Source organism: Heptranchias perlo, unplaced genomic scaffold (genome assembly GCF_035084215.1).
Source record: "Heptranchias perlo isolate sHepPer1 unplaced genomic scaffold, sHepPer1.hap1 HAP1_SCAFFOLD_184, whole genome shotgun sequence".
Classification (NCBI taxonomy): domain Eukaryota; kingdom Metazoa; phylum Chordata; class Chondrichthyes; order Hexanchiformes; family Hexanchidae; genus Heptranchias; species Heptranchias perlo.
The window spans coordinates 853-577,568 of NW_027139120.1; the positions used below are offsets into that span (position 1 = coordinate 853).

At 46.8% G+C, this 576,716-nt stretch overlaps 4 protein-coding genes across 5 annotated transcripts in view; 1 reads left to right on the top strand and 3 right to left on the bottom strand.

The window, feature by feature from the left end:
* Positions 1–25,103: 25,103 nt before the first annotated feature.
* LOC137309850 (myosin light chain kinase 2, skeletal/cardiac muscle-like) lies at positions 25,104–276,331 on the bottom strand. The gene is made up of 10 exons (XM_067977865.1): positions 276,082–276,331; positions 269,503–269,608; positions 243,414–243,507; positions 239,593–239,702; positions 230,015–230,156; positions 194,754–194,824; positions 50,694–50,822; positions 27,280–27,432; positions 26,397–26,529; positions 25,104–25,311 (listed from the first exon to the last, which is right to left on the bottom strand). The coding sequence occupies exons 1-10, from the start codon at positions 276,329–276,331 to the stop codon at positions 25,231–25,233; spliced, it is 1,269 nt and encodes a 422-aa protein (XP_067833966.1). The 3' UTR covers positions 25,104–25,230.
* A 112,538-nt stretch (positions 276,332–388,869) lies between these two features.
* Positions 388,870–506,074, bottom strand: wfdc2 (WAP four-disulfide core domain 2). Its single transcript, XM_067977864.1, has 4 exons — positions 505,875–506,074; positions 429,167–429,304; positions 397,517–397,654; positions 388,870–389,523 (listed from the first exon to the last, which is right to left on the bottom strand). The coding sequence occupies exons 1-4, from the start codon at positions 505,978–505,980 to the stop codon at positions 389,390–389,392; spliced, it is 516 nt and encodes a 171-aa protein (XP_067833965.1). The 5' UTR covers positions 505,981–506,074; the 3' UTR covers positions 388,870–389,389.
* On the top strand, positions 499,158–505,208 carry LOC137309847 (high mobility group nucleosome-binding domain-containing protein 5-like; the record flags this gene model as incomplete). The annotated part of the gene is made up of 5 exons (XM_067977861.1): positions 499,158–499,402; positions 499,664–499,731; positions 503,788–504,438; positions 504,598–504,762; positions 504,976–505,208. Coding segments are annotated over exons 1-5 (1,362 nt in total), but the record flags the coding sequence as incomplete, so codon positions are not given.
* Positions 506,075–526,289: 20,215 nt separating the features above from the next.
* The window catches only part of LOC137309848 (WAP four-disulfide core domain protein 3-like), a 54,008-nt gene continuing 3,581 nt past the window's right edge, over positions 526,290–576,716 (bottom strand). The window contains exons 2-9 of one of the 2 annotated variants that reach the window (XM_067977862.1): positions 567,120–567,251; positions 565,627–565,764; positions 564,496–564,633; positions 553,818–553,955; positions 548,935–549,072; positions 545,811–545,948; positions 543,208–543,339; positions 526,290–528,057 (exon numbers count right to left, since the gene is read on the bottom strand). In XM_067977862.1, coding sequence (XP_067833963.1) covers positions 528,053–528,057; positions 543,208–543,339; positions 545,811–545,948; positions 548,935–549,072; positions 553,818–553,955; positions 564,496–564,633; positions 565,627–565,764; positions 567,120–567,251 — 959 coding nt within the window. In that variant the 3' untranslated portion in view covers positions 526,290–528,052. Of the gene's footprint in view, positions 528,058–543,207; positions 543,340–545,810; positions 545,949–548,934; positions 549,073–553,817; positions 553,956–564,495; positions 564,634–565,626; positions 565,765–567,119; positions 567,252–576,716 lie in introns of those variants that run through there. The other variant, XM_067977863.1, reaches the window with a different exon arrangement.

The following is a 576,716-nucleotide window of genomic DNA, read 5'->3' on the forward strand; positions in this document are numbered from 1 at the left end:
AGGGGGAAAGGGAGAGAGGGAAAGGGAGCGAGGGAGCGAGAGAGAGGGGGGGAAGGGAGAGAGGGGGGGAAGGGAGAGAGGAGCGAGAGAGGGAGGGGGGAGGGAGCGGGGGAGGAGCGAGAGAGAGGGATGGGGAGGGAGCGGAGAGGGGATGGGGAGGGAGCGAGAGAGGGATGGGGGGGAGCGAGAGAGGGAGGGGGAGCGAAGCGAGAGGGAGAGGGAGGGGAGCGAGCGAGAGGGAGGGGGAGCGAGCGAGAGGGAGGGAGGGAGGGTGGGGGGAGCGAGAGAGAGGGAGGGGAGAGGGAGCGAGAGAGAGGGAGGGGAGGGGGAGCGAGAGAGGGAGGGGGGGAGGAGGAGCGAGAGGGATGGGGGGAGGGGGAGAGAGAGGGATGGGGGGAGGGGGAGAGAGAGGGATGGGGGGGGAGAGAGAGGGATGGGGGGAGGGAGGAGGGAGAGAGAGCGATGGGGGAGGGGTGGGGGAGAGAGAGGGAGGGGGAAGGAGGGGGAGAGAGAGGGCATGGGAAGGAGGGGGGAGAGAGAGGGCGGGGGAGGGAGAGAGAGAGAGGGATGGGGAGAGAGAGAGGGATGGGGAGAGGGGAGAGAGGATGGGGAGAGGGGGAGAGAGGGAAGGGGAGTGGGAGAGAGAGGGATGGGGAGAGGGGGAGAGAGGGAGGGGGAGTGGGAGAGAGAGGGAGGGCGGAGGGGGAAGGAGGGGGGGAGTGGGAGAGGGAGGGAGGGCGGAGGGGGAAGGAGGGGGGAGTGGGAGAGAGAGGGAGGGAGTGGGAGAGAGAGGGAGGGAGTGGGAGAGAGAGGGAGGGGGGGAGGGGGAGAGAGAGAGGGAGGGGGGAGGGAGGGAGCGAGAGAGGGATGGAGAGAGAGGGGGAGGGGGAGGTAGTGAGAGGGGGAGGGAGGGGGAGAGTGAGGGAGGGGGCGGGGAGGGAGGGGAGAGTGAGGGGGAGAGAGAGGGAGGGGGAGAGAGAGGGAGGGGGCAGGGGGAGGGAGGGGGAGAGAGAGGGAGGGGCAGGGGGAGGGAGGGGGGAGGGAGAGAGAGGGAGGGAGGGGGAGCGGGGGAGGTAGCGAGAGGAGAGGGGAGGAAGTGAGGGGGGAGGAAGCGAGGGGGGGGAGAGAGGGAGGGAGGGAGAGAGGGGGTAGGGAGGGAGAGAGGCGGGAGGGAGGGAGGGAGGGGGAGGGAGGGAGTGGGAGGGGGGAGAGGGATGGGGAAGGGCGGGAGGGGGAAGGGGGAGAAAGAGAGGGGGAGGGAGAGAGAGGGAGGGAGGGAGGGAGAGAAAGAGAGAGAGAGAAGGGGAGGGAGAGAGAGGGGGAAGGAGGGAGAGAGAGAGAGGGGGAAGGAGGGAGAGAGAGAGAGGGGGAAGGAGGGTGGAGGGAGAGAGAGGGAGGGGGAAGGAGGGGTGGAGGGAGAGAGAGGGTGAGGGGGAAGGAGGGTGGAGGGAGAGAGAGGGGAAGGGGGAGGGGAGAGAGAGAGTGGAAGAGGGGAGGGGAGAGAGAGGGGGAGGTGGAAGGAGGGAGAGAGCGAGAGAAGGGGGAGGAGGTGGAAGGGAGGGAGAGAGAGAAGGGGAGGGGGAAGGGGGAGAGAGGGAGGGAGGGAGGGAGAGAGAGAGAGAGGGGGGAGGGAGGGAGGGAGAGAGAGAGGGGGAGGCTGAAGGAGGGGAGAGAGAGGGAGGGGGAAGGAGAGAGAGGGAGGGGGAAGGAGGGTGGAGGGAGAGAGAGGGGAAGGAGGGTGGAGGGAGAGAGAGGGAGGGGGAAGGAGGTAGAGAGAGCGAGGGGGAAGGAGGGGGAGAGAGAAAGAGGGAGGGGGAAGGAGGGGGGAGGAGAGAGAGGGAGGGGAAGGAATGGGAAGGGAACGAGAGAGGGAGGGGGAAGGAGGGGAGAGGGTGAGGAGAGAGGGGGAGGTGTAGGGAGTGAGGGGGAGGGGGAAGGAGGGGGGAGGGAGAGAGGGGGAGGGGGAGGTAGGGGGAAGGATGGGGGAGTGAGGGTGAGAGAGGGGGGAGGGGGACGGATGGGACGGAGAGAGAGAGGGAGGGGAAGGAGGGGGGAGAGAGGGAGTGGGCGGGAGAGAGGGAGCGAGGGAGGAGGGAGGGAGAGAGAGAGAGGGAGGAGGGAGGGAGAGAGAGAGAGGGAGGGGGAAGGAGGAGAGAGAGAGGGAAAGAGAACGAACAGAGAGAGGGGGAAAGAGAGAGGGAAAGAGAACGAACTGAGAGAGAGAGGGAAAGAGAATGAACAGAGAGAGAGGGAAAGAGAATGAACAGAGAGAGAGGGAAAGAGAATGAACAGAGAGAGAGGGAAAGAGAATGAACAGAGAGAGAGGGAAAGAGAATGAACAGAGAGAGAGGGAAAGAGAATGAACAGAGAGAGAGGGGGAAGAGAGAGAGAGGGGGAAGAGACAGCACAGAGAGAGAGAGAGGGAAAGAGAAAAGGAGAGAGGGGGAGAGGGGGGAAGAGAGAGGGGTTGAGAGAGGGAGGGGGATAGAGAGAGGAGGGGGAGAGTGTGATGGAGAGAGAGGAGGGGGAGAGTGTGAGGGAGAGAGAGGGGAGAGGGAGAGAGAGAGAGAGGGAGAGGGGAGAGAGAGGGGAGAGGGAGGGAGAGAGAGAGAGGGAGGGGAGAGGGAGGGGAGAGGGAGAGGGAGAGAGAGAGAGAGAGGAGAGAGAGAGAGAGAGGAGAGGAGAGGAGAGAGAGAGGAGAGAGGGAGAGGGGAGAGGGAGAGAGAGAGAGGGGAGAGAGAGAGAGGGGAGAGGGAGGGAGAGAGAGAGAGAGAGGGGAGAGGGAGAGAGAGAGAGAGAGGGAGAGAGAGAGAGGGGAGAGAGAGAGAGGGGAGAGAGAGAGAGGGGAGAGAGAGAGAGGGGAGAGGGAGAGAGAGAGAGGGGAGAGGGAGAGAGAGAGAGGGGGGGAAGGGAGAGAGGAGCAAGAGAGAGGGGGGAAGGGAGAGAGGGAGCAAGAGAGAGGGGGGGAAGGGAGAGAGGGAGCGAGAGAGAGGGGGAAAGGGAGAGAGGGAGCGAGAGAGAGGGGGGAAGGGAGAGAGGGGGGGGGAAGGGAGAGAGGGAGCGAGAGAGAGGGGGGGAAGGAGAGAGGGGGGGGAAGGGAGAGAGGGAGCGAGAGAGGGAGGGGGGAGGGAGCGAGAGAGGGAGGGGGAGCAAGCGAGAGGAGGGTGGGGGGAGCGAGAGAGAGGGGAGGGGGGAGGGAGCGAGAGAGAGAGAGAGGGAGGGGGGAGGGAGCGAGCGAGAGAGAGGGAGGGAGGGGGGAGGGAGCGAGAGAGAGAGAGGGAGGGGGGAGGGAGCGAGAGAGAGGGGGGAGGGAGCGAGAGGAAGGGGGGAGGGAGCGAGAGGAAGTGGGGAAGGGAGCGAGAGAGAGGGAGGGGGGAGGGAGCGAGAGGAAGTGGGGAGGGAGCGAGAGAGAGGGAGGGGGGAGGGAGCGAAAGAGAGAGAGGGGGGAAGGAGAGAGAGAGAGAGAGAGGGGAGGGAAGGAACGAGAGAGAGAGAGAGAGAGGGGGGAGCGAGCGAGAGAGAGAGGGGGAGCGAGAGAGAGAGGGGTGAGCGAGAGAGAGAGAGGGGGGAAGGAGAGAGAGAGAGAGAGAGGGGAGGGAAGGAGAGAGAGAGAGAGAGAGAGAGGGGGGAGCGAGCGAGAGAGAGAGGGGGGAGCGAGCGAGAGAGAGAGGGGGAGCGAGAGAGAGAGGGGGAGCGAGAGAGAGAGGGGAGCGAGAGAGAGGGGGAGCGAGAGAGAGAGGGGAGCGAGAGAGGGAGGGGGAGAGACGGGGGAGCGGGGAGACGGGGGAGCGGGAGAGACAGAGGGGGAGCGGGAGAGACAGAGGGGGGGAGCGGGAGAGAGAGGGGGGGAGGGAGAGAGGGGAGAGAGAGAGAGGGAAAGAGGGAATGAGAGAGAGGGGGAGGGAGAGGGGAGAGAGAGAGGGGGGAGGGAGAGGGGGATAGAGAGAGAGGGAGAAGGGGAGAGAGTGAGGGAGAGAGGCAGGCTGTGAGGGGGGAGAGAGAGTGGGAAAGAGGGTGAAAGAGTGAGGGGGAGGGTGAAAGAGAGAGAGGAGAGATGGGGAAAGAGAGAGAGGAGGGGGAGAGGGGAAAGTGAGGGGAGAGAGGGAGGGGGAAAGAGAGGGGAGAGAGGGAGGGGAAAGAGAGGGAGGGGGAAAGAGAGGGGAGAGAGGGAGGGGGAAAGAGAGGGGAGAGAGGGGAAAGAGAGGGGGAGGGGGAGGGGAGAGGCGGAGCGAGAGAGGAGGAGAGGCGGAGCGAGAGGGGGGTGGAGAGAGAGGGGGAGAGGCGGGAAGGGTGGAGAGAGACAGGACAGGGTGGGGGGGGAAGAGTGGAGAGAGACAGGACAGAGGGGGGGAAGAGAGAGAACAGAGAGAGAGGGGGAAAGTGAGAGGGAAAGAGAACGAACAGAGAGAGGGGGGAAAGAGAGAGGGAAAGAGAACGAACAGAGAGGGGGGAAAGAGAGAGGGAATGAGAACGAACAGAGAGAGAGGGGGGAAAGAGAGAGGGAAAGAGAACGAACAGAGAGAGAGATGGAAAGAGAGAGGGAATGAGACGAACAGAGAGAGAGATGGAAGGAGAACGAACAGAGAGGGGGAAAGAGAGAGGGAATGAGACGAACAGAGAGAGCGATGGAAGGAGAACGAACAGAAAGAGAGGGGGAAAGGGAGAGCACAGAGAGAGAGAGGGAAAGAGGGAGAGGGGGGGAGAGTGTGAGGGAGAGGAGAGGGGGGAGAGTGTGAGGGAGAGGGAGGGGGGGAGAGTGTGAGGGAGAGGGAGGGGGGGGAAGAGTGAGGGAGGGAGAGGAGAGAGGGAGGGAGAGGAGAGAGAAAGGGAGGGAGAGGAGAGAGAGAGAGGAGAGAGAGGGAGGGAGGGAGAGGAGAGAGAGGGAGAGGGAGAGAGAGGAGAAAGAGAGAGAGAGAGGGAGAGGAGAGAGAGAGGGAGAGGAGAGAGAGAGAGGGAGAGGGAGAGAGAGAGGAGAGAGAGAGAGAGGGGGAGGGAGAGGAGAGAGAAGAGAGAGAGAGGGGGAGGGAGAGGAGAGAGAGGGGGGAGGGAGAGAGAGAGGAGGGAGAGAGAGAGAGAGAGGAGGGAGAGAGAGAGGGGGGGAGAGTGAGATGGAGAGAAGGGGAAGGGTAGAGAGAGAAAGAGGGTGGAGGGTGGTAGAGGGCGTAGAGAGAGTGAGGAGGGAGAGAGTGAAGGCGTGAGGAAGAAGGGGGTGAGAGAGAAAGGAGGGAGGGAGAGAGGGGGAAAGGGAGAGAGAAAGAGGGACAGAGAGGGAAAGAGGAAGAAAGAAAGGGGGAGGGAGAGAGAGAGAGAGAAAGTGGGATAAGATGAGAGGGGGGAGGGAGAGGGGGAAGAGAGTGAGAAGGAGGGGGAACAGAAAGAGAGAGAGAGTGGGAGAGACGGAAGGAAGGAAGGAGAGAGGAGTGCAGGGGAGGGGAGGGAGAGAGAGACAGTGGAGGGAAACGGAAAGAGGGAGAGAGAGACGGAGAGGGAAACGGAGAGGTGGGTAGGGACCGAAACGGGAGAGAGACGGGTAGAGAGAAACAGGGAGAGAGATGGAGATGGAGATGGAGGAGCGGGAGTGGTTGGGGGGGGGGGGGAAGAGAGAGAGAGAGAGAGAGACCGAGGGAGTGGGGGAAGAACGGGGAGGGTGAGAGGAGGAGATAGAGAGATGGGGAGAGGGAAACACGGAGAGAAACAGATGGGTGGAGAGAGACAGGGAGAGGGAAACGGGGACAGACAAGGAGAGGGGGAGAGAGGAAGAGTGTGACGGGGAGGGGAAAAGGGAGGGAGGGATGGATGGAGAGAGTGATGGAGAGAGTGATGGGGAGGGGCATGGAGGAGGAGGGGGGAGGGGTGGGGCAGAGGGTGAGAGAAGCGGAGGAGTAGAGGGAGATAAGGGAGAGAGAGAGGGGGAGAGGGATCATAGGAACAGGAGTAGGCCATTCAGCCCCTCGTGCCTGCTCCGCCATTTGATAAGATCATGGCTGATCTGTGATCTAACTCCATATACCTGCCTTTGGCCAATATCCCTTAATACCTTTGGTTGCTAAAAAGCTATCTATCTCAGATTTAAATTTAGCAATTGAGCTAGTATCAATTGCCGTTTGCGGAAGAGAGTTCCAAACTTCTACCACCCTTTGTGTGTAGAAATGTTTTCTAATCTCGCTCCTGAAAGGTCTGGCTCTAATTTTTAGACTGTGCCCCCTACTCCTAGAATTCCCAACCAGCGGAAATATTTTCTCTCTATCCACCCTATCTGTTCCCCTTAATATCTTATAAACTTCGATCAGATCACCCCTTAACCTTTGAAACTCTAGAGAATACAACCCCAATTTGTGTAATCTCTCCTCGTAACTTAACCCTTGAAGTCCAGGTATCATTCTAGTAAACCTACGCTGCACTCCCTCCAAGGCCAATATGTCCTTCTGAAGGTGCGGTGCCCAGAACTGCTCACAGTACTCCAGGTGCGGTCTAACCAGGGTTTTGTATAGCTGCAGCATAACTTCTGCCCCCTTGTACTCTAGTCCTCTAGATATAAAGGCCAGCATTCCATTAGGCTTGTTGATTATTTCTGCACCTGTTCATGACACTTCAATGATCTATGTACCTGAACCCCTAAGTCCCTTTGGACATCCACTGTTTTTTAACATTTTACCATTTAGAAAGTACCCTGTTCTTTTTTGATCCAATGTGGATGACCTCACATTTGCCTACGTTGAATTCCATTTTTTAAAATTCATTCATGGGATGTGGGCGTCGCTGGCGAGGCCGGCATTTATTGCCCATCCCTAATTGCCCTTGAGAAGATGGTGGTGAGCCGCCTTCTTGAAACCGCTGCAGTCCGTGTGGTGAAGGTTCTCCCACAGTGCTGTTAGGAAGGGAGTTCCAGGACTTTGACCCAGCGACAATGAAGGAACGGCGATATATTTCCACAGTTTTGCCATTCACCTAATCTATCAATATCCCATTGTAATTTTATGTTTTCATCTACACTGCTTACAATGCCACCAATCTTTGTGTCATCGACAAACTTAGATATGAGACTTTCTATGCCTTCATCTAAGTTGTTAATAAATATTGTGAATAATTGAGGCCCCAAGACAGATCCTGCGGGACTCCACTAGTCACATCCTGCCAATGTGAGTACCTTCCCATTATCCCGACTCTCTGTCGCCTTTCGCTCAGCCAACTTCCTAACCATTTCCATACTTTTCCCTCGATTCCATGGGCTTCTATCTTAGCTAACAGTCTCTTATGTGGGACTTTATCAAATGCCTTCTGGAAGTCCATATAAATAACATCCATTGACATTCCCCTGTCCACTACTTTAGTCACCTCTTCAAAAAATTCAATCAGGTTTGTCAGGCACGACCTACCTTTCACAAATCCATGCTGGCTCTCTCTGATTAACTGAAAATTTTCAAGGTGTTCAATCACCCTATCCTTAATTATAGACTCAGCATTTTCCCCACAACAGATGTTAGGGAGAGAGGATGAAAGATGGGAGGGAGGGATGGATGAGTGGAGGGGATAAAGAGACGGGGGGAGTGGGAGAGGGACGGAGTGGGAGACGGGGGGAAAGGGAGGGGGAGTGGGGAGGGAGAGAGAGAGAGAGAGAGAGACGGGTGAGGGGGGGAGAGGAGAGAGGGGGAAAGAGAGAGGGGGAGGGGGCAGAGAGGAGAAGGGGAGAGGAGAGGGGGAGAAAGGGGGAAAGAGAGAGGGGGAGGGGTAAGAGAGAGGTTGGGGAGAGAGGGGTGGAGGGAGAGGAGAGGGGGGAAAGACAGAGGTGGAGACGGTGAAAGAGAGAGAGTGTGGAGAGAGAGGGGGGACGGGGGAAGGGAGAGAGACAGAAAGAGGGAGGGAGAGATTGGGGGCGAGAGGGAGGGAGAGAGGGAGTGCGGGGGGGAAGAGAGAGAGAGACGAGGAAAGGGAAACGGAGAGGGGACCAGGGATGGGGGAGAGAGAGATGGGGAGAGGGAAACAGATAAAGAGGGGGAGAGGGGGAGGGAGAGGGAAACGGAGAGGAGGGAGGGAGGGAGAGATGGGGAGGGGAAGAGGCAGGGGCAGGGTAGAGGGGAGTGGAAGAGGCAGGTTAGGGGAGTGGAAGAGGCAGGTAGAGGGGAGTGGAAGAGGCAGGTAGAGGGGAGGGAAGAGGCAGGGTAGAGGGGGGGAGGGGCTGGGAGGAGGGAGGGAGGGAGAGAGAGAGAGGGAGGAGGAGGAGGAGGGAGTGCAGAGGGAGAGATGGAGAGAAACAGAGTGGGGGAGAGAGAGACAGTGGTGAGGGAAACAGAGACAGGGAGGGAGTGATGGGGAGAGAGGAATAAAGAGATAGGGAGGGAGAAAGAGAGGGGGTCAGAGAGAGCGAGAGGGGGAGGGAAAGAGAGACGGGAGAGGGAAACGGAGAGAGGGAGGGGGAGAGAGACGGGGTGGGAGGGGGGAGAGAGAGATAGAGAGGGTCCAAGAGGGAGGGAGAGGGAGCGAGATGAGGGGGAGAGAGAGGGTGAGAAGGGAGGGGGAGGGAGAGCAGGAGGGGGAGAGAGGTGGAGGGAGAAAGAGATAGATTGAAGGGGAGAGAGAAAGAGAGGGGGGAAGAGAGTGGGGGGAGGGAGGGGAACACGTGGGGGGGAAGAGAGTGGGGGGAGGGAGGGGAACACATGGGGGGGAAGAGAGTGGGGGGAGGGAGGGGGGGAGAGAGAGAGAGAGAGAGAGACGGGGAGGAAGAGAGCGACGGGGAGAAGAGAGTGACACGGGGAGAGGGACAGAGAGGAGGAGAGAAAATGACAGGGAGAGTGGGAGACGGAAAGAGAGAGACAGGGAGACTAGCGAGGGAGAGAGTGACAGAGGGAGGGAGAGTTTCGAGGGAGAGACAGAGGGATAGAGACAGTGAGATAGGGAAACAGAGTGAGAGACGGATTATAGAGAATGAGAGAAATGGGCAGAGATAGAGGAGAGAATGAGAGAGAGAGACGAGAGGGAGAGGCAAGAAGAGGGAGATATGGAGAGAGAGCATAAGGGAGAGATGGGGAGATACTGTAAGGGAGGGACAGAGAGAGGGAGGGAGGGAAGGAAAGAGATGGAGAGAGGGAGACAGATATAGAGAAGGAGAGAAATGGGGAGAGAGAAAGAGAGAGACAGACAGGTAGAGGGACAGAGAGTGAGAGAGAGGCAGAGGTAGACATGGGTGAGAGAGAGGGATGTTGGGAGAGGGAGAGAGACAGTGAGAGAGGGGCAGTCAGAGGGAAGGAGAGTGACAGGGAGAGGGGTGGGAGAGACAGTGTGAGGGGGAGAGAGAAAGAGAGAGACAGAAAGGGGGGAGAGGGAAACGGAAAGAGTCAGGGAGAGGGAGACAGGGAGAAGGAGAAAAATGGACAGAGAGGAGACAGGGAAAGAGAGGGAGGGCGACAGTGAGAGAGAGACAGACAGAGAGGGAGGGAGAGAGAGGGGGACAGAGAGAAGGAGAGAGGCAGGGAGAGAGTGAGATGGGGGACAGAGAGGAGAGAAATGGAGAGACAGATGGGGAGAGTGCGAGAGGGAGACATGCAGAGAGACTGTGAGAGAGGGACTGAGGGAGTCAGGGAGGGAGGGAGAGACAGGGAGAAGGAGAAAGACGGGGACAGGGAAACAGGTTGAAAGTGAGAAGGGCGAGTGAGGAGGGAAAGGGAGACGGAGAGAGAGGGAGGGAGAGTCAGGGAGAGAGGGAAACAGAGGGAGAGGGAGAAAGAGTAGGAGACGGGGCGAGGGTAGGAGAGAGGCAGGGAACGAGAGAGACAGAGATGGTGAGAGGGAGTGAGGGAGGGAGAAGGAAAGAGATGGAAGTGGGAGAAAGTGAGAAGAGGGAGGGAGAGACAGGGAGGGAGGGAGACAGAGAGGAGAGAAATGGACAGAGAAACATAGAGAGTGAAATGGATAGAGTGAGGAGAGATAGAGATAGGGAGTGGGAGATGGAGCGAGGGTTAGAGGGAGAGAGATGGAGAGAGAGAGAAAGAAACAGAGGGACAGAGAGAGGGAAGAAGAGAGGGAGACATGGAGAGGGAATGAGGAGGGAAAGAGAGAGAGACAGACAGACAGACACACACACACACACACACACACAGAATGAGGAGAGAGGGAGACAGATAGAGAGGAAGAGAGAAATGGAAAGAGGAGAGAAAGAGACCGAGGGACAGAGAGAGAGAGAGTGAGAGAGAGACGAGAGGGAGAGGCAAGAAGAGAGGGAGATATGGAGAGAGAGGAGGAGATACAGTGAGGGAGGGACAGAGAGAGGGGGAGGGAGGAACAGGGAGGGAGGGACAGAGTGAGATGGGGGCAAGAGAGGGAGAGACAGACAGAGAGAGAGAGAGAGGGAGGGGGTCAGAGGAGAGAAATGGACAGAAAGAAACAGAGAGAGGGAGACAGATGTAGAGAGAGAGAGAGAGACAGGTTAAGGGACAGAGAGTGAGAGAGAAGCAACGAATCAATGGATCAGACCAAAGCTCTGCAGTCCTGCCACATCCAGTCGTGAATGGTGGTGGACAGTTAAACCATCTTCAGCCAGAAGTGCCGAGTGGATGATCCATCTCGGCCTCCTCCCGATATCCCCACCATCACAGAAGCCAGTCTTCAGCCAATTTGATTCACTCCACGTGACATCAAGAAATGGCTGAGTGAACTGGATACAGCAAAGGCTATGGGCCCCGACAACATCCCAGCTGTAGTGCTGAAGACTTGTGCTCCAGAACTAGCTGCGCCTCGAGCCAAACTGTTCCAGTACAGCTACAACACTGGCATCGACCCGACAATGTGGAAAATTGCCCAGCTATGTCCTGTCCACAAAAAGCAGGACAAATCCAATCCGGCCAATTACCGCCCCATCAGTCTACTCTCAATCATCAGCAAAGTGATGGAAGGTGTCGTTGACAGTGCTATCAAGTAGCACTTACTCACCAATAACCTGCTCACCGATGCTCAGTTTGGGTTCCGCCAGGACCTATCGGCTCCAGACCTCATTACAGCCTTTGTCCAAACATGGACAAAAGAGCTGAATTCCAGAGGTGAGGTGAGAGTGATTGCCCTTGACATCAAGGCAGCATTTAACCAAGTGTGGCACCAAGGAGCGCTAGTAAAATTGAAGTCAATGGGAATCAGGGGGTAATCTCTCCAGTGGCTGGAGTCATACCGAGCACAAAGGAAGATGGTAGTGGTTGTTGGAGGCCAATCATCTCAGCCCCAGGACATTGCTGCAGGCATTCCTCAGGGCAGTGTCTTAGGCCCAACCATCTTCAGCTGCTTCATCAATGACCTTCCCTCCATCATAAGGTCAGAAATGGGGATTTTGTTGATGACTGCACAGTGTTCAGTTCCATTCGCAACCCCTCAGATAATGAAGCAGTCCGAGCCCGCATGCAGCAAGACCTGGACAACATCCAGGCTTGGGCTCATAAGTGGCAAGTAACATTCGCGCCAGACAAGTGCCAGGCAATGAACATCTCCAACAAGAGAGAGTCTAACCACCTCCCCTTGACATTCAACGGCATTACACTCGCTGAATCCCCCACCATCAACATCCTGGGGGTCACCATTGACCAGAAACTTAACTGGAGCAGCCAAAAAATACTGTGGCAACTCACCTCCTGACTCCCCAAAGCCTTTCCAAAATCTGCAAGGCACAAGTCAGGAGTGTGATGGAATACTCTCCGCTTGCCTGGATGAGTGCAGCTCCAACACTCAAGAAGCTCGACACCATCCAGGACAAAGCAGCCCGCTTGATTGGCACCCCATCCACCACCCTAAATATTCACTCCCTTCACCACCGGCACACCGTGGCTGCAGTGTGCACCATCCACAGGATGCACTGCAGCAACTTGCCAAGACTTCTTCGACAGCACCTCCCAAACCCGCGACCTCTACCACCAAGAAGGACAAGAGCAGCAGGCACATGGGAACAACACCACCTGCATGTTCCCCTCCAAGTCACACACCATCCCGACTTGGAAATATATCGCCATTCCCTCATCATCGCTGGGTCAAAATCCTGGAACTCCCTTCCTAACAGCACTGTGGGAGAACGTTCACCACATGGACTGCAGCGGTTCAAGAAGGCGGTTCACCACCACCTTCACAAGGGCAATTAGGGATGGGCAATAAATGCCGGCCTCACCAGCGACACCCACATCCCATGAACGAATAAAAAAAAAGGCAGAGGTTGACCTGGAGAGGGAGGGAGACAGTGAGAGAGGGGCAGTCAGAGGGAGGGAGAAGGATAGGGAGAGAGAAACAGGGAGGGGGCAAGAGAAAGAGAGAGATGGCAAGGGGGAGAGGGAAATGGAGAGAAAGAGTCCGGGAGAGAGGGAGAAGGAGAAAAATGCGGAGAAAGAGAGGTAGACAGGGAAAGAGACGGAGGGAAACAGTGAGAAAGAGAGACAGAAAGGGAGGGAGAGAGCAAGAGGGGGACAGAGAAAGTGGGAGACGGAGTGAGGGGGAAGGAGAGAGGCAGGAGACAGAGAACAGAGTGAGATGGGGGCAATAAAGGGAAAGACAGAGACGGGGGGAACGGAGAGGAGAGAAATGGACAGAGAGAAACAGATTGAGAGAAGGAGAGAAATGAACAGAGAGCGGGAAGAGAGACAGATGGAGGGAGGGAGAGTGGGAGACAGAGCGAAGGAGAGATGGAGACAGAGACAGAGGGAGAGACAGGGAGGAGAGAAATGGTGAGACAGATGGGGGAGAGAGAAGGGGAAAGTGAGAAAGAGGCAGAGATAGACATGGAGAGAGAGGGAGGGTGGGAGAGAGAGAGGGAGGGTGGGAGAGGGAGAGAGACAGTGAGAGGGGCAGTCAGAGGGAGGGAGAGTGACAGGGAGAGAGAAACAGGGAGAGGGGTGGGAGAGAGTAAGAGAAAGAGAGAGACAGAAAGGAGGGAGAGGGAAACGGAGAGAAAGGGCTCGATTTTAGCACCCGCGATGTAGTCATGACCTCCTCGGAGGGCGAACAGCATCACCAGCCTCGCCATCCACGCCGTCCACCTCTGACACGTGGAGCCCCACAACACAGTGCTGTGACACATCCACCTGCACAGCAGGAGGGAGGGCTACCGCAGAGAGAGATGCGTCGCAGAGGGCACTACCCTCGCCACAGGGTCCACAGGGTCTGCAGTGACACAATGGGTGGCATCAGTTGTGGGTCTTCATAGTGATCCTCAGGAAAGGGCATTATTGCACAAACCAGACAAGATTCGCAAAGATGTGGCAGTAGTGGTGCCAATATAATACGTGATGTGAGTTGCTCAGAAATTAAATATAAGTAAAAACCATGACAAACCCTCAAACACCCTTGTGCATCCCCTTCATGCTCACGACATGTTTGCCTTACGCTGCCTACTGCACATATGTGATGCATGCCCTGTGGCTGCAGCACAGGTAGTGGCAGGTTGAGTGAGGCTGACCGTGAAAGAGATGCACGAGAGGGTGAGTATGAGATAGAGCCATGAGATTGTATGAGGATTGGGTTGAGTGGTAGTGGCAGGATGAGTACTGGCGAGGTGAGTAAGTGCAGGTAAGATGAGGATGAGGTTTGAGTGGGTGTGAGGGGTGATGTGACAGAGTAGTGTTGGCAGTGCAGAAGGAGATGTGGGGTGGGGGCGGTGATGTGGCAGACGGAGTGTAGGAGAATGAGTAAGTGTACTCACTTTGGCTGACCTACTTAGGTCATTGGAGCGCCTCCTGCACTGTATGCAGATGCGCGATATGTTGGTGGTGCAGGTGACCTCCTCTGCCACCTCGAGCCAGGCCTTCCTGGTGGCAGAGGGGGTAGGCCGCTTCCTCCCGCCCGCCGGGGGGAAGATCTCTGTCCTCCCCCTCCTCCTCACCCCATCCAATGATACCTGGAGTGAGGCATCATTAACCTGGGAGCAGCCTTCCCCCTGGGCTGCTCCATGCTGTAATTTTTCCTATTTCCTGCAGCATCTGTCAGTGGAGGACTGCCCCTTTAAATAGAGCTCCTCCAGCTGACAGACCTTACTGCACATGTGCAGTCCGCCTGCCATGCAGCTTAGCAGTGGGGAACCCGGAACAACAGGGAAGTGGATCCAATTAGCCTGCGATTGCACGCGGGGCAGACTGATTTCACCGGGCGCGTTGCTCACGCGCCCAATCGCCCCCCCGCCGCGAACCCGCCGCCCTGGTAATATTGGGCCCAAAGAGTCAGGGGGAGAGAGGGAGACAGGGAGAAGGAGAAAAATGGACAGAGAGGGAGGGCGACATTGAGAGACGGAGAGAGAGAGAGGGAGGGAGAGAGCAAGAGCGGGACAGAGAAAGTGGGAGATGGAGCGAGGGTGAGAGAGAGAGAGGGGGAAGGAGAGAGGCAGGGAGAGAGAGACAGAGTGAGATGGGGGCAAGAGAAGGAGAGACAGAGAGAGAGAGGGAGGGGGACGGAGAGGAGAGAAAGACAGAGAGAGAGGGAGGAAGAGAGACAGTGAGATGGAGAGACAGAGAGGGAGGGAGAGAGTGGGAGATGGAGCAAGAGTGAGAGAGAGAGAAGGAGAGAGGCAGGGAGCAGGAGAGTGAGAGAGACGGAGACAGAGAGGGAGAGACAGCTAGAGAGAGAGACAGATGGTGGAGAGAGAGAGAGCGACGGAGAGGGAGAGAGGGAGACTGTGAGAGAGAGACAGGGAGAGATGAAGGGGAGAGACAGAGGGAGAAAGAGTGAGATGGGTACAGGGAGACATGTTGAAAGTGAGAAGGGAGAGAGAGGAGAGAAAGGGAGACGGGGAGAGAGAGAGAGAGGGAGAGTCAGGGAGGGAGGGAAACAGAGAGGGACAAAGAGGGAGGGAGAGTAGGAGACGGAGCGAGGGTAGAAGAGAGATAGGGAGTGAGAGAGACAGAGATGGAGAGATGGAGAGAAAGAGGGAGACATGCAGAGAGTCAGTAAAAGGGAATACGCAGTAAACAGGAATATATTGAGGGGTAGAGGAAGTGAGACCTTGGAGTGCATGTGCACAGGTCCCTGAAGGTGACAGTACAGGTAGATAATGTTGTGAAGAAGGCATACGGAATGCTCTCCGTTATTAGCCGTGTAACAGCAAGGGACCCAACACTCAGCCCTGTGGCACACCACTGGAAACAGATTTCCATTCGCAAAGAAATCCATTGACTTTTACCCTCTCTCTTGCTCCTCTTCCTCTCCTTCCCTCTCCTCTCCCTCTCTCTCGCTCCGTCTCTCCCTCTCTCTCTCCCTGTCTCTCTCCCTCATCTCCCACTCTCCCTCTCTCTCTCTCTCCCTCCCTCCCTATCTCTGTCTATCATCCTCTCACAGTCTCTCTGCATGTCTCCCTCTTTCTCCTTTACCACAGCTGGACTATTGTGTGCAGTTCTGGTCACCACATTACAGGAAGGACATAATTGCTCTGGAGAGAGTGCAGAGAAGATTTACAAGAATGTTGCCAGGGTTGTTTTCCTTGGAGCAGAGGAGGCTGAGGGGAGACTTGATTGAGGTATACAAAATTATGAGGGGCCCAGATAGAGCAGACAGGAAGTACCTGTTTCCCCGAGCGGAGAGTTCAAGAACTAGAGGACATAGATTTAAGCTGATTGGCGGAAGGATTAGAGGGGACATGAGGAAAAACCTTTTTACCCAGAGGGTGGTGGGTGTATGGAATGCGCTGCCCGAATTGGTGGTAGAGGCAGGGACCCTCAGCTCTTTTAAAAAGTACCTGGACCTGCACCTAAAGTGCTGCAAGCTGCAGGGCTTCGGACCGGGTGCTGGAAGGTGGGATTAGAATCGGCACCTGGTTGTTCTTCGAGTCGGTGCGGACACGATGGGCCGAATGGCCACCTTCTGTGCTGTATCTTTTCTATTGTTCTATGGTTCTAAGGAGAGGGAGAGAGACAGGGAGGGAGAGAGAGAGTGAGGGAGGATGATGGAAAGAGACGGGAGTGGGAGACAGAGAGAAAGTAAGAAGTGGGAGAGCGAGGGAGAGAGGGCGACAGAGCGAGGAAAGAAATGGACAGAGCGAAACAGATAGAGAGAAGGAGAGAAACGGACAGAGAGCGAGAAGGAGAGAAAGAGCTAGAGAGAGATAGGGAGACAGAGGGAGGGAGAGAGAGTGGGAGATGGAGTGAGGGTAAGAGGGAGAGAGAGAGAGAAGGAAAGAAAGAAACAGATAGAGGGACAGAGAGATAGACAGAGAGAGAAGAGAGGGAGTCATAAAGAGGGAGACAGAGACAGACACAGAGACGGGAGAGAATGAGGAGAGAGGGAGACAGAGAGGAGGAGAGAAATGGAGAGAAAGAGACATAGAGAGAGAGAGACGAGAGACAAGAGAGGGAGACATGGAGAGGAAGAGAGAGGGATAGGGAGTGAGACTGTGAGAGACAGTGGGAGAGGAAGACAGATGGAGATGGAGTGAGAGGGAGGGAGAGGAAAAGGGACAGAGAGAGGGAGAGAGATGGAGAGATACAAGGAGAGATGAGGGAGCGAGATAGAGAGGGAGGGGGAAGGAGAGAGGGAGAGAAAGAGACAGAGAGAGATGGGAAGGTGGGAGGGGGGAGAGAGAGAGAGACAGACAGATAGATAGAGGGACAGAGAGAGAGGGAAAGAGACACTGAGAGAAAGGGAGAAAGAGCCAAGAGGAGATGGAGGGGGAAACATGGAGAGAGGGAAGAAGGGAGAGGGAGAGAGACAGGGAGAGCAGGAGATGTAGAGGGGGAGATGAGGGAGAGAGACGGGGAGAGGGAGGGAGAAGGAGAAGGGAGAGACACATGGAGAGAGAGTTAGAGAGGAGAGAAATGGGGAGAGAGGAGAGAAAGAGACAGAGGGACAGAGAGAGATGGGGGAGAGAGTGAGAGAGACAAGAAGAGAGGGGGGGAGAGGAAGACATGGAGAGATGAGGGAGAGAGACAGGAGGGGGAGACGGAGAGGGAGAGAAATGGGGAGGGAGAGAGAAAGAGAGAGGGAGAATGAGGAAGAGAAGGGGGGTGAGAGAGGGAGGGGAAGGTGAGAGAGGGAGGGGGAGGGAGAGAGACACAAAGAGAGGGGGAAACAGGAGGAGAGAGAGAGACGGCAGAGAGACAGTGAGAGAAGGAGACAGATAGAGAGAAGGATAGAAATGGACAGAGATAGATGGAGAGAAGGCGAGGAATGGACAGAGAGAGAGAGGGCTGGTAAGGGAGGAAAAGAGAGACAGATGGAGTAAGAAAGAGGGAGGGAGAGCCAGAGGGAGAGAGAGACACAGAGATAGAGACGGAGAGAGTCAGAAAGAGACAGACACAGAGAGAGTCAGAGAGTGAGATAATATGAGAGAGTCAGAGCGAGAGAGAAACAGAGTGTTAGAGACGGAGAGGGAGACAAAGCGAGGGACAGAACGCGAGAGACAGAGACAGATCAATAGACGGAGAGGGACAGGGAGAGAGGGAGACAGAGATAGAAGGAGAGAACGAGAGGGAGAGAGGGCCAGTGAGAGAGAGGGAGAGGGGGAGTTGGGGAGCCAGGGAGACAGTGAGAGGGACAGCGACAGTAATACTATATGTACAGTAATACTATCTGTACAGTACTACAAAAGAAAGATTGATTTGTGTTTATATAGTACCTTTCACAACCTCAGGACATCCCAAAGCGCTTTACAGCCAATGAAGTACTTTCAAAGTGTAGTCACCGTTGTAACGTAGGAAATGCGGCAGCCAATTTGCGCACAGCAAGATCCCACAAACACCAATATTGTAATGACCAGATTATCTGTTTTAGTGACGTTGGTCGAGGGATAAATATTGGCAGGACACCGGGGAGCACTCCTCTGCTCTTTTTCAAAGTAATGCCACAGGATCTTTTACGTCCACCTGAGAGGACAGATGGGGCCTCGGTTTAACATCTCATCTGAAAGACGGCACCTCTGACAGTGCAGCACTCCCTCAGTACTACACTGGAGTGTCAGCTTGGATTAAGAGTCTCAGGAATGGGTTTAGAACTCAACCTTCTGACTCAGAGGTGAGACTGTTACCACTGAGCCATGGCTGACACCTGTAATACAGCATACAGTAATACACAGTACACTCAGTACAGAAATACACAGTACAGTACTACACTCTGTACAGTAATACACAGTACAGTACTACACTGTACAGTATTACACTCTTTCATAATACATTGTACAGTAATATACTGGTAATATATTGTACAGTGATACACTCTGTACAGTAATACATTGTATGCAAATACATTCTGTATGGTTTAATGTACAGCAATACAATATGTACAGTAATACAGTGCAGTAATACATTGTACAGTAATATACAGTACCATGATACATTGTATAGTAATATGCAGAACAGTACTCTGTACAGTAATATACTCTACAGTAATACATTGTACAGTAATGCACTCTACAGTAATGCATGGTACAGTATTACAAAGTACACTAATACACTCTTCAGTAATATATTGTAGATTAATAAACACTGTACAGTAATACATTGTACACTCATTCATTCTGTACAATTATACACCCTGCAGTAATAGACTGTTCAGTAATATACCCTGCAGTAATACACATCCTGCAGTAATAATACACCCTGCAGTAACAGACTGTTCGGTAATACACCCTGTAGCAATACACATGGTGCAGTAATACACCCTGCAGGAATATACTGTACAGTAATGCACTATACAGTAATACACTCTGCAGTAATGCACTGTCTAGTGATACTCCCTGCAGTAATAAACTCTTCAGTAATAGTGTACAGTAATACAACCTGCAGTAGTAAATATAGTGCAGCAATAAACTGAGCAGTAATACACCCTGAAGTAATACAGTATGCAGTAATATATTGTATAGTAATAGACTCTACAGTAATACACTGCAGTAATGCACTGTCTAGTAATACACCCTGCAGTAATACACTTAAGTAATAATGTACAGTAATACACAGTACAGTAATACACCCTGCAGTAGTAAATATGGTGTGGCAATAAACTGTGCAGTAATACACTGTGCAGTAATGCATCCTGCAGTAATAAACTACACTAATATATTGTACAGTAATACACCCTGCAGCAATGCACACCCTGCAGTAATACATTGTGCAGCATTACAGCCAGCAGTAATACACCGTATGGTAATACAACCTGCAGTAATACAGTGCAGTAGGACATCCTGCAGTAATGCATTGTACAGTAATACAACATGGAGTAATAGACATGGTGCAGCAGTATGCTGTACAGTAATACACTGTGCCGCAATACATCCTGCAGTAATAAACACCCGACAGTTTGATAAATTGCCGCATTATGGGCTTGTCAGCAAAGTTGAAGCCCATGGAATAAAGGGGGCAGTAGCAACATGGATACGGAATTGGCTAAGTGACAGGAAACAGAGAGTAGTGGTGAACGGTTGTTTTTCAGACTGGAGGGAGGTGTACAGTGGTGTTCCCCAGGGGTCAGTGCTGGGACCACTGCTTTTCTTGATATACATTAATGACTTGGACTTGGGTGTACAGGGCACAATTTCAAAATTTGCAGATGACACAAAACTTGGAAGTGTAGTAAACAGTGAGGAGGATAGTGATAGAGTTCAGGAGGATATAGACAGGCTGGTGGAATGGGCGGACATGTGGCAGATGAAATTTAACACAGAAAAGTGTGAAGTGATACATTTCGGTAGGAAGAACGAGGAGAGGCAATATAAACTAGAGGGTGCAATTCTAAAAGGGTTACAGGAACAGGGAGATCTGGGGGTATATGTACACAAATTGTTGAAGGTGGCAGGGCAGGTTGAGAAAGCGGTTAAAAAAGTATACGGGATCCTGGGCTTTATAAATAGAGGCATAGAGTACAAAAGTATGGAAGTCATGATGAAACTTTATAAAACACTGGTTCAGCCACAACTGGAGTATTGTGTCCAGTTCTGGGTACCACACTTTAGGAAAGATGTGAAGGCCTTAGAGAGGGTGCAGAAGAGATTTACTAGAATGATTCCAGGGATGAGGGACTTCAGTTACGTGGATAGACTGGAGAAGCTGGGGTTGTTCTCCTTGGAACAGAGACGGTTGCGAGGAGATTTGATCGAGGTGTTCAAAATAATGAAGGGTCCAGACAGAGTAGATATAGAGAAACTGTTCCCATTGGTGGAAGGGTCAAGAGCCAGAGGACATAGATTTAAGGTGATTGGCAAAAGAACCAAAGACGACATGAGGAAAAACTTTTTTACACAGCGAGTGGTTAGGATGTGGAATGCACTGCCCGAGGGGGTGGTGGAGGCAGATTCAATTGTAATACACACTGCAGGAGTACACACTGTGCAGTAATACACTCTGCAGTAATACAGTGTACAGTTATACATCCTGCAGTAATATACTGTACAGTAATACACATTGCAGTAATACTGTAGAGTAATACATCCTGTAGTAATACAGTGTACAGTAATACACTGAAGTAATACACCCTGTAATAATACACACCCTGCAGCAATACACTGTACAATAATACTCCCTGCAATAATCCACATGGTGCAGTAATACACCTGGCAATAATATACACCCTGCAGTAATACACTGTACAGTAATACAATCTGAAGTAATACACTGCAGAGTATTACAACTGGCAGTGGTACACACCCTGCACTTTAAAGTAATACATCCTGCAGCAATGCATTGTACAGTAATACACTGTGCAATAATACACCCTGCAATAATACACATTACAGTAAAGATCCTGCAGTATAACATTGTACAGTAATACACCATGCAGTAATGCACTATACAGTAAAACACCCTGCAATAATACACACCCTGCAGTAATCCACTGTACAGTAATACACACTGCAATAATAAACATGGTGCAGTACACCCTGCAGTAATACACTGTACAGTAATATATCCTGCAGTAATACATTTTACAGTAATACATCCTGCGGTAATACACTGTACAGTAATACACCATTCAGCAATACACTCTGTAGTACTACATGATGCAGTAATAAAGACCATGCAGTAATATACTGTACAGTAATACACTGAAGTAATACACCCTGCAGTAATACACACCCTGGAGTAGTACACTGTACAGTAATACACTCTGCAGTCATACACGGTATAGTAATACACTATACAGCAGCATATCATAGAGTAATACAACCTGACTAGGCCCTAAGCTCTGGAATTCCCTCCTTAAACCTCTCTCTCCTCCTTTAAGATGCTCCTGAAAACCTACCTCTTTGACCAGGCTTTTGGTCACCTGTCCTAATATCTCATTAGGTGGCTCGGAGTCAAATTTTGTTTGATAATCGCTCCTGTTTTTTTAAATTAATTCATGGGATGTGGGCATCCCTGGCGAGGCCAGCATTTATTGCCCATCCCTAATTGCCCTTGAGAAGGTGGTGGCGAGCCGCCTTCTTGAACCGCTGCAGTCCGTGTGGTGAAGGTTCTCCCACAGTGCTGTTAGGAAGGGAGTTCCAGGATTTTGACCCAGCGACGATGAAGGAACAGCGATGTATTTCCAAGTCGGGATGGTGTGTGACTTGGAGGGGAACGTGCAGGTGGTGTTGTTCCCATGTGCCTGCTGCTCTTGTCCTTCTAGGTGGTAGAGGTCGCGGGTTTGGGAGGTGCTGTTGAAGAAGCCTTGGTGAGTTGCTGCAGTGCATCCTGTGGATGGTACACACTGCAGCCACTGTGCGCCGGTGGTGAAGGGAGTGAATGTTTAGGGTGGTGGATGGGGTGCCAATCAAGCGGGCTGCTTTGTCCTGGATGGTGTCGAGCTTCTTGAGTGTTGTTGGAGCTGGACTCATCCAGGCAAGTGGAGAGTATACCACCACACTCCTGACTTGTGTCTTGCAGATGGTGGAAAGGCTTTGGCCTGCTCTTGTAGCCACAGTATTTATGTGGTTGGTCCAGTTAAGTTTCTGTTCAATGTGACCCCCAGGATGCTGATGGTGGGGGATTCGGCGATGGTAATGCCTTTGAATGTCAAGGGAAGGTGGTTAGACTCTCTCTTGTTGGAGATGGTCATTGCCTGGCACTTGTCTGGCGTGAATGTTAATTGCCACTTATCAGCCCAAGCCTGGATGTTGTCCAGGTCTTGCTGCATGCGGGCTCGGACTGCTTCATTATCTGAGGGGTTGCGAATGGAACTGAACACTGTGCAGTCATCAGCGAACATCCCCATTTCTGAACTTATGGTGGAGGGAAGGTCATTGATGAAGCAGCTGAAGATGGTTGGGCCTAGGACACTGCCCAACTGTGCAGTATATTGTGGCTGGATTTATTAAAGTACAGTATATTACAGCAGGATATGTATTACTGCAGGGTATATTGTACAGTGTATTACTTCAGGATAAATTGCTGAACAGTGTATTACTGCAGGGTCTGCAAAACGGATGCTGCATAATGGGCTTCTCATCAAGATTGAAGTCCATGGAATAAAGGGGGCAGTGGCAGCATGGATACAGAATTGGCTAAGTAACAGGAAACAGAGAGTAGTGGTGAACGGTTGTTTTTTGGACTGGAGGGAGGTGTACAGTGGTGTTCCCCAGGGGTCAGTGCTGGGACCATTGCTTTTCTTGTTATATATTAATGACTTGGACTTGGGTGTACAGGGCAGAGTTCCAAAATTTGCAGATGACAAAACTTGGAAGTGTAGTAAACAGTGAGGAGGATAGTGATAGACTTCAAGAGGATATAGACAGGCTGGTGGAATGGGCGGACACGTGGCAGATAAAATTTAATGCAGAAAAGTGTCAAGTGATACATTTCAGTAGGAAGAACGAGGAGAGGCAATATAAACTAGAGAGCACATCTCTAAAAGGTGTACAGGAACAGAGAGATCTGGGGGTATATGTGCATAAATTGTTGAAGGTGGCAGGGCAGGTTGAGAAAGCGGTTAAAAAAGTATATGGGATCCTGGGCTTTATAAATAGAGGCATAGAGTACAAAAGTAAGGAAGTCATGATGAACCTTTATAAAACACTGGTTCAGCCACAACTGGAGTATTGTGTCCAGTTCTGGGCACCGCACTTTAGGAAAGATGTGAAGGCCTTAGAGAGGGTGCAGAAGAGATTTACTGGAATGATTCCAGGGATGAGGGACTTTAGTTACGTGGATAGACTGGAGAAGCTGGGGTTGTTCTCCTTGGAACAGAGAAGGTTGTGAGGAGATTTGATTGAGGTATTCAAAATCATGAACGGTCTAGGCAGAGTAGATAGAGAGAAACTGTTCCCATTGGCGGAAGGGTCAAGAACCAGAGGACATAGATTTAAGGTGAATGACAAAAGAACCAAAGGCGACATGAGGAAAAACGTTTTTACACAGCGAGTGGTTAGGATCTGGAATGCACTGCCCGAGGGGGTGGTGGAGGTAGATTCAATCATGCCCTTCAGAAGGGAACTGGATAAGTACTTGGAAGGAAAAAAAATGCAGGGCTACAGGGATAGGGCGGGGGAGTGGGACTAACTGGATTGCTCTTGGATAGAGCTGGCACGGACTCGACGGGCTGAATGGCCTCCTGTGTTGTATCCTTTCTACGATTCTATGATTCTAAGCAATAGACTGTGCAGTAATACATCCTGTAGTAATTCAGTTCAGTAATACACCCTCAAGTAATACTTCAGGTGTATTACTGCACAGTGTAATACAATCTGCAGTAAGTCGCCCTGCACTAATTCACACCCTGCAGTAATACATTATGCAGCCACACATTGTACTGTAATACATACTGCAGTAATGCACTGTACTGTAGTACACCTGCAATACGCAATACAGTAATACAACCTGCCAGAATACACCCAGCAGCAATGCACCTGCAGTAACAGTCTGTACAGTAATACAACCTGTAGTAATACACTGTGCAGTAATACACCCAGAAGTAATAGACTGAGCAGTAATACATCCTGAAGTAATGCACTGTACGATAATACACACCCTGCAGTAATATATTGTACAGTAATACATGCTGCAGTAATACACTGTATAGTAATACACCCAGCAGCAATAGACATTGCAGTAATAGACTGTACAGTAATACTACCTGCAGTATTGCACTGCACAGTAATACAAGTTGCAGTAAAACACTGTACAATAAAACACTGAAGTAATACACTGCACAGTAATATACAGTGAAGTAATAGTTTGCAGTAATACACATGGTGCAGTAATACTCTACTGTAATGTACCCTGCAATATACATGATGGAGTAATACACTGAGCAGCAATACACCCTGAAGTACTATACTGTGCAGTAATACACTGTGAAATACTACATCCTCTACAGTAATACACTCTGAAGTAATATACTGTACAGTAATATACCCTGAAGTAATACACTGTGCAGCAATAAACTGTGAAGTAGTACTGACTGTACAGTAATACACTCTGCAGTAATACATATTGTACAGTAATGCACTGTGCAGTAGTACACCCTGAATTAATACACTGTGGTAATACACAATGTGCAGTAATACACCTTGAATTAATATACTGTGCAGTAATAAACCCTGTAGTAATACACAATGTGCAGTAATACACCCTGAAGTAATACACATGGCACAGTAATACACATGGTGCAGAAATACGCCCTGAAGTAATACACATGGCACAGTAATACACATGGTGCAGAAATACGCCCTGAAGTAATACACATTGTACAGTAATACGTATGGTGCAGTGATACGCATGGTGCAGTGATACGCATGGTGCAGTAATACATATGGTGCAGTATTACATAGTGCAGCAATACACGTTACTGTAATGCACATGGTGCAGTAATACCCATGGTGCAGTATTACACATGGTGTAGTAAGACACATGGTGCAGTAATACACTGTACAGTGATACACATGGTACAGTAATACACATGGTGCAGTATTACACTGTACAGTATTACACATGGTGCAGTATTACACTGTACAGTATTACACATGGTGCAGTAATACACATGGTGCAGTATTACACTGTACAGTATTACACATGGTACAGTAATACACTGTACAGTATTACACTGTACAGTATTACACATGGTACAGTAATACACTGTACAGTATTACACATGGTACAGTAATACACTGTACAGTATTACACATGGTACAGTAATACACTGTACAGTATTACACATGGTACAGTAATACACTGTACAGTATTACACATGGTACAGTAAGACACTCTTCCCTACATCCTGGTATCTTGTATGTTACAGTCTCTGAGTGCGAAGCGTCTGATTGGATCTCCAGTGTTGCTCAATGTCCAGTGATGGTGTCTGTAGATCCAGTCGGGGAGATGGACCTCAGATGCCCATCGCTGTTAACGATCCACAGCTGCTGATTTTTTTGAATCTGTTTGCTGCAGCAATGGCATAATAGTTCTTCTATAAAACACCACAGAGAGATGTTATTTAAACAGAGCTGAGACAGATGGAAGTATATTCTAAACAGGTAGCAAGTGTGTGTCTGTGCCTGTGTGTCTGTGTGCCTGTGTGTGTCTCTGTATCTGTGTGTGTGCCTGTGTGTGTATGTATGTCTGTGTCTCTGTGTGCATGTATGTGGTGCATGCCTGTGTGCTCATCTGTGTGTGTGAATGTGCATCTGTGTGTGTATGTGTCTGTAATCTCTGTATCTGTGTGTCTGTGTTTGTGTGTGTGTGTAGTCTCAATATGTGTGTGTGTGTGTGAGAGAGAGTCTGTTTGTGTGTGTGTCTGTAGTCTCTATATGTGTATTTCTGTGTTTGTGTCTGTGTGCGTCTGTGTCTGTGTGTGTTTGTGTGTGTGTCTGTAGTCTCTGTATGTGTGTGTCTGTGTTTGTGTATGTGTGTGTGTGCGTGTGAGTATGAGAGAGTCTGTGCGTGTGTGTGTGTGTGTGTGTCTGTGTGCCTTCGAATAGTGTCCTGGCATCTTTTACATCCACCTGAGAGGGCAGACGTGTCCTCGGTTTAACATCCAAAAGACGGCATCTTGGACAGGGCAGCGCTCCCTCAGTACTGCATTGGGAGTGTCAGCCTGGATCATGTGCTCATGTCTCTGGAGTGGGACTTGAACCCATGACCTTCTGACTCAGAGGCGAGAGTGTTACCCACCGAGCCATGATTTAAAATTATGAAGAGTTTTGATAGCATAAGTGCGGAAAGAGTATTTACTCTAGTTGGTTAGTCAGTGTTGAGGTGTCATCAATTTATAACTGTCACTAAGAGAGAGAGGAGAGAGGTTAGGAGAAGTATTTACCCAGAGATGGATGGGATGGGATGGGATGGGAGCAGTGAGTGGTTGAGGCAGAGACTACTGTATTGTTTAAGGGAAGAGCAAATAAATAATTGAAGCAGTGGCAGGTACAGGACAATAGGGAGAGACAGGCCAGTGAGTGTAGTTTTGGACTGCCCTATGAGAGAGCCAACACAGATATGATGGGCCGAATGGCCTGCAGCAATGGAATGATTGAAAGGCAGACACTGAACTCTCACCTTCCACAGGCGCTTCATCACATACTTCTTCAGCAGGAGCTGGGACTTCAATTGGATCTTGCTGTGCCTCATTTTCTCTGCGATGTTTTTCAGCCAAGGATGCTTCAGGCACTGAGCAGCACTGATCCGACCACTGCACATACAGACCCATCACAACCTCAGTGTAACCGGTGGGACATAAAGCCCATTGACACAACTACTGACACACCCGAAAACACATCCACTGACACACTCACTGACACACTCACTGACACACTCACTGAAACACCCGAAAACACATCCACTGACACACTCACTGACACACCCAAAAACACATCCACTGACACACCCAAAAACACATCCACTGACACACTCACTGAAACACCCAAAAACACATCCACTGACACACTCACTGACACACTCACTGAAACACCCAAAGACACATCCACTGACACACTCACTGAAACACCCAAAAACACACTCACTGACACACTCACTGAAACACCCAAAAACACATCCACTGACACACCCACTGAAACACCCGAAAACACATCCACTGACACACTCACTGAAACACCCGAAAACACATCCACTGACACACCCACTGACACATCTACTGACACAACTGTGAACACACCTGCTGACACACTCAGGGACACACTCACTGACAAACTCACGGACACAACTACTAACAGGACTACTGACACAACTACTGATGTACTCACGAACACGACTACTGACACAACTCTGGACACACTTACTGAAACTCATTGACACATTTGCTGACATGCTCACTGACACTGGCACATCTACAGACACACTCAGACACAAATACTGACACAATCACTGTCACACTGACACACTCACAGACACACTCACTCACTGACCATGTTCTGAACTCTACCTCTTTTCCCTGATGAGAAGATTTGCGATAAAATCTTTTGCTTCCTCTGAGACGTTTTCGAAAGCCTCATCGTCGAAGCTGCAGTCGATGGTGAGAACATTAGTGAGGGTCTCGGCATCCGTATCGCCCAGAAATGGTGACAGCCCACTCAAACTGTACAGGGCAACAAGGCACAGGGCACTGAGAGGGCAAGTTACACAGAGTAACACCAATAAAAACACACATTCAACACACAGACAAGAGTCATTTACACATGAGAATTGTCAGATCACAGCGTGTGTGAGGGTTACAGACTGACAGACACCAGTCTGAGAGAGAGGGTTACAGTCTGACAGATTCCAGTCTGAGAGAGAGGGTTACAGACTGACAGACACCAGTCTGAGAGAGAGGGTTACAGTCTGACAGATTCCAGTCTGAGAGAGAGGGTTACAGTCTGACAGATTCCAGTCTGAGAGAGGGTTACAGTCTGACAGATTCCAGGCTGAGAGAGAGGGTTGCAGTCTGACAGATTCCAGTCTGAGAGAGAGGGTTACAGTCTGACAGATTCCAGTCTGAGAGAGAGGGTTACAGTCTGACAGATTCCAGTCTGAGAGAGATGGTTACAATCTGACAGATTCCAGTCTGAGAGAGAGGGTTACAGTCTGACAGATTCCAGTCTGAGAGAGAGGGTTACAATCTGACAGATTCCAGTCTGAGAGAGAGGGTTACAGTCTGACAGATTCCAGTCTGAGAGAGAGGGTTACAATCTGACAGATTCCAGTCTGAGAGAGAGGGTTACAGTCTGACAGATTCGAGTCTGAGAGAGAGGGTTACAGTCTGACAGATTCCAGTCTGAGAGAGAGGGTTACAGTCTGACAGATTCCAGTCTGAGAGAGAGGGTTACAGTCTGACAGATTCCAGTCTGAGAGAGAGGATTACAGTCTGACAGATTCCAGTCTGAGAGAGAGGGTTACAGTCTGACAGATTCGAGTCTGAGAGAGAGGGTTACAATCTGACAGATTCCAGTCTGAGAGAGAGGGTTACAGTCTGACAGATTCCAGTCTGAGAGAGAGGGTTACAGTCTGACAGATTCCAGTCTGAGAGAGAGGGTTACAGTCTGACAGATTCGAGTCTGAGAGAGAGGGTTACAATCTGACAGATTCCAGTCTGAGAGAGAGGGTTACAGTCTGACAGATTCCAGTCTGAGAGAGGGTTACAATCTGACAGATTCCAGTCTGAGAGAGAGGGTTACAGTCTGACAGATTCCAGTCTGAGAGAGAGGGTTACAGTCTGACAGATTCGAGTCTGAGAGAGAGGGTTACAATCTGACAGATTCCAGTCTGAGAGAGAGGGTTACAGTCTGACAGATTCCAGTCTGAGAGAGAGGGTTACAGTCTGACAGATTCCAGTCTGAGAGAGAGGGTTACAGTCTGACAGATTCCAGTCTGAGAGAGAGGATTACAATCTGACAGATTCCAGTCTGAGAGAGAGGGTTACAGTCTGACAGATTCCAGTCTGAGAGAGAGGGTTACAGTCTGACAGATTCCAGTCTGAGAGAGAGGGTTACAATCTGACAGATTCCAGTCTGAGAGAGAGGGTTACAGTCTGACAGATTCCAGTCTAAGAGAGGGGGTTACAGTCTGACAGATTCCAGTCTGAGAGAGAGGGTTACAGTCTGACAGATTCCAGTCTGAGAGCGAGGGTTTCAATCTGACAGATTCCAGTCTGAGAGAGAGGGTTACAATCTGACAGATTCCGGTCTGAGAGAGAGGGTTACAGTCTGACAGATTCCAGTCTGAGAGAGATGGTTACAGTCTGACAGATTCGAGTCTGAGAGAGAGGGTTACAGTCTGACAGATTCCAGTCTGAGAGAGATGGTTACAGTCTGACAGATTCCAGTCTGAGAGAGAGGGTTACAGTCTGACAGATTCCAGTCTGAGAGAGAGGGTTACAGTCTGACAGATTCCAGTCTGAGAGAGAGGGTTACAGTCTGACAGATTCCAGTCTGAGAGAGAGGGTTACAGTCTGACAGATTCCAGTCTGAGAGAGAGGGTTACAGTCTGACAGATTCCAGTCTGAGAGAGAGGGTTACAGTCTGACAGATTCCAGTCTGAGAGAGAGGGTTACAGTCTGACAGATTCCAGTCTGAGAGAGAGGGTTACAGTCTGACAGATTCCAGTCTGAGAGAGAGGGTTACAGTCTGACAGATTCCAGTCTGAGAGAGAGGGTTACAGTCTGACAGATTCCAGTCTGAGAGAGAGGGTTACAGTCTGACAGATTCCAGTCTGAGAGAGAGGGTTACAGTCTGACAGATTCCAGTCTGAGAGAGAGGGTTACAGTCTGACAGATTCCAGTCTGAGAGAGGGTTACAGTCTGACAGATTCCAGTCTGAGAGAGAGGGTTACAGTCTGACAGATTCCAGTCTGAGAGAGAGGGTTACAGTCTGACAGATTCCAGCCTGAGAGAGGGGGTTACAATCTGACAGATTCCAGTCTGAGAGAGAGGGTTACAATCTGACAGATTCCAGTCTGAGAGAGAGGGTTACAGTCTGACAGATTCCAGTCTGAGAGAGAGGGTTACAGTCTGACAGATTCCAGTCTGAGAGAGAGGGTTACAGTCTGACAGATTCGAGTCTGAGAGAGAGGGTTACAGTCTGACAGATTCCAGTCTGAGAGAGAGGGTTACAGTCTGACAGATTCGAGTCTGAGAGAGAGGGTTACAGTCTGACAGATTCCAGTCTGAGAGAGAGGGTTAAAATCTGACAGATTCCAGTCTGAGAGAGAGGTTTACAGTCTGACAGATTCCAGTCTGAGAGAGGGGGTCACAATCTGACAGATTCCAGTCTGAGAGAGAGGGTTACAATCTGACAGATTCCAGTCTGAGAGAGAGGGTTACAGTCTGACAGATTCCAGTCTGAGAGAGGGGGTTACAGTCTGACAGATTCCAGTCTGAGAGAGAGGGATACAGTCTGACAGATTCCAGTCTGAGAGAGAGGGTTACAGTCTGACAGATTCCAGTCTGAGAGAGAGGGTTACAATCTGACAGATTCCAGTCTGAGAGAGAGGGTTACAATCTGACAGATTCCAGTCTGAGAGAGGGGGTTACAATCTGACAGATTCCAGTCTGAGAGAGAGGGTTACAATCTGACAGATTCCAGTCTGAGAGAGGGGGTTACAATCTGACAGATTCCAGTCTGAGAGAGAGGGTTACAATCTGACAGATTCCAGTCTGAGAGAGGGGGTTACAGTCTGACAGATTCCAGTCTGAGAGAGGGGGTTACAATCTGACAGATTCCAGTCTGAGAGAGAGGGTTACAATCTGACAGATTCCAGTCTGAGAGAGGGGGTTACAATCTGACAGATTCCAGTCTGAGAGAGAGGGTTACAGTCTGACAGATTCCAGTCTGAGAGAGGGGGTTACAGTCTGACAGATTCCAGTCTGAGAGAGAGGGTTACAGTCCGACAGATTCCAGTCTGAGAGAGAGGGTTACAATCTGACAGATTCCAGTCTGAGAGAGAGGGTTACAATCTGACAGATTCCAGTCTGAGAGAGAGGGTTACAATCTGACAGATTCCAGTCTGAGAGAGGGGGTTACAGTCTGACAGATTCCAGTCTGAGAGCGAGGGTTACAGTCTGACAGATTCCAGTCTGAGAGAGAGGGTTACAGTCTGACAGATTCCAGTCTGAGAGAGAGGGTTACAGTCTGACAGATTCCAGTCTGAGAGAGAGGGTTACAATCTGACAGATTCCAGTCTGAGAGAGAGGGTTACAGTCTGACAGATTCCAGTCTGAGAGAGAGGGTTACAGTCTGACAGATTCCAGTCTGAGAGAGAGGTTTACAGTCTGACAGATTCCAGTCTGAGAGAGAGGGTTACAGTCTGACAGATTCCAGTCTGAGAGAGAGGGTTACAGTCTGACAGATTCCAGTCTGAGAGAGGGTTACAATCTGACAGATTCCAGTCTGAGAGAGAGGGTTACAGTCTGACAGATTCCAGTCTGAGAGAGAGGGTTACAGTCTGACAGATTCCAGTCTGAGAGAGAGGGTTACAGTCTGACAGATTCCAGTCTGAGAGAGAGGGTTACAGTCTGACAGATTCCAGTCTGAGAGAGAGGGTTACAATCTGACAGATTCCAGTCTGAGAGAGAGGGTTACAGTCTGACAGATTCCAGTCTGAGAGAGAGGGTTACAGTCTGACAGATTCCAGTCTGAGAGAGAGGGTTACAGTCTGACAGATTCCACTCTGTGAGAGAGGGTTACAATCTGACAGATTCCAGTCTGAGAGAGAGGGTTACAGTCTGACAGATTCCAGTCTGAGAGAGAGGGTTACAGTCTGACAGATTCCACTCTGAGAGAGAGGGTTACAGTCTGACAGATTCCACTCTGAGAGAGAGGGTTACAGTCTGACAGATTCCAGTCTGTGAGAGAACATAAGAAATAGGAGCAGGAGTAGGCCATACAGCCTGGTCTGCCATTCAATCAGATCATGGCTGATCTCCAAACTCAACTGGATTTTCCCGCTCTATCCCCATATCCCTTGATACCCTTAGTGTCCAAATATCCAACGATTTCAGTCTTGAATATATTCAACGACTCAGCATCCACAGCCCTCTGGGGTACAGAATTCCAAAGATTCACAACCTTCTGAGCGAAGAAATTTTTTCTCATCTCGGTCCTAAATGGCCGACCCCTTATTTTGAGACTATGCCCCCTAGTTCTGGACTCTCCATGATGTGGAGATGCCGGTGATGGACTGGGGTGGACAAATGTAAGGAATCTTACAACACCAGGTTATAGTCCAACAGTTTTATTTTAAAATCACAAGCTTTCGGAGATTATCTCCTTCGTCTACTCACTACTTCTCCTTCACTACTCACCTGACGAAGGAGATAATCTCCGAAAGCTTGTGATTTTAAAATAAAATTGTTGGACTATAACCTGGTGTTGTAAGATGCCCTAGATTCTCCAGCCGGGGAACCAGCCTCTCAGTATCTACCCTGTCAAGCCCTCTAAGAATTTTATATGTTTCAATGAGATCACCTCTCATTCTTCTAAATTCCAGAGAGTATAGGCCCATTCTACTCAATCTCTCCTCATAGGACAACCCTCTCATCCCAGGAATTAATCTAGTGAACCTTCACTGCACCCCCTCTGAGGTAAGTATATCCGTCCTTAGATAAGGAGACCAAAACTGTACACAGTACACCAGGTATGGTCTCACCAAAGCCCTGTACAATTGCAGCAAGACTTCCTTACTCTTGTACTCCAACCCCCTTGCAATAAATACTAACATACTATTTGCCTTCCTTATTCCTTGCTGTACCTGCATGTTAACGTTCTGTGTTTCTTGTACAAGGACACCCAAATCCCTCTGAACACCAACATTTAATAGTTTCTCACTATTTAAAAAATATTCTGTTTTTCTATTCTTCCTACCAAAGTGAATAACCTCACATTTCAACAACAACAACAAATTGCATTTATATAGCGCCTTTAACGTAAAACGTCCCAAGGCGTTTCAAGGGAGCGATTATCAAACAAAATTTGACACTGAGCCACATAAGGAGATATTAGGACAGGTGACCAAAAACTTGGTCAAAGAGGTAGGTTTTATGGAGCAACTTAAAGGAGGAGAGAGAGGTAGAGAGGGGGAGAGGTTTAGGGAGGGAATTCCAGAGTTTAGGGTCTAGGCAGCTGAAGGCACGGCCGCCAATGGTGGAGTAATTAAAATCGGGGATGCGCAAGAGACAAGAATTGGAGGAGTGCAGAGATCTCGGAGGGTTGTAGGGCTGGAGGAGGTTACAGAGATAGGGAGGGGCGAGGGCCATGGAGAGATTTGAAAACAAGGATGAGAATTTTAAAATCGAGGTGTTCCTGGACCGGGAGCCAATGAAAGTCAACAAGCACAGGACTTGGTGAGGGTTAGGATAGGGGCAGCAGAGCATTGGAATAGTCCAGTCTGGAGGTAACACAGGTATGGATGAGGGTTTGAGCAGCCAATGAGCTGAGGCAGGGGCGGTGGGGTAGGGGAAGGGAGGGAAGAGGCAGAGGCAGCTGAACGGATGGTCTCAATCTTAGCGACAAAAAATTCCATGAACTCCTCACACTTTTTGTTGGAGGTGAGGGTGGAGGGGACAGGGGAGAGGGGTTTAAGAAGACGGTTTGTAGAGGGGAAGAGAACCCGGGGATTATCTTTGCATTCCAGGATGATCCTGGAATCATGAGCAGTTTTGGGAGAGGAGAGCAGGACCCGATAGTGCTTTATGTGGTCCAGCCAGATCTGGCAATAAATGGCTAAACCAGTTGTCCGCCATAAATGTTCAAGTCTGTGTCCCTAGGATTTAAGGGAGCGGAGATGAGGGGGAACGACCAGGGCGAGAGGCAGTAATGGTTTTAATGGGGGCAAGGGCATCAAAGGTGGAGGTGAGGGTGTGATTGAACAAATCGGTAGCTGCAGAAATGTCGTGGTGATTGGAGGGCCAAAGGCTAGACAATTGGGAATTTGAAAGTGCCGTTGTAAGAGACCTGGAGGAGATTTTTCCAGCGGCGGAAAGGAAGTGGGATTGGGAGGGGGAAAAGGGAGGTGGGCGGAGAGTGGTATAAGGAGGTGATCAGAGATGGCCTTATCCGTGATTGACACGATGGGAGTTGAGAGGCCATGTGAGATGGCACGGTCGAGGGGGTTGGCAGTGAATATGGGTAGGGGGGTTTATATGGAGGGAGCGATTCCCCACATTATACTCCATCTGCCACCTTCTTGTCCACTCACTTAACCTGTCTATATCCCTTTGCAGACTCTGTGTCCTCCTCACTTTCCCACCTAGCTTTGTATCGTCAGCAAACTTGAATACATTACACTCGGTCCCTTCATCTAAGTCTGTAAGGACTTGCACAACACCAGGTTATAGTCCAACAGTTTTGTTTTAAATCACAAGCTTTCGGAGCTTTCCTCCTTCGTCAGGTGAGTGAAGGGTTCTAAAAACGCATAGCATATATAGTCAGAGAACAATGCCCAGTGATTACAGATAATCTTTCCAACTGCCTCCTATCACATCTCGGCTGGGAGACGATCACAGCAATCAAAGGAGTCGTTGGTGTTCAGACAGGTTAGCCACGGAAAGCATTACATCCCAGTATACTGAATACACAATGGGTCAGATTACAAAGACAGAGAGAGAAAGAGACCCGAAAGGCAGAGAGAGACAAAGAATGTCCAGTTGTATTAAAAACAGATAACTTTTTGATGCTGGTGGGGTTACGTGTAGCGTGACATGCACCCGAGATCCTGGTTGAGGCCGTCCTCATGGGTGCGGAACTTGGCTATCAATTTCTGCTCGACGATTTTGCGTTGTCGTGTGTCTCGAAGGCCGCCTTGGAGAACGCTTACCCGAAGATCAGTGGCTGAATGTCCTTGACTGCTAAAGTGTTCCCTGACTGGGAGGGAACCCTCCTGTCTGGTGATTGTTGTGCGGTGTCCGTTCATCCGTTGTCGCAGCGTCTGCATGGTCTCGCCAATGTACCATGCTCCGGGGCATCCTTTCCTGCAACGTATGAGGTAGACAACGTTGGCCAAGTCACAGGAGTATGAACCATGCACCTGGTGGGTGGTGTCCTCTCGTGTGATGGTGGTATCTGTGTCGATGATCTGGCATGTCTTGCAGAGGTTACCGTGGCAGGGTTGTGTGGTGTTGTGGACGCTGTTCTCCTGAAAGCTGGGTAATTTGCTGCGAACGATGGTCTGTTTGAGGTTGGGTGGCTGTTTGAAGGCGAGCAGTGGAGGCGTGGGGATGGCCTTAGCGAGGTGTTCGTCGTCATCGATGACATGTTGAAGGCTGCGAAGAACATGACGTAGTTTCTCCGCTCCGGGGAAGTACTGGACGACGAAGGGTACTCTGTTGGTTGCGTCCCGTGTTAGTCTTCTGAGGAGGTCTATGCGATTCTTCGCTGTGGCCCGTCGGAACTGTCGATCGACGAGTCGAACGTCATATCCCGTTCTTACGAGGGCGTCTTTCAGCGTCTGTAGGTGTCCATTGCATTCCTCCTCGTCTGAGCAGATCCTGTGTATTCGCAGGGCCTGTCCATAGGGGATGGCCTCTTTGACGTGGTTGGGGTGGAAGCTGGAAAAGTGGAGCATCGTGAGGTTGTCCGTGGGCTTGTGGTAGAGTGAGGTGCTGAGGTGCCCGTCTTTGATGGAGATTTGTGTGTCCAAGAATGAAACTGATTCTGAGGAGTAGTCCATGGTGAGTTTGATGGTGGGATGGAACTTGTTGATGTTATCGTGTAGTCTCTTCAGTGATTCTTCGCCGTGGGTCCATAGGAAGAAAATGTCGTCGATGTATCTGGTGTATAGCGTTGGTTGGAGGTCCTGTGCAGTGAAGGAGTCCTGCTCGAACTTGTGTATGAAAATGTTGGCGTATTGGGGTGCGAATTTGGTCCCCGTGGCTGTTCCGTGTGTTTGGGTAAAGAACAGGTTATCGAAGGTGAAGACATTGTGATCCAGGATGAAGCGGATGAGTTGTAGGATGGCGTCTGGAGATTGGCTGTTGTTGGCGTTGAGTATTGATGCTGTTGCAGCGATGCCGTCATCGTGGGGGATACTGGTGTAGAGTGCCGAGACGTCCATCGTGGTGAGAAGTGTTCCTGGTTCAACTGGTCCGTGGGTACTGAGTTTTTGTAGGAAGTCTGTAGTGTCGCGACAGAAGCTGGGGGTTCCCTGCACGATGGGTTTCAGGATGCCCTCGACGTATCCAGAGAGGTTCTCACACAGGGTTCCGTTGCCTGATACGATAGGACGTCCGGGTGTGTTGGCTTTGTGTATCTTTGGGAGGCAGTAGAAGTCTCCCACGCGGGGAGTACATGAGACGAGAGCACGTAGGACGCTTTGAAGGTCTGGATCGAAGGTCTTGATCAGTTTGTTGAGCTGGTGGGTGTGTTCTTTGGTCGGATCTGCGGGTAACCGTCTGTAGTGTTCCTGGTTGTCCAGTTGTCGGTATGCTTCTTTGCAATAGTCCGTTCTGTTCTGTATGACAATGGCTCCTCCTTTGTCCGCTGGTTTGATGACGATGTTGCGGTTGGTCTTGAGAGCGTCGATGGCGTTGCGTTGTGCTCGGGTGACATTCTGGACTGTCTGGTGAGTGCGGCTGATGAATCTGGCATTGACGCATCTCCTGACAGCTTGAGCATACATGTCAAGCTGAGGGCAGCGACCCTCCGGAGGAGTCCAGTTTGACCACCATCACACGAGAGGACACCACCCACCAGGTACATGGTTCATACTCCTGTGACTTGGCCAACGTTGTCTACCTCATACGTTGCAGGAAAGGGTGCCCCGGAGCATGGTACATTGGCGAGACCATGCAGACGCTGCGACAACGGATGAACGGACACCGCACAACAATCGCCAGACAGGAGGGTTCCCTCCCAGTCAGGGAACACTTCAGCAGTCAAGGACATTCAGCCTCCGATCTTCAGGTAAGCGTTCTCCAAGGCGGCCTTCGAGACACACGACAACGCAAAATCGTCGAGCAGAAATTGATAGCCAAGTTCCGCACCCATGAGGACGGCCTCAACCGGGATCTTGGGTTCATGTCACGCTACACGTTACCCCACCAGCAGGAAAATAAAGTTATCTGTTTTTAATACAACTGGACATTCTCTCTCTCTCTCTGCCTTTTGGGTCTCTTTCTCTCTCTGTCTTTGTAATCTGACCCATTGTGTATTCAGTATACTGGGATGTACTGTTTTCCGTGGCTAACCTGTCTGAACACCAACGACTCCTTTGATTGCTGTGATCGTCTCCCAGCCGAGATGTGATCGGGGGCAGTTGGAAAGATTATCTGTAATCACTGGGCATTGTTCTCTGACTATATATGCTATGCGTTTTTAGAACCCTTCACTCACCTGACGAAGGAGGAAAGCTCCGAAAGCTTGTGATTTAAAACAAAACTGTTGGACTATAACCTGGTGTTGTGCGACTCCTTACATTTGTCCACCCCAGTCCATCACCGGCATCTCCACATCATTCATCTCAGTCATTAATATAGATTGTAAATAGCTGAGGCCCAAGCACTGATCCTCGTGGCACCCCACTAGTTACAGCCTGCCAACCCGAGAATGACCTGTTTATCCTACTCTCTGTTTTCTGTCCGTTAACCAATCCTCTATCCATGCTAATATATTACCCCCAACCCCATGAGCCCTTATCTTGTGTAACAACCTTTTATGTGGCATCTTACCGAATATACTACATCCACTGGTTCCTCTTTCTCTACTCTGCTAGTTACATCCTCAAAAAACTCTGATAAATTTGTCAAACACGATTTCCCTTTCAGAAAACCACACTGAATCTGTCCAATCATATTATGATATTCTCTGTTACCACTTCCTTAATAATGGATTCCAGTATTTTCCCGATGACTGATGTCAGGCTAACTGGCCTGTAGTTCCCTGTTTTCTCTCTCCCTCCTTTCTTGAATAGTGGGGTTACATTTGTTACCTTCCAATCCGCTGGGACCGTTCTAGAATCTAGGGAATTCTGGAAGATCACAACCAATGCATCCACTATCTCTGCAGCCACCTCTTTTAGAACCCTCGGATGTCGGCCATCAGGTCCAGGGGATTTATCAGCTTTTAGTCCCATTAGTTTCTCAAGTACTTTTTCTCCACTAATATTAATTACTTTAAGTTCCTCACTCTCATTAGCCCCTTGGTTCCCCACTATTTCTGGGATTTTTTTGTGTCTTCTACTGTGAAGACAGATACAAAATATTTGTTCAACGCATCTGCCGTTTCTTGATTCCCCATTATAATTTCTCCTGTCTCAGCCTCTCTCACAGACAGGGGTCTGTCAGTCTGTAAGGCTCTCACTCACAGGCTTGGATCTGTCAGAATGTTCCCCCCCCCTCTCACACAGGCTGGGATTTGTGAGACTATAATCCTCTCTCACAGACTGGAAGAGGGTGACAGTCTGACAGATCCCAGTCTGTGAGAGGGGGGGTTACAGTCTGACAGATCCCAATCTGTGATCGACAGTATTACAGTCTGACATATCCCATTCTGAGAGACAGTCTAACAGTCTGACGGATCCCAGTCTGAGAGAGGGTTACAGTCTGAAAGATGCCAGCCTGTGAGAGTGGGTAACAGCCTTACAGATCCCAGCCTGTGAGAGACAGTGTTACAGTCTGACAGATCCATCTCTGTGAGAGACTGTTACAGTCTGACAGGTCCCAGCCTGTAAGAGAGAGGGTTACAGTCTGACAGTTCCCAGCCTGTGAGAGCGGGCTACAGACTGACGTAACCCAGACTGTGAGAGAAGGTTACAGTCTGACAGATCCCAATCTGTGAGAGAGAGGGTTACAAACTGACATATCCCAGTTTGTGAGAGACAGTGTTACTGTCTGGATGATCCTAGTCTGTGCGAGAAAGGGTAAAAGTCTGACAGATCACAGCCTGTGAGAGAAGGTTACAGTCTGACAGATCCCAGTCTATGAGAGACACTGTTACAGTCTGACAGATCCCAGTTTGTGTGAGAGAGGGTTACAGTCTGACAGATCGTCTGTGAGAGAAGGTTACAGACTGACTAATCCCAGGCTGTGAGAAACAGTGTTACATCCTGATTGATTCCAGTTTGTGTGAGAGAGTAACAGTCTGAGAGATGCCAGATTGTCAGACTGATCCCCCCTCTCTCACATACTGCGATCCGTCAGACTGTAACCCTCTCACGCAGGCTGGGATCTGTCAGACTGTAGCCAACTCTCTGACAGACTGTGATCTGTCAGTCTATAACCCTCTCTCACACACTGGGGTAGGGTGACAGTCTGAGAGATCCCAGCCGGTGAGAGAGAGGGTTACAGTATGACAGTTCACAGCCTTTGCGAGAAGGTAACAGCCTGACAGATGCCAGACTGTTACAGAGGGTAATAATCTGATAGCTCCCATTCTATGAGAGAGGGTTACAGACTGACAGGTCCCAGCCTGTGAGAGACAGTGTTACAGTCTGACAACCCAGACTGTCAAAGAGGGTTACAATCTGACAGAAACCAGTCTGTTTGAGAGAATGTTACAGTCTGACAGATCCCAATAGGTGAGAGAGGATAATAGTCTGACAGATCGCAGTCTGTGAGAGGCAGTGTTACAGTCTGACAGATCCCAGTGTGTGAGAGAGAGGGACAAAGTCTGACAGATCCCAGCCCGTGAAAGCGGGCTACAGACTGACGTAACCCAGACTGTGAGAGAAGGTTACAGTCTGACAGATCCCAATCTGTGAGAGAGAGGTTTACAATCTGACAGATCACAGTCTGTGAGAGAGGGTTATAGTCTGACAGATCCCAGTCTGTGAAAGACAGTATTACAGGCTGACAGATCCCAGCCTGTGAGAGAGAGGGTAACAGTCTGACAGGTCCCAGTCTGTGAAACAGGGGGTTTCAGTCTGAAAGATGCCAGCCTGTGAGAGAGGGTTACAGTCTGACAGATCCCAATCAGTGAGACGGGGTTACAGAGTAACAGATCCCAGTCTGTCAGAGAGACAGTTACATTCTGACAGATCACAGTCTGTGAGACACTGTTGCAGACTGACATATCCCAGTCTGTGAGAGACATTGTTACAGTCTGACACATCCCACTTTGTGAGACAGAGGGTTACAGTCTGACAGCTCACGGGTTGTGAGGAAGGGTAACAGTCTGACAGATTCCAGTCTGTGAGAGGGAGGGTTACAGTCTGAAAGATGACAGCCTGTGAAAGAGGGTTGCAGTTTGACAGATCCCAATCTGTGAGAGAGAGAGCGTTACAGTTTAACAGATAAAGTATGTGATAGAGAGGGTAACATTCTGACAGATCAAATTCCATGAGAGAGGGTTTACAGACTGTCTGATCCGAAGCTGTGAGAGACTGTGTTACAGTCTGACAGATCCCAGTCTGTGTGATAGGGTTACAGTCTGACAGATACCAATGTGTGATTGACAGTGCTACAGTCTGACAGATCCCAGTCTGTGATCAACAGTATTACAGTCTCACATATCCCAATCTGTGAGATAGTGTGTTACAGTCTGACAGATCCCAGCCTGTGAGAGAGGGTTACAGTCTGATAGATCCTAATGTGCGATCGACAGTGCTACAGTCTGACAGATCCCAGTCTGTGAGAGGGAGGGTTACAGTCTGACAGATTCAATCCTGAGAGAGAGTGGGTTACAGTCTGACAGATCCCAATCTATGATCGACAGTATTACAGTCTGACATATCCCAGTCTGTGAGAGACAGTCTAACAGTCTGACGGATCCCAGTCTGAGAGAGGGTTACAGTCTGAAAGATGCCAGCCTGTGAGAGTGGGTAACAGCCTTACAGATCCCAGCCTGTGAGAGACAGTGTTACAGTCTGACAGATCCCTGTCTGTAAGAGAGAGGGTTACAGTTTGACAGGTCCCAGTCAGAGAGAAACAGTGTTACAGTCTAATGGATCCCAGTCTGCAAGACAGAGGGTTACAGTCTGACAGATCCAAGTCTGTGAGAGAGGGTTACTGACTGAAAGATCCCAGTCTGTGAGAGACAGTGTAACAATCTGACGGATCCCAGTCTGAGAGAGGGTTACAGTGTGAAAAATGCCAGCCTGTGAGAGAGGGTAACAATCCTACAGATCTCAGTCTGTCAGAGAGGTTTACAGTCTGATAGGTCACAGACTGTGAGAGAGAGCGTTACAGTATGACAGATCCAGTATGTGAGGGGGACAGTTACAATCTCACAGATCCCAATCTGTGAGAGACAGTGTTACAGTCTGATAGATCCCAGTCTGAGAGTGATAAAGTCTGAGAGATCCCAGCCTGTAAGAGAGAGAGTTATAGTCTGACAGATCCCAGTGTGTGAAAGAGGTTTACAGTCTGACAGATCCCTGTGTGAGAGAGGGTTACAGTCTGACAGATCCCTGTGTGAGAGAGGGTTACAGTCTGACAGATCCCAGTCTTTGTGAGAGGGTTACAGACTGACAGATTCCCGTATGTGGGAAACGGTTACAGACTGAGAGATCCCAGTCTGTTAAAGAGTTGGCTAATGTTTGACAGATCACAGCCTATGAGAGAAGGTTACAGTCTGACAGATCTCAGTTTGTGAGAGAGAGGGTTATAGTCTGACAGGTCCCAGTCTATGATGGAGGGTAACATAGATACCAGTCTGTGAGAGACAGTGTTACAGTCGATGGATCCCAGTCTGTGAGAGAGAGGGTTACAGTCTGACAGATTGCAGTCTGTGAGAGAGGGTAACAGGCTAACAGATCATCGCCTGTATGAGAGTGGGTAACTTTCTGACAGATCACAGTTTATCAGAGAGTTGAATACAGTCTGACACATCACAGCCTGTGAGAGAAGGTTACAGTCTTACAAATCCCAGTCTGTATGACAGGGTTACAGTCTGACAGATCCCAATCTGTGAGAGAGAGCATTACAGTCTGACAAATCCAGTATGTGACAGAAACGGCTACAGTCTCACAGATCCCAGTGTGTGAGAGAGAGCGTTACAGTATGACAGATCCAGTATGTGAGGGAGACAGTTACAGTCTCACAGATCCCAGTCTGTGAGAGACAGTGTTACAGTCTGACGGATCCCATTCTGAGAGAGGGTTAGAGTCGGAAAGATGCCAGCCTGTGAGACTGGGTAACAGTTTTAGAGTTCCCAGCCTGTGAGAGAGGGTTATAGACTGACAGATCGCAGTCTGTGAGAGAGAGCATTACAGTCTGACAGATCCAGTATGTGACAAACTGTTACAGTCTCACAAATCCCAGCCTGTGAGGGAGGGTTACAGTGTGACAGATCTCAGTCTGTGAGCGAGGGGGTTATAGTCTGACAGATGCCCGTCTATGAAGGAGGGTAACAGTCTGACAGATACCAGTCTGTGAGAGACACCGTTACAGTCTGACAGATCCCAGTCTGTGGGAGAGAGTGTAACAGTCTGACAGATTCCAATATGTGAGAGAGGGTTACTGACTGACAGATCCCAGTCTGTCAGAGAGTTGGCTACAGTCTGACAGATCACAGCCTGTGACAAAAGGTTACAGTCTGACAGATCCCAATCTGTGAGTGACAGTGTTACCCTCTGACTGATCACAGTCTGAGAGAGAGAGGGTTACAGTCTGACAGATCCCATCCTGTGAGAGAGAGTTACAGTCTGACAGTTCCCAATCTGCGAGCGAGGATAACAGTCTGACAGATTCCAGTCTGTGAGAAAGGATTACAAGCTGACAGATCACCGACTGTGAGAGAAGGTTACAGTCTGTCAGATCTCAGCCTGTGAGGGAGAAGGTTACTGTCTGACAGATCTCATTCTGTGGGAGGTAGAGGTACAGTCTGACAGATCCTTATCTGTGAGAGAGAGGGTAACAGTCTGAGAGATCCCAGTCTGTGAGAGAATGTTACAGTCTGACAGGTTCCAGTCTGTGAGAGAGTGTTACAGTCTGTCAGAACCCAGTCTGTGAGAGACTGTTACAGTCTGTCAGAACCCAGTCTGTGAGAGACTGTTACAGTCTGTCAGTACCCAGTCTGTGAGAGACTGTTACAGTCTGTCAGATCCCAGTCTGTGAGAGACTGTTACAGTCTGTTAGATCCCAGTCTGAGAGTGATAAAGTCTGAGAGATCCCAGCCTGTAAGAGAGAGAGTTATAGTCTGACAGATCCCAGTGTGTGAGAGAGGTTTACAGTCTGACAGATCCCTGTGTGAGAGAGGGTTACAGTCTGACAGATCCCTGTGTGAGAGAGGGTTACAGTCTGACAGATCCCAGTCTTTGTGAGAGGGTTACAGACTGACAGATTCCCGTATGTGGGAAACGGTTACAGACTGAGAGATCCCAGTCTGTTAAAGAGTTGGCTAATGTTTGACAGATCACAGCCTATGAGAGAAGGTTACAGTCTGACAGATCTCAGTTTGTGAGAGAGAGGGTTATAGTCTGACAGGTCCCAGTCTATGATGGAGGGTAACATAGATACCAGTCTGTGAGAGACAGTGTTACAGTCGATGGATCCCAGTCTGTGAGAGAGAGGGTTACAGTCTGACAGATTGCAGTCTGTGAGAGAGGGTAACAGGCTAACAGATCATCGCCTGTATGAGAGTGGGTAACTTTCTGACAGATCACAGTTTATCAGAGAGTTGAATACAGTCTGACACATCACAGCCTGTGAGAGAAGGTTACAGTCTTACAAATCCCAGTCTGTATGACAGGGTTACAGTCTGACAGATCCCAATCTGTGAGAGAGAGCATTACAGTCTGACAAATCCAGTATGTGACAGAAACGGCTACAGTCTCACAGATCCCAGTGTGTGAGAGAGAGCGTTACAGTATGACAGATCCAGTATGTGAGGGAGACAGTTACAGTCTCACAGATCCCAGTCTGTGAGAGACAGTGTTACAGTCTGACGGATCCCATTCTGAGAGAGGGTTAGAGTCGGAAAGATGCCAGCCTGTGAGACTGGGTAACAGTTTTAGAGTTCCCAGCCTGTGAGAGAGGGTTATAGACTGACAGATCGCAGTCTGTGAGAGAGAGCATTACAGTCTGACAGATCCAGTATGTGACAAACTGTTACAGTCTCACAAATCCCAGCCTGTGAGGGAGGGTTACAGTGTGACAGATCTCAGTCTGTGAGCGAGGGGGTTATAGTCTGACAGATGCCCGTCTATGAAGGAGGGTAACAGTCTGACAGATACCAGTCTGTGAGAGACACCGTTACAGTCTGACAGATCCCAGTCTGTGGGAGAGAGTGTAACAGTCTGACAGATTCCAATATGTGAGAGAGGGTTACTGACTGACAGATCCCAGTCTGTCAGAGAGTTGGCTACAGTCTGACAGATCACAGCCTGTGACAAAAGGTTACAGTCTGACAGATCCCAATCTGTGAGTGACAGTGTTACCCTCTGACTGATCACAGTCTGAGAGAGAGAGGGTTACAGTCTGACAGATCCCATCCTGTGAGAGAGAGTTACAGTCTGACAGTTCCCAATCTGCGAGCGAGGATAACAGTCTGACAGATTCCAGTCTGTGAGAAAGGATTACAAGCTGACAGATCACCGACTGTGAGAGAAGGTTACAGTCTGTCAGATCTCAGCCTGTGAGGGAGAAGGTTACTGTCTGACAGATCTCATTCTGTGGGAGGTAGAGGTACAGTCTGACAGATCCTTATCTGTGAGAGAGAGGATAACAGTCTGAGGGATCCCAGTCTGTGAGAGAGAGTTACAGACCGACAGATCCCAGACTGTGGGAGAGAGGGTTACAGTCTGACAGATCCCAGTCTGTGAGAGAGAGAGTTACAGTCTGACAGATCCCAGCCTGTGAGAGAGAGGGTTACAGTCTGACAGATCCCAGTCTATGAGAAAGTGTTACAGTCTGACAGATCCCAGTCTATGAGAAAGTGTTACAGTCTGACAGATCCCAGTCTATGAGAAAGTGTTACAGTCTGACAGATCCCAGTCTATGAGAAAGTGTTACAGTCTGACAGATCCCAGTCTATGAGAAAGTGTTACAGTCTGACAGATCCCAGTCTATGAGAAAGTGTTACTGTCTGACAGATCCCAGTCTGTGACAAAGAGTTTTACTGTCTGAAATATGACAGCCTGTGACAGAGGGTAACAGTCTGAGAGATCCCAGTCTGTGAGAGAATGTTACAGTCTGACAGGTTCCAGTCTGTGAGAGAGTGTTACAGTCTGTCAGTACCCAGTCTGTGAGAGACTGTTACAGTCTGTCAGATCCCAGTCTGTGAGAGAGTGTTACAGTCTGTCAGAACCCAGTCTGTGAGAGACTGTTACAGTCTGTTAGATCCCAGTCTGTGAGAGAGTGTTACAGTCTGTCAGATCACAGTCTGTGACAAAGAGTTTTACTGTCTGAAATATGACAGCCTGAGACAGAGGGTAACAGTCTGAGAGATCCCAGTCTGTGAGAGCGAGTTACAGTCTGACAGGTCCCATTCTGTGAGAGTGAGGATGAAAGTCTGACAGATTACAGTTGGTGAGAGAGGGTTACAGACAGACAGATCCCAGTCTGTGAGAGAGAGGGTTACAGTCTGACAGATTCCAGTCTATGAGAAAGTATTACTGTCTGACAGATCCCAGTCTGTGAGAGAGAGGGTTACAGTCTGACAGATCCCAGTCTGTGAGAGTTTTACAATCTGACAGATCCCAGACTGTGACAGAGAGTTACAGTCTGACAGATCCCAGTCTGAGGGAGAGAGTTTTACTGTCTGAAACATGACAGCCTGTGACAGAGGGTTACAGTTTGACAGATCCCACTCTGTGATAGACAGTGGAACAGTCTGACGGATCACAGTCTGAGAGAGGTAGTAGTCTGACAGATGCCAGCCTGTGAGAGAGAGAGAGGGTTACAGTCAGACAGATCCCAGTCTGTGTGAGAGGGTTATGGGCTGAGAGATCGCAGTCTGTGAGAGAGAGCATTACAGTCTGACTGATCCAGTATGTGACAGAAACTATTACAGTCTCACAAATCCCAGCCTGTGAGAGAGACCGATACAGTATGACAGATCCAGTATGTGACAGAAATGGTTACTGTCTGACAGATCACAGTCTGTGAGAGAGGGTTACAGTGTGACAGATCCCAGTCTGTGAGTAAGAGTGTTACAGTCTGACAGATCCTGGTCTGTGAGAGAGGGGGTTATAGTCTGACAGATGCCAGTCTATGAAGGAGGGTAACAGTCTGACAGATACAGATCACAGTCTGTGAGAGAGGGTTACAGTGTGACAGATCCCAGTCTGTGAGTAAGAGTGTTACAGTCTGTGAGAGACAATGTTATAGTCGATGGATCGCACTCTGTGAGAGAGGGTTACAGTCTGACAGATCACAGTCTGTGAGAGGGGGTTGCAGACTGACAGATCCCAGTTTGTGAGAGACACCGTTACAGTCTGACAGATTCCAGTATGTGAGAGAGGGTTACTGATTGATCCCAGTCTGTCAGAGAGTTACAGTCTGACACATCCCAATCTGTATGAGAGGTTTACAGTCTGACAGATCCCAGTCTGTGAGAGAGAGTGTTACAGTCTGTCAGATCCCAGTCTGTGAGAGAGAGGGTTACAGTTTGACAGATCCCAGTCTGTGAAGGGGAATGTTACAGACTGACAGGTCCCATCCTGTGAGTGGGAGGGTTGCATTCTGTCAGATCACAGATTTTGAGAGAAGGTTACAGTCTGTCAGATCCCAGTCTGTGAGTGAGAGGGTTACAGTTTGACAGATGCCAGCCTGTGAGACAGAGTTATAGTCTGATGGATCCCAGTCTGTGAGACGGAGGTTTACAGTCTGAAAAATGACAGCCTCTGACAGATGGTTACTGTTTGACAGATCTCAGTTTGTGTGAGGGAGGTTAACAGTTTGACAGATCATCGCCTATGAGAGAGGATTACTGACTGACATATCCCAGTCTGTGAGAGACAGTGTAACAATCTGATGGATCCCATTCTGAGAGAGTGTTAAAGTCTGAAAGATGCCAGCCTGTGAAAGAGGGTAACAGTCTTACTGATCCAGCCTGTGAGAGAGACCATTACAGTCTGACAGATCCAGTATGTGACAGAAATGGTTACAGTCTGACAGATCCCAGTCTGTGTGAGAGGGTTATAGACTGAAAGATCCCAGCCTGTGAGAGAGAGGTTTACAGTCTGACAGCTCACAGTCTGTGAGAGAGATGGTTATAGACTGACAGCTCACAGTCTGTGAGAGAGATGGTTATAGACTGACAGCTCACAGTCTGTGAGAGAGAGGGTTATAGACTGACAGCTCACAGTCTGTGAGAGAGGGTTATAGACTGACAGCTCACAGTCTGTGAGAGAGGGTTATAGACTGACAGCTCACAGTCTGTGAGAGAGAGGGTTATAGACTGACAGCTCACAGTCTGTGAGAGAGATGGTTATAGACTGACAGCTCACAGTCTGTGAGAGAGATGGTTATAGACTGACAGCTCACAGTCTGTGAGAGAGAGGGTTATAGACTGACAGCTCACAGTCTGTGAGAGAGAGGGTTATAGACTGACAGCTCACAGTCTGTGAGAGAGATGGTTATAGACTGACGGATCCAAATCTGAGAGTGGGTTACATTCTGAAATATGCCAGCCTGTGAGAGAGGGTAACAGTCTTACTGATCCAGCTTGTGAGAGAGACCATTACAGTCTGACAGATCCAGTATGTGAGAGAGAGGGTTACAGTCTGACAGATCCCAGCCTGTGAGGGAGAGCGTTACAGTCTGACAGATCCCAGCCTGTGAGGGAGAGGGTTACAGTCTGACAGATCCCAGCCTGTGAGGGAGAGGGTTACAGTCTGACAGATCCCAGCCTGTGAGGGAGAGGGTTACAGTCTGACAGATCCCAGTCTGTGAGAGAGAGGGTTACAGTCTGACAGATCCCAGCCTGTGAGGGAGAGGGTTACAGTCTGACAGATCACAGCCTGTGAGGGAGAGGGTTACAGTCTGACAGATCCCAGCCTGTGAGGGAGAGGGTTACAGTCTGACAGATCACAGCCTGTGAGGGAGAGGGTTACAGTCTGACAGATCACAGTCTGTGAGAGAGAGGGTTACAGTCTGACAGATCCCAGCCTGTGAGAGAGAGGGTTACAGTCTGACAGATCCCAGTCTGTGAGAGAGAGGGTTACAGTCTGACAGATCCCAGTCTGTGAGAGAGAGGGTTACAGTCTGACAGATCCCAGCCTGTGAAGGAGAGGGTTACAGTCTGCCAGATCCCAGCCTGTGAGGGAGAGGGTTACAGTCTGACAGATCACAGTCTGTGAGAGAGAGGGTTACAGTCTGACAGATCCCAGCCTGTGAGAGAGAGGGTTACAGTCTGACAGGACCCAGCCTGTGAGAGAGAGGGTTACAGTCTGATAGATTGCAGCCTGTGAGAGAGTGTTACATTCTGACAGTTCCCTGTCTGTGAGTGAAGGCATAACAGTATGACAGATCCAGTATGTGCGGGAGATGGTGACAGCCTCACAGATCCTCGTCTGTCAAAGACAGTGTTACAGTCTGACACATCGATGTCTGTGCGAGAGAGAGATAAAGTCTGACAGATCCTAGCCTGTGAGAGAGAGTGCTACAGTCTGACAGATCTCAGTGTGTGAGTGAGAGGGTTACTGTCTGACAGATCCTAATCTATGAGAGGGGGTTACAGTCTAATGGATCCTAATGTGTGATAGACAGTGTTACAGTCTGACCGATCCCAGCCTGTGAAAGAGATGTTTACAGTCTGACAGATCCCAGCCTATGAGTGAGACGGATAAAGACTGACTGCTCCCAGCCTGTAAGAGAGAGGGTTACAGTCTGACAGATCCCAGTATGTGAGACGGTTACAGTCTGACAGATTCCAGTATGAGAGAGAGAGAGGGTTACAGACTAACAGATCCCAGTCTGTTAGCGAGTTGGTTACAGTCTGACAGGTCACACCCTATGAGAGTAGGTTACAGCCTGACAGATCTCAGTCTGAATGAGAGGGTTATCGTCTGACGGATGCCCATTGTATGATTGACAGTGTTACATTCTGACAGATCCCAGCCTGTGAGAGAGAGGGTTACAGTCTGACAGATCCCAGTCTGTGAGAGAGGGGGTTACAGTCTGACAGATCCCAGCCTGTGAGAGAGAGGGTTACAGTCTGACAGATCCCAGTCTGTGAGGGCGGGTAACAGTCTGACAGACACCAGTCTGAGAGACACAGTGTTACAATCTGACAGATTCCTGTCTGTGAGAGAGAGGGTTACAGTATGACAGATCCCAGCCTGTGAGAGAGAGGGTTACAGTCTGACAGATCACAGCCTGTGAGAGAGAGGGTTACAGTCTGACAGATCACAGCCTGTGAGAGAGAGTGTTACAGTCTAACAGATCACAGCCTGTGAGAGAGACGGTTACAGCCTCACAGATCAGGAGCAAGAGTCCCTGGGCTGGGATCGGGAGCAGGAGACCCCGGGCTGGGATTGGGAGCAGGAGGCCCTGGGCTGGGATCGGGAGCAGGAGACCCCGGGCCGGGATCAGGAGGCCCTGGGCTGGGATCGGGAGCAGGAGGCTCCGGGCTGGGATCAGGAGGAGGAAGCCCCGGGCTGGGATTGGGAGCAGGAGGCCCTGGGCTGGGATCGGGAGCAGGAGACCCCGGGCTGGGATCGGGAGCAGGAGGCCCCGGGCCGGGATCAGGAGGCCCTGGGCTGGGATCGGGAGCAGGAGGCTCCGGGCTGGGATCAGGAGGAGGAAGCCCCGGGCTGGGATCAGGAGGAGGAGGCCCCGGGCCGGGATCAGGAGGAGGCCCCGGGCCGGGATCAGGAGGAGGCCCTGGGCTGGGATCGGGAGCAGGAGGCTCCGGGCTGGGATCAGGAGGAGGAGGCCCCGGGCCGGGATCAGGAGGAGGCCCCGGGCCGGGATCAGGAGGAGGCCCTGGGCTGGGATCAGGAGCAGGAGGCCCCGGGCTGGGATCAGGAGGAGGCCCCGGGCCGGGATCAGGAGGAGGAGGCCCCGGGCCGGGATCAGGAGGAGGAGGCCCCGGGCCGGGATCAGGAGGAGGAGGCCCCGGGCCGGGATCAGGAGGAGGCCCCGGGCTGGGATCAGGAGCAGGAGGCCCTGGGCCGGGATCAGGAGCAGGAGGCCCCGGGTTGGGATCAGGAGGAGGCCCCGGGCTGGGATCAGGAGCAGGAGGCCCTGGGCCGGGATCAGGAGCAGGAGGCCCCGGGTTGGGATCAGGAGGAGGCCCCGGGCCGGGATCGGGAGCAGGAAGGCCTGGGCTGGGATCAGGAGGACGAGGCCCCGGGTTGGGATCAGGAGGAGGCCCCGGGCCGGGATCGGGAGCAGGAGGCCCCGGGCCGGGATCAGGAGGAGGGCCTGGGCTGGGATCAGGAGGAGGGCCTGGGCTGGGATCAGGAGGAGGCCCCGGGCCGGGATCGGGAGCAGGAGGCCCCGGGCCGGGATCAGGAGGAGGGCCTGGGCTGGGATTTTAGCCTGACTCTCTAGCCCAGAGATGTGGTGGTCATCACCTCCGTTACATCCCTGATCTAATCAGTTAAGTCCACATGGTTAGGAACTGGCCAAGGGACTTACCTGATCGACACAGTCCAGAGAGGGAGCTCTGAGCCTCTCAGAGTTGGGCATCGACACTGTGTGGGATTGGAGTGTGTGACAGTGTGGATAAACGAGCTAGTATTTTGAGGGAGTTCCCAGAGACTGAAAAGCAGCACTCCCTACACCTTGACAATTGAATATCCACACAACACAGAGCTGTCCTGTCTCTGCCATCACACTCACTGGCTTGCCTTTGCACAGACGGCCCAGTTTAATCCTATTTTAATTCAGTCAGCCTTTCGAGCCCCTGGGGTGAGTACAGGGACCGTCCCCTGGGGTAAAGAGCACAATGTTGTGCCTGCTGTAATGATTGAATGAGAGAGGCGGGAAGGTCCCATTGGGTCCTGTTCAGTGTGGAGAGCTGGACGACACACTCTGCTACTCACAGCATGTAGGTCACCACTCCCAGACTCCACATGTCCGTGGGGAAGGAAACATGTTCAAAGTTGACGATCTCAGGAGCCAGGAACTCGGGGGTTCCGAAGGACACACGCAGCTTCTCTCTCGGTTTGTACCTGAGGGAGGAATCGCAAGGTGAGGGAACACCTCCATCTGTCACTCAGTCCCAGCCAACACTCAGCACTGCCTCATCCGGACTCACAAACCGGGAACTAAACTGAATAGGGGAAGGGAGAGAGAGTGCACAGGGAATTGAACAGCGGGGAGTCAGACAGTGAAACATCAAAACTCAAATCATGGATCAGTGGGTGAAACTCCCACCTCTGAGTCTGAAGGTCGTGGGTTCAAGTCCCACACCGGAGAATCGAGCACAGAATCTAGACTGACACTCCCAGTACAATACTGAGGGTCAGTACTGAGGGAGCGCTGCACTGTCGGAGGGTCAGTACTGAGGGAGTGCTGCACTGTCGGAGGGTCAGTACTGAGGGAGCGCTGCACTGTCGGAGGGACAGTACTGAGGGAGCGCTGCACTGTCGGAGGGTCAGTACTGAGGGAGCGCTTCACTGTCGGAGGGTCAGTACTGAGGGAGTGCTGCACTGTCGGAGGGTCAGTACTGAGGGAGTGCTGCACAGTCGGAGGGTCAGTACTGAGGGAGCGCTGCACTGTCGGAGGGTCAGTACTGAGGGAGCGCTGCACTGTCGGAGGGTCAGTACTGAGGGAGCGCTGCACTGTCGGAGGGTCAGTACCGAGGGAGTGCTGCACTGTCGGAGGGTCAGTACTGAGGGAGCGCTGCACTGTCGGAGGGTCAGTACTGAGGGAGCGCTGCACTGTCGGAGGGTCAGTACTGAGGGAGCGCTGCACTGTCGGAGGGGCAGTACTGAGGGAGCGCTGCACTGTCGGAGGGTCAGTACTGAGGGAGCGCTGCACTGTCGGAGGGTCAGTACTGAGGGAGCGCTGCACTGTCGGAGGGACAGTACTGAGGGAGTGCTGCACTGTTGGAGGGTCAGTACTGAGGGAGCGCTGCACTGTCGGAGGGACAGTACTGAGGGAGCGCTGCACTGTCGGAGGGTCAGTACTGAGGGAGCGCTTCACTGTCGGAGGGTCAGTACTGAGGGAGTGCTGCACTGTCGGAGGGTCAGTACTGAGGGAGCGCTGCACTGTCGGAGGGTCAGTACTGAGGGAGCGCTGCACTGTCGGAGGGTCAGTACTGAGGGAGCGCTGCACTGTCGGAGGGTCAGTACCGAGGGAGTGCTGCACTGTCGGAGGGTCAGTACTGAGGGAGCGCTGCACTGTCGGAGGGGCAGTACTGAGGGAGCGCTGCACTGTCGGAGGGTCAGTACTGAGGGAGCGCTGCACTGTCGGAGGGGCAGTACTGAGGGAGCGCTGCACTGTCGGAGGGTCAGTACTGAGGGAGCGCTGCACTGTCGGAGGGTCAGTACTGAGGGAGCGCTGCACTGTCGGAGGGTCAGTACTGAGGGAGCGCTGCACTGTCGGAGGGGCAGTACTGAGGGAGCGCTGCACTGTCGGAGGGTCAGTACTGAGGGAGCGCTGCACTGTCGGAGGGTCAGTACTGAGGGAGCGCTGCACTGTCGGAGGGTCAGTACTGAGGGAGCGCTGCACTGTCGGAGGGTCAGTACTGAGGGAGCGCTGCCCTGTCGGAGGGAAAGTACTGAGGGAGCGCTGCACTGTCGGAGGGTCAGCACTGAGGGAGCGCTGCCCTGTCGGAGGGTCAGTACTGAGGGAGTACTGCACTGTCGGAGGGTCAGCACTGAGGGAGCGCTGCACTGTCGGAGGGTCAGCACTGAGGGAGCGCTGCCCTGTCGGAGGGTCAGTACTGAGGGAGTACCGCACTGTTGGAGGGTCAGCACTGAGGGAGCACTGCCCTTTCGGAGGGTCAGTACTGAGGGAGCGCTGCACTGTCGGAGGGTCAGTACTGAGGGAGCGCTGCCCTGTCGGAGGGTCAGTACTGAGGGACTACTGCACTGATGGAGGGTCAGCACTGAGGGAGTGCTGCACTGTCGGAGGGTCAGTACTGAGGGAATACTGCACTGATGGAGAGTCAGCACTGAGGGAGCGCTGCACTGTCGGAGGGTCAGTACTGAGGGAGTACTGCACTGTAGGAGGGTCAGTACTGAGGGAGTACTGCACTGTCGGAGGGTCATTACCGAGGGAGTGTTGCACTGTCGGAGGGTCGGTACCAAGGGAGCGCTGCACTGTCGGAGGGTCAGTACTGAGGGAGTGCTGCACTGTCGGAGGGACAGTACTGAGGGAGCGCTGCACTGTCGGAGGTAAATATTGAGGGAGCGCTGCACTGTCGGAGGGTCAGTACTGAGGGAGAACTGCCATGTCGGAGGGTCAGTACTGAGGGAGCGCTGCACTGTCGGAGGGTCAGTTCTGAGGGAGTACTGCACTGTCGGAGGGTCAGCACTGAGGGAGTACTGCACTGTCGGAGGGTCAGCACTGAGGGAGTACTGCACTATCGGAGGGTCAGTCCTGAGGGAGTACTGCACTGTCGGAGGGTCAGTACTGAGGTAGCGCTGCACTGTCGGAGGGTCGGTACTGAGGGAACGCTGCCGTGTCGGAGGGTCAGTACTGAGGGAGTAATGCACTGTCGGAGGGTCAGCACTGAGGGAGTACTGCACTGTCGGAGGGTCAGTACTGAGGGAGCGCTGCACTGTCGGACGGTCAGTACTGAGGGAGCACTGCCCTTTCAGAGGGTCAGTACTGAGGGAGTGCTGCACTGTCGGAGGGTCAGTACTGAGGGAGTGCTGCACTGTCGGAGGGTCAGTACTGAGGGAGCACTGCACTGTCGGAGGGTCAGTACTGAGGGAGCACTGCCCTTTCGGAGGGTCAGTACTGAGGGAGTGCTGCACTATCGGAGGGTCAGTACTGAGGGAGTGCTGCACTGTCGGAGAGTCAGTACTGAGGGAGTGCTGCACTGTCGGAGGGTCAACACTGAGGGAGCACTGCACTGTCGGAGGGACAGCACTGAGGGAGCGCTGCACTGTCGGAGGGACAGAACTGAGGGAGCGCTGCACTGTCGGAGGGACAGCACTGAGGGAGCGCTGCACTGTCGGAGGGACAGCACTGAGGGAGCGCTGCACTGTCGGAGGGTCAGTACTGAGGGAGCGCTGCACTGTCGGAGGGACAGCACTGAGGGAGAGGTGCACTGTCGGAGGGACAGCACTGAGGGAGCGCTGCACTGTCGGAGGGGCAGTACTGAGGGAGTGCTGCACTGTCGGAGTGTCAGCACTGAGGGAGTGCTGCAATATCGGAGGGTCAGCACTGAGGGAGTACTGCACTGTCGGAGGGTCAGTACTGAGGGAATACTGCCCTGTCGGAGGGTCAGTACTGAGGGAGCGCTGCACTGTCGGAGGGTCGGTACTGAGGGAACGCTGCCGTGTCGGAGGGTCAGTACTGAGGGAGTACTGCACTGTCGGAGGGTCAGTACTGAGGGAGTACTGCACTGTCGGAGGGTCAGTACTGAGGGAGTACTGCACTGTCGGAGGGTCAGCACTGAGGGAGTACTGCACTGTCGGAGGGTCAGTACTGAGGGAGTACTGCACTGTCGGAGGGATAGTACTGACGGAGTACTGCACTGTCGGAGGGTCAGTACTGAGGGAGCGCTGCACTGTCGGAGGGTCGGTACTGAGGGAGCGCTGCCCTGTCGGAGGGTCAGTACTGAGGGAGCACTGCACTGTCGGAGGGTCAGTACTGAGGGAGCACTGCACTGTCGGTGGGTCAGTACTGAGGGAGCGCTGCACTGTCGGAGGTTCAGTACTGAGGGAGGACAGCCCTGTTGGAGGGTCAGTACTGAGGGAGTGCTGCACTGTCGGAGGGTCAGTACTGAGGGAGCACTGCACTGTCGGAGGGTCAGTACTGAGGGAGCACTGCCCTTTCGGAGGGTCAGTATTGAGGGAGCACCGCTCTGTCGGAGGGTCAGTACTGAGGTAGCACAGCACTGTCGGAGGGTCAGTACTGAGGGAGCACTGCCCTTTCGGAGGGTCAGTATTGAGGGAGCACTGCACTGTCGGCGGGTCAGTACTGAGGGAGCGCTGCCCTGTCGGAGGGTCAGTACTGAGGGAGTACTGCACTGTCGGAGGGTCAGTCCTGAGGGAGGACTGCCCTGTTGGTGGGTCAGTACTGAGGGAGCACTGCCCTTTCGGAGGGTCAGTACTGAGGGAGCACTGCACTGTCGGAGGGTCAGTACTGAGGGAGCGCTGCCCTGTCGGAGGGTCAGTACTGAGGGAGTACTGCACTGATGGAGGGTCAGCACTGAGGGAGTGCTGCACTGTCGGAGGGTCAGTACTGAGGGAATACTGCACTGATGGAGGGTCAGCACTGAGGGAGCGCTGCACTGTCGGAGGGTCAGTACTGAGGGAGTACTGCACTGTAGGAGGTTCAGCACTGAGGGAGGACTGCACTGTCGGAGGGTCATTACCGAGGGAGTGTTGCACTGTCGGAGGGTCGGTACCAAGGGAGCGCTGCACTGTCGGAGGGTCAGTACTGAGGGAGTGCTGCACTGTCGGAGGGACAGTACTGAGGGAGTGCTGCACTGTCGGAGGGTCGGTACTGAGGGAGCGCTGCCCTGTCGGAGGGTCAGTACTGAGGGATCGCTGCACTGTCGGAGGGTCAGTACTGAGGGAGCGCTGCCATGTCGGAGGGTCAGTACAGAGGGAGCGCTGCACTGTCGGAGGCTCAGTACTGAGGGAGCGCTGCACTGTCGGAGGGACAGCACTGAGGGAGCGCTGCACTGTCGGAGGGACAGCACTGAGGGAGCGCTGCACTGTCGGAGGGACAGTACTCAGGGAGCACTGCACTGTCGGAGGGACAGCACTGAGGGAGAGGTGCACTGTCGGAGGGACAGCACTGAGGGAGCGCTGCACTGTCGGAGGGTCAGTACTGAGGGAGCGCTGCACTGTCGGAGGGACAGCCCTGAGGGAGCGCTGCACTGTCGGAGGGTCAGCACTGAGGGAGCGCTGCACTGTCGGAGGGGCAGTACTGAGGGAGTGCTGCACTTTCGGAGGGTCAGCACTGAGGGAGTGCCGCACTGTCGGAGGGTCAGCACTGAGGGAGTGCTGCACGATCGGAGGGTCAGCACTGAGTGAGTACTGCACTGTCGGAGGGTCAGCACTGAGGGAGAACTGCACTGTCGGAGGGTCGGTACTGAGGGAACGCTGCCGTGTCGGAGGGTCAGTACTGAGGGAGCGCTGCACTGTCGGACGGTCAGTACTGAGGGAGCGCTGCACTGTCGGAGGGTCGGTACTGAGGGAGCGCTGCCCTGTCGGAGGGTCAGTACTGAGGGAGTGCTGCACTGTCGGAGGGTCAGCACTGAGGGAGGACTGCACTGTCGGAGGGTCATTACCGAGGGAGTGTTGCACTGTCGGAGGGTCGGTACCAAGGGAGCGCTGCACTGTCGGAGGGTCAATACTGAGGGAGCGCTGCACTGTCGGAGAGTCAGTACTGAGGGAGCACTGCACTGTCGGAGGGTCAGTACTGAGGGAGCGCTGCCCTGTCGAGGGTCAGTACTGAGGGAGCACTGCCATGTCGGAGGGTCAGTACTGAGGGAGCGCTGCCCTGTCGGAGGGTCAGTACTGAGGGAGCACTGCACTGTCGGAGGGTCAGTACTGAGGGAGCACTGCCATGTCGGAGGGTCAGTACAGAGGGAGCGCTGCACTGTCGGAGGGTCAGTACTGAGGGAGCGCTGCACTGTCGGAGGGACAGCACTGAGGGAGCGCTGCACTGTCGGAGGGACAGCACTGAGGGAGCGCTGCACTGTCGGAGGGACAGTACTAAGGGAGCACTGCACTGTCGGAGGGACAGTATTGAGGGAGCGCTGCACTGTCGGAGGGACAGCACTGAGGGAGAGGTGCACTGTCGGAGGGACAGCACTGAGGGAGCGCTGCACTGTCGGAGGGTCAGTACTGAGGGAGCGCTGCACTGTCGGAGGGACAGCCCTGAGGGAGCGCTGCACTGTCGGAGGGTCAGCACTGAGGGAGCGCTGCACTGTCGGAGGGGCAGTACTGAGGGAGTGCTGCACTTTCGGAGGGTCAGCACTGAGGGAGTGCCGCACTGTCGGAGGGTCAGCACTGAGGGAGTGCTGCACGATCGGAGGGTCAGCACTGAGGGAGTACTGCACTGTCGGAGGGTCAGCACTGAGGGAGAACTGCACTGTCGGAGGGTCAGTACTGAGGGAGTACTGCACTGTCGGAGGGTCAGTACTGAGGGAGCGCTGCACTGTCGGAGGGTCGGTACTGAGGGAACGCTGCCGTGTCGGAGGGTCAGTACTGAGGGAGTACTGCACTGTCGGAGGGTCAGTACTGAGGGAGTACTGCACTGTCGGAGGGTCAGTACTGAGGGAGTACTGCACTGTCGGAGGGTCAGCACTGAGGGAGTACTGCACTGTCGGAGGGTCAGTGCTGAGGGAGTACTGCACTGTCGGAGGGTCAGTACTGAGGGAGTACTGCACTGTCGGAGGGTCAGCACTGAGGGAGTACTGCACTGTCGGAGGGTCAGTACTGAGGGAGTACTGCACTGTCGGAGGGTCAGCACTGAGGGAGCGCTGCACTGTCGGAGGGTCGGTACTGAGGGAGCGCTGCCCTGTCGGAGGGTCAGTACTGAGGGAGCACTGCACTGTCGGAGGGTCAGTACTGAGGGAGCACTGCACTGTCGGTGGGTCAGTACTGAGGGAGCGCTGCACTGTCGGAGGGTCAGGACTGAGGGAGGACAGCCCTGTTGGAGGGTCAGTACTGAGGGAGTGCTGCACTGTCGGAGGGTCAGTACTGAGGGAGCACTGCACTGTCGGAGGGTCAGTACTGAGGGAGCACTGCCCTTTCGGAGGGTCAGTATTGAGGGAGCACTGCACTGTCGGAGGGTCAGTACTGAGGTAGCACAGCACTGTCGGAGGGTCAGTACTGAGGGAGCACTGCCCTTTCGGAGGGTCAGTATTGAGGGAGCACTGCACTGTCGGAGGGTCAGTACTGAGGGAGCGCTGCCCTGTCGGAGGGTCAGTACTGAGGGAGTACTGCACTGTCGGAGGGTCAGTCCTGAGGGAGGACTGCCCTGTTGGAGTGTCAGTACTGAGGGAGCACTGCCCTTTCGGAGGGTCAGTACTGAGGGAGCACTGCACTGTCGGAGGGTCAGTACTGAGGGAGCGCTGCCCTGTCGGAGGGTCAGTACTGAGGGAGTACTGCACTGATGGAGGGTCAGCACTGAGGGAGTGCTGCACTGTCGGAGGGTCAGTACTGAGGGAATACTGCACTGTAGGAGCTTCAGCACTGAGGGAGTACTGCACTGTCGGAGGGTCATTACCGAGGGAGTGTTGCACTGTCGGAGGGTCGGTACCAAGGGAGCGCTGCACTGTCGGAGGGTCAGTACTGAGGGAGTGCTGCACTGTCGGAGGGACAGTACTGAGGGAGTGCTGCACTGTCGGAGGGTCAATACTGAGGGAGCGCTGCAATGTCGGAGGGTCAGTACTGAGGGAGCACTGCACTGTCGGAGGGACAGCACTGAGGGAGCGCTGCACTGTCGGAGGCTCAGTACTGAGGGAGCGCTGCACTGTCGGAGGGACAGTACTGAGGGAGTGCTGCACTGTCGAAAGGTCAGCACTGAGGGAGTGCCGCACTGTCGGAGGGTCAGCACTGAGGGAGTGCTGCACTATCGGAGGTTCAGCACTGAGGGAGCGCTGCCCTGTCGGAGGGTCAGTACTGAGGGAGCACTGCACTGTCGGAGGGTCAGTACTGAGGGAGCGCTGCACTGTCGGAGGGTCAATACTGAGGAGCGCTGCACTGTCGGAGAGTCAGTACTGAGGGAGCACTGCGCTGTCGGAGGGGCAGTACTGAGGGAGCGCTGCACTGTCGGAGGGGCAGTACTGAGGGAGCCCTGCACTGTCGGAGGGTCAGCACTGAGGGAGTGCCGCACTGTCGGAGTGTCAGTACTGAGGGAGGAATGCCCTGTTGGAGGGTCAGTACTGAGGGAGCACTGCCCTTTCGGAGGGTCAGTACTGAGGGAGCGCTGCACTGTCGGAGGGGCAGTACTGAGGGAGCCCTGCACTGTCGGAGGGTCAGCACTGAGGGAGTGCCGCACTGTCGGAGGGTCAGCACTGAGGGAGTTCTGCACTATCGGAGGGTCAGCACTGAGGGAGTACTGCACTGTCGGATGGTCAGCACTGAGGGAGTACTGCACTGTCGGAGGGTCAGTACTGAGGGAGCGCTGCACTGTCGGAGGGTCGGTACTGAGGGAGCGCTGCCCTGTCGGAGGGTCAGTACTGAGGGAGCACTGCACTGTCGGAGGGTCAGAACTGAGGGAGCACTGAACTGTCAGAGGGTCAGTACTGAGTGAGCGCTGCACTGTCGGAGGGTCAGTATTGAGGGAGCGCTGCACTGTCGGAGGGTCAGTACTGAGGGAGTACTGCACTGATGGAGGGTCAGCACTGAGGGAGTGCTGCACTGTCGGAGCGTCAGTACTGAGGGAATACTGCACTGATGGAGGGTCAACACTGAGGGAGCGCTGCACTGTCGGTGGGTCAGGACTGAGGGAGTACTGCACTGCAGGAGGGTCAGCACTGAGGGAGTACTGCACTGTCGGAGGGTCATTACCGAGGGAGTGTTGCACTGTCGGATGGTCGGTACCAAGGGAGCGCTGCATTGTCGGAGGGTCAGTACTGAGGGAGTGCTGCACTGTCGGAGGGACAGTACTGAGGGACTACTGCACTGTCGGAGGGTCAGTACTGAGGGAGCGCTGCACTGTCGGAGGGTCATTACAGAGGGAGCGCTGCCCTGTCAGATGGTCAGTACTGAGGGAGCTCTGCACTGTCGGAGGGTCAGTACTGAGGGAGCACTTCAGTGTCGGAGGGTCAGTCCTGAGGGAGGAATGCCCTGTTGGAGGGTCAGTACTGAGGGAGCGCTGCACTGTCGGAGGGGCAGTACTGAGGGAGTGCTGCACTGTCGGAGTGTCAGCACTGAGGGAGTGCTGCAATATCGGAGGGTCAGCACTGAGGGAGTACTGCACTGTCGGAGGGTCAGTACTGAGGGAAAACTGCACTGTCGGAGGGTCAGTACTGAGGGAGCGCTGCACTGTCGGAGGGTCGGTACTGAGGGAACGCTGCCGTGTCGGAGGGTCAGTACTGAGGGAGTACTGCACTGTCGGAGGGTCAGTACTGAGGGAGTACTGCACTGTCGGAGGGTCAGTACTGAGGGAGTACTGCACTGTCGGAGGGTCAGCACTGAGGGAGTACTGCACTGTCGGAGGGTCAGTACTGAGGGAGTACTGCACTGTCGGAGGGATAGTACTGACGGAGTACTGCACTGTCGGAGGGTCAGTACTGAGGGAGCGCTGCACTGTCGGAGGGTCGGTACTGAGGGAGCGCTGCCCTGTCGGAGGGTCAGTACTGAGGGAGCACTGCACTGTCGGAGGGTCAGTACTGAGGGAGCACTGCACTGTCGGTGGGTCAGTACTGAGGGAGCGCTGCACTGTCGGAGGTTCAGTACTGAGGGAGGACAGCCCTGTTGGAGGGTCAGTACTGAGGGAGTGCTGCACTGTCGGAGGGTCAGTACTGAGGGAGCACTGCACTGTCGGAGGGTCAGTACTGAGGGAGCACTGCCCTTTCGGAGGGTCAGTATTGAGGGAGCACCGCTCTGTCGGAGGGTCAGTACTGAGGTAGCACAGCACTGTCGGAGGGTCAGTACTGAGGGAGCACTGCCCTTTCGGAGGGTCAGTATTGAGGGAGCACTGCACTGTCGGCGGGTCAGTACTGAGGGAGCGCTGCCCTGTCGGAGGGTCAGTACTGAGGGAGTACTGCACTGTCGGAGGGTCAGTCCTGAGGGAGGACTGCCCTGTTGGTGGGTCAGTACTGAGGGAGCACTGCCCTTTCGGAGGGTCAGTACTGAGGGAGCACTGCACTGTCGGAGGGTCAGTACTGAGGGAGCGCTGCCCTGTCGGAGGGTCAGTACTGAGGGAGTACTGCACTGATGGAGGGTCAGCACTGAGGGAGTGCTGCACTGTCGGAGGGTCAGTACTGAGGGAATACTGCACTGATGGAGGGTCAGCACTGAGGGAGCGCTGCACTGTCGGAGGGTCAGTACTGAGGGAGTACTGCACTGTAGGAGGTTCAGCACTGAGGGAGGACTGCACTGTCGGAGGGTCATTACCGAGGGAGTGTTGCACTGTCGGAGGGTCGGTACCAAGGGAGCGCTGCACTGTCGGAGGGTCAGTACTGAGGGAGTGCTGCACTGTCGGAGGGACAGTACTGAGGGAGTGCTGCACTGTCGGAGGGTCAGTACTGAGGGAGCACTGCACTGTCGGAGGGTCAGTACTGAGGGAGCGCTGCCCTGTCGGAGGGTCAGTACTGAGGGAGCACTGCCATGTCGGAGGGTCAGTGCTGAGGGAGCGCTGCACTGTCGGAGGGTCAGTACTGAGGGATCGCTGCACTGTCGGAGGGTCAGTACTGAGGGAGCGCTGCCATGTCGGAGGGTCAGTACAGAGGGAGCGCTGCACTGTCGGAGGCTCAGTACTGAGGGAGCGCTGCACTGTCGGAGGGACAGCACTGAGGGAGCGCTGCACTGTCGGAGGGACAGCACTGAGGGAGCGCTGCACTGTCGGAGGGACAGTACTCAGGGAGCACTGCACTGTCGGAGGGACAGCACTGAGGGAGAGGTGCACTGTCGGAGGGACAGCACTGAGGGAGCGCTGCACTGTCGGAGGGTCAGTACTGAGGGAGCGCTGCACTGTCGGAGGGACAGCCCTGAGGGAGCGCTGCACTGTCGGAGGGTCAGCACTGAGGGAGCGCTGCACTGTCGGAGGGGCAGTACTGAGGGAGTGCTGCACTTTCGGAGGGTCAGCACTGAGGGAGTGCCGCACTGTCGGAGGGTCAGCACTGAGGGAGTGCTGCACGATCGGAGGGTCAGCACTGAGTGAGTACTGCACTGTCGGAGGGTCAGCACTGAGGGAGAACTGCACTGTCGGAGGGTCGGTACTGAGGGAGCGCTGCCCTGTCGGAGGGTCAGTACTGAGGGAGTGCTGCACTGTCGGAGGGTCAGCACTGAGGGAGGACTGCACTGTCGGAGGGTCATTACCGAGGGAGTGTTGCACTGTCGGAGGGTCGGTACCAAGGGAGCGCTGCACTGTCGGAGGGTCAATACTGAGGGAGCGCTGCACTGTCGGAGAGTCAGTACTGAGGGAGCACTGCACTGTCGGAGGGTCAGTACTGAGGGAGCGCTGCCCTGTCGGAGGGTCAGTACTGAGGGAGCACTGCCATGTCGGAGGGTCAGTACTGAGGGAGCGCTGCCCTGTCGGAGGGTCAGTACTGAGGGAGCACTGCACTGTCGGAGGGTCAGTACTGAGGGAGCACTGCCATGTCGGAGGGTCAGTACAGAGGGAGCGCTGCACTGTCGGAGGGTCAGTACTGAGGGAGCGCTGCACTGTCGGAGGGACAGCACTGAGGGAGCGCTGCACTGTCGGAGGGACAGCACTGAGGGAGCGCTGCACTGTCGGAGGGACAGTACTAAGGGAGCACTGCACTGTCGGAGGGACAGTATTGAGGGAGCGCTGCACTGTCGGAGGGACAGCACTGAGGGAGAGGTGCACTGTCGGAGGGACAGCACTGAGGGAGCGCTGCACTGTCGGAGGGTCAGTACTGAGGGAGCGCTGCACTGTCGGAGGGACAGCTCTGAGGGAGCGCTGCACTGTCGGAGGGTCAGCACTGAGGGAGCGCTGCACTGTCGGAGGGGCAGTACTGAGGGAGTGCTGCACTTTCGGAGGGTCAGCACTGAGGGAGTGCCGCACTGTCGGAGGGTCAGCACTGAGGGAGTGCTGCACGATCGGAGGGTCAGCACTGAGGGAGTACTGCACTGTCGGAGGGTCAGTACTGAGGGAGGAATGCCCTGTTGGAGGGTCAGTACTGAGGGAGCACTGCCCTTTCGGAGGGTCAGTACTGAGGGAGCGCTGCACTGTCGGAGGGGCAGTACTGAGGGAGCCCTGCACTGTCGGAGGGTCAGCACTGAGGGAGTGCCGCACTGTCGGAGGGTCAGCACTGAGGGAGTTCTGCACTATCGGAGGGTCAGCACTGAGGGAGTACTGCACTGTCGGATGGTCAGCACTGAGGGAGTACTGCACTGTCGGAGGGTCAGTACTGAGGGAGCGCTGCACTGTCGGAGGGTCGGTACTGAGGGAGCGCTGCCCTGTCGGAGGGTCAGTACTGAGGGAGCACTGCACTGTCGGAGGGTCAGAACTGAGGGAGCACTGAACTGTCAGAGGGTCAGTACTGAGTGAGCGCTGCACTGTCGGAGGGTCAGTATTGAGGGAGCGCTGCACTGTCGGAGGGTCAGTACTGAGGGAGTACTGCACTGATGGAGGGTCAGCACTGAGGGAGTGCTGCACTGTCGGAGCGTCAGTACTGAGGGAATACTGCACTGATGGAGGGTCAACACTGAGGGAGCGCTGCACTGTCGGTGGGTCAGGACTGAGGGAGTACTGCACTGCAGGAGGGTCAGCACTGAGGGAGTACTGCACTGTCGGAGGGTCATTACCGAGGGAGTGTTGCACTGTCGGATGGTCGGTACCAAGGGAGCGCTGCATTGTCGGAGGGTCAGTACTGAGGGAGTGCTGCACTGTCGGAGGGACAGTACTGAGGGACTACTGCACTGTCGGAGGGTCAGTACTGAGGGAGCGCTGCACTGTCGGAGGGTCATTACAGAGGGAGCGCTGCCCTGTCAGATGGTCAGTACTGAGGGAGCTCTGCACTGTCGGAGGGTCAGTACTGAGGGAGCACTTCAGTGTCGGAGGGTCAGTCCTGAGGGAGGAATGCCCTGTTGGAGGGTCAGTACTGAGGGAGCGCTGCACTGTCGGAGGGGCAGTACTGAGGGAGTGCTGCACTGTCGGAGTGTCAGCACTGAGGGAGTGCTGCAATATCGGAGGGTCAGCACTGAGGGAGTACTGCACTGTCGGAGGGTCAGTACTGAGGGAATACTGCACTGTCGGAGGGTCAGTACTGAGGGAGCGCTGCACTGTCGGAGGGTCGGTACTGAGGGAACGCTGCCGTGTCGGAGGGTCAGTACTGAGGGAGTACTGCACTGTCGGAGGGTCAGTACTGAGGGAGTACTGCACTGTCGGAGGGTCAGTACTGAGGGAGTACTGCACTGTCGGAGGGTCAGCACTGAGGGAGTACTGCACTGTCGGAGGGTCAGTACTGAGGGAGTACTGCACTGTCGGAGGGATAGTACTGACGGAGTACTGCACTGTCGGAGGGTCAGTACTGAGGGAGCGCTGCACTGTCGGAGGGTCGGTACTGAGGGAGCGCTGCCCTGTCGGAGGGTCAGTACTGAGGGAGCACTGCACTGTCGGAGGGTCAGTACTGAGGGAGCACTGCACTGTCGGTGGGTCAGTACTGAGGGAGCGCTGCACTGTCGGAGGTTCAGTACTGAGGGAGGACAGCCCTGTTGGAGGGTCAGTACTGAGGGAGTGCTGCACTGTCGGAGGGTCAGTACTGAGGGAGCACTGCACTGTCGGAGGGTCAGTACTGAGGGAGCACTGCCCTTTCGGAGGGTCAGTATTGAGGGAGCACCGCTCTGTCGGAGGGTCAGTACTGAGGTAGCACAGCACTGTCGGAGGGTCAGTACTGAGGGAGCACTGCCCTTTCGGAGGGTCAGTATTGAGGGAGCACTGCACTGTCGGCGGGTCAGTACTGAGGGAGCGCTGCCCTGTCGGAGGGTCAGTACTGAGGGAGTACTGCACTGTCGGAGGGTCAGTCCTGAGGGAGGACTGCCCTGTTGGTGGGTCAGTACTGAGGGAGCACTGCCCTTTCGGAGGGTCAGTACTGAGGGAGCACTGCACTGTCGGAGGGTCAGTACTGAGGGAGCGCTGCCCTGTCGGAGGGTCAGTACTGAGGGAGTACTGCACTGATGGAGGGTCAGCACTGAGGGAGTGCTGCACTGTCGGAGGGTCAGTACTGAGGGAATACTGCACTGATGGAGGGTCAGCACTGAGGGAGCGCTGCACTGTCGGAGGGTCAGTACTGAGGGAGTACTGCACTGTAGGAGGTTCAGCACTGAGGGAGGACTGCACTGTCGGAGGGTCATTACCGAGGGAGTGTTGCACTGTCGGAGGGTCGGTACCAAGGGAGCGCTGCACTGTCGGAGGGTCAGTACTGAGGGAGTGCTGCACTGTCGGAGGGACAGTACTGAGGGAGTGCTGCACTGTCGGAGGGTCAGTACTGAGGGAGCACTGCACTGTCGGAGGGTCAGTACTGAGGGAGCGCTGCCCTGTCGGAGGGTCAGTACTGAGGGAGCACTGCCATGTCGGAGGGTCAGTGCTGAGGGAGCGCTGCACTGTCGGAGGGTCAGTACTGAGGGATCGCTGCACTGTCGGAGGGTCAGTACTGAGGGAGCGCTGCCATGTCGGAGGGTCAGTACAGAGGGAGCGCTGCACTGTCGGAGGCTCAGTACTGAGGGAGCGCTGCACTGTCGGAGGGACAGCACTGAGGGAGCGCTGCACTGTCGGAGGGACAGCACTGAGGGAGCGCTGCACTGTCGGAGGGACAGTACTCAGGGAGCACTGCACTGTCGGAGGGGCAGTACTGAGGGAGTGCTGCACTTTCGGAGGGTCAGCACTGAGGGAGTGCCGCACTGTCGGAGGGTCAGCACTGAGGGAGTGCTGCACGATCGGAGGGTCAGCACTGAGTGAGTACTGCACTGTCGGAGGGTCAGCACTGAGGGAGAACTGCACTGTCGGAGGGTCGGTACTGAGGGAACGCTGCCGTGTCGGAGGGTCAGTACTGAGGGAGCGCTGCACTGTCGGACGGTCAGTACTGAGGGAGCGCTGCACTGTCGGAGGGTCGGTACTGAGGGAGCGCTGCCCTGTCGGAGGGTCAGTACTGAGGGAGTGCTGCACTGTCGGAGGGTCAGCACTGAGGGAGGACTGCACTGTCGGAGGGTCATTACCGAGGGAGTGTTGCACTGTCGGAGGGTCGGTACCAAGGGAGCGCTGCACTGTCGGAGGGTCAATACTGAGGGAGCGCTGCACTGTCGGAGAGTCAGTACTGAGGGAGCACTGCACTGTCGGAGGGTCAGTACTGAGGGAGCGCTGCCCTGTCGGAGGGTCAGTACTGAGGGAGCACTGCCATGTCGGAGGGTCAGTACTGAGGGAGCGCTGCCCTGTCGGAGGGTCAGTACTGAGGGAGCACTGCACTGTCGGAGGGTCAGTACTGAGGGAGCACTGCCATGTCGGAGGGTCAGTACAGAGGGAGCGCTGCACTGTCGGAGGGTCAGTACTGAGGGAGCGCTGCACTGTCGGAGGGACAGCACTGAGGGAGCGCTGCACTGTCGGAGGGACAGCACTGAGGGAGCGCTGCACTGTCGGAGGGACAGTACTAAGGGAGCACTGCACTGTCGGAGGGACAGTATTGAGGGAGCGCTGCACTGTCGGAGGGACAGCACTGAGGGAGAGGTGCACTGTCGGAGGGACAGCACTGAGGGAGCGCTGCACTGTCGGAGGGTCAGTACTGAGGGAGCGCTGCACTGTCGGAGGGACAGCTCTGAGGGAGCGCTGCACTGTCGGAGGGTCAGCACTGAGGGAGCGCTGCACTGTCGGAGGGGCAGTACTGAGGGAGTGCTGCACTTTCGGAGGGTCAGCACTGAGGGAGTGCCGCACTGTCGGAGGGTCAGCACTGAGGGAGTGCTGCACGATCGGAGGGTCAGCACTGAGGGAGTACTGCACTGTCGGAGGGTCAGCACTGAGGGAGAACTGCACTGTCGGAGGGTCAGTACTGAGGGAGTACTGCACTGTCGGAGGGTCAGTACTGAGGGAGCGCTGCACTGTCGGAGGGTCGGTACTGAGGGAACGCTGCCGTGTCGGAGGGTCAGTACTGAGGGAGTACTGCACTGTCGGAGGGTCAGTACTGAGGGAGTACTGCACTGTCGGAGGGTCAGTACTGAGGGAGTACTGCACTGTCGGAGGGTCAGCACTGAGGGAGTACTGCACTGTCGGAGGGTCAGTGCTGAGGGAGTACTGCACTGTCGGAGGGTCAGTACTGAGGGAGTACTGCACTGTCGGAGGGTCAGCACTGAGGGAGTACTGCACTGTCGGAGGGTCAGTACTGAGGGAGTACTGCACTGTCGGAGGGTCAGCACTGAGGGAGCGCTGCACTGTCGGAGGGTCGGTACTGAGGGAGCGCTGCCCTGTCGGAGGGTCAGTACTGAGGGAGCACTGCACTGTCGGAGGGTCAGTACTGAGGGAGCACTGCACTGTCGGTGGGTCAGTACTGAGGGAGCGCTGCACTGTCGGAGGGTCAGGACTGAGGGAGGACAGCCCTGTTGGAGGGTCAGTACTGAGGGAGTGCTGCACTGTCGGAGGGTCAGTACTGAGGGAGCACTGCACTGTCGGAGGGTCAGTACTGAGGGAGCACTGCCCTTTCGGAGGGTCAGTATTGAGGGAGCACTGCACTGTCGGAGGGTCAGTACTGAGGTAGCACAGCACTGTCGGAGGGTCAGTACTGAGGGAGCACTGCCCTTTCGGAGGGTCAGTATTGAGGGAGCACTGCACTGTCGGAGGGTCAGTACTGAGGGAGCGCTGCCCTGTCGGAGGGTCAGTACTGAGGGAGTACTGCACTGTCGGAGGGTCAGTCCTGAGGGAGGACTGCCCTGTTGGAGTGTCAGTACTGAGGGAGCACTGCCCTTTCGGAGGGTCAGTACTGAGGGAGCACTGCACTGTCGGAGGGTCAGTACTGAGGGAGCGCTGCCCTGTCGGAGGGTCAGTACTGAGGGAGTACTGCACTGATGGAGGGTCAGCACTGAGGGAGTGCTGCACTGTCGGAGGGTCAGTACTGAGGGAATACTGCACTGTAGGAGCTTCAGCACTGAGGGAGTACTGCACTGTCGGAGGGTCATTACCGAGGGAGTGTTGCACTGTCGGAGGGTCGGTACCAAGGGAGCGCTGCACTGTCGGAGGGTCAGTACTGAGGGAGTGCTGCACTGTCGGAGGGACAGTACTGAGGGAGTGCTGCACTGTCGGAGGGTCAATACTGAGGGAGCGCTGCAATGTCGGAGGGTCAGTACTGAGGGAGCACTGCACTGTCGGAGGGACAGCACTGAGGGAGCGCTGCACTGTCGGAGGCTCAGTACTGAGGGAGCGCTGCACTGTCGGAGGGACAGTACTGAGGGAGTGCTGCACTGTCGAAAGGTCAGCACTGAGGGAGTGCCGCACTGTCGGAGGGTCAGCACTGAGGGAGTGCTGCACTATCGGAGGTTCAGCACTGAGGGAGCGCTGCCCTGTCGGAGGGTCAGTACTGAGGGAGCACTGCACTGTCGGAGGGTCAGTACTGAGGGAGCGCTGCACTGTCGGAGGGTCAATACTGAGGAGCGCTGCACTGTCGGAGAGTCAGTACTGAGGGAGCACTGCGCTGTCGGAGGGGCAGTACTGAGGGAGCGCTGCACTGTCGGAGGGGCAGTACTGAGGGAGCCCTGCACTGTCGGAGGGTCAGCACTGAGGGAGTGCCGCACTGTCGGAGTGTCAGTACTGAGGGAGGAATGCCCTGTTGGAGGGTCAGTACTGAGGGAGCACTGCCCTTTCGGAGGGTCAGTACTGAGGGAGCGCTGCACTGTCGGAGGGGCAGTACTGAGGGAGCCCTGCACTGTCGGAGGGTCAGCACTGAGGGAGTGCCGCACTGTCGGAGGGTCAGCACTGAGGGAGTTCTGCACTATCGGAGGGTCAGCACTGAGGGAGTACTGCACTGTCGGATGGTCAGCACTGAGGGAGTACTGCACTGTCGGAGGGTCAGTACTGAGGGAGCGCTGCACTGTCGGAGGGTCGGTACTGAGGGAGCGCTGCCCTGTCGGAGGGTCAGTACTGAGGGAGCACTGCACTGTCGGAGGGTCAGAACTGAGGGAGCACTGAACTGTCAGAGGGTCAGTACTGAGTGAGCGCTGCACTGTCGGAGGGTCAGTATTGAGGGAGCGCTGCACTGTCGGAGGGTCAGTACTGAGGGAGTACTGCACTGATGGAGGGTCAGCACTGAGGGAGTGCTGCACTGTCGGAGCGTCAGTACTGAGGGAATACTGCACTGATGGAGGGTCAACACTGAGGGAGCGCTGCACTGTCGGAGGGTCAGGACTGAGGGAGTACTGCACTGCAGGAGGGTCAGCACTGAGGGAGTACTGCACTGTCGGAGGGTCATTACCGAGGGAGTGTTGCACTGTCGGATGGTCGGTACCAAGGGAGCGCTGCATTGTCGGAGGGTCAGTACTGAGGGAGTGCTGCACTGTCGGAGGGACAGTACTGAGGGACTACTGCACTGTCGGAGGGTCAGTACTGAGGGAGCGCTGCACTGTCGGAGGGTCATTACAGAGGGAGCGCTGCCCTGTCAGATGGTCAGTACTGAGGGAGCTCTGCACTGTCGGAGGGTCAGTACTGAGGGAGCACTTCAGTGTCGGAGGGTCAGTCCTGAGGGAGGAATGCCCTGTTGGAGGGTCAGTACTGAGGGAGCACTGCCCTTTCGGAGGGTCAGTACTGAGGGAGCGCTGCACTGTCGGAGGGTCAGTACTGAGGGAGCGCTGCACTGTCGGAGGGTCAATACTGAGGGAGTACTGCACTGATGGAGGGTCAGCACTGAGGGAGTGCTGCACTGTCGGAGGGTCAGCACTGAGGGAGTACTGCACTGTCGGAGGGTCAGTGCTGAGGGAGTACTGCACTGTCGGAGGGTCAGTACTGAGGGAGTACTGCACTGTCGGAGGGTCAGCACTGAGGGAGTACTGCACTGTCGGAGGGTCAGTACTGAGGGAGTACTGCACTGTCGGAGGGTCAGCACTGAGGGAGCGCTGCACTGTCGGAGGGTCGGTACTGAGGGAGCGCTGCCCTGTCGGAGGGTCAGTACTGAGGGAGCACTGCACTGTCGGAGGGTCAGTACTGAGGGAGCACTGCACTGTCGGTGGGTCAGTACTGAGGGAGCGCTGCACTGTCGGAGGGTCAGGACTGAGGGAGGACAGCCCTGTTGGAGGGTCAGTACTGAGGGAGTGCTGCACTGTCGGAGGGTCAGTACTGAGGGAGCACTGCACTGTCGGAGGGTCAGTACTGAGGGAGCACTGCCCTTTCGGAGGGTCAGTATTGAGGGAGCACTGCACTGTCGGAGGGTCAGTACTGAGGTAGCACAGCACTGTCGGAGGGTCAGTACTGAGGGAGCACTGCCCTTTCGGAGGGTCAGTATTGAGGGAGCACTGCACTGTCGGAGGGTCAGTACTGAGGGAGCGCTGCCCTGTCGGAGGGTCAGTACTGAGGGAGTACTGCACTGTCGGAGGGTCAGTCCTGAGGGAGGACTGCCCTGTTGGAGTGTCAGTACTGAGGGAGCACTGCCCTTTCGGAGGGTCAGTACTGAGGGAGCACTGCACTGTCGGAGGGTCAGTACTGAGGGAGCGCTGCCCTGTCGGAGGGTCAGTACTGAGGGAGTACTGCACTGATGGAGGGTCAGCACTGAGGGAGTGCTGCACTGTCGGAGGGTCAGTACTGAGGGAATACTGCACTGTAGGAGCTTCAGCACTGAGGGAGTACTGCACTGTCGGAGGGTCATTACCGAGGGAGTGTTGCACTGTCGGAGGGTCGGTACCAAGGGAGCGCTGCACTGTCGGAGGGTCAGTACTGAGGGAGTGCTGCACTGTCGGAGGGACAGTACTGAGGGAGTGCTGCACTGTCGGAGGGTCAATACTGAGGGAGCGCTGCAATGTCGGAGGGTCAGTACTGAGGGAGCACTGCACTGTCGGAGGGACAGCACTGAGGGAGCGCTGCACTGTCGGAGGCTCAGTACTGAGGGAGCGCTGCACTGTCGGAGGGACAGTACTGAGGGAGTGCTGCACTGTCGAAAGGTCAGCACTGAGGGAGTGCCGCACTGTCGGAGGGTCAGCACTGAGGGAGTGCTGCACTATCGGAGGTTCAGCACTGAGGGAGCGCTGCCCTGTCGGAGGGTCAGTACTGAGGGAGCACTGCACTGTCGGAGGGTCAGTACTGAGGGAGCGCTGCACTGTCGGAGGGTCAATACTGAGGAGCGCTGCACTGTCGGAGAGTCAGTACTGAGGGAGCACTGCGCTGTCGGAGGGGCAGTACTGAGGGAGCGCTGCACTGTCGGAGGGGCAGTACTGAGGGAGCCCTGCACTGTCGGAGGGTCAGCACTGAGGGAGTGCCGCACTGTCGGAGTGTCAGTACTGAGGGAGGAATGCCCTGTTGGAGGGTCAGTACTGAGGGAGCACTGCCCTTTCGGAGGGTCAGTACTGAGGGAGCGCTGCACTGTCGGAGGGGCAGTACTGAGGGAGCCCTGCACTGTCGGAGGGTCAGCACTGAGGGAGTGCCGCACTGTCGGAGGGTCAGCACTGAGGGAGTTCTGCACTATCGGAGGGTCAGCACTGAGGGAGTACTGCACTGTCGGATGGTCAGCACTGAGGGAGTACTGCACTGTCGGAGGGTCAGTACTGAGGGAGCGCTGCACTGTCGGAGGGTCGGTACTGAGGGAGCGCTGCCCTGTCGGAGGGTCAGTACTGAGGGAGCACTGCACTGTCGGAGGGTCAGAACTGAGGGAGCACTGAACTGTCAGAGGGTCAGTACTGAGTGAGCGCTGCACTGTCGGAGGGTCAGTATTGAGGGAGCGCTGCACTGTCGGAGGGTCAGTACTGAGGGAGTACTGCACTGATGGAGGGTCAGCACTGAGGGAGTGCTGCACTGTCGGAGCGTCAGTACTGAGGGAATACTGCACTGATGGAGGGTCAACACTGAGGGAGCGCTGCACTGTCGGAGGGTCAGGACTGAGGGAGTACTGCACTGCAGGAGGGTCAGCACTGAGGGAGTACTGCACTGTCGGAGGGTCATTACCGAGGGAGTGTTGCACTGTCGGATGGTCGGTACCAAGGGAGCGCTGCATTGTCGGAGGGTCAGTACTGAGGGAGTGCTGCACTGTCGGAGGGACAGTACTGAGGGACTACTGCACTGTCGGAGGGTCAGTACTGAGGGAGCGCTGCACTGTCGGAGGGTCATTACAGAGGGAGCGCTGCCCTGTCAGATGGTCAGTACTGAGGGAGCTCTGCACTGTCGGAGGGTCAGTACTGAGGGAGCACTTCAGTGTCGGAGGGTCAGTCCTGAGGGAGGAATGCCCTGTTGGAGGGTCAGTACTGAGGGAGCACTGCCCTTTCGGAGGGTCAGTACTGAGGGAGCGCTGCACTGTCGGAGGGTCAGTACTGAGGGAGCGCTGCACTGTCGGAGGGTCAATACTGAGGGAGTACTGCACTGATGGAGGGTCAGCACTGAGGGAGTGCTGCACTGTCGGAGGGTCAGTACTGAGGGAATACTGCACTGATGGAGGGTCAGCACTGAAGGAGCGCTGCACTCTCGGTGGGTCAGGACTGAGGGAGTACTGCACTGCAGGAGGGTCAGCACTGAGGGAGTACTGCACTGTCGGAGGGTCATTACCGAGGGAGTGTTGCACTGTCGGAGGGTCGGTACCAAGGGAGCGCTGCATTGTCGGAGGGTCAGTACTGAGGGAGTGCTGCACTGTCGGAGGGACAGTACTGAGGGAGCACTGCACTGTCGGAGGGTCAGTACTGAGGGAGCGCTGCACTGTCGGAGTGTCAGTACTGAGGGAGCACTGCACTGTCGGAGGGGCAGCACTGAGGGAGTGCTGCACTATCGGAGGGTCAGCACTGAGGGAGTACTGCACTGTCGGAGGGTCAGCACTGAGGGAGTGCTGCACTATCGGAGGGTCAGCACTGAGGGAGTACTGCACTATCGGAGGGTCAGTACTGAGGGAGTACTGCATTGTCGGAGGGTCAGTACTGAGGGAGCGCTGCACTGTCGGAGGGTCAGTACTGAGGGAGCGCTGCACTGTCGGAGGGTCAGTACTGAGGGAGTGCTGCACTGTCGGAGGGTCAGTACTGAGGGAGCGCTGCACTGTCGGAGGGTCAGTACTGAGGGAGTACTGCACTGTCGGAGGGTCAGTACTGAGGGAGTACTGCACTGTCGGAGGGTCAGTACTGAGGGAGCGCTGCACTGTCGGAGGGTCAGTACTGAGGGAGTGCTGCACTGTCGGAGGGTCAGTACTGAGGGAGTGCTGCACTGTCGGAGGGTCAGTACTGAGGGAGCGCTGCACTGTCGGAGGGTCAGTACCGAGGGAGCGCTGCACTGTTGGAGGTGTGTCTTTTGGATGAGATGTTAAGCCTCCTTTGCCCTCTAAGGTTGATGTTAATGATCCCATGGCACAGTTTCGTTGAAGATCAGGGATGTTTTCCCCGGTGTCCTTGGGCCAATATTTATCCCTCAACCAACATCACTATCAGATGATCTGGTCATTGTCTCATTGCTGTTTGTGGGATCTTGCTGTGTCCAATTTGGCTTTCATGTTTCCTATAATACACACTGTATCAGTCGTACTTAGAGTCGACACTACACTTGACACACTGTTTAAGACACACTAAGAGTGCACACTACACCTGACACACTTTATCAGTCATACTCAGAGTGTACACTACACCAGACAAACAGTATGAGTCTCACTCAGAGTGAACACTACACCCGACAATGTATCGGTCACACTCAGAGTGTATTCCATGCCAGGTATACTGTACTGGTCACACTCAGAGTGTATTCCATGCCAGGTATACTGTATCGGTCACACTCAGAGTGTATTCCATGCCAGGTATACTGTACTGGTCACACTCAGAGTGTATTCCATGCCAGGTATACTGTATCGGTCACACTCAGAGTGTATTCCATGCCAGGTATACTGTACTGGTCACACTCAGAGTGTATTCCATGCCAGGTATACTGTATCGGTCACACTCAGAGTGTATTCCATGCCAGGTATACTGTATCGGTCACACTCAGAGTGTATTCCATGCCAGGTATACTGTACTGGTCACACTCAGAGTGTATTCCATGCCAGGTATACTGTATCGGTCACACTCAGAGTGTATTCCATGCCAGGTATACTGTACTGGTCACACTCAGAGTGTATTCCATGCCAGGTATACTGTACTGGTCACACTCAGAGTGTATTCCATGCCAGGTATACTGTATCGGTCACACTCAGAGTGTATTCCATGCCAGATATACTGTATCGGTCACACTCAGAGTGTATTCCATGCCAGGTATACTGTACTGGTCACACTCAGAGTGTATTCCATGCCAGATATACTGTATCGGTCACACTCAGAGTGTATTCCATGCCAGGTATACTGTACTGGTCACACTCAGAGTGTATTCCATGCCAGGTATACTGTATCGGTCACACTCAGAGTGTATTCCATGCCAGATATACTGTATCGGTCACACTCAGAGTGTATTCCATGCCAGGTATACTGTACTGGTCACACTCAGAGTGTATTCCATGCCAGGTATACTGTATCGGTCACACTCAGAGTGTATTCCATGCCAGGTATACTGTATCGGTCACACTCAGAGTGTATTCCATGCCAGGTATACTGTATCGGTCACACTCAGAGTGTATTCCATGCCAGGTATACTGTACTGGTCACACTCAGAGTGTATTCCATGCCAGGTATACTGTACTGGTCACACTCAGAGTGTATTCCATGCCAGGTATACTGTATCGGTCACACTCAGAGTGTATTCCATGCCAGGTATACTGTATCGGTCACACTCAGAGTGTATTCCATGCCAGATATACTGTATCGGTCACACTCAGAGTGTATTCCATGCCAGGTATACTGTATCGGTCACACTCAGAGTGTATTCCATGCCAGATATACTGTATCGGTCACACTCAGAGTGTATTCCATGCCAGGTATACTGTACTGGTCACACTCAGAGTGTATTCCATGCCAGATATACTGTATCGGTCACACTCAGAGTGTATTCCATGCCAGGTATACTGTACTGGTCACACTCAGAGTGTATTCCATGCCAGGTATACTGTACTGGTCACACTCAGAGTGTATTCCATGCCAGGTATACTGTACTGGTCACACTCAGAGTGTATTCCATGCCAGGTATACTGTACTGGTCACACTCAGAGTGTATTCCATGCCAGGTACACTGTATCGGTCACACTCAGAGTGTATTCCATGCCAGGTATACTGTATCGGTCACACTCAGAGTGTATTCCATGCCAGGTATACTGTATCGGTCACACTCAGAGTGTATTCCATGCCAGGTACACTGTATCGGTCACACTCAGAGTGTATTCCATGCCAGGTATACTGTATCGGTCACACTCAGAGTGTATTCCATGCCAGGTATACTGTACTGGTCACACTCAGAGTGTATTCCATGCCAGGTATACTGTATCGGTCACACTCAGAGTGTATTCCATGCCAGGTATACTGTACTGGTCACACTCAGAGTGTATTCCATGCCAGATATACTGTATCGGTCACACTCAGAGTGTATTCCATGCCAGGTATACTGTACTGGTCACACTCAGAGTGTATTCCATGCCAGGTATACTGTACTGGTCACACTCAGAGTGTATTCCATGCAAGATATACTGTATTGGTCACACTCAGAGTGTATTCCATGCCAGGTATACTGTATCGGTCACACTCAGAGTGTATTCCATGCCAGGTATACTGTACTGGTCACACTCAGAGTGTATTCCATGCCAGATATACTGTATCGGTCACACTCAGAGTGTATTCCATGCCAGGTATACTGTACTGGTCACACTCAGAGTGTATTCCATGCCAGGTATACTGTACTGGTCACACTCAGAGTGTATTCCATGCCAGGTATACTGTACTGGTCACACTCAGAGTGTATTCCATGCCAGGTATACTGTACTGGTCACACTCAGATTGTATTCCATGCCAGATATACTGTATCGGTCACACTCAGAGTGTATTCCATGCCAGGTATACTGTACTGGTCACACTCAGAGTGTATTCCATGCCAGGTATACTGTACTGGTCACACTCAGAGTGTATTCCATGCCAGGTATACTGTACTGGTCACACTCAGAGTGTATTCCATGCCAGGTATACTGTACTGGTCACACTCAGAGTGTATTCCATGCCAGGTACACTGTACTGGTCACACTCAGAGTGTATTCCATGCCAGGTACACTGTACTGGTCACACTCAGAGTGTATTCCATGCCAGGTATACTGTACTGGTCACACTCAGAGTGTATTCCATGCCAGGTATACTGTACTGGTCACACTCAGAGTGTATTCCATGCCAGGTATACTGTACTGGTCACACTCAGAGTGTATTCCATGCCAGGTTTACTGAACTGGTCACACTCAGAGTGTATTCCATGCCAGGTATACTGTATCGGTCACACTCAGAGTGTATTCCATGCCAGGTATACTGTATCGGTCACACTCAGAGTGTATTCCATGCCAGGTATACTGTATCGGTCACACTCAGAGTGTATTCCATGCCAGGTATACTGTATCGGTCACACTCAGAGTGTATTCCATGCCAGGTATACTGTACTGGTCACACTCAGAGTGTATTCCATGCCAGGTTTACTGTACTGGTCACACTCAGAGTGTATTCCATGCCAGGTATACTGTATCGGTCACACTCAGAGTGTATTCCATGCCAGGTATACTGTATCGGTCACACTCAGAGCGTACACGACACCTGACACACTGGGCTCAATTTTGAAATGGTGGCTGCTTGGCAGCAGGGTGGGATTGGCTGGCGGGGGGTGAAGATCCGCATGGCAAACCCGAATAAAAAAACTGACCTTTTCCAATGCGATCTCGATGTAATTGATGGTGATTAAAGTTGTTTCCAGGTTTCGCACCCAGCAGACAGCCTGATTGACATCCTGATTGACATCCTGATTGACATCCTGATTGACAGCTCGATTGACAGCTTGATTGACAGCTTGATTGACAGCCTGATTGACAGGCTGATTGACAGCCTGATTGACAGCCTGATTGACAGCTCGATTGACAGCTTGATTGACAGCCTGATTGACAGGCTGATTGACAGCCTGATTGACAGGCTGATTGACAGCTCGATTGACAGCTTGATTGACAGCCTGATTGACAGGCTGATTGACAGCTCGATTGACAGCCTGATTGACAGGCTGATTGACAGCCTGACTGACAGCCTGATTGATAGGCTGATTGACAGCCTGATTGACAGGCTGATTGACAGGCTGATTGACAGGCTGATTGACAGCTCGATTGACAGCTTGATTGACAGCTTGATTGATAGGCTGATTGACAGCTCGATTGACAGCCTGATTGACAGGCTGATTGACAGGCTGATTGACAGCTCGATTGACAGCCTGATTGACACGCTGATTGACAGCCTGATTGACAGCCTGATTGACAGCCTGATTGACAGGCTGATTGACAGCTCGATTGACAGCCTGATTGACAGCCTGATTGACAGCCTGATTGATAGGCTGATTGACAGCCTGATTGACAGCCTGATTAATAGGCTGATTGACAGCTCGATTGACAGCTCGATTGACAGGATGGCTGCCGACAGGAGCTGCAAGGCCGAGGGTGGGGATGGAGAAATAGAGAGAGAGAGAGAGACATCATCCGGCGATGGAACAGAGAGTGGAGGGTGCTTTTTTATTTAATTTATTTTGTATTTTTTACCTGATCCGGCCCTGGTTTCACCAGGTGTGAATCAGAAGCCGTGGGAAAGCCGCCCAGGGAAGTTTAAAATCGGTTTAACGATCCACTTTGTCAGAAATAAAGCACCTTAAATACCTCAATGAGGTTCATTTGGTTCTTTAACTATCGTCCCGCCGGCTTTAATTGCCGGTGGGACTTTCGGATTTGTGAGACGCTCACTGACACGTCTGTGGGGAAGCCGGATGTCGGTGGGTTGGAGCTGGTTTCCCACCTGCTCGGGATTTTCACAGCCCCACCCCCAACACAACCACAATTTAATTTTAAAATTGTGCTCACTGTATAAGTCATGCTCTGAGTGTACATGACATCTGACACACTGTATCAGTCACATTCAGAGTGTACACTACACCTGGCACACATTATCAGTCTCACTCAGAGTGTACACTAAACCTGACACACATTATCAGTCTCACTCAGAGTGCACACTAAACCTGACACACATTATCAGTCTCACTCAGAGTGTACACTAAACCTGGCACACATTAACAGTCTCACTCAGAGTGTACACTACACCTGGCACACATTATCAGTCTCACTCAGAGTGTACACTAAACCTGGCACACATTATCAGTCTCACTCAGAGTGTACACTAAATCTGGCACACATTATCAGTCTCACTCAGAGTGTACACTACACCTGGCACACATTATCATTCTCACTCAGAGTGTACACTAAACCTGGCACACATTATCAGTCTCACTCAGAGTGTACACTAAATCTGGCACACATTATCAGTCTCACTCAGAGTGTACACTACACCTGGCACACATTATCATTCTCACTCAGAGTGTACACTAAACCTGGCACACATTATCAGTCTCACTCAGAGTGTACACTACATCTGGTACACATTATCAGTCTCACTCAGATTGTACACTCCACCGAACACACATTATCAGTCTCACTCAGAGTGTACACTAAACCTGGCACACATTATCAGTCTCACTCAGAGTGTACACTCCACCTAACACACATCATCATTCTCACTCAGAGTGTACACTAAACCTGGCACACATTATCAGTCTCACTCAGAGTGTACATTACACTCTGCACACATTATCAGTCTCACTCAGAGTGTACACTAAACCTGGCACACATTATCAGTCTCACTCAGAGTGTACACGACACCTGGCACACATTATCAGTCTCACTCAGAGTGTACACTAAACCTGGCACACATTATCAGTCTCACTCAGAGTGTACACTAAACCTGGCACACATTATCAGTCTCACTCAGAGTGTACACTAAACCTGACACACATTATCAGTCTCACTCAGAGTGTACACTAAACCTGGCACACATTAACAGTCTCACTCAGAGTGTACACTACATCTGGCACACATTATCAGTCTCACTCAGAGTGTACACTAAACCTGGCACACATTATCAGTCTCACTCAGAGTGTACACTAAATCTGGCACACATTATCAGTCTCACTCAGAGTGTACACTACACCTGGCACACATTATCATTCTCACTCAGAGTGTACACTAAACCTGGCACACATTATCAGTCTCACTCAGAGTGTACACTAAATCTGGCACACATTATCAGTCTCACTCAGAAAGCACACTACACCTGGCACACATTATCATTCTCACTCAGAGTGTACACTAAACCTGGCACACATTATCAGTCTCACTCAGAGTGTACACTACATCTGGTACACATTATCAGTCTCACTCAGATTGTACACTCCACCTAACACACATTATCAGTCTCACTCAGAGTGTACACTAAACCTGGCACACATTATCAGTCTCACTCAGAGTGTACACTCCACCTAACACACATCATCATTCTCACTCAGAGTGTACACTAAACCTGGCACACATTATCAGTCTCACTCAGAGTGTAAATTACACCTGGCACACATTATCATTCTCACTCAGAGTGTACACTAAACCTGGCACACAATAACAGTCTCACTCAGAGTGTAAATTACACCTGGCACACATTATCATTCTCACTCAGAGTGTACACTAAACCTGGCACACATTATCAGTCTCACTCAGAGTGTACACTAAATCTGGCACACATTATCAGTCTCACTCAGAGTGTACACTAAACCTGGCACACATTATCAGTCTCACTCAGAGTGTACACTAAATCTGGCACACATTATCAGTCTCACTCAGAGTGTACACTAAACCTGGCACACATTATCAGTCTCACTCAGAGTGTACATTACACTCTGCACACATTATCAGTCTCACTCAGAGTGTACACTAAACCTGGCACACATTATCAGTCTCACTCAGAGTGTACACTAAACCTGGCACACAATAACAGTCTCACTCAGAGTGTAAATTACACCTGGCACACATTATCATTCTCACTCAGAGTGTACACTAAACCTGGCACACATTATCAGTCTCACTCAGAGTGTACACTACACCTGGCACACATTATCAGTCTCACTCAGAGTGCACACTAAATCTGGCACACATTATCAGTCTCACTCAGAGTGTACACTGCACCTGGCACACATTATCATTCTCACTCAGAGTGTACACTAAACCTGGCACACATTATCAGTCTCACTCAGAGTGTACACTACATCTGGGACACATTATCAGTCTCACTCAGATTGTACACTCCACCGAACACACATTATCAGTCTCACTCAGAGTGTACACTAAACCTGGCACACATTATCAGTCTCACTCAGAGTGTACACTCCACCTAACACACATCATCATTCTCACTCAGAGTGTACACTAAACCTGGCACACATTATCAGTCTCACTCAGAGTGTACACTAAACCTGGCACACATTATCATTCTCACTCAGAGTGTACACTAAACCTGGCACACATTATCAGTCTCACTCAGAGTGTACACTACACCTGGCACACATTATCAGTCTCACTCAGAGTGTACACTAAACCTGGCACACATTATCAGTCTCACTCAGAGTGCACACTCCACCTGGCACACATTATCAGTCTCACACAGAGTGCACACTACACCTGGCACACATTATCAGTCTCACTCAGAGTGCACACTAAATCTGGCACACATTATCAGTCTCACTCAGAGTGTACATTACACCTAACACACATTATTAGTCTCACTCAGAGTGTACACTAAACCTGGCACAAATTATCAGTCTCACTCAGAGTGTACACTAAATCTGGCACACATTATCAGTCTCACTCAGAGTGTACACTAAACCTGGCACACATTATCAGTCTCACTCAGAGTGTACACTAAATCTGGCACACATTATCAGTCTCACTCAGAGTGTACACTAAATCAGGCACACATTGTCAGTCTCACTCAGAGTGTACACTAAACCTGGCACACATTATCAGTCTCACTCAGAGTGTACACTAAATCTGGCACACATTATCAGTCTCACTCAGAGTGTACATTACACCTAACACACATTATCATTCTCACTCAGAGTGTACACTAAACCTGGCACACATTATCAGTCTCACTCAGAGTGTACACTAAACCTGACACACATTATCAGTCTCATTCAGAGTGTACACTAAACCTGGCACACATTATCAGTCTCACTCAGAGTGTACACTACACCTGACACACATTATCAGTCTCACTCAGAGTGTACATTACACCTAACACACATTATCAGTCTCACTCAGAGTGTGCACTAAATCTGGCACACATTATCAGTCTCACTCAGAGTGTACATTACACCTAACACACATTATCATTCTCACTCAGAGTGTACACTAAACCTGGCACACATTATCAGTCTCACTCAGAGTGTACACTGCATCTGGCACACATTATCAGTCTCACTCAGATTGTACACTCCACCTAACACACATTATCAGTCTCACTCAGAGTGTACACTAAACCTGGCAGACATTATCAGTCTCACTCAGAGTGTACATTCCACCTAACACACATTATCATTCTCACTCAGAGTGTACACTAAACCTGGCACACATTATCAGTCTCACTCAGAGTGTACACTACACCTGACACACATTATCAGTCTCACTCAGAGTGTACACTAAACCTGGCACACATTATCAGTCTCACTCAGAGTGTACACTAAATCTGGCACACATTATCAGTCTCACTCAGAGTGTACACTACACCTGGCATACATTATCATTCTCACTCAGAGTGTACACTAAACCTGGCACACATTATCAGTCTCACTCAGAGTGTACACAAAATCTGGCACACATTATCAGTCTCACTCAGAGTGTACATTACACCTGACACACATTATCATTCTCACTCAGAGTGTACACTAAACCTGGCACATATTATCAGTCTCACTCAGAGTGTACACTACATCTGGTACACATTATCAGTCTCACTCAGATTGTACACTCCACCTAACACACATTATCAGTCTCACTCAGAGTGTACACTAAACCTGGCACACATTATCAGTCTCACTCAGAGTGTGCACTCCACCTAACACACATCATCATTCTCACTCAGAGTGTACACTAAACCTGGCACACATTATCAGTCTCACTCAGAGTGTACATTACACTCTGCACACATTATCAGTCTCACTCAGAGTGTACACTAAACCTGGCACACATTATCAGTCTCACTCAGAGTGTACACGACACCTGGCACACATTATCAGTCTCACTCAGAGTGTACACTAAACCTGGCACACATTATCAGTCTCACTCAGAGTGTACACTAAACCTGGCACACATTATCAGTCTCACTCAGAGTGCACACTAAACCTGACACACATTATCAGTCTCACTCAGAGTGCACACTAAACCTGGCACACATTAACAGTCTCACTCAGAGTGTACACTACACCTGGCACACATTATCAGTCTCACTCAGAGTGTACACTAAACCTGGCACACATTATCAGTCTCACTCAGAGTGTGCACTAAATCTGGCACACATTATCAGTCTCACTCAGAGTGTACACTACACCTGGCACACATTATCATTCTCACTCAGAGTGTACACTAAACCTGGCACACATTATCAGTCTCACTCAGAGTGTACACTAAATCTGGCACACATTATCAGTCTCACTCAGAGTGCACACTACACCTGGCACACATTATCATTCTCACTCAGAGTGTACACTAAACCTGGCACACATTATCAGTCTCACTCAGAGTGTACACTACATCTGGTACACATTATCAGTCTCACTCAGATTGTACACTCCACCTAACACACATTATCAGTCTCACTCAGAGTGTACACTAAACCTGGCACACATTATCAGTCTCACTCAGAGTGTACACTCCACCTAACACACATCATCATTCTCACTCAGAGTGTACACTAAACCAGGCACACATTATCAGTCTCACTCAGAGTGTACATTACACTCTGCACACATTATCAGTCTCACTCAGAGTGTACACTAAACCTGGCACACATTATCAGTCTCACTCAGAGTGTACACTAAACCTGGCACACATTAACAGTCTCACTCAGAGTGTAAATTACACCTGGCACACATTATCATTCTCACTCAGAGTGTACACTAAACCTGGCACACATTATCAGTCTCACTCAGAGTGTACACTACACCTGGCACACATTATCAGTCTCACTCAGAGTGTACATTACACCTGGCACACATTATCATTCTCACTCAGAGTGTACACTGAACCTGGCACACATTATCAGTCTCACTCAGAGTGTACACGACATCTGGTACACATTATCAGTCTCACTCAGATTGTACACTCCACCTAACACACATTATCAGTCTCACTCAGAGTGTACACTAAACCTGGCACACATTATCAGTCTCACTCAGAGTGTACACTCCACCTAACACACATCATCATTCTCACTCAGAGTGCACACTAAACCTGGCACACATTATCAGTCTCACTCAGAGTGTACACTAAACCTGGCACACATTATCATTCTCACTCAGAGTGTACACTAAACCTGGCACACATTATCAGTCTCACTCAGAGTGTACACTACACCTGGCACACATTATCAGTCTCACTCAGAGTGTACACTAAACCTGGCACACATTATCAGTCTCACTTAGAGTGCACACTCCACCTGGCACACATTATCAGTCTCACTCAGAGTGCACACTACACCTGGCACACATTATCAGACTCACTCAGAGTGTACACTAAATCTGGCACACATTATCAGTCTCACTCAGAGTGTACATTACACCAAACACACATTATTAGTCTCACTCAGAGTGTACACTAAACCTGGCACAAATTATCAGTCTCACTCAGAGTGCACACTCCACCTGGCACACATTATCAGTCTCACTCAGAGTGCACACTAAATCTGGCACACATTATCAGTCTCACTCAGAGTGTACATTACACCTAACACACATTATTAGTCTCACTCAGAGTGTACACTAAACCTGGCACAAATTATCAGTCTCACTCAGAGTGTACACTAAACCTGGCACACATTATCAGTCTCACTCAGAGTGTACACTAAATCTGGCACACATTACCAGTCTCACTCAGAGTGTACACTAAATCTGGCGCACATTATCAGTCTCACTCAGAGTGTACACTAAACCTGGCACACATTATCAGTCTCACTCAGAGTGTACACTAAATCTGGCACACATTATCAGTCTCACTCAGAGTGTACATTACACCTAACACACATTATCATTCTCACTCAGAGTGTACACTGAACCTGGCACACATTATCAGTCTCACTCAGAGTGTACACTAAACCTGACACACATTATCAGTCTCACTCAGAGTGTACACTAAACCTGGCACACATTATCAGTCTCACTCAGAGTGTACACTACACCTGACACACATTATCAGTCTCACTCAGAGTGTACATTACACCTAACACACATTATCAGTCTCACTCAGAGTGTACACTAAATCTGGCACACATTATCAGTCTCACTCAGAGTGTACATTACACCTAACACACATTATCATTCTCACTCAGAGTGTACACTAAACCTGGCACACATTATCAGTCTCACTCAGAGTGTACATTACACCTAACACACATTATCATTCTCACTCAGAGTGTACACTAAATCTGGCACACATTATCAGTCTCACTCAGAGTGTACACTAAACCTGACACACATTATCAGTCTCACTCAGAGTGTACACTACACCTGACACACATTATCAGTCTCACTCAGAGTGCACACTAAACCTGGCATACATTATCAGTCTCACTCAGAGTGTACACTAAACCTGACACACATTATCAGTCTCACTCAGAGTGTCCACTAAACCTGGCACACATTATCAGTCTCACTCAGAGTGCACACTACACCTGACACACATTATCAGTCTCACTCAGAGTGTACACTAAACCTGGCACACATTATCATTCTCACTCAGAGTGTACACTAAACCTGGCACACATTATCATTCTCACTCAGAGTGTACACTAAACCTGGCACACATTATCAGTCTCACTCAGAGTGTACACGACATCTGGCACACATTATCAGTCTCACTCAGAGTGTACACTAAACCTGGCACACATTATCAGTCTCACTCAGAGTGTACACTCCACCTAACACACATTATCATTCTCACTCAGAGTGTACACTAAACCTGGCACACATTATCAGTCTCACTCAGAGTGTACACTACACCTGACACACATTATCAGTCTCACTCAGAGTGTACACTCAACCTGGCACACATCATCATTCTCACTCAGAGTGTACACTAAACCTGGCACACATTATCAGTCTCACTCAGAGTGTACACTACACCTGGCACACATTATCAGTCTCACTCAGAGTGTACATTACACCTAACACACATTATTAGTCTCACTCAGAGTGTACACTAAACCTGGCACACATTATCAGTCTCACTCAGAGTGTACACTAAATCTGGCACACATTATCAGTCTCACTCAGAGTGTACACTAAACCTGGCACACATTATCAGTCTCACTCAGAGTGTACACTAAACCTGGCACACATTATCAGTCTCACTCAGAGTGTACACTCCACCTAACACACATCATCATTCTCACTCAGAGTGTACACTAAACCTGGCACACATTATCAGTCTCACTCAGAGTGTTCACTAAACCTGGCACACATTATCATTCTCACTCAGAGTGTACACTAAACCTGGCACACATTATCAGTCTCACTCAGAGTGTACACTACACCTGGCACACATTATCAGTCTCACTCAGAGTGTACACTAAACCTGGCACACATTATCAGTCTCACTCAGAGTGCACACTCCACCTGGCACACATTATCAGTCTCACTCAGAGTGTACACTACACCTGGCACACATTATCAGTCTCACTCAGAGTGTACACTAAACCTGGCACACATTATCAGTCTCACTCAGAGTGTACACTAAAACTGACACACATTATCAGTCTCACTCAGAGTGTACACTAAACCTGGCACACATTATCAGTCTCACTCAGAGTGTACACTACACCTGACACACATTATCAGTCTCACTCAGAGTGTACACTAAACCTGGCACACATTATCAGTCTCACTCAGAGTGTACATGACACCTAACACACATTATCAGTCTCACTCAGAGTGTACATTACACCTAACACACATTATCATTCTCACTCAGAGTGTACACTAAACCTGGCACACATTATCATTCTCACTCAGAGTGTACACTAAACCTGGCACACATTATCAGTCTCACTCAGAGTGCACACTACATCTGGCACACATTATCAGTCTCGCTCAGAGTGTACACTAAACCTGGCACACATTATCAGTCTCACTCAGAGTGTACACTCCACCTAACACACATTATCATTCTCACTCAGAGTGTACACTAAACCTGGCACACATTATCAGTCTCACTCAGAGTGTACACTAAACCTGACACACATTATCAGTCTCACTCAGAGTTTACACTCAACCTGGCACACATTAACAGTCTCACTCAGAGTGTACACTACACCTGGCACACACTATCAGTCTCACTCAGAGTGTACACTCAACCTGGCACACATTAACAGTCTCACTCAGAGTGTACACTAAACCTGGCACACATTATCAGTCTCACTCAGAGTGTACACTCCACCTAACACACATCATCATTCTCACTCAGAGTGTACACTAAACCTGGCACACATTATCAGTCTCACTCAGAGTGTACACTAAACCTGGCACACATTATCATTCTCACTCAGAGTGCACACTAAACCTGGCACACATTATCAGTCTCACTCAGAGTGTACACTACACCTGGCACACATTATCAGTCTCACTCAGAGTGTACACTAAACCTGGCACACATTATCAGTCTCACTCAGAGTGCACACTGCGCCTGGCACACATTATCAGTCTCACTCAGAGTGTACATTACACCTAACACACATTATCATTCTCACTCAGAGTGTACACTAAACCTGGCACACATTATCAGTCTCACTCAGAGTGTACACTAAACCTGACACACATTATCAGTCTCACTCAGAGTGTACACTAAACCTGGCACACATTATCAGTCTCACTCAGAGTGTACACTACACCTGACACACATTATCAGTCTCACTCAGAGTGTACATTACACCAATCACACATTATCAGTCTCACTCAGAGTGTATACTAAACCTGGCACACATTATCATTCTCACTCAGAGTGTACATTACACCGAACACACATTATTATTCTCACTCAGAGTGTATACTAAACCTGGCACACATTGTCATTCTCACTCAGAGTGTACACTAAACCTGGCACACATTATCAGTCTCACTCAGAGTGTACACTACATCTGGCACACATCATCAGTCTCACTCAGAGTGTACACTAAACCTGGCACACATTATCAGTCTCACTCAGAGTGTGCATTACACCTAACACACATTATCATTCTCACTCAGAGTGTACACTAAACCTGGCACACATTATCAGTCTCACTCAGAGTGTACACTAGACCTGACACACATTATCAGTCTCACTCAGAGTGTACACTACACCTGACACACATTATCAGTCTCACTCAGAGTGTACATTACACCGAACACACATTATCAGTCTCACTCAGAGTGTACACGAAACCTAGCACACATTATCAGTCTCACTCAGAGTGTACACTAAACCTGACACACATTATCAGTCTCACTCAGAGTGTACACTAAACCTGGCACACATTATCAGTCTCACTCAGAGTGTACATTACACCTAACACACATTATCAGTCTCACTCAGAGTGTACACTAAATCTGGCACACATTATCAGTCTCACTCAGAGTGTACATTACACCTAACACACATTATCATTCTCACTCAGAGTGTACACTAAACCTGGCACACATTATCATTCTCACTCAGAGTGTACACTAAACCTGGCACACACTATCAGTCTCACTCAGAGTGTACACTAAACCTGGCACACATTATCAGTCTCACTCAGAGTGCACACTCCACCTGGCACACATTATCAGTCTCACTCAGAGTGTACACTACACCTGGCACACATTATCAGTCTCACTCAGAGTGTACACTAAACCTGGCACACATTATCAGTCTCACTCAGAGTGTACACTAAAACTGACACACATTATCAGTCTCACTCAGAGTGTACACTAAACCTGGCACACATTATCAGTCTCACTCAGAGTGTACACTACACCTGACACACATTATCAGTCTCACTCAGAGTGTACACTAAACCTGGCACACATTATCAGTCTCACTCAGAGTGTACATGACACCTAACACACATTATCAGTCTCACTCAGAGTGTACATTACACCTAACACACATTATCATTCTCACTCAGAGTGTACACTAAACCTGGCACACATTATCATTCTCACTCAGAGTGTACACTAAACCTGGCACACATTATGAGTCTCACTCAGAGTGCACACTACATCTGGCACACATTATCAGTCTCGCTCAGAGTGTACACTAAACCTGGCACACATTATCAGTCTCACTCAGAGTGTACACTCCACCTAACACACATTATCATTCTCACTCAGAGTGTACACTAAACCTGGCACACATTATCAGTCTCACTCAGAGTGTACACTAAACCTGACACACATTATCAGTCTCACTCAGAGTGTACACTCAACCTGGCACACATTAACAGTCTCACTCAGAGTGTACACTACACCTGGCACACACGATCAGTCTCACTCAGAGTGTACACTCAACCTGGCACACATTAACAGTCTCACTCAGAGTGTACACTAAACCTGGCACACATTATCAGTCTCACTCAGAGTGTACACTCCACCTAACACACATCATCATTCTCACTCAGAGTGTACACTAAACCTGGCACACATTATCAGTCTCACTCAGAGTGTACACTAAACCTGGCACACATTATCATTCTCACTCAGAGTGCACACTAAACCTGGCACACATTATCAGTCTCACTCAGAGTGTACACTACACCTGGCACACATTATCAGTCTCACTCAGAGTGTACACTAAACCTGGCACACATTATCAGTCTCACTCAGAGTGCACACTGCGCCTGGCACACATTATCAGTCTCACTCAGAGTGTACATTACACCTAACACACATTATCATTCTCACTCAGAGTGTACACTAAACCTGGCACACATTATCAGTCTCACTCAGAGTGTACACTAAACCTGACACACATTATCAGTCTCACTCAGAGTGTACACTAAACCTGGCACACATTATCAGTCTCACTCAGAGTGTACACTACACCTGACACACATTATCAGTCTCACTCAGAGTGTACACTACACCTGACACACATTATCAGTCTCACTCAGAGTGTACATTACACCGAACACACATTATCATTCTCACTCAGAGTGTATACTAAACCTGGCACACATTGTCATTCTCACTCAGAGTGTACACTAAACCTGGCACACATTATCAGTCTCACTCAGAGTGTACACTACATCTGGCACACATCATCAGTCTCACTCAGAGTGTACACTAAACCTGGCACACATTATCAGTCTCACTCAGAGTGTGCATTACACCTAACACACATTATCATTCTCACTCAGAGTGTACACTAAACCTGGCACACATTATCAGTCTCACTCAGAGTGTACACTAGACCTGACACACATTATCAGTCTCACTCAGAGTGTACACTACACCTGACACACATTATCAGTCTCACTCAGAGTGTACATTACACCGAACACACATTATCAGTCTCACTCAGAGTGTACACTAAACCTAGCACACATTATCAGTCTCACTCAGAGTGTACACTAAACCTGACACACATTATCAGTCTCACTCAGAGTGTACACTAAACCTGGCACACATTATCAGTCTCACTCAGAGTGTACATTACACCTAACACACATTATCAGTCTCACTCAGAGTGTACACTAAATCTGGCACACATTATCAGTCTCACTCAGAGTGTACATTACACCTAACACACATTATCATTCTCACTCAGAGTGTACACTAAACCTGGCACACATTATCATTCTCACTCAGAGTGTACACTAAACCTGGCACACACTATCAGTCTCACTCAGAGTGTACACTAAACCTGGCACACATTATCAGTCTCACTCAGAGTGTACACTCCACCTAACACACATTATCATTCTCACTCAGAGTGTACACTAAACCTGGCACACATTATCAGTCTCACTCAGAGTGTACACTAAACCTGACACACATTATCAGTCTCACTCAGAGTGTACACTCAACCTGGCACACATTAACAGTCTCACTCAGAGTGTACACTACACCTGGCACACACTATCAGTCTCACTCAGAGTGTACACTCAACCTGGCACACATTAACAGTCTCACTCAGAGTGTACACTCAACCTGGCACACATTATCATTCTCACTCAGAGTGCACACTAAACCTGGCACACATTATCAGTCTCACTCAGAGTGTACACTACACCTGGCACACATTATCAGTCTCACTCAGAGTGTACACTAAACCTGGCACACATTATCAGTCTCACTCAGAGTGCACACTGCACCTGGCACACATTATCAGTCTCACTCAGAGTGTACATTACACCTAACACACATTATCATTCTCACTCAGAGTGTACACTAAACCTGGCACACATTATCAGTCTCACTCAGAGTGTACACTAAACCTGACACACATTATCAGTCTCACTCAGAGTGTACACTAAACCTGGCACACATTATCAGTCTCACTCAGAGTGTACACTACACCTGACACACATTATCAGTCTCACTCAGAGTGTACATTACACCGAACACACATTATCATTCTCACTCAGAGTGTATACTAAACCTGGCACAAATTATCATTCTCACTCAGAGTGTACACTAAACCTGGCACACATTATCAGTCTCACTCAGAGTGTACACTACATCTGGCACACATTATCAGTCTCACTCAGATTGTACACTCCACCTAACACACATTATCAGTCTCACTCAGAGTGTACACTAAACCTGGCACACATTATCAGTCTCACTCAGAGTGTGCATTACACCTAACACATATTATCATTCTCACTCAGAGTGTACACTAAACCTGGCACACATTATCAGTCTCACTCAGAGTGTACACTAGACCTGACACACATTATCAGTCTCACTCAGAGTGTACACTACACCTGACACACATTATCAGTCTCACTCAGAGTGTACATTACACCGAACACACATTATCAGTCTCACTCAGAGTGTACACTAAACCTAGCACACATTATCAGTCTCACTCAGAGTGTACACTAAACCTGACACACATTATCAGTCTCACTCAGAGTGTACACTAAACCTGGCACACATTATCAGTCTCACTCAGAGTGTACACTACACCTGACACACATTATCAGTCTCACTCAGAGTGTACATTACACCTAACACACATTATCAGTCTCACTCAGAGTGTACACTAAATCTGGCACACATTATCAGTCTCACTCAGAGTGTACATTACACCTAACACACATTATCATTCTCACTCAGAGTGTACACTAAACCTGGCACACATTATCATTCTCACTCAGAGTGTACACTAAACCTGGCACACACTATCAGTCTCACTCAGAGTGTACACTACATCTGGCACACATTATCAGTCTCACTCAGATTGTACACTCCACCTAACACACATTATCAGTCTCACTCAGAGTGTACACTAAACCTGGCACACATTATCAGTCTCACTCAGAGTGTACACTCCACCTAACACACATTATCATTCTCACTCAGAGTGTACACTAAACCTGGCACACATTATCAGTCTCACTCAGAGTGTACACTGAACCTGACACACATTATCAGTCTCACTCAGAGTGTACACTCAACCTGGCACACATTAACAGTCTCACTCAGAGTGTACACTACACCTGGCACACACTATCAGTCTCACTCAGAGTGTACACTCAACCTGGCACACATTAACAGTCTCACTCAGAGTGTACACTCAACCTGGCACACATTAACAGTCTCACTCAGAGTGTACACTCAACCTGGCACACATTAACAGTCTCACTCAGAGTGTACACTACACCTGGCACACACTAACAGTCTCACTCAGAGTGTACACTCAACCTGACACACATTATCAGTCTCACTCAGAGTGTACACTCAACCTGGCACACATTAACAGGCTCACTCAGAGTGTACACTCAACCTGGCACACATTAACAGTCTCACTCAGAGTGTACATTACACCTGGCACACATTATCATTCTCACTCAGAGTGTACACTAAACCTGGCACACGTTATCAGTCTCACTCAGAGTGCACACGAAACCTGGCACACATTATCAGTCTCACTCAGAGTGTACACTACATCTGGTACACATTATCAGTCTCACTCAGATTGTACACTCCACCTAACACACATTATCAGTCTCACTCAGAGTGTACACTAAACCTGGCACACATTATCAGTCTCACTCAGAGTGTACATTACACTCTGCAAACATTATCAGTCTCACTCAGATTGTACACTAAACCTGGCACACATTATCATTCTCACTCAGAGTGTACACTAAACCTGGCACACATTATCAGTCTCACTCAGAGTGTACACTACACCTGGCACACATTATCAGTCTCACTCAGAGTGTACACTAAATCTGGCACACATTATCAGTCTCACTCAGAGTGTACACTACACCTGGCACACATTATCAGTCTCACTCAGAGTGTACATTACACCTGGCACACATTATCATTCTCACTCAGATTGTACACTAAACCTGGCACACATTATCATTCTCACTCAGAGTGTACACTAAACCTGGCACACATTATCAGTCTCACTCAGAGTGTACACTACATCTGGTACACATTATCAGTCTCACTCAGATTGTACACTCCACCTAACACACATTATCAGTCTCACTCAGAGTGTACACTAAACCTGGCACACATTATCAGTCTCACTCAGAGTGTACACTCCACCTAACACACATCATCATTCTCACTCAGAGTGTACACTGAACCTGGCACACATTATCAGTCTCACTCAGAGTGTACATTACACTCTGCACACATTATCAGTCTCACTCAGAGTGGACACTAAACCTGGCACACATTATCATTCTCACTCAGAGTGTACACTAAACCTGGCACACATTATCAGTCTCACTCAGAGTGAACACTCCATCTGGTACACATTATCAGTCTCACTCAGATTGTACACTCCACCTAACACACATTATCAGTCTCACTGAGAGTGTACACTAAACCTGGCACACATTATCAGTCTCACTCAGAGTGTACACTAAACCTGGCACACATTATCATTCTCACTCAGAGTGTACACTAAACCTAACACACATTATCAGTCTCACTCAGAGTGTACACTAAACCTGGCACACATTATCAGTCTCACTCAGAGTGTACACTACACCTGGCACACATTATCAGTCTCACTCAGAGTGTACATAACACCTGACACACATTATCATTCTCACTCAGAGTGTACACTAAACCTGGCACACATTATCAGTCTCACTCAGAGTGTACATAACACCTGACACACATTATCATTCTCACTCAGAGTGTACACTAAACCTGGCACACATTATCAGTCTCACTCAGATTGTGCACTCCACCTAACACACATTATCAGTCTCACTGAGAGTGTTCACTAAACCTGGCACACATAATCAGTCTCACTCAGAGTGTACACTCCACCTAACACACATCATCATTCTCACTCAGAGTGTACACTAAACCTGGCACACATTATCAGTCTCACTCAGAGTGTACACTAAATCTGGCACACATTATCAGTCTCACTCAGAGTGTACATTACACCTAACACACATTATCATTCTCACTCAGAGTGTACACTACACCTGGCACACATTATCAGTCTCACTCAGAGTGTACACTAAATCTGGCACACATTATCAGTCTCACTCAGAGTGTACACTAAACCTGGCACACATTATCAGTCTCACTCAGAGTGTACACTAAATCTGGCACACATTATCAGTCTCACTCAGAGTGTACACTAAATCTGGCACACATTATCAGTCTCACTCAGAGTGTACACTAAATCTGGCACACATTATCAGTCTCACTCAGAGTGTACACTAAACCTGGCACACATTATCAGTCTCACTCAGAGTGTACACTAAATCTGACACACATTATCAGTCTCACTCAGAGTGTACATTACACCTAACACACATTATCATTCTCACTCAGAGTGTACACTAAACCTGGCACACATTATCAGTCTCACTCAGAGTGTACACTAAACCTGACACACATTATCAGTCTCACTCAGAGTGTACACTAAACCTGGCACACATTATCAGTCTCACTCAGAGTGTACACTACACCTGACACACATTATCAGTCTCACTCAGAGTGTACATTACACCTAACACACATTATCATTCTCACTCAGAGTGTACACTAAACCTGGCACACATTATCAGTCTCACTCAGAGTGTACACTAAACCTGACACACATTATCAGTCTCACTCAGAGTGTACACTACACCTGACACACATTATCAGTCTCACTCAGAGTGTACATTACACCTAACACACATTATCAGTCTCACTCAGAGTGTACACTAAATCTGGCACACATTATCAGTCTCACTCAGAGTGTACATTACACCTAACACACATTATCATTCTCACTCAGAGTGTACACTAAACCTGGCACACATTATCAGTCTCACTCAGAGTGTACACTCCACCTAACACACATTATCATTCTCACTCAGAGTGTACACTAAACATGGCACACATTATCAGTCTCACTCAGAGTGTACACTAAACCTGACACACATTAACAGTCTCACTCAGAGTGTACACTACACCTGGCACACACTATCAGTCTCACTCAGAGTGTACACTAAACCTGGCACACATTATCAGTCTCACTCAGAGTGTACACTAAATATGGCACACATTATCAGTCTCACTCAGAGTGTACACTAAACCTGGCACACATTATCAGTCTCACTCAGAGTGTACATTACACCTGGCACACATTATCATTCTCACTCAGAGTGTACACTAAACCTGGCACACATTATCAGTCTCACTCAGAGTGTACACTCCATCTGGTACACATTATCAGTCTCACTCAGATTGTACACTCCACCTAACACACATTATCAGTCTCACTCAGAGTGTACACTAAACCTGGCACACATTATCAGTCTCACTCAGAGTGTACACTAAACCTGGCACACATTATCATTCTCACTCAGAGTGTACACTAAACCTGGCACACATTATCAGTCTCACTCAGAGTGTACACTACATCTGGTACACATTATCAGTCTCACTCAGATTGTACACTCCACCTAACACACATTATCGGTCTCACTCAGAGTGTACACTAAACCTGGCACACATTATCAGTCTCACTCAGAGTGTACACTCCACCTAACACACATCATCATTCTCACTCAGAGTGTACACTAAACCTGGCACACATTATCAGTCTCACTCAGAGTGTACATTGCACTCTGCACACATTATCAGTCTCACTCAGAGTGTACACTAAACCTGGCACACATTCTCATTCTCACTCAGAGTGTACACTAAACCTGGCACACATTATCAGTCTCACTCAGAGTGTACACTACACCTGGCACACATTATCAGTCTCACTCAGAGTGTACACCAAACCTGGCACACATTATCAGTCTCACTCAGAGTGTACACTAAACCTGGCACACATTATCAGTCTCACTCAGAGTGTACACTACACCTGGCACACAGTATCAGTCTCACTCAGAGTGTACATTACACCTGGCACACATTATCAGTCTCACTCAGAGTGTACACTACACCTGGCACACATCATCAGTCTCACTCAGAGTGTACATTACACCTGGCACACATCATCATTCTCACTCAGAGTGTACACTAAACCTGGCACACATTATCAGTCTCACTCAGAGTGTACACTACATCTGGTACACATTATCAGTCTCACTCAGATTGTACACTCCACCTAACACACATTATCAGTCTCACTCAGAGTGTACATTACACTCTGCACACATTATCAGTCTCACTCAGAGTGTACACTCCACCTAACACACATCATCATTCTCACTCAGAGTGTACACTAAACCTGGCACACATTATCAGTCTCACTCAGAGTGTACACTCAACCTGGCACACATTATCATTCTCACTCAGAGTGTACACTAAACCTGGCACACATTATCAGTCTCACTCAGAGTGTACACTACATCTGGTACACATTATCAGTCTCACTCAGATTGTACACTCCACCTAACACACATTATCGGTCTCACTCAGAGTGTACACTAAACCTGGCACACATTATCAGTCTCACTCAGAGTGTACACTCCACCTAACACACATCATCATTCTCACTCAGAGTGTACACTAAACCTGGCACACATTATCAGTCTCACTCAGAGTGTACATTGCACTCTGCACACATTATCAGTCTCACTCAGAGTGTACACTAAACCTGGCACACATTATCATTCTCACTCAGAGTGTACACTAAACCTGGCACACATTAACAGTCTCACTCAGAGTGTACACTACACCTGGCACACATTATCAGTCTCACTCAGAGTGTACACTAAACCTGGCACACATTATCAGTCTCACTCAGAGTGTACACTAAACCTGGCACACATTATCAGTCTCACTCAGAGTGTGCACTAAACTTGGCACACATTATCAGTCTCACTCAGAGTGTACACTACACCTGGCACACATTATCAGTCTCACTCAGAGTGTACATTACACCTGGCACACATTATCAGTCTCACTCAGAGTGTACACTCCACCTAACACACATTATCATTCTCACTCAGAGTGCACACTAAACCTGGCACACATTATCAGTCTCACTCAGAGTGCACACTAAACCTGGCACACATTATCATTCTCACTCAGAGTGTACACTAAACCTGGCACACATTATCAGTCTCACTCAGAGTGTACACTACACCTGGCACACATTATCAGTCTCACACAGAGAGTACACTAAACCTGGCACACATTATCAGTCTCACTCAGAGTGTACACTAAACCTGGCACACATTATCAGTCTCACTCAGAGTGTACACTACACCTGGCACACATTATCAGTCTCACTCAGAGTGTACACTAAACCTGGCACACATTATCAGTCTCACTCAGAGTGTACACTCCACCTGGCACACATTATCAGTCTCACTCAGAGTGTACACTACACCTGGCACACATTATCAGTCTCACTCAGAGTGTACACTAAATCTGGCACACATTATCAGTCTCACTCAGAGTGTACATTACACCTAACACACATTATTAGTCTCACTCAGAGTGTACACTAAACCTGGCACACATTATCAGTCTCACTCAGAGTGTGCACTAAATCTGGCACACATTATCAGTCTCACTCAGAGTGTACACTAAACCTGGCACACATTATCAGTCTCACTCAGAGTGTACACTAAATCTGGCACACATTATCAGTCTCACTCAGAGTGTACACTAAATCTGGCACACATTATCAGTCTCACTCAGAGTGTACACTACACCTGGCACACACTATCAGTCTCACTCAGAGTGTACACTCAACCTGGCACACATTAACAGTCTCACTCAGAGTGTACACTAAACCTGGCACACATTATCAGTCTCACTCAGAGTGTACACTCCACCTCACACACATCATCATTCTCACTCAGAGTGTACACTAAACCTGGCACACATTATCAGTCTCACTCAGAGTGTACATTACACCTGGCACACATTCACAGTCTCACTCAGAGTGCACACTAAACCTGGCACACATGATCAGTCTCACTCAGAGTGTACACTAAACCTGACACACATTATCAGTCTCACTCAGAGTGTACACTCAACCTGGCACACATTAACAGTCTCACTCAGAGTGTACACTACACCTGGCACACACTATCAGTCTCACTCAGAGTGTACACTCAACCTGGCACACATTAACAGTCTCACTCAGAGTGTACACTAAACCTGGCACACATTATCAGTCTCACTCAGAGTGTACATTACACTCTGCACACATTATCAGTCTCACTCAGAGTGTACACTACACCTGGCACACATTATCAGTCTCACTCAGAGTGTACATTACACCTGGCACACATCATCATTCTCACTCAGAGTGTACACTAAACCTGGCACACATTATCAGTCTCACTCAGAGTGTACACTACATCTGGTACACATTATCAGTCTCACTCAGATTGTACACTCCACCTAACACACATTATCAGTCTCACTCAGAGTGTACATTACACTCTGCACACATTATCAGTCTCACTCAGAGTGTACACTCCACCTAACACACATCATCATTCTCACTCAGAGTGTACACTAAACCTGGCACACATTATCAGTCTCACTCAGAGTGTACACTCAACCTGGCACACATTATCATTCTCACTCAGAGTGTACACTAAACCTGGCACACATTATCAGTCTCACTCAGAGTGTACACTACATCTGGTACACATTATCAGTCTCACTCAGATTGTACACTCCACCTAACACACATTATCGGTCTCACTCAGAGTGTACACTAAACCTGGCACACATTATCAGTCTCACTCAGAGTGTACACTCCACCTAACACACATCATCATTCTCACTCAGAGTGTACACTAAACCTGGCACACATTATCAGTCTCACTCAGAGTGTACATTGCACTCTGCACACATTATCAGTCTCACTCAGAGTGTACACTAAACCTGGCACACATTATCATTCTCACTCAGAGTGTACACTAAACCTGGCACACATTATCAGTCTCACTCAGAGTGTACACTACACCTGGCACACATTATCAGTCTCACTCAGAGTGTACACTAAACCTGGCACACATTATCAGTCTCACTCAGAGTGTACACTAAACCTGGCACACATTATCAGTCTCACTCAGAGTGTGCACTAAACTTGGCACACATTATCAGTCTCACTCAGAGTGTACACTACACCTGGCACACATTATCAGTCTCACTCAGAGTGTACATTACACCTGGCACACATTATCATTCTCACTCAGAGTGTACACTAAACCTGGCACACATTATCAGTCTCACTCAGAGTGTACACTACACCTGGCACACATTATCAGTCTCACACAGAGAGTACACTAAACCTGGCACACATTATCAGTCTCACTCAGAGTGTACACTAAACCTGGCACACATTATCAGTCTCACTCAGAGTGTACACTACACCTGGCACACATTATCAGTCTCACTCAGAGTGTACACTAAACCTGGCACACATTATCAGTCTCACTCAGAGTGTACACTCCACCTGGCACACATTATCAGTCTCACTCAGAGTGTACACTACACCTGGCACACATTATCAGTCTCACTCAGAGTGTACACTAAATCTGGCACACATTATCAGTCTCACTCAGAGTGTACATTACACCTAACACACATTATTAGTCTCACTCAGAGTGTACACTAAACCTGGCACACATTATCAGTCTCACTCAGAGTGTGCACTAAATCTGGCACACATTATCAGTCTCACTCAGAGTGTACACTAAACCTGGCACACATTATCAGTCTCACTCAGAGTGTACACTAAATCTGGCACACATTATCAGTCTCACTCAGAGTGTACACTAAATCTGGCACACATTATCAGTCTCACTCAGAGTGTACACTACACCTGGCACACACTATCAGTCTCACTCAGAGTGTACACTCAACCTGGCACACATTAACAGTCTCACTCAGAGTGTACACTAAACCTGGCACACATTATCAGTCTCACTCAGAGTGTACACTCCACCTCACACACATCATCATTCTCACTCAGAGTGTACACTAAACCTGGCACACATTCACAGTCTCACTCAGAGTGCACACTAAACCTGGCACACATGATCAGTCTCACTCAGAGTGCACACTAAACCTGACACACATTATCAGTCTCACTCAGAGTGTACACTCAACCTGGCACACATTAACAGTCTCACTCAGAGTGTACACTACACCTGGCACACACTATCAGTCTCACTCAGAGTGTACACTCAACCTGGCACACATTAACAGTCTCACTCAGAGTGTACACTAAACCTGGCACACATTATCAGTCTCACTCAGAGTGTACACTCCACCGAACACACATCATCATTCTCACTCAGAGTGTACACTAAATCTGGCACACATTATCAGTCTCACTCAGAGTGTACATTACACCTAACACACATTATCATTCTCACTCAGAGTGTACACTAAACCTGGCACACATTATCAGTCTCACTCAGAGTGTACACTAAACCTGACACACATTATCAGTCTCACTCAGAGTGTACACTAAACCTGGCACACATTATCAGTCTCACTCAGAGTGTACACTACACCTGACACACATTATCAGTCTCACTCAGAGTGTACATTACACCTAACACACATTATCATTCTCACTCAGAGTGTACACTAAACCTGGCACACATTATCAGTCTCACTCAGAGTGTACACTGAACCTGACACACATTATCAGTCTCACTCAGAGTGTACACTACACCTGACACACATTATCAGTCTCACTCAGAGTGTACATTACACCTAACACACATTATCAGTCTCACTCAGAGTGTACACTAAATCTGGCACACATTATCAGTCTCACTCAGAGTGTACATTACACCTAACACACATTATCATTCTCACTCAGAGTGTACACTAAACCTGGCACACATTATCAGTCTCACTCAGAGTGTACACTCCACCTAACACACATTATCATTCTCACTCAGAGTGTACACTAAACATGGCACACATTATCAGTCTCACTCAGAGTGTACACTAAACCTGACACACATTAACAGTCTCACTCAGAGTGTACACTACACCTGGCACACACTATCAGTCTCACTCAGAGTGTACACTAAACCTGGCACACATTATCAGTCTCACTCAGAGTGTACACTAAATATGGCACACATTATCAGTCTCACTCAGAGTGTACACTAAACCTGGCACACATTATCAGTCTCACTCAGAGTGTACATTACACCTGGCACACATTATCATTCTCACTCAGAGTGTACACTCAACCTGGCACACATTATCAGTCTCACTCAGAGTGTACACTCCATCTGGTACACATTATCAGTCTCACTCAGATTGTACACTCCACCTAACACACATTATCAGTCTCACTCAGAGTGTACACTAAACCTGGCACACATTATCAGTCTCACTCAGAGTGTACACTAAACCTGGCACACATTATCATTCTCACTCAGAGTGTACACTAAACCTGGCACACATTATCAGTCTCACTCAGAGTGTACACTACATCTGGTACACATTATCAGTCTCACTCAGATTGTACACTCCACCTAACACACATTATCGGTCTCACTCAGAGTGTACACTAAACCTGGCACACATTATCAGTCTCACTCAGAGTGTACACTCCACCTAACACACATCATCATTCTCACTCAGAGTGTACACTAAACCTGGCACACATTATCAGTCTCACTCAGAGTGTACATTGCACTCTGCACACATTATCAGTCTCACTCAGAGTGTACACTAAACCTGGCACACATTCTCATTCTCACTCAGAGTGTACACTAAACCTGGCACACATTATCAGTCTCACTCAGAGTGTACACTACACCTGGCACACATTATCAGTCTCACTCAGAGTGTACACCAAACCTGGCACACATTATCAGTCTCACTCAGAGTGTACACTAAACCTGGCACACATTATCAGTCTCACTCAGAGTGTACACTACACCTGGCACACAGTATCAGTCTCACTCAGAGTGTACATTACACCTGGCACACATTATCAGTCTCACTCAGAGTGTACACTACACCTGGCACACATTATCAGTCTCACTCAGAGTGTACATTACACCTGGCACACATCATCATTCTCACTCAGAGTGTACACTAAACCTGGCACACATTATCAGTCTCACTCAGAGTGTACACTACATCTGGTACACATTATCAGTCTCACTCAGATTGTACACTCCACCTAACACACATTATCAGTCTCACTCAGAGTGTACATTACACTCTGCACACATTATCAGTCTCACTCAGAGTGTACACTCCACCTAACACACATCATCATTCTCACTCAGAGTGTACACTAAACCTGGCACACATTATCAGTCTCACTCAGAGTGTACACTCAACCTGGCACACATTATCATTCTCACTCAGAGTGTACACTAAACCTGGCACACATTATCAGTCTCACTCAGAGTGTACACTACATCTGGTACACATTATCAGTCTCACTCAGATTGTACACTCCACCTAACACACATTATCGGTCTCACTCAGAGTGTACACTAAACCTGGCACACATTATCAGTCTCACTCAGAGTGTACACTCCACCTAACACACATCATCATTCTCACTCAGAGTGCACACTAAACCTGGCACACATTATCAGTCTCACTCAGAGTGTACATTGCACTCTGCACACATTATCAGTCTCACTCAGAGTGTACACTAAACCTGGCACACATTATCATTCTCACTCAGAGTGTACACTAAACCTGGCACACATTATCAGTCTCACTCAGAGTGTACACTACACCTGGCACACATTATCAGTCTCACTCAGAGTGTACACTAAACCTGGCACACATTATCAGTCTCACTCAGAGTGTACACTAAACCTGGCACACATTATCAGTCTCACTCAGAGTGTGCACTAAACTTGGCACACATTATCAGTCTCACTCAGAGTGTACACTACACCTGGCACACATTATCAGTCTCACTCAGAGTGTACATTACACCTGGCACACATTATCAGTCTCACTCAGAGTGTACACTCCACCTAACACACATTATCATTCTCACTCAGAGTGCACACTAAACCTGGCACACATTATCAGTCTCACTCAGAGTGTACACTAAACCTGGCACACATTATCATTCTCACTCAGAGTGTACACTAAACCTGGCACACATTATCAGTCTCACTCAGAGTGTACACTACACCTGGCACACATTATCAGTCTCACACAGAGAGTACACTAAACCTGGCACACATTATCAGTCTCACTCAGAGTGTACACTAAACCTGGCACACATTATCAGTCTCACTCAGAGTGTACACTACACCTGGCACACATTATCAGTCTCACTCAGAGTGTACACTAAACCTGGCACACATTATCAGTCTCACTCAGAGTGTACACTCCACCTGGCACACATTATCAGTCTCACTCAGAGTGTACACTACACCTGGCACACATTATCAGTCTCACTCAGAGTGTACACTAAATCTGGCACACATTATCAGTCTCACTCAGAGTGTACATTACACCTAACACACATTATTAGTCTCACTCAGAGTGTACACTAAACCTGGCACACATTATCAGTCTCACTCAGAGTGTGCACTAAATCTGGCACACATTATCAGTCTCACTCAGAGTGTACACTAAACCTGGCACACATTATCAGTCTCACTCAGAGTGTACACTAAATCTGGCACACATTATCAGTCTCACTCAGAGTGTACACTAAATCTGGCACACATTATCAGTCTCACTCAGAGTGTACACTACACCTGGCACACACTATCAGTCTCACTCAGAGTGTACACTCAACCTGGCACACATTAACAGTCTCACTCAGAGTGTACACTAAACCTGGCACACATTATCAGTCTCACTCAGAGTGTACACTCCACCTCACACACATCATCATTCTCACTCAGAGTGTACACTAAACCTGGCACACATTATCAGTCTCACTCAGAGTGTACATTACACCTGGCACACATTCACAGTCTCACTCAGAGTGCACACTAAACCTGGCACACATGATCAGTCTCACTCAGAGTGTACACTAAACCTGACACACATTATCAGTCTCACTCAGAGTGTACACTCAACCTGGCACACATTAACAGTCTCACTCAGAGTGTACACTACACCTGGCACACACTATCAGTCTCACTCAGAGTGTACACTCAACCTGGCACACATTAACAGTCTCACTCAGAGTGTACACTAAACCTGGCACACATTATCAGTCTCACTCAGAGTGTACATTACACTCTGCACACATTATCAGTCTCACTCAGAGTGTACACTACACCTGGCACACATTATCAGTCTCACTCAGAGTGTACATTACACCTGGCACACATCATCATTCTCACTCAGAGTGTACACTAAACCTGGCACACATTATCAGTCTCACTCAGAGTGTACACTACATCTGGTACACATTATCAGTCTCACTCAGATTGTACACTCCACCTAACACACATTATCAGTCTCACTCAGAGTGTACATTACACTCTGCACACATTATCAGTCTCACTCAGAGTGTACACTCCACCTAACACACATCATCATTCTCACTCAGAGTGTACACTAAACCTGGCACACATTATCAGTCTCACTCAGAGTGTACACTCAACCTGGCACACATTATCATTCTCACTCAGAGTGTACACTAAACCTGGCACACATTATCAGTCTCACTCAGAGTGTACACTACATCTGGTACACATTATCAGTCTCACTCAGATTGTACACTCCACCTAACACACATTATCGGTCTCACTCAGAGTGTACACTAAACCTGGCACACATTATCAGTCTCACTCAGAGTGTACACTCCACCTAACACACATCATCATTCTCACTCAGAGTGTACACTAAACCTGGCACACATTATCAGTCTCACTCAGAGTGTACATTGCACTCTGCACACATTATCAGTCTCACTCAGAGTGTACACTAAACCTGGCACACATTATCATTCTCACTCAGAGTGTACACTAAACCTGGCACACATTATCAGTCTCACTCAGAGTGTACACTACACCTGGCACACATTATCAGTCTCACTCAGAGTGTACACTAAACCTGGCACACATTATCAGTCTCACTCAGAGTGTACACTAAACCTGGCACACATTATCAGTCTCACTCAGAGTGTGCACTAAACTTGGCACACATTATCAGTCTCACTCAGAGTGTACACTACACCTGGCACACATTATCAGTCTCACTCAGAGTGTACATTACACCTGGCACACATTATCATTCTCACTCAGAGTGTACACTAAACCTGGCACACATTATCAGTCTCACTCAGAGTGTACACTACACCTGGCACACATTATCAGTCTCACACAGAGAGTACACTAAACCTGGCACACATTATCAGTCTCACTCAGAGTGTACACTAAACCTGGCACACATTATCAGTCTCACTCAGAGTGTACACTACACCTGGCACACATTATCAGTCTCACTCAGAGTGTACACTAAACCTGGCACACATTATCAGTCTCACTCAGAGTGTACACTCCACCTGGCACACATTATCAGTCTCACTCAGAGTGTACACTACACCTGGCACACATTATCAGTCTCACTCAGAGTGTACACTAAATCTGGCACACATTATCAGTCTCACTCAGAGTGTACATTACACCTAACACACATTATTAGTCTCACTCAGAGTGTACACTAAACCTGGCACACATTATCAGTCTCACTCAGAGTGTGCACTAAATCTGGCACACATTATCAGTCTCACTCAGAGTGTACACTAAACCTGGCACACATTATCAGTCTCACTCAGAGTGTACACTAAATCTGGCACACATTATCAGTCTCACTCAGAGTGTACACTAAATCTGGCACACATTATCAGTCTCACTCAGAGTGTACACTACACCTGGCACACACTATCAGTCTCACTCAGAGTGTACACTAAATCTGGCACACATTATCAGTCTCACTCAGAGTGTACACTACACCTGGCACACATTAACAGTCTCACTCAGAGTGTACACTAAACCTGGCACACATTATCAGTCTCACTCAGAGTGTACACTCCACCTCACACACATCATCATTCTCACTCAGAGTGTACACTAAACCTGGCACACATTATCAGTCTCACTCAGAGTGTACATTACACCTGGCACACATTCACAGTCTCACTCAGAGTGCACACTAAACCTGGCACACATGATCAGTCTCACTCAGAGTGCACACTAAACCTGACACACATTATCAGTCTCACTCAGAGTGTACACTCAACCTGGCACACATTAACAGTCTCACTCAGAGTGTACACTACACCTGGCACACACTATCAGTCTCACTCAGAGTGTACACTCAACCTGGCACACATTAACAGTCTCACTCAGAGTGTACACTAAACCTGGCACACATTATCAGTCTCACTCAGAGTGTACACTCCACCGAACACACATCATCATTCTCACTCAGAGTGTACACTAAATCTGGCACACATTATCAGTCTCACTCAGAGTGTACATTACACCTGGCACACATTCACAGTCTCACTCAGAGTGTACACTAAACCTGGCACACATTATCAGTCTCACTCAGAGTGTACACTAAACCTGACACACATTATCAGTCTCACTCAGAGTGTACACTCAACCTGGCACACATTAACAGTCTCACTCAGAGTGTACACTACACCTGGCACACACTATCAGTCTCACTCAGAGTGTACACTCAACCTGGCACACATTAACAGTCTCACTCAGAGTGTACACTAAACCTGGCACACATTATCAGTCTCACTCAGAGTGTACACTCCACCTAACACACATCATCATTCTCACTCAGAGTGTACACTAAACCTGGCACACATTATCAGTCTCACTCAGAGTGTACACTACACCTGGCACACATTATCAGTCTCACTCAGAGTGTACACTAAACCTGGCACACATTATCAGTCTCACTCAGAGTGCACACTCCACCTGGCACACATTATCAGTCTCACTCAGAGTGCACACTACACCTGGCACACATTATCAGTCTCACTCAGAGTGTACATTACACCTAACACACATTATCATTCTCACTCAGAGTGTACACTAAACCTGGCACACATTATCAGTCTCACTCAGAGTGTACACTAAACCTGACACACATTATCAGTCTCACTCAGAGTGTACACTAAACCTGGCACACATTATCAGTCTCACTCAGAGTGTACACTACACCTGGCACACATTATCAGTCTCACTCAGAGTGTACATTACACCAATCACACATTATCAGTCTCACTCAGAGTGTATACTAAACCTGGCACACATTATCATTCTCACTCAGAGTGTACACTAAACCTGGCACACAGTATCAGTCTCACTCAGAGTGTACACTACATCTGGCACACATTATCAGTCTCACTCAGATTGTACACTCCACCTAACACACATTATCAGTCTCACTCAGAGTGTACACGAAACCTGGCACACATTATCAGTCTCACTCAGAGTGTGCATTGCACCTAACACACATTATCATTCTCACTCAGAGTGTACACTAAACCTGGCACACATTATCAGTCTCACTCAGAGTGTACATTGCACTCTGCACACATTATCAGTCTCACTCAGAGTGTACACTAAACCTGGCACACATTATCATTCTCACTCAGAGTGTACACTAAACCTGGCACACATTATCAGTCTCACTCAGAGTGTACACTACACCTGGCACACATTATCAGTCTCACTCAGAGTGTACACTAAACCTGGCACACATTATCAGTCTCACTCAGAGTGTACACTAAACCTGGCACACATTATCAGTCTCACTCAGAGTGTGCACTAAACTTGGCACACATTATCAGTCTCACTCAGAGTGTACACTACACCTGGCACACATTATCAGTCTCACTCAGAGTGTACATTACACCTGGCACACATTATCAGTCTCACTCAGAGTGTACACTCCACCTAACACACATTATCATTCTCACTCAGAGTGCACACTAAACCTGGCACACATTATCAGTCTCACTCAGAGTGTACACTAAACCTGGCACACATTATCATTCTCACTCAGAGTGTACACTAAACCTGGCACACATTATCAGTCTCACTCAGAGTGTACACTACACCTGGCACACATTATCAGTCTCACACAGAGAGTACACTAAACCTGGCACACATTATCAGTCTCACTCAGAGTGTACACTAAACCTGGCACACATTATCAGTCTCACTCAGAGTGTACACTACACCTGGCACACATTATCAGTCTCACTCAGAGTGTACACTAAACCTGGCACACATTATCAGTCTCACTCAGAGTGTACACTCCACCTGGCACACATTATCAGTCTCACTCAGAGTGTACACTACACCTGGCACACATTATCAGTCTCACTCAGAGTGTACACTAAATCTGGCACACATTATCAGTCTCACTCAGAGTGTACATTACACCTAACACACATTATTAGTCTCACTCAGAGTGTACACTAAACCTGGCACACATTATCAGTCTCACTCAGAGTGTGCACTAAATCTGGCACACATTATCAGTCTCACTCAGAGTGTACACTAAACCTGGCACACATTATCAGTCTCACTCAGAGTGTACACTAAATCTGGCACACATTATCAGTCTCACTCAGAGTGTACACTAAATCTGGCACACATTATCAGTCTCACTCAGAGTGTACACTACACCTGGCACACACTATCAGTCTCACTCAGAGTGTACACTCAACCTGGCACACATTAACAGTCTCACTCAGAGTGTACACTAAACCTGGCACACATTATCAGTCTCACTCAGAGTGTACACTCCACCTCACACACATCATCATTCTCACTCAGAGTGTACACTAAACCTGGCACACATTATCAGTCTCACTCAGAGTGTACATTACACCTGGCACACATTCACAGTCTCACTCAGAGTGCACACTAAACCTGGCACACATGATCAGTCTCACTCAGAGTGTACACTAAACCTGACACACATTATCAGTCTCACTCAGAGTGTACACTCAACCTGGCACACATTAACAGTCTCACTCAGAGTGTACACTACACCTGGCACACACTATCAGTCTCACTCAGAGTGTACACTCAACCTGGCACACATTAACAGTCTCACTCAGAGTGTACACTAAACCTGGCACACATTATCAGTCTCACTCAGAGTGTACATTACACTCTGCACACATTATCAGTCTCACTCAGAGTGTACACTACACCTGGCACACATTATCAGTCTCACTCAGAGTGTACATTACACCTGGCACACATCATCATTCTCACTCAGAGTGTACACTAAACCTGGCACACATTATCAGTCTCACTCAGAGTGTACACTACATCTGGTACACATTATCAGTCTCACTCAGATTGTACACTCCACCTAACACACATTATCAGTCTCACTCAGAGTGTACATTACACTCTGCACACATTATCAGTCTCACTCAGAGTGTACACTCCACCTAACACACATCATCATTCTCACTCAGAGTGTACACTAAACCTGGCACACATTATCAGTCTCACTCAGAGTGTACACTCAACCTGGCACACATTATCATTCTCACTCAGAGTGTACACTAAACCTGGCACACATTATCAGTCTCACTCAGAGTGTACACTACATCTGGTACACATTATCAGTCTCACTCAGATTGTACACTCCACCTAACACACATTATCGGTCTCACTCAGAGTGTACACTAAACCTGGCACACATTATCAGTCTCACTCAGAGTGTACACTCCACCTAACACACATCATCATTCTCACTCAGAGTGTACACTAAACCTGGCACACATTATCAGTCTCACTCAGAGTGTACATTGCACTCTGCACACATTATCAGTCTCACTCAGAGTGTACACTAAACCTGGCACACATTATCATTCTCACTCAGAGTGTACACTAAACCTGGCACACATTATCAGTCTCACTCAGAGTGTACACTACACCTGGCACACATTATCAGTCTCACTCAGAGTGTACACTAAACCTGGCACACATTATCAGTCTCACTCAGAGTGTACACTAAACCTGGCACACATTATCAGTCTCACTCAGAGTGTGCACTAAACTTGGCACACATTATCAGTCTCACTCAGAGTGTACACTACACCTGGCACACATTATCAGTCTCACTCAGAGTGTACATTACACCTGGCACACATTATCATTCTCACTCAGAGTGTACACTAAACCTGGCACACATTATCAGTCTCACTCAGAGTGTACACTACACCTGGCACACATTATCAGTCTCACACAGAGAGTACACTAAACCTGGCACACATTATCAGTCTCACTCAGAGTGTACACTAAACCTGGCACACATTATCAGTCTCACTCAGAGTGTACACTACACCTGGCACACATTATCAGTCTCACTCAGAGTGTACACTAAACCTGGCACACATTATCAGTCTCACTCAGAGTGTACACTCCACCTGGCACACATTATCAGTCTCACTCAGAGTGTACACTACACCTGGCACACATTATCAGTCTCACTCAGAGTGTACACTAAATCTGGCACACATTATCAGTCTCACTCAGAGTGTACATTACACCTAACACACATTATTAGTCTCACTCAGAGTGTACACTAAACCTGGCACACATTATCAGTCTCACTCAGAGTGTGCACTAAATCTGGCACACATTATCAGTCTCACTCAGAGTGTACACTAAACCTGGCACACATTATCAGTCTCACTCAGAGTGTACACTAAATCTGGCACACATTATCAGTCTCACTCAGAGTGTACACTAAATCTGGCACACATTATCAGTCTCACTCAGAGTGTACACTACACCTGGCACACACTATCAGTCTCACTCAGAGTGTACACTCAACCTGGCACACATTAACAGTCTCACTCAGAGTGTACACTAAACCTGGCACACATTATCAGTCTCACTCAGAGTGTACACTCCACCTCACACACATCATCATTCTCACTCAGAGTGTACACTAAACCTGGCACACATTATCAGTCTCACTCAGAGTGTACATTACACCTGGCACACATTCACAGTCTCACTCAGAGTGCACACTAAACCTGGCACACATGATCAGTCTCACTCAGAGTGCACACTAAACCTGACACACATTATCAGTCTCACTCAGAGTGTACACTCAACCTGGCACACATTAACAGTCTCACTCAGAGTGTACACTACACCTGGCACACACTATCAGTCTCACTCAGAGTGTACACTCAACCTGGCACACATTAACAGTCTCACTCAGAGTGTACACTAAACCTGGCACACATTATCAGTCTCACTCAGAGTGTACACTCCACCGAACACACATCATCATTCTCACTCAGAGTGTACACTAAATCTGGCACACATTATCAGTCTCACTCAGAGTGTACATTACACCTGGCACACATTCACAGTCTCACTCAGAGTGTACACTAAACCTGGCACACATTATCAGTCTCACTCAGAGTGTACACTAAACCTGACACACATTATCAGTCTCACTCAGAGTGTACACTCAACCTGGCACACATTAACAGTCTCACTCAGAGTGTACACTACACCTGGCACACACTATCAGTCTCACTCAGAGTGTACACTCAACCTGGCACACATTAACAGTCTCACTCAGAGTGTACACTAAACCTGGCACACATTATCAGTCTCACTCAGAGTGTACACTCCACCTAACACACATCATCATTCTCACTCAGAGTGTACACTAAACCTGGCACACATTATCAGTCTCACTCAGAGTGTACACTACACCTGGCACACATTATCAGTCTCACTCAGAGTGTACACTAAACCTGGCACACATTATCAGTCTCACTCAGAGTGCACACTCCACCTGGCACACATTATCAGTCTCACTCAGAGTGCACACTACACCTGGCACACATTATCAGTCTCACTCAGAGTGTACATTACACCTAACACACATTATCATTCTCACTCAGAGTGTACACTAAACCTGGCACACATTATCAGTCTCACTCAGAGTGCACACTCCACCTGGCACACATTATCAGTCTCACTCAGAGTGCACACTACACCTGGCACACATTATCAGTCTCACTCAGAGTGTACATTACACCTGGCACACATTATCATTCTCACTCAGAGTGTACACTAAACCTGGCACACATTATCAGTCTCACTCAGAGTGTACACTACACCTGGCACACATTATCAGTCTCACACAGAGAGTACACTAAACCTGGCACACATTATCAGTCTCACTCAGAGTGTACACTAAACCTGGCACACATTATCAGTCTCACTCAGAGTGTACACTACACCTGGCACACATTATCAGTCTCACTCAGAGTGTACACTAAACCTGGCACACATTATCAGTCTCACTCAGAGTGTACACTCCACCTGGCACACATTATCAGTCTCACTCAGAGTGTACACTACACCTGGCACACATTATCAGTCTCACTCAGAGTGTACACTAAATCTGGCACACATTATCAGTCTCACTCAGAGTGTACATTACACCTAACACACATTATTAGTCTCACTCAGAGTGTACACTAAACCTGGCACACATTATCAGTCTCACTCAGAGTGTGCACTAAATCTGGCACACATTATCAGTCTCACTCAGAGTGTACACTAAACCTGGCACACATTATCAGTCTCACTCAGAGTGTACACTAAATCTGGCACACATTATCAGTCTCACTCAGAGTGTACACTAAATCTGGCACACATTATCAGTCTCACTCAGAGTGTACACTACACCTGGCACACACTATCAGTCTCACTCAGAGTGTACACTCAACCTGGCACACATTAACAGTCTCACTCAGAGTGTACACTAAACCTGGCACACATTATCAGTCTCACTCAGAGTGTACACTCCACCTCACACACATCATCATTCTCACTCAGAGTGTACACTAAACCTGGCACACATTATCAGTCTCACTCAGAGTGTACATTACACCTGGCACACATTCACAGTCTCACTCAGAGTGCACACTAAACCTGGCACACATGATCAGTCTCACTCAGAGTGCACACTAAACCTGACACACATTATCAGTCTCACTCAGAGTGTACACTCAACCTGGCACACATTAACAGTCTCACTCAGAGTGTACACTACACCTGGCACACACTATCAGTCTCACTCAGAGTGTACACTCAACCTGGCACACATTAACAGTCTCACTCAGAGTGTACACTAAACCTGGCACACATTATCAGTCTCACTCAGAGTGTACACTCCACCGAACACACATCATCATTCTCACTCAGAGTGTACACTAAATCTGGCACACATTATCAGTCTCACTCAGAGTGTACATTACACCTGGCACACATTCACAGTCTCACTCAGAGTGTACACTAAACCTGGCACACATTATCAGTCTCACTCAGAGTGTACACTAAACCTGACACACATTATCAGTCTCACTCAGAGTGTACACTCAACCTGGCACACATTAACAGTCTCACTCAGAGTGTACACTACACCTGGCACACACTATCAGTCTCACTCAGAGTGTACACTCAACCTGGCACACATTAACAGTCTCACTCAGAGTGTACACTAAACCTGGCACACATTATCAGTCTCACTCAGAGTGTACACTCCACCTAACACACATCATCATTCTCACTCAGAGTGTACACTAAACCTGGCACACATTATCAGTCTCACTCAGAGTGTACACTACACCTGGCACACATTATCAGTCTCACTCAGAGTGTACACTAAACCTGGCACACATTATCAGTCTCACTCAGAGTGCACACTCCACCTGGCACACATTATCAGTCTCACTCAGAGTGCACACTACACCTGGCACACATTATCAGTCTCACTCAGAGTGTACATTACACCTAACACACATTATCATTCTCACTCAGAGTGTACACTAAACCTGGCACACATTATCAGTCTCACTCAGAGTGTACACTAAACCTGACACACATTATCAGTCTCACTCAGAGTGTACACTAAACCTGGCACACATTATCAGTCTCACTCAGAGTGTACACTACACCTGGCACACATTATCAGTCTCACTCAGAGTGTACATTACACCAATCACACATTATCAGTCTCACTCAGAGTGTATACTAAACCTGGCACACATTATCATTCTCACTCAGAGTGTACACTAAACCTGGCACACATTATCAGTCTCACTCAGAGTGTACACTACATCTGGCACACATTATCAGTCTCACTCAGATTGTACACTCCACCTAACACACATTATCAGTCTCACTCAGAGTGTACACGAAACCTGGCACACATTATCAGTCTCACTCAGAGTGTGCATTGCACCTAACACACATTATCATTCTCACTCAGAGTGTACACTAAACCTGGCACACATTATCAGTCTCACTCAGAGTGTACATTGCACTCTGCACACATTATCAGTCTCACTCAGAGTGTACACTAAACCTGGCACACATTATCATTCTCACTCAGAGTGTACACTAAACCTGGCACACATTATCAGTCTCACTCAGAGTGTACACTACACCTGGCACACATTATCAGTCTCACTCAGAGTGTACACTAAACCTGGCACACATTATCAGTCTCACTCAGAGTGTACACTAAACCTGGCACACATTATCAGTCTCACTCAGAGTGTGCACTAAACTTGGCACACATTATCAGTCTCACTCAGAGTGTACACTACACCTGGCACACATTATCAGTCTCACTCAGAGTGTACATTACACCTGGCACACATTATCAGTCTCACTCAGAGTGTACACTCCACCTAACACACATTATCATTCTCACTCAGAGTGCACACTAAACCTGGCACACATTATCAGTCTCACTCAGAGTGTACACTAAACCTGGCACACATTATCATTCTCACTCAGAGTGTACACTAAACCTGGCACACATTATCAGTCTCACTCAGAGTGTACACTACACCTGGCACACATTATCAGTCTCACACAGAGAGTACACTAAACCTGGCACACATTATCAGTCTCACTCAGAGTGTACACTAAACCTGGCACACATTATCAGTCTCACTCAGAGTGTACACTACACCTGGCACACATTATCAGTCTCACTCAGAGTGTACACTAAACCTGGCACACATTATCAGTCTCACTCAGAGTGTACACTCCACCTGGCACACATTATCAGTCTCACTCAGAGTGTACACTACACCTGGCACACATTATCAGTCTCACTCAGAGTGTACACTAAATCTGGCACACATTATCAGTCTCACTCAGAGTGTACATTACACCTAACACACATTATTAGTCTCACTCAGAGTGTACACTAAACCTGGCACACATTATCAGTCTCACTCAGAGTGTGCACTAAATCTGGCACACATTATCAGTCTCACTCAGAGTGTACACTAAACCTGGCACACATTATCAGTCTCACTCAGAGTGTACACTAAATCTGGCACACATTATCAGTCTCACTCAGAGTGTACACTAAATCTGGCACACATTATCAGTCTCACTCAGAGTGTACACTACACCTGGCACACACTATCAGTCTCACTCAGAGTGTACACTCAACCTGGCACACATTAACAGTCTCACTCAGAGTGTACACTAAACCTGGCACACATTATCAGTCTCACTCAGAGTGTACACTCCACCTCACACACATCATCATTCTCACTCAGAGTGTACACTAAACCTGGCACACATTATCAGTCTCACTCAGAGTGTACATTACACCTGGCACACATTCACAGTCTCACTCAGAGTGCACACTAAACCTGGCACACATGATCAGTCTCACTCAGAGTGTACACTAAACCTGACACACATTATCAGTCTCACTCAGAGTGTACACTCAACCTGGCACACATTAACAGTCTCACTCAGAGTGTACACTACACCTGGCACACACTATCAGTCTCACTCAGAGTGTACACTCAACCTGGCACACATTAACAGTCTCACTCAGAGTGTACACTAAACCTGGCACACATTATCAGTCTCACTCAGAGTGTACATTACACTCTGCACACATTATCAGTCTCACTCAGAGTGTACACTACACCTGGCACACATTATCAGTCTCACTCAGAGTGTACATTACACCTGGCACACATCATCATTCTCACTCAGAGTGTACACTAAACCTGGCACACATTATCAGTCTCACTCAGAGTGTACACTACATCTGGTACACATTATCAGTCTCACTCAGATTGTACACTCCACCTAACACACATTATCAGTCTCACTCAGAGTGTACATTACACTCTGCACACATTATCAGTCTCACTCAGAGTGTACACTCCACCTAACACACATCATCATTCTCACTCAGAGTGTACACTAAACCTGGCACACATTATCAGTCTCACTCAGAGTGTACACTACACCTGGCACACATTATCAGTCTCACTCAGAGTGTACACTAAACCTGGCACACATTATCAGTCTCACTCAGAGTGTACACTACATCTGGTACACATTATCAGTCTCACTCAGATTGTACACTCCACCTAACACACATTATCGGTCTCACTCAGAGTGTACACTAAACCTGGCACACATTATCAGTCTCACTCAGAGTGTACACTCCACCTAACACACATCATCATTCTCACTCAGAGTGTACACTAAACCTGGCACACATTATCAGTCTCACTCAGAGTGTACATTGCACTCTGCACACATTATCAGTCTCACTCAGAGTGTACACTAAACCTGGCACACATTATCATTCTCACTCAGAGTGTACACTAAACCTGGCACACATTATCAGTCTCACTCAGAGTGTACACTACACCTGGCACACATTATCAGTCTCACTCAGAGTGTACACTAAACCTGGCACACATTATCAGTCTCACTCAGAGTGTACACTAAACCTGGCACACATTATCAGTCTCACTCAGAGTGTGCACTAAACTTGGCACACATTATCAGTCTCACTCAGAGTGTACACTACACCTGGCACACATTATCAGTCTCACTCAGAGTGTACATTACACCTGGCACACATTATCATTCTCACTCAGAGTGTACACTAAACCTGGCACACATTATCAGTCTCACTCAGAGTGTACACTACACCTGGCACACATTATCAGTCTCACACAGAGAGTACACTAAACCTGGCACACATTATCAGTCTCACTCAGAGTGTACACTAAACCTGGCACACATTATCAGTCTCACTCAGAGTGTACACTACACCTGGCACACATTATCAGTCTCACTCAGAGTGTACACTAAACCTGGCACACATTATCAGTCTCACTCAGAGTGTACACTCCACCTGGCACACATTATCAGTCTCACTCAGAGTGTACACTACACCTGGCACACATTATCAGTCTCACTCAGAGTGTACACTAAATCTGGCACACATTATCAGTCTCACTCAGAGTGTACATTACACCTAACACACATTATTAGTCTCACTCAGAGTGTACACTAAACCTGGCACACATTATCAGTCTCACTCAGAGTGTGCACTAAATCTGGCACACATTATCAGTCTCACTCAGAGTGTACACTAAACCTGGCACACATTATCAGTCTCACTCAGAGTGTACACTAAATCTGGCACACATTATCAGTCTCACTCAGAGTGTACACTAAATCTGGCACACATTATCAGTCTCACTCAGAGTGTACACTACACCTGGCACACACTATCAGTCTCACTCAGAGTGTACACTCAACCTGGCACACATTAACAGTCTCACTCAGAGTGTACACTAAACCTGGCACACATTATCAGTCTCACTCAGAGTGTACACTCCACCTCACACACATCATCATTCTCACTCAGAGTGTACACTAAACCTGGCACACATTATCAGTCTCACTCAGAGTGTACATTACACCTGGCACACATTCACAGTCTCACTCAGAGTGCACACTAAACCTGGCACACATGATCAGTCTCACTCAGAGTGCACACTAAACCTGACACACATTATCAGTCTCACTCAGAGTGTACACTCAACCTGGCACACATTAACAGTCTCACTCAGAGTGTACACTACACCTGGCACACACTATCAGTCTCACTCAGAGTGTACACTCAACCTGGCACACATTAACAGTCTCACTCAGAGTGTACACTAAACCTGGCACACATTATCAGTCTCACTCAGAGTGTACACTCCACCGAACACACATCATCATTCTCACTCAGAGTGTACACTAAATCTGGCACACATTATCAGTCTCACTCAGAGTGTACATTACACCTGGCACACATTCACAGTCTCACTCAGAGTGTACACTAAACCTGGCACACATTATCAGTCTCACTCAGAGTGTACACTAAACCTGACACACATTATCAGTCTCACTCAGAGTGTACACTCAACCTGGCACACATTAACAGTCTCACTCAGAGTGTACACTACACCTGGCACACACTATCAGTCTCACTCAGAGTGTACACTCAACCTGGCACACATTAACAGTCTCACTCAGAGTGTACACTAAACCTGGCACACATTATCAGTCTCACTCAGAGTGTACACTCCACCTAACACACATCATCATTCTCACTCAGAGTGTACACTAAACCTGGCACACATTATCAGTCTCACTCAGAGTGTACACTACACCTGGCACACATTATCAGTCTCACTCAGAGTGTACACTAAACCTGGCACACATTATCAGTCTCACTCAGAGTGCACACTCCACCTGGCACACATTATCAGTCTCACTCAGAGTGCACACTACACCTGGCACACATTATCAGTCTCACTCAGAGTGTACACTAAACCTGGCACACATTATCAGTCTCACTCAGAGTGTACATTACACCTAACACACATTATCATTCTCACTCAGAGTGTACACTAAACCTGGCACACATTATCAGTCTCACTCAGAGTGTACACTAAACCTGACACACATTATCAGTCTCACTCAGAGTGTACACTAAACCTGGCACACATTATCAGTCTCACTCAGAGTGTACACTACACCTGGCACACATTATCAGTCTCACTCAGAGTGTACATTACACCAATCACACATTATCAGTCTCACTCAGAGTGTATACTAAACCTGGCACACATTATCATTCTCACTCAGAGTGTACACTAAACCTGGCACACATTATCAGTCTCACTCAGAGTGTACACTACATCTGGCACACATTATCAGTCTCACTCAGATTGTACACTCCACCTAACACACATTATCAGTCTCACTCAGAGTGTACACTCCACCTAACACACATTATCATTCTCACTCAGAGTGTACACTAAACCTGGCACACATTATCAGTCTCACTCAGAGTGTACACTACATCTGGTACACATTATCAGTCTCACTCAGATTGTACACTCCACCTAACACACATTATCAGTCTCACTCAGAGTGTACACTCCACCTAACACACATTATCATTCTCACTCAGAGTGCACACTAAACCTGGCACACATTATCAGTCTCACTCAGAGTGTACACTAAACCTGGCACACATTATCATTCTCACTCAGAGTGTACACTAAACCTGGCACACATTATCAGTCTCACTCAGAGTGTACACTACACCTGGCACACATTATCAGTCTCACACAGAGAGTACACTAAACCTGGCACACATTATCAGTCTCACTCAGAGTGTACATTGCACTCTGCACACATTATCAGTCTCACTCAGAGTGTACACTAAACCTGGCACACATTCTCATTCTCACTCAGAGTGTACACTAAACCTGGCACACATTATCAGTCTCACTCAGAGTGTACACGACACCTGGCACACATTATCAGTCTCACTCAGAGTGTACACCAAACCTGGCACACATTATCAGTCTCACTCAGAGTGTACACTAAACCTGGCACACATTATCAGTCTCACTCAGAGTGTACACTACACCTGGCACACAGTATCAGTCTCACTCAGAGTGTACATTACACCTGGCACACATTATCAGTCTCACTCAGAGTGTACACTACACCTGGCACACATTATCAGTCTCACTCAGAGTGTACACTACACCTGGCACACAGTATCAGTCTCACTCAGAGTGTACATTACACCTGGCACACATTATCAGTCTCACTCAGAGTGTACACTACACCTGGCACACATTATCAGTCTCACTCAGAGTGTACATTACACCTGGCACACATTATCAGTCTCACTCAGAGTGTACACTACATCTGGTACACATTATCAGTCTCACTCAGATTGTACACTCCACCTAACACACATTATCAGTCTCACTCAGAGTGTACATTACACTCTGCACACATTATCAGTCTCACTCAGAGTGTACACTCCACCTAACACACATCATCATTCTCACTCAGAGTGTACACTAAACCTGGCACACATTATCAGTCTCACTCAGAGTGTACACTCAACCTGGCACACATTATCATTCTCACTCAGAGTGTACACTAAACCTGGCACACATTATCAGTCTCACTCAGAGTGTACACTACATCTGGTACACATTATCAGTCTCACTCAGATTGTACACTCCACCTAACACACAATATCGGTCTCACTCAGAGTGTACACTAAACCTGGCACACATTATCAGTCTCACTCAGAGTGTACACTCCACCTAACACACATCATCATTCTCACTCAGAGTGTACACTAAACCTGGCACACATTATCAGTCTCACTCAGAGTGTACATTGCACTCTGCACACATTATCAGTCTCACTCAGAGTGTACACTAAACCTGGCACACATTATCATTCTCACTCAGAGTGTACACTAAACCTGGCACACATTATCAGTCTCACTCAGAGTGTACACTACACCTGGCACACATTATCAGTCTCACTCAGAGTGTACACTAAACCTGGCACACATTATCAGTCTCACTCAGAGTGTACACTAAACCTGGCACACATTATCAGTCTCACTCAGAGTGTGCACTAAACTTGGCACACATTATCAGTCTCACTCAGAGTGTACACTACACCTGGCACACATTATCAGTCTCACTCAGAGTGTACATTACACCTGGCACACATTATCATTCTCACTCAGAGTGTACACTAAACCTGGCACACATTATCAGTCTCACTCAGAGTGTACACTACATCTGGTACACATTATCAGTCTCACTCATATTGTACACTCCACCTAACACACATTATCAGTCTCACTCAGAGTGTACACTCCACCTAACACACATTATCATTCTCACTCAGAGTGCACACTAAACCTGGCACACATTATCAGTCTCACTCAGAGTGTACACTAAACCTGGCACACATTATCATTCTCACTCAGAGTGTACACTAAACCTGGCACACATTATCAGTCTCACTCAGAGTGTACACTACACCTGGCACACATTATCAGTCTCACACAGAGAGTACACTAAACCTGGCACACATTATCAGTCTCACTCAGAGTGTACACTAAACCTGGCACACATTATCAGTCTCACTCAGAGTGTACACTACACCTGGCACACATTATCAGTCTCACTCAGAGTGTACACTAAACCTGGCACACATTATCAGTCTCACTCAGAGTGTACACTCCACCTGGCACACATTATCAGTCTCACTCAGAGTGTACACTACACCTGGCACACATTATCAGTCTCACTCAGAGTGTACACTAAATCTGGCACACATTATCAGTCTCACTCAGAGTGTACATTACACCTAACACACATTATTAGTCTCACTCAGAGTGTACACTAAACCTGGCACACATTATCAGTCTCACTCAGAGTGTACATTACACCTAACACACATTATCATTCTCACTCAGAGTGTACACTAAACCTGGCACACATTATCAGTCTCACTCAGAGTGTACACTAAACCTGACACACATTATCAGTCTCACTCAGAGTGTACACTAAACCTGGCACACATTATCAGTCTCACTCAGAGTGTACACTACACCTGGCACACATTATCAGTCTCACTCAGAGTGTACATTACACCAATCACACATTATCAGTCTCACTCAGAGTGTATACTAAACCTGGCACACATTATCATTCTCACTCAGAGTGTACACTAAACCTGGCACACATTATCAGTCTCACTCAGAGTGTACACTACATCTGGCACACATTATCAGTCTCACTCAGATTGTACACTCCACCTAACACACATTATCAGTCTCACTCAGAGTGTACACGAAACCTGGCACACATTATCAGTCTCACTCAGAGTGTGCATTGCACCTAACACACATTATCATTCTCACTCAGAGTGTACACTAAACCTGGCACACATTATCAGTCTCACTCAGAGTGTACACTAAACTTGGCACACATTATCAGTCTCACTCAGAGTGTACACTACACCTGGCACACATTATCAGTCTCACTCAGAGTGTACATTACACCTGGCACACATTATCATTCTCACTCAGAGTGTACACTAAACCTGGCACACATTATCAGTCTCACTCAGAGTGTACATTACACCTGGCACACATTATCATTCTCACTCAGAGTGTACACTAAACTTGGCACACATTATCAGTCTCACTCAGAGTGTACACTACACCTGGCACACATTATCATTCTCACTCAGAGTGTACACTAAACCTGGCACACATTATCAGTCTCACTCAGAGTGTACACTACACCTGGCACACATTATCAGTCTCACTCAGAGTGTACACTAAACCTGGCACACATTATCAGTCTCACTCAGAGTGTACACTAAACCTGGCACACATTATCAGTCTCACTCAGAGTGTGCACTAAACTTGGCACACATTATCAGTCTCACTCAGAGTGTACACTACACCTGGCACACATTATCAGTCTCACTCAGAGTGTACATTACACCTGGCACACATTATCATTCTCACTCAGAGTGTACACTAAACCTGGCACACATTATCAGTCTCACTCAGAGTGTACACTACATCTGGTACACATTATCAGTCTCACTCATATTGTACACTCCACCTAACACACATTATCAGTCTCACTCAGAGTGTACACTCCACCTAACACACATTATCATTCTCACTCAGAGTGCACACTAAACCTGGCACACATTATCAGTCTCACTCAGAGTGTACACTAAACCTGGCACACATTATCATTCTCACTCAGAGTGTACACTAAACCTGGCACACATTATCAGTCTCACTCAGAGTGTACACTACACCTGGCACACATTATCAGTCTCACACAGAGAGTACACTAAACCTGGCACACATTATCAGTCTCACTCAGAGTGTACACTAAACCTGGCACACATTATCAGTCTCACTCAGAGTGTACACTACACCTGGCACACATTATCAGTCTCACTCAGAGTGTACACTAAACCTGGCACACATTATCAGTCTCACTCAGAGTGTACACTCCACCTGGCACACATTATCAGTCTCACTCAGAGTGTACACTACACCTGGCACACATTATCAGTCTCACTCAGAGTGTACACTAAATCTGGCACACATTATCAGTCTCACTCAGAGTGTACATTACACCTAACACACATTATTAGTCTCACTCAGAGTGTACACTAAACCTGGCACACATTATCAGTCTCACTCAGAGTGTGCACTAAATCTGGCACACATTATCAGTCTCACTCAGAGTGTACACTAAACCTGGCACACATTATCAGTCTCACTCAGAGTGTACACTAAATCTGGCACACATTATCAGTCTCACTCAGAGTGTACACTAAATCTGGCACACATTATCAGTCTCACTCAGAGTGTACACTACACCTGGCACACACTATCAGTCTCACTCAGAGTGTACACTCAACCTGGCACACATTAACAGTCTCACTCAGAGTGTACACTAAACCTGGCACACATTATCAGTCTCACTCAGAGTGTACACTCCACCTCACACACATCATCATTCTCACTCAGAGTGTACACTAAACCTGGCACACATTATCAGTCTCACTCAGAGTGTACATTACACCTGGCACACATTCACAGTCTCACTCAGAGTGCACACTAAACCTGGCACACATGATCAGTCTCACTCAGAGTGTACACTAAACCTGACACACATTATCAGTCTCACTCAGAGTGTACACTCAACCTGGCACACATTAACAGTCTCACTCAGAGTGTACACTACACCTGGCACACACTATCAGTCTCACTCAGAGTGTACACTCAACCTGGCACACATTAACAGTCTCACTCAGAGTGTACACTAAACCTGGCACACATTATCAGTCTCACTCAGAGTGTACACTCCACCGAACACACATCATCATTCTCACTCAGAGTGTACACTAAATCTGGCACACATTATCAGTCTCACTCAGAGTGTACATTACACCTGGCACACATTCACAGTCTCACTCAGAGTGTACACTAAACCTGGCACACATTATCAGTCTCACTCAGAGTGTACACTAAACCTGACACACATTATCAGTCTCACTCAGAGTGTACACTCAACCTGGCACACATTAACAGTCTCACTCAGAGTGTACACTACACCTGGCACACACTATCAGTCTCACTCAGAGTGTACACTCAACCTGGCACACATTAACAGTCTCACTCAGAGTGTACACTAAACCTGGCACACATTATCAGTCTCACTCAGAGTGTACACTCCACCTAACACACATCATCATTCTCACTCAGAGTGTACACTAAACCTGGCACACATTATCAGTCTCACTCAGAGTGTACACTACACCTGGCACACATTATCAGTCTCACTCAGAGTGTACACTAAACCTGGCACACATTATCAGTCTCACTCAGAGTGCACACTCCACCTGGCACACATTATCAGTCTCACTCAGAGTGCACACTACACCTGGCACACATTATCAGTCTCACTCAGAGTGTACACTACACCTGGCACACATTATCAGTCTCACTCAGAGTGTACATTACACCTAACACACATTATCATTCTCACTCAGAGTGTACACTAAACCTGGCACACATTATCAGTCTCACTCAGAGTGTACACTAAACCTGACACACATTATCAGTCTCACTCAGAGTGTACACTAAACCTGGCACACATTATCAGTCTCACTCAGAGTGTACACTACACCTGGCACACATTATCAGTCTCACTCAGAGTGTACATTACACCAATCACACATTATCAGTCTCACTCAGAGTGTATACTAAACCTGGCACACATTATCATTCTCACTCAGAGTGTACACTAAACCTGGCACACATTATCAGTCTCACTCAGAGTGTACACTACATCTGGCACACATTATCAGTCTCACTCAGATTGTACACTCCACCTAACACACATTATCAGTCTCACTCAGAGTGTACACGAAACCTGGCACACATTATCAGTCTCACTCAGAGTGTGCATTGCACCTAACACACATTATCATTCTCACTCAGAGTGTACACTAAACCTGGCACACATTATCAGTCTCACTCAGAGTGTACACTAAACTTGGCACACATTATCAGTCTCACTCAGAGTGTACACTACACCTGGCACACATTATCAGTCTCACTCAGAGTGTACATTACACCTGGCACACATTATCATTCTCACTCAGAGTGTACACTAAACCTGGCACACATTATCAGTCTCACTCAGAGTGTACACTACATCTGGTACACATTATCAGTCTCACTCAGATTGTACACTCCACCTAACACACATTATCAGTCTCACTCAGAGTGTACACTCCACCTAACACACATTATCATTCTCACTCAGAGTGCACACTGAACCTGGCACACATTATCAGTCTCACTCAGAGTGTACACTAAACCTGGCACACATTATCATTCTCACTCAGAGTGTACACTAAACCTGGCACACATTATCAGTCTCACTCAGAGTGTACACTACACCTGGCACACATTATCAGTCTCACTCAGAGTGTACACTAAACCTGGCACACATTATCAGTCTCACTCAGAGTGTACACTCCACCTGGCACACATTATCAGTCTCACTCAGAGTGTACACTACACCTGGCACACATTATCAGTCTCACTCAGAGTGTACACTAAATCTGGCACACATTATCAGTCTCACTCAGAGTGTACATTACACCTAACACACATTATTAGTCTCACTCAGAGTGTACACTAAACCTGGCACACATTATCAGTCTCACTCAGAGTGTGCACTAAATCTGGCACACATTATCAGTCTCACTCAGAGTGTACACTAAACCTGGCACACATTATCAGTCTCACTCAGAGTGTACACTAAATCTGGCACACGTTATCAGTCTCACTCAGAGTGTACACTAAATCTGGCACACATTATCAGTCTCACTCAGAGTGTACACTACACCTGGCACACACTATCAGTCTCACTCAGAGTGTACACTCAACCTGGCACACATTAACAGTCTCACTCAGAGTGTACACTAAACCTGGCACACATTATCAGTCTCACTCAGAGTGTACACTCCACCTCACACACATCATCATTCTCACTCAGAGTGTACACTAAACCTGGCACACATTATCAGTCTCACTCAGAGTGTACATTACACCTGGCACACATTCACAGTCTCACTCAGAGTGCACACTAAACCTGGCACACATGATCAGTCTCACTCAGAGTGTACACTAAACCTGACACACATTATCAGTCTCACTCAGAGTGTACACTCAACCTGGCACACATTAACAGTCTCACTCAGAGTGTACACTACACCTGGCACACACTATCAGTCTCACTCAGAGTGTACACTCAACCTGGCACACATTAACAGTCTCACTCAGAGTGTACACTAAACCTGGCACACATTATCAGTCTCACTCAGAGTGTACACTCCACCGAACACACATCATCATTCTCACTCAGAGTGTACACTAAATCTGGCACACATTATCAGTCTCACTCAGAGTGTACATTACACCTGGCACACATTCACAGTCTCACTCAGAGTGTACACTAAACCTGGCACACATTATCAGTCTCACTCAGAGTGTACACTAAACCTGACACACATTATCAGTCTCACTCAGAGTGTACACTCAACCTGGCACACATTAACAGTCTCACTCAGAGTGTACACTACACCTGGCACACACTATCAGTCTCACTCAGAGTGTACACTCAACCTGGCACACATTAACAGTCTCACTCAGAGTGTACACTAAACCTGGCACACATTATCAGTCTCATTCAGAGTGCACACTCCACCTAACACACATCATCATTCTCACTCAGAGTGTACACTAAACCTGGCACACATTATCAGTCTCACTCAGAGTGTACACTACACCTGGCACACATTATCAGTCTCACTCAGAGTGTACACTAAACCTGGCACACATTATCCGTCTCACTCAGAGTGCACACTCCACCTGGCACACATTATCAGTCTCACTCAGAGTGCACACTACACCTGGCACACATTATCAGTCTCACTCAGAGTGTACATTACACCTAACACACATTATCATTCTCACTCAGAGTGTACACTAAACCTGGCACACATTATCAGTCTCACTCAGAGTGTACACTAAACCTGACACACATTATCAGTCTCACTCAGAGTGTACACTAAACCTGGCACACATTATCAGTCTCACTCAGAGTGTACACTACACCTGGCACACATTATCAGTCTCACTCAGAGTGTACATTACACCAATCACACATTATCAGTCTCACTCAGAGTGTATACTAAACCTGGCACACATTATCATTCTCACTCAGAGTGTACACTAAACCTGGCACACATTATCAGTCTCACTCAGAGTGTACACTACATCTGGCACACATTATCAGTCTCACTCAGATTGTACACTCCACCTAACACACATTATCAGTCTCACTCAGAGTGTACACGAAACCTGGCACACATTATCAGTCTCACTCAGAGTGTGCATTGCACCTAACACACATTATCATTCTCACTCAGAGTGTACACGAAACCTGGCACACATTATCATTCTCACTCAGAGTGTACACTAGACCTGACACACATTATCAGTCTCACTCAGAGTGTACACTACACCTGACACACATTATCAGTCTCACTCAGAGTGTACACTAAACCTGGCACACATTATCAGTCTCACTCAGAGTGTACACTAAACCTAGCACACATTATCAGTCTCACTCAGAGTGTACACTAAACCTGACACACATTATCAGTCTCACTCAGAGTGTACACTAAACCTGGCACACATTATCAGTCTCACTCAGAGTGTACACTACACCTAACACACATTATCAGTCTCACTCAGAGTGTACATTAAATCTGGCACACATTATCAGTCTCACTCAGAGTGTACATTACACCTAACACACATTATCATTCTCACTCAGAGTGTACACTAAACCTGGCACACATTATCATTCTCACTCAGAGTGTACACTAAACCTGGCACACATTATCAGTCTCACTCAGAGTGTACACTACATCTGGCACACATTATCAGTCTCACTCAGATTGCACACTCCACCTAACACACATTATCAGTCTCACTCAGAGTGTACACTAAACCTGGCACACATTATCAGTCTCACTCAGAGTGTACACTCCACCTAACACACATTATCATTCTCACTCAGAGTGTACACTAAACCTGGCACACATTATCAGTCTCACTCAGAGTGTACACTAAACCTGACACACATTATCAGTCTCACTCAGAGTGTACACTCAACCTGGCACACATTAACAGTCTCACTCAGAGTGTACACTACACCTGGCACACACTATCAGTCTCACTCAGAGTGTACACTCAACCTGGCACACATTAACAGTCTCACTCAGAGTGTACACTCAACCTGGCACACATTAACAGTCTCACTCAGAGTGTACACTACACCTGGCACACACTAACAGTCTCACTCAGAGTGTACACTCAACCTGACACACATTATCAGTCTCACTCAGAGTGTACACTAAACCTGACACACATTTTCAGTCTCACTCAGAGTGTACACTCAACCTGGCACACATTAACAGGCTCACTCAGAGTGTACACTCAACCTGGCACACATTAACAGTCTCACTCAGAGTGTACATTACACCTGGCACACATTATCATTCTCACTCAGAGTGTACACTAAACCTGGCACACGTTATCAGTCTCACTCAGAGTGCACACGAAACCTGGCACACATTATCAGTCTCACTCAGAGTGTACACTACATCTGGTACACATTATCAGTCTCACTCAGATTGTACACTCCACCTAACACACATTATCAGTCTCACTCAGAGTGTACACTAAACCTGGCACACATTATCAGTCTCACTCAGAGTGTACACTACACCTGGCACACATTATCAGTCTCACTCAGAGTGTACACTAAATCTGGCACACATTATCAGTCTCACTCAGAGTGTACACCAAACCTGGCACACATTATCAGTCTCACTCAGAGTGTACATTGCACCTGGCACACATTATCATTCTCACTCAGAGTGTACACTAAACCTGGCACACATTATCAGTCTCACTCAGAGTGTACACTACATCTGGTACACATTATCAGTCTCACTCAGATTGTACACTCCACCTAACACACATTATCAGTCTCACTCAGAGTGTACACTAAACCTGGCACACATTATCAGTCTCACTCAGAGTGTACACTCCACCTAACACACATCATCATTCTCACTCAGAGTGTACACTGAACCTGGCACACATTATCAGTCTCACTCAGAGTGTACACTGAACCTAACACACATTATCAGTCTCACTCAGAGTGTACACTAAACCTGGCACACATTATCAGTCTCACTCAGAGTGTACACTAAACCTGGCACACATTATCATTCTCACTCAGAGTGTACACTAAACCTAACACACATTATCAGTCTCACTCAGAGTGTACACTAAACCTGGCACACATTATCAGTCTCACTCAGAGTGTACACTCCACCTAACACACATTATCAGTCTCACTCAGAGTGTACACTAAACCTGGCACACATTATCAGTCTCACTCAGAGTGTACACTCCACCTAACACACATTATCATTCTCACTCAGAGTGTACACTAAACCTGGCACACATTATCAGTCTCACTCAGAGTGAACACTGCATCTGGTACACATTATCAGTCTCACTCAGATTGTACACTCCACCTAACACACATTATCAGTCTCACTGAGAGTGCACACTAAACCTGGCACACATTATCAGTCTCACTCAGAGTGCACACTAAACCTGGCACACATTATCATTCTCACTCAGAGTGTACACTGAACCTAACACATCATTATCAGTGTCACTCAGAGTGTACACTAAACCTGGCACACATTATCAGTCTCACTCAGAGTGTACACTACACCTGGCACACATTATCAGTCTCACTCAGAGTGTACATTACACCTGACACACATTATCATTCTCACTCAGAGTGTACACTAAACCTGGCACACATTATCAGTCTCACTCAGAGTGTACACTACATCTGGTACACATTATCAGTCTCACTCAGATTGTACACTCCACCTAACACACATTATCAGTCTCACTGAGAGTGTTCACTAAACCTGGCACACATTATCAGTCTCACTCAGAGTGTACACTCCACCTAACACACATCATCATTCTCACTCAGAGTGTACACTAAACCTGGCACACATTATCAGTCTCACTCAGAGTGTACACTAAATCTGGCACACATTATCAGTCTCACTCAGAGTGTACATTACACCTAACACACATTATCATTCTCACTCAGAGTGTACACTACACCTGGCACACATTATCAGTCTCACTCAGAGTGTACACTAAACCTGGCACACATTATCAGTCTCACTCAGAGTGCACACTCCACCTGGCACACATTATCAGTCTCACTCAGAGTGTACATTACACCTAACACACATTATTAGTCTCACTCAGAGTGTACACTAAACCTGGCACACATTATCAGTCTCACTCAGAGTGTACACTAAATCTGGCACACATTATCAGTCTCACTCAGAGTGTACACTAAACCTGGCACACATTATCAGTCTCACTCAGAGTGTACACTAAATCTGGCACACATTATCAGTCTCACTCAGAGTGTACACTAAATCTGGCACACATTATCAGTCTCACTCAGAGTGTACACTAAACCTGGCACACATTATCAGTCTCACTCAGAGTGTACACTAAATCTGGCACACATTATCAGTCTCACTCAGAGTGTACATTACACCTAACACACATTATCATTCTCACTCAGAGTGTACACTAAACCTGGCACACATTATCAGTCTCACTCAGAGTGTACACTAAACCTGACACACATTATCAGTCTCACTCAGAGTGTACACTAAACCTGGCACACATTATCAGTCTCACTCAGAGTGTACACTACACCTGGCACACATTATCAGTCTCACTCAGAGTGTACATTACACCAATCACACATTATCAGTCTCACTCAGAGTGTATACTAAACCTGGCACACATTATCATTCTCACTCAGAGTGTACACTAAACCTGGCACACATTATCAGTCTCACTCAGAGTGTACACTACATCTGGCACACATTATCAGTCTCACTCAGATTGTACACTCCACCTAACACACATTATCATTCTCACTCAGAGTGTACACGAAACCTGGCACACATTATCAGTCTCACTCAGAGTGTACACTAGACCTGACACACATTATCAGTCTCACTCAGAGTGTACACTACACCTGACACACATTATCAGTCTCACTCAGAGTGTACATTACACCGAACACACATTATCAGTCTCACTCAGAGTGTACACTAAACCTAGCACACATTATCAGTCTCACTCAGAGTGTACACTAAACCTGACACACATTATCAGTCTCACTCAGAGTGTACACTAAACCTGGCACACATTATCAGTCTCACTCAGAGTGTACACTACACCTAACACACATTATCAGTCTCACTCAGAGTGTACATTAAATCTGGCACACATTATCAGTCTCACTCAGAGTGTACATTACACCTAACACACATTATCATTCTCACTCAGAGTGTACACTAAACCTGGCACACATTATCAGTCTCACTCAGAGTGTACACTACACCTGGCACACATTATCAGTCTCACTCAGAGTGTACATTACACCAATCACACATTATCAGTCTCACTCAGAGTGTATACTAAACCTGGCACACATTATCATTCTCACTCAGAGTGTACACTAAACCTGGCACACATTATCAGTCTCACTCAGAGTGTACACTACATCTGGCACACATTATCAGTCTCACTCAGATTGTACACTCCACCTAACACACATTATCAGTCTCACTCAGAGTGTACACGAAACCTGGCACACATTATCAGTCTCACTCAGAGTGTGCATTACACCTAACACACATTATCATTCTCACTCAGAGTGTACACTAAATCTGGCACACATTATCATTCTCACTCAGAGTGTACACTACACCTAACACACATTATCAGTCTCACTCAGAGTGTATACTAAACCTGGCACACATTATCATTCTCACTCAGAGTGTACACTAAACCTGGCACACATTATCAGTCTCACTCAGAGTGTACACTAAATCTGGCACACATTATCAGTCTCACTCAGAGTGTACATTACACCTAACACACATTATCATTCTCACTCAGAGTGTACACTAAACCTGGCACACATTATCAGTCTCACTCAGAGTGTACACTAAACCTGACACACATTATCAGTCTCACTCAGAGTGTACACTAAACCTGGCACACATTATCAGTCTCACTCAGAGTGTACACTACACCTAACACACATTATCATTCTCACTCAGAGTGTACACTCAACCTGGCACACATTAACAGTCTCACTCAGAGTGTACACTACACCTGGCACACATTATCATTCTCACTCAGAGTGTACACTAAACATGGCACACATTATCAGTCTCATTCAGAGTGTACACTAAACCTGACACACATTAACAGTCTCACTCAGAGTGTACACTACACCTGGCACACATTATCAGTCTCACTCAGAGTGTACACTAAACCTGGCACACATTATCAGTCTCACTCAGAGTGTACACTAAATCTGGCACACATTATCAGTCTCACTCAGAGTGTACACTAAACCTGGCACACATTATCAGTCTCACTCAGAGTGTACACTACACCTGACACACATTATCAGTCTCACTCAGAGTGTACATTACACCGAACACACATTATCAGTCTCACTCAGAGTGTACACTAAACCTAGCACACATTATCAGTCTCACTCAGAGTGTACACTAAACCTGACACACATTATCAGTCTCACTCAGAGTGTACACTAAACCTGGCACACATTATCAGTCTCACTCAGAGTGTACACTACACCTAACACACATTATCAGTCTCACTCAGAGTGTACATTAAATCTGGCACACATTATCAGTCTCACTCAGAGTGTACATTACACCTAACACACATTATCATTCTCACTCAGAGTGTACACTAAACCTGGCACACATTATCATTCTCACTCAGAGTGTACACTAAACCTGGCACACATTATCAGTCTCACTCAGAGTGTACACTACATCTGGCACACATTATCAGTCTCACTCAGATTGTACACTCCACCTAACACACATTATCAGTCTCACTCAGAGTGTACACTAAACCTGGCACACATTATCAGTCTCACTCAGAGTGTACACTCCACCTAACACACATTATCATTCTCACTCAGAGTGTACACTAAACCTGGCACACATTATCAGTCTCACTCAGAGTGTACACTAAACCTGACACACATTATCAGTCTCACTCAGAGTGTACACTCCACCTAACACACATTATCATTCTCACTCAGAGTGTACACTAAACCTGGCACACATTATCAGTCTCACTCAGAGTGTACACTCAACCTGGCACACATTAACAGTCTCACTCAGAGTGTACACTACACCTGGCACACACTATCAGTCTCACTCAGAGTGTACACTCCACCTAACACACATTATCATTCTCACTCAGAGTGTACACTAAACCTGGCACACATTATCAGTCTCACTCAGAGTGTACACTAAACCTGACACACATTATCAGTCTCACTCAGAGTGTACACTCCACCTAACACACATTATCATTCTCACTCAGAGTGTACACTAAACCTGGCACACATTATCAGTCTCACTCAGAGTGTACACTCAACCTGGCACACATTAACAGTCTCACTCAGAGTGTACACTACACCTGGCACACACTATCAGTCTCACTCAGAGTGTACACTCAACCTGGCACACATTAACAGTCTCACTCAGAGTGTACACTCAACCTGGCACACATTAACAGTCTCACTCAGAGTGTACACTCAACCTGGCACACATTAACAGTCTCACTCAGAGTGTACACTACACCTGGCACACACTAACAGTCTCACTCAGAGTGTACACTCAACCTGACACACATTATCAGTCTCACTCAGAGTGTACACTAAACCTGACACACATTTTCAGTCTCACTCAGAGTGTACACTCAACCTGGCACACATTAACAGGCTCACTCAGAGTGTACACTCAACCTGGCACACATTAACAGTCTCACTCAGAGTGTACATTACACCTGGCACACATTATCATTCTCACTCAGAGTGTACACTAAACCTGGCACACGTTATCAGTCTCACTCAGAGTGCACACGAAACCTGGCACACATTATCAGTCTCACTCAGAGTGTACACTACATCTGGTACACATTATCAGTCTCACTCAGATTGTACACTCCACCTAACACACATTATCAGTCTCACTCAGAGTGTACACTAAACCTGGCACACATTATCAGTCTCACTCAGAGTGTACACTACACCTGGCACACATTATCAGTCTCACTCAGAGTGCACACTAAATCTGGCACACATTATCAGTCTCACTCAGAGTGTACACTAAACCTGGCACACATTATCAGTCTCACTCAGAGTGTACATTGCACCTGGCACACATTATCATTCTCACTCAGAGTGTACACTAAACCTGGCACACATTATCAGTCTCACTCAGAGTGTACACTACATCTGGTACACATTATCAGTCTCACTCAGATTGTACACTCCACCGAACACACATTATCAGTCTCACTCAGAGTGTACACTAAACCTGGCACACATTATCAGTCTCACTCAGAGTGTACACTCCACCTAACACACATCATCATTCTCACTCAGAGTGTACACTGAACCTGGCACACATTATCAGTCTCACTCAGAGTGTACATTACACTCTGCACACATTATCAGTCTCACTCAGAGTGTACACTAAACCTGGCACACATTATCATTCTCACTCAGAGTGTACACTAAACCTAACACACATTATCAGTCTCACTCAGAGTGTACACTAAACCTGGCACACATTATCAGTCTCACTCAGAGTGTACACTCCACCTAACACACATTACCAGTCTCACTCAGAGTGTACACTAAACCTGGCACACATTATCAGTCTCACTCAGAGTGTACACTCCACCTAACACACATTATCATTCTCACTCAGAGTGTACACTAAACCTGGCACACATTATCAGTCTCACTCAGAGTGAACACTACATCTGGTACACATTATCAGTCTCACTCAGATTGTACACTCCACCTAACACACATTATCAGTCTCACTGAGAGTGCACACTAAACCTGGCACACATTATCATTCTCACTCAGAGTGTACACTGAACCTAACACACATTATCAGTCTCACTCAGAGTGTACACTAAACCTGGCACACATTATCAGTCTCACTCAGAGTGTACACTACACCTGGCACACATTATCAGTCTCACTCAGAGTGTACATTACACCTGACACACATTATCATTCTCACTCAGAGTGTACACTAAACCTGGCACACATTATCAGTCTCACTCAGAGTGTACACTACATCTGGTACACATTATCAGTCTCACTCAGATTGTACACTCCACCTAACACACATTATCAGTCTCACTGAGAGTGTTCACTAAACCTGGCACACATTATCAGTCTCACTCAGAGTGTACACTCCACCTAACACACATCATCATTCTCACTCAGAGTGTACACTAAACCTGGCACACATTATCAGTCTCACTCAGAGTGTACACTAAATCTGGCACACATTATCAGTCTCACTCAGAGTGTACATTACACCTAACACACATTATCATTCTCACTCAGAGTGTACACTACACCTGGCACACATTATCAGTCTCACTCAGAGTGTACACTAAACCTGGCACACATTATCAGTCTCACTCAGAGTGCACACTCCACCTGGCACACATTATCAGTCTCACTCAGAGTGTACATTACACCTAACACACATTATTAGTCTCACTCAGAGTGTACACTAAACCTGGCACACATTATCAGTCTCACTCAGAGTGTACACTAAATCTGGCACACATTATCAGTCTCACTCAGAGTGTACACTAAACCTGGCACACATTATCAGTTTCACTCAGAGTGCACACTAAATCTGGCACACATTATCAGTCTCACTCAGAGTGTCCACTAAACCTGGCACACATTATCAGTCTCACTCAGAGTGTACACTAAACCTGACACACATTATCAGTCTCACTCAGAGTGTACACTAAACCTGGCACACATTATCAGTCTCACTCAGAGTGTACACTACACCTGACACACATTATCAGTCTCACTCAGAGTGTACATTACACCTAACACACATTATCATTCTCACTCAGAGTGCACACTAAACCTGGCACACATTATCAGTCTCACTCAGAGTGTACACTAAACCTGACACACATTATCAGTCTCACTCAGAGTGTACACTACACCTGGCACACATTATCAGTCTCACTCAGAGTGTACATTACACCTAACACACATTATCAGTCTCACTCAGAGTGTACACTAAATCTGGCACACATTATCAGTCTCACTCAGAGTGTACATTACACCTAACACACATTATCAGTCTCACTCAGAGTGTACACTCCACCTAACACACATTATCATTCTCACTCAGAGTGTACACTAAACATGGCACACATTATCAGTCTCATTCAGAGTGTACACTAAACCTGACACACATTAACAGTCTCACTCAGAGTGTACACTACACCTGGCACACATTATCAGTCTCACTCAGAGTGTACACTAAACCTGGCACACATTATCAGTCTCACTCAGAGTGCACACTAAATCTGGCACACATTATCAGTCTCACTCAGAGTGTACATTACACCTGGCACACATTATCATTCTCACTCAGAGTGTACACTAAACCAGGCACACATTATCAGTCTCACTCAGAGTGTACACTACATCTGGTACACATTATCAGTCTCACTCAGATTGTACACTCCACCTAACACACATTATCAGTCTCACTCAGAGTGTACACTAAACCTGGCACACATTATCAGTCTCACTCAGAGTGTACATTACACTCTGCACACATTATCAGTCTCACTCAGAGTGTACACTAAACCTGGCACACATTATCATTCTCACTCAGAGTGTACACTAAACCTGGCACACATTATCAGTCTCACTCAGAGTGTACACTACATCTGGTACACATTATCAGTCTCACTCAGATTGTACACTCCACCTAACAAACATTATCGGTCTCACTCAGAGTGTACACTAAACCTGGCACACTTTATCAGTCTCACTCAGAGTGTACATTGCACTCTGCACACATTATCAGTCTCACTCCGAGTGTACACTAAACCTGGCACACATTATCATTCTCACTCAGAGTGTACACTAAACCTGGCACACATTATCAGTCTCACTCAGAGTGTACACTACACCTGACACACATTATCAGTCTCACTCAGAGTGTACATTACACCTAACACACATTATCATTCTCACTCAGAGTGTACACTAAACCTGGCACACATTATCAGTCTCACTCAGAGTGTACACTAAACCTGACACACATTATCAGTCTCACTCAGAGTGTACACTACACCTGGCACACATTATCAGTCTCACTCAGAGTGCACATTACACCTAACACACATTATCAGTCTCACTCAGAGTGTACACTAAATCTGGCACACATTATCAGTCTCACTCAGAGTGTACATGACACCTAACACACATTATCATTCTCACTCAGAGTGTACACTCAACCTGGCACACATTATCAGTCTCACTCAGAGTGTACACTCCACCTCACACACATTATCATTCTCACTCAGAGTGTACACTAAACATGGCACACATTATCAGTCTCATTCAGAGTGTACACTAAACCTGACACACATTAACAGTCTCACTCAGAGTGTACACTACACCTGGCACACATTATCAGTCTCACTCAGAGTGTACACTAAACCTGGCACACATTATCAGTCTCACTCAGAGTGTACACTAAATCTGGCACACATTATCAGTCTCACTCAGAGTGTACACTAAACCTGGCACACATTATCAGTCTCACTCAGAGTGTACATTACACCTGGCACACATTATCATTCTCACTCAGAGTGTACACTAAACCAGGCACACATTATCAGTCTCACTCAGAGTGTACACTACATCTGGTACACATTATCAGTCTCACTCAGATTGTACACTCCACCTAACACACATTATCAGTCTCACTCAGAGTGTACACTAAACCTGGCACACATTATCAGTCTCACTCAGAGTGTACATTACACTCTGCACACATTATCAGTCTCACTCAGAGTGTACACTAAACCTGGCACACATTATCATTCTCACTCAGAGTGTACACTAAACCTGGCACACATTATCAGTCTCACTCAGAGTGTACACTACATCTGGTACACATTATCAGTCTCACTCAGATTGTACACTCCACCTAACACACATTATCGGTCTCACTCAGAGTGTACACTAAACCTGGCACACATTATCAGTCTCACTCAGAGTGTACACTCCACCGAACACACATCATCATTCTCACTCAGAGTGTACACTAAACCTGGCACACATTATCAGTCTCACTCAGAGTGTACATTGCACTCTGCACACATTATCAGTCTCACTCCGAGTGTACACTAAACCTGGCACACATTATCATTCTCACTCAGAGTGTACACTAAACCTGGCACACATTATCAGTCTCACTCAGAGTGTGCACGACACCTGGCACACATTATCAGTCTCACTCAGAGTGTACACCAAACCTGGCACACATTATCAGTCTCACTCAGAGTGTACACTAAACCTGGCACACATTATCAGTCTCACTCAGAGTGTACACTACACCTGGCACACATTATCAGTCTCACTCAGAGTGTACATTACACCTGACACACATCATCATTCTCACTCAGAGTGTACACTAAACCTGGCACACATTATCAGTCTCACTCAGAGTGTACACTACATCTGGTACACATTATCAGTCTCACTCAGATTGTACACTCCACCTAACACACATTATCAGTCTCACTCAGAGTGTACATTACACTCTGCACACATTATCAGTCTCACTCAGAGTGTACACTCCACCTAACACACATCATCATTCTCACTCAGAGTGTACACTAAACCTGGCACACATTATCAGTCTCACTCAGAGTGTACATTACACTCTGCACACATTATCAGTCTCACTCAGAGTGTACACTAAACCTGGCACACATTATCATTCTCACTCAGAGTGTACACTAAACCTGGCACACATTATCAGTCTCACTCAGAGTGTACACTACATCTGGTACACATTATCAGTCTCACTCAGATTGTACACTCCACCTAACACACATTATCGGTCTCACTCAGAGTGTACACTAAACCTGGCACACATTATCAGTCTCACTCAGAGTGCACACTCCACCTAACACACATCATCATTCTCACTCAGAGTGTACACTAAACCTGGCACACATTATCAGTCTCACTCAGAGTGTACATTGCACTCTGCACACATTATCAGTCTCACTCAGAGTGTACACTAAACCTGGCACACATTATCATTCTCACTCAGAGTGTACACTAAACCTGGCACACATTATCAGTCTCACTCAGAGTGTACACTACACCTGGCACACATTATCAGTCTCACTCAGAGTGTACACTAAACCTGGCACATATTATCAGTCTCACTCAGAGTGTACACTAAACCTGGCACACATTATCAGTCTCACTCAGAGTGTACATTACACCTGGCACACATTATCATTCTCACTCAGAGTGTACACTAAACCTGGCACACATTATCAGTCTCACTCAGAGTGTACACTACATCTGGTACACATTATCAGTCTCACTCAGATTGTACACTCCACCTAACACACATTATCAGTCTCACTCAGAGTGTACACTCCACCTAACACACATTATCATTCTCACTCAGAGTGTACACTCCACCTAACACACATTATCATTCTCACTCAGAGTGTACACTCCACCTAACACACATTATCATTCTCACTCAGAGTGCACACTAAACCTGGCACACATTATCAGTCTCACTCAGAGTGTACACCAAACCTGGCACACATTATCAGTCTCACTCAGAGTGTACACTAAACCTGGCACACATTATCAGTCTCACTCAGAGTGTACACAACACCTGGCACACACTATCAGTCTCACTCAGAGTGTACACTACACCTGGCACACATTATCAGTCTCACTCAGAGTGTACACTAAACCTGGCACACATTATCAGTCTCACTCAGAGTGTACACTACATCTGGTACACATTATCAGTCTCACTCAGATTGTACACTCCACCTAACACACATTATCAGTCTCACTCAGAGTGTACACTCCACCTAACACACATCATCATTCTCACTCAGAGTGTACACTGAACCTGGCACACATTATCAGTCTCACTCAGAGTGTACACTCCACCTAACACACATCATCATTCTCACTCAGAGTGTACACTAAACCTGGCACACATTATCAGTCTCACTCAGAGTGCACATTACACTCTGCACACATTATCAGTCTCACTCAGAGTGTACACTAAACCTGGCACACATTATCATTCTCACTCAGAGTGTACACTAAACCTGGCACACATTATCAGTCTCACTCAGAGTGTACACTACATCTGGTACACATTATCAGTCTCACTCAGATTGTACACTCCACCTAACACACATTATCGGTCTCACTCAGAGTGTACACTAAACCTGGCACACATTATCAGTCTCACTCAGAGTGTGCACTCCACCTAACACACATCATCATTCTCACTCAGAGTGTACACTAAACCTGGCACACATTATCAGTCTCACTCAGAGTGTACATTGCACTCTGCACACATTATCAGTCTCACTCAGAGTGTACACTAAACCTGGCACACATTATCATTCTCACTCAGAGTGTACACTAAACCTGGCACACATTATCAGTCTCACTCAGAGTGTACACTACACCTGGCACACATTATCAGTCTCACTCAGAGTGTACACTAAACCTGGCACACATTATCAGTCTCACTCAGAGTGTACACTAAACCTGGCACACATTAAAAGTCTCACTCAGAGTGTACACTACACCTGGCACACACTATCAGTCTCACTCAGAGTGTACATTACACCTGGCACACATTATCATTCTCACTCAGAGTGTACACTAAACCTGGCACACATTATCAGTCTCACTCAGAGTGTACACTAAACTTGGCACACATTATCAGTCTCACTCAGAGTGTACACTACATCTGGTAGACATTATCAGTCTCACTCAGATTGTACACTCCACCTCACACACATTATCAGTCTCACTCAGAGTGTACACTCCACCTAACACACATTATCAGTCTCACTCAGAGTGTACACTAAACCTGGCACACATTATCATTCTCACTCAGAGTGTACACTAAACCTGGCACACATTATCAGTCTCACTCAGAGTGTACACTACACCTGGCACACATTATCAGTCTCACACAGAGAGTACACTAAACCTGGCACACATTATCAGTCTCACTCAGAGTGTACACTAAACCTGGCACACATTATCAGTCTCACTCAGAGTGTACACTACACCTGGCACACATTATCAGTCTCACTCAGAGTGTACACTAAACCTGGCACACATTATCAGTCTCACTCAGAGTGTACACTCCACCTGGCACACATTATCAGTCTCACTCAGAGTGTACACTACACCTGGCACACATTATCAGTCTCACTCAGAGTGTACACTAAATCTGGCACACATTATCAGTCTCACTCAGAGTGTACATTACACCTAACACACATTATTAGTCTCACTCAGAGTGTACACTAAACCTGGCACACATTATCAGTCTCACTCAGAGTGTACACTAAATCTGGCACACATTATCAGTCTCACTCAGAGTGTACACTAAACCTGGCACACATTATCAGTCTCACTCAGAGTGTACACTAAATCTGGCACACATTATCAGTCTCACTCAGAGTGTACATGACACCTAACACACATTATCATTCTCACTCAGAGTGTACACTCAACCTGGCACACATTATCAGTCTCACTCAGAGTGTACACTCCACCTCACACACATTATCATTCTCACTCAGAGTGTACACTAAACATGGCACACATTATCAGTCTCATTCAGAGTGTACACTAAACCTGACACACATTAACAGTCTCACTCAGAGTGTACACTACACCTGGCACACATTATCAGTCTCACTCAGAGTGTACACTAAACCTGGCACACATTATCAGTCTCACTCAGAGTGTACACTAAATCTGGCACACATTATCAGTCTCACTCAGAGTGTACACTAAACCTGGCACACATTATCAGTCTCACTCAGAGTGTACATTACACCTGGCACACATTATCATTCTCACTCAGAGTGTACACTAAACCAGGCACACATTATCAGTCTCACTCAGAGTGTACACTACATCTGGTACACATTATCAGTCTCACTCAGATTGTACACTCCACCTAACACACATTATCAGTCTCACTCAGAGTGTACACTAAACCTGGCACACATTATCAGTCTCACTCAGAGTGTACATTACACTCTGCACACATTATCAGTCTCACTCAGAGTGTACACTAAACCTGGCACACATTATCATTCTCACTCAGAGTGTACACTAAACCTGGCACACATTATCAGTCTCACTCAGAGTGTACACTACATCTGGTACACATTATCAGTCTCACTCAGATTGTACACTCCACCTAACACACATTATCGGTCTCACTCAGAGTGTACACTAAACCTGGCACACATTATCAGTCTCACTCAGAGTGTACACTCCACCGAACACACATCATCATTCTCACTCAGAGTGTACACTAAACCTGGCACACATTATCAGTCTCACTCAGAGTGTACATTGCACTCTGCACACATTATCAGTCTCACTCCGAGTGTACACTAAACCTGGCACACATTATCATTCTCACTCAGAGTGTACACTAAACCTGGCACACATTATCAGTCTCACTCAGAGTGTGCACGACACCTGGCACACATTATCAGTCTCACTCAGAGTGTACACCAAACCTGGCACACATTATCAGTCTCACTCAGAGTGTACACTAAACCTGGCACACATTATCAGTCTCACTCAGAGTGTACACTACACCTGGCACACATTATCAGTCTCACTCAGAGTGTACATTACACCTGACACACATCATCATTCTCACTCAGAGTGTACACTAAACCTGGCACACATTATCAGTCTCACTCAGAGTGTACACTACATCTGGTACACATTATCAGTCTCACTCAGATTGTACACTCCACCTAACACACATTATCAGTCTCACTCAGAGTGTACATTACACTCTGCACACATTATCAGTCTCACTCAGAGTGTACACTCCACCTAACACACATCATCATTCTCACTCAGAGTGTACACTAAACCTGGCACACATTATCAGTCTCACTCAGAGTGTACATTACACTCTGCACACATTATCAGTCTCACTCAGAGTGTACACTAAACCTGGCACACATTATCATTCTCACTCAGAGTGTACACTAAACCTGGCACACATTATCAGTCTCACTCAGAGTGTACACTACATCTGGTACACATTATCAGTCTCACTCAGATTGTACACTCCACCTAACACACATTATCGGTCTCACTCAGAGTGTACACTAAACCTGGCACACATTATCAGTCTCACTCAGAGTGCACACTCCACCTAACACACATCATCATTCTCACTCAGAGTGTACACTAAACCTGGCACACATTATCAGTCTCACTCAGAGTGTACATTGCACTCTGCACACATTATCAGTCTCACTCAGAGTGTACACTAAACCTGGCACACATTATCATTCTCACTCAGAGTGTACACTAAACCTGGCACACATTATCAGTCTCACTCAGAGTGTACACTACACCTGGCACACATTATCAGTCTCACTCAGAGTGTACACTAAACCTGGCACATATTATCAGTCTCACTCAGAGTGTACACTAAACCTGGCACACATTATCAGTCTCACTCAGAGTGTACATTACACCTGGCACACATTATCATTCTCACTCAGAGTGTACACTAAACCTGGCACACATTATCAGTCTCACTCAGAGTGTACACTACATCTGGTACACATTATCAGTCTCACTCAGATTGTACACTCCACCTAACACACATTATCAGTCTCACTCAGAGTGTACACTCCACCTAACACACATTATCATTCTCACTCAGAGTGTACACTCCACCTAACACACATTATCATTCTCACTCAGAGTGTACACTCCACCTAACACACATTATCATTCTCACTCAGAGTGCACACTAAACCTGGCACACATTATCAGTCTCACTCAGAGTGTACACCAAACCTGGCACACATTATCAGTCTCACTCAGAGTGTACACTAAACCTGGCACACATTATCAGTCTCACTCAGAGTGTACACAACACCTGGCACACACTATCAGTCTCACTCAGAGTGTACACTACACCTGGCACACATTATCAGTCTCACTCAGAGTGTACACTAAACCTGGCACACATTATCAGTCTCACTCAGAGTGTACACTACATCTGGTACACATTATCAGTCTCACTCAGATTGTACACTCCACCTAACACACATTATCAGTCTCACTCAGAGTGTACACTCCACCTAACACACATCATCATTCTCACTCAGAGTGTACACTGAACCTGGCACACATTATCAGTCTCACTCAGAGTGTACACTCCACCTAACACACATCATCATTCTCACTCAGAGTGTACACTAAACCTGGCACACATTATCAGTCTCACTCAGAGTGCACATTACACTCTGCACACATTATCAGTCTCACTCAGAGTGTACACTAAACCTGGCACACATTATCATTCTCACTCAGAGTGTACACTAAACCTGGCACACATTATCAGTCTCACTCAGAGTGTACACTACATCTGGTACACATTATCAGTCTCACTCAGATTGTACACTCCACCTAACACACATTATCGGTCTCACTCAGAGTGTACACTAAACCTGGCACACATTATCAGTCTCACTCAGAGTGTGCACTCCACCTAACACACATCATCATTCTCACTCAGAGTGTACACTAAACCTGGCACACATTATCAGTCTCACTCAGAGTGTACATTGCACTCTGCACACATTATCAGTCTCACTCAGAGTGTACACTAAACCTGGCACACATTATCATTCTCACTCAGAGTGTACACTAAACCTGGCACACATTATCAGTCTCACTCAGAGTGTACACTACACCTGGCACACATTATCAGTCTCACTCAGAGTGTACACTAAACCTGGCACACATTATCAGTCTCACTCAGAGTGTACACTAAACCTGGCACACATTAAAAGTCTCACTCAGAGTGTACACTACACCTGGCACACACTATCAGTCTCACTCAGAGTGTACATTACACCTGGCACACATTATCATTCTCACTCAGAGTGTACACTAAACCTGGCACACATTATCAGTCTCACTCAGAGTGTACACTAAACTTGGCACACATTATCAGTCTCACTCAGAGTGTACATTACACCTGGCACACATTATCATTCTCACTCAGAGTGTACACTGAACCTGGCACACATTATCAGTCTCACTCAGAGTGTACACTACATCTGGTAGACATTATCAGTCTCACTCAGATTGTACACTCCACCTCACACACATTATCAGTCTCACTCAGAGTGTACACTCCACCTAACACACATTATCAGTCTCACTCAGAGTGTACACTAAACCTGGCACACATTATCATTCTCACTCAGAGTGTACACTAAACCTGGCACACATTATCAGTCTCACTCAGAGTGTACACTACACCTGGCACACATTATCAGTCTCACACAGAGAGTACACTAAACCTGGCACACATTATCAGTCTCACTCAGAGTGTACACTAAACCTGGCACACATTATCAGTCTCACTCAGAGTGTACACTACACCTGGCACACATTATCAGTCTCACTCAGAGTGTACACTAAACCTGGCACACATTATCAGTCTCACTCAGAGTGTACACTCCACCTGGCACACATTATCAGTCTCACTCAGAGTGTACACTACACCTGGCACACATTATCAGTCTCACTCAGAGTGTACACTAAATCTGGCACACATTATCAGTCTCACTCAGAGTGTACATTACACCTAACACACATTATTAGTCTCACTCAGAGTGTACACTAAACCTGGCACACATTATCAGTCTCACTCAGAGTGTACACTAAATCTGGCACACATTATCAGTCTCACTCAGAGTGTACACTAAACCTGGCACACATTATCAGTCTCACTCAGAGTGTACACTAAATCTGGCACACATTATCAGTCTCACTCAGAGTGTACACTAAATCTGGCACACATTATCAGTCTCACTCAGAGTGTACACTAAACCTGGCACACATTATCAGTCTCACTCAGAGTGTACACTAAATCTGGCACACATTATCAGTCTCACTCAGAGTGTACATTACACCTAACACACATTATCAGTCTCACTCAGAGTGTACACTAAATCTGGCACACATTATCAGTCTCACTCAGAGTGTACATTACACCTAACACACATTATCATTCTCACTCAGAGTGTACACTAAACCTGGCACACATTATCAGTCTCACTCAGAGTGTACACTACATCTGGCACACATTATCAGTCTCACTCAGATTGTACACTCCACCTAACACACATTATCAGTCTCACTCAGAGTGTACACTAAACCTGGCACACATTATCAGTCTCACTCAGAGTGCACATTACACCTAACACACATTATCAGTCTCACTCTGAGTGTACATTACACCTAACACACATTATCATTCTCACTCAGAGTGTACACTAAACCTGGCACACATTATCAGTCTCACTCAGAGTGTACACTAAACCTGGCACACACTATCAGTCTCACTCAGAGTGTACATTACACTCTGCACACATTATCAGTCTCACTCAGAGTGTACACTCCACCTAACACACATTATCAGTCTCACTCAGAGTGTACACTACATCTGGTACACATTATCAGTCTCACTCAGATTGTACACTCCACCTAACACACATCATCATTCTCACTCAGAGTGTACACTAAACCTGGCACACATTATCAGTCTCACTCAGAGTGTACATTGCACTCTGCACACATTATCAGTCTCACTCAGAGTGTACACTAAACCTGGCACAAATTATCATTCTCACTCAGAGTGTACACTAAACCTGGCACACATTATCAGTCTCACTCAGAGTGTACACTACACCTGGCACACATTATCAGTCTCACTCAGAGTGTACACTAAACCTGGCACACATTATCAGTCTCACTCAGAGTGTACACTAAACCTGGCACACATTAACAGTCTCACTCAGAGTGTACACTACACCTGGCACACACTATCAGTCTCACTCAGAGTGTACATTACACCTGGCACACATTATCATTCTCACTCAGAGTGTACACTAAACCTGGCACACATTATCAGTCTCACTCAGAGTGTACACTAAACTTGGCACACATTATCAGTCTCACTCAGAGTGTACACTACACCTGGCACACATTATCAGTCTCACTCAGAGTGTACATTACACCTGGCACACATTATCATTCTCACTCAGAGTGTACACTAAACCTGGCACACATTATCAGTCTCACTCAGAGTGTACACTACATCTGGTACACATTATCAGTCTCACTCAGAGTGTACACTCCACCTAACACACATTATCAGTCTCACTCAGAGTGTACACTCCACCTAACACACATTATCATTCTCACTCAGAGTGCACACTAAACCTGGCACACATTATCAGTCTCACTCAGAGTGTACACTAAACCTGGCACACATTATCATTCTCACTCAGAGTGTACACTAAACCTGGCACACATTATCAGTCTCACTCAGAGTGTACACTACACCTGGCACACATTATCAGTCTCACACAGAGAGTACACTAAACCTGGCACACATTATCAGTCTCACTCAGAGTGTACACTAAACCTGGCACACATTATCAGTCTCACTCAGAGTGTACACTACACCTGGCACACATTATCAGTCTCACTCAGAGTGTACACTAAACCTGGCACACATTATCAGTCTCACTCAGAGTGTGCACTCCACCTGGCACACATTATCAGTCTCACTCAGAGTGTACACTACACCTGGCACACATTATCAGTCTCACTCAGAGTGTACACTAAATCTGGCACACATTATCAGTCTCACTCAGAGTGTACATTACACCTAACACACATTATTAGTCTCACTCAGAGTGTACACTAAACCTGGCACACATTATCAGTCTCACTCAGAGTGTACACTAAATCTGGCACACATTATCATTCTCACTCAGAGTGTACACTAAACCTGGCACACATTATCAGTCTCACTCAGAGTGTACACTAAATCTGGCACACATTATCAGTCTCACTCAGAGTGTACACTAAATCTGGCACACATTATCAGTCTCACTCAGAGTGTACACTAAACCTGGCACACATTATCAGTCTCACTCAGAGTGTACACTAAATCTGGCACACATTATCAGTCTCACTCAGAGTGTACATTACACCTAACACACATTATCAGTCTCACTCAGAGTGTACACTAAATCTGGCACACATTATCAGTCTCACTCAGAGTGTACATTACACCTAACACACATTATCATTCTCACTCAGAGTGTACACTAAACCTGGCACACATTATCAGTCTCACTCAGAGTGTACACTACATCTGGCACACATTATCAGTCTCACTCAGATTGTACACTCCACCGAACACACATTATCAGTCTCACTCAGAGTGTACACTAAACCTGGCACACATTATCAGTCTCACTCAGAGTGTACATTACACCTAACACACATTATCAGTCTCACTCTGAGTGTGCACTAAACCTGGCACACATTATCAGTCTCACTCAGAGTGTACACTAAACCTGACACACATTATCAGTCTCACTCAGAGTGTACACTAAACCTGGCACACATTATCAGTCTCACTCAGAGTGTACACTACACCTGACACACATTATCAGTCTCACTCAGAGTGTACACTAAACCTGGCACACATTATCAGTCTCACTCAGAGTGTACACTAAACCTGACACACATTATCAGTCTCACTCAGAGTGTACACTAAACCTGGCACACATTATCAGTCTCACTCAGAGTGTACACTACACCTGACACACATTATCAGTCTCACTCAGAGTGTACATTACACCTAACACACATTATCATTCTCACTCAGAGTGTACACTAAACCTGGCACACATTATCATTCTCACTCAGAGTGTACACTAAACCTGGCACACATTATCATTCTCACTCAGAGTGTACACTAAACCTGGCACACATTATCATTCTCACTCAGAGTGTACACTCCACCTAACACACATTATCATTCTCACTCAGAGTGTACACTAAACCTGGCACATATTATCATTCTCACTCAGAGTGTACACTAAACCTGGCACACATTATCAGTCTCACTCAGAGTGTACACTACATCTGGCACACATTATCAGTCTCACTCAGATTGTACACTCCACCTAACACACATTATCAGTCTCACTCAGAGTGTACACTAAACCTGGCACACATTATCAGTCTCACTCAGAGTGTACACTCCACCTAACACACATTATCATTCTCACTCAGAGTGTACACTAAACCTGGCACACATTATCAGTCTCACTCAGAGTGTACATTACACTTGGCACACATTATCAGTCTCACTCAGAGTGTACATTACACCAATCACACATTATCAGTCTCACTCAGAGTGTACACTCCACCTAACACACATTATCAGTCTCACTCAGAGTGTACACTACATCTGGTACACATTATCAGTCTCACTCAGATTGTACACTCCACGTAACACACATTATCAGTCTCACTCAGAGTGTACACTAAACCTGGCACACATTATCAGTCTCACTCAGAGTGTACATTTCATTCTGCACACATTATCAGTCTCACTCAGAGTGTACACTAAACCTGGCACACATTATCATTCTCACTCAGAGTGTACACTAAACCTGGCACACATTATCAGTCTCACCCAGAGTGTACACTACATCTGGTACACATTATCAGTCTCACTCAGATTGTACACTCCACCTCACACACATTATCGGTCTCACTCAGAGTGTACACTAAACCTGGCACACATTATCAGTCTCACTCAGAGTGTACATTGCACTCTGCACACATTATCAGTCTCACTCAGAGTGTACACTAAACCTGGCACACATTATCATTCTCACTCAGAGTGTACACTAAACCTGGCACACATTATCAGTCTCACTCAGAGTGTACACTACACCTGGCACACATTATCAGTCTCACTCAGAGTGTACACTAAACCTGGCACACATTATCAGTCTCACTCAGAGTGTACACTAAACCTGGCACACATTAACAGTCTCACTCAGAGTGTACACTACACCTGGCACACACTATCAGTCTCACTCAGTTTGTACATTACACCTGGCACACATTATCATTCTCACTCAGAGTGTACACTAAACCTGGCACACATTATCAGTCTCACTCAGAGTGTACACGACATCTGGTACACATTATCAGTCTCACTCAGATTGTACACTCCACCTAACACACATTATCAGTCTCACTCAGAGTGTACACTCCACCTAACACACATCATCATTCTCACTCAGAGTGTACACTAAACCTGGCACACATTATCAGTCTCACTCAGAGTGTACATTACACTCTGCACACATTATCAGTCTCACTCAGAGTGTACACTAAACCTGACACACATTATCAGTCTCACTCAGAGTGTACACTAAACCTGGCACACATTATCAGTCTCACTCAGAGTGTACACTACACCTGGCACACATTATCAGTCTCACTCAGAGTGTACACTAAACCTGGCACACATTATCAGTCTCACTCAGAGTGTACACTCCACCTGGCACACATTATCAGTCTCACTCAGAGTGTACACTACACCTGGCACACATTATCAGTCTCACTCAGAGTGTCCACTAAATCTGGCACACATTATCAGTCTCACTCAGAGTGTACATTACACCTAACACACATTATTAGTCTCACTCAGAGTGTACACTAAACCTGGCACACATTATCAGTCTCACTCAGAGTGTACACTAAATCTGGCACACATTATCAGTCTCACTCAGAGTGTACACTAAACCTGGCACACATTATCAGTCTCACTCAGAGTGTACACTAAATCTGGCACACATTATCAGTCTCACTCAGAGTGTACACTAAATCTGGCACACATTATCAGTCTCACTCAGAGTGTACACTAAACCTGGCACACATTATCAGTCTCACTCAGAGTGTACACTAAATCTGGCACACATTATCAGTCTCACTCAGAGTGTACATTGCACCTAACACACATTATCATTCTCACTCAGAGTGTACACTAAATCTGGCACACATTATCAGTCTCACTCAGAGTGTACATTACACCTAACACACATTATCATTCTCACTCAGAGTGTACACTAAATCTGGCACACATTATCAGTCTCACTCAGAGTGTACATTACACCTAACACACATTATCATTCTCACTCAGAGTGTACACTAAACCTGGCACACATTATCAGTCTCACTCAGAGTGCACACCAAACCTGACACACATTATCAGTCTCACTCAGAGTGCACACCAAACCTAACACACATTATCAGTCTCACTCAGAGTGTACATGACACCTAACACACATTATCAGTCTCACTCAGAGTGTACACTAAATCTGGCACACATTATGAGTCTCACTCAGATTGTACACTCCACCTAACACACATTATCAGTCTCACTCAGAGTGTACACTAAACCTGGCACACATTATCAGTCTCACTCAGAGTGTACATTACACCTAACACACATTATCAGTCTCACTCTGAGTGTACATTACACCTAACACACATTATCATTCTCACTCAGAGTGTACACTGAACCTGACACACATTATCAGTCTCACTCAGAGTGTACACTAAACCTGACACACATTATCAGTCTCACTCAGAGTGTACACTAAACCTGGCACACATTATCAGTCTCACTCAGAGTGTACACTACACCTGACACACATTATCAGTCTCACTCAGAGTGTACATTACACCTAACACACATTATCATTCTCACTCAGAGTGTACACTAAACCTGGCACACATTATCAGTCTCACTCAGAGTGTACACTACACCTAACACACATTATCATTCTCACTCAGAGTGTACACTAAACCTGGCACACATTATCAGTCTCACTCAGAGTGTACACTACATCTGGCACACATTATCAGTCTCACTCAGATTGTACACTCCACCTAACACACATTATCAGTCTCACTCAGAGTGTACACTAAACCTGGCACACATTATCAGTCTCACTCAGAGTGTACACTCCACCTAACACACATTATCATTCTCACTCAGAGTGTACACTAAATCTGGCACACATTATCAGTCTCACTCAGAGTGTACATTACACCTGGCACACATTATCGGTCTCACTCAGAGTGTGCACTGAACCTGGCACACATTATCAGTCTCACTCAGATTGTACACTCCACCTAACACACATTATCAGTCTCACTCAGAGTGTACACTACACCTGACACACATTATCAGTCTCACTCAGAGTGTACACTACACCTGACACACATTATCAGTCTCACTCAGAGTGTACATTACACCTGGCACACATTATCAGTCTCACTCAGAGTGTACACTAAACCTGGCACACATTATCAGTCTCACTCAGATTGTACACTCCACCTAACACACATTATCAGTCTCACTCAGAGTGTACACTAAACCTGGCACACATTATCAGTCTCACTCAGAGTGTACACTCCACCAAACACACATTATCAGTCTCACTCAGAGTGTACACTACACCTGACACACATTATCAGTCTCACTCAGAGTGTACACTAAATCTGGCACACATTATCAGTCTCACTCAGAGTGCACACGACACCTGACACACATTATCAGTCTCACTCAGAGTGTACACTAAATCTGGCACACATTATCAGTCTCACTCAGAGTGTACACTACACCTAACACACATTATCATTCCCACTCAGAGTGTACACTAAACCTGGCACACATTATCAGTCTCACTCAGAGTGTACACTCCACCAAACACACATTATCAGTCTCACTCAGAGTGTACACTAAACCTGGCACACATTAACAGTCTCACTCAGAGTGTACACTACACCTGGCACACATTATCAGTCTCACTCAGAGTGTACACTAAACCTGGCACACATTATCAGTCTCTCAGAGTGTAAAGTACACCTGGCACACATTATCATTCTCACTCAGAGTGTACACTAAACCTGGCACACATTATCAGTCTCACTCAGAGTGTACATTACACTCTGCACACATTATCAGTCTCACTCAGAGTGTACACTAAACCTGGCACACATTATCATTCTCACTCAGAGTGTACACTAAACCTGGCACACATTATCAGTCTCACTCAGAGTGTGCACTACACCTGGCACACATTATCAGTCTCACACAGAGAGTACACTAAACCTGGCACACATTATCAGTCTCACTCAGAGTGTACACTAAACCTGGCACACATTATCAGTCTCACTCAGAGTGTACACTACACCTGGCACACATTATCAGTCTCACTCAGAGTGTACACTAAACCTGGCACACATTATCAGTCTCACTCAGAGTGTACACTCCACCTGGCACACATTATCAGTCTCACTCAGAGTGTACACTACACCTGGCACACATTATCAGTCTCACTCAGAGTGTACACTAAATCTGGCACACATTATCAGTCTCACTCAGAGTGTACATTACACCTAACACACATTATTAGTCTCACTCAGAGTGTACACTAAACCTGGCACACATTATCAGTCTCACTCAGAGTGTACACTAAATCTGGCACACATTATCAGTCTCACTCAGAGTGTACACTAAACCTGGCACACATTATCAGTCTCACTCAGAGTGTACACTAAATCTGGCACACATTATCAGTCTCACTCAGAGTGTACACTAAATCTGGCACACATTATCAGTCTCACTCGGAGTGTACACTAAACCTGGCACACATTATCAGTCTCACTCAGAGTGTACACTAAATCTGGCACACATTATCAGTCTCACTCAGAGTGTACATTACACCTAACACACATTATCATTCTCACTCAGAGTGTACACTAAACCTGGCACACATTATCAGTCTCACTCAGAGTGTACACCAAACCTGACACACATTATCAGTCTCACTCAGAGTGTGCACTACACCTGGCACACATTATCAGTCTCACTCAGAGTGTACATTACACCTGGCACACATTATCAGTCTCACTCAGAGTGTACACTAAATCTGACACACATTATCAGTCTCACTCAGAGTGTACATTACACCTCACACACATTATCAGTCTCACTCAGAGTGTACACTAAATCTGGCACACATTATCAGTCTCACTCAGAGTGCACATTACACGTAACACACATTCTCATTCTCACTCAGAGTGTACACTAAACCTGGCACACATTATCATTCTCACTCAGAGTGTACACTAAACCTGGCACACATTATCAGTCTCACTCAGAGTGCACATTACACCTGGCACATATTATCAGTCTCACTCAGAGTGTACACTAAATCTGGCACACATTATAAGTCTCACTCAGAGTGTACACTACACCGAACACACATTATCATTCTCACTCAGAGTGTACACTAAACCTGGCACACATTATCAGTCTCACTCAGAGTGTACACTAAACCTGGCACACATTATCAGTCTCACTCAGATTGTACACTCCACCTAACACACATTATCAGTCTCACTCAGAGTGTACACTGAACCTGGCACACATTATCAGTCTCACTCAGAGTGTACACTCCACCAAACACACATTATCAGTCTCACTCAGAGTGTACACTACACCTGACACACATTATCAGTCTCACTCAGAGTGTACACTAAATCTGGCACACATTATCAGTCTCACTCAGAGTGCACACTACACCTGACACACATTATCAGTCTCACTCAGAGTGTACACTAAATCTGGCACACATTATCAGTCTCACTCAGAGTGTACACTACACCTAACACACATTATCATTCCCACTCAGAGTGTACACTAAACCTGGCACACATTATCAGTCTCACTCAGAGTGTGCACTAAACCTGGCACACATTATCAGTCTCACTCAGAGTGTACACTCCACCAAACACACATTATCAGTCTCACTCAGAGTGTACACTAAACCTGGCACACATTAACAGTCTCACTCAGATTGTACACTACACCTGGCACACATTATCAGTCTCACTCAGAGTGTACACTAAACCTGGCACACATTATCAGTCTCTCAGAGTGTAAAGTACACCTGGCACACATTATCAGTCTCACTCAGAGTGTACACTCCACCTAACACACATCATCATTCTCACTCAGAGTGTACACTAAACCTGGCACACATTATCAGTCTCACTCAGAGTGTACATTACACTCTGCACACATTATCAGTCTCACTCAGAGTGTACACTAAACCTGGCACACATTATCATTCTCACTCAGAGTGTACACTAAACCTGGCACACATCATCAGTCTCACTCAGAGTGTACACTACACCTGGCACACATTATCAGTCTCACACAGAGAGTACACTAAACCTGGCACACATTATCAGTCTCACTCAGAGTGTACACTAAACCTGGCACACATTATCAGTCTCACTCAGAGTGTACACTACACCTGGCACACATTATCAGTCTCACTCAGAGTGTACACTAAACCTGGCACACATTATCAGTCTCACTCAGAGTGTACACTCCACCTGGCACACATTATCAGTCTCACTCAGAGTGTACACTACACCTGGCACACATTATCAGTCTCACTCAGAGTGTACACTAAATCTGGCACACATTATCAGTCTCACTCAGAGTGTACATTACACCTAACACACATTATTAGTCTCACTCAGAGTGTACACTAAACCTGGCACACATTATCAGTCTCACTCAGAGTGTACACTAAATCTGGCACACATTATCAGTCTCACTCAGAGTGTACACTAAACCTGGCACACATTATCAGTCTCACTCAGAGTGTACACTAAATCTGGCACACATTATCAGTCTCACTCAGAGTGTGCACTAAATCTGGCACACATTATCAGTCTCACTCAGAGTGTACACTAAACCTGGCACACATTATCAGTCTCACTCAGAGTGTACACTAAATCTGGCACACATTATCAGTCTCACTCAGAGTGTACATTACACCTAACACACATTATCATTCTCACTCAGAGTGTACACTAAACCTGGCACACATTATCAGTCTCACTCAGAGTGTACACCAAACCTGGCACACATTATCAGTCTCACTCAGAGTGTACATTACACCTAACACACATTATCAGTCTCACTCAGAGTGTACACCAAACCTGACACACATTATCAGTCTCACTCAGAGTGTGCACTACACCTGGCACACATTATCAGTCTCACTCAGAGTGTACATTACACCTAACACACATTATCAGTCTCACTCAGAGTGTACACCAAACCTGACACACATTATCAGTCTCACTCAGATTGTGCACTACACCTGGCACACATTATCAGTCTCACTCAGAGTGTACATTACACCTAACACACATTATCAGTCTCACTCAGAGTGTACATTACACCTAACACACATTATCATTCTCACTCAGAGTGTACACTAAACCTGGCACACATTATCAGTCTCACTCAGAGTGTACACCAAACCTGACACACATTATCAGTCTCACTCAGAGTGTGCACTACACCTGGCACACATTATCAGTCTCACTCAGATTGTACACTCCACCTAACACACATTATCAGTCTCACTCAGAGTGTACACTGAACCTGGCACACATTATCAGTCTCACTCTGAGTGTACATTACACCTAACACACATTATCATTCTCACTCAGAGTGTACACTAAACCTGGCACACATTATCAGTCTCACTCAGAGTGTACACTAAACCTGACACACGTTATCAGTCTCACTCAGAGTGTACACGAAACCTGGCACACATTATCAGTCTCACTCAGAGTGTACACTACACCTGACACACATTATCAGTCTCACTCAGAGTGTACATTACACCTAACACACATTATCAGTCTCACTCAGAGTGTACACTAAACCTGGCACACATTATCAGTCTCACTCAGAGTGTACACTAAACCTGACACACATTATCAGTCTCACTCAGAGTGTACACTAAACCTGGCACACGTTATCAGTCTCACTCAGAGTGTACACGAAACCTGGCACACATTATCAGTCTCACTCAGAGTGTACACTAAACCTGGCACACGTTATCAGTCTCACTCAGAGTGTACACGAAACCTGGCACACATTATCAGTCTCACTCAGAGTGTACATTACACCTAACACACATTATCAGTCTCACTCAGAGTGTACACTAAACCTGGCACACATTATCAGTCTCACTCAGAGTGTACACTAAACCTGACACACATTATCAGTCTCACTCAGAGTGTACACTAAACCTGGCACACATTATCAGTCTCACTCAGAGTGTACACTACACCTGACACACATTATCAGTCTCACTCAGAGTGTACATTACACCGAACACACATTATCATTCTCACTCAGAGTGTACACTAAACCTGGCACACATTATCAGTCTCACTCAGAGTGTACACTAAATCTGGCACACATTATCAGTCTCACTCAGAGTGTACACTAAATCTGGCACACATTATCAGTCTCACTCAGAGTGTACACTAAACCTGGCACACATTATCAGTCTCACTCAGAGTGTACACTAAATCTGGCACACATTATCAGTCTCACTCAGAGTGTACATTACACCTAACACACATTATCATTCTCACTCAGAGTGTACACTAAACCTGGCACACATTATCATTCTCACTCAGAGTGTACACTACATCTGGCACACATTATCAGTCTCACTCAGATTGTACACTCCACCTAACACACATTATCAGTCTCACTCAGAGTGTACACTAAACCTGGCACACATTATCACTCTCACTCAGAGTGTACACTCCACCTAACACACATTATCATTCTCACTCAGAGTGTACACTAAACCTGGCACACATTATCAGTCTCACTCAGAGTGTACATTACACTTGGCACACATTATCAGTCTCACTCAGAGTGTACACTACACCTGGCACACATTATCATTCTCACTCAGAGTGTACACTAAACCTGGCACACATTATCATTCTCACTCAGAGTGTACACTAAACCTGGCACACATTATCAGTCTCACTCAGAGTGCACATTACACCTGGCACACATTATCAGTCTCACTCAGAGTGTACACTAAATCTGGCACACATTATCAGTCTCACTCAGAGTGTACATTACACCTGGCACACATTCACAGTCTCACTCAGAGTGTACACTAAACCTGGCACACATTATCAGTCTCACTCAGATTGTACACTCCACCTAACACACATTATCAGTCTCACTCAGAGTGTACACTACACCTGCACACATTATCAGTCTCAATCAGAGTGTACACTAAATCTGGCACACATTATCAGTCTCACTCAGAGTGTACACTAAATCTGACACACATTATCAGTCTCACTCAGAGTGTACATTACACCTAACACACATTATCAGTCTCACTCAGAGTGTACACTAAATCTGGCACACATTATCAGTCTCACTCAGAGTGCACATTACACGTAACACACATTCTCATTCTCACTCAGAGTGTACACTAAACCTGGCACACATTATCATTCTCACTCAGAGTGCACACTAAACCTGGCACACATTATCAGTCTCACTCAGAGTGCACATTACACCTGGCACATATTATCAGTCTCACTCAGAGTGTACACTAAATCTGGCACACATTATAAGTCTCACTCAGAGTGTACACTGCACCTAACACACATTATCATTCTCACTCAGAGTGTACACTAAACCTGGCACACATTATCAGTCTCACTCAGAGTGTACACTAAACCTGGCACACATTATCAGTCTCACTCAGATTGTACACTCCACCTAACACACATTATCAGTCTCACTCAGAGTGTACACTAAACCTGGCACACATTATCAGTCTCACTCAGAGTGTACACTCCACCAAACACACATTATCAGTCTCACTCAGAGTGTACACTACACCTGACACACATTATCAGTCTCACTCAGAGTGTACACTAAATCTGGCACACATTATCAGTCTCACTCAGAGTGTACACTCCACCTGGCACACATTATCAGTCTCACTGAGAGTGTACACTCCACCTGGCACACATTATCAGTCTCACTCAGAGTGTACACTAAATCTGGCACACATTATCATTCTCACTCAGAGTGTACACTACACCTGACACACATTATCAGTCTCACTCTGAGTGTACATTACACCTAACACACATTATCAGTCTCACTCAGAGTGTACACTAAAACTGGCACACATTATCAGTCTCACTCAGAGTGTACACTAAACCTGGCACACATTATCAGTCTCACTCAGAGTGTACACTAAATCTGGCACACATTATCAGTCTCACTCAGAGTGTAAACTGCACCTGGCACACATTATCAGTCTCACTCAGAGTGCACACTAAATCTGGCACACATTATCAGTCTCACTCAGAGTGTAAACTACACCTGGCACACATTATCAGTCTCACTCAGAGTGTGCACTGAACCTGGCACACATTATCAGTCTCACTCAGAGTGTAAACTACACCTGGCACATATTATCAGTCTCACTCAGAGTGTACACTAAATCTGGCACACATTATCAGTCCCACTCAGAGTGTACACTACACCTGGCACACATTATCAGTCTCACTCAGAGTGTGCACTGAACCTGGCTCACATTATCAGTCTCACTCAGAGTGTAAACTACACCTGGCACACATTATCAGTCTCACTCAGAGTGTGCACTAAATCTGGCACACATTATCAGTCTCACTCAGAGTGTAAACTACACCTGGCACACATTATCATTCTCACTCAGAGTGTACACTAAATCTGGCACACATTATCAGTCTCACTCAGAGTGTACACTAAACCTGGCACACATTATCAGTCTCACTCAGAGTGTACATTACATCTGGCACACATTATCAGTCTCACTCAGAGTGTACACTAAACCTGGCACACATTATCAGTCTCACTCAGAGTGTACATTACACCTGGCACACATTATCAGTCTCACTCAGAGTGTACACTAAACCTGGCACACATTATCAGTCTCACTCAGAGTGTACATTACACCTGGCACACATTATCAGTCTCACTCAGAGTGTGCACTAAACCTAACACACATTATCAGTCTCACTCACAGTGTACACTAAACCTGGCACACATTATCAGTTTCACTCAGAGTGTACACTAAACCTGGCACACATTATCTGTCTCACTCAGAGTGTACATTACACCTGGCACACATTATCAGTCTCACTCAGAGTGTAAACTACACCTGGCACACATTATCAGTCTCACTCAGAGTGTGCACTGAACCTGGCACACATTATCAGTCTCACTCAGAGTGTACACTAAATCTGGCACACATTATCAGTCTCACTCAGAGTGTACACTAAATCTGGCACACATTATCAGTCTCACTCAGATTGTACACTGAACCTGGCACACATTATCGGTCTCACTCAGAGTGTACATTACATCTGGCACACATTATCAGTCTCACTCAGAGTGTGCACTGAACCTGGCACACATTATCAGTCTCACTCAGAGTGTACATTACACCTGGCACACATTATCAGTCTCACTCAGAGTGTACACTAAACCTGGCACACATTATCAGTCTCACTCAGAGTGTACATTACATCTGGCACACATTATCAGTCTCACTCAGAGTGTACACTAAACCTGGCACACATTATCAGTCTCACTCAGAGTGTACATTACACCTGGCACACATTATCAGTCTCACTCAGAGTGTACACTAAACCTGGCACACATTATCAGTCTCACTCAGAGTGTACATTACACCTGGCACACATTATCAGTCTCACTCAGAGTGTGCACTAAACCTAACACACATTATCAGTCTCACTCACAGTGTACACTAAACCTGGCACACATTATCAGTTTCACTCAGAGTGTACACTAAACCTGGCACACATTATCTGTCTCACTCAGAGTGTACATTACACCTGGCACACATTATCAGTCTCACTCAGAGTGTAAACTACACCTGGCACACATTATCAGTCTCACTCAGAGTGTGCACTGAACCTGGCACACATTATCAGTCTCACTCAGAGTGTACACTAAATCTGGCACACATTATCAGTCTCACTCAGAGTGTACACTGAACCTGGCACACATTATCGGTCTCACTCAGAGTGTACATTACATCTGGCACACATTATCAGTCTCACTCAGAGTGTGCACTGAACCTGGCACACATTATCAGTCTCACTCAGAGTGTAAACTACACCTGGCACACATTATCAGTCTCACTCAGAGTGTACACTAAATCTGGCACACATTATCAGTCTCACTCAGAGTGTACACTAAACCTGGCACACATTATCAGTCTCACTCAGAGTGTACATTACATCTGGCACACATTATCAGTCTCACTCAGAGTGTACACTGAACCTGGCACACATTATCAGTCTCACTCAGAGTGTACATTACACCTGGCACACATTATCAGTCTCACTCAGAGTGTACACTAAACCTGGCACACATTATCAGTCTCACTCAGAGTGTACATTACACCTGGCACACATTATCAGTCTCACTCAGAGTGTGCACTAAACCTAACACACATTATCAGTCTCACTCAGAGTGTACACTCAACCTGGCACACATTATCAGTTTCACTCAGAGTGTACACTAAACCTGGCACACATTATCTGTCTCACTCAGAGTGTACATTACACCTGGCACACATTATCAGTCTCACTCAGAGTGTACATTACACCTGGCACAGATTATCATTCTCAGTCAGAGTGTGCACTAAACCTGGCACACATTCTCAGTCTCACTCAGAGTGTACACTAAACCTGGCACACATTATCATTCTCACTCAGAGTGTACACTAAACCTGGCACACATTATCTGTCTCACTCAGAGTGTACACTAAACCTGGCACACATTATCAGTCTCACTCAGAGTGTACATTACCCCTGGCACACATTATCAGTCTCACTCAGATTGTACATTACACCTGGCACACATTATCATTCTCACTCAGAGTGTACACTAAACCTGGCACACATTATCAGTCTCACTCAGAGTGTACACTAAACCTGGCACACATTATCAGTCTCACTCAGAGTGTACACTAAACCTGGCACACATTATCAGTCTCACTCAGAGTGTACATTACCCCTGGCACACATTACCAGTCACACTCAGGGTGCACACCATGCCTGACACACTGTAACAGTCATACCACGCCAGGCATATTTTATCACACTCAGAGTGGACACTACACCTGACACACTGGGCTGGGGGTGTCGGACTCCGAAAATCGTGGAAATCTTGGTTCAGAACCCAGCTCCAACCTGTGGACTTCTGGGTTCCCCACTGACGTGTCTGGGTCTGCGCGCACCTCCTGAATGCAATGCCCCACCGGCAATTAAACCCAACGGGATGATAGTTAAGAGACTTATTTCGATGAGCTAAGGGCACAGATAGGCACATAGCAGCATGATATCATTGCTATAATGGAAACCTGGCTTAAAGAGGGGGATAATTAGCAGCTCAATATCCCTGGATATGGAGTTTTCAGGCAGGATAGAGTGGGTGATGAAAAAGGAGGGGGGGTAGCATTATTGGTTAAAGAATCAGTTACAGTTGTGAGAAAGGATGATATGCTAAATGGATCATCAATCGAGGCCATATGGGTTGAGCTAAGAAATAAAAAAGGGGCAGTCACACTACTAGGAGTGTACTATAGACCCCCGAATAGCGAAAGGGAGATAGAAGAACAAATATGTCGGCAAATTTCTGAGTGCAAAAATAAGAGGGCAATAATAGTCGGGGACTTCAACTACCCTAACATCAACTGGGATTCAAACAGTGTGAGGGGCACAGAGGGCACAAAATTCTTGATCGGTGTCCAGGAGAACTTTTTTAGCCAGTACGTGACAAGCCCAACAAGAGGGGATGCAATTCTAGATTTAGTCCTGGGAAATGAAGATGGGCAAGTGGGTGAAGTGACAGTGGGTGACCATATTGGGGATAGTGACTGCAATTCAGTTAGTTTTAGCATTATTATGGAAAAGGACAGATTTAAATCAGGAGTAAACGTTTTAAATTAGGGGAAGGCAAATTTTACAGAACTAAGAGGTGATTTGGCAGAAGTGGACTGGACACAACTACTTGAGGAGAAATCAGTGGCAAGCCAGTGGGAGGCACTAAAAGTGAAATTCTACGGGTACAATGCAGACACGTCCCCTCAAAGAAAAAGGGTGGCACTGCCAAATTTAGAGCCCCCTGGTTGTCTAGAAGTATACGGGGCAAGATAAAGCAGAAAAAGAAAGCTTATGACTGTCACAGAAAACTAAATACTGCAGAAAGCCTAGAGGAGTATAGAAAGTACAAGATGACGTAAAAAAGGAAATAAGGAAAGCAAAGAGAGGGCATGAAAAAATATTAGCTCGTAAGATTAAAGAAAACCCAAAGATGTTTTATCAGTACATTAAGAACAAGAGGATAGCTAAGGAAAAGGTGGGACCTATCAGGGATGATGAGGGTAACTTGTGTGTAGAAGCAGAGGATGTGGGTAGGGTTTTAAATGAATATTTTGTCTCCGTATTCACAAAGGAAAGGGATGATCCGGACGTAGTAGTTAAAGAGGAGAGGTGTGAAATATTGGATAAGGTAAACATAACGAGAGAGGAAGTACTAGAGGGACTGGAATCCTTGAAAGTTGATAAGTCACCAGGGCCGGATGGATTGTTTCCGAGGCTATTGAAGGAAGCCAGGGAGGAAATAACGGATGTTCTGAGGATCATTTTCCAATCCTCACTGGATACAGGGGAGGTACCGGAGGACTGGAAGACTGCAAACGTAGTACCATTGTTTAAAAAGGGTACGAGGGAAAGACCGAACAATTATAGGCCGGTCAGTCTTACCTCGGTGGTGGGCAAACTATTAGAATCAATACTGAGAGATAGGATAAACTGTCACTTGGAAAGGCATGGTTTAATCAGGGGTAGTCAGCATGGATTTGTTCCGGGAAGGTCATGCCTTACAAATCTGATTGAATTCTTTGAGGAAGTGACAAGGAGGATTGATGAGGGTAGTGCAGTGGATGTTGTCTACATGGATTTTAGTAAGGCATTTGACAAGGTCCCACATGGCAGACTGGTCAGAAAGGTAAAAGCCCATGGGATACAGGGAAATGTGGCGAATTGGATCCAATATTGGCTCAGTAACAGGAAACAAAGGGTAAAAGTCGATGGATGTCTTTGCGAATGGAAATCCGTTTCCAGTGGTGTGCCACAGGGCTCAGTGTTGGGTCCCTTGCTGTTTGTGGTATATATTAATGATTTGGACTTGAATGTAGGGGGCATGATTGGCAAATTTGCAGACGACACAAAAATTGGCCGTGTAGTCGATAGTGAAGAGGATAGCTGTAGACTACAAGATATCAATGGGTTGGTGGAGTGGGCGGAAAAGTGGCAAATGGAGTTCAACCCGGAGAAGTGTGAGGTAATGCACTTAGGGAGGGCAAACAGTAAAAGGGAATACGCAGTAAACGGGAATATATTGAGAGGGGTAGAGGAAGTGAGAGACCTTGGAGTGCATGTGCACAGGTCCCTGAAGGTGACAGTACAGGTAGATAAGGTTGTGAAGAAGGCATACGGAATGCTCTCTGTTATTACCCGAGGTATAGAATACAAAAGCAGGGATGTAATGATGGAACTGTATAAAACGCTGGTAAGGCCACAGCTGGACTATTGTGTGCAGTTCTGGTCACCACATTACAGGAAGGACATAATTGCTCTGGAGAGTGCGCAGAGAAGATTTACAAGAATGTTGCCAGGGCTTGAAAATTGCAGCTACGAGGAGAGATTGGATAGGCTGGGGTTATTTTCCTTGGAGCAGAGGAGGCTGAGGGGAGACTTGATTGAGGTGTACAAAATTATGAGGGGCCCAGATAGAGCAGACAGGAAGGACCTGTTTCCCCTAGCGGAAAGTTCAAGAACTAGAGGACATAGATTTAAGCTGATTGGTGGAAGAATTAGAGGGGACAAACTTTTTTCCCCAGAGGGTGGTGGGTGTATGGAATTTGCTGCCTGAATTGGTGGTAGAGGCAGGGACCCTCAGCTCTACCTGGATCTGCACCTAATGTGCTGTAAGCTGCAGGGCTATGGATCGGGTGCTGGAAGGTGGGATTAGAATCGGCACCTGGTTGTTCTTCGAGCCGGCTCGGACACGATGGGCCGAATGGCCGCCTTCTGTGCTGTATCTATTCTATGGTTCTATGGTTCATTTTGTCCGTATTGAGGCAGGGGTCCGATTTTAATTCAGCCTCAGTGTGTCTCCCGTCCTGTGGGAAACATTCCATGTTTTAGGAGACGGGTTTCAGCCGGCTGCCAGTTGGACATTGAAATCCCTGTTTGACAGATGGGGGTAAAAGGTGAGTTATTGCAGGAGGGCATTCTGGTCTTTTAGCTGGGAGGTCTTTGTGTTTACACTGAAAATTCTTAGTTCCCACTCAGAATTCTTCTGTTGACACATATTTACCAACTTTTCAAACTCACACTGTCAGGATGGGGGGCTCCATGGCTGCATTCACCACAACATCTGAGAATGAGCAACATCACCAGACTCGCCAGGCCCGGTGTCCACCTCCGCCACGTGGAGCTCCACAACACAGTGCTGCGCCACAGGGACCTGCACAAGAGCACAGAGGGCAACAACAGAGGGAGCGACGTCACAGGAGGCACTACCCTCGCCACAGGGTCTACAGACCGAGGCTCAGCCTCCTGGACCTCTCTGAGGAGCAGTGCATACGGAGGCTCACAGTCAGTCGCCAGGTAGTCGCAGACATCTGCAGCCTCCTTCATGTCGAGAGCTCCCGACTGGGCCGAGCAGAATCTCCTTACCTGTCACTGTTAAAGTCACCACTGCCCTCAACTTCTTACCTCCGGATCATTCCAGGGTGCCACCGGGGACATCGCCGGGGACTCTCAGTCATCTCCACACATGAGGCAGGTCACCGACAGATTGTTTTGCAGGGCCTCGCAATACGTCAACTTCCCCATGGACGACCTCAGCCAGATGGAGAGGGCAGTGGGATTCCACACTGTGGCTGGCTTCCCACGGGTGCAGGGTGTAATCGATTACACCCATATAGCAATACGAGCACCTCCACACGAGCCAGGACTGTTCATCAACAGGAAGGGCTATCACTCCATCAACACTCAGCTCGTTTGTGACCACCGCAAGAGATTCCTTCACGTGTGCACCAGATTCCCTGGCAGCTGCTACGATTCCTTCATCCTCCAGGAATCCAACATCCCGCCCCTCTTCCACGCACTGAACACCCGCAGGGGCTGGCTCCTCGGGGACAAGGGATACCCCCTGCACACATGGGTCATGACACCTCTGAGGAAACCAATCACCAAGCAACAGTGTCGATATAACAACAGCCACATCACCACCAGGTCTACAATTGAGCATGTTATAGGGCTGCTCAAGATACGCTTCAGGTGCCTTGATCGTTCTGGGGGAGCACTTCAATACGCACCAGACAGAGTGGGACACATTATAGTCGTGTGTTCTGCCCTGCACAATATGGCACAACAGAGAGGGGTGCTGCTGGAGGAGGCCCCATCCACATCTGCCTCCCACATTGAGGAGGAGGAGGAGGACGAGGAGGAGGAGGAGGAGGAGCAGGAGGCAGAGGAGGAGGAGCAACCCATGGGCAGAACAGCGGCTCACCTGGCTGCTCGTGAGGCCAGGAAGTCACTGCTTCTACGTGGTGCCTCCCCTGTGGCTGCAGCAGAGGTATTGGCAGGTTGCTCATGCTCATGCCCTGACCGATTAGATGCTTTGGGCCTACTGGTTGAGACGGGGGCAACGGGTGAGATGTGGGAGCGCTTTGAGTGGCATCCCCACTTCCATGTCCCCTTTCGCCATAATCCCTGCCCTGGGCTCCTCTGTCCAGGTGGTGCACCAGGCCCACACCACCCTGCTGGACGACAGTTTGGAGGACATGTGTGAAGTCTTGTAAGGCCAGTGCTAGTGTATCTGCCTGTTTAAGGCGGCAGAAAGTTGCTCATCCTGAGCCCAAAGGGCCGTTGTCAGGGCCTCAATGGACTCATTTGTGAGCCGTACTTGAAGCTCGATGGAGACGAACCTTCTCTCCATTGCAGACATTCCCGCACTTACCCACGACACTATCTCAGAGATTCCCTCTCTCCCTGTGACAGTATCTCAGAGATTCCCTCCTGTACCCGTGACACTATCTCAGAGATTCCCTCACGTCCCTGTGACAGTATCTCAGAGATTCCCTCCTGTACCTGTGCCACCATTCCACTCATGCAGGAGTTGGACTCCTCCATCCTCTGCGTGATTGTGGAGAGTGTGCGTGGCACCTGTTCCAGCACCTCGCAAATGTGCTGCTGCCCCTCGATCATTCTCCTTTTAAAGGATGGCCCCCAGGGTTCAGCATCTGTGTCCAGCTGAGCAGAGCCTGGAGAGGAGAGCTCCCACCGACGCGGACTCTCCACAGCTGCCCCTGCCACCAGTGTCTGCTCGTGCTCACATGTGTGTGGTGACTCACCATGTGCGACCCCAACTAAGTGAGGACTGGGACCCACCGAGGTGTGAGTATCTGCACAGCTGGATGCCTCGCTCAGATGTGACGGTGCCCTCTCAGAGGCTGGGAACTCCTCTGAGGAATCGCCCTCTCCCGTCACTGCGGTCGCTGAAGAGAACAGAAGGCAATAATAAGCATGATCACAGATGTATCATGTTGCGATGAGCATACTGAGGAGCTGAAGATGGCGGGTCATGTTTACATCAATTCATGTTTTGAGTGCTGAATGTTAAAGTTCTGTCACCAGCCGTTTGTCGGGTGTCAGTCTCGGCGTCCCCGACGGACAGGCACTCGAGGGTGTGGCTCAGCTCCAGAGCCTCCTGCTCGGTGTCTGTGAGGACGACGGTTTGTTGCGGCCCCCCCTCCGGTCCTCACCCTCTCCCGTGCATTCTGGGCTCTCTTCTCCTATAAGGGGAGAAAGTAGAGAGGTGTGAGTGAGGGATGGTGAAGTGGCCAACTGATGAATGCGTTGGTTTGGGTGAGGCTGACCGTGAAAGAGATGCATCAGAGGGTGAGTAAGAGACAGAGCCATGACATTGTATGAGGATTGGGTTGAGTGGTAGTGGTGGGGTGAGTACTGGGGAGGTGAGGAAGTGCAGGTAAGTTGAGGATGAGCTTTGAGTGGGTGTGGGGAGTGATGTGATAGTCGTGTGGGCAGTGCAGAATGAGTTGTGGGGTGGGGGCGGTGATGTGGAAGACGGAGTGTAGGAGAATGAGTCAGTGTACTCACTTTTGCTGACCTAGTTAGGTCATTGAAGCACTTCCTGCACTGGATCCAGGTGCGGGAGATGTTGCTGCTGCTGGTGACCTCCTCTGCCACCTCGAGCCAGGCCTTCTTGGTGGCAGAGACAGGGCACTTCCTCCCGTCCGCTGGGTAGAAAATATCCCTCCTCCTCCTCACCCCATCCAATAGCTGATGCAGTGAGGTGTCACTGAACCTTGGAGCAGCTTTGCCCCTGAGCTGCTCCATTGTGATTTCTGGGTCTTTGCTCCAGCAAAAGCCTATGGAGCAATGGCCCTTTAAATTGAGCTCCTCCAGCTGACAGCCTGTGATGCAGGTGCGCAGTCCGCCCGCTGCGCAGCTTTCAGTCGGCAAACCCGGAAAACACAGTCAGTGGCTCCAATTGACCCGCGATCACGTGGGAAATGGTCATTTTTTATTGGTCGGGTTACAACACGCCTTGCTGACAACCACTTCCATTCCAATATCTGGGCCACTATATCAGTGTCACTCATAGTGCACACTACACCTGACACACTGCATCATTCACACACATAGTGCACACTACACCTGACACACTGCATCATTCACACACATAGTGCACACTACACCTGACACACTGCATCATTCACACACATAGTGCACACTACACCTGACACACTGCATCATTCACACTCATAGTGCACACTACACCTGACACACTGCATCATTCACACACATAGTGCGCACTACACCTGACACACTGCATCATTCACACACATAGTGCACACTACACCTGACACACTGCATCATTCACACTCATAGTGCACACTACACCTGACACACTGCATCATTCACACACATAGTGCACACTACACCTGACACACTGCATCATTCACACTCATAGTGCACACTACACCTGACACACTGCATCATTCACACACATAGTGCACACTACACCTGACACACTGCATCATTCACACACATAGTGCACACTACACCTGACACACTGCATCATTCACACACATAGTGCACACTACACCTGACACACTGCATCATTCACACACATAGTGCACACTACACCTGACACACTGCATCATTCACACTCATACTGCACACTACACCTGACACACTGCATCATTCACACACATAGTGCACACTACACCTGACACACTGCATCATTCACACTCAGAGTGCACACTACACCTGACACACTGCATCATTCACACACATAGTGCACACTACACCTGACACACTGCATCATTCACACACATAGTGCACACTACACCTGACACACTGCATCATTCACACACATAGTGCACACTACACCTGACACACTGCATCATTCACACTCATAGTGCACACTACACCTGACACACTGCATCATTCACACACATAGTGCGCACTACACCTGACACACTGCATCATTCACACACATAGTGCACACTACACCTGACACACTGCATCATTCACACACATAGTGCACACTACACCTGACACACTGCATCATTCACACACATAGTGCACACTACACCTGACACACTGCATCATTCACACACATAGTGCACACTACACCTGACACACTGCATCATTCACACTCATACTGCACACTACACCTGACACACTGCATCATTCACACACATAGTGCACACTACACCTGACACACTGCATCATTCACACTCAGAGTGCACACTACACCTGACACACTGCATCATTCACACACATAGTGCACACTACACCTGACACACTGCATCATTCACACACATAGTGCACACTACACCTGACACACTGCATCATTCACACACATAGTGCACACTACACCTGACACACTGCATCATTCACACTCATAGTGCACACTACACCTGACACACTGCATCATTCACACACATAGTGCACACTACACCTGACACACTGCATCATTCACACTCATACTGCACACTACACCTGACACACTGCATCATTCACACACATAGTGCACACTACACCTGACACACTGCATCATTCACACACATAGTGCACACTACACCTGACACACTGCATCATTCACACTCATAGTGCGCACTACACCTGACACACTGCATCATTCACACACATAGTGCACACTACACCTGACACACTGCATCATTCACACTCATAGTGCGCACTACACCTGACACACTGCATCATTCACACACATAGTGCACACTACACCTGACACACTGCATCATTCACACTCATAGTGCACACTACACCTGACACACTGCATCATTCACACACATAGTGCACACTACACCTGACACACTGCATCATTCACACACATAGTGCACACTACACCTGACACACTGCATCATTCACACACATAGTGCACACTACACCTGACACACTGCATCATTCACACACATAGTGCACACCACACCTGACACACTGCATCATTCACACTCATAGTGCGCACTAAACCTGACACACTGCATCATTCACACACATAGTGCACACTACACCTGACACACTGCATCATTCACACACATAGTGCACACTACACCTGACACACTGCATCATTCACACACATAGTGCGCACTACACCTGACACACTGCATCATTCACACACAAAGTGCACACTACACCTGACACACTGCATCATTCACACACATAGTGCACACTACACCTGACACACTGCATCATTCACACACATAGTGCACACTACACCTGACACACTGCATCATTCACACTCATAGTGCGCACTACACCTGACACACTGCATCATTCACACACATAGTGCACACTACACCTGACACACTGCATCATTCACACACAGAGTGCACACTACACCTGACACACTGCATCATTCACACTCATAGTGCACACTACACCTGACACACTGCATCATTCACACACATAGTGCACACTACACCTGACACACTGCATCATTCACACACATAGTGCACACTACACCTGACACACTGCATCATTCACACTCATAGTGCGCACTACACCTGACACACTGCATCATTCACACACATAGTGCGCACTACACCTGACACACTGCATCATTCACACACATAGTGCACACTACACCTGACACACTGCATCATTCACACTCATAGTGCGCACTACACCTGACACACTGCATCATTCACACACATAGTGCACACTACACCTGACACACTGCATCATTCACACACATAGTGCACACTACACCTGACACACTGCATCATTCACACTCATAGTGCGCACTACACCTGACACACTGCATCATTCACACACATAGTGCACACTACACCTGACACACTGCATCATTCACACACATAGTGCACACTACACCTGACACACTGCATCATTCACACACATAGTGCACACTACACCTGACACACTGCATCATTCACACACATAGTGCACACTACACCTGACACACTGCATCATTCACACTCATAGTGCACACTACACCTGACACACTGCATCATTCACACACATAGTGCACACTACACCTGACACACTGCATCATTCACACTCATAGTGCGCACTACACCTGACACACTGCATCATTCACACTCATAGTGCGCACTACACCAGACACACTGCATCATTCACACACATAGTGCACACTACACCTGACAAACTGCATCATTCACACACATAGTGCACACTACACCTGACACACTGCATCATTCACACTCATAGTGCGCACTACACCTGACACACTGCATCATTCACACACATAGTGCACACTACACCTGACACACTGCATCATTCACACACATAGTGCACACTACACCTGACACACTGCATCATTCACACACATAGTGCACACTACACCTGACACACTGCATCATTCACACACATAGTGCACACTACACCTGACACACTGCATCATTCACACTAATAGTGCGCACTACACCTGACACACTGCATCATTCACACACATAGTGCACACTACACCTGACACACTGCATCATTCACACTCATAGTGCGCACTACACCTGACACACTGCATCATTCACACACATAGTGCACACTACACCTGACACACTGCATCATTCACACACATAGTGCACACTACACCTGACACACTGCATCATTCACACACATAGTGCACACTACACCTGACACACTGCATCATTCACACACAAAGAGCACACGACACCTGACACACTGCATCATTCACACTCATAGTGCACACCACACCTGACACACTGCATCATTCACACTCATAGTGCGCACTACACCTGACACACTGCATCATTCACACACATAGTGCACACTACACCTGACACACTGCATCATTCACACTCATAGTGCACACTACACCTGACACACTGCATCATTCACTATCATACTGCACAGTACACCTGACACACTGCATCATTTACACTCATAGTGCACACTACACCTGACACACTGTATCATTCACACACATAGTGCACACTACACCTGACACACTGCATCATTCACACTCATAGTGCACACTACACCTGACACACTGCATCATTCACACACATAGTGCACACTACACCTGACACACTGCATCATTCACACACATAGTGCGCACTACAACTGACACACTGCATCATTCACACTCATAGTGCGCACTACACCTGACACACTGCATCATTCACACTCATAGTGCGCACTACACCTGACACACTGCATCATTCACACACATAGTGCGCACTACACCTGACACACTGCATCATTCACACACATAGTGCGCACTACACCTGACACACTGCATCATTCACACACATAGTGCGCACTACACCTGACACACTGCATCATTGACACACATAGTGCGCACTACACCTGACACACTGCATCATTCACACACATAGTGCGCACTACACCTAACACACTGCATCATTCACACTCATAGTGCGCACTACACCTGACACACTGCATCATTCACACTCATAGTGCACACTACACCTGACACACTGCATCATTCACACTCATAGTGCACACTACACCTGACACACTGCATCATTCACACTCATAGTGCACAGTACACCTGACACACTGCATCATTCACACTCATAGTGCACAGTACACCTGACACATTGCATCATTCACACTCATAGTGCACAGTACACCTGACACACTGCATCATTCACACTCATAGTGCACACTACACCTGACACACTGCATCATTCACACTCATAGTGCACACTACACCTGACACACTGCAACATTCACACTCATAGTGCACACTACACCTGACACACTGCATCATTCACACTCATAGTGCACACTACACCTGACACACTGCATCATTCACACTCATAGTGCACACTACACCTGACACACTGCATCATTCACACTCATAGTGCACACTACACCTGACACACTGCATCATTCACACTCATAGTGCACACTACACCTGACACACTGCATCATTCACACTCATAGTGCACACTACACCTGAAACACTGCATCATTCACACTCATAGTGCGCACTACACCTGACACACTGCAACATTCACACTCATAGTGCACACTACACCTGACACACTGCATCATTCACACTCATAGTGCACACTACACCTGACACACTGCATCATTCACACTCATAGTGCACACTACACCTGACACACTGCATCATTCACACTCATAGTGCACACTACACCTGACACACTGCATCATTCACACTCATAGTGCACACTACACCTGACACACTGCATCATTCACACTCATAGTGCACACTAAACCTGACACACTGCATCATTCACACTCATAGTGCACAGTACACCTGACACACTGCATCATTCACACTCATAGTGCACACTACACCTGACACACTGCATCATTCACACTCATAGTGCACACTACACCTGACACACTGCATCATTCACACTCATAGTGCACACTACACCTGACACACTGCATCATTCACAGTCATAGTGCACACTACACCTGACACACTGCATCATTCACACACATAGTGCACACGACACCTGACACACTGCATCATTCACACTCATAGTGCACACTACACCTGACACACTGCATCATTCACACTCATAGTGCACACTACACCTTACACACTGCATCATTCACACACATAGTGCACACTACACCTGACACACTGCATCATTCACACACATAGTGCACACTACACCTGACACACTGCATCATTCACACTCATAGTGCACACTACACCTGACACACTGCATCATTCACACTCATAGTGCACACTACACCTGACACACTGCGTCATTCACACTCATAGTGCACACTACACCTGACACACTGCATCATTCACACTACAGTGCACACTACACCTGACACACTGCATCATTCACACTCAGCACGTACACTACACCTGACACACTGCATCATTCACACTCAGCACGTAAACTACACTTGACACACTGCATTATTCACACTCATAGTGCACACTACACCTGACACACTGCATCATTCACACTCATAGTGCACACTACACCTTACGCACTGCATCATTCACACACATAGTGCACACTACACCTAACACATTGCATCATTCACACACATAGTGCACACTACACCTGACACACTGCATCATTCACACTCAACACATACACTACACCTGACACACTGCATCATTCACACTCATAGTGCACACTACACCTGACACACTGCATCATTCACACTCATAGTGCACAGTACACCTGACACACTGCATCATTCACACTCATAGTGCACACTACACCTGACACACTGCATCATTCACACTCATAGTGCACACTACACCTGACACACTGCATCATTCACAGTCATAGTGCACACTACACCTGACACACTGCATCATTCACACACATAGTGCACACTACACCTGACACACTGCATCATTCACACTCATAGTGCACACTACACCTGACACACTGCATCATTCACACTCATAGTGCACACTACACCTGACACACTGCATCATTCACACACATAGTGCACACTACACCTGACACACTGCATCATTCACACTCATAGTGCACACTACACCTGACACACTGCATCATTCACACTCATAGTGCACACTACACCTTACACACTGCATCATTCACACACATAGTGCACACTACACCTGACACACTGCATCATTCACACTCAAAGTGCACACTACACCTGACACACTGCATCATTCACACTCATAGTGCACACTACACCTGACACACTGCGTCATTCACACTCATAGTGCACACTACACCTGACACACTGCATCATTCACACTATAGTGCACACTGCACCTGACACACTGCATCATTCACACTCAGCACGTACACTACACCTGACACACTGCATCATTCACACTCAGCACGTACACTACACTTGACACACTGCATTATTCACACTCATAGTGCACACTACACCTGACACACTGCATCATTCACACTCATAGTGCACACTACACCTTACTCACTGCATCATTCACACACATAGTGCACACTACACCTAACACATTGCATCATTCACACACATAGTGCACACTACACCTGACACACTGCATCATTCACACTCAACACATACACTACACCTGACACACTGCATCATTCACACTCATAGTGCACACTACACCTGACACACTGCATCATTCACACTCGTAGTGCACAGTATACCTGACACACTGCATCATTCACACTCATAGTGCACACTACACCTGACACACTGCATCATTCACACTCATAGTGCACACTACACCTGACACACTGCATCATTCACACTCAGCACGTACACTACACCTGACACACTGCATCATTCACACTCAGCACGTACACTACACTTGACACACTGCATTATTCACACTCATAGTGCACACTACACCTGACACACTGCATCATTCACACTCATAGTGCACACTACACCTTACTCACTGCATCATTCACACACATAGTGCACACTACACCTAACACATTGCATCATTCACACACATAGTGCACACTACACCTGACACACTGCATCATTCACACTCAACACATACACTACACCTGACACACTGCATCATTCACACTCATAGTGCACACTACACCTGACACACTGCATCATTCACACTCGTAGTGCACAGTATACCTGACACACTGCATCATTCACACTCATAGTGCACACTACACCTGACACACTGCATCATTCACACTCATAGTGCACACTACACCTGACACACTGCATCATTCACAGTCATAGTGCACACTACACCTGACACACTGCATCATTCACACACATAGTGCACACTACACCTGACACACTGCATCATTCACACTCATAGTGCACACTACACCTGACACACTGCATCATTCACACTCATAGTGCACACTACACCTGACACACTGCATCATTCACACACATAGTGCACACTACACCTGACACACTGCATCATTCACACTCATAGTGCACACTACACCTGACACACTGCATCATTCACACACATAGTGCACACTACACCTGACACACTGCATAATTCACACTCATAGTGCACACTACACCTGACACACTGCATCATTCACACTATAGTGCACACTACACCTGACACACTGCATCATTCACACTCTGCACGTACACTACACCTGACACACTGCATCATTCACACTCAGCACGTACACTACACTTGACACACTGCATTATTCACACTCATAGTGCACACTACACCTGATACACTGCATCATTCACACTCATAGTGCACACTGCACCTTACTCACTGCATCATTCACACACATCGTGCACACTACACCTGACACACTGCATCATTCACACTCAACACATACACTACACCTGACACACTGCATCATTCACACTCATAGTGTGCACTACACCTGACACACTGCATCATTCACACACATAGTGCACACTACACCTGACACACTGCATCATTCACACACATAGTGCACACTACACCTGACACACTGCATCATTCACACTCATAGTGCGCACTACACCTGACACACTGCATCATTCACACTATAGTGCACACTACACCTGACACACTGCATCATTCACACTCAGCACGTACACTACACCTGACACACTGCATCATTCACACTCAGCACGTACACTACACTTGACACACTGCATTATTCACACTCATAGTGCACACTACACCTGACACACTGCATCATTCACACTCATAGTGCACACTACACCTTACTCACTGCATCATTCACACACATAGTGCACACTACACCGAACTCATTGCATCATTCACACACATAGTGCACACTACACCTGACACACTGCATCATTCACACTCAACACATACACTACACCTGACACACTGCATCATTCACACTCATAGTGCACACTACACCTGACACACTGCATCATTCACACTCAGCACATACACTACACCTGACACACTGCATCATTCACACTCATAGTGCACACTACACCTGACACACTGCATCATTCACACTCATAGTGCACACTACACCTGACACACTGCATCATTCACACACATAGTGCACACTACACCTGACACACTGCATCATTCACACTCATAGTGCGCACTACACCTGACACACTGCATCATTCACACACATAGTGCACACTATACCTGACACACTGCATCATTCACACACATAGTGCACACTACACCTGACACACTGCATCATTCACACTCATAGTGCACACTACACCTGACACACTGCATCATTCACACTCATAGTGCGCACTACACCTGACACACTGCATCATTCACACTCATAGTGCGCACTACACCTGACACACTGCATCATTCACACACATAGTGCACACTACACCTGACACACTGCATCATTCACACACATAGTGCACACTACACCTGACACACTGCATCATTCACACTCATAGTGCGCACTACACCTGACACACTGCATCATTCACACACATAGTGCACACTACACCTGACACACTGCATCATTCACACACATAGTGCACACTACACCTGACACACTGCATCATTCACACTCATAGTGCACACTACACCTGACACACTGCATCATTCACACACATAGTGCACACTACACCTGACACACTGCATCATTCACACTCATAGTGCACACTACACCTGACACACTGCATCATTCACACACATAGTGCTCACTACACCTGACACACTGCATCATTCACACACATAGTGCACACTACACCTGACACAATGCATCATTCACACACATAGTGCGCACTACACCTGACACACTGCATCATTCACACTCATAGTGCACACTACACCTGACACACTGCATCATTCACTCATAGTGCACACTACACCTGACACACTGCATCATTCACACTCATAGTGCACACTACACCTGACACACTGCATCATTCACACTCATAGTGCACACTACACCTGACACACTGCATCATTCACACTCATAGTGCACACTACACCTGCCACACTGCATCATTCACTATCATAGTGCACAGTATACCTGACACACTGCATCATTCACACTCATAGTGCACACTACACCTGACACACTGCATCATTCACACACATAGTGCGCACTACACCTGACACACTGCATCATTCACACACATAGTGCACACTACACCTGACACACTGCATCATTCACACTCATAGTGCGCACTACACCTGACACACTGCATCATTCACACTCATAGTGCGCACTACACCTGACACACTGCATCATTCACACTCACAGTGCGCACTACACCTGACACACTGCATCATTCACACTCATAGTGCACACTACACCTGACACACTGCATCCTTCACACTCATAGTGCACAGTACACCTCACACACTGCATCATTCACACTCATAGTGCACACTACACCTGACACACTGCATCATTCACACTCATAGTGCACACTACACCTGACACACTGCATCATTCACACTCATAGTGCACACTACACCTGACACACTGCATCATTCACACTCATAGTGCACAGTACACCTGACACACTGCATCATTCACACTCATAGTGCACACTACACCTGACACACTGCATCATTCACACTCATAGTGCACACTACACCTGACACACTGCATCATTCACACTCATAGTGCACACTACACCTGACACACTGCATCATTCACACACATAGTGCACACTACACCTGACACACTGCATCATTCACACACATAGTGCACACTACACCTGACACACTGCATCATTCACACTCATAGTGCACACTACACCTGACACACTGCATCATTCACACTCATAGTGCACACTACACCTGACACACTGCATCATTCACACTCACAGTGCGCACTACACCTGACACACTGCATCATTCACACACATAGTGCACACTACACCTGACACACTGCATCATTCACACTCATATTGCACACTACACCTGACACACTGCATCATTCACAGTCATAGTGCACACTACACCTGACACACTGCATCATTCACACACATAGTTCACACTACACCTGACACACTGCATCATTCACACTCATAGTGCACACTACACCTGACACACTGCATCATTCACACTCATAGTGCACACTACACCTGACACACTGCATCATTCACACTCACAGTGCGCACTACACCTGACACACTGCATCATTCACACTCATAGTGCACACTACACCTGACACACTGCATCATTCACACTCATATTGCACACTACACCTGACACACTGCATCATTCACAGTCATAGTGCACACTACACCTGACACACTGCATCATTCACACACATAGTTCACACTACACCTGACACACTGCATCATTCACACTCATAGTGCACACTACACCTGACACACTGCATCATTCACACTCATAGTGCACACTACACCTGACACACTGCATCATTCACACACATAGTGCACACTACACCTGACACACTGCATCATTCACACTCATAGTGCACACTACACCTGACACACTGCATCATTCACACTATAGTGCACACTACACCTGACACACTGCATCATTCACACACATCGTGCACACTGCACCTGACACACTGCATCATTCACACACATAGTGCACACTACACCTGACACACTGCATCATTCACACTCATAGTGCACACTACACCTGACACACTGCATCATTCACACTATAGTGCACACTACACCTGACACACTGCATCAATCACACTCATAGTGCACACTACACCTGACACACTGCATCATTCACACACATAGTGCACACTACACCTGACACACTGCATCATTCACACTCATAGTGCACACTACACCTGACACACTGCATCATTCACACTATAGTGCACACTACACCTGACACACTGCATCATTCACACTCAGCACGTACACGACACCTGACACACTGCATCATTCACACTCAGCATGTACACTGCACTTGACACACTGCATTATTCACACTCATAGTGCACACTACACCTGGCAATCTGCATCAATCACACTCATAGTGCACACTACACCTTACTCACTGCATCATTCACACACATAGTGCACACTACACCTGACACACTGCATCATTCACACTCAGCACATACACTACACCTGACACACTGCATCATTCACACTCATAGTGCACACTACACCTGACACACTGCATCATTCACACTCATAGTGCACACTACACCTGACACACTGCATCATTCACACTCGTAGTGCACAGTACAGCTGACACACTGCATCATTCACACTCATAGTGCACACTACACCTGACACACTGCATCATTCACACTCATAGTGCACACTACACCTGACACACTGCATCATTCACACTCATAGTGCACACTACACCTGACACACTGCATCATTCACACTCAGAGTGCACACTACACCTGACACACTGCATCATTCACACTCATAGTGCACACTACACCTGACACACTGCATCATTCACACTCATAGTGCACACTACACCTGACACACTGCATCATTCACACTCAAAGTGCACACTACACCTGACACACTGCATCATTCACACTCATAGTGCACACTACACCTGACACACTGCATCATTCACTCATAGTGCACACTACACCTGACACACTGCATCATTCACACTCATAGTGCACACTACACCTGACACACTGCATCATTCACACTCATAGTGCACACTACACCTGACACACTGCATCATTCACACTCATAGTGCACACTACACCTGACACACTGCATCATTCACACTCATAGTGCACACTACACCTGACACACTGCATCATTCACTATCATAGTGCACAGTACACCTGACACACTGCATCATTCACACTCATAGTGCACACTACACCTGACACACTGCATCATTCACACACTTAGTGCACACTACACCTGACACAGTGCATCATTCACACACATATTGCACACTATGCCTGACACACTGCATCATTCACACTCATAGTGCACACTACACCTGACACACTGCATCATTCACACTCATAGTGCACACTACACCTGACACACTGCATCATTCACACTCATAGTGCACACTACACCTGACACACTGCATCATTCACTCATCGTGCACACTACACCTGACACACTGCATCATTCACACTCATAGTGCACACTACACCTGACACACTGCATCATTCACACTCATAGTGCACACTACACCTGACACACTGCATCATTCACACTCATAGTGCACAGTACACCTGACACACTGCATCATTCACACTCATAGTGCACACTACACCTGACACACTGCATCATTCACACACATAGTGCACACTACACCTGACACACTGCATCATTCACACACATAGTGCACACTACGCCTGACACACTGCATCATTCACACTCATAGTGCACACTACACCTGACACACTGCATCATTCACACACATAGTGCACACTACACCTGACACACTGCATCATTCACACACATAGTGCGCACTACACCTGACACACTGCATCATTCACACACATAGTGCGCACTACACCTGACACACTGCATCATTCACACTCACAGTGCGCACTACACCTGACACACTGCATCATTCACACACATAGTGCACACTACACCTGACACACTGCATCATTCACACTCATATTGCACACTACACCTGACACACTGCATCATTCACAGTCATAGTGCACACTACACCTGACACACTGCATCATTCACACTCACAGTGCACACTGCACCTGACACACTGCATCATTCACACTCAGCACGTACACTGCACCTGACACACTGCATCATTCACACTCAACACATACACTACACCTGACACACTGCATCATTCACACTCATAGTGCACACTACACCTGACACACTGCATCATTCGCACTCATAGTGCACACTACACCTGACACACTGCATCATTCACACTCATAGTGCACACTACACCTGACACACTGCATCATTCGCACTCATAGTGCACACTACACCTGACACACTGCATCATTCACACACATAGTGCGCACTACACCTGACACACTGCATCATTCACACTCACAGTGCGCACTACACCTGACACACTGCATCATTCACACACATAGTGCACACTACACCTGACACACTGCATCATTCACACTCATATTGCACACTACACCTGACACACTGCATCATTCACAGTCATAGTGCACACTACACCTGACACACTGCATCATTCACACTCACAGTGCACACTGCACCTGACACACTGCATCATTCACACTCAGCACGTACACTGCACCTGACACACTGCATCATTCACACTCAACACATACACTACACCTGACACACTGCATCATTCACACTCATAGTGCACACTACACCTGACACACTGCATCATTCGCACTCATAGTGCACACTACACCTGACACACTGCATCATTCACACTCATAGTGCACACTACACCTGACACACTGCATCATTCGCACTCATAGTGCACACTACACCTGACACACTGCATCATTCACACTATAGTGCACACTACACCTGACACACTGCATTATTCACACTCAGAATGTACACTACACCTGACACACTGCATCATTCACACTCATAGTGCACACTACACCTGACACACTGCATCATTCACACTCATAGTGCACACTACACCTGACACACTGCATCATTCACACTCATAGTGCACACTACACCTGACACACTGCATCGTTCACACTCATAGTGCACACTACACCTGTCACACTGCATCATTCACACTCATAGTGCACACTACACCTGGCACACTGCATCATTCACACACATAGTGCACACTACACCTGACACACTGCATCATTCACACTCATAGTGCACTCTACACTTGACACACTGCATCATTCACACTCAGCACGTGCACTACACCTGACACACTGCATCATTCACACTCAGCGCGTACACTACACCTGACACACTGCATCATTCACACTCATAGTGCACACTACACCTGACACACTGCATCATTCACACTCAACACGTACACTACACCTGACACACTGCATCATTCACACTCATAGTGCACACTACACCTGACACACTGCATCATTCACACTCATAGTGCACACTACACCTGACACACTGCATCATTCACACTCGGAGTATACACTACACCTGACACACTGCATCATTCACACTCAACACGTACACTACACCTGACACACTGCATCATTCACACTCATAGTGCACACTACACCTGACACACTGCATCATTCACACTCATAGTGCACACTACACCTGACACACAGTATCAGTCACACTCGGAGTACACTACACCTGACACACAGTATCAGTCACATTCGGAGTATACACTGCACCTGACACACAGTATCAGTCACACTCGGAGTATACACTACACCTGACACACAGTATCTGTCACACTCGGAGTATACACTGCACCTGACACACAGTATCAGTCACACTCGGGCTCATAAGTGGCAAGTAACATTCGCGCCAGATAAGTACCAGGCAATGACCACCTCCAACAAGAGAGAATCTAACCACCTCCCCTTGACATTCAACAGCATTACCATCGCCGAATCTCCCACCATCAACATCCTGGGGGTCACCAATGACCAGAAACTTAACTGGACCAGCCATATAAATACTGTGGCTCCAAGAGCAGGTCAGAGGCTGGGTATTCTGCGGTGAGTGACTCACCTCCTGACTCCCCAAAGCCTTTCCACCATCTACAAGGCACAAGTCAGGAGTGTGATGGAATACTCTCCACTTGCCTGGATGAGTGCAGCTCCAACAACACTCAAGAAGCTCGACACCATCCAGGACAAAGCAGCCCAGGTGTGGTCTCACCAAGGCCCTGTATAACTGCCGTAAGACATCCCTGCTCCTGTACTCAAATCCTCTTGCAATGAAGGCCAACATACCATTCGCCTTCCTAACTGCTTGCTGCACCTGCATGTTTGCTTTCAGTGACTGGTGTACAAGGACACCCAGGTCCCTTTGTACATCAACATTCCCCAATCTCTCACCATTTAAATAATACTCTCCTTTCTGTTTTTCCTTCCGAAGTGGATAACTTCACATTTATCCACATTATACTGCATGTGCCATGTATTTGCCCACTCACTCAACTTGTCTAAATCACCTTGAAGCCTCTTTGCATCCTCCTCACAACTCACAATCTCACCTAGTTTTGTGTCATCTGCAAACTTGGAAATATTACATTTGGTTCCCTCATCCAAATCATTGATATATATTGTGAATAGCTGGGGCCCAAGCACTGATCCCTGTGGTACCCCACTAGTCACCGCCTGCCACCCCGAGAAAGACACATTTATTCCTACTCTCTGTTTCCTGTCTGTTAACCAATTTTCAATCCATGCCAGTATATTACCACCAATCCCATGTGCTTTAATTTTGCACACTAACCTCTTATATGTCACACATTATCGGTCACACTCAGCATGTATGTTACACCAAACAGTATGCATCTCACTCAGAGTGTACACCATGCCTGACACACTGTATCAGTCACACTCAGGGTGTACACGCCTGACACACTGTATCAGTCACACTCAGGGTGCACATGCCTGACACACTGTATCAGTCACTCTCAGGGTGTACACACCTGACACTGTAACTGTCACATTCAGGGTGTACACGCCTGACACACTGAATCAGTCACACTCAGGGTGTACACGCCTGACACACTGTATCAGTCACACTCAGGGTGTACACGCCTGACACACTGTATCAGTCACTCTCAGGGTGTACACGCCTGACACACTGTATCAGTCACACTCAGAGTGTACACTACATCTGACACACTGTATCAGTCACACTCAGGGTGTACACGTCTGACACACCATAACTGTCACACTCAGGGTGCACACGTCTGACACACTGTAACTGCCACACTCAGAGTGCACGCTATACTAGACAGACTGTAATCAGTCTCACTAGGAGTATACTACACCTGACACACTGCATCATTCACACTCAGCGCGTACACTACACTTGACTCACACTATCAGTCACACCCAGAGTATATACTATACCTGACATATTGTATCAGCCACAGACAGAGTGTACACTACTCCTGACACACTGTATCAGTCTCACTCAGTGTGTACATTACACCTCGCACACTGTATCAGTCACACTCAGTGTGTACATTACACCTCGCACACTGTATCAGTCACACTCAGAGTGTGAACCACACCTGACACGCTACATCAGTCTCACACAGATTATATACTGTTCCTGACACACTTGATCAGTCACATTCAGTGAGTACACCTCGCACACTGTAATCAGTCATGCTCAGAGTGTAGAATCATAGAAAGGTTACAGCACGGAAGGAGGCCATTCGGCCCATCGAGTCCGTGCCAGCTCTATGCGAGAGCAATCCAGTTAGTCCCACTCCCCCGCCCTTTCCCCGTAGCCCTGCAATTTTTTTTCCTTTCAAGTACTTATCCAGTTCCCTTTTGAAGGCCATGATTGAATCTGCCTCCACCACCCCCTCGGGCAGTGCATTCCAGATCCTAACCACTCGCTGTGTAAAAAGGTTTTTCCTCATGTCGCCTTTGGTTCTTTTGCCAATCACCTTAAATCTATGTCCTCTGGTTCTTGACCCTTCCTCCAATGGGAACAGTTTCTCTCTATCTACTCTGTCTAGACCCTTCATGATTTTGAACACCTCTATCAAATCTCCTCGCAACTGTCTCTGTTCCAAGGAGAACAACCCCAGCTTCTCCAGTCTATCCACGTAACTAAAGTCCCTCATCCCTGGAATCATTCTAGTAAATCTCTTCTGCACCCTCTCTAAGGCCTTCACATCTTTCCTGAAGTGCGGTGCCCAGAACTGGACACAATACTCCAGTTGAAGCCGAGCCAGTGTTTTATAAAGGTTCATCATGACTTCCTTGCTTTTGTACTCTGTGCCTCTATTTATAAAGCCCAGGATCCCGTATACTTTTTTAACCACTTTCTCAACCTGCCCTGCCACCTTCAACAATTTGTGTACATATACCCCCAGATCTCTCTGGTCCTGTAACCCTTTTTAGAATTGCACCCTCTAGTTTATATTGCCTCTCCTCGTTCTTCCTACCGAAATGTATCACTTCACATTTTTCTGCATTAAATTTCATCTGTCACGTGTCCGCCCATTCCACCAGCCTGTCTATATCCTCTTGAAGTCTATCACTATCCTCCTCACTGTTTACTACCCTTCCAAGTTTTGTGTCATCTGCAAATTTGGAAATTGTGCCCTGTACACCCAAGTCCAACTCATTAATATATATCAAGAAAAGCAGTGGTCCCAGCACTGACCCCTGGGGAACACCACTGTACACCTCCCTCCAGTCCAAAAAACAACCGTTCACCACTACTCTCTGTTTCCTGTCACTTAGCCAATTCTGTGTCCATATTGTTACTGCCCCCTTTATTCCATGGCCCACAATCCTGATGAGAAGCCTACCATGCGGCACTTTATCAAACGTGTCACACTACATCAGTCTTACTCAGAGTGTACACTACACCTGACACAATCTAGCAGTCACACTCAGGGGAAAACTACACCTGACACACTGTATCAGTCACATTCAGAGTGTACACTACATGTGATACACTATGTCAGAGATTACACTACACCTGACACACTGTATCAGACATACTCAGTGTGTACACTATACCTGACACACTATCAGTCATACACAATGTGTACACTACACCTGACATACTATTATTCACATTCAGTGCATACACCAAGCTTGACACACTGTATCAGTCTCAATAATTTTGTTATCAATACTTGACTCACTGTATCAGTCACACTCTGATTGTACACTACTCGTGATATACTGTATCTGTAACACTCAGAATGTAAACTACACCTGACAGTTTCAGTCACAATCAGAGTGTACACTAAACCTAACACACTGTATCAGTCACACTCAGTCTGTACACTACATCTGACACAGTGTATCAGTCACACACAGAGTGTATATTGCACCTGACACATTACATCAGCCTGACTCAGAATGTATACTACACCTGACACACTGTAGCAGTCACACTCAGAGTGTACACTACACCTGACACACTGTAGCAGTCACACTCAGAGTGTACACTACACTAGACACTATAGCAGTCACACTCGGAGCGTACACTACACCTGACACACTGTAGCAGTCACACTCGGAGTGTACACTACACTAGACACTATAGCAGTCACACTCGGAGTGTACACTACACTAGACACTATAGCAGTCACACTCGGAGTGTACACTACACTAGACACTGTAGCAGTGACACTCAGAGTGTACACTACACTAGACACTATAGCAGTCACACTCAGAGTGTACACTACACTAGACACTATAGCAGTCACACTCAGAGTGTACACTACACTAGAGACTATAGCAGTCACACTCGGAGCGTACACTACACTAGACACTGTAGCAGTCACACTCAGAGTGTACACTACACTAGACACTATAGCAGTCACACTCGGAGTGTACACTACACTAGACACTATAGCAGTCACACTCAGAGTGCACACTACACTAGACACTATAGCAGTCACACTCGGAGTGTACACTACACTAGACACTGTAGCAGTCACACTCGGAGTGTACACTACACTAGACACTATAGCAGTCACACTCAGAGTGTACACTACACTAGACACTATAGCAGTCACACTCGGAGTGTACACTACACTAGACACTATAGCAGTCACACTCAGAGTGTACACTACACCTGACACACTGTATCAGACATACTCAGTGTGTACACTATACCTGACACACTATCAGTCATACACAATGTGTACACTACACCTGACATACTATTATTCACATTCAGTGCATACACCAAGCTTGACACACTGTATCAGTCTCAATAATTTTGTTATCAATACTTGACTCACTGTATCAGTCACACTCTGATTGTACACTACTCGTGATATACTGTATCTGTAACACTCAGAATGTAAACTACACCTGACACAGTTTCAGTCACAATCAGAGTGTACACGAAACCTAACACACTGTATCAGTCACACTCAGTCTGTACACTACATCTGACACAGTCTATCAGTCACACACAGAGTGTATATTGCACCTGACACATTACATCAGCCTGACTCAGAATGTATACTACACCTGACACAATGTAGCAGTCACACTCAGAGTGTACACAACACCTGACACACTGTAGCAGTCACACTCAGAGTGTACACTACACCTGACACACTGTAGCAGTCACACTCAGAGTGTACACTACACTAGACACTATAGCAGTCACACTCGGAGCGTACACTACACCTGACACACTGTAGCAGTCACACTCGGAGTGTACACTACACTAGACACTATAGCAGTCACACTCGGAGTGTACACTACACTAGAGACTATAGCAGTCACACTCGGAGCGTACACTACACTAGACACTATAGCAGTCACACTCAGAGTGTACACTACACCTGACACACTGTAGCAGTCACACTCGGAGTGTACACTACACTAGACACTATAGCAGTCACACTCAGAGTGTACACTACACTAGACACTATAGCAGTCACACTCGGAGTGTACACTACACTAGACACTATAGCAGTCACACTCGGAGTGTACACTACACTAGACACTATAGCAGTCACACTCAGAGTGTACACTACACTAGAGACTATAGCAGTCACACTCGGAGTGTACACTACACTAGACACTATAGCAGTCACACTCAGAGTGTACACTACACCTGACACACTGTAGCAGTCACACTCGGAGTGTACACTACACTAGACACTATAGCAGTCACACTCAGAGTGTACACTACACTAGACACTATAGCAGTCACACTCGGAGTGTACACTACACTAGACACTATAGCAGTCACACTCGGAGTGTACACTACACTAGACACTATAGCAGTCACACTCAGAGTGTACACTACACCTGACACACTGTAGCAGTCACACTCAGAGTGTACACTACACTAGACACTATAGCAGTCACACTCAGAGTGTACACTACACTAGACACCATAGCAGTCACACTCGGAGCGTACACTACACTAGACACTATAGCAGTCACACTCGGAGCGTACACTACACTAGACACTATAGCAGTCACACTCGGAGCGTACACTACACTAGACACTATAGCAGTCACACTCGGAGCGTACACTACACTAGACACTATAGCAGTCACATTCAGAGTGTACACTACACTAGACACTATAGCAGTCACACTCAGAGTGTACACTACACTAGACACTGTAGCAGTCACACTCGGAGTGTACACTACACTAGACACTATAGCAGTCACACGCGGATTGTACACTACACTAGACACTATAGCAGTCACACTCGGAGTGTACAGTACACTAGACACTATAGCAGTCACACTCGGATTGTACACTACACTAGACACTGTAGCAGTCACACTCGGAGTGTACACTACACTAGACACTATAGCAGTAACACTCGGAGTGTACACTACACTAGACACTATAGCAGTCACACTCGGAGTGTACACTACACTAGACACTATAGCAGTCACACTCGGAGTGTACACTACACTAGACACTGTAGCAGTCACACTCGGAGCGTACACTACACCTGACACACTGTAGCAGTCACACTCGGAGTGTACACTACACTAGACACTATAGCAGTCACACTCAGAGTGTACACTACACTAGACACTATAGCAGTCACACTCGGAGTGTACACTACACTAGAGACTATAGCAGTCACACTCGGAGCGTACACTACACTAGACACTATAGCAGTCACACTCAGAGTGTACACTACACTAGACACGATAGCAGTCACACTCGGAGTGTACACTACACTAGACACTATAGCAGTCACACTCGGAGCGTACACTACACTAGACACTATAGCAGTCACATTCAGAGTGTACACTACACTAGACACTATAGCAGTCACACTCAGAGTGTACACTACACTAGACACTGTAGCAGTCACACTCGGAGTGTACACTACACTAGACACTATAGCAGTCACACTCGGAGTGTGCACTACACTAGACACTATAGCAGTCACACTCGGAGTGTACACTACACTAGTCACTATAGCAGTCACACTCGGAGTGTACACTACACTAGACACTATAGCAGTCACACTCAGAGTGTACACTACACTAGACACTATAGCAGTCACACTCGGAGTGTACACTACACTAGACACTGTAGCAGTCACACTCGGAGCGTACACTACACCTGACACACTATAGCAGTCACACTCGGAGTGTACACTACACTAGACACTGTAGCAGTCACACTCGGAGCGTACACTACACCTGACACACTGTAGCAGTCACACTCGGAGTGTACACTACACTAGACACTATAGCAGTCACACTCGGAGTGTACACTACACTAGACACTATAGCAGTCACACTTGGAGTGTACAGTACACTAGACACTATAGCAGTCACACTCGGATTGTACACTACACTAGACACTGTAGCAGTCACACTCGGAGTGTACACTACACTAGACACTATAGCAGTAACACTCGGAGTGTACACTACACTAGACACTATAGCAGTCACACTCGGAGTGTACACTACACTAGACACTATAGCAGTCACACTCGGAGTGTACACTACACTAGACACTGTAGCAGTCACACTCGGAGCGTACACTACACCTGACACACTGTAGCAGTCACACTCGGAGTGTACACTACACTAGACACTATAGCAGTCACACTCAGAGGGTACACTACACTAGACACTATAGCAGTCACACTCGGAGTGTACACTACACTAGAGACTATAGCAGTCACACTCGGAGCGTACACTACACTAGACACTATAGCAGTCACACTCAGAGTGTACACTACACTAGACACGATAGCAGTCACACTCGGAGTGTACACTACACTAGACACTATAGCAGTCACACTCGGAGCGTACACTACACTAGACACTATAGCAGTCACATTCAGAGTGTACACTACACTAGACACTATAGCAGTCACACTCAGAGTGTACACTACACTAGACACTGTAGCAGTCACACTCGGAGTGTACACTACACTAGACACTATAGCAGTCACACTCGGAGTGTGCACTACACTAGACACTATAGCAGTCACACTCGGAGTGTACACTACACTAGTCACTATAGCAGTCACACTCGGAGTGTACACTACACTAGACACTATAGCAGTCACACTCAGAGTGTACACTACACTAGACACTATAGCAGTCACACTCGGAGTGTACACTACACTAGACACTGTAGCAGTCACACTCGGAGCGTACACTACACCTGACACACTATAGCAGTCACACTCGGAGTGTACACTACACTAGACACTGTAGCAGTCACACTCGGAGCGTACACTACACCTGACACACTGTAGCAGTCACACTCGGAGTGTACACTACACTAGACACTATAGCAGTCACACTCGGAGTGTACACTACACTAGACACTATAGCAGTCACACTTGGAGTGTACACTACACTGGACACTATAGCAGTCACACTCGGAGTGTACACTACACTAGACACTATAGCAGTCACACTCGGAGTGTACACTACACTAGAGACTATAGCAGTCACACTCGGAGTGTACACTACACTAGAGACTATAGCAGTCACACTCAGAGTGTACACTACACTAGACACTATAGCAGTCACACTTGGAGTGTACACTACACTGGACACTATAGCAGTCACACTCAGAGTGTACACTACACTAGAGACTATAGCAGTCACACTCGGAGTGTACACTACACTAGACACTATAGCAGTCACACTCGGAGTGTACACTACACTAGAGACTATAGCAGTCACACTCGGAGTGTACACTACACTAGAGACTATAGCAGTCACACTCGGAGTGTACACTACACTAGAGACTATAGCAGTCACACTCGGAGTGTACACTACACTAGAGACTATAGCAGTCACACTCGGAGTGTACACTACACTAGACACTATAGCAGTCACACTCAGAGTGTACACTACACTAGAGACTATAGCAGTCACACTCGGAGTGTACACTACACTAGAGACTATAGCAGTCACACTCGGAGTGTACACTACACTAGAGACTATAGCAGTCACACTCGGAGTGTACACTACACTAGAGACTATAGCAGTCACACTCGGAGTGTACACTACACTAGAGACTATAGCAGTCACACTCGGAGTGTACACTACACTAGAGACTATAGCAGTCACACTCAGAGTGTACACTACACTAGAGACTATAGCAGTCACACTCGGAGTGTACACTACACTAGAGACTATAGCAGTCACACTCGGAGTGTACACTACACTAGACACTATAGCAGTCACACTTGGAGCATACACTACATTTGACACACAGTATCAGTCACACTCAGAGTGTACACTACACATGACATACTATCAATCATACGCAGTGCGTACACTTCAGAGTGTACACTACATCTGACAGACTGTATCAGTCATACTCAAAGTGTACTCTACACCTGACATACCATAGCAGTCACAGTCAGAGCGTACACTACACCTGACAAACCATCAATCACACACAATGCGTACATTACGCCTGACACACTGTATCAGTCTCCCGCATTGTGTTATCTATACCTGACTCACGATATCAGTCGCACTCAGAGTGTACACTATTCTTGACACACATTATCTGTCTCACTCAGTGTATACAGTAAACCTGACACACTGTATCAGTCGCACTCAGTGTGTACACTCCAACTGTTACACTAACAGTCACACATAGTGCGTAAACTACATTTGACACATTGTATCAGTCACAGTCAGAGTGTACACTATACTTGGATCACTGTATCAGTCACACTCAGAATGTACAACATACCTGACACACTATATCAGTCACACTCAGAATGTACACTATACCTGACTCACTGTATCAGTCACACTCAGAATGTACACCGTACCTGACACAGTATCAGTCACACTCAGAATGCACACCATACCTGACTCACTGTATCAGTCACACTCAGAATGTACACTATACCTGACTCACTGTATCAGTCACACTCAGAATGTACACCGTACCTGACACAGTATCAGTCACACTCAGAATGCACACCGTACCTGACTCACTGTATCAGTCACACTCAGAATGCACACCGTACCTGACACAGTATCAGTCACACTCAGAATGCACACTGTACCTGACTCACTGTATCAGTCACACGAAGAATATACACTATACCTGACACACTGATCAGTCACACTCAGAATGTACACTATACCTGACACAGTATCAGTCACACTCAGAATACACACTGTACCTGACTCACTGTATCAGTCACACTAAGAATATACACTATACCTGACACACTGATCAGTCACACTCAGAATGCACACAATACCTGACAAACAGTATCAGTCACACTCAGAATGTACACAATACCTGACAAACAGTGTCTGTCACACTCAGAATGCACACAATACCTGACAAACAGTATCAGTCACACTCAGAATGTACACAATACCTGACACACAGTATCTGTCACACTCAGAATGTACACAATACCTGACAAACAGTATCTGTCATACTCAGAATGTACACAATACCTGACAAACAGTATCTGTCACACTCAGAATGTACACAATACCTGACAAACAGAATCTGTCATACTCAGAATGTACACAATACCTGACAAACAGTATCTGTCACACTCAGAATGTACACAATACCTGACACACAGTATCTGTCATACTCAGAATGTACACAATACCTGACAAACAGTATCTGTCACACTCAGAATGTACACAATACCTGACAAACAGTATCTGTCACACTCAGAATGTACACAATACCTGACACACAGTATCTGTCATACTCAGAATGTACACAATACCTGACAAACAGTATCTGTCACACTCAGAATGTACACAATACCTGACAAACAGTATCTGTCACACTCAGAATGTACACAATACCTGACAAACAGTATCTGTCACACTCAGAATGTACACAATACCTGACAAACAGTATCTGTCACACTCAGAATGTACACAATACCTGACAAACAGTATCTGTCACACTCAGAATGTACACAATACCTGACAAACAGTATCTGTCACACTCAGAATGTACACAATACCTGACAAACAGTATCTGTCATACTCAGAATGTACACAATACCTGACAAACAGTATCAGTCACACTCAGATTGTACACAAGACCTGACACACAGTATCTGTCATACTCAGAATGTACACAATACCTGACACACGGTAACAGACACATTCAGAATGTACCATACCTCCTGGCCAGTCCGAAGTCAATGATCTTCACCTGATTTCCACATCGATCCACACACAAGATATTCTCTGGCTGCAGAGAACAATGTATCAGTCAGCCCCTTCAAACAATGGATGTCCTCCTCATCTGGGATATCGTGTGTTACAGTGAGGGGTGTGGGATATATCAGAGTGTTACAGTGAGGGGTGTGGGATATATCAGAGTGTTACAGTGAGGGGTGTGGGATATATCAGAATGTTACAGTGAGGGGTGTGGGATATATCAGAGTGTTACAGTGAGGGGTGTGGGGTATATCAGAATGTTACAGTGAGGGGTGTGGGGTATATCAGAGTGTTACAGTGAGGGGTGTGGGATATATCAGAATGTTACAGTGAGGGGTGTGGGGTATATCAGAGTGTTACAGTGAGGGGTGTGGGATATATCAGAGTGTTACAGTGAGGGGTGTGGGATATATCAGACTGTTACAGTGAGGGGTGTGGGGTATATCAGAGTGTTACAGTGAGGGGTGTGGGATATATCAGAATGTTACAGTGAGGGGTGTGGGGTATATCAGAGTGTTACAGTGAGGTGTGTGGGATATATCAGAGTGTTACAGTGAGGGGTGTGGGATATATCAGAGTGTTACAGTGAGGGGTGTGGGATATATCAGAGTGTTACAGTGAGGGGTGTGGGGTATATCAGAGTGTTACAGTGAGGGGTGTGGGGTATATCAGACTGTTACAGTGAGGGGTGTGGGATATATCCGAGTGTTACAGTGAGGGGTGTGGGATATATCAGAGTGTTACAGTGAGGTGTGTGGGATATATCAGAGTGTTACAGTGAGGGGTGTGGGATATATCAGAGTGTTACAGTGAGGGGTGTGGGGTATATCAGAGTGTTACAGTGAGGGGTGTGGGGTATATCAGAGTGTTACAGTGAGGGGTGTTGGATATATCAGAGTGTTACAGTGAGGGGTGTGGGGTATATCAGAGTGTTACAGTGAGGGGTGTGGGATATATCAGAGTGTTACAGTGAGGGGTGTGGGGTATATCAGAGTGTTACAGTGAGGGGTGTGGGGTATATCAGAGTGTTACAGTGAGGGGTGTGGGATATATCAGAGTGTTACAGTGAGGGGTGTGGGGTATATCAGAGTGTTACAGTGAGGGGTGTGGGATATATCAGACTGTTACAGTGAGGGGTGTGGGGTATATCAGAGTGTTACAGTGAGGGGTGTGGGATATATCAGAATGTTACAGTGAGGGGTGTGGGGTATATCAGAGTGTTACAGTGAGGTGTGTGGGATATATCAGAGTGTTACAGTGAGGGGTGTGGGATATATCAGAGTGTTACAGTGAGGGGTGTGGGATATATCAGAGTGTTACAGTGAGGGGTGTGGGGTATATCAGAGTGTTACAGTGAGGGGTGTGGGGTATATCAGACTGTTACAGTGAGGGGTGTGGGATATATCCGAGTGTTACAGTGAGGGGTGTGGGATATATCAGAGTGTTACAGTGAGGGGTGTGGGGTATATCAGAGTGTTACAGTGAGGGGTGTGGGATATATCAGAGTGTTACAGTGAGGGGTGTGGGGTATATCAGAGTGTTACAGTGAGGGGTGTGGGGTATATCAGAGTGTTACAGTGAGGGGTGTGGGATATATCAGAGTGTTACAGTGAGGGGTGTGGGGTATATCAGAGTGTTACAGTGAGGGGTGTGGGGTATATCAGAGTGTTACAGTGAGGGGTGTGGGGTATATCAGAGTGTTACAGTGAGGGGTGTGGGATATATCAGAGTGTTACAGTGAGGGGTGTGGGGTATATCAGAGTGTTACAGTGAGGGGTGTGGGATATATCAGAGTGTTACAGTGAGGGGTGTGGGGTATATCAGAGTGTTACAGTGAGGGGTGTGGGATATATCAGAGTGTTACAGTGAGGGGTGTGGGATATATCAGAGTGTTACAGTGAGGGGTGTGGGGTATATCAGAGTGTTACAGTGAGGTGTGTGGGATATATCAGAGTGTTACAGTGAGGGGTGTGGGATATATCAGAGTGTTACAGTGAGGGGTGTGGGGTATATCAGAGTGTTACAGTGAGGGGTGTGGGGTATATCAGAGTGTTACAGTGAGGGGTGTGGGATATATCAGAGTGTTACAGTGAGGGGTGTTGGATATATCAGAGTGTTACAGTGAGGGGTGTGGGGTATATCAGACTGTTACAGTGAGGGGTGTGGGGTATATCAGAGTGTTACAGTGAGGGGTGTGGGATATATCAGAGTGTTACAGTGAGGGTTGTGGGGTATATCAGAGTGTTACAGTGAGGGGTGTGGGATATATCAGAGTGTTACAGTGAGGGGTGTGGGGTATATCAGAGTGTTACAGTGAGGGGTGTGGGATATATCAGAGTGTTACAGTGAGGGGTGTGGGGTATATCAGAGTGTTACAGTGAGGGGTGTGAGATATATCAGAGTGTTACAGTGAGGGGTGTGGGATATATCAGACTGTTACAGTGAGGGGTGTGGGGTATATCAGACTGTTACAGTGAGGGGTGTGGGATATATCACAGTGTTACAGTGAGGGGTGTGGGGTATATCAGAGTGTTACAGTGAGGGGTGTGGGATATATCGGACTGTTACAGTGAGGGGTGTGGGGTATATCAGAGTGTTACAGTGAGGGGTGTGGGGTATATCAGAGTGTTACAGTGAGGGGTGTGGGGTATATCAGAGTGTTACAGTGAGGGGTGTGGGATATATCAGAGTGTTACAGTGAGGGGTGTGGGGTATATCAGAGTGTTACAGTGAGGGGTGTGGGATATATCAGAGTGTTACAGTGAGGGGTGTGGGGTATATCAGAGTGTTACAGTGAGGGGTGTGGGATATATCAGAGTGTTACAGTGAGGGGTGTGGGATATATCAGAGTGTTACAGTGAGGGGTGTGGGATATATCAGACTGTTACAGTAAGGGGTGTGGGGTATATCAGACTGTGACAGTGAGGGGTGTGGGATATATCACAGTGTTACAGTGAGGGGTGTGGGATATATCAGACTGTTACAGTAAGGGGTGTGGGGTATATCAGACTGTGACAGTGAGGGGTGTGGGATATATCACAGTGTTACAGTGAGGGGTGTGGGGTATATCAGAGTGTTACAGTGAGGGGTGTGGGATATATCGGACTGTTACAGTGAGGGGTGTGGGGTATATCAGACTGTTACAGTGAGGGGTGTGGGATATATCACAGTGTTACAGTGAGGGGTGTGGGGTATATCAGAGTGTGACAGTGAGGGGTGTGGGGTATATCAGAGTGTTACAGTGAGGGGTGTGGGATATATCAGAGTGTTACAGTGAGGGGTGTGGGATATATCAGACTGTTACAGTGAGGGGTGTGGGGTATATCAGACTGTTACAGTGAGGGGTGTGGGATATATCACAGTGTTACAGTGAGGGGTGTGGGGTATATCAGAGTGTTACAGTGAGGGGTGTGGGATATATCAGACTGTTACAGTGAGGGGTGTGGGGTATATCAGACTGTTACAGTGAGGGGTGTGGGATATATCACAGTGTTACAGTGAGGGGTGTGGGGTATATCAGAGTGTTACAGTGAGGGGTGTGGGATATATCAGAGTGTTACAGTGAGGGGTGTGGGGTATATCAGAGTGTTACAGTGAGGGGTGTGGGATATATCAGAGTGTTACAGTGAGGGGTGTGGGGTATATCAGAGTGTTACAGTGAGGGGTGTGGGATATATCAGAGTGTTACAGTGAGGGGTGTGGGGTATATCAGAGTGTTACAGTGAGGGGTGTGGGGTATATCAGAGTGTTACAGTGAGGGGTGTGGGATAAATCAGAGTGTTACAGTGAGGGGTGTGGGGTATATCAGAGTGTTACAGTGAGGGGTGTGGGGTATATCAGAGTGTTACAGTGAGGGGTGTGGGGTATATCAGAGTGTTACAGTGAGGGGTGTGGGGTATATCAGAGTGTTACAGTGAGGGGTGTGGGGTATATCAGAGTGTTACAGTGAGGGGTGTGGGGTAAATCAGAGAGTGTTACAGTGAGGGGTGTGGGGTATATCAGACTGTTGCAGTGAGGGGTGTGGGATATATCAGACTGTTACAGTGAGGGGTGTGGGATATATCAGAGTGTTACAGTGAGGGGTGTGGGATATATCAGAGTGTTACAGTGAGGGGTGTGGGATATATCAGAGTGTTACAGTGAGGGGTGTGGGATATATCACAGTGTTACAGTGAGGGGTGTGGGGTATATCAGAGTGTTACAGTGAGGGGTGTGGGGTATATCAGAGTGTTACAGTGAGGGGTGTGGGGTATATCAGAGTGTTACAGTGAGGGGTGTGGGATATATCAGAGTGTTACAGTGAGGGGTGTGGGATATATCAGAGTGTTACAGTGAGGGGTGTGGGGTATATCAGAGTGTTACAGTGAGGGGTGTGGGATATATCAGAGTGTTACAGTGAGGGGTGTGGGATATATCACAGTGTTACAGTGAGGGGTGTGGGGTATATCAGAGTGTTACAGTGAGGGGTGTGGGGTATATCAGAGTGTTACAGTGAGGGGTGTGGGGTATATCAGAGTGTTACAGTGAGGGGTGTGGGATATATCAGAGTGTTACAGTGAGGGGTGTGGGATATATCAGAGTGTTACAGTGAGGGGTGTGGGGTATATCAGAGTGTTACAGTGAGGGGTGTGGGGTATATCAGAGTGTTACAGTGAGGGGTGTGGGGTATATCAGAGTGTTACAGTGAGGGGTGTGGGATATATCAGAGTGTTAAAGTGAGGGGTGTGGGATATATCAGAGTGTTGCAGTGAGGGGTGTGGGATATATCAGAGTGTTACAGTGAGGGGTGTGGGATATATCAGAGTGTTACAGTGAGGGGTGTGGGGTATATCAGAGTGTTACAGTGAGGGGTGTGGGATATATCAGAGTGTTACAGTGAGGGGTGTGGGGTAAATCAGAGTGTTACAGTGAGGGGTGTGGGATATATCAGAGTGTTACAGTGAGGGGTGTGGGGTATATCAGAGTGTTACAGTGAGGGGTGTGGGATATATCAGACTGTTACAGTGAGGGGTGTGGGGTATATCAGAGTGTTACAGTGAGGGGTGTGGGGTATATCAGAGTGTTACAGTGAGGGGTGTGGGATATATCAGAGTGTTACAGTGAGGGGTGTGGGATATATCAGAGTGTTACAGTGAGGGGTGTGGGATATATCAGAGTGTTACAGTGAGGGGTGTGGGATATATCAGAGTGTTACAGTGAGGGGTGTGGGATATATCAGAATGTTACAGTGAGGGGTGTGGGATATATCAGAGTGTTGCAGTGAGTGGTGTGGGGTATATCAGAGTGTTACAGTGAGGGGTGTGGGATATATCAGAGTGTTACAGTGAGGGGTGTGGGATATATCAGAGTGTTACAGTGAGGGGTGTGGGGTATATCAGAGTGTTACAGTGAGGGGTGTGGGGTATATCAGAGTGTTACAGTGAGGGGTGTGGGGTATATCAGAGTGTTACAGTGAGGGGTGTGGGATATATCAGAGTGTTAAAGTGAGGGGTGTGGGGTATATCACAGTGTTACAGTGAGGGGTGTGGGGTATATCAGAGTGTTACAGTGAGGGGTGTGGGGTATATCAGAGTGTTACAGTGAGGGGTGTGGGGTATATCAGAGTGTTAAAGTGAGGGGTGTGGGGTATATCACAGTGTTACAGTGAGGGGTGTGGGGTATATCAGAGTGTTAAAGTGAGGGGTGTGGGGTATATCACAGTGTTACAGTGAGGGGTGTGGGGTATATCAGAGTGTTACAGTGAGGGGTGTGGGGTATATCAGAGTGTTACAGTGAGGGGTGTGGGATATATCAGAGTGTTACAGTGAGGGGTGTGGGATATATCAGAGTGTAACAGTGAGGGGTGTGGGATATATCAGAGTGTTACAGTGAGGGGTGTGGGATATATCAGAGTGTTGCAGTGAGGGGTGTGGGATATATCAGAGTGTTACAGTGAGGGGTGTGGGATATATCAGAGTGTTACAGTGAGGGGTGTGGGGTATATCAGAGTGTTACAGTGAGGGGTGTGGGATATATCAGAGTGTTACAGTGAGGGGTGTGGGGTAAATCAGAGTGTTACAGTGAGGGGTGTGGGATATATCAGAGTGTTACAGTGAGGGGTGTGGGGTATATCAGAGTGTTACAGTGAGGGGTGTGGGATATATCAGACTGTTACAGTGAGGGGTGTGGGGTATATCAGAGTGTTACAGTGAGGGGTGTGGGGTATATCAGAGTGTTACAGTGAGGGGTGTGGGATATATCAGAGTGTTACAGTGAGGGGTGTGGGATATATCAGAGTGTTACAGTGAGGGGTGTGGGATATATCAGAGTGTTACAGTGAGGGGTGTGGGATATATCAGAGTGTTACAGTGAGGGGTGTGGGATATATCAGAATGTTACAGTGAGGGGTGTGGGATATATCAGAGTGTTGCAGTGAGTGGTGTGGGGTATATCAGAGTGTTACAGTGAGGGGTGTGGGGTATATCAGAGTGTTACAGTGAGGGGTGTGGGATATATCAGAGTGTTACAGTGAGGGGTGTGGGATATATCAGAGTGTTACAGTGAGGGGTGTGGGATATATCAGGCTGTTACAGTGAGGGGTGTGGGATATATCAGAATGTTACAGTGAGGGGTGTGGGATATATCAGAGTGTTACAGTGAGGGGTGTGGGATATATCAGAGTGTTACAGTGAGGGGTGTGGGGTATATCAGACTGTTACAGTGAGGGGTGTGGGGTATATCAGAGTGTTACAGTGAGGGGTGTGGGGTATATCAGACTGTTACAGTGAGGGGTGTGGGGTATATCAGACTGTTACAGTGAGGGGTGTGGGATATATCAGAGTGTTACATTGAGGGGTGTGGGGTATATCAGAGTGTTACAGTTAGGGGTGTGGGATATATCAGACTGTTACAGTGAGGGGTGTGGGATATATCAGAATGTTACAGTGAGGGGTGTGGGGTATATCAGACTGTTACAGTGAGGGGTGTGGGATATATCACAGTGTTACAGTGAGGGGTGTGGGGTATATCAGACTATTACAGTGAGGGTTGTGGGATATATCAGACTGTTACAGTGAGGGGTGTGGGATATATCAGACTATTACAGTGAAGGGTGTGGGATATATCAGAGTGTTACAGTGAGGGGTGTGGGATATATCAGAGTGTTGCAGTGAGGGGTGTGGGGTATATCAGAGTGTTATAGTGAGGGGTGTGGGATATATCAGACTGTTGCAGTGATGGGTGTGGGATATATCAGACTGTTACAGTGAGGGGTGTGGGATATATCAGAGTTTTGCAGTGAGGGGTGTGGGGTATATCAGAGTGTTACAGTGAGGGGTGTGGGATATATCAGACTGTTACAGTGAGGGGTGTGGGATATATCAGACTGTTACAGTGAGGGGTGTGGGATATATCAGAGTGTTGCAGTGAGGGGTGTGGGGTATATCAGAGTGTTACAGTGAGGGGTGTGGGGTATATCAGACTGTTGCAGTGAGGGGTGTGGGATATATCAGAATGTTACAGTGAGGGGTGTGGGTATCACAGTGTTACAGTGAGGGGTGTGGGATATATCAGAGTGTTACAGTGAGGGGTGTGGGACATATCAGAGTGTTACAGTGAGGGGTGTGGGATATATCAGAGTGTTACAGTGAGGGGTGTGGGTTATATCAGAATGTTACAGTGAGGGGTGTGGGATATATCAGAGTGTTACAGTGAGGGGTGTGGGGTATATCAGAGTGTTACAGTGAGGGGTGTGGGATATATCAGACTGTTACAGTGAGGGGTGTGGGGTATATCAGAGTGTTACAGTGAGGGGTGTGGGGCATATCAGAGTGTTACAGTGAGGGGTGTGGGATATATCAGAGTGTTACAGTGAGGGGTGTGGGGTATATCAGACTGTTACAGTGAGGGGTGTGGGGTATATCAGAGTGTTACAGTGAGGGGTGTGGGATATATCAGAGTGTTACAGTGAGGGGTGTGGGATATATCAGAGTGTTACAGTGAGGGGTGTGGGATATATCAGAGTGTTACAGTGAGGGGTGTGGGATATATCAGAGTGTTACAGTGAGGGGTGTGGGATATATCAGAGTGTTACAGTGAGGGGTGTGGGATATATCAGAGTGTTACAGTGAGGGGTGTGGGATATATCAGAATGTTACAGTGAGGGGTGTGGGATATATCAGAGTGTTGCAGTGAGGGGTGTGGGGTATATCAGAGTGTTACAGTGAGGGTGTGGGATATATCAGACTGTTACAGTGAGGGGTGTGGGATATATCAGACTGTTACAGTGAGGGGTGTGGGGTATATCAGACTGTTACAGTGAGGGGTGTGGGATATATCAGGCTGTTACAGTGAGGGGTGTGGGATATATCAGAATGTTACAGTGAGGGGTGTGGGATATATCAGAGTGTTACAGTGAGGGGTGTGGGATATATCAGAGTGTTACAGTGAGGGGTGTGGGGTATATCAGACTGTTACAGTGAGGGGTGTGGGGTATATCAGAGTGTTACAGTGAGGGGTGTGGGGTATATCAGACTGTTACAGTGAGGGGTGTGGGGTATATCAGACTGTTACAGTGAGGGGTGTGGGATATATCAGAGTGTTACAGTGAGGGGTGTGGGGTATGTCAGAGTGTTACAGTTAGGGGTGTGGGATATATCAGACTGTTACAGTGAGGGGTGTGGGATATATCAGAATGTTACAGTGAGGGGTGTGGGGTATATCAGACTGTTACAGTGAGGGGTGTGGGATATATCACAGTGTTACAGTGAGGGGTGTGGGGTATATCAGACTATTACAGTGAGGGTTGTGGGATATATCAGACTGTTACAGTGAGGGGTGTGGGATATATCAGACTATTACAGTGAAGGGTGTGGGATATATCAGACTGTTACAGTGAGGGGTGTGGGATATATCAGAGTGTTGCAGTGAGGGGTGTGGGGTATATCAGAGTGTTATAGTGAGGGGTGTGGGATATATCAGACTGTTGCAGTGAGGGGTGTGGGATATATCAGACTGTTACAGTGAGGGGTGTGGGATATATCAGAGTTTTGCAGTGAGGGGTGTGGGGTATATCAGAGTGTTACAGTGAGGGGTGTGGGATATATCAGAGTGTTACAGTGAGGGGTGTGGGATATATCAGACTGTTACAGTGAGGGGTGTGGGATATATCAGAGTGTTACAGTGAGGGGTGTGGGATATATCAGAGTGTTGCAGTGAGGGGTGTGGGGTATATCAGAGTGTTACAGTGAGGGGTGTGGGGTATATCAGACTGTTGCAGTGAGGGGTGTGGGATATATCAGAATGTTACAGTGAGGGGTGTGGGTATCACAGTGTTACAGTGAGGGTGTGGGGTATATCAGAGTGTTACATTGAGGGGTGTGGGGTATATCAGAGTGTTATATTGAGGGGTGTGGGGTATATCAGAGTGTTACATTGTGGGGTGTGGGATATATCAGAGTGTTACAGTGAGGGGTGTGGGGTATATCAGAGTGTTATATTGAGGGGTGTGGGGTATATCAGAGTGTTATATTGAGGGGTGTGGGGTATATCAGAGTGTTACAGTGAGGGGTGTGGAGTATATCAGAGTGTTACATTGGGGGCGGTGGGGTATATCAGAGTATTACATTGGGGGGTGTGGGGTATATCAGACTGTTACAGTGAGGGGTGTGGGATATATCAGAGTGTTACAGTGAGGGGTGTGGGATATATCAGAGTGTTACATTGTGGGGTGTGGGATATATCAGAGTGTTACAGTGAGGGGTGTGGGATATATCAGAGTGTTACAGTGAGGGGTGTGGGATATATCAGAGTGTTACAGTGAGGGGTGTGGGATATATCAGAGTGTTACATTGTGGGGTGTGGGATATATCAGAGTGTTACAGTGAGGGGTGTGGGGTATATCAGAGTGTTACATTGGGGGCGGTGGGGTATATCAGAGTATTACATTGGGGGGTGTGGGGTATATCAGAGTATTTAATTGGGCGGTGTGGGGTATATCAGATTGTCACAGTTAGTCGTGTGAGGTATATCAGAATTTTTTACTTTAAGGGGTGTGGTGTATATCAGACTGTTACAGTGAGGGTGTAGGGTATATCATACTGTTACAGTGAGGGGTGAGGTGTCTATCCGAGGGTTACAATGAGGGGTGTGGGACATATCAGAGTGTTCCACTGAGGGATTTGGGGTATATCGAGTGTTACAGTGAAGGTTGTGGTGTATATCAAAGTGTGACAATTAGTGGTGTGGTGTATATCAGAGATTGTTACTGTGAGGGGTGTGGTGTATATCAGAGATTGTTACAGTGGAGGGGTGTGGGGTATATCAGACTGTTACAGTGAGGGATGTGGGGTATATCAGAGTGTTGCAGTGAGGGGTGTGGGGTATATCAGAGTGTTACAGTGAGGGGTGTGGGATATATCAGACTGTTACAGTGAGGGGTGTGGGTTATATCAGAGTGTTGCAGTGAGGGGTGTGGGGTATATCAGAGTGTTACAGTGAGGGGTGTGGGATATATCAGACTGTTACAGTGAGGGGTGTGGGATATATCAGACTATTACAGTGAGGGGTGTGGGATATATCAGACTATTACAGTGAGGGGTGTGGGATATATCAGACTATTACAGTGAGGGGTGTGGGATATATCAGACTATTACAGTGAGGGGTGTGGGATATATCAGACTATTACAGTGAGGGGTGTGGGATATATCAGACTGTTACAGTGAGGGGTGTGGGATATATCAGAGTGTTACAGTGAGGGGTGTGGGGTATATCAGAGTGTTACAGTGAGGGGTGTGGGATATATCAGAGTGTTACAGTGAGGGGTGTGGGACATATCAAAGTGTTACAATGAGGGGTGTGGGGTATATCACAGTGTTACAGTGAGGGTGTGGGGTATATCAGAGTGTTACAGTGAGGGGTGTGGGGTATATCAGAGTGTTACATTGGGGGGTGTGGGGTATATCAGAGTATTTAATTGGGCGGTGTGGGGTATATCAGATTGTCACAGTTAGTCGTGTGAGGTATATCAGAATGTTTTACTTTAAGGGGTGTGGTGTATATCAGACTGTTACAGTGAGGGTGTAGGGTATATCATACTGTTACAGTGAGGGGTGAGGTGTCTATCCGAGGGTTACAATGAGGGGTGTGGGACATATCAGAGTGTTCCACTGAGGGATTTGGGGTATATCGAGTGTTACAGTGAAGGTTGTGGTGTATATCAAAGTGTGACAATTAGTGGTGTGGTGTATATCAGAGATTGTTACTGTGAGGGGTGTGGTGTATATCAGAGATTGTTACAGTGGAGGGGTGTGGGGTATATCAGACTGTTACAGTGAGGGATGTGGGGTATATCAGAGTGTTGCAGAGAGGGGTGTGGGGTATATCAGAGTGTTACAGTGAGGGGTGTGGGATATATCAGACTGTTACAGTGAGGGGTGTGGGTTATATCAGAGTGTTGCAGTGAGGGGTGTGGGGTATATCAGAGTGTTACAGTGAGGGGTGTGGGATATATCAGACTGTTACAGTGAGGGGTGTGGGATATATCAGACTGTTACAGTGAGGGGTGTGGGGTATATCACAGTGTTACAGTGAGGGTGTGGGGTATATCAGAGTGTTACAGTGAGGGGTGTGGGGTATATCAGAGTGTTACAGTGAGGGGTGTGGGATATATCAGAGTGTTACAGTGAGGGGTGTGGGGTATATCAGAGTGTTACAGTGAGGGGTGTGGGGTATATCAGAGTGTTACAGTGAGGGGTGTGGGATATATCAGAGTGTTACAGTGAGGGGTGTGGGGTATATCAGAGTGTTACAGTGAGGGGTGTGGGATATATCAGAGTGTTACAGTGAGGGGTGTGGGGTATATCAGAGTGTTACAGTGAGGGGTGTGGGATATATCAGAGTGTTACAGTGAGGGGTGTGGGATATATCAGACTGTTACAGTGAGGGGTGTGGGGTATATCAGACTGTTACAGTGAGGGGTGTGGGGTATATCAGAGTGTTACAGTGAGGGGTGTGGGGTATATCAGAGTGTTACAGTGAGGGGTGTGGGGTATATCAGAGTGTTACAGTGAGGGGTGTGGGATATATCAGAGTGTTACAGTGAGGGGTGTGGGGTATATCGGAGTGTTACAGTGAGGGGTGTGGGATATATCAGAGTGTTACAGTGAGGGGTGTGGGGTATATCAGAGTGTTACAGTGAGGGGTGTGGGATATATCAGACTGTTACAGTGAGGGGTGTGGGGTATATCAGACTGTGACAGTGAGGGGTGTGGGATATATCACAGTGTTACAGTGAGGGGTGTGGGGTATATCAGAGTGTTACAGTGAGGGGTGTGGGATATATCGGACTGTTACAGTGAGGGGTGTGGGGTATATCAGACTGTTACAGTGAGGGGTGTGGGATATATCACAGTGTTACAGTGAGGGGTGTGGGGTATATCAGAGTGTGACAGTGAGGGGTGTGGGGTATATCAGAGTGTTACAGTGAGGGGTGTGGGATATATCAGAGTGTTACAGTGAGGGGTGTGGGATATATCAGACTGTTACAGTGAGGGGTGTGGGGTATATCAGACTGTTACAGTGAGGGGTGTGGGATATATCACAGTGTTACAGTGAGGGGTGTGGGGTATATCAGAGTGTTACAGTGAGGGGTGTGGGATATATCAGACTGTTACAGTGAGGGGTGTGGGATATATCACAGTGTTACAGTGAGGGGTGTGGGGTATATCAGAGTGTTACAGTGAGGGGTGTGGGGTATATCAGAGTGTTACAGTGAGGGGTGTGGGATATATCAGAGTGTTACAGTGAGGGGTGTGGGGTATATCAGAGTGTTACAGTGAGGGGTGTGGGATATATCAGAGTGTTACAGTGAGGGGTGTGGGGTATATCAGAGTGTTACAGTGAGGGGTGTGGGATATATCAGAGTGTTACAGTGAGGGGTGTGGGGTATATCAGAGTGTTACAGTGAGGGGTGTGGGGTATATCAGAGTGTTACAGTGAGGGGTGTGGGATAAATCAGAGTGTTACAGTGAGGGGTGTGGGGTATATCAGAGTGTTACAGTGAGGAGTGTGGGGTATATCAGAGTGTTACAGTGAGGGGTGTGGGCTATATCAGAGTGTTACAGTGAGGGGTGTGGGGTATATCAGAGTGTTACAGTGAGGGGTGTGGGGTATATCAGAGTGTTACAGTGAGGGGTGTGGGGTAAATCAGAGAGTGTTACAGTGAGGGATGTGGGGTATATCAGACTGTTGCAGTGAGGGGTGTGGGATATATCAGACTGTTACAGTGAGGGGTGTGGGATATATCAGAGTGTTACAGTGAGAGGTGTGGGATATATCAGAGTGTTACAGTGAGGGGTGTGGGGTATATCAGAGTGTTACAGTGAGGGGTGTGGGATATATCAGAGTGTTACAGTGAGGGGTGTGGGGTATATCAGAGTGTTACAGTGAGGGGTGTGGGGTATATCAGAGTGTTACAGTGAGGGGTGTGGTGTATATCAGAGTGTTACAGTGAGGGGTGTGGGATATATCAGAGTGTTACAGTGAGGGGTGTGGGATATATCAGAGTGTTACAGTGAGGGGTGTGGGGTATATCAGAGTGTTACAGTGAGGGGTGTGGGATATATCAGAGTGTTACAGTGAGGGGTGTGGGATATATCACAGTGTTACAGTGAGGGGTGTGGGGTATATCAGAGTGTTACAGTGAGGGGTGTGGGGTATATCAGAGTGTTACAGTGAGGGGTGTGGGGTATATCAGAGTGTTACAGTGAGGGGTGTGGGATATATCAGAGTGTTACAGTGAGGGGTGTGGGATATATCAGAGTGTTACAGTGAGGGGTGTGGGGTATATCAGAGTGTTACAGTGAGGGGTGTGGGGTATATCAGAGTGTTACAGTGAGGGGTGTGGGGTATATCAGAGTGTTACAGTGAGGGGTGTGGGATATATCAGAGTGTTACAGTGAGGGGTGTGGGATATATCAGAGTGTTGCAGTGAGGGGTGTGGGATATATCAGAGTGTTACAGTGAGGGGTGTGGGATATATCAGAGTGTTACAGTGAGGGGTGTGGGGTATATCAGAGTGTTACAGTGAGGGGTGTGGGATATATCAGAGTGTTACAGTGAGGGGTGTGGGGTATATCAGAGTGTTACAGTGAGGGGTGTGGGATATATCAGAGTGTTACAGTGAGGGGTGTGGGGTATATCAGAGTGTTACAGTGAGGGGTGTGGGATATATCAGACTGTTACAGTGAGGGGTGTGTGGTATATCAGAGTGTTACAGTGAGGGGTGTGGGGTATATCAGAGTGTTACAGTGAGGGGTGTGGGATATATCAGAGTGTTACAGTGAGGGGTGTGGGATATATCAGAGTGTTACAGTGAGGGGTGTGGGATATATCAGAGTGTTACAGTGAGGGGTGTGGGATATATCAGAGTGTTACAGTGAGGGGTGTGGGATATATCAGAATGTTACAGTGAGGGGTGTGGGATATATCAGAGTGTTGCAGTGAGTGGTGTGGGGTATATCAGAGTGTTACAGTGAGGGGTGTGGGTTATATCAGAGTGTTACAGTGAGGGGTGTGGGATATATCAGAGTGTTACAGTGAGGGGTGTGGGGTATATCAGAGTGTTACAGTGAGGGGTGTGGGGTATATCAGAGTGTTACAGTGAGGGGTGTGGGATATATCAGAGTGTTACAGTGAGGGGTGTGGGATATATCAGAGTGTTACAGTGAGGGGTGTGGGATATATCAGAATGTTACAGTGAGGGGTGTGGGATATATCAGAGTGTTACAGTGAGGAGTGTGGGGTATATCAGAGTGTTACAGTGAGGGGTGTGGGATATATCAGACTGTTACAGTGAGGGGTGTGGGGTGTATCAGAGTGTTACAGTGAGGGGTGTGGGGTATATCAGAGTGTTACAGTGAGGGGTGTGGGATATATCAGAGTGTTACAGTGAGGGGTGTGGGATATATCAGAGTGTTACAGTGAGGGGTGTGGGATATATCAGAGTGTTACAGTGAGGGGTGTGGGATATATCAGAGTGTTACAGTGAGGGGTGTGGGATATATCAGAGTGTTACAGTGAGGGGTGTGGGATATATCAGAATGTTACAGTGAGGGGTGTGGGATATATCAGAGTGTTGCAGTGAGGGGTGTGGGGTATATCAGAGTGTTACAGTGAGGGGTGTGGGATATATCAGACTGTTACAGTGAGGGGTGTGGGATATATCAGACTGTTACAGTGAGGGGTGTGGGGTATATCAGACTGTTACAGTGAGGGGTGTGGGATATATCAGGCTGTTACAGTGAGGGGTGTGGGATATATCAGAATGTTACAGTGAGGGGTGTGGGATATATCAGAGTGTTACAGTGAGGGGTGTGGGATATATCAGAGTGTTACAGTGAGGGGTGTGGGGTATATCAGACTGTTACAGTGAGGGGTGTGGGGTATATCAGAGTGTTACAGTGAGGGGTGTGGGGTATATCAGACTGTTACAGTGAGGGGTGTGGGGTATATCAGACTGTTACAGTGAGGGGTGTGGGGTATATCAGAGTGTTACAGTGAGGGGTGTGGGATATATCAGAGTGTTACAGTGAGGGGTGTGGGATATATCAGAGTGTTACAGTGAGGGGTGTGGGGTATATCAGAGTGTTACAGTGAGGGGTGTGGGATATATCAGAGTGTTACAGTGAGGGGTGTGGGGTATATCAGAGTGTTACAGTGAGGGGTGTGGGGTATATCAGAGTGTTACAGTGAGGGGTGTGGGATAAATCAGAGTGTTACAGTGAGGGGTGTGGGGTATATCAGAGTGTTACAGTGAGGAGTGTGGGGTATATCAGAGTGTTACAGTGAGGGGTGTGGGCTATATCAGAGTGTTACAGTGAGGGGTGTGGGGTATATCAGAGTGTTACAGTGAGGGGTGTGGGGTATATCAGAGTGTTACAGTGAGGGGTGTGGGGTAAATCAGAGAGTGTTACAGTGAGGGGTGTGGGGTATATCAGGCTGTTGCAGTGAGGGGTGTGGGATATATCAGACTGTTACAGTGAGGGGTGTGGGATATATCAGAGTGTTACAGTGAGGGGTGTGGGATATATCAGAGTGTTACAGTGAGGGGTGTGGGGTATATCAGAGTGTTACAGTGAGGGGTGTGGGATATATCAGAGTGTTACAGTGAGGGGTGTGGGATATATCACAGTGTTACAGTGAGGGGTGTGGGGTATATCAGAGTGTTACAGTGAGGGGTGTGGGGTATATCAGAGTGTTACAGTGAGGGGTGTGGTGTATATCAGAGTGTTACAGTGAGGGGTGTGGGATATATCAGAGTGTTACAGTGAGGGGTGTGGGATATATCAGAGTGTTACAGTGAGGGGTGTGGGGTATATCAGAGTGTTACAGTGAGGGGTGTGGGGTATATCAGAGTGTTACAGTGAGGGGTGTGGGGTATATCAGAGTGTTACAGTGAGGGGTGTGGGATATATCAGAGTGTTGCAGTGAGGGGTGTGGGATATATCAGAGTGTTACAGTGAGGGGTGTGGGATATATCAGAGTGTTACAGTGAGGGGTGTGGGGTATATCAGAGTGTTACAGTGAGGGGTGTGGGATATATCAGAGTGTTACAGTGAGGGGTGTGGGGTATATCAGAGTGTTACAGTGAGGGGTGTGGGATATATCAGAGTGTTACAGTGAGGGGTGTGGGGTATATCAGAGTGTTACAGTGAGGGGTGTGGGATATATCAGACTGTTACAGTGAGGGGTGTGGGGTATATCAGAGTGTTACAGTGAGGGGTGTGGGGTATATCAGAGTGTTACAGTGAGGGGTGTGGGATATATCAGAGTGTTACAGTGAGGGGTGTGGGATATATCAGAGTGTTACAGTGAGGGGTGTGGGATGTATCAGAGTGTTACAGTGAGGGGTGTGGGATATATCAGAGTGTTACAGTGAGGGGTGTGGGATATATCAGAATGTTACAGTGAGGGGTGTGGGATATATCAGAGTGTTGCAGTGAGTGGTGTGGGGTATATCAGAGTGTTACAGTGAGGGGTGTGGGGTATATCAGAGTGTTACAGTGAGGGGTGTGGGATATATCAGAGTGTTACAGTGAGGGGTGTGGGATATATCAGAGTGTTACAGTGAGGGGTGTGGGATATATCAGACTGTTACAGTGAGGGGTGTGGGGTATATCAGAGTGTTACAGTGAGGGGTGTGGGGTATATCAGAGTGTTACAGTGAGGGGTGTGGGGTATATCAGAGTGTTACAGTGAGGGGTGTGGGATATATCAGACTGTTACAGTGAGGGGTGTGGGGTATATCAGAGTGTTACAGTGAGGGGTGTGGGGTATATCAGAGTGTTACAGTGAGGGGTGTGGGATATATCAGAGTGTTACAGTGAGGGGTGTGGGATATATCAGAGTGTTACAGTGAGGGGTGTGGGATATATCAGAGTGTTACAGTGAGGGGTGTGGGATATATCAGAGTGTTACAGTGAGGGGTGTGGGATATATCAGAATGTTACAGTGAGGGGTGTGGGATATATCAGAGTGTTGCAGTGAGGGGTGTGGGGTATATCAGAGTGTTACAGTGAGGGGTGTGGGATATATCAGACTGTTACAGTGAGGGGTGTGGGATATATCAGACTGTTACAGTGAGGGGTGTGGGGTATATCAGACTGTTACAGGGAGGGGTGTGGGATATATCAGGCTGTTACAGTGAGGGGTGTGGGATATATCAGAATGTTACAGTGAGGGGTGTGGGATATATCAGAGTGTTACAGTGAGGGGTGTGGGATATATCAGAGTGTTACAGTGAGGGGTGTGGGGTATATCAGACTGTTACAGTGAGGGGTGTGGGGTATATCAGAGTGTTACAGTGAGGGGTGTGGGGTATATCAGACTGTTACAGTGAGGGGTGTGGGATATATCAGACTGTTACAGTGAGGGGTGTGGGATATATCAGAGTGTTGCAGTGAGGGGTGTGGGGTATATCAGAGTGTTATAGTGAGGGGTGTGGGATATATCAGAGTGTTACAGTGAGGGGTGTGGGGTATATCAGACTGTTGCAGTGAGGGGTGTGAGATATATCAGACTGTTACAGTGAGGGGTGTGGGATATATCAGAGTTTTGCAGTGAGGGGTGTGTGGTATATCAGAGTGTTACAGTGAGGGGTGTGGGATATATCAGACTGTTACAGTGAGGGGTGTGGGATATATCAGACTGTTACAGTGAGGGGTGTGGGATATATCAGAGTGTTGCAGTGAGGGGTGTGGGGTATATCAGAGTGTTACAGTGAGGGGTGTGGGGTATATCAGACTGTTGCAGTGAGGGGTGTGGGATATATCAGAATGTTACAGTGAGGGTGTGGGGTATATCAGAGTGTTATATTGAGGGGTGTGGGGTATATCAGAGTGTGTTACAGTGAGGGTTGTGGGTATCAGAGTGTTACAGTGAGGGTGTGGGGTATATCAGAGTGTTATATAGAGGGGTGTGGGGTATATCAGAGTGTTATATAGAGGGGTGTGGGGTATATCAGAGTGTTACATTGTGGGGTGTGGGATATATCAGAGTGTTACAGTGAGGGGTGTGGGGTATATCAGAGTGTTATATTGAGGGGTGTGGGGTATATCAGAGTGTTATATAGAGGGGTGTGGGGTATATCAGAGTGTTACATTGTGGGGTGTGGGATATATCAGAGTGTTACAGTGAGGGGTGTGGGATATATCAGAGTGTTACATTGTGGGGTGTGGGATATATCAGAGTGTTACAGTGAGGGGTGTGGGGTATATCAGAGTGTTACATTGTGGGGTGTGGGATATATCAGAGTGTTACAGTGAGGGGTGTGGGGTATATCAGACTGTTGCAGTGAGGGGTGTGGGATATATCAGACTGTTACAGTGAGGGGTGTGGGATATATCAGACTGTTACAGTGAGGGGTGTGGGATATATCAGAGTGTTGCAGTGAGGGGTGTGGGGTATATCAGAGTGTTACAGTGAGGGGTGTGGGGTATATCAGACTGTTGCAGTGAGGGGTGTGGGATATATCAGAATGTTACAGTGAGGGTGTGGGGTATATCAGAGTGTTATATTGAGGGGTGTGGGGTATATCAGAGTGTGTTACAGTGAGGGTTGTGGGTATCAGAGTGTTACAGTGAGGGTGTGGGGTATATCAGAGTGTTATATAGAGGGGTGTGGGGTATATCAGAGTGTTATATAGAGGGGTGTGGGGTATATCAGAGTGTTACATTGTGGGGTGTGGGATATATCAGAGTGTTACAGTGAGGGGTGTGGGGTATATCAGAGTGTTATATTGAGGGGTGTGGGGTATATCAGAGTGTTATATTGAGGGGTGTGGGGTATATCAGAGTGTTACATTGTGGGGTGTGGGATATATCAGAGTGTTACAGTGAGGGGTGTGGGATATATCAGAGTGTTACATTGTGGGGTGTGGGATATATCAGAGTGTTACAGTGAGGGGTGTGGGGTATATCAGAGTGTTACATTGTGGGGTGTGGGATATATCAGAGTGTTACATTGTGGGGTGTGGGATATATCAGAGTGTTACAGTGAGGGGTGTGGGGTATATCAGAGTGTTACATTGGGGGCGGTGGGGTATATCAGAGTATTACATTGGGGGGTGTGGGGTATATCAGACTGTTTCAGTGAGGGTGTGGGGTATATCAGAGTGTTACAGTGAGGGGTGTGGGATATATCAGAGTGTTACAGTGAGGGGTGTGGGATATATCAGAGTGTTACATTGTGGGGTGTGGGATATATCAGAGTGTTACAGTGAGGGGTGTGGGGTATATCAGAGTGTTACATTGGGGGCGGTGGGGTATATCAGAGTATTACATTGGGGGGTGTGGGGTATATCAGAGTATTACATTGGGCGGTGTGGGGTATATCAGATTGTCACAGTTAGTCGTGTGAGGTATATCAGAATTTTTTTACTGTAAGGGGTGTGGTGTATATCAGACTGTTACAGTGAGGGTGTAGGGTATATTATACTGTTACAGTGAGGGGTGAGGTGTCTCTCCGAGGGTTACAATGAGGGGTGTGGGACATATCAGAGTGTTCCACTGAGGGATTTGGGGTATATCGAGTGTTACAGTGAAGGTTGTGGTGTATATCAAAGTGTGACAATTAGTGGTGTGGTGTATATCAGAGATTGTTCCTGTGAGGGGTGTGGTGTATATCAGAGATTGTTACAGTGGAGGGGTGTGGGGTATATCAGACTGTTACAGTGAGGGATGTGGGGTATATCAGAGTGTTGCAGTGAGGGGTGTGGGGTATATCAGAGTGTTACAGTGAGGGGTGTGGGATATATCAGACTGTTACAGTGAGGGGTGTGGGTTATATCAGAGTGTTGCAGTGAGGGGTGTGGGGTATATCAGAGTGTTACAGTGAGGGGTGTGGGATATATCAGACTGTTACAGTGAGGGGTGTGGGATATATCAGACTATTACAGTGAGGGGTGTGGGATATATCAGACTATTACAGTGAGGGGTGTGGGATATATCAGACTATTACAGTGAGGGGTGTGGGATATATCAGACTATTACAGTGAGGGGTGTGGGATATATCAGACTGTTACAGTGAGGGGTGTGGGATATATCAGAGTGTTACAGTGAGGGGTGTGGGGTATATCAGAGTGTTACAGTGAGGGGTGTGGGATATATCAGAGTGTTACAGTGAGGGGTGTGGGATATATCAAAGTGTTACAATGAGGGGTGTGGGGTATATCACAGTGTTACAGTGAGGGTGTGGGGTATATCAGAGTGTTACAGTGAGGGGTGTGGGATATATCAGAGTGTTACAGTGAGGGGTGTGGGGTATATCACAGTGTTACAGTGAGGGTGTGGGATATATCAGAGTGTTACAGTGAGGGGTGCGGGGTATATCACAGTGTTACATTGAGGGGTGTGGGGTATATCCGAGTGTTACAGTGAGGGGTGTGGGGTATATCAGAGTGTTACAGTGAGGGGTGTGGGATATATCAGAGTGTTACAGTGAGGGGTGTGGGGTATATCAGAGTGTTACAGTGAGGGGTGTGGGGTATATCAGAGTGTTGCAGTGAGGGGTGTGGGATATATCAGAGTGTTACAGTGAGGGGTGTGGGGTATATCAGACTGTTACAGTGAGGGGTGTGGGGTTTATCAGAGTGTTACCGTGAGGGGTGTGGGGTATATCACAGTGTTACATTGAGGGTGTGGGTTATATCACAGTGTTACATTGATGGGTGTGGGTATCACAGTGTTACAGTGAGGGGTGTGGGGTATATCAGAGTGTTACAGTGAGGGGTGTGGGGTATATCACAGTGTTACAGTGAGGGGTGTGGGGTATATCACAGTGTTACATTGAGGGGTGTGGGGTATATCACAGTGTTACATTGAGGGGTGTGGGGTATATCAGACTGTTACAGTGAGGGGTGTGGGATATATCACAGTGTTACAGTGAGGGGTGTGGGGTATATCAGAGTGTTACAGTGAGGGGTGTGGGGTATATCACAGTGTTACATTGAGGGGTGTGGGGTATATCAGAGTGTTACAGTGAGGGGTGTGGGGTATATCAAACTGTTACAGTGAGGGTGTAGGGTATATCAGAGTGTTACAGTGAGGGGTGAGGTGTCTATCCGAGGGTTACAATGAGGGGTGTGGGGTATATCAGAGATTGTTCCAGTGAGGCGTGTGGGGGATATCAGACTGTTACAGTGAGGGGTGTGGGATATATCAGAGTGTTACAGTGAGGGGTGTGGGATATATCACAGTGTTACGGTGAGGGGTGTGGGGTATATCAGACTGTTACAGTGAGGGGTGTGGGGTATATCAGACTGTTACAGTGAGGGGTGTGGGATATATCAGAGTGTTGCAGTGAGGGGTGTGGGGTATATCAGAGTGTTACAGTGAGGGGTGTGGGATATATCAGACTGTTACAGTGAGGGGTGTGGGATATATCACAGTGTTACGGTGAGGGGTGTGGGGTATATCAGAGTGTTACAGTGAGGGGTGTGGGGTATATCAGACTGTTGCAGTGAGGGGTGTGAGATATATCAGACTGTTACAGTGAGGGGTGTGGGATATATCAGAGTTTTGCAGTGAGGGGTGTGTGGTATATCAGAGTGTTACAGTGAGGGGTGTGGGATATATCAGACTGTTACAGTGAGGGGTGTGGGATATATCAGACTGTTACAGTGAGGGGTGTGGGATATATCAGAGTGTTGCAGTGAGGGGTGTGGGGTATATCAGAGTGTTACAGTGAGGGGTGTGGGGTATATCAGACTGTTGCAGTGAGGGGTGTGGGATATATCAGAATGTTACAGTGAGGGTGTGGGGTATATCAGAGTGTTATATTGAGGGGTGTGGGGTATATCAGAGTGTGTTACAGTGAGGGTTGTGGGTATCAGAGTGTTACAGTGAGGGTGTGGGGTATATCAGAGTGTTATATAGAGGGGTGTGGGGTATATCAGAGTGTTATATAGAGGGGTGTGGGGTATATCAGAGTGTTACATTGTGGGGTGTGGGATATACCAGAGTGTTACAGTGAGGGGTGTGGGGTATATCAGAGTGTTATATTGAGGGGTGTGGGGTATATCAGAGTGTTATATAGAGGGGTGTGGGGTATATCAGAGTGTTATATAGAGGGGTGTGGGGTATATCAGAGTGTTACATTGTGGGGTGTGGGATATATCAGAGTGTTACAGTGAGGGGTGTGGGGTATATCAGAGTGTTATATTGAGGGGTGTGGGGTATATCAGAGTGTTATATTGAGGGGTGTGGGGTATATCAGAGTGTTACATTGTGGGGTGTGGGATATATCAGAGTGTTACAGTGAGGGGTGTGGGATATATCAGAGTGTTACATTGTGGGGTGTGGGATATATCAGAGTGTTACAGTGAGGGGTGTGGGGTATATCAGAGTGTTACATTGTGGGGTGTGGGATATATCAGAGTGTTACATTGTGGGGTGTGGGATATATCAGAGTGTTACAGTGAGGGGTGTGGGGTATATCAGAGTGTTACATTGGGGGCGGTGGGGTATATCAGAGTATTACATTGGGGGGTGTGGGGTATATCAGACTGTTACAGTGAGGGTGTGGGGTATATCAGAGTGTTACAGTGAGGGGTGTGGGATATATCAGAGTGTTACAGTGAGGGGTGTGGGATATATCAGAGTGTTACATTGTGGGGTGTGGGATATATCAGAGTGTTACAGTGAGGGGTGTGGGGTATATCAGAGTGTTACATTGGGGGCGGTGGGGTATATCAGAGTATTACATTGGGGGGTGTGGGGTATATCAGAGTATTACATTGGGCGGTGTGGGGTATATCAGATTGTCACAGTTAGTCGTGTGAGGTATATCAGAATTTTTTTACTGTAAGGGGTGTGGTGTATATCAGACTGTTACAGTGAGGGTGTAGGGTATATTATACTGTTACAGTGAGGGGTGAGGTGTCTCTCCGAGGGTTACAATGAGGGGTGTGGGACATATCAGAGTGTTCCACTGAGGGATTTGGGGTATATCGAGTGTTACAGTGAAGGTTGTGGTGTATATCAAAGTGTGACAATTAGTGGTGTGGTGTATATCAGAGATTGTTACTGTGAGGGGTGTGGTGTATATCAGAGATTGTTACAGTGGAGGGGTGTGGGGTATATCAGACTGTTACAGTGAGGGATGTGGGGTATATCAGAGTGTTGCAGTGAGGGGTGTGGGGTATATCAGAGTGTTACAGTGAGGGGTGTGGGATATATCAGACTGTTACAGTGAGGGGTGTGGGTTATATCAGAGTGTTGCAGTGAGGGGTGTGGGGTATATCAGAGTGTTACAGTGAGGGGTGTGGGATATATCAGACTGTTACAGTGAGGGGTGTGGGATATATCAGACTATTACAGTGAGGGGTGTGGGATATATCAGACTATTACAGTGAGGGGTGTGGGATATATCAGACTATTACAGTGAGGGGTGTGGGATATATCAGACTATTACAGTGAGGGGTGTGGGATATATCAGACTGTTACAGTGAGGGGTGTGGGATATATCAGAGTGTTACAGTGAGGGGTGTGGGGTATATCAGAGTGTTACAGTGAGGGGTGTGGGATATATCAGAGTGTTACAGTGAGGGGTGTGGGATATATCAAAGTGTTACAATGAGGGGTGTGGGGTATATCACAGTGTTACAGTGAGGGTGTGGTGTATATCAGAGTGTTACAGTGAGGGGTGTGGGATATATCAGAGTGTTACAGTGAGGGGTGTGGGGTATATCACAGTGTTACAGTGAGGGTGTGGGATATATCAGAGTGTTACAGTGAGGGGTGCGGGGTATATCACAGTGTTACATTGAGGGGTGTGGGGTATATCCGAGTGTTACAGTGAGGGGTGTGGGGTATATCAGAGTGTTACAGTGAGGGGTGTGGGATATATCAGAGTGTTACAGTGAGGGGTGTGGGGTATATCAGAGTGTTACAGTGAGGGGTGTGGGGTATATCAGAGTGTTGCAGTGAGGGGTGTGGGATATATCAGAGTGTTACAGTGAGGGGTGTGGGGTATATCAGACTGTTACAGTGAGGGGTGTGGGGTTTATCAGAGTGTTACCGTGAGGGGTGTGGGGTATATCACAGTGTTACATTGAGGGTGTGGGTTATATCACAGTGTTACATTGATGGGTGTGGGTATCACAGTGTTACAGTGAGGGGTGTGGGGTATATCAGAGTGTTACAGTGAGGGGTGTGGGGTATATCACAGTGTTACAGTGAGGGGTGTGGGGTATATCACAGTGTTACATTGAGGGGTGTGGGGTATATCACAGTGTTACATTGAGGGGTGTGGGGTATATCAGACTGTTACAGTGAGGGGTGTGGGATATATCACAGTGTTACAGTGAGGGGTGTGGGGTATATCAGAGTGTTACAGTGAGGGGTGTGGGGTATATCACAGTGTTACATTGAGGGGTGTGGGGTATATCAGAGTGTTACAGTGAGGGGTGTGGGGTATATCAAACTGTTACAGTGAGGGTGTAGGGTATATCAGAGTGTTACAGTGAGGGGTGAGGTGTCTATCCGAGGGTTACAATGAGGGGTGTGGGGTATATCAGAGATTGTTCCAGTGAGGCGTGTGGGGGATATCAGACTGTTACAGTGAGGGGTGTGGGATATATCAGAGTGTTACAGTGAGGGGTGTGGGATATATCACAGTGTTACGGTGAGGGGTGTGGGGTATATCAGACTGTTACAGTGAGGGGTGTGGGGTATATCAGACTGTTACAGTGAGGGGTGTGGGATATATCAGAGTGTTGCAGTGAGGGGTGTGGGGTATATCAGAGTGTTACAGTGAGGGGTGTGGGATATATCAGACTGTTACAGTGAGGGGTGTGGGATATATCAGACTGTTACAGTGAGGGGTGTGGGATATATCAGAATGTTACAGTGAGGGGTGTAGGGTATATCAGAGTGTTACAGTGAGGGGTGTGGGATATATCAGAGTGTTACAGTGAGGGGTGTGGGATATATCAGACTGTTACAGTGAGGGGTGTGGGATATATCAGACTGTTACAGTGAGGGGTGTGGGATATATCAGAATGTTACAGTGAGGGGTGTAGGGTATATCATACTGTTACAGTGTGGGTGTAGGGTATATCATACTGTTGCAGTGTGGGTGTAGGGTATATCATACTGTTACAGTGTGGGTGTAGGGTATATCATACTGTTACAGTGTGGGTGTAGGGTATATCATACTGTTACAGTGTGGGTGTAGGGTATATCATACTGTTACAGTGAGGGGTGAGGTGTCTATCCGAGGGTTACAATGAGGGGTGTGGGACATATCAGAGTGTTCCAGTGAGGGATTTGGGGTATATCAGAGTGTTCCAGTGTAAAATGCGGGGTATATCGAATGCTACAGTGAAGGTTGCGGTGTATATCAAAGTGTGACAATTAGTGGTGTGGTGTATATCAGAGATTGTTACTGTGAGGGGTGTGGTGTATATCAGAGATTGTTACTGTGAGGGGTGTGGTGTATATCAGAGATTGTTACTGTGAGGGGTGTGGTGTATATCAGAGATTGTTACTGTGAGGGGTGTGGTGTATATCAGAGATTGTTACTGTGAGGGGTGTGGTGTATATCAGAGATTGTTACTGTGAGGGGTGTGGTGTATATCAGAGATTGTTACTGTGAGGGGTGTGGTGTATATCAGAGATTGTTACTGTGAGGGGTGTGGTGTATATCAGAGGTTGTTACTGTGAGGGGTGTGGTGTTTATCAGATTGTTACTGTGAGGGGTGTGGTGTATATCAGAGGTTGTTACTGTGAGGGGTGTGGTGTTTATCAGATTGTTACTGTGAGGGGTGTGGTGTTTTTCAGATTGTTACTGTGAGGGGTGTGGTGTTTATCAGATTGTTACTGTGAGGGGTGAGGTCTATATCAGAGATTGTTACTGTGAGGGGTGTGGTGTATATCAGAGATTGTTACTGTGAGGGGTGAGGTCTATATCAGAGATTGTTACTGTGAGGGGTGTGGTGTATATCAGAGATTGTTACTGTGAGGGGTGAGGTCTATATCAGAGATTGTTACTGTGAGGGGTGAGGTGGATATCCGAGATTGTTACTGTGAGGGGTGTGGTGTATATCAGAGATTGTTACTGTGAGGGATATGGTGGATATCAGAGATTGTTACTGTGAGGGGCATGGTGGATATCAGAGATTGTTACTGTGAGGGGTGTGGTGTATATCAGAGATTGTTACTGTGAGGGATATGGTGGATATCAGAGATTGTTACTGTGAGGGGCATGGTGGATATCAGAGATTGTTACTGTGAGGGGTGTGGTGTATATCAGAGATTGTTACTGTGAGGGGTGAGGTCTATATCAGAGATTGTTACTGTGAGGGGTATGGTGGATATCAGAGATTGTTACTGTGAGGGGCATGGTGGATATCAGAGATTGTTACTGTGAGGGGTGTGGTGTATATCAGAGATTGTTACTGTGAGGGGTGAGGTCTATATCAGAGATTGTTACTGTGAGGGGTATGGTGGATATCAGAGATTGTTACTGTGAGGGGTGTGGTGTATATCAGAGATTGTTACTGTGAGGGGTATGGTGGATATCAGAGATTGTTACTGTGAGGGGTGTGGTGTATATCAGAGATTGTTACTGTGAGGGGTGAGGTCTATATCAGAGATTGTTACTGTGAGGGGTGTGGTGTATATCAGAGATTGTTACTGTGAGGGGTATGGTGGATATCAGAGATTGTTACTGTGAGGGGTGTGGTGTATATCAGAGATTGTTACTGTGAGGGGTGTGGTGTATATCAGAGATTGTTACTGTGAGGGGTGTGGTGTATATCAGAGATTGTTACTGTGAGGGGTATGGTGGATATCAGAGATTGTTACTGTGAGGGGTGTGGTGTATATCAGAGATTGTTACTGTGAGGGGTGTGGTGTTTATCAGATTGTTACTGTGAGGGGTTTGTTGTTTATCAGTGATTGTTACTGTGAGGGGTGTGGTGTATATCAGAGATTGTTACTGTGAGGGGTGTGGTGGATATCAGAGATTGTTACTGTGAGGGGTGTGGTGTTTATCAGAGATTGTTACTGTGAGGGGTGAGGTCTATATCAGAGATTGTTACTGTGAGGGGTGAGGTCTATATCAGAGATTGTTACTGTGAGGGGTGTGGTGGATATCAGAGATTGTTACTGTGAGGGGTGTGGTGGATATCAGAGATTGTTACTGTGAGGGGTGTGGTGTTTATCAGAGATTGTTACTGTGAGGGGTGAGGTGGATATCAGAGATTTTTACTGTGAGGGGTGAGGTCTATATCAGAGATTTTTACTGTGAGGGGTATGGTATATATCTATCCCATAATCTTTCTAGAAAACTATAATCTTTCGAAGTTCTCTAGATTCAGGAACTGTCCCTCTCGACTGGAAAATTGCACATGTCACTCTGCTTTTTAAGAATGGAGAGAGAGGGAAACCGAGGAATTATGGACCAGTTAGCCAAACATCTGTTGTGGGGAAAATGCTGGAGTCTATAATTAAGGATAGGGTGACTGAACACCTCGAAAATTTTCAGTTAATCAGAGAGAGCCAGCATGGATTTGTGAAAGGTAGCTCGTGCCTGACAAACCTGATTGAATTTTTTGAAGAGGTGACTAAAGTAGTGGACAGGGGAATGTCAATGGATGTTATTTATATGGACTTCCAGAAAGCATTTGATAAAGTCCCACATAAGAGACTGTTAGTTAAGATAGAAGCCCATGGAATCGAGGGAAAAGTATAGAAATGGTTAGGAAGTTGGCTGAGCGAAAGGCGACAGAGAGTGGTGATAATGGGTAGGTACTCACATTGGCAGGATGTGACTAGTGGAGTCCTGCAGGGCCTCAATTATTCACAATATTTATTAACGACTTAGATGAAGGCATAGAAAGTCTCATATCTAAGTTTGCCAATGACACAAAGATTGGTGGCATTGTAAGCAGTTCCTAAATCAAAGATTGTTACTGTGAAGGGTGTGGTGTATATCAGAGTGTTACAGTGAGGGACACACAAGATAAACTCACGGGTAATGACAGCAAAATGGCAGAAATATTAAATAATTACTTTGCCTCAGTATTTACCCGGGTGACTAACAAGGTGGATATGACATTAGAAGAAGAGATCAAAAAAGATATAAAGACATTGAAGATAGAAAGGGATGAGGTAATTGATAAACTAATATAATTGGTAGTGGTTGTTGGAGGCCAATCATCTCAGCCCCAGGACATTGCTGCAGGAGTTCCTCAGGGCAGTGTCCTAGGCCCAACCATTTTCAGCTGCTTCATCAATGACCTTCCCTCCATCATAAGGTCAGAAATGGGGATGTTCGCTGATGATTGCACAGTGTTCAGTTCCATTCACAACCCCTCAGATAATGAGGCAGTCCGAGCCCGCATGCAGCAAGACCTGGACAACATCCAGGCTTGAGGCTGATAAGTGGCAATTAACATTCACGCCAGATAAGTGCCAGGCAATGACCATCTCCAACAAGAGAGAGTCTAACCACCTCCCCTTGACATTCAAAGGCATTACCATCGCCGAATCCCCCACCATCAACATCCTGGGGGTCACCATTGACCAGAATCTTAACTGGACCAGCCATATAAATACTGTGGCTACGAGAGCAGGTCAGAGGCTGGGTATTCTGCGGCGAGTGACTCATCTCCTGACTCCCCAAAGCCTTTCCACCATCTACAAGGCACAAGTCAGGAGTGTGATGGAATATTCTCCACTTGCCTGGATGAGTCCAGCTCCAACAACACTCAAGAAGCTTATATAGTATATAGAATTATAATTAATACAAAGGAGGATTGTGACAAAATACAGGAAGACATTAATAAACTTGCAGAGTGGGAGTGTAATTGGTAAATGAATTCGAATATTGATAAGTGAGAGGTGGTGCATTTTGGTAGGAAGAATAAGGAGGCCACATATTGCTGGGATAATAAGAGTCTAAATGGGGTAGAGGAGCTGAGGGATCTGGGGGTACAGATACACAAATCACTAAAAACAACGACGCAGGTTAATAACGCCATAAAAAAGCAAACAAAGCACTGGGTTCATTTCCAGAGGGATAGAAATGAAAAGCAGAGAAGTATGGTTAAACTTGTATAGACCCTTGGTTAGACCACACTTGAAGTACTGTGAACAGTTCTGGTCTCCATATTATAAAAAGGATATAGAGGCAGTGGAGAAGGTGGAAAAAGATTTAGTACAATGATACTGGAACTGAGAGGTTAGACCTATCAGGAAAGATTGAACAGGCTGGGGCTCTTTTCTCCAGAAAAGAGAAGACTGAGGGGTGACCTGATTGAGGTCTTTAAGATTGTGAAAGGGTTTGATAGGGTAGACGTGGAGAAGATGTTTCCAATTGTGGGGGAGACCAGAACTAGGGGCCATAAATATAAGATAGTCACTAATAAATCCAATAGGGAATTCGGGAGAAACTTCTTTATTCAGAGGGTGGTTTGAATGTGGAACTTGCTACCACAAGGAATAGTTGAGGCGAATAGCATAGATACATTTAAGGGGAATCTGGATAAACACATGAGGGAGAAAGGAATAGAAGGATATGTTGATAGGATTAAATGAAGTAGGGAGGGAGGAGGCTCATGTGGAGCATGGACATCGGCACAGACCAGTTGGGACTAATGGCCTGTTTCTGTTCTGTACATTCTATGTTACAATGGGAGGTGTGGAGCATATCAGAATGTTACAGTGAGGGGTGTGGGGTATATCAGAGTGTTACAGTGAGGGGTGTGTGGTATATCAGAGTGTTACAGTGAGGGGTGTGGGATATATCAGAATGTTTCAGTGAGGGGTGTGGGTTATATCAGAGTGTTACAGTGAGGGGTGTGGGATATATCAGAGTGTTACAGTGAGGGGTGTGGGGTATATCAGAGTGTTACAGTGAGGGGTGTGGGGTATATCAGAATGTTACAGTGAGGGGTGTGGGGTATATCAGACTGTTACAGTGAGGGGTGTGGGATATATCAGAGTGTTACAGTGAGGGGTGTGGGGTATATCAGAGTGTTACAGTGAGGGGTGTGGGATATATCAGAATGTTACAGTGAGGGTTGTGGGTTATATCAGAGTGTTACAGTGAGGGGTGTGGGATATATCAGAGTGTTACAGTGAGGGGTGTGGGATATATCAGAGTGTTACAGTGAGGGGTGTGGGATATATCAGAATGTTACAGTGAGGGGTGTGGGATATATCAGAGTGTTACAGTGAGGTGTGTGGGATATATCAGAATGTTACAGTGAGGGGTGTGGGATATATCACAGTGTTACAGTGAGGGGTGTGGGGTATATCAGACTGTTACAGTGAGGGGTGTGGGATATATCAGAGTGTTACAGTGAGGGGTGTGGGATATCAGACTGTTACAGTGAGGGGTGTGGGGTATATCAGACTGTTACAGTGAGGGGTGTGGGATATATCAGAGTGTTACAGTGAGGGGTGTGGGATATATCAGAATGTTACAGTGAGGGGTGTGGGATATATCAGAGTGTTACAGTGAGGGGTGTGGGGTATATCAGAGTGTTACAGTGAGGGGTGTGGGATATATCAGAATGTTACAGTGAGGGTTGTGGGTTATATCAGAGTGTTACAGTGAGGGGTGTGGGATATATCAGAGTGTTACAGTGAGGGGTGTGGGGTATATCAGAGTGTTACAGTGAGGGGTGTGGGATATATCAGAATGTTACAGTGAGGGGTGTGGGATATATCAGAGTGTTACAGTGAGGGGTGTGGGATATATCAGAGTGTTACAGTGAGGGGTGTGGGATATATCAGAGTGTTACAGTGAGGGGTGTGGGATATATCAGAATGTTACAGTGAGGGGTGTGGGGTATATCAGAGTGTTACAGTGAGGGGTGTGGGGTATATCAGAGTGTTACAGTGAGGGGTGTGGGATATATCAGAATGTTACAGTGAGGGGTGTGGGATATATCAGAATGTTACAGTGAGGGGTGTGGGATATATCAGAATGTTACAGTGAGGGGTGTGGGATATATCAGAATGTTACAGTGAGGGGTGTGGGATATATCAGAGTGTTACAGTGAGGGGTGTGGGATATATCAGAGTGTTACAGTGAGGGGTGTGGGGTAAATCAGACTGTTACAGTGAGGGTGTGGGGTAAATCAGAGTGTTACAGTGAGGGGTGTGGGGTATATCAGACTATTATAGTGTGGGGTGTGGGATATATCAGACTGTTACAGTGAGGGGTGTTGGATATATCAGAATGTTACAGTGAGGGGTGTGGGGTATATCAGACTATTATAGTGTGGGGTGTGGGATATATCAGACTGTTACAGTGAGGGGTGTTGGATATATCAGACTGTTACAGTGAGGGGTGTTGGATATATCAGACTATTACAGTGAGGGGCGTGGGTTATATCAGACTGTTACAGTGAGGGGTGTGGGATATATCAGAGTGTTACAGTGAGGGGTGTGGGGTATATCAGACTATTACAGTGAGGGGTGTGGGATATATCAGACTGTTACAGTGAGGGGTGTGGGATATATCAGACTATTACAGTGAGGGGTGTGGGATATATCAGAATGTTACAGTGAGGGGTGTGGGGTATATCAGACTATTACAGTGAGGGGTGTGGGATATATCAGACTGTTACAGTGAGGGGTGTGGGATATATCAGACTGTTACAGTGAGGGGTGTGGGATATATCAGACTATTACAGTGAGGGGTGTGGGATATATCAGAATGTTACAGTGAGGGTGTGGGGTATATCAGACTATTACAGTGAGGGGTGTGGGATATATCAGACTGTTACAGTGAGGGGTGTGGGATATATCAGACTATTACAGTGAGGGGTGTGGGATATATCAGAATGTTACAGTGAGGGGTGTGGGGTATATCAGACTATTACAGTGAGGGGTGTGGGATATATCAGACTGTTACAGTGAGGGGTGTGGGATATATCAGACTGTTACAGTGAGGGGTGTGGGATATATCAGACTATTACAGTGAGGGGTGTGGGATATATCAGAGTGTTACAGTGAGGGGTGTGGGGTATATCAGAGTGTTACAGTGAGGGGTGCGCGATATATTAGACTGTTACAGAGTAGGGTGTGGGATATATCAGCGTGTTACAGTGTGGGGCGTGGGTTATATCAGAATGTTACAGTGAGGGTGTGGGGTATATCAGACTATTACAGTGAGGGGTGTGGGATATATCAGACTGTTACAGTGAGGGGTGTGGGATATATCAGAGTGTTACAGTGAGGGGTGTGGGATATATCAGAATGTTACAGTGAGGGTGTGGGGTATATCAGACTATTACAGTGAGGGGTGTGGGATATATCAGACTGTTACAGTGAGGGGTGTGGGATATATCAGACTATTACAGTGAGGGGTGTGGGATATATCAGACTATTACAGTGAGGGGTGTGGGATATATCAGAATGTTACAGTGAGGGGTGTGGTATATCAGACTATTACAGTGAGGGGTGTGGGATATATCAGACTGTTACAGTGAGGGGTGTGGGATATATCAGACTATTACAGTGAGGGGTGTGGGATATATCAGAGTGTTACAGTGAGGGGTGTGGGGTATATCAGAGTGTTACAGTGAGGGGTGCGCGATATATTAGACTGTTACAGAGTAGGGTGTGGGATATATCAGCGTGTTACAGTGTGGGGCGTGGTTTATTTCAGACTGCTATAGTGAGGGGTGTGGGGTATATCAGACTGTTATGGTGAGGGGTGTGGGATATATCAGAGAGTTACAGTGAGGATTGTGGGGTATATCAGAGTTTCCAGTGAGGGGTGTGTGGTATATCCAAATGTGACAATGAGCGGTGGGGTATATCTGAGTGTCACATTGAGGGGCGTTGGGTATATTGGAGTATTGTAGTGAGGGGTATGGGGTAGATCAGAGTGGTACAGTGAGGGGTGTGGGATATATCAAAGTATTACATTGAGGGGCATGTGTTTATCAGAGTGTTATAGTGAGTGGTATTGGGTAGATCAGAGTGGTACAGTGAGGGATATGAGGTATATCGGAGAGCAGTACTGTGAGTACTAGTTAATCTACGTCTTTTGGGCTAATTTTGAAAATCCGTGGTCTGATTTGCACAACCTGTGGTCTGATTTAGACAATCTCTTTTCTGATTTCAACAGTCTGTGGTCTGAATTGGACAATCTCTTATCTGATTTTGACAAACTGTTGTCTGATTTAAACAATCTATGGTCTGATTCTGACAATTTGTGGTCTGATTTGAACAGTCTGTTCTGATTTGGACAATCTCTGATATTATTTTGACAATTTTTAATAAGTTTTTGACAATCTCTCATCTGATTTGGACCATGTGTGGTCTGATTTGGACAATCCGTGGTCTGATTTGGACAATCCGTGGTCTGATTTGGACAATCCGTGGTCTGATTTGGACAATCCGTGGTCTGATTTAGACAATCCGTGGTCTGATTTGGACAATCCGTGGTCTGATTTAGACAATCCGTGGTCTGATTTAGACAATCTCTGATCTGATTTAGACAATCTATGATCAGACTTAGACAGTTGGTCTGATTTTGCCAATCTCTAATGTGATTTCTCATTGCCTAAATATTGGGAAGACTGAAGCCATTGTCTTTGGTCCCCGCCTCAAACTCCGTTCCCGAGCCACCGACTCCATCCCTCTCCTCGGCCACTCTCTGAGGCTGAACCAGACTGTTCGCAACCTTGGCGTCCTATTTGACCCTGAGATGAGCTTCTGACCCCAGATCCTCTCCATCACCAACACCGTCTACTTCCACCTCCGTAACATCGCCCGTCTCCGCCCCTGCCTCAGCTCATCTGCTGCTGAAACCCTCATCCATACCTGTGTTACCTCCAGACTGGACTATTCCAATGCTCTCCAGGCTGCTCTCCCATCTTCCACCCTCCAAAAATTTGAACTCATCCAAAACTCTGCTGCCTGTATCCTAACTCGCACCAAGTCCCATTCACCCATCACCCTGTGCTCACTGACCTACATCGGCTCCTGGTCCGGGAACGCCTCAATTTTAAAATTCTCATCCTTATTTTCAAATCCCTCCATGGCCCTCGCCCCTCCCTATCTCTGTAACCTCCTCCAGCCCTACAACCCTCCGAGATCTCTGCACTCCTCCAATTCTGGCCTCTTGCGCATCCCCGATTTTAATCACTCCACCATTGGCGGCCGTGCCTTCAGCTGCCTAGGCCCTAAACTCTGGAATTCCCTCCCTAAACCTCTCCCCCTCTCTACCTCTCTCTCCTCCTTTAAGACGTTCCTTAAAACCTACCTCTTCAACCAAGCTTTTGGTCACCTGTCCTAATATCTCCTTATGTGGCTCAGTGTCAAATTTTGTCTGATAACATTCCTGTGAAGCACCTTGGGATGTTTTACTATGTTAAAGGCGCTATATAAATGCATGTTGTTGTTGGTGTTGCCACCTGGTCTGGGTAATGTCTCTATATATTTAGAGTGTGTGGGAGTATTGCACGAGGCTGTGCAGTAAGAGAGTTGGGATCTTGTTAATCACAGCGTCCTGCTAGCTGCAGATTTCAGGTGATAAAGAATGTCGACACTGACACCCTGCAGATTGTGAAAACATCGTAAAAGACTCCAAAACTGTGATCGGGTATATCAAGGGCTCGTAGGATGGGCCGAATGAAAACCCTCTCATTCAAGTGATGTACAGACCGTATAAATCATCAATCGCTGTGAGCCGGCTTTGAGTAGTTCTGGGAACGTACCTTCAGGTCCAGGTGCAGTATATACATATGGTGCATGTAATGAATCCCCTCACAGATCTGCTTTACACACACCATTGCGTCCACCTCTGTTAGACTGAAACTTTCATCAATGATCTTTTCAAAGAGTTCTCCACCGGCCAAACTGCAGGAAAAATACAGATTTACTCCTTCACCATACAGCAGTGAGAGCAGAGTGGTTCAGGTGCCTGGTGCAGGATATGACACACCTGGTGACCACCAAGCTGGTTATTCAGCTCTACAGTCAGGTCGCCCTACAGTGGGGTCGCCCTACAGTGGGAGTGGGGTCGCCCTACAGTGGGGTCGCTGCAGTGATGTGCAGGGATATAACTGGAACAGGAAAGGGCTGACTAACCCAATGATAAGAGCCTCTCATATTGGCCGAATTTATCGGGAAAGCATTGAACTCGCTGGGCGTGTGTGTTCAGAATATCAGTAAAAAAAGGTAGAGATGTTCATAATATCAGTCAGGAAAGGTCGAGGTGTTCAGAATATCGGTCAGGAAAGGTCGAGGTGTTCAGAATATCAGTCAGGAAAGGTCGAGGTGTTCAGAGTGTCGGTCAGGAAAGGTTGAGAAGTTCAGAATATCGGTCAGGAAAGGTCGAGGTGTTCAGAATATCGGTCAGGAAAGGTCGAGGTGTTCAGAATATCGGTCAGGAAAGGTCGAGATGTTCAGAATATCGGTCAGGAAAGGTTGAGAAGTTCAGAATATCGGTCAGGAAAGGTCGAGATGTTCAGAGTGTCGGTCAGGAAAGGTCGAGATGTTCAGAGTGTCGGTCAGGAAAGGTTGAGAAGTTCAGAATATCGGTCAGGAAAGGTCGAGATGTTCAGAATGTCGGTCAGGAAAGGTCGAGATGTTCAGAGTGTCGGTCAGGAAAGGTCGAGATGTTCATTTACGGTTGAGAAAGGCATGGATGTTAGGGAACTTGGGGAAATATATAGTGATGTCTTGAGGAGTGTACATATTACAGAGAGGGAGGTGCTGGAAGTCTTAACGCGCATCAAGGTAGATAAATCTCCCGGACCTGATGAAATCTATCCCAGGACGTTATGGGAGGTTAGGGAGGAAATTGCGGGTCCCCGAGCAGAGATATTTGAATCATCGACAGCTACAGGTGAAGTGCCTGAAGATTGGAGGGTAGCAAATGTTGTGCCTTTGTTTAAGAAGGGCGGCAGGGAAAAGCCTGGGAACTACAGACCGGTGAGCCTGACATTTGTAGTGGGTAAGTTGTTAGAGGGTATTCTGAGGGACAGGATCTACAGGCATTTGGAGAGGCAGGGACTAATTAGGAACAGTCAGCATGGTTTTGTGAGAGGAAAATCATGTCTCACGAATTTGATTGAGTTTTTTGAAGGGGTAACCAAGAAGATAGATGAGGGCTGTGCAGTAGACGTGGTCTACATGGACTTTAGCAAAGCCTTTGACAAGGTACCGCATGGTAGGTTGTTACATAAGGTTAAATCTCACGGGATCCAAGGTGAGGTAGCCAATTGGATACAAAATTGGATTGACGACAGAAGACAGAGGGTGGTTGTAGAGGGTTGTTTTTCAAACTGGAGGCCTGTGACCAGCGGTGTGCCTCAGGGATCGGTGCTGGGTCCGCTGTTATTTGTTATTTATATTAATGATTTGGATGAGAATTTAGGAGGCATGGTTAGTAAGTTTGCAGATGACACCAAGATTGGTGGCATTGTGGACAGTGAAGAAGGTTATCTAGGATTGCAACGGGATCTTGATAAATTGGGCCAGTGGGCCGATGAATGGCAAATGGAGTTTAATTTCGATAAATGTGAGGTGATGCATTTTGGTAGATCGAATCGGGCCAGGACCTACTCCGTTAATGGTAGGGCGTTGGGGAGAGTTATAGAACAAAGAGATCTAGGAGTACAGGTTCATAGCTCCTTGAAAGTGGAGTCACAGGTGGATAGGGTGGTGAAGAAGGCATTCAGCATGCTTGGTTTCATTGGTCAGAACATTGAATGCAGGAGTTGGGATGTCTTGTTGAAGAAGTACAAGACATGAGTAAGGCCACACTTGGAATACTGTGTACAGTTCTGGTCACCCTATTATAGAAAGGATATTATTAAACTAGAAAAAGTGCAGAGAAGATTTACTAGGATGCTACCGGGACTTGATGGTTTGACTTTTCGGGAGAGGTTGGATTGACTGAGACTTTTTTCCCTGGAGAGTAGGAGGTTAAGGGGTGATCTTATAGAAGTCTATAAAATAATGAGGGGCATAGATAAGGTCGATAGTCAAAATCTTTTCCCAAAGGTAGGGGAGTCTATAACGAGGGGGCATAGATTTAAGGTGAGAGGGGAGAGATACAAAAGGGTCCAGAGGGGCAATTTTTTCACTCAAAGGGTGGTGAGTGTCTGGAACGAGCTGCCAGAGGCAGTAGTAGAGGCGGGTACAATTTTGTCTTTTAAAAAGCGTTTGGACAGTTACATGGGTAAGATGGGTATAGAGGGATATGGGCCAATTGCAGGCAATTGGGACTAACTTAGTGGTATAAACTGGGCGACATGGACATGTTGGGCCGAAGGGCCTGTTTCCATGTTGTAAACTTCTATGATTCTATGATTCAGACTGTCGGTCAGGAAAGGTCGAGATGTTCAGAGTGTCGGTCAGGAAAGGTCGAGGTGCTCAGAGTGTCGGTCAGGAAAGGTCGAGGTGGTCAGGAAAGGTCGAGGTGTTCAGAATATCGGTCAGGAAAGGTCGAGGTGCTCAGAGTGTCGGTCAGGAAAGGTCGAGGTGTTCAGAATATCGGTCAGGAAAGGTCGAGGTGCTCAGAATATCGGTCAGGAAAGGTCGAGATGTTCAGAGTGTCGGTCAGGAAAGGCCGAGGTGTTCAGAATATCGGTCAGGAAAGGTCGAGGTGTTCAGAGTGTCGGTCAGGAAAGGTCGAGGTGTTCAGAATATCGGTCAGGAAAGGTCGAGATGTTCAGAGTGTCGGTCAGGAAAGGCCGAGGTGTTCAGAATATCGGTCAGGAAAGGTCGAGATGTTCAGAGTGTCGGTCAGGAAAGGTTGAGAAGTTCAGAATATCGGTCAGGAAAGGTCGAGGTGTTCAGAGTGTCGGTCAGGAAAGGTCGAGGTGTTCAGAGTGTCGGTCAGGAAAGGTCGAGATGTTCAGATTGTCAGTCAGGAAAGGTCGAGGTGCTCAGAGTGTCGATCAGGAAAGGTCGAGGTGTTCAGAGTGTCGGTCAGGAAAGGTCGAGGTGTTCAGAGTGTTGGTCAGGAAAGGTCGAGGTGTTCAGAATATCGGTCAGGAAAGGTCGAGGTGCTCAGAGTGTCGGTCAGGAAAGGTCGAGGTGTTCAGAATATCGGTCAGGAAAGGTCGAGGTGCTCAGAATATCGGTCAGGAAAGGTCGAGATGTTCAGAGTGTCGGTCAGGAAAGGTCGAGCTGTTCAGAATATCGGTCAGGAAAGGTCGAGGTGCTCAGAGTGTCGGTCAGGAAAGGTCGAGGTGCTCAGAGTGTCGGTCAGGAAAGGTCGAGGTGTTCAGAATATCGGTCAGGAAAGGTCGAGGTGCTCAGAGTGTCGGTCAGGAAAGGTCGAGATGTTCAGAGTGTCGGTCAGGAAAGGTCGAGGTGTTCAGAGTGTCGGTCAGGAAAGGTCGAGGTGCTCAGAATATCGGTCAGGAAAGGTCGAGATGTTCAGAGTGTCGGTCAGGAAAGGTCGAGGTGTTCAGAGTGTCGGTCAGGAAAGGTCGAGGTGTTCAGAATATCGGTCAGGAAAGGTCGAGGTGTTCAGAGTGTCGGTCAGGAAAGGTCGAGATGTTCAGAATATCAGTCAGGAAAGGTCGAGATGTTCAGAGTGTCGGTCAGGAAAGGTCGAGGTGTTCAGAGTGTCGGTCAGGAAAGGTCGAGGTGTTCAGAGTGTCGGTCAGGAAAGGTCGAGATGTTCAGAGTGTCGGTCAGGAAAGGTCGAGGTGTTCAGAATATCAGTCAGGAAAGGTCGAGGTGCTCAGAGTGTCGGTCAGGAAAGGTCGAGGTGTTCAGAGTGTCGGTCAGGAAAGGTCGAGATGTTCAGAGTGTCGGTCAGGAAAGGTCGAGGTATTCAGAATATCGATCAGGAAAGGTCGAGGTGTTCAGAGTGTCGGTCAGCTGACTGTTCGATTTAAAGGAAGGTTTCAGTACATGGATGAGTGGATCTGTTTCCATTTGCACATGTATGTGGGCAGCCATTCAACGTGTGAGAGAACTATTTCACACGTGTGCACGGTCATGTTTTATTGCCCTGCACCAAATTTAGCTTAAAAACTTCAAAGAAATCAGGGAAGAGCTCAAACAGATTAACTGGAGTTTGTTCAACAGCACTTTGATTCGGGCACCTGGACCACCTTTCAAGGTGTAATACTGAGCATGTAGAATCAATACATTCTTAGGATCAGCAAACTAAACAAACAGAATCTTAAACTTTTTAACAAATTAATCAAAAGTAAAATAGAGAGGAAAAATGACCTCTCCAAAATCTGTCAGGAGAAATGGAATGGGATGCACTGGGGTGAATATGGGACGTCTGAAACACGGTGAAGAGTGATCAGAGAGTGCTTTCAAGCAGGAAACGGCAGACTTACTAAACAGCTACTTTGCATCGATGTTCACGTTAGTCACGATCTTCCAAAACTCTTGATTCAGGAATTGTCCCCTTGGATTGGAACGTTGCCAATGTCGCCCCACTATTTAAGAAGGGTAAGAGAGAAAAACTAGGAAATTCTAAGCGTATTAGTCTAACATCGGTTGTGGGGAAGTGACGAGAATCTGTTGAGGGACAGACTGACTGAGCATTGGCCAAATATGAGCTGACCAGAGAGAGCCAGTGTGGAATTGTGAAGGGTAAATCATGTCTAACGAACCTAGTTGAATTTTTTGAGGCGGTAACTAAAGCAGGTAAGGGAGTGTCTCTGGATGTTATTTATGTGAACTTCCAGAAGGCATTCGACAAGGTTCCACATTAAGAGACTGTTAACAAAAATGAGAGCGTTTGGAATTGGAGGCAACCATTGGCTTGGATAGGGAATTGGTTCGGAGGCAGGAGACAGAGAGTAGGGATAATGGGTATGGACTCAAATTGACAGGATGTGACTAGTGATGTCCCGCAGGGATCTGTACTGGGGCCACAGCTTTTCACTATATTAATAAATGACTTGGAGGAAGGAATAGAGAGCCGTATATCTAAGTTTACTGATGACACTAAGTTAGGCAGCAGAGTAAATAGTGTAGATGGGAGCAGGAAGTTGTAAAGGGACATTGAGAGATTCAGTGAGTGGGTAAAACTGGGGCAGATGGAGTTCAATGTGGGGAAGTGTGAGGTCATCCACTTTGGACCAAAGAAAGTTAGATCATCTAAACGGTGAGAAGCCTTTAGGGACAGTGGATGAGGAGAGAGATTTAGGGGTCCACTAAAAGCTGGTGAACAGGTACAAAAAATTAAAAAGGCTAATGGAATGTTGGCCTTTATCTCCTGAGGGCTGGAATACAAAGGGGTGGAAGTTATGTTCCAGCTGTACAGAGCTCTGGTTAGACCACATCTGGAGATACTGCATTCAGTTCTGGGCACTGCCCCTCAGGAAGGATATATTGGCCTTGGAGGGGGTGCAGTGCAGATTCACCAGAATGTTACCAGCACTAACGGGGTTAAATTATGAGGACAGGTGCACAGACTAGGCTTATATTCCCTCGAGTACAGAAGATTAAGGGGTGATCGAATTGAGGTGTTTAAGATGATTAAAGGATTTGATAGGGTAGATAGAGAGAAACTATTTCCTCTGGTGGGAGAGTCCAGAACAAGGGGGCATAACCTTAAAATTAGAGCTAGGGTGTTCAGGGGTGATGTCAGGAAGCACTTCCTCACACAAAGGGGAGTGGAAATCAGGAACTCTCTCCCCCAAAGAACTGTTGAGGCTGGGGGTCAATAGAAAATTTCAAGACTGAGATTGATAGGTTTTTGTTTGGTAAGGGTATTAAGGGATATGGAACCAGGGCGGGTAGATGGAGTTAAGATACAGATCAGTCATTATCTAATTAAATGGCGGAACAAGTTTGAGGGGCACAATGGCCTCCTCCTGTTCCTATTTCAAGTCTGCCTTTGATATTCTCTAGGGTTAGCACCATCAATTTCTCCTGTAAGCAGACCTGTGTCCCTCACAATCAACTATGTACTTTCACCATGCAATAGAGGGATAATGGTCGAACACTGAGACCCCCTTGTTACATGAACTGGATAGCGTGATCCTTGCACATGTTTTCACCTGGACTTCTACAATCTTACAAGAGATGGACTGATTAGCAATTTAATGAAACAAGGGCCGATACAAACTGTTAAGCTGCTCCCTATTATAGCCAGTTAGTGAATGTAGAGTAAGAATTCTAGCAAATCTCACCCTAATACAATTTCACTTTAGTCCGTCTCCATAAATAAGAACAATATGGCACATTGACTCATTGAGGGGCCGAGAAACAAAATTGACAATTCTTGGACACACTCTGCGATCTGGCCAGCTATCTAAACTTAGGCCAACTTTCTTCTTCAAGGAGACTTTTTACTCCCCGAGCACATGTTTCATAGAATCATAGAAAGGTTACAGCACGGAAGAAGACCATTCAGCCCGTCGAGTCCGTCCTGGCTCAATGCAAGAGCAATCCACTCCCCAAGAGTCCCACTCCCCAAGAGTCCCACTCCCCAAGAGTCCCACTCCCCCGCCCTATCCCTGTAGCCCTACAATTTTTTTCTTTTCAAGTACTTATCCAGTTCCCTTTTGAAGGCCATGATTGAATCTGCCTCCACCACCCCCTCGGGCAGTGCATTCCAGATCCTAACCACTCGCTGTGTAAAAAAGTTTTTCCTCATGTCGTCTTTGGTTCTTTTGCCAATCACCTTAAATCTATGTCCTCTGGTTCTTGACCCTTCCACCAATGGGAACAGTTTCTCTCTATCTACTCTGTCTGGACCCTTCATGATTTTGAACACCTCGATCAAATCTCCTCTCAACTGTCTCTGTTCCAAGGAGAACAACCCCAGCTTCTCCAGTCTATCCACGTAACTAAAGTCCCTCATCCCTGGAATCATCTAGTAAATATCTTCTGCACCCTCTCTAAGGCCTTCACATCTTTCCTAAAGTGCAGTGCCCAGAATTGGACACAATACTCCAGTTGTGGCCAAACCAGTGTTTTAAAAGACTTCCTTACTTTTTTACTCTATGCCTCTATTTATAAAGCCCAGGATCCCATATGCTTTTTTTAACCACTTTCTCAACCTGTCCTGCCACCTTCAATGATTTGTGTACATATACCCCCAGATCTCTCTGTTCCTGCACCCCTTTTAGAATTATACTCTTTAGTTTATATTTCCTCTCCTCGTTCTTCCTACCGAAATATATCACTTCACACTTTTCTGCGTCAAATTTCATTTGCCATGTCTCAGCCCATTCCACCAGCCTCTTGAAGTCTATCACTATCCTCCTCACTGTTCACTACCTTTCCAAGTTTTGTGTCATCTGCAAATTTTGAAATTGTGCCCTGTACACCCAAGTCCAAGTCATTAATATATATCAAGAAAACCAGTGGTCCCAGCACCGACCCCTGGGGAACACCACTGTACACCTCTCTCCAGTCCGAAAAACAACCATTCACCACTACTCTCTGTTTCCTGTCACTTAGCTAATTTTGTATCCACGCTGGCACTACCCCTTTTATTCCATGGGCATCAACTTTGATGACAAGCCTATTATGCGGCACTTTATCAAATGCCTTTTGAAAGCCCATATACACCACATCAACTGCAGTACCCTCATCAACCCTCTCTGTTACCTCATCTAAAAAACTCTATCAAGTTGCTTGAACACGATTTGCCTTTAACAAATCTGTGCTGGCTTTCCTTAATCAATCCACACTTGTCCAAGTGACTGTTAATTCTGTCCCAGATTATCGTTTCTAAAAGTTTCCCCACCACTGAGGTTAAACTGACTGGCCTGTAGTTGCTGGGTTTATCCTTACACCCTTTTTTGAACAAGGGTGTAACATTTGCAATTCTCCAGTCCTCTGGCACCACCCCCGTATCTAAGGATGTTTGGAAGATTATGACCAGTACCTCCGTAATTTCCTCCCTTACATCCCTCATCAACCTAGGATGCAACCCACCCGGACCGGGTGATTTATCTACTTTAAGTACAGTCAGCCTTTCTAGTACCTCTTCCTTATCAATTTTAAGCCCATCCAGTATCTCAACTACCTCCTGTTTTACTGAGACTCTGGCTGCATCTTCTTCCTTGGTAAAGACAGATGAAAAGTACTCATTTAGTACCTCGGCCATGCCCTCTGCCTCCATGAGTAGATCTCCTTTATGGTCCCTAATCAGCCCCATCCCTCCTCTTACTACCCGTTTACTGTTTACATGCCTGTAGAAGACTTTTGGATTTCTTTTATGTTGGCCGCCAGTCTATTCTCATACTCTCTCTTCGCCCCTCTTATTTCCTTTTTCACTTCCCCTCTGAACTTTCTATATTCAGCCTGGTTCTCACTTGTGTTATCAACCTGATATCTGTCATATGCCCTCTTTTTTCTGCTTCATCTTACTCTCTATCTCTTTCGCCATCCAGGGAGCTCTGGTTTCACTTATTCTGTTCCCCATGCCCACAGATAGTGGGAGCTGCCCTCTGACCTCTCTCTGTCCACAGTGAATTAAAATGGCTCCCCCCGGCCCTTTCCCCCCACCCCCCCCCCCCCCGCCCCACTGTCCCATTCTGTCCCGTCCTGCCCCCCTGCCTCTCTCTCTCTGCCCCCCTGCCTGCCTCTCTCTCCCTCCGCCCGCCTGCCCGCCTCTCTCCCTCCGCCTCTCTCCCTCCACCATGATAGATGGCGACCTGGCTACTCCACCTCACGCTGGGTGGGTTTGACTTCATTTCCTCCCAACCTCAGTGTGAAACATGGTCATGAATCCTCTGTTGTCCCAGGTCATTAGGGGTGATAGTTTCAATGGCCGTTCATTAACATACCGATTCCCTCTTTATCCCAGTATGTGTCTGTGATGTGAGGTGGGTTCGAAACCCTTGTAATCTCATTTTAAGACAAAAGCAACAATTCAACATGAATCATATCTCGACCCTTTCCATGGAAAAATGGATAAGAAATCCAAAAAGCAACTAAAGGGGCAAAAAAAGGACTAGAAAAAGCTGCAAAACACAAGAGTAAGAAAATCTCAGTATTTCAACGGTGAGACAGTAGTCAGAGGATGGGGGAGGTTCATGAAAACTATATGGAGCTGAAACAGGATGTGCACAAGATAGTAAATATTCCGAATGATTACTGCTTCCGAGCAGTCGCAAGGCAAGACTCGACTAACTTGCTCTCATATGCACACAGTGTACACGTTCACACTCACACGTACTTTTCATCAGTGTAGTCACACTCATGCACACACAGTACACATGCACACATAGTGTAAACATTCACACTCATACACAACATAAAACATACACTCATAGTGTACACTCTCGCAGATTGTTCACACTCACGTGTACTTACAGGTGATTTGACCATCAGTGTAAGTAATACTTACTACTCCATCACAAGAACCATCTCATTCCTGGTGTCAAAGGCATCGTAGAGCTGAATGAGATTCACATGGTTCAACTGATTCATCACCTGGACCTCATTACTGATACTCTCCTGAGGAGGGAGATGGGGAGAGATGAGGTGAGAGAGGCCGACAGGTCTCATTTACCCTCTGTGCATTTTCATGTTTCACTCTCAACACAAAAGGAGCAGCCAAGCTGATCACCATCGCTGGAGGAGTTATAATCACGCCCTCCGGAGAGAGCGAGTGGGAGTGAGACCGGGGATACTGAATGGAGAGAGTGAGTGGGAGTGAGACCGGGGATACTGAATGGAGAGAGTGAGTGGGAGTGAGACCGGGAATACTGAATGGAGAGAGTGAATGGGAGTGAGGCCGGGGATACTGAATGGAGAGAGTGAATGGGAGTGAGACCGGGGATACTGAATGGAGAGAGTGAGTGGGAGTGAGGCCGGGGATACTGAATGGAGAGAGTGAATGGGAGTGAGGCCGGGGATACTGAATGGAGAGAGTGAGTGGGAGTGAGGCCGGGGATACTGAATGGAGAGTGAGTGGGAGTGAGACCGGGAATACTGAATGGAGAGAGTGAGTGGGAGTGAGACCGGGGATACTGAATGGAGAGAGTGAGTGGGAGTGAGACCGGGGATACTGAATGGAGAGTGAGTGGGAGTGAGACCGGGGATATTGAATGGAGAGAGTGAGTGGGAGTGAGACCGGGAATACTGAATGGAGAGAGTGAGTGGGAGTGAGACCGGGGATACTGAATGGAGAGAGTGAGTGGGAGTGAGACCGGGGAAACTGAATGGAGAGAATGAGAATGAGTGGGAGTGAGGCCGGGGATACTGAATAGAGAGAGTGAGTGGGAGTGAGACCGGGGATACTGAATAGAGAGAGTGAGTGGGAGTGAGACCGGGGATACTGAATGGAGAGTGAGTGGGAGTGAGACCGGGGATACTGAATGGAGAGAGTGAGTGGGAGTGAGACCGGGAATACTGAATGGAGAGAGTGAGTGGGAGTGAGTCTGGGGATACTGAATGGAGAGTGAGTGGGAGTGAGACCGGGGATACTGAATGGAGAGTGAGTGGGAGTGAGTCCGGGGATACTGAGTGGAGAGTGAGTGGGAGTGAGACCGGGGATACTGAATGGAGAGAGTGAGTGGGAGTGAGACCGGGAATACTGAATGGAGAGAGTGAATGGGAGTGAGGCCGGGGATACTGAATGGAGAGAGTGAGTGGGAGTGAGACCGGGGATACTGAATAGAGAGAGTGAGTGGGAGTGAGACCGGGGATACTGAATGGAGAGAGTGAGTGGGAGTGAGACCGGGGATACTGAATGGAGAGAGTGAGTGGGAGTGAGACCGGGGATACTGAATGGAGAGTGAGTGGGAGTGAGACCGGGGATACTGAATGGAGAGAGTGAGTGGGAGTGAGACCGGGAATACTGAATGGAGAGAGTGAGTGGGAGTGAGACCGGGAATACTGAATGGAGAGAGTGAGTGGGAGTGAGACCGGGGATACTGAATGGAGAGAGTGAATGGGAGTGAGACCGGGGATACTGAATGGAGAGAGTGAATGGGAGTGAGACCGGGGATACTGAATGGAGAGAGTGAGTGGGAGTGAGACCGGGGATACTGAATGGAGAGAGTGAGTGGGAGTGAGACCGGGGATACTGAATGGAGAGAGTGAGTGGGAGTGAGACCGGGGATACTGAGTGGAGAGTGAGACCGGGGATACTGAATGGAGAGAGTGAGTGGGAGTGAGTCCGGGGATACTGAATGGAGAGAGTGAATGGGAGTGAGGCCGGGGATACTGAATGGAGAGAGTGAGTGGGAGTGAGACCGGGGATACTGAATGGAGAGAGTGAGTGGGAGTGAGACCGGGGATACTGAGTGGAGAGTGAGACCGGGGATACTGAATGGAGAGAGTGAGTGGGAGTGAGACCGGGGATACTGAATGGAGAGTGAGTGGGAGTGAGACCGGGGATACTGAATGGAGAGAGTGAGTGGGAGTGAGACCGGGGATACTGAGTGGAGAGTGAGACCGGGGATACTGAATGGAGAGAGTGAGTGGGAGTGAGACCGGGGATACTGAATGGAGAGAGTAGATTATGTTACCATAATGGAACATTTCGATGAGGATGAGTAAGGAGCCATGTATGGATTCTTTGGTACACGTATTGGAGGGAAGCCATTGATAGGTAATTGCTGATAGGTGGGAGTGCATGAGACCTGTCCCGTGGAGCTTGTCGATGGGGGACATTCGATCAGGATGCTGCAGTCAACCTTACTGAATGCAGGAGAAAGGTCGAAGAAGACATGATATAATGAGGTGCAGCTGTCAGCTCTCTCGTTCTGTGAGATTTGTCACTGTAACTCATGGTGTGGAATGGTGCAGCTGTCCATAATTTGATCTCCTGCAATCCACACATTCTGTTCGTTCCAGAAAATGATGGCATCCCCCTGGTTAACAACATGTATGAACGAGTTGCAAAAACATCAGTCCCTTCCCTCCTTATGAGAACATCACAATGGGAGTCAACTGATCGAGAGAACCAATGAGTGGATCTGCCCCTCACTCAAACAAGACAGATACTTTATTACAACAACAACATGCTTTAAAATGCAGATGGGAGAATTAAGAAGGGTCCTTGGATCATCCAGTCCCTCAGGTCTCCAGTGTCCAGCACACACACACACACAGTATCTTACACCCACCGGAACTGCAATGAGGAACAGAGATGTAATGTGAATACTCTGCTCCCTCCACATATGGGATCAAAGTACGTTTACACTGTTTACAAACAGTGTAATGAACTCCACTTTATCCAGAAACCTGGGGGACGTGGAATTAAAAAGGAGCCAAATCAGATTGTTGAGAAGTGACCGGGTAACCAAAGGACACAGACTGAAGACAATTGGCAAAAGAACCAGAGGGCAGATGAGGAGAATTATTTTGACGCAGCGTATTGTTATGATCTGGAATTCACTGCCTGAAAGGGCGGTGGAAGCAGATTCAATAGTAACTTTCAAAAGGGGATTGGATAAATACTTCAAAAGGAGAAATTTGCAGGACTGTGGAGAAAAAGCAGGGGAGTGGAACTAATTGGATAGCATTTTTAAAGATCCAGCAAAGAACGATGGGCTGAATGGCCTCCTGGGCTGTATGATTCCAGGTATGAGAACATCCAATGTAAGGGAAATACAGGGGGCTCCAGGAGACTGAGATCGATGGCTGACTATTGTTACACGGGGAGTGGGGGTGATCGCAGAATTGCCCAGACAGGGAACATGTGTGATGAGACGGTTCAGACAGGGAGCAGTTTGAGGGGGTTCCTGTTACTGTTTGTATTGGAGAATAGGAGGTGAGAAGATCAATCAGAATAGGAATGGCCACTGATGGTTCTTACAGCAGATGCTTGGAAATAAAATTTACTGAAACTTTTTGAGGAAAAGTTCCAGGAATTCTCTTTGTAGAAAATTGATGTAACGGTAGAGCAGGACCAATGGAGAATGGGGACATCCAGTATGCTGTTTAATAGGCCTGTCAGCATCCCATCATTCAGTCACAGGGTTAATTTGGACATGCTGCTCAGCAGGAGTTCTGGCCTCTGAACTCTTCCATCCACTTGTTTCATGGTCCTAATGTAAGGGGTGTACAGTAATTATGACACTCAACCCTTGACACAATCGTTCTGCTCCTTGGATGCCGGAAGGCAGGTCTGAGGAGAGCAGCCCAGTTATGGCTCAAAAATGAATGGAATTTAACGGGAATTTCTGGTTTTGAATGGGGAGCAATCTCTGCACCCACCTTTTCTTTGGCGGATCTCACTTTGATAATTTTCATGGCCAATTGGAGGCCCGATGATCGGCAGGTGCAACGATGAACACTCCCGAATCGTCCCCTAAAAAATAGAGAGAGTGCAGGATCCGAAGGAAAAGGGGCAGAGAAGCACACCTTAATCACACTCTAATACAAACTGATCAATGTAACACTCTGATATACCACACTCTCTCTCAGTCCATGACCAACTGATCAATGTAACACTCTGATATACCACACTCTCTCTCAGTCCATGACCAACTGATCAATGTAACACTCTGATATACCACACTCTCTCACAGTCTAATACTAACTGATCAATGTAACACTGATATACCACACTCTCGCACAGTCCAATACTAACTGATCAATGTAACACTCTGATATACCACACTCTCTCACAATCTAATACTGACCGATGACTGTAACTCTCTGATACAACACACTCTCTCACACTCTAATACAAACTGAACACTGTAACACTCAGATAAAACACATCAACTCAAACTCTAATCATAACTGATCACTGCAACACTCTGATATACCACACTCTAAACATAAGGACATGAGAACATAAGAAATCGGAGCAGGAATAGGCTGTACGGCCCCTCGAGCCTGCTCCGCCATTCAATCAGATCATGGCTGATCTTTGACCTCAACTCCACTTTCATGCCCGATCCCCGTATCCCTTGATTCCCCTAGAGCCCAAAAATCTATCAATCTCAGTCTTGAATATATTCAACGACTGAGCATTCACAGCCCTCTGGGGCAGAGAAGTCCAAAGATTCACAACCCTCTGAGTGAAGAAATTTCTCCTCCTCAGTCTTAAATGGCCGAGCCCTTATCCTGAGACTATGCCCCCTGGTTCTAGACTCTCCAGCCAGGGGAAACAACCTCTCAGTATCTGCCCTGTCAAGCCCCCTCAGAATCTTATATGTTTCAATGAGATCACCTCTCATTCTTCTAAACTCCAGGGAGTATAGGCCCAATCTCTCCTCATTGGACAACCCTCTCAACCCACGAATTAATCGAGTGAATCTTGCACCGCCTCGAAGGCAAGTATATCCTTCCTCAGATAAGGAGACCAAAACTGTGCGCAGTATTCCAGGTGAGGTCTCACTAAAGCCCTGTACAATCGTAGTAAGACTTCCTTACTCTTGTACTCCAACCCACTTGCAATAAAGGCCAACTTGTCATTTGCCTTCCTAATTGCTTGCTGTACCTGCATGCTAACTTTCTGTGTTTCTTGTACGAGGACACCCAAATCTCTCTGAACACCAACATTTAATAGTTTCTCACCATTTAAAAAATATTCTGTTTTTCTATTCTTCCTACCAAAGTGAATAACCTCACATTTCCCCACATTATTAGAGATGGGCAATAAATACTGGCCTCGCCACTGATGCCCACATCCCATGAACAAATAAAATATTATACTTCATCTGCCACCTTCTTGCCCACTCACTTAACCTGTCTCTATCCCTTTGCAAACACTTTGTGTCCTCCTCACAGCTTACTTTCCCACCTAGCTTTGTATCATCAGCAAACTTGGATAAATTACACTCGGTCCCTTCGTCTAAGTTATTAATATAGATTGTAAATAGCTGAGGCCCAAACACTGATCCTTGCAGCACCCCACTAGTTACAGCCTGCCAACCTGAAAATGACCCATTCCGCTTTATCTACCCTGCGAGTTACATCCTCATAAAACTCTAATAAATTTGTCAAACACGATTTCTCTTTCATAAAACCATGTTGACTCTGTCCAATCATATTATGATGTTCTCAGTGCCCTGTTACCATGTCCTTAATAATGGATTCCAGCATTTTCCCGATGACTGATGTCAGGCAAACTGGCCTGTAGTTCCCTGTTTTTTCTCTCCCTCCTTTCTTGAATAGTGGGGTTACATTTGTTACCTTCCAATCCACTGGGACCGTTCTAGAACCTAGGGAATTCTGGAAGATCATAACCAATGCATCCACTATCTCTGCAGCCACCTCTTTTAGAACCCTCGGATGTCGGCCATCAGGTCCAGTGTATTTATCGGCTTTTAGTCCCATTAGTTTCTCTAGTACTTTTCTTTACTAATACTAATTACTTTAAGTTCCTCACTCTCATTAGCCCCTTGGTTCCCCACTATTTCTGGTATGTTTTTTGTGTCTTCTATTGTGAAGACAGATACAAAATATTTGATTAATGTCTCTGCCATTTCCTTATTCCCCATTATAATTTCTCCTGTCTCAGCCTCTAAGGGACCCACATTTACTTTCGCTAATCTCTTCCTTTTTATATACTTGTAGAAGTTCTTACAATCTGTTTTTATATTTCTTGTTGTTTACTCTCATTCTATTTTCTCCGTTTTTATCTACTGATAAAAGTAACCAATCACAGTAACACTCTGATATACCACACTCTGTCAGTCTAAACATATGTAAACAATTTTACAACACCAAGTTATAGTCCAACGATTTTTATTAATATTAATAACTTGGTGTTGTAAAATTGTTTACATTTGTCAACCCCAGTCCATCACCGGCATCTCCACATCAAGTCTAAACATAAGAACATAAGAAATCGGAGCAGGAGTAGGCCATACGGTCCCTCGAGCCTGCTCCGCCATTCAATCAGATCATGGCTGATCTTCGACCTCAACTCCACTTTCTCGCCCGATCCCCATATCCCTTGATTCCCTTAGAATCCAAAAATCTATCGCTCTCAGCCTGGAATATATTCAACTACTCAGCATCCACAGCCCTCAGGGGTCGGGAATTCCAAAGATTCACAACCCTCTGAGTGAAGAAATTTCACCTCATCTCAGTCTTAAATGGCCAACCTCTTATCCTGAGACTATGACCCCTAGTTCGAGACTCTCCAGCCAGGGGAAACAACCTCTCAGTATCTACCCTGTCAAGCCCCATCAGAATCTTATGTTTCAATGAGATCACCTCTCATTCTTCTGAACTCCAGTGAGTATAGGCCCATTCTATTCAATCTCTCCTCAAAGGACAACCCTCTCATCCCAGGAATTAATCTAGTGAACCTTCGTTGCACCGCCTCTAAGGTAAGTATATCCTTCCTTAGATAAGGAGACCAAAACTGTACGCAATACTCCAGGTGAGGTCTCACCAAAGCCCTGCACAATTGTAGTAAGAATTCCTTACTCCAAACTGGACAAAAGAGCTGAATTCCAGAGGTGAGGTGAGAGTGACTGCCCTTGACATCAAGGCAGCATTTGACTGAGTGAGGCACCAATGAGCCCCAGTAAAATTGAAGTCAATGGGAATCAGGGGGAAAACTCTTCAGTGGCTGGAGTCATACCTAGCACAAAGGAAGATGGTAGTGGTTGTTGGAGGCCAATCATCTCAGACCCAGGACATTGCTGCATGAGTTCCTCAGGGCAGTGTCCTAGGCCCAACCATCTTCAGCTGCTTCATCAATGACCTTTCCTCCATCATAAGGTCAGAAATGGGGATGTTCATTGATGATTGCACAGTGTTCAGTTCCATTCGCAACCCCTCAGATAATGAAGCAGTCTGTGCCCTCATGCAGCAAGACCTGGACAACATCCAGGCTTGAGGCTGATAAGTGGCAAGTAACATTCGCGCCAGACAAGTGCCAGGCAATGACCATCTCAACAAGAGAGAGTCTAACCATCTGCCCTTGATATTCAATGGCATTACCATCGCCGAATCCCCCACCATCAACATCCTGGGGGTCACCATTGACCAGAAATTTAATTGGACCAGCCACATAAATACTGTGGCCACGAGAGCAGGTCAGAGGCTGGGTATTCTACGGTGAGTGACTCACCTCCTGACTCCCCAAAGCCTTTCCACCATCTACAAGGCACAAGTCAGGAGTGTGATGGAATACTCTCCACTTGCCTGGATGAGTGCAGCTCCAACAACACTCAAGAAGCTCAACAACATCCAGGACAAAGCAGCCCGCTTGACTGACACCCCATCCACCACCTTAAACATTCACTCCCTTCACCACTGGCGCACTGTGGCTGCAGTGTGTACCATCCACAGGATGCACTGCAGCAACTCGCCAAGGCTTCTTCAACAGCACCTCCCAAACCCGCGACCTCTACCACCTAGAAGGGCAAGGGCAGCAGGCACATGGGAACAACACCACCTGCACGTTCCCCTCCAAGTCACACACCATCCCGACTTGGAAATATATCGCCGTTCCTTCATTGTCGCTGGGTCAAAATCCTGGAACTCCCTTCCTAACAGCACTGTGGGAGAACCTTCACCACACGGACTGCAGCGGTTCAAGAAGGCGGCTCACCACCACCTTCTCAAGGGCAATTAGGGATGGGCAATAAATGTTGGCCCTGCCAGCGACACCCACATCCCATGGACGAATAAAAGAAACTCTTATACTCCAAACCCCCTTGCAATAAAGGCCAACATTCCATTTGCCTTCCTAATAGCTTGCTGTACCTGCATGTTAACTTTTTGTGTTTCTTGTACAAGGACTCCCAAATCCCTCTGAACACCAACGTTTCATAGTTTCTCACCATTTAAAAAAATTCTGTTTTTCTATTCTTCTTACCAAAGTGAATAACCTCACATTTCCCCACATTATACTCCATCTGCCACCTTCTTGCCCACTCACTTAACCTGTCTCTATCCCTTTGCAGACTCTGTGTCCTCCTCACAGCTTACTTTCCCACCTAACTTTGTATCATCAGCAAACTTGGATACATTACACTCGGTCCCTTCATCCAAGTCATTAATATAGATTGTAAATAGCTGAGGCCCAAGCACTGATCCTTGTGGCACCCCACTAGTTACAGCCTGCCAACCCGAGAATGACCCGTTTATCCTACTCTCTGTTTTCTGTCCGTTAACCAATCCTCTATCCATGCTAATACATTACCCCCAACCCCATGAGCCCTTATCTTGTTTAACAACCTTTTATGTGGCACCTTATCGAATGCCTTTTGAAAATCCAAATATACAACATCCACTGGCTCCCCTTTATCTACCCTGCTAGTTACATCCTCAAAAAACACGAATAAATTTGTCAAACATGATTTCCCTTTCATAAAACCATGTTGACTCTGTCCAATCATATTATGATGGTCTCAGTGCCCTGTTACCACTTCCTTAATAATGGATTCCAGCATTTTCCTGACGACTGAGGTCAGGCTAACTGGCCTGTAGTTCCCTGTTTTCTCTTTCCCTCATTTCTTAAATAGCGGGGTTACATTTGCTACCTTCCAATCCACTAGGACCTAGGGAATTCTGGAAGATCACAACCAATGCATCCACTATCTCTGCAGCCACCTCTTTTAGAACCCTCGGATGTAGGCCATCAGGTCCAAAGGATTTGTCGGCTTTTAGTCCCATTAATTTCTCTAGTACTTTTTCTTTACTAATATTAATTACTTTAAGTTCCTCACTCTCATTAGCCCCTTGGTTCCCCACTATTTTTGGTATTTTTTTGTGTCTTCTACTGTGAAGACAGATACAAAATATTTGATTAATGTCTCTTCTTATTCCCCATTATAATTTCTCCTGTCTCAGCCTCTAAGGGACCCACATTTAATTTTGCTGATCTCTTCCTTTTTACTTACTTGTAGAAGCTCTTACAATCTGTTTTTATATTTCTTGTTTTTTACTCTCATATTCTATTTGCTCTCTTTTTATCAACTGAAAAAACAAACTGATCACTGTGACAGTCTGATATACCACACTAACACACACTCGAACACTAACTGATCACTGTGACAGTCTGATATACCACACTAACACACACTCGAACACAAACTGATCACTGTGACAGTCTGATATACCACACTAACACACACTCGAACACTAACTGATCACTGTGACAGTCTGATATACCACACTAACACACACTCTAACACAAACTGATCACTGTGACAGTCTGATATACCACACTAACTCACACTCGAACACAAACTGATCACTGTGACAGTCTGATATACCACACTAACTCACACTCGAACACAAACTGAACACTGTGACAGTCTGATATACCACACTAACACACACTCGAACACAAACTGATCACTGTGACAGTCTGATATACCACACTAACACACACTCGAACACTAACTGATCACTGTGACAGTCTGATACACCACACTAACACACACTCGAACACAAACTGATCACTGTGACAGTCTGATACACCACACTAACACACACTCGAACACTAACTGATCACTGTGACAGTCTGATATACCACACTAACACACACTCGAACACAAACTGATCACTGTGACAGTCTGATATACCACACTAACACACACTCGAACACAAACTGATCACTGTGACAGTCTGATATACCACACTAACACACACTCGAACACTAACTGATCACTGTGACAGTCTGATATACCACACTAACACACACTCTAACACAAACTGATCACTGTGACAGTCTGATATACCACACTAACACACACTCTAACACAAACTGATCACTGTGACAGTCTGATATACCACACTAACACACACTCGAACACAAACTGATCACTGTGACAGTCTGATACACCACACTAACTCACACTCGAACACAAACTGATCACTGTGACAGTCTGATATACCACACTAACACACACTCGAACACTAACTGATCACTGTGACAGTCTGATACACCACACTAACTCACACTCTAACACAAACTGATCACTGTGACAGTCTGATATACCACACTAACACACACTCTAACACAAACTGATCACTGTGACAGTCTGATATACCACACTAACACACACTCGAACACTAACTGATCACTGTGACAGTCTGATATACCACACTAACTCACACTCGAACACTAACTGATCACTGTGACAGTCTGATATACCACACTAACACACACTCGAACACTAACTGATCACTGTGACAGTCTGATACACCACACTAACACACACTCGAACACTAACTGATCACTGTGACAGTCTGATACACCACACTAACACACACTCGAACACTAACTGATCACTGTGACAGTCTGATACACCACACTAACTCACACTCTAACACAAACTGATCACTGTGACAGTCTGATATACCACACTAACACACACTCTAACACAAACTGATCACTGTGACAGTCTGATATACCACACTAACACACACTCGAACACTAACTGATCACTGTGACAGTCTGATATACCACACTAACTCACACTCGAACACTAACTGATCACTGTGACAGTCTGATATACCACACTAACACACACTCTAACACAAACTGATCACTGTGACAGTCTGATATACCACACTAACTCACACTCGAACACAAACTGATCACTGTGACAGTCTGATATACCACACTAACACACACTCGAACACAAACTGATCACTGTGACAGTCTGATACACCACACTAACACACACTCGAACACTAACTGATCACTGTGACAGTCTGATATACCACACTAACACACAGTCGAACACAAACTGATCACTGTGACAGTCTGATATACCACACTAACTCACACTCGAACACTAACTGATCACTGTGACAGTCTGATATACCACACTAACACACAGTCGAACACAAACTGATCACTGTGACAGTCTGATATACCACACTAACACACACTCTAACACAAACTGATCACTGTGACAGTCTGATATACCACACTAACACACACTCTAACACAAACTGATCACTGTGACAGTCTGATATACCACACTAACACACACTCTAACACAAACTGATCACTGTGACAGTCTGATATACCACACTAACTCACACTCTAACACAAACTGATCACTGTGACAGTCTGATACACCACACTAACACACACTCGAACACAAACTGATCACTGTGACAGTCTGATACACCACACTAACACACACTCGAACACAAACTGATCACTGTGACAGTCTGATATACCACACTAACACACACTCGAACACAAACTGATCACTGTGACAGTCTGATACACCACACTAACTCACACTCGAACACTAACTGATCACTGTGACAGTCTGATACACCACACTAACACACACTCGAACACTAACTGATCACTGTGACAGTCTGATATACCACACTAACACACACTCGAACACAAACTGATCACTGTGACAGTCTGATATACCACACTAACTCACACTCGAACACTAACTGATCACTGTGACAGTCTGATACACCACACTAACACACACTCGAACACTAACTGATCACTGTGACAGTCTGATACACCACACTAACTCACACTCGAACACTAACTGATCACTGTGACAGTCTGATATACCACACTAACACACACTCGAACACAAACTGATCACTGTGACAGTCTGATATACCACACTAACACACACTCGAACACAAACTGATCACTGTGACAGTCTGATATACCACACTAACACACACTCGAACACTAACTGATCACTGTGACAGTCTGATATACCACACTAACTCACACTCGAACACTAACTGATCACTGTGACAGTCTGATATACCACACTAACACACACTCTAACACAAACTGATCACTGTGACAGTCTGATATACCACACTAACACACACTCTAACACAAACTGATCACTGTGACAGTCTGATATACCACACTAACACACACTCTAACACTAACTGATCACTGTGACAGTCTGATATACCACACTAACACACACTCGAACACTAACTGATCACTGTGACAGTCTGATATACCACACTAACACACACTCGAACACAAACTGATCACTGTGACAGTCTGATATACCACACTAACACACACTCGAACACAAACTGATCACTGTGACAGTCTGATATACCACACTAACACACACTCGAACACTAACTGATCACTGTGACAGTCTGATATACCACACTAACTCACACTCGAACACAAACTGATCACTGTGACAGTCTGATACACCACACTAACTCACACTCGAACACAAACTGATCACTGTGACAGTCTGATATACCACACTAACACACACTCGAACACTAACTGATCACTGTGACAGTCTGATATACCACACTAACACACACTCGAACACTAACTGATCACTGTGACAGTCTGATATACCACACTAACTCACACTCTAACACAAACTGATCACTGTGACAGTCTGATATACCACACTAACTCACACTCGAACACAAACTGATCACTGTGACAGTCTGATATACCACACTAACTCACACTCTAACACAAACTGATCACTGTGACAGTCTGATATACCACACTAACACACACTCGAACACAAACTGATCACTGTGACAGTCTGATATACCACACTAACACACACTCTAACACAAACTGATCACTGTGACAGTCTGATACACCACACTAACTCACACTCGAACACAAACTGATCACTGTGACAGTCTGATACACCACACTAACTCACACTCGAACACAAACTGATCACTGTGACAGTCTGATATACCACACTAACACACACTCGAACACTAACTGATCACTGTGACAGTCTGATATACCACACTAACACACACTCGAACACTAACTGATCACTGTGACAGTCTGATATACCACACTAACTCACACTCGAACACTAACTGATCACTGTGACAGTCTGATATACCACACTAACTCACACTCTAACACAAACTGATCACTGTGACAGTCTGATATACCACACTAACACACACTCGAACACTAACTGATCACTGTGACAGTCTGATATACCACACTAACTCACACTCTAACACAAACTGATCACTGTGACATTCTGATATACCACACTAACACACACTCGAACACAAACTGATCACTGTGACAGTCTGATATACCACACTAACTCACACTCTAACACAAACTGATCACTGTGACAGTCTGATATACCACACTAACTCACACTCGAACACAAACTGATCACTGTGACAGTCTGATACACCACACTAACACACACTCGAACACTAACTGATCACTGTGACAGTCTGATACACCACACTAACACACACTCGAACACTAACTGATCACTGTGACAGTCTGATATACCACACTAACTCACACTCGAACACTAACTGATCACTGTGACAGTCTGATATACCACACTAACTCACACTCTAACACTAACTGATCACTGTGACAGTCTGATATACCACACTAACACACACTCGAACACTAACTGATCACTGTGACAGTCTGATATACCACACTAACACACACTCGAACACTAACTGATCACTGTGACAGTCTGATACACCACACTAACACACACTCGAACACAAACTGATCACTGTGACAGTCTGATACACCACACTAACACACACTCTAACACAAACTGATCACTGTGACAGTCTGATATACCACACTAACACACACTCGAACACTAACTGATCACTGTGACAGTCTGATATACCACACTAACTCACACTCGAACACAAACTGATCACTGTGACAGTCTGATATACCACACTAACACACATTCGAACACTAACTGATCACTGTGACAGTCTGATATACCACACTAACACACACTCTAACACAAACTGATCACTGTGACAGTCTGATATACCACACTAACTCACACTCGAACACTAACTGATCACTGTGACAGTCTGATATACCACACTAACACACACTCGAACACTAACTGATCACTGTGACAGTCTGATATACCACACTAACACACACTCTAACACAAACTGATCACTGTGACAGTCTGATATACCACACTAACACACACTCGAACACAAACTGATCACTGTGACAGTCTGATATACCACACTAACTCACACTCTAACACAAACTGATCACTGTGACAGTCTGATATACCACACTAACACACACTCTAACACAAACTGATCACTGTGACAGTCTGATATACCACACTAACACACACTCGAACACTAACTGATCACTGTGACAGTCTGATACACCACACTAACTCACACTCGAACACTAACTGATCACTGTGACAGTCTGATATACCACACTAACACACACTCGAACACTAACTGATCACTGTGACAGTCTGATATACCACACTAACTCACACTCTAACACTAACTGATCACTGTGACAGTCTGATATACCACACTAACTCACACTCGAACACTAACTGATCACTGTGACAGTCTGATACACCACACTAACTCACACTCGAACACTAACTGATCACTGTGACAGTCTGATATACCACACTAACACACACTCGAACACAAACTGATCACTGTGACAGTCTGATATACCACACTAACACACACTCGAACACAAACTGATCACTGTGACAGTCTGATATACCACACTAACACACACTCGAACACTAACTGATCACTGTGACAGTCTGATATACCACACTAACTCACACTCGAACACTAACTGATCACTGTGACAGTCTGATATACCACACTAACACACACTCTAACACAAACTGATCACTGTGACAGTCTGATATACCACACTAACACACACTCTAACACAAACTGATCACTGTGACAGTCTGATATACCACACTAACACACACTCTAACACTAACTGATCACTGTGACAGTCTGATATACCACACTAACACACACTCGAACACTAACTGATCACTGTGACAGTCTGATATACCACACTAACACACACTCGAACACAAACTGATCACTGTGACAGTCTGATATACCACACTAACACACACTCGAACACAAACTGATCACTGTGACAGTCTGATATACCACACTAACACACACTCGAACACTAACTGATCACTGTGACAGTCTGATATACCACACTAACTCACACTCGAACACAAACTGATCACTGTGACAGTCTGATACACCACACTAACTCACACTCGAACACAAACTGATCACTGTGACAGTCTGATATACCACACTAACACACACTCGAACACTAACTGATCACTGTGACAGTCTGATATACCACACTAACACACACTCGAACACTAACTGATCACTGTGACAGTCTGATATACCACACTAACTCACACTCTAACACAAACTGATCACTGTGACAGTCTGATATACCACACTAACTCACACTCGAACACAAACTGATCACTGTGACAGTCTGATATACCACACTAACTCACACTCTAACACAAACTGATCACTGTGACAGTCTGATATACCACACTAACACACACTCGAACACAAACTGATCACTGTGACAGTCTGATATACCACACTAACACACACTCTAACACAAACTGATCACTGTGACAGTCTGATACACCACACTAACTCACACTCGAACACAAACTGATCACTGTGACAGTCTGATACACCACACTAACTCACACTCGAACACAAACTGATCACTGTGACAGTCTGATATACCACACTAACACACACTCGAACACTAACTGATCACTGTGACAGTCTGATATACCACACTAACACACACTCGAACACTAACTGATCACTGTGACAGTCTGATATACCACACTAACTCACACTCGAACACTAACTGATCACTGTGACAGTCTGATATACCACACTAACTCACACTCTAACACAAACTGATCACTGTGACAGTCTGATATACCACACTAACACACACTCGAACACTAACTGATCACTGTGACAGTCTGATATACCACACTAACTCACACTCTAACACAAACTGATCACTGTGACATTCTGATATACCACACTAACACACACTCGAACACAAACTGATCACTGTGACAGTCTGATATACCACACTAACTCACACTCTAACACAAACTGATCACTGTGACAGTCTGATATACCACACTAACTCACACTCGAACACAAACTGATCACTGTGACAGTCTGATACACCACACTAACACACACTCGAACACTAACTGATCACTGTGACAGTCTGATACACCACACTAACACACACTCGAACACTAACTGATCACTGTGACAGTCTGATATACCACACTAACTCACACTCGAACACTAACTGATCACTGTGACAGTCTGATATACCACACTAACTCACACTCTAACACTAACTGATCACTGTGACAGTCTGATATACCACACTAACACACACTCGAACACTAACTGATCACTGTGACAGTCTGATATACCACACTAACACACACTCGAACACTAACTGATCACTGTGACAGTCTGATACACCACACTAACACACACTCGAACACAAACTGATCACTGTGACAGTCTGATACACCACACTAACACACACTCTCACACAAACTGATCACTGTGACAGTCTGATATACCACACTAACACACACTCGAACACTAACTGATCACTGTGACAGTCTGATATACCACACTAACTCACACTCGAACACAAACTGATCACTGTGACAGTCTGATATACCACACTAACACACACTCGAACACTAACTGATCACTGTGACAGTCTGATATACCACACTAACACACACTCTAACACAAACTGATCACTGTGACAGTCTGATATACCACACTAACTCACACTCGAACACTAACTGATCACTGTGACAGTCTGATATACCACACTAACACACACTCGAACACTAACTGATCACTGTGACAGTCTGATATACCACACTAACACACACTCTAACACAAACTGATCACTGTGACAGTCTGATATACCACACTAACACACACTCGAACACAAACTGATCACTGTGACAGTCTGATATACCACACTAACTCACACTCTAACACAAACTGATCACTGTGACAGTCTGATATACCACACTAACACACACTCTAACACAAACTGATCACTGTGACAGTCTGATATACCACACTAACACACACTCGAACACTAACTGATCACTGTGACAGTCTGATACACCACACTAACTCACACTCGAACACTAACTGATCACTGTGACAGTCTGATATACCACACTAACACACACTCGAACACTAACTGATCACTGTGACAGTCGATATACCACACTAACTCACACTCTAACACTAACTGATCACTGTGACAGTCTGATATACCACACTAACTCACACTCGAACACTAACTGATCACTGTGACAGTCTGATACACCACACTAACACACACTCTAACACTAACTGATCACTGTGACAGTCTGATACACCACACTAACACACACTCGAACACTAACTGATCACTGTGACAGTCTGATACACCACACTAACACACACTCGAACACAAACTGATCACTGTGACAGTCTGATACACCACACTAACACACACTCGAACACAAACTGATCACTGTGACAGTCTGATACACCACACTAACTCACACTCGAACACTAACTGATCACTGTGACAGTCTGATATACCACACTAACACACACTCGAACACTAACTGATCACTGTGACAGTCTGATATACCACACTAACTCACACTCGAACACTAACTGATCACTGTGACAGTCTGATACACCACACTAACTCACACTCGAACACAAACTGATCACTGTGACAGTCTGATACACCACACTAACTCACACTCGAACACAAACTGATCACTGTGACAGTCTGATACACCACACTAACACACACTCGAACACTAACTGATCACTGTGACAGTCTGATATACCACACTAACTCACACTCGAACACTAACTGATCACTGTGACAGTCTGATACACCACACTAACTCACACTCGAACACAAACTGATCACTGTGACAGTCTGATACACCACACTAACTCACACTCGAACACAAACTGATCACTGTGACAGTCTGATATACCACACTAACACACACTCGAACACAAACTGATCACTGTGACAGTCTGATATACCACACTAACACACACTCGAACACTAACTGATCACTGTGACAGTCTGATACACCACACTAACACACACTCGAACACAAACTGATCACTGTGACAGTCTGATACACCACACTAACACACACTCTAACACAAACTGATCACTGTGACAGTCTGATATACCACACTAACACACACTCTAACACAAACTGATCACTGTGACAGTCTGATATACCACACTAACACACACTCGAACACTAACTGATCACTGTGACAGTCTGATACACCACACTAACTCACACTCGAACACAAACTGATCACTGTGACAGTCTGATATACCACACTAACACACACTCGAACACTAACTGATCACTGTGACAGTCTGATATACCACACTAACTCACACTCGAACACAAACTGATCACTGTGACAGTCTGATATACCACACTAACACACACTCTAACACTAACTGATCACTGTGACAGTCTGATATACCACACTAACTCACACTCTAACACTAACTGATCACTGTGACAGTCTGATACACCACACTAACTCACACTCGAACACTAACTGATCACTGTGACAGTCTGATACACCACACTAACTCACACTCGAACACAAACTGATCACTGTGACAGTCTGATATACCACACTAACTCACACTCGAACACTAACTGATCACTGTGACAGTCTGATACACCACACTAACTCACACTCGAACACAAACTGATCACTGTGACAGTCTGATATACCACACTAACTCAAACTCGAACACTAACTGATCACTGTGACAGTCTGATACACCACACTAACTCACACTCGAACACAAACTGATCACTGTGACAGTCTGATACACCACACTAACACACACTCGAACACAAACTGATCACTGTGACAGTCTGATACACCACACTAACACACACTCGAACACAAACTGATCACTGTGACAGTCTGATATACCACACGAACTCACACTCGAACACTAACTGATCACTGTGACAGTCTGATATACCACACTAACTCACACTCGAACACTAACTGATCACTGTGACAGTCTGATACACCACACTAACTCACACTCGAACACAAACTGATCACTGTGACAGTCTGATATACCACACTAACACACACTCGAACACAAACTGATCACTGTGACAGTCTGATATACCACACTAACACACACTCGAACACTAACTGATCACTGTGACAGTCTGATACACCACACTAACACACACTCGAACACAAACTGATCACTGTGACAGTCTGATACACCACACTAACACACACTCTAACACAAACTGATCACTGTGACAGTCTGATATACCACACTAACACACACTCTAACACAAACTGATCACTGTGACAGTCTGATATACCACACTAACACACACTCGAACACTAACTGATCACTGTGACAGTCTGATATACCACACTAACACACACTCGAACACTAACTGATCACTGTGACAGTCTGATACACCACACTAACACACACTCGAACACAAACTGATCACTGTGACAGTCTGATACACCACACTAACACACACTCTAACACAAACTGATCACTGTGACAGTCTGATATACCACACTAACACACACTCGAACACTAACTGATCACTGTGACAGTCTGATATACCACACTAACTCACACTCGAACACAAACTGATCACTGTGACAGTCTGATATACCACACTAACACACACTCGAACACTAACTGATCACTGTGACAGTCTGATATACCACACTAACACACACTCTCACACAAACTGATCACTGTGACAGTCTGATATACCACACTAACTCACACTCGAACACTAACTGATCACTGTGACAGTCTGATATACCACACTAACACACACTCGAACACTAACTGATCACTGTGACAGTCTGATATACCACACTAACACACACTCTAACACAAACTGATCACTGTGACAGTCTGATATACCACACTAACACACACTCGAACACAAACTGATCACTGTGACAGTCTGATATACCACACTAACTCACACTCTAACACAAACTGATCACTGTGACAGTCTGATATACCACACTAACACACACTCTAACACAAACTGATCACTGTGACAGTCTGATATACCACACTAACACACACTCGAACACTAACTGATCACTGTGACAGTCTGATACACCACACTAACTCACACTCGAACACTAACTGATCACTGTGACAGTCTGATATACCACACTAACACACACTCGAACACTAACTGATCACTGTGACAGTCTGATATACCACACTAACTCACACTCTAACACTAACTGATCACTGTGACAGTCTGATATACCACACTAACTCACACTCGAACACTAACTGATCACTGTGACAGTCTGATACACCACACTAACACACACTCTAACACTAACTGATCACTGTGACAGTCTGATACACCACACTAACACACACTCGAACACTAACTGATCACTGTGACAGTCTGATACACCACACTAACACACACTCGAACACAAACTGATCACTGTGACAGTCTGATACACCACACTAACACACACTCGAACACAAACTGATCACTGTGACAGTCTGATACACCACACTAACTCACACTCGAACACTAACTGATCACTGTGACAGTCTGATATACCACACTAACACACACTCGAACACTAACTGATCACTGTGACAGTCTGATATACCACACTAACTCACACTCGAACACTAACTGATCACTGTGACAGTCTGATACACCACACTAACTCACACTCGAACACAAACTGATCACTGTGACAGTCTGATATACCACACTAACTCACACTCGAACACTAACTGATCACTGTGACAGTCTGATATACCACACTAACACACACTCGAACACTAACTGATCACTGTGACAGTCTGATATACCACACTAACACACACTCTAACACAAACTGATCACTGTGACAGTCTGATATACCACACTAACACACACTCGAACACAAACTGATCACTGTGACAGTCTGATATACCACACTAACTCACACTCTAACACAAACTGATCACTGTGACAGTCTGATATACCACACTAACACACACTCTAACACAAACTGATCACTGTGACAGTCTGATATACCACACTAACACACACTCGAACACTAACTGATCACTGTGACAGTCTGATACACCACACTAACTCACACTCGAACACTAACTGATCACTGTGACAGTCTGATATACCACACTAACACACACTCGAACACTAACTGATCACTGTGACAGTCTGATATACCACACTAACTCACACTCTAACACTAACTGATCACTGTGACAGTCTGATATACCACACTAACTCACACTCGAACACTAACTGATCACTGTGACAGTCTGATACACCACACTAACACACACTCTAACACTAACTGATCACTGTGACAGTCTGATACACCACACTAACACACACTCGAACACTAACTGATCACTGTGACAGTCTGATACACCACACTAACACACACTCGAACACAAACTGATCACTGTGACAGTCTGATACACCACACTAACACACACTCGAACACAAACTGATCACTGTGACAGTCTGATACACCACACTAACTCACACTCGAACACTAACTGATCACTGTGACAGTCTGATATACCACACTAACACACACTCGAACACTAACTGATCACTGTGACAGTCTGATATACCACACTAACTCACACTCGAACACTAACTGATCACTGTGACAGTCTGATACACCACACTAACTCACACTCGAACACAAACTGATCACTGTGACAGTCTGATACACCACACTAACTCACACTCGAACACAAACTGATCACTGTGACAGTCTGATACACCACACTAACACACACTCGAACACTAACTGATCACTGTGACAGTCTGATATACCACACTAACTCACACTCGAACACTAACTGATCACTGTGACAGTCTGATACACCACACTAACTCACACTCGAACACAAACTGATCACTGTGACAGTCTGATACACCACACTAACTCACACTCGAACACAAACTGATCACTGTGACAGTCTGATATACCACACTAACACACACTCGAACACAAACTGATCACTGTGACAGTCTGATATACCACACTAACACACAGTCGAACACTAACTGATCACTGTGACAGTCTGATACACCACACTAACACACACTCGAACACAAACTGATCACTGTGACAGTCTGATACACCACACTAACACACACTCTAACACAAACTGATCACTGTGACAGTCTGATATACCACACTAACACACACTCTAACACAAACTGATCACTGTGACAGTCTGATATACCACACTAACACACACTCGAACACTAACTGATCACTGTGACAGTCTGATACACCACACTAACTCACACTCGAACACAAACTGATCACTGTGACAGTCTGATATACCACACTAACACACACTCGAACACTAACTGATCACTGTGACAGTCTGATATACCACACTAACTCACACTCGAACACAAACTGATCACTGTGACAGTCTGATATACCACACTAACACACACTCTAACACTAACTGATCACTGTGACAGTCTGATATACCACACTAACTCACACTCTAACACTAACTGATCACTGTGACAGTCTGATACACCACACTAACTCACACTCGAACACTAACTGATCACTGTGACAGTCTGATACACCACACTAACTCACACTCGAACACAAACTGATCACTGTGACAGTCTGATATACCACACTAACTCACACTCGAACACTAACTGATCACTGTGACAGTCTGATACACCACACTAACTCACACTCGAACACAAACTGATCACTGTGACAGTCTGATATACCACACTAACTCACACTCGAACACTAACTGATCACTGTGACAGTCTGATACACCACACTAACTCACACTCGAACACAAACTGATCACTGTGACAGTCTGATACACCACACTAACACACACTCGAACACAAACTGATCACTGTGACAGTCTGATACACCACACTAACACACACTCGAACACAAACTGATCACTGTGACAGTCTGATATACCACACTAACTCACACTCGAACACTAACTGATCACTGTGACAGTCTGATATACCACACTAACTCACACTCGAACACTAACTGATCACTGTGACAGTCTGATACACCACACTAACTCACACTCGAACACAAACTGATCACTGTGACAGTCTGATATACCACACTAACACACACTCGAACACAAACTGATCACTGTGACAGTCTGATATACCACACTAACACACACTCGAACACTAACTGATCACTGTGACAGTCTGATACACCACACTAACACACACTCGAACACAAACTGATCACTGTGACAGTCTGATACACCACACTAACACACACTCTAACACAAACTGATCACTGTGACAGTCTGATATACCACACTAACACACACTCTAACACAAACTGATCACTGTGACAGTCTGATATACCACACTAACACACACTCGAACACTAACTGATCACTGTGACAGTCTGATATACCACACTAACACACACTCGAACACAAACTGATCACTGTGACAGTCTGATACACCACACTAACACACACTCTAACACAAACTGATCACTGTGACAGTCTGATATACCACACTAACTCACACTCTAACACTAACTGATCACTGTAATACTCTGATACATTACAATCATTCACTATATTAGAAAAGGACGTGGACCACTCTAAAGTAAAAACACTCAATTGGAGGAGGGCCAATTTGAGTGGGATGAGAACAGATCTGGCCCGGGTAAATTGGAATCAGAGATTGGCAGGGAAAACTGTAATTGAACAGTGGGCGGCCTTTAAAGAGGAGATGGTTCGGGTACAGTATAGATACATTCCCATGAAGGGGAAAGATAGGGCAACTAAAGCCAGAGCTCCCTGGATGACAAAAGAGATAGTGAGTAAGATGAAATGGGAAAAAGGGGCATATGACAGATGTCAGGTTGAAAACATAAGTGAGAACCAGGCTGAATATAGAAAGTTCAGAGGGGAAGTGTAAAAGGAAATAAGAGAGGCAAAGAGAGAGTATGAGAATAGACTGGCAGCCAACATAAAAGGGAATCCAAAAGTCTTCGACAGGCATGTAAACAGTAAACAGGTAGTAAGAGGAGGGGTGAGACTGATCAGGGACCATAAAGGAGATCTACTCATGGAGGCAGAGGGCATGGCCGAGGTACTAAATGAATACTTTGCATCTGTCTTTACCAAGGAGGAAGATGCAGCCAAAGTCTCAGTAAAACAGGAGGTAGTTGAGATACCGGATGGGCTAAAAATTGATAAAGAGGTACTAGGAAGGCTGACTGTACTTAAAGTAGATAAATCACCCAGTCCGGATGGGATGCATCCTGGGATGCTGAGGGAAGGATGGAAATCACAGAGGTACTGGCCATAATCTTCCAAACATCCGTAGATATGGTGCCAGTGGACTGGAGAATTGCAAATGTTACACCCTTGTTCAAAAAAGGGTGTAAGGATAAACCCAGCAACTATAGGCCAGTCAGTTTAACCTCAGTGCTGGGGAAACTTTTAGAAACGATAATCTGGGACAGAATTAACAGTCACTTGGACGAGTGTGGATTGATTAGGGAAAGCCAGGATTTGTTAAAGGCAAATCGTGTTTAACTAACCTGATAGAGTTTTTTGATGAGGTAACAGAGGGGGTCGATGAGGGCAATGCAGTTGACGTGGTGGATATGGACTTTCAAAAGATGTTTGATAAAGTGCCACATAATAGGCTTGTCATCAAGATTGAAGTCCATGGAATAAAGGGGGCAGTGACAACATGGATACAGAATTGGCTAAGTGACAGGAAACAGAGAGTAGTGGTGAACAGTTGTTTTTCAGACTGGAGGGAGGTGTACAGTGGTGTTCCCCAGGGGTCAGTGCTGGGACCATTGCTTTTCTTGATATATATTAATGACTTGGACTTGGGTGTACAGGGCACAATTTCCAAATTTGCAGATGACACAAAACTTGGAAGGGTAGTAAACAGTGAGGAAGACAGTGATAGATTTCAAGAGGATATAGACAGGCTGGTAGAATGGGCGGACACGTGGCAGATTAAATTTAACACAGAAAAGTGCGAAGTGATACATTTTGGTAGGAACAACGAGGAGAGGCAATATAAAGGGTATAATTCTAAAAGGGGTGCAGGAACAGAGAGATCTGCGGGTATATGTACACAAATCATTGAAGGTGGCAGGACAGGATGAGAAAGTGGTTAAAAAAGTATACGGGGTCCTGGGCTTTATAAATAGAGGCATAGAGTACAAAAGTATGGAAGTCATGATGAACCTTTATAAAACACTGGTTCAGCCACAACTGGAGTATTGTGTCCAGTTCTGGGCACCGCACTTTAGGAAAGATGTGAAGGCCTTAGAGAGGGTGCAGATGAGATTTACCAGAATGATTCCAGGGATGAGGGACTTCAGTTACGTGGATAGACTGGAGAAGCTGAGGTTGTTCTCCTTGGAACAGAGACGGTTGCGAGGAGATTTGATAGAGGTGTTCAAAATCATGAAGGGTCTAGACAGAGTAGATAGAGAGAGACTGTTCCCATTGGAGGAAGGGTCAAGAGCCAGAGGACATAGATTTAAGGTGATTGGGAAAAGAACCAAAGGTGATATGAGGAAAAACTTTTTCACACAGCGAGTGGTTAGGATCTGGAATGCACTGCCCGAGGGGGTGGTGGAGGCAGATTCAATCATGGCCTTCAAAAGGGAACTGGATAAGTACTTGAAGGGAAAAAATTTGCTGGGATATGGGGATAGGGCGGGGGAGTGGTACGAGCTGGATTGCTCTTGCAGCGGACCAGCAAGGACTCGACAGGCCGAATTGCCTCCTTCCATGCTGTAACCTTTGTATGATTCTATGATTTTATGATTCACTCACGGACAGTAACTGATCACAGTCACACTCTGATATACCACACTCTGTCACACATTAATACTAATGGATAAGAACATAAGAGCATATGAAATAGGAGCAGGAGTAGGCCATACGGCCCCTCGAGCCTGCTCCACCATTCAATCAGATCATGGCTGATCTTCAACCTCAACTCCACTTTCCCGCCCAATCCCCATATCCCTTGATTCGCCTCGAGGTCAAAAATTTATTGATTTCAGCCTTGAATATATTCAGCAACTGAGCATCCACAGCCCTCTGGGGTAGAGAATTCCAAAGATTCACAACCCTCTGAATGAAGAGGTGCCTCCTCATCTCAGTCTTAAACGGTTGACCCCTTCTCCTGCGACTATGCCCCCTAGTTCTAGACTCTCCAGCCAGGAGAAACAACCTCTCAGCATCTACCCTGTCAAGCCCTCTCAGAATCTTATATGTTTCAATGAGATCACCTCTCATTCTTCTGAACTCCAGAGACTATAGGCCCATTCTACTCAATCTCTCCTCATAGGACAACCCTCTCATCCCAGGAATTAATCTAGTGAACCTTCGTTGCACTGCCTCTAAGGCAAGTATATCCTTCCTTAGATAAGGAGACCAAATCTGTACACAGTACTCCAGGTGAGGTCTCACCAAAGCCCTGTACAACTGTAGTAAGACTTCCTTACTCTTGTACTCTAACCCCCTTGCAATAAAGGCCAACATTCCATTTGCCTTCCTAATTGCTTGCTGTACCTGCTAACTTTCTGTGTTTCTTGTACGAGGACATCCAGATCTCTCTGAACACCAAAATTTAATAGTTTCTCACCATTTAAAAAATATTCTATTTTTCTATTCTTCCTACCAAAGTGAATAACCTCACATTTCCCCACATTATACTCCATCTCACACCTTCTTGACCACTCAATTGATCTGCCCATATCCCTTTGCAGACCCAGTGTGTCCTCCTCACAGCTTACTTTCCCACCAAGCTTTGTATTGTCAGCAAACTTGAATCACTATAACATTCTGATATACCACACTCTGTTACACTCGAATACTAACTGATCACTGTCACAGTCTGATGCACCACACCCACTCAAACTCGAATACAAAATAATCACGAACACGCTGATAATACCACACCTACTCACAATGAAATACTAACTGAACACTGCAACACTCTGATATAACACTCACACTCAAACATTACTACAAACTGATTAGTGTAACACTCTGATACACCACACAATCACAATCTAATACTGACTGAACACTGTCACACTCTGATATACCACACCCACTCACACTCCAACACTAGCCCCTCACTGTCACACTCTGATATACCACACTGACTCACACTCGAACACCAGCCCCTCACTGTCACACTCTGATATACCACACCCACTCACACTCGAACACCAGCCCCTCACTGTCACACTCTGATATACCACACTGACTCACACTCTATCACCAGCCCCTCACTGTCACACTCTGATATACCACACCCACTCACACTCGAACACTAGCCCCTCACTGTCACACTCTGATATACCACACCCACTCACACTCGAACACCAGCCCCTCACTGTCACACTCTGATATACCACACCCACTCACACTCTATCACCAGCCCCTCACTGTCACACTCTGATATACCACACCCACTCACACTCGAACACTAGCCCCTCACTGTCACACTCTGATATACCACACCCACTCACACTCGAACACCAGCCCCTCACTGTCACACTCTGATATACCACACTGACTCACACTCTATCACCAGCCCCTCACTGTCACACTCTGATATACCACACCCACTCACACTCGAACACTAGCCCCTCACTGTCACACTCTGATATACCACACCCACTCACACTCCAACACCAGCCCCTCACTGTCACACTCTGATATACCACACCCACTCACACTCGAACACCAGCCCCTCACTGTAACACTCTGATATACCACACCCACTCACACTCTAACACTAGCTCCTCACTGTCACACTCTGATATACCACACCCACTCACACTCGAACACCAGCCCCTCACTGTCACACTCTGATATACCACATCCACTCACACTCTAACACTAGCCCCTCACTGTCACACTCTGATATACCACACCCACTCACACTCGAACACCAGCCCCTCACTGTCACACTCTGATATACCACACCCACTCACACTCGAACACCAGCCCCTCACTGTCACACTCTGATATACCACACCCACTCACACTCGAACACTAGCCCCTCACTGTCACACTCTGATATACCACACCCACTCACACTCTAACACTAGCTCCTCACTGTCACACTCTGATATACCACACCCACTCACACTCGAACACCAGCCCCTCACTGTCACACTCTGATATACCACACCCACTCACACTCGAACACCAGCCCCTCACTGTCACACTCTGATATACCACACCCACTCACACTCGAACACCAGCCCCTCACTGTCACACTCTGATATACCACACCCACTCACACTCGAACACCAGCCCCTCACTGTCACACTCTGATATACCACATCCACTCACACTCTAACACTAGCCCCTCACTGCCACACTCTGATATACCACACCCACTCACACTCGAACACTAGCCCCTCACTGTCACACTCTGATATACCACACCCACTCACACTCGAACACCAGCCCCTCACTGTCACACTCTGATATACCACACCCACTCACACTCGAACACCAGCCCCTCACTGTCACACTCTGATATACCACACCCACTCACACTCGAACACTAGCCCCTCACTGTCACACTCTGATATACCACACCCACTCACACTCGAACACCAGCCCCTCACTGTAACACTCTGATATACCACACCCACTCACACTCGAACACCAGCCCCTCACTGTCACACTCTGATATACCACACCCACTCACACTCGAACACCAGCCCCTCACTGTCACACTCTGATATACCACACCCACTCACACTCGAACACTAGCCCCTCACTGTCACACTCTGATATACCACACCCACTCACACTCGAACACTAGCCCCTCACTGTCACACTCTGATATACCACACCCACTCACACTCTAACACTAGCTCCTCACTGTCACACTCTGATATACCACACCCACTCACACTCGAACACCAGCCCCTCACTGTCACACTCTGATATACCACACCCACTCACACTCGAACACCAGCCCCTCACTGTCACACTCTGATATACCACACCCACTCACACTCGAACACCAGCCCCTCACTGTCACACTCTGATATACCACACCCACTCACACTCGAACACTAGCCCCTCACTGTCACACTCTGATATACCACACCCACTCACACTCTAACACTAGCCCCTCACTGTCACACTCTGATATACCACACCCACTCACACTCGAACACTAGCCCCTCACTGTCACACTCTGATATACCACACCCACTCACACTCGAACACCAGCCCCTCACTGTCACACTCTGATATACCACTGTAAGTTTTTGTGCTGTTATCGTACTTTAAACACCAAAAATTCCCAAATATATAACAACGTTTGAACATCTTTCCCCAGAAGCCCTCTCTTACCCTCCGAGCATCTCCTGGAGGTTGAACTGGTAAAGGCTGCTGACAGGCGCAGTTCTGAACGACACACAGCGATGATCAAATGGGGCTGGCTGTGGGGGACTGTCATCTGAAACAGATGGAGAGGGCCATAACTATTAGTGGATTCGGTCTAGATGAAGGTGGGTGCACATGTGGGCCCAACGCATGGCTCCACGGCAGTGATGCCAGGTACTGCTGCAAGGAGGCACCAGGAAGGTGCTGAGCTCCTCCCTCAGTGGGAGGGATCTTGCCAGGAGTCGCAGCAACTTTCACGGTGCAATACATGGGCACAGTGACACACCCGGGCACAGTGACACACCCGGGCACAGTGACACACCCGGGTACAGTGACACATGGGCACAGTGACACACCCGGGCATAGTGACACATGGGCACAGTGACACACCCGGGCACAGTGACACCCGGGCACAGTGACACACCCGGGCACAGCGACACACCCGGGCACAGTGACACATGGGCACAGTGACACACCCGGGCACAGTGACACATGGGCACAGTGAAACACCCAGGCACAGTGACACCCGGGCACAGTGACACACCCGGGCACAGTGACACACCCGGGCACAGTGACACATGGGCACAGTGACACACCCGGGCACAGTGACACATGGGCACAGTGACACACCCGGGCACAGTGACACATGGGCACAGTGACACACCCAGGCACAGTGACACATGGGCACAGTGACACACCCAGGCACACCAAGGCACAGTGACACATGGGCACAGTGAAACACCCAGGCACAGTGACACACATGGGCACAGTGACACACATGGGCACAGTGACACACCCGGGCACAGTGACACATGTGGGCACACAACACATGGGCACAGTGACACACCCGGGCACAGTAAAACATGGGCACAGTGACACACCTGGGCACAGTGACACATGGGCACAGTGACACATGGGCACAGTGACACACCTGGGCACAGTGACACATGGGCACAGTGACACACCCGGGCACAGTGACACACATGGGCACAGTGACACACCCAGGCACAATGACACACCCGGTCACAGTGACACATGTGGGCACTCAACACATGGGCACATTGACACACACGGGCACAGTGACACGGGCACAGTGACACACCCGGGCACAGTGACACATGGGCACAGTGACACACCCGGGCACAGTGACACACATGGGCACAGTGACACACCCGGGCACAGTGACACACGTGGGAACAGTGACACGTGCACACTGACACATGGGCACAGTGACACACCCAGGCACAGTGACACATGGACACAGTGACACACCCAGGCACAGTGACACATGGACACAGTGACACACCCAGGCACAGTGACACATGGACACAGTGACACACCCAGGCACAGTGACACATGGACACAGTGACACACCCGGGCACAGTGACACATGGACACAGTGACACATGGGCACAGTTACACACCCGGGCACAGTGACACACCTGGGCACAGTGACACACATGGACACAGTGACACATGGGCACAGTGACACACATGGGTATAGTGACACACATGGGTACAGTGACACACATGGGTACAATGACACATGGGCAGAGTGGCACGTGGGCACAGTGACACATGTGGGCACAGTGCAGCACATGGGCACAGTGACACATTTGGGCACACAACACATGGGCACAGTGACAACACAGACACAATGCAACACATGGGCACAGAGCAACACATGGGCGCAGTGACACATGGGCACACTGAAATACATGGGCACAGTGACACACGGGCACACTGAAACACATGGGCACAGTGACACATGGGCACACTGAAACACATGGGCACAGTGACACACGGGCACACTGAAACACATGGGCCAGGTACTGCTACAAGGAGGCACCAGAAAGGTGCTGAGCTCCTCCCTCAGTGGGAGGGATCTTGCCAGGAGTCGCAGCAACTTTCAGGGTGCAATACATGGGCACAGTGACACACCCGGGCACAGTGACACACCCAGGCACAGTGACACACCCGGGCACAGTGACACATGGGCACAGTGACACACCCAGGCACAGTGACACACCCGGGCACAGTGACACACCTGGGCACAGTGACACACCCGGGCACAGTGACACACCCGGGCACAGTGACACACCCGGGCACAGTGACACATGGGCACAGTGACACACCCAGGCACAGTGACACACCCGGGCACAGTGAAACACCCGGGCACAGTGACACATGGACACAGTGACACACCCAGGCACAGTGACACACCCGGGCACAGTGCACATGGGCACAGTGACACACCCGGGCACAGTGCACATGGGCACAGTGACACACCCGGGCACAGTGCACATGGGCACAGTGAAACACCCAGGCACAGTGACACATCTGGGCACAGTGACACATGGGCACAGTGACACACCCTGGCATAATGACACACATGGGCACAGTGACGCACCCGGGCACAATGACACACACGGGCACAGTGACACATGTGGGCACACAACACATGGGCACAGTGACACACCCGGGCACAGTAAAACATGGGCACAGTGAAACACGCAGGCACAGTAAAACATGGGCACAGTGACACACCCAGGCACATTGACACACATGGGTACAGTGACACACATGGGCACAGTGACACACCCGGGCACAATGACACACCTGGGCACAGTGACACACATGGGTACAGTGACACACATGGGCACAGTGACACACCCAGGCACAGTGACACACATGGGCACAGTGACACACCTGGGCACAGTGACACACGTAGGAACAGTGACAAATGTGCACACTGACACATGGGCACAGTGACACACCCAGGCACAGTGACACATGGACACAGTGACACACCCGGGCACAGTGACACACCCGGGCACTGTGACACACATGGACACAGTGACACATGGGCACAGTGACACATGGGCACAGTGACACACGGGCACACTGAAACACATGGGCCAGGTACTGCTACAAGGAGGCACCAGAAAGGTGCTGAGCTCCTCCCTCAGTGGGAGGGATCTTGCCAGGAGTCGCAGCAACTTTCAGGGTGCAATACATGGGCACAGTGACACACCCGGGCACAGTGACACACCCGGGCACAGTGACACACCCGGGCACAGTGACACATGGGCACAGTGACACACCCAGGCACAGTGACACACCCGGGCACAGTGACACACCTGGGCACAGTGACACATGGGCACAGTGACACACCTGGGCACAGTGACACACCCGGGCACAGTGACACATCCGGGCACAGTGACACACCCGGGCACAGTGACACATGGGCACAGTGACACACCCAGGCACAGTGACACACCCGGGCACAGTGAAACACCCGGGCACAGTGACACATGGGCACAGTGACACACCCAGGCACAGTGACACACCCGGGCACAGTGCACATGGGCACAGTGACACACCCGGGCACAGTGCACATGGGCACAGTGACACACCCGGGCACAGTGCACATGGGCACAGTGAAACACCCAGGCACAGTGACACATCTGGGCACAGTGACACATGGGCACAGTGACACACCCTGGCATAATGACACACATGGGCACAGTGACGCACCCGGGCACAATGACACACACGGGCACAGTGACACATGTGGGCACACAACACATGGGCACAGTGACACACCCGGGCACAGTAAAACATGGGCACAGTGAAACACGCAGGCACAGTAAAACATGGGCACAGTGACACACCCAGGCACATTGACACACATGGGTACAGTGACACACATGGGCACAGTGACACACCCGGGCACAGTGACACACCTGGGCACAGTGACACACATGGGTACAGTGACACACATGGGCACAGTGACACACCCAGGCACAGTGACACACATGGGCACAGTGACACACCTGGGAACAGTGACAAATGTGCACACTGACACATGGGCACAGTGACACACCCAGGCACAGTGACACATGGACACAGTGACACACCCGGGCACAGTGACACACCCGGGCACTGTGACACACATGGACACAGTGACACATGGGCACAGTGACACATGGACACAGTGACACACCCGGGCATAATGACACACCCGGGCGCAGTGACACATGTGGGCACACAACACATGGGCACAGTGACACACCCAGGCCCAGTGACACACCCGGGCACAGTGCACATGGGCACAGTGACACACCCGGGCACAGTGCACATGGGCACAGTGACACACCCGGGCACAGTGCACATGGGCACAGTGAAACACCCAGGCACAGTGACACATCTGGGCACAGTGACACATGGGCACAGTGACACACCCTGGCATAATGACACACATGGGCACAGTGACACACATGGGCACAGTGACGCACCCGGGCACAATGACACACATGGGCACAGTGACACATGTGGGCACACAACACATGGGCACAGTGACACACCCGGGCACAGTGACACACATGGGTACAGTGACACACATGGGCACAGTGACACACCCGGGCACAGTGACACACCTGGGCACAGTGACACACATGGGTACAGTGACACACATGGGCACAGTGACACACCCAGGCACAGTGACACACATGGGCACAGTGACACACCTGGGCACAGTGACACACGTGGGAACAGTGACAAATGTGCACACTGACACATGGGCACAGTGACACACCCAGGCACAGTGACACATGGACACAGTGACACACCCGGGCACAGTGACACACCCGGGCACTGTGACACACATGGACACAGTGACACATGGGCACAGTGACACATGGGCACAGTGACACACCCGGGCACTGTGACACACATGGACACATTGACACATGGACACAGTGACACATGGGCACAGTGACACACCCAGGCACAGTGACACATGGACACAGTGACACACCCGGGCACAGTGACACACCCGGGCACTGTGACACACATGGACACAGTGACACATGGGCACAGTGACACATGGACACAGTGACACACCCGGGCATAATGACACACCCGGGCGCAGTGACACATGTGGGCACACAACACATGGGCACAGTGACACATCCAGGCACAGTGACACACATGGGTACAGTGACACACGTGGGCACAGTGACACACCCGGGCACAGTGACACACGTGGGAACAGTGACAAATGTGCACACTGACACATGGGCACAGTGACACACCCAGGTACAGTGACACATGGACACAGTGACACACCCGGGCACAGTGACACATGGACACAGTGACACATGGGCACAGTGACACATGGACACAGTGACACACCCGGGTATAATGACACACCCGGGCGCAGTGACACATGTGGGCACACAACACATGGGCAGAGTGACACATCCAGGCACAGTGACACACATGGGTACAGTGACACACATGGGCACAGTGACACACATGGGCACAGTGACACACATGGGCACAGTGACACACGTGGGAACAGTGACAAATGTGCACACTGACACATGGGCACAGTGACACACCCAGGTACAGTGACACATGGACACAGTGACACACCCGGGCACAGTGACACATGGACACAGTGACACATGGACACAATGACACATGGGCACAGTGACACGCATGTGCACAGTGATACACCCGGGCACAATGACACACATGGGTACAGTGACACACCCAGGCACAGTGACACACATGGGTACAATGACACACCCAGGCACAGTGACACACATGGGTACAATGACACACCCAGGCACAGTGACACACATGGGCACAGTGACACACCCAGGCACAGTGACACACATGGGTACAATGACACACCTGGGCACAGTGACACACATGGGTACAGTGACACACCTGGGCACAGTGACACACATGGGCACAGTGACACAAATGGGCACAGTGACACATGGGCACAGTGACACATGTGGGCACAGTGCAACACATGGGCACAGTGACACATGTGGGCACAGTGCAACACATGGGCACAGTGACACATGTGGGCACAGTGCAACACATGGGCACAGTGACACATGTGGGCACACAACACATGGGCACAGTGACAACACAGGCACAGTGCAACACATGGGCACAGTGACACACGGTCACACTGAAATACATGGGCACAATGACACACAGGCACACTGAAACACATGGGCACAGTGACACACGGTCACACTGAAACACATGGGCACAGTGACACACAGGCACACTGAAACACATGGGCACAGTGACACACGGGCACACTGAAACACATGGGCACAGTGACACATGGTCACACTGAAACACATGGGCACAGTGACACACAGGCACACTGAAACACATGGGCACAGTGACACATGGTCACACTGAAACACATGGGCACAGTGACACACGGGCACACTGAAACACATGGGCACAGTGACACATGGTCACACTGAAACACATGGGCACAGTGACACACGGGCACACTGAAACACATGGGCACAGTGACACACGGTCACACTGAAACACATGGGCACAGTGACACACGGGCACACTGAAACACATGGGCACAGTGACACACGGTCACACTGAAACACATGGGCACAGTGACACACGGGCACACTGAAACACATGGGCACAGTGACACACAGGCACACTGAAACACATGGGCACAGTGCAATATCTGAGACTGATCTTTACCAATCACTTTGAACCAGATCCCTTCACCAGCACTGGCCTGTGGCACGGTCGGGTTCTCCTGGAATGATGCCACTTCACTCCCACTCTCCTCACACTGGCCGTGATTCGAGGTTTCTCTCCTGCACTCTGGGATGCCATTCCCCCCTGTTTCCTTCTCCGGTGTATCTCTGAACTCCTGCTGAGATCTGCCCCCTGAGTCAGCGGGTTCTGCCTGGTCCGTAGGTTCGGGTTTGAAGTCAGAGCACTTCATGGTGCCACTCTGTGAAGCCACCACTGTTTGTGCCTCTGAAGCCCTTGTAGGCAGTCCTTGTTCCATGAGGGGAGGGCTGTTGTCCCTCAGCTGTCTATCTGCGGTGTCTGATGTTGACAGTTTGCTCTCGGCCGGGCTGACTGCTGCCAGCTCACCATAGCTACCATGGAAAAGCAAAGTATATCAGATATGACAGGAGGCTTATGACAAATGTTAGGTTCATAATACAGTAGAGAATCAAACCGAATGCAGAGAGTACAGAGGAGATCTTAACAAGGAATAAGAGGGGCAAAGAGAGAGTGCAAGAATAGATTAGCGGCTAACATAAAAGGGAACCCTAAAGTATTTTATAAACATATAAATAGTAAAAGGGCAGTCAAAGGAAGGATAGGGCTGATTAGGGACAAAAAAGATCTTTTTGTGGAGGCAGAGGACATGACTGAGGCACTAAATGAATACTTCACATCGGTCTATGCTAGAGAAGAGGATGCTGCCATTGTAGCAGTAAAGGAGGAGGAGGAGTGATATTGGATAGGATAAAAATAGATAAAGAGGAGGGACTTAAAAGATTGGCAGCACTCAAAGTAGAAAAGTCACCCGGTCCAGATGGCATGCATCCTAGGTTACTGAGGGAAGTAAGGGTGGAAATTGCGGAGACTCTGGCCACAATCTTCAATCCTCCTTAGATATGGGGATGGTGCCAGAGGACTGGAGGATTGGAAATGTTACACCCCTGTTCAAAAAAAGGGAGAGGGACAAACCCGGCAATTACAGGCCAGTCAGCCTAACATCGGTGGGAAACTTTTAGAGACAATAATCCGGGACAAAATTAATTGACACTTGGAAGAACATGGGTTAATGAATCATAGACAACACGGATTTGTAAAAGGCAATTCGTGCCTGACAAACTTGATTGAGTTCTTTGATGAAGTAACGGAGAGGGTTGATGAGGGTAGTGTGGTTGATGATGTGTATATGGACTTTCAAAAGGCATTTGATAAAGTATCACATAATAGACTTGTTCGCAAAATTAAAGCCCATGGGATTAAAAGGACAGTGGCAGTGTGGATATAAAATTGGCCAAGGGACAGAAAGCAGAGAATAGTGGTGAACGGTTGTTTTTCAGACTGGAGGGAAGTATACAGTGGTGTTCCCCAGGGGTCAGTATTAGGACCACTGCTCTTTTTGATATATATTAATGACCTGGACTTGGGTATAGAGGGTATAATTTCAAAGTTTGTAGATGTCTAAAAGCCTGGAAATGTAGCAAACAATGTGGAGGATAGTAACAGACTTCAGGAGGACAGAGACAGACTGGTGAAATGGGCAGACACATGGCAGATGAAATTTAACACAGAGAGGTATGAAGTGATGCATTTTGGTAGGAAGAATGAGGAGAGGCAATATAAACGAAATGGTACAATTCTAAAGGGGATACAGGAACAGAGAGATCTGGGGGTGTATGTACACAAATCTTGAAGGTGGCAGGACAAGTTGAGAAGGCTGTTAAAAATGCTTATGGGATCCTGGGCTTTATTAATAGAGGCAGAGAGTACAAAAGCAAAGAAGTCATATTAAGCCTTTATAAAACACTAGTTAGGCCTCAGCTGGAGTATTGTGTTCAATTCTGGGCACCGCACTTTAGGAAGGATGTCAAGGCCTTAGAGAGGGTGCAGAAGAGATTTACTAGCATGGTTCCAGGGATGAGGGACTTCAGTTATATGGAGAGACTGGAGAATCTGGTGTTGTTCTCCTTGGAGCAGAGATGGTTAAGGGGAGATTTGATAGAGGTGTTCAAAATCATGAAGGGTTTTGATAGAGAAGATAGGGAGAAACTGTTCCCAGTGGCAGAAGGGTCGGTAACCGGAGGACACGGATTTAAGATCATTGGTAAAAGAACCAAGGGGCGAGGAGAATTTGTTTTATGCAGTGAGTTGTTCTGATCTGGAATTCACTGCCTGAAAGGGCGGTGGAAGCAGATTCAATAATAACTTTCAAAAGGGAATCGGATAAATACTCGAGAAGGAAAAATTTCCAGGGCTATGGGGAAAGGGCAGGGGAGTGAGACTAATTGGATAGCTCTTTCAAAGAGTCTGCACGGGATCGATGGGCTGAATGGCCTCCTCCTGTGCTGTATTATTCTATGATTCTATTTTTACACATTGGCTCTTGGCTAATGAGATTCAGAATTTAACATTCCTAAAAGATTAAGTATGTTTAACGTAGCATGCAGCCAGGATTGGCTCAGTGATTAAACTGTTACTGTATACTGAGTTAGCTGATCTCAGCCATGGCAGTCCGACACCACATTAAGCTCAATGGGCTGAAGAGAGGATAAATGACGTTTCCCATTCCTCATCACCGTTCAGTGAACCCTGCTAGAAGGAGCTGTGTGACTGTCAGAAGTCGGTGAGGGTAGATTTGCCCTGTGACACCCGTCCTCGACCCCCCACCGCCCACCTCCCTATCTCACTATCGAGGTCACATATGGAGGATTTTAACCTCAATGGTACTGGAGGGCTGCTGGTGCCCATGATACATCCCCCCCCTCCCAATCCCCCCCCTCACCCCCCCCCCCACTCCCCCACCTCACCCCCCCCACCCCCCCATCTCACCCCCCCCCACTCCCCCACCTCACCCCCCCCACTCCCCCATCTCACCCCCCCCCCCACTCCCCCATCTCACCCCCCCCGACCCCCCCATCTCACCCCCCCTCCCACACCCCCATCTCACCCCCCCCGACCCCCCCATCTCACCCCCCCTCCCACTCCCCCATCTCACCCCCCTCCCACTCCCCCATCTCACCCATCCCCTCCCACACCCTCATCTCACCCCCCCTCCCACCCCCCATCTCACCCCCCTCCCATACCCCCATCTCACCCCCCTCCCACCCCCCCATCTCACCCCCCTCCCACTCCCCCATCTCACCCATCCCCTCCCACACCCTCATCTCACCCCCCCTCCCACCCCCCATCTCACCCCCCTCCCATACCCCCATCTCACCCCCCCTCCCACTCCCCCATCTCACCCCCCTCCCACCCCCCCATCTCACCCCCCCTCCCACCCCCCATCTCATCCCCCCTCCCACCCCCCCATCTCACCCCCCCTCCCACCCCCCATCTCACCCCCCTCCCATACCCCCATCTCACCCCCCCTCCCACCCCCCCATCTCACCCCCACTCCCACTCCCCCATCTCACCCCCCCTCCCACTCCCCCATCTCACCCCCCCTCCCCACCCCCCCATCTCACCCCCCCTCCCACTCCCCCATCTCACCCCCCCTCCCATACCCCCATCTCACCCCCACTCCCACTTCCCCATCTCACCCCCCCTCCCACCCCCCCATCTCATCCCCCCTCCCACCCCCCCATCTCACCCCCCCTCCCACTCCCCCATCTCACCCTCCCTCCCACCCCCCATCTCATCCCCCCTCCCACCCCCCCATCTCACCCCCCCTCCCACCCCCCCATCTCATCCCCCCTCCCACCCCCCCATCTCACCCCCACTCCCACTTCCCCATCTCACCCCCCCTCCCACCCCCCCATCTCATCCCCCCTCCCACCCCCCCATCTCACCCCCCCTCCCACCCCCCATCTCATCCCCCCTCCCACCCCCCCATCTCACCCCCCCTCCCACCCCCCATCTCACCCATCCCCTCCCATACCCCCATCTCACCCCCCCTCCCACCCCCCATCTCATCCCCCCTCCCACCCCCCCATCTCACCCCCCCTCCCACCCCCCATCTCACCCATCCCCTCCCACCCCCCCATCTCACCCCCCCTTCCACTCCCCCATCTCACCCCCCCTCCCACCCCCCATCTCACCCATCCCCTCCCACCCCCCCATCTCACCCCCCCTTCCACTCCCCCATCTCACCCCCCCTCCCACCCCCCATCTCACCCCCCCCTCCCACCCCCCATCTCACCCCCACCCTCTCACCCCCCATCTCACCCCCCCTCCCACCCCCCATCTCACCCATCCCCTCCCACCCCCCCATCTCACCCCCCCTTCCACTCCCCCATCTCACCCCCCCTCCCACCCCCCATCTCACCCCCCCCCCTCCCACCCCCCATCTCACCCCCCCCCCTCTCACCCCCCATCTCACCCCCCCCTCACCCCCCATCTCACCACCCCCCTCCCACCCCCCTATCTCACCCACCTCAGCCGCCCCACCACAGCCACTGCCCCCCTCCCATCCTCGGCCTCTAATTGTCGCTGTTTTGAGGAAAGTGGCAGAGAAAGTTGGACTAAAGGGTGCAAAAAAACAAAGGGTTTTATTGTGACTGGTGAAAATTTGCACTTTTAATGTTGTCATTAATATTAATTTTGCAGTGTGTCTGAGTGACTGAATCCCTTTGAACTCTGTATCTAAGTGGCTACTTGGAGAGTCAAAAGACAAAAGCAGTAAAACAATGAATGAAATGCAGGAAATTTGGGCAAGGACTATTATTCAGGAGGAGGTTCTGAATAAAAGTCCTAAATTTTCAAATGTTATTTAGCAGAATCTTTCAGTAATACTAAGTACTGTGGGAAAGGAGGAAAGATTTAAATGAGCTTAATCTTTTTTTAAGTTTTATATTTTCAGTGCTTACGATATAAACCAACCGTTTAACCCAATGGTTATTCAGTATTATAGTTAGCCCAACGAATTCAATCTCCCAATCTTAGAATTTGGAAAAACATTGCAGTTTGTGTTGTTTTTGCTCGAAACATTCTATTTTACATCCCAGCCATGCAGGAAACATGGAAGGAAATGTAAGACAGAATATTTGTGTGTAAAGCTATGTTTACAATTGAAAAGGAGATTTACTCGAATGTTACCAGGGATGAGAGACTTCAGTTATGTGGAGAGATTAGAGGAGCTGGGATTGTTCTAATTAGAGCAGGGAAGGTTAAGGGGAGATTTAATAGAGATGATCAAAATTGTGAGAGATTTTGATTAAATGGAAAGGAAAAAATGATTCCATTGGCAGGAGGGTCGGTAACTGGAGGACACGGGTTTAAGATAATTGGAAAAAGGACCAGGAGGAGAGGGGGAGAATTTTTTTTACACAGCGTGTTGTTGTAATATAGGATGCTCTGCTTGAAAGGGAGGTGGGAGTAGATTCAGTAATAACTTTCAGAACGGAATTGGATAAATACTTTAAGGGGAAAAATTTGCAACAGTATGGGGAAAGAACAGAGGAGTGGGACTAACTGGAAAGTTCTTTCAAAGAGCTGGCACAGGCACAATGGGCCGAATGGCCTCCTTCTGTACTATAAGATTCTATGATACAATGAGAAACCAAGTGAAAACCGGGAGCCATAATCTGGTTGATGTCCTTCAATTATGTAACTCTGGTTGGTCAATGTAGATTTTTATATTCTAGTCAATCTCCTGAGGGAGCCAAGAGCGAGTGCAGGATTCAGGTCCAGCAGGGTTAGAGGTGGAGAGATAACTGGGCCCAGGCAGGGAAGAGTGGGAGGGACAGTAGAGAGAGGTGCTGTCGAAGAAGCCTTGGCGAGTTGCTGCAGTGCATCCTGTGGATGGTACACACTGCAGCCACTGTGCGCCGGTGGTGAAGGGAGTGAATGTTTAGGGTGGTGGATGGGGTGCCAATCAAGCGGGCTGCTTTGTCCTGGATGGTGTCGAGCTTCTTGAGTGTTGTTGGAGCTGCACTCATCCAGGCAAGTGGAGAGTATTCCATCACATTCCTGACTTGTGCCTTGTAGATGGTGGAAAGGCTTTGGGGAGTCAGGAGGTGAGTCACTCACCGCAGAATACCCAGCCTCTGACCTGCTCTTATAGCCACAGTACTTTTGTGGCTGGTCTAGTTAAGTTTCTGGTCAATGGTGACCCCCAGGATGTTGATGGTGGGGGATTCGGCGATGGTAATGCCGTTGAATGTCAAGGGGAGGTGGTTAGACTCTCTCTTGTTGGAGATGGTCATTGCCTGGCACTTGTTTGGCGCGAATGTTACTTGCCACTTATCAGCCCAAGCCTGGATGTTGTCCAGGTCTTGCTGCATGCGGTCACGGACTGCTTCATTATCTGAGGGGTTGCGAATGGAACTGAACACTGTGCAATCATCAGCGAACATCCCCATTTCTGACCTTATGATGGAGGGAAGGTCATTGATGAAGCAGCTGAAGATGGTTGGGCCTAGGACACTGCCCTGAGGAACTCCTGCAGCAATGTCCTGGGGCTGAGATGATTGGCCTCCAACAACCACTACCTTTGTGCAAGGTATGACTCCAGCCACTGGAGAGTTTTCCCCCTGATTCCCATTGACTTCATTTTTACTGGGGCTCCTTGGTGCCACACTCGGTCAAATGCTGCCTTGATGTCAAGGGCAGTCACTCTCACCTCACCTTTAGAATTCAGCTCTTTTGTCCATGTTTGGACCAAGGCTGTAATGAGGTCTGGAGCCGAGTGGTCCTGGCGGAACCCAAACTGAGCATCGGTGAGCAGGTTATTGGTGAGTAAGTGCCGCTTGATAGCACTGTCGACAACACCTTCCATCACTTTGCTGATGATTGAGAGTAGACTGATGGGGTGGTAATTGGCCGGATTGGATTTGTCCTGCTTTCTGTGGATAGGACATACCTGGGCAATTTTCCACATTGTCGGGTAGATTCCAGTGTTGTAGCTGTACTGGAACAGCTTGGCTAGAGATGCGGCTAGTTCTGGAGCACAAGTCTTCAGCACTACAGCCGGGATGTTGTCAGGGCCCATAGCCTTTGCTGTATCCAGTGCACTCAGCCATTTCTTGATATCACATGGAGTGAATCAAATTGGCTGAAGACTGGCTTCTGTGATGGTGGGGATATCGGGAGGAGGCTGAGATGGATCATCCACTCGGCACTTCTGGCTGAAGATGGTTGCAAACGCTTCAGTCTTGTCTTTTGCACTCACGTGCTGGACTCCGCCATCATTGAGGATGGGGATGTTTACAGAGCGTCCTCCTCCCGTTAGTTGTTTAATTGTCCACCACCATTCACGACTGGATGTGGCAGGACTGCAGAGCTTTGATCTGATCCGTTGGTTGTGGAATCACTTGGCTCTGTCTATAGCATGTTGCTTCCGCTGTTTAGCATGCATGTAGTCCTGAGTTGTAGCTTCACCAGGTTGGCACCTCATTTTTAGGTACGCCTGGTGCTGCTCCTGACTGCATCGCTATGTGCATCTTAATGAATCACTGTGTGTGTCTGGCTGCATCACTGTACATATCTGACTGTAACACTGTGTTCATCTAACTTTATCAATGTATGTATCTGACTGTACCATTGTGTGTCTGAATGAATCACTGTGTATGTGACTGTATTCACTGTATTTATCTGACTATATCACTGTGTCCATCTGACTGTATCACTGTGTGTATCTGACTGTATTGCTGTGTTTTGCTGCTTGTATCACTGTGTGTATCTGACTGTAACACTGAATTGATGTGACTGTATCACTGTGTCCATGTCACATTAAAACTCTGTTTATATGACAGTATCACTGTGTTTATATGACTGAATCACTGTGTGTATCTAACTGTAAGACTGTGTTTATGTGACTTAATCACTTGGTGCATCTGACTGTATCACTGTGTGAATCTGACTGTAACATTGTGTGCATCCGCATGTACCGCTGTGAATATCTAACTGTAACAGTTTGTGCATCTGGCTGTATCACTGTGTGTATTGGACTGCATCGCTGTTTGTGTGTGACTGAATCACTGTGTCTATCTGACTGTATCACTGTGCATCTGACTGTATCACTGTGTGCACTTGACTATATCACATTGTGTATCTGCCAGAATCACTGTGTTTATCTAACTGTAATCACTGTGTGTATCTAACTGTATCCGTGTGTATCTGAATGTATCTCTGTGTATATCAGACTGTAACACCGTGTTTATCAGATGGCATCAATATGTGTATCTAACTGTAAAACTGTGTGTATCTGACTGTATCACTGTGTGTAGCTTCCTTTATCACAGTGTGTACCTGACTGTATCACTGTGTTTATCTGAGTGTATTACTGTGTGCATATAAATTTAACACTGGGTGCATCTGACTGTATCAATGTGTGTATCAGCCTGTATCACTGTGTATCAGACTGCATCACAATGTGTATCTGACTGTATTACTGTGTGTATGAGACTGTAACACTGTATGTAGCTGATGGTATCACTGTGTGTATCGGACCGCATCGCGATGTGTATCTGACTGTAACTGTGTGTATCAAACTATATCAATGTATGTATCTGACTGTTCAACTGTGTGTGTCTGAATGAATCACTGTGTGTCTAAGACTGTATTCACTGTATTTATCTAAATGTAACACTGTGTGAATCTGACTGTATCACTGTGTGCATCTGACTGTAACACTGTGTATCTAACTGCATCACTGTGTGTATCTGATTGTAACAGTATCAGACTGTAATAATGTGTGTATCTGACTGTATCACAGTGTTTATATGAAAGAATCACTGCATGTGCCTAACTGTAAGACTGTGTGTATCCGACTGTAACACTGTGCATCTGACTGTAAACTGTGTGTGTCTGACTGTATCACTGTGTGTATCTTCCTTTATCACAGTGTTTATCTGAGTGTATCACTGTGTGCATATAACTGTAACACTGTGTGCATCTGACTGCACCACCGTGGGTATCAGCCTGTATCACTGTGTGTATCAGACTGCATTGCAATGTGTATCTGACTGTATTACTGTGTGTATGAGACTGTAACACTGTGTGTAGCTGATGGTATCACTGTGTGTATCGGACCGCATCGCGATGTGTCTCTGACTGAATCACTGTGTATAGCTGACTGTAACTGTGTGTATCGAACAATATCAATGTATGTATCTGACTGTTCAAATGTGTGTGTCTGAATGAATCAGTGTGTGTGACTGTATTCGCTGTATTTATCTAACTGTAACATCGTGTGAATCTGACTGTATCACTGTGTGCATCTGACTGTAAAACTGTGTATCCAACTGCATCACTGTGTATATCTGACTGTAACACTGCATGTATTTGACTGTAACAATGCATGTAACTGACTGATTCATATAAACACTGTGATACACTGCGTGTGCCTAACTGTATCTGTCTGTAACACTGTGTATCTAACTGTAAACTATGTGTGTCTGACTGTAACACTGCAAGTATTTGACTGTAACAATGCATGTATCCGACTGTATCCAGTGTTTATATGAAATAATTACTGTGTGTGCCTGACTGTATGATTGTGTGTATTTGACTGTAACACTGTCTATCTGACTATATGACTGTGTGTATCTGACTGTAACACTGTGTCTATCTGACTGTATCGCTGTGTGTATCTGACTGTATTGCCGTGTGCATCTGACTGTATCATTGTGTGCATCTGACTAACGCTGTCTATCTGACTGTATCACTGTGTGTATCTGACTGTATCACTGTGTATAACTGACTGAATCATTATGTGTATCTGCCTGAATCACTATCTGTATCAAACTTCATCGCTGTGTGCATCTAATTGTAACACTGTGTGTATTGGACTCAATCACTGTGTGTATCTTACTGTATCACTATGTGTTTCTGACTGAATCACTGTGTGTATCTGACTGAATTACTGCCTGTATCAAACTGCATTGCACTGTGTATCTAATTCTAACACTGTCTGTATCTGACTGTATCGTCTATCCACCTATATCACTGTGTGTATCTGACTGTATCACTGTATGCACCTACCTATATCGCTGTGTGTATCTGACATTATCACTGTGCATCTGACTGTATCATTCTGTGCACCTGACTATATCACCTTGTGTATCTGACTGAATCATTGTGTTTATCTGACTGTAATCACTGTGTGTTTCTTTCTTTATCACAGTGTTTATTGGACTGCATCGCTGTATGTAACTGACTGAATGACTGTGTGTATCTGACTGAATTACTGTGTGTATCTGCCCATATAACTGTGTTTATCTGCCTGTGTCACTGTGTGTATTGGACTGTATCATTGTGTGTATCTAACTGTAACACAGTTCATGTCTGACTGTAGCCCTGTGTTCCTCTGACTGTAATGATGCGTGCATCTAACAGTAACAAGTGTGTATCTGACTGTATTACTCTATGTATCTGACTGTATCACAGTAAGTCTACCTGACAGTATCACTGTAAGTATCTGACTGTAACACTGTGTTTATCTGACTGTATCACTATATTTATCTGACTGTATCACTGTGTGTGCCTGGCTGTATTGTTGTGTTTATCTGTCTGTATCACTCTGTTTATCTAACTGTAACACTTTGTGTATCTGTTTTATAACACTGTGTGTATTGAACTGTACTCTGTGTATCTCACTGTAACACTGATTTTTCTAACTGTATCACTGTATATATCCGACTGAATCGCTGTGTGTATCTGACTGTATTGCTGTGGGTATCTGATTCAATCACTGTGTGTACCTCAGTGTGTATATTGCAGTGCATATCTAACCATAGTATATTGTGTATCTGATTTGATCACTGCTTCTGACTGTATTACTCTGTGTCCCCTACTGCATTACCATGTGTTTCAGATTGCACCACTAGAATCTGTCAGACTATGCCATGGTTTGTGACAGACAGTCATCTGTTAGTGAAACCATTTATGTGTCAGTCTACATTACTGTTTGAGTCAGGCTGTGCCACGTTATACGTTTGATTCTTCCACAGTTCATGTGCATCAGACTGTATCACAACCCAAAGGTGGAGATATTAGTCAAACAGGTAGGTTTTAAGAAGAATCTTAATGCAGGAGAGGGGGGTTGAGAGCTGGAGAGGTTTCAGAGTGTGGGGCTTAGGCAGATGAAGACATGGCCCCCAAAGTTCATAGAATCATAGAATCATAGAAGTTACAACATGGAAACAGGCCCTTCGGCCCAACATGTCCATGTCGCCCAGTTTATACCACTAAGCTAGTCCCAATTGCCTGCACTTGGCCCATATCCCTCGATACCCATCTTCCCCATGTAACTGTCCAAATGCTTTTTAAAAGACAAAATTGTACCCGCCTCTACTACTGCCTCTGGCAGCTCGTTCCAGACACTCACCACCCTTTGAGTGAAAAAATTGCCCCTCTGGATCCTTTTTTATCTCTCCCCTCTCACCTTAAATCTGTGCCCCCTCGTTATAGACTCCCCTACCTTTGGGAAAAGATTTTGACTATCGACCTTATCTATGCCCCTCATTATTTTATAGACTTCTATAAGATCACCCCTTAACCTCCTACTCTCCAGGGAATAAAGTCCCAGTCTGTCTAACCTCTCCCTGTAAGTCAAACCATCAAGTCCCGGTAGCATCCTAGTAAATCTTTTCTGCACTCTTTCTAGTTTAATAATATCCTTTCTATAATAGGGTGACCAGAACTGTACACAGTACTCCAAGTGTGGCCTCACCAATGCCCTGTACAACTTCAACAAGACATCCCAACTCCTGCATTCAATGTTCTGACCAATGAAACCAAGCATGCTGAATGCCTTCTTCACCACCCTATCCACCTGTGACTCCACTTTCAAGGAGCTATGAATCTGTACTCCTAGATCTCTTTGTTCTATAACTCTCCCCAACGCCCTACCATTAACGGAGTAGGTCCTGGCCCGATTCGATCTACCAAAATGCATCACCTCACATTTATCTAAATTAAACTCCATCTGCCATTCATCGGCCCACTGGCCCAATTTATCAAGATCCCGTTGCAATCCTAGATAACCTTCTTCACTGTCCACAATGCCACCAATCTTGGTGTCATCTGCAAACTTACTAACCATGCCTCCTAAATTCTCATCCAAATCATTAATATAAATAACAAATAACAGCGGACCCAGCACCGATCCCTGAGGCACACCGCTGGACACAGGCATCCAGTTTGAAAAACAACCCTCGACAACTGTCTTCTGTCGTCAAGCCAATTTTGTATCCAATTGGCTACCTCACCTTGGATCCCATGAGATTTAACCTTATGTAACAACCTACCATGCGGTACCTTGTCAAATGCTTTGCTGAAGTCCATGTAGACCACGTCTACTGCACAGCCCTCATCTATCTTCTTGGTTACCCCTTCAAAAAACTTGGGGCAAAGGGAAAGGGGTGCAAAAGAGGCCAGAGTCAGAGGAAGAGTCTGAAGGTGACAAAGGCATGGATGAGGGTTTCAGCAGCAGATGAGCTGAGGCAGGAGCCGAAGTGGATGATGTTACAGAGGTGGAAGTAGGCGGTCCTTGTGTTGGGGCGGATATGTGGTCGGATGCTGAGGTTGGGGTTAAAAAGGATGCGAACAGTCTGAGAGAGTGGCCATGGAGAGGGATGGAGTCGATGGTGAGGTTACAGAGTTTGAGGTGGGGACTGAAGACAATGGCTTCAGCCTTCCCAATATTTAGTTGGAGCAAATTGCAGCTCATCCATGACTGGATGTCAGACAAGCAGTGGCAATGGAAGGGTCAAGAAGGTAGTGAAATGATAGAAATGGATGGTACTTGAACACCATGTCTGCAGTTAATAAACAGTGTGCAGATAAGGAAGAGGAACAGGCCACAGGTGACTGACTGATGATAGTGTGGTCAGTTTGGATCTAACTCTGACTGTGTGTATCTGAGTGAGATGGTGATGGTTGTGAGATTGGAGCTCCAAAGGGCTGTACATGTGAATCTCTCTTTAATTTATGGGTATTATTCTCACTGATCCTTGTGATAGCCCACCCTGCCCCGCGCCCCCTCCCCCCCGGCTCCTTCGCCTCCCCCCCCATCTCCCCTCCCCCCGGCCTGCTACCCCCTCCCCTCCCCCCATCTGCCCCATCCCCCCTCCTCTCCCACCTCCCCCGTTCCCCGCTCCCCCCACCCCACCCTGTACCCCCTCCCGGCCCCTTTTCCCTGTCCTGCCCAGCAGGGGTTGATTGTAAGCAGAGTGTTACCTGTGCATTGACGCAGGGCAACTGCTAACATGGTGAAAGGCTTGTGCTGTAGATAAACTCAGCGTCGCGGTCCATCCCAGGCTTTTGACTGTGTTAGATCCATCTCCTCTCGGGCTTCCTTCACCCAGTCCCAGTGCTCCCTTTCCTTCTGATTCCTCAGTCACCCTTTCCACCTGCTCGTCCACTTTGATCAGCCCCAGTTCCTTTTCCTCTTTCAGTTCCCCGGCCAGGTTCATATTCCCATCCATGGGTTTTTGTGTACTGCTCACTCCAAGGTGGGCTGGAGCATCAACCACCTGCGCACCATCCAAACAGTGAAGGTTCCACTCCTCTGGTCCAGATGTGACCATTATCTCATGTCTCAGTGGGGCCTCTTTGCTTCCTGTGACCTCCTTCACGGCAATGATGTGATTCTGCTCTGCCAAATAGTCTGTCTCTTCACTGTCACCTGTTCTTGACATATGGGTTGGTTGTAGATCCTCCTTTTGAGCCAACGTATCTGCATTTGAAAGACACAAGCCCTGCCATTAAAACGATCTGCTAACTCGTGGATTCCCAATGCAGGCCTGGGCTCACAAACGCACAGTGCTTCTGCCATGTTTTACTGCTTATACAGGTTCTAGGGAATCGTTACCTTGTCTTTCTGGGCTCTGCACTTTAGGAAAGATGTGAAGGCCTTAGAGAGGGTGCAGAAAAGATTTACTAGAATGGTTCCAGGGATGAGGGACTTTAGTTATGTGGATAGACTGGAGAAGCTGGGGTTGTTCTCCTTAAAGTAGAGAAGGGTAAGAGGAGATTTGATAGAGGTGTTCAAAATCATGGAGGGCTTAGACAAAGTAAATAAAGAGAAGCTGATCCCAATGGCGGAAGGGTCGAGAACCAGAGGACACAGATTTTCGGCATGGGCTTGATCTAACATTGGTAGGAGATCAGTGGAATGGCCTCGTTCTGTGTTGTAACCATTCTATGATTCTATGATTTAAGGTGATTGTCAAAAGAACCAAAGGTGACATGAGGAAAAACTTTTTTACACAGCGAGTGGTTAGGATCCGGAATGCTACATCATTGTTGGTGTAGAGTCTATGGTTTATTGTAGAGTCTATGGGTTGGTGTAAAGTCTATGGGTTATGTCGAGTCTATGGATTGGTGTAGAGTCTATGGGTTGGTGTAAAGTCTATGGGTTTGTGTAGAGTCTATGAGTTGGGTGGAGTCTATGGGTTGGTGTAGAGTCTATGGGTTATGTCGAGTCTATGGATTGGTGTAGAGTCTATGGGTTGGTGTAGAGTCTATGGGTTGGGTGGTGTCTGTGGGTTGGGTGGAGTCTATGGGTTGGTGTAGAGTCTGTGGGTTGGTGCAGAATCTATGGGTTGGTGTACAGTCTCTGGGTTGGTGTAGAGTCTATGGGTTGGTGTAGAGTCTATGGGTTGGTGTAGAGTCTATGGGTTGGTGTAGAGTCTATATGTTGGTGTAAAGTCTATGGGTTGGTGTAGAGTCTATGGGTTGGTGTAGAGTCTATGGGTTGGTGTAGTGTCTATGGGTTGGTGTAGAGTCTATGGGTTGGTGTAGAGTCTATATGTTGGTGTAAAGTCTATGGGTTGGTGTAGAGTCTATGGGTTGGTGTAGAGTCTATGGGTTGGTGTAGTGTCTATGGGTTGGTGTAGTGTCTATGGTTTGGTGTAGAGTCTATGGGTTGGTGTAGAGTCTATGGGTTGGTGTAGAGTCTATATGTTGGTGTAAAGTCTATGGGTTGGTGTAGAGTCTATGGGTTGGTGTAGAGTCTATATGTTGGTGTAAAGTCTATGGGTTGGTGTAGAGTCTATGGGTTGGTGTAGAGTCTATGGGTTGGTGTAGTGTCTATGGGTTGGTGTAGTGTCTATGGGTTGGTGTAGAGTCTATGGGTTGGTGTAGAGTCTATGGGTTGGTGTAGAGTCTATATGTTGGTGTAAAGTCTATGGGTTGGTGTAGAGTCTATGGGTTGGTGTAGAGTCTATATGTTGGTGTAAAGTCTATGGGTTGGTGTAGAGTCTATGGGTTGGTGTAGAGTCTATGGGTTGGTGAAGAATCTATGGGTTGGGTGGAGTGTTTGGGTTGGATGAAGTCGATGGATTCGGTGGAGTCTATGGGTTGGTGTAGAGAATATGTGTTGGGTGGAGACTATGGGTTGGTGTAGAGTCTATGGGTTGGTGTCGATACTATGGGTTATTGTAGAGTCTATGGGCTGGGTGAGTCTATGGGTTGGATGGAGTCTATGTGTTGATGTAGAGTCTATGGGTTAGGTGGAATCTTTGGGTTTGGTGGAGACTATGGGTTGGTGTAGAGTCTTTGGGTTGGCGTGAGTCTATGGGTTGATGTAGTGTCTATGGGTTGGTGTGGAGTCTATGGGTTGGGTGGAGTCTATGGTTTGCGTGGATTCTATGGGTTGGTGTAAAGTCCATGGGTTGGGTCGAGTCTATGGGTTGGGTGGAGTCTATGGGTTGGTGCAGAGTCTATGGGTTGGTGTAGAATCTATGAGTTGGTGTAGTGTCTATGGGTTGGTGTAAAGTCCATGGGTTGAATCGAGTCTATGGGTTGGGTGGAGTCTATGGGTTGGTGCAGAGTCTATGGGTTGGTGTAGAGTCTATGAGTTGGTGTAGAGTCAAAGGGTTGGTGTAGAGTCAAAGGGTTGGTGTAGAGTCAAAGGGTTGGTGTAGAGTCAAAGGGTTGGTGTAGAGTCAAAGGGTTGGTGTAGAGTCTATGGGTTATGTCGAGTCTATGGGTTGGTGTGGAGTCTATGGGTTATGTCGAGTCTATGGGTTGGTGTAGAGTCTATGGGTTGGTGTAGAGTCTATGGGTTGGTGTAGAGTCTATGGGTTGGGTGGAGTCTATGGGTTGGTGTAGAATCTATGGGTTGGTGTGGAGTCGCTGCGTTGGTGTAGAGTCTATGGGTTGGTGTGAAGTCTATGGGTTGGGTGGAGTCAATGAGTTGGTGTAGATACTATGGGTTATTGTAGAGTCTATGGGTTGGGTGAGTCTATGGGTTGGGTGAGTCTATGGGTTGGATGGTGTCTATGTGTTGATGTAGAGTCTATGGGTTGGTGTGGAGTCTATGGTTTGGTGTAGTGTCTATGGGTTGGTTAGAGTCTATGGGTTGGGTGGAGTCTATGGGTTGGGTGGAGTCTATGGTTTGCGTGGATTCTATGGGTTGGTGTAAAGTCTATGGGTTGGGTGGAGTCCATGGTTTTGTGTCGGGTCTATGGGTTGGTGTAGAGTCTATGGGTTGGGTGGAATCTATGGGTTGGTGTAGAGTCTGTGGGTTGGTGTTGAGTCTATGGGTTGGTTTAGAGTCGATGGGTTGGGTGGAGTCTATGGATTGGTGTAGAGTCTATGGGTTGGTTCAGAGTCTATGGGTTGGTGTAGAGTCTATGGGTTTGGTGGAGTCTATGGGTTGGGTGGAGTCTATGGGTTGGGTGGAATCTATGGGTTGGTGTAAAGTCTATGGGTTGGTGTAGAGTCTATGGACTGGGTGGAGTCTATGGGTTGCTGTAAAGTCGATGGGTTGGGTGGAGTCTATGGGTTGGGTGGAGTCTATGGACTGGGTGGAGTCTATGGGTTGGGTGCAGTCTCTGGCTTGGTTTAGCGTCTATGGGTTCTTGTAGAGTCTATGGGTTGGGTGGAGTCTCTGGGTTTGTGTAGAGTCTCTGGGTTGGTGTAGAGTCTATGGTTTGGTTTAGAGTCTATGGGTTGGGGTGGATTCAATGGGTTGGGGTGGTGTCTATCGGTTGGTGTAGTGTCTATGGGTTGGTGTAGAGTCTATGGGTTGCTGTAAAGTCTATGAGTTGGTGTAGAGTCTATGGGTTGGGTGGAGTCTATGGGTTGGGTGGAGTCTATGGGTTGGGTGGAGTCTATGGGTTGGGTGGAGTCTATGGGTTTCTGTAAAGTCTATGGGTTGGGTGGAATCTATGGGTTGGGTGGAGTCTATGGACTGGGTAGAGTCTATGGGTTGGGTGGAGTCTATGGGTTGCTGTAAAGCCTATGGGTTGGTGTAGAGTCAATGGGTTGGGTCGAGTCTATGGGTTATGTAGAGTCTATGAGTTGGTGTAGAATCTATGGTTTGATTTAGAGTCTATGGGTTATGTAGAGTCTATGGGTTGGTTCAGAGTCTATGGGTTGGTGTAGAGTCTATGGGTTGGTGCAGAGTCTATGGGTTGGTGCAGAGTCTATGGGTTGGTGTAGAGTCTATGGGTTGGTGCAGAGTCTATGGGTTGGTGCAGAGTCTATGGGTTGGTTCAGAGTCTATGGGTTGGTGTAGAGTCTATGGGTTGGTGCAGAGTCTATGGGTTGGTGCAGAGTCTATGGGTTGGTTCAGAGTCTATGGGTTGGTGTAGAGTCTATGGGTTGGTTCAGAGTCTATGGGTTGGTGTAGAATCTATGGGTTGGTGTAGAGTCTATGGGTTGGTGTAGAGTCTATGGGTTGGTGTAGAGTCTATGGGTTGGTTCAGAGTCTATGGGTTGGTGTAGAATCTATGGGTTGGTGTAGAGTCTATGGGTTGGTGTAGAGTCTATGGGTTGGTTCAGAGTCTATGGGTTGGTGTAGAATCTATGGGTTGGTGTAGTGTCTATGGGTTGGTGTAGAGTGTTTGGGTTGGTGAAGAATCTATGGGTTGGTGTAGAATCTATGGGTTGGTGTAGAATCTATGGGTTGGTGTAGAATCTATGGGTTGGTGTGGAGTGTTTGGGTTGGATGAAGTCTATGGATTCGGTGTGGAGTCCATGGGTTGGTGTAGAGTCTATGGTTTGGTTTAGAGTCTATGGGTTGGGGTGGATTCAATGGGTTGGGTGGAGTCTATGGGTTGGGTGGAGTCTATGGGTTTCTGTAAAGTCTATGGGTTGGGTGGAGTCTATGGACTGGGTGGAGTCTATGGGTTGGGTGGAGTCTATTGGTTGGGTGGAGTCTATTGGTTGGGTGGAGTCTATAGGTTGCTGTAAAGCCTATGGGTTGGTGTAGACTCAATGGGTTGGTGTAGAGTCTATGGGTTATGTAGAGTCTATGAGTTGGTGTAGAATCTATGGGTTGATTTAGAGTCTATGGGTTATGTAGAGTCCATGGGTTGGTGTAGAATTTATAGGTTGTTGCAGAGTCTATGGGTTGGTCTAGAGTCTATGGGTTGGGTGGAGTCTATGGATTGGTGGAGTCTCTGGGTTTGGTGTAGTGTCTATGGATTGGTGTAGTGTCTATGGGTTATGTCGAGTCAATGGGTTGGTGAAGAATCTATGGGTTGAGTGGAGTCTATGGGTTGGTGTAGAGTCTATGGTTTGGGTGGAGTCTATGGGTTGGGTGGAGTCCATGTGTTGGTCTAGAGTCTATGGGTTGGTGTAGGGTCTATGGGTTGGGTGGAGTCTATGGGTTGGTGTAGAGTCAATGTGTTGATGTAGAGTCTATGAGTTGGTGTATAGTCTATGGGTTTGTGTGGAGTCTATAGATTGGGTGGAGTCTCTGGGTTGATGTAGATTCTATGGGTTATATCGAGTCAAAGGGTTGGTGCAGAGTCTATAGATTGGTGTAGAGTCTATGGGTTGGTGTAGAATCTATGGGTCGGTGTGGAGTGTTTGGGTAGGATGAAGTCTATGGATTCGGTGGAGTCTATGTGTTGATGTAGAGTCTATGGGTTGGTGTAGAGTCTATGGGTTGATGTCGTGTCTGTGGGTTAAGTGGAATCTTTGGGTTTGGTGGAGACTATGGGTTGGTGTAGAGTCTTTGGGTTGGATGAGGTCTATGGATTCGGTGGAGTCTATGGGTTGGAGCAGAGAATATGTGTTGGGGGGGTCTATGGGTTGGTGCAGAATCTATGGGTTGGTGTGGAGCCTGTGGGTTAGTGTAGAGTCTATGGGTTAGTGTAGAGTCTCTGGGCTGGTGTGGAGTCTGTGGGTTAGTGTCGAGTCTATGGGTTAGTGTAGAGTCTCTGGGCTGGTGTAGAGTCTGTGGGTTAGTGTAGAGTCTCTGGGCTGGTGTGGAGTCTGTGGGTTGGTGTGGAGTCTGTGGTTTAGTGTAGAGTCTATGGGTTAGTGTAGAGTCTCTGGGTTGGTGTGGAGTCTGTGGGTTAGTGTCGAGTCTATGGGTTAGTGTAGAGTCTATGGGTTGGTGTGGAGTCTGTGGGTTAGTGAAGAGTCTCTGGGTTGGTGTGGAGTCTGTGGGTTAGTGTAGAGTCTGTGGGTTGGTGTGGAGTCTGTGGGTTAGAGTAGAGTCCATGGGTTAGTGTAGAGTCTCTGGGTTGGTGTGGAGTCTGTGGGTTAGTGTCGAGTCTATGGGTTGGTGTGGAGTCTATGGGTTGGGTGGAGTCTATGGGTTAGTGTAGAGTCTGTGGGTTGGTGTGGAGTCTGTGGGTTAGTGTAGAGTCTATGGGTTAGTGTAGAGTCTGTGGGTTGGTGTGGAGTCTGTGGGTTGGTGTGGAGTCTGTGGTTTAGTGTAGAGTCTGTGGGTTAGTGTAGAGTCTGTGGGTTAGTGTAGAGTCTATGGGTTAGTGTAGAGTCTCTGGGCTGGTGTGGAGTCTGTGGGTTGGTGTGGAGTCTGTGGTTTAGTGTAGAGTCTGTGGGTCAGTGTAGAGTGTGTGGGTTAGTGTTGAGTCTGTGGGTTAGTGTAGAGTCTGTGGGTTAGTGTAGAGTCTATGGGTTAGTGTGGAGTCTGTGGGTTAGTGTAGAGTCTGTGGGTTAGTGTAGAGTCTCTGGGCTGGTGTGGAGTCTGTGGGTTGGTGTGGAGTCTGTGGGTTAGTGTCGAGTCTATGGGTTGGTGTGGAGTCTGTGGGTTAGTGTAGAGTCCATGGGTTAGTGTAGAGTCTCTGGGTTGGTGTGGAGTCTGTGGGTTAGTGTAGAGTCTCTGGGTTAGTGTAGAGTCTCTGGGTTGGTGTGGAGTCTACGGGTTAGTGTGGAGTCTGTTGGTTTTAGTGGAGTCTGTGGGTTAGTGTAGAGTCTATGGGTTAGTGTAGAGTCTCTGGGTTGGTGTGGAGTCTGTGGGTTGGTGTGGAGTCTGTGGGTTAGTGTAGAGTCGATGGGTTAGTGTAGAGTCTCTGGGTTGGTGTGGAGTCTGTGGGTTGGTGTGGAGTCTGTGGGTTGGGTGGAGTCTGTGGGTTAGTGTAGAGTCTCTGGGTTGGTGTGGAGTCTGTGGGTTAGTGTAGAGTCTGTGGGTTGGTGTGGAGTCTATGGGTTCGTGTAGAGTCTCTGGGTTGGTGTGGAGTCTATGGGTTAGTGTAGAGTCTCTGGGTTGGTGTGGAGTCTGTGGGTTAGTGTAGAGTCTCTGGGTTGGTGTGGAGTCTGTGGGTTAGTGTAGAGTCTCTGGGTTGGTGTGGAGTCTGTGGGTTAGTGTAGAGTCTATGGGTTAGTGTAGAGTCTCTGGGTTGGTGTGGAGTCTGTGGGTTAGTGTCGAGTCTGTGGGTTCGTGTAGAGTCTCTAGGTTGGTGTGGAGTCTGTGGGTTGGTGTGGATTCTATGGGTTAGTGTAGAGTCTGTGGGTTAGTGTAGAGTCTATGGGTTGGTGTAGAGTCTATGGGTTGGTGTGGAGTCTGTGGGTTAGAGTAGAGTCTATGGGTTGGTGTAGAGTCTATGGGTTGGTGTGGAGTCTGTGGGTTAGTGTAGAGTCTGTGGGTTAGTGTCGAGTCTCTGGGTTGGTGTGGAGTCTGTGGGTTAGTGTGGAGTCTGTGGGTTAGAGTAGAGTCTATGGGTTGGTGTAGAGTCTATGGGTTGGTGTGGAGTCTGTGGGTTAGTGTAGAGTCTCTGGGTTGGTGTGGAGTCTGTGGGTTAGTGTAGAGTCTATGGGTTAGTGTGGAGTCTCTGGGCTGGTGTGGAGTCTGTGGGTTGGTGTGGAGTCTATGGGTTAGAGTAGAGTCTATAGGTTAGTGTAGAGACTATGGGTTGGTGTGGAGTCTGTGGGTTAGTGTCGAGTCTATGGGTTGGTGTAGAGTCTGTGGGTTGGTGTGGAGTCTGTGGGTTAGTGTAGAGTCTCTGGGTTGGTGTGGAGTCTGTGGGTTAGTGTAGAGTCTCTGGGTTGGTGTGGAGTCTGTGGGTTAGTGTAGAGTCTATGGGTTAGTGTAGAGTCTCTGGGCTGGTGTGGAGTCTGTGGGTTGGTGTGGAGTCTATGGGTTAGAGTAGAGTCTATGGGTTAGTGTCGAGTCTATGGGTTGGTGTGGAGTCTGTGGGTTAGTGTCGAGTCTATGGGTTAGTGTAGAGTCTGTGGGTTGGTGTGGAGTCTGTGGGTTATTGTAGAGTCTCTGGGTTGGTGTGGAGTCTGTGGGTTAGTGTAGAGTCTCTGGGCTGGTGTGGAGTCTGTGGGTTAGTGTAGAGTCTCTGGGTTGGTGTGGAGTCTGTGGGTTAGTGTAGAGTCTCTGGGCTGGTGTGGAGTCTGTGGGTTAGTGTAGAGTCTACGGGTTAGTGTAGAGTCTCTGGTCTGGTGTGGAGTCTGTGGGTTGGTGTGGAGTCTGTGGTTTAGTGTAGAGTATGTGGGTTGGTGTGGAGTCTGTGGGTTGGGTGGAGTCTATGGGTTAGTGTCGAGTCTCTGGGTTGGTGTGGAGTCTGTGGGTTAGTGTAGAGTCTATGGGTTGTTGTGGAGTCTGTGGGTTAGTGTAGAGTCTGTGGGTTGGGTGGAGTCTGTGGGTTAGTGTAGAGTCTCTGGTTTAGTGGAGAGTCTCTGGGTTGGTGTGGAGTCTGTGGGTTAGTGGAGAGTGTGTGGGTTAGTGTAGAGTCTGTGGGTTAGTGTAGAGTCTGTGGGTTAGTGTAGAGTCTGTGGGTTAGTGTAGAGTCTGTGGGTTGGTGTGGAGTCTATGGGTTAGTGTAGATTCTATGGGTTAGTGTAGAGTCTCTGGGTTGGTGCGGAGTCTGTGGGTTAGTGTAGAGTCTGTGGGTTGGTGTGGAGTCTATGGGTTAGTGTAGATTCTATGGGTTAGTGTAGAGTCTCTGGGTTGGTGCGGAGTCTGTGGGTTAGTGTAGTGTCTATGGGTTAGTGTAGAGTCTCTGGGTTGGTGTGGAGTCTGTGGGTTAGTGTAGTGTCAATGGGTTAGTGTAGAGTCTCTGGGTTGGTGTTGAGTCTGTGCGTGGAGTGGAGTCTGTGGGTTAGTGTAGAGTCTCTGGGTTGGTGTGGAGTCTGTGGGTTAGTGTAGAGTCTGTGGGTTAGTGTAGAGTCTCTGGGTTGGTGTGGAGTCTGTGGGTTAGTGTCGAGTCTATGGGTTGGTGTGGAGTCTGTGGGTTAGTGTAGAGTCTCTGGGTTGGTGTGGAGTCTGTGGGTTAGTGTAGAGTCTCTGGGTTGGTGTAGAGTCTGTGGGTTTGTGTAGAGTCTGTGGGTTGGTGTGGAGTCTGTTGGTTAGTGTAGAGTCTGTGGGTTAGTGTGGAGTCTGTGGGTTAGTGTAGAGTCTATGGGTTGGTGTGGAGTCTGTGGGTTAGTGTAGAGTCTCTGGGTTGGTGTGGAGTCTGTGGGTTAGTGTAGAGTCTGTGGGTTGGGTGGAGTCTGTGGGTTAGTGTAGAGTCTCTGGTTTAGTGGAGAGTCTCTGGGTTGGTGTGGAGTCTGTGGGTTAGTGTCGAGTGTGTGGGTTAGTGTCGAGTGTGTGGGTTAGTGTAGAGTCTGTGGGTTAGTGTAGAGTCTGTGGGTTAGTGTAGAGTCTGTGGGTTGGTGTGGAGTCTATGGGTTAGTGTAGATTCTATGGGTTAGTGTAGAGTCTCTGGGTTGGTGCGGAGTCTGTGGGTTAGTGTAGAGTCTGTGGGTTGGTGTGGAGTCTATGGGTTAGTGTAGATTCTATGGGTTAGTGTAGAGTCTCTGGGTTGGTGCGGAGTCTGTGGGTTAGTGTAGTGTCTATGGGTTAGTGTAGAGTCTCTGGGTTGGTGTGGAGTCTGTGGGTTAGTGTAGAGTCTCTGGGTTGGTGTGGAGTCTGTGGGTTAGTGTAGAGTCTGTGGGTTGGTGTTGAGTCTGTGCGTGGAGTGGAGTCTGTGGGTTAGTGTAGAGTCTGTGGGTTGGTGTGGAGTCTGTGGGTTAGTTTAGAGTCTGTGGGTTAGTGTGGAGTCTGTGGGTTAGTGTAGAGTCTATGGGTTGGTGTAGAGTCTATGGGTTAGTTTAGAGTCTGTGGGTTAGTGTGGAGTCTGTGGGTTAGTGTAGAGTCTCTGGGTTAGTGTGGAGTCTGTGGGTTAGTGTAGAGTCTATGGGTTGGTGTGGAGTCTGTGGGTTAGTGTAGAGTCTGTGGGTTGGGTGGAGTCTGTGGGTTAGTGTAGAGTCTCTGGGTTGGTGTGGAGTCTGTGGGTTAGTGTAGAGTCTGTGGGTTAGTGTAGAGTCTCTGGGTTGGTGTGGAGTCTGTGGGTTAGTGTAGAGTCTCTGGGTTGGTGTGGAGTCTGTGGGTTAGTGTCGAGTCTCTGGGTTGGTGTGGAGTCTGTGGGTTAGTGTCGAGTCTATGGGTTGGTGTGGAGTCTGTGGGTTAGTGTAGAGTCTCTGGGTTAGTGTAGAGTCTGTGGGTTAGTGTAGAGTCTGTGGGTTTGTGTAGAGTCTGTGGGTTGGTGTAGAGTCTATGGGTTAGTGCAGAGTCTGTGGGTTGGTGTGGAGTCTGTGGGTTGGTGTGGAGTCTGTGGGTTAGTGTAGAGTCTGTGGGTTAGTGTAGAGTCTATGGGTTAGTGCAGAGTCTGTGGGTTGGTGTGGAGTCTGTGGGTTGGTGTGGAGCCTGTGGGTTAGTGTAGAGTCTCTGGGTTGGTGTGGAGTCTGTGGGTTAGTGTTGAGTCTATGGGTTGGTGTGGAGTCTGTGGGTTAGTGTCGAGTCTGTTGGTTAGTGTAGATTCTGTGGGTTAGTGTCGAGTCTGTGGGTTAGTGTAGATTCTGTGGGTTGGTGTGGAGTCTGTTGGTTAGTGTAGAGTCTGTGGGTTGGTGTGGAGTCTGTTGGTTAGTGTAAAGTCTGTGGGTTAGTGTAGAGTCTGTGGGTTAGTGTAGAGTCTGTGGGTTGGTGTAGAGTCTGTGGGTTAGTGTAGATTCTCTGGGTTGGTGTGGAGTCTGTGGGTTGGTGTAGAGTCTGTGGGTTGGTGTAGTGTCCGTGGGTTAGTGTAGATTCTCTGGGTTGGTGTGGAGTCTGTTGGTTAGTTTGGAGTCTGTGGGTTAGTGTGGAGTCTGTGGGTTGGTGTAGAGTCTGTGGGTTGGTGTGGAGTCTGTGGGTTAGTGTAGAGTCTCTGGGTTGGGTGGAGTCTGTGGGTTGGTGCAGAGTCTCTGGGTTGGTGAGGAGTCTGTGGGTTAGTGTAGAGTCTGTGGGTTAGTGTAGAGTCTGTGGGTTTGTGTAGAGTCTGTGGGTTGGTGTGGAGTCTCTGGGTTGGTGTGGAGTCTGTGGGTTGGGTGGAGTCTGTGGGTTGGTGTAGAGTCTCTGGGTTGGTGTGGAGTCTGTGGGTTAGTGTAGAGTCTGTGGGTTAGTGTAGAGTCTGTGGGTTAGTGTAGAGTCTATGGGTTGGTGTCGAGTCTGTGGGTTGTTTTGGAGTCTGTGGGTTAGTGTAGAGTCTGTGGGTTAGTGTCGAGTCTGTGGGTTAGTGCAGAGTCTGTGGGTTAGTGTAGAGTCTGTGGGTTAGTGTGGAGTCTGTGGGTTAGTGTAGAGTCTGTGGGTTAGTGTAGAGTCTGTGGGTTAGTGTAGAGTCTGTGGGTTAGTGTAGAGTCTGTGGGTTAGTGTCGAGTCTATGGGTTGGTGTCGAGTCTGTGGGTTGTTTTGGAGTCTGTGGGTTAGTGTAGAGTCTGTGGGTTAGTGTGGAGTCTGTGGGTTAGTGTAGAGTCTGTGGGTTAGTGTAGAGTCTGTGGGTTAGTGTAGAGTCTGTGGGTTAGTGTCGAGTCTATGGGTTGGTGTCGAGTCTGTGGGTTGTTTTGGAGTCTGTGGGTTAGTGTAGAGTCTGTGGGTTAGTGTGGAGTCTGTGGGTTAGTGTGGAGTCTGTGGGTTAGTGTAGAGTCTGTGGGTTAGTGTAGAGTCTGTGGGTTAGTGTAGAGTCTGTGGGTTAGTGTAGAGTCTGTGGGTTAGTGTAGAGTCTGTGGGTTAGTGTAGAGTCTGTGGGTTAGTGTGGAGTCTGTGGGTTAGTGTGGAGTCTGTGGGTTAGTGTGGAGTCTGTGGGTTAGTGTAGAGTCTGTGGGTTAGTGTAGAGTCTGTGGGTTAGTGTGGAGTCTGTGGGTTGGTGTAGAGTCTGTGGGTTAGTGTAGAGTCTGTGGGTTAGTGTAGAGTCTGTGGGTTAGTGTAGAGTCTGTGGGTTAGTGTAGAGTCTCTGGGTTGGTGTGGAGTCTGTGGGTTGGTGTGGAGTCTGTGGGTTAGTGTGGAGTCTGTGGGTTAGTGTAGATTCTCTGGGTTGGTGTGGAGTCTGTTGGTTAGTGTAGAGTCTGTGGGTTAGTGTGGAGTCTGTGGGTTAGTGTAGAGTCTGTGGGTTAGTGTAGAGTCTGTGGGTTAGTGTAGAGTCTGTGGGTTAGTGTGGAGTCTGTGGGTTGGTGTAGAGTCTGTGGGTTAGTGTAGAGTCTGTGGGTTAGTGTAGAGTCTGTGGGTTAGTGTAGAGTCTGTGGGTTAGTGTGGAGTCTGTGGGTTAGTGTAGAGTCTGTGGGTTAGTGTAGAGTCTGTGGGTTAGTGTAGAGTCTGTGGGTTAGTGTGGAGTCTGTGGGTTGGTGTAGAGTCTGTGGGTGAGTGTAGAGTCTGTGGGTTAGTAGAGAGTCTGTGGGTTAGTGTCGAGTCTGTGGGTTGGTGTGGAGTCTGTGGGTTAGTGTGGAGTCTATGGGTTAGTGTAGAGTCTGTGGGTTAGTGTAGAGTCTGTGGGTTGGTGTAGAGTCTATGGGTTAGTGTAGAGTCTGTGGGTTAGTGTAGAGTCTGTGGGTTAGTGTCGAGTCTATGGGTTAGTGTAGAGTCTGTGGGTTGGTGTAGAGTCTATGAGTTAGTGTAGAGTCTGTGGGTTAGTGTAGAGTCTGTGGGTTGGTGTAGAGTCTGTGGGTTGGTGTAGAGTCTATGGGTTAGTGTAGAGTCTGTGGGTTACTGTGGAGTCTGTGGGTTAGTGTAGAGTCTGTGGGTTAGTGTGGAGTCTATGAGTTAGTGTAGAGTCTGTGGGTTAGTGTAGAGTCTATGGGTTAGTGTAGAGTCTGTGGGTTGGTGTAGAGTCTATGGGTTAGTGTAGAGTCTGTGGGTTACTGTGGAGTCTGTGGGTTAGTGTAGAGTCTGTGGGTTAGTGTGGAGTCTGTGGGTTAGTGTAGAGTCTGTGGGTTAGTGTCGAGTCTGTGGGTTAGTGTAGAGTCTGTGGGTTGGTGTGGAGTCTGTGGGTTAGAGTAGAGTCTGTGGGTTAGTGTGGAGTCTGTGGTTTGGTGTAGGGTCTGTGGGTTAGTGTAGAGTCTGTGGGATAGTGTAGATTCTGTGGGTTAGTGTGGAGTCTGTTGGTTAGTGTAGAGTCTGTGGGTTAGTGTAGAGTCTCTGGGTTAGTGTAGAGTCTGTGGGTTGGTGTAGAGTCTGTGGGTTAGTGTAGATTCTCTGGGTTGGTGTAGAGTCTGTGGGTTAGTGTAGAGTCTGTGGGTTAGTGTAGAGTCTGTGGGTTAGTGTGGAGTCTGTGGGTTAGTGTAGAGTCTTTGGGTTGGTGTGGAGTCTGTGGGTTAGTGTAGAGTCTGTGTGTTGGTGTAGAGTCTGTGGGTTAGTGTAGAGTCTGTGGGTTGGTGTGGAGTCTGTGGGTTAGTGTGGAGTCTGTGGGTTAGTGTAGAGTCTGTGGGTTAGAGTAGAGTCTGTGGGTTAGAGTAGAGTCTGTGGGTTAGTGTAGAGTCTGTGGGTTAGAGTAGAGTCTGTGGGTTAGTGTAGAGTCTGTGGGTTAGTGTAGAGTCTGTGGGTTAGAGTAGAGTCTGTGGGTTAGTGTAGAGTCTGTGGGTTAGAGTAGAGTCTGTGGGTTAGTGTAGAGTCTGTGGGTTAGAGTAGAGTCTGTGGGTTAGTGTAGAGTCTGTGGGTTAGTGTAGAGTCTATGGGTTAGTGTAGAGTCTCTGGGCTGGTGTGGAGTCTGTGGGTTGGTGTGGAGTCTGTGGTTTAGTGTAGAGTCTGTGGGTTTTTGTAGAGTGTGTGGGTTAGTGTAGAGTCTGTGGGTTAGTGTAGAGACTATGGGTTAGTGTAGAGTCTATGGGTTAGTGTAGAGTCTGTGGGTTGGTGTGGAGTCTGTGGGTTAGTGTAGAGTCTGTGGGTTAGTGCAGAGTCTCTGGGTTGGTGTGGAGTCTGTGGGTTAGTGTAGAGTCTCTGGGTTGGTGTAGAGTCTATGGGTTGGTGTGGAGTCTGTGGGTTAGTGTAGAGTCTCTGGGTTGGTGTGGAGTCTGTGGGTTAGTGCAGAGTCTATGGGTTAGTGTAGAGTCTCTGGGCTGGTGTGGTGTCTGTGGGGTGGTGTGGAGTCTATGGGTTAGAGTAGAGTCTATGGGTTAGTGTAGAGTCTGTGGGTTGGTGTGGAGTCTGTGGGTTAGTGTCGAGTCTATGGGTTAGTGTAGAGTCTGTGGGTTGGTGTGGAGTCTGTGGGTTAGTGTAGAGTCTGTGGGTTGGTGTGGAGTCTGTGGGTTAGTGCAGAGTCTCTCGGCTGGTGTGGAGTCTGTGGGTTAGTGTAGAGTCTGTGGGTTGGGTGGAGTCTGTGGGTTAGTGTAGAGTCTCTGGTTTAGTGGAGAGTCTCTGGGTTGGTGTGGAGTCTGTGGGTTAGTGTAGAGTCTGTGGGTTAGTGTAGAGTCTGTGGGTTAGTGTAGAGTCTGTGGGTTGGTGTGGAGTCTATGGGTTAGTGTAGATTCTATGGGTTAGTGTAGAGTCTCTGGGTTGGTGCGGAGTCTGTGGGTTAGTGTAGAGTCTGTGGGTTGGTGTGGAGTCTATGGGTTAGTGTAGATTCTATGGGTTAGTGTAGAGTCTCTGGGTTGGTGCGGAGTCTGTGGGTTAGTGTAGTGTCTATGGGTTAGTGTAGAGTCTCTGGGTTGGTGTGGAGTCTGTGGGTTAGTGTAGAGTCTATGGGTTAGTGTGGAGTCTGTGGGTTAGTGTAGAGTCTGTGGGTTGGTGTTGAGTCTGTGCGTGGAGTGGAGTCTGTGGGTTAGTGTAGAGTCTGTGGGTTGGTGTGGAGTCTGTGGGTTAGTTTAGAGTCTGTGGGTTAGTGTGGAGTCTGTGGGTTAGTGTAGAGTCTATGGGTTGGTGTAGAGTCTATGGGTTAGTTTAGAGTCTGTGGGTTAGTGTGGAGTCTGTGGGTTAGTGTAGAGTCTCTGGGTTAGTGTGGAGTCTGTGGGTTAGTGTAGAGTCTATGGGTTGGTGTGGAGTCTGTGGGTTAGTGTAGAGTCTGTGGGTTGGGTGGAGTCTGTGGGTTAGTGTAGAGTCTCTGGGTTGGTGTGGAGTCTGTGGGTTAGTGTAGAGTCTGTGGGTTAGTGTAGAGTCTCTGGGTTGGTGTGGAGTCTGTGGGTTAGTGTAGAGTCTCTGGGTTGGTGTGGAGTCTGTGGGTTAGTGTCGAGTCTATGGGTTGGTGTGGAGTCTGTGGGTTAGTGTAGAGTCTCTGGGTTAGTGTAGAGTCTATGGGTTAGTGCAGAGTCTGTGGGTTTGTGTAGAGTCTGTGGGTTGGTGTGGAGTCTGTGGGTTAGTGTAGAGTCTCTGGGTTAGTGTAGAGTCTATGGGTTAGTGTAGAGTCTGTGGGTTGGTGTGGAGTCTGTGGGTGAGTGTAGAGACTCTGGGTTAGTGTAGAGTCTGTGGGTTTGTGTAGAGTCTGTGGGTTGGTGTAGAGTCTATGGGTTAGTGCAGAGTCTGTGGGTTGGTGTGGAGTCTGTGGGTTGGTGTGGAGTCTGTGGGTTAGTGTAGAGTCTGTGGGTTAGTGTAGAGTCTATGGGTTAGTGCAGAGTCTCTGGGTTGGTGTGGAGCCTGTGGGTTAGTGTAGAGTCTCTGGGTTGGTGTGGAGTCTGTGGGTTAGTGTAGAGTCTGTGGGTTGGTGTGGAGTCTGTGGGTTAGTGTTGAGTCTATGGGTTGGTGTGGAGTCTGTGGGTTAGTGTCGAGTCTGTTGGTTAGTGTAGATTCTGTGGGTTAGTGTCGAGTCTGTGGGTTAGTGTAGATTCTGTGGGTTGGTGTGGAGTCTGTTGGTTAGTGTAGAGTCTGTGGGTTAGTGTCGAGTCTGTGGGTTCGTGTAGAGTCTGTGGGTTGGTGTGGAGTCTGTTGGTTAGTGTAAAGTCTGTGGGTTAGTGTAGAGTCTGTAGGTTAGTGTAGAGTCTGTGGGTTGGTGTAGAGTCTGTGGGTTAGTGTAGATTCTCTGGGTTGGTGTGGAGTCTGTGGGTTGGTGTAGAGTCTGTGGGTTGGTGTAGTGTCCGTGGGTTAGTGTAGATTCTCTGGGTTGGTGTGGAGTCTGTTGGTTAGTTTGGAGTCTGTGGGTTAGTGTGGAGTCTGTGGGTTGGTGTGGAGTCTGTGGGTTAGTGTAGAGTCTGTGGGTTAGTGTAGAGTCTGTGGGTTTGTGTAGAGTCTGTGGGTTGGTGTGGAGCCTGTGGGTTTGTGCAGAGTCTGTGGGTTGGTGTGGAGTCTCTGGGTTGGTGTGGAGTCTGTGGGTTGGGTGGAGTCTGTGGGTTGGTGTAGAGTCTCTGGGTTGGTGTGGAGTCTGTGGGTTAGTGTAGAGTCTGTGGGTTAGTGTAGAGTCTGTGGGTTAGTGTAGAGTCTGTGGGTTAGTGTAGAGTCTGTGGGTTAGTGTAGAGTCTGTGGGTTAGTGTAGAGTCTGTGGGTTAGTGTAGAGTCTCTGGGTTGGTGTGGAGTCTGTGGGTTAGAGTAGAGTCTGTGGGTTAGTGTAGAGTCTCTGGGTTGGTGTGGAGTCTGTGGGTTAGTGTAGAGTCTGTGGGTTGGTGTAGAGTCTCTGGGTTGGTGTGGAGTCTGTGGGTTAGTGTAGAGTCTCTGGGTTGGTGTGGAGTCTGTGGGTTAGAGTAGAGTCTGTGGGTTAGTGTAGAGTCTCTGGGTTGGTGTGGAGTCTGTGGGTTAGAGTAGAGTCTGTGGGTTGGTGTAGAGTCTCTGGGTTGGTGTGGAGTCTGTGGGTTGGTGTGGAGTCTGTGGGTTAGAGTAGAGTCTGTGGGTTAGTGTAGAGTCTCTGGGTTGGTGTGGAGTCTGTGGGTTAGTGTAGAGTCTCTGGGTTGGTGTGGAGTCTGTGGGTTAGAGTAGAGTCTGTGGGTTGGTGTAGAGTCTCTGGGTTGGTGTGGAGTCTGTGGGTTGGTGTGGAGTCTGTGGGTTAGTGTAGAGTCTCTGGGTTGGTGTGGAGTCTGTTGGTTAGTGTAGAGTCTGTGGGTTAGTGTGGAGTCTGTGGGTTAGTGTAGAGTCTGTGGGTTAGTGTGGAGTCTGTGGGTTAGTGTGGAGTCTGTGGGTTAGTGTAGAGTCTGTGGGTTAGTGTCGAGTCTGTGGGTTAGTGTAGAGTCTGTGGGTTGGTGTGGAGTCTGTGGGTTAGTGTGGAGTCTGTGGGTTAGTGTGGAGTCTGTGGGTTGGTGTAGAGTCTGTGGGTTAGTGTAGAGTCTGTGGGTTAGTGTAGAGTCTGTGGGTTAGTGTAGAGTCTGTAGGTTAGTGTAGAGTCTGTGGGTTAGTGTAGAGTCTGTGGGTTAGTGTGGAGTCTGTGGGTTAGAGTAGAGTCTGTGGGTTGGTGTAGAGTCTGTGGGTTAGTGTAGAGTCTGTGGGTTAGTGTAGAGTCTGTGGGTTAGTGTAGAGTCTGTAGGTTAGTGTAGAGTCTGTGGGTTAGTGTAGAGTCTGTGGGTTAGTGTGGAGTCTGTGGGTTAGTGTAGAGTCTGTGGGTTGGTGTAGAGTCTGTGGGTTAGTGTAGAGTCTGTGGGTTAGTGTAGAGTCTGTGGGTTAGTGTAGAGTCTGTGGGTTGGTGTGGAGTCTGTGGGTTAGTGTAGAGTCTGTGGGTTAGTGTGGAGTCTGTGGGTTAGTTTAGAGTCTGTGGGTTAGTGTGGAGTCTGTGGGTTAGTGTAGAGTCTGTGGGTTAGTTTAGAGTCTGTGGGTTAGTGTAGAGTCTGTGGGTTAGTGTAGAGTCTGTGGGTTAGTGCAGAGTCTGTGGGTTAGTGTAGAGTCTGTGGGTTAGTGTAGAGTCTGTGGGTTGGTGTAGAGTCTGTGGGTTAGTGTAGATTCTCTGGGTTGGTGTAGAGTCTGTGGGTTAGTGTAGAGTCTGTGGGTTAGTGTAGAGTCTGTGGGTTAGTGTGGAGTCTGTGGGTTAGTGTAGAGTCTTTGGGTTGGTGTGGAGTCTGTGGGTTAGAGTAGAGTCTGTGGGTTAGTGTCGAGTCTGTGGGTTAGTGTAGAGTCTATGGGTTAGTGTAGAGTCTGTGGGTTAGTGTAGAGTCTGTGGGTTAGAGTAGAGTCTGTGGGTTAGTGTAGAGTCTGTGGGTTAGAGTAGAGTCTGTGGGTTAGTGTAGAGTCTGTGGGTTAGTGTAGAGTCTATGGGTTAGTGTAGAGTCTCTGGGCTGGTGTGGAGTCTGTGGGTTGGTGTGGAGTCTGTGGTTTAGTGTAGAGTCTGTGGGTTTTTGTAGAGTGTGTGGGTTAGTGTAGAGTCTGTGGGTTAGTGTAGAGACTATGGGTTAGTGTAGAGTCTATGGGTTAGTGTAGAGTCTGTGGGTTGGTGTGGAGTCTGTGGGTTAGTGTAGAGTCTGTGGGTTAGTGTAGAGTCTCTGGGTTGGTGTGGAGTCTGTGGGTTAGTGTAGAGTCTCTGGGTTGGTGTAGAGTCTATGGGTTGGTGTGGAGTCTGTGGGTTAGTGTAGAGTCTCTGGGTTGGTGTGGAGTCTGTGGGTTAGTGCAGAGTCTCTGGGCTGGTGTGGTGTCTGTGGGGTGGTGTGGAGTCTATGGGTTAGAGTAGAGTCTATGGGTTAGTGTAGAGTCTGTGGGTTGGTGTGGAGTCTGTGGGTTAGTGTCGAGTCTATGGGTTAGTGTAGAGTCTGTGGGTTGGTGTGGAGTCTGTGGGTTAGTGTAGAGTCTGTGGGTTGGTGTGGAGTCTGTGGGTTAGTGTAGAGTCTCTCGGCTGGTGTGGAGTCTGTGGGTTAGTGTAGAGTCGATGGGTTAGTGTAGAGTCTCTGGGCTGGTGTGGAGTCTGTGGGTTGGTGTGGAGTCTGTGGTTTAGTGTAGAGTCTGTGGGTTGGTGTGGAGTCTGTGGGTTGGGTGGAGTCTATGGGTTAGTGTAGAGTCTGTGGGTTAGTGTAGAGTCTCTGGGTTAGTGTAGAGTCTGTGGGTTGGTGTGGAGTCTGTGGGTTAGTGTAGTGTCTATGGGTTAGTGTAGAGTCTCTGGGTTAGTGTAGAGTCTATGGGTTAGTGTAGAGTCTGTGGGTTGGTGTGGAGTCTGTGGGTTAGTGTAGTGTCTATGGGTTAGTGTAGAGTCTATGGGTTAGTGTCGAGTCTGTGGGTTGGTGTGGAGTCTGTGGGTTAGTGTAGTGTCTATGGGTTAGTGTAGAGTCTCTGGGCTGGTGTGGAGTCTATGGGTTGGTGTGGAGTCTGTGGGTTAGTGTAGAGTCTGTGGGTTGGGTGGAGTCTGTGGGTTGGGTGGAGTCTGTGGGTTAGTTTAGAGTCTGTGGGTTAGTGTAGAGTCTGTGGGTTAGTGTAGATTCTGTGGGTTAGTGTAGAGTCTGTGGGTTAGTGTAGAGTCTATGGGTTAGTGTAGAGTCTATGGGTTAGTGTAGAGTCTGTGGGTTGGTGTGGAGTCTGTGGGTTTGTGTTGAGTCTATGGGTTAGTGTAGAGTCTCTGGGTTGGTGTGGAGTCTGTGGGTTAGTGTAGAGTCTATGGGTTAGTGTAGAGTCTCTGGGTTGGTGTGGAGTCTGTGGGTTAGTGTAGAGTCTCTGGGTTAGTGTGGAGACTGTGGGTTAGTGTAGAGTCTCTGGGTTGGTGTGGAGTCTGTGGGTTAGTGTAGAGTCTATGGGTTAGTGTAGAGTCTCTGGGTTGGTGTGGAGTCTGTGGGTTAGTGCAGAGTCTCTGGGTTAGTGTGGAGACTGTGGGTTGGTGTGGAGTCTGTGGGTTAGTGTAGAGTCTGTGGGTTAGTGTAGAGTCTGTGGGTTGGTGTGGAGTCTGTGGGTTAGAGTAGAGTCTATGGGTTAGTGTAGAGTCTCTGGGTTGGTGTGGAGTCTGTGGGTTAGTGTAGAGTCTATGGGTTAGTGTAGAGTCTCTGGGTTGGTGTGGAGTCTGTGGGTTAGTGTAGAGTCTGTGGTTTGGTGTAGAGTCTGTGGGTTGGGTGGAGTCTGTGGGTTAGTGTAGAGTCTCTGGGTTGGTGTGGAGTCTGTGGGTTAGTGTAGAGTCTGTGGGTTGGGTGGAGTCTGTGGGTTAGTGTAGAGTCTCTGGGTTGGTGTGGAGTCTGTGGGTTAGTGTAGAGTCTATGGGTTGGTGTGGAGTCTGTGGGTTAGTGTAGAATCTCTGGGTTGGTGTGGAGTCTGTGGGTTAGTGTAGAGTCTCTGGGTTGGTGTGGAGTCTGTGGGTTAGTGTAGAGTCTATGGGTTAGTGTAGAGTCTCTGGGTTGGTGTGGAGTCTGTGGGTTAGTTTAGAGTCTCTGGGTTGGTGTGGAGTCTGTGGGTTAGTGTAGAGTCTGTGGGTTAGTGTAGAGTCTGTGGGTTGGTGTGGAGTCTGTGGGTTAGTGTAGAGTCTGTGGGTTAGTGTAGAGTCTGTGGGTTGGTGTGGAGTCTGTGGGTTAGTGTAGAGTCTGTGGGTTAGTGTCGAGACTCTGGGTTGGTGTGGAGTCTGTGGGTTAGTGTAGAGTCTATGGGTTAGTGTAGAGTCTCTGGGTTGGTGTGGAGTCTGTGGGTTGGTGTGGAGTCTGTGGGTTAGAGTAGAGTCTATGGGTTAGTGTAGAGTCTCTGGGTTGGTGTGGAGTCTGTGGGTTATTGTAGAGTCTCTGGGTTGGTGTGGAGTCTGTGGGTTAGTGTCGAGACTATGGGTTGGTGTGGAGTCTATGGGTTGGTGTGGAGTCTGTGGATTGGTGTGGAGTCTGTGGTTTAGTGTAGAGTCTGTGGATTAGTGTAGAGTCTGTGGGTTAGTGTAGAGTCTGTGGGTTATTGTAGAGTCTGTGGGTTAGTGTAGAGTCTCTGGGCTGGTGTGGAGTCTGTGGTTTGGTGTGGAGTCTGTGGTTTAGTGTAGAGTCTATGGGTTATTGTAGAGTCTGTGGGTTAGTGTAGAGTCTGTGGGTTAGTGTAGAGTCTGTGGGTTAGTGTAGAGTGTGTGTGTTAGTGTAGAGTGTGTGGGTTAGTGTAGAGTGTGTGTGTTAGTGTAGAGTGTGTGGGTTAGTGTAGAGTGTGTGGGTTAGTGTAGAGTCTGTGGGTTAGTGTAGAGTCTGTGGGTTAGTGTAGAGTCTGTGGGTTAGTGTAGAGTCTGTGGGTTAGTGTGGAGTCTGTGGGTTGGTGTGCAGCCTGTGGGTTAGTGTAGAGTCTATGGGTTAGTGTAGAGTCTCTGGGCTGGTGTGGAGTCTGTGGGTTGGTGTGGAGTCTGTGGGTTAGTGTAGAGTCTCTGGGTTGGTGTGGAGTCTGTGGGTTAGTGTAGAGTCTGTGGGTTGGGTGGAGTCTGTGGGTTAGTGTAGAGTCTGTGGGTTGGTGTGGAGTCTGTGGGTTAGTGTAGAGTCTCTGGGTTGGTGTAGAGTCTGTGGGTTGGGTGGAGTCTGTGGGTTAGTGTAGAGTCTGTGGGTTGGTGTGGAGTCTGTGGGTTAGTGTAGAGTCTCTGGGTTGGTGTGGAGTCTGTGGGTTAGTGTAGAGTCTCTGGGTTGGTGTGGAGTCTGTGGGTTAGTGTAGAGTCTCTGGGTTGGTGTGGAGTCTGTGGGTTAGTGCAGAGTCTATGGGTTGGTGTGGAGTCTGTGGGTTAGTGTAGAGTCTGTGGGTTGGTGTGGAGTCTGTGGGTTAGTGTAGAGTCTCTGGGTTGGTGTGGAGTCTTTGGGTTAGTGTAGAGTCTCTGGGTTGGTGTGGAGTCTGTGGGTTAGTGTAGAGTCTATGGGTTGGTGTGGAGTCTGTGGGTTAGTGTAGAGTCTGTGGGTTAGTGTAGAGTCTCTGGGTTGGTGTGGAGTCTGTGGGTTAGTGTAGAGTCTCTGGGTTGGTGTGGAGTCTGTGGGTTAGTGTAGAGTCTATGGGTTGGTGTGGAGTCTGTGGGTTAGAGTAGAGTCTATGGGTTGGTGTGGAGTCTGTGGGTTAGTGTAGAGTCTCTGGGTTGGTGTGGAGTCTGTGGGTTAGTGCAGAGTCTCTGGGTTGGTGTGGAGTCTGTGGGTTGGTGTAGAGTCTGTGGTTAGTGTAGAGTCTGTGGGTTAGTGTAGAGTCTGTGGGTTGGTGTGGAGTCTGTGGGTTAGTGTAGAGTCTCTGGGTTGGTGTGGAGTCTGTGGGTTAGTGTAGAGTCTCTGGGTTCGTGTGGAGTCTGTGGGTTAGTGTAGAGTCTGTGGGTTAGTGTAGAGTCTCTGGGTTGGTGTGGAGTCTGTGGGTTAGTGTAGAGTCTCTGGGTTGGTGTGGAGTCTGTGGGTTAGTGTAGAGTCTCTGGGTTGGTGTGGAGTCTGTGGGTTGGAGTAGAGTCTATGGGTTGGTGTAGAGTCTGTGGGTTAGTGAAGAGTCTCTGGGTTGGTGTGGAGTCTGTGGGTTAGTGTAGAGTCTATGGGTTAGTGTAGAGTCTCTGGGCTGGTGTGGAGTCTGTGGGTTGGTGTGGAGTCTATGGGTTAGAGTAGAGTCTATGGGTTAGTGTAGAGTCTATGGGTTGGTGTGGAGTCTGTGGGTTAGTGTCGAGTCTATGGGTTAGTGTAGAGTCTGTGGGTTGGTGTGGAGTCTGTGGGTTAGTGTAGAGTCTCTGGGTTGGTGTGGAGTCTGTGGGTTAGTGTAGAGTCTATGGGTTGGTGTGGAGTCTGTGGGTTAGAGTAGAGTCTATGGGTTGGTGTAGAGTCTATGGGTTGGTGTGGAGTCTGTGGGTTAGTGTAGAGTCTCTGGGTTGGTGTGGAGTCTGTGGGTTAGTGTAGAGTCTATGGGTTAGTGTAGAGTGTGTGGGTGAGTGTAGAGTCTATGGGTTATTGTAGAGTCTGTGGGTTAGTGTAGAGTCTGTGGGTTAGTGTAGAGTCTGTGGGTTAGTGTAGAGTGTGTGGGTTAGTGTAGAGTGTGTGTGTTAGTGTAGAGTGTGTGGGTTAGTGTAGAGTGTGTGTGTTAGTGTAGAGTCTGTGGGTTAGTGTAGATTCTGTGGGTTAGTGTAGAGTCTGTGGGTTAGTGTAGAGTCTGTGGGTTAGTGTAGAGTCTGTGGGTTGGTGTGGAGCCTGTGGGTTAGTGTAGAGTCTATGGGTTAGTGTAGAGTCTCTGGGCTGGTGTGGAGTCTGTGGGTTGGTGTGGAGTCTGTGGGTTAGTGTCGAGTCTATGGGTTGGTGTGGAGTCTGTGGGTTGGTTTGGAGTCTGTGGGTTAGTGTAGAGTCTCTGGGTTAGTGTTGAGTCTCTGGGTTGGTGTCGAGTCTGTGGGTTGGGTGGAGTCTGTGGGTTAGTGTAGAGTCTATGGGTTAGTGTAGAGTCTCTGGGTTGGTTTGGAGTCTGTGGGTTAGTGTAGAGTCTCTGGGTTAGTGTTGAGTCTCTGGGTTGGTGTCGAGTCTGTGGGTTGGGTGGAGTCTGTGGGTTAGTGTAGAGTCTATGGGTTAGTGTAGAGTCTCTGGGTTGGTGTGGAGTCTGTGGGTTAGTGTGGAGTCCATGGGTTAGTGTAGAGTCTCTGGGTTGGTGTGGAGTCTGTGGGTTGGTGTGGAGTCTGTGGGTTAGTGTAGAGTCTGTGGGTTGGTGTAGAGTCTGTGGGTTGGGTGGAGTCTGTGGGTTAGTGTAGAGTCTGTGGGTTGGTGTGGAGTCTGTGGGTTAGTGTAGAGTCTCTGGGTTGGTGTAGAGTCTGTGGGTTGGGTGGAGTCTGTGGGTTAGTGCAGAGTCTGTGGGTTGGTGTGGAGTCTGTGGGTTAGTGTAGAGTCTCTGGGTTGGTGTGGAGTCTGTGGGTTAGTGTAGAGTCTCTGGGTTGGTGTGGAGTCTGTGGGTTAGTGTAGAGTCTCTGGGTTGGTGTGGAGTCTGTGGGTTAGTGTAGAGTCTATGGGTTGGTGTGGAGTCTGTGGGTTAGTGTAGAGTCTGTGGGTTGGTGTGGAGTCTGTGGGTTAGTGTAGAGTCTCTGGGTTGGTGTGGAGTCTTTGGGTTAGTGTAGAGTCTCTGGGTTGGTGTGGAGTCTGTGGGTTAGTGTAGAGTCTATGGGTTGGTGTGGAGTCTGTGGGTTAGTGTAGAGTCTGTGGGTTAGTGTAGAGTCTCTGGGTTGGTGTGGAGTCTGTGGGTTAGTGTAGAGTCTCTGGGTTGGTGTGGAGTCTGTGGGTTAGTGTAGAGTCTCTGGGTTGGTGTGGAGTCTGTGGGTTAGTGTAGAGTCTATGGGTTGGTGTGGAGTCTGTGGGTTAGAGTAGAGTCTATGGGTTGGTGTGGAGTCTGTGGGTTAGTGTAGAGTCTCTGGGTTGGTGTGGAGTCTGTGGGTTCGTGTAGAGTCAATGGGTTGGTGTGGAGTCTGTGGGTTAGTGTAGATTCTGTGGGTTAGTGTAGAGTCTGTGGGTTGGTGTGGAGTCTGTGGGTTAGTGTAGAGTCTCTGGGTTGGTGTGGAGTCTGTGGGTTAGTGTAGAGTCTCTGGGTTGGTGTGGAGTCTGTGGGTTAGTGTAGAATCTATGGGTTGGTGTAGAGTCGATGGGTTGGTGTGGAGTCTGTGGGTTAGTGTAGAGTCTCTGGGTTGGTGTGGAGTCTGTGGGTTAGTGTAGAGTCTCTGGGTTGGTGTGGAGTCTGTGGGTTAGTGTAGAGTCTATGGGTTAGTGTAGAGTCTCTGGGCTGGTGTGGAGTCTGTGGGTTGGTGTGGAGTCTATGGGTTAGAGTAGAGTCTATGGGTTAGTGTAGAGTCTATGGGTTGGTGTGGAGTCTGTGGGTTAGTGTCGAGTCTATGGGTTAGTGTAGAGTCTTTGGGTTGGTGTGGAGTCTGTGGGTTAGTGTAGAGTCTGTGGGTTGGTGTGGAGTCTGTGGGGTAGTGTAGAGTCTATGGGTTAGTGTAGAGTCTCTGGGTTGGTGTGGAGTCTGTGGGTTAGAGTAGAGTCTATGGGTTGGTGTAGAGTCTATGGGTTGGTGTGGAGTCTGTGGGTTAGTGTAGAGTCTCTGGGTTGGTGTGGAGTCTGTGGGTTAGTGTAGAGTCTATGGGTTAGTGTAGAGTCTCTGGGCTGGTGTGGAGTCTGTGGGTTGGTGAGGAGTCTATGGGTTAGAGTAGAGTCTATGGGTTAGTGTGGAGTCTATGGGTTGGTGTGGAGTCTGTGGGTTAGTGTCGAGTCTGTGGGTTAGTGTAGAGTCTGTGGGTTGGTGTGGAGTCTGTGGGTTATTGTAGAGTCTCTGGGTTGGTGTGGAGTCTGTGGGTTAGTGTAGAGTCTCTGGGTTGGTGTGGAGTCTGTGGGTTAGTGTAGAGTCTCTGGGTTGGTGTGGAGTCTGTGGGTTAGTGTAGAGTCTCTGGGCTGGTGTGGAGTCTGTGGGTTAGTGTAGAGTCTATGGGTTGGTGTGGAGTCTGTGGGTTAGTGTAGAGTCTGTGGGTTAGTGTAGAGTCTCTGGGTTGGTGTGGAGTCTGTGGGTTAGTGTAGAGTCTCTGGGTTGGTGTGGAGTCTGTGGGTTAGTGTAGAGTCTCTGGGTTGGTGTGGAGTCTGTGGGTTAGTGTAGAGTCTATGGGTTGGTGTGGAGTCTGTGGGTTAGAGTAGAGTCTATGGGTTGGTGTGGAGTCTGTGGGTTAGTGTAGAGTCTCTGGGTTGGTGTGGAGTCTGTGGGTTCGTGTAGAGTCAATGGGTTGGTGTGGAGTCTGTGGGTTAGTGTAGAGTCTGTGGGTTAGTGTAGAGTCTGTGGGTTGGTGTGGAGTCTGTGGGTTAGTGTAGAGTCTCTGGGTTGGTGTGGAGTCTGTGGGTTAGTGTAGAGTCTCTGGGTTGGTGTGGAGTCTGTGGGTTAGTGTAGAATCTATGGGTTAGTGTAGAGTCTGTGGGTTAGTGTAGAGTCTGTGGGTTGGTGTGGAGTCTGTGGGTTAGTGTAGAGTCTCTGGGTTGGTGTGGAGTCTGTGGGTTAGTGTAGAGTCTCTGGGTTGGTGTGGAGTCTGTGGGTTAGTGTAGAGTCTCTGGGTTGGTGTGGAGTCTGTGGGTTAGTGTAGAGTCTATGGGTTAGTGTAGAGTCTCTGGGCTGGTGTGGAGTCTGTGGGTTGGTGTGGAGTCTATGGGTTAGAGTAGAGTCTATGGGTTAGTGTAGAGTCTCTGGTCTGGTGTGGAGTCTGTGGGTTGGTGTGGAGTCTGTGGTTTAGTGTAGAGTATGTGGGTTGGTGTGGAGTCTGTGGGTTGGGTGGAGTCTATGGGTTAGTGTCGAGTCTCTGGGTTGGTGTGGAGTCTGTGGGTTAGTGTAGAGTCTGTGGGTTGGGTGGAGTCTGTGGGTTAGTGTAGAGTCTGTGGGTTAGTGTAGAGTCTCTGGGTTGGTGTGGAGTCTGTGGGTTAGTGTAGAGTGTGTGGGTTAGTGCAGAGTCTGTGGGTTAGTGTAGAGTCTGTGGGTTAGTGTAGAGTCTGTGGGTTGGTGTGGAGTCTATGGGTTAGTGTCGATTCTATGGGTTAGTGTAGAGTCTCTGGGTTGGTGCGGAGTCTGTGGGTTAGTGTAGTGTCTATGGGTTAGTGTAGAGTCTCTGGGTTGGTGTGGAGTCTGTGGGTTAGTGTAGTGTCTATGGGTTAGTGTAGAGTCTCTGGGTTGGTGTGGAGCCTGTGGGTTAGTGTCGTGTCTATGGGTTCGTGTAGAGTCTGTGGGTTGGTGTGGAGTCTGTGGGTCAGTGTAGAGTCTGTGGGTTGGGTGGAGTCTGTGGGTTAGTGTAGAGTCTCTGGGTTAGTGTGGAGTCTGTGGGTTAGTGTAGAGTCTATGGGTTGGTGTGGAGTCTGTGGGTTAGTGTAGAGTCTCTGGGTTGGTGGTGAGTCTGTGGGTTAGTGTAGAGTCTGTGGGTTAGTGTAGAGTCTCTCGGTTGGTGTGGAGTCTGTGGGTTAGTGTAGAGTCTCTGGGTTGGTGTGGAGTCTGTGGGTTAGTGTAGAGTCTCTGGGTTGGTGTGGAGTCTGTGGGATAGTGTAGAGTCTCTGGGTTGGTGTGGAGTCTGTGGGTTAGTGTAGAGTCTCTGGGTTGGTGTAGAGTCTGTGGGTTTGTGTAGAGTCTGTAGGTTGGTGTGGAGTCTGATGGTTAGTGTAGAGTCTGAGGGTTAGTGTAGAGTCTGTGGGTTTGTGTAGAGTCTGTGGGTTAGTGTGGAGTCTGTGGGTTAGTGTAGAGTCTCTGGGTTAGTGTAGAGTCTATGGGTTAGTGTAGAGTCTATGGGTTAGTGTAGAGTCTGTGGGTTGGTGTGGAGTCTGTGGGTTAGTGTAGAGACTCTGGGTTAGTGTAGATTCTGTGGGTTTGTGTAGAGTCTGTGGGTTGGTGTGGAGTCTGTTGGTTCGTGTTGAGTCTGTGGGTTAGTGTAGAGTCTGTGGGTTGGTGTGGAGTCTGTGGGTTGGTGTGGAGTCTGTGGGTTAGTGTAGAGTCTGTGGGTTGGGTGGAGTCTGTGGGTTAGTGTAGAGTCTCTGGGTTGGTGTGGAGTCTGTGGGTTAGTGTAGAGTCTGTGGGTTAGTGTAGAGTCTCTGGGTTGGTGTGGAGTCTGTGGGTTAGTGTAGAGTCTGTGGGTTGGGTGGAGTCTGTGGGTTAGTGTAGAGTCTCTGGGTTGGTGTGGAGTCTGTGGGTTAGTGTAGAGTCTATGGGTTAGTGTAGAGTCTGTGGGTGAGTGTAGAGTCTGTGGGTTAGTGTAGAGTCTCTGGGTTGGTGTGGAGTCTGTGGGTTAGTGTAGAGTCTGTGGGTTGGTGTGGAGTCTGTGGGTTAGAGTAGAGTCTCTGGGTTGGTGTGGAGTCTGTGGGTTAGTGTAGAGTCTATGGGTTAGTGTAGAGTCTGTGGGTTGGTGTGGAGTCTGTGGGTTGGTGTGGAGTCTGTGGGTTAGTGTAGAGTCTATGGGTTAGTGTAGAGTCTGTGGGTTAGTGTAGAGTCTCTGGGTTGGTGTGGAGTCTGTGGGTTAGTGTAGAGTCTCTGGGTTCGTGTAGAGTCTGTGGGTTAGTGTAGAGTCTGTGGGTTAGTGCAGAGTCTCTGGGTTAGTGTAGAGTCTGTGGGTTGGTGTAGAGTCTGTGGGTTAGTGTAGAGTCTGTGGGTTAGTGTAGAGTCTGTGGGTTGGTGTAGTGTCTGTGGGTTAGTGTAGATTCTCTGGGTTCGTGTGGAGTCTGTGGGTTAGTGTGGAGTCTGTGGGTTCGTGTAGAGTCTGTGGGTTAGTGTAGAGTCTGTGGGTTAGTGTAGAGTCTCTGGGTTAGTGTAGAGTCTGTGGGTTGGTGTAGAGTCTGTGGGTTAGTGTAGAGTCTGTGGGTTAGTGTAGAGTCTGTGGGTTAGTGTGGAGTCTGTGGGTTAGTGTAGAGTCTATGGGTTGGTGTGGAGTCTGTGGGTTAGTGTAGAGTCTGTGGGTTGGTGTGGAGTCTGTGGGTTAGTGTAGAGTCTCTGGGTTGGTGTGGAGTCTTTGGGTTAGTGTAGAGTCTATGGGTTGGTGTGGAGTCTGTGGGTTAGTGTAGAGTCTGTGGGTTAGTGTAGAGTCTCTGGGTTGGTGTGGAGTCTGTGGGTTAGTGTAGAGTCTCTGGGTTGGTGTGGAGTCTGTGGGTTAGTGTAGAGTCTGTGGGTTAGTGTAGAGTCTCTGGGTTGGTGTGGAGTCTGTGGGTTAGTGTAGAGTCTGTGGGTTAGTGTAGAGTCTCTGGGTTGGTGTGGAGTCTGTGGGTTAGTGTAGAGTCTATGGGTTGGTGTGGAGTCTGTGGGTTAGTGTAGAGTCTGTGGGTTAGTGTAGAGTCTCTGGGTTGGTGTGGAGTCTGTGGGTTAGTGTAGAGTCTGTGGGTTAGTGTAGAGTCTGTGGGTTGGTGTGGAGTCTGTGGGTTAGTGTAGAGTCTCTGGGTTGGTGTGGAGTCTGTGGGTTGGTGTGGAGTCTGTGGGTTAGAGTAGAGTCTATGGGTTGGTGTGGAGTCTGTGGGTTAGTGTAGAGTCTGTGGGTTAGTGCAGAGTCTCTGGGTTGGTGTGGAGTCTGTGGGTTAGAGTAGAGTCTATGGGTTGGTGTGGAGTCTGTGGGTTAGTGTAGAGTCTGTGGGTTAGTGTAGAGTCTCTGGGTTAGTGTGGAGTCTGTGGGTTAGTGTAGAGTCTGTGGGTTGGTGTGGAGTCTGTGGGTTAGTGTAGAGTCTGTGGGTTAGTGCAGAGTCTCTGGGTTGGTGTGGAGTCTGTGGGTTCGTGTAGAGTCTATGGGTTGGTGTGGAGTCTGTGGGTTAGTGTAGAGTCTGTGGGTTAGTGTAGAGTCTCTGGGTTGGTGTGGAGTCTGTGGGTTAGTGTAGAGTCTCTGGGTTGGTGTGGAGTCTGTGGGTTGGTGTAGAGTCTCTGGGTTGGTGTGGAGTCTCTGGGCTGGTGTGGAGTCTGTGGGTTGGTGTGGAGTCTATGGGTTAGAGTCGAGTCTATGGGTTAGTGTAGAGTCTATGGGTTGGTGTGGAGTCTGTGGGTTAGTGTCGAGTCTATGGGTTAGTGTAGAGTCTGTGGGTTGGTGTGGAGTCTGTGGGTTAGTGTAGAGTCTATGGGTTAGTGTAGAGTCTCTGGGTTGGTGTGGAGTCTGTGGGTTAGTGTAGACTCTATGGGTTGGTGTGGAGTCTGTGGGTTAGTGTAGAGTCTGTGGGTTCGTGTGGAGTCTGTGGGTTGGTGTAGAGTCTGTGGGTTAGTGTCGAGTCTGTGGGTTAGTGTGGAGTCTGTGGGTTAGTGTAGAGTCTGTGGGTTAGTGTAGAGTCTGTGGGTTAGTGTAGAGTCTGTGGGTTAGTGTGGAGTCTGTGGGTTAGTGTAGAGTCTGTGGGTTAGTGTAGAGTCTGTGGGTTAGTGTAGAGTCTGTGGGTTAGTGTAGAGTCTGTGGGTTGGTGTGGAGTCTGTGGGTTAGTTCAGAGTCTGTGGGTTAGTGTGGAGTCTGTGGGTTAGTGTCGAGTCTGTGGGTTAGTGTAGAGTCTGTGGGTTAGTGTAGAGTCTGTGGGTTAGTGTAGAGTCTGTGGGTTAGTGTAGAGTCTGTGGGTTGGTGTGGAGTCTGTGGGTTAGTGTAGAGTCTGTGGGTTAGTGTGGAGTCTGTGGGTTAGTTCAGAGTCTGTGGGTTAGTGTGGAGTCTGTGGGTTAGTGTAGAGTCTGTGGGTTAGTGTAGAGTCTGTGGGTTAGTGTAGAGTCTGTGGGTTAGTGTAGAGTCTCTGGGTTGGGTGGAGTCTGTGGGTTAGTGTAGAGTCTATGGGTTAGTGTAGAGTCTCTGGGTTGGTGTGGAGTCTGTGGGTTAGTGTAGAGTCTCTGGGTTGGTGTGGAGTCTGTGGGTTCGGTGGAGTCTGTGGGTTAGTGTCGAGTCTCTGGGTTGGTGTGGAGTCTGTGGGTTAGTGTAGAGTCTGTGGGTTAGTGTAGAGTCTGTGGGTTGGTGTGGAGTCTGTGGGTTAGTGTAGAGTCTGTGGGTTAGTGTGGAGTCTGTGGGTTAGTGTGGAGTCTGTGGGTTGGTGTGGAGTCTGTGGGTTAGTGTAGAGTCTGTGGGTTAGTGTGGAGTCTATGGGTTAGTGTGGAGTCTGTGGGTTGGTGTGGAGTCTGTGGGTTAGTGTAGAGTCTGTGGGTTAGTGTGGAGTCTGTGGGTTGGTGTGGAGTCTGTGGGTTAGTGTAGAGTCTGTGGGTTGGTGTGGAGTCTGTGGGTTAGTGTAGAGTCTCTGGGTTAGTGTGGAGTCTGTGGGTTAGTGAAGAGTCTGTGGGTTTGTGTAGAGTCTGTGGGTTAGTGTGGAGTCTGTGGGTTAGTGTAGAGTCTGTGGGTTAGTGTGGAGTCTGTGGGTTAGTGAAGAGTCTGTGGGTTTGTGTAGAGTCTGTGGGTTAGTGTAGAGTCTGTGGGTTGGTGTAGAGTCTATGGGTTAGTGTAGATTCTCTTGGTTGGGTGGAGTCTGTGGGTTAGTGTCGAGTCTGTGGGTTAGTGTAGAGTCTGTGGGTTAGTGTGGAGTCTGTGGGTTAGTGAAGAGTCTGTGGGTTTGTGTAGAGTCTGTGGGTTAGTGTGGAGTCTGTGGGTTAGTGTAGAGTCTGTGGGTTAGTGTGGAGTCTGTGGGTTACTGAAGAGTCTGTGGGTTTGTGTAGAGTCTGTGGGTTAGTGTGGAGTCTGTGGGTTAGTGTAGAGTCTGTGGGTTAGTGTGGAGTCTGTGGGTTAGTGAAGAGTCTGTGGGTTTGTGTAGAGTCTGTGGGTTAGTGTGGAGTCTGTGGGTTAGTGTAGAGTCTGTGGGTTCGTGTGGAGTCTGTGGGTTAGTGTAGAGTCTGTGGGTTAGTGTGGAGTCTGTGGGTTGGGTGGAGTCTGTGGGTTAGTGTAGAGTCTGTGGGTTGGTGTGGAGTCTGTGGGTTAGTGTAGAGTCTATGGGTTAGTGTAGAGTCTGTGGGTTAGTGTAGAGTCTCTGGGTTGGTGTGGAGTCTGTGGGTTAGTGTAGAGTCTCTGGGTTGGTGTGGAGTCTGTGGGTTAGTGTAGAGTCTGTGGGTTAGTGTAGAGTCTGTGGGTTAGTGTGGAGTCTGTGGGTTAGTGTAGAGTCTGTGGGTTAGTGTAGAGTCTCTGGGTTGGTGTGGAGTCTGTGGGTTAGTGTAGAGTCTCTGGGTTAGTGTAGAGTCTGTGGGTTGGTGTGGAGTCTGTGGGTTGGTGTGGAGTCTGTGGGTTAGTGTAGAGTCTGTGGGTTGGTGTGGAGTCTGTGGGTTAGTGTAGAGTCTGTGGGTTAGTGTAGAGTCTGTGGGTTAGTGTAGAGTCTGTGGGTTGGTGTAGAGTCTGTGGGTTAGTGTAGAGTCTCTGGGTTAGTGTGGAGTCTGTGGGTTAGTGTAGAGTCTGTGGGTTAGTGTAGAGTCTGTGGGTTAGTGTAGAGTCTGTGGGTTGGTGTAGAGTCTGTGGGTTAGTGTGGAGTCTGTGGGTTAGTGTAGAGTCTGTGGGTTGGTGTAGAGTCTGTGGGTTAGTGTAGAGTCTGTGGGTTAGTGTAGAGTCTGTGGGTTAGTGTAGAGTCTGTGGGTTAGTGTGGAGTCTGTGGGTTAGTGTAGAGTCTGTGGGTTAGTGTAGAGTCTGTGGGTTAGTGTAGAGTCTGTGGGTTAGTGTAGAGTCTGTGGGTTAGTGTAGAGTCTGTGGGTTAGTGTGGAGTCTGTGGGTTAGTTCAGAGTCTGTGGGTTAGTGTAGAGTCTGTGGGTTAGTGTAGAGTCTGTGGGTTGGTGTGGAGTCTGTTGGTTAGTGTAGAGTCTGTGGGTTAGTGTGGAGTCTGTGGGTTAGTGTAGAGTCTGTGGGTTAGTGTAGAGTCTGTGGGTTAGTGTAGAGTCTGTGGGTTAGTGTAGAGTCTGTGGGTTAGTGTGGAGTCTGTGGGTTAGTGTAGAGTCTGTGGGTTAGTGTAGAGTCTGTGGGTTAGTGTGGAGTCTGTGGGTTAGTGTAGAGTCTGTGGGTTAGTGTAGAGTCTGTGGGTTAGTGTAGAGTCTGTGGGTTAGTGTAGAGTCTGTGGGTTAGTGTAGAGTCTGTGGGTTAGTGTGGAGTCTGTGGGTTAGTGTAGAGTCTGTGGGTTAGTGTAGAGTCTGTGGGTTAGTGTAGAGTCTGTGGGTTAGTGTAGAGTCTGTGGGTTAGTGTAGAGTCTGTGGGTTAGTGTGGAGTCTGTGGGTTAGTTCAGAGTCTGTGGGTTAGTGTAGAGTCTGTGGGTTAGTGTAGAGTCTGTGGGTTGGTGTGGAGTCTGTTGGTTAGTGTAGAGTCTGTGGGTTAATGTAGAGTCTGTGGGTTGGTGTGGAGTCTGTGGGTTAGTGTAGAGTCTATGGGTTAGTGTAGAGTCTGTGGGTTAGTGTAGAGTCTGTGGGTTCGGTGGAGTCTGTGGGTTGGTGTAGAGTCTGTGGGTTAGTGTAGAGTCTCTGGGTTGGTGTGGAGTCTGTGGGTTAATGTAGAGTCTGTGGGTTGGTGTAGAGTCTCTGGGTTAGTGTGGAGTCTGTGGGTTAGTGTAGAGTCTCTGTGTTGGTGTGGAGTCTGTGGGTTAGTGTAGAGTCTGTGGGTTGGTGTGGAGTCTGTGGGTTAGTGTAGAGTCTATGGGTTAGTGTAGAGTCTGTGGGTTCGGTGGAGTCTGTGGGTTGGTGTGGAGTCTGTGGGTTAGTGTAGAGTCTCTGGGTTGGTGTGGAGTCTGTGGGTTAGTGTAGAGTCTGTGGGTTAGTGTAGAGTCTGTGGGTTAGTGTGGAGTCTGTGGGTTAGTGTAGAGTCTCTGGGTTAGTGTAGAGTCTCTGGGTTAGTGTGGAGTCTGTGGGTTAGTGTAGAGTCTGTGGGTTGGTGTGGAGTCTGTGGGTTGGTGTGGAGTCTGTGGGTTAATGTAGAGTCTGTGGGTTGGTGTGGAGTCTGTGGGTTAATGTAGAGTCTGTGGGTTGGTGTGGAGTCTGTTGGTTAGTGTAGAGTCTGTGGGTTAATGTAGAGTCTGTGGGTTGGTGTGGAGTCTGTGGGTTAATGTAGAGTCTGTGGGTTGGTGTAGAGTCTCTGGGTTAGTGTGGAGTCTGTGGGTTAGTGTAGAGTCTCTGTGTTGGTGTGGAGTCTGTGGGTTAGTGTAGAGTCTGTGGGTTGGTGTGGAGTCTGTGGGTTAGTGTAGAGTCTATGGGTTAGTGTAGAGTCTGTGGGTTAGTGTAGAGTCTGTGGGTTCGGTGGAGTCTGTGGGTTGGTGTGGAGTCTGTGGGTTAGTGTAGAGTCTCTGGGTTGGTGTGGAGTCTGTGGGTTAGTGTAGAGTCTGTGGGTTAGTGTGGAGTCTGTGGGTTAGTGTAGAGTCTCTGGGTTGGTGTGGAGTCTGTGGGTTAGTGTAGAGTCTATGGGTTAGTGTAGAGTCTGTGGGTTAGTGTAGAGTCTGTGGGTTCGGTGGAGTCTGTGGGTTAGTGTAGAGTCTATGGGTTAGTGTAGAGTCTGTGGGTTAGTGTAGAGTCTCTGGGTTCGGTGGAGTCTGTGGGTTAGTGTAGAGTCTATGGGTTAGTGTAGAGTCTGTGGGTTAGTGTAGAGTCTGTGGGTTAGTGTAGAGTCTCTGGGTTGGTGTGGAGTCTGTGGGTTAGTGTAGAGTCTATGGGTTAGTGTCGAGTCTATGGGTTGGTGTGGAGTCTGTGGGTTAGTGTAGAGTCTGTGGGTTAGTGTAGAGTCTGTGGGTTGGTGTGGAGTCTGTGGGTTAGTGTAGAGTCTGTGGGTTAGTGTAGAGTCTGTGGGTTGGTGTGGAGTCTGTGGGTTGGTGTAGATTCTCTGGGTTGGTGTGGAGTCTGTTGGTTAGTGTGGAGTCTGTGGGTTAGTGTAGAGTCTCTGGGTTCGGTGGAGTCTGTGGGTTAGTGTAGAGTCTCTGGGTTCGGTGGAGTCTGTGGGTTAGTGTAGAGTCTCTGGGTTAGTGTGGAGTCTGTGGGTTAGTGTAGAGTCTCTGGGTTCGGTGGAGTCTGTGGGTTAGTGTAGAGTCTATGGGTTAGTGTAGAGTCTGTGGGTTAGTGTAGAGTCTGTGGGTTAGTGTAGAGTCTCTGGGTTGGTGTGGAGTCTGTGGGTTAGTGTAGAGTCTATGGGTTAGTGTCGAGTCTATGGGTTGGTGTGGAGTCTGTGGGTTAGTGTAGAGTCTGTGGGTTAGTGTAGAGTCTCTGGGTTGGTGTGGAGTCTGTGGGTTAGTGTAGAGTCTCTGGGTTAGTGTAGAGTCTCTGGGTTGGTGTGGAGTCTGTGGGTTAGTGTAGAGTCTCTGGGTTGGTGTGGAGTCTGTGGGTTAGAGTAGAGTCTATGGGTTGGTGTGGAGTCTGTGGGTTAGTGTAGAGTCTCTGGGTTGGTGTGGAGTCTGTGGGTTAGTGTCGAGTCTGTGGGTTAGTGTAGAGTCTGTGGGTTAGTGTAGAGTCTGTGGGTTGGTGTAGAGTCTGTGGGTTAGTGTAGATTCTCTGGGTTGGTGTGGAGTCTGTGGGTTAGTGTAGAGTTTGTGTGTTGGTGTGGAGTCTGTGGGTTAGTGTCGAGTCTCTGGGTTAGTGTGGAGTCTGTGGGTTAGTGTGGAGTCTGTGAGTTAGTGTAGAGTCTGTGGGTTAGTGTAGAGTCTGTGGGTTAGTGTAGAGTCTGTGGGTTAGTGTAGAGTCTGTGAGTTAGTGTAGAGTCTGTGGGTTGGTGTGGAGTCTGTGGGTTAGTGTAGAGTCTGTGGGTTAGTGTAGAGTCTGTGAGTTAGTGTAGAGTCTGTGGGTTGGTGTGGAGTCTGTGGGTTAGTGTAGAGTCTGTGGGTTAGTGTAGAGTCTGTGGGTTGGTGTGGAGTCTGTGGGTTAGTGTAGAGTCTGTGAGTTAGTGTAGAGTCTGTGGGTTAGTGTGGAGTCTGTGGGTTAGTGTAGAGTCTGTGAGTTAGTGTAGAGTCTGTGGGTTGGTGTGGAGTCTGTGGGTTAGTGTAGAGTCTGTGGGTTAGTGTAGAGTCTGTGAGTTAGTGTAGAGTCTGTGGGTTGGTGTGGAGTCTGTGGGTTAGTGTAGAGTCTGTGGGTTAGTGTAGAGTCTGTGGGTTGGTGTGGAGTTCTAGGGTTAGTGTAGAGTCTGTGGGTTAGTGTAGAGTCTGTGGGTTAGTGTAGAGTCTGTGGGTTAGTGTAGAGTCTCTGGGTTGGGGTGGAGTCTGTGGGTTAGTGTAGAGTCTGTGGGTTGGTGTGGAGTCTGTGGGTTAGTGTGGAGTCTGTGGGTTGGTGTAGAGTCTGTGGGTTAGTGTGGAGTCTGTGGGTTAGTGTAGAGTCTGTGGGTTAGTGTAGAGTCTGTGGGTTAGTGTCGAGTCTGTGGGTTGGGTGGCGTCTCTGATTTGGAGATTAGGATTTTCTGACCAGATTTAGCAACAGGTGCAGATCTATGAAAAGGAGTGAGCTTTGAACTGCCATTGGGCTGTGTGGAAGAAAATGTATTCCCACACAATGGCAAGTGGGTTGATTTAGTTCCTCCAGGCCAGGAAAGAGACAAGGGGAGGTGTGGATCGAAAAGTTATTCTTAAAGAGCAGTTTAGATCGGGAGCTTTTATTGTTTCGCCTCTGGGGGAGATGGATGATCGAATTTCTCATGTAAACACACATATATTATGTTGTTGTTAAATATTTTTTGTTCTTTGTTTGTTTCATAAATGTGCTCAATAATTTAAACTAAAAGGACCTGATGGCCGACATCCGAGGGTTCTAAAAGAGGTGGCTGCAGAGATAGTGGATGCATTGGTTATGATCTTCCAGAATTCCCTAGATCCTAGAATGGTCCCAGCGGATTGGAAGGTAGCAAATGTAACCCCACTATTCAAGAAAGGAGGGAGAGAGAAAACAGGGAACTACAGGCCAGTTAGCCTGACAATGCTGGAATCCATTGTTAAGGAAGTGGTAACAGGGCACTGAGACCATCATAATATGATTGGACAGAGTCAGCATGGTTTTATGAAAGGGAAATTGTGTTTGACAAATTTATTCGTGTTTTTTGAGGGTGTAACTAGCAGGGTAGATAAAGGGGAACCAGTGGATGTAGTATATTTGGATTTTCAAAAGGCATTCGATAAGGTGCCACATAAAAGGTTGTTACACAAGATAAGGGCTCATGGGGTTGGGGGTAATATATTAGCATGGATAGAGGATTGGTTAACGGACAGAAAACAGAGAGTCGGATAAAAGGGTCATTTTCAGGTTGGCAGGCTGTAACTAGTGGGGTGCCGCAAGGATCAGTGCTTGGGCCTCAGCTATTTACAATCTATATTAATGACTTGGATGAAGGGACTGAGTGTAATGTATCCAAGTTTGCTGACGATACAAAGCTAGGTGGGAAAGTAAGCTGTGAGGAGGACACAGAGTCTGCAAAGGGATATAGACAGGTTAAGTGAGTGGGCAAGAAGGTGTGAGATGGAGTATAATGTGGGGAAATGTGAGGTTATTCACTTTGGTAGGAAGAATAAAAAAAACAGAATATTTTTTAAATGGTGAGAAACTATTAAATGTTGGTGTTCAGAGAGATTTGGGTGCCCTTGTACAAGAAACATAAAAAGTTAACATGCAGGTACAGTTCGCAATTATGAAGGCAAATGACATGTTGGCCTTTATTGCAAGGGTGTTGGAGTACAAGAGTAAGGAAGTCTTACTACAGTTGTACAGGGCTTTGGTGAGACCTCACCTGGAGTACTGTGTACAGTTTTGGTCTCTTTATCTAAGGAAGGATATACTTACCTTAGAGGCAGTGCAACGAAGGTTCACTGGATTAATTGCTGGGATGAGAGGGTTGTCCTATGAGGAGAGATTGAGTAGAATGGGCCTCTACTCTCTGGAGTTCAGAAGAATGAGAGGTGATCTCATAGAAACATATAAGATTCTGAGAGGGCTTGACAGGGTAGATACTGAGAGGTTGTTTCCCCTGGCTGGAGAGTCTAGAACTAGGGGGCATAGTCTCAGGATAAGGGGTCGGCTATTCAAGATTGAGATGAGGAGGAATTTCTTCACTCAGAGTGTTGTGAATCTTTGGAATTCTCTACCCCAGAGGGTTGTGGATGCTGAGTCGTTGAATATATTCAAGGCTGAGATCGATAGATTTTTGGACTCGAGGGGAATCAAGGGATATGGGGATTGGGCGGGAAAGTGGAGTTGAGGTTGAAGATCAGCCATGATCTTATGTTTTTGTGAAGGGGGATAATCTTCAATTTACAATGTAAAACCAGCGATGCGAGTCAAATGTCTGTTATAGAATCCATCTGACTCTCTTTTCCATCCTTTTCGATGGAGATTTCATTGGATTTTGTTCAATTATGACGGTTTTGATGGTCTGAATAGGGAGAGAGCATTGTCACTGAGAGTGAGGAGAGAGGTTAGGAGATATTTCTTCACACACAGCTTGGTTTTGTTTGAGATTGGAATGCTTTGCACAGGGAATGATTGAGCCAGAGACCATTGGATCCTTCAGGGGAAAGGTGGAAAAGTATTTGAAGCCGAGGTGGATGTGGAATTATGGGGAGAGAGGAGGGCAGTGGGATTGGATTTGGATCACTCCAGCAAAGGGTCGGCAGACACGATGGGCTGTATGGCCTCCTCCTGTGCTATGGTTTTAAGGTACTTGCACACCCACTCACCAGTCTCCTACTTGCACACCCACTCACCAGTCTCCTACTTGCACAACCACTCACCAGTCTCCAACTTGCACACCCACTCACCAGTCTCCTACTTGCACACCCACACACCAGTCTCCTACTTGCACACCCACTCACCAGTCTCCTACTTGCACACCCACTCACCAGTCTCCTACTTGCACACCCACTCACCCATCTCCTACTTGCACACCCACTCACCAGTCTCCTACTTGCACACCCACTCACCAGTCTCCTACTTGCACGGACACTCACCAGTCTCCTACTTGCACGGACACTCACCAGTCTCCTACTTGCACACCCACTCACCAGTCTCCTACTTGCACACCCACTCATCAGTCTCCTACTTACACACCCACTCACCAGTCTCCTACTTGCACACCCACTCACCAGTCTCCTACTTGCACAGACACTCACCAGTCTCCTACTTACACACCCACTCACCAGTCTCCTACTTACACACCCACTCATCAGTCTCCTACTTGCACACCCACTCACCAGTCTCCTACTTGCACACCCACTCACCAGTCTCCTACTTGCACACCCACTCATCAGTCTCCTACTTACACACCCACTCACCAGTCTCCTACTTGCACGGACACTCCAAGGGCTAGAAATCCCTCTTGGCGGGAGCACCAATCGTGATAGTAAATTGATTGCCCGGTTTTAAACCCTGCACCATTCTCTTTTTAGTTGAAATCAATGGGAAATTAAATAAATAGTGAAATAGTGAAATAAATAGTGATATATATATTGTGAGTGTGCAACCAGCTTCCCATTCACTATTGACCGGTTTGCACTACTGCCCAGCACCGATCTCCACCCCCCAATGCCTGTTTTGGTTACGGGAGCTGTGATTACCTTTAGGTGGGATTTCCTTGGCTGCTGCTCCATCTCTTGGTTCAGTTACCGTGTGCTGAGGAGAAATGAGAAAGGTAATCCGTCAGTTTAGGTTCAAGACACAGGGGGTGGGGGGGTGGGGGATGTTACTGTGATTGGAGTGTCGTGGGGTGGGGGTGGGGGTGGGTGTGGGGGGGTGGGGGTGGGGGTGGGGGGGTGGGGGTGGGGGTGGGTGTGGGGGGGTGGGGGGGTGGGGGGGTGGGGGGATGTTCCTGTGATTGGAGTGTCGGTGGGGGTGGGGGTGGGGGGGTGGGGTGATGTTACTGTGATTGGAGTGTCGTGGGGTGGGGGTGGGGGTGGGTGTGGGGGGGTGGGGTGGGGGTGGGTGTGGGGAGGTGGGGGTGGGGGTGGGTGTGGGGGGGTGGGGGATGTTACTGTGATTGGAGTGTCGTGGGGTGGGGGTGGGGGTGGGTGTGGGGGGGTGGGGTGGGGGTGGGTGTGGGGAGGTGGGGGTGGGGGTGGGTGTGGGGGGATGTTACTGTGATTGGAGTGTCAGTGGGGGGGTGGGGGTGGGGGTGGGGGTGGGGGGGTGGGGGATGTTACTGTGATTGGAGTGTCAGTGGGGGGGTGGGGTGGGGTGGGGGGGTGGGGGATGTTACTGTGATTGGAGTGTCGGTGGGGGTGGGGGTGGGGGTGGGGGGTGGGGGGATGTTACTGTGATTGGAGTGTCAGTGGGGGGGTGGGGGTGGGGTGGGGGGGTGGGGGGATGTTACTGTGATTGGAGTGTCAGTGGGGGGGTGGGGGTGGGGTGGGGGGGTGGGGGGGTGGGGGATGTTACTGTGATTGGAGTGTCGGTGGGGGTGGGGGTGGGGTGGGGGGGTGGGGGATGTTCCTGTGATTGGAGTGTCGGTGGGGGTGGGGGTGGGGTGGGGGGGTGGGGGATGTTCCTGTGATTGGAGTGTCGGTGGGGTGGGGGTGGGGTGGGGGGGTGGGGGATGTTCCTGTGATTGGAGTGTCAGTGGGGGGGTGGGGGTGGGGTGGGGGGGTGGGGGGGTGGGGGATGTTACTGTGATTGGAGTGTCGGTGGGGGTGGGGGTGGGGTGGGGGGGTGGGGGATGTTCCTGTGATTGGAGTGTCGGTGGGGGTGGGGTTGGGTGTGGGGGGGGTGGGTGTGGGGGGGTGGGGGTGGGGGTGGGGTGGGGGGATGTTCTGCTCTTTGCCCCTGACTGTGTGTGAAGTGGGTGTGAGAACATTGTCTGGAGGCCGAGCAGTGGTTCACCACAAGTCCCTCTTCACAACTGCTGACGTCATTCGCTGAGTTCTCTCCTAAACAACAACAACTTGCATTTATGCAACGCAGTAAAACGTCCCAAGGTGCTTCACAGGAGTGATTATCAAACAAAATTTGACACTGAGCCACGTGGAGATATTCGGACAGGTGATCAAAAGCTTGGTCAAAGAGGTCAATTTTAAGGGGTCTCCTCAAGGAGGAGAGAGAGGTAGAGAGGGGGAGGGGTTTAGGGAGGGAATTCCAGAGTTTAGGGTCGAGGCAGTTGAAGGCACGGCCGCCAATGGTGGAGTGATTAAAATCAGGGATGCGCAAGAGGCCAGAATTGGAGGAGCGCAGAGATCTCGGAGGGTTGTAGGGCTGGAGGAGGTTACAGAGATAGGGAGGGGCGAGACCATGGAGGGATTTGAAAACAAGGATGAGAATTTTAAAATTGAAGCGTTCAATAGAAATCCTCAAGCAGCACCTGACAGTTGTCGTCTCCATGGTAACAAGGGCCAACAGGAAATTCCAGTGCTGCCCAGAGCACTTCCTCTCAGTTCTGGGAGAGGGAGATCAGCCCAACATCTTAATGGCTGCTCGGCCCGGCTTCACCAAGATCATCCCACCAGTCCCACCTCATCCCCACCGGAGGCAAAGGGCCATAAACGCTGGGCTCATCCGTCAGAGTTTAGAACAGGGAGCAGAAACTGATGGACACCTGGTGGACCTGGGTTCAGTCCCAGATACACCCCCTCCCCCGTCCGAAATTGCACGATTTTTTACAAAATTAAACAGCAGGAATTCTCAACCCAGTCTGTTTATGACTCAGAATTTGGATGTCTGTGTGTACCTGCGTATGTATTTTAGTGCATGTTTGCGTGAGGGTATGTGCTTGTGAGTGTGTGTGTGTCTGTGTGTAAGTATGTATTTGTGAGAGTGTGTCTGTGCACACGTGTGTGTAAATGTGTGTGTTTGTGAAAGTGTGTGTGTGTGTGTGCCTGTGTGTGTTTGTGAGCCTGTATATGTGTGCATATGTGTGTGTGAGTGTGTGCTCATGCGCCTGTGTGTGTGAATGTGTGTGTGCGTTTGTGTGTATGTTTGTGAATTTATGTGTGTGTCTGTGTAGGTCTGTGTGTGTGTGTTTGTGAATGTGTGTGTCTCTACCTGTGTGTATTTGTGCCTTTGTATTTGTGTGTGTATGTGTCTGTGAGTTTGTGTGTGTTTGTGAGGGTGTGTGTTTGTGTGTTGCTGTGTTTGGGTGTGTGTTTTTGTGTGCGTTTGTGTATGTATGTGGGTAGGTGTGTGCGTGGGTCCGTGTGGGTGCGTATATGTTTGTGTGTGTTTGGGCATGTGGTGTGTGTTTGTGTGGGTGTATGTGGGGGTATGTGTTTGTGTGGACGTGTGTGCATGTGGGTGTGTGTGGGTGTGGATGTCTGTGTGGGTGTGTGTGTAACTGGGTGTGTGTGTATGTGTGTGTTTGTGTTTGTATGTGGATGTGTGTATGTGGGTGGGTGTGTTTGTGTGTGTGTGGGAGTATATGTCGATATGTGTATTTGTAGGTGTGTGTATGTGGGTCTGTGTATTTGTGGGTGTGTTTGTGTGAGTGTGTGTGTATATGTGGGTGTGTGTGTTTGTATGTGTGTGGGTGAGTATGTTTCTGTGTGTGTGGGTGTGTGTGTGTTTGTGGGTGTGTGTGTTTGTATGTGTGTGGTTGTGTGTGTGGGTGTAGGTGTGTGTGTGTTTGTGTGCATGTGGGTGTGTGTGGGTGCTTGTGGGTGTGGATGTCTGTGTGTGTGGGTGTGTATGTGTTTTTTTTTAAAAATTCATTCATGGGATGTGGGCGTCGCTGGCAAGGCTGGCATTTATTGCCCATCCCTAATTGCCCTTGAGAAATGTAAGGAATCTTACAACACCAGGTTATAGTCCAACAAATTTATTTTAAAATCACAAGCTTTCGGAGATTATCCCCTTCGTCAGATGAATGAGTGAAAAGGTTCTCAAATCGCATATCTTATACTAGGCTGGGACAGCATCACACCAATCAAAGGTGTCGTTGTTGTTCAAACAGGCCAGTCACGGAGAACAGCACGTCCCAGTACACTGGATATACATTGTGTCAATTACACAGACAGGCAGAAAGAAACCCAAAATGGCAGAGAGAGAGAGAGAGAGAGAATAATAAAAAACATAATTTTTTCCCCCCTTTTTTGCTGGTGGGGTTACGTGTAGCATGACATGAACCCAAGATCCCGGTTGAGGTCGTCCTCGTGGGTGCGGAACTTGGCTATCAACTTCTGCTCGACGATTTTGCGTTGTCGTGTGTCTCGAAGGCCACCTTGGAGAACGTTTACCCGAAGATCGGTGGCTGAATGTCCTTGACTGCTAAAGTGTTCCCCGACTGGGAGGGAACCCTCCTGTCTGGCGATTGTTGGGCGGTGTCCGTTCATCCGTTGTCGCAGCGTCTGCATGGTCTCGCCAATGTACCATGCTCCGGGGCTTCCTTTCCTGCAACGTATGAGGTAGACAACGTTGGCCGAGTCACAGGAGTATGAACCATGTACCTGGTGGGTGGTGTCCTCTCGTGTGATGGTGGTATCCGTGTCGATGATCTGGCATGTCTTGCAGAGGTTGCCGTGGCAGGGTTGTGTGGTGTCGTGGATGCTGTTCTCCTGAAAGCTGGGTAATTTGCTGCGAACGATGGTCTGTTTGAGGTTGGGTGGCTGTTTAAAGGCGAGTAGTGGAGGCGTGGGGATGGCCTTAGCGAGGTGTTCGTCGTCATCGATGACATGTTGAAGGCTGCGGAGAACATGGTGTAGTTTCTCCGCTCCAGGGAAGTACTGGACGACGAAGGGTACTCTGTTGGTTGCGTCCCGTGTTTGTCTTCTGAGGAGGTCTATGCGATTCTTCGCTGTGGCCCGTCGGAACTGTCGATCGACAAGTCGAGCGTCATATACCGTTCTTACGAGGGCGTCTTTCAGCGTCTGTAGGTGTCCATCGCGTTCCTCCTCGTCTGAGTAGATCCTGTGTATTCGTAGGGCCTGTCCATAGGGGATGGCCTCTTTGACGTGGTTGGGGTGGAAGCTGGAAAAGTGGAGCATCGTGAGGTTGTCCGTGGGCTTGCGGTAGAGTGAGGTGCTGAGGTGCCCGTCTTTGATGGAGATTTGTGTGTCCAAGAAAGAAACCGATTCTGAGGAGTAGTCCATGGTGAGTTTGATGGTGGGATGGAACTTGTTGATGTTATCGTGTAGTCTCTTCAGTGATTCTTCGCCGTGGGTCCATAGGAAGAAAATGTCGTCGATGTATCTGGTGTATAGCGTTGGTTGGAGATCCTGTGCAGTGAAGAAGTCCCGCTCGAACTTGTGCATAAAAATGTTGGCATATTGGGGTGCGAATTTGGTCCCCATGGCTGTTCCGTGTGTTTGGGTAAAGAACTGGTTATCGAAGGTGAAGACATTGTGATCCAGGATGACGTGGATGAGTTGTAGGATGTCATCTGGAGATTGGCTGATGTTGGTGTTGAGTACTGAGGCTGTTGCAGTGATGCCGTCATCGTGGGAGATACTGGTGTAGAGTGCCGAGACGTCCATCGTGGTGAGAAGTGCTGCTAGCCAAGTTCCACACCCATGAGGACGGCCTCAACCGGGATCTTGGGTTCATGTCATGCTACACGTAACCCCACCAGCAAAAAAGGGGGAAAAAATTATGTTTTTTAATATTCTCTCTCTCTCTCTCTCTCTGCCATTTTGGGTTTCTTTCTGCCTGTCTGTATAATTGACACAATGTATATCCAGTGTACTGGGACGTGCTGTTCTCCGTGACTGGCCTGTTTGAATAACCACGACACCTTTTGATTGGTGTGATGCTGTCCCAGCCTAGTATAAGATATGCGATTTGAGAACCTTTTCACTCATTCATCTGACGAAGGGGATAATCTCCGAAAGCTTGAGATTTTAAAATAAATTTGTTGGACTATAACCTGGTGTTGTAAGATTCCTTACATTTGTCCACCCCAGTCCATCACCGGCATCTCCACATCATGCCCTTGAGAAGGTGGTGGTGAGCCGCCTTCTTGAACCGCTGCAGTCCATGTGGTGAAGGTTCTCCCACAGTGCCAGGATTTTGACCCAGTGACGATGAAGGAACGGCGATATATTTCCAAGTCGGGATGGTGTGTGACTTGGAGGGGAACGTACAGGTGGTGTTGTTCCCATGTACCTGCTGCTCTTGTCCTTCTAGGTGGTAGAGGTCACGGGTTTGGGAGGTGCTGTTGAAGAAGCCTTGGCGAGTTGCTGCAGTGCATCCTGTGGATGGTACACACTGCAGCCACATGTTTGACCTGATGCCATGAGATTTCATGGGGTCCAGAGTCAATGTTGAGGACTCCCAGGGCCACTCCCTCCTGACTGTATATCACTGTACCGCCACCTCTGGTAGGTCTGTCCTGCCGGTGGGACAGGACATACCCAGGGATGGTGATGGAAGAGTCTGGGACGTTGGCTGAAAGGTATGATTCTATGAGTATGGCTATGTCAGGCTGTTGCTTGACTGGTCTGTGGGACAGCTCTCCCAATTTTGGTACAAGTCCCCAGATGTTAGTGAGGAGGACTTTGCAGGGTCGACTGGGCTTGGTGTTTTGCCGTTGTCGTGTCCGGTGCCTAGTGGTCCGATGCCGGGTGGTCCGTCCGGTTTTATTCTTATTATGACTTTTTTTAGCGAGATTGTACAACTGAGTGGTTGCTCGACATTTCAGAGGGCAATTAAGAATCAACCACATTGCTGTGGGTCTGGAGTCACATATAGGCCAAACCGGGTAAGGACGGCAGGTTTCCATCCCTAAAGGGCATTAGTGAACCAGATGGGTTTTTACGACAATCCGGTGTGTTTATCTGGGTGTGTGTGTTTGTGTGTGTATGTTGGTCTGTGTATTTGTAGGTGTATGTATGTGGGTGGGTGTATTTGTAGGTGTGTGTAAGTGGGTGTGCATGTGGGTGTGTATGTTTATGTGTGTGGGTGTGTATGTTGGTATGTGCATTTGTTGGTGTGCGTGTATGTGATTATGTGTATTTGTGGGTGTGTGTATGTTTTTTTTTATTCGTTCACGGGATGTGGGCGTCGCTGGCAAGGCCAGCATTTATTGCCCATCCCTAATTGCCCTTGAGAAGGTGGTGGTGAGTCGCCTTCTTGAACCGCTGCAGTCCATGTGGTGACGGTTCTCCCACAGTGCTGTTAGGAAGGGAGTTCCAGGATTTTGACCCAGCGACAATGAAGGAACGGCGATATATTTCCAAGTCGGGATGGTGTGTGACTTGGAGGGGAACGTGCAGGTGGTGTTGTTCCCATGTGCCTGCTGCTCTTGTCCTTCTAGGTGGTAGAGGTCGCGGGTTTGGGAGGTGCTGTCGAAGAAGCCTTGGCGAGTTGCTGCAGTGCATCCTGTGGATGGTTCACACTGCAGCCACAGTGCGCCGGTGGTGAAGGGAGTGAATGTTTAGGGTGGTGGATGGGGTGCCAATCAAGCGGGCTGCTTTATCTTGGATGGTGTCGAGCTTCTTGAGTGTTGTTGGAGCTGCACTCATCCAAGCTAGTGGAGAGTATTCCATCACACTCCTGACTTGTGCCTTGTAGATGGTGGAAAGGCTTTGGGGAGTCAGGAGATGAGTCACTCGCTGCAGAATACCCAGCCTCTGACCTGCTCTCGTCGCCACAGTATTTATATGGCTGGTCCAGTTAAGTTTCTGGTCAATGGTGACCCCCAGGATGTTGATGGTGGGGGATTCGGCGATGGTAATGCCGTTGAATGTCAAGGGGAGGTGGTCATTGCCTGGCACTTATCTGGCGCGAATGTTACTTGCCACTTATGAGCCCAAGCCTGGATGTTGTCCAGGTCTTGCTGCATGCGGGCTTGGACTCCATCATTATTTGAGTGGTTGCGAATGGAACTGAACACTGTGCAGTCATCAGCGAACATCCCCATTTCTGACCTTATGATGGAGGGAAGGTCATTGATTAAGCAGCTGAAGATGGTTGGGCCGAGGACACTGCCCTGAGGAACTCCTGCAGCAATGTCCTGGGGCTGAGATGATTGGCCTCCAACAACCACTACCATCTTCCTTTGTGCTAGGTATGACTCCAGCCACTGGAGAGTTTTCCCCCTGATTCACATTGACTTCAATTTTACTTGGGCTCCTTGGTGCCACACTCGGTCAAATGCTGCCTTGATGTCAAGGGCAGTCACTCTCACCTCACCTCTGGAATTCAGCTCTTTTGTCCATGTTTGGACCAAGGCTGTAATGAGGTCTGGAGCCGAGTGGTCCTGGCGGAACCCAAACTGAGCATCGGTGAGCAGGTTATTGGTGAGTAAGTGCCGCTTGATAGCACTGTCAACGACACCTTCCATCACTTTGCTGATGATTGAGAGTAGACTGATGGGGCGGTAATTGGCCGGATTGGATTTGTCCTGCTTTCTGTGGATAGGACATACCTGGGCAATTTTCCACATTGTCGGGTAGATGCCAGTGTTGTAGCTGTACTGGAACAGCTTGGCTAGATGCACAGCTAGTTCTGGAGCACAAGTCTTTAGCACTACAGCTGGGATGTTGTCGGGGCCGATAGCCTTTGCTGTATCCAGTGCACTCAGCCGTTTCTTGATATCACGTGGAGTGAATTGAATTGGCTGAAGACTGGCTTCCGTGATGGTGGGGATATTGGGAGGAGGCCGAGATGGATCATCCACTCGACACTTCTGGCTGAAGATGGTTGCAAACGCTTCAGCCTTGTCTTTTGCACTCACGTGCTGGACTCCGCCATCATTGAGGATGGGGATGTTTGCAGAGCCTCCTCCTCCCGTTAGTTGTTTAATTGTCCACCACCATTCACGACTGGATGTGGCAGGACTGCAGAGCTTTGATCTGATCCGTTGGTTGTGGAATCGCTTAGCTCTGTCTATAGCATGTTGCTTCCGCTGTTTAGCATGCATGTAGTCCTGAGTTGTAGCTTCACCAGGTTGGCACCTCATTTTTAGGTACGCCTGGTGCTGCTCCTGGCATGCTATTCTACACTCCTCATTGAACCAGGGTTGATCCCCTGGCTTGTTGGTAATGGTAGAGTGAGGAATATGTCAGGCCATGAGGTTACAGATTGTGCTGGAATACAATTCTGCTGCTGCTGATGGCCCACAGCACCTCATGGATGCCCAATTTTGAGCTGCTAGATCTGTTCTGAATCTATCCCATTTAGCACGGTGGTAGTGCCACACAACACGTTGGATGGTGTCCTCAGTGCGAAGACGGGACTTTGTCTCCACAAGGACTGTGTGGTGGTCACTCCTACCAATACTGTCATGGACAGATGCATTTGCGACAGTTAAATTGGTGAGGACGAGGTCAAGTAAGTTTTTCCCTCGTGTTGGTTCGCTCACCACCTGCCGCAGGCCCAGTCTAGCAGCTATGTCCTTCAGGACTCGGCCAGCTAGGTCAGTAGTGGTGCTACCGAGCCATTCTTCGTGATGCACATTGAAGTCCCCCACCCAGAGTATGTTTTGTGCCCTTGCTACCCTCAGTGCTTCCTCCAAGTGGTGCTCAACATGGAGGAGGACTGATTCATCAGCTGAGGGAGGGCTGTAGGTGGTAATCAGCAGGAGGTTTTCTTGCCCATGTTTGACCTGATGCCATGAGATTTCACGGGGTCCAGAGTCAATGTTGAGGACTCCCAGGGCCAATCCCTCCTGACTGTATATCACTGTACTGCCACCTCTGGTGGGTCTGTCCTGCCAGTGGGACAGGACATCCCCAGGGATGGTGATGGAAGAGTCTGGGACGTTGGCTGAAAGCTATGATTCTGTGAGTATGGCTATGTCAGGCTGTTGCTTGACTAGTCTGTGGGACAGCTCTCCCAATTTTGGTACAAGTCCCCAGATGTTAGTAAGGAGGACCTTGCAGGGTCGACTGGGCTTGGTTTGCCGTTGTCGTGTCCGGTGCCTCGTCGTCCGATGCCAGGTTAGTAGAGCTCTTGCCCCTTAGGGGTATATACTGGTCCTGTATTCAACTAAATTCTTTTTTGAACACCTCCCACTGTTCATCTGTAGTTTTACCCAATAACAGTTTTGACCAGTTTACTGTCGTCAGTCTCTGTCTCATCCCGTTATAGTTAGTCTTACCAAAATCTAGAATTGTAGTAACTGTGTTACGTTTCTCCCTTCAAACCTAATAGTGAATTTGATCATATTATGATCGCTGTTGGATAAATGTTCCTTTATTGTTAGATTATTAGCTAAATCTGGCTCATTACCCATTACTAAATCTAGTATGCCTCTTTTAATTAAAATGATAAGGAGACATTGGGTTTCCCCAGTGTCATCAACCAAAAAAATCTAACAAAAGTACTCCCTTTTTAGAGGGGCACAACTAATGGAAACCCAAATCATAAGAAAAACAAAGGAAACTTATCAAATGAAATAATAATATTTTTAACACAGAAAAATGCGAAGTGATACATTTCAGTAGGAAGAATGAGGAGAGGCAATATAAACTAGAGGGCACAACTCTAAAAGGGGTACAGGAACAGAGAGATCTGGGGGTATATGTGCACAAATCGTTGAAGGTGGCAGGACAGGTTGAGAAAGTGGTTAAAAAAGCATACGGGATCCTGGGCTTTATAAATAGAGGCATAGAGCACAAAAGTAAGGAAGTCATGATGAACCTTTATAAAACATTGGTTCGGCCACAACTGGAGTATTGTGTCCAGTTCTGGGCACCGCACTTTAGGAAAGATGTGAAGCCCTTAGAGAGGGTGCAGAAGAGATTTACCAGAATGATTCCAGGGATGAGGGACTTTAGTTACGTGGATAGACTGGAGAAGCTGGGATTGTTCTCCTTGGAACAGAGAAGGTTGAGAGGAGATTTGATCGAGGTGTTCAAAATCATGAAGGGTCTCGACAGAGTAGATAGAGAGAAACTGTTCCCATTGGTGGAAGGGTCAAGAACCAGAGGACATAGATTTAAGGTGATTGGCAAAAGAACCAAAGGTGACATGAGGAAAATCTTTTTCACGCAGCGAGTGGTTCGGATCTGGAATGCACTGCCCGAGGGGGTGGTGGAGGCAGATTCAATCATAGCCTTCAAAAGGGAACTGGATAAGTACTTGAAAGGAAAAATATTTGCAGGGCTACGGGGAAAGGGCGGGGGAGTGGGACTAGTTGGGTTGCTCTTGCATGGAGCTTGCACAGACTCGATGGGTAGAATGGCCTCCTTCCGTGCTGTAAACTTTCTATGATTCTATGATTATCTCCGATGTCTACTGTGCCCTCCAGTCCCTGCAATGCCCACCGGTCGCGGAAGACCTCAAGTGTACTGGCGGACACTGCGTGCTCCTTCTCCAGGGCCACCCAAACACGGACAAGGCCTCAGAAAAGAGCGGACCTGTGGATGGTCACCTTGGCCAGGCCCAGGATCAGACCCTCTGACATCCTCTGACTTGCCCCCCACCTCTGCCCTCTGCACTGGGTGGCAAAAGATCAGGAGTGTGGGGCTGAAGTGCAGTCACATCCTCTTGGTTCTGGAACATGTTGCTCCAGAAAACTGTCTTGAACGCACTCAAGAAATTCACCACCTTTCTGACTTAAGCCATTCTGCCCACTGTCTGCAGCCCAATGGAACAGAAACCTGAGCAGATCTGAGCCATGTCACACACATATTGTAATGAGCACTGTTACCTGGTCTCTGGTTTTCAGCCAAGCCTTTGATCCACCATCTAAGTCGCTGACCCACTGAGCTGCTGGCTCCAATTTCCTCTCTGTCCTGTCCACTTGCTGTGAGTCATTGAGACCGACTGAGGCCTCCGACTTCTGACGGAGCTTCACGAGCCTCTCCGTCACCTGCTCTCTCTGCCCCAGCGTGCTCTCCAGGTATCCCATCCTCTGGTTGCATTGCTCATAGTTTTTGGACAGGGTGAGTAACATTTCAGATATGTCCTGGTGGAGATGCTTGCAGGTGCAGTCGGTGCCCTCTACTCTTCTTGCCCTCTCCCCTGACTTCAGGACTTCCACCTGCTCCTGCAGGCTGCCCGTATCCTTGGAGACCTGCTCCAATTGCCTCAGGAGCCTATCCTGTCCCAGCAGCAGTCGATCCACCTTCTTGTTCACACAGTCCAGTTTAACGTGGACCACATTCAGGTCATTGCTGAGTGAACCTTTGACATAGGCCTCGCTCAGTTTCCTTACTGTCGCCATGGTGCCTCTGAGACCACGGGATGTCTCAGCCTCTCTCAGCAGCTTCCCTCAATGACAGTGCTGGACTGAGTGACTTAGCAGTGACAAGAGCCGAGGGAGCAGAAAATAGCCAGCCAGACCTGCATTCCAGTTCTATCACACACTCAATGCCAAATATAGTGCAGCAGCCACTCCCAAACTTCAATATACGTCTCCATTCTGTGCAGGTTAAATTCTTGCCAGTGCTCAGGAACTCCCCGCTGATCGTTAGCTGTCAGCTAGTTGGAGCTGTGTGCGTCGATTGTGTAAACTAAATGGTTCTTGCTCCGACTCTCATTCCGTTCCAGTCCTTGTCAAAGGCACAGCCTTCTTGGCTTGAGGCTGCTCAAAGATCTCTCGGGAGGCCGGGATCTGAGGGCCCGGAGTGACAAGTTAGCCGTGAATTTGGAGAGCCTCATATCAAGGAACAAGATGTCAAGGGGAGTAGTGCTGTCAGGAACTCAGAGCAGTGAATTCAGGAAGGAATGTGACATTTGAATTATTTATGGTCATATAACAGCTGAGGAGCATAATGTGAATGCACAAGGTCTATTATGGAACAGTGGGAACAGAAACACAGAAAATTTACCTACCAGTAAATTAATAGCAGGAGCCAGTGTGCGATCGAGAGGAGATTAGAAAAGAGGCATTTCTATATCACTTTTCACGACCTCAGGATGTCCCAAAGTGCTTCAAAGCCAATGAAATACATTTGTAGGAAATGTAGGAAATACAACAGCCAATTTGCGCACAGCAAGATCCCACAAACAGCAATGTGATAATGACCAGAACATCTGTTCAGTGATACTGATTGAGGGATAAATATTGGCCAGGACACCGGGGAGAACTCCCCTGCTCTTCTTCGAAATAGTACCGAGGGATTTTTTACATCACCTGAGAGGGCAGACGTTTAATGTCGCATCCGAAAGTTGGCACCTCCGACAGTGCAGCACTCCCACAGTACTGCACTGGAGGATCAGCCTGGATTATGGGCTCAAGTCTCTGGAGTGGGGACTTGAACCCAAGTTGGGCTTCAATAAATGGTGTCCACTGGCCATCACCCAGGCCTCAGCCCACAGCAGGGGGGCACATCAGCAATGCAGGCTGGAAAGCACTCACCCATGTGACACCCTCCAACTGCCATCTCCATCAGGCTGCAGCTCCAGTTTGCTGGCAAGTGATGGCCAAATCTTCCTTTCACTCACTGAACACTCTCACTCTCACTCAATCACACTCACTCACTCTCACTCATTCTCACTCACTCTGACTCATTCACTCACTCTCGCTCAATCACACTCACTTACTCTCACTCACTCTCTCAATATCACTCACTCACTCACTCTCACTCACTCAGTCTTCACTCACACTCCTTCTCACTCATCCTCACACTCTCACTCTCAAGCACTCACTCTTTCACTCACTCACTCACTCACTCACTCACTCAATCACTCACTCACTCACTAACATTCATTCACACTCACTCACTCACATCCACTCACCCTCTCACTCACTCACATTTACTAAATCACTCACTCACATTCATTTACTCACTCACTCACTCACTCACACTCAATCACTCACTCTCACTCAATCACTCACACTCTCACTCACAACCTCACTCACTCACATTCTCACTCCCTCACCTCCCACCCGAGGATCCATTCCACCTTCAGTGTGACTCTGCTCCAGCGGGAGGAGCCACTGCATTTCCTGGCCCCCCAATTGGCTGCTCTGAATGCGTGGGCAGGTCACCCCGAGTATTGTAACAAGTTCCGAGTGGAGGGGTGTGAGGGGGGTTGAGGGGAGGGGGTGAGGGGAGCGGCGAGGAGAGGGTGGGTGAAGGGAGGGTGGTTGAGGGGAGGAGGGTGAGGGGAGGGGCTGAGGGGAGGGGGTGAGGGGGGTTGAGGGGAGGGGATGAGGGGAGCGGCGAGGAGAGGGTGGGTGAAGGGAGGGTGGTTGAGGGGAGGAGGGTGAGGGGAGGGGCTGAGGGGAGGGGGTGAGTGGAAGTGGTGAGGGGAGATGAGTGGAAGGGAGTGTGGGGAGGGAGTGAGGGGATGGGGCGAGGATTTGGTGGGTGAGAGTGACGATCCGGATTCTTTCCCCTCAGTCTGGTTCAGTAAAAACTGAAGTCGAATACATTTTAAAGTTCATCACAACTTTAATAGCAGGGTTCTTAGTCTGCAGCATTGATTTGGACTCCTGATAGAGTCCCTCTATGCTGGCAGAGCAAGAACAAAAACATACAGAAATCCACACGTTTTTATACAAATCAATAGGGTTGGAACATACTTAACGAGGGTCAACACCAATCATAAGCCGGGCATAGGTTGCCATGCGAGGTTACATTATTTCCGGCCAATCATAAATCGTCCATGTGCTGATCATGTTGCTGTTAGACATCAAAGGGGATACTTCCTCACCTTCCAACTTGGAATGTTCTTTCCTGTTCCTTCTGTTCCTTATCTCCCAACCTGGAATGTCTTTCAACTTTGGCTAAGCTCGTTACCTATATTGATCTGCCATAAACATGGAGACATTCAGACCAGTCCTTGAATCACATCAAAGACTCGACATTGCTAAGACCATGCAAACCTGCTGACTAAGCAAACATATGGCCCAGCAGGAGGGCCAGGCCACCTGCACCAATCTCAGTTACTAACTAATTAACCCTTTCTAACCATTTTGCATTCTGCTTCTTTGCCACGTAGACATTTTAATATTTTACTGAAAACTGACCACGTAGGGATTCGCAATGGGAGGGGGTGAGGGTGGTAGTGAGGGGAGGGGGCAAGTGGAGGGAGTGAGGGGAGGGGGTGAGGGGAGGGGATGAGGGAAGGGGTGAGGGAAGGGGATGTGGGGAGGGGATCGGGAGGGGATGAGGGGAGGGGATGGGGAGGGGATGAGGGGAGGGGATGGGGGGAGGGTGGGTGATGGGAGGGGGTTGAGGGGAGGGGATCGGGAGGGGATGAGTGGATGGGGTGTGGGGAGGAGATGAGGGGGGGAGGGGTTGAGGGGAGGGGATGAGGGGAGGGGATGAGTGGAGGGGATGAGTGGAGGGGATGAGGGGAGGTGATGAGTGGAGGGGATGGGGTGTGGGGAGGGGATGAGGGGAGGAGATGAGTGGATGAGTGGATGGGGTGTGGGGAGGGGATGAGTGGAGGGGATGAGGAGGGGATGAGTGGAGGGGATATGGGGAGGTGATGAGTGGAGGGGATGGGGAGGGGATGGGGAGGGGATGAGTGGATGGGGTGTGGGGAGGGGATGAGGGGAAGTGGTGAGTGGCGGGGGTGAGCGGAGTGGGTGAGGGGAAGGGGGGATGGGAGGGTGGGTGATGGGAGGGGGTTCAGGGACTGAGGGCTCAATCTGCCCGAGGGGAGGGGGTGACCTCACCATTGAGACCCGAAGTCTCTCCAGTCTGTCCTTGTGACACAGACCCAGAGATTGAGGATCAATCCCAGGGGCCTGAATTTTCCGGGTATGTGACTCTACAGCCTCCAGTGCTGACCATGGGGTGGCTTCTATTCAGCCTGGGGCCAGGGGCCCGCGGGAGTACTGGCCCCTCTGAGGGGGGAGGGGGAGGAGGGCCTGAAACACAAGCCCCACTTTTAACTGGAGGTCAAATGGCCAAATCTCGCCACTGTGTCTCGATGACCAGAACTGGACACAGTGCTGACGGGGCAGTCTGACCACAGCCCTGTCCAGTTTAGTCGCACTTCCTCTGACTTGTCCTCTGCTGGTTTGACTGTCTGGGTCAACATCCCATTGGATCTGTCGATTGCTGCTCTGTGTTGTTTGGACATATTGAGTATTGAGTTCAATAAGACTCCGAAATCACTCTCACTCTCATCCTGAGCTCTTTCAGCACCATTCACACAGAACCTGTGTCACCGTGTTTAGAAACATAGAAAATAGGAGCAAGAGTAGGCCATTCGGCCCTTCGGGCCTGCTCCGCCATTCAAAATGATCATGGCTGATCGTCTAACTCAGTACCCTGTTCCCGCTTTTTCCCCATATCCCTTGATCCCTTTAGCATTAAGAAATATATCTATCTCCTTCTTGAATACATCTAATGACTTGGCCTCCACTGCCTTCTGTGGTAGAGAATTCCACAGGTTCACCACCCTCTGAGTGAAGATATTTCTCCTCATCTCGGTTCTAAATGTCCTACCCCGTATCCTGAGACTGTGACCCCTGGTTCTGGACTCCCCAGCCATCGGGACCATCCTCCCTGCATCTAGTCTGTCTAGTCCTGTAAGAATTTTATATGTTTCGATGAGATCACCTCTCATACTTCTAAACTCGAGTGAATATAGGCCTAGTCGACCCAACCTCTCCTCATATATCAGTCCTGCCATCCCAGGAATCAGCCTGGTAAACCTTCATTGCACTCCCTCCATGGCAAGGACATCCTTCCTCCTCCCTAGAGTCTATTATAAAAGATGTGATAACAGAACACTTGGAGGGCATTAACGGGATTGGACAAAGTCAGCATGGGTTTGTGAAAGGGAAATCATGCTCAACAAATCTATTGGAGTTTTTTTGAGGATGTAACTAGTAGAATAGATAGGGGAGAACCAGTGGATGTGGTGGATTTTCAGAAGGCTTTTGATAAGGTCCCACACAAGAGGTTAGTGTGCAAAATTAAAGCACATGGGATTGGGGGGAATATACTGGCATGGATTGAGAATTGGTTGACAGACAGGAAACAGAGAGTAGGAATAAACAGGTCTTTGTTCGGGTGTCAGGCAGTGACTAGTGGGGTACCGCAGGGATCAGTGCTTGGGCCCCAGCTATTCACAATATATATCAATGATTTGATGAGGGAACTGGATGTAACATTTCCAAGTTTGCAGACGACGCAAAGCTGGGGTGGAATGTGAGCTGTGAGGAGGATGCAAAGAGGCTCCAATGTGATTTAGATAAGGAGACCAAAACTGCACACAATATTCCAGATGTGGTTTCACCAAGGCCCTGTATAACTGCAGTAAGACATCCCTGCTCCTGTACTCAAATCCTCTTGCAATGAAGGCCAACATACCATTCGCCTTCCTAACTGCTTGCTGCACCTGAATGCTTGCTTTCAGCGACTGGTGTACAAGGACACCCAGGTCTCGTTGCACCTCCCCTTTTCCAAATCTATCACCATTCAGATGATAATCTGTCTTTCTGTTTTTACAACCAAAGTGGATAACCTCACATTTATCCACGTTATACTGCATCTGCCATGTTCCTGCCCACTCACCCAACTTGTCTAAATTACATTGGAGCCTCTTTGCATCCTCTTCACAGCTCACATTCCACCCCAGCTTTGTGTTGTCTGCAAACTTGGAAATGTTACATTTAGTTCCCTCATCAAATCATTGATATATATTGTGAATAGCTGGGGCCCAAGCACTGATCCCTGCGGTACCCCACTAGTCACTGCCTGACACCCGGAAAAAGACCCGTTTATTCCTACTCTCTGTTTCCTGTCTGTCAACCAATTCTCAATCCATGCCAGTATATTCCCCCCAATCCCATGTGCTTTAATTTTGCACACTAATCTCTTGTGTGGGACCTTATCAAAAGCCTTCTGAAAATCCAAGTACACCACATCCACTGGTTCTCCCCTATCTATTCTACTAGTTACATCCTTAAAAAACTCCAGTAGATTTGTTTAGCATGATTTCCCTTTCATAAACCCATGCTGACTTTGTCCAATCCCGTTAATGCCCTCCAAGTGTTCTGTTATCACATCTTTTATAATAGACCAGCATTTTCCCCACTACTGATGTTAGGCTAACTGGTCTGTAATTCCCTGTTTTTTCTCTCCTTCCTTTTTTAAATAGTGGGGTTACATTTGCCACCCTCCAATCTGTAGGAACTGTTCCAGAGTCGATAGAATTTTGGAAGATGATCACCAATGCATCCATTATTTCCAGGGCCACTTCCTTTAGTACTCTGGGATGTAGATTATCAGGCCCTGGGGATTTGTCAGCCTTTAGCCCCATTAATTTCCCGAGCACTATTTTTTAACTAATACTGGTTTCCTTCAGTTCCTCCCTCTCACTAGACCCTTGGTTCCCTAAGATTTCCAGGAGGTTATTTGTGTCCTCTGTGAAGACAGAACCAAAGTATGTGTTTAATTGTTCTGCCATTTCTTTGTTCCCCATTATAATTTCCCCCATTTCTGACTGTAAGGGACCTACATTTGTCTTCACTAATCTTTTTCTCTTGACATATTTATAGAAGCTTTTACAGTCAGTTTTTATGTTCCCTGCTGGTTTATTCTCATATTCTATTTTTCCCCTCTTAATCAATCTCTTTGTTCTCCTTTGCTGAATTCTGAACTGCTCCCAATCCTCAGGCTTGCTGCTTTTTTTGGCAATTTTATATGTCTCCTCTTTGGATCTAATACTATCCCTAATTTCTTTTGTAAGCCACGGTTCAGCCACCATTCCTGTTTTATTTTTGTGCCAGACAGGAATGAATAATTGTTGTAATTCCTGCACATGTTCTTTAAATATTAGCCATTGCCTATCCACTGTCATCCCTTTTAGTAAAGTTCCCCAATCTATCATTGTAAACAATTTTACAACACCAAGTTATAGTCCAGCAATTTTATTTTAAATTCACAAGCTTTCGGAGGCTACCTCCTTCCTCAGGTGAACGATGTGGAAAATTTCCACATCGTTCACCTGAGGAAGGAGGAAGCCTCCGAAAGCTTGTGAATTTAAAATAAAATTGCTGGACTATAACTTGGTGTTGTAAAATTGTTTACAATTGTCAACCCCAGTCCATCACCGGCATCTCCACATCAATCTATCATAGCCAACTCACACCTCATACTTTCGTAATTTCCTTTATTTAGATTCAGGACCCCAGTTTCAGATTCAACTACTTCACTCTCCTTAATGAGGAATTCTATCATGTTATGGTCGCTCTTCCCTAAGGGACCCCGCACAACAAGATTGTTAATTAATCCTTTCTCATTGCACAATACCCAGTCTAGGATCGCCTGTTCTATAGTTGGTTCCTCAACGTATTGGTCTAGAAAACAGTCACTTACACACTCCAGAAATTCCTCCCCCACAGTATTATTGATAATTTGGTTTGACCAATCTATATGTAGATTAAAGTTACCCATGATTATAGTTGTACTCTTCTTGCATGTGTCTCTAATTTCCTGTTTAATGCCCTCCCCTACATCTCCACTACTGTTTGGGGGCCTGTAGACAACCCCCACCAACGTTTTCTGCCCCTTGGTGTTTCTTAGCTCCACTCGTACAGATTCCACATTGTGATTTTCCGAGCCAATATCCTTCCTCACTATTGCATTGATTTCCTCCTTTACTAACAACGCTACCCCACCTGCTTTCCCTTTTTGCCTGTCCTTCCTGAATATTGAATACCCCTGGATGTTCAGTTCCCATCCTTGGTCACCCTGCAGCCATGTCTCCGTAATCGCAACTATATCATACCCGTTAATATCTATCTGCGCTGTTAATTCATCTACATTATTGGGAATGCTCTGCGCATTAAGACACAATGCCTTTAGACTTGTCTTTTAAAGATTGCTAGTCATCTTAGTTTTATTTTGCACGATGCCCCTATTTGTTTTTCGCCCTTGTTTTCTCTGCCTTCCACTATTGCTTCTTCCCTTTCTGTCTTTTGTTTCTATCCTTGTTTCCCCCCCTCTGTCTCCCTGCTCAGGTTCCCATCCCCCTGCCATTCTAGTTTAAACTTTCCCCAACAGCACTAGCAAACACCCCCGCGAGGACATCAGTCCTGGTCCTGCTCGGGTGTAACCCGTCCCGCTTGTACAGGTCCCACCTTCCCCAGAACTGGTCCCAATGTCCCAGGAATCTAAATCCCTTCCTCCAACACCATCCCTGCAGCCACGCATTCATCCTGTCTATTCTCCTGTTCCTATACTCACTAGCACGTGGCACTGGTAGTAATCCTGAGATCACTACCTTTGAGGTCCTGCTTTTTAATTTATCTCCTAACTCCTTAAATTCACCTTGCAGGATCTCATCCCTTTTTTTACCTATGTCGTTGGTACCAATATGGACCACGACTACTGGCTGTTCGCCCTCTCCCTCCAGAATGCCCTGCAGCCGCTCCATGACATCCTTGACCCTAGCACTAGGGAGGCAACATACCATCCTGGAGTCACGTTTGCGGCCGCAGAAATGCCTATCTGTTCCCCTGACAATTGAATCCCCTATCACTATAGCCCTGCCACTCTTCTTCCTCCCCTCCTGTGCAGCAGAGCCACCCGTGGTGCTCCGAACTTGGCCCTTGCTGCTTTCCTCTGATAAACCATCTCCCCCAACAGTATCCAAAGCGGTATATCTGTTTGATGGGGAGATGGCCCCAGGGGACTCCTGCTCTACCTGCCAAGTCCTTTTACTCTGCCTGGCGGTCACCCATTTCCTTTCTGCCTGTGTAATCTTTACCTGCAGTGTGACCACCTCACTGAACGTGCTATCCACGATAGTCTCAGCATCACGGATGCTCCACAGTGAATCCACCCGCAGCTCCAGCTCCGAAATACGGTTAGTCAGTAGCTGCAGCTGGACACACTTCCTGCACACATGGTCACCAGGGACACCTGTCGTGTCCATGACTTCCCACATAGTGCAGGAGGAGCATATCACGGGTGCGAGCTGTGCTGCCATGACTTGCCTTAGATTTACCCTGCGCTCACCTCTCAGACTCTCCTCCCGCTCTCGGACTCTCCTTTTACACTGCGCTCACCTCTCAGACTCTCCCTTTACACTGGGCTCACCTCTCGGACTCTCCTTTTACACTGCGCTCACCTCTCGGACTCACCTTTTACACTGAGCTCACCTCTCGGACTCTCCCTTTACACTGAGCTCACCTCTCGGACTCTCCTTTTACACTGCGCTCACCTCTCGGACTCTCCTTTTACACTGTGCTCACCTCTCGAACTCTCCTTTGACACCGTGCTCACCTCTCGGACTCTCCTTTTACACTGAGCTCACCTCTCGGACTCTCCTTTTACACCGTGCTCACCTCTCGGACTCTCCTTTTACACCGTGCTCACCTCTCGGACTCTCCTTTTACACCGTGCTCACCTCTCTGACTCTCCTTTTACACTGAGCTCACCTCTCGGACTCTCCTTTTACACTGCGCTCACCTCTCGGACTCTCCTTTTACACCGTGATCACCTCTCGGACTCTCCTTTTACACAGCGCTCACCTCTCGGACTCTCCTTTTACACCGTGCTCACCTCTCGGACTCTCCTTTTACACTGCGCTCACCTCTCGGACTCTCCTTTTACACTGAGCTCACCTCTCGGACTCTCCTTTTACACCGTGCTCACCTCTCTGACTCTCCTTTTACACTGAGCTCACCTCTCGGACTCTCCTTTTACACTGCGCTCACCTCTCGGACTCTCCTTTTACACCGCGCTCACCTCTCGGACTCTCCTTTTACACTGAGCTCACCTCTCGGACTCTCCTTTTACACCGCGCTCACCTCTCGGACTCTCCTTTTACACCGCGCTCACCTCTCGGACTCTCCTTTTACACCGCGCTCACCTCTCGGACTCTCCTTTTACACCGCGCTCACCTCTCGGACTCTCCTTTTACACCGCGCTCACCTCTCGGACTCTCCTTTTACACTGCGCTCACCTCTCGGACTCTCCTTTTACACTGTGCTCACCTCTCGGACTCTCCTTTTACACCGTGCTCACCTCTCTGACTCTCCTTTTACACTGCGCTCACCTCTCGGACTCTCCTTTTACACCGCGCTCACCTCTCGGACTCTCCTTTTACACCGTGCTCACCTCTCGGACTCTCCTTTTACACCGCGCTCACCTCTCGGACTCTCCTTTTACACTGTGCTCACCTCTCGGACTCTCCTTTTACACCGTGCTCACCTCTCGGACTCTCCTTTTACACTGTGCTCACCTCTCGGACTCTCCTTTTACACTGCGCTCACCTCTCGGACTCTCCTTTTACACCGCGCTCACCTCTCGGACTCTCCATTTACACTGCGCTCACCTCTCGGACTCTCCTTTTACACCGCGCTCACCTCTCGGACTCTCCTTTTACACTGCGCTCACCTCTCGGACTCTCCTTTTACACTGCGCTCACCTCTCGGACTCTCCTTTTACACTGAGCTCACCTCTCGGACACTGGAATATATGTTGTCCTTCACACTGCTCTGTATTCAACGTCATCTCCCACTGTTCTACCTTATCTTTTTTGTTGTCCAACTCACTGTCATTTCTGAGCTGCCTCCCCTGTCCTATCCCACTCTTTCCATATCCAGTCAGTTGGATGAAGGAGACAGGAAACATATGGAATCAGTGAAGGCCCAGCACAGAGAGCGCCAGGGCTCATGGGCCTCACTGCAACAACTACAACTTGCATTTATACAGTGCTTTTAACACAGTAAAACGTCCCAAGGTGCTTCACAGGAACGATTATCAAACAAAATTTGACACAAAGCTACATGGAGATGTTCGGTCAGGTGACCAACAGCTCGGTCAAAGATGTAGGTTTAAGGAGCGTCTTAAAGGAGAGATTTAGGAAGCAGAATTTTGGATGATCTTTATGGAGGGTGGAAGATGGGAGTCCAACCTGGAGGTGACAAAGGCAAACCCACAAGAGTCACCAATCCAAGGTGTAGCCTGGTTATAGCACAGCTTCAGCCTGTTCTCCTTCACACATCCTGTAATTTACACACAAATGCACAAGCACACGCATACATGGACACACACACCCACACACATACACACACACACGCACACAGACACACGCACACACACACGCACACAGACACACACACACATACAGACACACGCACCCACAGACACACACCCACACAGACACACGCACCCACAGACACACACACACATACAGACACACACACACATACAGACACACGCACCCACAGACACACACCCACACAGACACACGCACCCACAGACACACGCACCCACAGACACACACCCACACAGACACACACCCACACAGACACACGCACACACAGACACACGCACCCACAGACACACACGCACCCACAGACACACACACACATACAGACACACGCACCCACAGACACACGCACCCACAGACACACACACACATACAGACACACACACCCACAGACACACACCCACACGCACACACAGACACACGCACCCACAGACACACACGCACCCACGGACACACACACACATACAGACACACGCACCCACAGACACACACACACATACAGACACACACACCCACAGACACACGCACCCACAGACACACACACCCACAGACACACACAGACACACACAGACACACACACACATACAGACACACACACCCACAGACACACGCACCCACAGACACACACACCCACAGACACACACCCACACAGACACACGCACCCACAGACACACACACCCACAGACACACACGCACCCACAGACACACACACACATACAGACACACGCACCCACAGACACACACACCCACAGACACACACCCACACAGACACACACACACATACAGACACAGGCACCCACAGACACACACACACATACAGACACACGCACCCACAGACACACACACCAACAGACACACACCCACACAGACACACGCACCCACAGACACACACCCACACAGACACACGCACCCACAGACACACGCACCCACAGACACACGCACCCACAGACACACGCACCCACAGACACACACCCACACAGACACACGCACCCACAGACACACGCACCCACAGACACACACACCCACAGACACACACCCACACAGACACACGCACCCACAGACACACGCACCCACAGACACACACACCCACAGACACACACCCACACAGACACACGCACCCACAGACACACGCACCCACAGACACACGAACCCACAGACACACACACCCACAGACACACACGCACCCACAGACACACACACACATACAGACACACGCACCCACAGACACACACACACATACAGACACACACACCCACAGACACACACGCACCCACAGACACACACACACATACAGACACACGCACCCACAGACACACGCACCCACAGACACACACACCCACAGACACACACGCACCCACAGACACACACACACATACAGACACACGCACCCACAGACACACACACACATACAGACACACGCACCCACAGACACACACACACATACAGACACACGCACCCACAGACACACACACACATACAGACACACGCACCCACAGACACACGCACCCACAGACACACGCACCCACAGACACACACCCACACAGACACACACACACATACAGACACACACACCCACAGACACACACACACATACAGACACACGCACCCACAGACACACACACCCACAGACACACGCACCCACAGACACACACACCCACAGACACACACACCCACAGACACACACACACATACAGACACACGCACCCACAGACACACACACCCACAGACACACGCACCCACAGACACACACACCCACAGACACACACACCCACAGACACACACACACATACAGACACACACACCCACAGACACACACACCCATAGACACACGCACATACACAAACACGCACTCTGCACACAATCAAGGGCTCATTGATCCCAGCAAAGATATACCCTGAGTAACCAGGACTCACAGATTGATTCTGATTTAAAATATGAAACTGAGATCTAAAATGGGATTCTTGTGTGTAAGAGATTTGTTGCTCCATTTGAATAATAGTGCTAATAAAGTGAGAGAAACAATGGGATCGATATGGGAGATTGAGGATTGATGATGCACAAGGCCCTGAGACATGGATCTGCCCCTTTTGGGTGCGGCCTCCCTCTGGTTAGACCAGTGACGTGTGCTCCACTCATTGAATAGATTGATCATCCAAACCCTCCCCATCCCATTATGTGAGAGCCCATCTCTGAGCACCAGGAAATCCAATACTTTTTCCATAGTTTCCTTCCCTGAGCACAGGCACCTTGGGACAATTTGAGCTTGGGATGAAGGAATGCAGCCTGTATTCCAATTGCCACAGTGACCTGTGCCTGCCTTTCATTGGAACTGCCAACAGCTGTGGGAAGAATTCAGTGTGGTCTGATTCTGGAACTGTTCCCCTCTTTGTGTTATTGTCTGATACAGACTCATGGTTTATGTGATGTGTATTAATAGGAGCCCCTCGTACATTTTATTCATTTTACTTCAGATATTTTTGGCTTGTATATTTTACTGTCGTATTTCAGCCCCAGCACTCTATGTCCCAGAGAGTTCTTTCATTGCTCTGATAGCTTGGTACTTCTGTAGCGTGACATGGGGACAAACAGAGATCCTTTTGGTTTATTTCAGCTGCAGGATAAAGAAAGAAGGAAAGATTTGCATTTATATAATACCTTTCACAACATCCCAAAGTGTTTTACAGCCAATGAAGTGCATTTGAAGTGCAGTCAATGTTGTAATGTAGGAATCATGGCAGCCAATTTACACACAGCAAGATTCCACAAACAGCAGTGTGATAATGACCAGATCATCTGTTTTTAGGTGTTGGTTGAGGGATAAATATTCGCCAGGACACCAGGAGAATGCTTTCGCTCAATTTAGTATCTCATCTCAAAGACGGCACCTCCGACAGTGCAGCATTCCCTCAGTACTGCCCCTCCGACAGTGCAGCATTCCCTCAGTACTGCCCCTCCTCAGTACTGCCTCTCCGATACTGCAGCGCTCCCTCACTACTGTCTCTCCGACAGTACAGTACTCCCTCAGTACTGACCCTCCGACAGTGCCGCACTCCCTCAGTACTGACCCTCCGACAGTGCAGCACTCCCTCAGTACTGACCCTCCGACAGTGCAGCACTCCCTCAGTACTGACCCTCCGACAGTGCAGTACTCCCTCAGTACTGACCCTCCGACAGTGCACCACTCCCTCAGTACTGACCCTCCGACAGTGCGGCGCTCCCTCAGTACTGACCCTCCAACAGTGCAGCACTCCCTCAGTACTGACCCTCCGACAGTGCGGCGCTCCCTCAGTACTGACCCTCCGACAGTGCAGCACTCCCTCAGTACTGACCCTCCGACAGTGCAGTACTCCCTCAGTACTGACCCTCCGACAGTGCAGCACTCCCTCAGTACTGTCCCTCCGACAGTGCAGTACTCCCTCAGTACTGACCCTCCGACAGTGCAGTACTCCCTCAGTACTGACCCTCCGACAGTGCACCACTTCCTCAATACTGCCCCTCCGACAGTGCTGTACTCCCACAATACTGCACTGAAATGCCAGCCTGGATTTTGTGCCCAAGTCTCTGGTGTGGGACTTGAACCCATGACCTCCTGACCCAGAGGCGAGAGTGATACCCACTCAGCCATGGCTGACACATACATGTCCTCACGGGTTCCTCCCTGTCTTTGAGAGGTGGCAAAATAACACTACATAAACCTGTTTTTTTAAAATTCGTTACATGGGATGTGGGCGTCGCTGGCGAGGCCAGCATTTATTGCCCATCCCTAATTGCCCTCGAGAAGGTGGTGGTGAGCCGCCTTCTTGAACCGCTGCAGTCCGTGTGGTGAAGGTTCCCCCACAGTGCTGTTAGGAAGGGAGTTCCAGGACTTTGACCCAGCGACGATGAAGGAACGGTGATATATTTCCAAGTCGGGATGGTGTGTGACTCGGAGGGGAACGTGCAGGGGGTGTTGTTCCCATGCGCCTGCTGCTCTTGTCCTTCTAGATGGTAGAGATCGCGGGTTTGGGAGGTGCTGTCGAAGAAGCCTTGGCGAGTTGCTGCAGTGCATCCTGTGGATGGTACACACTGCAGCCACAGTGCGCCGGTGGTGAAGGGAGTGAATGTTTAGGGTGGTGGATGGGGTGCCAATCAAGCGGGCTGCATTGTCCTGGATTGTGTTCAGCTTCTTGAGTGTTGTTGGAGCTGCACTCATCCAGGCAAGTGGAGAGTATTCCATCACACTCCTGACTTGTGCCTTGCAGATGGTGGGAAGGCTTTGGGGAGTCAGGAGGTGAGTCACTCGCCACAGAATACCCAGCCTCTGACCTGCTCTTGTCGTCACAGTATTTATGTGGCTGGTCCAGTTAAGTTTCTGGTCAATGGTGACCCCCAGGATGTTGATGGTGGGGGATTTGGCGATGGCAATGCCGTTGAATGTCAAGGGGAGGTGGTTAGACTCTCTCTTGTTGGAGATGGTCATTGCCTGGCACTTATCTGGCGCGAATGTTACTTGCCACTTATGAGCCCAAGCCTGGATGTTGTCCAGGTCTTGCTGCATGCGGGCTCGGACTGCTTCATTATCTGAGGGGTTGCGAATGGAACTGAACACTGTGCAATCATCAGCGAACGTCCCCATTTCTGACCTTATGATGGAGGGAAGGTCATTGATGAAGTTGTTAGGCTTTAACTTCCAAATGTATTTGTGGAATAGTAAAAGGAGAAATGAACAGCTGACATCTCAATGTATTTTACACAGCTTGGATCGTTGCTGGTGAGATAGAAAATTAGAAATAGCTCACTTTTTACAGCACCTGATCTAAATATGATATGACGTAAGTAATATTCTTATTTGGCCTGATTTTTTTAAGGCTTCACGAGTTTGAAGACAGGCTGATAAAAACATTCAAGAAATCGGCCAGGACCAAGCAGATTTAAACAGCTTTCTGTTAAATTTTAAAAAACGCCTCCATTCAAACCCATATTTGAACAAATCCCACAAAATATTTGAATTTGAATTGAATGGCTTGGGCCCTCCCTCAGACAAAATCATGTCACAGTTGTAACAACTAAAGAGGAGGCAAGAATTTTGTGAGTAGATTGGTTTGAACCCCTTTTGCACCATAATTGAATGAAAGACACCAATATCAAGCTTCATGTTTCATTTTAGTCACAGTATTATATCCATATTTACACACTCTGATATCGCATCATTCCCTTGGGAGCTGAGTGTTGGGGTTAGATATCGATCACTGGTGCTCAATGTTAAGTCTTCAATGTTGAGAGTGAGGATTGATTGATTGATTGATTGATCGAGTGTGGGGATTGATTGATTGATTGATTGTGGGGATTGATCGATTGATTGATTGATTGATTGTGGGGATTGATCGATTGATTGATTGTGGGGATTGATTGATTGATTGATTGTGGGGATTGATTGATTGATTGTGGGGATTGATCGATTGATTGATTGTGGGGATTGATCGATTGATTGATTGTGGGGATTGATTGATTGATTGATTGATTGTGGGGATTGATTGATTGATTGATTGTGGGGATTGATTGATTGATCGAGTGTGGGAATTGATTGATTGATTGATTGATTGTGGGGATTGATCGATTGATTGATTGTGGGGATTGATTGATTGATTGATTGTGGGGATTGATCGATTGATTGATTGTGGGGATTGATTGATTGATTGATTGATTGATTGTGGGGATTGATTGATTGATTGATTGATTGTGGGGATTGATCGATTGATTGATTGTGGGGATTGATTGATTGATTGATTGATTGATTGTGGGGATTGATCGATTGATTGATTGTGGGGATTGATTGATTGATTGATTGTGGGGATTGATTGATTGATTGTGGGGATTGATCGATTGATTGATTGTGGGGATTGATCGATTGATTGATTGTGGGGATTGATTGATTGATTGATTGATTGTGGGGATTGATTGATTGATTGATTGAGGGGATTGATTGATTGATTGAGTGTGGGGATTGATTGATTGATTGATTGTGGGGATTGATTGATTGATCGAGTGTGGGAATTGATTGATTGAGTGTGGGGATTGATTGATTGATTGATTGATTGTGGGGATTGATTGATTGATCGAGTGTGGGAATTGATTGATTGAGTGTGGGGATTGATTGATTGATTGATTGAGTGTGGGAATTGATTGATTGATTGAGTGTGGGAATTGATTGATTGAGTGTGGGGATTGATTGATTGATTGATTGAGTGTGGGAATTGATTGATTGATCGAGTGTGGGGATTGATTGATTGATTGCGGGGATTGATTCATCGAGTGTGGGGATTGATTGATTGATTGATTGTGGGGATTGATTGATTGAGTGTGGGGATTGATTGATTGATCGAGTGTGGGGATTGATTGATTGATCGAGTGTGGGGATTGATTGATTGATTGTGGGGATTGATTCATCGAGTGTGGGGATTGATTGATTGATTGATTGTGGGGATTGATTGATTGAGTGTGGGGATTGATTGATTGATTGATTGAGTGTGGGAATTGATTGATTGATCGAGTGTGGGGATTGATTGATTGATTGCGGGGATTGATTCATCGAGTGTGGGGATTGATTGATTGATTGATTGTGGGGATTGATTGATTGAGTGTGGGGATTGATTGATTGATCGAGTGTGGGGATTGATTGATTGATCGAGTGTGGGGATTGATTGATTGATTGTGGGGATTGATTCATCGAGTGTGGGGATTGATTGATTGATTGATTGTGGGGATTGATCGATTGATCGAGTGTGGGGATTGATTGATTGAGGGTGGGGATTGATCAATTGATTGAGTGTGGGGATTTATTGATTGATCGAGTGTGGGGATTGATTGATTGATTGTGGGGATTGATTCATCGAGTGTGGGGATTGATTGATTGATTGATTGTGGGGATTGATTGATTGAGTGTGGGGATTGATTGATTGATCGAGTGTGGGGATTGATTGATTGATCGAGTGTGGGGATTGATTGATTGATTGTGGGGATTGATTCATCGAGTGTGGGGATTGATTGATTGATTGATTGTGGGGATTGATCGATTGATCGAGTGTGGGGATTGATTGATTGAGGGTGGGGATTGATCAATTGATTGAGTGTGGGGATTTATTGATTGATTGATTGAGTGTGGGAATTGATTGATTGAGTGTGGGGATTGATTGATTGATTGAGTGTGGGAATTGATTGATTGATTGAGTGTGGGGATTGATTGATTGATTGAGTGTGGGGATTGATTGATTGATTGTGGGAAATGATTGATTGATTGTGGGGATTGATTGATTGATCGATTGTGGGGATTGATTGATTGATTGATCGATTGTGGGGATTGATTGATTGATTGATCGATTGTGGGGATTGATTGATTGATTGAGTGTGGGGACTGATTTATTGATCGAGTGTGGGGATTGATTGATTGATTGATTGTGGGAATTGATTGATCGATTGTGGGAATTTATTGATCGATTGAGTGTGGGGTTTGATGATCGATTGTGGGAATTGATTGAGTGTGGGGATTGATTGATCGATTGTGGGAATTGATCGATTGTGGGAATTGATCGATTGTGGAAATTGATTGAGTGTGGGAATTGATTGATTGTGGGAATTGATTGAGGGTGGGTATTGATTGTTTGATTGAGTGTGGGGATTGATTGATTGAGGGTGTGGTTTGATTGATTGATTGAGTGCGTAGATTGATTGATTGAGTGCGTGAATTGAGTGAGTGTGGGGATTGATTATTTAGTTGAGTGTGGGAAATGATTGAGTGTGGGGATTGATTGATTGATTGTGTGGGAAATGATTCATTAAGTATGGGGATTGATTGACCGTGTGTGAGGCTTATTAATTGAGTGTGGGGAATGATTGATTGATTGAGTGTGTGGATTGAGTGAGTGTGGGGAATGATTGATTGATTGAGTGTGGGGAATGATTGAGTGTGGGGAATGATTGATTGATTGAGTGTGGGGAATGATTGAGTGTGGGGAATGATTGATTGATTGAGTGTGGGGAATGATTGAGTGTGGGGAATGATTGAGTGTGGGGAATGATTGAGTGTGGGGAATGATTGATTGATTGAGTGTGGGGAATGATTGAGTGTGGGGAATGATTGATTGATTGAGTGTGGGGAATGATTGAGTGTGGGGAATGATTGAGTGTGGGGAATGATTGAGTGTGGGGAATGATTGATTGATTGAGTGTGGGGATTGATTGAGTGTGGGGATTGATTGATTGGGTGTGTCGATTGATTGATTGATTGTGTGAGGGGATTGATTGTTCGATTGATTGAATGTGGGGATTGATCGATTGATTAAGTATGGGGATTGATTGTGAGGCTTGATTGATTGAGTGCGGGGAGTGATTGATTGATTGATTGAGTGTGGGGAATGATTGATTGAGTGTGTGAGGGGATTGATTGTTTGATTGATTGAGTGCGGGGAATGATTGATTGAGTGTGTCGATTGATTGATTGATTGAGTGTGGGGATTGATTGATTTTTAAAAATTTTTATTCGTTCATGGGATGTGGGCGTCGCTGGCGAGGCCGGCATTTATTGCCCATCCCTAATTGCCCTTGATAAGGTGGTGGTGAGCCGCCTTCTTGAACCGCTGCAGTCCGTGTGGTGAAGGTTCTCCCACAGTGCTATTCGGAAGGGAGTTCCCAGGAATTTAACCCAGCGACGATGAAAGAACGACGATATATTTCCAAGTGGGGATGGTGTGTAACTTGGAGGGGAACGTGCAGGTGGTGTTGTTCCCATGTGCCTACTGTCCTTGCCCTTCTAGGTGGTAGAGGTCGCGGGTTTGGGAGGCGCTGTCGAAGAAGCCTTGGCGAGTTGCTGCAGTGCATCCTGTGGATGGTACACACTGCAGCCACTGTGCGCCGGTGGTGAAGGGAGTGAATGCTTAGGGTGGTGGATGGGGTGCCAATCAAGCGGGCTGCTTTGTCCTGGATAGTGTCGAGCTTCTTGAGTGTTGTTGGAGCTGCACTCATCCAGGCAAGTGGAGAGTATTCCATCACACTCCTGACTTGTGCCTTGTAGATGGTGGAAAGGCTGTGGGGAGTCAGGAGGTGAGTCACTCGCTGCAGAATACCCAGCCTCTGACCTGCTCTTGTAGCCACAGTATTTATATGGCTGGTCCAGTTAAGTTTCTGGTCAATGGTGACCTCCAGGATGTTGATGGTGGGGGATTCAGCAATGGTAATGCCGTTTAATGTCAAGGGGAGGTGATTAGACTCTCTCTTATTGGAGATGGTCATTGCCTGGCACTTATCTGGCGCGAATGTTACTTGCCACTTATCAGCCCAAGTCTGGATGTTGTCCAGGTCTTGCTGCATGTGGGTACGGACTGCTTCATTATCTGAGGGTTTGCGAATGGAACTGAACACTGTGCAATCATCAGCGAACATTCCCATTTCTGACCTTATGATGGAGGGAAGGTCATTGATGAAGCAGCTGAAGATGGTTGGGCCGAGGACACTGCCTTGAGGAACTCCTGCAGCAATGTCCTGGGGCTGAGATGATTGGCCTCCAACAACCACTACCATCTTCCTTTGTGCTAGGTATGACTCCAGCCACTGGAGAGTTTTCCCCCTGATTCCCATTGACTTCAATTTTACTAGGGCTCCTTGGTGCCGCACTCGGTCAAATGCTGCCTTGATGTCAAGGGCAGTCACTCTCACCTCACCTCCGGAATTCAGCTCTTTTGTCCATGTTTGGACCAAGGCTGTAAAGAGGTCTGGAGCCGAGTGGTCCTGGCGGAACCCAAACTAAGCATTGGTGAGCAGATTATTGGATTGAGTGTGGAAATTGATTGATTGATTGAGTGTTAGGATTGATTGATTGAGGGTGGGAATTAATTGACTGATTGAGTGGGGGATTGATTGATTGTGTGAGGGAATTGATTGATTGCTTGATTGAGTGTGGGGATTGATTGATTGATTGAGTGAGTGTGGGGATTGATTGATTGATTGAGTGTGGGGATTGATTGATTGATTGAGTGTGGGGATTGATTGATTGATTGAGTGTGGGGATTGATTGATTGATTGATTGAGTGTGGGGATTGATTGATTGATTGAGTGTGGGGATTGATTGATTGATTGAGTGAGGAAATTGATTGATTGATTGATTGAGTGAGGAAATTGATTGATTGATTGATTGAGTGAGGAAATTGATTGATTGATTGATTGAGTGTGGGGATTGATTGATTGATTGAGTGTGGGGATTCATTGATTGAGTGTGGGGATTGATTGATTGATTGAGTGTGGGGATTGATTGATTGATTGAGTGTGGGGATTGATTGATTGATTGAGTGTGGGGATTGATTGATTGATTGAGTGTAGGGATTGATTGTTTGATTGATTGAGTGAGGAAATTGATTGATTGATTGATTGAGTGAGGAAATTGATTGATTGATTGATTGAGTGAGGAAATTGATTGATTGATTGATTGAGTGAGGAAATTGATTGATTGATTGATTGAGTGAGGAAATTGATTGATTGATTGATTGAGTGAGGAAATTGATTGATTGAGTGATTGAGTGAGGAAATTGATTGATTGATTGATTGATTGAGTGAGGAAATTGATTGATTGATTGATTGAGTGAGGAAATTGATTGATTGATTGATTGATTGAGTGAGGAAATTGATTGATTGATTGATTGAGTGAGGAAATTGATTGATTGATTGATTGAGTGAGGAAATTGATTGATTGATTGATTGAGTGAGGAAATTGATTGATTGATTGATTTAGTGTGGGGATTGATTGATTGATTGAGTGTAGGGATTGATTGTTTGATTGATTGAGTGAGGAAATTGATTGATTGATTGAGTGAGTGAGGAAATTGATTGATTGATTGAGTGAAGAAATTGATTGTATGATTGATTGAGTTAGGCGATTGATTGTTTGAGCGTTGGGATTGATTGATTGATTGGATGTATGTGGGGATTGATTGATCGACTGAGTGTGGGGAATGATTGAGTGTGTTTGGGGATTGATTGATTGATTGTGGGGATTGATCGATTGATTGAGTGTGGGGATTGATCGATTGATTGAGTGTGGGGATTGATCGATTGATTGAGTGTGGGGATTGATTGATTGAGTGTGGGGATTGATTGATTGATTGAGTGTGGGGATTGATTGATTGAGTGTGGGGATTGATTGATTGAGTGTGGTGATTGATTGATTGATTGAGTGTGGGGATTGATTGATTGAGTGTGGGGATTGATTGATTGAGTGTGGTGATTGATTGATTGAGTGTGGGGATTGATTGATTGAGTGTGGTGATTGATTGATCGAGTGTGGGGATTGATCAATTGATTGAGGGTGGGGATTGATTGAGGGTGGGGATTGATCAATTGATTGAGTGTGGGGATTGATTGGTTGATTGAGTGTGAGGATTGATTGTGTGGATTGATCGATTGATTGAGTGGATTGATTGATTGTGGGGATTGATCGATTGATTGATTGTGGGGATTGATTGATTGATTGAGTGTGGGGATTGATTGATTGAGTGTGGGGATTGATTGATTGAGTGTGGGGATTGATTGAGTGTGGGGATTGGTTGATTGATTGAGTGTGAGGATTGATTGAGTGTGGGGATTGGTTGATTGAGTGTGAGGATTTAGTGAGTGTGGGGATTGATTGAGGGTGGGGATTGATCAATTGATTGAGTGTGGGGATTGATTGGTTGAGTGTGGGGTTGATTGGTTGTGTGGATTGATCAATTGATCAAGTGTGGGGATTGATCAATTGATTGAGTGTGGGGATTGATTGGTTGATTGAGTGTGAGGATTGATTGAGGGTGGGGATTGATCAATTGATTAGTGCAGGAATTAACTGACTGATTTATTGAGTGTGGGGTTAGAGTGATTGATCGATTGAGTGTGGGGATTTATTGATTTATTGATTGAGTGTGGTCATTGATTGATTTATTGATTGAGTGTGGGATTGATTGATTGATTGATTGAGTATGTAGTTTGATGGATTGAATGAATGTGGGGATTTTTTTTATTCATTCATGGGATGTGGGCGTTGCTGGCGAGGCCGGCATTTATTTCCCATCCCTAATTGCCCTTGAGAAGGTGGTGGTGAGCCGCCTTCTTGAACCGCTGCAGTCTATGTGGTGAAGGTTCTCCCACAGTGCAGGTGGTGTTGTTCCCATGTACCTGCTGCTCTTGTCCTTCTAGGTGGTAGAGGTCGCGAGTTTGGGAGGTGCTGTCGAAGAAGCCTTGGCGAGTTGCTGCAGTGCATCCTGTGGATGGTACACACTGCAGCCACAGTGCGCCGGTGGTGAAGGGAGTGAATGTTTAGGGTGGTGGATGGGGTGCCAATCAAGCGGGCTGCTTTGTCTTGGATGGTGTCGAGCTTCTTGAGTGTTGTTGGAGCTGTACTCATTCAGGCAAGTGGAGAGTATTCCATCACACTCCTGACTTGTGCCTTGTAAATGGTGGAAAGGCTTCGGGGAGTCAGGAGGTGAGTCACTCACCGCAGAATACCCAGCCTCTGACCTGCTCTCGTAGCCACAGTATTTATATGGATGGTCCAGTTAAGTTTCTGGTCAATGGTGACCCCCAGGATGTTGATGGTGGGGGATTCGGTGATGGTAATGCCATTGAATGTCAAGGGGAGGTGGTTAGACTCTCTCTTGCTGGAGATAGTCATTGCCTGGCACTTGTCTGGTGCGAATGTTACTTGCCACTTATCAGCCCAAGTCTGGATGTTGTCCAGGTCTTGCTGCATGCGGGCTCGGACTGCTTCATTATTTGAGGGGTTGCGAATGGAACTGAACACTGTGCAGTCATCAGCGAACATCCCCATTTCTGACCTTAAGATGGAGGGAAGGTCATTGATGAAGCAGCTGAAGATGGTTGGGCCTAGGATACTGCCCTGAGGAACTCCTGCAGCAATGCCCTGGGGCTGAGATGATTGGTCTCCAACAACCACTACCATCTTCCTTTGTGCTAGGTATGACTCCAGCTACTGGAGAGTTTACCCCCTGATTCCCATTAACTTCAATTTTATTGGAGCTCCTTGGTGCCACACTCGGTCAAATGCTGCCTTGATGTCAAGGGCAGTCACTCTCACCTCACCTCCGGAATTCAGCTCTATTGTCCATGTTTGGACCAAGGCTGTAAAGAGGTCTGGAGCCGAGTGGTCCTGGCGGAACCCAAACTGAGCATCGGTGAGCAGGTTTTTGGTGAGTAAGTGCCGCTTGATAGCACTGTCGACGACACCTTCCATCACTTTGCTGATGATTGAGAGTAGACTGATGGGGCGGTATTTGGCCGGTTTGGATTTGTCCTGCTTTTTGTGGACAGGACATACCTGGGCAATTTTCCACATTGTTGAGTAGATTCCAATGTTGTAGCTGTACTGGAACAGCTTGGCGAGAGGCGCGGCTAGTTCTGGAGCACAAGTCTTCAGCACTACAGCTGGGATGTTGTCGGGGCCCATAGCCTTTGCTGTATCCAGTGCACTCAGCCGTTTCTTGATATCACGTGGAGTGAATCGAATTGGCTGAAGACTGGTTTCCGTGATGGTGGGGATATCGGGAGGAGGCCGAGATGGATCATCCACTCGGCACTTCTGGCTGAAGATGGTTGCAAACGCTTCAGCCTTGTCTTTTGCACTCACGTGCTGGACTCCGCCATCATTGAGGATGGGGATGTTTGCAGAGCCTACTCATCCCGTTAGTTGTTTAATTGTCCACCACCATTCACGACTGGATGTGGCAGTACTGCAGAGCTTTGATCTGATCCGTTGGTTGTGGAATCACTTAGCTCTGTCTATAGCATGTTGCTTCTGCTGTTTAGCATTCATATAGTCCTGAGTTGTAGCTTCACCAGGTTGGCACCTCATTTTTAGGTACGCCTGGTGCTGCTCCTGGCATGCTCTTCTACACTCCTCATTGAACCAAGGTTGATCCCCTGGCTTGTTGGTAATGGTAGAGTGAGGAATATGCCGGGCCATGAGGTTACAGATTGTGCTGGAATACAATTCTGCTGCTGCTGATGACCCACAGCGCCTCATGGATGCCCAGTTTTGAGCTGCCATATCTGTTCTGAATCTATCCTATTTAGCACGGTGGTAGTGCCACACGGCACGTTGGATGGTGTCCTCATTGCGAAGACGGGACTTTGTCTCCACGAGGACTGTGCGGTGGTCACTCCTACCAATACTGTCCTGGACAGATGCATCTGGGACAGGGAGATTGGTGAGGAAGCAGTCAAGTAGGTTTTTCCCTCGTGTTGGTTCGCTCATCACCTGCTGCAGGCCCAGTCTGTTTTTTTATTCGCTCATGGGATGTGGGCGTCGCTGGCGAGGCCAGCATTTATTGCCCATCCCTAATTGCCCTCGAGAAGGTGGTGGTGAGCCGCCTTCTTGAACCGCTGCAGTCCGTATTGTGACGGTTCTCCCACAGTGCTGTTAGGAAGGGAGTTCCAGGATTTTGACCCAGTGATGATGAAGGAACGGCGATATATTTCCAAGTCGGGATGGTGTGTGACTTGGAGGGGAACGTGCAGGTGGTGTTGTTCCCATGTGCCTGCTGCTCTTGTCCTTCTAGGTGGTAGAGGTCGTGGTTTTGGGAGGTGCTGTCGAAGAAGCCTTGGCGAGTTGCTGCAGTGCATCCTGTGGATGGTACACACTGCAGCCACAGTGCGCCGGTGGTGAAGGGAGTGAATGTTTAGGGTGGTGGATGGGGTGCCAATCAAGCGGGCTGCTTTATCTTGGATGGTGTCGAGCTTCTTGAGTGTTGTTGGAGCTGCACTCATCCAAGCAAGTGGAGAGTATTCCATCACACTCCTGACTTGTGCCTTGCAGATGGTGGAAAGGCTTCGGGGAGTCAGGAGGTGAGTCACTCACCGCAGAATACCCAGCTTCTGACCTGGTCTTGTAGCCACAGTATTTATGTGGCTGATCCAGTTAAGTTTTTGGCCAATGGTGACCCCCAGGATGTTGATGGTGGGGGATTCGGTGATGGTAATGCCGTTGAATGTCAAGGGGAGGTGGTTAGACTCTCTCTTGCTGGAGATAGTCATTGCCTGGCACTTGTCTGGTGCGAATGTTACTTGCCACTTATCAGCCCAAGTCTGGATGTTGTCCAGGTCTTGCTGCATGCGGGCTCGGACTGCTTCATTATTTGAGGGGTTGCGAATGGAACTGAACACTGTGCAGTCATTAGCGAACATCCCCATTTCTGACCTTATGATGGAGGAAAGGTCATTGATGAAGCAGCTGAAGATGGTTGGGCCGAGGACACTGCCCTGAGGAACTCCTGCAGCAATGTCCTGGGGCTGAGATGATTGGCCTCCAACAACCACTACCATCTTCCTTTGTGCTAGGTATGACTCCAGCCACTGGAGAGCTTTCCCCCTGATTCCCATTGACTTCAATTTTACTAGGGCTCCTTGGTGCCACACTCGGTCAAATGCTGCCTTGATGTCAAGGGCAGTCACTCTCACCTCACCTCTGGAATTCAGCTCTTTTGTCCATGTTTGGACCAAGGCTGTAATGAGGTCTGGAGCCGAGTGGTCCTGGTGGATCCCAAACTGAGGATCGGTGAGCAGGTTATTGGTGAGTAAGTGCCGCTTGATAGCACTGTCGACGACACCTTCCATCACTTTGCTGATGATTGAGCGTAGACTGATGGAGTGGTAATTGGCCGGTTTGGATTTGTCCTGCTTTTTGTGGACAGGACATACCTGGGCAATTTTCCACATTGTCGGGTAGATGCCAGTGTTGTAGCTGTACTGGAACAGTTTGGCTCGAGGCGCAGCTAATTCTGGAGCACAAGTCTTCAGCACTACAGCTGGGATGTTGTCAGGGCCCATAGCCTTTGCTGTATCCAGTGCACTCAGCTGTTTCTTGATATCACGTGGAGTGAATCGAATTGGCTGAAGACTGGCTTCCGTGATGGTGGGGATATCGGGAGGAGGCTGAGATGGATCATCCACTCGGCACTTCTGGCTGAAGATGGTTGCAAACGCTTCAGCCTTGTCTTTTGCACTCACGTGCTGGACACCACCATTATTGAGGATGGGGATGTTTGCAGAGCCTCCTCCTCCCGTTAGTTGTTTAATTGTCCACCACCATTCATGACTGGATGTGGCAGGACTGCAGAGCTTTGCTCTGATCCGTTGGTAGTGGAATCGCTTAGCTCTGTCTATAGCATGTTGCTTCCGCTGATTAGCATGCATGTAGTCCTGAGTTGTAGCTTCACCAGGTTGGCACCTCATTTTTAGGTACGCCTGGTGCTGCTCCTGGCATGCTCTTCTACACTCCTCATTGAACCAAGGTTGATCTCCTGGCTTGTTGGTAATGGTAGAGTGAGGAATATGCCGGGCCATGAGGTTACAGATTGTGCTGGAATACAATTCTGCTGCTGCTGATGGCCCACAGCGCCTCTGGCAGCTATGTCCTTCAGGACTCGGCCAACTCGGTCAGTCGTGGTGCTACTGAGCCAATCTTGGTGATGGACATTGAAGTCCCGCACCCAGAGTACATTCTGTGCCCTTGCTACCCTCAATGCTTCCGTCCCGTGGTGCTCAATCTGGAGTTTGTTTGATTGATTGAGTGTGGGGATTGATTGATTGAGTGTGGGGATTGATTAATTGAGTGTGGGGATTGATTAATTGAGTGTGGGGATTGATTGATTGATTATGTGATTGATTGATTGATTTTGAGTATTGACAGATTGATTGATTAATTGTGGGGCATAATTGATGGATTGATTGGATGATTGAGTGTGGGCATTGATTGATTGATTGGATGATTGAGTGTGGGGATTGATTAATTGATTGGATGATTGAGTGTGGGGATTGATTAATTGATTGGATGATTGATTGTGGGCATTGATTAATTGATTGGATGATTGAGTGTGGGGATTGATTGATTGATTGGATGATTGAGTGTGGGCATTGATTGATTGATTGGATGATTGAGTGTGGGCATTGATTAATTGATTGGATGATTGAGTGTGGGGATTGATTGATTGATTGGATGATTGAGTGTGGGGATTGATTGATTGATTGGATGATTGAGTGTGGGGATTGATTGATTGATTGGATGATTGAGTGTGGGCATTGATTGATTTTGAGATTTATTTAATTGTGAGATTGAGTGTGGGGAGAGTTCATTGAAGGATGATGTGTATTGGCCTCTTTCGTTGCTGAAACATTGTACAATTCTGCCATTCTATTCTACCTCCCAACGAATTGATTATCTGGTAAGTGTGATTATTTTTATATAACTGTCCCATATGGTACAAGTATTGTACCTGCTGTTCACAACATCTTTCTGAATCTGTCTGCTAATATCAGTTTGTAAAGTGATGAACTCACTTGTCGAATGCCCTCTGTTGATATTTCTCGGTATCACAGCCTGTGGGAAATGGCTGTGGGCCGGTCTGGTATCTGCAGCAGTCCATTTACATTTTCACTGCATGTGTTGTCCAATGGAACAATGTTCTTCATGCCTCAGAGGATGAGCGGCCATTATTGAGCTCCACTCAATGCAGCCCTGAGACTGACCATTCCAATGGATAGTGACAAGGTAGGATGGAAAGCATTGTCTCCTCCAAACATGTGGGATCCAGTGTCCAAATCCCACATTGTGCTGTCGGGCGACAGGGAGATTTTTAGTTACCTCATCACTCGGGCTTTCTCGGTGATACATTGTATAACGGTGAGGATTCACAACAACAGGCCAGGTATGTATCAAAACCAACTTACAATTATCTAACCTCTTTAACATAGTAAAACATTCCAAGGCACTTCACAGGGGCATAATCAGACAAAAAATAACACCGAGCCAAAGAAAGAGATATTAGGTCAGGTGACGGTCAATGAGGTAGGTTTTAAGGAGCGTCTTAAAGGAAGAGAGAGAGAGGTAGAGAGGGGGAGCGGTTTAGGGAGGGAATTCCAGAGCTTAGGGCCTAGGCAGCTGAAGGCACGGCCGCCAATGGTGGAGTGATTAAAATCGGGGATGAACAAGAATCCAGAATTGGAGGAGCGCAGAGATCGCGGAGGGTCATAGGGCTGGAGGAGGTTACAGAGATAGGGAGGGGGCGAGGCTCTGTCCCATTTATATCAAAAGCAAAATACTGTGGATGCTGGAAATCTGAAATAAAAACAAAATGCCTGAAATACTCAGTAAATCAGGCAGCATCTGTGGAGAAAGAAACAGAATTAACGTTTCAGGTCAAAGACCCTTCGTCATAACTGGAAATAGTAAAGATTTAACCATTTTTAAACAAGTACAGAGCCAGGGAAAGCGAGGGAGGGGTGGGGAAAGAACAAAAGGGAAGGTCTGTGATAGGGTGGAGGGCACGAGTGATTAAATGACAAATTACCTCGCACCATCATCCCTTCTGCCATTTAATCACTCCTGCCCTCCACCCTATCACACACCTTCCCTTTTGTTCTTTCCCCACCCCCTTTCCCTGGCTCTGTAATTGTTTAAAAACTGTTAACCCTTTAACTTCTCCCAGTTCTGACGAAGGGTCTTCGACCTGAAAGATTAACTCTGTTTCTTTCTCCACAGATGCTGCCTGACCTGCTGAGTATTTCCAGAATTTTCTGTCCCATTTATAAGTTGGGTTATTGTTGGGGACACTCGCTGGGGATTATTGCCTCTAGTTCCCCTGTTTTATTTTAGATGCTGTTTACAGGCAGTTTAATTTGTCTTTAATTTTTGTTCCTTTTACTTTATTTTCACCAGTCCTTTTTGTACTTCTGTTTTGTAACTGTATTTATTCCTCACCCTGGTCTCATCTCCTGTTTCTTTCATCTTTAGACTTTTGTTATTGCTCCCAGATCCTCCCCCCATCTTACGAGTTTAAAGTCCTATCCACCGCCCTATTTATCTTTCCTCTCGGACTCTTGTAGAAATGCATGAACAGTTACCTGACCATATTAATGTAGCAATGCATGAAGGGATATTTGACCATATTAACTCTTTGTTGGCTCACATAATGGGGTAGCTATAGCACACACAGAAAGGCACAATTGTGTAATTATGATTAAGCCTTGGTATGTTGATAATTAAGTTGGCTGAGCAGGTGCTTAGTACCGTCTGGCCCCCCGAGCAGATAAGGGTATTGCTGACTATAAAATATAATGAGAATACAGTTTCTTGAAAGGCCATGTGGCCTTGAGACTGACTTCAGCCCGACTGATAACCAGGACAAGAATGTGGGGAGGATAATGTGCTCGGGCCTACGAGGCCTACGTGCCACGATAGGAATGAGCTATGGACGTTCAGAGGGGGCAGGCTCACTACTTGATTGACCAACTACCTGAACCAATAAAGAATGTATGTGTACGCCCATATTCTACGACAGGTGGGCGTTGCTGATTAACTGTATAAACATGAGCTGTTTCACTGACTTGAAGAAGCTGCACCTTCAACCTTTGCTTGTGGGCGCTCTTCCCTTGTATACAAGTCAATTAAAGTAAAACTTTTCCCTTTGTGATACTGGTCTGGGTGTATTAGTGCATTGGTATAGTGTTAAGTTTCGACAGTTTCTTGGAGGTCCCACCGAGATCGCCTGTGATCCCCGGTAAGTACGGACACATGTTGTTATTACAACTAGGTGTTCTGTGCAAGCCGCAGACACACTGCGATTGATAAGTATATGCATTAACTGACGTGACTAATTCTTCTGTTTGCCTTTCGGAATTGGAAGGCGATCATAGGAAATGTGTTTCGTACAGACAAAGAGAAAAGGACCTTGTCAGATTACTCGATATTGTCAACTGCGGTGTTGTAGTAACGGGCTGAGAGAGAGCAATAACGGAGTAGATCTGTGAAACCGGTAAGGTAACTAGAGTGACGTTGAGGCTGCTGTATAGAGCCGACAGACGGGCACTACTAGAAAGGTGCCAGCAACAAGGCTACAGACTTTTGGAGTAAAATTAATATTCGGAACTGAGTGAAATTGTAATTTGAACAAGTCTGTAGTGGCGACAAACACAGACTGGTGTTAATGTCGCATAGTGTTCAGGTATACAAGAATCTTGTGTAAGTCAGCTGATCCAACCAATTGCAGACGTTTCTCTCACGCACCTAGCCTGAGCTGGTTATTAAGAGGGTTTTAACCCCACGTGAAGGCCAGGACCCTAAAGTAGGTGTAGAGAACACATGATGTCTTGTCCAATCAGCTGAATTATCAAGTATAGAATTGCAACAGTTAAGCTAGGCCTTGATTATTGTGTTATTACCGTGTGAAGGATTGTATAAACTATAAGCCATGGGCGACAACGCAAGCAAAGTCCCTCCAAAGGGAACACCTGCTGCTTACATGTACAAAAACTTTGGGAAAGAAATGACTGACGAGTCGATAGTTTGGTCAAAATGGACCAAAACTTGGAAATATCCCTTTCCCGAAGACAGTACATTTAATATGGATAGAATTAAGTGTTTAGAAGAATGTTTAGAGAACAGAGACCTGAGAAAGAAAGGTAAAAATGGGGTTAAGTGGGCAGCATTCTCAGATTGGAAGAAAGAAGCCGATTCAAGGCACGAACAAAGTAAGGCAGCCAGTAAAACCAATACTAAACAAGATATAAAAATTAAACAAATGTTAATGAAGAAACAGCCGCCGTTAGCTGTGCCATTATTTCCTGCCATACCCACTGCCCCAGACGAAGATGACGATTATTTCATAGGACAGATGCGAGCCCCATGAAACCCTCTGGCTTATCAGGAGCAGGCTCCCGCACTGCCTGAGAACGAAGGGGGCCCCGTTAACCCTTCAAATCCCCCACCTCCACTTAATCTTGAGGGCGGCGCTACTGGTGGGACAGCTGCCCACACACCCTCCCAGACCGCGGGCCCAAGTCAGGGTACCCGGGGTGCCAGAAGTCGCAGAGAGGCGAAGGAGGGAGACGAAGGGGAGTCTGGGCCCACCCCAGCCAGAACACAACTGCCCTTAAGACGTTTCCCCAATGTCCATGCTGCAGACGGAGGCCCAGTTTCCGTCCACCATCCATGGACAGCCACCGAATTGAGAGGAATCATTCAGGACTTACCGGACCCCTCCAAAGACTTAGAAAAATCTATTGACCAATTGAAAACGATAGTCATTTGTCACCAACCAACCATAGTAGATATGGATCAGTTATTACGTGCATGGTTGAAAGATAATAAATATAAAAGACTGTGTGAGGGCAATGAAAGTTTTGCCCTTATCCGAGACCATAAGGCAGCCAACAGGCCGGATGAGACAGTGGCAGATAATGCTTTCTGCCAAAATTCGTATGATGTAATGCATGTAAAATTCCCCAAGAAAACAAATTGGACTAAGATTACAGAAACCAGTCAAAGGAAAGATGAGGATGTTGAGGATTATATAGAAAGAATGGAGAATATTTTTGACCAGTGTTCTGGTATGACCAAAGGTGCATACCAAGTGCCACTCGTTAACGCCCTCGTTAACGGACTCAGACCAGAATTAAAAGACCCACTGACTTTGATGTGCCTAGATTGGAGACACAAAACGATGCCCCAATTGACGTCCATTCTGAAGAATGTCCAGGATCGTAGTAGAGAAAACAAAGAAAATAAAAGTAAAACTTCAATGTACGCAGAAACAAAGGTGACTCCAAGTGACCCGCTCACCTTGTATTATATGGGACATAATAGAGGGAGGGGACGCCCACAACGCAGACGCGGATCAGACCCACCTCAATCAGGAGGTTTTGGGCCTCCCAGTGTTGGAAATCCTCAAAAACCTTTTTATGGTCTGTGTTTTCATTGTGGGAAAAGTGGACATTGGCGATCGAATTGTCCTCAGCCTGACAGAAGGTCTGCCAATGGTCCACCGCAAAATTATGCTGACCAACCCACCACTCGACCCCAAGCTCAATTTACGACTGGGAATCCATGGGGTAATTCAAATCGTAATGATCCCGGAAATTATCCCGCTTGACGCCCTCGAACCCCCGTGTCAGAAACCTGATTGTCAAATGCCGATAGTCTCTGTGAACGCTGGTCAAGAACCATGCCTCTATCTACACATGGGGGGAAAACAAGTGCCCTTCCTTGTCGATACGGGTGCTACTAACTCTTTATTGTCCAAAGAAATGACAAAAGATGCCCCCAAAACGGATAAAAGTGTACAATGTGTTGGCCTGTCAGGAGTTACACAAACCATGCAATGGTCAGACCCATTAGACATAAAATCAGAAGTATTCCATGGACAACATGCATTCCTACTATCAGAGGACGCACCCGTTAATTTACTCGGACGTGATCTCTTATGCAAAATGAGAGCCACCATCATATGTCTGGATAGGGGATTAGAAGTGTCTATCCCCGAAGAAACTTATGGAATGTACTCCCTTCGAGAATTTGAGTCACCCGTCATTTATAAATGGTTAATGAACAACAGTGGCTCTCTGGCCATAAAACTTCGAAGATTGGTGGGGTCCCTGCAGTACGTATCTAGGGCGGCATCTGATTACCGAGCATTCCTTAATTTAACCTCCTGGAAATACAATTTACACTGTAGAGCCGACTTTGATAAAACTTGACACGATATTTGTGAAAAACGTTTTTATCAAACATTTGAAGGACGCAAATTTAATCTCACCTGCGATACGATCCTGATAGGTCCGGCTGGCATAGCTGTGTCAATCATACTACCCAGCGAGGTAAAACCCTTATTTAAAGTAGCCGATAGTGCGCCCCACTGCACCCTAGCAGTTGCAGAAGGCCATAGTCAAAAGGACCTTGGACCTATGGTCAAGTGCTTAAACCATTTAACATGGACTAAATTCGAGGATATCCGAGGAGGTATCGTAATACGGCTAGATGAAGGAGCTGGCTTTGCCATTTTCATATATCCTTCTGTAAACAATCACGCAACCTTTGAACGAAAGGTGTTAGACAGAGACTTCCTCGGAAACCGGAGTGAATATGTATGTACCACGGAAGCAGCGAATTTGTTAGAAAGGGTCCCAGAGCAACTCTGGTCCCAACATTCGAACAAAGTGGGAAAAATGCTCACTGCTCAGCCATACAGGGTTACTATGAAACCTGGAGTGCCCTTCCCTAGAGTCTCTCAATATCCCATGTCAGCAGAGGCAGAAGAAGGCATCTCCATGGTGACCTCAGCCTTGTTAAATCAGGGAATCATTATACCAACTAAAAGTCCTTGCTACACTCCTATTTTGCCTGTTCAGAAGAGGCAGACAGGCAAATAGCGGCTCGTACAAGATTTACGGGAAGTGAATGCCTCTGTTCTCCCTGTTTCCCCTGTTGTGCCCAACCCTGCTGTAATTCTCAGCAGTATACCTTGCAGCTCCACCCATTACACAGTGATGGACTTATGTTCAGCGTTTCTCAGTCTCCCAATTTCTTTTCGCTTTCACATTTAAGGGAAGACAATATCCATGGACACGATTGCCTCAAGACTACACTGAGAGCCCAACCATATTTTCACAGTGTTTAAAGCAGACTTGCAGGACATTGTCTTAGAAGCAGGATCCACTCTGATCCAGTATGTAGACGATCTGTTAATAGCCTCACCTAATTCTTCTGCCTGCCAGGCTGACTCTATTACCATGTTATGTGCACTTGCTAAAAAAGGACACAAGGTCTCTAGGTCTAAACTCCAGTTTGTTTCGGAAACTGTAGAGTATTTGGGACACGAATTATATAAAGACACTCGACGATTATCAAAGAAAAGAGTCACAGCTATTTGTGAGGCTCCTGCCCCACAGACCCAGCAACAATTGAAACATTTTCTTGGAATGACAGGATGCTGTAGGCAATGGATAATGAGTTATTCTGAAATGACGAGGCCTCTACTGGACATGATAGGCGACGACAAGCCAGTCTATCTTATATGGAACGATAAAACACGAGACCACTTCGAGCAGATGAAACAGGCATTAATATCTGCACCTGCACTCGGACTCCCCAATTATGAACTACCATTTCATCTGTATGTCCATCATAAAGCTGGGTTTGCACAAGCAGTCCTCACCCAATCTCACGGTGACCATGAGACCCCGCTAGCATACTATAGTGTCCAGCTGGACCCAGTTGCTAGGGGACTACCTGGTTGCCTTCCGGCATTGACTGCTGCCTCATATGCGGTGCAGAAAGCACAGACCATTACACTCAACCATCGAACCACCTTGTATGTGACCCATTCGCTGGAAATCCTGTTAACACGATGCGCTACCCAACACATCACTACTGCGAGAAGCAGCAGGTACGACGTGGAACTGTTGTCAAATCCTAATCTTACTATACAACGCTGTACTACCCTGAATCCAGCTACTCTGCTGCCTACTGAAGAAGATGGCTCACCACACTGCTGCGAGGCAGTAACTCAGCGAGTAACCAAGCCACGAATTGACCTTTCCGAACAACCTATTTCGAACTGTGAATTAAACCTCTGTGTCGATGGGTCAGCATTGCGAGACAGAGGAGGGTCCCCTCGTGCAGGCTCCGCGATTGTTGATGACCATTCTCCTATAGAAGCCTATTCATTACCACCCACCTTTTCAGCACAACAGGCAGAATTATTCGCCCTCACGCGAGCCTGTATTGTTGCTCCGGGAAAAACAGCCACCATTCACACCGACTCACGACATGCATTCGGCATTGCACATGATTATGGACAGATTTTGAAATTGCGTGGATTCCTGACATCAAATGGAACAACTATTAAAAATGCTGAACAGATCGACCATCTCTTGCTAGCACTAATGGAACCTGTTTTGGTGGCTGTGGTAAAATGTAAAGCCCATACCGGAGGACGAGACCAAGTCTCTCTGGGCAATGAAAGAGCTGATCCAGCAGCGAAACAAGCAGCACTTTCTGACACAGGGGGCCCGATTTTAGCACCCGGTTCCGGGTGCGTTCTCGGCGGGGGGGCCTCTAAAATCCCGGTTTCGAGGAGCGGGACCGGATCGCGCCTCGATCCCGCCCACTTCCTGGTTGCGCGCTGACGTGCGGGGGTGCGTGCGTTGGCCCCGCTGGTGGGAATCCCGCAGGCAATTAAAGCCAGCGGGGTTCCACTTGAGTGTATTTATCTAGGTATTTCAGGTCATTAAATGACCTGATTGAGCTGTTTATTTAACAGGTGTCGGATTTTACAGTGAAATGAGACTGTTTCCCATACTGGGGGAAACACTCACACTCTCAACGGACGTGTTGCAGCCAGCAGCCTGTGGCAGCTGCCAAGGTGCATTCCACAGGTTGGGTGGGGGGGGGGAGAGCCTTCACCAACGCAGGAGGACACTCCGTAACATTGGGCAACGCCTGCCCTCCACCACCCTCCTCCAAGCAAGAAGATTCACCGGCGTGGAAGTCCAACCCCTGTGCGAGGACACACTTTTCTAGCGTGCACAACCCCGCAAACCTAAACCTGCCAGATGGGGGCTGCGTTGACATCCTCGGAGGACGAACAGCATGACCAGCCTCAGCAGCCTCGCAGTCCACGCCGTCCGCCTCAGAGACATGCATCCCCACAACACGGTGCTGCGGCACATCCACCTGCACAGCAGGATGGAGCGCATCCGCAGAGAGAGATGCGTCGCAGGAGGCACTACCCTCCGCACAGGGTCTACAGACCGAGGCTCAGCTTCATGGACCTCTCCGAGGAGCAGTGCATACGGAGGCTCAGAGTCACTCGCCAGGTAGTCGCCGACATCTGCAGCCTCCTCAATGACGAGCTGCTCCCGGATGGACCAAGCAGCATCTTCTTACCCGTCGCCGTCAAAGTCACCACTGCCCTCAACTTCTTCGCCTCCGGATCCTTCCAGGGTGCCACGGGGGACATCACCGGGGTCTGTCAGTCGTCTGCACACAAGTGCAGAAGGCAGGTCACCGATGGGTTGTTCCGCAGGGCCTCGACCTACATCAACTTCGCCATGGATGAGCGCAGCCAGACGGAGAGGGCGGTTGGATTCCATGCTGTGGCTGGCTTCCCACAGGTGCAGGGTGTAATCGATTGCACCCACATCGCAATACGGGCACCTCCACATGAGCCAGGGCTGTTTATCAACAGGAAAGGGCTATCACTCCATGAACGCCCAGCTCATTTGTGACCACCGCCAGAGATTCCGACACGTGTGCGCCAGATACCCTGGCAGCTGCCACGATGCCTTCGTCCTCAGGGAGTCCACCGTCCCGCCCCTCTTCCACGCACCCAACGCCGGCAACGGCTGGCTCCTCGGCGACAAGGGATATCCCCTGCACACGTGGCTTATGACACCTCTGAGGAACCCCATTACCGAGCCACAGCGTCGGTATAATGACAGCCACATTGCTACCAGGTCTACAATTGAGCAGGCTATAGGGCTGCTCAAGATGCGCTTCAGGTGCCTTGATCGTTCCGGGGGAGCGCTCCAATACACGCCATTCAGAGTGGGACGAATTATAGTTGTCTGCTGTGCCCTGCATAACATGGCACTACAGAGAGGGGTGCCGCTGGAGGAGGCCCCATGCACACCCGCCACCCACATTGAGGACGACAATGAGGAGGAGGTGGAGGAGGAAGAGGAGGAGGAGGAAGAGGGAGAGGAGGAGGAACGACCCATGCGCCGAACACCGGCTCACCTGCGTGCTCGTCAGGCCAGGGAGGCACTCATATGCCAACGGTTCTCCTAACATCACACTGTGTGAGGCGTTCACATGTCATAACGTGCACAGACGAGGGTCCATACAGGCTCCCTCCACAGAAGAGTGGTGCCTGTACACCTGCACCCACTGGATTATGCTCAATGGGTGGGACGGGGTGGTCGTCGTCATGATGAGGCGCAGGGAAGGGACATATTGCACAAGCCGCAGAATTATGGACAAGAGGTGGCAGCATTGGTGAGAAAAAGTGAGTTTATTTTGTGGTGACATTCAAAGAGTAGAAAATTAAAAAAAAACGACAAACACCCTGGTGCAATCCCTGTGTGCTCACGGAACTTTAGGCGTTCGTTTTCGGGACCCCCTACATGGTGCTACCCCTGTGGCTCCAGCAGAGGTGGTGGCAGGTTGCTCCTGTTCGTGCCCTGACCGGGTAGATGCTTTGGGCCGACGCCCCCTGGGTTTCGGTGCCCGTGAGGGCACCTCCACAGACTGCTCCTCCTGCACCTGTGCAGGGGCAGACTCGGCCACCTGGAGAGGATGGACTATTGCGGGCACTGGTTGAGAGGGGGGCAACGGGTGAGACTTGGGGGCGCCTTGAGTAGCGTCCACACTTCCATTTCCCCGTTCACCATCTTCCCTCTCATGGCCAAGGCCCACATCACCCCTTCCACCCTGCTGGACGGCAGTTTGGATGACGTGGGTGAGACCTTGCAAGGCCACCTCCAATGTATCTGTCAACCTGTTGATGGCGGCAGAATGTTGTTCACCCTGAATCCGAACAGCCGTTGTGAGGGCCTGGATGGACTCATTGGTGAGCTGTGCGTGACGCTCGAGGGAGGCTAGCCTGTCCTCCACCGCAGACGTTCCCACACCTACCCGCGACACTATCTCAGAGATGCCTTCACGTCCCTGCGACACTATCTCGGCGATACCCTCCTGCACCTGTGCCACCATTCCCCTCATGCAGGAGTTGGACTCCTCCATCCTCCGTGCGATTGTGGAGAGTGCGCGTGGCACCTCTCCCAGTACCTCAGCAATGTTCTGGTGCCCCTCGACGACTCTCCTTTTGACAGGTGGCCCCCTGGGTTCAGCATCTGGGTCCGGCTGAGCAAAGCCTGGAGAAGAGTGCTCCCACCGACGCGGACCCTCCGTGGCTGACCCTGCCACCAGGGTCTGCTCATGCTCATGTGTGCGCGGTGACTCACCATGTGCAATCCCAACTAGCTGAGGGGGGGGACCCACCGAGGTGTGTGTATCTGCGCTGGTGCATGCTTGGCTCATGTGTGACGATGCACCCTCAGAGACGGGCATGTCCTCTGAGGAATCGCCCTCAACCGAGACGTCGATCGCAGACGGTCCTGGAAGAGAACAGAGGGAAATATCAGGCATGTGACCAAATGTGGCGGTGCGGCATATGCCATGTGATGCTACGATCATTCACGATCATGAGTGATGAGTGCCAGCTTTCCCTTACCGGCCGTTTCGCCAGAACCAGACTCGCCATCCGCCATCGACAGGCAATGCAGCGTGCGGCTGATCTCCAGTGCCTCGACCTCGGCGTCTGTCAGGGCCATCTCGTGTGGCGGGCCCCCTCCGGTGCATGCCCTATCGCGTGCGTTCCTGGCCCTCTTCTCCTGTGAGGGCAAAACACAAAAACGTTATTGAGTGATGATTACAATGTGAGACGCTTCAAGCATTGGTGTGATTGGGTTGAGCGTGTGCCAGATGGATGGGAGGATGCGTGTGCCACATGGCCATCCCATTGTATGGGCATTGGGGTGTGTGGTAGTGGTCGAGTGGGGACAGGGACGGTGGGTACGTGCAGGCACTGTGAGGATGATAGTTGGGTGGCTGTGAGGATTGGTGCGGGAGCGCAGTACTGTCAGTGGAGATGGGGTTGTGAGGTGTTTGAGGTGATGTGGAAGACGGAGTGATGCAGAATGCGTTAGTGTACTCACTTTTCCGGACCTGGTGAGGTCATTGAATCTCTTGCGGCACTGAATCCAAGTGCGGGTGGTGTTTCCCCTGCTTGTGACCTCCGCGGCCACCTCCTCCCATGCCCTCTTGGTGGCGCTGGCAGGGCACCTCCTTCCATCCGTGGGGAACAGCGTCTCCCTCCTCATGCGGACCCCGTCCAGCAGCACCTGGAGGGCGTGGTCCGTGAAACGGGGAGCAGCCTTACCCCTGTGCTCCTCCATCCTTGATGGAGTGTAGTTTGTGGCTGGAGGGGCTTTGGTGGACTGCCCCTTTAAATAGAGCGCAACCATCGCTCAGACGTCAATGCGCATGCGCAGGCCGCCGGCACGCAGCTGAGAAGCGCGGAACCCGTAACTGCCGGCTAATCACATCAATCATCCCGCGATCGCGTGCGCAACGCACTCAATTTGGCCGGCGCGTTTTCCTCGAGCCCGCCCGACCACCCGCTGCCAACCCGCACCCCTGGTAAAATCGGGCCCAGGGCCTCTGGTTTCCATCATGGTTTCCAGAGAGAAAGATCCAGAATCGTACCCCCATCATTAAAAGATGTCACTGAACATCAGTCCAGGGCGGGGAAAAACGAAGTGGTGGAATGGGTTAATCATAACTGTACAAAGAACCAGGAGGGTTTGTGGGTCCACCACGACGGCCGTGTGGTCACCCCTCGCCAACTTTTACCCTGGCTCGCGAGATGTGTTCACACCTTTACGCACGCTGGTAAGACCGGAATGGCCGACTATGTGAATCAAACATGGTTTGCGCCAGGTCTGACCAAGGCTCTCGCTCAAATTAGTGACCAATGTACCGTCTGTCACCGAATGAATCCTGGAAAAACTGAAAAGACAGTACGTTCTGTGCATCCGGCTCCTGAAGGACCCTTTACACACTTGCAAATGGATTTTATTGAATTATCCCCATGTATGGGATATAAATATGTGTTAGTAATAATTGACATGTTTTCTAGATGGATTGAAGCTTTTCCATGTAGAAAGAATGATACTACTACAGTTGCTAAATGTCTGCTTCGAGAAGTTATACCGCTCTTTGGTATACCCCATAAGTTGTCGAGAGACAACGGGGCACATTTTACAGGAATCGTTGTAAAGGACTACAGATCGATCAACACTTTCACTGGAGTTATCACCCACAGTCATCAGGCACAGTTGAGCGATACAACGGCATGTTAAAAAACAAATTGTCTAAACTTTGTGAGGAAACAGGGCTTAAGTGGGTAGATGCATTGCCTTTAGCCCTCATGGTCATGAGGTCCTCAACCAGCAGTGTGACGGGACTGTCACCACATGAGATTGTAATGGGACGGCCACAGCGTCTGCCATTCTCAACAGATGGATATACATACAATGGAGGAGGACACACTACAGTATTGTGTCACGTTAACTAACTGTATTTCTAGTTTTCACCGGCAGGTCAAACAAGCACAACTCGAACCCACGGGAGAGAAGTGTCACAGTATCGAGCCAGGAGATACTGTCTACATAAAGATCTTTAAGCGAAAGAACGGACTCCAGCCCCAGTTTGAAGGACCCGATCAAGTGCTCCTCACAATGAACACTGCCGTGAAAGTGAAGGAACGACCCACGTGGGTACACGCGTTCCACTGTAAGTAATCCCCATACAAGGACCCCGGCGGTGGGGAACCAGCCGAACCGAGGGAAAAGACTGATTAATCAAACTATCATAAGAGACTGTTGCAGCATGGCATGTCCTAAACTGTTAAATCATTTGGGAATGATTGGCTGAGCATGCCTGATCCTATGGGTGGGAATTAACATAGGACCTGCTACAACCCCCACTGCAAGTAGGACCAGTCGCGTTTCAAGGGAATTACACATAAATGCTTTCCTATATATGTCCTATATTTACGCAAAACCCCTAAATATCTCTAGTTGCTGGGTCTGCTCCCATATCCCCATCCACTCCAAGGGAGGCATTCCCCTCAAACTAGTCCCCTTAACCTCCCCAGAAATGGCAGAATGGGTATTAAATCAAAATGGAACTGAGAAGGACGGATACAGGAAGGGGGCAAGCACTCCTGGAGGATCATATCAGGTATATACAAGGGGAAAGCGGAAGGAGTTTTCAAACAAAACAAAATGTGAAACCAAATTTCAGGGGTGGTACCAACCCAATTATAATCGGACCCATAAACCCCCGTTTTTAATCCTCACAAATACATCAAGACCTAATGGAACAATATGTTTGAGTAAGAACTCAACAGAAGGAGATACGGTAGGATGGAGTAATTGCACTCGGTATGTGAATATGACCACAGACAGCGACGGCAGCCGCATCACATGGGAACATTGCACAGGTGGTCAAAATTCCACAGACCTTATACATGTAGAAAGTTTTCCTGCAATGACTGCGTACAGTGGCACTTACTTTATTTGTGGCAATTGTAAACAATTTTACAACACCAAGTTATAGTCCAACAAATTTATTTTAAATTCCACAAGCTTTCGGAGGCTTCCTCCTTCGTCAGGTGAACGGTGTGGAAATGAGATTTTCGAATCCTTCGCATTTTAAAATCACAGAACAATGCCTGGTGATTACTGCCCGTTGCCAAGGCAATCACAGTGAGCAGACAGAAAGGTGTCACCTAAAAAGGCCACCGAATATACAATCCCCCAAAATTATTTGTGGCCACAAGGCATATCCATGGTTGCCCCAAAATTGGTCAGGATCACGTTACTTGGGATATGTAATACCGTATGTCCGACACTCATTGTCCCTGCCTCAACGTCCCGCCTGGCAACGAGTAAAAAGGGTAATTACTGACACCGACTGGTTCTGGGCCATTGCTTTCCCTTGGTGGGGAATGGGTAAGACCACCAGAGAAATCATTAATATGACCAAAATCTGGGAAGTAGTTGCTAACGATACGGCAGAAGCCTTAAAGCAAATGAGCGCAGAGATGATAGCCATTCGTACGGTCACTTTACAGAACCGTATGGCCCTTGATTACCTATTGGCAGAAAAAGGGGGGACATGCGCACTAATTGGATCTGAATGTTGTACCTACATACCTGATAGTTCAGAAGAGATTACTAATTTGGCCGATCGCATCCAAAAGCAAATTGAGAAACTTAAGCAGCCCCCTTCGTTCACTCTTTGGGGCTGGGCAACAGGATGGCTGGGTTCCATTGGGACTTCTCTCGTTCAAGGGTTAGTCATATTCATTGTTATAATTCTTATAGTTTATTGCTTACTTAAATGTTGCTGTGCTATGATGTCTAATTTGGGTACAAATATATCACCCACTAATTTAATGGTACAAGTAGAGACGGGAGGAGACAAGGTGCAGGAAGAATTTGAACGGTTAACTAAGGTAATGCTCTACTAGAATATTGTCCTTTATAAAGAACAAAAGGGGGAATGTAGAAATGCATAAAGAGATACTTGACCATATTAATGTAGAAATGCATGAACAGTTACTTGACCATATTAATGTAGCAATGCATGAAGGGATATTTGACCATATTAATGTAGCAATGCATGAAGGGATATTTGACCATATTAACTCTTTGTTGGCTCACATAATGAGGTAGCTACAGCACACACACAGAAAGGCACAATTGTGTAATTACGTTTAAGCCTTGGTATGTTGATAATTAAGTTAGCTGAGCAGGTGCTTAGTACCGTATGGCCCCCCTAGCAGATAAGGGTATTGCTGACTATAAAATATAATGAGAATACAGTTTCTTGAGAGGCCATGTGGCCTTGAGACTGACTTCAGCCCTACTGATAACCAGGACAAGAATGTGGGGAGGATGAGTGTGCTCAGGCCTACGAGGCCTACGTGCCAAGATAGGAATGAGCTATGGACGTTCGGAGGGGGCAGGCTCACTACTTGATTGACCAACTCCCTGAACCAATAAAGAATGTACATGTATGCCCATATTCTATGACAGGTGGGTGTACACGATTAACTGTATAAACATGAGCTGTTTCACTGACTCGAAGAAGCTGCACCTTCAACCTTTGCTTGAGGGTGCTCTTCCCTTGTATACAAGTCAATTAAAGTAAAACTTTTCCCTTTGTGATACTGGTCTGGGTGTGTTAGTGCATTGGTATAGTGTTAAGTTTCGATACTCTGATCTCATTCTGATTCAGGTGGAGCCCGTCCCAGGGGTACAGCTCCTTCCTGTCCCAGTACTGGTGCCAGTGTCCCATGAAATGGAACCCCTACTTCCCACACCAATCTTCCACCCATGCATTCACCTTCCTGATCTGTTTATCCCTCTGCCAATTAGCATGTGGCTCCGGTAGTAATTCTGAGATTACCACCCATGAGGTCCTGTTTTTTAATTTAGTTCCTAACTTTTGATATTCCCTTCCAGGACCTCCTCCCTTTTTTTCCCTCTGTCACTAGTCCCAACATGGACACGACAACTGGATCTTCCCCCTCCCTTTCCAAGTTCCTCTGCAGTTGCTCTGAGATATCCTTTACCCTTGTACCAGGAAGGCAACACACCCTCCTGGACCCTCGGTCGCGACTGCAGAGGACGCTATCTATCCCCCTAATTATTGAATCCCCTATGACTACAACCTTTCTGTTCTGATCCTCTCCCCCCTTGGACTGCCTCCTTCTCCATGGTGCCATGGTTAGCAATCTGGGCATCCTCCCTGCAGCCTTCACAGGTATTAAGTACCTCGTACCTGTGTCTGCGGGACCTCCTTCTCTACCTCCCCTTGGTTCCCCTTCCCCTGCTGAGCTATATGTCGGAGTGTCTCTAACTCGGACTCTAGCTCAAGGACCCTGAGCCGGAGCGTTCCAAGGCAGAGACATTTCCTGCAGATGTGGCAGTCGGGACAGTCTCACTGACCTCAGACTCCCACATATCACAGTCCCGACACATAGCCTGTTCTGCCATTGCTAGTTTTTAATTATTATTTATCAGTAGTTTATTTCTGGGACTAATGCAATCACTTGAGATCTAGATTATATTTAGTAAATGCATTTAGCTTGATTTCAAAATAATTAGTAGTTACTCAGTCTTTTTTTATTTTATGTATTTCTTTTAATTTAAGTTTTAAAAGTTGATTACCTTGTAGTTCCTTGGTTTAAATCACTTAGTACCTCCCACCCCCACTGCACCTAATTCCCACACTCACCAAATTCCCAGTTGAAAATTCTCACTCTGTAAGCAATTCACTCTGTCAACCTTTGTGCTCAAGTCCTGTCCCATTTATAAGTGAGACTATTACTGGGGGCACTCTGTCCCAATTATAAGTGGGACTATTACTGGGGACACTCTGTTCCAATTATAAGTAGGATTATTACTGGGGACACTCTGTCCCAATGATAAGTAGGATTATTACTGGGGACGCTCTGTCCCAATTATAAGTAGGATTATTACTGGGGACACTCTGTCCCAATGATAAGTAGGATTATTACTGGGGACACTCTGTCCCAATGATAAGTAGGATTATTACTGGGGACACTCTGTCCCAATTATAAGTAGGATTATTACTGGGGACACTCTGTCCCAATGATAAGTAGGATTATTACTGGGGACACTCTGTCCCAATTATAAGTGGGGTTATTACTGGGGACGCACTGTTACTTTTATAAGTGGGGTTATTACTGTGGACACTCTGTCCCAAATATAAGTAGGATTATTACTGGGGACACTCTGTCCCAATGATAAGTAGGATTATTACTGGGGACACTCTGTCCCAATTATAAGTGGGGTTATTACTGGGGACACTCTGTCCCAATTATAAGTGGGGTTATTACTGGGGACGCACTGTTACTTTTATAAGTGGGGTTATTACTGTGGACACTCTGTCCCAAATATAAGTAGGATTATTACTGGGGACACTCTGTCCCAATGATAAGTAGGATTATTACTGGGGACACTCTGTCCCAAATATAAGTAGGATTATTACTGGGGACACTCTGTCCCAATGATAAGTAGGATTATTACTGGGGCACTATGTCCCAATTATAAGTGTAAGGAATCTTACAACACCAGGTTATAGTCCAACAGTTTTATTTGAAAATCACAAGCTTTCGGAGCTTTTCTCCTTCGTCAGGTGAAGTGTGGGATTGCTTCCACACATCACCTGACGAAGGAGAAAGCCTCCGAAAGCTTGTGATTTTCAAATAAAACTGTTGGACTATAACCTGGTGTTGTAAGATTCCTTACATTTGTCAACCCCAGTCCATCACCGGCATCTCCACATCATGGCCAATTATAAGTGGGACTATTACTGGGACACTCTGTCCCAAATATAAGTAAGGAATCTTACAACACCAGGTTATAGTCCAACAAATTTATTTTAAAATCACAAGCTTTCGGAGATTATCCCCTTCGTCAGATGAATGAGTGAAAAGGTTCTCAAATCGCATATCTTATACTATGTTGGGACAGCATCACACCAATCAAAAGGTGTCGTTGTTATTCAAACAGGCCAGTCACGGAGAACAGCACGTCCCAGTACACTGGATATACATTGTGTCAATTACACAGACAGGCAGAAAGAAACTCAAAATGGCAGAGAGAGAGAGAGAGAGAGAATATTAAAAAACATATAATTTTTTTCCCCCTTTTTTGCTGGTGGGGTTACGTGTAGCATGACATGAACCCAAGATCCCGGTTGAGGCCGTCCTCATGGGTGCGGAACTTGGCTATCAATTTCTGCTCGACGATTTTGCGTTGTCGTGTGTCTCGAAGGCCGCCTTGGAGAACGCTTACCCGAAGATCGGTGGCTGAATGTCCTTGACTGCTAAAGTGTTCCCCGACTGGGAGGGAACCCTCCTGTCTGGCGATTGTTGCGCGGTGTCCGTTCATCCGTTGTCGCAGTGTCTGCATGGTCTCGCCAATGTACCATGCTCCGGGGCATCCTTTCCTGCAACGTATGAGGTAGACAACGTTGGCCGAGTCACAGGAGTATGAACCGTGCACCTGGTGGGTGGTGTCCTCTCGTGTGATGGTGGTATCTGTGTCGATGATCTGGCATGTCTTGCAGAGGTTGCCGTGGCAGGGTTGTGTGGTGTTGTGGACGCTGTTCTCCTGAAAACTGGGTAACTTGCTGCGAACGATGGTCTGTTTGAGGTTAGGTGGCTGTTTAAAGGCGAGCAGTGGAGGCGTGGGGATGGCCTTAGCGAGGTGTTCGTCGTCATCGATGACATGTTGAAGGCTGCGGAGAACATGGTGTAGTTTCTCCGCTCCAGGGAAGTACTGGACGACGAAGGGTACTCTGTTGGTTGCGTCCCGTGTTTGTCTTCTGAGGAGGTCTATGCGATTCTTCGCTGTGGCCCGTCGGAACTGTCGATCGACAAGTCGAGCGTCATATCCCGTTCTTATGAGGGCGTCTTTCAGCGTCTGTAGGTGTCCATCGCGTTCCTCCTCGTCTGAGCAGATCCTGTGTATTCGTAGGGCCTGTCCATAGGGGATGGCCTCTTTGACGTGGTTGGGGTGGAAGCTGGAAAAGTGGAGCATCGTGAGGTTGTCCGTGGGCTTGCGGTAGAGTGAGGTGCTGAGGTGCCCGTCTTTGATGGAGATTTGTGTTTCCAAGAAAGAAACCGATTCTGAGGAGTAGTCCATGGTGAGTTTGATGGTGGGATGGAACTTGTTGATGTTATCGTGTAGTCTCTTCAGTGATTCTTCGCCGTGGGTCCATAGGAAGAAAATGTCGTCGATGTACCTGGTGTATAGCGTTGGTTGGAGGTCCTGTGCAGTGAAGAAGTCGTGCTCGAACTTGTGCATGAAAATGTTGGCATATTGGGGTGCGAATTTGGTCCCCATGGCTGTTCCGTGTGTTTGGGTAAAGAACTGGTTATCGAAGGTGAAGACATTGTGCTCCAGGATGAAGCGGATGAGTTGTAGGATGGCGTCTGGAGATTGGCTGTTGTTGGTGTTGAGTACTGAGGCTGTTGCAGCGATGCCGTCATCGTGGGGGATACTGGTGTAGAGTGCCGAGAGGAGCCATTGTCATACAGAACAGAACGGACTATTGCAAAGAAGCATACCGACAACTGGACAACCAGGAACACTACAGACAGTTACCCGCAGATCCGACCAAAGAACACACCCGCCAGCTCAACAAACTGATCAAGACCTTCGATCCAGACCTTCAAAACATCCTACGCACTCTCATCCCACGTACTCCCCACGTGGGAGACTTCTACTGTCTCCCAAAGATACACAAAGCCAACACACCCGGACGTCCTATCGTATCAGGCAACGGAACCCTGTGTGAGAACCTCTCTGGATACGTCGAGGGCATCCTGAAACCCATCGTACAGGGAACCCCCAGCTTCTGTCGCGACACTACAGACTTCCTACAAAAACTCAGCACCCACGGACCAGTTGAACCAGGAAAACTTCTCACCACGATGGACGTCTCGGCACTCTAAGATGGAAGGATAGGTGAGAGGTCACCAGACGAATCAACAACACACACAGTGGAATGTGGGAGAATTACTGCTTCAGACATGTCTCTGTTTAATGCAAAACCTACAGCAGGTGGTCAACACTCAGCACTAATTCGAAAGGCAGTCGGCCATTGAAAGAGGCAGCTGCTCCAGACATGGTGGGGCCATGTCTTTGTTTTAATGCAAAACCGATCAACACCTAGAGGACGTTGGATACAAAAGGAAGCCTTGTGTGACAAGCTCTAAATATCGGAATGAACAATGACCCATCGGGAGAAGCAATTGCAACATGATGAGGGACCATCAAAAAGCCATCAAAGATTCTTAAGGACTTTGTGAGAACTGTTTAAACAGACATGAAGTGTTTTTTTTTAAAGTGACGAAGACCATTGTAGGAGAGACATCCACAAGTGGAAATCTCTCTCTCGCTCTCTCTCGCTCTCTCTCTCTCTCTCTCTGGCTCTTGCTGGCTCTGCTGGGCTGCTTGTCTTGGTTCTGCCTGTGTCTGGAAAGAAGAGCAGTTTCCAGCAAACAACAAGGCGAGGGGAAGGCAGTTTGACAGGGAAGGTCAGCAGCTCTGTGTTCCCCATTTTATTAGAGTGTTAAGATTGTTGTGTTGTATTTTCTCTCTTGAATAAAGATCAAAGTTTCTTGCACCAAAACCAGTTGTCTGCTGCACTTTGTCACAACCCCCAAATAAGTCCAAGGTCTAGAACCCAGGGAGTGGGAGCGATTCGAACTGTTCAGAAGTCAGAGGTGAAGCTGACACACACCACCACCCCCTACCCATAGCCAGGCACTTGTGGGCTTATTTCAGGGGACACTCTGTCCCATTTATAAGTGGAGTTATTACTGGGGAAACTCTGTCCCGTTTATAAGTGGTGTCATTAATGAGGACACTCTGTCCCATTTATAAGTGGAGTTATTACTGGGGAAACTCTGTCCCGTTTATAAGTGGTGTCATTAATGAGGACACTCTGTCCCATTTATAAGTGAGGTTATGACTGAGAACTTTCTGTTCCATTGCTAAGTGTAGTTATTACTGAGGACACTCTCTCCCATTTATAATGGGGATATTACTGGGACACACTGTCCCATTGAGATTACTGAGAACTTTCTGCTGAATTTATAAGTGGGGTTGTTACTGGGAACACTCTGTCCCATTTATCGTTGGGGTTAGTACTGGGGACACTCTGTTCAATTTTTAACTGGGGATATTAATGAGGACACTCTGTCCCTTCTATCATTGGGGTTATTACTGGGGACACTCTGTTCCATTTATAAGTGGGGTTATTACTGGGGACACTCTGTTCCATTTATAAGTGGGGTTATTACTGGGGACACTGTTCTATTTATAGTTGGGGTTCGATTCCTTTGTGGAAAATCTTGCATCAGGACCGATTCAACATGAAGAGCCTAAGAGTCACTCTGAGAGAATATAGAGGAGGCGATTAGTCCACCCTTGTACAATATTTTTCTTAGCTCCACAAAGAACATTGAAGTATCTGAACATTAATTACTTGCAAGAAAACAAAAGACAGCTGAGTTTTATCTATATTTATTTAAGTTGAAAAGGTTCCTGAAGCTTCCAGATCTATCGGCCATTTCCTTTCTATGAAGCAGTAAGATGTTCTCTGTGAGAATATCCGAAGATGGGAATCAGTACGATCGGGGAAAGCTGCTACTGGGCATTTTGTGGGGAGCAGGGCTCCAGCAGGGCACCAGGAGGGCTCTAGCAGGTCTCCAGCAGGGCACCAGGAGGGCTCTAGCAAGGCTCCAGCAGGGCACCAGGAGGCCTCTAGCAGGGCTCCAGCAGGGCACCAGCAGGGCTCCAGCAGAGCACCAGGAGGGCTCTAGCAGGGCTCCAACAGGGCACCAGCAGGGCTCCAGCAGAGCACCAGGAGGGCTCTAGCAAGGCTCCAGCAGGGCACCAGGAGGGCTCTAACAGGGCACCAGGAGGGCTCTAACAGGGCACCAGCAGAGCAATAATAGGGCTCTAAAGAGGATTTAAGAAGGCAGTAACTGGACACTAATGGGACACTGACAGGGAGCTAGTGGGGATTTAACAGGGTTCTGAGCAGGCATGTCCACAGGTAGTTTTGCAGCATTTCTCCTCCCCTGGACAGTCTCCATCATGATGACAGAACTCAGCGCACATCTTAGTTCCACGGGGCAGGGAGCATCTTCCTGGTTTCACTAGGTGAACACAAAGACAGTGAGTCAGTGAAATGAGGACCTTGGGCATGTACACCAGAGACAGCGGGCCCCTCTCCATCCCACCAACCTCTCGGGTCAACTGGAGAGTGATTCTGTACAGTTACAGAGTGGGTGAACCTTACTCTGAATAAACAGAGGGGCTTTTATTGGATAACCCCCAAAAATGGGTGCTGGGATCGCGGTGATGTGGGCAGCACATAATATTCGTGCTGCCTGATGATTCACCTGATTGCTGCGAGCAGCCAGCGCTACCTGAACTGTTGATTGGTTTCATGCATCAGCAGGGGGCCCAATATCGGGAGTGGCTAGCATTACTTAAAGGCAGTCTGCACCTCTTAAAGGGGCGGTGCATTGTGGCTGCAGGAAGTGCTGGAAGTCCATTGGGAAGTAAATCTGTGCTGGAATGTAGTGAGAACAGCTGGGCTTGAGGGAGAGCGTGCACCAAGGCTCTCTGATGATGCACTAGAGGCCTTGGTGCAAGAGATGGGCAGAAGGAGGGGCATCCTATATCTGCGGTGCGGAGGGGGGGGAACAAGAGGCCATCTGCTGAAGAGCAGAGGGAGGCAGTAGGGGACAATGTCAATGTCCGGCGCATAGCACCACGAGCATGGATGCAGTGCAGGAAGGAGTTCAATGATTTGACACGAGTGGTCAAGGTGAGTGAGGTCAACTGTCAAGGGGCGTCTCCTACCAACTGCACCACTAGTCGCACCCACTGCTCCACACACTACACCCCCATCACCCACATACCAACAAACTCTTTCAATCAGTACTCAACTCTTCCAATCAGATACTTCCTCTCATCCTCACACATTACCACTCTTACAATACGCGCACCCACAACTCACAGGTCACACACACTGGCAGCTATTCAACCATGACAGCCACATCACCCAAACATCCTGCTGGACACTCACCGACACATGTCCCTCTTTCTTGCAGGAGAAGGTGGCGCAAAACAGGAGGCAGCAAGAAAGAACTGGAGGAGGACAGGCACGCCTACACATCCTCACCCCCAGGGAGGAGACAGCGCTGGCCATCATTGGGAAGGCCGTCGCTGAGGCTGTGGCCATTGGCAGTGCCTGAGGGATTGATGATGAGGGTCTCTGCATACCTAATCCTCCTTCTCGCTTCCCACTTCTCCCTCATCCCACAATCTTTTCTGACTTGCGTGCTGCAGATGGTGTAAACACGCATGTCTTACTTTCTCCTCTCCCCGCATCACAACCCAACCCCTGTTTCCTTTGTCATTTCAGATACCCAAGAACTGGAACCTGCCCAGTCAGAGGAGGCAGAGGAAGCTGACAATGATGATATAGACACACCGTCACACAATCTTACACTCGCAGCCACCAGCTCAGAGACTGACTCTGATAGTAGTTTAGAGACTAGGATAGAGGAGGGATCTGCACGTGGTGAGATACCAGGCACAAGTGTACAGGAGTCGGGGCGGGGGGAACGGATACCACAGGTGCCAGCTCACCGGAGGGGGAGGTGACACACTGTTCTGCTGCAGAGGAGTCAGATGAGGACTTCGATGGGCCAGGCTACAGAAGACGGCTGATGGGCTTACACCAACAAATGCTTGGGGCACTGGAAAGCCTGCCAGAAAGCCTGCGCACAATGAGAAGGGGCATGGAGGAGTCCAGCTCCAACTTGGCACAGGGCTTTACGCAGAGCTTGGAGCCCATCCTTTCCAACATGGAACAGGTGGTCACCTCCATCAGCGCACCTGTGGAACCCACCATGATGTAGTGTCTGATGACTGATGTCACAGCTTCCATTGGAGCACAAACATCTGCCATCCAAGGTCAGATTGCTGCGTTCCAGTCTCAGGCTGCTGCTATCGTGGGTCTGGGGACCACTGTGGAACGGGGCTTCCAGGGCGTCCCAGCACTCCAGCAATCCGTTCTCCAGCTGATCACCAGGATTGCTGAGATGCCGCCCCGGGAGAGTGTCAGTGGTGCCATGGCAGTCGGACCTGCTGTCCTCTCTCAGGACGACAGCATTCCTGCTCCCACCCCTCCCACTCCACCAGTGCCCCTGTTGTTGCCTCTCGGCCAGCCAGGCCAGACTGCTGCAGCACATGCTGAGATGGTGCAGTCTGAAGCCAGAGCCAGCCCAGAGCTGCTCGAGGTCGTCCTCCAAGGCCATCCGCATGCTCCTCCATTGAAGGTCAGCAGCCTCCCACCACCCATGCTCCAGCCACTGGGGATGGACCTCGTTGGAGCACTCGGAAAGGTTTATTTATCCCACCAAATGAGAGGTGATCTCATGGAAACATATAAGATTCTGAGGGGTCTTGACAGGGTAGATACTGAGAGGGTGTTTCCCCTGGCTGGCGAAACAAGAACTAGGGGGGCATAGTCCCAGGATAAGGGGTCGGCCATTTAAGACTGAGATGAGGAGGAATTTCTTCACTCAGAGGTTGTGAATCTTTGGAATTCTCCACCCTAGAGGGCTGTGAATGCTCAGTCATTGAGTATATTCAAGGCTGAGATCGATAGATTTTTGAACTCTAGGGGAATCAAGGGATATGGGGATCGGGCAGGAAAGTGGAGTTGAGGTTGAAGATCAGCCATGATCTGATTGAATGGTGGAGCAGGCTCGAGGGGCCGTCTGGCCTACTCCTGCTCCTATTTCTAATATTCTTATGTTCTAAAGGCACATGAATGACAGGCACTAAGGGAATGCATAAGGGTGACCCTAACCCTGAATAAAGAGTGACTCTGTACAGTTACACAGTGAGTAAACCTTACCCTGAATAAACAGTAACCCTGTACAATTACACAATATGACAAAGACTCAAACACATGTTTTTTGCACCAGTAACAGCTGTACATTTGGTTTGTATACCAATCTGATCCTTGGGTATTGTGTACCTTTCTAAGGTGTGTGTGAGTTTCCTGTACCTGTTCGATGCATGTGTGAGTAACTTGTAACATTTCTGGCTGTGTTAGTATCATGTACCTGTGTTGGGTGCGTCTGGGTATCTTCTACCTGTCTCGGGTGTGTGTGGGTATCTAGTACCTGTCCCAGGTGTGTCTGGGTATCTAGTACCTGTCACAGGTGTGTCTAGGTATCTAGTACATGTCACAGGTGTGTCTGGGTATCTAGTACCTGTCACAGGTATGTGTGGGTATCTAGTACCTGTCTCAGGTGTGTCTGGGTATCTTCTACCTGTCCCAGGTGTGTCTGGGTAGCTAGTACATGTCTCAGGTGTGTCTGGGTATCTAGTACATGTCTCAGGTGTGTCTGGGTATCTAGTACATGTCTCAGGTGTGTCTGGGTATCTAGTACATGTCTCAGGTGTGTCTGGGTATCTAGTACCTGTCACAGGTATGTCTGGGTATCTAGTACCTGTCACAGGTGTGTGTGGGTATCTAGTACCTGTCACAGGTGTGTGTGGGTATCTAGTACCTGTCCCAGGTGTGTCTGGGTATCTAGTACCTGTCACAGGTGTGTCTGGGTATCTAGTACCTGTCACAGGTGTGTGTGGGTATCTAGTACCTGTCCCAGGTGTGTCTGGGTATCTAGTACCTGTCACAGGTGTGTCTGGGTATCTAGTACCTGTCACAGGTGTGTCTGGGTATCTAGTACCAGTCTCAGGTGTGTCTGGGTATCTAGTACCTGCCTCAGGTGTGTCTGGGTATCTAGTACATGTCTCAGGTGTGTCTGGGTATCTAGTACCTGCCTCAGGTGTGTCTGGGTATCTAGTACATGTCTCAGGTGTGTCTGGGTATCTAGTACCTGCCTCAGGTGTGTCTGGGTATCTAGTACCTGTCACAGGTGTGTCTGGGTATCTAGTACCTGTCACAGGTGTGTCTGGGTATCTAGTACCTGCCTCAGGTGTGTCTGGGTATCTAGTACATGTCTCAGGTGTGTCTGGGTATCTAGTACCTGCCTCAGGTGTGTCTGGGTATCTAGTACATGTCACAGGTGTGTCTGGGTATCTAGTGTAAACAATTTTACAACACCAAGTTATAGTCCAGCAATTTTATTTTAAATTCTTCCTCAGGTAAAAACATTTACCTGAGGAAGGAGGAAGCCTCCGAAAGCTTGTGAATTTAAAATAAAATTGCTGGAATAAAATTGCTGGACTATAACTTGGTGTTGTAAAATTGTTTACAATTGTCAACCCCAGTCCATCACCGGCATCTCCACATCATGGGTATCTAGTAGCTGTCACAGGTTTCTCTGGGAATCTAGTACCTGCCTCAGGTGTGTGTGGGTATCTGGTACCTGTCCCAGGTGTGTGTGGGTATCTAGTACCTGTCCCAGGTGTGCGTGGGTATCTAGTACCTGTCTCAGGTGTGTGTGGGTATCTGGTACCTGTCTGAGGTGTGTGTGGGTATCTGGTACCTGTCACAGGTGTGTGTGGGTATCTAGTACCTGTCACAGGTGTGTGTGGGTATCTAGTACCTGTCTCAGATGTGTGTGGGTATCTAGTACCTGTCGCAGGTGTGTGTGGGTATCTAGTACATGTCACATGTGTGTCTGGGTATCTAGTACCTGTCGCAGGTGTGTCTGGGTATCTAGTACCTGTCGCCGGTGTGTGTGGGTATCTAGTACATGTCTCAGGTGTGTCTGGGTATCTAGTACATGTCTCAGGTGTGTCTGGGTATCAAGTACCTGCCTCAGGTGTGTCTGGGTATCTAGTACCAGTCTCAGGTGTGTCTGGGTATCTAGTACCAGTCTCAGGTGTGTCTGGGTATCTAGTACCAGTCTCAGGTGTGTCTGGGTATCTAGTACATGTCTCAGGTGTGTGTGGGTATCTAGTACCTGTCACGGTGTGTCTGGGTATCTTCTACCTGCCTCAGGTGTGTGGGGGTATCTGGTACTTGCCTCAGGTGTGTCTAGTTATCTAGTACCTGTCTCAGGTGTGTCTGGGTATCTAGTACCTGCCTCTGGTGTGTGTGGGTATCCAGTACCTGCCTCAGGTGTGTCTGCGTATCTAGTACCTGTCTCAGGTGTGTGTGGGTATCTAGTACCTGCCTCTGGTGTGTGTGGGTATCCAGTACCTGCCTCAGGTGTGTCTGCGTATCTAGTACCTGTCTCAGGTGTGTGTGGGTATCTAGTACCTGTCTCAGGTGTGTGTGGGTATCTAGTACATGTCTCAGGTTTGAGGGTAGCAAGGGCACAGAATGTACTCTGAGTGGGGGATTTCGAAGTCCATCACCAAGAGTGGCTCGGTAGCACCACTACTGACCGAGCTGGCCAAGTTCTGAAGGACATAACTGCCAGACTGGGCCTGCGGCAGGTGGTGAGCGAACCAACACGAGGGAAAAACTTACTTGACCTCGTCCTCACCAATCTACCTGTCGCAGACGCATCTGTCCATGACGCTATTGGTAGGAGTGACCACTACACAGTTCTCGTGGAGACGAAGTCCCGTCTTCGCACTGAGGACACCATCCAACGTGTTGTGTGGCACTACCACCGTGCTAAATGGGATAGATTCAGAACAGATCTAGCAGCTCAAAACTGGGCATCCATGAGGCGCTGTGGGCCATCAGCAGCAGCAGAATTGTATTCCAGCACAATCTGTAACCTCATGGCCCGGCATATTCCTCACTCTACCATTACCAACAAGCCAGGGGATCAACCCTGGTTCAATGAGGAGTGTAGAAGAGCATGCCAGGAGCAGCACCAGGCCTAAAAATGAGGTGCCAACCTGGTGAAGCTACAACTCAGGACTACATGAATGCAAAACAGCGGAAGCAACATGCTATAGACAGAACGAAGCGATTCCACAACCAACGGATCAGATCAAAGCTCGGCAGTCCTGCCACATCCAGTCGTGAATGGTGGTGGACAATTAAACAACTAACATGAGGAGGAGGCTCTGTAAACATCCCCATCCTCAATTATGGCGGAGTCCAGCACGTGAGTGCAAAAGACAAGGCTGAAGCATTTGCAACCATCTTCAGCCAGAAGTGCCGAGTGGATGATCCATCTCAGCCTCCTCCCGATATCCCCACCATCACAGAAGCCAGTCTTCAGCCAATTCGATTCACTCCACGTGATATCAAGAAATGGCTGATTGCACTGGATACAACAAAGGCTATCGGCCCCGACAACATCCCGGCTGTAGTGCTGAAGACTTGTGCTCCAGAACTAGCTGCGCCTCTAGCCAAACTGTTCCAGTACAGCTACAACACTGGCATCTACCCAACAATGTGGAAAATTGCCCGGGTATGTCCTGATCACAAAAAGCAGGACAAATCCAATCTGGCCAATTACCGCCCCATCAGTCTACTCTCAATCATCAGCAAAGTGATGGAAGGTGTCATCGACAGTGCTATCAAGCGGCACTTACTCACCAATAACCTGCTCACCGATGCTCAGTTTGGGTTCTGTCAGGTCCACTCAGCTCCAGACCTCATTACAGCCTTGGTCCAAACATGGACAAAAGAGCTGAATTCCAGAGGTGAGGTGAGAGTGACTGCCCTTGACACCAAGGCAGCATTTGACCGAGTGTGGCACCAAGGAGCCCTAGTAAAATTGAAGTCAATGGGAATCAGGGGGAAAACTCTCCAGTGGCTGGAGTCATACCTAGCACAAAGGAAGATAGTAGTGGTTGTTGGAGGCCAATCATCTCAGCCCCAGGGCATTGCTGCAGGAGTTCCTCAGGGCAGTGTCCTAGGCCCAACTATCTTCAGATGCTTCATCAATGACCTTCCCTCCATCTTAAGGTCAGAAATGGGGATGTTCACTGATGATTGCACAGTGTTCAGTTCCATTCGCAACCCCTCAGATAATGAAGCAGTCCGTGCCCACATGCAGCAAGACCTGGACAATATCCAGGCTTGGGCTCATAAGTGGCAAGTAACATTCGCACCAGACAAGTGCCAGGCAGTGACCATCTCCAACAAGGGAGAGTCTAACCACCTCCCCTTGATATTCAACAGCATTACCATCACCGAATCCCCCACCATCAACATCCTGGGGGTCACCTTTGACCAGAAACTTAACTGGACCAGCCATATAAATACTGTGGCTACAAGAGCAGGTCAGAGGCTGGGTATTCTGCAGTGAGTGACTCATCTCCTGACTCCCCAAAGCCTTTCCACTATCTACAAGGCACAAGTCAGGAGTGTGATGGAATACTCTCCACTTGCCTGGATGAGTGCAGCTCCAACAACACTCAAGAAGCTTGACACCATCCAGGACAAAGCAGCTCGCTTGATTGGCACCCCATCCACCACCCTAAACATTCACTCCCTTCACCACTGGCGCACCGTGGCTGCAGTGTGTTCCATCTACAGGATGCACTGCAGCAACTCGCCAAGGATTCTTCGACAGTACCTCCCAAACCCACGACCTCTACCACCTAGAAGGACAAGAGCAGCAGGCACATGGGAACAACACCACCTGCAAGTTCCCCTCCAAGTCACACACCATCCTGACTTGGAAATATATCGCCGTTCCTTCATCGTCGCTAGGTCAAAATCCTGGAACTCCCTTCCTAACAGCACTGTGGGAGAGCCTTCACCACATGGACTGCAGCGGTTCAAGAAGGCGGCTCACCACCACCTTCTCAAGGGCAATTAGGGATGGGCAATAAATGCTGGCCACGCCAGCGACGCCCACATCCCATGAACGAATTTTTAAAAAACGTGCGTCTGGTTATCTAGCACCTGTCTCAGGTGTGTCTGGGTATCTGGTACCTCTCTCAGGTGTGTCTGGGTATCTTGTCCCTGTCTCAGGTGTGTCTGGGTATCTAGTACCTGTCTCAGGTGTGTCTGGGTATCTTGTACCTGTCTCAGGTGTGTCTGGGTATCTGGTACCTGTCTCAGGTGTGTCTGGGTATCTGGTACCTGTCTCAGGTGTGTCTGGGTATCTGGTACCTGTCTCAGGTGTGTCTGGGTATCTGGTACCTGTCTCAGGTGTGTGTGGGTATCTGGTACCTGTCTCAGGTGTGTGTGGGTATCTAGTACCTGTCCCGGTGTGCCCGTGTGGTGTGTTGTACCTTTATTGGGAGATGTACATTGATGACCACATCCATTGCTGCAGCATTTCTCATCCCCTGGGCAATCATTGTCGTTTGTACAATATTCTGCACATACTCCAACTCCACTGGATCTCTGGGGACAGACCCCAGGCTTCTCTGAGGAAACCAAACACATCACAGTTTAGCTGGATCAGTGCGTGAAATATAAAAATGACCCACACCCACAAAACTCAGTGAGATATTTTTACCCACACATTTCCTGATCTGAAGCCTCTCATGTCCGGGGCTTTGGAATGTAGGAACAGGAGGAGACCATTTCGCCCCTCGGGCCTGTTCCACCATTCAGTTCGATTGTGGCTGACCTGCACCTGAACACCATTTTCCCACCTTTGCTCCGTCTACCTTAATCCTGTTCCCCAACAAAACAATACCCAAATGCCCAAACAGTGCTCATGTACTCAGAAGGGCCAATGCTGTGATCAGTTGAGGTGTGGGGGCTGCTGGGATCAAGTCTTTAGGCCTGTTGATAGTCCATTAAAGGGATGTTTTACCACTTTAAAGGCCCGCTATCAATGTAAGTTGTTGTTGAATAACTGGCCCACTTTCTGATCACAGACGGCAGTCCTGGTTCTAGGCTAAGACCTCACTAAGCCTTGAAAAATTACAAAATATACCCAATGTCACCCTCTCCCATGTTTAGCCATTTTGGAAATTGAACTGTGTACAAGTTGTGAGACGTTTGTTTTCCAGGCCCAGATTCTGGAAGTCTTCATGTTCACAGTCAATACCCTCAGGGCTGGAGTGAACAGCCTTAGTGTGTGACTGATCATGCAGAAATATATCAGGGAGGCAGAAGTTTTAATAGATGAGGGATTAGAGACGGCCATGCTGGGGTGGGAGTAGGAGAGAAGACCCAGGCACCTAGAGGAGGAGGGTGGGTCTCTGTTGGAAGTCGTTTTGTGGCAGGAGAAGTCATCCCTGGGGCTCGCCAACACGTTCTCTCTGGAGAGAGATGATGTGGAGACTCAGGAGGTGACTGCGACAGGGCAGAGCAGGACATGCACTGGGGCGATGCAGCAGCTGCAGGTGAGGGTGGGACATGCACTGGGGCGATGCAGCAGCTGCAGGTGAAGGTGGGATATGCACTGGGGCGATGCAGCAGCTGTAGGCGAGGGTGGGATATGCACTGGGGCGATGCAGCAGCTGTAGGCGAGGGTGGGACATGCACTGGGGTGATGCAGCAGCTGCAGGTGAAGGTGGGATATGCACTGGGGCGATGCAGCAGCCTGAAAGGGAAGGAGGGATAAAGAAAAGAAAGAGCAGACTGGTTGTAGTATTAGGGGATTCGATTATTTGGTTTATAGATAGAATTCTGTGCAAACTGAACCCAGAGAAATGAATGGAGTCCCTCCCGGGTCGAGGATCTGATGTCTCAGGTCGACCAAATGGGAGAGAGAGCAGGTGAAGAACCAATTATTGTCACTCAGGTGGGAATTAATAACAATTAGGAGTAGACCAGAGGCCATTCATGTTGAATTTAGGGCATTAGGAAGGAAGCTGAAGGGAAGGACATTGAGTGTAGTATTTTCTGAAATACTACCCATGCTACGTGCCAGTGAGAGATTGAGGGTCATTAGGCACCAACACATGGCTACAGTTCTAGTCCAGGGAATCAGGGTTCCTCAAACAGTGGGACACCTTTTGGAATAGAGGGAGCCAATACAGAGCACATAGGCTCCACCTAAACCAAAGTGGGTAGAGGTGTGGGCAGGCAGGTTAGATAGACTGGTGTGTGAATGTTTAGATCCAGGAGTGGTTAGATAGACTGGTGTGTGAATGTTTAGATCCAGGAGTGGTTAGATAGACTGGTGTGTGAATGTTTAGATCCAGGAGTGGTTAGATAGACTGGTGTGTGAATGTTTAGATCCAGGAGTGGTTAGATAGACTGGTGTGTGAATGTTTAGATCCAGGAGTGGTTAGATAGACTGGTGTGTGAATGTTTAGATCCAGGAGTGGTTAGATAGACTGGTGTGTGAATGTTTAGATCCAGGAGTGGTTAGATAGACTGGGGAAGCAGTGTTTGAACTCGATGCAGGGGTCATTGAAACATTTAAGATTCTGAGAGGGCTTGACAGGGTAGATGCTGAGAGGACGTTCCCCCTGGCTGGAGATCTAGAACTAGGGGGCATAGTCTCAGGATAAGGGGTCGGCCATTTAGGACTGAGATGAGGAGAAATTTCTTCACTCAGAGGATTGTGAATCTTTGGAATTCTCAACCCCAGAGGGCTGTGGATGCTCAGTCATTGAATATATTCAAGACTGAGATCGATAGATTTTTGGACTGTAAGAGAATCAAGGGATATGGGAATTGGACAGGAAAGTAGAGTTGAGATTGAAGATCAGCCCTGATCTTATTGAATGGCGGAGCAGGCTCGAGGGGCCGTATGGCCTACTCCTGCTCCTATTTCTTATGTTCTTATGCCAGATAGAATGTGGAGGCAGTGTTTAAACTCAATGAGTAAAGAAAGACTTGCATTTCTACAGCCCCTTTCATGGCCTCAGGATGTCCCAAAGCGCTTTACAGCCAATGAAGTACTTTTGAAGTGTAGTCACTGTTGTAATGTAGGAAACGCAGCAGCCAATTTGTGCACAGCAAGATCCCACAAACAGCAATGAGATAAATGACCAGATAATCTATTTTTTATTGGTTGAGGGATAAATATTGGCCCAGGATGTGGGGAGAACTCTCCTGCTGTACTTTGAATAGTGCCATGGGATCTTTTACGTCCACCTGAGAGGGCAGACGGAGCCTCAGTTTAACATCTCATCCGAAAGACGGCACCTCCGACAGTGCAGCACTCCCTCAATACTGCACTGGAGTGTCAGCCTAGATTATGTGCTCAAACCTCATGGAGTGGGACTTGAAGATTGACGAAGAGGGGAAAAATAGAGTATGAGAGTAAACTTGCAAGGAACATAAAAGTGGACTGTAAAAGCTTCTACAAGTGTGAAAAAAGAAAAAGATTAGTGAAGATAAATGTAGGTCCCTTACAGTCTGAAACGGGAGAATTTATAATGGGGAACAAGGAAATGGCAGAGAAATTAAACAAATACTTTGGGGTCGATTTTTGGATGGCCATGCGGGTGCGTTGGGGCTCCTGAATGGTGGAATCCCAGAGCGGGCTCGGAGCCCAGCTCCAAGCCGCTGACTTCCGTGTTCCCCAGTGACGCGTTCGGGTGCGCGCGCAGCTCACGAATGCGGGACTCCCAACGGCAATTAAAGCTGGTGGGATGCTGCTTTAGATAGTCAGGTAGATAGTTGAGGAACTCGACAGACCTCACTGACTGGAGATTTTGGCAGGTGTGTGATTTTGAAGGATCCTCAGCATGTTTCCCGTGCTGTGGGAATCACTCCCTGTTGGAGCAGACGTGTTTCAGCCAGCAGCCAGTGGGAGATGCAAAGGATTATTTGACAGGTGGGGGGAAAACCTCATTTATTGCAGCAGGGCACTCTGTCACTTCAGACAAAGTTTTGGCTGAAACACCTTTGTCTTTCCACTCAAAATTATTAATTTATACCCTAAACTCTGCTGTGCAAACACATTTACCTACTTTGCGGACCCCCTCAAACTCACACTGTCAGGATGGGGGTGCCATGGCTGCATTCATCACTTCATCTGAGAACGAGCAACATCACCAGCCTCGCCAGGCACACCGTCCACCTCCGCCACGTGGAGCTCCACAACACAGTGCTGCACCACAGGCACCCGCACAACAGCACAGAGGGTAACAACAGAGAGAGTGACGTCGCAGGAGGCACTACCCTCACCACAGGGTCTACAGACTGAGGCTCAGCTTCCTCGACCTCTCTGAGGAGCAGTGCATACGGAGGCTCAGAGTCAGTCGCCAGGTAGTCGTGGATATCTGCAGCCTCCTTCATGCCGAGCTGCTCCCGACTGGCCCGAGCAGCATCCCCTTACCTGTCACTGTCAAAGTCACCACTGCCCTCAACTTCTTACCTCCGGATCATTCCAGGGTGCCACCGGGGACATCGCCAGGGTCTCTCAGTCGTCTGCACACAAGTGCATAAGGCAGGTCATCGACAGATTGTTTTGCAGGGCCTCGCAATACGTCAACTTCCCCATGGACAACCTCAGCCAGACGGAGAGGGCAGTGGGATTCCACACTGTGGCTGGCTTCCCACGGGTGCAGGGTGTAATCGATTACACCCATACAGCAATACGAACACCTCCATACGAGCCAGGACTGTTCATCAACAGGAAGGGCTATCACTCCATCAACACTCAGCTCGTTTGTGACCACCGCAAGAGATTCCTTCACGTGTGCACCAGATTCCCTGGCAGCTGCCACGATTCCTTCACCCTCCAGGAGTCCAACATCCCGCCCCTCTTCCACACACTGAACACTCGCAAGGGCTGGCTCCTCGGGGACAAGGGATACCCCCTGCACACATGGGTCATGACACCTCTGAGGAACCCCACCACCGAGCAACAGTGTCGATATAACAACAGCCACATCACTACCAGGTCTACAATTGAGCATGTTATAGGGCTGCTCAAGATGCGCTTCAGGTGCCTTGATCGTTCTGGGGGAGAGCTTCAATACACACCAGACAGAGTGGGACGCATTATAGTCGTGTGTTGTGCCCTGCACAAGATGGCACAACAGAGAGGGGTGCCGCTGGAGGAGGCCCCATCCACATCTGCCTCCCACATTGAGGAGGAGGAGAAGGAGGAGGAGGAGGCGGAGGAGCAGGAGGCAGAGGAGGAGGAGCAACCCATGGGCAGAACAGCGGCTCACCTGGCTGCTTGTGAGGCCAGGGAGTCACTGAGATGTGAACGGTTCTCCTAACATCAGACAGTGTGAAGAGTCCAGTCCTCACCACCTGGATAAAGCAGCGGCCACACCAGCCCCCCACCCCCTGTCCCCCGTCCCTCCAGAAAACAGTCCTGCAACTACACATACACCCACTGTAGGGTGACCCAATGGGTGGCATCAAGTGTGGGTGTTCATGGTGAACCTCATGAAAGGGCCTTATTATAGAATCAAGTCAAGAATGGCCAAGACATGTCAGTAGTGGTGAAAATAATAATATTTACTGTGCGATTAACTAAAATCAAATATAAATAAAAAACATGACCAACCGTCAAACCCCCTTGTGCATCCCCTTTGTGCTCACAAACCTTCGCCTTTCACTTCCGACTACTCCTACGTGGTGCCTCCCCTGTGGCTGCAGCAGAGGTAGTGACAGGTTGCTCTTGTTCATGCCCTGACCGATTAGATGCTTTGGGCCTACGCCCTCTGGGTTTCGGTGCCCGTGAGGGTCCCTCCAAAGACTGCTCCACCTGCACCTGTGCAGGGGCAGACTCGGCCACCTGGAGAGGAGGCAGCATTGCGGGTGCTGGTTGAGAGGGGGGCAACGGGTGAGACGCGGGAGCACTTTGAGTGGCGTCCCCACTTCCATGTCCCCTTTCGCCATCTTCCCTCCCCTGGGCCAGGCACACACCAATCCTACCACTCTGCTGGACGACAGTTTGGAGGACATGTGTGAAGTCTTGTAAGGCCAGTGCTAGAGTATCTGCCTGCCTGTTTAAGGCGGCAGAATGTTGTTCACCCTGAGTCCGAAGGGCCGTTGTCAGGGCCTCAATGGACTCATTGGTGAGCCGTGCTTGAAGCTCAATGGAGACTAGCCTTCTCTTCATCGCAGACATTCCCGCACTTACCCGCGACACTATCTCAGAGATTCCCTCACGTCCCTGTGACAGCATCTCAGAGATTCCCTCCTGTACCTGTGCCACCATTCCGCTCATGCAGGAGTTGGACTCCTCCATCCTCTGCGTGATTGTGGAGAGTGCACGTGGCACCTGTTCCAGCACCTCGCAAATGTGCTGCTGCCCCTCCATCATTCTCCTTTTCATGGATGGCCCCCAGGGTTCAGCATCTGTGTCCAGCTGAGCAGAGCCTGGAGAGGAGAGCTCCCACCGACCCAGACTCTCCACAGCTGTCCCTGCCACCAGTGTCTGGTCGTGCTCACATGTGTGCGGTGACTCACCATGTGCGACCCCAACTAACTGAGGACTGGGACCCACCGAGGTGTGAGTATCTGCAATGGTGGGTGGCTCGCTCAGATGTGACTGTGCCCCCTCAGAGGCTGGGAACTCCTCTGAGGAATTGCCCTCCGTCGTCACGACGGTCGTTGAAGGCCCTGTAAGAGAACAGAAGGCAATATTAAGCATAATGACAGATGTTGAGGTGCTGAAGATGACAAGGCATGTTAACATCAATTGCTATTGTGAGTGCTGAATGTTAAAGTTCTGTCACCAGCCGTTTGTCGGGTGTCAGTCTCGGTGTCCCTGACGGGCAGACACTTGAGGGTGGGGCTCAGTTCAAGAGCCTCCTGCTCCGCATCCGTGAGGACGACCTGATGTTGCGGCCCCCCCTCCGGTCTTTGCCCTCTCCCGTGCATTCTGGACTCTCTTCTCCTATAAGGGGAGAAAGTAGAGAGGTGTGAGTGAGGGATGGTGAAGTGGCCAACTGATGAATGCATTGGTTTGGGTGAGGCTGACCGTGAAAGAGATGCATCAGAGGGTGAGTATGAGACAGAGCCATGACATTGTATGAGGATTGGGTTGAGTGGTAGTGGTGGGGTGAGTACTGGGGAGGTGAGGAAGTGCAGGTAAGTTGAGGATGAGCTTTGAGTGGGTGTGGGAGTGATGTGATAGAATAGTGTTGGCAGTGCAGAATGAGTTGTGGGGTGGGGGCGGTGATGTGGAAGACGGAGTGTAGGAGAATGAGTCAGTGTCCTCACTTTGCTGACCTAGTTAGGTCATTGAAGCTCTTCCTGCACTGGATCCAGGTGCGGGAGATGTTGCTGCTGCTGGTGACCTCCTCTGCCACCTCGAGCCAGGCCTTCTTGGTGGCAGGGGCAGGCCACTTCCTCCCGTCCGCTGGGTAGAAATTATCCCTCCTCCTCCTCACCCCATCCAGTAGCACCTGGAGTGAGGCATCAGTAAATCCGGGAGCAGCCTTTCCCCTGGGCTGCTCCATTGTGGTGTGTGGGTGAAGCTCCAGGAGCAGCCATTGGAGGACTGCCCCTTTAAATAGGGCTCCTCCAGCTGACAGCCTGTGATGTGGGTGTGCAGTCTGCCCGCTGCGCAGGTTGACGACGAAAAACCCGGAAGCCACATTAAGTGGCTTCAATTTACCCGCGATTGGGTGGGGGGCAGACAGATTTTATTGGGTGGGTTACCGACGTGCCCAGTTGCTCCCCCCACTGCCATCCCGCCTCGCTGTTAATATCGGTGCCTTTGGTTCTGTCTTCATGGAAGAGGACACAAATAACTTCCCAGAAATGCTAGGGAACCAAGGGACCAGTGAGAAGGAGGAATTAAAGGAAATTAGTATTAGTAAAAAAATAGTGCTGGAGAAATTAATGGGACTGAAAGCCGATAAATCCCCAGGGCCTGATAATCTGCATCCCAGAGTACTAAAAGAGGTAGCCATGGAAATAGTGGATGCATTAGTTGTCATCTTCCAAAATTCTGTAGATTATGGAACAGTTCCTGCAGATTGGAGGGTGGCAAATGTAACCTCACTATTTAAAAAAGGAGAAAGAAAACAGGGAACTACAGACCGGTTAGCCTAACATCAGTAGTGGGGAAAATGCTAGAGTCTATTATAAAGGATGTGATAACAGGACACTTAGAAAATATTAACGGGATTAGACAAAGTCAACATGGATTTATGAAAGGGAAATCATGTTTGACAAACCTACTGGAGTTTTTTGAGGATGTAACTGGTAGAATAGATAAGGGAGAACCAGTGGATGTGGTTCATTTGGATTTTCAAAAGGTCTTTGATAAAGTCCCACATAAGAGGTTAGTGTGCAAAATTAAAGCACATGGGATTGGTGGTAATATACTGGCATGGATTGAAAATTGGTTAACAGACAGGAAACAGAGAATAGGAATAAACGGGTCTTTTTCGGGGTGTCAGGCAGTGACTAGTGGGGTACCACAGGGATCAGTGCTTGGGCCCCAGCTATTCACAATATATATCAATGATTTGGATGAGGGAACCAAATGTAATATTTCCAAGTTTGCAGACGACCCAAAACTAAGTGGGATTGTGAGTTGTGAGGAGGATGCAAAGAGGCTTCAAGGCGATTTAGACAAGTTGAGTGAGTGGGCAAATACATGGCAGATGCAGTATAATGTGGATAAATGTGAAGGAAAAACAGAAAGGCAGAGTATTATTTAAATGGTGATAGATTGGGAAATGTTGATGTACAAAGGGACCTGGGTGTCCTTGTGCACCAGTCACTTAAAGCAAACATGCAGGTGCAGCAAGCAGTTAGGAAGGCAAATGGCATGTTGGCCTTCATTGCAAGAGGATTTGAGGACAGGAGCAAGGATGTCTTACTGCAGTTATACAGGACCTTGGTGAGACCACACCTGGAGTATTGTGTGCAGTTTTGGGATATACATGCCATAGAGGGAGTGCAGCAAAGGTTCACCAGACTCATTCCTGGGATGGCAGGACTGTCATATGAGGAGAGATTGGGTCGACTCGGCCTGTATTCACTCGAGTTTAGAAGCATGAAAGGGGATCTCATTGAAATATATAAAATTCTGACAGGGCTAGACAGACTGGATTCAGGCAGAATGTTTTCCCTGGCTGGGGGGTCCAGAACGAGGGGTCACAGTCTCAGGATACGGGATAGGACATTTAGGACTGAGATGAGGAGAAATTTCTTCACTCAGAGGGTGGTGAACCTGTGGAATTCTCTACCACAGAAGGCAGTGGAGGCCAAGTCACTGAATATATTTAAGAAGGAGCTAGATAGATTTCTAGACACAAAGGCATCAAGGGGGATGGGGAGAGAGTGGGAATATGATATTGAGAGAGAGGATCAGCCATGATCATATTGAATGGCAGAGCAGGCTCGAAGGGCCGAATGGCCTATTCCTGCTCCTATTTTCTATGTTTCTATGTTTCTATGAACTGAGACATGGTTCCCAGGAGTGATCTGAGATGTGTTTCCCAGATGTGATCTGAAATGTGGTTCGTAGGTGTGATCTGCGATCTGTTTCGTACATGTGATCTGAGACGTGTTTCCCAGGCGTGATCTGAGACAGGGTTCCCAGGTGTAATCTGAGACATGTTTCCCAGGTGTGATCTGAGACGTGTTTCCCAGGTGTGATCTGAGACGTGTTTCCCAGATGTGATCTGAGACAGGGTTCCCAGGTGTGATCTGAGACATGTTTCCCAGGTGTGATCTGAGACATGTTTCCCAGGTGTGATCTGAGACAGGGTTCCCAGGTGTGATCTGAGACAGGGTTCCCAGGTTTGATCTGAGACATGTTTCCCAGGCGTGATCTGAGACATATTTCCCAGGCGTGATCTGAGACAGGGTTCCCAGGCGTGATCTGAGACAGGGTTCCCAGGCGTGATCTGAGACAGGGTTCCCAGGTGTGATCTGAGACAGGGTTCCCAGGTTTGATCTGAGACATGTTTCCCAGGCGTGATCTGAGACATATTTCCCAGGCGTGATCTGAGACAGGGTTCCCAGGTGTGATCTGAGACATGTTTCCCAGGTGTGATCTGAGACAGGGTTCCCAGGTGTGATCTGAGACAGGGTTCCCAGGTTTGATCTGCAATGTGTTTCCTAGCTGTGATCAGAGATGTGTATCCCAGGTGTGATCTGAGATGTGTTTCCCAGGTGTCATCTGCGATATGTTTCCCAGGTATAATCAGAGAGGCGGTTCCCAGGTGTGATCTGAGACGTGTTTCCCGGGTATGAACTCAGATCTGTTTCACAGGTGTGATCTGAGATGTGGTTCCCAGGTGTGAACTGAGACATGTTTCCCAGGGGTGATCTGAAATGTGTTTCCCAGGGGTGATCTGAAATGTGTTTCCCAGGGGTGATCTGAAATGAGGTTCGCAGGTGTGGTCTAAGATATATGTTTCCCAGGTGTAGTCTGCGATGTGTATCCTAGGGGTGATCTGTGATGTGTATCCCAGGTGTACTCTGAGATGCATTTCCCAGGTGTGAATCTGAGATTTTGCTTTCAGGTGTGAGCAGAGATTTGCATTCCTGGTGTTACATTACACGTATTTCCCAGGTGTGATCTGAGATGTGTTTCCCAGGTGTGACCTAGATGTGTTTCCCAGGTGTGATCTGAAATGTGTTTCCCAGGTGTGACCTAGATGTGGTTCGCAGGTGTGATCTGAGATATGATTCCTAGGAGTGATCTGAGACGTGTTTCCCAAGTGTGATCAGAGAAGTGTTTCCCAGGTGTGATCTGAGACGTGGTTCCCAGATGATCTGACATGTGTTTCCCAGTTGTGATCTGAGACATGTTTTCCAGGTGTGATCTGAAATGTGTTTCCCAGGTGTGATTTGCGATGTGTTTCCCAGGTGTGATCTGAGGCGTGGTTCCCAGGTGTGATCAGAGAAATATTTCCCAGTTATGATCAGAGACGTGTTTCCCAGATGTGATCTGAGATGTGTTTCCAAGATGTGATCTGAGATGTGGCTCCCAAGAGTGATCAGAGATTTGCATTCCTGGCGTTATGTTAGACGTATTTCCCAAGTGTGATCGGAGACATGTTTCCCAGGTGTGATCTGAGGAGGTGGTTTCCAGGTGTGATCTGAGATGTGTTTCCCAGATGTGATCTGAGATGTGTTTCCCAGGTGTGATCTGAGATGTGTTTCCCAGGTTTGATCTGAAATGAGTTTCGCAGGTGTGATCTGAGATGTGTTTCCCAGGTGTGATCTGAGATGTGTTTCCCAGATGTGATCTGAGATGTGTTTCCCAGATGTGATCTGAGATGTGTTTCCCAGGTTTGATCTGAAATGAGTTTCGCAGGTGTGATCTGAGATGTGTTTCCCAGGTGTGATCTGAGATGTGTTTCCCAGATGTGATCTGAGATGTGTTTCCCAGATGTGATCTGAGATGTGTTTCCCAGGTTTGATCTGAAATGAGTTTCGCAGGTGTGATCTGAGATGTGTTTCCCAGGTGTGATCTGAGACAGGGTTCCCAGGTGTGATCTGCGATGTGTTTCCTTGGTGTGATCAGAGATTTGGTCCAAGGTGTGAACTGGGGCGTGGTTCTCAGGTGTGATCTGCGATGTGTTTCCAAGGTGTGATCTGAGATGTGGTTCCCAGTTGTGATCAGAGACGTATTTCCCAGGTGTGAACTGACAGTGTTTCCCAGGTGTGATCTGAGATGCATTTCACAGGTGTGATCTGCGATGTGGTTCCCAGATGTGATCTGAGACATGTTTCCCAGGTGCGATCTGAGAAGTGTTTACGAGGTGATAACTGACATGTGATTTGCAGGTGTGATCTGCGATGTGTTTCCCAGGTGTGATCTGTGAAGTGTTTCCCAGGTGTGATCTGAGATGTGTTTCCCAGGTGTGATCTGTGAAGTGTTTCCCAGGTGTGATCTGTGAAGTGTTTCCCAGGTGTGATCTGCGATGTGTTTCCCAGGTGTGATCTGTGAAGTGTTTCCCAGGTGTGATCTGTGAAGTGTTTCCCAGGTGTGATCTGCGATGTGTTTCCCAGGTGTGATCTGTGAAGTGTTTCCCAGGTGTGATCTGAGATGTGGTTTGCTGGTGTGATTAGAATGTATTTCCCAGGTGTGACCTGAGATGTGGTTCCCAGGTGTGATCTGAGACATGGTTTCCCAGTGGGATCTGAGACGTGTTTCCCAGGTGTGATCTGAGATGTGCTTCCTAGGTGTGATCTGAGATGCTTTTCCCAGGTGTGATCTGAGATATGGTTCCCAGGTGTGATTAGAAATGTTTTCTAGGTGTGACCTGAGAAGTGTTTCCCAGGTGTGATCTGAGATGTGTTTCCCAGGTGTGATACGAGATATCATTCCCAGGTGTGACCTGAGAAGTGGTTCCCAGGTGTGATCTGAGATGTGTTTCCCAGGTGTGACCTGAGAAGTGGTTCCCAGGTGTGATCTGAGATGTGTTTCCCAGCTGTGATCTGCAATGTGTTTCCCAGCTGTGATCTGAGATGTGTTTCCCAGCTGTGATCTGCAATGTGTTTCCCAGCTGTGATCTGAGATGTGTTTCCCAGCTGTGATCTGCAATGTGTTTCCCAGCTGTGATCTGAGATGTGTTTCCCAGCTGTGATCTGAGATGTGTTTCCCAGGTGTGATCTGCAATGTGTTTCCCAGCTGTGATCTGAGATGTGTTTCCCAGGTGTGATCTGTGACATGGTTCATAGGTGTGATATGAGACATTGTTCCCAGGTGTGATCTGCAATGTGTTTCCCAGGTGTGATCAGTGAAGTGGTTCCCAGGTGTGATCTTAGACCTGGTTTGCAGGTCTGATCTGCCATGTGTTTCCCAGATGTGATCTGAGAAGTGTTCCCCAGCTGTGATCTGCGATGTATTTCCCGGGTGTGATATAAGATGTGGTTCACAGGTGTGATCAGAGATGTGATTCCCAAGTCTCATCTGGGACTTGGTTCGCAGGTCTGATGAGCAATGTGTTTCCCAGGTGTGATCAGAGATATGGTTCCCAGGTGTGAACTGAGATGTGGTTCCAAGGTGTGATTTGAGACGTGGTTCCCAGGTGTGATTTGAGACGTGTTTCGCAGGTGTGATCTGAGACGTGTTTCCTAGGTTTGATATGAGACGTATTTCCCAGGTGTGATCACAGACGTGGTTCCTAGGCATGATCTGAGATGTGCTTCACAGGTGTGATCTGACAGATGCTTCCCAGATGTGACCTGACGTGTTTCCCAGCTGTGATCTGAGATGTGGTTCCCAGGTGTGATCTGAGACGTGGTTCCCAGATATGATCTGAGATGTGTTTCCCAGGTGTGATCTGAGATGTGTTTCCCAGATATGATCTGAGATGTGTTTCCCAGGTGTGATCTGAGATGTGTTTCCCAGATGTGATCTGAGATGAGTTGCCCAGGTGTGATCTGAGATGTGTTTCCCAGGTGTGATCTGAGATGTGTTTCCCAGGTGTGATCTGAGATGTGTTTCCCAGATATGATCTGAGATGTGTTTCCCAGGTGTGATCTGAGATGTGTTTCCCAGATGTGATCTGAGATGTGTTTCCCAGGTGTGATCTGAGACCTTCTTACCAGGTATGATCTGTGATGTGTTTCCCAGGTGTGATCTGACATGTGTTCCCATGTGTGATCTGAGACCTGTTTCCCAGGTGTGATCTGTGATGTGTTTCCCAGGTGTGATCTGTGATGTGGTTCGCAGGTATGATATGAGACATTGTTCCCAGGTTTGATCTGGGATGTGTTTCCCAGGTGTGATCAGAGAAGTGGTTCCGAGGTGTTATCAGAGATGTGGTTCCCAGGTGTGATCTGCAATGTGTTTACCAGTTGTGATCTGAGACGTGTTTCCTAGTTGTGATCAGGGACATGTTTCCCAGTTGTGATCTGAGATGTGTTTCCCAGGTGTGATCTGAGATATAATTCCCAGTTGTGATCTGAGACGAGGTTCCCAGGTGTGATCTATGACGTGGTTCGCAGGTGTGATCAGAGAAGTAGTTCCAGGTGTGACCTGAGACGTTGTTTCCTTGTGTTATCTGAGACATGTTTCCCAGGTGTGATCTGGGAGGCGTTTCCTAGGTGTGATCTGCCACGTGTTTCCCAGATGTGATCTGAGACCTGTTTCCCATGACTGATCAGAGACATGGTTCCCAGTGGTGATCTGAGATGTGGTTCACAAGTCTGATCTGAGACATGGTTCCCAGGTGTGATCTGAGACACGTTTCCCAGGTGTGATCACAGAGGTGGCTCCCAGGTGCGATCTGAACTGTGGTCCGCAGGTGTGATGAGAGAAGTGGTTCCCAAGTGTGATCTGAATCGTATTTCCCTGGTGTGATCTGTGATGTGTTTCCCAGCTGTGATCTGAGATGTGGTTCCCAGTTATGATCTTAGACATGTTTCCCAGGTATGATCAGAGACGTGTCCCAGATATGATCTGTGATGTGTATCACAGGTTTGATCAGACATGTGTTTTCCAGGTGTGATCTGAGACATGTTTCCCAGGTGTGATCTGAGACTTGTTTCCCAGGTGTGTTCTGAGACTTGTTTCCCAGGTGTGATCTGAGACTTGTTTCCCAGGTGTGTTCTGAGACTTGTTTCCCAGGTGTGTTCTGAGACTTGTTTCCCAGGTGTGATCTGAGACTTGTTTCCCAGGTGTGTTCTGAGACTTGTTTCCCAGGTGTGATCTGAGACTTGTTTCCCAGGTGTGTTCTGAGACATGTTTCCCAGGTGTGTTCTGAGACATGTTTCCCAGGTGTGTTCTGAGACATGTTTCCCAGGTGTGTTCTGAGACTTGTTTCCCAGGTGTGTTCTGAGACATGTTTCCCAGGTGTGTTCTGAGACATGTTTCCCAGGTGTGTTCTGAGACATGTTTCCCAGGTGTGTTCTGAGACTTGTTTCCCAGGTGTGTTCTGAGACATGTTTCCCAGGTGTGTTCTGAGACATGTTTCCCAGGTGTGTTCTGAGACATGTTTCCCAGGTGTGTTCTGAGACTTGTTTCCCAGGTGTGTTCTGAGACTTGTTTCCCAGGTGTGTTCTGAGACATGTTTCCCAGGTGTGTTCTGAGACTTGTTTCCCAGGTGTGTTCTGAGACATGTTTCCCAGGTGTGTTCTGAGACATGTTTCCCAGGTGTGTTCTGAGACATGTTTCCCAGGTGTGTTCTGAGACTTGTTTCCCAGGTGTGTTCTGAGACTTGTTTCCCAGGTGTGTTCTGAGACATGTTTCCCAGGTGTGTTCTGAGACTTGTTTCCCAGGTGTGTTCTGAGACTTGTTTCCCAGGTGCGATCAGGAAGGTGGTTCTCAGGTGTGATCTGAAACGTGGTTCCCAGTGTGATCTGCGTTGCGTTTCCCAGTTGTGATCAGAGACGTGGTTCGCATGTGTGATCTGAAACATGGCTCCAGGTGTGATCTGCGATATGTTTTCTAGTGGTGATCAGAGATGTGTTTCCCAGGTGTGATCTGAGATGTGTTTCCCAGGTGTGATCAGAGAGGGGGATCCCAGATATGATCTGTGACGTGTTTCCCAGGTGTGACGTGACATGGTTCGCAGGTGTGATATGAGACATGATTCCCAGGTTTGATCTGGGATGTATTTCCCAGGTGTTATCAGAGAAGTGGTTCCCCAGTGTGATCTTAGACATGTTTTCCAGGTATGATCTGTGATGTGTTTCCCAGTTGTGATCTGAGATGTGTTTTCCAGTTGTGATCAGAGATCTGCTTCTCAGGTGTGATCTGAGATGTAAATTCAAGGTGTGATCTGAGATGTGTTTCCCAGTTGTGATCAGAGACCTGCTTCCCAGGTGTGATCTGAGATGTAATTCATAGGTTGACCTGAGATGTTGTTTCCCAGGTTTGCTCAGAAAAGTGGTTGAGATGTTGTTTCCATGTGTGATCTGAGACATATTTCCCAGGTGTGATCTGCCATGTGTTTCCCAGATGTGATCTGAGACCTGTTTCCCAAGTCTGATCTGAGAGGTTTTTCCTTGTTGAGATCAGAGACCTGTTTCTCATGTGTGATCTGAGACGTGTTTCCCAGGTGTGATCTGCTATGTGTTTCCCAGATGTGATCTTGGACATGTTTCCCAGATGTGGTCTGCAATGTGTATCGCAGGTGTGATCAGACAAGTGTTTCCCAGATGTGATCAGAGACCTGTTTCCCAGATGTGATCAGAGGCGTGGTTCCCATGTGTGACCTGAAACGTGGTTCGCAGGTTTGATTTGAGAGATTGTTACCGGGTGTGATCTTAGACGAGTTTCCCAGGTGTGATCTGAGACGTGTTTCCCGGGTATGAACTCAGATCTGTTTCACAGGTGTGATCTGAGATGTGGTTCCCAGGTGTGAACTGAGACATGTTTCCCAGGGGTGATCTGAAATGTGTTTCCCAGGGGTGATCTGAAATGTGTTTCCCAGGGGTGATCTGAAATGAGGTTCGCAGGTGTGGTCTAAGATATATGTTTCCCAGGTGTAGTCTGCGATGTGTATCCTAGGGGTGATCTGTGATGTGTATCCCAGGTGTACTCTGAGATGCATTTCCCAGGTGTGAATCTGAGATTTTGCTTTCAGGTGTGAGCAGAGATTTGCATTCCTGGTGTTACATTACACGTATTTCCCAGGTGTGATCTGAGATGTGTTTCCCAGGTGTGACCTAGATGTGTTTCCCAGGTGTGATCTGAAATGTGTTTCCCAGGTGTGACCTAGATGTGGTTCGCAGGTGTGATCTGAGATATGATTCCTAGGAGTGATCTGAGACGTGTTTCCCAAGTGTGATCAGAGAAGTGTTTCCCAGGTGTGATCTGAGACGTGGTTCCCAGATGATCTGACATGTGTTTCCCAGTTGTGATCTGAGACATGTTTTCCAGGTGTGATCTGAAATGTGTTTCCCAGGTGTGATTTGCGATGTGTTTCCCAGGTGTGATCTGAGGCGTGGTTCCCAGGTGTGATCAGAGAAATATTTCCCAGTTATGATCAGAGACGTGTTTCCCAGATGTGATCTGAGATGTGTTTCCAAGATGTGATCTGAGATGTGGCTCCCAAGAGTGATCAGAGATTTGCATTCCTGGCGTTATGTTAGACGTATTTCCCAAGTGTGATCGGAGACATGTTTCCCAGGTGTGATCTGAGGAGGTGGTTTCCAGGTGTGATCTGAGATGTGTTTCCCAGATGTGATCTGAGATGTGTTTCCCAGGTGTGATCTGAGATGTGTTTCCCAGGTTTGATCTGAAATGAGTTTCGCAGGTGTGATCTGAGATGTGTTTCCCAGGTGTGATCTGAGATGTGTTTCCCAGATGTGATCTGAGATGTGTTTCCCAGATGTGATCTGAGATGTGTTTCCCAGGTTTGATCTGAAATGAGTTTCGCAGGTGTGATCTGAGATGTGTTTCCCAGGTGTGATCTGAGATGTGTTTCCCAGATGTGATCTGAGATGTGTTTCCCAGATGTGATCTGAGATGTGTTTCCCAGGTTTGATCTGAAATGAGTTTCGCAGGTGTGATCTGAGATGTGTTTCCCAGGTGTGATCTGAGACAGGGTTCCCAGGTGTGATCTGCGATGTGTTTCCTTGGTGTGATCAGAGATTTGGTCCAAGGTGTGAACTGGGGCGTGGTTCTCAGGTGTGATCTGCGATGTGTTTCCAAGGTGTGATCTGAGATGTGGTTCCCAGTTGTGATCAGAGACGTATTTCCCAGGTGTGAACTGACAGTGTTTCCCAGGTGTGATCTGAGATGCATTTCACAGGTGTGATCTGCGATGTGGTTCCCAGATGTGATCTGAGACATGTTTCCCAGGTGCGATCTGAGAAGTGTTTACGAGGTGATAACTGACATGTGATTTGCAGGTGTGATCTGCGATGTGTTTCCCAGGTGTGATCTGTGAAGTGTTTCCCAGGTGTGATCTGAGATGTGTTTCCCAGGTGTGATCTGTGAAGTGTTTCCCAGGTGTGATCTGTGAAGTGTTTCCCAGGTGTGATCTGCGATGTGTTTCCCAGGTGTGATCTGTGAAGTGTTTCCCAGGTGTGATCTGAGATGTGGTTTGCTGGTGTGATTAGAATGTATTTCCCAGGTGTGACCTGAGATGTGGTTCCCAGGTGTGATCTGAGACATGGTTTCCCAGTGGGATCTGAGACGTGTTTCCCAGGTGTGATCTGAGATGTGCTTCCTAGGTGTGATCTGAGATGCTTTTCCCAGGTGTGATCTGAGATATGGTTCCCAGGTGTGATTAGAAATGTTTTCTAGGTGTGACCTGAGAAGTGTTTCCCAGGTGTGATCTGAGATGTGTTTCCCAGGTGTGATACGAGATATCATTCCCAGGTGTGACCTGAGAAGTGATTCCCAGGTGTGATCTGAGATGTGTTTCCCAGGTGTGACCTGAGAAGTGGTTCCCAGGTGTGATCTGAGAAGTGGTTCCCAGGTGTGATCTGAGATGTGTTTCCCAGGTGTGATACGAGATATCATTCCCAGGTGTGACCTGAGAAGTGGTTCCCAGGTGTGATCTGAGATGTGTTTCCCAGGTGTGATACGAGATATCATTCCCAGGTGTGACCTGAGAAGTGATTCCCAGGTGTGATCTGAGATGTGTTTCCCAGGTGTGACCTGAGAAGTGGTTCCCAGGTGTGATCTGAGATGTGTTTCCCAGCTGTGATCTGCAATGTGTTTCCCAGCTGTGATCTGAGATGTGTTTCCCAGCTGTGATCTGCAATGTGTTTCCCAGCTGTGATCTGAGATGTGTTTCCCAGCTGTGATCTGCAATGTGTTTCCCAGCTGTGATCTGAGATGTGTTTCCCAGCTGTGATCTGAGATGTGTTTCCCAGGTGTGATCTGCAATGTGTTTCCCAGCTGTGATCTGAGATGTGTTTCCCAGGTGTGATCTGTGACATGGTTCATAGGTGTGATATGAGACATTGTTCCCAGGTGTGATCTGCAATGTGTTTCCCAGGTGTGATCAGTGAAGTGGTTCCCAGGTGTGATCTTAGACCTGGTTTGCAGGTCTGATCTGCCATGTGTTTCCCAGATGTGATCTGAGAAGTGTTCCCCAGCTGTGATCTGCGATGTATTTCCCGGGTGTGATATAAGATGTGGTTCACAGGTGTGATCAGAGATGTGATTCCCAAGTCTCATCTGGGACTTGGTTCGCAGGTCTGATGAGCAATGTGTTTCCCAGGTGTGATCAGAGATATGGTTCCCAGGTGTGAACTGAGATGTGGTTCCAAGGTGTGATTTGAGACGTGGTTCCCAGGTGTGATTTGAGACGTGTTTCGCAGGTGTGATCTGAGACGTGTTTCCTAGGTTTGATATGAGACGTATTTCCCAGGTGTGATCACAGACGTGGTTCCTAGGCATGATCTGAGATGTGCTTCACAGGTGTGATCTGACAGATGCTTCCCAGATGTGACCTGACGTGTTTCCCAGCTGTGATCTGAGATGTGGTTCCCAGGTGTGATCTGAGACGTGGTTCCCAGATATGATCTGAGATGTGTTTCCCAGGTGTGATCTGAGATGTGTTTCCCAGATATGATCTGAGATGTGTTTCCCAGGTGTGATCTGAGATGTGTTTCCCAGATGTGATCTGAGATGAGTTGCCCAGGTGTGATCTGAGATGTGTTTCCCAGGTGTGATCTGAGATGTGTTTCCCAGGTGTGATCTGAGATGTGTTTCCCAGATATGATCTGAGATGTGTTTCCCAGGTGTGATCTGAGATGTGTTTCCCAGATGTGATCTGAGATGTGTTTCCCAGGTGTGATCTGAGACCTTCTTACCAGGTATGATCTGTGATGTGTTTCCCAGGTGTGATCTGACATGTGTTCCCATGTGTGATCTGAGACCTGTTTCCCAGGTGTGATCTGTGATGTGTTTCCCAGATGTGATCTGAGATGTGTTTCCCAGGTGTGATCTGAGATGTGTTTCCCAGATGTGATCTGAGATGTGTTTCCCAGGTGTGATCTGAGATGTGTTTCCCAGGTTTGATCTGAAATGAGTTTCGCAGGTGTGATCTGAGATGTGTTTCCCAGGTGTGATCTGAGATGTGTTTCCCAGATGTGATCTGAGATGTGTTTCCCAGATGTGATCTGAGATGTGTTTCCCAGGTTTGATCTGAAATGAGTTTCGCAGGTGTGATCTGAGATGTGTTTCCCAGGTGTGATCTGAGATGTGTTTCCCAGATGTGATCTGAGATGTGTTTCCCAGATGTGATCTGAGATGTGTTTCCCAGGTTTGATCTGAAATGAGTTTCGCAGGTGTGATCTGAGATGTGTTTCCCAGGTGTGATCTGAGACAGGGTTCCCAGGTGTGATCTGCGATGTGTTTCCTTGGTGTGATCAGAGATTTGGTCCAAGGTGTGAACTGGGGCGTGGTTCTCAGGTGTGATCTGCGATGTGTTTCCAAGGTGTGATCTGAGATGTGGTTCCCAGTTGTGATCAGAGACGTATTTCCCAGGTGTGAACTGACAGTGTTTCCCAGGTGTGATCTGAGATGCATTTCACAGGTGTGATCTGCGATGTGGTTCCCAGATGTGATCTGAGACATGTTTCCCAGGTGCGATCTGAGAAGTGTTTACGAGGTGATAACTGACATGTGATTTGCAGGTGTGATCTGCGATGTGTTTCCCAGGTGTGATCTGTGAAGTGTTTCCCAGGTGTGATCTGAGATGTGGTTTGCTGGTGTGATTAGAATGTATTTCCCAGGTGTGACCTGAGATGTGGTTCCCAGGTGTGATCTGAGACATGGTTTCCCAGTGGGATCTGAGACGTGTTTCCCAGGTGTGATCTGAGATGTGCTTCCTAGGTGTGATCTGAGATGCTTTTCCCAGGTGTGATCTGAGATATGGTTCCCAGGTGTGATTAGAAATGTTTTCTAGGTGTGACCTGAGAAGTGTTTCCCAGGTGTGATCTGAGACGTGTTTCCCAGGTGTGATCTGAGACGTGTTTCCCAGGTGTGATCTGAGACGTGTTTCCCAGGTGTGATCTGAGACGTGTTTCCCAGATGTGATCTGAGACGTGTTTCCCAGGTGTGATCTGAGACGTGTTTCCCAGATGTGATCTGAGACAGGGTTCCCAGGTGTGATCTGAGACATGTTTCCCAGGTGTGATCTGAGACATGTTTCCCAGGTGTGATCTGAGACAGGGTTCCCAGGTGTGATCTGAGACAGGGTTCCCAGGTTTGATCTGAGACATGTTTCCCAGGCGTGATCTGAGACATATTTCCCAGGCGTGATCTGAGACAGGGTTCCCAGGCGTGATCTGAGACAGGGTTCCCAGGCGTGATCTGAGACAGGGTTCCCAGGTGTGATCTGAGACATGTTTCCCAGGTGTGATCTGAGACAGGGTTCCCAGGTTTGATCTGAGACATGTTTCCCAGGCGTGATCTGAGACATATTTCCCAGGCGTGATCTGAGACAGGGTTCCCAGGTGTGATCTGAGACATGTTTCCCAGGTGTGATCTGAGACAGGGTTCCCAGGTGTGATCTGAGACAGGGTTCCCAGGTTTGATCTGCAATGTGTTTCCTAGCTGTGATCAGAGATGTGTATCCCAGGTGTGATCTGAGATGTGTTTCCCAGGTGTCATCTGCGATATGTTTCCCAGGTATAATCAGAGAGGCGGTTCCCAGGTGTGATCTGAGACGTGTTTCCCGGGTATGAACTCAGATCTGTTTCACAGGTGTGATCTGAGATGTGGTTCCCAGGTGTGAACTGAGACATGTTTCCCAGGGGTGATCTGAAATGTGTTTCCCAGGGGTGATCTGAAATGTGTTTCCCAGGGGTGATCTGAAATGAGGTTCGCAGGTGTGGTCTAAGATATATGTTTCCCAGGTGTAGTCTGCGATGTGTATCCTAGGGGTGATCTGTGATGTGTATCCCAGGTGTACTCTGAGATGCATTTCCCAGGTGTGAATCTGAGATTTTGCTTTCAGGTGTGAGCAGAGATTTGCATTCCTGGTGTTACATTACACGTATTTCCCAGGTGTGATCTGAGATGTGTTTCCCAGGTGTGACCTAGATGTGTTTCCCAGGTGTGATCTGAAATGTGTTTCCCAGGTGTGACCTAGATGTGGTTCGCAGGTGTGATCTGAGATATGATTCCTAGGAGTGATCTGAGACGTGTTTCCCAAGTGTGATCAGAGAAGTGTTTCCCAGGTGTGATCTGAGACGTGGTTCCCAGATGATCTGACATGTGTTTCCCAGTTGTGATCTGAGACATGTTTTCCAGGTGTGATCTGAAATGTGTTTCCCAGGTGTGATTTGCGATGTGTTTCCCAGGTGTGATCTGAGGCGTGGTTCCCAGGTGTGATCAGAGAAATATTTCCCAGTTATGATCAGAGACGTGTTTCCCAGATGTGATCTGAGATGTGTTTCCAAGATGTGATCTGAGATGTGGCTCCCAAGAGTGATCAGAGATTTGCATTCCTGGCGTTATGTTAGACGTATTTCCCAAGTGTGATCGGAGACATGTTTCCCAGGTGTGATCTGAGGAGGTGGTTTCCAGGTGTGATCTGAGATGTGTTTCCCAGATGTGATCTGAGATGTGTTTCCCAGGTGTGATCTGAGATGTGTTTCCCAGGTTTGATCTGAAATGAGTTTCGCAGGTGTGATCTGAGATGTGTTTCCCAGGTGTGATCTGAGATGTGTTTCCCAGATGTGATCTGAGATGTGTTTCCCAGATGTGATCTGAGATGTGTTTCCCAGGTTTGATCTGAAATGAGTTTCGCAGGTGTGATCTGAGATGTGTTTCCCAGGTGTGATCTGAGATGTGTTTCCCAGATGTGATCTGAGATGTGTTTCCCAGATGTGATCTGAGATGTGTTTCCCAGGTTTGATCTGAAATGAGTTTCGCAGGTGTGATCTGAGATGTGTTTCCCAGGTGTGATCTGAGACAGGGTTCCCAGGTGTGATCTGCGATGTGTTTCCTTGGTGTGATCAGAGATTTGGTCCAAGGTGTGAACTGGGGCGTGGTTCTCAGGTGTGATCTGCGATGTGTTTCCAAGGTGTGATCTGAGATGTGGTTCCCAGTTGTGATCAGAGACGTATTTCCCAGGTGTGAACTGACAGTGTTTCCCAGGTGTGATCTGAGATGCATTTCACAGGTGTGATCTGCGATGTGGTTCCCAGATGTGATCTGAGACATGTTTCCCAGGTGCGATCTGAGAAGTGTTTACGAGGTGATAACTGACATGTGATTTGCAGGTGTGATCTGCGATGTGTTTCCCAGGTGTGATCTGTGAAGTGTTTCCCAGGTGTGATCTGAGATGTGTTTCCCAGGTGTGATCTGTGAAGTGTTTCCCAGGTGTGATCTGTGAAGTGTTTCCCAGGTGTGATCTGCGATGTGTTTCCCAGGTGTGATCTGTGAAGTGTTTCCCAGGTGTGATCTGAGATGTGGTTTGCTGGTGTGATTAGAATGTATTTCCCAGGTGTGACCTGAGATGTGGTTCCCAGGTGTGATCTGAGACATGGTTTCCCAGTGGGATCTGAGACGTGTTTCCCAGGTGTGATCTGAGATGTGCTTCCTAGGTGTGATCTGAGATGCTTTTCCCAGGTGTGATCTGAGATATGGTTCCCAGGTGTGATTAGAAATGTTTTCTAGGTGTGACCTGAGAAGTGTTTCCCAGGTGTGATCTGAGATGTGTTTCCCAGGTGTGATACGAGATATCATTCCCAGGTGTGACCTGAGAAGTGATTCCCAGGTGTGATCTGAGATGTGTTTCCCAGGTGTGACCTGAGAAGTGGTTCCCAGGTGTGATCTGAGAAGTGGTTCCCAGGTGTGATCTGAGATGTGTTTCCCAGGTGTGATACGAGATATCATTCCCAGGTGTGACCTGAGAAGTGGTTCCCAGGTGTGATCTGAGATGTGTTTCCCAGGTGTGATACGAGATATCATTCCCAGGTGTGACCTGAGAAGTGATTCCCAGGTGTGATCTGAGATGTGTTTCCCAGGTGTGACCTGAGAAGTGGTTCCCAGGTGTGATCTGAGATGTGTTTCCCAGCTGTGATCTGCAATGTGTTTCCCAGCTGTGATCTGAGATGTGTTTCCCAGCTGTGATCTGCAATGTGTTTCCCAGCTGTGATCTGAGATGTGTTTCCCAGCTGTGATCTGCAATGTGTTTCCCAGCTGTGATCTGAGATGTGTTTCCCAGCTGTGATCTGAGATGTGTTTCCCAGGTGTGATCTGCAATGTGTTTCCCAGCTGTGATCTGAGATGTGTTTCCCAGGTGTGATCTGTGACATGGTTCATAGGTGTGATATGAGACATTGTTCCCAGGTGTGATCTGCAATGTGTTTCCCAGGTGTGATCAGTGAAGTGGTTCCCAGGTGTGATCTTAGACCTGGTTTGCAGGTCTGATCTGCCATGTGTTTCCCAGATGTGATCTGAGAAGTGTTCCCCAGCTGTGATCTGCGATGTATTTCCCGGGTGTGATATAAGATGTGGTTCACAGGTGTGATCAGAGATGTGATTCCCAAGTCTCATCTGGGACTTGGTTCGCAGGTCTGATGAGCAATGTGTTTCCCAGGTGTGATCAGAGATATGGTTCCCAGGTGTGAACTGAGATGTGGTTCCAAGGTGTGATTTGAGACGTGGTTCCCAGGTGTGATTTGAGACGTGTTTCGCAGGTGTGATCTGAGACGTGTTTCCTAGGTTTGATATGAGACGTATTTCCCAGGTGTGATCACAGACGTGGTTCCTAGGCATGATCTGAGATGTGCTTCACAGGTGTGATCTGACAGATGCTTCCCAGATGTGACCTGACGTGTTTCCCAGCTGTGATCTGAGATGTGGTTCCCAGGTGTGATCTGAGACGTGGTTCCCAGATATGATCTGAGATGTGTTTCCCAGGTGTGATCTGAGATGTGTTTCCCAGATATGATCTGAGATGTGTTTCCCAGGTGTGATCTGAGATGTGTTTCCCAGATGTGATCTGAGATGAGTTGCCCAGGTGTGATCTGAGATGTGTTTCCCAGGTGTGATCTGAGATGTGTTTCCCAGGTGTGATCTGAGATGTGTTTCCCAGATATGATCTGAGATGTGTTTCCCAGGTGTGATCTGAGATGTGTTTCCCAGATGTGATCTGAGATGTGTTTCCCAGGTGTGATCTGAGACCTTCTTACCAGGTATGATCTGTGATGTGTTTCCCAGGTGTGATCTGACATGTGTTCCCATGTGTGATCTGAGACCTGTTTCCCAGGTGTGATCTGTGATGTGTTTCCCAGGTGTGATCTGTGATGTGGTTCGCAGGTATGATATGAGACATTGTTCCCAGGTTTGATCTGGGATGTGTTTCCCAGGTGTGATCAGAGAAGTGGTTCCGAGGTGTTATCAGAGATGTGGTTCCCAGGTGTGATCTGCAATGTGTTTACCAGTTGTGATCTGAGACGTGTTTCCTAGTTGTGATCAGGGACATGTTTCCCAGTTGTGATCTGAGATGTGTTTCCCAGGTGTGATCTGAGATATAATTCCCAGTTGTGATCTGAGACGAGGTTCCCAGGTGTGATCTATGACGTGGTTCGCAGGTGTGATCAGAGAAGTAGTTCCAGGTGTGACCTGAGACGTTGTTTCCTTGTGTTATCTGAGACATGTTTCCCAGGTGTGATCTGGGAGGCGTTTCCTAGGTGTGATCTGCCACGTGTTTCCCAGATGTGATCTGAGACCTGTTTCCCATGACTGATCAGAGACATGGTTCCCAGTGGTGATCTGAGATGTGGTTCACAAGTCTGATCTGAGACATGGTTCCCAGGTGTGATCTGAGACACGTTTCCCAGGTGTGATCAAAGAGGTGGCTCCCAGGTGCGATCTGAACTGTGGTCCGCAGGTGTGATGAGAGAAGTGGTTCCCAAGTGTGATCTGAATCGTATTTCCCTGGTGTGATCTGTGATGTGTTTCCCAGCTGTGATCTGAGATGTGGTTCCCAGTTATGATCTTAGACATGTTTCCCAGGTATGATCAGAGACGTGTCCCAGATATGATCTGTGATGTGTATCACAGGTTTGATCAGACATGTGTTTTCCAGGTGTGATCTGAGACATGTTTCCCAGGTGTGATCTGAGACTTGTTTCCCAGGTGTGTTCTGAGACTTGTTTCCCAGGTGTGATCTGAGACTTGTTTCCCAGGTGTGTTCTGAGACTTGTTTCCCAGGTGTGTTCTGAGACTTGTTTCCCAGGTGTGATCTGAGACTTGTTTCCCAGGTGTGTTCTGAGACTTGTTTCCCAGGTGTGATCTGAGACTTGTTTCCCAGGTGTGTTCTGAGACATGTTTCCCAGGTGTGTTCTGAGACATGTTTCCCAGGTGTGTTCTGAGACATGTTTCCCAGGTGTGTTCTGAGACTTGTTTCCCAGGTGTGTTCTGAGACATGTTTCCCAGGTGTGTTCTGAGACATGTTTCCCAGGTGTGTTCTGAGACATGTTTCCCAGGTGTGTTCTGAGACTTGTTTCCCAGGTGTGTTCTGAGACATGTTTCCCAGGTGTGTTCTGAGACATGTTTCCCAGGTGTGTTCTGAGACATGTTTCCCAGGTGTGTTCTGAGACTTGTTTCCCAGGTGTGTTCTGAGACTTGTTTCCCAGGTGTGTTCTGAGACATGTTTCCCAGGTGTGTTCTGAGACTTGTTTCCCAGGTGTGTTCTGAGACATGTTTCCCAGGTGTGTTCTGAGACATGTTTCCCAGGTGTGTTCTGAGACATGTTTCCCAGGTGTGTTCTGAGACTTGTTTCCCAGGTGTGTTCTGAGACTTGTTTCCCAGGTGTGTTCTGAGACATGTTTCCCAGGTGTGTTCTGAGACTTGTTTCCCAGGTGTGTTCTGAGACTTGTTTCCCAGGTGCGATCAGGAAGGTGGTTCTCAGGTGTGATCTGAAACGTGGTTCCCAGTGTGATCTGCGTTGCGTTTCCCAGTTGTGATCAGAGACGTGGTTCGCATGTGTGATCTGAAACATGGCTCCAGGTGTGATCTGCGATATGTTTTCTAGTGGTGATCAGAGATGTGTTTCCCAGGTGTGATCTGAGATGTGTTTCCCAGGTGTGATCAGAGAGGGGGATCCCAGATATGATCTGTGACGTGTTTCCCAGGTGTGACGTGACATGGTTCGCAGGTGTGATATGAGACATGATTCCCAGGTTTGATCTGGGATGTATTTCCCAGGTGTTATCAGAGAAGTGGTTCCCCAGTGTGATCTTAGACATGTTTTCCAGGTATGATCTGTGATGTGTTTCCCAGTTGTGATCTGAGATGTGTTTTCCAGTTGTGATCAGAGATCTGCTTCTCAGGTGTGATCTGAGATGTAAATTCAAGGTGTGATCTGAGATGTGTTTCCCAGTTGTGATCAGAGACCTGCTTCCCAGGTGTGATCTGAGATGTAATTCATAGGTTGACCTGAGATGTTGTTTCCCAGGTTTGCTCAGAAAAGTGGTTGAGATGTTGTTTCCATGTGTGATCTGAGACATATTTCCCAGGTGTGATCTGCCATGTGTTTCCCAGATGTGATCTGAGACCTGTTTCCCAAGTCTGATCTGAGAGGTTTTTCCTTGTTGAGATCAGAGACCTGTTTCTCATGTGTGATCTGAGACGTGTTTCCCAGGTGTGATCTGCTATGTGTTTCCCAGATGTGATCTTGGACATGTTTCCCAGATGTGGTCTGCAATGTGTATCGCAGGTGTGATCAGACAAGTGTTTCCCAGATGTGATCAGAGACCTGTTTCCCAGATGTGATCAGAGGCGTGGTTCCCATGTGTGACCTGAAACGTGGTTCGCAGGTTTGATTTGAGAGATTGTTACCGGGTGTGATCTTAGACGAGTTTCCCAGGTGTGATATGAGACGTGTTTCCCTGGTTTGATCTGCGATGTGTTTCCCAGGTCTGATCAGAGTGGTGATTCCCAGGTGTGTTCTGAGACGCGGTTCCCAAGTGTGATCTGCGATGTGTTTCCCAGGTGTGACTTGAGAGGTGTTTCCCAGCTGTGATCTGCAATGTATATCCCAGGTGTGATCTGAGAAGTGGTTCCCAGGTGTGATCTGAGACGTGTTTCCCAGGTGTGATCTGACACATGTTTCCCATTAGAAACATAGAAAATAGGAGCAAGAGTAGGCCAATCAGCCCTTCGGGCCTGCTCCGCCATTCAAAATGATCATGGCTGAACAGGGAACAGTACCCTGTTCCTACTTTTTCCCCATATCCCTTGATCCCTTTAGCATTAAGAAATATATCTATCTCCTGCTTGAATACATCTAATGACTTGGCCTCCACTGCCTTCTCTGGTAGAGAATTCCACAGGTTCACCACCCTCTGAGTGAAGAAATTTCTCCTCATCTCAGTTCTAAATGGCATACCCCGTATCCTGAGACTGTAACCCCTGGTTCTGGACTCCACAGCCATCGAGCACATCCTCCCTGCATTTAGTCTGTCTAGTCCTGTTAGAATTTTGTATGTTTCGATGAGATCACCTCTCATTCTTCTAAACCCTAGTGAATATAGGCCTAGTCGACCCAATCTCTCCTCATACGTCAGTCCTGCCATCCCAGGAATCAGTCTGGTAAACCTTTGTTGCACTCCCTCCATGGCAAGGACATCCTTCCTCACAGATAAGGAGACCAAAACTGTACACAATACTCCAGATGTGGTCTCACCAAGGCCCTGTATAACTACAGTAAGACATCCCTGCTCCTGTACTCAAATCCTCTTGCAATGAAGGCCAACATACCATTCGCCTTCATAACTGCTTGCTGCACCTGAATGCTCGCTTTCAGCGACTGGTGTACAAGAACACCCAGGTCTCGTTGCACCTCCCCTTTTCCCAATCTATTACCATTCAGTTGATAATCTGCCTTTCTGTTTTTACAACCAAAGTGGATAACCTCACATTTATCCACGTTACACTGCATCTGCCATGTTCTTGCCCACTCACCCAACTTGTCTAAATCACATTGGAGCCTCTTTACATCCTCCTCACAGCTCACATTCCACCCCAGCTTTGTGTCATCTGCAAACTTGGAAATGTTACATTCAGTTCCCTCATCCAAATCATTGATATATATTGTGAATAGCTGGGGCCCAAGCACTGATCCCTGCGGTACCCCACTAGTCACTGCCTGACACCCGGAAAAAGACCCGTTTATTCCTACTCTCTGTTTCCTGTCTGTCAACCAATTCTCAATCCATGCCAGTATATTCCCCCCAATCCCATGTGCTTTAATTTTGTACACTAACCTCTTGTGTGGGACCTTATCAAAAGCCTTCTGAAAATCCAAATCCACCACATCCACTGGTTCTCCCCTATCTATTCTACTAGTTACATCCTCAAAAAACTCCAGTAGATTTGTTAAGCATGATTTCCCTTTCATAAACCCATGCTGACTTTGTCCAATCCCGTTAATGCCCTCCAAGTGTTGTTTAATAACATCTTTTATAATAGACTCTAGCTTTTTTCCCCACTACTGATGTTAGGCTAACTGGTCTGTAATTCCCTGTTTTTTCTCTCCCTCCTTTTTTAAATAGTGGGGTTACATTTGCCACCCTCCAATCTGTAGGAACTGTTCCAGAGTCTAGAGAATTTTGGAAGATGATCACCAATGCATCCACTATTTCCAGGGCCACTTCCTTTGTGTGTGATCTAAGACGTGTTTCCCAGGTATGATCTGAGACTTGGTCGGCAGGTATGATCTGCGATTTGTTTCCCAATTGTGATGTCAGATTTGTTTCCCAGGTGTGATCTGAGATATGTTTCCCAGGTGTGATCTGAGAAGCACTTCCCAGTTGTGATCTGAGATATGATTCCAAAGTGTGATCTGAGATATGCTTCCCCGCTGTGTTCTGAAATACCTTTTCTGAGACATGTTTCCCAGGTATGATCTGATACGTGTTTCCCAGGTGTGATGTGCTATGCGGTTCACAGGTGTGATGTGAAACGTGTTTCCCAGGTGTGATCTGCGATGTGGTTCCCAGGTGTGCTCTGCGATGTTGTTCCTAGGTGTGATCTACGATGTGTTTCCCAGTTGCGATCTGGAATGTTTTTCCCAGCTGTGATCTGAGAAGCGTTTCCCAGTTGTGATCTGAGACTTGATTCCTAGATGTGATCTGCGATGTGTTTCCCAGATGTGATCTGAGATGTAATACCAAGGTGTGATCTGAAATGTGCTTCCCATCTGTGGTCTGAAATGTCTTTTCCAGGTGTGATCTTAGATTTTTTTTGTCACAGGTGTGATCTGAGACGTCGTTCCCAGGTGTGATCTGTGTTGAGTTTCCCAGGATTGATCTGAGATGTGTTTCCCAGATGTGATGTTAGACGTGTTTCCCAAGTGTAATCCGAGATGTTGTTCGCAAGTGTGATCTGAGACGTGATTCCCAGATGTGCTGTGAGACATGTTTCCCAGGTGGGATCTGAGACATGTTTCCCAGGTGTGACCTGAGATGTGTTTTCCAGGTGTGATCTGATACGTGTTTCCCAGGTGTGATGTGCGATGCGGTTCACAGGTGTGATCTGAGACTTGTTTCCCAGATGTGATCTGTGACGTGTTTCCCAGGTGTGATCTGAGATGTGTTTTCCAGGTGTGATCTGCGATGTTGTTCCTAGGTGTGATCTACGATGTGTTTCCCAGGATTGATCTGCGATGTGGTTCCCAGGTGTGCTCTGCGATGTTGTTCCTAGGTGTGATCTACGATGTGTTTCCCAGTTGTGATCTGGGATGTGTTTCCCAGCTGTGATCTGAGAAGCGTTTCCCAGTTATGATCTGAGACTTGATTCCTAGATGTGATCTGAAATGTGCTTCCCATCTGTGGTCTGAAATGTCTTTTCCAGGTGTGATCTTAGATTTTTTTTGTCACAGGTGTGATCGGAGACGTCATTCCCAGGTGTGATCTGTGTTGAGTTTCCCAGGATTGATCTGAGGTGTGTTTCCCAGATGTGATGTCAGACGTGTTTCCCAGGTGTAATCCGAGATGTTGTTCGCAAGTGTGATCTGAGACGTGTTTCCCAGATGTGCTCTGAGACATGTTTCCCAGGTGGGATCTGAGACATGTTTCCCAGGTGAGATCTGAGATGTGTTTTCTAGGTGTGATGTGCGATGCGGTTCACAGGCATGATCTGAGACTTGTTTCCCAGATGTGATCTGTAACGTGTTTCCCAGGTGCGATCTGAGATTTGCTTTCCAGGTGTGATCTGCGGTGTGGTTTCCAGATGTGATCTGAGATGTGGTTCACAGGTGTGATCAGAAATATCTTTCCCAGGTGTGATCTGAGACATGATTTCCAGGAGTGCTCTGAGACGAGTTTCCCAGGTGTGATCTGCGTTGTGTTTCCCAGGTGTGATCTGAGTCGTGTTTTCGAGGTGCAATCTGTGACGTTTTTCCCATGTATGATCTGAATCATGTTGCCCAGGTGCGGTCTGAGAAGCTTTTCCCAGGTGTGATCAGCGACGTGTTTCCCAGCTGTGATCTGAGACGTGGTTCACAGGTATGATATGAGATGTGTTTCGCAGTAATGATCTGAGATATGTTTCCCAGGTGTGATCTGAGACATGTTTTCCAAGTGTGATCTGAGATGTGCTTCCCAGGGATGATCTAAGATGTGGTTCGCAGGTGTGATCTGAGACTTGTTTCTCAGGTGTGATCTGAGACGTGCTTCCCATGTGTGCTCTGAGATATGCTTCTCAGGTGTGTTGTGAGGTGTGATTCCCAGGTGTGATCTGATCTGTGTTTCAAAGGTTTCATCTGAGACGTGTTTTCCAGGTGTGACCTGAGACGTGTTTCCCAGGTGTGATCTGAGACGTGTTTCCCAGGTGTGATCTGAGACGTGTTTCCCAGGTGTGATCTGAGACGTGTTTCCCAGGTGTGATCTGCTTTGTGTTTCCCAGCTGTGGTCTGAGATGTGTTTTCGAGGTGTGATCTTAGTTTTTTTTGTCACAGGTGTGATCTGAGACGTCATTCCCAGGTGTAATCTGAGTTGAGTTTCCCAGGTGTGATCTGAGATGTGTTTCGCTGGTGTGATCTGAGATGTGATTTCCAGGTGTGATCTGAGATGTGTTTCCCTGGTGTGTTCTCTGATGTGGTTTTCAGATGTGTCCCAGTTGTATTTGTCCAATTGTCAAAACAATCTGTCTCTAGCATGCCCCACAGAGCCTGTTTATGAAATGAAGCAAGATAGTAAGGTGAGATACTTACTGAATGCAGGAGGTACACAAACCGCCCCACAACCAAACACACAGCACTTATCTGTCCCGGGGCAGTCCTCATCACACGTACATCCCCGCTTCGTCACGGCAACCACCAGTCTCCGTGGACACTGTCCCAATTTAATTACTGCAAAACACAAGACACAGCCCTGTAATATTCCACACTCATATTACTATAGAAAGGCAAGAAAGCGCAGGGACTTTCAAAAGGCGTTTGATAAAGTGCTGCATAATAGGCTTGTCAGCAAAGTTGAAGCCCATGGAATAAAGGGGCAGTGGCAGCATGGATACAGAATTGGCTAAGTGACAGGAAACAGAGAGTAGTGGTGAACGGTTGTTTTTCGGACTGGAGGGAGGTGTACAGTAGTGTTCCCCAGGGGTCGGTGCTGGGACCACTGCTTTTCTTGCTATATATTAATGATTTGGACTTGGTGTACAGGGCACAATTTCAAAATTTGCTGATGACACAAAACTTGGAAGTGTAGTAAACAGTGAGGAGGATAGTGATAGACTTCAAGAGGATATAGACAGGCTGATGGAATGGGCGGACACATGGCAAATGAAATTTAACGCAGAGAAGTGCAAAGTGATACATTTTGGTAGGAAGAATGAGGAGAGACAATATAAACTAAACCGTACAATTCTAAAGGGGGTGCAGGAACAGAGAGATCTGGGGGCATATCTACATAAATCTTTGAAGGTGGCAGGACAGGTTGAGAAAGTGGTTAAAAAATTATATGGGATCCTGGGCTTTATAAATAGACACATAGAGTACAAAAGTATGGAAGTTATGATGAACCTTCATAAAACACTGATTCGACCACAACTGGAGTATTGTGTCCAGTTCTGGGCACCGCACTTCAGGAAGGACGTGAAGGTCTTAGAGAGGGTGCAGAAGAGATTTACTAGAATGATTCCAGGGATGAGGGACTTCAGTTACGTGGATAGACTGGAGAAACTGGGAACAGAGACAGTTGAGAGGAGATTTGATAGAGGTATTCAAAATGATGAAGGGTTTAGAAAAAGTAAATAAAGAAAAACTGTTCCCATTGGTGGAAGGGTCAAGGACCAGAGGACATAGATTTAAGGTGATTGGCAAATGAACCAAAGGTGACATGAGGAAAAACTTACTTACACCGCGGGTGGTTAGAATCTGGAATGCACTGCCCGAGGGGGTGGTGGAGGCAGATTCAATCATGGCCTTCAAAAGGGAACTGGATAAGTACTTGAAGGGAAAACATTTGCAGGGCTATGGGAATAGGGCGGGGGAATGGGAGCAATTGGAATGCTCTTGCAGAGAGTCGGCATGGGCTCGATGGGCCGAATGGCCTCCTTCCGTGCTGTAACCATTCTATGATTCTAAGATTCTAAGAGAACGGTCTTCAAGGGAACACAAAATGAGTTGGAGGAAGGTTAATTTCATGACCTCAGGTTGTGCCAAAGTGCATTGCAGCCAATGAAGTGCAGTCACTGTTGTAGTGTTGGAAATGCAGCAGCCAATTTGCGCACAGCAAGATTCCTAAAACAGCAATGAGATAATGACCAGATCATCTATTTTCATGATGTTGAGGGATTAATATTCGTTAGGAGACCAAGGACAACTCCCCTGCTCTTCTTCACAGGATGCCGATATTTATACTGACACTAATAATGACTGATCGATACCGATATCTATACTGACACTAATAATTCCCCATCGATACTAATATTTATACTGACGCTAATACTTCCCCATCGATACTAATATTTATACTGACACTAATACTTCCCCATCGATACTAATATTTATACTGACGCGAATACTTCCCCATCGATACTAATATTTATACTGACACTAATACTTCCCCATCGATACTAATATTTATACTGACGCTAATACTTCCCCATCGATACCAATACTTATACTGACACTAATACTTGCCCAAAGATACCAATATTTATACTGACGCGAATACTTCCCCATCAATACTAATATTTAGACTGACGATAATACTTCTCCATCGATACCAATATTTATACTGACACCAATACTTCCCCATTGATACCAATATTTATACTGACGTTAATACTTCCCCATCGATACCAATATTTATACTGACACTAATACTCCCCCATCGATACTAATATTTATACTGACGCTAATACTTCCCAATCAATACTAATATTTAGACTGACGATAATACTTCCCCATCGATACCAATATTTATACTGACACTAATACTCCCCCATCGATACTAATATTTATACTGACGCGAATACTTCCCAATCAATACTAATATTTAGACTGACGATAATACTTCTCCATCGATACTAATATTCATACTGACACTAATACTTCTCCATCGATACCGATATTTATACTGACACTAATACTTCTACATCGATAATAATATTTATACTGACACTAATACTTCCCCATCAATACAAACATTCATACTGACACTAATACTTCTCCATCGATACTAATATTCATACTGACACTAATACTTCCCCATCGATAATAATATTTATATTGACACTAATACTTCTCCATCGATAATAATATTTATACTGACACTAATACTTCTCCATCGATACCAATATTTATACTGACACTAATACTTCCCCATCGATACCAATATTCATACTGACACTAATACTTCTCGATCGATACTAATATTTATACTGACACTAATACTTCTCCATCGATACTAATATTTATACTGACACTAATACTTCCCCAGCGATACTAATATTTATATTGAGACTATTACTTCTCCATCAATACTGATATTTACACTGACACTAATACTTCCCCATCGATACTAATATTTATACTGACACTAATACTTCTCCATCGATACCAATATTTATACTGACACTAATATTTCACCATCGATATCAATATTCATACTGACACTAATACTTCTCCATCGATATAATATTTATACTGACACTAATACTTCTCCATCGATACTAATATTTATACTGACACTAATACTTCCCCATTGATACTAATATTTATACTGAGACTATTACTTCTCCATCGATACCGATATTTATACTGACACTAATACTTCCCCATCGATACTAATATTTATACTTACACAAATACTTCTCCATCGATACCTATATTTATACTGACACTAATACTTCCCCATCGATACTAATATTTATACTGACACTAATACTTCTCCATCAATACCTATATTTATACTGACACTAATACTTCTCCATCGATACCTATATTTATACTGACACTAATACTTCTCCATCGATACCAATATTTATACTGACACTAATACTTCTCCATCGATACTAATATTTATACTGACACTAATACTTCCCCATCGATACTAATATTTATACTGAGACTATTACTTCTCCATCGATACCGATATTTATACTGACACTAATACTTCCCCATCGATACTAATATTTATACTGACACAAATACTTCTCCATCGATACCTATATTTATACTGACACTAATACTTCCCCATCGATACTAATATTTATACTGACACTAATACTTCTCCATCGATACCTATATTTATACTGACACTAATACTTCTCCATCGATACCTATATTTATACTGACACTAATACTTCTCCATCGATACCAATATTTATACTGACACTAAGTCTTCTCCATCGAAACGAATATTTATACTGACACTAATACTTCTCCATCGATACTAATATTTATACTGACACTAATACTTCCCCATCGATACTAATATTTATACTGAGACTATTACTTCTCCATCGATACCGATATTTATACTGACACTAATACTTCCCCATCGATACTAATATTTATACTGACACAAATACTTCTCCATCGATACCTATATTTATACTGACACTAATACTTCCCCATCGATACTAATATTTATACTGACACTAATACTTCTCCATCGATACCTATATTTATACTGACACTAATACTTCCCCATCGATACCAATATTTATACTGACACTAATTCTTCTCCATCGAAACGAATATTTATACTGACACTAATACTTCTCCATCGATACTAGTATTTATACTGACGCGAATACTTCCCCATCGATACTAATATTTATACTGACGATAATACTTCTCCATCGATACCAATATTTATACTGAAACTAATACTTCCCCATCGATACTAATATTTATACTGACACTAATACTTGCCCATCGATAATAATATTTATACTGACGATAATACTTCCCCATCGATACTAATATTTATACTGACACTAACGCTTCCCCATCAATACTAATATTTATACTGACACTAATACTTCCCCATCAATACTAATATTTATACTGACGATAATACTTCTCCATCGATACCGATATTTATACTGACGCTAATACTTCCCCATCGATACTAATATTTATACTGACGCTAATACTTCCCCATCGATACTAATATTTATACTGACGCTAATACTTCCCCATCGATACTTATATTTATATTGACACTAATACTTCCCCATCGATAATAGTATTTATACTGGCACTAATACTTCTCCATCGATACTAATATTTATACTGACGCTAATACTTCCCCATCGATACCAATATTTATGCTGACACAAATACTTCTCCATCGATACTAATATTCATACTGACACTAATACTTCCCCATCGATACAAACATTCATACTGACACTAATACTTCTCCATCGATACCAATATTTATACTGACGCTAATACTTCCCCATCGATACCAATATTTATGCTGACACTAATACTTCTCCATCGATACCAATATTTATACTGACACTAATACTTCTCCATCGATACCAATATTTATACTGACACTAATACTTCTCCATCGATACCAATATTTATACTGACACTAATACTTCTCCATCGATACCAATATTTATACTGACACTAATACTTCTCCATCGATACCAATATTTATACTGACACTAATACTTCTCCATCGATACCAATATTTATACTGACACTAATACTTCCCCATCGATACCAATATTTATACTGACACTAATACTTCTCCATCGATACCAATATTTACACTGACACTAATACTTCCCCATCGATACTAATATTTATTATGGCACTAATACTTCTCCATCGATACCAATATTTATACTGACACTAATACTTCTCCATCGATAATAATATTTATACTGACACTAACACTTCTCCATCGATACTGATATTTATAATGACACTAAAATTTACCTATCGATACCAATATTTATACTGACACTAATACTCTCCGATGGATTCCGATATCTATATTGAAACTAAGGGGGAACAAATTGGATAAGGGCCATTTTCGGGCGGGGGTAGCGACCGGGGTGTATTAGTGTCAGTATAGATATCGGTATCGATCAGAGTGTATTAGTGTCAGTATAGATATTGATATCGATCGGGGTGTATTAGTGTCAGTATAGATATCGGTATCGATCAGAGTGTATTAGTGTCAGTATAGATATCGGTATCGATCAGAGTGTATTAGTGTCAGTATAGATATCGGTATCGATCAGAGTGTATTAGTGTCAGTATAGATATCGGTATCGATCAGAGTGTATTAGTGTCAGTATAGATATCAGTATCGATCAGTGTGTATTAGTGTCAGTATAGATATCGGTATCGATCGGGGTGTATTAGTGTCAGTATAGATATCGGTATCGATCAGAGTGCATTAGTGTCAGTATAGATATCAGTATCGATCAGTGTGTATCAGTGTCAGTATAGATATCGGTATCGATCAGAGTGTATTAGTGTCAGTATAGATATCATTATCGATCAGTGTGTATCAGTGTCAGTATAGATATCGGTATCGATCAGAGTGTATTAGTGACAGTATAGATATGGGTATCGATCAGAGTGTATTAGTGTCAGTATAGATATCAGTATCGATCAGTGTGTATTAGTGTCAGTATAGATATCGGTATCGATCAGTGTGTATTAGTGTCAGTATTGATATCGGTATCGATCAGTGTGTATTAGTGTCAGTATAGATATCAGTATCGATCAGAGTGTATTAGTGTCAGTATAGATATCGGTATCGATCAGAGTGTATTAGTGTCAGTATAGATATCGGTATCGATCAGAGTGTATTAGTGTCAGTATAGATATCACTATCGATCAGAGTGTATTAGTGTCAGTATAGATATCGGTATCGATCAGAGTGTATTAGTGTCAGTATAGATATCGGTATCGATCAGAGTGTATTAGTGTCAGTATTGATATCGGTATCGATCAGAGTGTATTAGTGTCAGTATAGATATCGGTATCGATCGGGGTGTATTAGTGTCAGTATAGATATCGGTATCGATCGGGGTGTATTAGTGTCAGTATAGATATCGGTATCGATCAGAGTGTATTAGTGTCAGTATAGATATCGGTATCGATCAGTGTGTATTAGTGTCAGTATAGATATCAGTATCGATCAGAGTGTATTAGTGTCAGTATAGATATCAGTATCGATCAGAGTGTATTAGTGTCAGTATAGATATCAGTATCGATCAGAGTGTATTAGTGTCAGTATAGATATCGGTATCGATCAGTGTGTATTAGTGTCAGTATAGATATCAGTATCGATCAGAGTGTATTAGTGTCAGTATAGATATCGGTATCGATCGGGGTGTATTAGTGTCAGTATAGATATCGGTATCGATCAGAGTGTATTAGTGTCAGTATAGATATCGGTATCGATCGGGGTGTATTAGTGTCAGTATCGATATCGGTATTGATCAGAGTGTATTAGTGTCAGTATAGATATCGGTATTGATCAGAGTGTATTAGTGTCAGTATTGATATCGGTATCGATCAGAGTGTATTAGTGTCAGTATAGATATCGGTATCGATCAGTGTGTATTAGTGTCAGTATAGATATCGGTATCGATCGGGGTGTATTAGTGTCAGTATTGATATCAGTATCGATCATAGTGTATTAGTGTCAGTATAGATATCGGTATTGATCAGTGTGTATTAGTGTCAGTATAGATATCGGTATCGATCAGAGTGTATTAGTGTCAGTATAGATATCGGTATCGATCATAGTGTATTAGTGTCAGTATAGATATCGGTATCGATCAGAATGTATTAGTGTCAGTATAGATATCGGTATCGATCAGTGTGTATTAGTGTCAGTATAGATATCGGTATCGATCAGAGTGTATTAGTGTCAGTATAGATATCGGTATCGATCAGAGTGTATTAGTGTCAGTATAGATATTGATATCGATCGGGGTGTATTAGTGTCAGTATAGATATCACTATCGATCGGGGTGATTTAGTGTCAGTATAGATATCACTATCGATCGGGGTGTATTAGTGTCAGTATAGATATCACTATCGATCGGGGTGTATTAGTGTCAGTATAGATATCACTATCGATCAGTGTGTATTAGTGTCAGTATAGATATCACTATCGATCAGAGTGTATTAGTGTCAGTTTAGATATCGATATCGATCAGAGTGTATTAGTGTCAGTATAGATATCGATATCGATCAGAGTGTATTAGTGTCAGTTTAGATATCGGTATCGATCGGGGTGTATTAGTGTCAGTTTAGATATCACTATCGATCGGGCTGTATTAGTGTCAGTATAGATATCGGTATCGATCGGGGTGTATTAGTGTCAGTTTAGATATCGGTATCGATCAGAGTGTATTAGTGTCAGTATATATATCAGTATCGATCAGTGTGTATTAGTGTCAGTATAGATATCGGTATCGATTGAAGATATATTTTGTCAGTATAGATATCGGCATCGATGAGGAAGAATCAGTGTCAGTCTAAATTTCAGTATCTATCAGCGACTATTAGTATCAGTGTAAATATCGGTATCAATCGGGGAGTATTGGTATCAGTATGGATATAGGTATTTATCGTAGAGTATTGGCGGGAAAATTGGATAAGGGTCCGTTTTCGGGCATGGGTAGCGTGATGCGCTCGTACCCCACGCCCGATGGCCTCTACGCAGGCAGCACGTGAACTTTGTGCTGCCTGCTACTTACCATGATATCTCCGTGCAGCCAGCACTACCTGTGCTGCTCAGAGGCTGCAGGGAGAATGAGGAAGTTGGAAATGGGGCGTACACTGCGCACGTTATCAGCAGCCTGCATCTCTTAAAGGTGCAGGCAGATTTCAAATGGCAGGTACAGTTTACTCGGAGGAGGGAAAGATGGCCACAAGAGTACCTGGACCGGCATGAGAGAGGGCTCCACGCTTCTCGGATGATGCACTGGAGGCCCTGGTGGAAGGGGTGGATGAAAGGAGAGCCAACATGTACCCGCAGGGTGGCTGGAGACCCTTCAGACTGCAGCTCCGCAGGCATTGGCAGGCTGGTGCAGGAAGTCAATGCTAGGAGCATTGCACCACGCACGTGAATGCAGTGCCAAAAGAAGTTCAATGATTTGACACGAGTGGTCAAGGTGAGTGAATACAAGTGTCAAGTGGGACATCCAACCAACTCCACCACTGCTCCATGCATCACACCCCGTGTCACCCACCCACCAACAAACACTGACCATCCATAGGCAATGCTGGTCAGTGTTTGCATCTCACCTGCACATAGTACCACACTTGCAGCCACATAACCACCACTCACAAGCCACACAAACTGGCAGCTATTCGACCACAACAGGCACATCACCCAGACACCTTGCAGGATACTCACTAACACACTGTCCTCTGTCTTGCAGGAGAAGGTGGTGCATAACAACCGGCAGCAGGAGGGGCCTGAGGGTGGACGGGGACGTTTACACGTCCTCACCCCCCAGAGGAGACAATGCTTCAGATCATTGGGCGGGCCGTTGCTGCAGCCGTGACAACGTGCCGTGCTGGAGGTCCTGATGAAGGGGGTCTCTGCATATCTAATGCTCCTTCTCCTTTCCGACATCTCCTTCCTCCCATAATCTTTTCTGACTCAGATGCTGTCGGCACGCACGTCTTAACTGCTCCTCTCCCCAATCCACAACTCAACATGTTTCCCTCGTTGCAGATACCCAAGAACACGTGGCAGCACCGTCTGAGGAGGAGGAGGAGGAGGAGGAGGAGGAGAAGGACACTGAAGACACACCATCACTCAATCTGACACTTGCTTCCACCAGCTCAGAGACTGACACTGCGCGTCCTTTAGAGGTTAGGTCAGAGGAGGGATCGGCACGTGGTGAGACACCGAGCACAAGTGTACAGGAGTCGGGGCGGGGGGAACGGATACCACAGGTGCCAGCTCGCCGGAGGGGGAGGTGACACACTGTTCTGCTGCAGAGGAGTCAGATGAGGACTTCGATGGGCCAGGCTACAGAAGACGGCTGATGGGCTTACACCAACAACTGCTTGGGGCACTGGAAAGCCTGCCAGAAAGCCTGCGCACAATGAGAAGGGGCATGGAGGAGTCCAGCTCCAACTTGGCACAGGGCTTTACGCAGAGCTTGGAGCCCATCCTTTCCAACATGGAACAGGTGGTCACCTCCATCAGCGCACCTGTGGAACCCACCATGATGTAGTGTCTGATGACTGATGTCACAGCTTCCATTGCACACAAACATCTGCCATCCAAGGTCTGACTGCATCATTTGGAGCTCAGACTGCTGCTATCGTGGGTCTGGGGACCACTGTGGAACGGGGCTTCCAGGGCGTCCCAGCACTCCAGCAATCCGTTCTCCAGCCGATCACCAGGATTGCTGAGGCGCCGCCCCGGGAGAGTGGCATTGGCGCCATGGCAGTCGGACCTCCTGTCCTCTCTCAGGACGACAGCATTCCTGCTCCCACCCCTCCCACTCCACCAGTGCCCCTGTTGTTGCCTGTCAGCCAGCCAGGCCAGATTGCTGCAGCCCAGGCTGAGATGGTGCAGTCTGAAGCCAGGCCCTCCTGGCCCAGAGCTGCTCAAGGTCGTCCTCCAAGGCCCTCTGGATGTTTCTCCATTGAAGGCCAGCAGCCTCCCACCACCCATGTTCCATCCACTGGGGAAGCACCTCGTAGGAGCACTGGGATAGGTAAAGGCACACGGACAACAGGCACTGAGGGAATGCACAGGGGTGAATAGTTCTGTTCTGTTTGCATAATTTCATTTATTCATTGATAAATGAGAGTTTGATTTTGCATTTGGTGGTGGTTTTTATTCGTACAATGAGCTGAGGGGGACACCAATGTGTAATCAGAAGGAGGGCGATTTGATTGTCTTGTGGGAGGGGAAAGGTGGGGAATGTAGGACTGTTGGTGAGTTGGGGGATGTGGTTCACCTTGTTAATAGCGGGCACGGATCAGGCGAGCTCGCAGAGCCCTTGCAGACAAGGCGTGTTGTTCCTGTTGCAACCTCGCATCTTCCTCCACCTCCTCTTCCAGCTCCACCTCAGCCTCCACCACCTCTTCCTCCTCCCGCTCCTCCTGCTTCTCCGCCTCTTCCTCCTCCCGCTCCTCCTCCACCTCTGGCTCAGGGTCTTCTCCAACCATTGGTGGCAAAGGCTGGTCCCTCATGATGACGAGGTTGTGCAGCGTGCAGCAGACCACGAATCTGCCCACCCACTCAGGGGAGCACTGCAGGGCTCCTCCAGACCGGTCCAGGCAGTGGAAGCATTGTTTGACGAGGCCTATGGTGTGCTCCATGATGTTGCGTGTGGCAGCATGGCTCTCATTATAGGCCTGCTGTGCACGTGTGCGTGGGTTCCTGATCGGTGTCATGAGCCATGGCGTGAGGCGATAGCCCTTGTCGCCCAGTAGCCAGCCTTTGACTTGCCGAGTCGGGTGAAAGATATCTGGCATGTTGGACTGCCACATGACAGCATCGTGACTGCTCCCAGGGTATCGGGCATCGAGCTCCATGATTTGATGCGTGTGGTCGCACACCAGCTGCACGTTGAGGCAGTGGAAGCCCTTTTGGTTGATGAAGACGGCGGAGTTGATGTGCGGGACACGCAGGGCAATGTGCGTACAGTCAATGACACCCTGCACCATGGGGAAGCCAACAATGTGGGCGAACCCCCCGTGCTCGCTCGTTCTGATTGTCTCTGTGGAGAGGGAAGGTGATGAACCTGTTCCTCATCTGGTACAGTGCGTCTGTGACCTCCCTTATGCAGCAGTGCACTGCATACTGTGAGATGTTGCACATGTCACCAGCAGAGGCCTGAAATGCTCCTGAGCCATAGAAATTCAGCACCACGGTGACCTTCACAGCCCCAGGCAATGCTGTCCTCGCCCTGCTCTGAGGCTGCAGTTGTGGCCGCACCAGTTGACAGGTCTCAGTGACGGCTTCCTTGGTGAACCTCAGGCGTCGGATACAATGGTCCTCGGTCATGTTGAGGTAAGAGAATTGATTCCTGAAGCCCCTCATTGGATAGGGCCTCCTGCTCAGTGTCCTGCGCCTCCGCGTCCTCCGTCTCCTCGCAGCTTGACCTGCTGGGCGTGGCCTCTCTGCATGCTCCCAGTCATACTCAATGCCCAGCGGGAGCCCTAGCAGACCACCCATGGTTGCCAGGAATGTTGTTCAACCAGGGTTGTAACTTTCCGACCCATAAGGCAGTACCTGTCTAACCACTCTCAAATGTAGTCTCGGAACTCTCAGTGAGAATAGGAAGCTTCAAAAAACACTTCCTGCTCCACCAGCAGCCAGAAGCAATAATCCAGCAACTAACCTGCAACACCTGCATGGCCCCTTTAAATAGTGCTGGTGGGGGCGGGTCCTTCAGGCACAGTAAGACAAGTTTAGATGTCGGGGTTAAGACTGTGAGTTGAGTTGAGCGTTAGGGTCCAAAATGGTGTCACTTTAAATCAGAGTTGCACACTGATTGCACACATTTTCTCCCTACTTTACATGATTCCAGCGTTCAGTATCTGCGCCTGCGCTAACTCTATACCAAGATGGCGTCTGGCGCACGTCAGCTGGAAACGTGTGTGCACATCCAAGACACCATCTTGGATGTCAGTGAGGCCGCGTAACACCGAAACAATGGACGTTACACGGCCCCATTTAGCACCCACTGATTGATACCAATATCTATACCGACATTAATACCCTCTGATAGATACAGATAGCTATGCTGACACTCTCCACTAGATACTGATATATACAAAAATACACCTCGATCGATACAGATATCTGTACTGATAAAATATCTCTCCGACCGATACCGATATCTATACTGATACTAATATTCCACGATTGATACTGATATCCACACTGACACTGATACTCCCCGATCGAGACCGTTATCTATACTGATACTAATACTCTCCGATAGATATCAATATCTATACTGATACTAATACTCTCTGATAGATATCAATATCTATACTGATACTAATACTCTCTGATAGATATCAATATCTATACTGATACTAATACTCTCCGATAGATATCAATATCTATACTGATACTAATACTCTCTGATAGATATCAATATCTATACTGATACTAATACTCTCTGATAGATATCAATATCTATACTGATACTAATACTCTCTGATAGATATCAATATCTATACTGATACTAATACTCTCCGATAGATATCAATATCTATACTGATACTAATATTCACTAATAGATACCAATATCAATAATGACAAAAAATCTCTCCCATCGTTAACGATATCTATACTGTCACTAACACTCTCCGATCAATACCCATATCTACACTGATACTATTACCCTCCGATCAATACCGTTATCTATGCTGACACTAATACTCTCTGATCAATACCGATATCAATACTGATACTAATACTCTCCGCTAGATAACAGTATCTATACTGGCATTAATACTCTATGATAGGTACTGATATCAACATTGATATTAATACTCTCCGATAGCTACCAATATCTATACTGACATTAATACTCTACGATAGATGCCAATATAATACTGATATGAATACTCTCCAATGGATAACAATATCTACACTGACACAAACACCCTACGATAGATACTGGATACAGATATCTAAAACCGCACGATCGATACAGATATTTATACTGATACTAATACTACCCGAAGGATTCCGATACTTATACTGACATTAATACTTCCCTATCGATACCGATAACTATACTGACACTCATCCTGTCCAATTGATACCGATATCTGTACAGAAACTAATATTCACTGATAGATACCAATATCCATAATGACAAAACATCTCTCCAATCGATACCGATTTCAATACTGACACTAATACTCCCGGATCGATACTGATATGTATGGGGAAAATATTCTCTGATCGATACCGATATCTATACTGACAAATAATCTCTCCGATTGATACCGATATCTATACTGATACCAAGACTTCCTGATAGATACCGATATCTGTACTGGTACTAATACTCTCCGATAGATACTGACATCCACACTGAAACTAATATTCTCCGATAGATACTGACATCCACACTGAAACTAATATTCTCCGATCGATACTGATATCCATACTGACACTAATACTTCCCCATCGATACCAATGTCTATGCTGGCACCAATATTCACCAATTGATACCAATGTCTGTACTGTTACTAATACTCTCCGATAGATACCAATATCTACACTGACATTAATACTCCACAATAAATGCCGATATCAATACTGATATGAATACTCTCCGATAGATACCAATATCTATACTGATACTAATACTCTCTGATAGATACCAATAACTATACTGACACTTTTACTCTTTGATGGATACCGATATCAATACTGATACGAATCGTACCTGATGCTGGTATCTATACTGACACTACCAGCCTCCGATCGATACTGATATCTATACTGACACTAATACACTCTGATCGATACCGATATCAATACTGACACTAATACACCCCGATCGATACCGATATCTATACTGACACTAATACACTCTGATCGATACCGATATCTATACTGACACTAATACACTCTGATTGATACCGATATCTATACTGACACTAATACACCCCGATCGATATCAATATCTATACTGACACTAATACACTCTGATCGATACTGATATCTATACTGACACTAATACACACTGATCGATACCGATATCAATACTGACACTAATACACTCTGATCGATACTGATATCTATACTGACACTAATACACACTGATCGATACCGATATCAATACTGACACTAATACACTCTGATCGATACTGATATCTATACTGACACTAATACACACTGATCGATACCGATATCTATACTGACACTAATACACTCTGATCGATACCGATATCTATACTGACACTAATACACACTGATCGATACCGATATCTAGACTGACACTAATACACACTGATCGATACCGATATCTATACTGACACTAATACACTCTGATCGATACCGATATCTATACTGACACTAATACACTCTGATCGATACCGATATCTATACTGACACTAATACACTCTGATCGATACCGATATCTATACTGACACTAATACACTCTGATCGATACTGATATCTATACTGACACTAATACACACTGATCGATACCGATATCAATACTGACACTAATACACTCTGATCGATACTGATATCTATACTGACACTAATACACACTGATCGATACCGATATCTATACTGACACTAATACACACTGATCGATACCGATATCTATACTGACACTAATACACTCTGATCGATACTGATATCAATACTGACACTAATACACACTGATCGATACCGATATCTATACTGACACTAATACACCCCGATCGATACCGATATCTATACTGACACTAATACACCCCGATCGATACCGATATCAATACTGACACTAATACACACTGATCGATACCGATATCTATACTGACACTAATACACTCTGATCGATACCGATATCTATACTGACACTAATACACTCTGATCGATACCGATATCTATACTGACACTAATACACTCTGATCGATACCGATATCTATACTGACACTAATACACACTGATCGATACCGATATCTATACTGACACTAATACACTCTGATCGATACCGATATCTATACTGACACTAATACACACTGATCGATACCGATATCTATACTGACACTAATACACTCTGATCGATACCGATATCAATACTGACACTAATACACACTGATCGATACCGATATCTATACTGACACTAATACACCCCGATCGATACCGATATCTATACTGACACTAATACACACTGATCGATACCGATATCTATACTGACACTAATACACCCCGATCGATACCGATATCTATACTGACACTAATACACTATGATCGATACCGATATCTATACTGACACTAATACACTCTGATCGATACCGATATCTATACTGACACTAATACACTCTGATCGATACCGATATCTATACTGACACTAATACACTCTGATCGATACCGATATCTATACTGACACTAATACACTCTGATCGATACCGATATCAATACTGACACTAATACACTCTGATCGATACCGATATCTATACTGACACTAATACACACTGATCGATACCGATATCTATACTGACACTAATACACTCTGATCGATACCGATATCAATACTGACACTAATACACTCTGATCGATACCGATATCTATACTGACACTAATACACTCTGATCGATACCGATATCTATACTGACACTAATACACACTGATCGATACCGATATCTATACTGACACTAATACACACTGATCGATACCGATATCTATACTGACACTAATACACTCTGATCGATACCGATATCTATACTGACACTAATACACACTGATCGATAATGATATCTATACTGACACTAATACACTCTGATCGATACCGATATCTATACTGACACTAATACACTCTGATCGATACCAATATCTATACTGACACTAATACACCCCGATCGATACCGATTCACAGCTCCTTGAAAGTGGAGTCACAGGTGGATAGGGTGGTGAAGAAGGCATTCGGCATGCTTGGTTTCATTGGTCAGAACATTGAATACAGGAGTTGGGATGTCTTGTTGAAGATGTACAGGGCATTGGTGAGGCCACACTTGGAGTACTGTGTACAGTTCTGGTCACCCTATTATAGAAAGGATATTATTAAACTAGAAAGAGTGCAGAAAAGATTTACTAAGATGCTACCGGGACTTGATGGTTTGACTTATAGGGAGAGGTTGGATGGACTGAGACTTTTTTCCCTGGAGAGTAGGAGGTTGAGGGGTGATCTTATAGAAGTCTATAAAATAATGAGGGGCATGGATAAGGTAGATCGTCAAAATCTTTTCCCAAAGGTGGGGGAGTCTATAACGAGGGGGCATAGATTTAAGGTGAGAGGGGAGAGATGCAAAAGGGTCCAGAGGGGCAATTTTTTCACTCAAAGGGTGGTGAGTGTCTGGAACGAGCTGCCAGAGGCAGTAGTAGAGGCGGGTACAATTTTGTCTTTTAAAAAGCATTTGGACAGTTACATGGGTAAGATGGGTATAGAGGGATATGGGCCAAGTGCAGGCAATTGGGACTAACTTAGTGGTATAAACTGGGCGACATGGACATGTTGGGCCGAAGGGCCTGTTTCCATGTTGTAAACTTCTATGATTCTATGATTCTATGATATCTTAAGTGACACTAATACAATCCAATCGATATTAATATCTATACCGACATTAATAGCCTCTGATAGATACCGATAGCTATACTGAGTCTAATATTGTCCACTAGATAATGATATATACAATGACAAATATATACCCTGATCGATATCGATACCTGTACTGATAAAATATTTCTCTGTTCAATACCGTTATCAATACTGACACTAATACTCCCGGATCGATACCAATATGTATGGGGCAAATAACCTCCAATTGATACTGATATCTATACTGACTCTAATGCTCTCCGATTGATACCGATATCTATACTGATAATAATACTCTCCAATTGATACCGATATCTATACTGATAATAATACTCTCCAATTGATACCGATATCTACACTGATAATAATACTCTCCAATCGATACCGATATCTATACTGATAATAATACTCTCCAATTGATACCGATATCTACACTGATAATAATACTCTCCAATTGATACCGATATCTATACTGACACTAATACTCGCCAATCACTAAATTGATTAATTAAATAAATAAAATAATGGGAGAACAGGAGATGTGTTGCTGCTGCAATGTGTGGGAGCTTGTGGACAGTTTTGTCCAGGGCGACTACATCTGCAATAAGTGTCTGCAGCTCGAGGAACTTTGGCTCCGAGTTGAGGAACTGATGTCCAAGCTGCGGACATTGCGAGACGTCAGGGAGGGAGGAAGTTACCTGGACACTTTGATCCAGGAGGCAGTCACGCCCCTTAGATTAAATACTGTAGAATTGACACGTGGTCAGGGACAGGAGGGTGTGACTGCGAGTGAGGCAGGTACGGGGATCCAGGAGGTAGCATTGCAGGAACCTCAGCCTCTGCACTTGTCCAATAGATACGAGGTTCTTGCAGCCCCTGTGGACGAGTGCGGGGACTGCAGGGAGGATGAACAAACTGGCCACGGCACCATGGTTCAGGAAGCCGTTCAAGTGGGGGGAGTAAAAAGGAAGGTGGTTGTAGTAGGCGACAGTATAGTTAGAGGGATAGACACTGTTCTCTGCAGCCAAGAGCGAGAGTCCCGAAGGCTGTGTTGCCTACCTGGTGCCAGGGTTAAGGACATCTCCTCAGGGCTGGAGACAAGCTTGGAGTGGGAGGGGGAGGATCCAGTTGTCGTGATCCACGTAGATACCAACGACATAGGTAGGACTAAGAAAGAGGTTCTGCTGAGGGAGTTCGAGCAGCTAGGGACTAAATTAAAAAGCAGAACCACAAAGGTGATAATCTCCGGATTATTACCTGAGCCACGAGCAAATTGGCACAGGGTAAATCAGATCAGAGAGATGAATGCATGGCTCAAAGATTGGTGTGGGAGAAGTGGGTTTTGATTCGTGGGTCACTGGCACCAGTACTGGGGAAAGAGAGAGCTGTTCCGTTGGGACAGACTATACCTGAACCATGCTGGGACCAGAGTTCTAGCGAATCGAATAACTAGGGAGATAGATAGGGCTTTAAACTAAATAAGGTCGGGGGGAGGGTCCCGGTGGAGAGAAACCTAGAATGCTAAAGAGAAAAGACAAAGAAGCAGTGCAGGAAAGTGACTGGGGTAAGGATAACCAGATTGTGTCAGGAAGGGACACAGCATACTAACAAAAGAGTGCACGAACAAATAGGGTCTGGGTAAGAAAAAATGGTAATAAGACAAATAGGGCCATAGTACAAAAAAATGTTAAGATGTCTAAAAATGTTAAAAAGACAAATCTAAAGGCACTGTATCTGAATGCACAAAGCATTCGTAATAAGGTCGACGAATTAACAGCGCAAATAGATGTAAACAGATATGATCTAATTGCAATTACAGAGACATGGCTGCAGGGTGACCAAGGCTGGGAGCTGGATATCCAAGGGTATTCGATGTTTAGGAAGGACAGGCAAAAAGGAAAAGGAGGTGGGGTGGTGTTAGTAAAGGATGAAATCAGAGCAATAGTGAGAAAGGATATTGGTTCAGAAAATCAAGATGTAGAATTAGTCTGGGTGGAGTTAAGAAGCACCAAGGGGCAGAAAACACTGGTGGGAGTTGTCTATAGGCCTCCAAACAGTCGTGGTAATGTAGGGGATGGCACCAAACAGGAAATTAGAGATGCATGTAACCAGGGTACTACAGTAATCATGAGTGACTTTAATCGCATATAGACTGGCCAAACCAAATTAGCAATAATACTGTGGAGGATGAACTCCTGGAGTGTGTACGAGATGGTTTTTTAGACCAGTATGTTGAGGAGCCAACCAGGGAACAGGTTATCCTAGATTAGGTATTGTGCAATGAGAAGGGGTTAAGTAATAATCTTGTTGTGCGGGGTCCTTTAGGGAAGAGTGAACATAACATGATAGAATTCTTCATTAAGATGGAAAGTGAAGTAGTTCAATCTGAAACTAGGGTCCTAAATCTAAACAAAGGAAACCACGAAGGTATGAGGAGTGAGTTGGCTATGATAGATTGGGAAGCTTCATTAAAAGGCATGAAGGCGGATAGGCAATGACTAACATTTAAGGAACGAATGCATGAATTGCAATAATTATACATTCCTTTCTGGCATAAAAACACAAAAGGAAAAGCGGCCCAACTATGGCTAACAAAAGAAATTAAGGATAGTATTAGATCCAAAGAGGAGTCATATAAGGTTGCCAGAAAAAGTAGCCAGCCTGAGGATTGGGAGCAGTTTAGAATTCAGCAAAAAAGGACCAAGAGATTGACTAAGAGGGAAAAATAGGTATGAGAGCAAACTTGCAAGGAACATAAAAGCAGACTGTAAAGGTTTCTACAAGTATGAAAAAAGAAAAAGATTAGTGAAGACAAATGTAGGTCCCTTACAGTCAGAAACGGGAGAATTTATAATGGGGAACAAGGAAATGGCAGAGAAATTAAACAAATACTTTGGTTCTGTCTTCACGGAAGAGGACACAAATAACTTCCCAGAAATGCAAGGGAACCAAGGGACCAGTGAGAAGGAGGAATTAAAGGAAATTAGTATTAGTAAAAAAATAGTGCTGGAGAAATTAATGGGACTGAAAGCAGATAAATCCCCAGGACCTGATAATCTGCATCCCAGAGTACTAAAAGAGGTAGCCAAGGAAATAGTGGATGCATTAGTTGTCATCTTCCAAAATTCTATAGATTATGGAACAGTTCCTGCAGATTGGAGGGTGGCAAATGTAACCCCACTCTTTAAAAAAGGATGTGGAGATGCCGGTGATGGACTGGGGTTGACAATTGTAAACAATTTTACAACACCAAGTTATAGTCCAGCAATTTTATTTTAAATTCACAAGCTTTCGGAGGCTTCCTCCTTCGTCAGGTGAATGATGTGAAAATGAAATCCTCGAAATGAAATCGCATTTATAATTCACAGAACAATGCTCGGTGATTACAGACAGTTTTTTCAACTGCCCGTTGCCAAGGCAATCAGTGTGCAGACAGACAGGTGTTACCTGCCAGGTCTCAGAATATACAAATCACCAAAAAAAAACAACAAACAAAAAAAAAACAGAGATAGAGAGGTAGAAACATAGAAAAGACAGCAACTGACCCATTATATTAAAAACAGATAACATTTGTTCGCTGGTGGGGTAACGTGTAGCGTGACATGAACCCAAGATCCCGGTTGAGGCCGTCCTCATGGGTGCGGAACTTGGCTATCAATTTCTGCTCGACGATTTTGCGTTGTCGTGTGTCTCATGTTTGACAAACCTACTGGAGTATTTTGAGGATGTAACTGGTAGAATGAATAAGGGAGAACCAGTGGATGTGGTTTATTTGGATTTTCAGAAGGCCTTTGATAAAGTCCCACATAAGAGGTTAGTGTGCAAAATTAAAGCACATGGGATTGGTGGTAATATAGTGGCATGGATTGAAAATTGGTTAACAGACAGGAAACAGAGAGTAGGAATAAATGTGTCTTTTTCGGGGTGTCAGGCGGTGACTAGTGGGGTACCGCAGGGATCAGTGCTTGGGCCCCAGCTATTCACAATATATATCAATGATTTGGACGAGGGAACCAAATGTAATATTATCATGTTTGCTGACGACACAAAACTAGGTGAGATTGTGAGTTGTGAGGAGGATGCAAAGAGGCTTCAAGGAAATTTAGACAAGTTGAGTGAGTGGGCAAATACATGGCAGATGCAATATAATGTGGATAAATGTGAAGTTATTCACTTCGGAAGGAAAAACAGAAAGTCACAGTATTATTTAAATGGTGATAGATTGGGGAATGTTGATGTACAAAGGGACCTGGGTGTCCTTGTGCACCAGTCACTGAATGCAAACATGCAGGTGCAGCAAGCAGTTAGGAAGGCAAATGATATGTTGGCCTTTATTACAAGAGGATTTGAGTACAGGAGCAAGGATGTCTCACTGCAGTTATACAGGGCCTTGGTGAGACCACACCTGGAGTATTGTGTGCAGTTTTGGTCTCCTTACCTAAGAAAGGATATACTTGCCATAGAGGGAGTGCAGCGAAGGTTCACCAGACTGATTCCTGGGATGGCAGGACTGTCGTATGAGGAGAGATTGGGTCGACTCGGCCTGTATTCACTCGAGTTTAGAAGAATGAGAGGGGATCTCATTGAAACATATAAAATTCTGACAGGGCTAGACAGACTGGATGCAGGGAGGATGTATCCCTGGCTGGGGGGTCCAGAACGAGGGGTCACAGTCTCAGGATACGGGGTAGGACATTTAGGACTGAGATGAGGAGAAATTTCTTCACTCAGAGGGTGGTGAACCTGTGGAATTCTCTACCATAGAAGGCTGTGGAGGCCAAGTCACTGAATATATTTAAGAAGGAGCTAGATAGATTTCTAGACACAAAAGGCATCAAGGGGTATGGGGAGAGAGCGGGAATATGTTACTGAGATAGAGGATCAGCCATGATCATTTTGAATGGCGGAGCAGGCTCGGAGGGCCGAATGGCCTACACCTGCTCCTATTTTCCATGTTTCTATTACAATATCTATACTGACAGTTAATTGCTCCGATTGATACCGATATCTATATTGACACTAATACTCCTGGATCTGATAGATACCGATAGCTATACTGACACTAATACTTTCCACTCGATACCGACATATAAAATGACAAAATTACTCCCTGATCGATACCGTTATCTATACTGATACTAAATACCCCAATCGAAACCGATATCTGTACTGACACTAATATTACACGATCGATACTGATATCTATACTGATACTAATACTCTTGGATAGATATCAATATCTATACTGACTTTAATACTCTACGATAGATGCCGATATCAATACTGATATCAATACTCTCCGTTAGATTCTAATATCTATTTCTACATTAATAGTCTACGATAGATGCCGATATCAATACTGATATGAATACTCTCTGGTAGATACAATTATCTATACTGACTCTAATACTCTACAATAGATACCTTTATCTCTACTGATACGAATACTGCACGACTGATTTTTTTTTATTCGTTCATGGGATGTGGGCGTCACTGGCGAGGCCGTCATTTATTGTCCATCCCTAATTACCCTTGAGAAGGTGGTGGTGAGCCGCCTTCTTGAACCGCTGCAGTCCGTGTGGTGACGGTTCTCCCACAGTGCTGTTAGGAAGGGAGTTCCAGGATTTTGACCCAGCGACGATGAAGGAACGGCGATATATTTCCAAGTCAGGATGGTGTGTGACTTGGAGGGGAACGTGCAGGTGGTGTTGTTCCCATGTGCCTGCTGCTCTTGTCCTTCTAGGTGGTAGAGGTCGTGGGTTTGGGAGGTGCTGTCGAAGAAGCCTTGGCGAGTTGCTGCAGTGCATCCTGTGGATGGTACACACTGCAGCCACAGTGCGCCGGTGGTGAAGGGAGTGAATGTTTAGGGTGGTGGATGGGGTGCCAATCAAGCGGGCTGCTTTATCTTGGATTGTGTTGAGCTTTTTGAGTGTTGTTGGAGCTGCACTCATCCAGGCAAGTGGAGAGTATTCCATCACACTCCTGACTTGTGCCTTGTAGATGGTGGAAAGGCTTTGGGGAGTCAGGAGGTGAGTCACTCCGATCGGTACTGATATCTGTGCTGACACTAATACTATCCAATCGATACTGATATCTATACTGAAGCTTATACTGACCAATAGATACCGATATCTAATACACTTCGATAGTTACCAATATCTATACTGACATCAATACACGATGATAGATGCCAATATGAATACTGATACAAATACTCTCTGATAGACACCAATATCTATACTGACACTAATACTCCCTGATCGCTACCGATATTTATACTGATACTAATAGTCCCTGGTAGATACTGAAATCTATAGTGACAGTAATACTTCCTCATCGATACCGATATCTATAGTGATACAAATACTCTCTGATAAATACCGATATCTATACTGACACTAATATTCACCGATCGGTGCTGATATCTATACTGACACCAGTACTCCCCGATCAAGACCGATATCAATACTGATACTAATACACTCCGATCGATATCATTATCTATACTGACATTAATGCTCTCCGATAGATAACGATATCTATACTGATATTAATACTGTACGATAGATGCCAATATTAATACTAATATGAATACTCCTCGATAGATAACAATATCTGCACTGAGACTAATACCCTACGATAGATAGCGGATACAGATATCTCTACTGATATTAATACTGCACGATCGATACGGATATTTATACTGATACTAATACGACCTGATAGACACCAATATCGATACTGACACTAAGGGTGCTAAATGGGGCCGTGTAACGTCCATTGTTTCGGTGTTACGCGGCCTCACTGACATCCAAGATGGTGTCTTGGATGTGCACACACGTTTCCAGCGTGACGTGCGCCAGACGCCATCTTGGTATAGAGTTAGCGCAGGCGCAGATACTGAACGCTGGAATCAGGTAAAGTAGGGAGAAAATGTGTGCAATCAGTGTGCAACTCTGATTTAAAGTGACACCATTTTGGACCCTAACGCTCAACTCAACTCACAGTCTTAACCCCGACATCTAAACGTTTCTTACAGCATCTGAAGGACCCGCCCCCACCAGCACTATTTAAAGGGGCCATGCAGGTGTTGCAGGTTAGTTGCTGGATTATTGCTTCTGGCTGCTGGTGGAATAGGAAGTGTTTTTTGAAGCTCCCTATTCTCACTGAGAGTTCCGAGACTACATTTGAGAGTGGTTTGACAGGTACTGCCTTATGGGTCGGAAAGTTACAACCCTGGTTGAACAACATTCCTGGCAACCATGGGTGGTCTGCTAGGGCTCCCGCTGGGCATTGAGTATGACTGGGAGCATGCAGAGAGGCCACGCCCAGAGGTCAAGCTGCGAGGAGACGGAGGACGAGGAGGCGCAGGACACTGAGCAGGAGGCCCTATCCAATGAGGGGCTTCAGGAATCAATTCTCTTACCTCAACATGACCGAGGACCATTGTATCCGACGCCTGAGGTTCACCAAGGAAGCCGTCACTGAGACCTGTCAACTGGTGCGGCCACAACTGCAGCCCCAGAGCAGGGCGAGGACAGCATTGCCTGGGGCTGTGAAGGTCACCGTGGTGCTGAATTTCTACGGCTCAGGAGCATTTCAGGCCTCTGCTGGCGACATGTGCAACATCTCGCAGTATGCAGTGCACTGCTGTATAAGGGAGGTCACAGACGCACTGTACCAGATGAGGAACAGGTTCATCACCTTCCCTCTTGACAGAGACAATCAGAACGAGTGAGCACGGGGGGTTCGCCCACATTGCTGGCTTCCCCATGGTGCAGGGTGTCATTGACTGTACGCACATTGCCCTGCGTGCCCCGCACATCAACTCCGCCGTCTTCATCAACCGAAAGGGCTTCCACTCCCTCAACGTGCAGCTGGTGTGCGACCACACGCATCAAATCATGGAGCTCGATGCCCGATACCCTGGGAGCAGTCACGATGCTGTCATGCAGCAGCCCAACGTGCCAGATATCTTTCACCCGACTCGGCAAGTCAAAGGCTGGCTACTGGGCGACAAGGGCTATCGCCTCACGCCATGGCTCATGACACCGATCAGGAACACATACACAGCAGGCCTATAATGAGAGCCATGCTGCCACACGCAACATCATGGAGCACACCATAGGCCTCGTCAAACAGTGCTTCCACTGCCTGGACCGGTCTGGAGGAGCCCTGCAGTGCTCCCCTGAGTGGGTGGGCAGATTCGTGGTCTGCTGCACGCTGCACAACCTCGCCATCATGAGGGACCAGCCTTTGCCACCAATGGTTGCAGGAGACCCAGAGCCAGAGGTGGAGGAGGAGCGGGAGGAGGAAGATGCGAGGGTGCAACAGGAACAACACGCCTTGTCTGCAAGGGCTCTGCGAGCTCGCCTGATCCGTGCCCGCTATCAATAATTGGAACTATATCGTTATCTATAATAACACTAATACTCTCTGATAAGTACTGATTTCTATACTAACACTAATACTCTCTGATAAATACTGACTTCTATACAAACACTAATACTCTCGGATAAATCCTGATATCTACACTGACACTAATACTCTCCGATAAATACTGATTTCTATACTAACACTAATACTCTCCATTAAATACTGATATCTATACGAACACTAATACTCTCTGATAAATACTGATATCGATACAAACACTAATACTCTCCGATAAATACCGATATCTATAGTAACACTAATACTCTCCGATAAATACCGCTATCTATAATAACATTAATATTCTCTGATAGATACCGATATCCATACTAACGCTCATACTCTCTGATAAATAATGATATCTCTGCCAACACTAATACTGTCTGATAGATACCGATATCTATACTAACACTAATACTCTCTGATAAATACCGATATCTATACTAAAACTAATGCCCTCTGATCAATACTGATTTCTAAACTAAAGCTAATACTTTCTGATAAATACCGATATCAATACGAACACGAATACTCTCTGATAAATACTGATTTCTATATTAACACTAATACCCTCTGATACCGATACCTATACTAACACTCATACTTTCTGATAAATGCCGATATCTATACTAACACTAATGCGCGCTGATAAATACTGATTTCTACACTAACACTAATACTCTCCGATAAATACTGATATCTATACAAACACTAATACTCTCCGATAAATACCGATATCTACAGTAACACTAATACTCTCCGATAAATACCGCTATCTATAATAACATTAATATTCTCTGATAGATACCGATATCCATACTAATGCTCATACTCTCTGATAAATAATGATATCTCTGCCAACACTAATACTGTCTGATAGATACCGATATCTATACTAACACTAATACTCTCTGATCAATACCGATATCTATACTAAAACTAATGCCCTCTGATCAATACTGATTTCTAAACTAAAGCTAATACTTTCTGATAAATACCGATATCAATACGAACACGAATACTCTCTGATAAATACTGATTTCTATATTAACACTAATACCCTCTGATACCGATACCTATACTAACACTAATATTCTCCGATAAATACTGATATCTATACTAACACTAATGCTCTCTGATAAATACTGATATCTATACTAACACTAATGCTCTCTGATAAATACTGATATCTATACTAACACTAATACTTTCCGATAAATACTGATATCTATACCAATACTAAAGCTCTCTGATAAATACTGATATCTATAACACCACTAATGCTCTCTGATAAATACTGATATCGATACTAACACTAATACTGTCTGATAAATACTGATATCTATACGAATACTCTCGGATAAATACTGATATCTATGCTAACACTAATGCTCTCTGATAAATACTGATATGTATACAAAAACTAATGCTTTGTGATAAATATTGATCTCTATACTAACAGTAATACTCTCCGATATATACTGATATCGACACTAACACTAATACTCGCTGATAAATACTGATATCTGTACTAACACTAATACTGTCTGATAAATACTGATAAATGTTCTAACACTAATGCTCTCTGATAAATACTGATATCTGTACTAACACTAATACTCTCTGATAAATACTGATATCTGTACTAACACTAATACTCTCTGATAAATACTGATATCTATACTAACACTAATGCTCTCTGATAAATAATGATATCTATAATAACACTAATACTCTCTGATAAATACTGATATCAATACTAACACTAATACTCTCTGATAGATACCGATATATATACTAACACTAATACCCTCTGATAAATACTGATTTCTATATTAACACGAATACACTCTGATACCGATATCTATACTAACACCAATGCTCTGTGATAAATACTGATATCGATACTAACAATAATATTCTCCGATAAATACTGATATCAATACTAACACTAATACTCGCTGATAAATACTGATTTCTATACTAACACTAATACTCTCCGATAAATACCGATATCTATACCAACACTAATGCTCTCTGACAAATACTGATATCTATACTAACACTAATACTCTCTGATAAACACTGATAGCTATACTAACACTAATACTCTCTGATAAATACTGACTTCTATACAAACAGTAATACTCTCGGATAAATCCTGATATCTACACTGACACTAATAATCTCCGATAAATACCGATATCTATACTAACACTAATACTCTCCAATAAATACTGATATCTATACTAACACTAATACTCTCTGATAAATACTGATTTCTCTACTAACACTAATACTCTCTGATAAATACTGACTTCTATACAAACACTAATACTCTCGGATAAATCCTGATATCTACACTGACACTAATACTCTCCGATAAATACTGATTTCTATACTAACACTAATACTCTCCATTAAATACTGATATCTATACTAACACTAATACTCTCTGATAAATACTGATATCGATACAAACACTAATACTCTCCGATAAATACCGATATCTATACTAACACTAATACTCTCCGATAAATACCGCTATCTATAATAATATTAATATTCTCTGATAGATACCGATATCCATACTAACGCTCATACTCTCTGATAAATACTGATATCTCTGCCAACACTAATACTGTCTGATAGATACCGATATCTATACTAACACTAATACTCTCTGATAAATACCGATATCTATACTAAAACTAATGCCCTCTGATAAATACTGATTTCTATACTAAAGCTAATACTTTCCGATAAATACCGATATCAATACTAACACTAATACTCTCTGATAAATACTGATTTCTATATTAACACTAATACCCTCTGATACCGATACCTATACTAACACTCATACTTTCTGATCAATGCCGATATCGATACTAACACTAATACTGTCTGATAAATACTGATATCTATACTAATACTCTCCGATAAATACTGATATCTATGCTAACACGAATGCTCTCTGATAAATACTGATATCTATCCTAACACTAATACTCTCTGATAGATACCGATATATATACTAACAATAATACGCTCTTATAAATACTGTTTTCTATATTATCACTAATACACTCTGATACCGATATTTATACTAACACTAATGCTCTGTGACAAATACTGATATCAATACTAACACTAATACTCCCTGATAAATACTGATATCTATACTAACACTAATACTCTATGATAAATACTGATATCTATACTAACACTAATACTCTATGATAAATACTGATATCTATACTAACACTAATACTCTATGATAAATACTGATATATATACTAACACTAATACTCTCCGATAAATAACGATATCTATACTAACACTAATACTCTCTCATAAATACCGAAATCTATACTAAAACTAATACTGTCTGATAAATACTGATATGTATACTAACACTAATACTCTCCAATAAATACTGATATCTATACTAACATTAATGCTCTGTGACAAATACTGATATCAATACTAACACTAATACTCTCTAATAAATACCGAAATCTATACTAACACTAATACTCTATGATAAATACTGATATCTATACTAACACTAATACTCTATGATAAATACTGATTTCTATATTAACACTAATACACTCTGATACCGATATATATATTAACACTAATACTCTCCGATAAATACCGATATCTATACTAACACTAACACTCTCTCATAAATACCGAAATCTATACTAATACTAATACTGTCTGATAAATACTGATATGTATACTAACACTAATACTCTCCAATAAATACTGATTTCTATACTAACAATGATACTCTCTGATAAATACTGATATCTATACTAACATTAATGCTCTGTGACAAATACTGATATCAATACTAACACTAATACTCTCTAATAAATACCGAAATCTATACTAACACTAATACTCTCTGATAAATACCGATGTCTATACTAACACTAATACGCTCTGATAAATACTGATTTCTATATTAACACTAATACACTCTGATACCGATATATATACTAACACTAATACTCTCCGATAAATACCGATATCTATACTAACACTAATACTGTCAGATAAATACTGATATCTACACTAACATTAATGCTCTCTGATAAACATTGATATCTACAATAACACTAATGCTCTCCAATAAATATTGATATCTATACTAACAATAATGCTCTTTAATAAATACTGATACCTATACCAACACTAATTCTCTCTGACAAATACTGATATCTATACTAACACTAATACTCTCTGATAAATACTGATATCTATACTGACACTAATACTCTCGGATAAATCCTGATGTCTACACTGACACAAATACTCTCCGATAAATACCGATATCTATACTAACACTAATACTCTCCAATAAACACTGATATCTATACTAACACTAATACTCTCTGATAAATACCGATATCGACACAAACACTAATACTCTCTGATAAATACCGATAGCTGTACTAACACTAATAATCTCCATTAAATACCAATATCTATACTTACACTAATACTTTCTGATAGATACCGATATCTGTACTAACACTAATACTCTCTGATAAATACTGATTTCTATATTAACACTAATACCCTCTGATACTGATATCTATACTAACACTAATACTCTCTGATAAATACTGATATTTGTACTAACACTAATACTCTCTGATAAATACTGATATTTATACTAACACGAATGCTCTCTGATAAATAATGATATCTATAATAACACTAATACTCTCTGATAAATACTGATATCTATCCTAACACTAATACTCTCTGATAGATACCGATATATAAACTAACACTAATACTCTCTGATAAATACCGATATCTATACTAACACTAATACCCTCTGATAAATACTGATTTCTATATTAACACTAATACACTCTGATACCGATATCTATACTAACACTAATGCTCTGTGATAAATACTGATATCGATACTAACAATAATATTCTCTGATAAATACTGATATCAATACGAACACTAATACTCGCTGATAAATACTGATTTCTATACTAACACTAATACTCTCTGATAAATAATGACTTCTATACAAACACTAATACTCTCGGATAAATCCTGATATCTACACTGACACTAATACTCTCCATTAAATAACAATATCTATACTAACACTAATACTTTCTGATAGATACCGATATCTGCACTAACACTAATACACTCTGATGAATACTGTTTTCTATATTAACACTAATACCCTCTGATACTGATATCTATACTAACACTAATATTCTCCGATAAATACTGATATCGATACTAACACTAACACTCGCTCATAAATACCGATATCAATACTAATACTAATACTCTCTGATAAAGACTGATATCTATACTAACACTAATACTCTCCGATAAATACTGATTTCTATACTAACACTAATGCTCTCTGATAAATACTGATACCTATACCAACACTAATGCTCTCTGATAAATACTGATATCTATACTAACACTAATACTGTCTGATAAATACTGATAGCTATACAAACACTAATGCTCTCTGATAAGTACTGATATCTATACTAACACTAATACTTGCTGATAAATACTGATATCAATACTAACACTAATACTCGCTGATAAATACTGATTTCAATACTAACACCAATACTCTCTGATCAATACTGATATCTATACTGACACTAATGCTCTCTGATAAATAATGATATCTATAATAACACTAATACTCTATGATAAATACTGATATCTATCCTAACACTAATACTCTCTGATAGATACCGATATATACACTAACACTAATACTCTCTGATAAATACCGATATCTATATTAACACTAATACCCTCTGATAAATACTGATTTCGATATTAACACTAATACACTCTGATACCGATATCTATACTAACACTAATGCTCTGTGATAAATACTGATATCGATACTAACAATAATATTCTCCGATAAATACTGATATCAATACTAACACCAATACTCGCTGATAAATAATGATTTCAATACTAACACTAATACTCTCTGATAAATACTGATATCTATACTGACACTAATGCTCTCTGATAAATAATGATATCTATAATAACACTAATACTCTCTGATAAATACTGATATCTATCCTAACACTAATACTCTCTGATAGATACCGATATATACACTAACACTAATACTCTCTGATAAATACCGATATCTATATTAACACTAATACCCTCTGATAAATACTGATTTCTATATTAACACTAATACACTCTGATACCGATATCTATACTAACACTAATGCTCTGTGATAAATACCGATATCGATACTAACAATAATATTCTCCGATAAATACTGATATCAATACTAACACTAATACTCGCTGATAAATACTGATTTCTATACTAACACTAATACTCTCCGATAAATACCGATATCTATACCAACACTAATGCTCTCTGACAAATACTGATATCTATACTAACACTAGTACTCTCTGATAAACACTGATAGCTATACTAACACAAATACTCTCTGATAAATACTGACATCTATACAAACAGTAATACTCTCGGATAAATCCTGATATCTACACTGACACTAATAATCTCCGATAAATACCGATATCTATACTAACACTAATACCCTCTGATAAATACTGATTTCTATATTAACACTAATACACTCTGATACCAATATCTATACTAACACTAATGCTCTGTGATAAATACTGATATCGATACTAACAATAATATTCTCCGATAAATACTGATATCAATACGAACACTAATACTCGCTGATAAATACTGATTTCTATACTAACACTGATACTCTCTGATAAACACTGATAGCAATACTAACACTAATACTCTCTGATAAATACTGACTTCTATACAAACACTAATACTCTCGGATAAATCCTGATATCTACACTGACACTAATAACCTCCGATAAATACCGATATCTATATTAACACTAATACTCTCCAATAAATACTGATATCTATACTAACACTAATACTCTCGGATAAATCCTGATATCTACACTGACACTAATACTCTCCATTAAATACCAATATCTATACTAACACTAATATTTTCTGATAGATACCGATATCTGCACTAACACTAATACAATCTGATAAATACTGATTTCTATATTAACACTAATACCCTCTGATACTGATATCTATACTAACACTAATACTCTCCGATAAATACTGATTTCTATACTAACACTAATGCTCTCTGATCAATACTGATACCTATACCAACACTAATGCTCTCAGATAAATACTGATATCTATACTAACACTAATACTCTCTGATAAATACTGATATCTATACTAACACTAATAGTCGCTGATAAATACTGATATCAATACTAACACTAATAATCGCTGATAAATACTGATTTCAATACTAACACTAATACTCTCTGATAAATACTGATATCTATACTGACACTAATGCTCTCTGATAAATAATGATATCTATAATAACACTAATACTCTATGATAAATACTGATATCTATCCTAACACTAATACTCTCTGATAGATACCGATATATACACTAACACTAATACTCTCTGATAAATACCGATATCTATATTAACACTAATACCCTCTGATAAATACTGATTTCTATATTAACACTAATACACTCTGATACCGATATCTATACTAACACTAATGCTCTGTGATGAATACTGATATCGATACTAACAATAATATTCTCCGATAAATACTGATATCAATACGAACACTAATACTCGCTGATAAATACTGATTTCTATACTAACACGAATACTCTCCGATAAATACCGATATCTATACCAACACTAATGCTCTCTGACAAATACTGATATCTATACTAACACTAGTACTCTCTGATAAACACTGATAGCTATACTAACACAAATACTCTCTGATAAATACTGACTTCTATACAAACAGTAATACTCTCGGATAAATCTTGATATCTACACTGACACTAATAATCTCCGATAAATACCGATATCTATACTAACACAAATACTCTCCAATAAATACTGATATCTATACTAACACTAATGCTCTGTGATAAATACTGATATCGATACTAACAATAATATTCTCTGATAAATACTGATATCAATACGAACACTAATACTCGCTGATAAATACTGATTTCTATACTAACACTAATACTCTCTGATAAACACCGATAGCAATACTAACACTAATACTCTCTGATAAATAATGACTTCTATACAAACACTAATACTCTCGGATAAATCCTGATATCTACACTGACACTAATAATCTCCGATAAATACCGATATCTATATTAACACTAATACTCTCCATTAAATAACAATATCGAAACTAACACTAATACTTTCTGATAGATACCGATATCTGCACTAACACTAATACACTCTGATAAATACTGTTTTCTATATTAACACTAATACCCTCTGATACTGATATCTATACTAACACTAATATTCTCCGATAAATACTGATATCGATACTAACTCTAACACTCGCTCATAAATACCGATATCAATACCAATACTAATACTCTCTGATAAATACAGATATCTATACTAACACTAATACTCTCCGATAAATACTGATTTCTATACTAACACTAATGCTCTCTGATATATACTGATATCTATACTAACACTAATACTGTCTGATACAATACTGATATCTATACAAACACTAATGCTCTCTGATAAGTACTGATATCTATACGAACACTAATACTCGCTGATAAATACTGATATCAATACTAACACTAATACTCGCTGATAAATACTGATTTCAATACTAACACCAATACTCTCTGATCAATACTGATATCTATACTGACACTAATGCTCTCTGATAAATAATGATATCTATAATAACACTAATACTCTATGATAAATACTGATATCTATCCTAACACGAATACTCTCTGATAGATACCGATATATACACTAACACTAATACTCTCTGATAAATACCGATATCTATATTAACACTAATACCCTCTGATAAATACTGATTTCTATATTAACACTAATACACTCTGATACCGATATCTATACTAACACTAATGCTCTGTGATAAATACTGATATCGATACTAACAATAATATTCTCCGATAAATACTGATATCAATACTAACACTAATACTCGCTGATAAATAATGATTTCAATACTAACACTAATACTCTCTGATAAATACTGATATCTATACTGACACTAATGCTCTCTGATAAATAATGATATCTATAATAACACTAATACTCTCTGATAAATACTGATATCTATCCTAACACCAATACTCTCTGATAGATACCGATATATACACTAACACTAATACTCTCTGATAAATACCGATATCTATATTAACACTAATACCCTCTGATAAATACTGATTTCTATATTAACACTAATACACTCTGATACCGATATCTATACTAACACTAATGCTCTGTGATAAATACTGATATCGATACTAACAATAATATTCTCCGATAAATACTGATATCAATACTAACACTAATACTCGCTGATAAATACTAATTTCTATACTAACACTAATACTCTCCGATAAATACCGATATCTATACCAACACTAATGCTCTCTGACAAATACTGATATCTATACTAACACTAGTACTCTCTGATAAACACTGATAGCTATACTAACACAAATACTCTCTGATAAATACTGACTTCTATACAAACAGTAAAACTCTCGGATAAATCCTGATATCTACACTGACACTAATAATCTCCGATAAATACCGATATCTATACTAACACTAATACCCTCTGATAAATACTGATTTCTATATTGACACTAATACACTCTGATACCGATATCTATACTAACACTAATGCTCTGTGATAAATACTGATATCGATACTAACAATAATATTCTCCGATAAATACTGATATCAATACGAACACTAATACTCGCTGATAAATACTGATTTCTATACTAACACTAATACTCTCTGATAAACACTGATAGCAATACTAACACTAATACTCTCTGATAAATACTGACTTCTATACAAACAGTAATACTCTCGGATAAATCCTGATATCTACACTGACACTAATAATCTCCGATAAATACCGATATCTATACTAACACTAATACCCTCTGATAAATACTGATTTCTATATTGACACTAATACACTCTGATACCGATATCTATACTAACACTAATGCTCTGTGATAAATACTGATATCGATACTAACAATAATATTCTCCGATAAATACTGATATCAATACGAACACTAATACTCGCTGATAAATACTGATTTCTATACTAACACTAATACTCTCTGATAAACACTGATAGCAATACTAACACTAATACTCTCTGATAAATACTGACTTCTATACAAACACTAATACTCTCGGATAAATCCTGATATCTACACTGACACTAATACTCTCCATTAAATAACAATATCTATACTAACACTAATACTTTCTGATAGATACCGATATCTGCACTAACACTAATACAATCTGATAAATACTGATTTCTATATTAACACTAATACCCTCTGATACTGATATCTATAATAACACTAATATTCTCCGATAAATACTGATATCGATACTAACACTAACACTCGCTCATAAATACCGATATCAATACTAATACTAATACTCTCTGATAAATACTGATATCTATACTAACAATAATACTCTCCGATAAATACTGATTTCTATACTAACACTAATGCTCTCTGATCAATACTGATACCTATACCAACACTAATGCTCTCTGATCAATACTGTTATCTATACTAACACTAATACTCTCTGATAAATACTGATATCTATACTAACACTAATACTCGCTGATAAATACTGATATCAATACTAACACTAATACTCGCTGATAAATACTGATTTCAATACTAACACTAATACTCTCTGATAAATACTGATATCTATACTGACACTAATGCTCTCTGATAAATAATGATATCTATATTAACACTAATACACTCTGATACCGATATCTATACTAACACTAATGCTCTGTGATAAATACTGATATCGATACTAACAATAATATTCTCCGATAAATACTGATATCAATACTAACACTAATACTCGCTGATAAATAATGATTTCAATACTAACACTAATACTCTCTGATAAATACTGATATCTATACTGACACTAATGCTCTCTGATAAATAATGATATCTATAATAACACGAATACTCTCTGATAAATACTGATATCTATCCTAACACCAATACTCTCTGATAGATACCGATATATACACTAACACTAATACTCTCTGATAAATACCGATATCTATATTAACACTAATACCCTCTGATAAATACTGATTTCTATATTAACACTAATACACTCTGATACCGATATCTATACTAACACTAATGCTCTGTGATAAATACTGATATCGATACTAACAATAATATTCTCCGATAAATACTGATATCAATACTAACACTAATACTCGCTGATAAATACTGATTTCTATACTAACACTAATACTCTCCGATAAATACCGATATCTATACCAACACTAATGCTCTCTGACAAATACTAATATCTATACTAACACTAGTACTCTCTGATAAACACTGATAGCTATACTAACACAAATACTCTCTGATAAATACTGACTTCTATACAAACAGTAATACTCTCGGATAAATCCTGATATCTACACTGACACTAATAATCTCCGATAAATACCGATATCTATACTAACACTAATACCCTCTGATAAATACTGATTTCTATATTAACACTAATACACTCTGATACCGATATCTATACTAACACTAATGCTCTGTGATAAATACTGATATCGATACTAACAATAATATTCTCCGATAAATACTGATATCAATACGAACACTAATACTCGCTGATAAATACTGATTTCTATACTAACACTAATACTCTCTGATAAACACTGATAGCAATACTAACACTAATACTCTCTGATAAATACTGACTTCTATACAAACACTAATACTCTCGGATAAATCCTGATATCTACACTGACACTAATAACCTCCGATAAATACCGATATCTATATTAACACTAATACTCTCCAATAAATACTGATATCTATACTAACACTAATACTCTCGGATAAATCCTGATATCTACACTGACACTAATACTCTCCATTAAATACCAATATCTATACTAACACTAATACTTTCTGATAGATACCGATATCTGCACTAACACTAATACAATCTGATAAATACTGATTTCTATATTAACACTAATACCCTCTGATACTGATATCTATACTAACACTAATATTCTCCAATAAATACTGATATCGATACTAACACTAACACTCGCTCATAAATACCGATATCAATACGAACACTAATACTCTCTGATAAATACTGATATCTATACTAACAATAATACTCTCCGATAAATACTGATTTCTATACTAACACTAATGCTCTCTGATCAATACTGATACCTATACCAACACTAATGCTCTCTGATAAATACTGATATCTATACTAACACTAATACTCTCTGATAAATACTGATATCTATACTAACACTAATACTCGCTGATAAATACTGATATCAATACTAACACTAATACTCGCTGATAAATACTGATTTCAATACTAACACTAATACTCTCTGATAAATACTGATATCTATACTGACACTAATGCTCTCTGATAAATAATGATATCTATAATAACACTAATACTCTATGATAAATACTGATATCTATCCTAACACTAATACTCTCTGATAGATACCGATATATACACTAACACTAATACTCTCTGATAAATACCGATATCTATATTAACACTAATACCCTCTGATAAATACTGATTTCTATATTAACACTAATACACTCTGATACCGATATCTATACTAACACTAATGCTCTGTGATAAATACTGATATCGATACTAACAATAATATTCTCCGATAAATACTGATATCAATACTAACACTAATACTCGCTGATAAATACTGATTTCTATACTAACACTAATACTCTCTGATAAATACCGATATCTATACCAACACTAATGCTCTCTGACAAATACTGATATCTATACTAACACTAGTACTCTCTGATAAACACTGATAGCTATACTAACACAAATACTCTCTGATAAATACTGGCTTCTATACAAACAGTAAAACTCTCGGATAAATCCTGATATCTACACTGACACTAATAATCTCCGATAAATACCGATATCTATACTAACACTAATACCCTCTGATAAATACTAATTTCTATATTAACACTAATACACTCTGATACCGATATCTATACTAACACTAATGCTCTGTGATAAATACTGATATCGATACTAACAATAATATTCTCCGATAAATACTGATATCAATACGAACACTAATACTCGCTGATAAATACTGATTTATATACTAACACTAATACTCTCTGATAAACACTGATAGCAATACTAACACTAATACTCTCTGATAAATACTGACTTCTATACAAACACTAATACTCTCGGATAAATCCTGATATCTACACTGACACTAATAATCTCCGATAAATACCGATATCTATACTAACACTAATACCCTCTGATAAATACTGATTTCTATATTGACACTAATACACTCTGATACCGATATCTATACTAACACTAATGCTCTGTGATAAATACTGATATCGATACTAACAATAATATTCTCCGATAAATACTGATATCAATACGAACACTAATACTCGCTGATAAATACTGATTTCTATACTAACACTAATACTCTCTGATAAACACTGATAGCAATACTAACACTAATACTCTCTGATAAATACTGACTTCTATACAAACACTAATACTCTCGGATAAATCCTGATATCTACACTGACACTAATACTCTCCATTAAATAACAATATCTATACTAACACTAATACTTTCTGATAGATACTGATATCTGCACTAACACTAATACAATCTGATAAATACTGATTTCTATATTAACACTAATACCCTCTGATACTGATATCTATAATAACACTAATATTCTCCGATAAATACTGATATCGATACTAACACTAACACTCGCTCATAAATACCGATATCAATACTAATACTAATACTCTCTGATAAATACTGATATCTATACTAACAATAATTCTCTCCGATAAATACTGATTTCTATACTAACACTAATGCTCTCTGATCAATACTGATACCTATACCAACACTAATGCTCTCTGATCAATACTGTTATCTATACTAACACTAATACTCTCTGATAAATACTGATATCTATACTAACACTAATACTCGCTGATAAATACTGATATCAATACTAACACTAATACTCGCTGATAAATACTGATTTCAATACTAACACTAATACTCTCTGATAAATACTGATATCTATACTGACACTAATGCTCTCTGATAAATAATGATATCTATATTAACACTAATACACTCTGATACCGATATCTATACTAACACTAAGGCTCTGTGATAAATACTGATATCGATACTAACAATAATATTCTCCGATAAATACTGATATCAATACTAACACTAATACTCGCTGATAAATAATGATTTCAATACTAACACTAATACTCTCTGATAAATACTGATATCTATACTGACACTAATGCTCTCTGATAAATAATGATATCTATAATAACACTAATACTCTCTGATAAATACTGATATCTATCCTAACACCAATACTCTCTGATAGATACCGATATATACACTAACACTAATACTCTCTGATAAATACCGATATCGATATTAACACTAATACCCTCTGATAAATACTGATTTCTATATTAACACTAATACACTCTGATACCGATATCTATACTAACACTAATGCTCTGTGATAAATACTGATATCGATACTAACAATAATATTCTCCGATAAATACTGATATCAATACTAACACTAATACTCGCTGATAAATACTGATTTCTATACTAACACTAATACTCTCCGATAAATACCGATATCTATACCAACACTAATGCTCTCTGACAAATACTGATATCTATACTAACACTAGTACTCTCTGATAAACACTGATAGCTATACTAACACAAATACTCTCTGATAAATACTGACTTCTATACAAACAGTAATACTCTCGGATAAATCCTGATATCTACACTGACACTAATAATCTCCGATAAATACCGATATCTATACTAACACTAATACCCTCTGATAAATACTGATTTCTATATTAACACTAATACACTCTGATACCGATATCTATACTAACACTAATGCTCTGTGATAAATACTGATATCGATACTAACAATAATATTCTCCGATAAATACTGATATCAATACGAACACTAATACTCGCTGATAAATATTGATTTATATACTAACACTAATACTCTCTGATAAACACTGATAGCAATACTAACACTAATACTCTCTGATAAATACTGACTTCTATACAAACACTAATACTCTCGGATAAATCCTGATATCTACACTGACACTAATAACCTCCGATAAATACCGATATCTATATTAACACTAATACTCTCCAATAAATACTGATATCTATACTAACACTAATACTCTCGGATAAATCCTGATATCTACACTGACACTAATACTCTCCATTAAATACCAATATCTATACTAACACTAATACTTTCTGATAGATACCGATATCTGCACTAACACTAATACAATCTGATAAATACTGATTTCTATATTAACACTAATACCCTCTGATACTGATATCTATACTAACACTAATATTCTCCGATAAATACTGATATCGATACTAACACTAACACTCGCTCATAAATACCGATATCAATACGAACACTAATACTCTCTGATAAATACTGATATCTATACTAACAATAATACTCTCCGATAAATACTGATTTCTATACTAACACTAATGCTCTCTGATCAATACTGATACCTATACCAACACTAATGCTCTCTGATAAATACTGATATCTATACTAACACTAATACTCTCTGATAAATACTGATATCTATACTAACACTAATACTCGCTGATAAATACTGATATCAATACTAACACTAATACTCGCTGATAAATACTGATTTCAATACTAACACTAATACTCTCTGATAAATACTGATATCTATACTGACACTAATGCTCTCTGATAAATAATGATATCTATAATAACACTAATACTCTATGATAAATACTGATATCTATCCTAACACTAATACTCTCTGATAGATACCGATATATACACTAACACTAATACTCTCTGATAAATACCGATATCTATATTAACACTAATACCCTCTGATAAATACTGATTTCTATATTAACACTAATACACTCTGATACCGATATCTATACTAACACTAATGCTCTGTGATAAATACTGATATCGATACTAACAATAATATTCTCCGATAAATACTGATATCAATACGAACACTAATACTCGCTGATAAATACTGATTTCTATACTAACACGAATACTCTCCGATAAATACCGATATCTATACCAACACTAATGCTCTCTGACAATTACTGATATCTATACTAACACTAGTACTCTCTGATAAACACTGATAGCTATACTAACACAAATACTCTCTGATAAATACTGACTTCTATACAAACAGTAATACTCTCGGATAAATCCTGATATCTACACTGACACTAATAATCTCCGATAAATACCGATATCTATACTAACACTAATACCCTCTGATAAATACTGATTTCTATATTAACACTAATACACTCTGATACTGATATCTATACTAACACTAATGCTCTGTGATAAATACTGATATCGATACTAACAATAATATTCTCCGATAAATACTGATATCAATACGAACACTAATACTCGCTGATAAATACTGATTTATATACTAACACTAATACTCTCTGATAAACACTGATAGCATTACTAACACTAATACTCTCTGATAAATACTGACTTCTATACAAACACTAATACTCTCGGATAAATCCTGATATCTACACTGACACTAATACTCTCCATTAAATAACAATATCTATACTAACACTAATACTTTCTGATAGATACCGATATCTGCACTAACACTAATACAATCTGATAAATACTGATTTCTATATTAACACTAATACCCTCTGATACTGATATCTATACTAACACTAATATTCTCCGATAAATACTGATATCGATACTAACACTAACACTCGCTCATAAATACCGATATCAATACTAATACTAATACTCTCTGATAAATACTGATATCTATACTAACAATAATACTCTCCGATAAATACTGATTTCTATACTAACACTAATGCTCTCTGATCAATACTGATACCTATACCAACACTAATGCTCTCTGATAAATACTGATATCTATACTAACACTAATACTCTCTGATAAATACTGATATCTATACTAACACTAATACTCGCTGATAAATACTGATATCAATACTAACACTAATACTCGCTGATAAATACTGATTTCAATACTAACACTAATACTCTCTGATAAATACTGATATCTATACTGACACTAATGCTCTCTGATAAATAATGATATCTATATTAACACTAATACACTCTGATACCGATATCTATATTAACACTAATGCTCTGTGATAAATACTGATATCGATACTAACAATAATATTCTCCGATAAATACTGATATCAATACTAACACTAATACTCGCTGATAAATAATGATTTCAATACTAACACTAATACTCTCTGATAAATACTGATATCTATACTGACACTAATGCTCTCTGATAAATAATGATATCTATAATAACACTAATACTCTCTGATAAATACTGATATCTATCCTAACACCAATACTCTCTGATAGATACCGATATATACACTAACACTAATACTCTCTGATAAATACCGATATCTATATTAACACTAATACCCTCTGATAAAGACTGATTTCTATATTAACACTAATACACTCTGATACCGATATCTATACTAACACTAATGCTCTGTGATAAATACTGATATCGATACTAACAATAATATTCTCCGATAAATACTGATATCAATACTAACACTAATACTCGCTGATAAATACTGATTTCTATACTAACACTAATACTCTCCGATAAATACCGATATCTATACCAACACTAATGCTCTCTGACAAATACTGATATCTATACTAACACTAGTACTCTCTGATAAACACTGATAGCTATACTAACACAAATACTCTCTGATAAATACTGACTTCTATACAAACAGTAATACTCTCGGATAAATCCTGATATCTACACTGACACTAATAATCTCCGATAAATACCGATATCTATACTAACACTAATACCCTCTGATAAATACTGATTTCTATATTAACACTAATACACTCTGATACCGATATCTATACTATCACTAATGCTCTGTGATAAATACTGATATCGATACTAACAATAATATTCTCTGATAAATACTGATATCAATACGAACACTAATACTCGCTGATAAATACTGATTTCTATACTAACACTAATACTCTCTGATAAACACTGATAGCAATACTAACACTAATACTCTCTGATAAATACTGACTTCTATACAAACACTAATACTCTCGGATAAATCCTGATATCTACACTGACACTAATAACCTCCGATAAATACCGATATCTATATTAACACTAATACTCTCCAATAAATGCTGATATCTATACTAACACTAATACTCTCGGATAAATCCTGATATCTACACTGACACTAATACTCTCCATTAAATACCAATATCTATACTAACACTAATACTTTCTGATAGATACCGATATCTGCACTAACACTAATACAATCTGATAAATACTGATTTCTATATTAACACTAATACCCTCTGATACTGATATCTATACTAACACTAATATTCTCCGATAAATACTGATATCGATACTAACACTAACACTCGCTCATAAATACCGATATCAATACTAACACTAATACTCTCTGATAAATACTGATATCTATACTAACAATAATACTCTCCGATAAATACTGATTTCTATATTAACACTAATGCTCTCTGATCAATACTGATACCTATATAACACTAATGCTCTCTGATAAATACTGATATCTATACTAACACTAATACTCTCTGATAAATACTGATATCTATACTAACACTAATACTCGCTGATAAATACTGATATCAATACTAACACTAATACTCGCTGATAAATACTGATTTCAATACTAACACTAATACTCTCTGATAAATACTGATATCTATACTGACACTAATGCTCTCTGATAAATAATGATATCTATAATAACACTAATACTCTATGATAAATACTGATATCTATCCTAACACTAATACTCTCTGATAGACACCGATATATACACTAACACTAATACTCTCTGATAAATACCGATATCTATATTAACACTAATACCCTCTGATAAATACTGATTTCTATATTAACACTAATACACTCTGATACCGATATCTATACTAACACTAATGCTCTGTGATAAATACTGATATCGATACTAACAATAATATTCTCCGATAAATACTGATATCAATACGAACACTAATACTCGCTGATAAATACTGATTTCTATACTAACACTAATACTCTCCGATAAATACCGATATCTATACCAACACTAATGCTCTCTGACACGAATACTTTCTGATAGATACCGATATCTGCACTCACACTCTCTGATAAATACTGATTTCTATATTAACACTAATACCCTCTGATACTGATAACTATACTAACACTAATATTCTCCGATAAATAATGATATCGATACTAACACTAATACTCGCTCATAAATACCGATATCAATACTAATACTAATACTCTCTGATAAACACTGATAGCAATACTAACACTAATACTCTCTGATAAATACTGACTTCTATACAAACACTAATACTCTCGGATAAATCCTGATATCTACACTGACACTAATAACCTCCAATAAATACCGATAACTATATTAACACTAATACTCTCCAATAAATATTGATATCTATACTAACACTAATACTCTCGGACAAATCCTGATATCTACACTGACACTAATACTCTCCATTAAATACCAATATCTATACTAACACTAATACTTTCTGATAGATACCGATATCTGCACTCACACTAATACAATCTGATAAATACTGATTTCTATATTAACACTAATACCCTCTGATACTGATATCTATACTAACACTAATATTCTCCGATAAATACTGATATCGATACTAACACTAACACTCGCTCATAAATACCGATATCAATACTAACACGAATACTCTCTGATAAATACTGATATCTATACTAACAATAATACTCTCCGATAAATACTGATTTCTATACTAACACTAATGCTCTCTGATCAATACTGATACCTATACCAACACTAATGCTCTCTGATAAATACTGATATCTATACTAACACTAATACTCTCTGATAAATACTGATATCTATACTAACACTAATACTCGCTGATAAATACTGATATCAATACTAACACTAATACTCGCTGATAAATACTGATTTCAATACTAACACTAATACTCTCTGATAAATACTGATATCTATACTGACACTAATGCTCTCTGATAAATAATGATATCTATAATAACACTAATACTCTATGATAAATACTGATATCTATCCTAACACTAATACTCTCTGATAGATACCGATATATACACTAACACTAATACTCTCTGATAAATACCGATATCTATATTAACACTAATACCCTCTGATAAATACTGATTTCTATATTAACACTAATACACTCTGATACCGATATCTATACTAACACTAATGCTCTGTGATAAATACTGATATCGATACTAACAATAATATTCTCCGATAAATACTGATATCAATACTAACACTAATACTCGCTGATAAATACTGATTTCTATACTAACACTAATACTCTCCGATAAATACCGATATCTATACCAACACTAATGCTCTCTGACACGAATACTTTCTGATAGATACCGATATCTGCACTCACACTCTCTGATAAATACTGATTTCTATATTAACACTAATACACTCTGATACTGATAACTATACTAACACTAATATTCTCCGATAAATAATGATATCGATACTAACACTAATACTCGCTCATAAATACCGATATCAATACTAATACTAATACTCTCTGATAAATACTGATATCTATACTAACAATAATACTCTCCGATATATACTGATTTCTATACTAACACTAATGCTCTCTGATAAATACTGATACCTATACCAACACTAATACTCTCTGATAAATACTGATATCTATACTAACACTAATACTCTATGATAAATACTGATATCTATACTAACACTAATACTCTCTGATAAATACTGATATCTATACTAACACTAATACTTTCTGATCATTACTGATATCTATACCAATACTAATGCTCTCTGATAAATACCGATATCTATACCACCACTAATGCTCTCGGATAAATACTGATACCGATTCTAACACGAATACTGTCCGATAAATACTGATATCTATACTAATATTCTCGGATAAATACTGATATCTATACTAACACGAATGCTCTCTGATAAATACTGATATCTACACTAACACTAATACTCGCTAACAAATACTGATATCAATACTAACACTAATACTCGCTGATAAATACTGATTAAATACTAACACGAATACTCTCTGATAAATACTGATATCTGTACTAACACTGATGCTCTCTGATAAATACTGATATCTATACTAACACTAATACACTCCGATAAAAACTGATATCTATACTAACACTAGTACTCTCTGATAAACACTGATAGCTATACTAACACAAATACTCTCTGATAAATACTGACTTCGATACAAACAGTAATACTCTCGGATAAATCCTGATATCTACACTGACACTAATAATCTCCGATAAATACCGATATCTATACTAACACAAATACTCTCCAATAAATACTGATATCTATACTAACACTAATACTCTCTGATGAATACTGATATCGATACAAACACTGATACTCTCTGATAAATACCGATATCTATACTAACACTAATACTCTCCATTAAATACTGATTTCTATACTAACACTAATGCTCTCTGATAAATACTGATACCTATACCAACACTAATTATCTCTGATAAATACTGATATCTATACTAACACTAATACTGTCTGATAAATACTGATATCTATACTAACACCAATTCTCTCTGATAAATACTGATATCTATACTAACACTAATACTCGCTGATAAATACTGATATCTATACTGACACTAATGCTCTCTGATAAATAATGATATCTATAATAACACTAATACTCTCTGATAAATACTGATATCTATCCTAACACCAATACTCTCTGATAGATACCGATATATACACTAACACTAATACTCTCTGATAAATACCGATATCTATATTAACACTAATACCCTCTGATAAAGACTGATTTCTATATTAACACTAATACACTCTGATACCGATATCTATACTAACACTAATGCTCTGTGATAAATACTGATATCGATACTAACAATAATATTCTCCGATAAATACTGATATCAATACTAACACTAATACTCGCTGATAAATACTGATTTCTATACTAACACTAATACTCTCCGATAAATACCGATATCTATACCAACACTAATGCTCTCTGACAAATACTGATATCTATACTAACACTAGTACTCTCTGATAAACACTGATAGCTATACTAACACAAATACTCTCTGATAAATACTGACTTCTATACAAACAGTAATACTCTCGGATAAATCCTGATATCTACACTGACACTAATAATCTCCGATAAATACCGATATCTATACTAACACTAATACCCTCTGATAAATACTGATTTCTATATTAACACTAATACACTCTGATACCGATATCTATACTATCACTAATGCTCTGTGATAAATACTGATATCGATACTAACAATAATATTCTCTGATAAATACTGATATCAATACGAACACTAATACTCGCTGATAAATACTGATTTCTATACTAACACTAATACTCTCTGATAAACACTGATAGCAATACTAACACTAATACTCTCTGATAAATACTGACTTCTATACAAACACTAATACTCTCGGATAAATCCTGATATCTACACTGACACTAATAACCTCCGATAAATACCGATATCTATATTAACACTAATACTCTCCAATAAATGCTGATACCTATACTAACACTAATACTCTCGGATAAATCCTGATATCTACACTGACACTAATACTCTCCATTAAATACCAATATCTATACTAACACTAATACTTTCTGATAGATACCGATATCTGCACTAACACTAATACAATCTGATAAATACTGATTTCTATATTAACACTAATACCCTCTGATACTGATATCTATACTAACACTAATATTCTCCGATAAATACTGATATCGATACTAACACTAACACTCGCTCATAAATACCGATATCAATACTAACACTAATACTCTCTGATAAATACTGATATCTATACTAACAATAATACTCTCCGATAAATACTGATTTCTATATTAACACTAATGCTCTCTGATCAATACTGATACCTATATAACACTAATGCTCTCTGATAAATACTGATATCTATACTAACACTAATACTCTCTGATAAATACTGATATCTATACTAACACTAATACTCGCTGATAAATACTGATATCAATACTAACACTAATACTCGCTGATAAATACTGATTTCAATACTAACACTAATACTCTCTGATAAATACTGATATCTATACTGACACTAATGCTCTCTGATAAATAATGATATCTATAATAACACTAATACTCTATGATAAATACTGATATCTATCCTAACACTAATACTCTCTGATAGACACCGATATATACACTAACACTAATACTCTCTGATAAATACCGATATCTATATTAACACTAATACCCTCTGATAAATACTGATTTCTATATTAACACTAATACACTCTGATACCGATATCTATACTAACACTAATGCTCTGTGATAAATACTGATATCGATACTAACAATAATATTCTCCGATAAATACTGATATCAATACGAACACTAATACTCGCTGATAAATACTGATTTCTATACTAACACTAATACTCTCCGATAAATACCGATATCTATACCAACACTAATGCTCTCTGACACGAATACTTTCTGATAGATACCGATATCTGCACTCACACTCTCTGATAAATACTGATTTCTATATTAACACTAATACCCTCTGATACTGATAACTATACTAACACTAATATTCTCCGATAAATAATGATATCGATACTAACACTAATACTCGCTCATAAATACCGATATCAATACTAATACTAATACTCTCTGATAAACACTGATAGCAATACTAACACTAATACTCTCTGATAAATACTGACTTCTATACAAACACTAATACTCTCGGATAAATCCTGATATCTACACTGACACTAATAACCTCCAATAAATACCGATAACTATATTAACACTAATACTCTCCAATAAATATTGATATCTATACTAACACTAATACTCTCGGACAAATCCTGATATCTACACTGACACTAATACTCTCCATTAAATACCAATATCTATACTAACACTAATACTTTCTGATAGATACCGATATCTGCACTCACACTAATACAATCTGATAAATACTGATTTCTATATTAACACTAATACCCTCTGATACTGATATCTATACTAACACTAATATTCTCCGATAAATACTGATATCGATACTAACACTAACACTCGCTCATAAATACCGATATCAATACTAACACGAATACTCTCTGATAAATACTGATATCTATACTAACAATAATACTCTCCGATAAATACTGATTTCTATACTAACACTAATGCTCTCTGATCAATACTGATACCTATACCAACACTAATGCTCTCTGATAAATACTGATATCTATACTAACACTAATACTCTCTGATAAATACTGATATCTATACTAACACTAATACTCGCTGATAAATACTGATATCAATACTAACACTAATACTCGCTGATAAATACTGATTTCAATACTAACACTAATACTCTCTGATAAATACTGATATCTATACTGACACTAATGCTCTCTGATAAATAATGATATCTATAATAACACTAATACTCTATGATAAATACTGATATCTATCCTAACACTAATACTCTCTGATAGATACCGATATATACACTAACACTAATACTCTCTGATAAATACCGATATCTATATTAACACTAATACCCTCTGATAAATACTGATTTCTATATTAACACTAATACACTCTGATACCGATATCTATACTAACACTAATGCTCTGTGATAAATACTGATATCGATACTAACAATAATATTCTCCGATAAATACTGATATCAATACGAACACTAATACTCGCTGATAAATACTGATTTCTATACGAACACTAATACTCTCCGATAAATACCGATATCTATACCAACACTAATGCTCTCTGACACGAATACTTTCTGATAGATACCGATATCTGCACTCACACTCTCTGATAAATACTGATTTCTATATTAACACTAATACACTCTGATACTGATAACTATACTAACACTAATATTCTCCGATAAATAATGATATCGATACTAACACTAATACTCGCTCATAAATACCGATATCAATACTAATACTAATACTCTCTGATAAATACTGATATCTATACTAACAATAATACTCTCTGATATATACTGATTTCTATACTAACACTAATGCTCTCTGATAAATACTGATACCTATACCAACACTAATACTCTCTGATAAATACTGATATCTATACTAACACTAATACTCTATGATAAATACTGATATCTATACTAACACTAATACTCTCTGATAAATACTGATATCTATACTAACACTAATACTTTCTGATCATTACTGATATCTATACCAATACTAATGCTCTCTGATAAATACCGATATCTATACCACCACTAATGCTCTCGGATAAATACTGATACCGATTCTAACACGAATACTGTCCGATAAATACTGATATCTATACTAATATTCTCGGATAAATACTGATATCTATACTAACACGAATGCTCTCTGATAAATACTGATATCTACACTAACACTAATACTCGCTAACAAATACTGATATCAATACTAACACTAATACTCGCTGATAAATACTGATTAAATACTAACACGAATACTCTCTGATAAATACTGATATCTGTACTAACACTGATGCTCTCTGATAAATACTGATATCTATACTAACACTAATACACTCCGATAAAAACTGATATCTATACTAACACTAGTACTCTCTGATAAACACTGATAGCTATACTAACACAAATACTCTCTGATAAATACTGACTTCGATACAAACAGTAATACTCTCGGATAAATCCTGATATCTACACTGACACTAATAATCTCCGATAAATACCGATATCTATACTAACACAAATACTCTCCAATAAATACTGATATCTATACTAACACTAATACTCTCTGATGAATACTGATATCGATACAAACACTGATACTCTCTGATAAATACCGATATCTATACTAACACTAATACTCTCCATTAAATACTGATTTCTATACTAACACTAATGCTCTCTGATAAATACTGATACCTATACCAACACTAATTATCTCTGATAAATACTGATATCTATACTAACACTAATACTGTCTGATAAATACTGATATCTATACTAACACCAATTCTCTCTGATAAATACTGATATCTATACTAACACTAATACTCGCTGATAAATACTGATATCTGTACGAACACGAATGCTCTCTGAAAAATACTGATATCTGTACTAACACTAATGCTCTCTGATAAATACTGATATCAATACTAACACTAATACTCTCTGATAGATACCGATATATGTACTAACACTAATACCATCTGATAAATACTGATTTCAATATTAACACGAATACACTCTGATACCGATATCTATACTAACACTAATGCTCTGTGATAAATACTGATATCGATACTAACAATAATATTCTCTGATAAATACTGATATCAATACTAACACTAATACTCGCTGATAAATACTGATTTCTAGACTAACACTAATACTCTCCGATAAATACCGATATCTATACCAACACTAAAGCTCTCTGACAAATACTGATATCTATACTAACACTAGTACTCTCTGATAAACACTGATAGCTATACTAACACTAATACTCTCTGATAAATACTGACTTCTATACAAACAGTAATACTCTCGGATAAATCCTGATATCTACACTGACACTAATAATCTCCGATAAATACCGATTTCTATACTAACACTAATACTCTCCAATAAATACTGATATCTATACTAACACTTATACTCTCTGATAAATACCGATATCTATACTAACACTAATACTCTCCATTAAATACCAATATCTATACTAACACGAATACTTTCTGATAGATACCGATATCTGCACTCACACTCTCTGATAAATACTGATTTCTATATTAACACTAATACCCTCTGATACTGATAACTATACTAACACTAATATTCTCCGATAAATAATGATATCGATACTAACACTAATACTCGCTCATAAATACCGATATCAATACTAATACTAATACTCTCTGATAAATACTGATATCTATACTAACAATAATACTTTCTGATCATTACTGATATCTATACCAATACTAATGCTCTCTGATAAATACCGATATCTATACCACCACTAATACTCTCTGAAAATACTGATATCTATACTAACACTAATACTCTATGATAAATACTGATATCTATACTAACACTAATACTCTCTGATAAATACTGATATCTATACTAACACTAATACTTTCTGATCATTACTGATATCTATACCAATACTAATGCTCTCTGATAAATACCGATATCTATACCACCACTAATGCTCTCGGATAAATACTGATACCGATTCTAACACTAATACTGTCCGATAAATGCTGATATCTATACTAATATTCTCGGATAAATACTGATATCTATACTAACACGAATGCTCTCTGATAAATACTGATATCTACACTAACACTAATACTCGCTGATAAATACTGATATCAATACTAACACTAATACTCGCTGATAAATACTGATTAAATACTAACACGAATACTCTCTGATAAATACTGATATCTGTACTAACACTGATGCTCTCTGATAAATACTGATATCTATACTAACACTAATACACTCCGATAAAAACTGATATCTGTACTAACACTAATACTCTCTGATAAATACTGATATCTATAATAACACTAATGCTCTCTGATAAATACTGATATCTATAATAACACTAATACTCTCTGATAAATACTGATATCTAACCTAACACTAATACACTCTGATACCGATATTTATACTAACACTAATGCTCTGTGACAAATACTGATATCAATACTAACACTAATACTCTCTCATAAATACCGAAATCTATACTAACACTAATACTCTCTGATAAATACCGATGTCTATACTAACACTAATACTCTCCGATAAATACTGATATCTGTACTAACACTAATACTCTCTGATAAATACTGATATTTAAACTAACACTAATGCTCTCTGATAAATAATGATATCTATAATAACACTAATACTCTCTGATAAATACTGATATCTTTCCGAACACTAATACTCTCTGATAGATACCGATATATATACTAACACTAATACTCTTTATAAATACCGATGTCGATACTAACACTAATACCCTCTGATAAATACTGATTTCTATATTAACACTAATACACTCTGATACCGATATCTATACTAACACTAATGCACTGTGATAAATACTGATTTCAATAGTAACACTAAGACTCGCTGAAAATACTGATTTCTATACTAACACTAATACTCTCCGATAAATACCGATATCTATACTAACACTAATACTCTCTCATAAATACCGAAATCTATACTAATACTAATACTGTCTGATAAATACTGATATGTATACTTACACTAATACTCTCCAATAAATACTGATTTCTATACTAACACTGATACTCTCTGATAAATACTGATATATATACTAACACTAATGCTCTCTGATAAATATTGATATCTATAATAACACTAATGCTCTCCAATAAATATTGATATCTATACTAGCACTAATGCTCTCTGATAAATATTGATACCTATACCAACACTAATGCTCTCTGATAAATACTGATATCGATACAAACACTAATACTCTCTGATAAATACTGATATCTATACTAACACTAATACTCTCCATTATATACCAATATCTATACTTACACAAATACTTTCTGATAGATACCGATATCTATACTAACACTAATACTCTCTGATAAATACTGAAATCTATACTAACACTAAAGCTCTCTGATAAATACTGATACCTATACTAACACTAATACTCTCTCATAAATACCGATATCTATACTAACACTAATACTTTCCGATAAAAACTGATATCTATACTAACACTAATACTCTCTGATAAATACTGATATCTATACTAACACTAATGCTCTCTGATAAATACCGATATCTATACTAACACTAATACTTTCCGATAAATACTGATATCTATACTAACACTAATGCTCTCTTTTAAATGCTGATATCTATACTATCACTAATACTCGCTGATAAATACTGATATCTATACTAACACTAATGCTCTCTGATAAATACTGATATCTATACTAACACTAATACTCTCTGATAAATACTGATATCTATACTAACACTAATGCTCTCTGATCAATACTGATATCTATAATAACACTAATACTCTCTGATAAATACGGATATCTATCCTAACACTAATACTCTCTGATAAATACTGATATCTATACTAACACTAATGCTCTCTGATAAATACTGATATCTATACTAACACTAATACTCTCTGATAAATACTGATATCTATACTAACACTAATACTCTCTGATAAATACTGATATCTATACTAACACTAATACTCTGTGAAAAATACTGATATCTATACTAACACTAATGCTCTCTGATAAATACTGATATCTATAATAAAACTAATACTCTCTGATAAATACGGATATCTATCCTAACACTAATACTCTCCGATAAATACTGATATCTATACTAACACCAATACTCTCTGATAAATACTGATATCTATACTAACACTAATGCTCTCTGATAAATGCTGATATCTATACTAACACTAATACTCTCTGAAAAATACTGATATCTATACTAACACTAATACTCTGATCAATACTGATATCTATACTAACACTAATACTCTCTGATAAATACTGATGGGTGAGATCCTGAATGAATATTTCACATCGGTATTTACGGTTGAGAAAGGCATGGATGTTAGGGAACGTGGGGAAATAAATAGTGATGTCTTGAGGAGTGTACATATTACAGAGAGGGAGGTGCTGGAAGTCTTAACGCGCATCAAGGTAGATAAATCTCTGGGACCTGATGAAATGTATCCCAGGACGTTATGGGAGGTTAGGGAGGAAATTGCGGGTCCCCTAGCAGAGATATTTGAATCATCGACAGCTACAGGTGAGGTGCCTGAAGATTGGAGGGTAGCAAATGTTGTGCCTTTGTTTAAGAAGGGCGGCAGGGAAAAGCCTGGGAACTACAGACCAGTGAGCCTGACATCTGTAGTGGGTAAGTTGTTAGAGGGTATTCTGAGGGACAGGATCTACAGGCATTTGGAGAGGCAGGGACTAATTAGGAACAGTCAGCATGGTTTTGTGAGAGGAAAATCATGTCTCACGAATTTGATTGAGTTTTTTGAAGGGGTAACCAAGAAGATAGATGAGGGCTGTGCAGTAGACGTGGTCTACATGGACTTCAGCAAAGCATTTGACAAGGTACCGCATGGTAGGTTGTTACATAAGGTTAAATCTCATGGGATCCAAGGTGAGGTAGCCAATTGGTTACAAAATTGGCTTGACGACAGAAGACAGAGGGTGGTTGTCGAGTGTTGTTTTTCAAACTGGATGCCTGTGTCCAGCGGTGTGCCTCAGGGATCGGTGCTGGGTCCGCTGTTATTTGTTATTTATATTAATGATTTGGATGAGAATTTAGGAGGCATGGTTAGTAAGTTTGCAGATGACACCAAGATTGGTGGCATTGTGGACAGTGAAGAAGGTTATCTAGGATTGCAACGGGATCTTGATAAATTGGGCCAGTGGGCCGATGAATGGCAGATGGAGTTTAATTTAGATAAATGTGAGGTGATGCATTTTGGTAGATCGAATCGGGCCAGGACCTACTCCGTTAATGGTAGGGCGTTGGGGAGAGTTATAGAACAAAGAGATCTAGGAGTACAGATTCATAGCTCCTTGAAAGTGGAGTCACAGGTGGATAGGGTGGTGAAGAAGGCATTCAGCATGCTTGGTTTCATTGGTCAGAACATTGAATGCAGGAGTTGGGATGTCTTGTTGAAGTTGTACAGGGCATTGGTGAGGCCACACTTGGAGTACTGTGTACAGTTCTGGTCACCCTATTATAGAAAGGATATTATTAAACTAGAAAGAGTGCAGAAAAGATTTACTAGGATGCTACCGGGACTTGATGGTTTGACTTACAGGGAGAGGTTAGACAGACTGGGACTTTATTCCCTGGAGAGTAGGAGGTTAAGGGGTGATCTTATAGAAGTCTATAAAATAATGAGGGGCATAGATAAGGTCGATAGTCAAAATCTTTTCCCAAAGGTAGGGGAGTCTATAACGAGGGGGCACAGATTTAAGGTGAGAGGGGAGAGATACAAAAGGATCCAGAGGGGCAATTTTTTCACTCAAAGGGTGGTGAGTGTCTGGAACGAGCTGCCAGAGGCAGTAGTAGAGGCGGGTACAATTTTGTCTTTTAAAAAGCATTTGGACAGTTACATGGGGAAGATGGGTATCGAGGGATATGGGCCAAGTGCAGGCAATTGGGACTAGCTTAGTGGTATAAACTGGGCGACATGGACATGTTGGGCCGAAGGGCCTGTTTCCATGTTGTAACTTCTATGATTCTATGATTCTATGATATCTATACTAACACTAATACTCTCTGATAAATACTGATATCTATACTAACACTAATACTCTATGATAAATACTGATATCTATACTAACACTCATACTCTATGATAAATACTGATATCTATACTAACACTAATACTCTATGATAAATACTGATATCTATACTAACACTAATACTCTATGATAAATACTGATATCTATACTAACACTAATACTCTATGATAAATACTGATATCTATACTAACACTAATACTCTATGATAAATACTGATATCTATACTAACAATCATATTCTATGATAAATACTGATATCTATACTAACACTAATACTCTATGATAAATACTGATATCTATACTAACACTAATACTCTATGATAAATACTGATATCTATACTAACACTAATACTCTATGATAAATACTGATATCTGTACTAACACTAATACTCTATGATAAATACTGACATCTATACTAACACTAATACTCTATGATAAATACTGATATCTATACTAACACTAATACTCTCTGATAAATACTGATATCTATACTAACACTAATACTCTCTGATAAATACTGATATCTATACTAACACTAATACTCTCTGATAAATACTGATATCTATACTAACACTAATACTCTGTGATAAATACTGATATCTATACTAACCCTAATACTCTATGATAAATACTGATATCTATACTAACACTAATACTCTATGATAAATACTGATATCTATACTAACACTAATACTCTCTGATAAATACTGATATCTATACTAACACTAATACTCTATGATAAATACTGATATCTATACTAACACTAATACTCTATGATAAATACTGATATCTATACTAACACTAATACTCTATGATAAATACTGATATCTATACTAACACTAATACTCTGTGATAAATACTGATATCTGTACTAACACTAATACTCTATGATAAATACTGATATCTATACTGACACTAATACTCTATGATAAATATTGATATCTATACTAACACTCATACTCTATGATAAATACTGATATCTATACTAACAATAATACTCTCCGATATATACTGATATCTATACTAACACTAATACTCTATGATAAATACTGATATCTATACTAACACTAATACTCTATGATAAATACTGATATCTGTACTAACACTAATACTCTATGATAAATATTGATATCTATACTAACACTAATACTCTATGATAAATACTGATATCTATACTAACACTAATACTCTATGATAAATACTGATATCTATACTAACACTAATACTCTATGATAAATACTGATATCTATACTAACACTAATACTCTATGATAAATACTGATATCTATACTAACACTAATACTCTCTGATAAATACTGATATCTATACTAACACTAATACTCTATGATAAATACTGATATCTATACTAACACTAATACTCTATGATAAATACTGATATCTATACTAACACTAATACTCTATGATAAATACTGATATCTATACTAACACTAATACTCTATGATAAATACTGATATCTATACTGACACTAATACTCTATGATAAATACTGATATCTATACTAACACTAATACTCTATGATAAATACTGATATCTATACTAACACTAATACTCTATGATAAATACTGATATCTATACTAACACTAATACTCTATGATAAATACTGATATCTATACTAACACTAATACTCTATGATAAATACTGATATCTATACTAACACTAATACTCTATGATAAATACTGATATCCATACTAACACCGACACACCATTCCATCTCCGGCAGTTTGCACTTGGTCTCTCGGTTGGTGCACATTTTACATGCTGAATGGGCCCTTTCTCTATTCTCTGTTGTACTCATGTTGTTCTATAAATGCAGTCATTTCCGGCTTTCCTAATTCAGAGAGCGTGAGACTTTTCTCTGGCACCTGCTGCTTTTGATAGCCCAAACTCCGAATGAAAGGGGAGTTTATGTTGAGTCGCAGCACATCCTATAATTGGGCCTCAGTTGGCCTGAAGCCAAAGCAAGAAAGAGCTAACTGTTACCAAGCAACTGACACATCATCTCACTGTTTTAAGGGTGCGGAGTAACGAGACATCACAGGACAATGATCCAGTTGCACTGCTGCAGTCTGTCCATGTAAAGCTGCACTGCTGCAGTCTGTCCATGTAAAGCTGCACTGCTGCAGTCTCTCCATGTAAAGCTGCACTGCTGCAGTCTCTCCATGTAAAGCTGCACTGCTGCAGTCTCTCCATGTAAAGCTGCACTGCTGCAGTCTCTCCATGTAAAGCTGCACTGCTGCAGTCTGTCCATGTAAAGCTGCACTGCTGCAGTCTGTCCATGTAAAGCTGCACTGCTGCAGTCTGTCCATGTAAAGCTGCACTGCTGCAGTCTGTCCATGTAAAGCTGCACTGCTGCAGTCTGTCCATGTAAAGCTGCACAGCTGCAGTCCGTCCATGTAAAGCTGCACAGCTGCAGTCTCTCCATGTAAAGCTGCACTGCTGCAGTCTGTCCATGTAAAGCTGCACTGCTGCAGTCTGTCTATGTAAAGCTGCACTGCTTCAGTCTGTCCATGTAAAGCTGCACTGCTGCAGTCTGTGCATCATTTCATTGCAGTCAGCATGGATTTGTTAAGGGAAGGTTGTGTCTAACTAACTTGATTGAATTTTTTGAGGCAGTAACAAGGAGGGTCGATGAGGGTATTGCGTTTGATGTAGTGTACATGGATTTTAGCAAGGCTTTTGACAAGCTCCCACATGGCAGACTGGTCTAAAACAGCAAAAGCCCATGGGATCCAAGGGAAAGTGGCTACTTGGATCCAAAATTGGCTCAGTGGCAGGAAGCAAAGGGTAATGGTCGACGGGTGTTTTTGCAACTGGAAGGCTGTTTCCAGTGGGGTTCCTCAAGGCTCAGTACTCGGTCCCTTGCTTTTTGTGATATATATTAATCGTTTGGACTTAAATGTGGGGGGCTTGATCAAGAAGTTTGCAGATGATACAAAAATTGGCCGTGTGGTTGATAGTGAGGAGGAAAGCTGTAGACTGCAGGAAGATATCAATGGACTGGTCAGGTGGGCAGAAAAGTGGCAAATGGAGTTCAATCCGGAGAAGTGTGAGGTAATGTATTTGGGGGGGGGGCAAACAAGGCAAAGGAATACACAATAAATGGTAGGATACTGAGAGGTGTAGAGGAAGTGAGGGACCTTGGAGTGCATGTCCACAGATCCTGAAGGTAGCAGGACAGGTAGATAAGGTGGTTAAAATGGCATATGGAATACTTTCCTTTATTATCCGAGGCATAGAATATAAAAGCAGGGAGGTTATGCTGGAACTGTATAAAACACTAGTTAGGCCACAGCTTGAGTACTGTGTACAGTTCTGGTCACCACATACAGTTTTGGTCTCCATACTTAAGAAAAGACATACTTGCTCTCGAGGCAGTACAAAGAAGGTTCACTCGGTTAATCCCGGGGATGAGGGGGCGGACATATGAGGAGAGGTTGAGTAGATTGGGACTCTACTCATTGGAGTTCAGAAGAATGAGAGGTGATCTTATTGAAACATATAAGATTGTGAAGGGTCTTGATCGGGTGGATGCAGTAAGGATGTTCCCAAAGATGGGTGAAACTAGAACTAGGGGGCATAATCTTAGAATAAGGGGCTGCTCTTTCAAAACTGAGATGAGGAGAAACTTCTTCACTCAGAGGGTGGTCGGTCTGTGGAATTTGCTGCCCCAGGAAGCTGTGGAAGCTACATCATTAGATAAATTTAAAACAGAAATAGACAGTTTCCTAGAAGTAAAGGGAATTAGGGGTTATGGGGAGCGGGCAGGAAATTGGACATGAAGCTGAGTTCGGATCGGTCAATGCCCTGTGGGTGGCGGAGAGGGCCCAGGGGCTATGTGGCCGGGTCCTGCTCCGACTTCTTGTGTTCTTTAGATTTGTGGTTGGGATCAGATCAGCCATGATCTTATTGAATGGCGGAGCAGGCTCGAGGGGCCGATTGGCCTACTCCTGCTCCAATTTCTTATGTTCTTATGTTCTTACAGGAAAGACGTATTTGCACTAGAGAGGGTACAGAGGAGATTTACGAGGACGTTGCCAGGGCTGGAGAATTTTAGCTTTGAGAAAAGATTGGATAGGCTGGGATTGTTCTCTTTGGAACAGAGGAGGCTGAGGGGAGATTTAATTGAGGTATATAAAATTATGACGGGATTAGATAGAGTGAATAGGGAGGACCTATTTCCCTTAGGATTGAGGTCAGTGACCAGGGGGCATAGATTTAAAGTAATTGGGAGAAGGATTAGAGGGGAGCTGAGGAGGAAATGTTTTCACCCAGAGGGTGGTGGGGGTCTGGAACTCACTGCCTGAAAGGGTGGCAGAGGCAGAAACCCTCAACTCATTTAAAAAATACTTGGATGTGCACTTGAAGTGCTGTAACCTACAGGGCTACGGACCAAATGCTGGAAAGTGGGATTAACCTGGATAGCTCTTTATTGGCCGGCAAGGTCATGATGGGCCGAATGGCCTCCTTCTGCACCGTAACTTTCTACGATTCTATGAACCCTCTCATCCCGGGAATTAATCGAGTGAACCTTTGTTGCACCGCCTCTAAGGCAAGTATATCCTTCCTTAGATAAGGAGACCAAAACTGTACATAGTACTCCAGGTGAGGTCTCACCAAGGCCCTGAACAATTGTAGTAAGACTTCCTTACTCTTGTACTCCAACCCCCTTGCAATAAAGGCCAACATTCCATTTGTCTTCCTAATTGCTTGCTGTATCTGCACGCTAACTTTCTGTGTTTCTTGTATGAGGACATCCAGATCTCTCTGAACACCAACATTTAATAGTTTCTCACCATTTAAAAAATATTCTGTTTCTCTATTCTTCCTACCAAAGTGAACAACTTCACATTTCCCCACATTATACTCCATCTGCCACCTTCTTGCCCACTCACTTAACCTGTCTATATCCCTTTGCAGACTCTCTGTGTCCTCCTCACAGCTTACTTTCCCACCTAGCTTTGTATCGTCAGCAAACTTGGATACACTCTGTCCTTTCATCTAATTCATTGATATAGATTGTAAATAGCTGAGGCCCCAGCACTGATCCTTGCGGCAACCCATTAGCCACCTCTTAGATTCGGCAGTAGTTTAGATTCGTTCAGTGGTCAGGGACAGGAGGATGTGATCGTGAGTCAGGCAGGTAAGGGGACCCAGGATCTACTGGTGGAGGAGCCTCAGCCTTTGACCTTGTCCAACAGGTACGAGGTACTTGCTACCTGTATGGATGAGAACAAGGACTGCAGGGAGGATGGGCAAACTGACCACGGCACTGTGGTACAGGAGACCATTTAAGTGGGAGGAGTAAAAAGGAATGTGGTAGTGATAGGTGACAGTCGAGTCAGGTGGATAGATACTGTTCTCTGCAGACGCGACCAAGAGTCCCGAAGACTGTACTGCCTGCCCGGTGCCAGGGTTAAGGACATCTCCTCGTGGCTGGAAAAGAACTTGGAGCATGAGAGGGAGGATCCAGTTGTCGTGGTCCACGTACGACTAACGACATAGGTAGGACTAGGAATGAGGTTCAGCTGAGACAGTTTGAAGAACTAGGGTCTAAATTAATAAGCAGAACCTCAAAGGTAATAATCTCTGGGTTACTGCCTGAGCCATGTGCAAATTGGCACAGGGTCAAACAGATCAGAGAGTTAAATGCGTGGCTCAAAGAGTGGTGTGGGAGACAGGGGTTTCGATTCATGGGGCACTGGCACCAGTACTGGGGAAAGAGGGAGCTGTTCCGATGGGACGGGCTCCACTTAAACCGGGCTGGGACCAATGACCTGGCGAATCGAATAACTAGGGCTGTAGATAGAGCTTTAAATTAAAAGGGTCGGGGAGGAGTCAGGTGAGGGGAAATTTAGAAATCTAATGAGAAAAGTCAAGGCAACAGAGCAGTGTAGTGATTTGGGTAAAGATAAGCAGAGTGTGGCAGGAAGGGACAGAGAGTTTATCAATAATAGTGCATCAATAAGGTCAAAGCAGAAAAAACTGGTAATTAGTCAAAATTAAAGGCTCTTTATCTGAATGCACAGAGCATTCATAACTGGATGAATTAGTTGCACAAATAGAGATACATGGGTTGAATCTAATAGTCATTACAGAGACATGGTTGAAAAGTGACCAAGATTGGGAACTAAATATTCCAGGGTACGTGACATTTAGAAAAGACAGGTAGGATGGAAAAGGAGGGGATGTAGCCCTAATAATAGAGGATGACATAAGGACAGTGGTGAGAAAGGATCTTGGCTCGGAAGATCAGGAAGTAGAATCAGTATGGGTGGAAATAAGAAATAACAAGGGGCAGAAAACACTGGTGGGAGGAGTTTATAGGGCCCCTAAAAGAAGCAATTCAATTGCACAGCATACTAATGAAGAAATAAGAGGAGCTTGTAACAAAGGTTTTGCAGTAACCATGGGGGACTTTAATCTTCACATCGACTGAGCAAATCAAATTCGAAAAAGATAGTTTAGAAGACGAGTTCATGGACTGTATTCAACACAGTTTCCGAGAGCAATACGTCATGGAACCAATCAGGGAACAGGCTATTTTAGACCTTGTATTGTGTAATGAGCTAGGGTTAACTCGTAATCTCAGAATAAAGGAGCCTCTGGGGAAGAGTGATCTTAATATGATAGAATTTCACTTTGAGTTTGAGAGTGACATACTTAAGTCCGAAACCAGAGTCTTAATCTTAAATAAAGCCAATTATATTGGTATGAGGGGCGAGATGGCTCAGGTAGATTGGGAAATTAAATTAAAGGGTTTGACGTTTGAAAAGCAATGGCAAACATTTAAAGAAATATTTCAATATTCTCAACAAATTGGGAGAGTTTTAGAAACCAGCAAAGGACAACCAAAAAATTGATAAAAAGGGAGAAAATAGAATATGAAAGTAAACGAGCAAGAAATATAAAAACGGATTGTAAGAGCTTCTACAAGTATGTAAAAAGGAAGAGATTAGCGAAAGTAAATTTCGGTCCCTTAGAGGCTGAGACAGGAGAAATTATAATGGGGAATAAAGAAACGGCAGAGACATTAATCAAATATTTTGTATCTGTCTTCACAGTAGAAGACACAAAAAGCATACCATAAATAATGGGGAACCAAGGGGCTAATGAGAGTGAGGAACTTAAAGTAATTAATATCAGTAGAGAAAAAGTACTTGAGAAACTAATGGGACTAAAAGCTGATAAATCCCCTGAACTTGATGGCCGACATCCAAGGGTTCTAAAAGAGGTGGCTGCAGAGATAGTGGATGCATTGGTTGTGATCTTCCAGAATTCCCTAGATTCTCGAACGGTCCCAGTGGATTGGAAGTTAACAAATGTAACCCCACTATTCAAGAAAGGAGGGAGAGAGAAAACAGGGAACTACAGGCCAGTTAGCCTGACATCAGTCATCGGGAAAATGCTGGAATCCTTTATTAAGGAAGTGGTAACAGGGCACTTAGAACATCATAATATGATTGGACAGAGTCAACATGGTTTTATGAAAGGGAAATTGTGTTTGATAAATTTGTTTAAGATTTTTGAGGATGTAACTCGCAGGGTAGATAAAGGGGAGACAGTGGATGTTGAAGATTTGGATTTTCAAAAGGTATTTGATAAGATGCCACATAAAAGGTTGTTACACAAGATAAGGGCTCATGGGGTTGGGGGTAACATATTAGCATGGATAGAGGATTGGTTAATGGACAGAAAACAGAGAGTAGGGATAAATGGGTCATTTTCAGGCTGGCAGGCTGTAACTAGTGGGGTGCCACAAGGATCAGTGCTTGGGCCTCAGCTATTTACAATCTATATTAATGACTTAGATGAAGGGACTGAGTGCAAAGCTAAGTGGGAAAGTAAGCTGTGAGGAGGACACAAAGAGTCTGTACAGGGATATAGACAGGTTAAGTGAGTGGGCAAGAAGGTGGCAGATGAAGTATAATGTGGGGAAATGTGAGGTTATTCACTTTGGTAGGAAGAATAGAAAAACAGAATATTTTTTAAATGGTGAGAAACTATTAAATGTTGGTGTTCAGAGAGATTTGGGTGTCCTCGTACAAGAAACACAGAAAGATAACATGCAGGTACTGCAAGGAATTAGGAAGGCAAATGGCATGTTGACCTTTATTGTAAGGAGGTTGGAGTACAAGAGTAAGGAAGTCTCATAATAATTGTACAGGGCTTTGGTGAGACCTCACCTGGAGTACTGCGTACAGTTTTGGTCTCTTTATCTAAGGAAGGATATCCTTCCCTTAGAGACAGTGCAATGAAGGTTCACTAGATTAATTCCTGGGATGAGAGGGTTGTCCTATGAGGAGAGATTGAGTAGAATGGGCCTATACTCTCTGGAGTTCAGAAGAATGAGAGGTGATCTCATTGAAACATATAAGATTCTGAGGGGGCTTGACAGGGTAGATACTGAGAGGTAGTTTCTCCTGGCTGGAGGGTTTAGAACTAGGGGGCTTTACTCTCAGGATAAAGGGTCGGCCATTTGGGACTGAGATGAAGAGAAATTTCTTCACTCAGAGGGTTGTGGATCTTTGGAATTCTCTACCCCACAGGGCTGTGGATGCTCAGTCATTGAGTATATTCAAGGCTGAGATCGATAGATTTTTGAACAGTAGGGAAATCAAGGGATATGGGGATTGGGCAGGAAAGTGGAGTTGAGGTCAAAGATCAGACATGAACTGACTGAATGGTGGAGCAGGCTCGAGGGGCTGAATTTTTTTTTTTACTCGTTCATGGGACGTGGGCGTCGCTGGCGAGGCCAGCATTTGTTGCCCATCTCAATTTGCCCTTGAGAAGGTGGTGGTGAGCCGCCTTCTTGAACCGCTGCAGTCCGTGTGGTGAAGGTTCTCCCAAAGTGCTGTTAGGAAGGGAGTTCCAGGATTTTGACCCAGTGACGATGAAGGAACGGCGATATATTTCCAAGTTGGGATGGTGTGTGACTTGGAGGGGAACATGCAGGTGGTGTTGTTCCCATGTGCCTCCTGCCCTTGTCCTTCTATGTGGTAGAGGTCGCAGGTTTGGGAGGTGCTGTCGAAGAAACCTTGGCGAGTTGCTGCAGTGCATCCTGTGGATGGTACACACTGCAGCCACGGTGCGCCGGTGGTGAAGGGAGTGAATGTTTAGGGTGGTGGATGGGGTGCCAATCAAGCGGGCTGCTTTGTCCTGGATGGTGTCGAGCTTCTTGAGTGTTGTTGGAGCTGCACTCATCCAGGCAAGTGGAGAGTATTCCATCACACTCCTGACTTGTGCCTTGTAGATGGTGGAAAGGCTTTGGGGAGTCAGGAGGTGAGTCACTCACCGCAGAATACCCAGCCTCTGACCTGCTCTCGTAGCCACAGTATTTATATGGCTGCTCCAGTTAAGTTTCTGATCAATGGTGACTCCCAGGATGTTGATGGTGGGGGATTCGGCGATGGTAATGCCATTGAATGTCAAGGGGAAATGGTTAGACTCGCCCTTGTTGGAGATGGTCATTGCCTGGCACTTGTCTGGTGCGAATGTTACTTGCCACTTATCAGCCCAAGCCTGGATGTTGTCCAGGTCTTGCTGCATGCAGGCTCGGACTGCTTCATTATCTGAGGGGTTGCGAATGGAACTGAACACTGTGCAATCATCAGCGAACATCCCCATTTCTGACCTTATGATGGAGGGAAGGTCATTGATGAAGCAGCTGAAGATGGTTGGGCCTAGGACACTGCCCTGAGGAACTCCTGCAGCAATGTCCTGGGGCTGAGATGATTGGCCTCCAACAACCACTATCATCTTCCTTTGTGCTAGGTATGACTCCAGTCACTGGAGAGTTTTCCCCGATTCCCATTGACTTCAATTTTACTAGGGCTCTTTGGTGCCACACTCGGTCAAATGCTGCCTTGATGTCAAGGGCAGTCACTCTCACCTCACCTCTGGAATTCAGCTCTTTTGTCCATGTTTGGACCAAGGTTGTAATGAGGTCTGGAGACAAGTGGTCCTGGCGGAACCCAAACTGAGCATCGTTGAGCAGGTTATTGGTGAGTAAGTGCCGCTTGATAGCACTGTCGACGACACCTTCCATCACTTTGCTGATGATTGAGAGTAGACTGATGGGGCGGTAATTGGGCAGATTGGATTTGTCCTGCTTTTTGTGATCAGGACATACCCGGGCAATTTTCCACATTGTCTTGTAGATGCCAGTGTTGTAACTGTACTGGAACAGCTTGGCTAGAGGCGCAGCTAGTTCTGGAGCACAAGACTTCAGCACTACAGCCGGGATGTTCTCAGGGCCCATAGCCTTTGCTGTATCCAGTGCACTCAGCCGTTTCTTGATATCACGTGGAGTGAATCGAATTGGCTGAAGACTGGCTTCCGTGATGGTGGGGATATCGGGAGGAGGCCGAGATGGATCATCCACTCGACACTTCTGGCTGAAGATGGTTGCAAACACTTCAGCCTTGTCTTTTGCACTCACGTGCTGGACTCTGCCATCATTGAGGATGGGGATGTTTACAGAGCCTCCTCCTCCCGTTAGTTGTTTAATTGTCCACCACCATTCACAACTGGATGAGGCAGGACTGCAGATCTTTGATCTCATCCGTTGGTTGTGGAATCGCTTAGCTCTGTCTATAGCATGTTGCTTCTGCTGTTTCGCATGCATGTAGTCCTGAGTTGTAGCGTCACCAGGTTGGCACCTCATTTTTAGGTACGCCTGGTGCTGCTCCTGGCATGCTCTTCTACACTCCTCATTGAACCAGGGTTGATCCCCTGGCTTGTTGGTAATGGTAGAGTGAGGAATATGCCCGGCCATGAGGTTACAGATTGTGCTGGAATACAATTCTGCTGCTGCTGATGGCCCACAGCACCTCATGGATGCCCAATTTTGAGCTGTTAGATCTGTTCTGAATCTATCCCATTTAGCACGGTGATAGTGCCACACAAATGGCCTACTCCTGCTCCTATGTCTTATGTTCTTATGATCTCCTCTCCCCTCACCACAACCCCTGTTTCCTTTGTCATTTCAGATACCCAAGAACTGGAACCTGCCCAGTCAGAGGAGGCAGAGGAAGCTGACAATGATGATATAGACACACCGTCACACAATCTTACACTCGCAGCCACCAGCTCAGAGACTGACTCTGATAGTAGTTTAAAGGCGAGGACAGAGGAGGGATCTGCATGTGGTGTGACACTGAGCACAAGTGTACAGGAGTCGGGGCGGGGGGTATGGATATCACAGGTGCCAGCTCGCCGGAGGGGGAGGTGACACACTGTTCTGCTGCAGAGGAGTCAGATGAGGACTTCGATGGGCCAGGCTACAGAAGACGGCTGATGGGCGTACACCAACAAATGCTTGGGGCACTGGAAAGCCTGCCAGAAAGCCTGCGCACAATGAGAAGGGGCATGGAGGAGTCCAGCTCCAACTTGGCACAGGGCTTTACGCAGAGCTTGGAGCCCATCCTTTCCAACATGGAACAGGTGGTCACCTCCATCAGCGCACCTGTGGAACCCACCATGATGCAGTGTCTGATGACTGATGTCACAGCTTCCATTGCACACAAACATCTGCCATCCAAGGTCTGACTGCATCATTTGGAGCTCAGACTGCTGCTATCGTGGGTCTGGGGACCACTGTGGAACGGGGCTTCCAGGGCGTCACAGCACTCCAGCAATCCGTTCTCCAGCCGATCACCAGGATTGCTGAGATGCCGCCCCGGGAGAGTGTCAGTGGTGCCATGGCAGCCGGACCTGCTGTCCTCTCTCATTCCGTCAGCATTCCTGCTCCCACCCCTCCCACTCCGCCAGTGCCCTTGCTGTTGCCTGTCGGCCAGCCAGGCCAGACTGCTGCAGCCCAGGCTGAGATGGTGCAGTCTGAAGCTGAGTCCTCCTGGCCCAGAGCTGCTCGAGGTCGTCCTCCAAGGCCCTCTGTAGGCTCCTCAATTGAAGGTCAGCAACTTTCCACCACCCACTCCAGCCACTGGGGATGGACCTCGTAGGAACACTAAGAAAGGTAAAGATACACAAACAACAGGCACTGAGGGAATGCACAAGGGTGAATAGTCTCATGTTGTTTCAATCATTTCATGTGTGAATTGATAAATGTGGATTTGAATTTGCATTTGGTGGCGGTTTTTATTTCTACAGTGAGCTGAGGGAGGAAGCAATGTGTAATCATAAGGAGGGCAATTTGATGGTCATGTGAGAGAGTAAAGGCAAGGAGTGTGGGACTATTGGTGAATGGGGAGGTGCCTTTGAAGTTACTGGTATCGTTCATTAATCATCTGATCACGCAGAGCCCCGGCAGAAAGGGCATGTTAATGTTGTAACCTCCCTGCCTCTTCCTCCTCTTTCTGCTGCACTTCCTCCTCCTCTGCCTCTTCCTCCTCTTCCTCTGCCTCTGACTCAGGTTCTTGCCTGATAGGCGGTGGCAAGGGCTGTTCCCCCATGTGGAGCATGCAGCATACAACGACAAATCTTGATACCCGCTCAGCTGTGCACTGAGGACTCCTCCAGAGTGGTCCAGGCAGTGAAAGCTTTGCTTGAGGACACCTATGGTGTGCTCTATGATGTTCCTTGTGGCAGCATGGCTCTCGTTGTACACCTGCTGTGCACGTGTGCGTGGGTTCCAGACCAGTCATGAGCCACTTCATGAGGGGATAACCCTTGTTGCCCATTGGCAGCCTTTGACTTGCCGTGCTGGTTGAAATATAGGTGGCACGTAGGACTGCCACAGAATGAATGAATTGTGACTGCTGCCAGGGTGGTGGGCTTTGAGCTGCATGATGCGCTCATGTGGTCACACACCAGCTGCACATTGAGGGAGTGGAATCCCTTTCTGTTCATGAATATGGTCGAGTTCAGATGTGGAGCACGCATGGGTTCAGTCAATGGCACCCTGCACCATGGGGAAGCCTGCAATGCGAGCAAACCCTCGTGCCCGCTCCTACTGCTTGTCTCTATCAAGAGGCAATCTGTTTCGGAGTGCGTACAGAGCTTCCATGACCTGCCTTATACAGCAATGCTCTGCAAACTGCGAGATGTTGCTTATATCACCAGCAGCAGCCTGAAAGCAGCCAGAGCCGTAAAAACTAAGCTCCACGTTTACCTTGACAACCTCAGGCAATGCTGTCTCTCTGTCTACTCTGAAGCTGCAGTTGTGGCTGCGGCAGTTGACAAATCTCAGTCGTGACCAATTTTCGTGAATCACAGAGGTCGGATGCACTGATCTTCGCTGAAGTTGAGGTAAGAGAATTGGTCCCTGAAAAGCCTCGTTGGATATGGCCTCCTGCTGAGTGCCCTCCGCCTCCTCCTCCCTCTTCTCAAAGCTTGTCCTGCTCTGTTTGACCTCTCTGCATGCTCCCTGTCATGTTCAATTCCCAGAGGAAGCCCTCGCAGGCCACCCATGTCTGGCAGCAACCTGTTCGGCACAGTTTTAAATGCCACTAACAGTACTGCATGACCAGCCAGCCCACTCTCTATAGAATATTGCAACTCTCTCCAAGTACAGGAAACTTCCACAAACACCCACAATTGTACCAGCAGCTCGAATAATTAATCCAGCAACTAACCTGTAACTCCTGCATGATGCCTTTAAATAGCGCTGGTTGGGAGGGGTCCTTCATGCTCTTTAACTCCTGTTCAGCTGTGCGAGGTTAGGACAGTGTGTTGGCTGGAGCGGGGAGTTCGTAAATGCTGCGACTGCTTCAAACCAGTGTTTCAATGGGATCCGGGCCTGCGTCCTCACCTCCCGACTCTACACACTGCCGGCTTTCGTTAGGTGCGCGGGCGCAAACACCTTTACCAAGATGGCGTCTGGTGCAGTGCACGGCGGAAGCGTACGCGCATCTCGGACGCCATTTTCGAGGCTTAGTTCCACGTAGCGCCTAAAAAACAAGCACTACAAGGTCTCAGTTCACCCCCAATGTCTAAGGTCGCCGAGCCCCGACTGTGGTATAAGATTTTCCTGCCTCCCTACTCAGCATAACCTGAGACAGGTTTTGAAGGTCCAAGGGGATTATATTGGTTAACCCCTGAAACCGGGCGCAGGGGTGGCGGTGTGTGATGAACCTGCGTCCGGTCGTTGAGATGCAGGCAGCATGTAACATTCGTGCTTCCTGGCGATTTACCTGATTGCTGCGAGCAGCCAGGCCTCACTGCACCGTTGATTGGCTGCTCGCCAGCAGAGGGCCTGTCATCGCGAGTGGCTGGAAACCACTTAAAGGCGGCCTGCACCTCTTAAAGGCGGCCTGCACCTCTTAAAGGCGGCCTGCACCTCTTAAATGCGGCCTGCACCTCTTAAAGGCGGCCTGCACCTCTTAAATGCGGCCTGCACCACTTAAAGGCGGCCTGCACCTCTTAAAGGCGGCCTGCACCTCTTAAATGCGGCCTGCACCTCTTAAATGCGGCCTGCACCTCTTAAATGCGGCCTGCACCTCTTAAAGGCGGCCTGCACCTCTTAAATGCGGCCTGCACCTCTTAAATGCGGCCTACACCACTTAAAGGCGGCCTGCACCTCTTAAATGCGGCCTGCACCTCTTAAATGCGGCCTGCACCTCTTAAATGCGGCCTGCACCTCTTAAAGGCGGCCTGCACCTCTTAAATGCGGCCTGCACCACTTAAAGGCGGCCTGCACCTCTTAAATGCGGCCTGCACCACTTAAAGGCGGCCTGCACCTCTTAAAGGCGGCCTGCACCTCTTAAAGGCGGCCTGCACCTCTTAAATGCGGCCTGCACCTCTTAAATGCGGCCTGCACCTCTTAAAGGCGGCCTGCACCACTTAAAGGCGGCCTGCACCTCTTAAAGGCGGCCTGCACCTCTTAAAGGCGGCCTGCACCACTTAAAGGCGGCCTGCACCACTTAAAGGCGGCTTGCACCTCTTAAAGGCGGCCTGCACCTCTTAAATGCGGCCTGCACCACTTAAAGGGGATGTGCACTGTGGCTGCAGGATGTGTTGGAAGTCAATTGGAAAGTGAATCTGTGCTGCAATATAGAGCAGCATGTTGATGATGGGACCTCTGGAATTTTTAACAAGCAACAACTTGGCTGCTCAACGTTTGTGGGATTCTGATATTTTCAAATATAAGATACGGGCCCGCCCGGAGTGTGAACGGAGATCGGACATCGCACACGTAAAACACAGATACAGATCCCATCCCTATGACATCTAGACAGACTAAATGCAGGGAGGATGTTTCCCCTGGTTGGGGAGTCCAGAACCAGGGGTCACAGTCTCAGGATACGGGGTATGCCATTTAGAACCGAGATGAGGAGAAATTTCTTCACTCAGAGAGTGGTGAACCTGTGGAATTCTCTACCACAGAAGGCTGTGGAGGCCAAGTCATTAGATGTATTCAAGGAGATAGATATATTTCTTAATGCTAAAGGGATCTCGGGATATGGGGAAAAAGCAGGAACAGGGTACTGAGTCAGACGATCAGCCATGATCATTTTGAATGGCCTACTCCTGCTCCTATTTTCGATGTTTCTATGTTTATAAACTGTTGAGTTATTTTAATTGGATTTTCCACACCGCCTGAGGAAGGGGAAAGCCCCCGAAAGCTTGTGGGATTAAAAATAAAATTGTTGGACTATAACTTGGTGTTGTAAAATTGTTTACAATTGTTAACCCCAGTCCATCACCGGCATCTCCACATCAGAGTTATTTTAAAACATTGAATAAAGGTTGCGCACTCCTAAATCCCACATCCTCCAATCTGCACACCAGGCCCCACCAATCTGCCGGTCTGAGTTTGTACCGGGCCTGCGGGAGACCGTGCACCGAGGTTCTCTGCTGATGCACAAGAGGCCTTGGTGCAAGAGGTGGACAGAAGGAGGGGCATCCTATATCCGCAGGGGGGCAAGAGGCCCTCCAGACATATGCTCCCGAGGCAGAGGGAGGCAGTAGGGGACGAAGTCAATGTCAGGCGCATAGCACCACGAGCATGGATGCAGTGCAGGAAGAAGTTCAATGATTTGACACGAGTGGTCAAGGTGAGTGAGGTCAACTGTCAAGGGGCGTCTCCTACCAACTGCACCACTAGTCGCATCCACTGCTCCACACACTACACCCCCATCACCCACATACCAACAAACTCTTTCAATCAGATACTTCCTCTCACCCTCACACATTACCACTGTTGCAAGCCGCATACCCACAACTCACAGGCCACACATGCTGGCAGTTATTCAACCATGGCAGGCACATCACCCAAACATCTTGCAGGACACTCACCAACACAGGACATCTTGCAGGACACTCACCAACACAGGACATCTTGCAGGACACTCACCGACACAGGACATCTTGCAGGACACTCACCAACACAGGACATCTTGCAGGACACTCACCGACACAGGACATCTTGCAGGACACTCACCGACACAGGACATCTTGCAGGACACTCACCAACACAGGACATCTTGCAGGACACTCACCGACACAGGACATCTTGCAGGACACTCACCGACACAGGACATCTTGCAGGACACTCACCGACACAGGACATCTTGCAGGACACTCACCGACACAGGTCCCACCTGCTTGCAGGAGAAGGTGACGCATAACAGGAGGCAGCAAGTGGCTGTGTCTCCATGGAACATGAACCTGCTGTCCTCTCTCAGGAAGACAGCATTCCTGTCCCACCCCTGCCACTCTGCCAGTGCCCTTGCTGTTGCCGGTCAGCTGGCCAGCCCACTCCCTGTGGAGTATTGAAACTTTATTATAGGAACAGGAGGAGGCCATTTAGCCCCTCGAGCCTGTTCTGCCATTCAATGAGATCTTGGCTAATCTGTGACCCATCTCCATATACCCGTCATAGCCCCATGCCCCTTAATACCTTTGGTTAACAAAAATCTATCGATCTCAGATTTAAAATTAACAATTAAGCTTGCATCAACTGCCATTTGCGGAAGAGCGTTCCAAACTTTTACCACCCTTTGCGTGTCGAAGCGTTTCCTAACCTCACTCCTGCAAGTCCTGGCTCTAATTTTTAGGTTATGTCCCCTAGTCCTAGTATTCAAGTATAGGAGACCTCAAAAAACAGGTACAAATGCATCAGCAGCCAGAAGCAATAATCCAGCAACGAACCTGTAATCCTGCATGGTCCCTTTAAATAGCACTGGTGGGTGGGTCCTCCATGCTGTTTAAGATCTGTTCAGCTGTGTGAGTTTCAGACAGTGCATTGGCTGGATGGTGGAGTTCCAATATAGCAGCGGTCCCTTTAAATCAGCGTTGCACACTGATCTACCGCACAATCTCCCTAATTTACATACTGCCGGCGTTCGTTATCTGCACGTGTGCAAACGCCTTTACCAAGATGGTGTCCAGCACAAACCACATGTCAAGTGTGTGCACGCATTCCAGATGCTATTTTGGGTCCTTAGGAGTCCCGTCGTGCCTACAAAATGGGCGCTACACGGCCCAATTTACAGCCCTCAAGAGTCACTTAAATACACTGGGCTAACAAGGGCCAAAACCCACAATAACTACCAACAACCAATCAACAGCTCAGAAACAGAGGGCGAGTGAAGCAGACAGCAAAGAGAGGGCGAGTGAAGCAGACGGGAAAGAGAGGGAGAGTGAAGCAGACAGCAAAGAGAGGGCGAGTGAAGCAGACGGTAAAGAGAGGGCGAGTGAAGCAGACGGTAAAGAGAGGGAGAGTGAAGCAGACGAGAAAGAGAGGGCGAGTGAAGCAGACGGTAAAGAGAGGGAGAGTGAAGCAGACGGGAAAGAGAGGGAGAGTGAAGCAGACGGGAAAGAGAGGGAGAGTGAAGCAGACGGGAAAGAGAGGGAGAGTGAAGCAGACGGGAAAGAGAGGGCGAGTGAAGCAGACGGTAAAGAGAGGGCGAGTGAAGCAGACGGTAAAGAGAGGGAGAGTGAAGCAGACGGGAAAGAGAGGGAGAGTGAAGCAGACGGTAAAGAGAGGGAGAGTGAAGCAGACGGGAAAGAGAGGGAGAGTGAAGCAGACGGTAAAGAGAGGGCGAGTGAAGCAGACGGTAAAGAGAGGGAGAGTGAAGCAGACGGGAAAGAGAGGGAGAGTGAAGCAGACGGTAAAGAGAGGGAGAGTGAAGCAGACGGGAAAGAGAGGGAGAGTGAAGCAGACGGTAAAGAGAGGGAGAGTGAAGCAGACAGCAAAGAGAGGGCGAGTGAAGCAGACGGTAAAGAGAGGGTGAGTGAAGCAGACGGTAAAGAGAGGGAGAGTGAAGCAGACGGGAAAGAGAGGGAGAGTGAAGCAGACGGTAAAGAGAGGGAGAGTGAAGCAGACGGGAAAGAGAGGGAGAGTGAAGCAGACGGTAAAGAGAGGGAGAGTGAAGCAGACGGCAAAGAGAGGGAGAGTGAAGCAGACGGTAAAGAGAGGGAGAGTGAAGCAGACGGGAAAGATAGGGAGAGTGAAGCAGACGGTAAAGAGAGGGAGAGTGAAGCAGACGGCAAAGAGAGGGCGAGTGAAGCAGACGGTAAAGAGAGGGCGAGTGAAGCAGACGGTAAAGAGAGGGAGAGTGAAGCAGACGGGAAAGAGAGGGAGAGTGAAGCAGACGGGAAAGAGAGGGAGAGTGAAGCAGACGGTAAAGAGAGGGAGAGTGAAGCAGACGGGAAAGAGAGGGAGAGTGAAGCAGACGGTAAAGAGAGGGAGAGTGAAGCAGACGGGAAAGAGAGGGAGAGTGAAGCAGACGGTAAAGAGAGGGAGAGTGAAGCAGACGGTAAAGAGAGGGAGAGTGAAGCAGACGGGAAAGAGAGGGAGAGTGAAGCAGACGGCAAAGAGAGGGCGAGTGAAGCAGACGGTAAAGAGAGGGCGAGTGAAGCAGACGGTAAAGAGAGGGAGAGTGAAGCAGACGGGAAAGAGAGGGAGAGTGAAGCAGACGGGAAAGAGAGGGAGAGTGAAGCAGACGGTAAAGAGAGGGAGAGTGAAGCAGACGGGAAAGAGAGGGAGAGTGAAGCAGACGGTAAAGAGAGGGAGAGGGAAGCAGACGGGAAAGAGAGGGAGAGTGAAGCAGACGGGAAAGAGAGGGAGAGTGAAGCAGACGGTAAAGAGAGGGAGAGTGAAGCAGACGGGAAAGAGAGGGAGAGTGAAGCAGACAGCAAAGAGAGGGCGAGGGAAGCAGACGGGAAAGAGAGGGAGAGTGAAGCAGACAGCAAAGAGAGGGAGAATGAAGCAGACAGGAAAGAGAGGGAGAGTGAAGCAGACAGGAAAGAGAGGGAGAGGGAAGCAGACGGGAAAGAGAGGGAGAGGGAAGCAGACGGGAAAGAGAGGGAGAGTGAAGCAGACGGGAAAGAGAGGGCGAGTGAAGCAGACGGGAAAGAGAGGGCGAGTGAAGCAGACAGGAAAGAGAGGGAGAGGGAAGCAGACGGGAAAGAGAGGGAGAATGAAGCAGACGGGAAAGTTGAGAAACGTGCCTGTAAAAAAACTAGTAATAGGAATTGGATGATTGTCTGAGGATGGAGACTTTAATTGTAGATAAGTTGGACAGGTTAGGAGCACAGGTCTGGTTACACAGGGGATTTCTCCGTGTATACTGCTCCCACTAGCTGGAGAGCAATCACACATTCTCGACAATATCCACACTCCCAAGACTGATGAACAGAATGTTGAACTCACCGGTGGAGTTGTGCCCTTTTGCAGAGGTCGAATCGAGCCACAGGAGGAGGGCGGTGAGGGTGAGGGTGAGGGTGAGGGTGAGCTGGTAAGGGGACCGTGTACTCATGTCTGGGAGTGAACGAGCTGTACCGAGTGAGACGGCAGAGACACAGGGACTGAAACACGTCTACAGCCAGACTGAGGGCGAGGGCAGATCTCATTACCTCAAATATTTCAAGTATTCACGCTGAGACCCAGCCTCGTGTTCATACACAAGGTCCGGGGGAGTAGCTTTCTGCCAATTAAGACAGCAATGTGTTCCTAATATATCTGCATTCCTCAGGGTCTTAGTGCCGCCAATCACAGATTCCAAACAGGCTATTTTATTTACAATTATAGTTGGGGGATTGTTTTGCCTGCAGCGAGTTTAGGAATTCCCATCCTTGGCACACAGCAACTTTCAGCATTAAGCACTCGTACAGACAGCTGAAAGGTGGGTAAATTCAGACCATCTACTCGGTTACAGTGATGGGGAGGAGTTACCCTCTACGGTTCTGAAGGTACAAGTGAGCGTGTGCAGGATGTTTACCCAGAAGTCTGATTCCCAAATGGTGATTGGTGAGATTTCACATTGTCGTTCGGGTCCCTAGGGAGAGTTGATGAGCTGGAGACCCTGACTGTGGAATTGCCCAGATCCCAGGATTGCTTGATTGTCCACCACCATTCACGACTGGATGTGGCAGGACTGCAGAGCTTTGATCTGATCCGTTGGTTGTGGAATCGCTTAGCTCTGTCTATAGCATGTTGCTTCCGCTGATTAGCATGCATGTAGTCCTGAGTTGTAGCTTCACCAGGTTGGCATCTCATTTTTAGGTACGCCTGGTGCTGCTCCTGGCATGCTCTTCTACACTCCTCATTGAACCAGGGTTGATCCCCTGGCTTGTTGGTAATGGTAGAGTGAGGAATATGCCGGGCCATGAGGTTACAGATTGTGCTGGAATACAATTCTGCTGCTGCTGATGGCCCACAGCGCCTCATGGATGCCCAGTTTTGAGCTGCTAGATCTGTTCTGAATCTATCCCATTTAGCACGGTGGTAGTGCCACACAACACGTTGGATGGTGTCCTCCGTGTGAAGACGGGATTTCATCTCCACGAGGACTGTGCGGTGGTCACTCCTACCAATACTGTCATGGACAGATGCATCTGTGACAGGTAGATTGGTGAGGACGAGGTCAAGTCAGCTTTTCCCTCGTGTTGGTTCGCTCACCACCTGCCGTAGGCCCAGTCTGGCAGCTATGTCCTTCAGGACTCGGCCAGCTCGGTCAGTAGTGATGCTACCGAGCCACTGTTGGTGATGGACATTGAAATCCCCCACCCAGAGTACATTCTGTGCCCTTGCTACCCTCAGTGCTTCCTCCAAGTGGTGTTCAACATGGAGGAGGACTGATTCATCAGCTGAGGGAGGGCGGTAGGTGGTAATCAGCCGGTGAGACAGGACACCCAGGGATGGTAATGGAAGAGTCTGTGACGTTGGCTGAAAGGTATGATTCTGTGAGTATGGCTATGTCAGGCTGTTGCTTGACTAGTTTGTGGGACAGCTCTCGCAACCTTGGCCCCAGTTCCCAGATGATATTGATGAGGATTTTGCAGAGTGCACTGGGCTGTGTGTGCCTTCATCGTGTCTGTTTCGATGCCCAGGTCACGGTTGAGTAGACCGCCCAGTTTTATTCTTCTTATTCTTTCTTGCAGCAGTTTTGATACAACTGAATAGTTTGCTAGGCCATTTTGTGAGCAGTTAAGAGTCAATTACCTTGGTGTGGGACTGGAGTCACGTATAGGCCAGACCGGGTAAGGATGGCAGGTTTCCCTCCCTCACATTAGTGGACCAGATGGGATTGGAGGGGTTCAAACATGGATTTACGGGAAAGATGGGCATGGATTTGGGAGGCGACAACACGTTCAAGGACTTTGGACAGGAAAGGGAGGTCGGAGATAGTTTGCAAGGACAGAGGGGTCAAGGGTGGGTTTTTGAGGAGGGGGGGTGATGACAGCAGGTTTGAAGGGGAGGGGTCAGTACCTGAGGAGAGGGAACCGTTAACAATATTGGCTAATGTGGGGACCAGGAAGGGAAGTTGGGTGGTCAGTAGTTTGGTGGGAATAGGTTTGCGGGAGCAGGAGGCGGGTCTCATGGTCAAGATGAGCTTGGAGAGGGCACGAGGGGAGATGGAGAGAAACAAGAAAGAGACTAGCTTGGTGGGCTAGGGGAATGGAGGGAGCTGAACAGCTGAATGGGTTGAATTGAAGAACAAAAAAGGGTCAGTCCCACTGCTGGGAGTGTACTATAGACCCCCAAACAGTCAGGAGATAGAAGAGCAAATATGTAGGCAAATTTCTGAGAAGTGCAAAAACAATAGGGCAGTAATAGTAGGGGATTTCAACAACCCGAATATTAACTGGGATACAATCAGTGTGAAAGGTATAGGGGGTGCAGAATTCTTAAAATGCACTCAGGAGAACATTTTTAGGCAGTACAGAGCAAGCCCAACAAGAGAGGGAGCAGTTCTGGATTTAGTTTTAGGGAATGAAGCTGGGCAGGTGGAAGGAGTATCAGTGGGAGAGCATTTTGTTGGCAGTGATCATAATTCAGTTAGATTTAGCAAATTTATTGAAAAGGACAAAGATAGAACAGGAGTAAAAGTTCTCAATTAGGGAAAGGCCAATTTTACTAAGCTGAGAAGTGATTTAGCAAAAGTGGACTGGAAACAGCTACTTGAAGGTAAATCAGTGTCAGAGCAGTGGGAGGCATTCAAGGGGGAGATTCAAGGGGTTCAGAGTAAACATGTTCCCACAAAGAAAAAGGGTGGGACTGTCAAATCTCGAGCCCCCTGGATGACAAGGAGCATACAGGGTAAGATAAGGCAGAAAAGGGAATCTTATGTCAGACACCGAGAGCTCAATACTGCAGAAAGCCGAGAGGAGTATAGAAAGTGCAGGGGGGAAATTAAAAAGGAAATGAGGAAAGCAAAGAGAGGATGTGAAAAAATATTGACAAGTAAATCAAGGAAAACCCAAAGATGTTTTATAAATACATAAAGAGCAAGAAGATAACATCTGTGGTGGGTAAAATTTTGGAGTCGATTATTAAGGAGACAGTAGCGGAACATTTGGACAAACATAATTTAATAGGACAAAGTCAGCATGGCTTTATGAAGGGGAAGTCATGTCTGACAAATTTGCTTGAGTTCTTTGAGGACATAACGTACAGGGTGGATAAAGGGGAACCAGTGGACGTAGTGTATTTAGACTTCCAGAAGGCATTCGACAAGGTGCCACATAAAAGATTATTGCTCAAGATAAAGAATCACTGGATTGGGGGTAATATTCTGCCATGGGTGGAGGATTGGCTATCTAACAGGAAGCAGAGAGTTGGGATAAATGGTTCATTCTCGGACTGGCAACCAATAGCCAGTGGTGTTCCGCAGGGGTCGGTGCTGGGTCCCCAACTCTTTACAATCTATATTAACGATTTGGAGGAGGGGACCGAGTGTAACATATCAAAGTTTGCAGATGATACAAAGATGGGAGGGAAAGTAGAGAGTGAGGAGGACATAAAAAACCTACAAGGGGATATAGACAGGCTGGGTGAGTGGGCGGAGATTTGGCAGATGCAATACAATATTGGAAAATGTGAGGTTATGCACTTTGGCAGGAAAAATCAGAGAGCAAGTTATTATCTTAATGGCGAGAAACTGGAAAGTACTGCAGTACAAAGGGATCTGGGGGTCCTAGTGCAAGAAAATCAATAAGTTAGTTTGCAGGTGCAGCAGGTGATCAAGAAGGCCAACGGAATGTTGGTTTTTATTGCTAGGGGGATAGAATATAAAAACAGGGAGGTATTGCTGCAGTTATATAAGGTATTGGTGAGACCGCACCTGGAATACTGCATACAGTTTTGGTCTCCATACTTAAGAAAAGACATACTTGCTCTCGAGGCAGTACAAAGAAGGTTCACTCGGTTAATCCCGGGGATGAGGGGGCGGACATATGAGGAGAGGTTGAGTAGATTGGGACTCTACTCATTGGAGTTCAGAAGAATGAGAGGCGATCTTCTTGAAACATATAAGATTGTGAAGGGGCTTGATCGGGTGGATGCAGTAAGGATGTTCCCAAGGATGGGTGAAACTAGAACTAGGGGGCATAATCTTAGAATAAGGGGCTGCTCCTTCAAAACTGAGATGAGGAGAAACTTCTTCACTCAGAGGGTAGTAGGTCTGTGGAATTTGCTGCCCCAGGAAGCTGTGGAAGCTACATCATTAAATAAATTTAAAACAGAAATAGACAGTTTCCTAGAAGTAAAGGGAATTAGGGGTTACGGGGAGCGGGCAGGAAATTGGACGTGAATTTAAATTTGAGGTTAGGATCAGATCAGCCATGATCTTATTGAATGGCGGAGCAGGCTCGAGGGGCCGATTGGCCTACTCCTGCTCCTATTTCTTATGTTCTATGTTCTTATAACTAAGGAAAGAGTAGGGCCTATTAGGGACCAAAAAGGTGACCTATGTGTGGAGGGGGAAGATGTGGGTATGGTTCTTAATGAATACTTTTCATCTGTCTTCACAAAAGACAGGGACAAAGCAGGGGTTGCAGTTAAGGAGGACGAGTGTGAAATATTGGATGGGACAAACATAGTGAGAGAGGAAGTATTAAGGGGATTAGCATCCTTGAAAGTGGATAAATCACCAGGCCCGGATGAAATGTATCCCAGGCTGTTAAGAGAAGCCAGGGAGGAAATAGCGGAGGCTCTGACCATCATTTTCCAATCCTCACTGGATACAGGCGTGGTGCCGGAGGATTGGAGGACTGCTCACGTTGTACCGTTGTTTAAAAGGGAGAAAGGGATAGACCGAGTAATTACAGGCCAGTCAGTCTAACCTCTCAATGGGATGAGAACAGATCTGGCCCGGGTAAATTGGAATCAAAGATTGGCAGGCAAAACTGTAATTGAACAATGGGCGGCCTTTAAAGAGGAGATGGTTCAGGTACAGTCCAGGTACATTCCCTAGAGGCAGAAAGGTAGGGCAACTAAAGCCAGAGCTCCCTGGATGACAAAAGAGATAGTGGGCCCAATGTTACCAGGGCTGCGGGTTCTCGGCGGGGGGGGGGGCTATCGAGCGCGTGGGTAACGCGCCCGGTGAAATTAGTCAGCTTCCCGCGTGATCGTAGCAGACAATCCACTAATTGGATCCACTTACCTGTTGTTCCGGGTTCCCCACTGCTCAGCTGCGCGTCGGGCGGGCTGCGCATGTGCAGTAAGGTCTGTCAGCTGGAGGAGCTCTATTTAAAGGGGCAGTCCTCCACTGACAGATGCTGCAGGAAATAGGAAAAATTACAGCATGGAGCAGCCCAGGGGGAAGGCTGCTCCCAGGTTTAATGATGCCTCACTCCAGGTATCATTGGATGGGGTGAGGAGGAGGGGGAGGACAGAGATCTTCTCCCCGGCGGGCGGGAGGAAGCGGCCTGCCTCTGCTACCAGGAAGGCCTGGCTCGAGGTGGCAGAGGAGGTCACCTGCACCACCAACATATCGCGCATCTGCATACAGTGCAGGAGGCGCTGCAATGACCTCAGTAGGTCAGCTAAAGTGAGTACACTTACTCATTCCCCTACACTCCGTCTGCCACATCACCGCCCCCACCCCACATCTCCTTCTGCACTGCCAACACTACTCTGTCACATCACCCCTCACACCCACTCACACCTCATCCTCATCTTACCTGCACTTACTCACCTCGCCAGTACTCATCCCGCCACTACCACTCAACCCGATCCCCATACAATCTCATGGCTCTATCTCATACTCACCCTCTCGTGCATCTCTTTCACGGTCAGCCTCACTCAACCTGCCACTACCTGTGCTGCAGCCACAGGGCATGCATCACAAATGTGCAGTAGGCAGCGTAAGGCAAACGTGTCGTGAGCATGAAGGGGATGCACAAGGGTGTTTGAGGGTTTGTCATGGGTGTTACTTATATTGAATTTCTGAACAACTCACATTACATATTATATTGGCACCACTACTGCCATGTCTTCGTGAATCCTGTCCGGTTTGTGCAATAATGCCCGCTCCTGAGGATCATTATGAGGACCCACAACTGATGCCACCCATTGTGTCACTGCAGAGTGGGTGTAGGTGTATTTGCAGGGCTCTTTTGCGCAGACGACTGAGAGATATCGGCGATGTCCCCGGTTGCACCCTGGAAGGATGCGGAGGAGAAGTTGTTGAGGGCAGTGGTGACTTTGACAGCGACAGGTAAGAAGATGGTGCTCGGGCCAGCCAGGAGCAGCTCGGCATGAAAGAGGCTGCAGATGTCCACGGCTACATGTCGAGTGACTCTGAGCCTCCGTGTGCACTGCTGCTCAGAGAGGCCCAGGAGGCTGAACCTCGGTCTGTGGACCCTGTGGCGAGGGTAGTGCCCTCTGCGACGCATCTCTCTCTGCGGTAGCCCTCCCTCCTGCTGTGCAGGTGGATGTGTCACAGCACTCTGTTGTGGAGCTCCACGTGTCAGAGGTGGACGGCGTGGATGGCGAGGCTGGTGAGGCTGGTGATGCTGTTCGCCCTCTGAGGAGGTCATGACTGCAGCTACGGCGGCCCCCAGCTGGAAGATGTACATCTGAGGGGGTCCGCAAGGTAGGTAAATGTCTCCGGACCCCGAGGTAAGTTTGCAGGTTGGTGACTTTGACTGTCAGGAGGAGGGTGGTGGAGGCCAAACTTTGTCCCAAGTGACAGAGTGGCCTCCTGCAATGGGTGAGGGTCTCCCCCCACCCCACCTGTCAAATGGATCTTTGCAGCTGCCACAGGCTGACAGCTGCAACACGTCCATTTGAACTGGGAGTGTTTCCCCCAGTGTGGGAAACAGTCCCAGTTTGTTCTAAAATCCCACCCCTCCTCACATAATCCCTTAATCAGGTCAGTTAATGACCTGAAATACCAAAATAAATACTTTCAAGTGGCATCCCGCTGGCTTTAATTGCCTGCGGGATTCCCACCAGCAGGGGCTGCGCGCGCACGCCGGCGCGTCAGCGGGGAACCCGGAAGTGCGCGGGTTCGGGGCAGGCTCCGGTCCAGCTCCGGGATTCTCTGATTTTCGGAGCCCCCCCGCCAGGAACGCACCCGATAGCGGGTGCTAAAATGACGCCCAGTGAGTTAGATGAAACAGAAAAAAGGGGCGTATTGTCGAAGACTTAATTACCTATTATATACAATGCATTAACTCCAAACACTTATTTTCAGACAAGTAAGAATTTTAATTAAAAGAAACTTGAGCTCAAGGGAAGATCTGCTCTGACAATGGTCAGAACAACCTCTTCACTGAACAAACTAAACAGTTCACATTTATACAGTTTAATTAGTAATGTCTGTCTATCATAGAATATGGGCGTACATGTACATTCTTCATTAGTTCAAGTGGTTAGTCAATCAAAATAGGGAACCCACCCTCTGGTTCCTCATGACTGCCTCGTGATTCTTTTAAACATTGTCTGGGAAAGCATGTTTCCTTAGTAACAGTTTTTCTCATCAGTGGGTCTGTACCTAGTCTCAAGGCTATATGGTCATTCATTTCTGTTAGTCAGACAGTTATCTCATAAGCAGACAATAGCTCTTCTGTGTGTCTTTGGTGAGAACTAAAACATAAGCTTTCTATTATATTCAGCTGGTCAGCTAACATGGTCAACTTATCCATCGTGCATTTCTTCTTTTTTTTGGTTTTAAGGGTATTAGGAAATTAATATGGTCAGCTTTATGGTTTTGGTGTATTAGAAAGTTAATTTGGTCAGGCATTTCTTTATGGTTTTCCACATTCCCCCCTTTTTGTCCTATATATATATATATATATATATAAAAAAGGACAATACTCTAATAGAGCATTATTCCACCCAGACGTTCAAACTCCTCCTGCACCTCATCCTGTGTCACCCCTACTTGCACCATCAAATTTGTGGGCGCTATATGTGTACCCAGATTGGACATCATAGCACAGCAACATTTAAGTAAGCAATAAACTATAAGAATTATAACAACAAATATGACTAACCCTTGAACTAGACAAGTCCCAATAGAACACAGACATGTTTCATCAATACGCCTTTGTACTCTTATCTGTTCTCAGGAACAGACTCCTTCTAAACATTTCTCAAGTAAGCTGGGAATGTCCTTGGTCAGCTAAACCTATCCATGTTAGTTTGAAAAGGGCTAACATAGTCAAATATCCCATGGTGCTTTATATTTTGTTTCCAGCCTAACTAGACTGAATGGTACCTTTCAGACCATTTTATACCTGTGAATTGGGGCCCTCCCCTTTATATCCCTTAATCCAAATTTTATCCCTACAATATCCCCTTGGCTAAGCCCAAGATAGCCAACCTTTATCCATCACCCATGGTTGCCCATAGGTATGCCCTGCTCAGTGTTGCCCTCTTACAAGCACCTAGGCATCCCCTGAATTTTACATATGAAGATGCTGTACCTCATCTTAACCAGGTTCCCTTCGTGTTGGCCACCAGTCCGGGTGGAAGAGAGGCAGAGCATCTGATAATCCGATCAAACTATGATTGTCTTCCCTTTTACATGCACCTTACCCCAGCGGGTGCTACTCCCGGTACCATTAAGATGTTTTCTTAGTTGAAATCACAGAGACAATGGGGACATTCTCACCCAGGCTCTGTTTTACTATCTTTGCCAAACCCTTCATCCTCGACTTACATTTATTACATGCAATGAAAATCAAGAAGCACATTACAACAAACTGCACTATGACTAATACATATGAAATTAATCTAATCCAAGGATGGACCTGTATATTCAGTCCCAAATTCCAGAGGTCATCCCACCAAGTGGTGACTTTAATTTGGTCAATGTCCTGCTTAATGTTTTTATTGTTCTGTTGTAGGTTATAATAAACCTTCTGGGAGAGGCGTATCTCCATTCGCAATGCTTTCAAGTATTTAGGCAACAGGGGTGTCAGATACCCAAATGTGTCCTGATATGCTTTTAAGTCCTTTCTGACATTCTCAGAAACTTGTAAGGTGGTGAGGTTATGCCGGTGTATCTCTACCAGTTCCTCGGGTCCAATCCGAACCGGGACTTCAGAAATGGAGTAGAATTCTGGACTTAAAATATCACAAGTTGGATTGGCATATTTAAATGTTTTAAATTAGTTGTAACACAATATTCGCCCTCTCCGGCATATACCACTTAAGTGGGTTTTAGATCCGCCTCTAGGGCCTCCATGGTACAGTTAATATCCGGATTGGTACCGGTATTATTAAACCCACACTGTGCTTCTGGGCTGTGTCCAACACTATGTGGACACACAGTGACAGCATGTCTAGTAACACATCCCTTTAATTTTGTTCCAGCCAATCAGCTTAAATCTACGTCCTCCAGTTCTTGAACCCTCTGCTAGGGGAAACAGGTACTTCCTGTCTACTTTATCTGGGCCCCTCATAATTTTATAATTTTGTATCCATCGTGTGGATATCTTCTAAATATTGTTTCTTTCAATTTCATTGTTAACTGATGGGAACCTAACCCTGAATTTTGGAAATCCAAATTACTATGTCCCTCTTTACTTTAATTTCAGTCCTTCTGATTGGTACCAGTGTTTCCTGACTGTTTCATTAATTAGTTGGTTTCTCTATGGACCATGTGTCAGTGCCTTGTTTAAAAGGATTTCTCACTCGCCTGGACCACATTAACCATTTCATGTTGTGCTGTTGTCAAGTAACTGAGCCTGTCTGAGACTCATTCTTCAGTGTATCTTCTTCATGTATTTCTGCATACTAGCAACATATCATAGGTAGTGTTCTTGGATATTAACTTTCTGCTGGCCAGTCTCTTCTTCCTCATGGTATTTCCGAACGTGTTTTCCATGGCACACATCATATGTCCAGTAGGATTCAGTCCTGTAAAAGCAACTGGTTTGTTTAAAGAGTGGTTGCAATAGCTCACCAGGCCACAGGCCTTTGTAATCATGTTCTTCATCCTGATCTCCGTTTCAGATGATGGCAACATACATTTGTATATTTTATGTCCACTGTAGCCACTCCTAGGTTTTCAGGTTATCTTATCAAAAAGATCAGGGGTGTCTAGAGTGCTTATCTCCCCCTGCATGGTCCCGATGTCAGGGTAGTGGCCAGGCTATTGAATGTAGCTTTCTCATTGTTCATTATAGGCAAGGACACAAATATCTCCACGAGAAAGCTATCAATTTACTATTCTCAACTACACTTTCCTGACTTTCACTAGATTGTATATTTATGCCAGATTGATTTTTTTTTGGTAAATCATGCCCAGTTCAATAACTTTAGAGAAATTCCCATTTGGTGTAATTTCTCTGTTTCTTTACTTTAATTCTCAATCACTTCCTCTCATCCAATTTTACATAACCCATTATATTACCTATCATGAGCCCTGGAGGAACGTTACTGTCCGATACAATATTTACAGTCAGCTCCAATATCCCAAAATTTGTTTATTTTACGTAATTTCTTCTTGAACCGCTTTTCATTTCCCAAAATATCCCACTACATTGTGCCTGAGTCCCTTCTATCATTTCACAATTATCCCAACTTGAGAGCAGTATTGTTGGACTGACAGGACTTTTCAATGTAAAATTTTCTTCCCTCCCGAAAAGAATTCTTCCTTAATACACAGCATTCAATAGGAACCATTTAGACTGGACTTCTTTTATTTTAAAATATAATTTGATTATCCCCTTAAATTACAAGTACATTTTTCTTTCTCGAGTGCTAGAATAGCAACTCATATAAATTTTTCTTATCAATTCCAATTTCAGAAACAAATTATGTCCAGGCTTTGTGGTTTTATAGTAGAGATGAAGTGCTCGTAATTACTTTTGGATGTAACTCCCATATCTCCCCACCTCGAGCACTCTGTCTCAGAAGACAATAAATGGGTTAAAACAAAACAAATCAAAATGTTTTCAAAAGAAGAGAATCAGGTTGATATCACCACGCTGTGACATTTGGTATCTGCCGATGTCTGCAGCTAAGGTCTTAAATTTTTAACACCACTGGATCGTTTCCTGCACCAAATTTCTCCAGCAAAGGTTGCACTGTAACTTTGTAAAGCCATTTTATGTCAAAGAACTACTCTTGGTAATCCTGCACCATCAACACTCACGTGGTCCCAAAAACCAGGGTCACCTGATTTAAAAGAAACACAGAAAATCCGTTGCGGCTCTTCTTGAGAGCCCAAGGGGTTAATTTGTCAAATCATCATTTATTATTTATTTTGAGTTATCAACCTGACATATGTTCAGAGGGGAAGTGAAAAAGGAAATAAGAGGGGCAAAGAGAGAGTATGAGAATAGACTGGCGGACAACATAAAAGGGAATCCAAAAGTCTTCTACAGGCATATAAACAGTAAACGGGTAGTGAGAGGAGGGGTGGGGCCAATATAGGGACCATGAAGGAGGTCTACTCATGGAGGCAGAGGGGATGGCTGAGGTACTAAATGAGTACTTTGCACCTGTTTTTACCAAGGAAGAAGATGCTGCCAATGTCACAGTAAAGGAAGATATAGTGAGATACTGGATGGGCTAAAAATTGATAAAGAAGAGGTACTAGAAAGGCTAGCTGTACTTAAAGTAGATAAGTCACCCAGTCCGGATGGGATGCATCCTAGGTTGCTGATGGAAGTAAGGGTGGAAATTGCGGAGGTACTGGCCATAATCTTCCAAACGTCCTTAGATACAGGGGTGGAGCCAGAGGACTGGAGAATTGCAAATGTTACACCCTTGTTCAAAAAAAGGTGTAAGGATAAACCAGTTTAACCTCAATGGTGGGGAAACTTTTAGAAACGATAATCTGGGACAGAATTAACAGTCACTTGGACGAGTGTGGATTGATTAGGGAAAGCCAACATGGATTTGTTAAAGGCAAATCGTGTTTAACTAGCCTGATAGAGTTTTTTGATGAGGTAACAGAGAGGGTAGATGAGGGCAATGTAGTTGATGTGGTGTATATAGACTTTCAAAAGGCATTTGATAAAGTGCTGCATAATAGGCTTGTCATCAAGATTGTGGCCCATAGAATAAAGGGGGCAGTGACAACATGGATACAGGATTGGTAAGTGACAGGAAACAGAGAGTAGTGGTGAATGGTTGCTTTTCGGACTGGAGGGAGGTGTACAGTGGTGTTCCCCAGGGGTCGGTGCTGGGACCACTTCTTTTCTTGATATACATTAATGATTTGGACTTGGGTGTACAGGGCACAATTTCAAAATTTGCTGATGACACAAAACTTGGAAGTGTAGTGAACAGTGAGGAGGATAGTGATAGACTTCAAGAGGATATAAACAGGCTGGTGGCATGGGGGGACACATGGCAGAAGAAGTTTAACACAGAAAAATGTGAAGTGGTACATTTTGGTAGGAAGAATGAGGAGAGGCAATATAAACTAAAGGGCACAACTCTGAAAGGGTTACAGGAACAGAGAGATCTGGGGGTATATGTGCACAAATTGTTGAAGGTGGCAGGGCAGGTTGAGAAAACGGTTAAAAAATCATACGGGATCCTGGGCTTTATAAATAGAGGCACAGAGTACAAAAGTAAGGAAGTCATGATGAACATTTATAAAACAGTGGTATTGAAGTATTGTGTCCAGTTCTGGGCACCGCACTTTAGGAAAGATGTGAAGGCCTTAGAGAGGGTGCAGAAGAGATTTACTGGAATGATTCCAGGGATGAGGGGCTTTAGTTACGTGGATAGACTGGAGAATCTGGGGTTGTTCTTCTTGGAACAGAGAAGGTTGTGAGGAGATTTGATAGAGGTGTTCAAAATCATGAAGGGTCCAGACAGAGTAGATAGAGAGAAACTGTTCCCATTGGCGGAAGGGTCAAGAACCAGAGGACATAGATTTAAGGTGATTGGCAAAAGAACCAAAGGTGACATGAGGAAAAACTTTTTTACACAGCGAGTGGTTAGGATCTGGAATGCACTGCCTGAGGGGGTGGTGGAGGCAGATTCAATCATGGCCTTCAAAAGGGAACTGGATAAGTACTTGAAAGGAAAAAAATTCATGGCTACAGGGATAGAGCGGGGGAGTGGGACTAGCTGGATTACTCTTGCATAGAGCCGGCGTGGACTCAATGGGCCAAATGGCCTCCTTCCGTGCTGTAATCTTTCTATGATTCTATGATCCTAACCTCGGTGGTGGGCAAATTATTGGAAAAAGTTCTGAGGCACAATATTAATCGTCACTTCGAAAGGCATGGATTAATCAAGGACAGCCAGCATGGATTTGTTAAGGGAAGGTCGTGAATGGCTAACTTGATTGAATTTTTTGACGCGGTAACAAGGAGGTTCAATGAAGGTAGTGCATTTGAAGTAGTCTAGATGGAGTTTAGCAAGGCTTTTGACAAGGTCCCACATGACAGACTGGTCAGGAAAATAAAAGCCCATGGGATCCAAGGGAGAGTGGCAAATTGGCTCAGTGGCAGGAAGCAAAGGGTAATAGTCGATGGGCATTTTTGTGACTGGAAGGCTGTTTCCAGTGGAGTTCCGCAAGGCTCAGTACTAGGTCCATTGCTTTTTGTGCTATAGATCAATATTTAGACTTAAATGTGGGGGACTTGACTAAGAAGTTTGCAGATGATGCAAAAATTGGCCGTGTGGTTGATAGTGAGGAAGAAAGCTGTAGACTGCAGGAAGATATCAATGGACTGGTCAGATGGGCAGAAAAGTGGCAAATGGAGTTCAATCCGGAGAAGTGTGAGGTAATGCATTTGGGGAGGGCAAACAAGGCAAGGGAATACACAATAAATGGGAGGATACTGAGAGGTGTAGAGGAAGTGAGGGACCTTGGAGTACATGTCCACAGATCCCTGAAGGTAGCAGGACAGGTAGAAAAGGTGGTTAAGAAGGCATATGGGATACTTTCCTTTATTAGCCGAGGCATAGAATATAAGAGTAGGGAGGTTATGCTAGAACTGTATAAAACATTAGTTAGGCCACAGCTTGAGTACTGCGTACAGTTCTGGTCACCACATTACAGGAAGGATGTAATTGCACTGGAGAGGGTGCAGAGGAGATTTACGAGGCTGTTGCCAGGACTGGAGAATTTTAGCTGTGAGAAAAGATTGGTTAGGCTGGGGTTGTTTTCTTTGGAACAGAGACGGCTGAGGGGAGATTTAATTGACGTGTATAAAATTATGAGGGACCTAGAGACAGTGGAAAGGATAGTCCTATTTCCCTCAGCAGAGAGGTCAATAACCAGGGGGCATAGATTTAAAGTAATTGGTAGAAGGATTAGAGCGGAAATGAGGAAAAAAAATTTCACCCAAAGGTTGGTGGGGGTCTGGAACTCACTGCCTGAAAGGGTGGTAGAGGCAGAAACCCTCAACTCATTTAAAAGGTACTTGGATGTGCACTTGAAGTGTCGTAACCTACAGGGCTACGGACCAAGAGCTGGAAAGTGGGATTGGCTGGATGGATCTTTTTTGGCCGGCGCAGAAACAATGGGCCGAATGGCCTCCTTCTGTGCCGTAAATTTCTGTGATTCTCTGATTCTGTGAACGATTGGTCTCAATCTTAGTGACAAAGAAGTCCAGGAGCTCCTCACACTTTTCGTTGGAGGTGAGGGTGGGGGGGGTGCAGGGGAGAGGGGTTTAAGAAGACGGTTTGTAGAGGGGAAGAGAACTCGGGGATTATCTTTGCATTCCAGGATGATCCTGGAATCATGAGCAGTTTTGGGAGAGGAGAGCAGGACCCGATAGTGCTTTATGTGGTCCAGCCAGATCTGGCAATAAATGGCTAAACCAGTTGTCCGCCATAAATGTTCAAGTCTGTGTCCCTTGGAATTAAGGGAGCGGAGATGAGGAGATGCAGTAATGGTTTTAATGGGGACAAGGACATCAAAGGTGGAGGTGAGGGTGTGATTGAACAGATCGGTAGCTGCAGAAATGTCGTGGTGATTGGAGGACCAAAGGCCAGACAATTGGGAATTTGAAAGTGCCGTTGTAAGTGACCTGGAGGAGTATTTCTTCCAGGGACAAAGAATGAAGTGGGATTGGGAGGGGAAAGGGAGGAATGGGTGGAGAGGGATACACGTAGGTGGTCAGGGTTAGCTTCCTCTGTCATTGAGATGATGGGAGTAGAGAGTCAGAAATCAGAACAAAAAATGCCCAGACATTGACCAGCTACCTGAAATGACAAACCAACCACTGGCCTGGATGATCCCTTTAAATAGTCCTTTAAATCAACCCTTTAAATACGCTGCTGAAGGGTCCTTCCTACCTGTTAGCTCCACGAGTTTCTGGGCGAGTTTATCACGTGACAACTCAGATGCTGGGGCAGGCCAATATCAGAACAGGTAGGACACTAACTTGAAAATATTAATCAGTAATTTCCATAGTTCCAACGTGCTCCCTGGACACCTACGGAGCAGCCCGATCCAACATGGCAGGCAGTGGGCATCCGGCTCGTAATTAGCACATACTTGCTGCCCACCATATTGGATGCTTCAATGCCGTTTAGCACCCAAAAAATGGAAGCTGCACTATTAATTTTCTAGGCCTCCACGTCACTCCACCAGCCCCTCACTCCAACCTGTGTCACTCCCGCCAGCCCCTCACTCCACCCTGTGTTTTTTTTTATTCGTTCATGGGGTGTGGGCATCGCTGGCGAGGCCGGCATTTATTGCTCATCCCTAATTGCCCTTGAGAAGGTGGTGGTGAGCCGCCTTCTTGAACCGCTGCAGTCCGTGTGATGAAGGTTCTCCCACAGTGCTGTTAGGAAGGGAGTTCCAGGATTTTGACCCAGCGACGATGAAAGAACGGCGATATATTTCCAAGTCGGGATGGTGTGTGACTTGGAGGGGAACGTGCAGGTGGTGTTGTTCCCATGTGCCTGCTGCTCTTGTCCTTCTAGGTGGTAGAGGTCGCGGGTTTGGGAGGTGCTGTTGAAGAAGCCTTGGTGAGTTGCTGCAGTGCATCCTGTGGATGGTACACACTGCAGCCACTGTGTGCCGGTGGTGAAGGGAGTGAATGTTTAGGGAGGTGGATGGGGTGCCAATCAAGCGGGCTGCTTTGTCCTGGATGGTGTCGAGCTTCTTGAGTGTTGTTGGAGCTGCACTCATCCAGGCAAGCAGAGAGTATTCCATCACACTCCTGACTTTTGCCTCGTAGATGGTGGAAAGGCTTTGGGGAGTCAGGAGGTGAGTCAATCGCCGCAGAATACCCAGCCTCTGACCTGCTCTTGTAGCCACAGTATTTATGTGGCTGGTCTAGTTAAGTTTCTGGTCAATGGTGACCCCCAAGAAGTTGATGGTGGGGGATTCGGTGATGGTAATGCCACTGAATGTCAAGGGGAGGTGGTTAGACTCTCTCTTGTTGGAGATGGTCATTGCCTGGCACTTGTCTGGCGCGAATGTTACTTGCCACTTATGAGCCCAAGCCTGGATGTTGTCCAGGTCTTGCTGCATGCGGGCACGGACTGCTTCATTATCTGAGGGGTTGCGAATGGAACTGAACACTGTGCAGTCATCAGCGAATATCCCCATTTCTGACCTTATGATGGAGGGAAGGTCATTGATGAAGCAGCTGAAGATGGTTGGGCCGAGGACACTGCCCTGAGGAACTCCTGCAGCAATGCCCTGGGGCTGAGATGATTGGCCTCCAACAACCACTACCATCTTCCTTTGTGCTAGGTATGACCCCAGCCACTGGAGAGTTTTCCCCCTGATTCCCATTGACTTCAATTTTACAGGGGCTCCTTGGTGCCACACTCGGTCAAATGCTGCCTTGATGTCAAGGGCAGTCACTCTCACCTCACCTCTGGAATTCAGCTCTTTTGTCCATGTTTGCACCAAGGCTGTAATGAGGTCTGGAGCCGAGTGGTCCTGGCGGAACCCAAACTGAGCATCAGTGAGCAGGTTATTGGTGAGTAAGTGCCGCTTGATAGCACTGTCGACGACACCTTCCATCACTTTGCTGATGATTGAGAGTAGACTGATGGGGCGGTAATTGGCTGGATTGGATTTGTCCTGCTTTTTGTGGACAGGACATACCTGGGCAATTTTCCACATTGTCGGGTAGATGCCAGTGTTGTAGCTGTACTGGAACAGCTTGGCTAGAGGCGCAGCTAGTTCTGGAGCACAAGACTTCAGCACTACAGCCGGGATGTTGTCTGGGCCCATAGCCTTTGCTGTATTCAGTGCACTCAGCCGTTTCTTGATATCACGTGGAGTGAATCGAATTGGCTGAAGACTGGCTTCCGTGATGGTGGGGATATCGGGAGGAGGCCGAGATGGATCATCCACTCGGCACTTCTGGCTGATGATGATTGCAAACGCTTCAGCCTTGTCTTTTGCACTCTCATAGAATCATAGAATCTTAGAAAATAGGAGCAAGAGTAGGCCATTCGACTCTTCGGGTGCTCCGCCATTCAAAATGATCATGGCTGATCGTCTAACTCAGTACCCTGTTCCCGCTTTTTCCCCATATCCCTTGATCCCTTTCGCATTAAGAAAAGCTGGACTCTGCCATCATTGAGGATGGGGATGCTTACAGAGCCTCCTCCTCCCTTTGGTTGTTTAATTGTTCACCACCATTCACGACTGGATGAGGCAGGACTGCAGAGTTTTGATCTGATCCGTTGGTTGTGGAATCGCTTAGCTCTGTCTATAGCATGTTGCTTCCGCTGTTTAGCATGCATGTAGTCCTGAGTTGTAGCATCACCAGGTTGGCACCTCATTTTTAGGTATGCCTGGTGCTGCTCCTGGCATGCTCTTCTACACTCCTCATTGAACCAGGGTTGATCCCCTGGCTTGTTGGTAATGGTAGAGTGAGGAATATGCCGGGCCATGAGGTTACAGATTGTGGTGGAATACAATTCTGCTGCTGCTGATGGCCCACAGCGCCTCATGGATGCCCAGTTTTGAGCTGCTAGATCTGTTCTGAATCTATCCCATTTAGCACGGTGGTAGTGCCACACAACACATTGGATGGTGTCCTCAGTGCCAAGACGGGACATCGTCTCCACGAGGACTGTGCGGTGGTCACTCCTACCAATACTGTCATGGACAGATGCATTTGCGACAGGTAGATTGGTGAGGACGAGGTCAAGTAGGTTTTTCCCTCGTGTTGGTTCGCTCACCACCTGCCGCAGGCCCAGTCTAGCAGCTATGTCCTTCAGGACTCGGCCAGCTTGGTCAGTAGTGGTGCTACCGAGCCATTCTTGTTGATGGACATTGAAGTCCCCCACCCAGAGTATGTTTTGTGCCCTTGCTACCCTCAGTGCTTCCTCCAAGTGGTGCTCAATATGGAGGAGGACTGATTCATCAGCTGAGGGAGGACGGTAGGTGGTAATCAGCAGGAGGTTTCCTTGCCCATGTTTGACCTGATGCCATGAGATTTCACGGGGTCCAGAGTCAATGTTGAGGACTCCCAGGGCCACTCCCTCCTGACTGTATATCAATGTACCGCCACCTCTGGTGGGTCTGTCCTGCCGGTGGGACAGGACATACCCAGGGATGGTGATGGAAGAGTCTGGGACGTTGGCTGAAAGATATGATTCTGTGAGTATGGCTATGTCAGGCTGTTGCTTGACTCGTCTGTGGGACAGCTCTCCCAATTTTGGCACAAGTCCCCAGATGTTAGTGAGGAGGACTTTGCAGGGTCGACTGGGCTTGGTTTGCCTTTGTCGTGTCCGGTGCCTAGTGGTCCGATGCCGGGTGGTCCGTCTGGTTTTGTTCTTATTTTCTGTAGTGGGGCTGTACAACTGAGTGGCTTGCTAGGCCATTTCAGAGGGCGATTAAGAATCAACCACATTGCTGTGGGTCTGGAGTCACATATAGGCCAGACCGGGTAAGGACGGCAGGTTTCCTTCCCTAAAGGACATTAGTGAACCAGATGGGTTTTTACGACAATCTGGTAATTTCATGGCCACCATTACTGATACTAGTATTTTAATTCTAGATTTTATTTAATTAATTGAATTTAAATTCCTCAGCTGCCATGGTGGGATTTGAACTCATAACACCAGATTATTGGTCCAGGCCTCTTGATTACTAGTCCAGTAACATAACTACTTACTATTACGACTCCCACCAGCCCCTCACACCATCCTACGTCACGCCCACCAGCCCCTCACTCCACGCTATGTCACTCCTGCTAACCCCTTACTCAACCCTTTGTCACTCCCACCTGCCCCTCACTCCACCCTGTGTCACTCCTACCTGCCCCTCAATCCACCCTACGTCACACCCACCAGCCCCTCACTCCACGCTATGTCACTCCTGCTAACCCCTTACTCAACCCTTTGTCACTCCCACCTGCCCCTCACTCCACCCTGTGTCACTCCTACCTGCCTCTCACTCCACCCTGTGTCACTCCCACCTGCCCCTCATTCCGCCCTGTGTCACTCCCATCTGCCCCTCACTCTACCCTGTGTCACTCCCACCTGCCCCTCACTCCACCCTGTGTCACTCCCACCTGCCCCTCACTCCACCCTGTGTCACTCCCACCTGCCCCTCACTCCACCCTGTGCCACTCCTACCTGCCCTCACTCCACCCTGTGTCACTCCCACCTGCCCCTCACTCCACCCTGTGTCACTCCCACCTGCCCCTCACTCCACCCTGTGTCACTCCTACCTGCCCCTCACTCCACCCTGTGCCACTCCTACCTACCCCTCACTCCACCCTGTATCACTCCCACCTGCCCCTCACTCCACCCTATGTCACTCCTACCTGCCCCTCACTCCACCCTGTGCCACTCCTATATGCCCTCACTCCATCCTGTGTCACTCCCACCTACCCCTCACTCCACCCTGTGTCACTCCCACCTGCCCCTCACTCCACCCTGTGTCACTCCCACCGGCCCTTCACTCCACCCTGTGTCATTCCCACCTGCCCCTCACTCCACCCTGTGTCATTCCCACCTGCCCCTCACTCCACCCTGTGTCACTCCCACCGGCCCCTCACTGCACCCTGTGTCACTCCCACCTGCCCCTCACTCTACCCTGTGTCACTCCCACCGGCCCCTCACTGCACCCTGTGTCACTCCCACCTGCCCCTCACTCTACCCTGTGTCACTCCCACCTGCCCCTCACTGCACCCTGTGTCACTCCCACCTGCCCCTCACTGCACCCTGTGTCACTCCCACCTGCCCCTCACTGCACCCTGTGTCACTCCCACCTGCCCCTCACTGCACCCTGTGACCCACCAGCACTGGTACTGACTCTACAGATCAGAAGGTCGAGGTTTGATTCCTGACTCTCCTGAGCTGTCACATGTCACAAGGTGTGAACTATTCCCCAAATCTACTCTGTATGTACAGGGTCATGACATCAGCAGCTGGAAATTACACACTCACTGCAACACATTTACCAAGTACAGGCAATAAGAAATATGAGCGTGCAGCAGTTATATCTTTTATTATTTTAAGTTGAAAAGGTTCCTGAAGCTTCCAGATCTGTCGGCCATTTCCTTTCTATGAAGCAGTAAGATGTTCTCTGTGAGAATATCCGAAGATGGGAATCAGTACGATCGGGGAAAGCTGCTACTGGGAATGGGGTGGAGAGCAGGGCTCCAACAGCTTTCCAGCAGGGCTCCAACAGGGTTCCAGCAGGGCTCCAACAGGGCTCCAGCAGAGCTTTAAACAGGGCTCCAGCAAGGTTCCAGCAGAGCTTTGAAAGGGACTCCAGCAGGGCTCCAATAGGGCTTCAGCAGGGCTCCAGCAATGCTCCATCAAACCTCTAGCATGGCTCCAAAAGGGTTCCAACAGAGCTCCAGCAGAGCTTTCAACAGGGCTACAGCTTATCTCTAATTGGGCTCCAGTAGGGCTCCAGCAGAGGTTCTAATAGGGCTCCAGCAGGGCTGCAACAGGGTTCAAACAGGACACCAGCAATGATCTGAGTGAGAATCTAACAGGACAGGGTGAGAATCTAACAGGACAGGGCGAGAATCTAACAGGAGAGAGTGAGAATCTAACAGGAGAGAGTGAGAATCTAACAGGAGAGAGTGAGAATCTAACAGGACAGGGTGAGAATCTAAGAGGAGAGAGTGAGAATCTAAGAGGAGAGAGTGAGAATCTAAGAGGAGAGAGTGAGAATCTAACAGGAGAGAGTGAGAATCTAACAGGAGAGAGTGAGAATCTAACAGGACAGAGTGAGAATCTAAGAGGAGAGAGTGAGAATCTAACAGGAGAGAGTGAGAATCTAAGAGGAGAGAGTGAGAATCTAACAGGAGAGAGTGAGAATCTAAGAGGAGAGAGTGAGAATCTAAGAGGAGAGAGTGAGAATCTAACGGGACAGAGTGAGAATCTAACAGGAGAGAGTGAGAATCTAACAGGAGAGAGTGAGAATCTAACAGGAGAGAGTGAGAATCTAACAGGACAGTGTGAGAATCTAACAGGACAGGGTGAGAATCTAAGAGGAGAGAGTGAGAATCTAACAGGACAGAGTGAGAATCTAACAGGAGAGAGTGAGAATCTAACAGGAGGGAGTGAGAATCTAACAGGACAGAGTGAGAATCTAACAGGAGAGAGTGAGAATCTAACAGGACAGGGTGAGAATCTAAGAGGAGAGAGTGAGAATCTAACAGGACAGAGTGAGAATCTAACAGGAGAGAGTGAGAATCTAAGAGGAGAGAGTGAGAATCTAACAGGACAGTGAGAATCTAACAGGAGAGAGTGAGAATCTAAGAGGAGAGAGTGAGAATCTAACAGGAGAGAGTGAGAATCTAACAGGAGAGAGTGAGAATCTAACAGGAGAGAGTGAGAATCTAACAGGACAGAGTGAGAATCTAACAGGAGAGAATGAGAATCTAACAGCAGAGAGTGAGAATCTAACAGAAGAGAGTGAGAATCTAACAGAAGAGAGTGAGAATCTAACAGAAGAGAGTGAGAATCTAAGAGGAGAGAATGAGAATCTAACAGAAGAGAGTGAGAATCTAAGAGGAGAGAGTGAGAATCTAAGAGGAGAGAGTGACAATCTAAGAGGAGAGAGTGAGAATCTAAGAGGAGAGAGTGAGAATCTAAGAGGAGAGAGTGAGAATCTAAGAGGAGAGAGTGACAATCTAAGAGGAGAGAGTGAGAATCTAAGAGGAGAGAGTGAGAATCTAACGGGACTAATTTGACTCTGTGGTGAGTTCAGTAGATATTTTGGTCGACCAGTCCACTCAACCTGTAAGAGAACAGATTGTGAGTCAGTTAAATCAAAAGGAACAGCATTGTGGGAGAAGGGTGGTTAAGAAGTGATGACACCGCCTGTGACAAATTCAACCAGTGCGAACCGGAAACATAGCGCTCAGACAGCAAACCGACAACAACTGGGGTACAGTGTGTGTGTGAGAGGGTGGGGAGTTGGATGGGGTACAGTGTCTGTGTGAGAGGGTGGGGAGTTGGATGGGGTACAGTGTGTGTGTGAGAGGGTGGGGAGTTGGATGGGGTACAGTGTCTGTGTGAGAGGGTGGGGAGTTGGATGGGGTGCAGTGTCTGTGTGAGAGGGTGGGGAGTTGGATGGGGTACAGTGTGTGTGAGAGAGTGGGGAGTTGGATGGGGTACAGTGTGTGTGTGAGAGGGTGGGGAGTTGGATGGGGTACAGTGTGTGTGTGAGAGGGTGGGGAGTTGGATGGGGTACAGTGTGTGTGTGAGAGGGTGGGGAGTTGGATGGGGTACAGTGTCTGTGTGAGAGGGTGGGGAGTTGGATGGGGTACAGTGTCTGTGTGAGAGGGTGGGGAGTTGGATGGGGTACAGTGTCTGTGTGAGAGGTTTCCAAATTGGACTATAAGACCATAAGAGATAGCAGGAGCAGGAGTAGGCCATTCGGCCCCTCAAGCCTGCTCCGCCATTCAATCAGATCATGGCTGATCTGATTTTTACTTCAACTCCACTTTCCCGCCTTTTCCCCATATCCTTTGACTCCCTTGCTGATCAAAAATTTGTCTAACTCAGCCTTGAATGTATTCAATGACTCAGCCTCCGCAGCTTTTGGGATAAAGAATTCCAAAGATTCACGACCCTCTGGGAGAAGAAATTCCTCCTCATTTCCATCTTAAACAGACGATCCCTTATTCTGAGTCTATGCCCCTCGTTTTCGAATCCCCCATGAGGGGTAACATCCTCTCAGCATCTACCCTATCGAGTCCCCTCAGAATCTTGTATGTTTCAATAAGATCTCCTCTCATTCTTCTAAACTCCAGTGAGTATAGACCCAACCTGTTCAATCTTTCCTCATAAGACAACCCTTCCATACCCGGAATCAATTTAGTGAACCTTCTCCGAACTGCCTCCAATGCAAGTATTTCCTTCCTTAAATAAGGGCACCAGAACTGTACGCAGTACTCCAGGTGTGGTCTCACCAGCACCCTGTACAGTTGGAGCACGACTTCCCTGCTTTTATACTCCATCCCCCGAGAAATAAAGGCCAATATTCCGTTTGGCTTCCGGTTTACCTGCTGCATCTGGATGTTGGCTTTGTGTGTTACATGTATGAGGACACCCAGATCCCTCTGTATTGCTGGATAGGGCAGTGTGTGTGTGAGAGGGTGGGGAGTTGGATGGGGTACAGTGTGTGTGTGAGAGGGTGGGGAGTTGGATGGGGTACAGTGTGTGTGTGAGAGGGTGGGGAGTTGGATGGGGTACAGTGTGTGTGTGAGAGGGTGGGGAGTTGGATGGGGTACAGTGTGTGTGAAAGGGTGGGGAGTTGGATGGGGTACAGTGTGTGTGTGAGAGGGTGGGGAGTTGGATGGGGTACAGTGTGTGTGTGAGAGGGTGGGGAGTTGGATGGGGTACAGTGTGTGTGTGAGAGGGTGGGGAGTTGGATGGGGTACAGTGTGTGTGTGAGAGGGTGGGGAGTGGGATGGGGTACAGTGTGTGTGAGAGGGTGGGGAGTTGGATGGGGTACAGTGTGTGTGAGAGGGTGGGGAGTGGGATGGGGTACAGTGTGTGTGAGAGGGTGGGGAGTTGGATGGGGTACAGTGTGTGTGAGAGGGTGGGGAGTGGGATGGGGTACAGTGTGTGTGTGAGAGGGTGGGGAGTGGGATGGGGTACAGTGTCTGTGTGAGAGGGTGGGGAGTTGGATGGGGTACAGTGTCTGTGTGAGAGGGTGGGGAGTTGGATGGGGTACAGTGTCTGTGTGAGAGGGTGGGGAGTGGGATGGGGTACAGTGTCTGTGTGAGAGGGTGGGGAGTGGGATGGGGTACAGTGTGTGTGTGAGAGGGTGGGGAGTGGGATGGGGAACAGTGTGTGTGTGTGAGAGGGTGGGGAGTTGGATGGGGTACAGTGTGTGTGTGTGAGAGGGTGGTGAGTTGGATGGGGTACAGTGTGTGTGAGAGGGTGGGGAGTTGGATGGGGTACAGTGTCTGTGTGAGAGGGTGGGGAGTTGGATGGGGTACAGTGTGTGTGTGAGAGGGTGGGGAGTTGGATGGGGTACAGTGTCTGTGTGAGAGGGTGGGGAGTTGGATGGGGTACAGTGTCTGTGTGAGAGGGTGGGGAGTGGGATGGGGTACAGTGTCTGTGTGAGAGGGTGGGGAGTTGGATGGGGTACAGTGTGTGTGTGAAAGGGTGGGGAGTTGGATGGGGTACAGTGTGTGTGTGTGAGGGTGGGGAGTTGGATGGGGTACAGTGTGTGTGTGAAAGGGTGGGGAGTTGGATGGGGTACAGTGTGTGTGTGAGAGGGTGGGGAGTTGGATGGGGTACAGTGTCTGTGTGAGAGGGTGGGGAGTTGGATGGGGTACAGTGTGTGTGTGAGAGGGTGGGGAGTTGGATGGGGTACAGTGTGTGTGAAAGGGTGGGGAGTTGGATGGGGTACAGTGTGTGTGTGAGAGGGTGGGGAGTTGGATGGGGTACAGTATCTGTGTGAGAGGGTGGGGAGTTGGATGGGGTACAGTGTGTGTGTGAAAGGATGGGGAGTGGGATGGGGTACAGTGTGTGTGAGAGGGTGGGGAGTTGGATGGGGTACAGTGTGTGTGAGAGGGTGGGGAGTTGGATGGGGTACAGTGTGTGTGTGAAAGGGTGGGGAGTTGGATGGGGTACAGTGTGTGTCAGAGGGTGGGGAGTTGGATGGGGTACAGTGTGTGTGAGAGGGTGGGGAGTTGGATGGGGTACAGTGTGTGTGTGTGAGAGGGTGGGGAGTTGGATGGGGTACAGTGTGTGTGAGAGGGTGGGGAGTTGGATGGGGTACAGTGTGTGTGTGTGAGGGTGGGGAGTTGGATGGGGTACAGTGTGTGTGTGAGAGGGTGGGGAGTTGGATGGGGTACAGTGTGTGTGAGAGGGTGGGGAGTTGGATGGGGTACAGTGTGTGTGTGAAAGGGTGGGGAGTTGGATGGGGGACAGTGTGTGTGAAAGGGTGGGGAGTTGGATGGGGTACAGTGTGTGTGTGAGAGGGTGGGGAGTTGGATGGGGGACAGTGTGTGTGAGAGGGTGGGGAGTTGGATGGGGTACAGTGTGTGTGTGAGAGGGTGGGGAGTTGGATGGGGTACAGTGTCTGTGTGTGAGAGGGTGGGGAGTTGGATGGGGTACAGTGTGTGTGTGAGAGGGTGGGGAGTTGGATGGGGTACAGTGTGTGTGTGAGAGGGTGGGGAGTTGGATGGGGTACAGTGTGTGTGAGAGGGTGGGGAGTTGGATGGGGTACAGTGTCTGTGTGAGAGAGTGGGGAGTTGGATGGGGTACAGTGTGTGTGTGAAAGGGTGGGGAGTTGGATGGGGTACAGTGTCTGTGTGAGAGGGTGGGGAGTTGGATGGGGTACAGTGTGTGTGAGAGGGTGGGGAGTTGGATGGGGTACAGTGTGTGTGAGAGGGTGGGGAGTTGGATGGGGTACAGTGTGTGTGTGAGAGGGTGGGGAGTTGGATGGGGTACAGTGTCTGTGTGAGAGGGTGGGGAGTTGGATGGGGTACAGTGTGTGTGAGAGGGTGGGGAGTTGGATGGGGTACAGTGTGTGTGAGAGGGTGGGGAGTTGGATGGGGTACAGTGTCTGTGTGAGAGGGTGGGGAGTTGGATGGGGTGCAGTGTGTCTGTGAGAGGGTGGGGAGTTGGATGGGGTGCAGTGTCTGTGTGAGAGGGTGGGGAGTTGGATGGGGTACAGTGTGTGTGTGAAAGGGTGGGGAGATGGATGGGGTACAGTGTGTGTGTGAGAGGGTGGGGAGTTGGATGGGGTGCAGTGTGTGTGTGAGAGGGTGGGGAGTTGGATGGGGTGCAGTGTCTGTGTGAGAGGGTGGGGAGTTGGATGGGGTGCAGTGTGTGTGTGAAAGGGTGGGGAGTTGGATGGGGTACAGTGTGTGTGTGAGAGGGTGGGGAGTTGGATGGGGTGCAGTGTGTGTGTGAGAGGGTGGGGAGTTGGATGGGGTGCAGTGTGTGTGTGAAAGGGTGGGGAGTTGGATGGGGTACAGTGTGTGTGTGAGAGGGTGGGGAGTTGGATGGGGTGCAGTGTGTGTGTGAGAGGGTGGGGAGTTGGATGGGGTGCAGTGTCTGTGTGAGAGGGTGGGGAGTTGGATGGGGTACAGTGTGTGTGTGAAAGGGTGGGGAGTTGGATGGGGTACAGAGTCTGTGTGAGAGGGTGGGGAGTTGGATGGGGTACAGTGTGTGTGTGAGAGGGTGGGGAGTTGGATGGGGTGCAGTGTGTGTGTGAGAGGGTGGGGAGTTGGATGGGGTACAGAGTCTGTGTGAGAGGGTGGGGAGTTGGATGGGGTACAGTGTGTGTGTGAGAGGGTGGGGAGTTGGATGGGGTGCAGTGTGTGTGTGAGAGGGTGGGGAGTTGGATGGGGTACAGTGTGTGTGTGAGAGGGTGGGGAGTTGGATGGGGTGCAGTGTCTGTGTGAGAGGGTGGGGAGTGGGATGGGGTACAGTGTCTGTGTGTGAGGGTGGGGAGTTGGATGGGGTACAGTGTGTGTGTGAGAGGGTGGGGAGTTGGATGGGGTACAGTGTGTGTGTGAGAGGGTGGGGAGTTGGATGGGGTACAGTGTCTGTGTGAGAGGGTGGGGAGTTGGATGGGGGACAGTGTGTGTGAGAGGGTGGGGAGTTGGATGGGGTACAGTGTGTGTGTGAGAGGGTGGGGAGTTGGATGGGGTACAGTGTGTGTGTGAGAGGGTGGGGAGTGGGATGGGGTACAGTGTGTGTGTGAGAAGGTGGGGAGTTGGATGGGGTACAGTGTGTGTGTGAGAGGGTGGGGAGTTGGATGGGGTACAGTGTGTGTGTGAGAGGGTGGGGAGTTGGATGGGGTACAGTGTCTGTGTGAGAGGGTGGGGAGTTGGATGGGGTACAGTGTGTGTGTGAGAGGGTGGGGAGTTGGATGGGGTACAGTGTCTGTGTGAGAGGGTGGGGAGTTGGATGGGGTACAGTGTGTGTGTGAAAGGGTGGGGAGTTGGATGGGGTACAGTGTCTGTGTGAGAGGGTGGGGAGTTGGATGGGGTACAGTGTCTGTGTGTGAGGGTGGGGAGTTGGATGGGGTACAGTGTGTGTGTGAAAGGGTGGGGAGTTGGATGGGGTACAGTGTGTGTGTGAGAGGGTGGGGAGTTGGATGCGGTACAGTGTGTGTGTGAGAGGGTGGGGAGTTGGATGCGGTACAGTGTGTGTGAGAGGGTGGGGAGTTGGATGGGGTACAGTGTCTGTGTGAGAGGGTGGGGAGTTGGATGGGGTACAGTGTGTGTGTGAGAGGGTGGGGAATTGGATGGGGTACAGTGTGTGTGTGAGAGGGTGGGGAGTTGGATGGGGTACAGTGTGTGTGTGAGAGGGTGGGGAGTTGGATGGGGTACAGTGTGTGTGTGAGAGGGTGGGGAGTTGGATGGGGTACAGTGTGTGTGTGAGAGGGTGGGGAGTTGGATGGGGTACAGTGTCTGTGTGAGAGGGTGGGGAGTTGGATGGGGTACAGTGTGTGTGAGAGGGTGGGGAGTTGGATGGGGTACAGTGTGTGTGTGAAAGGGTGGGGAGTTGGATGGGGTACAGTGTCTGTGTGTGAGGGTGGGGAGTTGGATGGGGTACAGTGTGTGTGTGAGAGGGTGGGGAGTTGGATGGGGTACAGTGTGTGTGTGAGAGGGTGGGGAGTTGGAGGGGGTACAGTGTGTGTGTGAGAGGGTGGGGAGTTGGATGGGGTACAGTGTGTGTGTGAGAGGGTGGGGAGTTGGATGGGTTACAGTGTGTGTGTGAGAGGGTGGGGAGTTGGATGGGTTACAGTGTGTGTGTGAGAGGGTGGGGAGTTGGATGGGGTGCAGTGTGTGTGTGAGAGGGGGGGAGTTGGATGGGGTACAGTGTGTGTGTGAGAGGGTGGGGAGTTGGATGGGGTACAGTGTGTGTGTGAGAGGGTGGGGAGTTAGATGGGGTACAGTGTGTGTGAGAGGGTGGGGAGTTGGATGGGGTACAGTGTGTGTGAGAGGGTGGGGAGTTGGATGGGGTACAGTGTCTGTGTGAGAGGGTGGGGAGTTGGATGGGGTACAGTGTCTGTGTGAGAGGGTGGGGAGTTGGATGGGGTACAGTGTGTGTGTGAGAGGGTGGGGAGTTGGATGGGGTACAGTGTGTGTGTGAGAGGGTGGGGAGTTGGATGGGGTACAGTGTCTGTGTGAGAGGGTGGGGAGTTGGATGGGGTACAGTGTGTGTGTGAGAGGGTGGGGAGTTGGATGGGGTACAGTGTGTGTGTGAGAGGGTGGGGAGTTAAATGGGGTACAGTGTGTGTGAGAGGGTGGGGAGTTGGATGGGGTACAGTGTCTGTGTGAGAGGGTGGGGAGTTGGATGGGGTACAGTGTGTGTGTGAGAGGGTGGGGAGTTGGATGGGGTACAGTGTGTGTGTGAGAGGGTGGGGAGTTGGATGGGGTACAGTGTGTGTGTGAGAGGGTGGGGAGTTGGATGGGGTACAGTGTGTGTGAGAGGGTGGGGAGTTGGATGGGGTGCAGTGTGTGTGTGAGAGGGTGGGAGTTGGATGGGGTACAGTGTGTGTGAGAGGGTGGGGAGTTGGATGGGGTACAGTGTCTGTGTGAAAGGGTGGGGAGTTGGATGGGGTACAGTGTGTGTGTGAAAGGGTGGGGAGTTGGATGGGGTACAGTGTGTGTGTGAGAGGGTGGGGAGTTGGATGGGGTACAGTGTGTGTGTGAGAGGGTGGGGAGTTGGATGGGGTACAGTGTGTGTGTGAGAGGGTGGGGAGTTGGATGGGGTACAGTGTGTGTGAGAGGGTGGGGAGTTGGATGGGGTACAGTGTGTGTGAGAGGGTGGGGAGTTGGATGGGGTACAGTGTGTGTGAGAGGGTGGGGAGTTGGATGGGGTGCAGTGTGTGTGTGAGAGGGTGGGAGTTGGATGGGGTACAGTGTGTGTGAGAGGGTGGGGAGTTGGATGGGGTACAGTGTGTGTGTGAGAGGGTGGGGAGTTGGATGGGGTACAGTGTGTGTGTGAGAGGGTGGGGAGTTGGATGGGGTACAGTGTGTGTGAGAGGGTGGGGAGTTGGATGGGGTACAGTGTGTGTGTGAGAGGGGGGGAGTTGGATAGGGTACAGTGTCTGTGTGAGAGGTTTGGGAATTGGATGTTAAGACCATAAGACCCTAAGATATAGAAGCAGGAGTAGGCCATTCGGCCCCTCAAGCCTGCTCCGCCATTCAATGAGATCATGGCTGATCTGATTTTTACTTCAACTCCACTTTCCCGCCCTTTCCCCATATCCTTTGACTCCCTCGCTGATCAAAAATTTGTCTAACTCAGCCTTGAATGTATTCAATGACTCAGCCTCCGCAGCTTTTGGGATGAAGAATTCCAAAGACTCACAACCCTCTGGGAGAAGAAATTCCTCCTCATTTCCATCTTAAACAAATGGCTCCTTATTCTGAGACCCTGCTCCCCAGATTTAGATTCCCCCATGAGGGGTAACGTCCTCTCAGCGTCTACCCTATCGAGTCCCCTCAGAATCTTGTATGTTTCAATAAGATCTCCTCTCATTCTTCTAAACTCCAATGAGTATAGACCCAACCTGTTCAATCTTTCCTCATAAGACAACCCTTCCATACCCGGAATCAACCTAGTGAACCTTCTCTGAACTGCCCCCAATGCAAGTATGTCCTTCCTTAAATAAGGGCACAAGAACTGTACACAGTACTCCAGGTGTGGTCTCACCAGCACCCTGTACAGTTGTAGCACGACTTCCCTGCTTTTATACTCCATCCCCCTAGACATAATGTCCAATATTGCTTTTGTCTTCCGGATTACCTGCTGCACCTGTATGTTGACTTCTTGTGTTTCATATACGAGGACACCCAGATCCCTCTGTATTGCTGGATGGGGCACGGTGTCTGTATGAAAGGGTGGGGAGTTAGAGGGGTTAAATTTTTTTTATTCGTTCATGGGATGTGGGCGTCACTGGCGAGGCCGGCATTTATTGCCCATCCCTAATTGCCCTCGAGAAGGTGGTGGTGAGCCGCCTTCTTGAACCGCTGCAGTCCGTGTGGTGACGGTTCCCCCACAGTGCTGTTAGGAAGGGAGTTCCAGGATTTTGACCCAGCGACAATGAAGGAACGGCGATATATTTCCAAGTTGGGATGGTGTGTGACTTGGAGGGGAACGTGCAGGTGGTGTTGTTCCCATGTGCCTGCTGCTCTTGTCCTTCTAGGTGGTAGAGGCCGTGGGTTTGGGAGGTGCTGTCGAAGAAGCCTTGGCGAGTTGCTGCAGTGCATCCTGTGGATGGTACACACTGTCGCCACAGTGCGCCGGTGGTGAAGGGAGTGAATGTTTAGGGTGGTGGATGGGGTGCCAATCAAGCGGGTTGCTTTGCCCTGGATGGTGTCCAGCTTCTTGAATGTTGTTGGCAAGTGGAGAGTATTCCATCACACTCCTGACTTGTGCCTTGTAGATGGTGGAAAGGCTTTGGGGAGTCAGGAGGTGAGTCACTCGCCGCAGAATACCCAGCCTCTGACCTGCTCTCATAGCCACAGTATTTATATGGCTGGTCCAGTTAAGTTTCTGGTCAATGGTGACCCCCAGGATGTTTAGGGTGGGAGATTCGGCGATGGTAATGCCATTGAATGTCAAGGGGAGGTGGTTAGACTCTCTCTTGTTGGAGATGGTCATTGCCTGGCACTTGTTTGGCACGAATGTTACTTGCCACTTATCAGCCCAAGCTTGGATGTTGTCCAGGTCTTGCTGCATGCCGGCACGGACTGCTTCATTATTTGAGGGATTGCGAATGGAACTGAACACTGTGCAATCATCAGCAAACATCCCCATTTCTGACCTTATGATGGAGGGAAGGTCATTGATGAAGCAGCTGAAGATGGTTGGGCCTAGGACACTGCCCTGAGGAACTCCTGCAGCAATGTCCTGGGGCTGAGATGATTGGCCTCCAACAACCACTACCATCTTCCTTTGTGCTAGGTATGTCTCCAGCCACTGGAGACTTTTCCCCCTGATTCCCATTGACTTCAATTCTACTGGGGCTCCTTGGTGCCACACTCGGTCAAATGCTGCCTTGATGTCAAGGGCAGTCACTCTCACCTCACCTCTGGAATTCAGCTCTTTTGTCCATGTTTGGACCAAGGCTGTAATGAGGTCTGGAGCCGAGTGGTCCTGGCAGAACCCAAACTGAGCATCGGTGAACAGGTTATTGGTGAGTAAGTGCTGCTTGATAGCACTGTCGACGACACCTTCCATCACTTTGCTGATGATTGAGAGTAGACTGATGGGGCGGTAATTGGCCGGATTGGATTTGTCCTGCTTTTTGTGGACAGGACACACCTGGGCAATTTTCCACATTGTCGGGTAGATGCCAGTGTTGTAGCTGTACTGGAACAGCGTGGCTAGAGGCGCAGCTAATTCTGGAGCACAAGACTTCAGCACTACAGCCGGGATGTTGTCAGGGCCCATAGCCTTTAGTGTATCCAGTGCAATCAGCCGTTTCTTGATATCACGTGGAGTGAATCAAATTGGCTGAAGACTGGCTTCTGTGATGGTGGGGATATCGGGAGGAGGCTGAGATGGATCATCCACTCGGCACTTCTGGCTGAAGATGGTTGCAAACGCTTCAGCCTTGTCTTTTGCACTCACATGCTGGACTCCGCCATCATTGAGGATGGGGATGTTTGCAGAGCCTCCTCCTCCCGTTAGTTGTTTAATTGTCCACCACCATTCACGACTGGATGTGGCAGGACTGCAGAGCTTTGATCTGATCTGTTGGTTGTGGAATCGCCTAGCTCTGTCTATAGCATGTTGCTTCCGTTGTTTGGCATGCATGTAGTCCTGAGTTGTAGCTTCACCAGGTTGGCATGTCATTTTCAGGTACGCCTGGTGTTGCTCCTGGCATGCTCTTCTACACTCCTCATTGAACCAGGGTTGATCCCCTGGCTTGTTGGTAATGGTAGAGTGAGGAATATGCCGGGCCATGAGGTTACAGATTGTGCTGGAATACAATTCTGTGTAACTTACTGCCAGTCCCTGTTTCTCTCTCTGTCACTCACTGCCAGTACTTGCTACTCGCAGTGTAATTCACTCCCAGTCCATGTTACTCTCAGTGTAACTCACTTCCTGTCCATGTTACTCTCAGTGTAACTCACTTCCTGTCCCTGTTACTCTCAGTGTAACTCACTGCCAGTCTCTGTTACTCTCAGTGTAACTCACTGCCAGTCTGTGTTACTCTCAGTGTAACTCACTCAACTCTCTGTTACTCTCAGTGTAGAACATAAGAACATAAGAAATAGGAGCAGGAGTAGGCCAATCGGCCCCTCGAGCCTGCTCCACCATTCAATAAGATCATGGCTGATCAGATCCTAACCTCAAATCTAAAGAACACAAGAAGTAGGAGCAGGACCCGGCCACTCAGCCCCTGGGCCCACTCCGCCACCCACAGGGCCTTGACCGATCCGAACTCAGCTTCATGTCCAATTTCCTGCCCGCTCCCCATAACCCCTAATTCCCTTTACTTCTAGGAAACTGTCTATTTCTGTTTTAAATTTATTTAATGATGTAGCTTCCACAGCTTCCTGGGGCAGCAAATTCCACAGACCTACTACCCTCTGAGTGAAGAAGTTTCTCCTCATCTCAGTTTTGAAAGAGCAGCCCCTTAATCTAAGATTATGCCCCGTAGTTCTAGTTTCACCCATCCTTGGGAACATCCTTACCGCATCCACCCGATCAAGCCCCTTCACAATCTTATATGTTTCAATAAGATCACCTCTCATTCTTCTGAACTCCAATGGGTAGAGTCCCAATCTACTCAACCTCTCCTCATATGTCCACCCCCTCATCCCCGGGATTAACCGAGTGAACCTTCTTTGTACTGCCTCGAGAGCAAGTATGTCTTTTCTTAATTATGGACACCAAAACTGTATGCAGTATTCCAGGTGCGGTCTCACCAATACCTTATATAACTGCAGCAATACCTCCCTGTTTTTATATTCTATCCCCCTAGCAATAAAAGCCAACATTCCGTTGGCCTTCTTGATCACCTGCTGCACCTGCAAACTAACTTTTTGATTTTCTTGCACGAGGACCCCCAGATCCCTTTGTACTGCAGTACTTTCCAGTTTCTCGCCATTAAGATCATAACTTGCTCTCTGATTTTTCCTGCCAACGTGCATAACCTCACATTTTCCAATATTGTATTGCATCTGCCAAATCTCCGCCCACTCACCCAGCCTGTCTATATCCCCTTGTAGGTTTTTTATGTCCTCCTCACTCTCTACTTTCCCTCCCATCTTTGTATCATCTGCAAACTTTGATATGTTACACTCGGTCCCCTCCTCCAAATCGTTAATATAGATTGTAAAGAGTTGTGGATCCAGCACTGACTCCTGCAGAACACCACTGGTTACTGGTTGCCAGTCCGAGAATGAACCATTTATCCCAACTCTCTGCTTCCTGTTAGATAACCAATCCTCCACCCATGCCAGAATATTACCCCCAATCCAGTGATTCTTTATCTTGAGCAATAATCTTTTATGTGGCACCTTGTTGAATGCCTTCTGGAAGTCTAAATACACTACGTCCACTGGTTCCCCTTTATCCACCCTGTACGTTATGTCTTCAAAGAACTCAAGCAAATTTGTCAGACATGACTTCCCCTTCATAAAGCCATGCTGACTTTGTCCTATTAAATTATGTTTATCCAAATGTTCCGCTACTGTCTCCTTAATAATAGACTCCAAAATTTTACCCACCACAGATGTTAGGCTAACTGGTCTATAATTTCCAGCCTTCTGCCTACTACCCTTTTGAAATAAGGGTGTTACATTAGCAGTTTTCCAATCTGCCTGGACCTTTGCCGAGTCCAGAGAATTTTGGAAAATTATTACCAAAGCATCCACAATCCCTACTGCCACTTCCCTCAAGACCCTCGGATGTAAGCCATCAGGTCCAGGGGATTTATCCGCCTTGAGTCCCATTAATTTACTGAGTACCAATTCCTTAGTGATTTTAATCGTATTTAGCTCCTCCCCCCCGAGAGCCCCCTGTTTGTCCAGTGTTGGGATATTCTTAGTGTCCTCTACCGTAAAGACTGAAACAAAATATTTGTTCAGCATTTTTGCCATCTCCATGTTTCCCACCATTAATTTCCCGGTCTCATCCTCTAAGGGACTTACGTTTGCCTTAGCCACCCTTTCTCTTTTCATATAACTGTGGAAACTCTTGCTATCTGTTTTTATATTTTTTGCGAATTTATTTTCATAATCTATCTTCCCTTTCTTAATCAATTCTTTAGTTACTTTTTGCTGTCTTTTGAAGACTTCCCAATCTTCTATCCTCCCACTAAGTTTGGCTACCTTATATGTCCTTGTTTTTAGTCGGATACTATCCTTAATTTCTTTACTTAGCCACGGATGGCTGTCATTTCTTTTACACCCTTTTTCCTCAGTGGAATATATTCTTTTTGAAAGTTGTAAAATAACTCCTTAAATGAACACCAGTGCTCATGTACCGTCTTACCCTTTAATCTATTTTCCCAGTCCACTTTAATCAATTCCGTTCTCATACCATCATAGTCTCCTTTATTCAAGTTCAGTACGCTTGTTTGAGAACCAACCTTCTCACCCTCTAATTGGATATGGAATGTAACCATGTTATGGTCACTCATTCCAAGGGGATCCTTAACTAGGACATTATTAATTAATCCTGACTCATTACACAGGACCAGGTCCAAGGTTGCTTGCCCCCTTGTAGGATCAGTTACATACTGCTCAAGAAATCCATCCCTAATACACTCAATAAACTCTTCCTCAAGGCTGCCCTGCCCAATTTGATTTGTCCAGTTAATATGATGGTTAAAATCCCCCATAATTATAGCTGTTCCCTTATTACATGCCCCGACTATTTCTTGATTAATACTTCTTCCAGCAGAGTTGCAACTATTAGGAGGCCTATATACTACGCCCACTAGTGTTTTTTTCCCCTTATTATTCCTTCTCTCTCCCCAAACTGTTTCATTATCCTGATCCTTTGTCCCAATATCATTTCTCTGTATTACAGGGATTCCTTCCTTTATTAACATAGCCACCCCACCTCCCCTTCCTTCCTGCCTGTCCTTCCTGATTGTTAAATAACCTGGCATATTTAATTCCCAGTCGTTGTCACCCTGCAGCCATGTTTCTGTAATGGCCACAAGATCATACCCATACGTCGTTATTTGTGCCGTTAATTCGTCCATTTTGTTTTGAATGCTAAGTGCATTCAGATAAAGAACTTTCAAATATGTTTTGTGACACTTAGTTCCTGCTTTTTCCTTTTTTAACACTTTACCTTTTACTCCATACCTTCTGTCCCTTCCTGACACGCTTTCCTCTGTCTCCCTGCTCAGGTTCCCAACCCCCTGCCACTTTAGTTTAAACCCTCACCAACAGCACTAGCAAACACTCCCCCTAGGACAGCGGTCCCGGCCCTGCCCAGGTGCAGACCGTCCGGTTTGTACTGGTCCCACCTCCCCCAGAACCGTTTCCAGTGTCCCAGGAATTTGAATCCCTCCTCCTTGCACCATTCCTCTAGCCACGTATTCATTTGAAATATCCTCCTATTTCTACTCTGACTAGCACGTGGCACTGGCAGCAATCCTGAGATTACTACCTTTGAGGTCCTATTTTTTAATTTACCTCCTAGCTCCCTATATTCTGCTTTTAGGACCTCATCCCCTTTTTTACCTATATCGTTGGTGCCTATGTGCACCACGACAGCTGGCTGTTCGTCCTCCCCCTCCAAAATGTTCTGTAGCCGCTCCGAGACGTCCTTGATCCTTGCACCAGGGAGGCAACACACCATCCTGGAGTCTCGGTTGCGTCCGCAGAAACGCCTGTCTATTCCCCTTACGAATGAGTCCCCTATCACTATAGCTCTTCCACTCTTTTTCCTCCCAGCCTGTGCAGCAGAGCCACCCATGGTGCCAGGAAGTTGGCTGCTGCTGCCTTCCCCTGATAAGTCATGAGGGGGACGGCCACAGGGGACCCCTGCACTACATGCCTGCACCTCTTACTCTGCCTGGTGGTCACCCATTCACTTCCTGCCTGTACACCCTTTACCTGCAGTGTGACCAACTCGCTAAACGTGCTATCCACGTGGTTCTCAGCATCGCGAATGCACCAGTATGTATCCATCCGCAGCTCCAGTGCCGCAATGCGGTCTGTCAGTAGCTGCAGCTGGATACACTTCCTGCACACATGGTCGTCAGGGACACAGAAAGTGTCCCTGATTTCCCACAAAGAGCAGGAAGAGCATGTCACGGGGCCGAGCTGTCCTGCCATGACTCACCCTTTAATTGATGTAAATTAAATTAAAATTAAATGGATCCCACCAATCACACTGGAACTAAGAGATATACTCAAGGGCCCCTGCTCAACAGTCGTCCCCACTACACAAAGAGGCCGGAGTAACCACAAAATATATCAGATTAACTTAAACCAAGCAAAAAAACAAATTAAGCCTCAAAAGCAAACAACAAATTAAGCCTCAAATTGTAACTCACTGCCAGTCTCTGTTACTCTCAGTGTAACACACTGCCAGTTCCTGTTACTCTCAGTGCAACTCACTGCCAGTCTCTGTTACTCTCAGTGTAACACACTGCCAGTCCCTGTTACTCTCAGTGTAACACACTGCCAGTCCCTGTTACTCTCAGTGTAACACACTGCCAGTCCCTGTTACTCTCAGTGTAACACACTGCCAGTCCCTGTTACTCTCAGTGTAAATCACTGCCAGTCACTTGTTACCCACTGTGTAAATTGATCCCAGTCCCTGTTACTCTCAGTGTAACTCACTGCCAGACCCTGTTACTCTCAGTGTGACTCACTGCCAGACCCTGTTACTCTCTGTCAACCTTGTCCCCAGATCTTTTACTCTCTGTGCAAATCCCATTCATTTGCTGACCCTCTCTGTGTGCCCGTGTGGTGTGTTGTACCTTTCAGGGGAGATGTACATTGATGGCCACATCCATTGCTGCAGCATTTCTCATCCCCTGGGCAATCATTGTCGTTTGTACAGAGTTCTACACATCGTCCAAAGGGTAGAAAAGGACAGACCCCAGGCTTCTCTGAGGAAACCAAACACATCACAGTTTAGCTGGATCAGTGCGTGAAATATAAAAATGACCCACACCCACAAAACTCAGTGAGATATTTTTACCCACACATTTCCTGATCTGAAGCCTCTCATGTCCAGGACTGGTCAAGGAGAGACCTGTGTTCCGTATGGCCAATCTCCGTTACCATCTGCGTACCTAACAGCCAATCCCTGTTACTTTCATTGTAACTCACTGCCAGTCCCTGTTACTCTCAGTGCAACTCACTGCCAGTCTCAGATACTCTTTTTGTAACTCACTGCCAGCCTCTGTTACTCTTGTTGTAACTCATTGCCAGTCCCTGTTACTCACAGTGTAACTCACTGCCAGTCTCTGTTACTGTCAGTGTAATTCACAGCCAGTCCCTGTTACTCTCAGTGTAACTCATTGACAGTCCCTGTTACTCTCAGTCCAACTCACTGCCTGTCTCTTTTACTCTCAGTGCAACTCACTGCCAGTCGCTGTTACTCTCAGTGTAACTCACTGCCAGTCGCTCTTACTCCCAGTGTAACTCATTGCCAGCCTCTGTTACTCTCAGTGGAACTCACCGGCAATCCCTCTTACACTCAGTGTAACTCACTGCCAGTCTCCGTTATTCTCATTGCAACTTACTGCAAGTCTCTGTAACTCTCAGTGTAACTCATTGCCAGTCTCTGTTACTCTCAGTGTAACTCAATGCCAATCCCTGTTACTCTCTTTGTAACTCACTGCCAGTCTCTGTTACTGTCAGTGTAATTCACTGACAGTCCCTGTTACTCTCAGTGTAACTCATTGACAGTCCCTGTTACTCTCAGTGTAACTCATTGACAGTCCCTGTTATTCTCAGTGTAACTCACTGCCAGTCTCTTTTACTTTCACTGTAACTTACTGCCAGTCTCTGTGACACTCTTTGTAACTCATTGACAGTCGCTGTTACTCTCTGTAACTCATTGCCGGTCCCAGGTACTCTCAGTGTAACTCACTGCCAGTCTCTGTAACTCTCATTTTAACTCTCTGCCAGTCCCTGTTACTCTCAGTGTAACTCACTGCGAGTCCCTCTTACTGTCAGTGTAATTAACTGCCAGTCCTTGTTACTCTCAGTATAACTCACTGCCAGTCCCTGAAACGCGCAGTGTAACTAACTGCCAATCTCTGTTACTCTCAGTGTAACTCACTGCCAGTCTCTTTTACTCACAATGTAACTCATTGCCGGTCCCAGGTACTCTCAGTGTAACTCACTGCCAGTCCCTGTTACTCTCAGTTTAACTCGCTGCCAGACCCTGTTACTCTCAGTGTAACTCACTGCCAGACCCTGTTACTCTCAGTGTAACTCACCGCTAGTCTCTGTTACTCTCAGTGTAACTCATTGCCAGTCTCTGTTACTCTCAGTGTAACTCACTGCCAGTCTCTGTTACTCTCAGTGTAACTCACTGCCAGTCTACGTTACTCTCTTTGTAACTCAATGCCAGTCCCTTTTACTCACAGTGTAACTCATTACCAGTCACTGCTACTCCCAAGTGTTACTCTGCCAGTCCCTGTAACTCTCAGTGCAACTCACTGACATTCCCTGTTGATCTCAGTGTAATTCACTGCCAGTCCATGATACTCTCTGTGTAACTCACTGCCAATCTCAGTTACTCTCAGTGTAACTCGCTGCCAGTCCCTATTACTCTCTGTGTAACTCACTGCCAGCCCCTGTTACTCTCAGTGCAACTCACTGCCAGTCCCTGTTACTCTCAATGTAACTCACTGCAAGTCTCTGTTACTCTCAGTGCAACTCACTGCCAGTCCCGGTTACTCTCAGTGTAACTGACTGCCAGTCCCTGTTACTTTAATTGTAACTCATTGCCAGTCTCTGTTACCCTCAGTGCAGCTGACTGCCAGTCCCTGTTGTTCTTAGTGTAACTAACTGCCAGTCCCTGTTACACTCAGTGTAACTAACTGCCAGTCCCTTTTACGTTCACTGTAACTCATTGCCAGTCCCTGTTACTCTCTTTGTAACTCACTGCCAGGCCCTGTTACTCTCAGTGTAACTCACTGCAAGTCTCTGTTACTCTCATTTTAACACTCTGCCAGTCCCTGTTACTCTCAATGTAACTCACTGCCAGTCTCTGTTACTCTCAGTGTAACTCATTGCCTGACTCTGTGACTCTCAGTGTAACTCACTGCCAGTCTCTGTTACTCTCAGTGTAACTCATTGCCAGTTCCCGTTACTCTCTTTGTAACTCATTGCCAGTCCCTGTTACTCTCAGTGTAACTCACTGCCAGTCCCTGTTACTCCAAGTGTAGCTCACTGCCAGTCCCTGTTACTCTCAGTTTAAATCATTGCCAGTCCCGTTACTCTCAGTGTAACTCACTGCTAGACCCTGTTACTCTCTGCCTACCTCGTCCCCAGATCTTTAACTCTCTGTGCAAATCCCATTCATTTGCTGACCCTCTCTGTGTGCCCGTGTGGTGTGTTGTACCTTTATTGGGAGATGTACATTGATGGCCACATCCATTGCTGCAGCATTTCTCATCCCCTGGGCAATCATTGTCGTTTGTACAATATTCTGCACATACTCCAACTCCACTGGATCTCTGGGGACAGACCCCAGGCTTCTCTGAGGAAACCAAACACATCACAGTTTAGCTGGATCAGTGCGTGAAATATAAAAATGACCCACACCCACAAAACTCAGTGAGATATTTTTACCCACACATTTCCTGATCTGAAGCCTCTCATGTCCAGGACTGGTCAAGGGGAGACCTGTGTTCTGCATGGCCAATCCCCGTTACCATCTGTGTAACTAACGGCCAATCCCTGTTACTCTCAGTGTAACTCACTGCCAGTCACTGTTACTCTCATTGTAACGCACTGCCAGTCCCTGTTACTCTCAGTGTAACTCACTGCCAGTCTCTGTTACTCTCATTGTAACGCACTGCCAGTCCCTGTTACTCTCAGTGTAACTCACTGCCTGTCTCTTTTACTCTCAGTGTAACTCACTGCCAGTCCTTCGAACTCTCGGTGTAACTCATTGCCAGTCCATGTTACTCTCAGTGTAACTCACTGCGAGTCCCAGTTACTCTCAGTTTAACTCATTGCCGGTCCCTGTTACTCTCAGTGTAACTCACTGCCAGTCTCTGTTACGCTCTTTGTAACTCATTGCCAGTTCCTGTTACTTACAGTGTAATTCATTTTCAGTTCCTGTTACTCTCAGTGAAACTCACTGCCAGCCCCTGTTACTCCCTGTCCAACTCACTGACAGTCCATGTTACTCTCAGTGCAACTCACTGGCAGCCTCTCTTACTCTCAGTGTTACTCACTGCCAGTCCATCTTACTCGCAATGTAACTCATTGCCAGTCCCTTTTACTCTCAGTGCAAATCACTGCCAGTCCCTGTTACTCTCAGTTTAACTCACTGCCAGTCTCTGCTACTCTTAGTGTAACTCATTGCCAGTTCCCGTTACTCTCTTTGTAACTCATTGCCAGTCCCTGTTACTCTCAGTGTAACTCACTGCCTGTCTCTTTTACTCTTAGTGTAACTCACTGCCAGTCCTTCTAACTCTTGGTGTAACTCACTGCCAGTCCCTGTTACTCTCAGTGTAACTCACTGCCAGTCTCTGTTACTCTCTTCGTAACTCATTGCCAGTTCCTGTTACTCACAGTGTAATTCATTGCCAATCCCTGTTACTCTCAGTGCAACTCACTGCCAGTCCCAGTTACTCTCAGTTTAACTCACTGCCAGTCCCTGTTTCTCTCAGTGTAACTCACTTCCAGTCTCTGTTACTCTCTTTGTAACTCATTGCCAGTTCCTGTTACTCACAGTGTAATTCATTGCCAGTCCCTGTTTCTCTCAGTGTAACTCACTTCCAGTCTCTGTTACTCTCTTTGTAACTCATTGCCAGTTCCTGTTACTCACAGTGTAATTCATTGTCAATCCCTGTTACTCTCAGTGTAATTCATTGCCAGTTCCCGTTGCTCTCTTTGTAACTCATTGCCAGTCCCTGTTACTCTCAGTGTAACTCACTGCCAATCTCTGTTACTCTCAGTGTAACTCGCTGCCAGTCCCTGTTATTCTCAGTGTAAGTCACTGCCAGCCCTTGTTACTCACAGTGTAACTTACTGCCAGTCACTTTCACTTTCACTGTAACTCACTGCCAGTCCCTGTTACTCTCAGTGTAACTCATCACCAGTCTCTGTTACTCTCATTGTAACTCTCTGCCAGTCCCTGTTACTCTCAGTGTGACTCACTGCCAGTCCCTGTTACTCTCAGTGTAACTCATTGCCCGTCTCTGTGACTCTCAGTGCAACTCATTGCAAGTCCCTTTTACTCTCAGTGTAACTCACTGTCAGTCTTTGTTACTCTCAGTGCAACGCATTCCCAGTCTCTTTTATTCACAATGCAACTCACTGCCAGTCTCTGTTACTCTCAGTGTAACTGACTGCCAGTCTCTGTTATTCTCTTTGTAACTCACTGACAGTCTCTGTTACTCTCAGTTTAACTCACTGCCAGTCACTGTTACTCTCAGTGTAACTCACTTCCAGTCTCTGTTACTCTCTTTGTAACTCATTGCCAGTTCCTATCACTCACAGTGTAATTCATTGCCAATCCCTGTTACTCTCAGTGTAATTCATTGCTAGTTCCTGTTACTCTCAGTGCAATTCATTGCCAATCCCTGTTACTCTCAGTGTAAATCATTGCTAGTTCCTTGTACTCTCAGTGTAACTCACTGCCAGTCCCAGTTACTCTCACTGTAACTCACTGCCAGCCCCTGTTACTCCCTGTCCAACTCACTGACAGTCTGTGTTACTCTCAATGTTACTCACTGCCAGTCCATCTTACTCGCAATGTAACTCATTGCCAGTCCCTGTTACTCTCAGTGTAACTCACTGCCAGTCTCTGTTACTCTCAGTGTAACTCATTGCCAGTTCCCGTTACTCTCTTTGTAACTCATTGCCAGTCCCTGTTACTCTCAGTGCAACTCACTGCCTGTCTCTTTTACTCTCACTGTAACTCACTGCCAGTCGCTGTTACTCTTAGTGTAACTAACTGCCAGTCCCTGTTACACTCAGTGTAACTAACTGCCAGTCCCTTTTACGTTCACTGTAACTCATTGCCAGTCCCTGTTACTCTCTTTGTAACTCACTGCCAGGCCCTGTTACTCTCAGTGTAACTCACTGCAAGTCTCTGTTACTCTCATTTTAACACTCTGCCAGTCCCTGTTACTCTCAATGTAACTCACTGCCAGTCTCTGTTACTCTCAGTGTAACTCATTGCCTGACTCTGTGACTCTCAGTGTAACTCACTGCCAGTCTCTGTTACTCTCAGTGTAACTCATTGCCAGTTCCCGTTACTCTCTTTGTAACTCATTGCCAGTCCCTGTTACTCTCAGTGTAACTCACTGCCAGTCCCTGTTACTCCAAGTGTAGCTCACTGCCAGTCCCTGTTACTCTCAGTTTAAATCATTGCCAGTCCCGTTACTCTCAGTGTAACTCACTGCTAGACCCTGTTACTCTCTGCCTACCTCGTCCCCAGATCTTTAACTCTCTGTGCAAATCCCATTCATTTGCTGACCCTCTCTGTGTGCCCGTGTGGTGTGTTGTACCTTTATTGGGAGATGTACATTGATGGCCACATCCATTGCTGCAGCATTTCTCATCCCCTGGGCAATCATTGTCGTTTGTACAATATTCTGCACATACTCCAACTCCACTGGATCTCTGGGGACAGACCCCAGGCTTCTCTGAGGAAACCAAACACATCACAGTTTAGCTGGATCAGTGCGTGAAATATAAAAATGACCCACACCCACAAAACTCAGTGAGATATTTTTACCCACACATTTCCTGATCTGAAGCCTCTCATGTCCAGGACTGGTCAAGGGGAGACCTGTGTTCTGCACGGCCAATCCCCGTTACCATCTGTGTAACTAACGGCCAATCCCTGTTACTCTCAGTGTAACTCACTGCCAGTCACTGTTACTCTCATTGTAACGCACTGCCAGTCCCTGTTACTCTCAGTGTAACTCACTGCCAGTCTCTGTTACTCTCATTGTAACGCACTGCCAGTCCCTGTTACTCTCAGTGTAACTCACTGCCTGTCTCTTTTACTCTCAGTGTAACTCACTGCCAGTCCTTCGAACTCTCGGTGTAACTCATTGCCAGTCCGTGTTACTCTCAGTGTAACTCACTGCGAGTCCCAGTTACTCTCAGTTTAACTCATTGCCGGTCCCTGTTACTCTCAGTGTAACTCACTGCCAGTCTCTGTTACGCTCTTTGTAACTCATTGCCAGTTCCTGTTACTTACAGTGTAATTCATTGTCAGTTCCTGTTACTCTCAGTGAAACTCACTGCCAGCCCCTGTTACTCCCTGTCCAACTCACTGACAGTCCATGTTACTCTCAGTGCAACTCACTGGCAGCCTCTCTTACTCTCAGTGTTACTCACTGCCAGTCCATCTTACTCGCAATGTAACTCATTGCCAGTCCCTTTTACTCTCAGTGCAAATCACTGCCAGTCCCTGTTACTCTCAGTTTAACTCACTGCCAGTCTCTGCTACTCTTAGTGTAACTCATTGCCAGTTCCCGTTACTCTCTTTGTAACTCATTGCCAGTCCCTGTTACTCTCAGTGTAACTCACTGCCTGTCTCTTTTACTCTTAGTGTAACTCACTGCCAGTCCTTCTAACTCTTGGTGTAACTCACTGCCAGTCCCTGTTACTCTCAGTGTAACTCACTGCCAGTCTCTGTTACTCTCTTCGTAACTCATTGCCAGTTCCTGTTACTCACAGTGTAATTCATTGCCAATCCCTGTTACTCTCAGTGCAACTCACTGCCAGTCCCAGTTACTCTCAGTTTAACTCACTGCCAGTCCCTGTTTCTCTCAGTGTAACTCACTTCCAGTCTCTGTTACTCTCTTTGTAACTCATTGCCAGTTCCTGTTACTCACAGTGTAATTCATTGCCAGTCCCTGTTTCTCTCAGTGTAACTCACTTCCAGTCTCTGTTACTCTCTTTGTAACTCATTGCCAGTTCCTGTTACTCACAGTGTAATTCATTGTCAATCCCTGTTACTCTCAGTGTAATTCATTGCCAGTTCCCGTTGCTCTCTTTGTAACTCATTGCCAGTCCCTGTTACTCTCAGTGTAACTCACTGCCAATCTCTGTTACTCTCAGTGTAACTCGCTGCCAGTCCCTGTTATTCTCAGTGTAAGTCACTGCCAGCCCTTGTTACTCACAGTGTAACTTACTGCCAGTCACTTTCACTTTCACTGTAACTCACTGCCAGTCCCTGTTACTCTCAGTGTAACTCATCACCAGTCTCTGTTACTCTCATTGTAACTCTCTGCCAGTCCCTGTTACTCTCAGTGTGACTCACTGCCAGTCCCTGTTACTCTCAGTGTAACTCATTGCCCGTCTCTGTGACTCTCAGTGCAACTCATTGCAAGTCCCTTTTACTCTCAGTGTAACTCACTGTCAGTCTTTGTTACTCTCAGTGCAACGCATTCCCAGTCTCTTTTATTCACAATGCAACTCACTGCCAGTCTCTGTTACTCTCAGTGTAACTGACTGCCAGTCTCTGTTATTCTCTTTGTAACTCACTGACAGTCTCTGTTACTCTCAGTTTAACTCACTGCCAGTCACTGTTACTCTCAGTGTAACTCACTTCCAGTCTCTGTTACTCTCTTTGTAACTCATTGCCAGTTCCTATTACTCACAGTGTAATTCATTGCCAATCCCTGTTACTCTCAGTGTAATTCATTGCTAGTTCCTGTTACTCTCAGTGTAATTCATTGTCAATCCCTGTTACTCTCAGTGTAAATCATTGCTAGTTCCTTGTACTCTCAGTGTAACTCACTGCCAGTCCCAGTTACTCTCACTGTAACTCACTGCCAGCCCCTGTTACTCCCTGTCTAACTCACTGACAGTCTGTGTTACTCTCAATGTTACTCACTGCCAGTCCATCTTACTCGCAATGTAACTCATTGCCAGTCCCTGTTACTCTCAGTGTAACTCACTGCCAGTCTCTGTTACTCTCAGTGTAACTCATTGCCAGTTCCCGTTACTCTCTTTGTAACTCATTGCCAGTCCCTGTTACTCTCAGTGCAACTCACTGCCTGTCTCTTTTACTCTCACTGTAACTCACTGCCAGTCGCTGTTACTCTCAGTGTAACTCACTGCCAGGCTCTGTTACTCTCTTTGTAACTCATTGCCAGTTCCTGTTACTCACAGTGTAATTCATTGCCAATCCCTGTTACTCTCAGTGTAATTCATTGCTAGTTCCTGTTACTCTCAGGGTAACTTACTGCCAGTCCCTGTTACTCTCACTGTAACTCACTGCCAGCCCCTGTAACTCCCTGTCGAACTCACTGACAGTCCGTGTTTCTCTCAGTTTAACTCACTGCCAGCCTCTCTTACTCTCAGTGTTACTCACTGCCAGTCCATCTTACTCGCAATGTAACTCATTGCCAGTCCCTGTTACACTCAGTGTAACTCACTGCCAGTCTCTGTTACTCTCAGTGTAACTCATTGCCAGTTCCTGTTACTCTCTTTGTAACTCATTGCCAGTCCCAGTTACTCTCATTTTAACTCACTTCCAGTCCCTGTTGCTCTCAGTGTAAATCACTGCCAGTCTTTGTTACTCTCAGTGTAACTCACTGCCAGTCCCTATTACTCTCTGTGTAACTCACTGCCAGCCCCTGTTACCTCAGTGCAATTCAATGCCAGTCTCTGTTATTCTCAGTGAAACTCACTGCCAGTCTCTGTTACGCTCAGTGCAACTGACTGCCAGTCCCGGTTACTCTCAGTGTAACTCACTGCAAGTCCCTGTTACTCTCAGTGGCATTTACTACCAGTCCCTGTTATTCTCAGTGTAACTCACTGTCAGCCCATGTTACTCTCAGTGTAACGAACTGCCAGTCTCTGTTACAACCAGTGTAACTGACTGCCAGTCCCTGTGACTTTCACTGTAACTCATTGCCAGTCCCTGTTACTCTCAGTGCAACTTACTGCCAGTCACTTTTACTTTCATTGTAACTCACTGCCAGTCCCTGTTACTCTCAGTGTAACTCACTGCCAGTCTCTGTTACTCTCAGTGCAACTCATTGCAAGTCCCTTTTACTCTCAATGTAACTCACTGCCAGTCTCTGTTAATCTCAGTGCAACTCACTGCCAGTCTCTGTTACTCTCAGTGCAACGCATTCCAAGTCCCTGTTACTCTCAATGTAACTCACTGCCAGTCTCTGTTACTCTCAGTGTAACTGACTGCCAGTCTCTGTTATTGTCTTTGTAACTCACTGCCAGTCTCTGTCACTCTCAGTGAAACTCACTGCCAGTCCCTGTTACTCTGAGTGGAATTTAGTACCATTCCCTGTTATTCTCAGTGCAACTCACTGCCAGCCCTTGTTACTCTCAGTGTAACTAACTGCCAGTCTCTGTTACTATCAGTGTAACTGACTGCCAGTCCCTGTGGCTTTCACTGTATCTCACTGCCAGTCTCTGTTACTCTCAGTGTAACTTACTGCCAGTCACTTTTACTCTCGATGGAACTCACTGCCAGTCTCTGTTACTCTCAGTGTAACTCACTGCCAGTCTCTGTTACTCTCAGTGCAACGCAATCCAAGTCCTTTTTACTCTCAATGTAACTCACTGCCAGTCTCTGTTACTCTCAGTGTAACCGACTGCCAGTCTCTGTTATTCTCTTTGTAACTCACTGCCAGTCTCTGTTACTCTCAGTGTAACTCACTTCAAGTCCCTGTAACTCTCAGTGTAACTCACTGCCAGTCCCTTTTACTCTAAGTTTAACTCACTGCCAGTCTCTGTTACTCTCATTGTAACTGTCTGCCAGTCCCTGTTACTCTCAGCGTAACTCACTGACATTCCCTGTTGATCTCAGTATAATTCACTGCCAGTCCATGATACTCTCTGTGTAACTCACTGCCAATCTCAGTTACTCTCAGTGTAACTCGCTGCCAGTCCCTATAACTCTCTGTGCAACTCACTGCCAGCCCCTGTTACTCTCAGTGCAACTCACTGCCAGTCCCTTTTACTTTCACCGTAACTCATTGCCAGTCCCTGTTACTCTCTTTGTAACTCATTGCCAGACCCTGTTACTCTCAGTGTAACTCACTGCAAGTCTCTGCTACTCTCAGTGTAACTCATTGCCTGACTCTGTGACTCTCAGTGTAACTCACTGCCAGTCTCTGTTACTCTCAGTGTAACTCATTGCCAGTTCCCGTTACTCTCTTTGTAACTCATTGCCAGTCCCTGTTACTCTCAGTGTAACTCACTGCCAGTCCCTGTTACTCCAAGTGTAGCTCACTGCCAGTCCCTGTTACTCTCAGTTTAACTCATTGCCAGTCCCGTTACTCTCAGTGTAACTCACTGCTGGACCCTGTTACTCTCTGCCTACCTCGTCCCCAGATCTTTTACGCTCTGTGCAAATCCCATTCATTTGCTGACCCTCTCTGTGTGCCCGTGTGGTGTGTTGTACCTTTATTGGGAGATGTACATTGATGGCCACATCCATTGCTGCAGCATTTCTCATCCCCTGGGCAATCATTGTCGTTTGTACAATATTCTGCACATACTCCAACTCCACTGGATCTCTGGGGACAGACCCCAGGCTTCTCTGAGGAAACCAAACACATCACAGTTTAGCTGGATCAGTGCGTGAAATATAAAAATGACCCACACCCACAAAACTCAGTGAGATATTTTTACCCACACATTTCCTGATCTGAAGCCTCTCAAGTCCAGGACTGGTCAAGGGGAGACCTGTGTTCTGCACGGCCAATCCCCGTTACCATCTGTGTAACGAATGGCCAATCCCTGTTACTCTCATTGTAACTCACTGCCAGTCACTGTTACTCTCATTGTAACGCACTGCCAGTCCCTGTTAATCTCAGTGTAACTCACTGCCAGTCTCTGTTACTCTCATTGTAACTCACTGCCAGTCCCTGTTACTCTCAGTGTAACTCACTGCCTGTCTCTTTTACTCTCAGTGTAACTCACTGCCAGTCCTTCTAACTCTCGGTGTAACTCATTGCCAGTCCCTGTTACTCTCAGTGTAACTCACTGCCAGTCGCAGTTACTCTCAGTTTAACTCACTGCCGGTCCCTGTTACTCTCAGTGTAACTCACTGCCAGTCTCTGTTACTCTCTTTGTAACTCATTGCCAGTTCCTGTTACTCTCTTTGTAACTCATTGCCAGTCCCTGTTACTCTCAGTGTAACTCATTGCCAGCCCCTGTTACTCCCTGTCTAACTCACCGACAGTCCGTGTTACTCTCAGTTTAACTCACTGCCAGCCTCTCTTACTCTCAGTGTTACTGACTGCCAGTCCATCTTACTCGCAATGTAACTCATTGCCAGTCCCTGTTACTCTCATTGTAACTCACTGCCAGTCCCTGATACTCTCAGTGTAACTCACTGCCAGTCTCTGTTACTCTCAGTGCAACTCACTGCCTGTCTGTTTTACTCTCAGTGTTACTCACTGCCAGTTCCTGTTACTCTCAGTGTAACTCACTGCCAGCCACTCTTACTATCAGTGTTACTCACTGCCAGTCCCTTTACTCTCAATGTAACTCATTGCCATTCCCTGTAACTCTCATTTTAACTCATCTCCAGTCCCTGTTGCTCTCAGTGTAAATCACTGCCAGTCTTTGTTACTCTCAGTGTAACTCACTGCCAGTCCCTATTACTCTCTGTGTAACTCACTGCTAGCCCCTGTTACTCTCAGTGCAATTCAACGCCAGTCTCTGTTATTCTCAGTGAAACTCACTGCCAGTCTCTGTTACTCTCAGTGCAACTGACTGCCAGACCCGGTTACTCTCAGTGTAACTCACTGCAAGTCCCTGTTACTCTCAGTGGCATTTAGTACCAGTACCTGTTATTCTCAGTGTAACTCACTGCCAGCCCTTGTTACTCTCAGTGTAACTAACTGCCAGTCTCTGTTACTACCAGTGTAACTGACTGCCAGTCCCTGTGACTTTCACTGTAACTCATTGCCAGTCCCTGTTACTCTCAGTGTAACTTACTGCCAGTCACTTTAACTTTCATTGTAACTCACTGCAAGTCCCTGTTACTCTCAGTGTAACTCATTACCAGTCTCTGTTACTCTCATTGTAACTCATTGACCCGTCTCTGTGACACTCAGTGTAACTCACTGCCAGTCTCTGTTACTCTCAGTGTAACTCATTGCAAGTCACTTTTACTCTCATTGTAACTCTCTGCCAGTCCCTGTTACTCTCAGTGTAACTCATTAAAAGTCCCTTTTACTCTCGATGTAACTCACTGCCAGTCTCTGTTACTCTCAGTGTAACTCACTGCCAGTCTCTGTTACTCTCAGTGCAATGTATTCCAATTCCCTTTTACTCTCAATGTAACTCACTGCCAGTCTCTGTTACTCTCAGTGTAACTGACTGCCAGTCTCTGTTATTCTCTTTGTAACTCACTACCAGTCTCTGTTACTCTCAGTGTAACTCACTGCCAGTCCCTTTGACTCTAAGTTTAACTCACTGCCAGTCCCTGATATGCTCAGTGTAACTCACTGCCAGTCCCTGTTACTTTCACTGTAACTCATCGCCAGTCCCTGTTACTCTCAGTGTAACTTACTGCCAGTCACTTTTACTTTCATTGCAACTCACTGCAAGTCCCTGTTACTCTCAGTGTAACTCACTGCCAGTCTCTGTTAGGACCAGTGCAACTGACTGCCAGTCCCTGTGACTTTCACTGTAACTCACTGCCAGTCTCTGTTACTCTCAGTGCAACTGACTGCCAGTCCCGGTTACTCTCAGTGTAACTCACTGCAAGTCCCTGTTACTCTCAGTGTAACTCATTACCAGTCTCTGTTACTCTCATTGTAACTCATTGACCCGTCTCTGTGACTCTCAGTGTAACTCACTGCCAGTCTCTGTTATTCTCTTTGTAACTCATTGCCAGTCCCTGTTACTCTCAGTGGAATTTAGTACCAGTCCCTTTTATTCTCAGTGTGACTCACTGCCAGCCCTTGTTACTCTCAGTGTAACTGACTGCCAGTCCCTGTTACTCCCTGTGTGACTCACTGCCAGTCCCTGTTACTCTCAGTGTAACTCACTGCCAGTCTCTGTTACTCTCAGTGTAACTCACTGCCAGTCTCTGTTCGTCTCAGTGCAACGCATTCCCAGTCTCTTTTACTCACAATGTAACTCACTGCCAGTCTCTGTTACTCTCAGTGTAACTGACTGCCAGTCTCTGTTAATCTCTTTGTAACTCACTGCCAGTCTCTGTTACTCTCAGTGTAACTCATTAACAGTCTCTGTTACTCTCATTGTAACTCATTGACCTGTCTCTGTGACTCTCAGTGTAACTCACTGCCAGTCTCTGTTATTCTCTTTGTAACTCACTGCCAGTCCCTGTTACTCTCAGTGGAATTTAGTACCAGTCCCTTTTATTCTCAGTGTAACTCACTGCCAGTCCCTGTTACTCTCAGTGTAACTCACTTCCAGTCTCTGTTACTCTCGTTGTAACTCATTGCCAGTTCCTATTACTCACAGTGTAATTCATTGCCAACCCCTGTTACTCTCAGTGTAATTCATTGCTAGTTCCTGTTACTCTCAGTGTAATTCATTGCCAATCCCTGTTACTCTCAGTGTAATTCATTGCTCGTTCCTTGTACTCTCAGTATAACTCACTGCCAGTCCCTGTTACTCTCACTGTAACTCATTGCCAGCCCCTGTTACTCCCTGTCTAACTCACTGACAGTCTGTGTTACTCTCAGTGTAACTCACTGCCAGCTTCTCTTACTCTCAGTGTTACTCACTGCCAGTCCATCTTACTCGCAATGTAACTCATTGCCAGTCCCTGTTACTCTCATTGTAACTCACTGCCAGTTCCCGTTACTCCCTTTGTAACTCATTGCCAGTCCCTGTTCATCTCAGTGCAACTCACTGCCAGGCTCTGTTACTCTCTTTGTAACTCATTGCCAGTTCCTGTTACTCACAGTGTAATTCATTGCCAATCCCAGTTACTCTCAGTGCAATTCATTGCTAGTTCCTGTTACTCTCACTGTAACTCACTGCCAGCCCCTGTTACTCTCAGTGTAACTCACTGCCAGTTCCCGTTACTCCCTTTGTAACTCATTGCCAGTTCCTATTACTCTCAGTGTAACTCACTGCCAGGCTCTGTTACTCTCTTTGTAACTCATTGCCAGTTCCTGTTACTCACAGTGTAATTCATTGCCAATCCCAGTTACTCTCAGTGTAATTCATTGCTAGTTCCTGTTACTCTCAGGGTAACTCACTGCCAGTCCTTGTTACTCTCACTGTAACTCACTGCCAGCCCCTGTTACTCCCTGTCTCACTCACTGACAGTCTGTGTTACTCTCAGTGTAACTCACTGCCAGCCTCTCTTACTCTCAGTGTTACTCACTGCCAGTCCATCTTACTCGCAATGTAACTCATTGCCAGTCCCTGTTACTCTCATTGTAAATCACTGCCAGTCCCTGTTACTCTCAGTGTAACTCACTGCCAGTCTCTGTTACTCTCAGTGTAACTCATTGCCAGTTCCCGTTACTCTCTTTGTAACTCATTGCCAGTCCCTGTTACTCTCAGTGCAACTCACTGCCTGTCTCTTTTACTCTCACTGTAACTCACTGCCAGTCGCTGTTACTCTCAGTGTAACTCACTGCCAGGCTCTGTTACTCTCTTTGTAACTCATTGCCAGTTCCTGTTACTCACAGTGTAATTCATTGCCAATCCCTGTTACTCTCAGTGTAATTCATTGCTAGTTCCTGTTACTCTCAGGTTAACTCACTGCCAGTCCTTGTTACTCTCACTGTAACTCACTGCCAGCCCCTGTTACTCCCTGTCTAACTCACCGACAGTCCGTGTTACTCTCAGTTAAACTCACTGCCAGCCTCTCTTACTCTCAGTGTTACTGACTGCCAGTCCATCTTACTCGCAATGTAACTCATTGCCAGTCCCTGTTATTCTCATTGTAACTCACTGCCAGTCGCTGATACTCTCAGTGTAACTCACTGCCAGTCTCTGTTACTCTCAGTGTAACTCACTGCCTGTCTTTTTTACTCTCAGTGTTACTCACTGCCAGTTCCTGTTACTCTCAGTGTAACTCACTGCCAGTCCCTGTTACTCTCAGTGTAACTCACTGCCAGTCTCTGTTACTACCAGTGTAACTGACTGCCAGTCCCTGTGACTTTCACTGTAACTCATTGCCAGTCCCTGTTACTCTCAGTGTAACTTACTGCCAGTCACTTTTACTGTCATTGTAACTCACTGCAAGTCCCTGTTACTCTCAGTGTAACTCATTACCAGTCTCTTTTACTCTCATTGTAACTCATTAACCCGTCTCTGTGACTCTCAGTGTAACTCACTGCCAGTCTCTGTTATTCTCTTTGTAACTCACTGCCAGTCCCTGTTACTCTCAGTGGAATTTAGTACCAGTCCCTTTTATTCTCAGTGTAACTCACTGCCAGCCCTTGTTACTCTCAGTGTAACTGACTGCCAGTCCCTGTTACTCCCTGTGTGACTCACTGCCAGTCCCTGTTACTCTCAGTGTAACTCACTGCCAGTCTCTGTTACTCTCAGTGCAACTGACTGCCAGTCCCGGTTACTCTCAGTGTAACTCACTGCAAGTGCCTGTTACTCTCAGTGTAACTCATTACCAGTCTCTGTTACTCTCATTGTAACTCATTGACCCGTCTCTGTGACTCTCAGTGTAACTCACTGCCAATCACTGTTATTCTCTTTGTAACTCACTGCCAGTCCCTGTTACTCTCAGTGGAATTTAGCACCAGTCCCTTTTATTCTCAGTGTAACTCACTGCCAGCCCTTGGTACTCTCAGTGTAACTGACTGCCAGTCCCTGTTACTCCCTGTGTGACTCACTGCCAGTCCCTGTTACTCTCAGTGTAACTGACTGCCAGTCTCTGTTAGTCTCAGTGCAACGCATTCCCAGTCTCTTTTACTCACAATGTAACTCACTGCCAGTCTCTGTTACTCTCAGTGTAACTGACTGCCAGTCTCTGTTAATCTCTTTGTAACTCACTGCCAGTCTCTGTTATTCTCAGTGTAACTCATTACCAGTCTCTGTTACTCTCATTGTAACTCATTGACCCGTCTCTGTGACTCTCAGTGTAACTCACTGCCAGTCTCTGTTATTCTCTTTGTAACTCACTGCCAGTCCCTGTTACTCTCAGTGGAATTTAGTACCAGTCCCTTTTATTCTCAGTGTAACTCACTGCCAGCCCTTGTTACTCTCAGTGTAACTGACTGCCAGTCCCTGTTACTCCCTGTGTGACTCATTGCCAGTCCCTGTTACTCACAGTGTAATTCATTGCCAATCCCTGTTACTATCAGTGTAATTCATTGCTAGTTCCTGTTACTCTCAGGGTAACTCACTGCCAGTCCTTGTTACTCTCACTGTAACTCACTGCCAGCCCCTGTTACTCCCTGTCTAACTCACCGACAGTCCGTGTTACTCTCAGTGTAACTCACTGCCAGCCTCTCTTACTCTCAGTGTTACTGACTGCCAGTCCATCTTACTCGCAATGTAACTCATTGCCAGTCCCTGTTACTCTCATTGTAACTCACTGCCAGTCGCTGATACTCTCAGTGTAACTCACTGCCAGTCTCTGTTACTCTCAGTGTAACTCACTGCCTGTCTGTTTTACTCTCAGTGTTACTCACTGCCCGTTCCTGTTACTCTCAGTGTAACTCACTGCCAGCCTCTCTTACTCTCAGTGTTACTGACTGCCAGTCCATCTTACTCGCAATGTAACTCAATGCCAGTCCCTGTTACTCTCATTGTAACTCACTGCCAGTCGCTGATACTCTCAGTGTAACTCACTGCCAGTCTCTGTTACTCTCAGTGTAACTCACTGCCTGTCTGTTTTACTCTCAGTGTTACTCACTGCCCGTTCCTGTTACTCTCAGTGTAACTCACTGCCAGCCTCTCTTACTATCAGTGTTACTCACTGCCAGTCCCTTTACTCTCAATGTAACTCATTGACAGTCCCTGCTACTCTCATTTTAACTAATCTCCAGTCCCTGTTGCTCTCAGTGTAACTCACTTCCAGTCTCTGTTACTCTCTTTGTAACTCATTGCCAGTTCCTATTACTCACAGTGTAATTAATTGCCAATCCCTGTTACTCTCAGTGTAATTCCTTGCTAGTTCCTGTTACTCTCAGTGTAATTCATTGCTCGTTCCTTGTACTCTCAGTGTAACTCACTGCCAGTCCCTGTTACTCTCACTGTAACTCATTGCCAGCCCCTGTTACTCCCTGTCTAACTAACTGACAGTCTGTGTTACTCTCAGTGTAACTCACTGCCAGCCTCTCTTACTCTCAGTGTTACTCACTGCCAGTCCATCTTACTCGCAATGTAACTCATTGCCAGTCCCTGTTACTCTCATTGTAAATCACTGACAGTCCCTGTTACTCTCAGTGTAACTCACTGCCAGTCTCTGTTACTCTCAGTGTAACTCATTGCCAGTTCCCGTTACTCTCTTTGTAACTCATTGCCAGTCCCTGTTCATCTCAGTGCAACTCACTGCCTGTTTCTTTTACTCTCAGTGTAACTCACTGCCAGTCGCTGTTACTCTCAGTGTAACTCACTGCCAGGCTCTGTTACTCTCTTTGTAACTCATTGCCAGTTCCTGTTACTCACAGTGTAATTCATTGCCAATCCCAGTTACTCTCAGTGTAATTCATTGCTAGTCCCTGTTACTCTCAGTGTAACTCACTGCCAGTCTCTGTTACTCTCAGTGTAACTCATTGCCAGTTCCTGTTACTCTCTTTGTAACTCATTGCCAGTCCCTGTTACTCTCAGTGCAACTCACTGCCTGTCTCTTTTACTCTCACTGTAACTCACTGCCAGTCGCTGTTACTCTCAGTGTAACTCACTGCCAGGCTCTGTTACTCTCTTTGTAACTCATTGCCAGTTCCTGTTACTCACAGTGTAATTCATTGCCAATCCCTGTTACTCTCAGTGTAATTCATTGCTAGTTCCTGTTACTCTCAGGGTAACTCACTGCCAGTCCTTGTTACTCTCACTGTAACTCACTGCCAGCCCCTGTTACTCCCTGTCGAACTCACCGACAGTCCGTGTTACTCTCAGTTAAACTCACTGCCAGCCTCTCTTACTCTCAGTGTTACTGACTGCCAGTCATCTTACTCGCAATGTAACTCAATGCCAGTCCCTGTTACTCTCATTGTAACTCACTGCCAGTCGCTGATACTCTCAGTGTAACTCACTGCCAGTCTCTGTTACTCTCAGTGTAACTCACTGCCTGTCTTTTTTACTCTCAGTGTTACTCACTGCCAGTTCCTGTTACTCTCAGTGTAACTCACTGCCAGCCTCTCTTACTATCAGTGTTACTCACTGCCAGTCCCTTTACTCTCAATGTAACTCATTGCCAGTCCCTGTTACTCTCATTTTAACTCATCTCCAGTCCCTGTTGCTCTCAGTGTAAATCACTGCCAGTCTTTGTTACTCTCAGTGTAACTCACTGCCAGCCCCTGTTACTCTCAGTGTAACTCACTTCCAGTCTCTGTTACTCTCTTTGTAACTCATTGCCAGTTCCTATTACTCACAGTGTAATTCATTGCCAATCCCTGTTAATCTCAGTGTAATTCATTGCTAGTTCCTGTTACTCTCAGTGTAATTCATTGCCAATCCCAGTTACTCTCAGTGTAATTCATTGCTAGTTCCTTGTACTCTCAGTGTAACTCACTGCCAGTCCCTGTTACTCTCACTGTAACTCACTGCCAGCCCCTGTTACTCCCTGTCTAACTCACTGACAGTCTGTGTTACTCTCAGTGTAACTCACTGCCAGCCTCTCTTACTCTCAGTGTTACTCACTGCCAGTCCATCTTACTCGCAATGTAACTCATTGCCAGTCCCTGTTACTCTCATTGTAAATCATTGCCAGTCCCTGTTACTCTCAGTGTAACTTATTGCCAGTTCCCGTTACTCTCTTTGTAACTCATTGCCAGTTCCCGTTACTCTCTTTGTAACTCATTGCCAGTCCCTGTTACTCTCAGTGCAACTCACTGCCTGTCTCTTTTACTCTCAGTGTAACTCACTGCCAGGCTCTGTTACTCTCTTTGTAACTCATTGCCAGTTCCTGTTACTCACAGTGTAATTCATTGCCAATCCCTGTTACTCTCAATGTAATTCATTGCGAGTTCCTGTTACTCTCAGGGTAACTCACTGCCGGTCCTTGTTACTCTCACTGTAACTCACTGCCAGCCCCTGTTACTCCCTGTCCAACTCACCGACAGTCCGTGTTACTCTCAGTTAAACTCACTGCCAGCCTCTCTTACTCTCAGTGTTACTGACTGCCAGTCCATCTTACTCGCAATGTAACTCATTGCCAGTCCCTGTTACTCTCATTGTAATTCACCGCCAGTCGCTGATACTCTAAGTTTAACTCACTGCCAGTCCCTGATATGCTCAGTGTAACTCACTGCCAGTCCCTGTTACTCTCAGTGTAACTCACTGCCAGTCCCTGTTACTCTCAGTGTAACTCACTGCCAGTCCCTGTTACTCTCAGTGTAACTCACTGCCAGTCCCTGTTACTCTCAGTGTAACTCACTGCCAGTCTCTGTTATTCTCTTTGTGACTCACTGCCAGTCTCTGTTACTCTCAGTGCAACTGACTGCCAGTCCCGGTTACTCTCATTGCAACTCACTGCAAGTCCCTGTTACTCTCAGTGGCATTTAGTACCAGTCCCTGTTATTCTCAGTGTAACTCACTGCCAGCCCTTGTTACTCTCAGTGTAACTAACTGCCAGTCTCTGTTACTATCAGTGTAACTCACTGCCAGCCCCTGTTACTCTCAGTGTAACTCATTATCAGTCTCTGTTACTCTCATTGTAACTCTCTGCCAGTCCCTGTTACTCTCAGTGTAACTCACTGCCAGGCTCTGTTACTCTCAGTGTAACTCATTGCCCCGTCTCTGTGACTCTCAGTGTAACTCACTGCCAGTCTCTGTTCCTCTCAGTGCAACGCATTCCAAGTCCCTTTTACTCTCAATGTAACTCACTGCCAGTCTCTGTTACTCTCAGTGTAACTGACTGCCAGTCTCTGTTATTGTCTTTGTAACTCACTGCCAGTCTCTGTTACTCTCAGTGTAACTCGCTACCAGTCCCTATTACTCTCTGTGTATCTCACTGCCAGCCCCTATTACTCTCAGTGCAATTCATTGCCAGTCTCTGTTATTCTCAGTGAAACTCACTGCCAGTCTCTGTTACTCTCAGTGTAACTCACTGCCAGTCCCTGTTATTCTCAGTGTAACTCACTGCCAGCCCTTGTTACTCTCAGTGTAACTAACTGCCAGTCTCTGTTACTATCAGTGTAACTGACTGCCAGTCCCTGTGACTTTCACTGTAACTCATTGCCAGTCCCTGTTACTCTCAGTGTAACTTACTGCCAGTCACTTTTACTTTCATTGTAACTCACTGCCAGTCCCTGTTACTGTCAGTGTAACTCATTGCCCCGTCTCTGTGACTCTCAGTGTATCTCACTGCCACTCTCTGTTACTCTCAGTGTAACTCATTGCAAGTCCCTTTTACTCTCGATATAACTCACTGCCAGTCTCTGTTACTCTCAGTGTAACTCACTGCCAGTCTCTGTTACTCTCAGTGCAACGCATTCCAAGTCCCTTTTACTCTCAATGTAACTCACTGCCAGTCTCTGTTACTCTCAGTGTAACTGACTGCCAGTCTCTGTTCTCCCTTTGTAACTCACTGCCAGTCCCTTTTACTCTAAGTTTAACTCACTGCCAGACCCTGATATGCTCAGTGTAACTCACTGCCAGTCCCTGTTACTCTCAGAGCAACTCACTGCCAGTCCCTGCTACTCTCAGTGTAACTCACTGCCAGTCCCTGTTACTGTTAGTGTAACTCACTGCCAGTCTCTGTTATTCTCTTTGTAACTCACTGCCTGTCTCTGTTACTCTCAGTGTAACTCACTGCCAGTCCCTTTGACTGTCCGTTTAACTCACTGCCAGTCCCTGTTACTCTCTGTAACTCACTGCAAGACCCTGTTACTCTCAGTGTAACTCACTGCCAGTCCCTGTTACTCTCTGTCTACTTCGTCCCCAGATCTTTTACTCTCTGTGCAAATCCCATTCATTTGCTGACCCTCTCTGTGTGCCCGTGTGGTGTGTTGTACCTTTATTGGGAGATGTACATTGATGGCCACATCCATTGCTGCAGCATTTCTCATCCCCTGGGCAATCATTGTCGTTTGTACAATATTCTGCACATACTCCAACTCCACTGGATCTCTGGGGACAGACCCCAGGCTTCTCTGAGGAAACCAAACACATCACAGTTTAGCTGGATCAGTGCGTGAAATATAGAAATGACCCACACCCACAAAACTCAGTGAGATATTTTTACCCACACATGTCCTGATCTGAAGCCTCACATGTCCAGGACTGGTCAAGGGGAGACCTGTGTTCTGCACGGCCAATCTCCGTTACCATCTGTGTAACTAACGGCCAATCCCTGTTACTCTCATTGTAACTCACTACCAGTCCCTGTTACTCTCTGTGCATCTCACAGCAATCCCTGTTACTCTCTGTGTACCTCTTGGCCAGTCCCTAGTACTCTCTGTGTGCCTCACTCCATGCCCCTCTTACTCTGAGTGTAACTCACTGCCAGTCTCTGCTACTCTCAGTGTAACTTACTGCCCGTCTCTGTTACTCTCTGTGTACCTCATGCCAGTCCCTGTAACTCTCTGTGTACTTCACGCCAATCCCTGTTATTCTCAGTGTATCTCATGGCCCGTCCCTGTTACTCTCTGTGTACCTCTTGGCCAGTCCCTAGTACTCTCTGTGTACTTCACTCTATGTCCATGTTACTCTCTGTCTATCTCACTGCCTGTCCCTTTTACTCTGTGTAACTCACTGCCAGTCCCTGTTACTTTCTGTGTATCTCATTGCCAAATCTGTTACTCTTTGTGTAACTCACCGCCTGACCCTGTTGCTCACAGTGTAACTCGCTCCCAGCCCCTGTTACTCACAGTTTAACTACTCCCAGTCCCTGATACTCTCTGTCTAACTCACTGCCAGTCCCTTTTACTCTGTGTAACTCACTGCCAGTCCCTGTTACTTTCTGTGTATCTCATTGCCAAATCTGTTACTCTCAGTGTAACTCACTGCCAGTCCCTGTTACTCTCAGTGTAACTCACTGCTAGACCCTGTTACTCTCTGTCAACCTCGTCCCCAGATCTTTTACTCTCTGTGCAAAGCCCATTCATTTGCTGACCCTCTCTGTGTGCCCGTGTGGTGTGTTGTACCTTTATTGGGAGATGTACATTGATGGCCACATCCATTGCTGCAGCATTTCTCATCCCCTGGGCAATCATTGTCGTTTGTACAATATTCTGCACATACTCCAACTCCACTGGATCTCTGGGGACAGACCCCAGGCTTCTCTGAGGAAACCAAACACATCACAGTTTAGCTGGATCAGTGCGTGAAGTTTAAAAATGACCCACACCCACAAAACTCAGTGAGATATTTTTACCCACACATTTCCTGATCTGAAGCCTCTCATGTCCAGGACTGGTCAAGGGGAGACCTGTGTTCTGCACGGCCAATCCCCGTTACCATCTGTGTAACTAACGGCCAATCCCTGTTACTCTCAGTGTAACTCACTGCCAGTTCCTGTTACTCTCACTGTAACACGCTGCCAGCCCCTGTTACTCCCTGTCTAACTCTCTGACAGTCCGTGTTACTCTCAGTGTAGCTCACTGCCAGCCTCTCTTACTCTCAGTGTAACTCACTGCCAGTCCCTGTTGCTCTCAGTGTAAATCACTGCCAGTCTTTGTTACTCTCAGTGTAACTCACTGCCAGTCCCTGATACTCTCTGTGTAACTCACTGCCAATCTCTGTTACTCTCAGTGTAACTAGCTGCAAATCCCTGTTACTCTCTGTATTACTCACTGCTAGCCCCTGTTACTCTCAGTGCAACTCACTGCCAGCCCCTGTTACTCTCAGTGAAACTCACTGCCAGTCCCTGTTACTCTCAGTCGGATTTAGTACCAGTCCCTGTTACTCTCAGTGTAACTAACTGCCAGTCCTTGTTACTCTCAGTGTGACTCACTGCCAGTCCCTGTTACTCTCAGTGTAACTCACTGCCAGTCTCTGTTACTATCAGTGCAACTCACTGCCAGTTCCCGTTTCTCTCTTTGTAACTCATTGCCAGTCTCTGTTACTCTCAGTGTAACTCACTGCCAGTCCCTGTTACTCTCAGCGTAACTCAATGCGAGTCCCTGTTACTCTCAGTGTAACTCACTGCCAGTCCCTGTTACTCTCAGTCGGATTTAGTACCAGTCCCTGTTACTCTCAGTGTAACTAACTGCTAGTCCTTGTTACTCTCAGTGTGACTCACTGCCAGTCCCTGTTACTCTCAGTGTAACTCACTGCCAGTCCCTGTTACTCTCAGTGTAACTCACTGCCAGTCTCTGTTACTCTCAGTGCAACTCACTGCCAGTTCCCGTTACTCTCTTTGTAACTCATTGCCAGTCTCTGTTACTCTCAGTGTAACTCACTGCCAGTCCCTGTTACTCTCAGCGTAACTCACTGCGAGTCCCTGTTACTCTCAGTGTAACTCACTGCCAGTCCCTGTTACTCTCAGTGTAACTCACTGCCAGTCCCTGTTACTCTCAGTGTAACTCATTGCCAGTCCCTGTTACTCTCTGTCTACCTCGTCCCCAGATCTTTTACTCTCTGTGCAAATCCCATTCATTTGCTGACCCTCTCTGTGTGCCCGTGTGGTGTGTTGTACCTTTCTGGGGAGATGTACATTGATGGCCACATCCATTGCTGCAGCATTTCTCATCCCCTGGGCAATCATTGTCGTTTGTACAGAGTTCTACACATCGTCCAAAGGGTAGAAAAGGACAGACCCCAGGCTTCTCTGAGGAAACCAAACACATCACAGTTTAGCTGGATCAGTGCGTGAAATATAAAAATGACCCACACCCACAAAACTCAGTGAGATATTTTTACCCACACATTTCCTGATCTGAAGCCTCTCATGTCCAGGACTGGTCAAGGGGAGACCTGTGTTCTGCACGGCCAATCCCCGTTACCATCTGTGTAACTAACGGCCAATCCCTGTTACTCTCAGTGTAACTCACTGCCAGTTTACTGTACTCAATGCTGGCCAATTCGGGAGTAACCTACCTGTGGGAGATTCGGTGTGTGCCGTTCATTACAAAGCACCGTGTACAGCTGTGTACACCGGGTCTCAGAACTCATGTGAATTGACAATAATCATTGGTCTATCCCCTTGTGTTGTTTAATAAGTCTGTTTGGCAGTTGATAGTTTGACCCATCGTGTTGTGAAATGTTATTTTGCTGTCTGCTGAAGTTGGGGAAGATTTTGTGAGGGTACCTGGCGTAACCAATCAGTGAAGCCTTTTCTATTCAATTACTGGATATGTCGTAATTTTTCTGGATATTGGACACTCTCCATCGCCCAGGTTATTTTTGTAATAATTAATCATTTATTGATGAAATAATAATTATTTTTTAATAATAGTTTGAAAATATAACAATTACAAATGATAATTCTATTTTAATGATACAGTCCCCAGCACTTCTAGCAGGTATTAATGTGATTAATCCTCTATAAGCCTCATAGGACCAGACATCCTGTGAGTGCTGTGTCTCTCACCAGGAGATAAGCTTTCTTCATCAGTTGGAATCTGGCAAACTCAATAAGTCACAACTATAATGTTTGACATTACAGCTTCTAAACTGGAATAAGGGGCAGGGGGTGTGACCAGAATGGTATCGGGATGAATTGTCTCTTCAATGGTTCTTAAAACATCGCTGTTCATTTTTGCAAGACTTTAACAAAAGGCAGTAACATCAGTTGAAGAACAGTGAGCAGCAAGGATGCCTCTTCTTTAATTCTGATTGGTGCCAAATGAGAAGGAAACCTGTTGTCATATTTCATTCATCCCTTTCAACCTGTAAATTAACCGTCAAACCCACGGAACGGTGAAATTAATCGTCAGACCCACGAAACGGTGAAATTAATCGTCAGACCCACGAAACGGTGAAATTAATCGTCAGACCCACTAAACGGTGAAATTAACCGTCAAACCCACGAAACGGTGAAATTAACCGTCAAACCCACGAAACGGTGAAATTAATCGTCAGACCCACGAAACGGTGAAATTAATCGTCAGACCCACGAAACGGTGAAATTAATCGTCAGACCCACTAAACGGTGAAATTAACCGTCAAACCCACGAAACGGTGAAATTAACCGTCAAACCCACGAAACGGTGAAATTAATCGTCAGACCCACGAAACGGTGAAATTAACCGTCAGACCCACTAAACGGTGAAATTAACCGTCAAACCCACGAAACGGTGAAATTAATCGTCAGACCCACGAAACGGTGAAATTAACCGTCAGACCCACTAAACGGTGAAATTAACCGTCAAACCCACGAAACGGTGAAATTAACCGTCAGACCCACTAAACGGTGAAATTAACCGTCAGACCCACTAAACGGTGAAATTAACCGTCAGACCCACGAAACGGTGAAATTAACCGTCAGACCCACTAAACGGTGAAATTAACCGTCAGACCCACTAAACGGTGAAATTAACCGTCAGACCCACTAAACGGTGAAATTAACCGTCAGACCCACGAAACGGTGAAATTAACCGTCAGACCCACTAAACGGTGAAATTAACCGTCAGACCCACTAAACGGTGAAATTAACCGTCAGACCCACTAAACGGTGAAATTAACCGTCAGACCCACTAAACGGTGAAATTAACCGTCAGACCCACTAAACGGTGAAATTAACCGTCAGACCCACGAAACGGTGAAATTAACCGTCAGACCCAGTAAACGGTGAAATTAACCGTCAGACCTACTAAACGGTGAAATTAACTGACAGACCAAGTAAACGGTGAAATTAACCGTCAGACCCACTAAACGGTAAATTTAACCGTCAGACCCACGAAACGGTGAAATTAACCGTCAGACCCACGAAACGGTGAAATTAACCGTCAGACCCAATAAACGGTGAAATTAACCGTCAGACCCAGTAAACGGTGAAATTAACCGTCAGACCCACTAAACGGTGAAATTAACCGTCAGACCTACTAAACGGTGAAATTAACCGTCAGACCCACGAAACGGTGAAATTAATCGTCAGACCCACGAAACGGTGAAATTAACCGTCAGACCCACTAAACGGTGAAATTAACTGTCAGACCCACTAAATGGTGAAATTAACTGACAGACCCACTAAACGGTAAAATTAACCGTCAAACCCACGAAACGGTGAAATTAACCGTCAGACCCACTAAACGGTGAAACTAACCGTAAGACCCATTAAACAGTAAATTTAACCGTCCGACCCATTAAACAGTAACATTAACCGTCAGACTCATTAAACAGTAACATTAACCGTCAGACTCATTAAACGGTGAAATTAACCGTCAGAACCATTAAACAGGAACTTTAACCGTCAGACTCATTAAACAGTAACTTTAACCGTCAGTATCATTAAACAGTAACATTAACCGTCAGAACCATTAAACAGTAACATTAACCATCAGACTCATTAAACAGTAACATTAACCGTCAGACTCATTAAACAGTAACATTAACCGTCAGACTCATTAAACAGTAACATTAACCATCAGACTTATTAAACGGTGAAATTAACCGTCAGAACCATTAAACAGGAACTTTAACCGTCAGACTCATTAAACAGTAACATTAACCGTCAGACTCATTAAACAGTAACATTAACCGTCAGACTCATTAAACGGTAACATTAACCGTCAGACTCATTAAACGGTAACATTAACCGTCAGACTCATTAAACAGTAACATTAACCGTCAGACTCATTAAACGGTAACATTAACCGTTAGACTCATTAAACGGTGACTTTAACCGTCAGACTCAATAAACAGTAACATTAACCGTCAGACTCATTAAACGGTAACTTTAACCGTCAGACTCATTAAACAGTAACATTAACCGTCAGACTCATTAAACAGTAACATTAACCGTCAGACTCATTAAACGGTAACTTTAACCGTCAGACTCATTAAACGGTAACATTAACCGTCAGACTCAATAAAAGGTAACTTTAACCGTCATACTCATTAAACGGTAACTTTAACCGTCAGACTCATTAAACGGTAACATTAACCGTTAGACTCATTAAACGGTAACTTTAACCGTCAGACTCATTAAACGGTAACATTAACCGTCAGACTCATTAAACGGTAACATTAACCGTTAGACTCATTAAACAGTAACATTAACCATCAGACTTATTAAACGGTGAAATTAACCGTCAGAACCATTAAACAGTAACATTAACCGTCAGACTCATTAAACAGTAACATTAACCGTCAGACTCATTAAACGGTAACATTAACCGTTAGACTCATTAAACGGTAACTTTAACCGTCAGACTCAATAAACAGTAACATTAACCGTCAGACTCATTAAACGGTAACTTTAACCGTCAGACTCATTAAACAGTAACATTAACCGTCAGACTCAATAAACGGTAACTTTAACCGTCATACTCATTAAACGGTAACTTTAACCGTCATACTCATTAAACGGTAACTTTAACCATCAGACTCATTAAACGGTAACATTAACCGTCAGACTCATTAAACGGTAACATTAACCGTTAGACTCATTAAACGGTAACTTTAACCGTCAGACTTAACCGTCAGACTCATTAAACGGTAACATTAACCGTCAGACTCATTAAACGGTAACATTAACCGTTAGACTCATTAAACGGTAACATTAACCGTCAGACTCATTAAACGGTAACATTAACCGTCAGACTCATTAAACGGTAACATTAACCGTTAGACTCATTAAACGGTAACATTAACCGTCAGACTCATTAAACGGTAACATTAACCGTCAGACTCATTAAACGGTAACATTAACCGTCAGACTCATTAAACGGTAACATTAACCGTCAGACTCATTAAACGGTAACTTTAACCGTCAGACTCATTAAACGGTAACTTTAACCGTCAGACTCATTAAACCGTCATGATGTGGAGATGCCGGTGATGGACTGGGGTTGACAATTGTAAACAATTTTACAACACCAAGTTATAGTCCAGCAATTTTATTTTAAATTCACAAGCTTTCGGAGGCTTCCTCCTTCGTCAGGTGAACGATGTGACTTTAACCGTCGGTTAAACAGTAACTTTAACCGTCAGACCCATTAAACAGTAACTTTAACCGTCAGACTCAATAAACAGTAACATTAACCGTCAGACTCATTAAACGGTAAGTTCAGTGACTAATTGCGGTGATTGCCCTTTATTGAGGTTTTACTGGTGGTCGAGCTCAGAATATTGTAATCTAGTCCCGCCGTGATGGGAAATGGTTATGTTTAACTCCCGGTTCAGACAGCTATCCTGCATAATCCTGGTCGGGGTAAATGCTGGGATTGTAATCATTAAAAATTATAATAGACAAAAAAAATTGTGCTTGTGTCTCTATCGGGCCTCTTCGATCCCATCGCCCGTGAGATGATCGGTTCTGGCCTAAAATGGTGATTGGGGTCCGATTTCTGTCACAGGACCCTGATTCCCATATTAGAAGGGGACAGTCACCTGAATCAGGTGGTGCTTTGAACACCCGGCAGGAGGTCGCTTTCAAAATAACGCTAATGTTAACATGGGGGGGGGAGTAACGTCACGACCCCATTCTGAGACCATTAACCCCCTCCCTCTCCCCCCATTAACACCAGGCGAGGGCAGTGAGAATCGAGCTCTCTTTGGGTCACCGATGGGGAGAGGTCATCTACAGGACTGCACTCAGATACTGAATTGAGTGGAAAAACCCCAAAATGGAACAGTGGGATCTTGCCTTTGTGTTTACTCTTCAACAACAACAACTTGCACCTTTACCGTAGTAAAATGTCCCAATTAATTCCATGCGGGACTCCCACCGGCAATTAAAGCCGGTGGGATGATAATTTAGATAGTTATTTAGATACTTGAGGTACTTGACAGATCTCACTGACTGGAGATTTTGGCAGGGGTACAATTTTGAAGGATCCTCAGCCTGTTTCCCGTGCTGTGGGAAACACTCCCTGTTGGAGCAGACGTGTTTCAGTCAGCAGCCAGTGGGAGATGCAAAGGATTATTTGACAGGTTGGGGGAAAACCTCATTTATTGCAGCAGGGCACTCTGTCACTTCAGACAAAGTTTTGGCTGCAACACCTTTGTGTTTTCACTCAAAATTATTAATTTATACCCTAAACTCTGTTGTGCAAACACATTTACCTATTTTGCGGACCCCCTCAAACTCACACCGTCAGGATCGGGGGCGCCATGGCTGCATTTATCACAACATCCGAGGACGAGCAACATCAGCAGCCTCGCCAGGCACAGCGTCCACCTCCGCCACGTGGAGCTCCACAACACCGTGCTGCACCACAGGGACCTGCACAAAATAGTCATGGAACTACACATACACCCACTGTAGGGTGACCCAATGGGTGGCATCAAGTGTGGGTGTTCATGGTGAACCTCATGAAAGGGACTTATTACACAAGCCAATCAAGAATGGCCAAGACGTGGCAGTAGTGGTGACAATAATAATATTTAATGTGCCATTAACAAAAATCAAATATAAATAAAAAACATGTCCAACCATCAAACACCCTTGTGCATCCCCTTTGTGCTCACAAATCCTTTGCCTTACGCTTACGACTACTCCTACATGGTGCTTCCCCTGTGTCTGCAGCAGAGGTAGTGACAGGTTGCTCTTGTTCATGCCCTGACCGATTAGATGCTTTGGGCCTACGCCCTCTGGGTTTCGGTGCCCGTGAGGGTCCCTCCAAAGACTGCTCCACCTGCACCTGTGCAGGGGCAGACTCGGCCACCTGGAGAGGAGGCAACATTGCGGGTACTGGTTGAGAGGGGGGTAACGGGTTAGACGTGGGGGGGGGGCTTTGAGTGGCGTCCCCACTTCCATGTCCCCTTTCGCCATCATCCCTCTCCTGGGCCAGGCCCACATCACTCCTACCATCTGCTGGACGACAGTTTGGAGGACATGTGTGAAGCCTTGTAAGGCCAATGCTGGTGTATCTGCCTACGGCAGAAAGTTGCTCACCCTGAGTCTGAAGGGCCGTTGTCGGGGCCTCATTGGACTCATTGGTGAGCTGTGCCTGAAGCTCGATGGAGGCTAACCTTCTCTTCATCGCAGACATTCCCGCACTTACCCACGACACTATCTCAGAGATGCCCTCATGTCCCTGTGACAGTATCTCAGAGATTCCCTCCTGTACCTGTGCCACCATTCCACTCATGCAGGAGTTGGACTCCTCCATCCTCTGCGCGATTGTGGAGAGTGTGCGTGGCACCTGTTCCAGCACCTCGCAAATGTGCTGCTGCCCCTCGATCATTCTCCTTTTAAAGGATGGCCCCCAGGGTTCAGCATCTGTGTCCAGCTGAGCAGAGCCTGGAGAAGAGAGCTCCCACCGACGCGGACTCTCCACAGCTGCCCCTGACACCAGTGTCTGCTCGTGCTCACATGTGTGTGGTGACTCACCATGTGCGACCCCAACTAACTGAGGAGGGGGACCCACCGAGGTGTGTGTATCTGCGCTGGTGGATGGCTCGCTCAGATGTGACAGTGCACCTCAGATGCCCGCAGGTCCTTTGAGGAATCGCCCTCCGCCATCACGGCGGTCGCTGAAGGCCCTGTAAGAGAACAGAAGGCAATATTAAGCATGATGACAGATGCTGAGGTGCTGAAGATGGCGGGGCATGTTAACATCAATTGCTATTGTGAGTGCTGAATGTTAAAGTTCTGTCACCAGCCGTTTGTCGGGTGTCAGTCTCGGTGTCCCCGACGGACAGGCACTCGAGGGTGCGGCTCAGTTCCAGAGCCTCCTGCTCGGTGTCTGTGAGGACGACGGTTTGTTGCGGCCCCCCCTCTGGTCCTCGCCCTCTCCCGTGCATTCTGGGCTCTCTTCTCCTATAAGGGGAGAAAGTAGAGAGGTGTGAGTGAGTGATGGTGAAGTGGCCAACTGATGAATGCATTGATTTGGGTGAGGCTGACCGTGAAAGAGATGCATCAGAGGGTGAGTATGAGACAGAAACATGACATTTTATGAGGATTGGGGTGAGTGGTAGTGGTGGGATGAGTAATGGGGAGGTGAGGGAGTGCAGGTAAGTTGAGGATGAGGTTTGAGTGGGTGTGAGGAGTGATGTGATAGAGCAGTGTTGGCAGTGCAGAATGAGTTGTGGGGTGGGGGCGGTGATGTGGAAGACGGAGTGTAGGAGAATGAGTCAGTGTACTCACTTTGCTGACCTAGTTAGGTCATTGAAGCACTTCCTGCACTGGATCCAGGTGCGGGAGATGTTGCTGCTGCTGGTGACCTCCTCTGCCACCTCGAGCCAGGCCTTCTTGGTGGCAGAGACAGGGCACTTCCTCCCGTCCGCTGGGTAGAAAATATCCCTCCTCCTCCTTACCCCATCCAGTAGGACCTGGAGTGAGGCATCAGTAAATCCGGGAGCAGCCTTTCCCCTGGGCTGCTCCATTCTATAATTTTGGTTGTTTGCTGCAGGAGCAGCATTGGAGGACTGCCCCTTTAAATAGGGCTCCTCCAGCTGACAGCCTGTGATGCGGGTGCGCAGTCCGCCCGCTGCGCAGGTTGATGACGGGAAACCCAGAAGCCACGGTAAGTGGCTTCAATTTACCGGCGATCGCGTGGGGAACGGACGGATTTTACTGGGCGGGTTACCCACGCACCAAGTCGCCCCCTCGCTGCTATTCCGCCTCCCTGGTAATATCAGGGCCTTTGTGTCCTCCTCACAGCTTACTTTCCCACCTAGCTTTGTATTGTCAACAAACTTGGATAAACTACACTTGGTCCCTTCATCTAAGTCATCAATATAGATTGTAAATAGCTGAGGCCCAAGCACTGATCCTTGTGGCACCCCACTAGTTACAGCCTGCCAACCCGAAAATGACCTGTTTATCCGACTCTCTGTTTTCTGTCCGTGAACCAATCCTCTCTCCATGCGAATGTATTAACCCCCAACCCCATGAGCCCTTATCTTGTGTAACAACCGTTTATGTGGCACCTTATCGAATGCCTTTTGAAAATCCAAATATACAACATCCACTGGTTCCCCTTTATCTACCCTGCGCGTTACATCCTCAAAAAACTCTAATAAATTTGTCAAGCATGATTTCCCTTTCGTAAAACCATGTTGACTCTGCCTAATCATATTATGATTTTCTACAGAATGTACTCTGGGTAGGGGACTTCAATGTCCATCACCAAGAGTGGCTTGGTAGCACCACTACTGACCAAGCTGGTCAAGTCCTGAAGGACATAACTGCCAGACTGGGCCTGCGGCAGGTGGTGAGCGAACCAACATGAGGGAAAAACTTACTTGACCTCGTCCTCACCAATCTACCTGTCACAGATGCATCTGTCCATGACAGTATTGGTAGGAGTGACCACCACACAGTCCTTGTGGAGACGAAGTCCCATCTTCACACTAAGGACACCATCCAACGTGTTGTGTGGCACTACCACCGTGCTAAATGGGATAGATTCAGAACAGATCTAGCAGCTCAAAACTGGGCATCCATGAGGCGCTGTGGGCCATCAGCAGCAGCAGAATTGTATTCCAGCACAATCTGTAACCTCATGACCCGGCATATTCCTCACTCTACCATTACCAACAAGCCAGGGGATCAACCCTGGTTCAATGAGGAGTGTAGAAGAGCATGCCAGGAGCAGCACCAGGCGTACCTAAAAATGAGGTGCCAACCTGGTGAAGCTACAACTCAGGACTACATGCATGCTAAACAGTGGAAGCAACATGCTATAGACAGAGCTAAGCGATTCCACAACCAACGGATCAGATCAAAGCTCTGCAGTCCTGCCACATCCAGTCGTGAATGGTGGTGGACAATTAAACAACTAACGGGAGGAGGAGGCTCTGCAAACATCCCCATCCTCAATGATGGCGGAGTCCAGCATGTGAGTGCAAAAGACAAGGCTGAAGCGTTTGCAACCATCTTCAGCCAGAAGTGCCGAGTGGATGATCCATCTCAGCCTCCTCCCGATATCCCCACCATCACAGAAGCCAGTCTTCAGCCAATTTGATTCACTCCACGTGATATCAAGAAACGGCTGATTGCACTGGATACACTAAAGGCTATGGGCCCTGACAACATCCCGGCTGTAGTGCTGAAGACTTGTGCTCCAGAATTAGCTGCGCCTCTAGCCACGCTGTTCCAGTACAGCTACAACACTGGCATCTACCCGACAATGTGGAAAATTGCCCAGGTGTGTCCTGTCCACAAAAAGCAGGACAAATCCAA

Bases quoted from the DNA above. Each gene is read 5' to 3' on its own strand.
- wfdc2 (XM_067977864.1), bottom strand. From the start codon at position 505,980: ATGAGTACACGGTCCCCTTACCAGCTCACCCTCACCCTCACCCTCACC. The intron at 429,305-505,874 runs GTGAGTTCAACA...TGTGTTTTGCAG, and splicing joins AAAAGGGCACAACTCCACCG to TAATTAAATTGGGACAGTGT. The intron at 397,655-429,166 runs GTAAGTATCTCA...TGGTTTCCTCAG, and splicing joins TTGTGTACCTCCTGCATTCA to AGAAGCCTGGGGTCTGTCCC.
- LOC137309850 (XM_067977865.1), bottom strand. From the start codon at position 276,331: ATGAAGTGCTCTGACTTCAAACCCGAACCTACGGACCAGGCAGAACCC. The intron at 230,157-239,592 runs GTAAGTATTACT...TTTTTCCTGCAG, and splicing joins ATGGTTCTTGTGATGGAGTA to TTTGGCCGGTGGAGAACTCT. The intron at 194,825-230,014 runs GTACGTTCCCAG...TGTTCTCTGCAG, and splicing joins TACTGCACCTGGACCTGAAG to CCAGAGAATATCTTGTGTGT.